This window comes from Cetorhinus maximus, chromosome 12, assembly GCF_964194155.1.
Source record: "Cetorhinus maximus chromosome 12, sCetMax3.hap1.1, whole genome shotgun sequence".
NCBI lineage: Eukaryota > Metazoa > Chordata > Chondrichthyes > Lamniformes > Cetorhinidae > Cetorhinus > Cetorhinus maximus.
The window spans coordinates 43,721,196-44,231,625 of NC_135890.1; the positions used below are offsets into that span (position 1 = coordinate 43,721,196).

The window sequence follows — 510,430 nt, forward strand, 5'->3', positions numbered from 1 at the left end:
ACGCATCGCACGTCAAGTGGACGCTGACCTCGGACGGAAGTGCTTGTGCAAGAACTTTAACTGAGCCGTCGGAATGCTGACTCTGATTTGGATCCGGTCCTGTGTGGTCCTTGCGGGGGCATGGAATACCAATTCTGCGGTTCAACGAATGCAGGCCGTAGCCTCGCAAATTAATCGGACTAAATGTTGGATTTGTACTCATTTTCCTCTATGCAAAACAGCAGCTGAATTGCATGAGATGGTGGAAAGGACCCTACCTTGTGCTGCTAACAATTCGAACTGCCTTGAAAGTTAAAGGGAAGGAAGACTGGGTGCACGCCACTCGTAAAAAACATTGTCCGGCAGTCCTATAACCGTCGATACCAGTGAACTAATTTGGATTATGTATTGGATATGCTTCTTGCTATATTCTGTGAAGTATACCCAAAGGATTCTCACCCCAACACCTTTTTGTCTTTATGCCGCGCCTATGCTAGACAAGTAGGACAGGGCGCCTGTTGGATATGTGCCCAAACTCCCCAACATGGAGGTGAGTCAAGCACCTATCAGGCAAAACCAATGACTGAGGAAGAAGTGAAGGATCTCACAAATTTCCACACCCAGTCAGATGATGCAGAATCCAATATGTTCAGGGGATAGTTCCGTTGCTCTCCACCTGCAAATGGATGGAACTATACAAATCATGGGATAAGAATCAAGCCTCCTCAGGAGCCGATAAACGCCACCTGTTGGTGTTCGCACCTTGCAACCGGTACCCATAACCTGGGACAGCATGTTATGGATAAAGTGCAAGAAATAAAGAAAGTTGGGGAAAGACTCAGTAATTTTTATAACAAGGATTCCTGGTGGGCTACAGTAATGGGGTGGTTCTCCAGTTGGGGAAGTTGGCTGCTGTATGTTTTAATTGGGTTGGTCATAACATGTGTTATAGGGTGTTGTGCATGTGTTGCTCTGCGAATTTGCTGTTCCCAGATTATTAACAGTGTCTCTACTGGATTAGGAGGAACTCCAGTTGTCCCTCAAATGATGCGCACTGGCCCCAGTGAAGCCCACTGGTGAGGAGAAAAGGTTTACCCTGCCAGAGATCGGCCTTTTCCTTATGGTTATGAACCCCCTTATGATAATGAAGATACTATTCCTCATTGGTATTAATCTAGAAGATTAACAAGGAGGGATTGTGGGAGAATAAAATACATCTACAGAATAACAAAGGGTTAAGTGGTTAAACCATAGTGGAATACTACAACAAAGTCTCCTTGCACCAGTAGCAGACAAACCTGCGCTGTCAGCTATTGTGAAGGAAGAAAAACAAGTATCATAATCAAACTACCAAGAGTCCTTGAAACAAAGTTAGGATGTCTGTTATCAGCACATGAGACAGGGCCTAGTCATGCTATCTGTTGTCTGTCCAGATGACTAGTCGCCAGATGGGCTACTCAAGGTTTTGTGTAACTACTCAAGGTTTTTGCGTAATTATAAACTAAGACAGAACAATTGTATGCATGCCAAAGATAAAATTTCAATGTTATTAATTACGCACGCTTTTACTATAACTATGTGTGTACTCTGATGCTTCCTCAGAGTGCCGGCTAGCTCCGTTGTATCCTGCTGGGCTCTCCATGATATCATGATTCAATAAAGACTTCCGAGACAAACCTCCTGGGTCTGAGTGTTCACTCCGTTTTCCGCGACAGTGAGAACGAGCTCAGCCAGACGGAGGAGAGTAGTGGTGGATGGGGCTTGTTCGACCTCTTTATGGGGTATGTGGAACATTCCTTGTTCCAGTCCTACTCCGGCCCCCTCCCACAACTCTTTCTCCGGTACATCGTTGATTACTTCGGTGCTGCTTCATGCTCTCGTCGGGACCTGGAAAAATTTATTAATTTTGCTTCCAATTTCCACCCCTCCATCATTTTCACATGGTCCATCTCTGACACTTCCCTTCCCTGACCTCTCTGTCTCAATTTCTGGTGATAGGCTGTCCACCAATATCCATTACAAGCCTACTGACTCCCACAGCTACCTCGACTACAGCTCCTCACACCCCGCTTCCTGTAAGGACTCCATCCCATTCTCTCAGTTCCTTCGCCTCCGTCGCATCTGTTCTGATGATGCCACTTTCAAAAACAGTTCCTCTGACATGTCCTCCCTCTTCCTCAACCAAGATTTTCCACCCACGGTGGTTGACAGGGCCCTCAAACGTGTCCGGCCCATCTCCCGCACATCCACCCTCATACTTTCTCCTCCCTTCCAGAAACACGATAGGGTTTCCCTTGTCCTCACTTATCACCCCACCAGCCTCCACATTCAAAGGATCATCCTCCGCCATTTCCGCCAACTCCAGCATGATGCCACCACCAAACACATCTTCCCTTCACCCCCCCGGCGGCATTCCATAAGGAATGTTCCCTCCATGACACACTGGTCCACTCCTCCATCACCCCATACTCCTCAACCCTCTCCCACAGCACCTTCCCATGCAACCGCAGAAGATGCAACACCTGCCCCTTCACTTCCCCTCTCCTCACCGTCCAAGGGCCCAAACACTCTTTTCAAGTGAAGCAGCATTTCACTTGCACTTCCCTCAACTTAGTCTACTGCATTCGTTGCTCCCAATGCAATTTCCTCTACATTGGAGAGACCAAGCGCAGACTGGGTGACTGCTTTGCAGAACACCTTCGGTCTGTTCGCAAGTATTACCCAGACCTCCCTGTCGCTTGCCATTTCAACACTCCACCCTGCTCTCATGCCCATATGTCCGTCCTTGGCTTGCTGCATTGTTCCATTGAAGCTCAACACAAACTGGAGGAACAGCACCTCATCTTCCGACTAGGCACTTTACAGCCTTCCGGACTGAATATGGAGTTCAACAATTTTAGATCATGAACTCTCTCCTCCATCCCGACCCCCTTTCTGTTTTTCTCCCCCTCCTTTTTGTTTTTTCCAATAATTTATATAGATTTTTCTTTTCCCACCTATTTCCATTATTTTTAAATGTATTTCTATCCATTGTTTTATCTCTACCTTTTAGTCTTTTTAGTATTCCTTCACCCCACCCCACCCCCATTAGAGCTATCTGTACCTTGCTCGTCCTGCTTTCTACCCTTAATTAGCACATTCCTTTAGATAATATCACCACCTTCAACACCTCTTTGTCCCTTTGTCTGTGACATATTTTTGTTATCTCCACCTATCACTGGCCCTTTACCCAGCTCTCCTTGTCCCAACACCCCACCTTAAACCAGATTATATTTCACCCCTTTCCTATTTTTACTTAGTTCTGTTGAAGGGTCATGATGACTCAAAACATCAACTGTGCTCTTCTCCACCGATGCTGCCAGACCTGCTGAGTTTTTCCAGGTATTTCTGTTTTTGTTTTTGTTTAGGAAAGATCCCTCTCTCTGTCTCTCTTTCTCTTTGAAGCCAGAGCCTCTTCACAGAGTGCAGACCTGAACAAAGTCAACTCCAGGCTCCTACCAGAAACCATCTAGCTTCAAATGGTTGTAACGTTCCACAGTCTACGCTGCAAGGACAAGCAATGACTTGCTTGTATATTCTTTTAACTTTTATATTTTGGATGATAAACTTTCTCACTTCTGATATGTGTGTGTGTGTCATCATGGGGAGAATTTTCTCCCCGTCGAGGGGGGAGCTGAGCTGGAGCGAGCGCAGACAGGCGCGCGCAACCGATCATCACCTGCAATCAGCTGCGCGCCGCCATTTTACAAGGGCAGGCCAATTAAGGCACACCCGGAAGCACCGAACACTCCCTGTGCAGGTGGGGGAATTAGGCTGAGTCGGGGCCTGCGTGCAAAAGAGCGCAGAAATCTCCCTGAGGCATAGAGCTGCCTCAGGGAGATTAATTTCAATGTGAAAAATTTAAATAAAGAAAACAAAAAATTTTAAGACATGTCCCCTCATGTGACAGTGTCACATGAGCTGGGACATGTCTATGAAATTTATTAAAAATTTTGATTAAATTTTAAAAACCTTCATGAAACCTCATCCCGCCCATGGACGAGGTTTCATGACAAATGCACAGGCTGCCTGGGCTCTTCGCCTGCCCGCCAACCTTCAGGTTGGACGGGCAGCTCTGGTAATTGGTTTGATTGATATTTAAATTGCCTTAATAGGTCTTTGACAGTTCGGCAGGTGCACAGCCGACTCCTGTCCAACTGAAGATCTGAATGACGCGCGGTGACGCACACCTGACGTCACCGCGCATCATTTTGCCCGTCGGCGATCTGGGCCCGCACCCGCATGCCAACCTGAAGATTCTGGCCCATGTCTTATATTATTTTTCTCAGGTTTTAGTAATTCATAAACTTACTCTTCCTTTGACTCAAGAAAATCCTGGTTGATTGGCTCCTTGTTTAAAAAGTATTTTTAAAACCTTTGTTGCAACCAACTGAGCAGGCTGTATAAAGGGGAGCCAATTCATTCATCCTCACCCTGTTGTAGCAATGGACTGACTCTGATTTTAAATATATGTCATCTTGTTCTAGACCTGCCCTCTCACCAGTGGAAAAAGTTTCTGTCCATCTTCCTTTCTATTCCATTCAAACTCATATAAACCTCATAAAAATCACCACTTAACCCTCTATATTAAAGGGAATATAGGCCCGATTTATTTTAATCTCACTCAGTTTAATCCATAGAGCCTGGTAACATTCTAGTGAATCTACATTGCTCTTCTTCCAAGGCTAATATATCGTTAAGTGCAGTGCCCAGAATTCTTCTCCATATGTAGTCTAACCAGAACTTCATACTGCTGCAGCAAAATTTCTTCCATTTTATATCCTAGCACTCTAGTTAGAACAGGTTAACATTCCATTAGTCTTTTTGACTACTTTTTACACCTGCCTGCTACATTTTATTGTTCTATGTACATGCACCTCTAAGCTTCTTTGGACCTCTGAAGTTCCTAGTTTTTCACCAGGTAAAAATACTCAAACCTATCCTTATTTGATCCAAAATTAATGACCTCACACTTACCTGCATTGAAATCCATTGGCCCCAGTTTTACCCACTCACTTTATCAATGTTGCTTTATAATTATGTTCCCATCTACGCTTTGTAATACCAATCTTTGAGTTATCGGCAAACTTGGATCTATAACTCTCTGCTGTGTTAACTAAGCCATTAAGAAATATGTTGACTAGTTGAGGCCCCTGCACAGGTTCTTGTGGGGAACCACTAGTCACTTTGCTCCAATTCAAGTAAATACTTATTATTCCCAGTCTCTATCATCTACCATCTAATGACACTCATAACAAGATCAATAATTTGCCATCAATTCCATGAGCTTTATCTTCACTTTAAGAGGAACCTTATCAAATTTCTTCTGGAAGTCCATGTAAACTACATTCATAAGCATTCCCCTATCTATAATTTTAGCTACTTCTTCAAACAGCTCAATTAGATTTATTTAACATGACTCACCCGTTACAAATTTGAGACATTGGGAACCAAGGTTGGTTAATGATGTATCTGATTGAATTTTTTGATGAGATGACTAAAGTAGTAGAGAGGACAGTGTCTATAGGTGTTATTTATATGGTCTTCATTTGATTAGGTTCCCTATAAAAGACTGTTAGTAAAAGTTAAAGCGGATGGAATTGAAGGCAAATTACCTGGTTAGGAAATTAGCGAATGGCAGGAGACAGAGATTAGAGACAATGGGAAGGTACTCTTACTTGGTAGGATTTAACTAGGGTGTCCCACAAGGATCTATGTTTGGACCTTAACTATTCATTATATTTATTAATAACTTGGAAGATCAGATAGAAAGCCACATATCCAAATTTGCCAAGGACACAAAGTAAGGCAACACTGCAAGCGCTGTAGATAGAAGCAAAGAGATATTAAGAACAATTGATTGGTTAAGTGAATGGACATAACTGTGGCAAATGGATTTCAATGTGGGCATATATGAGTTCATCCACTTTGGACCTAAAAATTATAGGAAAAGTTACTTTCTAAATGGTGAAAAGCTGAAAACAGTGGAGGTCCAAAGAAACCCAGCGCATAGATCATTAAAATGTCATGAACAAGTCTAACAGGACTGTACTTATATTACGAACATACGAACAAGGAGGAGCAGGCCATTCTGCCCCTTGAGCCTGCTCCACAGTTTAATAAGATAATGGCTGATCTGATAGTAACCTGAAATCTGCATCCCACCTACCCCCAATAACCTATCACCCCCTTGCTTATCAAGAATCTATCCATCTCTGTCTTAAAAATATTCAAAGACTCTGCTTCCACCACCTTTTGAGGAAGAGAGTTCCAAAGACTCACGACCCTTTGAGTGAAAAAATTTCACGTCATCTCTGTTTTAAATGGGCGACCCCTTATTTTTAAACAGCGACACCTAGTTCTAGGTTCTCCCACAAGAGGAAGCATTCTGTTCATATCCAACCTGTCAGGATCTTATATGCTTCAATCAAGTCACCCCTTACTCATCCAAATTCCATCGGATACAAACCTAGTCTGTCCAACCTTTCTTCATAAGACAACCCACCCATTCCAGGTATTAGTCTGGTAAACCTTCTCTGAACTGCTTCCAATGCATTTACACCCTTCCTTAATTAAGGTGACCAATACTGTATGCAGTACTCCAAATGTGGTCTCACTAGTGCCCTGCACAACTGAAGCATAACCTCCCTACTTTTGTATTTAATTCCCCTCGCAATAAATGATAACATTCTATTAGCTTTGCTAATTACTTGCTGTACCTGCATACTAGCCTTTTGTGATTCACTCACCAGGACACCCAGATCCCTCTGCATCTCAGAGCTCTGCAATCTCTCACCGTTTAGGTAATATGCTTCTCTTTTATTCTTTCTGCCAAAATGGATAATTTTATATTTTCCCACATTATACTCCATTTGCCAGATCTTTGCCCACTCACTTAACCAATCTATATCTTTTTGTAGCTTCCTATGTCCTCTTCACAACTTTCTTTCCTACCTAACTTTGTGTCATCAGCAAATTTGGCAACCGTCCCAGCAGTGATCCCTGTGGCACACCACTTGTTACATTTTGCCAACCTGAAAAAGACCCATTTATGCCTACTCTCTGCTTCCTGTTAGCCAGCTAATCTTCTACCCATGCGAGATTTCCAGAGGGCATTTGATAAAGTGCCAAATCAAAGGTTACTGTGGAAAATAAAAGCTCATGGTATAGGGGGTAACATATTGGCATGGGATCACAAAAGGCTAATATGCCTTTTGTAAATTTGAAATCAATAAAAATCTGGAATTAAAAGTCTAATGATGACCATGAAGCCATTGTTGATTGTCGTAAAAACCCATCTGGTTCACTAATGCCCTTTACGGAAGGAAATCTGCCATCTCACCTGGTCTGGCCTATATGAGACTCCAGATTCACAGTAATGTGGTTGAACCTTAAATGCCCTCTGAAATGGTAAGCCATTCAGTTGTAAAAAGTCAATAAAAACCAGACAACCTGGCATCAACCGAAACACCAGAAATGACAACGGCAAACCCAACCCATTTGACCCTGCAAAATCCTCCTCAATAACATCTGGGGGCTTGTGCCAAAATTGGGAGAGCTGTCTCGCTGACTAGTCAAGCAACAGCCTGACATAGTCATATTCACAGAGTCATAACTTACAGATGATATCCCAAATGTCCTGTCCCACTGGCAGGACAGAGCCAGAAGCAGTGGCAGTGAAGCGTAACACAGTTGGCAGGGAGCTGCCCTGGGAGTCCTCAACATCGACTCTGCCCCCAATGAAGTCTCATGGCATCAGGTCAAACATGGGCAAGGAAACCTCCTGCTGATTACCAAGTATCATCCCCCCTCAGCTGATGAATCAGTACTCCTCCATGTTGAACACCACATGGAGGAAGCACTGAAGGTGGCAAGGGTGCAGAGTGTACTCTGGGTGGGGGACTTCAACGTTCACCAGAAAGAGTGGCTCAGAAGCACCACCACAGACTGAGCAGGGTGAATCCTAAAAGTGCTAGACTGGGTCTGCAGCAGGTGATGAGGGAACCAATATACTTGCGCCAGTGAGGGAAAAACATATTTGGCCTCATCCTCACCAACCTGCCTGCCACAGATATATCTGTCCATGACAGTATTGGTAGGAGTGACCAATGCACAGTCCTTGTGGAGTTGAAGTCCTGTCTCCACATTCAGGATACTCTCCACCGTGTTGTATGGCACTACCACTGTGCTAAATGGGATAGATTCAGACAGACCTAACAACTCAAGAGGGCAGTGTAGGCCATCATCAGCAGCAGAATTGTACTCAACCACAATCTGTAATCTCATGGCCCAGCATATCCCCCACTCTACCATTACCACCAAGCCAGGGGATCCACCCTGGTTCAATGAAAAGTGCAGGAGGGCATGCCAGGACATACCTAAAAATGAGGTGTCAACCTGGTGAAACTACAACTCAGGACTACTTGCATGCCAAACAACATAAGCAGCAAGTGATAGACAAAGCTAAGTGATTCCACAACCAACAGATCAGATCTAAGCTCTGCAGTCCTGCCACATCCAGTCATGAATGGTGGTGGACAATTAAACAACTCACTGGAGGAGGAGGCTCCACAAATACCTCCATCCTCAATGATGGGGGAGCCTGGCACATCAATGCAAAAGGTAAAGCTGAAGCATTCGCAACAATCTTCAGCCAGAGGTGCTGAGTGGATGATCCATCTCTGCCTCCTCCAAAGGTCCCCAGCATCATAGATGCCAGTCTTCAGCCAATTCAATTCACTCTATGTGACATCAAGAAACGGCTGAAGGCATTGGATACTGCAAACGCTATGGGCCCAGACAATATTCCAGCAATAGTACTGAAGACTTGTGCTCCAGAAGTTGCCGCACCCCTAGCCAAGCTGTTCCAGTACAGCTACAACACTGGCATCTACCTGGCTATGTGGAAAATTGCCCAGGTACGTCCTGTACATAAAAAGCAGAACAAATCTAACCCAACAAATTACCGCCCCATCAGTCTACTCTCGATCATAAGACCATAAGACATAGGAGCAGAAATTAGGCCATTCAGCCCATCGAGTCTGCTCCGCCATTCAATCATGGCTGATAAGTTTCTCAACCCCATTCTCCCGCCTTCTCCCCATAACCTTTGATCCCCTTACCAATCAAGAACCTATCTATCTCCGTCTTAAATACACTCAATGACCTGGCCTCCACAGCCTTCTGTGGCAATGAATTCCATAGATTCACCACTCTCTGGCTAAAGAAGTTTCTCCTCATCTCTGTTCTAAAAGTTCTTCCCTTTACTCTGAGGCTGTGCCCTCGGGTCCTAGTCTCTCCTACTAATGGAAACATCTTCCCCACGTCCACTCTATCCAGGCCTTTCAGTGTTCTGTAAGTTTCAATCAGATCCCCCCTCATCCTTCTAAACTCCATCGAGTATAGACCCAGAGTCCTCAAACGTTCCTCATATGTTAAGCCTTTCATTCCTGGGATCATTCTCGTGAACCCACTCTGGACCCCCTCCAGGGCCAGCACATCCTTCCTGAGATATGGGGCCCAAAATTGCTCACAATATTCTAAATATGGTCTGACCAGAGCCTTATAAAGCCTCAGCAGCACATCCATGCTTTTATATTCTAGTCCTCTCGAAATAAATGCCAACATTGCATTTGCCTTCCTAACTACTGACTCAACCTGCAAGTTAACCTTAAGAGAATCCTGGACTAGGACTCCCAAGTCCCTTTGCACTCCAGATTTCTGAATTCTCTCCCCATTTAGAAAATAGTCTATGCCTCTATTCTTCCTACCAAAGTGCATGACCTCACTCTTGCCCACGTTGTATTCCATCTGCCACTTCTTTGCCCATTCTCCTAGCCTGTCCAAATCCTTCTGCAGCCTCCCCGCCTCCTCAATACTACCTTTGTATTATCTGCAAACTTAGCCAGGATGCCCTCAGTTCCTTCATCTAGATCATTAATGTATAAAGTGAAAAGTTGTGGTCCCAACACTGACCCCTGCGGAACTCCACTAGTCACCGGCCGCCATCCTGAGAAGGACACCCTTATCCCCACTCTCTGCCTCCTGCCAGACAGCCAATCTTCTATCCATGCTAGTACCTTGCCTCTAACACCATGGGCTCTTATCTTACTGAGCAGCCTCCTGTGCGGCACCTTGTCAAAGGCCTTCTGGAAGTCCAAGTAGATAACATCCATTGGCTCTCCTTTGTCTAACCTACTCGTTACCTCCTCAAAGAATTCTAACAGATTTGTCAGGCATGACCTCCCCTTGATGAAACCATGCTGACTTTGCCTGATTTTACCATGAACTTCCAAGTATTCTGAAATCTCATCCTTAATAATGGACTCTAAAATCTTACCAACGTCCGAGGTCAGGCTAATCGGCCTGTAATTTCCCGTCTTTTGCCTCACTCCCTTCTTAAACAGGGGGGTTACATTAGCGATTTTCCAGTCCTCTGGAACCCGATCATCAGATACATTGATGGAAAGGGTCATCAATAGTGCTATCAAGCAGCACTTGCTTAGCAAAAACCTGTTCATCGATGCTTGGTTTGGGTTCCGCCAATGTCACTCAGCATCTGACCTCATGACAGCCTTGGTTTAAACATAGACAAACATGGACTGAGTGTGGCATCAAGGAGCCCAAGCAAAACTGGAGTCAATAGGAATCAGGGGGAAAAGTCTCTGCTGGTTGGAGTCATATCTAGCACAAAGGAAGATGGTTGTGGTTGTTAGAGATGAATTGTCTCAGTTCCAGGACATCACTGCAGGAGTTCCTCAGGGTAGTGTCCTACGCCCAACCATCTTCAGCTGCTTTATCATTGACCTTCCTTCCATCATATGATCAGAAGTGGGGATGTTTACTGATGATTACCCAATGTTCAGCACCTCAGGTGTGACTCCTTAGATACTAAAACAGTCCATGTTCAAATGCAGTAACACCTGGACAATATCCAAGCTAGGGCTGACAAGTGGCAAGTAATATTCATGCCACACAAGTGCCAGGCAAGGACCATCTCCAACAAGAGAGAATCTAACCATAGCCCCTTGACATTCAACAGCATTGAATCCCCTACTATCAACATCCTGAGGGTTACCATTGACCAGAAACTGAACTGGACTAGCCATATAAATACTGTGGCTACAAGAGCAGGTCAGAGGCTAAGAATCCTGCAGCAAGTAACCTACCTCCTGACTCCCCAAAGCCTGTCCACCATCTACAAGGCACAAGTCAGGAGTGTGATGGAATACTCTCCAATTGCCTGGATGAGAGCAGCTCCAACAACACTAAAAAAGCTTGACACCGTCCAGGACAAAACAGCCCGCTTGACTGGCACCACATCCACAAACATTCACTCCCTCCCCCACCAACGCACAGTAACAGCAGTGTGGATCATCTACAAGATGCACTGCAGGAATTCACCAATGCTCCTTCGACAGCACCTTCCAAACCCACGACCACTACCATCTAGAAGGATAAGGACAGCAGATAGATAGGCACCATCTGGAAGTCCCCCTCCAAGTCACTCAACATCCTGACTTGGAAATATATCGCCATTCCTTCACTGTCGCTGGGTCAAAATCCTGAAACTCCCTAACAGCACTGTGGGTGTATCTACACCACATGGACCCAAGTCGGAACACTATTGCCGGAATATTGTCAGGGCCCTTAGCCTTTGCAATATCCAGCGCCCTTAGCCATTTCTTGATATCACGTGGAGTGAATCGATTTGGTTTACAATTGGCAACCATGATGCTGGGGACCTCCGGAGGAGGCCGAGATGGATCGTCCACTCGGCACTTCTGGCTGAAGATTGTGACAAATACTTCAGCCTTATCTTTTGCACTGATGTGTTGGGCTCCTCCATAATTGAGGATGGGGATATTTGTAGGGCCTCCTCCTCCCGTGAGTTGTTTAATTGTCCACCACCATTCACGACTGGATGTGGCAGGACTGCAGAGCTTAGACCTGATCCTTTGGTTGTGGGATCGCTTAGCCCTGTCAATCACTTGCTGCTTATGCTGTTTGGCACGCAAGTAGTCCAGTGTTGACACCTCATTTTTAGATATGGCTGGTGCTGTTCCTGGCATGCACTTCTACACTCTTCATTGAACCAGGGTTGATCCTCTGGCTTGATGGTAATGGTAGAGTGGGGGATATGCCAGGCCACGAGGCTATAGATTGTGTTTGAGTACAATTCTGCTGCTGCTGATGGCCCACCGTGCCTCATGGAGGCCCAGTCTTGGGCTGCTAGGTCTGTTCGAAATCTATCCCATTTAGCACGGTAGTAACGCCACACATGATGGAGGGTATCCTCAATGTGAATCACAGAATCACAGAATGTCACAGTGCGGAAGAGGTCCTTCAGCCCATCGAGTCTGCACCAACACGTGAGAAACACCTGACCTACCTACCTAACCCCATTTACCAGCACTTGGCCCATAGCCTTGAATGTTATGATGTGCCAAGTGCTCATCCAGGTACTTTTTAAAGGATGTGAGGCAACCCGCCTCCACCACCCTCCCAGGCAGTGCATTCCAGACCGTCACCACCCTCTGGGTAAAAAAGTTTTTCCTCATATCCCCCCTAAACCTCCTGCCCCTCACCTTGAACTTATGTCCCCTCGTGACTGACTCTTCAACTAAGGGGAACAGCTGCTCCCTATCCACCCTGTCCATGCCCCTCATAATCTTGTACACCTCGATCAGGTCGCCCTTCAGTCTTCTCTGCTCCAACGAAAATAACCCAAGTCTATCCAACCTCTCTTCATAACTTAAATGCTTCATCCCAGGCAACATCCTGGTGAAACTCCTCTGCACCCTCTCCAGTGCAGGCAGGACTTGGTCTCCGTAATGACTGTGCAATGGTCACCAATACTGTCATTGACCAAATGCATCTGCAGCAGGCAGGTTGGTGAGGATGAGGTCAAGTATATTTTTCTTCTTGTTGGTTCCCTCACCACCTGCCACAGGCCCAGTCTAGCAGCTATGTCATCTAGGACGCAGCCAGTAGTGGTGCTACCGAGCCACTCTTGGTGATGGATATTGAGGTCCCCCACCCAGAGTACATTCTGCACCCTTGCTATCCTCAGTGCTTCCTCCAAGTGGTGTTCAACATGGAGGAGCACTGATTCATCAGCTGAGAGAGGACGGTACATGGTAGGAGGTTTCCTTGCCCATGTTTGACCTAATGTCATGAGACTGCATGAGGTCCAGATTCGACGTTGAGGACTCCCAGGGCAACTCCCTCCAGACTCCCGATCAGCAGCAGCAAACCCACCTCTGCTGGGTCTGTCCTACCAGTGGGACAGGACATACTCAGGGATGGTGATGGTGGTGTCTGGAACATTATCGAGACAACAGGGTCGAGATTGTGGTTGTTGTTTCCTAGGTCAATGCCCGTCCGGTTTCATTTTAGCAGTTTGCTAGGTCACAGAGTCAACAACCAACAGATTTCCCCTTCCCTAAAGGGCATTATTGAACCAGGTGATTTTTACAGCAACGGTCATCATCAGACTTTTGAATCCAGATTTTTATTGAATTCAATTTTCCACCATCTGCCATGGCAGGATTTAAACCCAGGTCCTCAGAGCATTACCCTGGGTCTCTGGATTACTAATCCAGCAACAGTACCATTAAGCCATCGTCGTCCTCCAAAGTCAACATGTGTGGAATATGGAAGTAAAAGTCAACATCGTCAATATAGTTTACAAAACATAGAGTCCCAGTGTTGCAGTGAAATATTCTGCCATTTGAATGTATGATCTTTTCGACCTAGCATTTGGTCAATTTTTTCATCCGATTACAATGTGAAGCACCTTGAGATATTTTAATATGTTGAAAATACCACAATAATACAAATTGTTGTTATTATTATATGGTGCTTGGAACAGTGCGATTCACCATGTCCCCTCTGGTAACAAATTGCTGTCTAGGACCAGCATACTGAAATGCTATACTAAGATTGCATAACCGTAGACTATAAACCCACTCTGTCAGGTGTTAATTGCTTGGAAATATTTGTTATCGGCAGCTGATATGGCAGTCAGACACAGCCATTGTGGCTGGAGAACAAGACACAAAGTTTAATATTCACTCTATATAGAATACGCATATTTCTCAAAATGAAAATCAGGGTTCAGCCACAAGAGGTGTCAAAGAGAAATGGATGGCAGTTGTCTGTCTGAAGGGCTCAGGGGTGAAGAAATGTGAGAGCTCCAAACCACTACCTTGTGGCCAGAACACAGAACTGTAGAGTTACAGATCACAATAGCCAATCACAACATTGGAAACCTTAATTAAGTTAGTTGTTATCATTACTGGGTGAAGGTCCCATATGACTTTTCAATGGAATGTGGTAAGAAATAGCAAATGTAATAATAATATCTCCCCCTGTAAAGACTTAGGCAGAATTCTTACCTCATAGTATATCTCGTAATTCACTGTAGAATGACACACAGCAAAATGGCCATCAGGCTGTTTTAAGTGGGAGCAATACTCTTTGGCATAGTTTTCTATAAGGTAAATTTCAGATATGATTAGAGTTTCTTTTACAGAACAACAAATAATTCAGCAATGTTATAATGTTAGGGTTTTTTAACACTTTTTGTAATATGTGATCTTATAACTTTACCAGGATTCACATTAGGGAGATTAGGGCTGTTATAAGTTTATGAACTGTTGTACAGTGCAAGAATGTCATTTAAAATAATGATACATATACATAGCCATCATCATTGGAGCCATGTTCAAATCAGAAAGAGTGAAATGGTTGTAAACACATTCAGAAACTGTTTGTAAATTTGATTTTTTTATAGTACCATCACCTCCTGTCACATGGGTCTCGTGCAGCAAGTGGCAACTCCAAAGTAAGCTTGCCAGATTTGCTAAGGCCCAGCATCCCATTAAATCCAAAATAACACCAGCTAAACAGATGGCTTGGCACTGGCATTTCAGAATAAGATGTCCTGAGCAGCTTGGAGTGGTTTCTATCCCAAAGGTGCTATATACATATATGCAAGATGTTGTTGTCATTGTCTTAAAATAGATAAATTTGAGTAATAGATAAATAGATCTGAAGGACACCAGAGATCCATAGGGTTTCTGCCAACCTCCTGCCATAAGTCCAGCAGAAAACTGGCAGAATCCACCAGAAAATGGCAAGGTAGGAGGTAAGTGAGCTCTTCACATTCACTACAATTTTCCAATGTGCTTTGACAGGAGAGGAACCTGTTCCTGCCTATTACAAGGCAAATATTGTCAGAGGTGAAGCCAGAGACAGGGACTTCAAATGTCAGGAGTCCCTGCTTTCCTAGATCATTTGAGGCTCAGCATAATACCGGAGTTCAGTAATATAAAAAACAATGAGCAGATGGGAAGGTGGGCACCATTGTGGTACAAGGTGAGGAGCATGGTGTTCAGGGGAAGGAAGCAGCCTGGGTCCTGAAGGAAGGAACATTTTAAAAAGTGAAAATTCATAATGGCTGCAGCACACCCCCACAGAAGGAATGGAGGCTGGCCTGAGCAGAAAAATAGGGATGCACTGTCATACCTACAAGAATTAAAAGATCAGGCACCTAACCTAAATCTACTTCAAGACAAAGTTCAGTAGCCCTTGAGCACCTCTCACTTCACAAACCACATCCCCCCAACCATACTCTTATCAACTCCACGTAACACCAGTGAAGTATCAAACGGTTTCATTGGAGTGAGGTATTCTCCCACAAATACTATAAAACTTCATCATGTTAACAAACGTAAAACTTTCATTTCAAAATATACACAATAGAACAAAAATTATTTTGAAACAAAGCATTACCATTTTCTGAACTGAGACATAGAGGAGGTGGGACTACTTCATAGTTACATAGTGCAGCTTTCCAAGAATGACTGAATGCAATTGCCATTGGTTCCACAATATTTTCTGATGACAGAAAATCGTCATCTACTTTGTCGTTGAAGTTACCACATAATCCTAGAAAAGAGGAAAATGCGTGATATAATCTCCTCGACTGCACCATTTCAAGTGTAGTCAGTGATCTTTAGGGCTGCATGGAAATCAGACTGCAACATTTACTAGAGGTTAGTGCAATTAAGGGAAGCCAGGGAGATGCTGCAGAACAGAAACCAAGAATGAAACTAAATAAGCCTCTTAATAATAAAGACAAGTGGACATTTAATGGATGTATTCCAAATTATGAAGGTTTTGATAGGATGGATAGGGAGCAACTGTTGACAATGGTAGAAGATCTTTAACCAGAGAACATAGATTGAAAACAATTGGCAAAAATGCCTGGGGAAGTTTAGAATTTTCTTTTGCTCAGCGAGATATGATAACCTTGAAGGCATTGCCTGAAAGGGTGGTGAAAGGAAGCAGATTCAGTGGAAACTTTCAAAAGGAGTGGGCTAGATACTTAAACATAAAAATAAATGTAGGGCTATAGGAAAAGAGCAGGAGAATGGGAATACTCAGGAAGTACTTTCAGAGAGTTGGCACAGGCACAATAGGCCAAATGGCCTTCTCTGCTATGTGATTCTAAGTCACAAAAAAGGGAATTAGAAATAACAACATGAGAAATGTGAGCAAATTGCTATTTGATCTCTGTGATGTAAGTTTAAAACCAATTGATACCCTCTCTGTTTACTGTAAGCACCCTACATTAAATGAGCTTAGAGTAGTCTCAACTCCATTTCTGGTGGGTACGAATTCAAAACTAAATTAGCACTATCACTCAGAAATGTTTTCCCTTTATTCTTTCATGGATGTCACCTGCAAGACCAGCCTATCCGTAACTGCCATTTCAGAGGGCAGTTAAGAGTCACATGTATGCCAGACCAGGTGAGAACATGAGGACATGAGTTTTTACAACAGTTGATGATAGTTGTACTGACACTAGCTTTATATGCCAGATTTATTAACGGAATTTAAATTCCACCAGCTGCCACAATGGAATTTGAACCCATGTCCTCAAGTGCCTCTGGATTACTAGTCCAGTGTCATTACCACTACACCACCATCAATTCAGGTATGGTGAGCGACACTATTCTTAAATTACAGTGCTATTCTGAGACCCACTTGGATAAGTTTCTATTGCCAGCATCCATTCAAGTTCATGCTAAAAATATTACAACCAACTGACTTTATGCAACAACATGCTCAGCTCTTCATTCCACCAGCACACTGAAGACCCTCTGATAATGCATAATTGGCTCTATTCTGATCTTGCCTTTGTGGCTGAGTGAAGTGGGACCATGCAGTCAGCAGCTTACTGCCACATCCTTAGATATTATTGGAAGTTTGTGGTCACTTTCACTGATCCAAATACATGTATAAGGACCTCCATTTCCTGGTCATTGAAATTGGCTTTTCCATCCCTTTGTGCTTCATGGTTTTTACTTGTTCTTGCTGTTGAATTTGGATTGACTGAAACTAAAGAGCACATCGCATTGGCCCCAAAGGGCTTTAAGGCCAGTACATCTAAGAAAATCTGAAGTTCAGTGACCCTTGATTTAAAATACTTTGCCTGGAATTACAGACACCATGGGCTCCAATATACTGTAGCTTCTCTTGAGGCATGTATGACGCAAAGAATTCTGAATGCATTTAACTATTCTCCCATTCCCTCACCATGCCAACTACTCCAACCACCACCACCCCTCCGCCCCTACCTCACTGCATAAGGTTACAAAGGTTTCCCATGTTCATTTCAAAGTACTCATTAACAATTATATTTTGGAGCTAACTTTTGTAGGTACATTGTAACACAGAAGCTAAACTTTGTGTGACAGTGTAAAACAGGTGATAGCAAATCAACAGGTCGTTATACATCTTTCCCAATTTTTATTTCTATTGATTTCAATGATTTAAAACAAACTGCTGACTCACTGTCATCCAATTTACATTATCGCACAAAGTCAAAATCTACTCGAGTAATGGGAGAGAAGTTAGTTATCACTATTTAGTGCTATTCCTATATTGTTCATTCATTAACTGGTCATTAAATATTATACACAAGAGGGAACTTGCCTGTATACCATCTCAAAGGTTTTATTCTTAAAGACAGCATCATGATGTCTCAGAAATGGTCCAGTTATCCGTTTAATTGCTTTAGGTTCAGTGACTATTGTAATGTAAGATCATAAGAAATAGGAGCAAGAATAGATCATTTGGCCCATCAAGCCTGCTCCGCCATTCAGTAAGATCATGGCTAATCTGACCATGGTCTAAATACCACTTTTTTGCCTGATCCCCGTAACCATTGACTCCCTTGTCAATCAAAAATCTGTCTAACTCAGCCTTGAATATTTTCAATGACCCAGCCTCAACTGCTCTCTGAGAAAAGGAAGTCAAAAGATTAACAATCCTTTAAGACAAGAAATTCCTCATCCCCATCTTAAATTGGAGGCCCCTTATTTCTAAACCGTGCCCTCTAGTTCTAGATTCCCCACAAAAGAAAACATCTTCTCAGCATTTGTTTACAGAAAGAGGTTAATATTTTCATTTAGTTACACATTAATTGTACCTTTCACAAGTCCTTTTGCATCATCAGGCAGTGAAATATAAAGCTGTACAATTGAACCAATATTCTGCTGAATTTTGAGCCCATTGTCTGCTGATAGTTGAATGTGATCCATGGACTGATGAAAGATTTTTATCCTGCCTGCAAAAGCAAAAATAAAACAAACTTAAACTCATGTTGAGGAATTTATTCCCTGACCTTGAAGAGTACAAACCGAGTTCTCTTACTTTGCATCAATGGGAGTTTAATTGGATTTCCATTAGCATGGACAATCCCATTCTTTTTGATGTGATATTCCACCTACAAAAGAAAAATAAATATTGTCTTGCACCATTTTAAAAATGAAACATATCTGTCAAACAGGTTTGTAAATGAGCAATCTTAAAATACTTGCCCCAGCATAAATGCATGTAACACTTTCCAAACAGATCTGTTCATGTCCTTCCTTGCATGGATGCATCTCAATCTTGACTAACCATTCATCTGTCTAAATGACAATTTAAAAAGCCAATCTCAGACATCGATTCAGCAAGCATTCTTATGTGCACATTTTAAATAACAAGGGCTGCAGCAACCAATGTAGGAAAAGATCACTCACAAAAGCAGCAATGTATGAACAATCTCCCATCAACTGATAGCTTTTGCCATCAAATGTTGTAATGTAGTTTCCTTCTTCAAATTTGCATACATGAGGGCAGTTAAGAGAAGAGCATGCCCATTCTCCATCTAGGCAGGTGCTAAAAGTACAGGAAAATACATTTATAACAATATATTTTAGCTGGCATGTTTGAAAATTAATTTGATGAATAGTATATGACTTGAATTGGCAATCATTACCATTGTTGGCAGTGACCAATTCTTGTTTGTCCTCTTAAGTAAATAGATCCACCACTTATACAAGGACATTCTGTTTTCACAATACATTTTTCTGTATTTCTTATGTTATCAAGAACAGTTCCTAAAGGATAAAATAATCATCTCAGTTAAAAATTACATGGCTGATCTAAAAATGCAGAACACATTCTGACTCGCTTGAATAAAAACAAAAAATGCTGAAAATACTCAGCAGGTCTTGCAGCATCTATGACTTGTTTGATGCTGTTTTAAGTGCTTGGATCTGCTTACAAAAAGCTAAGTGATTCATTGCGGTTGTCAGAGTGTTTGAGAGTTTAGATTTATTGGTTGATTATTATCTGGGCTGTCAACAGTTGGTGCCAAGCCATGTGAATACCATAAGTGAATTATGTGATATTTCAGACAAATCTTGAACTTATGTTGATTAAAGGTAACTTTTGATTTCCAGATATTGTGTTAGGCTTCAGATATTATGCTTCACTAGAACTCATTAGCCTTTCCTTATCTTTTAGGTCAACTTGCTGTATACATCCAACAATTGTTGAATGTATGCTTGGAACAATATTTGATTTGAAAGCACCTGCATTGAATTTAGTTTGACAATAGATTCTGAAAGGAGCACATTTCTTTCTGCAGTTGTTGATTTGCAAAAGGATGCTCTACAATCTTGTTTTTTTAACACAAAAGAAAAATTAGCATGAAATAGAACAGAGATGAAGGGCATTAGTAGGTTTTATTGGAAAATTAAAAGAAGTTGGAAATTATTCTGAGGGGCAGACACTTAAAAAATGCATCAGTGACATTAAATGGAGGGTAGTGACATGGAGATGAGGAAGCAAGGTAGAGGGATGAAGTGCATGGAAGTGAGAAAGAAGGAAAGGAGAAAGTGAGCAAGGGGAACATCCTTTTGCAAATCAACAAGAACAGGAAGGAGGGCAAGGGAAGGGAAAAAGGCACAAAGGAAAGGCAAGGAGATGGTGGAGGAGGAAACAAAGTGATGATGAAAAGGTTGGGGCATAGAGTATGGATGAGTATTTGGCTGAGTTCCAAGACTCACTAATGAAGTAGCTCAGCCAGGAATCTGTTTTACAGGTGGAAGTGGAGTGTTTGCTTTGATTGATTGACAGCTTTATGAGGTTATAATGTTATTCTTTCTTTGACCTTTTTTTCCAACATCTGTATGTTTATTTGGGCAAGATTAAGAGGTGTGAAGTGAGGGAAAGCTTCTGTTATTGACGCTATGAATGGCTGTCCCATTGGCACTTCTATAAGGTTGGAAGAGCAACAGTTAGTTTTCAAAGGAAATTTTTGAATGGGTGCTTTTTTATGTGCATTTCAAGACTTGTCTTTGTCGCTACATGGCTCACTGGTTCTGTACATAGTGTATACTGGGTGATGACAGGTGGCATAGGGGCACGTAGGCGGCATGGGGAGTGGGGTTTTAGGAGTGAGTGCTACAGGGCCCAACAGCCTTTAATACAACTGGGACAAAGTCTCAGAAAACCAACTAACCAGCCCGCCTTGGCACTTGCCCACCTTCGAGACAGCATCTGATCTCCTTCCCGGATCAGTGGGCCCAACTCAACCCTACCACCACCTCCCCAGAGTGAAAATGATGTGTCGAGGCCAGTTATATAGAGGCTTTGCCTGCTGAATTGAGAAATTTCCCAACTCGAGCTTTCTGCCTCAATGGTGAAAATCCGACCCAAGTATTCTCAAATTGCATTGTGAGGGGGAGAAAGGCTACAAAGATTAAGATATGTGTGTTTATAAACTACATTTGCAACATTATTTATATATGTATGTAGATGAAAAAATATAAAGGATTACTTTTTTTAACTAAACTAGGACTGGAGTTTACCTGAAGGAAAACTCATGAAACAAACAGTACCAGGAAAAGAAAGCCACCCGGTGGCCTGATTGTGTACTTGCACAACATGACAAATTTATGACTGTGGACACTGGAAATTATAATGGTAAAACGGTTAAATAAAACGTGTGGATAAAACATGACAACAGTAAGTCAGTTGGTGTGGAAGGGAAGATGTAATACATGCAGACGTAAGAATAATATAGAGTATTTAGGTGATCTAGCTTTGTTTCAACATTATTTTCAGAAATTCTTACCGTGTTAAATTAATTTGGATCCAATTACTTGTAACTTTTTTTTAGCAATTATAGGTTATAATAGAAACACCCAGTTCCAGCTCTGCCACTGCAGCAATGGTGAAATAAGACTTATGTCTACTGCTTACAAGGATTGCTTCAGAACTTCCACTGGGTACATATTCCAGTAGCAACACCAGCTGGGTGTCCACTAGATGGTAGGGAGAGGGGCAAAGGTGGAGAAAATTAGCAATGGAGGACAACCACCGAGACTGAATGCAAGCAGGTTTGAAGGGAATGGATGAAGGGGAAAAAGTAATTGGGCCTTCATGTAACATTTTTAGTGTTTTAAAATGTCCCAAGTTGCTTCATAGGAGTGTGATCAAACAGAATTTGACACCAAGCCAAGTAAACAGATATTAGCAAAAGACCAAAAGCTTAGTCAAAGAGGCAGATTTTAAGAAGTAGCTTAAAGGTGGAGAGAGGGGTGGAGAGGCAGAGAGATTTAGGGAGGAAAATCCAAGTTTAGGACCTCAAGGAAAACACAAGAAATAGGTCAGCGAGGACAGAGGTTAATAGATGAGCAGGATTCAGTTCAGGATAGGACACGGACAGCAGGGTTTTAGATGAGCTGATCTTTATGGAATGTGAAGGAAGTAAGACCAGCCAAGAGAATATTGGGATAGTCAACTCTGGGACTATCTTCCCCCAGTAAAGGCATGTCCTATCGATAACTCTGAAAACATGAACTGTACTCAGTGTGGAGTCTTATGGAACTGACTTTTCTTTTAAAAATGAACTATAACATTTTGCAAAAGATGGCCGCTGAGGGTCATCTGACTTGATCTGTGGATTCAAAACTGTCACACTGTCTTTAAAGTAGAAAAGGACACCTTCCAGACTAAAAAGTGTCACTACCCATCTCCTGGGACCTTCCAAATGGTACTTCCTAACATAAGTGGGTCGTTCTGAAGCAAAGACAATGATTGTTTCAACTCCCTTCACGGTGAATGTCAGCAAACAATAACCCAATTTGTGGCTAATCAACTTAAGCTCACCACCATATTTGGAAAAGGGGAAGTGGGAAGTCACATGATAAGGCAGCCATGTTGGTTCCCCCCAATTTAATCTTTAAGTGTTGTCTGTGGAGAGACAACAAAAACAGCAGTAGCAGAAAGGGCAGCAATACATAAGCCTTAAGAACTGGAGTTGGAAAATCATAAGGTCTCCAAGCCTGTTCCTTTCTGAGTCCACCAATACAGCAAACCAACCTCCTGGTAACAAGACTACAAGTAACCAACTTCATGACCAGCAGAAAGTCCATCTCTTCGAGAGAACCCTACAATGACCCTGATATACGACTTCAGCTATTGAATTCACTTAGAATACACTTCAGGAATGAAAATGTCTTCTTCATCAGGCCTGCAACATGTGTTTCCCAAGACAAGTCAATCGCATGAATTTTGTACTATTCTTTTGTCTATGACTTATAAAACTGCACCTTCTCTTTAATTGTACTTTTCTTGAATGCATTTGTGTATGTGATTGTGTGAATGAGGACATAGCATTAGATGTTCGGGGTAAATGCATGAATAAATAATTCTCCTTATTTAAACCATGAATAAACTTGCTGCTGGTTATTCAAATTGTCCACACACCCAGGGGTTAAGAAATACACACATCTTCTTTTACAAAAGCATATTGATTACATACAATAGGAAAGAGAACAGGGGCTTCAGTAGTTCTCTCTCACCCTGTCTATAAGAGACTGACAAAGGAACAGATGAGAATTTCAACAGCAAAGAGGCTAAGCCAGACAATATTCAGGAGGTTGAAGTAGGTATTCTTTATGGCATAGAGGATATGGGGTCAGCTCTGCTCAGAGTCATAAAGGACAGTAAACTCCTGAACAGTCTTGTACAACCTGAAATAGTGGCTTGGGAGGGGGATTGATAGTAAAAGTACGGAGCTTGGGCAGGAGTAGAGGTGATGGCTTTGATCTTCCCAAATGTTTAGTTAGTGGAAATTGTATTTATTGAAGACTGCATGTCAAACAGTCTGACAGTAGAGAGCTCAAGTGAGCTGGTGGAGATGTAAAGTTGGAGGTCATCAGCAAACATGTGGAAGCTATGCCTTTGGATGATGTCACCAAGGGACAGGATGTCTATCAATTGTGGCTTTGATTAGGGCCATTGGCAGAAAGAATGTGAGAAGGATAAGCACAGAGTTGGAAAGGAGCAAAATGATCAAGGACTTTGAAGGAAAAAGGGAGGTTGAAGATGAGCTGATCATTTGCAAAGGACAGAAGCGTCAAGAAGTGGATTTTTTTGAAGAAGGGAGGTGATGAAAGCCATTATACAAGGTACTAAGCAGTATGTGAAGAGGAGAACTGCCCACAAGATCAACTTAATCATCTTAAAAGTTCTAAAAACTGCAAGTTGTTGTTTTCGTTTAGTGATAAAGACATCAAAGGAGCAGGAGGTGGGTTTCACTGGACAAAGTAATTACAACTGTTACTTCAGCAGGAAATCGTGACTGAGTGAGATCTACCTACAACTTTACCAGCTAACTCCAGACATATTGAACTGTTTAAAGACCTGTTATAGAAAGACAAGAAAAGACACTGATCTAAAAATGGCTGCCATGAGTCACCTGATGTCTGATCTGTAAGTTGACCACTTTTCTGGAAAGTTTCTATAAGAATTGCACTGCAGACCTGCTGCATGAAGGGGGGTGTGGGTGGTGGTGGGGGCATTAAGGTTCAACAGGACTCTCTAGAAAGGAAGCATTCAAAATGCAAAGTGCTAGAGTTATAGTTCTATCACGACAATAGGAATGTTAACCAGCCAGACACTCATCAAACATTCAAAACCCCCTGTGGAGGACAAAATAACCCCAGCTCCTGTTGATTTCTATCTTTAAATGTGTCAAAGGTTTTGGAAAAGATCAGAAAATGGGATTATTTGGTCTACAACAATGACTGCAAGACATGCTAATCGAATTCCTTTCTGTGAATATACATGCAGGAGTTTTAAATCTGGTTCTGCCAAGCAGAATCAGGAGGGAGGAGAAAGTAACATCACAGTCATCTAAAAACATTGTTGGAAGAGAGCCGTAAAGATTTCTCTCTCTCTCTCTTTCTCTCTCTCTCGCTCTCTGAAGCTAAAAGACTTCAACAAAGTCTAGACCTGAATTAAGTCAACTCCTGAAATCTACAAGAAATCAAATAACTTCAGATGGCTGCAATGTTCAACAATCTAAACTTCAAAGGCAAGCAAAGGAATTAGTTGTTTATTCTTTTAACTTTTTATTGAACTCTAACTTCCTTACTTTTGATATCTGTTTATCTGTGTGTGTGCGTCATCACGTCTTTATTTTTCTTGGGTTTAGTAACTAATAAACTCTTTCTTTGACTTAGGAAAACCTGGTTTGATTGGCTCCTTTTTAACCAATAAATACATTTGGATTGGAAAAAGCATTTATGCGGAAAATAAATTTTAAAACCCTTGTTGCGCCCAAGGGGTGCTGAATAGAAGGGGAGCCCGTTCACTCCTCCTCACCAAGTTGTAACACAACTTAAAGGAGCATCTTAGAGGCAGAGAGATTTAGAGCAGGAATTCCAAAGCTCAGGGCCTGTAGAGAGATGAAGACATGGCTGTTATTTTTTAAAAATTCATTCATGGGACGTGGGAGTTGCTAGCCAGGCCAGTATTTATGCGCATCCCTAATTTCACTTGAGAAGGTGGTGGTGAGCTGCCTTCTCAAACTGCTACAGTCCATGTCATGCAAGTACAGCTACAGTGCTGTTAGGAAGGGAGTTCCAGGATTTTGATGCAGCCACAGTGAAGGAACAGCGATATATGTCCAAGTCAGGATGGTGTGTGGCTTGGAAGGGAACTTTCAGGTGGTGATATTACCATGCATCTGCCACCCTTGTTCTTCTGGATGATAGTGGTCATGGGTTTGGAAGGTGTCAAAGTAGCCTTGGTGAGTTCCTGCAGTGCATCTTGTAGATGGTACACACTGCTGCCACCGTGCATTGGTGGTGGAGGGCGTGAATGTTTGTGGATGGGGGGCCAATCAAGTGGGCTGCTTTGTCCTGGACAGTGTCAAGCTTGTTGAGTGTTGTTGGAGCTGTACTCACCCAGGCGAGTGGAGAGTATTCCATCACACTCCTGATTTGTGCCTTGTAGATGGTGGGCAGGCTTTGGGGAGTCAGGAGGTGAGTTACTTGCTGCAGGGTTCTTAGCCTCTGATCTGTTCTTGTAGCCAGAGTATTTATATGGCTAGTTCAGTTCAGTTTCTGGTCAATGGTTATTCCCAGGACGTTGATAGTGGCGGTGGGGGGGGGCTTCAGCAATGGTAATGCCATTGAATGTCAAGGGACGGTGGTTAGATTATCTCTTGTTGGAGATGGTCATTGCCTGGCGCTTGTGTGGCGTGAATGTTACTTGCCATTTGACATCCCAAGCCTGGATATTGTCTAGGTCTTGCTGCATTTGGACATGGACTGCTTCAGTATCTGAGGAGTCACGTATGGTGCTGGACATTGTGCAATCATCAGTGAACATCCCCACTTCTGACCTTATGATAGAAAAAGGTCATTGATGAAGCAGCTGAAGATGGTTGGGCCTAGGACACTATCCTGAGGAACTCCTGCAGTGATGTCCTGGAACTGAGGTGACTGATCTCCAACAACCTCAACCATCTTCCTTTGTACTAGGTATGACTCCAACCTGTGGAGAGCTTTCCTCTGATTCCTAGTGACTCCAGCTTTGCCAGGGCTCCTTGATGCCACACTTGGTCAAATGCTGCCTCGATGTCAAGGGCAGTCACTCTCACCTCGGGAGTTCAGCTCTGCTATCCATGTTTGAACCAAGACTGTAATGAGGTCAGGAGCTGAGTGATCCTGGTGGAACCCAAACTGAGTGTCAGTGAGCACGTTACTTCTAGGCAAGTGCTGATTGTTAGCACTATTGATGGCCCCTTCCATCACTTTACTGATGATCAAGAGTAGACTGATAGGGCGTTAATTGGCCTGGTTGGATTTGTCCTGCTTTTTTTGGATGGGACATACCTGAGCAATTTTCCACATTTCCGGGTAGATGCCAGTGTTGTAGCTGTATTGGAACAACTTGGCTAGGGGCACAGCAAGTTCTGGAGCACAAATCTTCAGTACTATTGCCGGAATATCGTCAGGGCCCATAGCCTTTGCAGTATCCAGTGCCTTCAGCCGTTTCTTGATATCACGTGGAGTGAATTGAATTAGCTGAAGATTGGCATCTGTGAAGCTGGGCACCTCCAGAGGATGATGAAACATTTAAAATCGAGGATGTCCAAGAGGCCAGAATTGGATGAGTTCAGGGGTCCTGGAGCATCGTGGGGTTGGAGAAGGTTACAGACATAATGAGGGATGAGGCCATGGAAAAATTTGTTCAGGTTCAGGTCTAAGGTCAGGAGGAGATGGGGCTGCCGGATGAGCATTTTAGTATCCATCATATGTAAATTGAATACTTAATCTTTATTCAACAGTCAGAGATTGAAGATTAATGTCATAGAGAAGCTGGAACAAAGACAAAGGCAAGCAAACAGACTTGCAGATAAAGAGTATTAAGCCGAAAAACACAGGGATGGTGAGAGGCATGAGTTGGAGAGACTGGGAATGTAACATATTCCTGAATAAAATACAGCAAAATACAAGAGCTTTTCTGATTTACATCATGCTCAACTATCACTGGCAAATGATTAGGGTCCCGAAGTGCAAAGTTTACTTTACTAGACTAGTAACCCAGAGTATGTGAGTTCAAATCCCATCATAGCAGTTTGAAAATTTAAATTCAGCTTTAAAAACTTCTGGAAATAAAAGGTGGGATCAGGAAAAATGACCATAGTTTGTCATAATATCCTAAATGGTTCATCCAGACTGGCCTATATTTGACTCCAGTCTCAAACCCATGTGTTTGTTTCTGAAGTGACCTGGCAAGCAACTCAGTTGTATCAATCCACTTCAAAGCAGTGATTCAAGAAGGCAGCTCACCAATGCCTTCTTAGGGCAACCAGGGAGGGGTAATAAATACAAGCCTTGACCACATCCAAAAATGAATTTTAGAATAAAGACTGCTGTTACTTGTATAATTCTAACTTATCCCTATAGCTCTGCGAGTGTAACATCTGGGATTTAGCGTGCCAACTCTTCGTTCACATATATTTAATGAAGCTGCATGTAGAATAGTCAGGAGGGTAGCAGGGAGGACACAGGCCTGATCAGATTAGGCATTGCTGCCATTACATTCCCCACAATCAGCAGATGAAAATGGCATTACACTGAAAAGTGCTCCAAAAATACCAATTAAAATTAGCAGTGTATTGTAATTGTATATTTGCAAATGTTAAATAAGATTATATAAAATGTAATCTCAAGCAAATTAAATTGTTAGTAACAATCAAATCTGATTACCATTTGGACAATCACATGTATTCACACACTGTTGGCAATGGTGTTGAGGATTTGGATTACTACAGGTTGGAATACAGGCAGGACCACACTCCTTGTATATCTGATCCCCTGGACAAGTTTTTGGTGCTGAAAATGAAAAAAAAAATGTTTATTTTATCATTTGACCTACACAATATTGGTAAGCAGTAGAATTACAAAATTCATCTCTCTTTGTTTATATGGCCTGAGGTTGAAAATAAATTAGGAGTTACATTCACTTCTAAAAGAGTGTGGTTAAAGTTCATGTCCTGACTGCCCGCTGCAGAGCTAACTTACCACAGTCTATAGATTGCCGCCATTTTTGCCAATCTTCACCATTTGCAGCTACACACTGACGTGCTATTTCTTCAAAATTGGCACAAACGCCATTATCTTCTGTGCTTTGAAAACTGCAGGCATCTTTCTGACACATCTCCAAGTATTTATCATTAATGGTAGGGTCAGTACAATGCAGGAAAATCGTTGAGATTTCTGAACAGTTCTGAACATATAAAAGGAATCACAATGATATTTAGACGAACACAATTCTGAATCAGACTCATTCGGTTGCATTAAATAAATAATTGAACAAGCAGCAGGAAGCTAGTCAATGCCCTGTGCAGCTCGGTTGCATAGTTTTAAATAATTGAGGAGGTCCCAAATTCTTAGCTGTGCCAACTGGTTCCCAATCTCTCTGAAGTAAGTTCCTCCAGGAAATAACTGAGGGGGTTGGGGGAACCTCTTCCCAAAACTGGCACAACATTGGCAGAATGTCCACAAAACCCAACTGCAATGGTGATGGGAGACTTGAAACAATTTTTGAATTTGGGTCTCATTTGGATGCACTCGGATAGCTGTGGGCACCAAGCAATTGGGTGAAAAAGCAGGAAATCACTGAGAGTGGGGTGGATGGGAGGAGTTGTTGGTGGTGAAATAAAGCTGATCTCAGCATGAAGATCACATGGGCCAACAGCATATACTTGGTGAAGCTAATAATTCCCTAACAAATTAACTGAGCCTTTTGAGGAGCAGCCACTAGGTGTCGCTCTAGGACCACTGGTTCGGCTTATCACAGCATTGTACAAATAGACAGAATTTGCATGTTGCACATTCCTCTCTATTATAATCGGAATTTTACAAATGGAAGACTGCAACAAAGCCCTACTTGAAAATAGGAGGAAATGATAACAACTGGAATTCTGCTTCAGTTAGGCCTTAGTATCAGTGGAGCAGCCAATGTTGCTAACCCACCTAATTTTCATCTGCCAGATGTCCATTTCTCAGGTGAGAAATAGGTGGCAATCAGCTGAAAACAGTCTTTTTTTTTAATCGGGGGCTTTTGGCAGTTGTAGGACCCCTTAGTGGAGTTGCAGGTCACTGCAGCCAGATGTGCGGGGGACTGTTGGGGGTCAGTAACAGGATGATGCCTCTCCATTTTGCATCCAGCAGAGCTGGCAATGGGAGACATGGAGCTCTCCGGATGCTGCTCCCTCTTGAGACATCCAAGCACAAACCACTCAAGATTGTCATTTTGGTTCGGGCTGCAAAACTAAGCTGGTGTCATACTGACATGTGCATCCATGTTTAAATCATCTTTACAGTCACATGAAAGCTACTGTACCCACTAACTTGGTGATGCAATGGTTGAAATAACTGAACCATGTGGAGCTGCTTCAGGACATGCGCCGATAGAGTGCAATCCACATTTCACAGTGGCCACATGTTGCGATGGCTACTATTCATTCCAAGGATGACCCCATTGTTAGAGAAGAAGGTGGCTAAAGCTGTTTCCATGATCTTTGAGAGATTTCTGGCTTCTCCTGAGATGTTCATGCTGGGAACGACAGTACTTTGTGTTCCCTGCATCGAAGGCCGAAGAGTCTCGACTGAGAAATATAGTCATGATTTTGTTCCTCCTGGAGCCTTACAGCTATGAGACTTTCCTGCGTGATCTTTACTTTCCTAGTTCAGCATCATACATGGAGAGAATAGGGATTATACGCATGGAAGGATGTTCAGCCTTAAATGCAGGGATAGTCACCAGCTGCAGGAAGGAGTGGGAGCTTGAGGTGTTCGACATTTGATACTACTTTTTCCAAATACCCAATCTCATAGAATAAACACCATTGCAAGCTATGCATTGGGGAAACAATGATATCGTGAGTCGTGACAACTGATTTTGCCATCCACAAAAAAAGAGATCAGTGTGATCAGACAGCAGAATAATCAATAAGCCTGATGTGCCATTCTCCCGCACCTAAATGATGTCTGTCTGGGATTTAATGGTGACAGGTGTAATGGCCAGTCATCATGTTATGTGCCTTTGCTGATGGCGCAGATGTGGAAATAAAGACTGCTCAATGTGGTGAGATTGTGTTGGAATTAATGTAACTAAAGTTCCAGGTGGGGGTACACGTTTGACCCCTGAGTGCACGTGGAACGTTGCATCATCTGAATATCCATTGAATCCATGAGACTTGGAGAAGGGATAAAGCAGAATATATTTACAAAAGTGCAAAGTATATACGAGTGAACCATGCCACCAGTGTGCATTCAATACTTTTTAATTTTTCTAACTCTACTGCTAAATCTAGGTTCAGCCCCGGCATCCGCAGTAGAGGTGGAGGCAGCCTGCTGACTGCTATGCCCTGTTGTCTGAGTTGACTTCAGCGGGCGTCCTCTGGAGGTCTGAGACCTTGAGGACCCCAGCCTGCTAAGTGTCTCCTGCTCTGGGGCAGGTGCGCCTTCCTGGGCCTGACCTGCTGGAGTCGATGGGGGTCACTGTCAGATGGAGCTGGAGCATCAGGGCAACATTGGAGTGCCCTAGGTGGGTGCCCCCAGAGTGACTGGTTGGTGTTCCTCCTATCTGTGGGTTCCCAATGGCACCCCCCCTGACTCCTTGAGGAGAAGGGGCACCTGTCCTATGACCAGTTTCCCATTAAAAATTGGATTCCTCCAATAATTACTAAGATGCACTCTGACTGCTCCAGGCTCCACATTCAGCTAAGTTAAAGTTTTTGTAATGACCTCAGCAGTCCCTTCTAAAAATTACTGGTCTGCTTCATACTTGGGAAACTGACAACAGCACACATGGTGAATGTTGCAATTGGTTGCAATCAAATATCTGAAAGGAGCCAGAAACTGGCCCTGGCCAACTCCACGGAAAAACAGGCACTACGTAACCCAAACTGCTGAGCAATAATTCTGTAAAGTGGTTAATTCTAATTTAATTATTGATGCTCAAACCAATAATTGCTCAATCATTTTAAATGCAAAATGTTCTTTGCTGTTGGGGAGCTGAATAATATTGTATATAGCATAATATCAAAGTTATATCAGAAACATTTGCTGTGCTTACAAGGTAGCCTATACTATAAAAATTGCATTAATAACTTTGGTTCTTATCTGGTTAAGTAGGTCACATCCTTCAAAAGGAGTTAAACAAAGAGAAATATTGGTCATAATTGCTCAAGAGAGAATGATCAAAAGTGCTGTATTACATGTGTACATATAATTCCTTTGTAAACATGTACAGATAGCACAAGTTGGGTATAAATAATGGTTGTTCTATTAGATCTTTTTTGTACTTGAACCATTTATTTAAGTTTTAAAGATATTAAAAATAAACAGTTACATATTACAGAAATATTACTGGTATAAACACAATACTATCCCAAAGCATGTTAGCAAACCTTGTTTAACCAAGGAATTCCCAACCAAAGTGTAGTATCATACATGTAGAAATATGGCTATACAGAGAACACAGTTGTTCTTCAGTGATTTCTTGGTAATTTCTATCCCTTTCTAAATAAGGTTTCTTTTTGTTTCATAGGATGTGGATATCATTGGGAAGGCCAGATTTTATTGTCCATTCCTAATTGTCCTTGAAATGATGGTAGTTAGCCACCTTCTTGAACCACTGCAGTCCATCTGGTACAGGTACACTGACAGTGTTGTTAGGGAGTTCCAGGATTCTGATCCAACAAAAATAAAGTAACGCAATATAGTTCCATGTCGAGATGGTGTATGACTTGGAGGGGAACTTGAAGGGGGTGGTGTTTTCATGCATCTGCTTCCCTTGTCCTTCTAGGTGGCAGAGGTCATGGTTGTCAAAGGAGGTGCCATGAAGCTATTAATGTATATAATGCTATTGGAAATTATTTTTTTTAAATAGAGATTTAGTCTGTGGGTGTGTCTGTGTGTCTTAATTGGATTAAAGCCAGCTAGTCTGGGTGCTTTGATGTATAGTAGTTTTGAGATGTAAACAGAGGTAGAGGTACATTTGCATTTTTTTGAATAGAGCATTCAAGAGTGGGAGTGAAATCTTACACCTAGCTAGGAGACACCAAGCAATGTTTAAGTTACTAATAAAATTGGTACTATGAAAGAGGTTTTATTGTTAGAGGAGGTGGAGTTCAAAGGGCCTGAGAATTTGTATTCAAAGGGGAGTGCTGGGTATAGCCTGAAAGGAGTTTGTGTGTGCAGGGCAGGGGCATATAACATCAAAGCAGCTGTAAGCTTACAACTGTCTTCAAAGGAACCAAATTGAAAGGAACTTCATTTTGAATTTGTAGGGTGAAAATGCATCGCCTAGTGTCTGGTTAAGTCTATTGGTTATTGTTGTCTTAGTGGAGATTAATTTGGGAATTTGTTAAAAGTTATGATAGTAGTAATTTGTAGCTATGTGTATGTGTTTAATACCTTGTTGTAAATTAATAAATGTCTCATTTAGTTTGATATAAAAACTTCTCAAAAACTGGTCGTCTTATTCCTGAATTTAGAGCTGCAACTCAAAACATACCAATTGAAAATATAGGTTATGATAGTTGTTATGACAGTAGTTTAAAGTCTCCCTCTGGGATTTTAAATAACAGAAGGCTAGATAAGTTGTTGCAGTGCATTTTGTATATAGTGCACACTGCTGCCATTGTGCATTGGTGGTGGAGGGAGTGAATCTTTAAGTTAGTGGATAGGGTGCTGATCAAATGGGCTGTTTCATCCTCGATAGTGTTGAGCTTCTTGAGTGTTGTTGGAGCCACACTCATCCAGGCAAATGGAGAGTATTCCATCACACTCTGATTTTTGGCTTGTAGATGGTGGACAGGCTTTGGAGAGACAAGGATTGAGTCACTCATCACAGAATTCTAATCCCCTGACCTGCTCTTATAGCCACAGTATTTTATATGACTGGTCCAGTTCAGCTTCTGGACAGTGGTAAATCCAGGATGTTGATGGTGATCTAATTATTCAATCAACTCTATAAAACTTTCCTTATAATATATTCTTTTATCTTAAGTATTCTTCTGAGAATATCACTTACATTAGCTAATGAGCATGTTGTTTTCTGTGAGACTGTAGTCACACAGGGGTCCTGTAAATCACTCTGCAGAGATGAATAAATTACACCTAAAACAAACACAATGCAATGAGAAAGTAAGCTTAACCTTTCCTACTAATTTGATTCAATTTATTAAACGGTTGTCAAACAAGCGAAAAATGAAAAATTATTCAGTGTGCATCATCTCATCATCTTTTACATGTCAGAAAACTACAATTTTACTTACGCTCAGCATGAAATGGCTCAACTTGAGTGTTAGTGGGTTGGTCAGCATTACTACAAAGGCCACATAAATCCCCAGGGTATTGAGTATCAAGAGTGATCTGACAGCAAAAAGCAATAAAGTGTTAGACATAATTCATGGAAAATTTTCAGTTTTGCAAAGCTTTATGGAGATAAGTACAAAAAAAGACATTTGTAAAGTACAAAAGAAAACATTTGTCAAAATTAAAATTCACATGTTTACAAGTATTTTAATCACCACTTCCCATCAACCCAGAGACTCCGCAGAGTTCACCCACCGAGCCCTGGAAAGAGCTGGAGGCATAGATGTTGAGGGCAGCTGTGACCTTCAGAGCCACTGGCATGGGGTGTCCACCCACACAGTTTGCAGAGATTTCAGGCCCAATCATCTGATAGATGGAGGTGACTGTCTCCCTTGAGACACAAAGCCTCCTTCGGCACTGGACCTCAGACATACTGAGGTAGCTGCTACGCCGCCTGTAAACCCTGGCAGCAGGATATTGACGTTTTCTGCGGCCCCTTCCGCTTTGCACCTCCTGTTGGCCCTGCGCCCCTTGTGTCTGCGCCTCTCCTCCAAAAGGTGGCTCCCCTGGAGGCTGAATGTGGATTCCTGGCCTCCTCCCCCTTCTGGCCTTCCCTTCCTCCTCAGAGGAGGTGCCTCCAGCGGAGAGCACAACTCCCATTCCCAGGTTCAGGGAAGGCTTCCTAAAAGCTGCAGGCCTCAGAAATGATCTTTACTGCAGAATCCTGACTAAGGCTTTTACTCCTGTCCTAGTAGCTGGTATGAGTTTTGAAGTCTTCCTGCTCACACAGGCAAGTGTAAGTTACTTTCACACCTAAATACCTCAAACATCACATTCGCGACCCCACTCACCCCTCTTATCCCACCTGTGGATGAGGGTTATACAAATGTCTCCTACCCACCTGCCCATTGCGCCTGTGAGACATCCTGAAGATCGCACGGGCTGCGAAAAATCGAAATCAATTGCTGCCTCAAGGCCTTAACTGGCCCATTAATTGATGGCGGGCACGCATCCGAACTTTTCGCGCCCACCTTCCCAAATATTACAATGGCGTGTGATGATGTCGCCCCCGCACGCCAACAGGAAAATTCTGGCCATAAAAATGATCTTTTAAAACCACTCATTGCATTCTATTATTCATTTTTCTCTTCGTGATTATTGTTTCTTATTTCTCTAGCTGCACACTATGTAATTATCTTTGATGGCAAATAATTTGCAGTACAACTAATTAAAAGGAAACAAAAATGTATTATGGCATTAATGAATTACTTCAGGAATGAAATATCATTCTTTACATAAAATATGCGGTTTTTGATTTTTACTTCTGCCTGTAGAATCAGGTTTCTCATTGTAATTTGGGTGCAACACAGCTGGAAAATAAATGCTGCTAAAAACTGCCAAAACATACATGGACTACAGCAGTACCATCCAGCCAATGTTTTTTGGATGGGCCAAGCCTGACTCATATGTTGGACAAGGCACAAATGTCATTCTGCCAACCTTGTAAAGCATTGTATAATTAATCCAGTACAAGGTCGATATGTAGCAAAGCCACAAATGCATTTACAAGGAACGCCTTAATGATTTTTCTCTCTGTAGCGCACAGATATCTCTTCACCCAAAGTGAGTTGTTTATTTATGCTCTGCTTTAGGAGGGAGACAAACAGCAAGACGGATGGAAAACCAGAAACCAATCTCTGCCTTCCAACAGCCAAAGCAAGATCAGAATTAGGAAAGAGGACAGTAAGAATCATAATTGTCCTGGTGACCTCATGGCTGCTATTACGTCATTGGTGAGCATAATTATTCTATTTTCTTCTCAGTTTTCAAAAATCAAAAAGGAAACAATTTACATTATTGATCACAAATGCCACTGTCAGTGCAACCAAATCTAATGCCCAGAGTGAAGAAATTTCTCTTCATCTCTATCCTAAATGGCCAACACCTTACCTGAGATTGTCTCCCCTAGTTCTAGACTCACCAGAGTTCTACACATCCACCCTGAGAATATTACATGTTTCAATGAGATCACCTCTCATTATTCTAAACCCCAGAGAACATAAACCCATTCTACTCAATCTCTCCTCCAGGAGAGTAGAGGAGAGGAGGGGAGATGAGATGGTTCAGGTACAGTCAAGGCACATTCCCCATGAAGAGGAAAGGACGGTCTAACAAATCCAGCACTCACTGGATGACTAAAGGGATCAAGAGTAAGTTGAAGCAGTAAAAGGGTGTGAATGACGGTTGTCAGGTTGATAATGCAAGTGAGAACCAGACTGAATATAGAAAGTTCAGAGGGAAAGTGAAAAAATAAGAGAAGCAAAGAAAGAGTCTGAATATTTCTATAGGCATATAAATAGCAAAAAAGTAGTTAAAGGAGGTGTGGGACCAATGAGGGGATTTATGCGTGGAGGCAGGGGCATGGCTGAGGTAATAAATGAGTACTTTGCATTTGTCTTTACCAAGGGAGAAGATGCTTTCAAAGTCATAGTGAAAGCATAACTTCACTAAGATGGGCTAAAACTTATAAAGAAGAGGTTTTAGAAAGCTGCCTATACTTATAGTTGATAAGCCACCATGACTAGATGTGATGCATCTGAGGATGCTGAGAGAACTAAGGGTGGAAACTGTGAAGGCACTGGTCATAATCTTCGAATCCTCCTTAGAAACAAGGATAGTGGTGGACAACTGGAGAATTGCAAATGCAAACCTCCGTTCAGAAGACTTTGCAAGGATAAACCCAATGATATAGGCCAGTCAGTTTAACCTCAATGGTGAGAAAGCTTTTAGAAACGATAATCCAGAATTAAATGAATAATCACTTGGACAAATGTGTATTAATTAATGAAAACCAGCATGGATTTGTTAAACACAAATTGTTTTTAACTATCTTGATTGAGTTTTTTGATGAGGTAACAGAGAGGGTTGTTAGGGATAATACGGTTGGGGTGGCGTATATGCACTTCCAAAAGGCTTTTGATAAAGTGCCACAATATAGGTTTGTCAGCAAAGTTAGAGCCCATGGAATAAAGGGGATGGTGCAATATGGATATAAAGTTGGCTGAGCGACAGGAAACAGAGTAATGCTGAATGGCTAATTTGCAGACTGGACAAAGGTATACAGTGGCATCCCCCAAGGGTCAGTACTAGGACTGAAAAGAGAAAATGCTGAAAAAATCTAGCAGGTCTGGCAGCAACTGTGGAGAGAGAAACAGAGTTAACATTTCGAATTCATTTGAGTCTTCAAGACATGACTCTTGGAAGAGTCATATTGGACTTGAAACATTAACTCTGTTTCTCTCTCCACAGATGATGCGAGGCCTGTTGAGATTTTCCAGCACTTTCTGTTTTTATTTCAGATCTCCAGCATCCACAGTATTTTGATTTTAGGTTTGTAATAGGACCATTGCTTTTCTTGATTTATGTTAATGATCTAGACTTCACAATTTCAAAATTTGTAGATGACACAAAACTTGGAAATGTTGTGAAATGTGAGGAGGATAGTGATGGATTTCAAGAGGACATAGGCTGGTAGGCTGGGCAGACACATAATGAAATGTAATGCTGAGAAGTGTGAAGCGATACATTTTGGTAGGAAGGATTAGGGGAGGCAATATAAAATAAAGGATACAATTCTAAAGCAGGTGCAGGAGCAAAGGAACGTGGGGGCAATGTACACCAATTGTTGAAGCCGGCAAAGCAGGTTGAGAGAGTGGCTATTAAGGCACACAGGATCCTAGGCATTGAAAGTAGGGGCTTAGAGTACACAGCAAGAAAGTTATTGTGAATCTTTATAAAACACTGGTTCGGACTCAACACGAGTATTGTGTCCAATTCTAGGCACCGCCCTTTAGGAAGGATGTGAAGGCATTAAAGAGAGTGCAGAAAAGATTTACAAGAGTAGTCCCAGGGATTAGGGACTTCAGTTACATTGATAGATTGGAGAAGCTGGGATTGTTCTTAGAGAAAAGAAGGTTGTGAAGGGATTTGTTAGAGATTTTCAAAATCATGAGGGGTCTGGACAGAGTAGATGGCGGGAAGCTGTTGCCATTGGTTAGGATCTGGGAATGCATATGCCGGAGGGTGTGTCGGAGGTGGATTCAATTGTGTTTCAAAAGGGAATTGGATAATTATCTGAAGAGAAAAACATTATAGGACTGAAGGGAAAAGGTGGAGAAGTAGGACTAGCTAGTTGCTCTTGCAGAGAGCTGGTACAAACACGATGGGAAAAATGGCCTCCTTCTGTCCTGTAACCTATGGTTCATAGGACAAATAATGAGCCATCATTACACCCCATCTAATGCAAGTATAACTTTCTTTAGGTACAGAGACTAAATCTATGCACTGTACTCCAGTATAGTCTCATCAAAGCCCTGTACAGTTGCAACAAGTCTTCCTTACTCTTATAATCCAAACCCCTTGCAATAAAGGCCAACATACTATTTGCTTTCAAAATTGGTTGCTGTACTTTCTGCATTTTGTGTACAAGGACATTCAAGTCTCCCTAATCACCATTATTTAATAGTTCCTCACCACTTGAAAAAATGTTCATTTTTCTATTCTTCCTACCAAAGAGACAGACTGCACATTTCCCCATGTTTTACTTACCACCTTATTTCCCACTCACTTAATCTATCTATATCCCTTTGTAGGCACTTTGGGAGAATTTTGCCCTAAAAGAATTAATGGCCAGAATTTTTCACTCGTCAGAAAGGCATGTGCCCGCCCCGAATGAGCATAAAATGACGCGTGATGACGTCGGGCGAACAATATTTCGGTCGGTGGGCGTGCGCGGGAGTCGGTAGTGTGCTCGCTGACAATTAAGCAGCCTACTAAGGCCATTAAAGTACCAATTAAATGTCATTTTCCGATGCCTGTCCAACCTTATATTTGGCGGCAGGCAAAAAGGCCAAGCAGCCTTTGAACTTTTTAGGAACCTCATCCACGGGCACATTTTAAAATCCTTTATTTTTTATTTTCATAAATCTTCAACTCCTTGAGGCAGCTCTGTGCCTCAGGGAGCTTTTCCTGAGCACATTTGCGTGCATGCGCAAAGTTCCCTGCTCACCTTTCTTTCACGCAGACAGGCAGTGCTGAGCGCTGCAGCACACGTTTCACACAGAGCAGGCCTTAATTGGCAACCTTGACAATCCGGAACGATAGGTGCATCATTATTCTATTTCAGAATTGTTAAACCGTTTCTATCACATTTTGGGATTTCTCATCATATTGTCACTGAACTATCTTGGTATGATTTATAATAAAATGTTATATTGTAGTTAAAATGTTCTCACAGACAGATAGTCTGTAGGCATTGTGACAAAAGGAGGAGAGGCCTGTTAATGAACACACCCTGAAATGAACCAGCCATATTATTTTTAACAGTTTGCGACCATAGCTGGATTGTTGTCATATTCCAAACACTATCATTGTTATAATTCCCAACATTATAATGCAGGAGATGCATAAACAGCATAAAGTTGATTGGTTGTGTCAATCAGAGGGGCTTTGATGGAGCAGCAGGAGGAAGCTGATCGGGAGGGGTGGAGGGTGTCAATCAGGTAGGCTGTTTGGACCTATTGTTGCAGATTGTCAAGAAAACGGTTTTAAAGGCTGGTTCATTACCTTTCCAGTTGATGGAAACATATGAATAAATCTGAATGAACGAATAATTTCCAGTTTTTGCTCAATATATATGAATAAAGAAGCAAGCTAGTTCTGTTGTAATAATCTATTAACCTTAGTGATTATGGATTTTATGACACCTTGGACAGAATATAAAAAACAGCAAAGAATGACTAAAAGATTAATAAGGAGGGAAAAATTAGAGTACAAGAGAAAGTCAGCTAGAAATATGAAGCAGATAGTAAGAGTTTCTATCGGTATTTTTTAAAAAGAGTTAACAAAGTGAGTGTTGTTCCTGTAGAAAGTGAGTGTGGGGGGTTAATAATGGAAAATAAGGAGATGGGAGATGAATTAAACAGGTATTTTACATCAGTCTTCACTATAGAGGATACAGGTAATATCCCAGAAATGGCTGTAAGTCAAGAATTGGAAGGGAGGAAGGAACTCAAAAAAAATTACAATCACCAGGGAAGTGGTACTGAGAAAATTGTTGGAACTGTGGGTTGACAAGGCCCCTGGTCCTGATGGATTTCATCCTAGGGTCTTAAAAGAAGTGGCTAGTGAGATAGTTGATGCATTGGTTTTAATTTTCCAAAACTCCCTAGATTCAGGAAAGGTTCCATTAGATTGGAAAATAGCTAATGTAACTCTTTGATTCAAAAAGGGAGGGAGACAGAAAGCAGGTAACTATAGGCCAGTTAGCTTATGTCTGTCATAGGGAAATATTAGAAGTTATAACAGGGCACTTAGATAAATTCAAGGTAATCAGGCAGAGTCAACATGCTTTTGTGAAAGGGAAATTATGTTTAATCAATTTACTGGAGTTCTTTGAAGAAGTAACAGGTGCTGTGGATAAAGGAGATCCAGTAGATGTATTATCCTTAGATTTTCAGAAGGCATTTGATAAGGTGCCTCATCAAAGGTTATTGCAGAAAATAAAACCTCATGGTGTAGAGGGTAACACATTGGCATGGATAAAAGATTGGCTGGCTAACAGGAAACAGAGAGTAAGCATAAATGGGTCATTTTCTGGTTGGCAGGATGTGACAAGTGGTGTGCCACAGGGATCAATGCTGAGGCCTCAACTCTTTACAATTTATATAAATGATTTGGATGAAGGGACCAAAGGTATGGTTGCTAAATTTGCTGACAACACAAAGATAGGTAGGAAAGTAATTGGTGAAGAGCACATAAGAAGGCTACAAAAGGATACAGAAATATTAGGTGAGTGGGCAAAGATCTGGCAAATGGAGTATAATGTGGGAAAATGTGAAATTGTCCACTTTGGCAGGATGAATGATAAAGAAGCATGTTATCTAAATAGTGAGAGATTGCAGAGCTGAGATGCAGAGGGATCTGGGTGTCCTAGTGCATGAATCGCAAAAGGTTAGTATGCAGGTGCAGCAAGTAATTAGCAAATGTTATCATTTACTGCAAGGGGAATTGAATACAAAAGTAGGAGGGTTATGCTTAATTATACAGGACCACATCTGGAGCACTGTGTACAGTATTCCTCTCTTTATTTAAGGAAAGATGTAACTGCATTGGAAGCAGCTCAGAGAAGGTTTATTAGAATAATACCTGAAATGGCAGGTTGTCTTATGAGGAAAGGCTGGGCAGGCTAGGCTTGTATCCTCTCGAGTATAGAAGAGGAAGAGGTGACTTGATTGAAACATATAAGATCCTGAGGGGCCTTAATAGGATCTTGGAAAGGATATTTCCTCTCGTGAGAGAATCTAGAACTAAGGGGCCACTGTTTAAAAATAAGGGGTCGCCCACTTAAGACAGGGATGAGGAAAATTCTTTTCTCTCAGAGGGTTGTGAGACTTGGGATTCTCTTCCTCAAAAGGTGATGGAAGCTGTGTCTTTCAATATCTTTAAGGCAGAAGTAGATTGATTCTTGATAAGCAAGTGGGTGAAAGATTATCAGGGATAGGCTGGAATGTGAAGTTGAGGTTAAAATTAGATCAGCCATGATCTTATTGAATGGCAGAGCAGGCTTGAGGGGCCGAGTGGCCTACTCCTGCTCCTAACTCATAAGTTCGTATGAACATCCAAACTGATATATAATCAGAGAAAGAGGCAAAAATCAGAATCAAGTTCCTGATTTTCAGCGGACCACACAGTTGACAAAACCTGAGCAGTGATACAGATTTAGACAGTAGGCAACTTCTTTCTGCACTCCAGTTTGGAATGGACATAAAACTGACTCAACCCAACAGTAGAATGTTTGAAACTATCTTACCGACAGTGCATCTTTTAAGTTCCAGAGTAGAGATATAGTGTGTTTCCTGTTTGAAAACTGTACATAAATTCCAAATGGCTGAATACTGATTACTTTATCATCGTATGGCACTGTGACACTATGAAATAAAGGTAGTAACAAAACAAAATAAGTTCTGCTCTGTGAACACTGTGAAAATGTTTCTAAAAACTTCTTCTATGGCATATAAAGGAATTAACACTTAAAACAAAGTTCACTTATTAACTAGCTTACAGAAAGTGGTAACACGCTCACCTCTGAGTCAGAAGGTTTTGGGTTCAAGTTCCATTCCAGAAACTTGAAAACAAAATCTAAGCTAGCATTCCAGTACCATGTTGAAGAAGTAGTGCACTGTCAGAGGTGCCATCTTTCAGCCAAGATGTTGAATTGAGACCACGTCTGTCTCAAATGTGGACATAAAAGATTTTGATCAAGCTTGGCAGGATGCCTATTACAATTTTGTTCTACGTTTTGCATAAATTTGCCTTGCAATGGAGCCAGGAGATTATGCCAGCAGCAGCTTCGGGGAAGTGACCATCAGAGGAACAAAGGCCTAATGAGGATTCATCAAAATCGGCCAGGCCTCCTGGCAAATGATTGGGCCACCAAATGGTCACCTCTACATGTACCTTTATGTTACTGTATCCTTTCTATGATCATATTTACTGCCACTGAGCAGGACTGGATTTCCATTTCAAATAGGTGTTCATCATCCTGAATGCCATGTGCAGGAAAATGGTGTGCAGCACTGACACACCCACAGATGAATATTAAAATTAAGCACCCAACCCAATAGAGGAAGGCACTTCACCCTACCACTGTTCCTGCCAACCCATAATCCATTGAAACACTAACTCAGTATATTTCTGGAAAGATAAAATTTCAACTAAATTTGTACATGTAGCCAACATGACACTGCCCAAAAATCAATCTTTTGTCTTTTTTATATGTCACTGGCATGGTACTGTGAGGAGGAAAACCAAGGCTGGACTGTGTTGCTATCCTGAGATGGGAGCCTCAGGTGGGTCACCCTCCAGCTATACCACCTGGCCTTTCATCGATGTCCCTATTGATAAGCAGCATGGTTGAAATAACGGCAGCTATCGAAAGCTAAAAGCCCTGAAAGGTAAGAGCCTTCATTCCGGATCCCACAGCCTGGAGGCCAGTATGGCCAGTACTGTCTATTCTGACACCTCCCCCACTCAACAGCCCCCCACCCCCACACATACTTCCATCAGAGAAGCAGCCTGTGCTTCTGTGGAAGTGGAGGCACTGAATGACTCTTAGTCAGGAGGCTGCTGCAGATACTGTTGTGCCTATTGAATTTCCTGCAGCACTGGTCAGCAGTTCTGTGGGTGTAAGAGCTGGCACTTAGCGGAAACTGATGGCACAAGAGACAAATTTTGGAAGTTTCATCCAATGGACGCCCAACAGTAAGTCTTCTATTTTATTTTACTGAAGACATTGTGACCTCTTCTTCTATGTCTCTATACCATGCCTTCTCTAGCTGCCTCTGCTAAAGTTCTCCTATGCCACAGGCTCTTTAAAATGGCACAATAAAACTCAAGAGACATCAAGTCAAGTTGATTGACATCGACTCGCTAAGCCTTTTCCTTGCTGCTTCTCTTGCCTGGTGTTGCAATCTTCAGTGAAAACTGTTTTTCAAAAGGTTGTACCTAATTTACAAGCAACCCTGTAAATTATACCCATATTGCATGGACTTCACACTAATGACTCCTCCAATGCATATGCAATTGAGCTAATTCATAAAACTCTGGTGCAAACAGCTTGACAAACAAGGGTTGGAGCAATCCATCTCATATTGACACAAATGTGTTGTAGATGATCATGTGGAGTTTCAGGGTCATAATTTGACGTTTGAAATCACATCTAAAAAAAACAAAATTAATCAAAGCAGAACTTACACTTTATCCTTAATCTTAATTATCCCTTCTTCTATAATAATCATGGCACCTTCTATTTGTAAGAAAATATGTTTCAGTTGGCCAGATGTTCCTCGGCGAATCTTTATGTTCAAGCTGCTCGTATCTTTGCAAATGGAAGTCAAAGTGAAATAGCAAGTTGAGACAACATGGTAGAAATGATTGTCAAATGTCCTGACTGCTCCCTTTCCCCATGTGGCACACACATCTGAAAGAAAAGCATTTAATAACATGATAAAACAAAACTAAAACAACAGAACTCTGTCATTCAATGTGACATAGGATAACAAAAAGTGTACTTGGATATTCCAACATATCAACGAGAAAACAAATATATACTCACTGGAACTGCTATTTGTTACCAAAGCGCTTACTACACTGTCCGGGTTCGGTTTAGAGATCCATTCTAGTACAAAAGTATTAAATTAGGGTTAGAAACAATGGAGGTATAACATGTTTTAATATTAAAACTAATATTCCTGATTTCCCACTGATACCATTTCTTTTGAAGTGGCAGTCACATTGCATTTTTTACCTCTGCATTTTGTAGATTTGCATATTAATCAAGATGAGGATTGATTCTGACCAACACTCTGTACACCAAAACACACCATCTTTTGATTTGTTCTCTGTCTTTCTGCTAATTCTACTGAGTAACTAATTTACCCACTTTTCCTTTCCTTGTACACCCAGCATCAGGATTACTCACTCAGAGATTTGTCTAACAAGTCTTTTGACTGGGCAATTTGATTTAACTTGCACCATAAAAGAAAACTCCATACCCATCTCCCCACCCTGCCAACCCCCACCCCACCAAACCCACACCCATTGGACCAATAAGACACTATCTATTTTCCATACCATTCATTCTTATACCCATTCTGGTAATTTAGTGAGAGTGTTTACAAAATCATGTACTCTGGGCTCTAGAATTCGAACTATCTAAACATCTTACTAAGGGCCCTTTTACCCCATTGGTAAGACAGAGAGGGTGAATTTTCACACAATAAGTTAGGTTTATGAAAAGCAATTTGTAGTCACTGCTGGTCTAATGAGGTATTTGCACAAGGTTTCCTCAGTCTGCTCCTTTGAAAACCCAGAGTAGTTATCATTGTAGATCCTGTCTAAAATTGGTGTAATTAGTTGGATTACAGATCTTAGAGGCCCTGCGGGAAAAGGAGAGGGTGGATCCTGTCGGATGGTTCCCCGAGCAGACTATCAAAGTCATTTGGCAGAATGCCTCATCGCCAAAACTTTCCAACAAGCACCAAGACGTAGCTTCGCTGATGGTGAGAAAGGCCCTCCCCATCAGATCCTTCCAACACGCCAGGAGTCTCACCCCCTCTGCACGTTGCCCTCGAGGTGGCTGTGGTGGGGACGAGACTGTTATTCACCTCCTTGTGGATTGTGCCTTTGCAAAGAAGGTCTGGAGAAAGATGCAGTGGTTTCTGTCAAGGTTCATCCCGAGCAGTTCTGTGACACAGGACTCTGTGCTCTACGGGCTGTTCCCAGGGACACACACCGAGACAAACATCAACTGCAGCTGGAGGATCATCAATTCGGTGAAAGACGCTCTTTGGTCTGCCCGAAACTTGTTGGTCTTCCAGCGCAAAGAGTTGTCCCCGACCGAGTTTGCAGACTGGCACATTCCAAGGGCCAGGACTACGTGCTGAGGGACGCACTAAAGCTTGGGGCAGCCGCTGCAAAGGCGCAATGGGGAAAGGTCGCTGTCTAAGACCTTGCTGCCACAGTGCACCGAGGGGCTGGGATCTGTTGAGAGCCTCTCGGGCTATACAGCTCAAAATGAATGTATGCATTGAATACTAATTGTATTATAATTGTATTGAAGCACCTCAGAGTGCAACATGATGTATGTTGATAACTCCAATACCTTTGTCTGATTGTCTGCATTGACCATATTGAAATTATTGTAATATTCATTGATTGTATTGATGCACCTTGTGATACATGTGTAAAAGTTGAATCTGATTGTACTTTTGTGATGGTGATTTTGAAATGTTTTGGAATGTTCTTCCAGATATTTTATGAATAAAGTATATTTTTCAAAAAAAAAAAATTAGTTGGATTGCAGGGAAACTGGAGTTTAGTCTTTGAAAAGATAGTTCTCAGAAAAGTGTAAGGAGCGGTACTTAGTTCATTCACTTGATTCTCAGATAACTACACTGAACACGTCATCAATCTTTTAATCATACTTTTCAACAGTACCTACAGTAAAACACTCTGTAGTAAGCAACCAAACAAGAGAGCACAGTATGGCACCAGAGCACAGAAGAAGAATGCAGAGCTTTTTGGATTCTAACCTCCAAGATGGCACAGACTCCTTGGTACCCATATCAGCAAACATGCTAGGAATGCCTCTCATGTCACCTGAAGGGAGCTGGCACTGGCACTGAATGTCAACTCACTCACTGCAGGGCTACACACCAGTGCCACAAGCAGTTCAATGGTATCACCTGGGTACAAAATGCAACACTCCAGCTTTTCCTCCTTGCAAACATTTCACCTTCTTTAAATGACACTGTCATTTGACAAAAGTGTCATTTGTCACTGTGACAAATTAACCCTTCACAATGCACTCTGGTTATGGAGTCTTTAACTTGTTACTTTGTATTATGGCTACCCAATTTCCCTTATGGCAATTACCTATCGTGCATAACCCAAAACCCTTTCCAACGCTATAGAAAGGCTTGTTATCCTCATATCTCTTACTCCGGCACTCCCTTGCCACTGGTCAACTATTAACCTTTCCCTCATTTACTCTGTCTACTTGGAGGAGAAAATTACAGGGGCAGGCCACTGATGGGGGGTTAGTGGTTGTGGGTGCATCGCCACCTTTTGTTGTAGGGTGTTGGTTCCAGTTCAGTAGGTCTTAATGAAGTCTTTGTCATCTTAAGTAGGTTAATTGTAAGTGTTTACTAACTACAAGAACTATGTACAAATACACAGTAAAGGATTCAAGCTAGGAGCTGTCTCCATGCTGGCTAGTACACACAGCTCTGTCCAACACTGACTGAAACCTAGGTGCGGGTCATGTGTTCTCTAACATGACTGTGTGGGTGGTACTGTACTCAGTTCTACATTAACTCTATATGTGCCAGACCCTTATAATATACCTCCTCCAAGTCTTTATCCACAATATATCACATGATTATAGTTTACCCCATATATTTAAATTGTTATTACTACTTTATTACTATCCCATCTACCCCCATTCAAGTTCTTGAGTTCAAAGGTTCAGGTGGTCTGGAGGCATTATAACCTGGCAGGCAGATCACAGGGAAGGCAAAAGAGTATAGGGGAATTCAGAGAAGGATTAAATGCCAGAAAATGAATGAAAATGGCGTGCCACATTATACTGGAATTACCTGAACCTACTTTACTAAGGCTTCTTTAATCCTATCAATAGAGCAACTCATTTTCCACTCCACTATTACACCAAAAATAGCATCAAAACTCAACCTCTTATCTCAGCAATGGCCCATAATTTCAAGATTCAAAGAATCTTACAGCACAGAAGGAGGCCAATCAACTGTCATGACGGGGTCAACTCATTGAAAGAGCTATCCAATTTAGTACCACACTCCACCTTTTTCTCCATAACCCTGCAAATAAGTTCCTATGGAACTGATACTGCCACACTTTCAGGTAGTATGTTTGGATCTTAACAGTCTGAGGGGGCATATGACCTATATCTGCTCCTACTTTTTATGTTCTTTTGTTCTTAACGTACTGTTTGAAGAAATTTTTCATTTCGTCTCTAGTTAATTTGCCATTTTTTTTAAATCCATGATCTGTGGTTATTGACCCACTTATCAGAGGAAATAGTTTCTCCCTTCTTTCTCCATCAAAATCCCTCACGATTTTGGACACCTGTATTAGGCCTCCCTTTAACTTTCTCTGCTCTATGGAGAACAATCCTAGTTTCTCCAATCTCTTCGCATAACTGAACTCCCACATCACTGGCATCATTACTGTAAATAAACTCTAACCCTCTTAAAGGCATTAACATCCTTCCTAAAGTGTCGTACCCAGAATTGTACATGATACTCCAGCTGAGGCACAAACAGAGATTTTAATGATGTAGCATTGTTTCCATGTTTTTGTACTCAATTCCCCCATTTATAAAGTCAAATATCCATATGCTTTCTTAACTGCCTTCTCAACTTTCAAATATCTGTAAGTATCCACCCCAGGACCCTCTGTTCTTGCAGCCCCTCAAAATGGTACCATTTAGAATATACAGACACTTTGGGCAACATTTCCTCCCATTAGGGGGGATGTGCGGGAGCGGGCATGAATGGGTGGGTTGGGGGCATGCCGCCATTTTACATGGGCGGGCCAATTAAGGCCCACCCAGCATGACACCTGCCAGGAAGCGCTATGCGGGCGGGGGGGGGGATTCCCTGAGCTGGGAATGCGCTCTTTCGAGCATGTGCATGAAAGAGCACACAGATCTCCCTGAGGCAAAGTGCTGCCTTAGGGAGATCGGCTCTGGTTTGCAAATTTCAATAAGGAAGGGGAAAAAAATTATTGACATGTCCACTCATGTGCCACTGTCACATGAGCTGGGACATGTCAATTTCTTTTATTTAAACATTTTATAAAAATTTTAATACCCTCATGAAACATCATTCCGCCCGTGGATGAGGTTTCATGCTTTTTCAGAAGCCCGCCTGGGTTCACGGCCTGCCCGCCAACCTTAGGGTTAGACAGGCAGGTCCATTAATCATGTTAATTACTTTATTAATGGCCGCCAAACTGAAAATCTAAATGACATGGGGTGACATCGTGTTGTTTCTGTCAAAGCGCATCACTTCACACTTATCTGCATTAAGTTGGACTTGCCACATGTCTGTCTGTTCATCAATCTGTCTACATTCTCGTGAAGTCTGCTGCTACCATATCACTATTTACTATTTTATCAAGTTTTGTATTGTCCGTAAGCTTTGAAATCGTACTCCCTGTGCCCAGGTCCAGGGATTTATTTATACTGTATATTGCAGCATATAAGTCGACCTTTGGATCGGGGTTGACTTGTAGTTTCAGACTTAGTACGTCACTCTCTACTAAATATAAAATTCTATCTACTGATGATCACTCTTCCCCAGAGGATCCCTTACCATGAGGTTACTAATTAATCTTGTTTCATTACACAAGACAGGATCTAAAGTAACCTGTTCCCTTGTTGGTTCCACAATGTATTGTTCTAGGAAACTGTCTCAAATACATTTCATAAGCTTGTCCTCCAAAATATTTTGCCAATTTGGTTTGCATGGTCTATATGAAGATTAAAGACCCCCATGATTATTACATTCCTTTTGTCAGAAGTTTCTCTTATTCCTTGATTACAACTCTGTCTGAAAGTATAGATATTGTTCAGAGACCTATAAATTACTTCCACCACTCTCTGTCCCTTGTTATTTCTTATTTCCACCCATACTGATTCTACTTCCTAATTTTCCAAGATCCTTACATTATCCTTTATTATAAGGGCTACCGCTCCTTCTCTTCTATTTTGTCTGGCTTTTCAAAAGTACCCTGGAGTTGTTAGTTCACCAACATTAGTCACCGGGCAACAATGTTTCTGCAATAGCTATTAGATCAACCTATCTATCTCTGTTTGTGCCATTATTTTGTTTATCTTGTTAATGCTTTCTGAATTCAGATAAAGTGCTTTTAATTTTACCTGATAATTTTTTACTGATTTGACCTGAATCACTGATGCACTATTGCAGTTAAACTCTATGGGTGGAATTTTCTGTGCCGCGTTTCCCAACACTGCACATCGGGAACTTCATTGTCATACATCAGCATATCATAATCAGGCCAGCCCGCCGGAATCATCCACACCACCCCCCCACCCCGCCGCCGCTGGATCAACCATCCACGTTGGCGGGAAAGCACGCCGACGTGCTCACAACAGCAAATAAGCGACTTGCACTTGGCAGCCTGCGCTTTGAGGGGAACTCAGAGGTGACTACACAGTAATGTTGTGCTGTGCTCACCAGGGTGGCCTTGGGCTTCAAGCTTCAGGGGCACTGGAGGGTTGGGGTTAAGGGCAAAACTGCCATTGAGGCAACTTGTTGATGAGTGGGGGGGGGGGGGGGGCAAGGGCCTGCCGTTGAACGTAACATACAGCATTCGGGGTGGGGGTGTAGGGTGGGCGAGGGAAGTGGCATTAGGGAACCCTGTATAAAGTGGCGATTCCTCAACAACTCAGACAGTTCAGGCGCAGGCACATTGAAATGATTGGAGTCGGGCTTCTAGTTTATTTGCTCACTCAAGCAACACAGAGGCAACAAAGTGCTCCAAAGCTTTTCACCCCTGCCCCATCTCCCAAACCCCACCTCCCCAGCACAGACTGCAAAGTCATGAGCATTTTAGTGGATGGCAGAACATTTGGGAGGCTGCACACATTGTACAATCTCCTTGTTAAAGCTGGCCATGGAGCAGTCACTACTGGAGGCAGTCACAGACCCTTGTAATTTCATGGAGCCTGGTGAACTAGCTGTATGCCTGATGGCCTATAGAGTGCAAAAACGACGGAGGAAAGAGCGGCTGAGACTCCTGACTGCGCAGAGGCAGGAGCAGCAACCTCAGAAAGAAGGGGCGGCTGGAGCACCCACACACACCACCCAAGAGCCACAGCGAGCCATTGCTGACCGATGCCTAGTGAAGCCCAGAGTCTATAGATGCCGCCTTTCATTCCTGCAGATGACCGAGAACCAGTGTCACCAGAGACTGCGCATGTCTAGGGAACTGGTGGATCACATCTGTCAGCTACTGCAGGATTTGGTGCCACGGGGACATACAGGGCATCCACTGCCAGTGGCTGTGAAAGTGACCACGGCATTCAATTTCTATGCCAGTGGCTCCATTCAGGGCTCCACAGGTGACCTCTGTGGGATTTCACAAGCCTCCACCCACAAATGCATCCATGAGGTCACAGATGCCATCTTCATGAGGGCACACAACTTTGTGCATTTTGCCTGGGGCCAGGGCAGCCAGGATGTAAGAGCGATTGGATTCACCCAGATCTCGTGTTTCCCATAGGTGCAGGGTGTGATCGACTGCACTCATGTGGCACTCAGATCTCCATCACAACGCACGGTGGACTACATCAACTGCAAGGGATTCCATTTGCAGAATGTGCAGCTGGTATGCAACCACCAGAAATGCATCCTGCAGGTGTGCACATGGTTTCCAGGGATTGTGCTCGATGCCTACATCCTCAGTCGGTCACAGGTCCCTGGAGTCTTCCAGGGTCCACAAAACCTGCAGGGATGGCTCCTCAGGGACAAGGACTACCCAGAGAGGCTGTGGCTGATGACACCCATGCAGCGGCCTCACACTGCAGCAGAGCGACGGCATAATGAGGCTCATGCTGCAACTCGTAACTTGGTGGAGCAGACCATCGGGATGCTGTAGATGAGGTTCCAGAGATTGGGCCAGTCTGTTGGAGCCCTGCAATGTAGTCCATAAAGGGTGTAACACATCGTCATCATCTGCTGTGCCCTTTACAACCCTATGTTCCAACAGGGAGAGGAGCTGGCTGAGGAGGAGCTGGAGGCCTCCTCCAATGAGGAGGATGCCAATGGGGGTGAGGCTGAGGAGGCGATGATGACGGGGATGAGGCCCTTGTAATGGCTAGGCGAGGCAGGCGCGCTCGGGAGGCCATCATAGCCACTAGATTTGTGGAGGATGATGATGACATGCAGTGAAGAGACCCCATAGATCCTCAAATTGCATCTGTGCATGTTTGACTGCAGTCTGGCTTCTGGCAGTGCGAATACCCTCTGTGAGAATGCTCCTGTCACGGAGATGCAGTGGAGGCCCTGTGATTTCAGGAGGATGATGACAACATGCAGTGAGGACACTCCATAAATCTTCACATAGCCTCTGAGAATGTCTGACTCCTGTCTGGCCGAGGGCAGCTCATTTGTGCTCTGTGATCAGAGTCATATCACAGAGACACAGCCATGAAACTTTAGAAGCATCTGATCCTTTGTCCACCTCCAGTACCTGAGCCCTTCAGGAGCACAGCATCAGTGGTCACAGATACTGAAGAGATGAGGGCCAGCCCCACATTAAAGGTGCTGAGAGCACACAGAGGGAATGAGAACACTCTGTGGTGCCTGCCCACTACATTCTGGCAGCAATGACCAGCACCACCCAGGTGCAGGCATCAGTTTTGTTTCCAGGGAGTGAGAGGCCTGACCATCACTTTGGTCTGGAGGCTGCACTGAGCACAGGGAAGAGGCCCTGGATTGAGACACCTGCCTTTTATCCTGTGCAGAAAGGTTTCACATCTGAGTGATAAGAACACTGCTCATCAGAATAAGGAGCCATAGGCAGGGAGACATTCTTGGGAGTTTAATGACAATAGTGAACAGTATGTACAAGTGATTAACACCCATGCCCAGGCTGTGCAACTATTTCTCCTCAACTTTCGTAACCTTGCCACTACATCTTGGCGCTCCCCGGACATCCACAGCAGAGGTGGAGGTAGCCTGCTGACTGTGATTCCCTGTCTGTGATGAGCTTGGCGGGCGTCCTCTGGAGGGCTGAGGCTTGGAGGGTTCTGACATGATTTTGGGGTCCTGCTGTGCAGTAGTGGCACCCTCCTCGGCCTGTGGAGTTGGAGCTGCTGAGGTCACAGGAAGAGGGGACTCGGATGGGCCAGACATTTTCTGAGTCACCTAGACGGATGGGCCTGGGGTGTGTACCTGCTGATCCTCCTCCCTATGGGTGCCCGGAGGCCCCAGGCTGACTCCTTGAGGAGCAGGGGTACACACTGTTGGAGGCCAACTATGGCATCAGCGATGGAATTGAGCCCGCACAGCAGTGCAGGAGCGAAGTCCTGGACCAAGGTCACCATGGCAGCTGCCATCCTACCAGTGTTGACCTCGGTGCATTGCCTGCACTATCATCTCAGAGTGAAGGCAGATGGACTCCTCCATCATGCCTTGCAATCTGAGGAGTGCAGCGACATCCCTTCCTGACGTACCCGAGCTTGCTTTTGCAGCTCCAGCAACTGTGACATGACTGAGTCCAGAGGCTCATCATCTGACTCAGACTCAGCAGTCCTCTGAGTGCCAGACATCAGAGAGGTCCCTGCCGTCACCTGTTGTGGATCAGACAGTGCGATGTGCTCATCAGAATGTGATCCCATGTCTATTCTAAAGCTAGGTCCCAGCGAAGTGTGTGTCTCTGTGCTGGTGGTGGAGGGTGTGGGTCAGCGCTGTGACAGGATTTCAAGGAGGGTGCCTCCAGATTCCTCCTCAGAGGTTTCTTCGGGGCTTGATTGCAGGCCCTGGGTCATGGATTCCGTTGGCTGTTTCCCAGATGTGCCTGCAGAAGCAAGGAGAGATAGTTAGTGCATGACAGTGGCCTGTGAAATAGGACACATCACTCACGGCAGGGTTGTCTGATGGATGTTGCACTGCCGGACCCTCACTTGGTAGAACAGCACTGACCTCACCGTTAGCACAGGACTGGTCCAGATCTTCGCCAGCCAGTTGGACGTCTCTGTTTTCAAAGTCCGTGTGGGCCTTGATTTCAGGCATTCCCCCACCGGTCAGTGGCCTCTCCTTCTTGCTGCATGCCCACTTGTCCTGCATGAATAGAGATCGAGAAAGTGTAAGCAGGACACCTGCCAGGCCAGATGATAAGTATGCCTGGCCTGTGTGGGTGGTGAGTGGTCCCATGGACAGGATAAGGACAGTGGCGATGAGTGTGAGAGATTGAATGGTGATGCCCCTTGAACTGGCAGCAAGTGAGATCCCCGTGGATGTGTGATGGGTTTGTGAGTGTGAGTTGAAAGTGATGAGAAGAATAACTTACCTTGGCAGAATGGAGGAGATAATTCATCCTCTTGCGGCACTGGGTGGCTGTCCTCTTTTGAAGGGCGTTGCCACCGCCTGCCACCACCTCCTAAGACGGATTAGTGCTGTTGCTGCCTATCCTGTGGCTAGAGCAGGGAAGAGGACATCCTGACGGATCTTCACAGCATCCAAAAGTCGCTCGAGGGGTGCGTCGCTGCAGTCTTCTTCAGTTTCAGGGCCATGTCTCCATGCACCAGTGGTGGTCTGGAAGCACCTAGATGTGAGCTTGCAGCTGGACTTTAAATATGGTGCCTGGTGTGATGCAGCGGCAGGGTGATGGCAGGCGGGCAAATGAGATCCCACTCGCCATGGAAACAGCATGTTTGCCGGGAGTGCATAAATTTGAGAACAACATTTCAACATTTGGATGGAACATAAAAAGTTATGGACATGTCCCAACTTCTGTAACAGTGTCACATGAGGGGACATGTCAGGGATTTTTTTATTTTCTATTTTTAATATTTTTGACAGTAGAGCTGATCTCCCTGAGGCAGAACTTAGCCTCAGGCAAATGAGTGTGCTCTTTTGTGTGCGTGCATTTAAATTTTTAAAAACCTACATGAAACCTCATCCCGCCCGTGGATGAAGTTTCATGCTTTTTCTGAAGCCCGCCAGGGCTCCTGGCCTGCCCGCCAACCTTAAGGTTGGACGGGCAGGTCCATTAATTACTTCAATGACTCTGTCAATGGCCTCAATTGGCCATTGAAAGGTTGGCGGGCGCACAGCTGATTCTGCTGTGCCCCCACCTATCTGAAAATTTAAATGGGGCGTGGTGACGTCGGGAGTTCCGCCCAATGTCACTGCGCGTCATTTTATGCGTCGGCGAGCAGGCCCCGCCCCCCCCTGCTCGCCGATGAGAAAATCCTGCCCATAGTGACATAAATGCTTAGACTGGGTTATATTCATTCACATATGCTATAAAATGCAATAGTACACCAAAACAAATATCTAGGAAAGGCTAATATGGTTATTTTACATGAGGCAACATTTGGATGGAACATTTTAAGGAAGATGTTTTTAACATTATGTAATATGTCATTTTTGATATCTAGAAAGGGCATAATTAGCATCAATAGGTTCAAGGGGCAACTAGATGTACTTCAGGGTGGAGAAGCAATTAGGGGATATAAGGAGAAGATGGGTAGGTGAGGTTGTGATAAATAAAAGAGGTTTTCGTTGGCAAAATTTTTATCTAGATTACAATTTTTACATTGAAATCAATAATGCTGACCAACAAGTGTTCCTGCTTGAAAATCTAAGCACTGGAGGTGGGAACTGAATATAGTTAGCGGTTATCACAGTTCTTGTAGATAGTTTATGCATAGGGAGTGGATTTTAGCTTCAATCCTTTAATTCAATGTTTCTGGTATCAATCACACCATCAGATGTAAGCATTGAACAATGCCAAAGCTCATGGGGTTTGGGGGTTTGGGAGGTCGTGGGGAAGCAAGAAAAGAAAAAGAAAATGTGAGGTACATCAGGCCATGGTGATACATTGCCTAGCAACTGTTTCAAAAAGCCATGGAAAGCATCCTGATTGACATTTCAATCGAGAAATGGTACAGTGGGATCTAAAGAGAGACACTGGGAGGTAAGCAAATGCTAATCAATAAATCCAGTCCAAGTTTTTTTTAATGCCCTGCATAAAGGAAATTTGAATACTAAAAGCCCATAAAGGAGTGACTGCTTTAATCTCGATCAACATATTAACTTTGCATATCTACAACACTAAATCCCTAGAAAATGCATTGTTGTGAGGGGCAATCAAGTATAATTAGCATTATTAATTAATTATAATTAATAAGAGGTGGTCTTATTGAAACATATAAGATCCTGACGGGCCTTGTCAGGGTAGGTGCTGAAAGGATGTTTCTTCTTGTGGAAGAGACTAGAACTAGGGGAAACAATTTAAAAATAAGGGATTTCCCATTTAAGGCAGAAATGAGGAGACTTTTTTTCTCTCGCAGGGTCATGAGTCTTTGGAACTCTCTTCTCCAGAGAGCAGTGGAGGTGGGGTTATTGGATATCTTTAAGGCAGAGGTAGATAAATTCTTGACTAAGAGAGAAGTTAAATGTTATCGGGGGTAGGCGGGAATGTGGAGTTGGGGCCACGATTAAATCAGTCATGATTTTATTGAATGGCAGACAGAATCACGGGGCCAAATAGCCCACTTGCTCCTAATTCATATGTTCATATGTTTGAAACAAAGCCATAACTGCTACTCATGTTTACATTGCACCTTTAACATAGAGCATTTCTCAAATACTTTAAATGGAAAGGGAGGGAGATTAAAATAATAGATATGAAGTGTAAAGCAGCAGGAACTGAGAGGTTGCAAGAGGGAGATAAGAACTTCCACAGTTTTAGGCTCTGGAAAAGAATGAGCTTGAAGAGGAGTTAGTGTCATGCACCTCAACTTCTTAACTTACCAACTTGTTCAATTCCTCCCACAGATGTACCTGAAAAGTGTTAAAAATAAAATAATCTTAAAACATTTATAAAGGTATTAAACTAGCCTTAACAAAAACATAATGATACAATATAAAACAAATGTGGCAATAAATAGTGCTCTTGTAAAAATGCTTTTGTAGCAAAGTGGACAACATAGAATTTTGCAATAATGAGGGCAGGTCACTGCTGAGAACTTCATCCTCGTGGTGCAAGATCATCATCCAAGTGAATCAGGCGCGCATACATTGCTAGTGACCGACAAAGTGCCACTCACTGGGGGCCCACCTAACCCTCCCCTACCTCCCACAAGCTGACATCTCTGACTCATGCCAAGTGTGTGATCTCTTCTTTTGCAAGGAGAGAGAGCAGGGAGGTGGAACTGTTAGAAATGGCTTATGTTCAGAGGAGTAAAGGACAACATTTTTTGCACATGGTGACTGTGAGGCATGGGTGCGAAAGTGCAACTGGGTGTGGGTCATGTGAGTGTTGCCTGCTGAATTGGGGATGTGGAGTGTTGCAGAGAGAGGGGTTGCAAGGTGTGTTGACTTGAGGCGTGTTGTGCAGGAGAATGCTGTGTAAGTCAAAGTGTGGGGCTTGGCACCTGACAGTGTTATACCATTCACCTGTTAGTGTAACTGTGATTTATCTAGATAAGGCACCTCATAATAGACTAATGGATAATGTCAGAGAATATGGAGTCAGGGGACAAGTAGCAGAATGGATTGTTAGCTGACTTCAAGATAGAAAACAAGAGAGTAGGAGTATAAGTAGCTATTCGCAGTGGTGGAGGGTGCATAGTAATCTTCCACAAAGATCAATGCTGGGATCATTGCTGTTCATAAATTACATTAACAATTGGGATTTTAAAATCAAAAACACAATTTCCAAATTTACAGATGACTCCAAACTGGGAGGGGGTGGATAGTCAGTATAATAATGTATGTTTGTTATTTTACTATGTGGAAATAAATTAATTTGTTATTCTCCCATGATATCAATTTTACAAAAACTGCTGCAGAGAAAAAGCCAAGAATGAAAACTATACTTGTATACTTCATTTAGCATGTTGGTAAACTATATTGCAAAGCATTACAAGTGATAATAATTTAAAAACTACTTTTAAAATATTAGAAAAATGATATGATACACTTTAGGTATAAAGACAGCAATAATTATGAAGGCTATAAGCTTAATTTCTAATATATCTGGTGTTAAAATACAATAATGTTATTTTTCTTTCACAAAATGGCAACAAAAATAGACAAGCTGGAAATTTGTACTCTAAATTATATTTTTTTCTGTTAAATATGTAACAAATAATCATGTTGATAGATGACATTTGCAAGTTTTGAACCTGTGTCCTGAAAGAAAAGTCTTAGCAAGATTTATTTGTTTATGTTCATTGAATTCTTGAAAATTTATATTATTTCATTAACATTTAATAAAATATAACGGCTTTATAAAACGGGGGAATAAATACAGGTGTGAATATGCCCTAAACCCAATATGTATTTCATATTATTACAGCTTAGGTATTAGACGCAATAGTGTATGGGAAAAATGACTTACCTTCAAAAAGGATCAAAGCCCAGAAAACACAATATATGAACTGTTTCATTGTCTCAGTTAAAGACTGAGCAGCAACATTGAGCCTTCTGTTGACTGGCTCCTCAGTGAAGTCTTTTATAGCTTAACTGCTCCCAATCAGATTTGCATAGAATGAGAAATTTAAATAAGGTGTGTTGAAATCAATGCATGTTTTTATGCCATGCATGAAATACTATATACTTTGATACATTCTTGACTGAAAGAAAGTTTAAAACTTTGAAATGCACCTTTTACATAATATCAGAAAGGTTGCTTTAACAAAAATATTGAGCACTTTCCGTTTCTATAGCACCTTTAAAATAACATGATGCCCCAAGGTGCTTCACGGAGTCAAAAACTAGAGATACAGTGAGGGGAGAAAGGTTTGAGGAGGGGGCTCAAAAAGTGGTCAAAGAGATAAGTTTTGAGGCACAAGTCGAATAGATTTGGGGAAAAAATTGAAAAGGATCTGCCATTAAAAATAGACCAGAAGAGGAATACAGAGAAGGTCAGGGACTGAGTGGAGGGCACATATTAACTCATGGGTCTGCAAGCATTCAAAACGATGGGATGGGCTATGGAAGGACTTTACAATAAAAACAATAGAACTAATTTGAATTGCCTCTTCCCAGCATAAATAGAGCAGAAGCAACCCTAAAATGGTATCAGGTAATTTATACTGATGGTCCAGCAGCCATCATCTTGGGGAAGGTCCACAGATGGGCAGCCAGAATGTCTGTCAACTTTGTGCAGTTGGCCCCTTGGAATATGCAAATCTACGTACTGTGACATACATAGCACCCCACCTGCAAGTTTGAGCTATGTGCAGTCATCTACGGCCCACACTCCACACATTTGCACCAGGCATTTAATAACCTAATCAGTAAATGGCCCACAGTGAGTCAACATAAATCACCCAGGAAATGTTAACTTCTCCTTGGAAGGGTCAGGAGGAGCAAAATAGTGCCAATTCTAGTAATTATAAACGGTTAGACTCATAAATATGTGTGCAGATTTTTAACTTGGAAATAAGTTTGTGGTTGATTAAATTACAGGCCTAGATTTTACCAGTGGGGAGGAAGTAATGGAAGAAGGTTTCTCACCGCTCCATTGGTTTCCCACTAGTGATCTCCTTACGCAGTGGGGCCCCATCCTGATGCCAGGGGAATGCTGACTAGGGTGAAAAGTGGCTGTTAATTAGCAACTTAACTAAAGTAATTAGCCAACCACTTCCAGTCAATCGGTGGCCGCACTGCTGCCATTCCCACTCCTAGGAAAGTCCCATGGTGGCAGAACAACATGAGGCTTCCCTCCCAACACCTGCCATTTTACCAGCTCTAGAGGGCTGGTCAAATGTTGGCCACAATTTCAAAGTAAAATAGATTATATTTGATTTCTAATGATTAAATACTTAAAGGAGTTCTAGGTTTTACCACATTGGATTTTAAAACAACTTGTGTTACACAAGTATTAATTTACAATTCAGTGCAAACTAACTCATTAAGGTGTAGCACACAGAAAGAAGTGAAACAGACTTCATGTAGAAATGAGAATGGGTGAAAGAGGCTGAGTTTGTAGTGTCAGTCATGCAGATAAGTGCAAAATTTTAGGGGGCAAATAAATCCTACATAGAAAATGATGTAGGACAATTGGGTTTTGGAGCATCACCAATTGGATAAGGGGTGAATGATTGACATAAAGGAAAAAGTAACAGAACAGGAATAAAAAACATATTTTTGGAAGTGAGTATAACATGGGAGAATGGTTATTCAGTAAACTATATATTTTCCTGCATCATGAGTAATATGCCTGTGAGTAGAATCCAGATTTTAAGATTCACGGAGTTGTTATCATATTCTATTTTGCTTAAATTAGATGTTCAGTTATGTGTGGTGTTTTATTTACAGAATGTTGCATGAGTGAATTTTTCCTTCACAGTGAGAATAGAAATATATTTTCCAATCTAGTTTAGTATTTTCTAACAGTCACCGCAGTGAACTTGTATTCTGATTTTGACTTTCTTTGTGACTCTTTGGTTCATCAACTTCAATAAATTACTATTGATGATATTAGCAAGGGGTGTGTAATGCAGTTGTATGACATTACTCTGCCTATTATTTTACCGCCACTGATAAAATAGCTGATTTGGAAATATTATACAGACATATTAAATATTCCTCCAATAATATTACCAACATAAATTCTGAGATGTGCATGAGAAGATCAGGTCCTGTCCGATACCAGAGTTGAGTGGTGTTTTCTATAGTAAAATGTTTTTTTAAAAACTCACTTCTAGCTATTGAGATGGAACTATTTGTAAACCTTGTTAGTTAAAACATAGGAATATAGGAGCAGAAGTAGGTAATCCAGTCCCTAAGGCCTGTTCCACCCATCAAGCCTCTTCTATTCAATTCAATTGTGGCTGATCTATATTTTAACTCCATTCAGCTGTTTTGTTTCCATGTCCCTTTTACCAGGCAATCTCAGTTATAAAATTTTCAATTTGACCAAGCCTCAGCATCATTTTGTAGTGTACAGAACTGAATGCAACTCTTCCATCATAGAATAACTTTGACCCCTTTGTATCCTAGCCCTCTTGAGATTAAGACTAACATTAAAACTCAATGGCAAAACAGCAATACAACACAAAAAATGGAAGTCACTTTCAATGATATTTATACTTAATGATTTGCTGTCAAAGATTTATAGAAATTAGTTTTATTTAAGTAATTTAATTTCAACAGGGTTAAAATTTCTGCAATAATGGTAAAAAGGGGAGCATTTTGGACAGTGAGAAATGATTTATGACTCCTTTGCTTGACAGAATTCCAGGTCCTAAAGGAAGATCCCTGTGTGAAGAATGATGTTTCTTGAGCAATGAAGGCAGCATTCCTCATCGGTGTCCAGGGAAAAAAAATAATGGGTCCTTCTCCCGGGTTGTATCCTGCCACTCATGAAAGAAATCATGTATGGATGCCAAGATCACCAATTATGCTGCTGCAGTCAAATAGCTTGCTCACACAGGAATAATAGGCACTTGAGTAAAACAGCTGAGGGCACCCAATGCTAGTGGACCTGTAGGTTTTTGTCCAATGCTATGGTTCGGTTCCAATTTATTAACATCAGTTATAAATACTTTGAAAAAAATAGTGCATTATGATGCAGTTACTATATTATGCATCTACATGTTTGATCCCAACCCACCCTTCACACTTTTTCAACCAATGCTTGTAAAGGCTAACAGCCTGTGAGCATGTGCCTGATTATTTGTGGTCCAAGGGGAAACAGGTCTACCTGTGTTTTTTCTCAGTTTTTGGAAGGTTCTCTGTTGGCTTCAGATTTCAGAACTGCTCTATTACTAGGTAAAATGAGTTTCCAACAGCAAATCATTGGAGCAAAACATATATATATATATGTTTAAAATATATCTTAAAATTCCAATCATCTTGCACTGATATTCTGTTCAACATTTCTATAAAATGGTTTCAAAATTAAACGTAAGTCACGAAAACAGATGCTGATGTCAACGGTGTACAGGACATAAAGTTAAGTAACATCTTATCGTGTTAGCGCTTAATTAATTATTGTATGGTAATACTTGTGAGCATTGTTTGGTAATAACTATTAGCTTTCTCATAGAAGGTTAATTACATTGCAGTCGGATAATACACATCACTCAGAAGTGCATGAACAATGTCTTCTTTTAGATACAAGAGAAATGCTTCTGGCTATTTTAGAATACTTGAAATGTTCCTTAATAATCTAACCAGATGCCAATGATAATGTAAGTACTCTCACAAGCTCCCTGTCACTGATCATCTCCAAGACTTGCCTGTTTGCAAATTATAACTGTGTTGTTTGCATGGTTGAGTGATTTATAAAATGAAGAGTTTTGTACCTCATTACTCATCTAATTTGATTCAAACACTGGTAACAGTGGTCATGTCAACAATGTTAAATTGCATGCAAGACTATACTTCTAATATCTCTTTCTTATTATTAAAGATTCAGATGCATTGTTCAAATCAAAGGAAAACTCAAATTTTTCATGACCTGCATAACAGAGCGCATCAAATTCAGATCAGAAAACTGAAATTGTGCCCATTGTTACTGATCAAGAATTGATCATGTCAAATTACTGCATAGACACAGTTATATTTCTGTCAGTGAATTTGTAATTACTCTGTACAATATTAATATTATGATGCATTATCATGCACAAGCTATTTGGTACTGTGCCTTCAATATCATCACAAAATTTTCACCTCCCCCCAAATTTAGTTTTAGGTAGTACAGGGATGAGTAAGAACTGGGACAAAGCGAAGATGACCAAAAGATAAGAAATGGGACCAAGAGTAAGTCATATGGCTCCATGTGTCTGCTCATTCAATAAAAACATGGTAGATCTCCCTCCACTATACTTTCCTGCCCTGTGCCCATATCCTTTGCTCCAATTATTGTCCAAAAATCTATCAATCTCAGTCTTGAATATACTCATCATCTTGTGTCCTCTCCATAAAAAAGGGTTAATCCAATCTGGTCCAATTACCACCCCATCAGCCTACTCATCAGCATAGTGATGGAAGGTGTCATCTACAGTGCTATCAAGTGCCATTTGTTCACCAATGCTCAGTTTGGGTTCTGCCAGGGCCACTTGGCTCAAGATCTCATGACAGCCTTGGCCCAAACATAGACAAAAGGGTGGGGTTCAAGGGGTGAGGTGCAAATGGCTGCCCTTGACATCAATCCAGCAGTTGACCAAGTGTGGCATCAAGGAGCCCTCATAAAATTGAAGTCAATGGGAAAAAGGGGAAAATTCTTCACTGGCTGGAGACTTGCCTAGCACAAAGGAAGATGGTTGTGGTTGTTTAGGAACATAAGAGATAGGAGCGGGATTAGGCCATTCAGCCCCTTAAGTCTGCTCTACCATTCAATATGATCTGATCTGGTTGTGGCCTGAACTCCACATGGGGAGATTTCATGTGTCACTACCTATGGTTATTTCTCTTTGTCATATTTGTGATTTTGCTTCTCTGTCTCTCTAGCTTCTCTTTCCGCTTGTCCCTATGTCATTTTCTATTTCTGAATGTCTCTTCTGCTATTTCAGACAGGAAGTGGCAGGTAGTGGGTCACCTTTAGTGCCAACTGTCTCACACCCTTTGGTCCAAGAATACCACTATACTTTATCCCTGTCACCCAAACTTCTTTTCACCTATGTCACTCCCCCATATAATCCTTGGTATTAGCGGCTGTACATGCTTCTTGGGTTACGTGGAATATACAGCACAGAAACAGGCAATTTGGTTCAACCAGTCATTGCCAGTGTTTATGCTGTACTCTCACCTCCTCCCATCTTTCTTCTGCTAAATCATTGTAACTGCATATTCCCTTTTCCCTCATATTCTTCTCTAGTTTCCCCTGAAATGCATTTATACTATTCACTTCAACCAGCCCGTGGTAGCGAATTCCACATTTTCAACACTTCCTTCACCAATGCTTCTTTAAAGCTTCCATTTCCTCAATGTCCTCTCCTTTTAACCTTCACCTATGACAGATACGGATGCAACATCACACCTATCTTCACTGTCTATTACCCTTTTGTTGCCCTCTCTGTTATAAAATGGGTTATTTAGATGTCTCAATGATGAGATCTTGAGACTTGTATATTTAAACATGAACCCTTTATTGCTAACTTTATTTACAGATCCCAGGTTACTGTCATGCAAGGTGCAATTACCTCCATGCAGGCTGGCTCCAGAGTGTTCTCTCTAGACTGTTCTCACAGTCATTTACCATGTGACTCTATACATCATACCATGGGCGGTGCTATTCTCCAGTGCCACATGAATCCTTGCTCTGCCGAGCACCTTTACATTACAATGACATGCAGGTACGTCGTACAACATCTCCCTTTCTTCTCTAAGGGAAACTTTCCTCCCTTCCATAGGACTATAACAATATAATTGTTACTTGCTATCCCTGCTCCCCCACTCCAAGTCTCTGGCTTTATAAATTCAGACAATTTTGAGACTTGACAGTTCTTCCACATCTCGTTCTGTCACTTTGGAGGCATGGTAGTGGTTCTCTGTGATTCTGGTACTGGGCTACCTCTATTTGGTTTGCTTTTTGTGCTTCGAGTTGCATTTCTCTTTATTAACAACTCGTCTGCTTTTTTCAAACACTGTGGGCTTGTCCCATTCCTTCCAAGGGGAATGTGCACTCCGTTTATTTCTCGATTGGACTTGAATTATCTTTTTCTGTGGTGTCCGCCATGTTCTTGCTGGACATATACGCTTTGCAAATGGAATCTTCATACCCACTTGTTTCACAATCTCAGCCAAACATTAGTTTCATGTTTTATTTTCAAATAATTTTGAAAGCTTATGAATGTTTTCATACAGCTCAATGGTTCCCAGTACATCTGTGCCATGAAGCTATTAATGTATATAATATTTTGGATTGTTTTTAAAACAGAGGTTTGGTCTGCATTTTATGTCTTAATTGGATTAAAGCCAGCTAGTCTAGATGCTTTGATGTACTAGTTTGCGATGTGAACAGAGAAATAGCGTACATTTGCATTTTTTGAATAGAGCATTCAAGCAGTGGGGTAAAAACTTGACACCTTTTTGACAGCTACCAAGCAATGTGTTTCTGTTACAAATAAAATTGGTACTATGAAAAGGGTTTCATTTTTAAAAGGTGAAGTTCAAAGAGGTTGTTGATACAATGAGAATTAACATTCAATGGGGCTGGTAGATGTAACTTCAGTAGTTTTTCGGGTGTGCAGGCTGAGGCAATGTAAGATCAAGAAGCAACTCCAATCCTTCAACGGGTTCCACAGTGGAAAGAACCTCATTTTGAATTCGAAAGGTGAAAATGCTTTGCCTGGTGTTTTGGTTAAGTCTATGGGCAGAATTTTCCCCCCGCTGAGGGGAAAGTTGAAAAGTGGGCGGGTGGAGGCGTGCCTCCGATCAGCGCCCACGATTGGGGGTGCGTCGCCATTTTACGTGGGCGGGGCAATTAAGGCCCACCCGGCATGACGTCCACACGGAAGCGCTATGCGGTCCCTGTGTGAGTGGGGGGAAATCCCTCAGCAAAGAGTGCAGTCTTTCACACACGCGCACGAAAGAGCGCACTCATCCCCCTGAGGCAAAGTCCTGCCTCAGGGAGATCGGCAGTACTGTAAAAACTATTAAAAATAGAAAAAAAAATTCCCTGACATGTCCCCTCATGTGACACTGTCACATGAGTTCGGACATGTCCATAGCTTTTAAAAACACTTTAATTAGATTTTTAAAAACCTAATGAAACCTTATCCTGCCCGTGGATGAGGTTTCATGCTTTTTCTAATGCCCGCCAGGGCTCCTGGCCTGCCCGCCAACCTTAAGGTTGGACGGGCAGGTCCACTAATTACTTAAATGACTCTGTCAATGGCCTCAATTGGCCATTGGCCGGTCGGCGGGCGCACAGCTGATTTTGCTGAGCCCCCACCTACCTGAAAATTTAAATGGAGCGCGGTGATGTCGGGACTTCCGTCCGACGTCACCGCATGTCATTTTACGCGTCGGCAAGTGAGCCCCACCCCTCCCGCTCGCCAACGGGGAAATCTTGTCCTATGGGTTGTTGTCGCCTTAATGGAGATTAGTTTGGGAATTTAAAAGTTATGATAGTAATAATTTGTAGCCATGAGTATATATTTAACCTGTGTAAATTGATAAAATGTTTCATTTAGTTTAATGTGAAACCTCAAGAACTAGTGGTCTGATTCCTGAGTTTAGAGTCACATCTCAAACATAACACTTAAAATTATTGATTATGACAGTTGTTTAAAGTTTCCCTCTGGGATTTTTAAATAACTCCACCATACCAACTATATCAGTCATAACAATCTGAGATATCCAGCACTTTTTCCTTCTTCTAGTTCCTTGTACTTCAGTGTCAGATTTACATTTGCTGATCTTATTTGTGTCTTTTCTTTCTCTGTCTACAACAGAATGTTGTCCTTGTCCTTCATGTTGGTTTTACTGTTGGCCAGGTCTGCCTCCAGCAAAGTCTTAACTTGTTTCAGTTCTGTAATTGTGCAATTCATGGCTTCATTATCCACTAGCAGTTTGGAAAGTTCGACAACTTTTCCTTTCAATGTCTCCCCTTTTCCATTCAACTGCGTGTTCAGCTCTTCAGTCTGTTTCTTGTAGTTTTTGGCTTCTCCTGGAATATAGAACATTGCTGAGTCATCTCTGCCAACTGGTTCTTCAGTTTGTTCAGTGATGTTAAATTAATTTTCCTTCTCTTCGTAATTTTCCAGAGGAATAAATTTTGTCCAAAGGAATTCTTGTAGCGGGGAGGTCTTTCAACAGATTTTCATTTTCTTTGCAAAGTTCACTTGCTTCATCTTGAACTTTTCTGTAATTCAAGAGTCTCTTCAAGTTTCTTCTGCCATGTTTCCATTCTGCTTTTTAAGATAGTCTTCATTTCTTCTTGTTGCTGAATACATTCCTTTTGCATTTGATCTTGAAGGACAGTCAACTGTTCTTTCCACTATTTATTTTCTTGCTGACCTCTTGCCAACTCACTCTGAGTTTCAGTGCATTGTTCTGTTGCTACTGTTAATTCCAGTGCAGCTTTTTCTGAACTAATATTCAACGTCCTCTGTAGTTCCTCAAGTCTTTCCATGGCTACATATTGATTCTTCAAGGAGTCTTTCAGGGTTGTAACTTCTTTGTGTGCCTTTTCTGCCTGCTGTTTTGCCTGGCTGTACATCTAGTTAAGTTTGCCCAACTCCTGCTTTGATTTGCCAACTGTGGAATTAAGGGTCAGTATTTCCTCCTGATATGTTTGCGTTGTCTCTGAAATTTGTTTGTTCAAACCTTAAACAGCTTGGTTCATTGAAGAATTCAGTTTATCGTGCGTTTTTAAAGGTACATATATACTCAGTTTGAATATTGCACTTCAAATATTCGAGTTCAACTCTGATGCGAACATTTTCCTGTAGAACAGCTTTTTACTCTTTGCACATTTTGCTTTTTTTGAGTTACCTCAGATAGCTTTCCTTTATTCATAGCCATCTTCTCACTCTGCACTGCCATCTGTCTCCTTTGCCCTGGGGTATTTCGGCTCCCTCTCTCTGGGGTTGTCTGTCACCCTCTCTCTAGAGTCTTTTGTTGCTCACTCTCTGGAGTCTTTTGTTATCCTCAGCACTTTATTTGGATTTGCTCTCTCTCTCTCTCTCTGGGGACTCTTGTTACCCTTGGCGCTTTATTCGGAGTTTAAAATATCTAGGAAAGCCTTTTAATATCTCACCAAATGTTGCTGAGTATGGGTCTATATGTTGGCTGTGGAAAACTTCACCGGCAAATGAACCAAAGATGAATCAAAGCTTATCAACTTGTACTTCTCCTGATTCCTTTTTTAATAGCGTAATCTTGCTGTAAACTAAAAATTGTCTTCTCCAAGACTCCGACTCTTGGGTCTGGTTTAGCCCTTTCCATAGCACAAATCTGTCTGGCTCTTCAAATTTTCCATCCATGGCTGGGTTTCCCTTTTGTAGTTACTGCTTTAAATGTCACTATCCCTTTAAGACTGTCAGTGACAGTGAGGTAATAGCTTTTTCACTCGGGCTGTCTGCAGCTGTTGACTTTCTGTGTTGTGAGTTTCCCGTGCTTTTTCAGGATTTGGTGGGCTCTCCAGTGATCGTGGCTGCTTTTGCTTTTGACCTTCTGAACTTTCAAGGTAGGAATATTACTTTACTCTGCGATTCTTTACTTTCTTCGTGTAGGTCCTCTTCTTTAGGGTTTTGGCAGGCTCAATTGAGGCCCTTTTTTTTAAAACTTAAGTGACAGCACTTTTCTCCTCTGCACTGCCTGCCCTTTGTTTTTTCTTCCAAGTAACTTTCCTTTTTTCTCTCAGCAGCTTTTTCTCTATACTGCAAATTTTCTTCTTAAACTTTTGTCTCTGTCAGCCACTTGTTATTTAACTTCTTTTGTTTTTAACTTCAGTGCAGCGTGGCCACCACTGCTGCAATCTGCTGAGCCCCAGGACTGCTACCTATTATATAATGTAAGTACAGGTTCTTTATTGTAACTTTGTTCACCGTCTTTTAAACTGTCCAAGTTCTTTGACTCTGCTTTACTCAGGGTCTTGCAATTTTTTGTATTTTTGCTCACTCGTCTTTGTGATCAGACCAGGTCTATTTTTTTTCTTTTTACTCTGCATCACTTGGGTGGCTTGCAATAAACTTCCACTCACTCTGGTGGATTCCTTAACTTCTAAGAATATAGCAAAACTTCTTCAACTATTTCTTCAATTTTTCTTCTTATGTGCACATCTCTAGTTTGACTTCAGCTGTTAGTGTTTCATACCTTGGGATATTGTCCTGGGTTTATTGTTTAAAATGCTGCCACCTTTCAGAATGCTGCTGATGCGACATCTTTTAGGAGCTCCCACCGCTGCCAACTATGTTGTAGTATGGGTTCTTTAGATGTCTCAATCTTGAGATCTTGAGACTTGTATATTTAAACATGAACCCTTTATTGTTAACCTTTAACTATTTACAGATCCCAGGTTACTGTCATACATGGTGCTGTTACCTCCATGCAAGCTGGGTGCAGAGTGTTCTCTCTAGACTGTTCTCTCAGTCTATTACCATGTGACTCTATACATCATACCATGGATGGTGCTATTCTCCAGTTTCATATTAACCTTTGCTCTGCTTAGTACCTTTACATTACAATGGCATGCAGGTACATCATACAACACTCTCTACCACACTTCATCCGTTTTTGCATATTCTCCTGTCTCTTGTGCTTTCCTCTGCTTCCCTTCAGTCAGTATGCTCCACTGCTCTAAAGCTCATCCCTCTCTTCGCTCCTCCGCTGCTCCATGTATACCCTTCCTTCAACGTCCCTCTGCTTGTCTCTTCTCTCTGGCCTTTACATTTCCTCACTCTCTCATTTGCACTTCCTCATTCTCTGCTACCCTAAACATTTTAAAAATGCATTAAGCTGATTTGCCAGCTCTTGGTCCATCCTGATTGGTGCCAACCCATAAATTACCAGATTCATTGAATTTAATGGAAAATTTGTCATGGATTAATTCCTTTGATTTGCTATTGCAGTACTGTAAGAACTACATAACCACATCCTCTGCAAAGTCCTTCCAGTGTTATTTAAATAGAACTGTTGGTTCCTATTAAGAAACCAGAAGGAGAAACATTGGATGGTAAGGTTGGTAGGGATGGCATATGGGTAGCCCAAGACCAGGCACTCAAAGTCTGGAATGGTAGGGCAAAGCATTGCTTCCTATTGTGGGAACCAGCACTAACACCAAAAGTAAGAGAGACGGTGTTAGAGTGCCCTCAGACCTAAGAAGGCAGCTGCAAAATCAGCAGGAAGAACTGAAGAGAAGTGAGAACAAAGGTGAGTGGATCCTTAGAGAAAGTAGTGAGAGACATGTCAGACATAACATAGGTCTCATAGTCATCCAATCCTGAACATTCCACTTCTACCACCTTCCTACAACCCACAAAAGGACTTCCCTGGTAGACCCACCATTTCACCCTTTTCCTGCCCCACTGAACTGATTTCTTCCTAAATGGATTGTCTTTTCTTCCCCTTATCCAGTTTCATCCTGCCTATATCTGTAACTTTTACGATGCCCTCCATTACTTTAGCAGTTTCCAGGCCCAAACCATCTCCTTTTCACCATGGATGACCAATCACTCCACCAGGGCAGTCTAAAGGCTTTTCATTTCTTCCTTGAATGGAGGCCCAACCAGTACCCATACACTACTGCCCTACTCTGCCTGGCTGACCTTGTTCTCACATTCAACAGCTTCTTCTTTAACTCTACTCACTTCCTCCAAATAAAGGTGTTGTTATGGGAACCCATATTGGTCTTAGCTATGCCTGTCTTTACATGGGATATGTGGAACATTCTTTGTTCCAGGCCTCCTCTTCGTGACTTCTTTTTCCAGTATATTCAATGACTATACTGGTGTCATTTCCTGCTCTTGCTGTGAACTAGAAAGCTTCACCAACTTTGAATCTAATTTCCACCCTTTCTTCACCTTCACATGGTCCAACTCTTTCATCCTTTCCTCGACTTCTCTATCTCCATTTCTGGGGCTAAGCTATTGACCAATATTTATTATCAGCCCACTGACTCTTATAGCCTCCTTGACTGCACTTCCTCATATGCTTCTTCTTGTAGGGATTACACTTCATTCTCTGAGTTTCTCCATCTCTGTCACATCTATTCTGACAATAAAACTTTCCACTGTAGCGCTTCCAAAAAGTCTTTCCTTCTCCTCAACTGAGGATTCCTACTACTGTGGTTAACAGGGCTCTTGACCATGTCCATTCCATTTCCTATATTTCTGCTCTCACCCCTTCTCTCTTTCCCAGAACCACAATAAGATTCCCCTTGTCCTGACCTTCCATCACACCAGCCTCAGTATTCAATGGATCATCATCTACCATTTTCACTAACTCCAGTGTGATGACACCACCAAAAACTTCACTTCTTTCAGCCTTCTGAAGGGGCTTATCCCTCCAGGACATCCTGCTCCACTCCTCAACCAATTTCAACATGGCTTCCCCCATTCCACACACCACATTGTGCAAGTGCAGATGCTACACCTGCCTTTTTATTTCCTCCTTTATTACAATCCAAAGCTCCAAACACAGCTTCCAGAGGAATCAGTAATTTATTTGTACTTTCTTTCTTTGCTATACCATATACATTGCTCACGATGGGGAGACCAGTATGGATCATCAGGTGATTGCTTTGATGAATGCCTCTATTCAGTCTGCAAGTGTGACCCCAAGCCTCTGGTTACCTGTCATTTTAATACTTTGCTCCACTCCCACTTTGACCTTTCTGTCCATGACATTCAATGGCATTACGTTCGCTGAATCCCCCACCATCAACATCCTGGGGGTTACCATTGACCAGAAACTAAACTGGACGAGCCATATAATTACTGTGGCTACAAGAGTCAGGCAGAGGCTAGAAAACCTACAGTGAGTAATTCACTCCCTAACTCCCCAAAGCCTGTCCACCATCTATAAGGCACAAGTCAGGAGTGTGATGGAATACTCTTTACTTGCCTGGATGAATGCAGCTCCAACAACACTCAAGAAGCTTGACACCATCCAGGACAAAGCAACCTGCTCGATTGGCACCCATCCACAAACATTCACTCCCTCCACCACTGACACATGATGACCATAGTGTGTACCATCTACAGGATGCATTGCAGGAACTCACCAAAGCTCCTTAAGACAGCACCTTCCAAACCCATGACTGCTACCAACTAGAAGGACAAGGGCGGCAGACACATGGGAATACCACCACCTGGATGTTCCCCTCCAAGCCACTCACCATTCTGACTTGGGACTATATCGCTGTTCCTTCGTTGTCAAAAATCTGGAACTCCCTCCCTAACAGCACTGTGGGTGTACCTACACCACAAGGGCTGCAGCGGTTCAGGAAGGCAGCTCATCGCCACATTCTCAAGGGCAATTAAAGATGGGCAATAAATTTTGGCCTAGCCAGTGAAGCCCACATCACATGAATGAAACAAAATGAATGTTAACACCCTCAACAAAACAGAGTCTGGTGTGCAGCACTAGAAGTATGCACATGCCTGTAGCATTGAACAAATGGGTATCCAAATTTTGCAGCATACGGTTCTATGTTATAGTGAAATACCTAACTTTTTAATTTCTTCTTAACATAAGAAATTTCAGTTACTGAAAAAATTGGCAGTAATTTTTTTCAAAAAGAATTTTTTATGTGATTGGTTCACCTTTCTTTCATCTCATTTTTTAAACTTCTGATTGGTCATTGTGGATAAGTTGCTTTCATACATCCTTAGTAGTTTCACATGAAAGGTTATTCACAGAATCACAGAATCGCAGAATCACACGGTGCAGAAGACGCCCTTCGGCCCATCGAGTCTACACAAACACGTGAGAAATACCTGACCTACCTACCTAACCCCAGTTACCAGCACATGGCCCATGGCCTTGAATGTTATGACGTGCCAAGTGCTCATCCAGGTACTTTTTAAAGGATGTGTGGCAACCCGCCGCCACCACCCTCCCAGGCAGTGCATTCCAGACCGTCACCACCCTCTGAGTAAAAAAGCTTTTCCTCACATCCCCCTAAACCTCCTACCCCTCACCTTGAATTATGTCCCCTCATGACTGACCCTTCAACTAAGGGGAACAGCTGCTCGCTATCCACCCTCTTCATGCCCCTCATAATCTTGTACACCTCGAACAGGTCGCCCTTCAGTCTTCTCTGCTCCGATGAAAACAACCCAAGTCTATCCAACCTCTCTTCATAACTTAAATGTTTCATCCCAGCCAACATCCTGGTGAATCTCCTCTGCACCCCCTCCAGTCCAATCACATCCTTCCTATAATGTGGCGACATATACTGTGCACACAGTACTCCAGCTGTGGCCTCACCAAGGTTCTATACAACTCCAACATGACCTCCCTACTTTTGTAATCTATGCCTCGATTGATAAAGGCAAGTGTCCCATATGCCTTTTTCACCACTCCACTAACGTGCCCCTCTGCCTTCAGAGATCTATGGACACACACGCCAAGGTCCCTTTGTTCCTCAGAACTTCCTAGTGTCATGCCGCTCATTGAATACTTCCTTGTCAAATTACTCCTTCCAAAATGTATCACCTCACACTTTTCAGGGTTAAATTCCATCTGCCACTTTTCTGCCCATTTGACCATTCCGTCTATATCTTCCTGTAGCCCAAGACACTTAACCTCACTATTAACCACCCAGCCAATCTTTGTGTCATCCGCAAACTTGCTAATCCTATCCCCCACATAGTCATCTATGTCGTTTATATAAATGACAAATAATAGGGGACCGAGCACAGATCTCTGTGATACGCCACTGGACACTGGCTTTCAGTTACTAAAGCATCCTTCTGTCATTACTCTCTGTCTCCTACAACTAAGCCAATTTTGAATCCACCTTATCAAATTACCCTGTATCCCATGTGCATTTGCCTTCTTTATAAGTCTCCCATGTGGGACCTTGTCAAAGGCTTTTCTGAAATCCATATTGATGCAATTAGCTGGCTTTTGATTCATATGTTCTATGTCTCTTACTTTGAGCCAATGAAAAAAAAAGGTTTGATCAAAATAGGCACAAAATTCATTGTTATGGAGGTCAGGGGCTGTTGTTGGGGCTTAATGCATTCACAGCTGCTTCCTGAATGGCCCACATGGTGCTCCACCTGGAAAAGGGTACACATGGGGCATCCTTAGTGGCGCCTGAAGGCTGTAAATCAAAACTATTCTGACATCACATGGCCCAACTGGCTGATACAACACCAGAATACCAAATTTGGTCCACCCAGTTCCAGGCAATGAATTTGTACATCTCTCATCAAAGGTCAGACATTCTATTCCAAGATGGGCCTGAACCAGGGTTATTTAAAGGACCAGTCAACACGCTGCAGGTGAGAGGTACTTTGGACTTACTTTACCTGAGACTGAGATTGTGGAAGCACTGTGCTGGATTTTTGGAGATGCTCTTTGGCATTTGGTGGTTACATCCAGGGAGGGCAGATGTAGACCTGATCCAGAGATGGGGATCATTGTTGCATTATCTTTTGGGTCTACACGTGACTAGCACATGGCATGGTGAATGCAGGGAGGGTCTCCTTTGCAAAAAGAGAGGAGGATTGCTCTCAAGAGAAAATTAGAACTTAATAAGTAAGGAACTGGAGTAGACTATTTGGCTCTTCGAGCATGCACCGCCCTTCAATAAGGTCATGGGGCTGATCTCCTACCTCAACTCCACCTTCCCTTAGTACCCCTTTATCCCTTATTTCCCTTAGTACCCAAAAATCTAACGGCTTCTGTCTTGAATATACTCAACAACTAAGCACCCACAGCTCTCTGGAGTAGAGGATTCCAAAGATTCAAACACCTTTGAGTAAAGACATTTTGAGACCGTGATCCCGTGTTTTAGATTCCCTAGCCTGGAGAAACATTTTCTCAGCATCAAACCCCTTAAAAATGTTATATGTTCTAATCAGACCACTGCTCATTCTTCTAAACAGTAGGAAATCTAGGTCTAATTTGCTCGCTCTCTTTTCATAGAACAATCCCCTCATTTTAGGGGACAGTTGCATGAACCTTTGTTGCAAACCCTCTAGGGCATGTTATGTCCTTAGGAAGGACCAAAACAGTACATAGTACTCCAGTTGTAGCCTCACCAATGGCCTGTATAATAGGGGTAAGACTTCTTTCTTTGTTATCTATATCCTCCAAACTCTTTGTAGTAGAAGTTTTCTGTCTTCCTAATTGCTTGCTGTGCCTGACGTTAATTTTCTGTGATTCGTGAATAAGGACTATCAGATCCCTCTGAACGCACACATTTCCCAGTATTTCATTATTCAAATAATGTTCTGCTTTTTTATTTTTCCTACCAAAGTGGATAACTTCATACTTTGTCACATCGTATTCCATCTGCTATGTTCTTGCTTATTCACTCAGCCTGTCTATATCCATCTGCAGCTTCTTTGCATCCTCCTTACTGCTCACTTCCTCACCCAACTTTGTATCATCCATGAACTTGGGTACATTACACTTTGTCTCCCTCCTTACTCATTACATCTTCAAAAAGTTCAAACATATTTGTCAATCGTGATTCCCCTTTCATAAATCTGTGTTGACTCTGCCTAATGTTATGATTTTCTAACACACTGTTTTCATGTCCTAGCATTTTGCATCCTACTGATGGTAGGCTACGAGCCTATAGTTCCCCATTTTCTCTATTTTCCCTTTCTTAAATAGCAGCGTTATATTTTCTATCTCCCAATCTGTGGGAACTCTTCTTGAATTGAAGGAACTCTACAAGATCAAACCGAATGCATCAACTATCTCTGCAGCTATCTCTTTTAAAGGCTGCAGGTCCTCAGGCCATGGAATTGTTGCTACTTTTTCCCATTAATTTTGCATGCACTATTTCTTTAATTTTACAGATTTTTTCCAGTTCCTCTTTCTCACCAGATCTTTGCATCCCCATTATTTCAGAAATGCTTTTTTGTGACTTCTACCATAAAGAGAAATTCAAAGGCCAGGATTTTACGGCCCCTTCACAGTGTGTCTCTCCCTGGCGGATGCAGTGAGCCAATTAAATCTCCATTCAGTTCGGCAGGACCATAATATCCCGCTGAGCAGGAGGGGCCATAAAATACTGACCAAAGTTTTTACTGTAGATCACAGCGTATAAGTCGACCTGGCATATAAGATGCCCCGTTTTTTCAGCCCGAAGAAATCAATGTTTTTCACACACTCGACAGACAAGTCAACTCCTCTTTTCAGCCATGACATGCTATATTCATATTAGTAGTCAGTCTCAATTTTTCAACACACAAATGGATGTTTTACTTGTCGGTACCATATTGGGTGCAAGGGATCGAGCAGGCAATATGGACTGTGTTGTGAAGATGTGCGGGATTTAACACACACACACGCAAAGCAGACCCCATGTGGTGAACAACAAAGATGACAACCACCCACACCCACGCCAGTGCTTCGCTTGTATATCAGGCATATAAATCGACCCATGATTTTGAAGGGATTTCTCAAGGCTTCAAAGGCTGACTAAATACCACAGATGTCGGCATATAAATGTCTCTGCCATTTCCTTATTCCCCATTATAATTTCATCTATTTCTGCCTCTGATGGCCACATTTACTTTCACTAATCTCTTCCTATTTGTATACCCATATAAATATTTACAATCTATTTTTACCTCTCTTGCTAGTTTACTCTCATATTCTGTTGTTTTTCCTTTCTTGGTTCTCCTTTACTGAATTCTAAAATCCTCCCAATCTTCAGGCTTTTCTTGGTGACATTATAAGACTCTTCCTTTAATTTATTATGACCTTCAATTCCCCTTGTTAGCCACAATTGGACCATATTTTCTGTGAGTTGTTGTATCTTAAAGAAATGCATACTTGTTGACAACGATGTGCTAATTCTTTATATGCTAGCTTTTGCTGGTCTCCCATCACATCTTCTAGTTTCCCAACCTACTATAGCCAGCTCACCCCTCATACCCACATAGCTACTCTTTATCGATTTAAGACCCTAGTTTCAGACTAAACTAAATCACTTTCAAACTCAATATAACATTCTATCATAACTCTTCCATAGAGGCCTCTTCACTACAAGATTATTAATTAACCCTTTCTCATTGCACAATACTTGATCCAAAACAATCGATATCCCTTGCTGGTTCATTGACATACAGTTCTATAAAACTATCTTCTATAGATTCCATGAAATTCCTCCACACTATTACTACAGATTTGGTTTGTCTAGTTTATTTGAATATTAAAGTGTCCCATGACTACTGTTACATACACCTTTAATTTTCTGATTTATATTCTGCACTAAACTAAAGCTGTACAAACCAATGTTTTTCAGGTAGCATTTAACCTACCTTCACCTGACCCAGGAGAAATGCTTGAAGTAACTCAGGTTCAAGGAGGTGGTCACTGAGCTGTATCACCCTCTGCAATCCAACCCGAAGCCTCACGCCAGTGACCATGATAGTCACCCATTCCCTTCCAGGCAGGAACTGGAGACATAGCAAGCATTTCTTACTATACTGTCCATTGCAGAATTCGGGAGGTGATGAGGGTTTATACATTCAACAAGGGGATTTCATAACCTTCTCGTTTAAGAGGGACAAACAGAATGAAAGGGTATGTGACTTTGCCAGGATAGTGGGATTCCTGATGGTGCGGGTCCTTATTGACTGCACCATGTGATTCTGCTGGAACACCTCCCCCCACCCCGCTTCATTGAGGAAAGGTACAGACACCACAAGGGCTTCCATTCGATAAATGTACAGTTGGTGTTCAACCACACTAGAGCTTCATTTTGGTGAATGCTCATTAGCCTGGCAGCAGCCACAATGCACAATGTACCAGTTCACTCTATCCATCATCTTCAGCCCTCCTAGAAGAATCAGAGGATGGCTACTTGGGGACAAAGGCCACCCCTTCTGTTCATGGCCAATGACTCACATCTGTTATCCCACCAAGTAAGTAGAGCTGACCTTCAATGAAAGCCATGGAATCACTCAGAACATTGTGAAGCAGGCAAAAAGCATGCTCAAAGAACAGTTCTGCTGCTTTGACCACTCAAAGGAGCCCAGTTCATACAGGGTTTCCAAGCTTGTGGTGGTCTGCAGCATACTTCAAAACCTTGCCATTATGAGGACACAGCCATTACCTCCAGGAATCCAGGGGCCACATCGGTAGGAAGAGCTGGAGACATCCAAGACCTGTGTAACTAGTCGGGCTGTCAGACAGCAGATTGTGAAGCTCCACTTCTACTGGGACAACTTCCCCAGCAGACCAACGTGGACCCATCATTCTTCCCCATCCCACCCCACCCCATCCGTTGAGACACCCCTTCAAAACTTCCCATTGGCTCCCATTCAACAATAAAAGCTACCAATAAAAATATTCACATAACATCTTTATCCAAAAATACATTTATTGATATGAACAACAATGGGTTATTCACCCTTGTACAATTCCATAGGACCTGTCTTGCCTGTCCTAGTGCTTCTACTTAGTGTGACTCCAGTGGCTGAAGCATGGCTGCTGGAAAGATGTTGCATTTCACTGGGCCAGGCTGCAGATAGCCTTGTAGGACAATCTCAAGCAACTGTGAGACTTGAAGTCCTGGATTTAAATTGCACCACCTCGGTATGAACGGCAATAATCTGAGCTGACTGACTAGCTGAGAGGTAACGGCAATGGCACTGGCAAAGTGGCAGTGGAGAGAGCGTGAATGCCGTCATCCTTAGAGAAGGCAGGAAGTTCGTACTCCACAGAGCTATTGCCACTTCTCTGGGGCAGCACCTCCATTATCCTGGTAGAAGCACCAGCCCCTCAAGGGTACTCAGGAGGTGAAGCTATGTTAACAGTGTCTCCCTGGTATTGCTGGCCACCTTCTCCTACAAGAAAGAAGGTAGAATTTCAGTGCCTGTGTTGTTCTGTGTTTGAATGCTGTGCTTGCTATTGCTCAATAACTGGAGGTAACAAGCGGTGAATTTGAGGCTGACATGATTGGAAGGTATGTGTGGGTAAGGTGAAGCATGTGAATGGTAGGCATGAGTCCTGAGCATTAGTGAGTGAATGATGGGGCATGGTGCACTGAGCATCTTAAGAGGTTGGTGGTGTGGTGGGTATGAAATATCCTTTGCACATATAAAAAGACACTTACTGACATAGAAATAGAATGGAGTCAGGAGATATATGCCTGTAATATTTCACTCTGTGAATAACTATTCCAAGTAAAGTCCAGATCTGGTTTCTACTTTCACCAACTGGCTATCAAGAGTATAACAACTTGACCACTTGTGTATGGTTATTAAACGTCTTGCGGCACTGCTGCCATGTCTTTGGGGGCTAGACTATGGAAATTCACCTCCCTAGCTACATTCGCCTGTTCCCTTTGGACACTGATGCATGAGTGCCTCCTGACTTCCCTGGGAAATATGGCCTCCCCTCTGGACTCCAATGGGTAACTAACGCCTCCAAGGCAGCATCACAAAATCTGGGAACCTTCTCTCTTACATGTTGTGCCATATCTGTGGTTCTTGCCTTTCTTAAAATCAATTTCTGGCAATCTTCAGTTTTATGGTGCAGCATGATTTTTGCCTCTAAGAACTGGAAGCTAGCTGCAACACAAGCTAGCCTCATACACAGTCAGGCCTCCACAATGTGTGGCCAGCCAGCCTGTAGCATTACAGATGCTCAGACCTGCACTACACTCATGCAGCTAAAGAATGCAGTACAAAATCTACATGCTCCCTACCTCAAAGGGAGCTGGCACAGGCAGGTCCTGAAGCATGAGACTGCACTCAAATGCCAGGACAGAAAATTTTTAGCCTCACGTATTTTAAAATTGTAGCGTGTCATAGCTGAAAAACATTTTTTCTGGGTAGCAATTCATGCTTTAGTAGATTGCCATAGGTTGTGACAGTTGTCCAGCATCACATGACCACCAATGCTGCTTCTAATAGTTACAAAATTACTGGGCCCCATGTCTTCTTCTTTGGCTTGATGTTAATTCTGCTTTTGTCTGATTACACTGCTGTGAAGTGCTTAGAAACATTTCTCAGGGGCTATTGCTGATCTTCCAAAGTTGTGATAGACATTCAGAATCCTTATGGAAAGGAATGCTAAAACCTGATGAAACAATTTTGATTACCCACCAAGGTACAAAATACTTCTTCATTCTTAGTACCTTGTGACATAGTCAGGGCATCAGTTCAGATGTAGGACAGGCAAGATACAATGCAAAATTGCTTCCATTCTTAATTCCACCCTTGCATTATTATTCCTTGAAATTATTACACCAATTTTCCCATAAATTTCTAAATTGGTAGCTCGTAAATTAGAAGTTTATGGGAAAATTGGTGTAATAATCTCAAGGAATAATAATGCAAGGGTGGAATTAAGAATGGAAGCAATTTTGCATTGTATCTTGCCTGTCCTACATCTGAACTGATGCCCTAACTATATCACAAAATACTAAGAATGAAGAAGTATTTTGTACCTTGGTGGGTACAAAAATCACAATTGTTTCATCAGGTTTTAGCATTCCTTTCCATAAGGGTTCTGAATGTCTATCACAACTTTGGAAGATCAGCAATAGCCCCTGAGAAATGTTCCTAAGCACTTCACAGCAGTGTAATTAGACAAAAGCAGAATTAACATCAAGCCAAAGAAGGAGACATGGGGCCCAGTCTTCTGATTAGAGTATCTCGTGGTGTGTGCCATTCGTTTGACATTTTCCTGCACCCTTCAGTTCAAAATCTTTTGGAGCCTTAACTTGCTGGAAGTGTGAGGTGGTAACAGCATGATGAGGGCAATGGGATTGTCTAGGACTTTAATGAACAGCGGGACGAATAGTGTATCTGCAACCAAAAGGATTTATCGATTGAGAAAAAAACAAGGCGAGCAGCAGAGAAGGAATGTGAATTCAAATCAAATCATGTACAGAAAGAAAAATAAAGATTGGATTCCTTAGATAATGAAAGGATTGAACAGTTTAAGTAGTTCCCTTTCTGGGCCAGAAAAGTTGAATGGCACAACATGAACAATTATATCATTATTAGTGTACTTACATCTTAATCATGAGCCCCAATTTTTTGCAGCGAGCTTAATGGGCAAATCTATCACGTTCTGAAAAATAATGGGAAGGCTACATAGCAAATTATGGAGCAATATAAATAGTCTAGCAAGTACCAGAGATTATTTCTTGAACCCCTGAAATTACTGGCCTATTTGTATATTGTGCCATGAACTTGCTGTTATTTTCCCAACAGGATTTGGCCCATTAAAGCAGATTGGTCAAAGACATGGGTCTTAATAAGTGTCTTAAGGGAGGACAGAAAGGTGAAGGGAGCAGGAATTCCAGGGCATGGCAGCGGGACAGCTGAAGGTAGAGCCACCAATGGTGAGTAACGGAAGCCAAGGATACAGAAGAGGCCTCAATTGGAGGGACACAAACTTCACGGAGGTTGTAGAGTTGCAGAAGATAGGGTGGGGTGAGGCCTGGAAGAATGTGAACGAGCCAATGAGAATTTTTACATCAAAGCATTCGGAGACTGGGAGCCAATTTGGGCAGTAAGATGAGAGGCAATGGGTGAACCAGACTTGGCATGCGCTAGGATATGGGCAGCTGAGTTATGAATGAGCTCAAGTTTATGGAAAGTGCAAGATAGGAGAGTGAAAGATAGGAGATTGGCCCAGACAGCATTGGAATAGATGTGTCTGTAGGTGTAAGAACATGGATGAGGGCTTCAGCAGCAGCTGGGCTGAGGCAAAGGAAAAGCCAAGTAATATTACAGAGGTAGAAGAAAGCAGTTTTGGTGATGAAAATGCTTGTGGTGTCAGAGGCTCAGCTCAGGATGAAATATGAGCTCATGTTGTGCTTGAGACACTGACCAGGATGAGAGATGGAATTGGTAGCTAGAGTACAGAGCTTGTGGTGGGGGCCGAAGACAACGGCCAGGATTTTCCGACTCCGGCGCCAGGGGAGGAGCTGGAAAATTCTGGCACACATCTTCCCAATGCTTAACTGGAAGACACTTTGGCTTATCCAGTATTTGAGGTCCATTCATATTCCAAATATATTAAACAACAAAACTTATCCCATGCATTTTTAGAATAATCTACCTGAATTCTAGCAACGTATTCTGTAATTACAATCTCACAAAATGTGCCCCAAAGGTTTTAGTTTTCTGATTAGTGAACCCTCCTAGAAAGTGTGTGTGGATTTAATGGCCCTTACCACTGGTGAGATATTTATGATCCCTCCGAACCGAATGAAGATTTAAATGGCTCACTGCATCCACCTGGGGGGGGGGGTAGGCACACTGCGGCTGGGGTGTAAAATCCTGGCCCAGGAGATGGGAAGGCTATGATGTTATATCCCATTAGTCACCATTTTGTTATGATCAATCAATAAGAAAGTTAACTATGTCCTCTGTTCTTTTTCAGGCATCGATTTATGTTAAGATATAGTTCCAAGGATACCAGCATCCTTCTAATATCTTCTTTAAATTATGTGTATATCTAAGACAACACCAACCAGCTATTAACATTTATGCATCAGGGAATTATTTTCTTCCTGATGTACTCAACAATGATCCTTCTATCTTTTTATCCTTATTATTGTGACTCTATCCACTATTAGGTAGATATTAAGTGAGAAAATATCTGGATAGCAGACACTATTGGCTAGCTGCAATTGATCACTACTGTTTTGTTTCAAAGGATAAGTCTGCAAAACATCAATGGCTTCTTTCAATTACAAAACTTGGAATGACCAAAGCTACATGTGGGATAAGTGTTATTACTTGATTGATGTGCTCCAACCTGTAGATTAATACTTCAAAAGTTTAGCTTTTAAACAAAACTGGGCCAAAATTTGGATATTCTGCAAACTCTCGATCTATGCCATTTAATTTTAACTATCCCTTTAAGCAAATAAGTTTTTCTAATAGTTCAGTTCCTTTGGATGTTAATTAGGAAATGTTGCAATTGGGCAGCTGTGGAGTTAAGAACTACCCTTATGGTATTAAATCAAAGCCAGATGACTGAAATAAACCTGTGTTACTGACAGATTCAAGCAAATTTACACAGGGCACATGATGATAGGGACAGAATAATGGGGCAATCCACAAGAGCCCTTAAATACTTCTGGAACTGTTTCAATATAAGTAAGAAAATGGCAAAAAAGGAAATCATGTCATTTAAGATGGACCAATTTCCAGGATCTGATGGTTTCCAAAAGTTCACTAAATTTGAGAATTGTCTCTTTGTAAAATTGCAATTGTCACTCCATAATTGAGGAAGGGAGGAAGTGAGAGATGTGTCACAAGGCTATGCCCCTTTAATTTCAGAAGTATAATTTTTCAACCGGATGGAAATTTTGTAATTTGAAATGAAACCAAGCTGCAAAGTTACAAGCAGTGGTACAGTTTCCCATTCCCACACAAAACAGGAAATCTTGAGATTTTTAGGGAAGTGTGGGTTCGACCGCAAGCTCACCCGAAACATCAGCACTGTATCTGCGCCGCTGACATGCTACACAAAAAAAAACAAAAGTGCGGTAAGTCTTCATTTTGAGTTGCCTTGGTTTACATTAAAGTAATTTTTGTTTAGGTCTGCTTTCCCTGTTTTGAGTCACGATTTCCTCTTTAGTCATTTCACGTCATCTCCTTCCTTTTGTTATTGCTGTCCATTATCATTGCGTGCACGTGGTGGCGTATCACCACCAGTCTTCATTGTCTTCCGTCTTCATTGGTGCATGTGTCATCGCCGCCTGTTATCATCATGCAGCACGCATCAGCTCTCTTCATGTAACATCAGGTCCTGTAACCTGATTGGCGCATTTGTTAAGAAGGCTGTTCGTACTGTATTCAAGGTCACATCGATTTTTTTAAAAAAAGCCAAAGCCAGAGTTTTTTTTCCAAGGAAAAAATTGAATTTAAATCTGAATAAAATTTTGGAGTTTCAGGGATATAGTGGGTGAGGCTTTTAAATTACTTTTAAACATGAGCCAGGAACACCCAGTGAATGCTGGCGGTGTGTCTGCTGCTGCAAAGAAAGCAAGAAAATCCATCAGTCTAGCAGTGAAATTTGATGTTTTCAAATGTCTTGAGGCTGGTGAGTGTTGTCAAATTTGAATTTACACAGGGTCTCTTTTATATTTAGTGATTTATTTTATTCTGAAAGCTATTCCAGCTAGGAATACACATGCTGCACACACATGGTACAGTATTTCAACTCATACATTGTTTTTTTTTTGGGTGAGAAATATCCAATGGAACCTAACTCCAGCTTTAACATTGATTCTTATGGAGGCCCATGATTCACATAAAGTTTCACTTAAAGTCATGATTTCCAGGAAAGCAATCACAACTTAAAACGAGGACTTACTGTAATATGGACCAAGAAATGCCAGACAGCTTTCAAGAAGTTGAAAACCATTTCAATAAATGAGTTCGTGTTAGTGGCTCCAGACTTTAACCAAGCATTTAAAGTAGCCATCGATGCTAGTGACTTCAGGGTAGGGGCTGTCCTCTTCCAGGAGGACAAATCAGGAATAGAGACACCAATCAGGTACTTCTCCAAAAAACTGAACAAACATCAGAAACAATATTCAACAGTAGAAAAAGAAACCCTAAATTTGTTACTGGCTCTTAAACACTTTGAAACTCGTCACTGTCTAAGGAAGAGACATTAAAATGAAAAATAGTTATTGAAACAATGGCTGCCATAGACCGACCCACCCAAAACCCCTTGGAAATACACAATGGGTGAAGTATAACAGGCCAGGCTTCAGCCACTGCTGCAAGACTTCAAGAAAGTCTTCAGCAGAAGAGGCCGATTCAAAACTCTCTCTCTCTCTTTTGGAGTAAGTGTATTACCCTTCTCGAAAACCAATTTTACTATAAATCTATCAGCAAACCGCATCTGACCGCATCCACGGAACAAGCTAACCCAAATTACCCGACATTTAAAATCCTACACCTCAAGGACAATCAAAGGACATGTAACTGTATTTTTTTTTTTATTGGACTCTAACTTCCCTTATTTCTGATACCTGTGTGTGAGAGACATTGCATTTTTATTTTCCCTGGTTTTAGTGATTAATAAATTTGCTCCTTGTTTTATTGGCTCCTTATTGCTCACTACATAAATAGTTAAATACATTCCAATTTGAAAAAGGCATATCCTCATGAAAACTAAACTTAAACCTTGGTTGTGACCAACTGAGGAGGCTGAATAGAGGGGAGCCAGTTCGCTCCTTCTCACCTGGCCACAACAGATGTGAATTTGCTGGTGTGTCAGGGGGTAGACAGAGTGAACAGATCAGTTTAACATCAGCTGTTGTTGTTACCATAATCTTTGATCAAGGACCGAGGAACTGAACTGATCGCAAATCTATGCTAACTCCCTTTGAAAGGTCGGTTAAGTCTGACTAATCTAGCTGAGATTTTGGATGAGATCCCAACATGCTGGATAGGGGAAGGTTTATGGATATTGCCAATGTGGACTTCCAGAAAGCATGTAAAGTTCCACAGAAGAAATTACTAGCAAAAATGAAACCTGTGGTAACATTGTGACATGAGTTAATAATTGATTAAGAGGTAGGCAAAAACAGGGATGATAGGTACGTACTCTGATGGGTGGGACCTATACTGGGGTCTCAGTTTTTATCACCATATACATAAATGATTTGAATGAAGAAATTGGGAATTGTATCACCAGGTTTTTCAGATGCCAAAAAGTTAGGAGGCAGGGTAAGCTGTGTAGATGGGCCCCAAGAGATTATAGAGGGTAATGAACAGGTTGTAAAACTGTGACAGTTGGTGTTCAATGTGAAGCCATCTACTTTGGATTCCAGAAAGACAAACTTGAATGGTTTTCTTAATGGCAAGAGACTAGGAAGGAATTTGTGTACACAGTAATAAAAGCCATCAAATTGGCCGACGCAATGTTGGCCTTTATCTCAATGGAGTTGAAATACGAAGTGGGGGAAGCTAATGAACTTCAGTTATCCTATGTGGATTTCATTTGTTTGCTCTTGCTACAAACATTGTTGTACTCTTCCTTTACAAATACTTAACCAATTCTCCTTTAAATAATGCTATACTTTTACCTCAATAATTATTAAAACATTGAGTGCTTTACTGAGTGCCTATGAAAAGATTTTGACTGATTTTCCTTTCTATCTATCCAGTGAAGTTCCTTATTCTATGCACCTTTATTAGTGACTCACCAACCAGTGAAAACTATTGTTCACTGCTGACACAGAACAATTTCCTAATTCTGGTAATCTTTATTAGGTTTATTCTTAAATCTTTTCTTTTCCAGTTGACAAAAAAACTTTGAAAGCCTCCATAATTATGATGTCTCATCTCATACTTCATTCTTCATTGTCCCCTTTCAACGATTGTTATATTCTTCCAACTATGGGTTCCCAGAGTTGTACACATACTCAATTATGGTTTGAGGTCAGCTTCAGTTTAACTATAGCGCTTCTGCCTCAGAGTCACTAGGTTGTGGTTTCAAGTTCGGTTTCATTGACTTGATCACATAATGTAAGTAAACAATTCCAGCAAAGTACAGAGGGGGTGCTGCAGCACAGTCAAAGATGTTTTTAGGATGAGATGTTAAAATCAGGCTCCGTCTTCTCTCTCAGATGAAAATGAAATAACCCATGGCACTACTGGAATAACGGCATGAAAAGTTTTTTTTTAAGTCTCCTGTCCAATATTTACCCTCAACCTACACCAGAAAAACAAATGATTTGGTCTTCATTTTTGTCATTTGTGGGCTCCTGGTGTGTGTGAAATATGACTGCTGTGCTTTGTACATTAAAACAGTGACTGCAGTTCATTAGATATGAAGCATGATGGGACATCCTAAATTTAAGTTTTCTTTTCCTTCTTTCTACAGAATCTCACAATACTGAGGGTCATTTTGCCATCTCTGTTTGACCATAGCCAATGTATTATAGTAATTCAACATCACTTCTTTGCTTTAATTTTCAATGCTTATTTCTTTTTTAATGTTTTTTTTTAACCATTTACTTCTTAATTTTGAAGGTCTGTATCTCCACCCTTCCATTATTGACAAGGGCATACTTCCTTTCATTGTCTTTTCTACATTTGGTAAAGCACACCATTTCATTTTTCTCTGCATTAAACTGCAGCTGCCACGTCACTGACTACTCCAATAACCTATGTCCCCCCCAAGAAAACTTCTATGTTCTTCAGTTTGTCATGGTCCCCAATTTGGAATCAACAGCAAATTTTATCATTCTTGTGTTTTTGTCTAATTCATTTCTGTAAGCAGAAAACAAAATCACTCGCTGTATAGGACTCCGAGGCCCATTCTTAGTACAGGGACGGTATTCTGCTCTTATCAACAATGTAACTAAATTATACTAAAATGTATTCGTAAACTAAGATTTCTTCCAGCTGTCACAAGATTGTGGATTTGAACTTAAGTTAAAGAAAACACGGACTTTTTAACTTGGATGATGAGAACATATTTTTATCAACCAAACCAAATGCACACATTTGAAGGATAGATTTTCAACAAACGTTATTTCTACCACCAATGGGATTGGGCAAGCAAAAGCCAACAAATTACATAGCTAGCAGCCTTGTCTGATCCCAGCTGAAAATGCAGCCCTGTCCACTATACCTTGGTTATCAATCACTCCCATTACTTTTCAGTTGGAAGCTCATTAAGCATACATGCAGCTTTGTTATTAAAATTGAGAAACTGGTAGCACAGAAACTCTTTGCAACAATCAAAGATGTGGAAAGATGATGTGAGCAATAACCCGTCTCCCATAACATCAACATTTTTACCACTAAGGATGTGACTAACCACAGTTATACAAGTCGAAACGCCCTTGCTCAAGTCTATTGTCTTATCAACGGCAGATGCTTGACAATCCAACCCTCCCCTCAATCACAGTATTTCATGGTACAAAGAAAAATAAGGCAACACAGCCAGATTGGCCACACCCACCATGACATCACTACCCCATCTACAGAATCAGACAAGCTTATCCGGCAAGGGCTGTCAGAATTGGCTAGTCAGGCTTTATGTCACCAGGAGGCCAGTTGGTGAGGAGTTAACCAGCACTATAGGGTTGATTCTGTTATTACATTTCAGGGCTGCATTAGCTGTGCAATCAATTTTTTTTTAGCTTTGCTTCATTTCAGTCTAGCATCATCTGCACCATAAGTTAATGTTCTGCCCATTTTTTCATCTTTACTGTGATGCTATTTTCCAAAACACAGGGTATTTGCCACCATCCAGAAAGATACTGAATCTCCTCTCCCACCACCATAATCCCCTCCCCATAATCTGTGACTCACCAGTGGCTATCTCCTCAACCTCATTAACTGCATCCTCCAGAGCATGTGCAGCTGTGATGATCCTTGCAAACAATGGTAAAAGAGACAGAGGATGCTGTCTTGTTCTGGCCCACTTGCAGTACTGCAAGCTGCTGTCTCAGGCCTAAAAGGGTGAATACGTGATCATTGTTGCAATGGATACTCCAAGAGATACATTCCAATAGAGCTTGCACTGCTATTTACTAACTATGTATGTTGTTTGTATGCATGTGTGCATTAAGAGGTGCTCTTAATAGAAGGTGGTCTTCCTCAGTGGAGTCACAACCCTATAATTTCTGAAGCTTCCTCCTGTTTGGAGTTGTTCCCTTGCATGAAATGTTATTTTCCATGCAACCAGAGGAGTATACTTGGTATGTTGTTAGTTGAACGAGCACATGGATAGTGATAGACCTGCCAAAACTGAAGTTCATCATGGGCATTATGAAACCAGGTTGTATTTTATGTATAAAATCCTTTGTATGTGTTGATGTGCCAAGCGTATTGCGAGAGCTTATAGCTAAAATACGTGCCTAAGAGATATGAATGGTTAGACAACAAGGTTTTGAGGGATTAAAACAGAAAATGCTGGAAAAACTCAGCAGGTCTGGCAGCATCCGTAGAGAAAGAAACAGTTAACATTTCAAGTCCGTATGACTTCTTCAGAGCTGAAGAGGAGTAGAAATGTGATGGGTTTTATACTGTTTGAGAGGGGGTGGAGCAGGCAAAGCAGGTTTTGAGAGAGCTTGCAAGGGCCAGCAGTACACGTACAACAAGCTACTTGGTAATACTTGTGGAAGGCATAGACAATTGATTAATGGAATTTAGTCTAACTGTGGCAGCTTTTATAAGGTTTCCACCTTCTCATCTCTGTTCCTAGGCACTGTGATTAGTATGCACAGTGCTGAACTTAGCTGCTACCTCTTGCCAGGCATGCTGGCTGTGGAAAGTACCCAGGAGTGGCAAACAGGGAGATCCTCATTTTACCTATTTCCTGGAGTGGCATCGTCACCTTAATAATCATTAAACAGGGGTTTAAATGCCCTGCCATTCAGTTACCAGCATTCAGACTCCCTTTTACAGTACTAGTCATCAGGCATCACCAGTTACATCTTTGTCCCAAATGTGTCAGTGTGGAGGTGATCAGCTCAGATATGTTTTGAAAGCGTTTGGAGCTGTTTTAAAGGCAACCACAATCTTTGCTCCTATATCAAGAGTTGGTCATATCTTTTTTAAAATTGCCATTGTTGTGATTAGACTTTTGAGGACATGGTTTCCTGAACCCCTCTCCCTGGTGAGCTCCTAGCATCATTCCCAATAATTGATCAGGAACATTCACAATTTATTGTAATTTGGCAAACCCTCAAGACTCCTGAGGTGTCAATAATGAGCTAATTGGATGGGCACAAATCCCACCTTGGCAACCTCCCACCGGGTGTGTTCTTGGACCCAGAAATCAGTGCTCTCATATTGTCAGCAAGTGTGTCACTTCATTTCCAACATGGTTAATGGTATATTAAATCATTAACTCCTGAACTCTCCTACAACGGCACATCAATCAGGTTAGGCAAGTATCCAAACTGTAAATTTATTTATATTATTGCAATATTACAAGTGCCAAAATTCAGGAATCTAGAGATTTAAACTAGCTTCATGACAAAGTAACAAAAATATATGATTGCTACGACAATAGCATAATTCCTCAATATAACTAGTTTCAAGCTCTACAGAGGAAATTTCCACAATGGGACAAGTGTAGGAGGTATTTTGGCTCCTGTGTGTGCAATATCCCATTTTAAAAATGCCTTCTGTGACTTAACTAGAATGCTGAAATGTTAGGTTTACCATTTCATCTCTTCAATAAACACAAAACATCAAATCAATTGAAGAAAATGTATACACGTATTTGCCCATGTACACTCATTCCAATGAACCAGTCCTCATTTTTTCAATGATTTCTCTTCTCATATCTGTGTGCTTTTTCAGGCTCTGGATCTCATAAGGAAGATTCATGTCCCAAACAAACAGCTGTGATTGCAATCCTGAAACATGAAATTAAGTACTTGAAATACCAAAATACAGCGTGAGTCAGTCATTGTTAATATTTAAACTTCACACAAGATGAAGTTTGAGTCATGAAATAATTAACACAGTAAATGTATAAATTTGGCAATGTAGAATTATATATATAATCTGTAATTTATCTGTTTACAATTAAATTTGTAAATCAATACAATAAATTAAGTGAAAATCTTCACTTAATTACACAATTGTAGCTGTGCAACAGCCAGAAGTTAACTTAATCTTTTATTAAATACACAAGTTCTGTTTACCTCTCAAACTATTACAAAATATTCAGAAAATGAACCATACCACTCTGCTGCTGATTGTTTTCATTATAATCCTTATAGACATTCCCTAGGATCAACATGACAGTGCGAAGGTGTCCCTTTTCTAAAACACAGGATCGAAGAAATATGCTTAACAGCAATCAAAATATTATTAAAAGACAGAATCTGAATAACTTAATAAAAGCAACATTCTAAAGATGAAAAATTAATATTTATTTATTAGAAATCTGTCATCTGCATAAGCTTCCCAACGACATTTCCTATTATAAATTCTTCCGTTCAAATTTATAAATGAACACTATGTAACTATACTCTCCCAGAAGAGGAGAAGCAGTAGTAGCACCACTGGCAAAAAAAATCCCTGACTGCTCCTTTATACAATCATCTACTTTATCACATACTAAGAATGATGATAGATTTCAAGGGGATATAGAATTAGGGCTGTAAATGTAACAGAACATGAATAATTGAGTGTAACAGGACAGTACCAAATATTACATGCCAGCCCCACGAGACAGTCTTATTCACTATCAGTTGTAAATAGCATTTACTCTGGAAAACTTTAGAGACACTTCACTGGCCCAACCGTGTTTATTTAATCTATTGTGATTACCATTATTTTACAATAACTGGCTAAAACAAACCAAGTGTTCTCAAGTTTAAAAATGTGGACATATAGGCCTGAATTTTACCCTCAGGGAGCGGCCGAAGTCTAAAATCCACTCCCAGCCGAGACCGCACTGTGAACGTGATCTTACACTGGGTGGCCAATTAAGGCCCACCAAGCGTGAAACGTGACCGCCGGATGCGTTTTCCACGCGCGGGGGTGGGAATGCATTGGGTCCGATGGGGACCCGGTGGGGTGTTCAAAAACAGAACAGGCAGCTCTCCAAAGGCTGCGAGGAGTTGTGGGGGAGGCTGAGGGAACTGTCTGGAAGCTGTTCAAGTGTCCTGGTGTGCAGTCATGGCCTCAGGACCTGGAGGTCATGAAAGGCAGGAGGGCAAGTTGGTGGGCACTCTGCCCACGTTTCTCAGATGAGTGCCTGGGAGCGCTGGTCAAGGAGGTCAGTGCCAAGTGGCATATCTACTGCCCAGGGACGGCAAGAGAAGGCTGCCTGATCTGACCGAGAAGGCTGCCTGATCTGACCAAGAAGGCCTGTCCAGAGGTCGCTGTCCAGGTCAGTGGGTGAAATGTGGTGCACTGCATATGGATTCAGTGCTGCAAAATTCAACGATCTTCTGCAGTCAGCAACGGTAAGTGCAAAAATGGCATGGGCCTGTGCAGAGAACTTTAGTTGGGTGCCTCTTTCTCAGAACGTTCAGGGGTCTAAGAGTGTGTATGCGAACTGACAGTTAAAGATTGCCCTGCCAAGGCTGGGATGTCAGCATGACCAGTCTCAGTGCATTGCAGGGTGAGATGTGCCACAGTGACACGGCCCGCCTAATGCCGGGGTGGGAGGATGGGTGGGAATCAGGAAAGGACATTCAGGGAGACGAAGCAATAATGAGGATATTTTTCCTTGTCAGGAGAAGAGGAATCATAACACCGCGGAGCACCGGAGAACAGGTGGAGGAGGAATGCCAAATCTGTGCTTCCTCACTAAACACAAGAGTGATGCACTGGAGCTTGAATGCAACCAGCCAGCTTGCTCCTTCGGTCGCGGTGAGGCGAGGGTCTCAGATGAAGGTAAAAGTGCAGGTGACAGATGCGTGTGCAGTTGGTACTGGAAACAATGGGCTCCTCTCATCAGAAACTGAACTGTCATAGCCACAGAGCCCATTGAAGCTCCAATGCAGATGGCACCATGCAGCTGGTCTCCACTGTCTCCTCAGCCTGCCTAGCATGCATAGTGACTATGATGATTGAATGTACTGATCTTTTGTCTTCCTCCCACAGCTGCGCCATCCGCAGGAGCCACCTGCAACCCTGAGGCCACCCCATTGAGCTCTGGGGAAAACAGCACACCTGCACCAGTGTCTCACACTCTCTCTGAGCCAGGCACCAGCACAGATATCCATGTCAGTGGGCATTAGGTATTCAGCTCTGCGGGTAATGCACAGCGGTGAGGGCACATCACACTCGCTTGAGGAGCTGGCAGAGGCAAAGAAGTTCCAGGCAGCCAACAGTGGGAGCAGGGCTGGAGACCAGGACCATGCTGCATCTGAAGCAGATGATGAGCCTCTGGAGTCGTCCATCAGGCAGCAGATGCTGGATGTCCAGTGGGATGCGCGGGGAGAACTGGCGGAGATCCATGAGGGTCTGCGTGCCATGGTCTCCACCATGTAGGAGTCTATGTGGAGCATGAGTTCTGCGTTGGTTCTTAACACTGAGCGCACAGCCTCCTCCATTGAGAGAGTGGTAACTCTCATGGAGAGGCAGCTTCAGGAGCAGACTCAGTGGTTCCTGGGGTTGCACTCGGACCTGCAAACCCTCTCACTGGCAAGTGATCTCAGGAGATCACTGCCAGAGAGAGAGGTGGATGAGGCACCTAGTGTCCCTGCTAGGTCGCCGTCCATCAATGGTGAGCAGGTAGATGCAAACGCACCTCACGCTGGCAGACGAGCTGTCTGTCGTCCCTATGAGCTTCTCTCAGGGCGCTCTGGATGAAGGCACGAGCTCCTTCACCCCTCTGCCAGTGGCTGCTGCATCTGATGATGCTGCAACAACTGAGGAGTGCCCAGCTATGGGGCTATGCACCCTCCCAGGCGGAGCATACTCAGGCTCTGGCGGCCAGAGGACGACCACCAAGGTAATCAGGGCCACCCGGACAGCAGAGTCAGCCAGCTGCCTCCAACGCCACTGTCAGCAGGGAGGATGGTGGGGGGGCACACAGTACCCGCAGATGTAATTTGAAGGCACCTTGAGCACAGCAGGTGACATTTTTTGTGTTAATTATTTTGACTCTTGTGTTAAGGATGGACGTTTTCTTGTTCTTTGTTTATTCATGTGAAGTAACATAAACATTTATTTTCCTTGAATGGGCTGAGTTGGCTGGATGGTATGAATAGGTGCCAGATGCAGCACAGGCTTGTAAAAGTATGGCAGTGTGTGCTGCTGGCGTAATGTGTTGGGTTCTTATTTATTGATTGTTAGCAAAGGAGACAGTGCCATTGGCTTGATGAGGCATCGATGCCTAGCAGAAGGTTCGCTGCATCAAAGCGTCCCTGGTGTCCCTGCCTCCATGAGGGTTCCTGTCCTCTGCCTCGAGGTTCTCACCCTGCACTTCCCCAGGCTCTTCAACTGAGCCATCACTTGAGTCATCCTCCATGGCCTGTGGAGTTGCCTTGTTTTCCTCAGCCTCCACAGGGTACAACTATGAGGGAGACATGCTCTGGCGAATACTGCAATGCTCCCCGACTGATCCAGGCATCTGAAGCGCATCTTCCGATGATCCTCTCCACCACCGCCCTTGTGGAGGCATGACTCCTGTTGTATCTCTCCTCGGCCTCAGTTTTTGGGTAATGGAGTGGGGTCATCAGCCACCTCTTCAAGGGATAGCCCGTGTCACCCAGGAGCCATCCATCCACTTGTGCAGGAGCCATGAACAACCTCGGTACCTGTGTGCGCCGCAAGATGTAAGCATCGTGTGAGCTCCCAGGGTAACGGGCACAAACTTGGAGAATCCGTGTCCTGTGGTCATATACGATCTGAACATTCATTGAGTGGAACCCCTTTCTGTTGATGAAAGCTCCAGGCTCACCTGCTGGCGCCTTGATGGCTACATGAGTTCAATCTATTACGCCCTGGACACGGGGGAACCCAGCCATCGCAGCAAAGCCTTGGGCTCTCTCCGCCTGGCTCGCCTCGACTGTCCAGAAGTGGATGAATGTGTGGATGTGTCTAAAGATAGCATCAGTCACAAGCTTGACACAGCTGTGTGCAGCTGATTCAGAAAAGCTGCACGGGTCCCCCACTAAGCCCTGAAAATAATCAAAGGCATAGAAGTCAAGAGCCACTGTGACCTTCAAAGACATCAGCATGGGGTGTCCACCAATGCAGCTGGAGGTGATTTCCGGACCTATCATGTGACATTTTGCTGTCACTGTGCCCCTGGAGAGGCAGAGCCTCCTGCGGCACCGGACCTCGAATATCTGGAGGTACTTGGAGCGCTGCCTGAACAATCTAAACGCTGGGTAGTGGTGACTTCAGTATGTCCTCCTGTCTTGGCCTCCCTGCTGGCCCTGCACCAACTGAGCCCGTGCCTCTCCTCTTAAAGGTCTGTCCTTGGGACGCTGACTGCGCCCACCTGGCCTCCTCTCCCTCCTGCCCCTCCCTTCCTCTTCAGAGGAGGTTCCACCGGTGGAATACACTAGCCCCATTAGATGGGATGCAGAGGAGCAGTGCTTTAAAAATGAAGGAGCACTGTGCTGCAATACTCAGGGGCACCTTTCAAAATTCATTAGATTCTGGAAAGGTTCCATCAGATTGGAAAGTAGCAAATATAACCCTCTATTCAAGAAGAAAGGGAGGCAGAAAACAGGAAACTGTAGGCCAGTTAGCATGACGTCTGTTATTAGAATCGATCATTCAGGAGGTTATAACTGGACACTTAGAAGAGCTCAAGGCAATTGGGAAGAGTCAGCATGGTTTTGTGGAAGGAAAATCATGTTTAACCAATTTATTGGAGTTTTTTGAAGGAGTAACATGCGCAGTGAATAAAGGGGAGCCAGTAGACATACTATACCTGGATTCCCAGAAGGCATTTGATAAGGTGCCACATCAAAGATTATTACGGAAAATAAAAGCACATGGTGTAGGGGTAACATATTAGCATGGATAGAAGATTGGCTGGCTGGCTGGCAGAAAGAAAAAATTATGCATAAGTGGGTCTTTTTCAGATTGGCAGGATGTGGCAAGTGGAGTCCCACAGGGATCTATACTGGGGCCTCAACTTTTTATGATTTACATCAATGACTTAGATGAGGGGAGTTAAGACATGGTAGCTAAATTTGCAGATGACATAAAGATAGCTAGAAAAATATGTTGTGAAGAGGACATGAGGAGGTTGCAGATGGATATAGATAGGTTGACTGAGTGGGCAAAGATCTGGCAAATAGAGTTTAATGTGAGAAAACGTGAATGTTTACTTTGGCAGGAAGAACAAAAAATCAGAGTATTACTTAAATGGAGAACAGCTGCATAATTCTGAGGTGCGGAGGGATCTAGGGTGTTCTAGTACGTGTCACAAAAAGTTAGTATGCAGGTACAGCAAGTAATTAAGGCAGCTAATGAAATGCTATCCTTTATCATGAGAGGAATTGAACATAAAAGGAAGGATGTTATGCTTCAGTTATACAGGGCATGGGTGAGACCGCACTTCAAATACTGTGTGCAGGTTTTGTCTCCTTATTTAAGGAAGGATGTAAATGCATTGGAGGTTGTTCAGAGGAGGTTTACTAGATTGATACCTGGAATGAGTGGGTTGTCTTATGAGGAAAGGTTGGACAGACTAGGCTTGTTTCCACTCGAGTTTAGAAGAGTGAGGGGTGATTTGTTTGAAATACACAAGATCCTGAACAGCCTTGACAAGGTAGACGTCGAAAGAATGTTTCCTCTTGTGGGTGAGTTCAGAACTAGAGGGCATTGTTTTAAAATTAGGGGTCGCCATTTTAGGACAGAGATGAGGAGCAATTTTTTCTCTGAGGGTTGTGCGACTTTGGAACTCTGCATCAGAAGGTGGTAGAGGCGGGGTCATTGAATATTTTTAAGGCAGAGGTAGACTGATTTCCTTGCCTAACAAGAATCTAAGGTTATTGGGGTTAGATAGGAATGTGGAAATCGAAACACAAGATGATCAGCCATGATCTTATTGAATGGCGGAGCAGGCTTGAGGGGCCGAATGGTCTACTCCTGTTCCAATTTCTTAAGTTCTAGGGAAGATGAGGACCTGAGATGCTGAAATGCAGGCTTGCCAATCAAAGAAGATGCAAAAAAACTCTGGGACAACTCTGTACTCACACAGCAAAGGACTGGCAATGACAGAGAAAGTGGTGCTGCTCCGGGGTCCTTTTATCCTGCCCATGAATGAGGAAGTGATAAAAACATGAATTCTACCCACCTGTTTTGCCCATGCAATGAGCTAAAAATTGCACAGGCAATGTAAAATCACGGTCAATTGGCTTTTTAATGACCTTAATTGGCCCTTTAACTGTCGGCAAGCGCTGCTCCGAATCTCACACATGCACGATAACATCGGGACGCACGTCCGACGTCTTTCCGTGCAATTGTGTGTGTTCAGGTCAGGCAACGCAAAATTCTGGCCATAGTTTTTATAATTATATTCAGCTGTTCTCAAGATACTTTCAAGTAATTCACAGTCCTATCTTTGAATTCAATTAAAAGAGTTTGTCAGACTCAAAACCTTACCAATTTGTGCTGTCACCATGCTTCGAATTGAGTGACAAAATTTATCAATGACCTGGATCGGTTGATGAGTTGAAAGATCTAATAATATGACATCACCCCCTCCTGTTCCAATCCAAAGGGCAGTTGCCTTTTGAAGATGAAGTGTTTTCACTCTGGCAGAATAAGTGTCATTCCTAGAAAAAATATTTTTTTTATAAAGTTGAGTGGTTTTAAACAACATTTCAAAATTTATTCCCCTTTCAACATAGCTTAAAATAATGAACTTTAAAATAACGAACTGAAAAATAATTAATCACAACAGCATATTGTTTAATCCTGAAGATAAGATTTTAAATAAAACTATATTATTTTAATGCTCTCACTCAGCTCCTCTACCAGTGCTTATTCACTCAGAATTTCATTTTTGATGTGCTGCTATGAAATATTCCCCTCTCTTGAGTCCACCACAACTAAGTGGGCAGAGACACCCATTGGTAGGTTTCTACCAACATCATTCTGTAACCAGCTTTTAAGAAGTAGGTATGAGAACAGAGTGAAGTGAATTGTAGCTCAGGATCACAAAACATTTTTTTGTTTCTCAGCTAGGTTAAACTATAGGAAACAACAATTTGTGCTAGATTTTCTACCCATAGGCTATGAATGGTTAATACTCTAGCTCTATTTGATGTAAAGCTGTTACAGTACAATGGCAGGATAATTTCTACAAATCTATTCTGTTTGACCTATAGACCTTTCACTTTAACCATCGAGTCTTGACCAGCAGACTGTAATTTAAAATTTCTTCTCTTCAAGCAACGTAATTTAAATCCTAAAAAAAAGTTCAATTATCCTCGACTTCTGCACTGTTGTTGGGGAAAAGTCCTAGAACACCTTACCTAATAGCACTGTGGGAGCACCTTCGCCACATAACTGCAGTTGTTCAAGGGGGTGGCTCACCATCAACTTCTCAAAGCTAATTAGGATTGGGCAATAAATGCTGGCCTTACCAGCTTTGCCTACATTTCATGGATGAATTTTTTAAAAATCCTTTGCAATAATATTATCATAATAATTGAAGGGCACTGGAATTTAAACTGATCTCCAGAATATATTTATTTCCCCCAATATTTCTGACAAATTTAATCAATGAAATACTTACTTAAGAAAAGAAGAACAATCAATTGATGCACTCAGTTTGTATGACTTTTTGTCCCAAAGTTCAACAATATGGCTGTCCTTCTTTGCCAGATAAATGTATTTATCAATCACCATTGTGATAATATTTCCATCACAGTAATATTTTTGCTGTCTTCTGCAAAAATGATGGAAATAATGCAATGAATAATCTTAAACTTATCATTCACAGCACTTAAGCGAAATAAATTAACAGTTCAGGAAATCATTCTCCTCAGGCTAAATGTGTCCTAGAACTTGTAAAATTGGAACTTGACTGTTCTGAGATAGTGAAACGTGGCCAGGTTTTCAAGGAGTTGGGAAACCTCAATGGACCTTTAAAAAATGACAGGTGGGGCCCAGATGCAGCATTCCTGCCCCTGTTTCCAACAGATCCAATTTTTACTGGTAAGGAAAAGGGTGTGGGGCATGATTCATACAGGTGGGAAACCCAAACTCAGCAGGGCCCTTAAAGGGCAGATAAAGTTTGCATAACTGCCATGATCTGAAGTTTTTTTTTAATGCCTTGTCTTTAATATTAAAAAAGGAAACAGGCTGTAGCTATCAGTGTTTAAAAAAACCCTCTGCTGGACTACTTGATAGGCATAGATTAAAAAATAAAGTGGCACTGATCATGCAGTTTCAATAGGTCTCTTTGTTGACATTTGCCCAAGGGTTATTATTGTCATTGTGAATGCTTGGCTGAGTTTCAAGTGCTAAAATTATCTCAGCAGAGGATTGAGTTCATGGTTTGATTGACAGCTTAAAGAAGCTACTAAAGGATTAGCTGTCTTTGAGGTGGTTACTGAATAGTAGTTTGTTTTTATAAGAGATTTTCCACTTGGTTTAAAAGCTTTGAATGTATTTTCACACCATCAATTGTGAAGGAGCGAGAGCTGGATTAGATTATCAGAAGTTTACTTTTTCTCATCTCTACATGGAGGATACTGGGTGAATGGTTATGGAGGTGGCATGGAGCGTATGAGGGGCCTGGGGGTTGGGGGGGAAAGAAATCGGTGGATGGGGGCATGAGTTAGTGTGCCAAACAGCCCACTTCGGTACTCGGCCTAGCGCCATGGCAGCCTACGCTCTGCTTCAGGATCGGTGGGCCTGACTCTATCCCACATCCACAGCGAAAAAAATCTTACATTTCAGGATACGTTTTACTAAGACAGCTCCAGTGGGTTGGGAAATTTCCCGTCTTGAGCTACCTGCCTCGGTAGCTAAAATCTGGCCCTTAGTTTATCTCACTTTTTTCACAGTACCCTACTCACCAGGTTCTTCACGAAAAGAGACAACAAAAAACGTGCACATAAATTGACACAGATTAATTAGATTTATTCAAATTTTATACCTTGAAGCTGTTGAATACCAAGGATTTTGTTCAGCTGAAAAAACAAGTCAGGATCTTATTCTGTAGCAGCTTCAAAGCAATGCTAAACTTAAGGTATAAACCCATCCATAGACAAATACCATTAATCATGGAGGAACAACTGTTACCCCACCTCTCTATCAAAGAGGAGTTACAGAATATTATCATCGGCAATAGGAGATGTGTATAATTCAGGCGAAAGCTAATCTGCCCATCAAATTGAAACTCTTCTGAAAGGCACACTCTTAATTGGCATTCCTTTCCTTTCAGTTGTGTTTAAGGTAAAATTAAGGCTGTTAGCTTTAACCCATTCTTCATAACGTGACAGGGGTTATTGGGTCATACAGAATGACTAAATACAATCCATTTAGCAGGGACACTACACATACTTATATAAGTAGACAGGATAGTCATTATGCTTGGCCTGGATCCATCAAGTTTTATCAACATACTTTCAAATAAAAAGTGAATCAATTTAACCATCAAGTTAGTTAAACCAGATAGAATCAGAATCACAATGGGAGTTACAGTAATAGCACAAGATGATGATGACCATCATTTACAGATGACAAAGTTGAAGTAATTTAAAACAACTCATTTAAAATGGCTGTAGGTTGTTGTAATTTAGATAGCTAGCACTTCAGAGGAAATGGAGGTGAAAATGCCAATGAAAATAATCTGTTTACATTCTTGCATGATGTACTAAAATACTTGAGTTAATCATATTTAAAATTTGTACCAAAAAAAATCAAAAATGCGCAACTCCAACCAAAGAATGTCATAACTTACAGACTTCTTGTTTTTGTATCTATCACCTTCTGAACTGTAAAATCGCTGGTGAGGGATATGATCTTTGTTCCACAGCTTGCCCAAAAAACTACCTGTTCTGAAGTGGAAGATATGCTAAAGCAGACCAAAGGAGTACTGATGTCACCTATATCCACAACCTTCAGTGGTGCACCGTCTTGATACTGTTGGATCAGAATAAATCACAAATTACTATTTGTGTTGTTTTAAGTATAGGGTCATACAGTTTCACAATACTTGTCCGAATCCTTGGTTTTACATTTATTTGAGGCCAAAAAACTTCTTCAAAGCCACAATTACAGTAAGCCACAAGCAATATCGTTGGTTGTGTAAACCACTCAAAAGAACCACATAGACATACAAATACTCCATCAAATTGAACAAGATTTGTTCTAAGTAAGGTTTTCCCTTGACATGAGGAATATCCAAATAATTACAAAAAAAAGCTTTGATATTGTTCTTTGGAGGGCTTCTGCCAGCATTACTGAAACTAATAAATGCACAACTTGGAAGTGCATCTGGGAAAACTAGCATTGTCTGCCTGCACATGAGCAGGATGTTAGGCCTTCATTGTGCCATTGAGTTAATAGGAAAATAGGTTGTGAATTACATAAATGCAGCACTCCCCTACAATGTAAAATCTAAAATGTAGAAAATTTCCACAGTATCCTACATGGTAAAGGCAGCAAGCAGTGCAGTACCAAGCAACAAAGACTAGCTGAAGGTCATAAAATGAATTGACTACAGCAATAGCATGGATTATTTCTTTTTAAACAGAAATGAAAATCCCAATTCCTCACGACTTACAAGAACGTCAATTTGTTCTGGGCGTGTCTACTGGATTTCATTAATTTGGAGTGTAAAAGAGATATACTCATGTGGGCAAACCTTCTAAAGTAGAAGAACCTAAATTCAAATAGTAAAATCCAAGTTAATAAGCACAAGTGCAACTCACCAAATTTCTCATAAGGATTGAACTATGCTTAGCAACTCACTTATACAAGGTCAGCATTGAAGGTAAAGCATACCATGATCTTTCACCGATTGCCCACTTAAAGGATGGGCTGCTAGATATTTGGAAGGATTAGTGATCGCTAGACACTATTACATTTTGGTCAGAAATTTCAAACTTTTTTTGGTGACAATGTTTTTGCTAGCCCCTATTAAAAATTTGAATTTGGGAATTTATTTTCTTCAAACTGTTCTTAAGAGAAGGGTGAAAGGAGAGACAGAGGTTTGACTGGATCAGCGGCGTATTAGCTACAATCATGTAAACTCAGGCTTCCATACAGGCCCAGGTACACCTAACTGGGAATATTTTAGGCAAAAAGACAACGAATGGAACCTGACTCAATGCTAATTTCCAACACAGGCCAGCACAGTTGGCAGCAGCCATGATCACTATCCAACATATTTACATATTCAGGCTCATTCCAAGCTACAAAACTGTGATCATCAGCAACACTCAATCCAGAGCAGCCAAATACATTAAGTAGACCACTGATGCATTGTTCACTAACATCCTTCTCACAGTTCCTCATTGAAAATAGCACTAAAATCAGAGGACATTGGAGTTTTTGGCATTGCGATGTCCAGGGTGTTACCGATCAAACCATATGGTTATATGGGGTCCTATTCACAAATCCATGCCCTTAATGAACCATTACAGCTTCCCATCTCAACATACACAAGGTTAACAGACTGGCAACACAAAATAATGCAGAACAATGCATTTATTGCCCTAAAAATGAGGAGTGTAGATGTAAATGTGCATTTTAGCCCAAAGCTCCCTCTTGATATTATATGAGACATGCACAGTGGAACCTAACCAAACATTCGTTCCAATTGCAGAGTTAAGTGAGGTAGGTGAGTGTCTGCTGCATCTCAGTGGAGGCCTTTTGGCATTGAGGTAACCCAGTACTTGGTCTCAAGATAGATCATGCATCTGATGCTGCTACATACATTGCTATGCTGGCTGGTCCTGTCCATTCCTGACACATCTAAGGTCATTTGTAGATAGGAAACAGAAAATGGTGCATGTTAAGTGTTGGTTTGATGACACTCTTCATGCAGTCATTACTGTATGTCATATTGACATATTGGAGTGTTTTATATGCTAACTTGTCCAGCAAGCAGGGAAAAGCCTTTCACAGGTTGGAAGTTTGAAGGGAACATCTACCATACATCCTAATTTGTGTGAGTAAATGAACATCTGTTTTGCAGCTAGGTTTTGTTTGCTTTGTAATCTCATCTGTGCACATATTAAATCAACAATAGTTCCAGTTTTAAGAAATTTGTCAGGCTGTACTTCATGTAAAAGATTTTAAAAATCTGTAAAGTTGGCCTGCATTTTCACCGAGTCAGGATGACTCAGGAGCCCTTTAAAAACAACAGGCGGATCCTGATTTAGGGATTTCCGACCCTATTCCCGGACTGTCTGCTTTTCTGTACTGCCTTTAAAGGGTGCGGGCTGATTCCTATCAAAAGTCCATATCTGACACACCCGACCTGGCCAGCTCCATTGCGGAGTAGGCATCTCCTACTCCTCCACAATTTTCATGGAGTCAGGCCAGGTTTTTAAAGAGTTAAGTTTCACAGCCCCTCAGAAGGTTCATGGGCCATAGTCTACACGAAGGGACCTTTTAAAAGGTAAGTTCAAAAGGTCTCACTCTTTCCTCCTATGCCAAATTCTGTCCTTCCACCCACCACCTATGACCCCTCATGCCCCTTTGCCAAGCTCTGCCCTTCTACCTATGCCTCAGGCCCCCATGCCAATTTCTGTCACTCCACCCACCCCCCCATGGCCCCTCATGCCCCAATGCCAAGCTAAGGCACTTCTATGACCATTGGCCCACTATACACTGTCTAGAACCAATGAACGCAATTGTATTGTGGTATGTGTAAAAAAAAAAGCTTTTTAAAAAAGTAATTCATTCATATCTTTCGCCTATGCTGAAAAAAGTTATTTCACTACAAGCTAATAAAAGTATCAATCATCCAGACACTTTAACGTATCAAAATAAAAATCACACCCTTAAAACCACTTAGCTTATGTAAAAAAAACACTGAAATTAATAGCAGAGTCCAGACAGCCTGAGCTGTCAATCAAACAAGGTTTTCTCTGGAATGTTTTAGTGTTTTAGCACTCTAATGGTTGCCTCTGCTCTCAGCCAAGCCTGTGTGTGCTTGGCTGAGAGTCCAGACATCCATTAATCTTGTTGAAACAGCTAGTCCCATCCAGTTGGATAATGGAGGAAACACCTGGAGGAGAATGGTATGATCATCCATATCTAAGGAAAAGGATAAGGAGGGATAGTTTAACATTGTTACAGTCATATCAGATGTCATTTGTAACTTTTATTAGGGCCGTTTCAATGCTGTCACATGGCAGAAATCTGTTTGAAGAGATTCAAACATGCAGTTGCAGGGAAGACGGGCATGGATTTTGGGGGCAACAATATATTCAAGGACTTTGGTGAGTAGAGAAAGAGGTTGGAGATGGAGTTGAAGCAAAAATTCCAGGAGATAAAATCCAATGTTATGGGTCAAATTTTACTTGATGAATTGTTTAAGTATTTACACTCAAAGTTTGCTGTATTTCTATAAAACGTAAACCTACCTTTACTGTTGTATCCTTAAAAACAGCAAGCTTTCCATCTGCTGTCCCCACCAACAGGAAATTTTCTTCTTTGCTAGGAACAACATAAAAGCTTTTTATGAACATGTAAAATCACATCAATTTCTATCCAAAGGACAACATTGCAGAATGTTAGGAATACCTTACTACAGAGCAAAAGGGAAAGTATCATTGCTAGGGAGGGGCAATAAATGCTGCCTATGCTAGTGACGCTAACATCCCAAGAAGGAAAAAAAAAGCTTCATCTCCCTTAGTGGTATTTCTCAGGTCTAGCAAGCCTGGGGGCCAAGACTCAAAATATACATGCAACTATGCTAAACACATCCAATATCGTGTTTCATCACTAGAGTGAAATCTAAACTTAGGGACACCTAAGAAACTTGCATTAAGTGTCCTTTATTTGCCAGTGTCCTTATTTTCAAAATGATTAGTGATGTACAGTGAACCAGATGAGCCTAATATCCCAGGATTGGCTGTATTTCCTGCAGTGATCCTTCTTTTTCAATCTCTCTTACCTGGGATCATGTCTAAGTCTGCAGCCCGCTAGTGAGATGGGATTTCAGTTAATTTTCCCATTTCATCCAGTTTCTCAGTTCTTTACCATCCCAGGTCCCTTTCCACTGAGGAAAAGATGTGCTCAACTGGGATGTGCTAGCACCTGCATAGGGTGAATGGCTATTGTTGGGCAAGAGTGCCTGGCAGATTCCAGCCAAATAGGGAGGAATTAATGCCACGCTGACCCCTGTCCTGGACATCTTACCTCTGTGTGTTGCAGCTGCTAATGTTTGAAGTACTCAGAGGCAGCTCATCAATACCTAATATAATCAACAGACTAAGAAGCGATCCTCCAATCATAGGTTTACTTCTTCCCACTCTCACCAGCTATTCACATGTTTTGGATTGAGTTCTAAGTGCTCAGCTTGCAAGGTGCCCAATGCTCGCAGCCTGATTGGAGCTTTCATCCCAAGTGGCTGCTTTCACAAATTGCACCCATTCTCATCTGCTCTGCACTTAATACCATTTTAAATTAGCAACATGTGGTGAGGATTCCATGGTCTAACAGTTTAAGAAAGAACTTTTCTCCTCCCTTTCCTCATTGGTTCTTCCTTTCTCAGTACTGTTCCCACTCCCATATTGGAGGTACTGCCCTTCCTGGCTCTGCAGAGAAACCTGATGCCTACCTCTACCCCTACCCCTAGCTAAAGGTCCAATCTCTGGACTTCTAACCCATTCTTTTCTCTTTCTCCTGTGCTCCCCAAGACCCCATTCCCCAGTCTCCCCCACCCCATAATTTCAGAGATCCACCCAATATCTGCCCCCAACCCTGAAATACTGAGAATTCTTTCAAATGCTGAGGAGCCCCCCAACCTGACTTCAGAATCCCCCCAATTATAGAAACCCCTCTGAATGCTGAGACTACCTCATTTCAAAGCCCCCTCTGAACGTCAGTATTCAGAATTCTCAACTCCCCAACTCCCTCTGACCTGCAGCATGGTCAGGTGCATCACAGGGAGATTCACTCGCTGGCAGAAAATTTAACCTAATGGTTTTCCACACAAATCATCTATGTGTGGCACCCTGGGGGCCCCAAGCCCCATTTGGAGAGTGTACAGGTCAACCCTGTGCAGTTCCTTGGCTTTCTGGAATGGGTGTTCTTCACGCAGCACCCAGAGCAGCAGAGAAAACTGTATCCCTTGAATAGGGCTATGCAAGCATTCAATTCCAGAGGTGCAGTAGTTTCCCTGCTGCTATGGATGTTGGGTAAAAGATTCTCCACTACACAGAAGCTACACTTTTCACCTGTTGCCACCTCACATTCACCTCTGTCCAGCGTTTTCAGCTACGAACAAAAATGCTGTTTTGAAGGCTATCTGTACAATGTAATTTGTATGTGTTCGGTGTTTCAAGATGTAGTCTGTAACTGTGATAATGCAGGTTAGTTGGGATTGGCAACAAGTGCTTTTTTTTTTTGCAGGTGTCCATTTTTGGCAGTCTCTGTTTAGGTTTCACTATATATTCAACTGAGTTTCAATGATGGGGAAGTGCTAGACCACTGACACTTTATAATTATAGGGAATAATACTATAACTTCTCATTAAAAATAATTGCTGGTCACAATTCATTAAAAATTGTTGATTTATATTCTCATCCTTCGACCTTCCAGCCAGATTTTTGCATTTAATGTTTCCTGTGGGAGAACCAGCAAACTAAATCTAGATTTAAACAAATAACCAGACGAACATCGATCTAGCCTGCTATAATCATAAAAACCCAACCAGGGAGTTAAAAACTTTGAAATCCTAGATTTTGATTGATATAATGCCTGAATAAGAAAAAAATCACAGTAATCAATCATAACCCTCATGTTGTTTAGCATTAAAAACTACTGCTTAAATACATACCTATGTTTGGAATGATGTGTACAGAACAAACAAGTAATAGAATCAGACATCTTCCGAAGTTGATGAACAGATTTTACATTTTCTGTGTTAACTATCCACAAATGCCCAGACTGAGTGCCAGCAACAACCCAGTTAACTTGTTCACCAATCACACATACCAGTGCCAAGCACAAAATGCGGTTGTCCTCAATGTCCTATCAAAACATCAAAGGATTAAAACAAAAGGCATGTTAAATGAATGATGATCTAGGGAAGCAAAGTGAATAGGACCCAATCATTCATTGCTATTTCAGAAAAGCATTTATGTCACTTAAAAACATATACAGTATTACTTTTCTTACCCCTACAGCTAGAACAACAAGGTTTAACAGTTAAGAGAATTATTTTTTTGCTGATCAAGGCGATGGTTGTTTCTATTCAGTGATATGTTTTTTCATGATTTAATGCTCAGCAACAGTATGATGCCTGGTATGTAATGTATGCTGATTTCCTTCCCTAAAGGACATTAGTGAGCCAGATCAGTTTTTACAACCACGTTTCATGGTCACATTACTGACACCAATTTTCAATTCCAGATTTATTAATTGAATTTAAATTCCACCAGCTGCCATGGTGGGATTTTAACTCGTGTCCCCAGAGCATTACCCTGTGCCTTTGGATTACTAGCCCAGTAACATTACCACTATGTCAGTATCACGCCCCAGTGATATGCCTTTTCATGATTTGATGCTCAGCATCAGTATGATGCTTGGTATGCAAAACTGTGGCATGGAAGATATGTGTTCTTGATACCACCCTCTGAGGCCTCCAACCTGCCTCAACAGTGCCCACCTCTCCTGTTGGGACTGCTGAGGCTTCAGAGCTGCTGTCTCTCTGGCTGGCCGTGCAACATCAGGAACGCGCCCACCATTCTTCATTCTTAATTGGACAGCGGTCTATCAGGAGGCCACCTACAGTAAAATCACCGATCCAATCCTTCTGCTGTCTAATGGTTCCAATGTTGAGGTCCTGAAGCCCATGCTAAAATCAAAGCTGTATCTCAAAGCCAGTGTATCAGCCAAAAACGGAAACTAAAACATTGAACGAACTTACAATGCCTATTCTTCATTATAAAGGACTTTCCAATGCAAAATAAACCCCAAATATAGCTACTTAAACTACAAAAGACAAAAAAGACACAAAAGCAGAACAAAGTTCATTGCACTGAATTGAAGGAGATACTATTTGTCTCATGTGGTCATTATGATAATATTCAAAGTTTTTAAAAGAATTGGTCAGCTCCCTAGTTAGTGACTGCCCATTCATATCCATGTGAGGAATAACAAGAACGAGAATTTCCCAAAATTGACAAAGTGCTGAACTTGCTCAATCTGAGCTCCCCTCCAACTCCCCCATCTTGCTTTTTACACTTAATCTTTTCATATTATTGTCAAAATACAATACCTGTAGCTTTCAATAAGATATCACTGACTGCAAGGGCTATTTCAACTTGCATATATGCTGGCCCACCCACTCACAATGCTGCCCTTCTAAGTGCTGAACAGACAGGAAGACAGCAAACTCACAAGTAGGAAGCTTCAATATAAAAATAAAATAAAACAAGTGCAAAGTAAAGGAATGATGAAATTCAAAAGGTAGAACCTAGGACAATAAATATTCTTCGTAGATCTACCATTTTCCTACTAAGCAATGCTTAATGGTCCTTACTGGAGTTCCAATTTATTTCTAGTGAAATATTACGTCTTCTCCTTTACACATACCACGACAGCCTGCCCATCAGTATCCAGTTCTAAACAGGAGAGTTGCCCCTTGTCTCTTTTTCCACTGCCAATCCAGACACTAGGTTTTCTGCAAATTGAGTTGGTAACTACCAGGCAATCTGCTGTGAGGTTACTGGGTACTATCATCCTTCTCTTCAGACAAAGTAACTCCACTGAGTTCAGAGTGTCATATACCTGTAGAAATAAAGGACACATGAGACTACCACTCAAAAGGAGGACAATATTATTTACTCTTTTTGGCTCCATTTACATTGAACACATTCAAATTTTTTTTTTTTGCATATTGTTTCCCCACCAAGTCCCTTTTAAGGTTTACACTCCTTTAACCAAGTAGAAGAACAGGTGTCGTACCACAAACCATTAAGTTATTCTTGTTTCAGCTGTCAGGAGCCAAGTGATAGCAATGCAGTGAAGACTCTTTCTTCAGTATTTCCTTCCCTTAAGCAGCAGCATAATATATATATATCAATCAATGTTGCCAGGTAAGGATTGCATAGCAACTGCCCAGGAAGTCAAACTTCTGTTGGCCAATTACCCTGCAATCAGAGCCATCCGAAAGTACGATTTAAATCGCAAACTTCAGATGGTTCCGGCTGTCTTACAATAATAGTTACTCAGAAAAAGTTAGAAGATTTAAAACCACTTTTAACTCCTGGGTAATGATAGTACTGACACACCCCCTGCCCCCCGAGACATTCCTCCCACCCTCCCCCCATCATGGGACCCCCTGACCATTTGACACCCCTATTGACCACCCGACCCCCAATCCCTCCCTGATCACCACCCAACACCACACCACCGATCACCCGGCTCCTGCCCAACCGACAACCCCCCCACACTGACCATCCAACCCCCTGATCAACAGCCCCCCACTGACCAACCCCTAATCACCCAACGCCCCCGACTGACTATCCCCAATGGCCACAGGACCCCTAGCACCCTCAACCAACTGATATCCCCAGACCACCTGGCCACCACTCCCTGATTGACCGAACCCCTCCCACTGACCGTAAAAAAACGGTGTGTGGCTTCCTTACCTCCAACTCTCCAGCCCTCAACTGAAGGCCCAGGAGCATGCTGCCTTACACAGTTCTCGCTCAGCCTGAGTCCAAAGGTTGTGTGAGAAAGTAGTGGCTGGAATTCTAAGTAAGTTACTATGAGCAGAGTGTCAGTCAAATCTGCTCTTATGCTTTCTCCTAAACCCAAACACAGGAAAGCAGCTCCCTTATGACAAAGTAAGCTACTACCTCTTAGAGAGGCTCAATTTTGTGCCAAATTTGGTAAGCTTTTTGTATTATGAACAGGCCAAAAGGTGTCCTCCAACAAATAGAAAATGCCGTCTCACCCTTAGAATTAAAACGTAAAGTTCTCAACATAAAACAACATTTACTTTTAATAAGTGTTACCAAAATCTTTCCAACAAACATATAAATTCAAAACCTAGCAATGTCAATTTAACATTTCAATAAAACACACCAGTAATAATCATCTAGCTATGTGCAAGTTGATACCATCCAATGGGAGAAATTTTAAACCAAGAGAAGGATTCAGATCAGTTGGGGGAGGTTAAAGTCTAAGAAATCTGTTTCCCAACCCAAAGCCACCTCCAATCTGCCCATTTCCAACTTTAACTAAGACCAGAAGGTAAGCGGGCAATCAATCTGCTTCAAGGGGATGGGTTGGAACTTTAGAAATTATAACTTTTCAACTTTAACTGCTTCGCTAGCATTATTGAAGCGAGGTCTTGGTTACCTTCAGGAGGTGCCTGCCTTTACTTCAACCTCCTGGATCCAGCTGGCAAGAGGAGCCTCTGTGGTCGGGCCCCCGCCCACCTCCCAAGCCTTCCCCTGAGGCCTCCAATCCCCAACCAGAGGCCTCTGATCCTACCACAGATCTCCAACTTCTCCCCACTCCAGGCTACTGACCTTCCCCACCCCGCCACCCCCACCCCACCCACTCCCAGGCACTGATCTCTCCCAAGTCTCCAATCTCACCCACGATTCCTCTAATTCTGTCCACTCGTCCTCCCATTCCTCAGGATCGCAGTCTCCCCCACTCCCATTGCCCGACTGGAGGCCAGTACTGTCAATCAGGCAGGGAAACTGATTGGTGATGCCATATATAATGTGGAGTTAAAACTCCCACAAAGTACGGGGCAATCCCGACCCACCAGATCCCTGCCAGTAAGGGAGCTAAAAAATTCAGTCCCAAGTGTAAATTGCAGGTCGCAAAGAAAGAGGAAAATCATTTGTAGCGTCTTTCTGCATTTCTGTGAAGCATTTCAAAGCAGTTCACATGCAGTGAAATGCTTTTTGAAGCCCAGTGATTGTTAAATAAGCAAACAAAGCAGCCATTTTGCCAGGTCAGGTCAGGTTCTGGAGTGTGGTTTGAACTCATGATCTTATGATTCAGTGCTTCAGTTCTGCCAAGCTGACATTTACAGAAAACATTAACTGTTGGCAGGACAGATAGAAATTAAGATCTATTGGATGATATAACAGAAATGTCTGCTTATATGGGGAAATAAAAAATGAATTCAGTTGCAATGTTGCCCGCAGTTTTTTTTTTAACCAAACAGCAATGAGATGAGTTAAATGAAGCTTTCTGAATTGCTTTTAATGTAAACCAGGCCCACTTAATAAAAACAATTTGAACTGCTTAATTCAGCTGATTTATTGCAGGAAACAGATTTGGATTTGGGATCAATCCAAATTTAAACCACCACTGCAAAAACAAAATACTGTACATGAAAGATTTGTGAAGGCCCTATGAATGAACTGCTTTAGAGTAAAAATGCAAGGCAGAATACAAATAGATAATAAGCATATCCTGTTACCCAAAATTATGTAAATATGTCTATTCAACAAAATCTTCATAAGAAATTTTAATTTTTCTTTACATCATTCATGTCTAGTTATGAAGTATTATCCTGTGCCATTAGTAGTGCTTTAGGCAATGGGAACAACTGACTGGTGACCTCAGCCTCTCTCATCAAAATCGAGAAATGGTAAGCTTATTTTTCTTTTTACCAATGCATCTCTACAAAATTATTTTGTAAGATAATGATTTAGGATAGGCAGGAGGAGAAATTATGTTTGCAAGGTCCATCAGCAATAGTTAACAACAATTTTAAACAAAAATTTTGGAAAGATGGAATTCAACACAATATCATACATCTTGGGCAAAATTTTCCCCCCATCGGGGAGTGAAGTGCAGGAGCGGGCGGCTCTCAGATCGGTGCCCCCAATCAGGGGCGCAACGCCATTCTTCGTGGGCAGGCCAATCAAGGCTCGCCCAGCGTGACGTCCGCACGGAAGCACTGGGTGGGTTGGGGGAGAATGGCAAATGCAGAAGTGCGCTCCTTCGTGTATGCGTGTGAAGGAACGCTCCGATCTCCCTGAGACTAAGTGCTGCCTCAGGGAAATCGGTTTCCAAAGGGAAAAAGTTATTCTTTCGAAAATTTCATTTACCATCCATGTCCCCTCATGTGACAATATCATGAGTTGAGACATGGACATAACTTTAAGTAAAAGTTAATCTTAATTTTTTAATTCAACCATGAAACCTCATCTCGCCTGTGGATGACGTTTCATGCTTTTTCAGGTGGCTGCCAGTGCTCCCGGCCTGCCCGCCAACCTCAAGGTTGGACGGGCAGGTCCACTAATTGCTTTTTGAATGGCCTCAATAGGCCGTTGACAGGTCAGCAGGCACAGTTGACTCGACTGCACCCCAGTCGACTTGAAAATGCAAATGACGCGGGATGACGTCAGGAGTTCCGCCCAATGTCTTTCTGCATCATTTTATGTGTCGGCAAGCGGGCCCCTCCCCCGCTCACCAACGGGAAAATTCTTGCCCTTGGGTTGGGTTACACAAAAACTTTAAAGAAATTATGATATAAAAATAAGACTCCTAGGGCAGCATTTAGGCAACAGTGGTCTCGCCTGCCAGCTGGCATGCTGGCGAGAACTCCGTATTGTCTCTTTTCGGATATACCTGCCGATTTCAGTGCCAATCAGGCACTTAACTGGGCAGCAGCTGGCCTTCCCTGGGATCATGGGCCGCAGGGACAGTGGTCGTCTGCTGAGAGCTGCCATCCAAACAGACGGCGGTTGCTCTTCATTACTTGGCAGCGCCACGAGGAAGGCGGTGACTGCTATCAATACTACACCTACTGTGATCCAGCATCGCTGAAGGACCCAGGCACAGGTGAGTGATGGCAGGAGGGGGAAGTCACGAGGGAGATGGAGAGGGTGTTGACAGGAAGGGCAGGGTAGTTGTTTCACTGCAGGCACCCACCTTCCCAATGCTAGCTCCCTCGATCAGGCACAGAATGCCTTTGCGTCAGGGCCCATCACCACCCCCCGCACCACCCCCCACTCCCAACATTGGTATTGCTTTTCGTGCTCCCCGCAAGGCAAGTCTCCCACCCACTGTTGAATGAATACCATTAATTGCGCACTTAAAGGTCTCAATTAGCAGTGGGTTGGGAAGGCTATCCATAGGCCTTCCCACCACAGACTTAATCAGGGCAGGGGCAGGCAGGCAGCAGGGTTCCCACCCGCCACCCTCCCGCTTGTTTAAATGCCACCAAACTTGCCGGGGAGGGAGGACATTAAATTCTGTCCCTAGTAACAAATCTAATAAGATTGACACCTTTGTGTTTATGATTGTGGTGTGTGCGTCTATTCACTCACACCTGATTAGTTCGATCAAAAAATTTGTTAAATACAAATACCATAGGCACCTGTGAGGGACTAAGACCTCACCCTGTATATATTTTTTTGATTGAGCTTATGAACTCAGCAACTCAAGCAGTTGAGTTCAGCTTTAAAGACATCATGTATGCCCAAACAGATGGTGTTGCCATGGGATCCCCTCTAGGCCCAGCTCTCGCAAACATCTTCATTGGGTTCCATGAGAAATGTGTCTTCGGTGGAATGACACCCAACTTCCTACCCCTTGCATATTCCCAATATGTGGGTGATACGTTTGCTATGTTTAAAACCACAGCTGCATGTAATAATTTCCTGACATGTCTATATGGGCTCCATCCTGTGCTCAAATTCATCTTTGAAATGGAGCATTCAAATGAACTCCCTTTCTTTGATGTACTAGTTGAGAAATCTGCCAGGCGGTTCTCAGCCACAGTCTACTGCAAGCATACCTTCACTGGTCAATACACACGTTGAGACTCTTACAGTTCCATATGCTATAAAATTGGCCTTATCAGCAACCTCATGAATGGGGCCCAAGGCATTTGCTCACCATGCATGATTGATGCACCCTCTTTCATCAAAAATATTCTGCAGGATAATAGCTATCCTGATCAGATCATTTCACACTGTATATCGCGCAAACTCACGAACAGGCCCAAGGCCATCACTTTCGACCCTGAAAAGTGTTCTGTCCATCTCAGATTACCCTGGAAGGATAAGTATCTCAAAAATTTGAGCAATAGGTGAAACTAGCTGTTTCATGCTGCTACTATGCAGTAGCAACACTAGTGGTATTCGCCACTAACAGGACGCTGCCATCAAGCCCAAAAGACTTTCTGCCTATCGCACAAATGAGTCATGTGGTGTATGAATTTCAGTGCCAGTGTGATGCTAGGTATATAGGCCTTACATCCCAAAGACTGGCGAATCGTATCAAACAGTATGTCCTTTCAGCTGTTTGCAATGGGCAAGGTATGGGCCACACTCAACCAGCCTGTGCTTGCATTACTCAAAACACAGTGTCCAACATTACATATGATTCCGCGATTGGACATTTGCTAAATAATCCTCAGTGTGCTAAGGATTACGCTGACAGCCAATTTAAGATTGTTAGTCAGGCTCGCAGTGTTGCACATTGGAAGCTACATATATTAATACATGTTCTTTGCAGACAGAAAGAACATGTACACACATTGTGCCTGTTTGAGCTCAACAAAAGAAGTGCTATTCACTGGTTCATTCCCCAGGGCAATGTCTTAACCAATCAGAGTCAAGCTGCCTGGTTTAAATTTCAAACAATGCTTGGCAGTTAACTGTCAGTAACCATCAACTGGTGCATTCCCCTCTCTCAATCAGAAGCCACTTACTAACCAATCAGCACTCTCTTCTCATGCAGTACAAATGTGTTTTCCCTGACATTGGTATTTTCTTGCGAATTGTCCTGATGAGTGCAAGGTGAAAAGCTTCGACAAAATAATGTTCCTTTTTCCAGCAATACTCAAGCTCTGTACTGCCAAATGACTTTAAAATATAAAATATATAGAGATATACTCATCGGTATCTCTAAAAATTTCAAACTGAGCAAAGCCCTAAAATGGCTCAATTTATGTCTGTCTGTGACCCCAAACAAAAGGAGCTACTTGGCAGCATCAAAGAAACTCACACCTCTCTATCCCTGAAGAGCCACTAATGACCCCGCTGTGGGCTGCACCATGAACCAAATTCAAAGAGATCTATACAAAGACCATCTGCACTTTATAACACAGGCTGGCCAAACGGAGCTTGCTCATCCACCAAGACAAAGGGCCCCGCAACCTTCCTTTCAATTCATAATGGTTGCACCATTTAACAATCTTGGAAACCCAGACAGGAAATACATACCACGTGTCAAAGACAATATGAAGCAGTGGGAGTCATGTGACATGGGCCTCTGGTTTGTGGAACCAGTAATATTGCCTTACTGTACTGCACAGTCTCAGTCTGCCACTTTACCATCTAACTAGCGTCACAGACATGGAGCTCTGGCCCAGGTTGGACACCTGGCCCCACCTACGCTGCTTCTGCTGTAAATTCGGTACCATTGCCTACTAGGCTAATTCATCTCTGCATGCCTCTCATCTTGTGAAGTCAACACCGCCAAAGCGAATTAACTAGCATTGGTTTTCAGCTCACCGGCCTCTGTAAAGGAATACCTCACTGGACATTGATTCTGGACTCTGGAACCCACGTGAAACATTATCTCTTTTCTCTGTGGTCTCTGCATTGTAAATCGTTCTTGTCTCTATCCTTCTTTTACTGTATGAATGCAAAGGAAGCAACGTTGCGACCCTCCTCCTGCGATTTCAGTGTGTGCAAATAAACTAACCCTTTGAGCTCACCCTATCTCGAGTTTGCTGTGGGGTTATTAATAGAAATTGGATCACACAAAAACAAAAGGGTTGGGAAATATGACACTGCTTACAAAGGGGGAAGACACCTTTCTGTTTACGGATGGGTGGGAAGAGGCAAAATTAGTGCTGTTTAAATTAACCCCCCGTTCTATCTGTAACACACAAATTTAAAAGTCAAGTTTCTACTCATCCGCCCGAAATCTAATGATCTTTTGCTCTGTCACCTAGCATATCACAGACCTCAGGAAAATTCAGTCAATGCTGGCCTTACCAATCATGAGAGCAATCCTCCTGCTCTTTTAAAATTTTCAATGCTTTCCTTCTTTCTCAATTAATTATTTTAAAAAAAAACCCAACATACAAAACCCAGATCCACTTTCATTAAAAGCCAGCGTGCTTGCTTACAGATAAATTTGGTTAAAGGTACTTTGAACCAGATGTAAATTAAATGTGCCTTAATGTCTACTCTGGATGTAGTTGGGTCAAAATGCCCAAACATAGCAGATGTGTATTTGTAGTCCTCTGCATGCTTGTGTCTATAGGTTGTCAAGATTGTTCCCATCTGATCACCTTTATCTGACAGGCAGGCCTTCAAAAGCTGTTCTTGAAAGGGATTATGAATATTAAAAGAAACAGGACATTTCACATATTTGTAGTTTGATTTATTCTGTACTGTTCAATGGGAAAAATTAGGCTCCATAAATCCGCTTGTATAATCCATACAAATACTGTATTTTGTTTTTGCTGAGATCTGAACGCTAGTTTTGTTCTGAAAAATATTTCACTTCAAGTTCTGTAAGAAGAATACAAAGGGTCTTTAATTAGTGTCCTGTGAACCAATGGGAGTCAATGGGAATCAGGGGAAAACGCTCCAATGGTTCCAAAGGAAGGTGGTTGTGATTGCTAGAGGTCAATCATCTCAACCCTGGGACATCGCTGCAGCAGCTCCTCAGGGTAGTGTCCTCGGCACAACCAACTTCAGCTTTTTCATCAATTACCTTCCGCAATGTTCAGCGCAATTCATGACTCTTCAGATACTGAAGCAGTCTGTGTACATATACAACAAGACCTGGATAATATTCAGGCTTGGGCTGATAAGTGGCAAGTAACATTGGCGCCAGACTAATGCCAGGCAATGACCATCTCCAACAAGAGAGAATCCAATCATTCCCCTTAACATTCAAATGGTACTACCTTCACTGGATCCTCCACTATCAACATCCTGGGGTTACCACTAAGCAGAAATTGAACCAGCCATATAAATACTGTGGCTACAAGAGCAAGTCAAAGGCTGGGAATTCTGTGATGAGAAATCACTTCTTGACTCCCCAAAGCCTGTCCACCATTAACAAGGCAGAAGGCAGGAGTGCCATAGAATATTTTCCACTTGCCTGGAGCAAGTGCAGCTGCAACAATACTCAAGAAACTTAACACCATCCAGGACAAAGCAGCCCACTTGATAAACACCCCAACCACCACCTTCAACATTCACTCCCTGCACAACTGGCACACAGTGGCAGCAATGTATGCCATCAACAAGGTGCACTGCAGCAACTCACCAAGGCTCCTTCGACAGCACCTTCCAAACCCACAAGCTCTACCACCTAGAAGGACAAGGGCAGCAGGTGCATGGGAACACCACCACCTGCAAGTGACCCTTCAAGTCACACACCATCCTGACTTGGAATTATATCACCGTTCCTTCACTGTACTGGATCAAAATTCTGGAACTCGTTTCCTAACAGCACTGTGAGTGTTCCTACAATAACATGGACTGCAGCTGTTTAAAAGGCAGCTCTCTAAAAGGCAGCTCTCCACCACTTCCTTAAGGGTAATTAGGGATGGGCAATAATTGCTGGCCTAATCAGCAACGCCCAGATCCCATGAACAAATAAATAAAACAACACATTCTCTTTTTTTTGCTAGTCACCTACTGCTTCTGTAAATAATTTTATTTGTGAACTGACCTGTTTAATAGTTTAGCTAGCTATGCAAAATGCCAGGTGCGGCTGATATTACTAGTTTTCTAAAGTGGCATGAGACATGGTGTAATTCTAAGTATTATCCAGTAGCATTTACAATTCATGTATGAAATCCGTAACATTAATTTTTATGTCATAGGGAAAGTGATTTTGTCAATGCACGCTACCTTGCGTTGAGAATGAGAAATATTGGGGGGGGCAGCCTGAATTATAACAGGAAGTTCTATCTACCCACAGCTGGATCTCCACAAGTAACCATGTAAACGACTTCATAAATGGTTAATTTGTATTAATAGAATGCTAGAAGCCATTTGGGCTGTTATTTCACTTTCAAACATTAGAATACATGTTTATTTCAATATAATTACACAGTGGATTCACAATGCTAAACTTGAAAAAGATGAGAGAAAAGAGAAGAAAAATCACAAAAGAATCTGGTCAAAACCATGCAGGAAGAAAGGGGAAAAAGTGGAAAAGCTAAAGAGCGCTGGAAGCCAACAAGAAAAATGTGTTAATTCCAAATCTAGATGAGTTGAACAACATGTGGTTTTGGCAGCAGCGACTGTGAAAATGTGATAGTTTCTCCTTACAGGGACTAACATTGTGTGCTTTACTGTTTCCTAGCCAGATTAGTTCCTTCAATTCCTCCCGACTGGCCCCACTTGCATCACTGATCAATTGCATGATTTAAGAACATAATATCCTGAGTGAGCAAAGTCCATTTGGCAAATTGAACTTACTCTATGCAGAGTCCATGTGTAATTATACATGTTTCCCTGCCATCTGCTGATGTGGCCAAGAATTGGTTTTTATGGGGTTTCCTACGGTGAGTGGGCTGGGCAAGAAGCCGATCACCGCCCGCGATCGGCTGCGTGCCACCATTTTACATGGGCGGGCCAATTAAGGCCCACCCAGCATAACGTGGGGCTGGTAGCGCTCAGCGCCACCTATGCAGGTGGGGGGAGGAGGGAGAATCGGGGCCTGCGTGCGGAGATGCCTCAGAAATATTGAATGGATTATAAAAGTTTTTAATAAATAAAGTAAACATTTAATTAAACATGTCCGCTCAAGCTGGGACATGTTTGTGAAGTTTGGAAAATTTATTTAATTATAAAATCTTCATGAAACCTCATCCTGCCCATGGATGAGGTTTCCTGAAAAACGCGAAGGCCGATTGGGCAGCATTCCTAACAACTTTAATTACTTTCTTAATGGCCTTAATAGACCGTTGACAGTTTGGCAGGCGTGCAGCCGCCTGCGGCACGTGCCCGCCAAACGAAATATCAAAATGACGTGCGATAACATCGGGACACACGCCTGGCGGCAATATTATGCCCTACATGTGAACACAAGAACATGCTCAAGCACAAAACTGCCTCCTTCACAAGCGCTGCCAGCAGTGAATTGCATTTTACAGCTAATATCCTCAAGAGTAGGCACTACTGAATCAATTTTCTAAGCATTAAACTGCATACTACACAAATGTTTCAGTACTGGACAAAATTTCATCCAATCTCCATTTGCTGAAAGATAAATATAATTATTGGATCGATTATTTTGGTGCTTGTGTTTAAAATTTAGTTTTCAACCTTTGTATGTTCTTACCTGAGAAGCTGTAGGCCTATCCTCGGGGTTTTGTTTCAGACAATCATCAATTAAAGTCTGGACACCAGGCCATGGAGAACAGTTAAGTTCTTTGACCGGATCTAAAAATGTTAAAACAATAATTAAGAAATAAGCATTCAATCATATTTAATTTCATACTCAGGTAAGTGATGGCCAAGAGATGTCCTCTCTTACAAAGGCCATAAAGAATATTCAAGCAAAATACTGCAGATGCTTGAAATTAAAAATAATAGAAGATGCTAGAAATAATCAGCAGGACAGACAGCAACTGTGGAGAGAGAACTGAAATTAATGTTTCCGACTGATGACATTTTGTTTGGAACCTGGGTAGCTTTTAGGTGTCTGAAGATCTTCACTGGGAATAAGGAACAGTTTGATGTATGTCTTGATTTTGCAGAGCCAAGGCCCTTTTGATATTTGGGTTTTATATGTAACTTCTCCTTGCCTCCCTCAATTCTAGAAACTTCTGCCTTATCAAATAAAAGGCTATAGCTTCATCATAGATAATAATTTGTTCTCAATAATTGACTTGATAAAGTGAAAATAATCTTCTGTGTATCAAGGCAGTCTTACTCGTCAAAATTTTTTTGACTCCTTAGGCTACCAGCCATTTGAGTTTGATTAGGAATGAGTTTAATGATATTTTCAGACTGCATCAGTTGCAACTAACTTCCCCTAACTCTCAAATGTCTCACGAAACCAGGTAACAGAAAGACCATTTGCAGCAGATATTTTGAACCGTTTAATTTTTGCCTTGCAACTGGTGCACGAGACACCAACTTGGGGTATCCCACGCCGCTACCATGAAAAAAAAAACCTTAAATCACCAGACAACTCTATACAACAGTTTCAATCTAGAGGAAGGCAAAATGGTCTCTGTGATATGTCATGTCACGTTGCTGGGCAATATTCCTGCTCGTCTTGAAAATATCTAGTGTGAATTAGCCAACATTTCCTGCAGAAATCACTGGCATGAAGAGGAAATGATTCATTTTTTTCAATTAAATTTATATCAAAATTGTTTTTGTAATTCACCAATTTAAAAACTTACCTGGCAATTTCCCCTGAATTGCCATTTCATCAAAGTCATTTGGAAACTTCATTCCAGTAGAGATCCTTTCACCATTAGTCATCAAATCATATAAAAGCAACCCAAAGGAATACACATCAGCCTGATGATTATATATGACATTTCCTTTTGCAACCTCTGGTGCTCGGAATCCTAACAAACAAAAGTGATAATTATGCAAATTCAAAAACACACAATCAAAATATTATAAAGATATTTATTTATCATTCCTTTAAATTACGGGTACACAAGTTTAGAAACAGGAGTTGTCAGTTTTGGCCACTGATTTCACTCCAGCATTTTATTGCCATTCCAATTTCCAAAATCTCCATATAATCGTAGTACCCAACTTTCCAAATAAGCTTCTAGCTTCTTCTTAACATATCAAATGATTCTGTTTATTGCTTTTGTTGTATGATGTACCCCAATAGTGACCATTCACTTCCTCAATAGTCAATGGTTTTCTAAATATATTACACAAACTCAGTTGCATGCTGCAGTCCAATGCAAAATGTGTTTGACCAGTTCCACCGCAGTTTATTGTATGCAACACCTTGGTACCTAATTTATCCCTAGTTGGCAACAGGTTAGAAAAATAGCTAGCAAGAGAAACAGAAGTAGTCATATTCTGCAGGAATGGGAGGATTTTTTTAAAAGGGTAAAGAAAGGTATATTGCTGGGGCTAAGAAAAAAGAGGAACTATGCTCTCCATCTATTTTATGGTATTATATGGCAGTACTTGATCACAGTAAGATGCCTAAAATTAGAGAAACATTCCAATTTTCAGTACTAAACTGCTGTTCTTTATTTCTTTTACTAATACCTCTTGTTTTGATAATCTCAATCCAAAAAATAAGGGCAAAGGCAAAATAAAACTTTGGCATGGAATTTATTTGGTCCCGCCCACCCCTGCTGGGACCAGAAATTCCAACCGAAAGTGAAAGGACATTTTGCTGAAAATTTTGCCAAATTTTCCATCCCGTCTGCTACAGGGCCCATCTGGTCTTTATATAATCATTGGCACTCCACAACACATTGACTGATACAGGACACTGAAGCAGTTGACAGGCTGAAATACTCTTATATTCATAATCTTATCCTTTAAATCATGTTGCATTTCTTTAATTATGATGTGATGTAGGATTCAGAGGGCCAGAAAAGTTTCAGAAGAGAACCACCAGATTTATGTGCAGTTTAAAAGACCTTAGGTTACCAGATCAGACTGGGAGAACTGTTCATTATTTTGGAAAAACATCGACTTTGAGGGCATATGATTGAGGTCTTCAAAAAATCACAGGATTAGATTTAGTCCAAGTGAATAATTTAATTGAGTTAGATTGGTTAGGGAGAACGAGGGGCATATGTCTCAAGTTTAGAATACACAGAGCAGGGTTAGGTACTAGGCAAGGTCTTTTTTTTTCCAGAGTCATGAACATCCCAAATAAGTTGCCGATGTGTGCATAAGTGCAGATTCACTGCAAATGTTCAAGGAGCTAAAAGTGTCCCAGGAGTGGCAAACATCTCTACACATAAAAAGTAGGTAGGGTCAGTGGGGTTTGATCCAGTCACCGTGGTCTCCTGGAGCTTCCTTGATCAGGGGTTGGAGAGGAATTTACCAGAAATTTCCCTCAACTGACAAAAGTTTTACTTTTTTTTTTCCCCCTCCAAGGAGATTGTCTGGTTGTGCAGGAGAAGCAGAGTGGAGCAGGATGGGAGCATAAGGCATTCAGATGTTACACCATGCTAAGATGGGACAGGCTTGATTGACCTGCTAGTCTTTACCTGTTCTTTTTCAGGTGTTTATCTTACATATTCATGCATATTAATCTAAGAAGTAGTAGGTGGCCCTGATAGCTTTTATGACCAAATGGCAAACATGCTGCATTTATGAGTACAAAAACGTCAAGACTAAATTAAAAACAGCTAATTATTTTCTAATACAACATACTTCAGCGGATCCTCCTTTACACAACACATAATTTTCTACCTGGTGTGCCCTCAGAGCTCTTGATTCCCATTCTGCAGCAGTACTGAGCAATGCCATAATCAGCAATTTTGGCAATTATAGCAGAGTTAGGGTTCAAACTGAACAGTAGTACATTGTGAGGTTTCATATCCCTATATATTATCATTGACGAATGCAAATATCTGTCAAGAAAAATAAATAATACATTAACACAGATACAGGCAAAACATAGGCAAGCACTTGACAGAATTTATACCTGGGAGAGATGAAGCAACAATCTAACTGGGAGATTCAGATGTAGTCATTAATCATGAGGAACCTATGGTTTATATTCAATGCCTGAGCCTTGGCCTAAGATTAAGCTAAAGTGTGGAAGTAACTTCAGGTTATTAATTATTGTTTTATAAAGTTTCAGGGTTTTATTCCTGATGTTTATTATGCTTGTATGACCAAAACCTTTCAGTGCAAGAAGACATTAGCCTGAGGATTAATTGTTAGGGTATAAGTACCAAAAGCAATCTGGAAACATAATAGCCCCATATCTAGTATATCACATGATTACCCTATGCCATTTATTCATATACAGTGTAGATAGAAACATTTAACAAACACCATAACAAAGATATCAATTTTCTAAAAGTTCAGCTTTATTCTAAATGAAGTAAGGTGAAATGGTCAACAGGAGTCTAAATAATACTGATAAAAATGACTTAGTAACAACCTTCAAATATACACTATTTTGTTGTTACTTCACACTTCAAAAACTTGCATTTCAATACCCGCTCTTCACATACAGAAAAATGTTAGAGTGCTTTTCAGAGTAAAGGAAAATCCACTAATTCACAGCAGCAGGAAAAACAGTTAAGTCAGAAGAGAAAACACACTCAAAGACCAAGATTTTCAGAAGGCATTTGAAAGCGAGGAGGAGGCAAGGCAGTTTTTGGGATGAAGGATCTACTCTCCTGGACCATTCCTTCAACAGAAGGAACCATACTGATCCCACAAATTACCCCTTCAGAGAGCCAATGGGCCAAATGGCCTCTTTTTATGCTGTATCCATTCTATGATTCTTTTCTACAAATAGAGGAACCATTATAGATAATGCAAGAAATCTCAAATGGACTATTCTCTTTGTACTAAGAATCATACTGACCCCACAAATAAAGAGGCCATTCTAGATAATGTGAGCAACATTACAAATGGTTATGAGATTAAAGAAATATCAGCATATCAGATTTATATTTTTATTAACTTTTTTTAAACAGATGGGCTTTCGGTCACAAAATACATAGAAATTCTTTTTTAAACAATGCCAGGAAATGTCGTCTTTCTTTTAAGAAATGAAAAATAAAAAGTTAAAATTTTCTCGATGATACTACTTTTCCTAATTTTTCTTGTTTATATCATGAATAATGCGTGCAGTTAACAACAATGATACATCACAGCTAAAACTACTAAGTTTTCTTATGGTGACAGACTTAATAAATCAAAATAAAATCTAATATTACAATAGTTTGGATTTTTCCTCCAAAATCTGTTGCTAACTATAGCAAGCTGCAGTGTATTGAATTATAGCTACCTTAAGCCATCAGCCACCTGTAGAGCAATCCGATGTTGAAGTGTTCGATTAAGGTGGTCTTTCTCGAGGTTAAGCAAGAGATCCAGGGAACCTTTGGGTGCTAATTCCATTACCAACATCCGAGGTCGAAAGTCAGCCGCCAATAGAGACACCAAACTGGGATGATGCAGATAACTAAGAACTGCAAGTTCCTGATTATTACAGAATTGAAGTTTATTAATTCTCTATAGATTAAAAACAATGAGATAGAGTTTCCATTTTGGTGCAATTGGTGATTGAATGCAAATTACACTCAAATTTGCAGTGGTTTTGAGAAGTGTTTTTCATCAAGCTTCTACTCAAACTCAGTGCCAAATGCAAAGGCTGCCATGAACTAGCATACTTTCAAAATCAGTTGATAAGAAAGCCTGAAAAGCTCAGCAAAGGCTTGTGTGTTATTACATCTGTGACATGATCTTGCAATGCAAACGTAATATGTTACAAGCAGTGCAACTAACATGCAGAATTCTTGAAGGTGCACTGAAGGGCAGGTCTCAGACATGCTCAGTCATGTCAACAACATGCAAAGATTAATGTGGCTCCAGAGTGTGAAAGCAGATTTTTAAAAAATCAAGACACTGACATAAACTCAATGGAGAAATTGACTTTTTAATGAAAGGATCACAAAAGGATTGGAAAAAGATGTAAAATTGTGAATTCCAATTCAGGTAATTTGGAATTAAAATTATATGTAACATAACTAACAGAGTATTGGAGAATATTTTTTGAGTCCAGTGATGATTGCGCATCAAATGCTGGATAATCATTGCCATAACATTTTTGGATCATATGTTATGCAAAGCAAGTTGGTGAAAATTTGCATGATAGAATCCACTGAGATAGATGCATGATCCTGATGAAATAATTAGTGTTGTTCTTAAATATGTCTAGTCTCCAAAAGAGGGACTGTTAGCAAAGAATTAATCAAATGAGACTGCTATCAATTTATCTTTATATTAATTTAACTGTATCCAGTGAATTTTTAATTGGAACTGATCTCACGACCATTTTGATTATCCCTTTGAAATGGACAGAGCTTGTGAAAAGATCTGGAGTGTTTGTAGATGGGCATGTAGATAGAATGGCACTGTATAAATCATTGTCTTTCAACCCCAAAGTCAGAGGGGTCTGACAACTGTAAGATGGTTGGGTGTCTCCAAAGTTGAAGGTGATTGTTTGATACATAAATGACTATATGCAAAGGCCACGCTAAAAGGTGACATCTGTCAAAAGGGCTATGGTATAATGTGATGGAAAGGTAACATGTGAACAGGAATGTTAAAATGCCTATGATGGTCTGTAACTCATTTCATCCTAAGGATTTGATTGACAAATCAATCGGGATATGAAATTCACTGACAGGGGACATGAAAGGTATGAAAGGAGCAATAGGTAACACAAAAACGCAAAAGAATCAGGGAAAAATTACATAAAACACGGTCATTGAGGGAAGAAAAACCTCAGAATTTGATGAGGTCTCATCAGCTGACCATTTTGCTGTTAACTTGTGGATTCTCGAGAATAAAAATTTATAGGTGCAATTGTTAACAGTATGTTTAATTATGGTCAATAGTTATCATATGCTTAATAAATCTGTAAATGTCTAATGATAATGCACTGAATCTTATTATTTTGAAGTGTAACTTGAAGTTTCAGTGCCCACCAGCAGCTGTATTGGGAATTCCACAGAGTGACATTTGGATTGATAACCAGGAGACACCAGGGCATAGAAAAGTGGGTCCTGCTAAGTATTGCATGAATAATCACAACAATATGTTGCAGAGAAAGGCGAACTAAAGCGAGATATCTCCATAGAAGTGAAAAATGTAAATCAAGAGGTAAGCAATTTTAATTTTTCTTTATACTTTACGTTGAAGTACTCCTACAATTTCTATGAAGCGCGAATGTGCACTATGTAATGCAATTTTTATTACATACTTGTCTCAGAAGACGATGTAGGTGCATTTTTGACACATGCTTGTTAAAAATTTTGACAGCCACTTCTTTACATCTGTAAGTTGCCCGATAGACAGATGCAAACCCTCCATCACCTTTAAAAGAAAATAAGAAAGTTGAAGTTGACATTTTATCAAGTGTGCAGTCTTTTCAAGTTAATACTTTAATAAGATTTAATAATCAATTTCCTAAAAATCCCAATTAGGTATGTATTTGAGAAGATGATCAAATTCAGGGTTAATGTCTTAATGGGATAGAAACTCAGTATGAAAACATTTTTCAAGCAAACTTAATTATCAGATCAGTCTGCTCCAATGTTCACAATGCAAAAGGTTCTCGTTAATTTGCAGTACGAACATTTTCAACAAAATTTTATTAGTATAAATCAGATTAGAAATTAGCAGTTGATGTCTCTCACATCATTGCATCTACTAAATGCATAGTCAAACTTTCCATCTTTAAGATGATTTAGTAGTTTTACAATTTACAGAAAGAATAAAACCATAAAAATCATCTGAATTAAATTTTACCCAGCAAAAAATCAGGTGTTTGTTCAAGCTTAAGGTGGTTAACATCCAGCATAACGTTCCTGGGTAGATCAACCAGCATAAGATCTGGCGCAACTCGTGAAATGGAAACCTTGTTGCTTCTATCAGTGGGACAAGTCAAAAAATCCCCTTTAGAAGAAAGCACAAAAGTAGATAAGTATAGTTAAATATGCCTTTTGCTGCATTATATGAACCCCTTCCCCTCCCACTTCTACACTGACTCTTGCTAGGGTATGGCTGAGAACAGATATTCGAGCGAAGTGTACAGAACACATACACAAAAAAATCTTGGTAGTTTGTTTTTTATTTAAACATTCCATACTTAATATATAGCTTAGAGTGATAACAGCACTACAATTTCATCAAGGCACTTAAGCCCCAAATTGTTCAGAAATTGAATGCTGTTAAGGCCCAGGATGCAATATTTCTTAATGTCATCGAACAGTTGGCTGAAATAGCTGAACACAGATACATATGGTGGTAGGGGCCCCCTTGGGAGAAAGCCGAGTAGGATCATTCAGTCTGCACCTACGGCAAATGTGTCAGCCTTGTCCCCCACAGATTATGAGCTTCACCACAGCTGAAGAGGGGAATGCTCATGGAGCCTTCTCTTGTGAAATGCCAACTGTCCACTACTTTTTGCAACTGAAATGTGATTGGACTATAGAGCTTTAACTCTGAGCGTTTGGGTGGCCTACAGCCAAAAGACATCTATAAATTGCTTCTATTGTTTAGCATGCAGGTTAAGTAACTACATGTAATAACTTCACTAGGTTTGTACCTAATTTTTTAAGGCTTGCCTGGTGCTACTCCTGGCATGCCTTCTACAGTCCACAGTGGCCAGGGTTGGTCTGATTTTCAGTGAAATGTGCAGGGCACTTTAAAACAAACAGTAACAGTATACAATGATATAAGAACTGGCTGAAATGTTTAAGGCATAAAATAAGACTCTAGGACCAAGAACGAAATAACCAATGAAATCAGTTATATTCTGGCATGGGATTTTTGGGGAGTTACAGAAGAAAAGTCATGAAAATTACAGAACAGTGAACCTGACGTCAGTTATGGAGGAAATGTTAAGTGTTTATCCTGAAGAAGGGTACTGCAAAATACCCAAGGGAGAATCAAACAATTAAGGCACACCCCACACAATGGGGATAATTTATTGGGGCAATGGGGGTCTCGGTTGCTGATTGAAAAGCTGGCGAGAGACCCACATTGCCTCCTGTGGGGAAGCCTTGACAAAATATGACCCAATCAGACAATTAACAAGCCACCGGCGGACCTTCTGTTGGATCAGGGTCCCGGAAGGCCCACCCTCCAAGAGCGACCAGCAAATCAGAAGCTGACAGCTCTTTTGTTCAACAGTGCCACTGGGGAGCTAGTGGCTGCTGCCAGAATAACATCCAATGGATGCCCAGGATTGTGAAACAACCTAGGCCAGAGCTAAGTGGTAACGGGAGGGATTTCACAGAGTGGGGGTGACCGTGGAGAGGGGTGTAGGGGGGGTCAGCAGCATGGACAGGTGGCTAGCTCTTCACATCCTTCCCACCCCTGGCTCCCCGATGCCAGGTCCCTCAATCTGCCACTGAGTGCCTTTTGAACGAGGGAACCTCTGGGACACCACAAGCAGCCAACACAAGTTTGTTTGTCATGCTCCCTGCGAGGCAACAGGTCTGCCCATTGCTGGATAAATACCAGCGGCAGCTGGATGAGGCCCATAAGTGGGCATTAAGTGCCCACTTAAGGGACTCAATTGTCAGTGGGGCGGGTATGCCACAGGGCTCGGATCTTCCCGCCACAGACTTAATCAGTGTGGAGGCGGGAAGATGATCCCCCCCCACCCCTCTGCCACCACCCCATGAGTAAATGCCCTCCCAGCCTTCAAACTCACCATGTTCTAGGGCATAAAATACTGCCAATGGGTTTAGAAGAGAAGAGATCATCTTGACGAACCTATGAGGAGATCTCATTGCTTGTGGGTTAAAGTCAGCTCAGTGGGGAGAGTCCACAAACTGTCAAATAATTTGATAATTATTTGATTTTTGATCATTTGAAGAGGGAACTAATCTATTTGGAAATTGGGCTGAGAACTACAACATAGAATAACAGGATATACAGCATAAAAAGGCCACTCGGCCCATCCAGTCCATGCTGTTTTTGCTCCATTTGAGCCTCGTGACTGATCCAATTCTATTAGCATAACACTCTTATCTAGCTTCCCTCAAATGCATCTATACTATTTCACCTCAACTACTCCCTGTAGTAGCAAATTCCACATTCTCATCACTCTGAGAAAATAATTTTCTCCGCGATTCCTTATCAGATTTATTAGTGACAAGTTTATATTGATAGACCCTAGTTTTGCTCTTCCCCACAAGTGATTTTCTGGGCCTGCCATCAGTGAGCATCGTCACGAGCAGGATGGGAAGATTTGGAGACCTGTTGACTTTTAACGGCTATCCAAATTTTCCAGTCCCACCCGCATTGATGCCTGCCAGTGTTGGGGCCGCAAAATCTCACCCCTGTGTATACTTTATCAAAATTGTTCATAACTTTAAAGACCACTATTCAGTCACACAGCTTTCTCTTTTCAAGATAAATAAGACTCAGCCTGGTTCATCCTTTCTTGGTCTGTATAACCTCATAGTTCTGATATCATCCATGTGCTTTTTGTTGTGCCCTCTCCGATGTTCCCTCTCCAGTGCTTCTATATCCTTTTAATGATATGGCAACCAGAACTGTACACAATTCTCCAAGTGGAGTCTAACCAATGGCCAAGTCTAAATGAAGTTTAGCATAACTTTGCTACTGTTCAAATTCTATCTCTGTAGAAATCAATTCTAGTGCTTGGTTTGTTTCACGTATGGCCTTATTGACTTGTGTCACAACTTTTAGCGATTTATGTATTTGTACTCGCAGATCCATTTGTTCCTCTACCCCGTCTAGATTCTTATTTTCCAAGTGATATGTGACCTCAAAATGTCAGGGCTTGGGAAGCAATGATCAACTAAAAACACTTGGAGAGTGTACAGCAGCAATAAGGAAGGTAAACAGTTCGGTTATTTGGTTGTTCCAGTCTTCATTCCTTCCTGATTTTCAGCCTTTTCCATTTTAATGTCAGTTTGATATATTCTCTGAGCAGCTCAGTGCTCAGAAACCAGTTATCCCTGCATTTCATAAACTTGATGCATAATTAGCAGTAAAGAGCTTTCATTGCTGATAGCATCATTATTGCAGATCTAACCAAGAAATAATTTACAGTAGACAGAAATCATCTTATAATACAGTAACTATTGGAAAAACAATTAAATTAAGTTTTAAATAGTACAAATTACATTATATAGTTTGTCTCAATATTGCTATAATAAACCAACTTATGACCAATAATAGTATTACATTTAACATATTGCTTGGAATACACGATAATTTGAATGCATTTAAGCCAATACACCTCATTGCTGTGCAAAATGCTTCTTGTGTAATAAACTTAACTGATTATTTTAAATTGCTTCCGTCATTATGACTACCAGTTACTACACTTCAATGATAAAATTGAAAATGCTTTCTTCAAGTACAATACAAGTTCAGAATGGAATGGCCTACAATTATAGTATGTACGCTTGTCACGATTCAAATGTGAAGAAGTATACTTCAGTATTGCTGAAAAAAGACATTTTGTCGAAGCTTTTCGTTTTGCATTCATCAGGACATTTGCAAGAATACCAATGGCAGGGGAAGCAACAACTTTATACGGTATGAGATGAGTGTGCTGATTGGTTGGCTAGTGGACTCTGATTGGTAGACGAGTTGCCATAGAGAATGTACTAGCTAATGGTGACTGACAGTTAACTGCCAAGCATTGTTTGACATTTAAACCAGGCAACTTGACTCCGATTGATAGAGGCATTGCCCTGAGGAATGAACTAGCGATTGCCTATCACTTATTTTGTTTAGCTAAGACAGGCACAATGAGTGTACGTGTTCTTTTTGTCTGCAAAGAACAGGGCCCCTGTGTATTAATATATGTAGCTTCCAGTACATGCAAATAGGTCACACTGCTAGCCCGACTGACAATATTAAATTGGTTGTCAGCACAATTTTTAAGCACACTGAAGATTATATAGCACATGTTGTCCAATTACAGAATCACATCTAAATGTTAGACACTGTGCTTTGAGTTTTGCAAGCATGGTCTGTACCTTGCCCATTGTGAACAGTGGAAGGGACATGCTGTTTGATATGATCCACCAGTCTTTGGGATGTACGGCCTACACACTGGCACTGGAATTCATATACCATGTTACTCATTTGTGTGATAGGCAGGATGTCGTTTTAGCTTGACAGCAGCATCTGTGAATACCACTAGTGTTGCTACTGCATAGTAGCAGCATGAAATAGCTGGCTTTACCTGTTGCTCAAATTTTTGAGATATCTTGCCCTTCCAGGGTAGTCTGAGGTAGATTGGGCACCTATCAGAGCCGTAAGTAATGGCTTTATGCCCGTTTGTGATTTTGTGTGATATACAGCGCTAAATGATCTGATCAGGGTAGCCATTATCCCGCAGAATATCTTTGAAGCATCCTATTTCAGCATCAGGCCTGCATGGTGAGCAACTGGCTTAAGCCCTATTTATGAAGTTGCCAATAAGCCCAATCTTATAGCACGTGGAACTGTCAGAATCCCAACATGAGTATTGACCAGTAAGGGTAGGCTTGCACACACCATGATAGAGAACCCACTGGTAGATTTCTCAACTAACACGTTAAGGAAAGGGAGTTCATTTGACTGCTCTCGCAAACATCTTTGTTGGTTCCATGAGAAATGTGTCTTCGATGGAATGACACCTGCATCTTTCCAATATGTGGATGATACGTTTGCTATACTTAAATCTGTAGCATCATGTAATAATTTTCTTGCATGTCTCAATGGGCTCCATCCTGTGCTCAAATTCACCTTTGAAATGGAGCAGTCAAATGAACTCCTTTTCCTTGACGTACTTGTTGAGAAATCTGCCAGGGCGCTCTCTATCACAGTCTACCTTCACTGGCTAATACACACATTGGGATTCTTACAGCTCCACGTGCTAGAAGATTGTGCTCATCAGCAACATCGTAAATAGGGCCCGAGCTATTTGCTCACCATGCAAGCTTAATGCTGAAATAGGACGCATCAAAGACGTCTTGCAGGATAATGCCTACCCTGATCAGATCATTTTGCGCTGTATATTGCGCAAACTAATGAACGAGCCCAAGGCCATACTTTCAGCCCTGAAAAGTGCCCAGTTTACCTCAGATTACCCTGGGAGGGCAAAGTACCTCCAAATTTGAGCAACAGGTGAAGCTAGCTGTTTCATGCTGCTGCTATACAGCAGCAATACAAGTGGTATTCGCCACTAACAGGGTGCTGCAGTCAAGCCAAAAAGACGTTCTGCCTATCACACAAATGAGTAATGCAGTATATGAATTTCAGTGCCAGTGTGATGCTAGGTATGTAGGCTGTACACCCCAAAGACTGGTGGATCATATCAAACAGCACGTCCCTTCTGCTGTTCACAACAGGCAAGGTACTGACCAAACCCAACCAGTCCGTGCTTGCAAAACTCAAAACACAGTGTCCGATATTAGATGTAGTTCTGCGATTGAGGCAACGTTTGCTAAATAATCCTCAGCGTTCTAAAAATTACGCTGACAACCAATTGTCAGTCAGGCTCGCAGTGTGGTACATTTGTGTGTACTGGAAGTTACATGTATTAATACACAGGGCCCTGTTCTTTGCAGGCAGAAAGAACATGTACACACACTGCACCTGCTTCAGCTAAACAAAATAAGTGATAGCCATTCACTGACTCATTCCTCAGGGCAATACCTTTACCAATCAGAGTCAAGCTGCCTGGTTTAAATTTCAAGCAATGCATGGAAGTTAAATATCAGTCAGCATTAACTGCATTCCCCATGGCAACTCCTCTACCAATCAGAATCCACTTGCCAACCAATCAGCACTCTCTTCTGATACAGTGTAAAATTGTTGCTTCCAGAGAGTGGTATTCTTGCGATGTTCTGATGAGTGCAAGACGAAAAGCTTCAACGAAATGTCTTTTTTCAGCAATACCCAAGTTCTGTACCACCAAATGTCTATTTGAATTATACTTCAGTGATATCCTAGTGCCAATGCTAATTATCAAGACATAATTAATCACAAAGAAATGAGTACCTTCTTCAGCTATGTCCAGCAAGTCATCTATTAGAATCTGCTGGCATTCTTGATCATCTTCAAAGCTATACATTGCATATTTCTTCAAAAGAGTGCCTCCTTCACCGCTTATATCGGTCTCCAAAAGCCCTGGAAACCACTCTTCCGTTAGAGAATCAATGTGATCGACAATCTGTCCTAACAAGATGAACCCTGCTCGTTTTTATGCAACAGAAAGAGAGCAAAATTTTGTGATCACAGAAGGAAAGCAGTAATTTGATGAGATTTAAACATAATTTCCAAGAACTGTCAAAGCATTGTGCTATGTCTCTGATATTTGTTTGCAGCTCTTTACTTTGTACTCAAACCCTACCAGCAGATGTAATAGGACAACTTAAATACGAGGTCAAAATCTCCATAAAGTGCCCCAAAGTCTCTTAAGGGAAATCTCAGAAAGAAACCTAATTGGACAACATAGTTATTTAATTTCTCACTGCAACTGCCCTCACAACAGCGTGGCAGAAAATTATATACTCTTTACACATAATGCTAGCCTATACACCCAACTGGAATTGGATAAACTTTAACTAAAAACTCAAACCTCCTCCACATCCCTGCCCGCCTCCCCACAACCCACCCCTCAACAAAAAAGAATACATTTGAACTAAGTGTTGGAAAGTAGAGGCTTACCTTTCCTGCAGCATGGAACGGTTATTTTGAGAATACTCTCTGGTTTATTGTCCAATACAGTTGAGTCTACCAGACAGTAAGCTTCTGGTGACCAAATCAGATAGACTCCTCGTCTCCAATATGTCCTATTTGGACGTAAAGGTTTCTCTCTACCTGAAAGATCATAGTTTGTTTCCACAATGTATCTCAATTGCTTGATCTATTAATCATTCCTATTCACACAGCAAAACTTAAGTTTTAAATTGTATTTAATGAATTCAGTTAGCAGTTTCCAGTCAGCCCTTTATTTCTTTAATAGCAAATGCCATGCTAGATTAACATAATCTAATCCAGGAAGGTTAAATGATTCCAGGATATTTTGCAGTGCATTCCTAATGTCTAATAATTGTAATAACATGGTTATCAAGTTGAAAATATGAACAAAAGTCAATATTCTCAACATTTGGATCGAACCAAATATTGAAATACCAGCAGTAAAGGAAGGAAATGCTGCAGTGTGGAGAAAGTATTCAGATTAAAAATGTTTCAACAAATTAGTTGCAGAGGCAACTAAAAGTAGTAGTTGGAATTCTGCAACAGAGAGGCTATAATTATTTAATTCTTACACCATTCAGAGCATAGCAGTTCCCAGGACTGGCATCTTGTCACTGGATTCAAAAATCAATATTCTTCACCTCTAGTAGATATTGGCTGTATGTGTGTGCCACCTACAGGATGCAACTGCAACCACTCACCAAACATGCGTCAAAATTGCTTTCTTTCTCCGGTGACATGCATCGCCAATGTTAGAGCTACAAGACATCAACACCTCCAACTCTCAACATCCTAACTCAGACATATATCCCTCTCCTTCAGAGTCTCTTGGTCAATATCATGAAAGTTTCATCTTAATCACCACAATGACTGCAACTGGATCATGTGGATGGTTGATAAGTGAAGCATTACCAGTGTCACCCACAATATCAATATTAAAAAGCCTCCTTCTCCTACTAGCTAATCAACAGAATATTAATGCTTAGCATCTCCTGTATTGGCACCCTCGTGGCATTTTTGTGCATGTATGCATATGTAGTCAAACCAGAAAAAAATATTTTTCAGTTGGGTACTTTGAACTCCATGTGCTGCACACAGTCTCTTTTCTGTCCTGCAAAGGTAGCACAGTCTAAAAATGAGGTGGGATCAACTCCCGAGCTGAACAAATGTGGGTTGGAGAAGCTTGTGGCAAACCAGTAGAGGAATTGAGAGGTTTTTTTTGCTGAGAAATAATTCTAAAAATCCAGTCTTAGTGTTTGTACACGTGAGTGGACTGACCTTTGAAGATGGCTACATCAATAGGTATTATTGGATGACTGGGAGAATATAGTCGTGACCAAGAGTCATTCGTTGTGTATGTGGAGCGGCCAGAGATATTTTTTACTGATAATAACATCCTCCGTGTTCCTGATAATCTAGCTGTTAATTAGGAGGTGGGGGAAAGAAAAAGGGTAATATTTCTGACTGAAGCAGGTCCAGTATAAAACACAAAAGAATTTGCTTGGCCTTACTAAGCCAAAAGACACAACACTGTCAGATATTTTGTGTAAGCTTGAGCAGCGCTACAGTCTCAAGCCATTGGAGATTGTAGAAAGCTATCAGTCTGGAATCAAAAATCAGTTGCCCAAGGACATTTGAGACTTTATTGGGGCTTTGAAAAAGCTGTCCATCCATTATCATCTTGAAGAATTTTGAGAGAGGGCACGGTGGAACAGATTTCAATGTGGTTTAGAAAATAAATGTATTCACAGCAAGTTGCTGACGTGGCCAAAGCTAACTTTTGACATAGCTTGCCAAACAGCATTGTTCATGGAGATGGAGGAATGTGACTCGACAGAAGTCAGTCAGAGTTAACAACTGCCATTCGTCTGCTGAAGTAAATAAGCTGCAGCTGGGTAAGCAGACCACCATAATAATAGCAGTTAGTAGTAGCAGAGGTACTTAAAGAGTCCTGCTACCAGTGCTTAAGCCAACATTGGACACAGAATTGCCCATTTATGAAGGCAGAGTGCTACAGCTGCAAGAAAAAGGGTTATCTTGCCAAGGAGTGTCGAAAGAATGTAAACAGAGAAAACACTGGCTGGAGGAAATGACAGTCACTGCATATTGTTGTCAAACAGCACCAGGTTGATGAGGAGTTGGTTGAGGCTCATGCAATCTGAAGCATAAGGATGCCCGGTGGACATTTGCTGAGCATCATAGTCCAAGTGGCGTTGGATAGAACTCCGGTAAACATGGAGGTTGACATGGGGACATCAGTTAGCGTGATTCATGAATCACTATACTGTGAAAAGTTGAGACAACATCAACTAGAGAAATCATGCATAGAACTATGAAATTATAGTGGAAAGAAAATTCCCATAATGGGAAATGTGTCGATTTCAGTCACAAACAAGAAGAAATACACAAAATTGCCCTTCAGTGTGGTGAAGAGTGAAAAACCAGCCTTGTTAGGAAGAAACTGGTTAACAGCACTTCAGTCCAATTTGGATGAGCTTTTTCACGCAGAAAGAAATTCACAATGCAAGACGATGTGATTGCCAAGTACCCTCAAGTATTTTGTGAAATCAGTAAACCAATTCAAGGCCAACGTACAGGTCCACAGGAACCCAAAGCTAGTTTATTGCAGGCCTTGTCTGGTGCTCTATGTTCCGAAAAGGGAAAGTAGAGCAAGAACCGAAAAGACTTCAGACTGAGAACATTATCTCTAAAGTAGAACAGAGTAATTGGGCTACTCCAATAGTGGTAGAACCAAAGTCAGATGGTAGCTAAGAATGTGTGGGGATTATAAGGTAAAAGTAAATCAGGTACTGGAATGTAATCCACCCGACACTTTGTCAAACATGGAGGATCTGTTCACAATGCTGTCAGGAGGCCTGACAAACGCCTATCTGCAATCTCAGTTAGATGATGAGTCAAAGTCATATTTGACTATTAATACCCACATGGGTATATTTCAGTTTCATAGGCTGCCATTTGGTGTTCCTTCAGCCTCTGGAATTTTCCATGAGGTGATGAGCCAAATTTTGCAAGGAATTCAAGGAGGAGTGTGCTATTTGGATGATATACATACTTCAGCTCCAAACAGGCAGGCCATGATGACAATCTGAATAAGCTGTTCCAACATTTGGAAAAGCGAGGAGTTCAGGCAAAGGCACACAAATGTGAAATGTTTCAAAATTCTATAGAGTACTTGGGTCACAGGATAAACAAAGATGGGTTACATCCTACCAAGAGTAAGGTTCAAGCAATAATAAATGTGCCACACCCTCAGAATATCTCTGAGCGCAGATATTTTTTGGGCTTTGTGAATTACTACAGTAAATTCACACCAAAGTTGTCAACCTTATTGCACCCATTGAATGAACCCTTGAGGAAGGGTGTTCTGAACAAGGGAGTATGCAAAAGCATTCCAGTTGTGTAAAAGTAAATTGGTAGATGGTACAATGCTTGTACATTACAATGTGACCAAAAAGATTAAGCTAGCATGTGACGCCTCCCCATGTGGATTAAGTGTTATGATCTCTTATGTGTTGGGCAATGGCGAGACCAAATGCATTTGCCTCACACACGCTTAGTGCCAGTGAATTGAGTTATGCTCAGATAGAACATGAAGCACTATCTTTGATCTTTGAAGTAAGATGATTTCAAAAATAGTTGTATGGTCATAGTTTCACGATTGGAACTGATCACAAGCCACTGACGGCTATTTGGAGTACAAAGTCTCCAATATCTGCATTCAGGCTGCAGCTAAAGTAGAGGCGGGCTTTGATTTTGTCTGCTTATTGGTACAACATTAAATACAGATGATCGGAAGATCATTACAATGCCAATGTGTTGTCTAGATTACCATTCCCATCAAACGTAAAGCCCAGCAGAGAACATGTATTTTTCTTTTCACAGGAAGACTAGTTGTCAGTCAGATGGCATTGGTAAAACAACTCACAGGGACCCTGTATTAGCAAGAGTATACGAGTATATCGCAAATGGGTGCCCAACACAGATACTGGATTTAGAAATCAGACCATTCTTTATGCACATGAATGAGTTGCCAGTTGAGAAAGGCTGTGTTATGTGGGGAACCAGAGTTGGAATCCACGAAAAAGTACAGATCGCAGTTGCAATGGATCTTCATGATCAACATCTGGGAGTGAGCTTGTAGCAAGAACCTATCTTTGGTGGCCAGGGTCAGATAAGGTCATAGAAGGCATAGTGAAACACTGTAGAGCATGTCAAACTGTAGAAAAGAAGCCACATAGAAATGGCCAGCTAGAGTGGTGCAGAAGCTGCCCATAGGTTTTGCAGAGTCTGAAGGGCAATAGCTATTTATTGTGATAGGTAGGCAATCAAATTGGGTTGAGGGGTTTCTGATGAATTAAACAACAACCAGTAAAGCTCCAGATATTTTGCATAGTTTGTTTGCTTGCTGTTTGTGTGTTCCCAGGTGAAATTGTGTCTAACAAAGGACCTCAGTTTTGTTCAGAAGAGTATTCAAATTTCATGAGGATGAATGGGGTAAAACACACTAGAATTCCATCTCATCATCCTGCTTCAATTGGAGCAGCAGTGTGCATAGTACAAATTGTTGAGTGCTCTTGTTAAACAAATGCTAGAGACAATTTGGTAGAGACACCAGATGTCATTGAATCACAAATCGGCGAATTATTTGTATATTTTTCGCAACACATCTCTCACATTGCTATCAGCCAGCTGAATTGCTACTTAGAAGGCAGCCTAAAACGAGGTTTTCATTGCTTAAGCCACATTCAGTACCATCAGCAGAGGAGAAACAATCAATGAAAAAGAACAGGCATAGAGTGAGAGAAAGGAGTCTGTAAGTTGAAGCAGAAGGTTAAGGTGAAAGAATCATAAATGTTTGAAGCGGTTACCAGGAAGAGTTGTAAAGATATGTGGTCCTCACACAAATTTGGTTAAGGTGCTTGGTGGTAGAAAGGTTAGATTTGCACATATAGATCATGTTTTACCTTAAGAGGTTCATGAAGGAGGGAGTTGGGAAGAATCAAATGAGTCTGATGAATTGGATAGTTGGAATACAAGTAGAGTAGCAATAGTTACTCTAGCACAAGTTATGCCTGAAACCAGTTCAGATCCGAGACAGAGTCAAGCAGACATGTCTCATAAAGTGGAAGATTCAATTGGAGGTCAAGGGCAAAAATCAGTCTTTGTTGGAGAAAATTACTCCTCAGACTCAGGCGCGGATGGGTCTAGGTCCTGCCCCAGGTTCTGGAAGCTTAGGTCAAGGAAGGAGGTATCCTCTTATAAATAGGAAACCAGTGATTAAGTTGGATTTCTAAATAAATGAAAAACATGAAATGTATACAAGTTGTATGGAATTTGAACTTCTGCGTAACTTTTTCATTAAGGAGGGAGGAGTGTAAAAGTGACCTCTTGTGGCCATCTGCATGTATGTATATATAGTCAAACTGGAATAAACTAGTTTTCAATTGGGTACTTTAAATGCCCTGAGCTGCACACAGTCTGTTTTCTGTCCTGCAAAGATATCAAATCTCCCATCTGTAAAATAAGTCATCAATTACCAGAAGCAAAAAAGTGAGGCTGTCAATTACCTTGTTTACGAAGCATATAAGCAGAAACCTCCAGTAATCTGTTGATAAGTCTGGACCAGAATCCCATTGGGAAATATGGCATCTCATAAAGCCTTATTATCAATTCAGAGTTTTCACAATGTGGGAGTTCAATTACAGGTCTCTGATCAGGCAAGCTAAGAAAAAAAAAATCATCAAAAGGCATGATAAAAGCTTTACATATAAAAATGAATTGAAATCCATCTTTAAAAATAAAGCAACTGGTGAAGCAATTAGTTAACTTCACAAGTTAACATCCAGAATTTAGTTATAAATCTGATTAGATCCTTTAAAAATAATTGGGTGAAAAAGAGAAAGCTACAAAGAGAGCCCCATGATATACTTCTTCAGGTTACAAATATCAATAATGAGTTAAATAGACAATTACTCACCTTCAATATTTATAGTACAAAAAGCATGTTAAAAACACAAGACTATTGCTAATGTAGCTGAATGAGAACAGGGTGTACACACAATATTCACATTGTGCACACAATATTCAAGCTCATTTTAATTTTGCAGTTATATTTATTCTATTTATATTCCTGTAAATTGACGCCAAACCACACAACCACTATGCTAAACCATTATATCTAGTCTTTTGTTTGCTTAATACCCTTTGACTTACAAATGTTAATTCATGAATTCAATACTTGATGACAAATATGATTTTGATCAAGACTTACCTGCTTGGAATAAGTAGTTGTTCTTCTCCTAAAGGCAATGCGATTTGGAATTTTTCCAGGAGTTTTATGTATTGTGACATGTAATTCTGAGGGAAACCGTTTTGCTGGGAGAGATACTTCTCAACATCTGATCGGTAAATAATCCCACATGGATGCTTTGGAAAACTTGCTGCTTTGACAGTCACAATCTAATTTCAAAAAACATACGCACTGCTTGATATTTATCATATATTACAGCAATTCCACATGAAATCGGTGTTTCAATTTTCAAACAAATAATCAATGAAGTTAGGCCAAAATCACTATGCACTCTGATATTTCTGACAAGTCAGAGATCACGACCGGGATTTTCCAGCGCCGTCGCGGGCAGGACTCACCGCAGGCGAGGCAGCGCCCCAGCCAGAAGTCCATTGACTTGCGGCAGCACCGGACAATCCTGGTGGCGGGCTGGTGCGGAAAACCCCGCCCCACATGTCCATGCCACATTTCATTAACCCTGTGAACTACGCAATACTATTCAATAAACCAAAGTGATATTAAGTTATCCAGACTTTTTAAAGAGGTATTCAGAAATGCTACAAATGTTTTGAATTTTTGCATATTTCTGTACAATTACTAGGTAATAACATGGAACAAGAAATTTGTTTAAAAAAGGCTTTTTTTAAATTGTTCTGGTAGGTCTTAGGAGATGATCAAAAATAAAACTTGTTTTGAAAGATAATTTAGAACATAAGTAGGAGCAGGAGTGGGCCATTTGGCCCCTCAAGCCTGCTCCACCATTCAATAAGAACTCGGCTGACCTGATCATGGCCTCAACTCTACTTTTCTGCCCGTCTCCCATAAACTTTGGCTCACTTGTAAATCAAAAATTTGTTTAACTCAGCCTTAAATGTATTCAGTGACCCAGCATGAACTCCTCTGGGTTAGCAAATTCCAAAGATTTGATACTACGAGAAGAAATTCCTCTTAATCTCCGTTTAAAATGGGCCACCCCTTATTCTGAAACTGTGCCACCCCCCAAACCCCTCCCACTCCCACATCCCCACCACCCTGAGTTCTAGGATTTCCATGAGAGGAAACGCCCTCTCAGTATTTACCCTGACAAAAATTAAGCATCAAGTACAGTCTTTTCTTTCAACCTTTGGTTAAACACTATGATAATATGAAACTCCAGTACATTCTTTATGTATTCATACTTTGCTAGTAACTAACATGACAATTTGTGACTACAGTCACACGCAAACCGACATAAATCAACAAATCTCCTCATTTGCAATGAATCCCATGGCTGGGATTTCCTGGTCTTGCCCATTGGCAGGATCCATTGCGGGCAGGAATGGAAAATTTGGAGAGCCAGCCAAAAGTTGACTTTTGGCAGCACCAGAAAATCCCTGCTGCGGGCAGGGCCAGAAAATCCCGGCCCATGGACTTCATTACTTACATTGACTTTCACAAAAGTGTGTCAAGGTTTCCTTCAAATCCAAGACCATGAAATTAAGTTCTGTAAATATTACTGTACGAACATCTAACAAGTGCCTCAGTTAAAGTAGCAGACAAAGGAATTCCACAAGACTGAATAGGCTTTCGGACATTACTCATTATACAGCATAATTACAAAGCAAAATGTCTGAAGGCTGTACCTGCACCATCATCTTACACAGCCACTGTGGATCTACAAAATAAAGATCCCGGAGGTGAAGAGCAGGATCATGAAAGTGCAGTAGCACACCTGCAAAGAGAAAACTCACCTTTAAAAAATAGTTCAATACTTAACATCCTGCTTACAATGCTAAATCATAATAAAAGCCCAGAAGGGAAAAAGCAGTTCAGACCAGTATTCTTATTTCCCAGTTTTTAAACTGTTCTTTTCCTTCTGGGAGGTGAACATATTACTTGACTTGTGTGTGTTACAAAGCACTGCTCTAGTTATTTTTTTCCTCTCAATAATGTGCATCACTTATAACGAGGCACTGAATTGCATGCAGCTGCAAGGCCAGCAGAGGCCCTTTCTGTTTATGAAGGCCAGAATGAACATGTACATTCCATCTAGAAGGAACTGGTTTTCCCCTAATAATTTATTGACCTTATTTGACCTTTTGTTAAGTCTATTTTGTCTGCAAGGATTAGTCATACAGCACCTTGATTCTCAAATAGGCATGAAAGGTAAAAGTGAAAGCAAGTGTATTCAACTGAATTTTCTGATCATTTTTAAATGGTGGTTAAGAAGGCATCTGTACACTCATTAATATTCTTCTTTTTCTGGTTGTACCGTTTGTTATTTTCAAACTGTTGGTGGTCTTTGATGTCAAAAGAAAATGTCCCAAGGTGCTTCAAAGATGCATGAGGAACAGAAATGGACACTGAGCCATAGAAAGGCATATTAGATGATGTCAGCAAAAGCTCAGTCATAAAGGTGGGCTTTAAGCAGGATAATAAAAGGGAAGAGCAAAGTAGGCAGAGTTAGGGAGGGAGCTTAGGTGCCTAAGCAACTGAAGGAATGGCCGTCAGTGGTGGGGAGAAGGGAAGAGGTCAGAGTTCAAGGAACAAAGAGTTCAATGCATGTTAGAGAAAGAAAGGAGTGAAGCCATTATGGGATTGGAACATAAGCATGAAAATTTTAAAAATTTTAGATGTTGGGTACTTCATGCCCTGCCTGGCCACTGTCTTAGGCATTGAACTGTTCATAACCACAATGTCCTATTTGGCTCTAAATTGAGTTCCTAACCCCATACCTCTCCATCACAAAGAGTCAGCCTTAACTTCCTTAATCATCTGCTTACTGCCTTTACCTCAGGCCCTCTATTGCTGAAAGCCTCATCCTTGTTTTTAATCTATTTGTTCATGGGCCAGTATTTATTGCCTATCCCTAATTGCCCTTGTTCAGGGGACATTTAAGAGTCAACCACATTGCTGTAGGCCAGGTGGGACTCAATGTAGGTTAGTGAGGATGGGATGCTGGACAACGCAGGGATTAATGCAGGGTGGAAACTTGCAAAGTTTTGGATGAGCTGAAGTTTATAGGGATGAGAGGATGGTCAGAAATTGTAGTTGAATTAGAATAGGAGAGCCAGGTGTGACACCTGGTGTTGGGAGGTGCTGGCATAGTGGTATTGTCACTGGACTAGTATTCCAGATACTTGGGTTCCAGTCCAATCACGGCAGATGGTGAAATTTGAATTCAATAAAAATCTGGAATTAAAAGTCTGGCGATGACCATGAAACCATTGTTGATTGCTATAAGAACCCATCTGGTTCACTAATGCCCTATAGGGAAGGAAATCTGCTGTCCTTACCTGGTCTGGCCTACATGTGACTCCAGGCCCACAGCAATGTGGTTGACTCTTAAATGTCCTCTGAACAAGGGCAATTAGGGATAGGCAATAAATACTGGCCCATGAACAAATAGATTAAAAACAAGGATGAGGCTTTCAGCAATAAAGGGCCTGAGGTAAAGGCAGTAAGCAGATGATTAAGGAAGTTAAGGCTGACTCTTTGTGATGGAGAGGTATGGGGTTAGGAACTCAATTTAGAGCCAAATAGGACATTGTGGTTATGAACAGTTCAATGCCTAAGACAGTGGCCAGGCAGGGCATGAAGTCAGTGGCAAGGGTATGGCAGGGGCAAAGGACAATAGGTGGGATTTTCCGGCCCCATCCGCCGCCAGGGTCGTCTGGCCCCGCTGAAAGTTAAAGGACTTTTGGCTAGCCTGCCGCATCTGCCATGGTAGGGTCGGAAAATCCCAGTCAATGACTTCAGTTTTTTCTGTTTTATTAATAGGAACTCTAGGTTGTGGGAAAAAAATTTTCCCTTCCCACCAACGCACTAGCTGAGTTCAATCAGTTCTCAGTGGGTTGTACAGTGTTGTCAGCAGTCAGAATAAGACAACTGTCCGAATTGATTTTGAAATCATGTGTGTCTTAAGGGAAATAAAAGCTATGTAATGGAGCAGCTGGGTGCAGACTACAACACTTGAATGTATTAAGCAAAAGGAATATCCAAGATAAAGTGACACAAAAATAAATTCACAGGCTGTTATAACAAAACAAATACCGTTCATTTAAAATCAATTAATTCTGAGAAAAGTATTTGTTTATGCCACGATATCACCTGGAATAAACCAGTCTTCTCTCTTCTTGCATGCACAAAAAATTCCTCCCTGTCACATGTACAAAACTAATTAGGCAGCCTAATTCTCAACAGGTGATTTGATTGCTGATACAGGCCATTTAAGGACATCAAAATTTTAAAATACCAGACTCATTGAGGAAGTGAACAGCATGGGACAGCTCATTTTCATCCAACTGCAAATTATTCTCTTGAACTATTTCCAGCAGCCGCTGCTGATGAATTACTGGGAATTCTGTTAGAACAGTCTTTCGTTCCTGTATAATCCTCTTTTCCAACTCCATATAACTATGAGGTATTAGCTGACCCATTACTGGCTGGTCCCTGATCTGAAAAATATTGTTTGAAAATGAGAACCGTGTTTTGTCAAGTCAGGACCTGCTATTGATGCAACAAGAAAGTTGGCAATAAAATAAGTACCATGAATAGTAACAAGGTCACAAAGATGAGAAATTTAGCATGCAAAAGTAATTGAATTTAAATTTGGCTGCTAACAAAGGTCTCTATTCCTGTACATACGGTACAAAGATTTGTTACAACTTCTATTGTTTGTTTTACACCTAATCTTTAACCTTTACAGGTTCTCATTATGCAAAAATCCTGCTTGTATGGGAATGAGGATGATGTGTATAATTAAGAGGGACTCATGGTTGATCCCATAGGTTTGAAAGGCAAACGTCTGTGACACTATTGTTACCAATGATTTCACTGCAAGTTTAATTTGAGTTGGATTCAAAGCCTTAACTTTCTGAGGACTGTTCTCACTGTGATAAAATGGTAATTTATGGAAAATAACCAATAATATTAAAAATGACTCCCTCAGAGCATTCTTCTCCTTGACCTTCAGATAAACCTAAATTGCCTATTCTTTATTTGAAAGTAATTTTGCATCAAGGAATCTAAGTATGCAGAGAGCTGTCGCATTTCTATAAATATAGTGCCCCTGAACCCAAGCCTGAACCAAGAGCTTCACTCTAGCAATTAATTATTTACTGAGTTACTTGCTGTCCTCTAATTATTCCCAGTGACCCACTGTTCTTCTATTAATGTGCAGTATCTGAAATGCAAATCTTTTTTCCTTGTTAAGATAAAAAGGGACATTCTCAAATCTGAAAATCTTTCATAACTCTAAAGTGTTAAACAATGTTAAACTAAAAATTGAAATATGTTGGAGACCAGGGCTCCTGTGACTAAATAATTCCCTCTGCAGTCACCATCCAGCATTTAGTATATTTTTTTGGAAGCATGTAAAGAGGGAATATATCTGTAGAAATTTCATTGGAACATAAGTAATCAAATAATATTATCCCAGGGTCATAAGATTGTGCAAAGACCAATGAAAGTAAATGAAACTAATTATTCCACTAAACCTACTGAAGTATTGCAGTTTGAGACAATAGTTATCATCCTTACACATACACACAACTCCAGTCTTTAGAAAACTTCTTTTGTGCACCTTGAAAGTCTGTAATTCACTAATAATGGCTCTACGCAGTTTTACAACAGAGTCAGATTCTTCTGTGGCCACCACAAAATGGTAATCACGGACAGGAGGAAAATCATGTTGCTGAAGGAATTCCATCTTAATTTTGGTTATACAGTTTTGCTGATGCTTTTCATTGGTCATGTCAACATGAGTGCCAACAAGAATTACAGGACAAGATGAGGAACGTGCCTATTAATTGAAAGGAAAACAAACTTATAATGCATATTAGAAAACAAATATCATAATTAGAAAACAAAAAATAAATACAAGGTTATGCTATTATTGCTATCTCACAATGTGAGAAGGTAACACTGGAGTATTCAAAGCATTTGAATACGTTTTAAGATTAGTTGCAGTAAATTATGAGTTTAACATCTTTTATTTTCTCTTATAACTAGCAAAACAATATGTGAAATATGCCAGTTTCTCCTGCTCTTTACAGGATTGAAAGAGTACAAAATCCCTGTGGGTACTGAGGAATTCCTTTTTACTCTGCCTATCACAGAGTCACCAGTGAAGTTCCATATTTGGATGATCTGAGATATGAATTATATCCAGGGCAGGACCTTATGACCTTTCCTAAGGCACTCCAAGTAGCTGACTATTGCAAAGAATGTATGTTTAAAGCAAAGAATAAGGGATGCTGGACAAAATAGCACCTTTCTGTCGCTAAAATTCTTAATTTTAGGTCAGAATAGTTACAGATTCTATTCCTGATGCTAGGTTGTTTCCAAGATAACGTGGCATTTCTGGTTCCTACTCAAGATTTGTCAAGAAAGAGTTCATAGTGTTAATCCTAACGGACATAATTCCACCAGTGCATCCAAGAGAATAACAGCAGCTGTACCACTCCAAATATGTGGACTTTCATTTCAAGGTAAACGGTGTTCCATCAAAGCTACTTGAGGTTCAGCTAACAGCACTGAGTTTTCCCATTTGAATTGATAATAGCGCACAAAGTAACCGCAAAATATCAGTCATGGCAGCTGTCCTCCGACAATGCCGCTTTTATACCTATTCATTGATCACTGACTCAATCTCAATATAGTGCAGACTAAATAAATGGCTGACTACATAATTGACTGAATTTTACAGCCCCTGTGGGGGACAGGATAGCAGGCAGGAGGTCATAAAGTTGGGCACCATCACCTGCCTGCCTCTGCACATTCCCATGGGGACTTCACCCACACGGAGGAGAAGTTAAGTGGCTGACTCGTCTGTGGGTCAATTGAGGTCTTTAAGTAATCACGCCAGGTGTCCCTTGTGGCCAGGTCAGCAAGGACCCCTCTTGTGCAGGCACCCAGTATTTCCCCAACCCCTGACATTTCCTTTCACCAACTCCCACCCCTTCGTCAGTCCCAGCCCACCTCTCCTCTCGCGAAAACCTGCCAGCCAAGCCCTGGCAAAACTCTAGATTTACCTGAAAATCCAGGCTCCATTACCATCTCCTCCTTGGGACTATCTGTAGTCCCAGCCATGGCCACAGTGCCCAGTGGTGCATGCTGGGACAAGAGATCTGTTGGCTATTTAATTGTCTGGCAGATGTCGGAGGCAGGATTTACTCTCCAATGGGGGTGAAAGTCCTGCCTCAAGCCAATTAAAGGCCGAATGGCCATTAAATGGCTGTGACTGGGGAGGGGGGGGGGATAATTTTGGAACACTGCCTCCTGGGTAAAATTCAGCCCAATGAGCGATGGTAACTGTTTCCTTGTGTAATCCACAGCAAGATTGTTATTAACATGACAAAATGGACTTGAGGTGCCACATGGCTAAAGTGAAGGTTTAAATGAACATTACCCAAAGATTTTTCACATTTGGGTATGGCAGTTTCATCTTTTAAATTCACTGATTAAATGGATGATTTTTTTTTAAACTACAAGCAGACATTATTAAATAAGGGGACGTTTACACTCCTCCTCTCATACCTTTATGTTGAATAACCAATGTTTGATAGCATCAATTTCACCAACTCCTTTACTAAGGTCATAAACAACAAGGTACAGGGCTCGTGGAGACATAAAGTGGGGATGTGTGCTGTAGAACTCTTCTTGGCCTGATTAAAATAAAATTGCACAATTATTTTCTTTTAAATAAAACTGTCAATTTATACCAGCATTTTATGCCTGATTTACAATGAGAAGGTGCTTCAACATAAAACATTAAAAGTTTAGATAAATATTTAATCTTTCCAAAAGTCGAACTTAACTTCAATTTTTATGCAAGTTTTCCAATATATTTGTATAATGTAATAAGATAGAAAATACATAAAAACATTCAATTAAAGCATACACTACAGGTGCTAAGAAAAGCTGCTTGGTCCATCTGCAGTATGTATTCTCTGAACTTCAAAACATGGGACATTTATAACATAACCCAGTATGTTCCCTTGTAAGACCCAAACTGCATAAGCATTACTCTTCTACTATATGCTAAACTGTAATGTACCCAAAGTACCAGAGGTACTCAGTTCATACAAGGAAAGTTTTTGCATGGATGAGTATCCATGAAAATACTTTAATTTCAAAATGGCAAGAGGAATGATTTTTCAAACAACTCAAATAGTGTGCGTACAGTAAAGAAAATCTTTCATCAGTGCCTTTGCTCTTTCACTGTCCTTCATATCTCACTTGTGTCACAGAAATAAATGTAAAAATCCAGTGCATTGACCTATCAAGTTTATAGCAATATGCTATCAGATTCTTTTGGAAAGTCCTAGGTAAGCCTTTTTCTGTGATTATCGGCACTAGCTTAATATGACTTTTCAAAGTCATATGGACAATTTGCAATAATGAGATGCTGCAATTCTATCTTTGAGTCACTTATTTCTACATTTTAATTACAGCTCTTTTTAAAAATAAAACTTTATTTAAATCCACCCATATTGTCCTCCTAGCTGCCTGTTAAAAATTTGCTGAGATTTAAAACTGACCCAAAAATCAACATTTTTCAAAGCTCCTGTGGAGGACTTTATGCCAGTCAGTGGATCTGGTCTCTCCCACTAACCACAGGTCTCCGGCCTTCATTCGTGCTGTTGCAAGAACATGGGATGGGTAAAAGTACGAGTAATACAGAAACAAATGCTTGAACTCAAATTTCAACCCCTGATTCACTTCCTCCCAAAAACTTCCAACTTGGCTGCACAGTAAACAGGATTTCCTCTGTGATAAAGTTCAGGATTGGGATCAATGGTTTTCACTGCCTAGCACTAAGATGACATTACCAACACATTCCCTGGGGCCTCCGATTCTGCTCACTCATCAGCTTTCAGCTGTTCTTGGCCATTGCTACTCAACTATCTATTAGCAATCCTGTCAATTTGTGGGCCTATGAGTTATTAAAAAGTTACTGGTACTTCTGAATGGTAGCACCTCAAGTGGCTTCTATTAACAGCATATCCTAACTGAACAACAGAGAGGAACAGGGATTATTGAGTAAAGATGCAAAGTTCACAGCACTCTCACCCCCACCCCACCAAAGGTAAATTTGGAAGTGACTGACACAAGGCTCACAGCTCAGCTGTAGGAACTGCACTAATTCTGACTTTGTTTTCAAACTCAGCTAGACAAGAGAAAAATAAATATATTTATTTCATACTTAACTCATACTGAAATTTTGCCTCACATCCAGTAGTCTCTGTGGGCCTGCAGCAAAACAAGCCTGCTTTCCATAGAATTTTCAGCGCTCTGTATGGGTGACATACCTGCCATAGCTAAATAACTGGAGATATGTTGAGACAGCAAGAGGAGGATTTGAGACTGGCAGCATTGGTAGGTATGTGAGGGTGAGGTGGAATATCTAGGTATTAGGTGTGAGTCCCAAATATCAAGGACTGCTTGCTGCTGGGTAAGTGATGGGATTATGGTGCATTGAACAGTAAGTAGTGTTGTTGGTATTCTGGTAGAAGATGCATTCACTGACATTGACCACCTGCTTGGGTTCATTCAATTTCTCATGGCATAGCTGTCAGGTCCTCAAGTCTCGATATCAGGAATTTACTTCCCTAGCCACCTGCGCTCCGAGTCCCTTCTGAGTGTGATCCTTGAGGGCCAGGAGCCATGGTGTCTTTCCTCCTGCCCACCCCCTTCAGTACCACATTCATCATACTGGACTCTCTCTCTACACCCTGATGTTTAATTTTCCATGTATTAAATTGCAATATTATTATTCAGCATCGCATTCCTTTAAGATGGGCAGACTGTCTTTGAGAAGACCAGGCTGACTTCACCACATGCGATTAGCACAATGTTGTCCGGGCTCCTGCTGAGCACAGAGGAAGCCAGAAGTGAGATATGTACTCACTCCATGTCACAATCATGGTAATGAGGTGGAAGCACCAAATTTACGTGCTGCTCACCTCCAACAATATTGGTGCAGGCATGTTATGAATCACAATTCCTATACCCAAAAAATGGAACAAACCAATTTTTAGCAGGTGAGGTTTAATGGAAGGAAGCAAAAAATAAGTTCAGGATTTAAAATTCTTCGAACCTCACTAAAAGACGACAACAACCAATTTACCTGAAAAATCCCAGACACTCAACATGTATTCTTTCCTCTTCCCTACTTTTGCTTTTACATGAACTGACCACTCTTTAACATCAATTCCAATCGTGGCTTTTTCTGGCCCCGAATTTGGCTGCTTGCATTTCATCAGTTGCTGAAGCAATGTTGTTTTACCACTACCGGCATTTCCCACTATCATTAGCTTCATTCTGTAATAAGGCACAGCTTTCTTCAAGCGCTGATGCAGAAATCTAAAATGAGAAAAGTAAGCAAGATAATTTTTGAAAAAAAATTGCTCAAGGTGCAATTAAATTCTAATGGCCCCAATACTTTACTAAGGCTGAGAACAAAGTGGACAGGGGAATTGTGGAAATCGCAGAGGAATCTGCATAGAAATCATGATTAATGGCATGAACTTAGGGTAATTATCCACTAGTTCCATATTAAAGGCATGAAAAAGTTAGACATAGTGCAATCAGGAGCAGGTGTAATAAGTGATAACTACTGATAAACAACCTTTCTGGCCCTGGATAAAATAATTTTACAAATGTGGTGCCTCATTCCCTCAGAAGAAAATACATATTGCAAATTTGAAAAACATAGTTTTTCTCTTTTATGTGTCTCTTAATCCCTTGTACATGTTCCAATATTTGTTTTGCTTTTTATACAATGATTTAAAAGTCATTTATATTTCCTGTTTTCTATTTTCAAGTTGTAAGTTCTACTTCCAAGTTTCCAAGTCCGCATGTCTCAGTGAGGGATATTTTGAATTGGATTGAGCAAAGAATCTCTCTGCTGCACATGCTGCTCAAAGACATCAGCAATGTCTTGTAGAGGGTGCCATGCTGGATCAGGCATGTGTAGAAATTTCCACTAACTAGCCTGTGAATAGTCTCTGGGCAACTGTACATGGGATGAACGAGAGCCATTCCTTCACCACTCAGCAAAACCTGAGCAAATACATATGGGCCAGAATTTTCACGTCGGTGTACCGGGGGTAGGCCCGGCACGCGTACGCCAATGCGTAAAATGACACACAGTGACGGGCGTGCGTTCCGTAGGCACGTGCCTCAGGGAGATTGCTGCGCTCTTTCACGCGCATGCGCTGAGCACTACGGGCCATGTGTCACGCTGGGCGGGCCTTAATTGGCCTGCCCATGTAAAATGGCAGCGCGCAGCCAATCAAGGGCGGTGATCGGCTCCGCACCTGCTTGTGCCCACTCCCGACCGGCCCACCCAACAGGCAGAAAATTCTGCCCATTAATGCAGAACTAAGGCTCTCAAATTCTACTCTGCCACAGTCTACTCCAATTGCTAACTATGTGCTCAATTGCACTGCGACCACATACTGTTGACCTTATTGACTTGACATGGAATTATGCTGTGTGAAGGCAAAGTTGTGCAGGACAGCAAGCATCCTCGAGGCAGTCTCCCCTTCAGGCCTCAGTACACTCACCAGTCATGTCGTTTTGCACCATGATTAAATCATAGTATAATTGCTCTCTTCGTTTCATATTTCACATGCCTGCAGTAAACATCAACAGTGTCATGTAATACTTAAGCGGTATTGACATACCTACACAAGCCCCAACTGGTTTCCACAGAATATACAAAAGGAAGTAAAGTTAGTCACCTTATAATATCTTTTGTTTTGCTGCCCACATGTTTTAAATCCAAATCCAGAAACAGCCCTTGGAGTTCAAGCTCCCACAACTTTTGCAGCTTCCCCATTTCATTTGGTAAGGATCTCAAGTCAGAGTTATAACTCAGGAGTAAAGAGGTTAAGTTTTCTAGCAGACCAATTTGGGGAGGTAGCTAGAAACAACAAAAAAAATCCAAGTGATTAAATCTGAACTCAAGATTTGACGTATCCAAATATAAAATCAAAAATACTTTAAAATGCCAAACATGAATGTGCACAACTGTAGCAAAGCACAGGTTTAAAGAAAATCATTTTTAGATGTATCCACTGATCAGGCTTCTTCCAATTTTTAGAAGGATTCAAATAAGTAATTGAGTAACAGGTTATTATTTTACAATTTACTGAAATAAAATTAAAAATTTCACCTCCTTCAACTTGTTATTGTTCAGATTCAGCTTTTCTAGTCGTAACCATTTGTTTGTTCCTTCACTCAAATCCAAAGCACTGATTTGGTTATGACTGAATATCAGCTCCCTTAAACTTGAAGACTCCCAATGTATAGGCCCAGGAAGTTCTGATATGTTATTGTGACTTAGGTTTACACTCCTTAAGCTAGAGAAAAAAAAGACATCTCAAATCATTGGAAAAATAAATTGATTGATTGAGGGACCTAAAGCATCATTAATTCTTCAATCTACTGAATTTCCAAGTGTTTCTATATCCTGGTTCTCAGATTCCTTCCAAAACATTGGGCTTCACTCAACATACACTCCATTAAATTTCTACAGTTTAGACATAACATTTCTAGTGTACTGCATATAGAAATAATTAAAAAGGTACATAACAGTGCATCAGCTGTAAAGCCAAGGAAAGTAGTATAGAATTAGTTCCTTCAAAACCACTCTGTCCAGATACTTAAGTTGAACATTATAATTCCCTTCAACTTAACTTAATGCTCACTAAAATAACTAAATTAATCCAGTGTTTTTTGTAGTAGAAGATATTTCACGTTTGTGATCAACGGTATGTTTTTAAATGAGTTGCTGGAAATGGGACATTTAGAACGAAACTGCTTCTATCGTGGTAGAGCCAGAGTGCAGTTGCCTGCTTTTTCCTTTACGTAATCAATGTTAATTACAAAATCATTACGCAACAAATTAACAAATTGCTTCAGTTTCATAACTAATGTATCAACCACCATAAACGCAGTAATTTCAAAAGTGCTCACCAAATCAGTTAGGCCATTTGAAATACATGCATCAACAAGCTAACAGCGAAGAAAGGTATCCCAAAAAGGTAACCAGAGAGTGCCATGCATAGTTGAAATTTCTGACAATGAGCCAAACACTAATATTCAGTGATGTACAGCCTGCTTGAGGCACCTCAAAGGCAGGTTTGTGGCTGCTGATAGTGGCACAGGGTTAAGGACCTAGAGTTGGCAGGTAGGACAGGGAATGGGCAACAGAGACAGGAAAAAATTTGAGCAGGTTGACGCTAGGTATTGGGAGTAAAGTGGGTGATCCTTAGGAGACACTTGCAGGTAGCTGGGGAATATTTCATTGTGCCATAAAGGACTGTACACAGGAGTATAGCATTGGGCTGAGCAGAACATGGAAAGAACGGAGGGAATCAGCAACAGCAGCATCTGTAAGCCTCAGTGACATTTAAGGTTGGTGGGGGAGGGGAAAAGCAGTGATGGTAAAAAAGATTGTTTGGAGAAAACAATTGGATTTGAGAACAAAATCAGAAATGTCAATTCTCAATACTTGGGGCTACTGTCAGAAATGAGAAAATTTATCACTGCTAATCAAATGGATAAAAGATAGAAAAAAATTGTTGTTGCTTGTTTAAATATTACAAGCTTTTAATACTGTTACTTCATTTATTTTTAATGTTACATTGAAAACATTCCAGGATTCCAAATTCCTTGTGGGAGTTGAGATAATTCACTGGCGGCAGCACGTAGTGTAAAAATATTAAACAGGAAGGCCAAATGGAAGGAAAGGGCAAATCCAAGCCTCAGGCATCTATGAAACTGTAGGCTGTTGAGGGCAGGTTACTGAATAGGTTTCCAGCAGAACCTGGACAAACTAATATTTATATTTCAGATTTCATGCTGATGTTATTAATTGTATTTTAGAAAGGTGAACATAGTTGACAAGCTGAGGAAACAAGAATGTTCAAAGATTGCTGTTATTTGTTGTGTGTCAGCTGGTGCTACTGATTGGTAGCTTTGAAAAGCAAAATATTTGATTGGTTCATTTTCTGAGCAGTAGTAGTTTATGATTTGCACAGTTGGGCAAATCAGCAAGCTTAATTTAACAGACAGCTTTTTGAGACAATTGAAGTAGTATGGCATTCAGCATGTGCCACACTTAATTGTTCATTGTGGACAACAGGCTGCCACACCTGAAATATGTATCAGGTGCAAAATTTCCAATGGTGCAACAGAATAGGCCATTATATCCGGGCCAGGAATCCAAAGAAAGCAGCAATTCTTTAACAAAAAACAAAGATCAAAAACTAAAATCAAAAACTTTCCAACTTAAAGGATATTCAGGAATATCTGTATTTAATTTATATGGCTTTGGTAAATGCTGTTGTAAGGAAATCCTGCATCTTGTAGAATGACATCAAAAAGATTATACTATAACAAAGGTTATAACTCTCAGGGAAGACTGGAACTCTCGCGTAGAAAATAGAATGCGAAGAGGTGACTTAAAAGGGGTCTTTACAATGTCTACCCTATCAAACCCCTTCATAATTTCAAAGATGTTTCCATTTGTAGGGTTGTCTAAAATTAGAGGTCCCAAACACAGGGAAGTCACTGATAAATCCTATAAGGAATTCAGGAGAATTTTTTTTTTAACCCAGAGAACAGGTAGAATGTGCAACTTGCTACTGCATGAAATACATGAGGCAATTAGCATAGATGAATTTCAGGGGAAGTTAGATGAGTACATGAAGGAGAATGGAAGAAAGATTATGCTGATAGGGTTAGAAGAAATAGGATTAGAAGAGACTCATGTGGGGCATAAACGCTGACATAGACCAAAACAGAAGATGCTGAAAAAACCCAGCAGGTCTTAACAGCATCTGTGGGGAGTTTTTCTCGCCACAGATGCTGTTAGACCCGAGTTTTTCCAGCATTTTCTGTTTTTGTTTCAGATTTCCAGCATCCACAGTATTTTGCTTTTAACTGACATAGACCAGTTAGACCAAATAGCTTTTTTTATTTATTCATTCATGAGATGTGGGTGTCACTAGCTGGACCAGCATTTATTGTCCATCCCTAATTGCCCTGGAGAAGGTTGGGGTGGGCCACTGCAGTCCATGTGATGTAGGTATACTCACAGCACTGTTAGGAATGGAGTTCCAGGATTTTGATTGAGCGACAGTGATGGAACAGCAATATAGTTTCAAGTCAGGATGATGTGTGGCTTGGAGGGGAACATGCTGCCCTTGTCCTTTTAGGTAACAGTGATCACAGGCTTGGAAGGTGCTGTAGAAGGAGCCTTGGTGAGTTGCTGTAGTGCATCTTTAAGATGGTACACACTGCTGCCACTGTGTGTTGGTAGCGGAGGGAGTGAATGTTTAAGGAGGTGAATGGGATGCCAATCAAGTGGATTGTCTTGTGCTGGATGGTGTCGAACTTCTTGAGTACTGTTGTAGCTGCACTCATCCCTCAAGTGGAGAGTATTCCATCACACATTGATTTGTGCCTTGTAGATAGTTGACAAGCTTTGGGTAGTCAGGAGGTGAGTTATTCGCCACAGAATTCCCAGCCTCTGACCTGCTCTTGTAGCCACAGTATCTATTTGACTCATCCAGTTCAGTTTCTGATCAATGGTAACCCCCAAGATGTTGATACTGGGGGATTCAGTGATGGTAATGCCATTGAACATACGAATTAGGAGGAGTAGACCAACTGGCCTCTGAGCCCACTCCACCATTTAATAAGATCATGGCTGATCTGATTGTGGCCTCAATGCCACTTTCCTGCCTACCCCACTTTGATTCCCTTGTCAGTTAAGAATCTATCTACCTCTGCCTTAAAAATATTCAATGACCCTACCTCCACTGCTTTCTGGGAAAGAGAGTTTCACAGACTTACAAACCTCAGAAAAAAATTATCCTCATTTCCATCTTAAATAGGAGACCCCTTATTTTTAAACTGTCCCCCAAGTTCTAGTCTCTTCCAAAAGTGGAAACATCCTCAAAGCATCTACTGTCAAGTCCCGTCAGGATCATATATGTTTCAATAAGATCACTTCGCATTCTTCTAATCTCCAATGGATATAGGCCTAACTTGTCCAACCTTTCCTCTATCCCAGGAATCAGTCAAGTGAACCTTCTCTGAACTGTTTCTAATACTATTATGTCCTTTCTTAAATATGGAGACCAAAACTGTACACAGTACTCTAGATGTGATTTCACCAATTTCCTGTACAACTGTAGCAAAACATCCCTAATTTTTTATATTCTATTCCCCTTGCAATAAATGACTACATTCCATTTGCCTTCACAGTCATTTGCTGTACCTGCATACTCACTTTTCATGATTCATGTACCAGGAGACCTAGATCCCTCTATGTCTCAGAGTTCCACAATCTCTGCCAATTTAAATAATATGCTGCTTTTCTATTCTTCCTGCCAAAATGGACAAGTTCACATTTTCCCACATAATACATACGAACATATGAAATAGGAGCAGAAGTAGGCCATTCAGCCCCTCGAACCATTTAATAAGATCATGGCTGATCTGTTTGTGTAGAGTTCCACATTCCCATCTACCCCCGATAACCTTTGATTCCCTTGCCTAACAAGAATCTATCTACCTCTGCCTTAAAAATATTCAGTGACCCCCCACCTCCACCGCCTTCTAAGGCGGAGAGTTCCAAAATCACACAACCCTCAGAAAAAAATTTCTCCTCATCTCGGTCCTACAAGGACAACCCCTAATTTCAAAACAGTGCCCCCTGGTTCTACAGTCACCCACAAGAGGAAACATCCTTTCCACATCCACTCATCAAGACCATTCAGGGTCTTATATGCTTCAATCAAGTCACCCCTCTCTCTTCTAAAGTCCAGTGGAAACAAGCCCAGTCTGTCCAACCTATCCTTATTCCAGGTATCAACCAATCTGAACTGCCTCCAATGCATTTATATCCTTCCTTAAATAAGGAGACCAAAACTGCACACAGTATTCAAGATATGGCCTCACCAATGCCCTGTATAAATGAAACATAACATCCTCACTTTTATGTTAAATTCCTCTTGTAATAGAGGATAGCATTCAATTACCCTTCTTGTTTACATGCTGTACCTGCATACTAACTTTGTGTGACTCATGCACGAGAACACCTAGATTCCTCTGCACCTCGGAATTCTGCAGTCGTTCCCTGTTTAAGTAATACTCTGCTTTTTTATTCTTCCTGCCAAAGTGAACAACTTCACATTTTCCTACAATATACTCCATCTGTCGATTTTTGCCCACTCACTTATCTATATCCCTTTGCAGACTCCTTATGTCCTCTTCACATCTTACTTTCCTACCCATTATTGAGTCATCAGCAAATTTAACAACCACACATCGGTCCCTTCATCCAAATCATTCATATAGTTTGTAAAATGATCAGGCCCCAGCACCGATCCCAGTGGCACTCCACTTGTTACATTCTGCCATCCCGAAAATGAACCATTTATGCCTACTGTTTCCTGTTAGCTAACCAATGCTATCTCTATCGAAGTTAATGTTACCTCCTACACCATGAGCTCTTATTTTGTGTAGTAAATACCATAGCTCTTATTTTGTACAGTATGACACTAAGAGCTCTTATTTTGTGTAATGTCAAAGGGAAATGGTTAGATTCTCTGGTGATGAAGATGCTCACTGCCTGGTACTTGCGCAGCACGAATATTGCTTGCAACTTATTAATCCATGCCCGAATGTTGTCCAGGTCTTGCTGCATATGGATGCAGACTGCTTCAGTATCTCAGGAGTCACGAACATTGTGCAATCATCAGCGAACATCCCTGCTTCTGATTTTATGATGGAGGGAAGGTCATTGATAGAGATTGTGAATATCTGGGGCCCAAACACTGATCCTTGCGGTACCCCACTAGTCACAGCCTGCCAACCTGAGAATTATCCATTTATTCCTACCATTTTCTGTCCATTAACCAATTCTCAATCCATGCCAGTATATTATCCCAATCCCCTGTGCTCTCTTTTTGTTCACCCACCTCCTGTGTGGAGCCTCATCGAAAGCCTTTTGAAAATCCAAATACACCACATTCATTGGTTCCCCCTTACCTATTATGCTCATTATATCCTCAAAAAACTCCAACAGGTTGCCAAATATGATTTTTTATTCATAAATCCATGTTGACTCTGCTCAATCCTACCATTATTTTCTAACTGTCCTGCCATCATATCCTTTATAATAGATTCTTGCATTATCCCTACTAATGTCAAGCTAACAGGTCAGTAGTTCCTCATTTTCTCTCTTCCCTCCTTCCTTAAATAGTGGGGTTACATTGCTATCTTCAAATCTGCAGGAACTGCTCCAGATTCTATAGAATTTTGGAAGATGACCACCAGCATATTCATTATCTCTACAGCCATCTCGTTCAACACACTGCGATGTTGATTATCAGGTTCAGGGGATATATCAACTTTCAGTCCTATTAATTTCTCCAGTACTACTTTTTTGCTAATACTTATTTCTTTCATTTCCTCATTCTCACTAGTCCCTTGGTTCTCTGGTATTCCTGAGAGTTTTTTTGTATCTTCTTCTGTGAAGACAGAAACAAAGTGTTTGTTTAGCATCTCTGCCATTTCTTTTTTCCCCCATTATAAATTCTCCTGTCTTTGCCTGTAGTGGGCCCACATTTGTCTTTGCTAAGAAAGGAGCAGTACCAGGCACACTTTAAAATAAGGTGTCAATCTGGTGAAGCTACAACACAGGCCAAGCAGCAAGCAATAGACGGAGCTAAGCGATTCCACAACCAACGGACAAGGTCTAAGCTCTGCAGTCCTGCCACAACCAGTCGTGAATGGTGGCAGACAATTACACAACTAACAGGGGAAATATCCCCATCCTCAATGATGGGGAAGCCCAGCACATCAGTGCAAAAGGTAAGGCTGAAACATTTGCAGCAATCTTCAGCCAGAGGTGCCACATGGATGAACCACCTCGGCCTCCTCCAGGGGTCCCCAACATCACAGACGACAGTCTTCAGCCAATTTGATTCATTCCACGCGGTATCAAGAAATGGTTGAAGGCAAAGGCTATGGGCCCTGACACTATTCCAGCAACAGTACTGAAGACTTGTGCTCCAGAACTAGCTGTGCCCCTAGCCAAGATGTTCCAGTGCAGCTACAACACTGGCATCTGCCTGGCAATGTGGGAAATTGATCAAGTATGTCCTGTCCACAAAAGGCAGGACAAATCCAAACAGACCAACTACTGCCCCATCAGTCTACTCTCGATCATCAGCAAAGTGATGGAAGGTGTAGTTGACAGTGTTATCAAAGGGCACCTTCTCAGCAATAACCTGTTCACCGATGCTGGGTTTGAGTTCTGCCAGGGCCTCTCAGTTATTGACCTTAATATAGCCTTGTTCCTAACATGGACAAAAGAACTGAGCTCCAGAGGTGACTCAGTGACTGCCCTTGACAGCAAGGTTGTATTTGGCCAAGTATGGCATCAAGGCATTTGATCGAGTGTGGCATCAAAGAGCCCGAGCAAAACTGGAGTCAATGGGAATCAGGGGGAAAACTCTCTATTGGTAGGCGTAACACCTTGCACAAAGGAAGATGGTTGTGGTTGTTGGAGGTCAAACATTTCAGTTCTAAGACATAACTACAGGAGTTCCTTAGGGTAGGGACCTAAGCCAAACCATCTTCAGCTGCTTCATCAATGACCTTCCTTCCGCCACAAAGTCAGAAGTTGGGATGTTCGCTGATGATTGCACAATGTTCAGCACCATTTGCAACTCCTCAGATACTGAAGCAGTCCATGTCTAAATATAGCAAGACCTGGACAATATCCAAGGTTTGGGCTGACAAGTGGCAAGTAACATTCGTGCCACACAAGCACCAGGCAATGACCATCTCCAACAAGAGAGAAGCTAACCATCGCCCCTTGACATTCAACGGCATTATCACCACTGAATGCCCCATTATCAACATACCATTGACCAGAAACTGAACGAGGTTAGTCATAATACTGTGGTATACTGTGGCTGCAAGAGCAAGTCAGAGGCTGAGAATTCTGCAGAGAGTAACTCAGCTAACTCCCCAAAGCCTGTCCACCATCAACAAGGCACAAGTCAGGAAGGAACGGAATACTCTCCACTTACCTGGATGAGTGCAGCTCCAACAACTTGAGTGCATCTCAAGAAGCTTGACACCATCCAGGACAAAGCAGCCTGCTTGGCTGGTCCCCCATCCACAAACATTCACTCCTGCCACACCAACACACAGTGGCAGCAGTGTGTACCATCTACAAGATGCACTGCAGAAACTCACTAAGGCTCCTTAAACAGGAACTTCCACGCCCATGACCACTACCATCTCGAAGGACAAGGGCAGCAGGCACATGGGAACACCACCATCTGAAAGTTCCCCTCCAAGTCACTCACCATCCTGACTTGGAAATATATCGCCATTTCTTCACTGTCACTGGGTCAAAATTCTGGAACTCACTCCCCAGCAGCACTGTGGGTGTACCTACACCACATGGACTGCAGCAATTCAAGAAGGCAGCTCACCACCATCTTCTCAAGGACAATTAGGGGTGGGCAATAAAAGCTGACTAGCCAGTGACACCCACACCCCATGAATGAATTTTTTGAAAAATCCCAGGCCATGAGGTTACAGATTATGGTTGAATACAATTCTGCTGCTGCTGATAGCCCACAGAGCATCATGGATGTCCAGTTTTGAGCTGCGAGACCCTTGGAAATCTATCCCAGGACAACTCCCTTCTCTCTATACACCACTCCGCCGCCAATTAGTAATGGTGGTAACTGGGACTCTCTGAAGAAGGGTCATACAAACTCGAAACATTATCTCTGTTTCTTCTTTCCACAAATGCAGCCAGACCTGCTGAGTTTTTCCAGTATCTTCTGTTTTTTTAACTTTGGAAGTCAGAGTTTGGCCATTTTGTTAGCTCAGAGTAATGGGAGCTTTGATCCATATTCAGGTCATGTTATATTTGAGTTAGAAACATTTCACTCATGGCAATGACATCTCTGTTCATAATGACACATTCATTCACACACAAAAAAGATATAAAGAAAAATTGATAGACTAAAGCACATACTGTTGAAGCTTGAGAACTGCTTCGGGAACACTGTCAAACTTGTTGCTGGCCAAATCGATAGTGGTAATTTTTGACGGCAAACCAGACAACTTACCTGTTAAAGTGAAATAACCAATTAGAAAGCCACAGAACAAAACATAACAGTCTGAATTTATTTGTCAAAGATGCAAAGAACCAAAACCCAAGTCAAATAAAAATAGTTAAGCTGCAACAACGAAGAAAATAAGATTGAAAAAATTTTCCAAATTCAGAAAAGGAAGAGAGTTATATTTCATTACATTATAAGAAACTTTACATTTTGAAATAATATAGTTTAATTTCAGCAAATAAAAATCTCAAGAAATAAGGCATATGCTAATTTTAAAATGTACCAATCAGGCTATATTGACACAGTTTAAATAAAAAAAGACCAATTATTTCTTCAGAGTCCAGCCAGATACAGTAATGTCCTGATGGAACATTGCTTTCTATTGCAAATAGTGCTATGTAGCACAATGTCCTTTCCTCCATCCAATGAATAAAATTTTTAAAATCTGAATTTCTAGGCCTATATTTAGTGATTTTTTAAAAACTCACACAAACGATTGTGGAAACTCAAGTTGCACTGAATGCAATTTGCATGTAAAATTCCCGTCTTATGCGCCAGTTACACCCAAAAAAAGCTCAAAATTGCAGAAACTCCAGGCACTCATTAAGAAATTTACTGAGAGGATAGAAGATGCCAGAGAGAGCAGAAACCCCAAGACCTTTTGAAGTGATTTCAAATGACACAGTCAAAGGCATCTTTCAAATCTGTAGTAGTATAGTTTGCTGTTCCTGAGAGAAGCCTGAAATGTAAGTCAGGCATATTAACAGAGAAAACTACAAGGGCAGCAGAACAGATTCCCAGTCTTTTTAGCCTTGGCTCAGTGATCGCACTGTCACTTCCAAAATCAGAAGGTTGAGGGTTCAAGTTCCACTCCAGAGACTTGAGCACATAATGTAACCTGCGATTACTTCACAGGTAGAGGTTTCCTCTTTCAGATGGGATAGTAAACCAAGGAATTGTCCATAATTTCTGATGACAAGATTACATGGCATTATTCAAAGAAAAGGAGCAGAGTCTTCCTATGCCCTGATCAATATTTAGCCCTCTTTAAAACAAAAATAACTTGGTCATTATCTCCTGCTGTTTGTCGGATCTTGCCGAGCACAAAATTGATTGCCATGTTCCCTACAATACAATTATGATGACACTTTAGAAGTACTTCATTGCCTGTAAAACATTCTGGAACATCCTGGTGTCATGAAAGACACTAGAAACATGCAAATTTCTTCTGTGAAACTCTCTGCAGCAAAAGCTCCTACCGTCTCTGATGAGTGATATGCCCTGGGCACTTTTAATATCTAACATAATTAAGCATTAGAGGTTGAAGGATAAAAGTCTTAGAGCAGAATTGTCCCAGATTTGCACTAAGTGTGGTACTGGGTGGTAAAAAAGGCGTTTTGCCCGTAGGCTGCACTGGCAACTTTTCACTCGGTATCTCCCGCTTCCCACCTCTAAGTATGCAGCCACAGGAAACTTGCTGGCAGGCGGCCACTGAATTGCCCACCAGACTGTTACCACACCATTTCCTGACTCCGGGTGCCATACCCAAACTGCAGCCACACACACAGTTCTCAATGCTTGCAGCCCAGGACTATTCCAGTGATGACATGGCCCTGAAAGCCAGGAAGAGTTCAGTGACCTGTCATTGGAATGCATTTTGGAGGCCCGCCATGGCGTCCTTCACCTCAATCTGGCCGCAGGAGGTCCTGCAATCTCATCACTCTGGCTTGGGAGGCAGTGGCAGTGGTAGTCAATGCCAATGCTGCACAGAAAAGGTTGGCCATCCAGTGCAAAAGGAGGACGAATGATCTCATCCGTGCTGCCAGGGTAAGGTAATCATCTCATCACTCTAAATTCGCACACTCCCAAGCCCATCACACATTCACTGGCATCTCACTCACTGCCAGGTCAAGGGACATCACCACTCACTCTCTCACACACATCCTCGCATCTCCATCTGGCCTCATCTCCTCTGGAGACTGCCTCCTCAACCTGCACCATCTTGAGGCCACTTACATGGATCAACATATGCTCCCGCACACACCCTGGGATACCCCGCCTTCCCCAGTGCAGCCCTCGCCCCGCAACCTCATCCCTTGCCTGAGGCCTCTTCTCCCCCTTCCCCAAACAAGCCCTAGCCCTGCAGCCATTGAAAAGCCACCCCCATATTATAGCTAGTCTGGTAAGTAGAGACCTGCCTGTGAGCCCCCCTAAGTGTGATGTGGTGCTGCATATGAAGCTTGGTACTGATGACCACAAGTGCTGCGCAAAGCAAGGCAGGCAAACAAACCTCAAAATCCCGAGCCAAATGCTGCTCGCCGGGTGCATGTCGCTTATGTACAGTTGCGAAACATGTCGGCTTGCGGGGACGATTTCGGTGGGCAGGGCTTATAATGACATGCAGATGTATGAAAATGAAGTTCCTGACGTCGGGAAATGTGGCCGCAATTGACAGGCCAAGCAAACGATTGCAAACTGGTTTCACGATAGCGTGAAACCAATTTTTGTTACTCCCGCCATACTGTCTGCCATATCAGGACCTGATGGCCTGCATCCAAGGGTTTTAAAGAAGTGACTGCAGAGATAGTGGACGCATTGGCCGAAATATTCTAAAACTCACTGGATTCTGGTGGGTCCCAGCGGATTGGAAAACTGCTTATGTGACACCCCTGTTCAAGAAGAGAGGGAAACAAAAAGCAGGAAACTATAGGCCAGTCAGCCTAACATCTGTCGTTGGGAAAATGCTAGAGTCCATTATGAAGTAGGAAACAGCAGGACATTTAGAAAAGCTTAACACAATCAAACAGAGTCAACATGGTTTTGTGAAAGGGAAATCATGTTTGACAAATTTGCTGGAATTCTTTGAGGATATAACAAGCAGAGTTGACAGAGGAAAGCCAGTACATGTAGTGTATTTGGATTTCCAGAAGACATTCGATAAGGTGCCACATAAAAGGCTACTGCACAAGATAGGAGCTCACGGTATTGGCGGTAATGTATTAGCATGGATTGAGGATTGATTAACACATAGAAGACAGAGTTGGGATTAATGGGTCTTTTCAGGTTGGAAAGGCGTAACTAGTAGAGTGCCACAAGGGTCAGTCTTGGGCCCTTAATTATTTACTATCTATATTAATGACATGGAGGAGGGGGCAGAGTGCAAGGAATCTGCAAGGGGATATAGACAGGTTGAGTGAGTGGACAAAAACTTGGCAGATGGAGTTTAATGTAGGAAAGTGTAGGGTCATGCACTTGGGTAGACTAAGATTTAAATGGAGAGAGTTTCCAAAAATGTGCAGCACAGAGGGATCTGGGTGTACTTGTGCATGAAACACAAAAAGTTAGTATGCAGGTGCAGCAAGTAATTAAGAAGGCAAATGCTTTTTTGGCCTATATTGCTAGGGGGTTGGAGTTTAAAAATAGGGAAGTCATGTTACAACTGTACAAGGTGTTGATGAGGCCTCACCTGGAGTACTGTGTACAGTTTTGGACCCCGTATTTAAGAACGGATATACTGGCTTTGAAGGCATTTCAAAAGAGATTCACTGGGCTGATTCCTGGGATGAAGGGGTTGGCTTATCAAGAATGGCTAAACACATGGCCTTTATTCATTAGAGTTTAGAAAAATGAAGCGTGATCTTATTGAAATGTACAAGATTGTGAGGGGGGGTTGACAGTATAGATGTTGAGAAGATGTTTCCACATGTGGGGGAATCTCAAACTAGGGGACATAGTTACAGGATAAGGGGGCACTCATTTAAAACTGAGATGCGGAGGAATTTCTTCTCTCAGAGGGTAGTGAATGTCTGGAATTCTTTACTCCAGAGTGTTGTGGAGGCTAGATCACTGAAAGTATTTAAAGAGGAGGTAGATAGATTTTTGAAATATCGGGGAGTTGACAGTTATGAGGAGCTGGCACGAAAAAGGAGTTGAGGCCGGGGGCAGATCAGCCATGATCTTATTGAATGGCAGGTCCGGCTTGAGGGGCCAAATGGCCTACTCCTGCTCCTATTTCTCATGTTCTTACGACGCCCAACGCCAACAGGCACGGAAAATTCTGACCTTAGAATCCAACTACTTAGTACTATCAATTCACAGAGAAGAAAGGAATGGATATCTCTTCCAATCTAGCTGCTCAACTCAACTTCCCATTGCATGTTACTACATGTGGCTGCACTTGCTCTAACCCTCCTGGGCAAGATGTTCCTAATCCTCTCAGTAAGGAATGTTGCTCTACTCACAGGAACAAAAACTGATCTGTACTGAAATCCTCAGGAGGTACCACGCACTGGGTGAATGCAAAACTCACAAAAGCTTCAGTACGGGATTGCAATTAACTACTTCAGACAGTTTTAAATTCATATTTCACATCTCAGAGATGGACTTATTCGGATCTAGACAGACTAGATAGATGGAAACTGTTCCCATTAGTAAAAAGGTTGAGAGCCAGAGGGCACGGATTTAAAGTGACTGGCAAAAGAATCAAAGGAGACATGACAAGGAATGTTTTTTTCACAACACCAAGTGGTTATGATCTGGAATGCACTGCCTGAAAGGGTGGTGGAGGCAGATACAAAAGGGAATTGGATAAGCATTTAAATGGAAAAAAAAATGTAGAGCAAGAGAGAAAGGGCTGGGGAATCAGGCTAGCTAAATTGCTCCTGCAGAGAGCCACCACATACTTGACAGGTTGTAATGCCTCCTTCTGTGCTGTAAAAAGCCCATAACCTTTCGTCTTAAATACACATTCACATCAAGAAAGCTGCTCCTTTGCAATTTATTTGAGAATACTTACCGAGATGATTCTCCGAGACTCTGAATGTTTCCAGCTTTGAGCACTGGATCAGAAATGTATCCACAATGGTGGAGATGCAATTCTGACTAAGGTCTAGTAGATTAAGCTCAGTCAAACACAACGAAGATACAATTGTCATCATTTTGTTTCTAAATTGTAGAGAAAAAGTATCCAATTTAAATAAGTTTCCAAAGCTACAAAAAAAATTAGTTCAAGGCATGCATATTCTAAATATTAAATCACATCAAACCCAAGATCTGAACTGGATCTCTCAGCTGTGACTTCTTCAACAATTATGTATGGGGCGGGCGGAAAATCCATTCTCAAATTATACAAACTTTACTGGCCGCAATTAATTCATTGGCCTCTACCTCAGATTTTATTTGAAAATAAATGGAATGTATGTTTTGATACTACAGCCACATGGAGATCTGTGCCAGTTCAGGTGGAGTAATATGCCCTCACAATTGGAATACAATCCTGTTGATAGCTGAGAAAAATCTCTCTGACCTGCGCAAGAATAATAAATGTTATACAACACAAATGAAAGAGAGTTTATTTTTTCAATTTACCTTACAAAACTGTTTTTATTCATTCATTGGATGTATGTGGGCTGGCAAAACTATCATCTATTACCAATCCTTAATGCCCTTAACTGGGTGGCTTGTTAGGCTATTTCACAGGGCAGTTAAGAGTCAACCACATTGCTATGGGTCTGGAATCACATATAGGCCAGGCTGGGTAAGGACAGTGGCTTTCCTTCCCTAAAGGACATTAGTGAACCAGATGGGTTTTCACAACAATCAATAGTTATATGGTCACCATTACTGAGACTAGTTATTTTATTCTAAATTTATTTAATTAATTGAATTTAAATTTCCCCATTCTGCATTGGAAGGATTTGAACTAATTTCTCTGGATCATTAGTAGAGGCTTCGATTACATTTTTATATTTTTATGATCCTACCTGTAATCAATAATGTACCAATGAACAGATCCATTGGAAACCAACGAATAACCAAGTTAAACTGAATTATGCAAATATTCCTAGATTAATATTAGGTCATTTAACTATTAAAGCACAGGAAACCTGATTCCAACTGATTTACCAATGCAGCGGTCTTTAAAGCTTTCTTCAGCCAGCTAGTATTTGAAGTAAGGCTTCTCCTTGCTCCAATGTGGAAAGAATTAGGAAATAACTTAAAAGTAGTAGAATAGAGTATATGAGTTAGAAAGCAATTAAAATGAAAGTTAAAATGAAAATAGCATGAATACATAAATTGGGAAGAAAAGAGAATAAAGGAAAAGAAAGCATTACAGTTTGTGACACCAAGTCAGGCCTTCCTGTAGTTAGTTTATTGGAAGCCATCATTTAGGCTAACTGGTGGAACCATATTCCTTCCAAGTTAGCTCTTTTCAAAAGGGTCATTCTGGGATCACTATGTAAGATTGGACTATTCATCTGAATTAGACAATTTAGCTCTGAAAAGCAAACAAAAAAACTCTCTTAACAGAGGTGCACAATTCATCACTCACCTACCCTGGTACTAAAGGAGCTCTATTGACATTTTTCACTGCAGCACGAGCTGACAGATGGATCTAAATTGTAGGTTGGGCTAAACAGAGAATAAAGAGCTAACTCAAACTTCAGGGATTAGTGAACACAATGGAATTTAACTTATACATTTGAAGGATCTGAGTGGGCCTGGGGGGAATGAAATTTTGCCACATACTGTCACAAACTTGGCATGAGTGCTTAGAAAAGTTCATAGAACTTGTGGAACAGCTTCCAACAAGCTGATATCTCAAGAAATAATGTTTAACTGAAATAAAGGTCCAAGATTGAGACTACAGCTTCATGGTAGCTGTTAAAGTGCAATACTTTTGTATTACTTTACATTTCAGGATTTTTAGTAATGCTTTGGGGTCACATTCCACAATTCAGTTTGTTTGTGAAAAGTGCAAACAAATGGCCTCATGCATGACATAGCGAACTAGTAACTTTGAGTATGCAGTGGATCATGAACTTGTCATGACTTAAGGTGCAGCTCTGGTCAACATCCCATAATTTGTACTTATTGCCAAAAATATTACATACAATAACTGAGTATTAATATTCCAAAGTATACTGAAAACTACTACATCAGGCTCCATTCAAGGCAAAATTAAAATTGTCAACATTTGAATTTAACATTCAGTTAAACCTGCTGTGATGGCGGTGTAATGGGCCTTTTCAATTCTAACTCACAATCCTGCAAATGAACATCACAAAGATTTGAACTAAAATTTAGGTTTCTGACGGTATACAAGACCGTTAGGAGCCCACTGGATGGAAAATTATTGCAATCCTTTCCACAGTGACAGAACTTATTGAATCTTGTGCCTTGGTGGCAAGAACTACTGTAAATGCAGCATTCAACATGTGGCCTGGGTAAACCATTATATGGTTTGAGCATGATGACCTCAGTTTATAGTTTACTAATTTGGCTGTATAATTCAATGTTTTGTTGACTATATCTTGGCACAGAATATAATCAGTGGGGAGTTTACTGTCACTCTGTCTCTTCCATAGCTAGTTGAGCTCCATTCATTATGTACTCAATTAATTTTGCCAGTTTGCATCCAGCTTAGCTCACTTGCGGTCCTTACGTCATTCCTTAGCTACTTTGTCAGACTCTATGGCTCTCCCCTTCCCCACCACTAACGCCATGTCACCCACACATCCTCTTCAACACATTTTCCCAGTCGTCATCGGGAAGCCAATCACATCATTTAGATTATTAAGAACACAGTGAGGTCCAGCACCAATCAGTAGAGAACTTCATTTGGTACATCCTTCAACTCAACATCATTCTTATTACCCACTTCCTCTCTTTCAGTCAATTTTTCAGCCACTTTCAAATTGCATTAAGCATATGCTATGCCTGAAACTTGTACAACAGACTTTCACCTGGAATCGCATTGTTAGTGCTTTGAGAATTTTAGCATTTATCATGTTTAAACAACTAGCAATCCCATTGGCAATAACCCGAGTAGGTTATCTGCAGGGAAAAAAACTTACCCTTTAAGTAACAGCTCTTCCAATTTTTCTGTGGCTTTACCAAGACAGTCTGGAAAAGAAGGGAGTTGGTTTTGTGACAAATTTAATTTTTTCAGGGTTGGGCACCTGGAGTTCAAACTCAGAGAATGACCAATGTTGTTTCTAGAGATATCAAGGAAGATAATGGACTGCATTTCCAGCATACATGAAGGAAAGGAGGTGAACTTGTTATTGCTTATGTCCAAGTCAGTCAGACACTTGAAAATCTAGGGGAAAAAAATAACAATTTCATGTTAGAGAAATGATGAATCCTATTTCAAAGCAAATCAATTATAAATGGTTTGTTTTCCCCATTAGGTTGCATTAGGGGCACTTACGTCTGTGCCAGCATTTTGCAATTTAACATGTCCTCAAAAGCTGACAGACTATTAATTTGACAAGTGTGCTACATGTGTCTAATGTGGTGTGATCATCATGTCACTTTCTAAACAAATCTGTAGCTTTCTTTGTGGAATGCCATAACCCAGTTCTCCAGAAAGACAGGGCCCAAAAACTGGCATGGGGATCACGAAGCAAGATTGCACCACATCCATTGTTTCCAAGGCAGGCAGTGCACAAACTTTATGCCATCTGCTAATTTAAATAATTGTAGCAGGCAGCCAAGCGTGCTTATAGAGTTGCTGCATGTCTGAGTAGGGGATGCACAATTGTAAGGCTAACATGAGTCAGTCTGCACTATAAAGCCAGCCTGCACCTCCTAGAGGGGAGGTATCTTGGGCAGGCACTGGAAGTCATGTAACAACTGATTCTGACCTGGAAAAGATAGAAGAATTGCACAACATAACAGAGAACATGCTCCAAGATTTTCTAACTACACTGGGGCCTTGTTGCAGGAGGTGGAGAGGAGCAGAGATGTGATCAATCTAAGGCAGCAAAGAGGCCCTCAAGACAAATTTTGCGCTCGGATCATAGAGCCATGGCACTTAATGCCAAGCGTCTAGACAAAGAACCTGCATACAGTACCAAAAAAATTCAATGATCCCCCACATACATGATCAAAGTCAGTGAACGCATCTTCATATGCTGTATCCCCCTCAGCTGCACCACTCGCCTCACACATTGTACAGTGCACTACATCTTGTCAATTAATCATGACTCATAACTAATATTCATAGGTACACTGCACCTTCACACATTTGGCAGAGCAGGCTCCACAGGCTGAATGGCCTAATGTTCCTATGTTCCTTAGCACTTTGCAAGTCTCATACCCACATCTCAAACCTTGCACCCACCATCAGCTATTCAAACATGACAGTCATATTACCTAAGCACATTGTACCATACTCACTGAAACATTCCCCTCTCTCTTGCAGAACAATATGGTGCACAAACACAGGCAGCAGCACCTATTAGGCAGACAGGTAGGACTACATTTTCTTTATCCTGATGGTAGAGAAGGTGCTCACCATCATTGGAGAAGCAGGGCCAAGGCTGTGGTCAGTGGTGGGGCTGAAACCATTGAAAGTGGTGGTAGCTGCTATTTTAAGAGCAAAAAGGCAGTGGGTGGGGCTGAAAAAATGGGCATTAAGGAGCTGAATGTAGCAGCCTCTTCTACTCAAATCAGTAGTGCAGTTAAGACTGCTGTCTAATATTCAAATCAGGTAATTCTCCAGTATTACAGGTTTCAGCATGGATATCAATAGGACACAATTCTCCTTTCCTTTCTCTTTTGGCTTTTCCCGTGTTACATGAGGTCGCCACAATGGCAGAACACAATTCTCATTGATTAAAAATGTCTGGAAACTATGGTGTCTAATAATTGTAAAAAAGATACATTACAGTTCTTACAGTGCACAAATCTTGGGAGAAGTGTGTTAAGTTATTTTGACTTAGGTCCAGTGTTTGTAGATGTGCAAGTTGTGCAGCAATACAACAATTCTGACTGAAAAAGTTTAGATTTTCTAAGTCATTTGCAGAAAGATCCAATGACCAGATGAATTCTGTCTCAGAAGCAAGCTGCAACAACTGGTTTTGTCCACTTCCAAAAGAGGGTCTTTTTGATGCACAACCTAGGATTAAGCATGCATAAAGTTTTTAAAAAGTTAGTTTCCTCACATTTTAAGAGTTATTCATGAATTTTCTGAGATAAATGAAACATATCAACACAAGAGAAAAAAGTTACTGTTCTAAACACCAAAGTAATCCCAATTGTTTTTTAAAAGCACATGCAGCCACTTTTAATTAACAGAATTTCAGAGGCTCTAAACCTTCTCCTCTCTTTCAAATCCATGTCAACCTGAGCAAATTATTTTCTCCGCTAGTAAACAAAATATATATAGAATGTTCCAAATGCAATTAGTCTGCTTGGGAGTTAATTGGGAGAATAAAATCTTGCACCATTCCTCATTCCAATTGAGGCACTGCACCTTCTGAACAATATTAATGTACTGGAGGGACTTTCAAAAATAAAATATCACGGATGGATTGGAAGGATTCATAGATGAGTTACAAGAGAGCCCAGGAATAAACGTTCCAAGTTAAAAACATGATACAGGTTTTCAAAACCTGAGGGCAGTACATAATATAAAATGGAGGCATATTGTTTAACAGAACTCAGGGGTGGCAGTGACATAGTGGTAATGTCACTGGATTAGTAATCCAGAGACTCAAACTAGTGCTCTGGGGACACACGTTCAAATCCCACCACTGGTGAGATTTGAATTCAATTAATAAATCTGGAATTTAAAGCTAGTCTAATGACCACGAAACCTCTGTCGATGTCATAAAAACCCATCTCTTTCACCAACACCCTTTAGGGAAGGATATCTGCCATCCTTACCTGGTCTGGCCTACATGTGACTTCAGGCCCACAGCAATGTGGATGACTCTTAACTGCCCTCTGCAATGGCCTAGCAAGCCACTCGATTGTATAAAACTGCTACGAAGTCTAAAAAGAGGAATGAAGCTGTATGGAACCGGCATTGACCTAGGCACCGGAAACAACAGCGGCACACCCAGCCCTGTCGACTCTACAAAGTCCTCTTTACTAACACCTGGGGGCTTGTGCCAAAATTGGGAGAGTTGTCCCACAGAATAGTCAAGCAACAGCCTGATGTAGTCATACTCACCATACTCACCAAATCATACCTTACAGACAATGGCTGGAATTTTACAGTCCCGTCACAGCAGTGACGTAGCCGTAAAATGTGGCGAGGCATTCTAAACTCCATTGACTTCGACGAGGCCATAAAATCCCACTGGTGTAAAATTCCACCAAAGTCCCAGACACCACTATCACCATCCCAAGACATATTCTGTCTCACCAACAGGATGGACCCACCAGAGGCTGCAGCACAGTGGTACACACAGTCAGGAGGGAGTTGGCCTGAGGGTCCTTAATATTAACTTTGGGCCCCATGAAATCTTATGGAATCAGGCCAAAAATGGGCAAGGAAACCTCCTGCTGGTTACCACTTATCATTCCCCCCTCAGCTGATGAATTAGTGCTCCTCCATGTTGATCATCACTTGGAGGAAGCACTGAGGGTAGAAAGGCACAGAATGTACTCTGGGCAGGGAACTTCAATGTCCATCACCAAGAGTGGCTTAGTAGCACCACTACTGACTGAGCTAGCCGTGTCCTAAAGGACATAGCTGCTAGACTAGGTCTGTGGCAGGTGGAGAGGGAACCAACAAGAGTGAAAAACCTCCTTGGTCTCGTCCTCACCAATCTACCTATCAAAGGTGCATTTGTCCTTGGCAGTATTGGTAGGAGTGACCACCGCAAAGTCCTTGTGGAGACGAATTCCCAACTTCACATTGAAGATACTCTCCATTGTTCTGTGTGGCAACAGATCTAGTAACCCAAGACTGGGTAACCATGGGCCATCGGCAGCAGAACTCTATACAACCATAATCTATAACCTCATAGCCCAGCATATCCCCTACTCTATCATTACTATCAAGCTTGGGGGGGTCAACCCTGGTTCAATGAAGAATGCAGGAGCGCATACCAAGAGCAGCACCAGGCATACCCAAAAATGAGGTGTCAATCCGTTGAAGCTACAACACAGCTACTTGCACCCCATACAGCAAAAGCAGAATACAATAGACAGAGCTAAGCGATTCCCACAACCAGCAGATCAACTCTCAACTCTGCAGTCCTGTCACAACCAGTCTTGAATGGTGGTAGACAAATAACTAACTGGAAGGGGAGGTTCCACAAATACACCCATCCTCAATGATGGAGGAGCCCAGCACATCAGTGCAAAAATGAAGGCTGCATCAATTGCAGCCATCTTCAGCCAGAAGTGCCGGGTGGATGATCCATCTCTACCTCCCCAGGCCTCCTCCTGAGGGCCCCAGCATCACACACCAGTCTCCAGCCAATATGATTCACTCCACGTGATATCAAGAAATGGCCGAAGGCACTGAATGCTGCAAAGGCTATGGGACCTGACAATATTCTGGCATTAGGACTGATGACATGTGCTCCAGAACTAGCCACATCCCTGGCCAAGCTGTTCCAGCATAGCTACAACACCGGCATCTACCCAGCAATTTGGAAAATTATGCAGGTTATATTCTGACCACAAAAAGCAGGACAAATCCAAATGGCCAATTACCGCCCTATCAGTCTACTCTCAATTATCAGCAAAGTGATCAACAGTATCATCGACAGTGTGATCAAATGCCACTTACTCAGCAATAACCTGCTCACTGACACTCGGTCTGGGTTCCAACAAGACCACTCAGCTCTTGACCTCATTATAGTTTTGGAACAAACATGGACAAAAGAGCAGAACTTCTGAGGTAAGGTGAGAGTGGCTGTCCTTGACATCAAAGCCACATTTGATCAAGTGTGGCATCAAAGAAGCCCTAGCAAAACTGAAATCAATATGAATCAAGGGGAAAACCTCTCCACTGGTTGGAGTCATACCTAGCACAAAGAAAGATGGTTGTGGTTGCTGGAGGTCAATCATCTCAGCCCCAGGACACCACTGCAGGAGTTCCTCAGGGCAGTGTCCTAGGCCAACCACATTCAGCTGTTTCATCAATGACCTTCCCTCCATCATAAGGTCAGAAGTGTGGATGTTGGCTGATGCACAATGTTCAGCACAATTCACGACTCCTCAGATACTGAAGCTGTCTGTGTCCATATGCAGCAAGAACTGGACAATATTTAGACTTGGTCTAATAAGTGGCAAGTAACATTTGCGCCAAGTGCCAGGCAATGACCATTTCCAACAAGAGAGAAGCTAACCATCTCCCCATGACATTCAATGGCATTACAATTGCTGAATCCCACGGTCTCAATATCCTGGAGGTTACCATTGATAAGAAATTGAACTGGACCAGCCATATAAATTCTGTGGTGACAAGAACAAGTCAGAGGCTAGGAATTCTGTGGAGGCTAACTCACTTCCTGACTCCACAAAGCCTGTCCTCCATCTACAAGACATGAGTCAGGAGTGTGATAGAATAGTCTCCACTGAGCTGAATAAGCGCAGCTCTGACACTCAAGAAGCTCATCGATGCCCAGGACAAGGCAGCTCACTTGACTGGCACCCTATCCACCATAATAACCATTCACTCCCTCTCCCATCAACACACAGTGGCAGCAGTGTGTTCAGTCTACAAGATGCAGCAACTCACCAAGACTTCTTCGATAGCACCTTCCAAACCCTCGACCTCTACCATCATGAAGGACAAGGGCAGCAGGTGCATGGGAACATCACCACCTTCAAGTTCCCCTCCAAGCCCCACCCTACTGACTTGGAATTATATCATCGTTCCTTGGCTGTCTCTGGACCAAAATCCTGGAACTCCCTTCCTAAAAGCACTGTGGGTGTTTCTACACCACATGGACTGCAGTGGTTCAAGGCGGCAGCTCACCACCACCTTCTTAAGGACAATTAGGGATTGGCAATAAATGATGGCCTCGCCAGCAACACCCACATCCCATGAACAAATATAAAAAAATACTGAAGTCAGAGCACGGAATTAGAAGACAAAGTCAAATTTTAAATGGTACGAAGCTTGTGGGGGAGAGCCAGAATCTACATCATCAGATAAGTATTAAAGTGGGTGGAACTGGCAGGCAAAAAAAGGTTCATACAGAAAACGGCAAATCCAGGAAATCTCTTCCCAAAGGAATGGTCAAATACGTGGATTGTATCTCTGGTGATGGCATTGGGGAACAAAAGACTCGGAATAATTCATAGACAGTCAATGCAGTGATAAAGGTAATGAAGGCTGTAGGTTTTTCTGAAACAATGAATTTTATATCAGTGCTGATTTGGAATGGCTTCACATAGTATTATTCAAAGATCAGATGTTTTTTTCGTTACCTGATTTATAAAACACATGAGAAATAGATCTCCGCCTTGGGTTAACTGCAGGCTCAACATCATCAAGTGAACTCTATCAGTGCAAATAAATTTGTTTAAAAAATGGATTAGTATCATTTGCACAAATTAATTCAGTTAATATTAACACTTTAAAAACGAAGTTATTGCATTTGCATACTACACAAAAATGCTCCTATTCATATTATTAGTGCCCAGAAGTTATGTTTTCTTACATAACAACAGGCACTGCTCATCAGAAGTAATTCTTTATAAATATGCTCATATAATAAAAAGGGCATTGTCATATAATGTTATCCTGTAATATGGAGACATCGGAGAAAGCGAAAAAAAGATTCATGAAGATCATAACAGAACTGAAAGGATATAGTTGTTAGGAAAGGCTGGAGGAGGCAGGGACTCTCTTTTTCCAGGCAAGCAAAGGCTGAGGTGTGATATGACAAAGGTCTTTAAGATTATGAAAGGGTTTGATAGGGTGGTTGCAGGGAAGATGTTTCCAATAGTGAGGGACACCAAATCTGGGGGGCCACAAATATAAAGGATTTTTATCAATAAAATCAATATCGAATTCAGGTGAAATTTGTCTACTCAAAGAGTAGTAAGAATGTGGATCTTGTTACCACAAGGAGTAGTTCAATAGCTTAGGCGCATTTAAGGGGCAGCTACATAAGCACAAGGGAGAAAGGAATAATAGGATATGCTTTTAGGGTTAGATAAGAGAGGGTTGGGATGAAGCTCATGTACAGCATAGACAGTTGGGCTGAATGGTCTGTTTCTGAGGTACAGACTCTACATTAACTATGGATCCACAGGAGGATATTCTGACCCAGCACGTGGTATAAATGCAAGAATCGTCATGAACTTGAAGTATACATAGTCCTGTTGAAGCACTCAAGCTAAAATCTTCCTATTTGTCCATTAAACCTATGCCCTGAAATGCATGGGGATCCACTCTGACAGCACAAACAAAGCTGTCAGCAGTGGCTCAGTTGGAAGCACACTCACCTGTGTGTCAGAAGTGGATTCAAGTTTCACTTCAGAGACTTGAACCGACACTCGGCTGAAGTACTAATAAAATTCTGCAACTCAAATGATCCACCATTAAAACAATTAGACACACCTACAGTAGCAGTTTTTCAACTGGCATAAAAGTGTTGCCAATTTGATTTGCCACAACTAAAATCTTTAAAACCACCACATGAAATAGCCCATTAAAATTATTTGGGACACTGTGCATTAGAGGCGCTACACGATTCCCACTGTATTGCTTTTAAAAAATTAGGAAATTCAATATGCATCAGTAGCTGATGTAGATGACTTGTTCATAAATTGAGTCTCAAACTTGTCCATGCAGCCAGAACTTGACCAGGCTCAATTCTTCCCATCGTATGTTTGAATTTCTAGTTTTGACGTGTTAACAGTTATTTCGAACCTTTAAATAATTGGAGCTATTTCAACTTGGATACTTCAAAGTTCAGTTTTTGGTGTGGAACTAGTGTTTTCTGTGTTTGTTGTAGAATCTTGATTATTCTCTACCAACCAGCAATTAGCAATGATCAATTAGAAAGTAAGCTGGAAACCAACGGTGGCGGGGGTGGAGGGGGGGGGGGTGGTGATTAATGTGACAACCAAAAATGGGAGACATACCAGATAGCATATTGATATTACTTTGTATTTTTTTTCTACTCCATTTAATTAACGTACCAGAGAGTTGTCGTGCCTCAAATTAACTGTAGACTCACTGTCCATTTCAGCATACAAGGAGTAGTTTGGATTTTGAACTACAACATAACTCCCTAAATTTATAAAGAAAAGAAGTGCTTTTGGATATGTGCAATCAATGAGGAAATGGAAATACAGAGAAACTGCTTTGTAGCACACATTCAACACAACCAACCTTACTGCAATTCAAATATAGCCTAATTGTGGAAGGAAAGATTGAAAAAAGTTTGAATTTCTCTGCTCAGCCATGCAGTTTATGTTCACAACAAGTAAAAGTTTCAGAAATGCAAACTTTTAATACTCAAATATGCCACACATCAATGTTCGTTTGGTTTACGTATGCAAATACACACACAAACTCTCCCTTTACATTTCAGTCATCAAAAAATAATGAACACCCCAGAGCAAATTTGTAGATGTGTTAATGAATTTTGACATAATTTCTACGACAGGGCCATGCACTAAACATTATTGGTAAAATTTCATACAAAAAAATTTGTTCTTTTTAACAACTGCAAGCAAAATAGTTGTAATTGTCAATGGAACAAGCAAGTGACAGCATAAAGTCATGTTCAAAATAATTGTCTGCATTTCTAACAGCCAAGACTAACTCATGACTTGATGACAGTGCTTCGTGCCTGTAAAAAAAAAACAAAGACCTACAATGAACTGGTGATAAAGCAAAAAACTAAAATCAGCAATTTGTTTGAGCATCTATCACAAGCAAACCTTCACTTTCCAAGTCATCAAATAGGCTGCTTTCTTCTGTATCAGTCGCTGACACATCCGATAACGCAGTGCAATCATTGCTCTTGTCCAATGCTTCCTCAGAGTAGCTCAATTCAGAACTTGTACTTGGATTTTGCATTACTGTCAGTGGCAACTCTGACCCATCCTTTAGCAAAAGTTTTGTCAAGGAAGCATCTGTGGCTATAGAGCATGGAAGTTATAATCATTAGTTTGTCAGCTGTTAAAAAAAATGCTGCAAAACCTGTCCAGCAATAGACATTTATATGCAAAGGCACATGTTTCTTAGCCCGTCATGGTAGCAAATTAGCAGAAAGGGTAGGAAGTTCTGATGTCACTACTGTATTTACTAGTTCAGGAATTTCTGCCAACAGCATGGGCCACATTGGTCTGCCTCCAGAAGTAAAGCAACTGGAGTTGTGACAGGCTGTAAGAAAATCATTTTTAGTATCTCTTATGAACTGGAAAAGGGGAAGGGGTGGGAAGTTGGGGGGAAAGAACAAGGTATTATTGTAAATTGGAAGATGAAATGATTGCTACAGAATTAGAGGCAGCAAGGTTTCCTCTTTGGGCAAGGAAGAAGAAATTAAAAATGTGCCTCTGTAAACCAGGAGAGGGGAAATAGGAAGTTATGAACTGATTGAAGTTGACGTGTTGGGTTTCTCAGCAAAAAGGAGACAGTGACTTTTCAGATTGGCTTTGGGGATGGGGTTGTCTAATTTGTTTATTCAATATGGATTAGCTGAAAATATACTTATTTTTAAAATTGAAAAGGATGACAACTGTGAAGTAAAAACATGCTGTGAACTAGAACATACCCTTTGAGAAATTCAGAGTACAAAACGTTTTTAGGTTCGCATGCCCAGGTCCTAAATACCAGTATGCACAAGAGATGCGTCAACATTTAGGAACAATGTGTACGCCTCTGAACCTTTTACAAATCCCACTTAAAATCATATTGGGAGAACAGCTTGGTTATACTTTTTCCCCAAATGCATGAAGTGATGACTTGCAGAAATAGGAATCTCAATTTTCCCTGGGTTACAGGGTTTGATGTTTGTTAAAGCCGACAAAAGATGATCAACACACCTAAAAATAGCCACTATATGAATAATCCAATGCATTATAAAATATAAAAACAATGGGGAACTAATGCTATATACACGGTGAATTAAGAAATGATTCAAATACATAGTTTTGACTGAAGTTTCTAGGAATAGGTGGTGCCACATAACATTAAGTTTGATGATGTCTTGAATAAAGATGGCAGAGTGTTTGGGTACCAGCACTAATGTATGTCTTATAATTCAGATAAAATCCTCATTCCACTGAGCCCTGATGTCAGCTGCATCTTGTGATGCCAAGCAGCCGGGAGCCTCAGTGCAAAGTGTAAGGTGGGGGGGGCGTTGGGTGGTGAAAATCAGACTGTAGGCAATCATCAAGCTATCAAACTGCCTCAACAGACACCTGAGCAGTGAGGTCAGAACTGCACTCTTAAGCCTTGCAACAGGGAATATAGTAAATATAGTAAAGAGTCTGAAAAGGAGGCAAAAATAAGAAAGAAAAACCCGCTCAGAAAATATTAGTTATACTCTTCACTGGCATTAACTGTAAAACCTATAACAGTTAAACCATTTTTTCATATACTTACTCAGCTCTCGTTTTGAAATGGGGAACTTTTCATCAGGAAACAATGCACGTAACCAAGCAGCTTCAATCTTTCCCATATGAAATCCACCCAGGCAAATGGCCTTATTGTTTTGGTCCAATCCAAGTTTTCTTAAAAGCAAGCTTATGATTTTGTCATCACCCATCTTAATGCTGGCTTCTAATGCTTTCTGAATATCTTGCTCGCGTGCTCCACTGTTAAGCAAAAGCTCCACTAACAATGGGTTGCTGCTTTGCTTACAAGCCTATGAAAATCATTAAGAAGTTGTTAAAATTCAAGTGCTATTAACTTAACCAAGCATAAGTGCAGGGAGCAGTTTTTATTCTTCTCAGGGTCCAAAAAGCACAATGCACTTACTCCCCACATAATGAGGGGAGTTTTAACATGAAGGACTGCACAGGTTTAAATACGGGTTACAGGTTGCCAGTGGTGAGTGGGTTAAACCTGGCAAAAATGCAAGCAAATCAGTTGGCTCAAACACACTGACTGCTACAATTAACTCGGGGGCCTAATCGTCTGGTTTCTGATTTAAAAATGTTAATCACTCAATTGGAACAATATTTCAACACACTTAACTTTAATATCATGTCCATAAATTTCCTAGGCTTCCTGAATCTCAACATTGGGAGCAAGACAAGAATACAATGGCAAGTGAAAGGGTTGATTAAAACTCTGCAGATACGGCAATAAATTCTCAGAACTCAGCCACTTTTTTTTTTAAACCTGCTAGTGGAAAATTGGGTAGCAGGGATATCGGAATGATCCCAAGGGTGAGGTCAGCCTGCCCTTTTGCAAGCCCCAGGTCCAGCTGATCTAGTTAGTCGTACCCGGAAGGGTCCCATGCTCAGGGTTACATGTGATGACCAATGGCAGATCCAGCAGATTCTACAGCAGTGAAGGAGGAGGAGCTACAACTTCAGAGAACAATGGCTGGCTGTTGAGAAGTGGAGGATCCTCTGGGAAGAGAGTTTGGTGATTCCTCCAAACACATGAGAAAGGCAATGGGAAACCCCCTAAGACTTCCCTTTTCTCTCGTCAAATGTGGTCAGTACAAACAATTCTTATTTAGACAACATAAATGGGGTTGGCGCCACTCATCAGTAACTTATTCGGTGCAGACATCCATGAACAGAAGGTCAGTCTGGACCATCATCATGGTACTGTGCAAGCCTCAAAAGCTGTAAGAACAAGTACAAGAAAAAAAACTGACACCAAAATATTGCTTGGAACATTAGAATATTACATCAAGCAGAAAATGTCATTCAAGAAATATGCAGATTGTCAATCAACATTCTTGGTTTGTATGAAGAAAGATGGATGGGAGCTGGGAAGTGCCAACACAATGATGGAGTCATTATCTATTCAGGTGGCAAGCAACATGAAAAATGAGTCTCAGTGGGCCTTGAACAAAAACACTGCAAGGCCCTTTTAGGATACTGGGCTATATCTGAGGCAATGCTCATCGTCAGAATACCAGGTACTCCTTTCAACTTAAGCATTAGACAAGTTTATGCCCCAACCCAAAGTGCGTCAGATGAAGACCTTGAAGTCTTCTATGAACAACTAGATCAAGCAAGGAAACAATGCAGTTCTCAAAATATCACCATTGTCATGGGAGATCTCAAATGCAAAGGTAGGGAGTTCTCATGTACAAGATATTGTTGGCCCACATGGTCTTGGAGAATGCAACAACCGAGGTGACATATGGGTTGATTGGTATTGTTGGAACAATCAAGTTATTACAAAAGTATGGTTTTAAGCATCACCCCAGGCAAAGCTGGGCATGGAAAAGTCCTAGCAATCAAACAAGAAATCAGGTCAACTTTATAACAGGCATTGCAGAAACTTCATTAAACAGTAAAATCCTATCCTGGAGCAGAATGTGACAGCGATCACATACTAGTGGTTGCCACAATGAACATCAAGCTGAAAATTCCTAGTAAAGTAAAAGGGAAGCCAAGGAGACTGGATCTTTAACGACTGAAAGAGCTTGTCATTAAACACGTTCCAAGTAGAGGAAAAGAACCACTTTGCAGCATTGCAAGGGGAAGGAACATCAAGAGGAGTTCAACATGTTCAAGGAGGTCTTGATGGAAAGTACCAAAGTTAAGGTTCTGACAAAAGTGAAGCGTTTCAAGCAAAAATGGATGACAGAAAAAAAATCATGGAGTTGATGGAAGAAAGGAGAAAAGTGAAACAGTCAGAATCGGAATATAACAAACAGAACTAAGAAATAAAAAGGAAATGCATTGAAGAAAATGAAAAATGGTTGAATGATAAATGCAAAATTGAGACAATGAATATTTTGCATCCTAAAGAAATTCACCATGTTGCTAATGAAATTTCTGGAAAGAGAACAGTTTGTAGCTCTAGTGGATGCTTGAAAGCAAGGAGTGGTTTGATTTTATTAGACAAAGGAAAAAAAATCAGAGAAAGAAAGTTGTGAATATGTAGGAAAATTGCACAACGATGACAGAGGGCCTTGACCATGAATCAAAAATGATGACACAGGAGAGAAGTGGAACTTGTGCTAAAGATAAAGAATGGGAAAGCACCAGGACCGGATGAAACAACAAAAGAGATTGTTGAAGCAACAGGAGAGCTAGGAACTGAAAAACTGACTATTATCACCAACAACATCTAGAACACTGCCATTATCCCTGAAGATCTACCAAAAGTCTGTTTTTAATCACTTTGCAAAGAAACCTGGTGCAATAGAATGTGAGATATATCGAACAATCAACCTAATGAGTCACGTAGTAAAGATTATCTTCAGAACCCTACTGGCCAGAGTTAGAGAGAAAAATAAAACAGACATTTCAAAGTAAAGGAACATGAAATGCAATGTGTCTTTTAAAATACCTGGAAGAGCCACTGAAATGTAAAACTACCACTACCTATGTTTCACTGATTATACTAAAACATTTAATAAAAGTCCAACACAATCATCTCATTGAAGATATTAACATTGATGGGAAAGATCTTCAATTCATCAGGAATATTTACTGGAAGCAGGTAGTGATGATCAGATATGAGAATGAACTTGGTGATTGGAAAGTGATCAAAAGAGGAGTTAGACAAGGTTGCGATCTCTCACTGGACTGTTTCCCCCTATACAGTGATTGCATTCTCAGAGGAATTGAAGGGTTGGATGGTAAGATAGGAGGGAGAACCATCAACAATATCCACTATGCCAAGGACACCTTAGTTATAGCAACAAATGAAGACGACTTGCAAAAAATTAATCGATACAGTTGTAAAGGAAAGTGGTAGATATGGGCTTACACACAACTGCAAGAAAATGTACACTATTGCCAAAACAAAGAAATGAAATAAATGGAAGCAAGTTAGAACACATCAATCAATTCATCTAGGAAGCACAGTAACATCTGATGTCAAAAGCAGTACTGAAATCTGAAAAAGTATTGCACAAGACAAAAGTGTTTTTTAAAAATTAAGCAACATTCTAAGAAACGTCAGCTTGAGTCTTGAAATGAGAGTCAGTGTACTAAAATGTCTGGTCAGTAATGAATTATGGATGTGAAGCTTGGAGCGTTGGGAATGAGTAAGAAAAAAAAACCCAACAATTTTGAAATGTGATACTTAAGAATGATCGCAAGGGTAAGCTCGGTGGAACAAAAAACTAAAGTGGTACTGAATGGGGCTGGAAAAACAAGAGAAGTCTTAAATAATACCATAAGATGACAAATCAAGTTCTTCACATATGTTATCTGTGTAGAAGGATTGGAATGCTTAATCACCACTGGAAGGGTATTGGAAGAAGAGCGAGAGGCCGACAGTGAAGGAAGCAGCTAGACAACATTAAAGCCTGGCTTAACCAGAACTCCAACAACGAAGTCATCTGCAGTTACTATGATTGGAAAGTCTGGAAGACCATGGTCACTTAGGCCACTCAGCATGGCATTTAGACAATGATGACTAGTGGGAAAGGGTTTTCCCACAATAATTTTGCTGAGAATTTACTTCCTACACTTTGGAGATTTCCAGAAATCAGGTCTGGCCAGGTGTCACCCTGAATGTTTAGATTTGGACCTTGACAATATAACAATCAGCAACCGCATGGTGGGTTGGGGGGGCAGTGGGATTTGCGGAGGGGGGGTGGCAGGGGTTGTAGAGGTTATTGGTCGAAGGTAGGTTACAGGGTTAGCTTGTCGGGCCTGGAAGAAACACTTCTGCTTATGACCCACAAGCAATGCTGCAAATATGCTTATGGATCTAGCCTTTCTCATTCCTTTTACCTGCCGGGTTTCCCAAGGCCCAGGAATCCCAGCTATCAGAAGTTAAAAATAGAAATCTTGTTAAAACAGAGGCATATAACCTCCTTAAAAGACTTTAATGACTGACCTGCCTGCCGAGAGTGGGTTAGTCACCTACTTCTCATTCTTCCTCACCTCCATTAAAACCTGAAGTGGCCAAATTTGAGGCAGATTGGATTCAGGTTTCAATTTTTTTTTCAACATTTTAACCCAATCCAAATTCTCTAATTTTCGAGAGATAAAATTACTCTCATAGTTACAGCTGACTTAATATTTGAACAAAATTACACTTACCTGATAAATCAACGATTCATTTTTAGACTTGTGATTGATGTCGGCTTTCAAGAAGATTAAGTATTCTACCATCATGACATTGTTTTCTGAGCAAGCATTCTCAAGCATCTGATTTCGTATTCCACGATCAATGGCCAACTTGCACAAACATTTGCAGAGGAGGCTCTGCAGCTAATCATTTCAAAAGAAGCAGCATGAAATAATTGCTAAAACTATATTAAAAGTAAAGCTTGCTAAACTTTTAAAAACAAGGTGGAAATTTAAAATAACCTGCTTGTTTCTGCAATCTGCCATCTGATGAAAAATAAATCTGTCAATGCCTTCCTTGAAGAAAATTCCAAAAGCAGATGGTACGGTTTTAAAATACATCAAGACTGCTTGAAAACCCTAAAAAGTAAGGTTTTTAATTACAATTTGATAAGCATTTCTACTGTATGCAAAATTACTTTCAACATCTTGATTCATTAAGGCTGCCCTTGAAATTTTAGGCTAAGAAATTCTGAGGAAGTTACATTTGCGGTTCAGTTTTGTCAAGATCTCTGTAGTAACGTACTTGTTGAAAAATCACAATGCTGATTAAACATTTGAAACATGTGAATGATACAGGTGATGACCAGAGGTGAGTTGGTATATTTACTCACATCAAACTCCCCATACCTTTCAAAAATAATTAATAAATACAAAACAATGTAAAGAAATCGTATAAATGTTCCAATATTACATAAATGGTTGAAATCATATAAAAAGTGGGGCAATACGCAATGTTTTGCCAACCAGATGATACTTTACTACCAAGACAGATGACTTCACTTTTACACTGCCAATGTAAACACAAAGGTATAAATGACAAAGGCCCTTCGGCCCATTCAGCTCATTCTTCAATGGAAAGGTATGGTCTCCCATCATGGTACTGTGTGGAAAAATGCTTAACGACAGTATTGTTTCATTGTATCCTTGTTCCCGTCATGCATTAACCTGATATGTGGCTTGAGTGACATTGATAATCTATAGACCAATGTGGTACTCAGATTCATAGAAAGATACAGCACAGCACAGAAGGAGGTTATTTGCCCAATTTTGCCTGTGTCAGCTCTTTGTTAGAGCTTTCCAAATAATCCCACTCTTCTGTTTTTTCCCCCATAGTCCTGCAAATGTTTTCCCTTCAAGTATCTAATTGCCTTTTGAAAGTTAATATTGAATTTGTGTCCATGACCTTTCAAGCAATGCATTCCAGATCACAACAACTCATTACACTTCTGGTTCTTTTGCTAATCATCTTAAATTTGTGACGCTGCAAACAGTTTCCCCTTATTTACTCTATTAAAGCTATTGGTTATTTTGAACACCGCTATCAAATCTCCTCTTAACCTTCTCTGCTCAAAGGAGAACAACTCCAGCTTTTTCATTTTTCCCACATAACTGGTGTCCTTCATTCCTGGTGCCATTTGAGTAAATCTTTTCTGCACCCTCCCCAAGCCCTAGGCATCATTCAGTTGTGGTGCCCAGAATTGAACACAAACTCTAGCTGTGGCCCAAATGGTCTCAAAGGTTTAGCATAGCTTCCATGCTTTTGTTCTCTTTTCATGTGTGCTCTTACTGTGGACTGAGCCCTCACTTCAAAAAGTAGGTTGGGACTGTGCAAAATTAATATAGGCTCATCTGAGACAAGCAGAGAAACATTAACTGCCCATTAGTCTGAATTAAATTCAAGTTCACATCCAGAATTCAAGAGAACGCACTTCCATTGTAAGTACTGGGTCTCCAGAGATACCTTCAATGGTGATGCTTACTTCCAAAAGTGAAACCTGTACAGCTTCAATGCCAAAGATAGCTTACCATCCCCAGTATCTATGTGTGCAAAAGCATAACCCAGAAGAAGCGGCCTTGCATCTACCTTATCACACAAACTGGATATCATGCCTTTGACATGTGCTTCTTCAATCTTTTCCACAGCAGACTTTGAAAACACTGTTTTAGACATCAGATATTGATCATAAGCTTTTCTTTTCTGCAGGAATTGAATTTATAGATTGGATTCACGTAATTCAAAATCAGTTCAATTTGTCTTGGTGTCACAAAAAATGCTGAACAGTCTAAGGTTCAAATGGAAAATCTGTGAATCATCTTGCTTAAACGAAACAAATCCTGACTGCCTTTGTATGCTAAATTTCAGAGCCGAATCAAAAAACCTGAATGGCTTTCCGAGCCTTTGTTATTTTTGCCCAGAAGGGAAGGTGTGCCAGACCATGCCTGCAAAGTACCTGGGACTGGAGACTTCATGCGCATAGGGTGTAAGGTGTTTTCTGATTAAAAGATAAACCAAAGTGTCAAACCTTAAAGAAACTTAACTCATCAGCACATAATTAATCCTCATTTTAACCAAAACTAGGAATATGCCTTGTTTTAAACAGCCAAAACTGAAAATTGTGCAACAAAGATTAAAATCAGCCCCTAAGGTAACATTACCATTTCTTATTTAGCTTTTATGCAATCACATTTTTACAATAACCTACCTGTATTTGCATTTCTATGTCATCTTCATATCTGCCTAATGCTTCCAACAAAATCTCTGCCACCAAAACCAAGAGTGTATGATATAAATCTTTCTTCGGAACAAGGAACCCCAGAAGTTTCAGACACAGGTACAGAATTTCTAAAACAAAAAAGTGTGAAACACATTGAATGAATCATTGAGAGAAACATTGAATGCTTGCCAATAGTTATTCGCTATATTCAATTCTGTTGGCACACTGGAGCAACTACACATGCACAAAACACCACAATTAGCTGTTTTTAGTTATGGTTATATCTCATAATAAAATGGTTATACATCAGTTGAGCAATCTCCCCAGCATATTTTCACAGCAACTCCCAGCCTCACGAGCTCTACAAAGTTAACAGCAGGTAGATTATAAGTACAACATCATGTCCAAGTTACACACCACTGAGTTGTGCAATTGCACTCTGTGGTATCCTCATCTTGCAAGGTAAAAATCATGGAATTTCCTGCCCACATTGAAGGAACAATATTAGCACAAGGACTGTAGTAGCTAAAGAAAAAGGCCGACTACCATTTTTAAAGGGCAAGTAGGCATGAGCAAAAAATATAGCTTTGCTCACATCCCAAGAGCAAACAGAAACACATGATCATATAGTGGGCAGGCAGTGGCATTGTGGTATTGTCACTGGACTGGTAATCCAGAGATCCAGGGAAATGCTCTGGGAACCCTGGGTTCAAATCCCAGGATGGCAGATGGAATCTGGAATTAAAAGTCTAATGATGGCCATGAAACCAATATCAGTTGTTGTAAAAACCCATCTGGTTCACTAACGTACTAATGCCCTTTAGGGAAAGAAACCTGCCATCATCACCTGGTCTGGCCTACATTTGACTCCAGATCCATAGTAATGCGGATGACACTTAAATGCCCCCTGAAATAGTCGAGCAAGCCACTCAGTTGTATTTTTTTTATTCATGCAAAGCTGTGGGTTTCGCTGGCTAGGCCAGGATTTACTACCTATCCCTAGCTGCCCTTGAGAAGGTGGTGGTGAGCTGCCTTCTTTAACCGCTATAGTTCATTTGGTGTAAGTACACCCACAGTGCTGTTAAGAAAGGGAGTTCCAGAATTTTGACCCAGCGACAGTGAAAGAATGGTGATATATTTCCAAGTCAGGATGGTGAGTGACTTGGAGGGGAACTTCCAGGTGGTGGTATTCCCAGCTATCTGCTGCCCTTGTCCTTCTAGATGTTAATGGTTGTGGGTTTGGAAGGTGCTGTCATAGGAGCCTTGGTGAATTCCTGCAGTGGATCTTGTAGATGGTAAACACTGCTGCTACTGTACATCAGTGGTGGAGGGAGTCAATGTTTGTGGATGTGGTGCCAAACAAGTGGGCTGCTTTGTTGTGGATGGTGTCAAGCTTCTTGAGTGTTGTGGGAGTTGCACTCCAGGCAAGTGGGGAGTATTCCATTACACTCCTGACTTGATCCTTGTAGATGGTGGACAGGCTTTGGGGAGTCAGGTGGTGAGTTACTGGCCACAGGATTCCTAGCCTCTGAGCTGCTCTTGTAGCCACAGTATTTATATGGCTAATCCAGATCAGCCCCAGGATGTTGATAGCGGGGGGTTCAGTGATGGTAATGCCATTGAACGTAAAAGGGAGATGGCTAGATTCTCTCTTGTTACAGATGGTCATTGCCTGGCACTGTGTGGCGTGAATGTTATTTGCCACTTGTCAGCCCAAGCCTGGATATTGTCCAGGTCTTGCTGCATTAGGACATGGACTGCTTCAGTATTTCAGGAGTCGCAAATGGTGCTGAACATTGTGCAATCATCAGCGAACATCCCCATTTCTGACCTTATCTTGGAAGGAAGGTCATTGATGAAGCAGCTAGAAAGTCAATAAAAAAATAATAAAACCGGAATGGACCACCAGGCATCGACATAGGCACAGCAAACCCAGCCCTGTTGACCCTGCAAAGTCCTCCTTACTAACATCTGAGGCTTGTGCCAGCCTGACATAATCATACCTTACAGATAATGTCCCAGACACCAGCATCACATTCCCTGGATATGTCCTGTCCCACCAGCAGGACAGACCCAGCAGAGGTGGCAGCACAGTGGTATACAGTCAGAAGGGACATACCCTGGGAGTTCTCAACATCGGCTCTGGGCCCCATGAAGTTCTCATGGCATCAGGTCAAACATGGGCATGGAAACCTCCTGCTGATTACTACGTACTGCCTCCCCACCTGACTCAGCTGATGAATCCTCCTCCATGTTGAACACCACTTGGAAGAAGCACTGAGGGTGGCATGGGCACAGAATGTGCTCTGGGTGGAGGACTTCAATGTCCATCGCCAAGAATGACTCAGTAGCACCACCACAGACCGAGCTGGCCAAACCCTAATGGACATAGCTGCAAGACTGGGTTTGCAGCAGGTGGTGAGGGAGCGAACAAGACGGAAAAATATACTCAACTTCATCCTCGCCAGCCTGCCTGCCGCAGATGCAATTGTCCACGACAATATTGGTAGGAGTGAACACTGTACAATCCTTGTGGAGATAAAGTCCCATCTTCACATTAAGGATGCTCTCCATTGTGTGGTGTGGCACTACCACCATGCTAAATTAATAGATTTCGAACAGATCTAGCAACTCAAGGCTGGGCGTCCATGAGGCATTTTGGGCCATCAGCATCAGCAGAATTGTGCTCAACACAACCTGTAACCTCATAGCCTGGCAATTCCCCTACTCTAGCATTGCCACAAAGCCAGAGGATTAACCCTGGTTCAATAAAGAGTGCAGGAGGGCATGCCAGGAGCAGCACCAGGCATACCTAAAAATGGGTTGTCAACCTAGTGAAGCTACAACACAGGATTACTTGCATGCCAAACAGTATAGGCAACAAGTGATAGACAGAGCTAAGTGATCCCACAACCAACAGATCAAAACTAAGCTCTGCAGTCCTGCCACATCCAGTTGTGAATGGTGGACAATTAAACAACTCACGGGGCAGAGGCTCCACAAATATCCCCACCCTCAATCTTGGAGCAGCCCAACACATCAGTGCAAAAGTTAAGGCTCAAGTATTCGTAACAACCTTCAGCCAGAAGTGCTGAGTGGATGATCCATCTCAGCCTCCTCCGGAGGTCCCCAGCATCACAGATGCCAGTCTTCAGCCAATTCGATTCACTCCACGTGATATCAAGAAATGGTTGAAGACACTGGATACTGCAAAGGCTATGGGACCTAACAATATTCCAGCAATAGTACTGAAGGCTTGTGCTCCAGAACTTGCTGGGTCCCTAGCCAAACTGTTCCAGTACTGCTACAACACTGGCATCTACCCGTCAATGTGGAAAATTGACCAGGTATGTCCTGTACACAAAAAGCAGGACAAATCCAACCTGAACAATTACCACCCCATCAGTCTACTATCGATCATCAGTAAAGTGATGGAAGAGGTCATCAACAGTGCTATCAAGTGGCACTTGCTTTGCAACAACCTGCTCACTGACATTCATTTTGGGTTCCACCAGGGCCACTCAACTCCTGAACTCATCACAGCCTTTGTTCAAACATGGACAAAAGAGCTGAGCTTCAGAGATGAGGTGAGAGTGACTGCCTTTGACATCATGGCAGCATTTGACCAAGCGTGGCATCAAGGAGCTCTAGCAAAACCTGAGTCAATGGGAATCAGGGGAAAACTCTCTGCTGGTTGGAGTCATATCTAGCACAAAGAAAAATGGTTGTGGTTCTTGGAGGTCAGTCATCTCAGTTCTTGGACATCACTGCAGGAGTTCCTCAGGGTAGTGTCCTAGGCCCAACCATCTTCAGCTGCTTCATCAATGACATTCCTTCCATCATAAGGTCAGAAATGGGGATGTTCACTGATGATTGCACAATGTTCAGCACCATCAACGACTTCCAAGGTACTAAAGCAGTCCATGTCCAAATGCAGCAAGACCTGGACAATATCCAGGCTTGGGCTGACAAGTGGCAAGTAACATTCACACCAAGTGCCAAGCAATGACCATCTCCAACAAGAGAGAATCTAACCATCGCCCCTTGACATTCAATGGCATTACCCTTGCTGAATCCCACACTATCAACACCCCAGGGGTTACCATTGACCAGAAACTGAACTGGACTAGCCACATAAATACTGTGGCTACAAGAGCAGGTCAGAACAAGTGAAACAAAACCCTGTACAAAACATCTCATTTCACAGCTAATTTTGTTATTTGTCATTCATCTGCTTTACCTGATGAACAAAATAGCAATGTTTCCTTTGTTACCTGTATTGTATTTGTTTCCATTTCCATGGTAAGGTAATGCAAAAATACGGATGTGAAAAAACAAATTTTGGGACTCAACTGTCCTAAGCAGAAGGGGAGGTCCCCTCCATTAAAGGAGATTAGCAACAAAAACAACTTTTATTTCCATTACACGTCTCACATCGAAAACCGTATTAATGCATTCAATCGGATGGTCAAAGGTGGATACCCTACTCCTTCTCCTGGGTTTGGCCCTGCACTACTTTTCCACTCTCACATATTCATCAATAGCTTTTGTTGCTTTCTCTCCTTCCGTATGAGGTGATAACCAGTTCCAAGGTCCTCTCATAATTTTGTTGACTCTGAAGTGAGGCAGAGTAAGAAGTTACTTACTCATAAAGCATAAATATGGTTCCTGTCAACACAATTTTCTTTTCCCGATTAAAACATTTTATAAACACAATGGGCTAGTGGATAAAGAGAGATTGTATTTTTTTTTAAAATGACATTTACTTTTCCTACCTCGTTTATAAGGATACATTTGTGAAATATGGATCACAGTGACCAAAGCCCCTCGTCTCATCAGTTCTGGTGCACCTGAATGATCAGCAATGGAACAAAGTAATTGGAGGCCACAGTGTTGGATATCTGGATTCCCAATAAACTGGAAAAAGTGCAATAACATTTATTGACATCAATAAATTTAACAATGGAAGAGTTGCACAAATTAGACTGGTACTCAACCATGAAATACTCTCTTACAAGCAAAAGACCTTATCTGCCAGAAAATAATTGAATATTACTTCAGGTCTAATACCATGAGTCCAAAAAAGCAAGAGCTGATTGTTCCACTAGACATGCATATGACACCATGTGCCTCACTGCAGCAACATAAGCAAAGTTTCAGATCATCTTTTCCACATCTCACACCTCTGTCTCATTCTGAGTGCCAGTTCTGGTCACCAGTCCCTTGCTACAGAGGTGACTACAGTCACAATATTCAGCAGTAATGTTTCACTAGTGGCCACCAGTATTATAAGACACAATGGGCTGGATTTTGAGATCAGCGTTGAAGTGCACTTGCACTGATTATGAATTAAATGGTCTAACGGTCTCTCTGGTGAGAATTTCACCTCTACCTCTATGCAGTGGTACTGCGACTGATTGCAATGTTCTTTTACTGGGCCTTTATGGCATGGAGCTGGAGTGATGGCATCAGGCTGCTCAAGTGGCCAATTTAATGGATTTTAATATACTCCCAATCAGAAAACTAAAAACATTCAAATAAAATCACTTAAAAATGTTTATATAAAGCAAATTAGAGATTGGGACATACACATGGGCTGAAGGTAGAAGCTAAAATATTCTCAAAAATATTTTTTTAAAAACTGAAAAAACATTTAACTTAAAAATCTACTAACTAATCATTTAACAGCAATCCACAATTATAAAATTATTTTTTCAGAGCCAATTCTTGCATTTATCAAATTTTATTCAACACACAACTATTAAAAATGCAATAGCACCTGACTGAAAAGGTGTTAACTTTTTAAGGGGTTTCAAATGGCAGGAAAGCTGAAATTCTCATTGATTGAAGTGATTAATAGCTCTGGGTGGGTCTACAGCACAACCTGTGTCGGAGCCCTCAGCAACAGATCTTAGGGTTTCCACAGTGTCCCCTTCAAAATCTGGCCCAAAGGTTTATAGAAGCCTTTTTACCCAATTATGACAAGTATTTTCTCAGTGTCACTAAAGCCAAATAATGTTTAGGACAAATATCGGTGTGTAATCAGGTACAATAATTCATTTTTAAAAAAAGTTTTCAGCATCCCAAATATATTATCCTTTATTTTAAATAGGTTCCAATTACTGTTATTCACAGTCTGGTTTAAGTACACCAGTTTCAGTTCTAACATCATGTTACAATCTAATATCATCTAACCCAGATATAAATGTAGTTGGCATTTAAACAAGATCAACTGAACACATCTGTGCTTCACTTTCACCCCTCCCCAAATCCCGCCAGGGAACTCAATTAATTTGTTTACTCTAAATGATAAAATAGATTGCTCAAATTAGCGCTGCCAATATGCAGACTTTTAATTAAATATTTTGCCAACACAAACATATAAAATCAGAAGTACTTGGTAATTTTGGTAAATAAATATTCAAGATTGTCCTTCTAAGTCAGCTACAAACAACATTTAATGCTCTCAAATGCATCAATCACATGGATCCCTCGCTATACATTATCATATCACTATACGTTATCACAAACATTCAAAGAACAAGTCAAATGTGATACTTAGTAACTAAATGATGATCTAATGGCCATATTCCATCACTAGTTTACTGGCAGTTGTATATACACATTATATCTACTTAACTTCAAATACTAGAGAAGGGATGGAATATCAATCACCCCAGCAAACTGCACAATTCATATTAAATGAATTAATCCACAAAAAGAAATAAAAAGGGGAAAAACACAAAAATTACAAGAATCTGGATTAAAAAACACAGTAAATATAAGACAGGTTAGTCAGCATCCGAAACTGATGGATAGACTAATATTTCAGATCGCAACCCTAATCAGAGTTAATTAATAGTTTGGTTAACAATAGTATAAACTTCCTGCAACCCAAACATATTAGGGGCAAATGTTTCACACAACAGTTATTTGCATATGTAATGCTTTGATCTCGAATGTTTCTTTTAAGTTTGTCTTAAGTCTTGAATTTATAAGGTATTGTCTCTTTTCTTTCTATCTTGAATTCTCAAAGCAAGGAGCTTCTGTGCATTGTGCACCTTCTTTTAAGGTCTACTGTGTAATGTTCATTCAATGTGCAAAGCTGTGTGTTGTTACTACAATTGCAGGTCTTTAACCTATTTGTAAAGTGTGATGCACATTTGACAGGCCCAAGCTGCACTGCCACTTTGGATATCATTAACCACAGTAACAGAAAAACTGTGTGTGCCCATGATTGGATGCAGGCACTTCCACCCCAAAGCACCTCATTTTTTTCATGTGGTGAGATTGAAGCCAGAAATCAGCAGTCCTCTTTCTCCTCAGATTGAATTTTTTTTAATAAAGTGCCCATGAGGTCCCTCCAGGTGGTCAAGAACTTTTAAAATAAGGCTTCAAATCAGCCTGGATTTAAATGCAAATCAACGTAAGACAGCATTTTGAAGGGGATCTCACTCCATTTGACTATAATGCACCAAGGACTCTGGAATTATATTGTCTTGTTAATGTCAGCAAATAACTAAAGGAGAAATGCTAGAGTGAAAAAAAAGAGGCAGAGGGATATAGTTAGGGAGTGTGGGGGCCCAGCTTGCTGAAGGCACAGCCACCAAGCAATGAAGGGATGGGAAAGGGGGGTGGGAATGCAGGGAATTGTAGGGCTGAAAAGAATTACAAAGATGGGGAAGGGTGTGACCATGAAGGGATTCCAACATAAAAATTTTAATTTCAAATTGGAGATTCTGGAAGGCCAAGACTCAAGACACCAGCTAGGGCAGATATGATGGGCGAATAGGACTTTGGGCAAGATTTGGTACAAACATCTAAATTTTACATCAGTTAACATCATGGAGGATGGGAGACCAATCAGCAAAGCGTTGGAAGTGACAAAGGCATGGATGAAGATTTCAGCAGCAGATGGGCTGCAGGAGGACTAAAGATGGACAATGTCACACAAGTGGAAGTAGATGGTCTTTGTGCGGAAGAGGGTGTGGAGTCGGAAACACAGCTCAGGATCAACTCAAGGCTGAAGTTGCAAACATTCTGTTTCAGGATGAAACAGTGGCCAGGGAAAGGGGTAGAATCAGAGGCAAGCGTGCAGAGTTTAAGGCAAGGGTCCAAGATAATGGTCATGATCATGCCAATGTTTAGATGAAGGAAATTGCAGTTTTCAAAGGCTGGGTTAGAGACGCAGTTTGACATGCAGAGACAGGTGGTGGTGTGGTAGAATTGGGTGGCATCAACATATGTTGCGTGATAATATTGTTGCTGCACAAGTTATAGATAATGAAGAGCAAGGGGCCAAGGACAGATCCTTGGATGACTTCAGAAGTGTCAGTGCTGGGACTAAAAGAGAAGCTATTGCTGGAGGTGCTCTGGCTATGATCAGATAAGCAAGAATGGAACCAAACAAGGGCAGTTCCATTGAGTTGGACAGTTGAGGATGGCAACATGGTTGGCTGTACTGGAAAGATAGAGGAGGGTTAATGTATCACAGAGAATGATGTTCATGACTTGTTAGGGCTATTTTGATGCTTTGACAGGGTCAGAAACCTGCCTGGCAATATACAAATGAGGAATGCAGGAGAAATTGGCTTTTGGAGATGATAACATATTAAATGACTCTGGAGAGGAGGGGAACGTTTAGAGATTGGGTGGGACTTTGGTACTTTGCAAGGACAGTGGGATTTTCTTGTAGTGGGGTGGAGATGGCATGTATTAAGTGAGGTGGAAGGGAGTGGTGACAGTATAACAGTAGTTATGAAAAGGAAGGCAACAGTACCAGAGGAAAGAAAAAAATTACAGGGAAGAATTTTCGGGCCCGCTCGCTGACACATAAAATGACGCACAGTGACGTTGGGCGTGTGTCCTGACGTCACCACGCATCATTTAAATTGTCAGTTTGGCAGCCGAACTCAAAGGCCATTAAGAAAGTAATTAAAGTTAAGAATGCTGCCCGTCCAACCTTAAGGTTGGCAGGCAGACGAAGAGCCCAGGTGGCCTTCACATTTTTCATGAAACCTCATCCACGGGTGGGATGAGGTTTCATGAAGGGTTTATTAATTAAATAAAAAATTTTGACAAAAGTCATTGACACTGTCACATGAGGGGACATGTCTTAAAATATTTTCTTTTCTTCATTTAAATTTTTAAACTTTAAACTAATCTCCGAGGCACCTCTGTGCGCGTGAAAGAGCGCAGCCCCTTTTCAGGGAATCCCACCCCCCCCACCCGCCCGCACAGGGAGTGCTCAGCACTTCCGGGCGCACATCATCTGGGCGGGCCTTAATTGGCCTGCCCACGTAAAATGGTGGCGCGGCGCTGATCAGGTTCACGCCCGCCCCCGCACAACCCTCCCGACGAGGGGAAATTTCTGCCTACAATGTCAGTTAACGTGGGTTAACACGGTAAAAAATTTCATTAGCAAATTAATTCAAACAGAGTCAAATGAGCAGGTGGATCTTTTGGATGAGCTGAACTCTGAGAGGACACAAAGGGCCAAAGGAGAGCAACTAATAAGATTAAAACGCTCCAAATAGAGTGGGTACTATAAAGTGTGTTTCATTTTTAGGAGACAATGGCATAGTTGCAATGCATTGGAGTGGTAATCCAGAGGCCCAGGCACTGCGGGCATGGGTTCAAATCACAGCAGCTGGTAGAACTTAAATTCAATTAATGCATCTGGAATATAAAGCTAGTCTCAGTAATGGTGACCACGAAAGTTATCAGTAATTGTAAGAACCCATATGGTTCACTTATGTAGGCCACCCTTAACTGGTTTGGCCTACATGTGACTCCAGATCTACAACAATATGGCTGACTCTTATTGCCCTCTGAAATGGCCAAGCAAGCCACTCAGTTCAGGGGCAATTACAGATGGACATCAAATGCTTACCTTGCCAGTGACATCCACGTCTCATGAAGAAATTTGAAAAAAATTAGAGACATGCCACCAAATTACTGTATTTAATCTCTAAGATCAAACACCTCCATTTAACCATCTGACTTTAAATTCACATCCTAAAATGGGTTTTCTTGTAAGCAATTGGTTTCTTTAAACATGCGTTGACATGAGTTACATATTCAAATAACTGATACATAGGTGCTTTTCATGGAAAATTACTCCCCAAAAAATCATGAAACTTGACAGTCTACAGAAATAACTGATGAAAAGACCTTTAACAGACCAATGGAAAAGAAACAGTTCATTAGATTCTCCCACAGTTCTTACATGCTCACTTACAGCTTGCATTAACTGAGCGCAGACACAAAAGCAATGATATATATCAGTAACAAGCCTAAAGAGATAAAGGCTTAGTCTCAAAGTCAGAGAGATAGAACAGCAAGATTAAATTATCTAAAAAGTCATCGCGGATCAATAGGAGACGAGCTGGGGAATTTGAATGGTCCTTCCTTATTCCTACTTTGTGTGATGACAATACTGATTGGGAGTATATAATTTCAAAACCTAGCAAAAACTACTTCTTGCCCAATGTTACTTCACATAACCTGCCATTAATTTACATAAAAACAATCTAAGGTAACGTTGGTGAAGTTGATAAACTGAAGCTCCGCAGTCTTGAAAGCAGAGCTTTCAGAAGCAATTTTATATTGATATTGAAGTGATTTAAATGGGATAGAAAAAGTAAATCCAAAACTGTACTTCAGATATGCCCAGGTAGCAGGATGATGATTTGTTGAGGATTATGAAGAACAAATTTCGAACAGATGTCAGGAAGTACCTCTTTTCATGAAGGGCAATCAGTTGCCAGGAAGGGTAATTAAGGCCTGAATATTGGATTCATTTAAGAAACAGCTGGAAATTATAATGGAAAGATGATGCAATGAAATCAGATGGTCTTAGGGGCCTTCCTCATCTGAATCAATTTGCTATCTTGCAACCATCAACACCAACCTTAAAAATATGAGACACAATTATTCTAATCCATCAACAAAGGACAAATCACAATTACAATGTTTTAACTTATGTACATATGCAAAATACCTGAGAAATTACCACTAATCAGTTTCAAAATATTCTGAATGTGGCTAAATTATATACACAAGCTCACACAAGTCATGTTGAAATAAGTCAGACACCAAAATAAAGCTCTTTGAAGATTTTGCTTAAATGATCCCAATTATTCATGTTTTTAAACAATACCCTGCCCGGAACTAAGTTCACACATATATTTTGGCACAGATAAGGTATTTTCTTAGCATTGAGTAACCATCTGATAGTTTAACTTCACTGTACCTGTTAAAATAATTCATATTAATAGATAAAAGTATTTTTTCTTAATCACATATTGCCAGTGCTCACAAGACACCGGAACAGAAGGCTGAATTTTCATTCCAGGGCCAGGACCACTCTGGCGCCTGACCCAGGTCGGTGTCACCACTAGACACAGGACAGTATTTTGAGATGATCAATTAAGTGGGTCACTGGTATGTTTGTCGTTCAATTAAAGGCAGTGGACGTGTTGAGGCAGGATGTAGACATGACAGGCCCAATTTAAAGGGCACTCGGCAGTCATGATTGTGGACACCGGTAGAAACTAGAATGCAGTACAGCAGCAACATTGCATGCACCTATGGAAGGGCAGCCCCACAATTTGCTGATGCTTCCCTGGAGATGTTGTTTAAGGAGGTGGCAGCCCAGAGCAGCGTCCCGTTTCTGGAGAGTGCCAGGAGGCGGCCAGCCAGGCAAAAAAAGCAGGCATGAATGGAGGTAGCTCAGGGCAAGGAAAGCAGCATGTGGATGTAGTGCACGAAGTGCTGCAATAACTTCAGGGTGTGGTAAGGTGAGTGTAATCCAGATGACAGGCCTCCAGTTCTGCAGTCACCAGCACACCAAGCAGCAGAGCAGCCTGAGGTAACATTGTGCTCAGGAACAACAACATTGCCCAAGTGCACTTCTGAGCCTTGGGCAATGCTCACACCACAAGCACTTGTGGAGGAAGCGAAACTGGAGCCATGGACATTACATATTAGTGAGACACTGGATGTGGTGAAGGGTAGCAGCAGGGTCTTAACTCACACTCTTGACTTTACAAGAAAACAAAAGCACACAATGCATGAGAAAGGGGTCACAACAGCGCTGGAGTGGATACAAAATTGGCCGAGTAATAGAAAAAAAAGAGGGCAATGGTCTATGGATATTTTTCAGGCTGGAGGAAGGTTTGTAGTGGAGTTCCCCAGGGCTCGGTATTGGGACCCTTGCTTTTCCTGATATATATTAATGATCTAGATCTTGGTGTGCAGGGAACAATTTCAAAGTTTATGGATGATACAAAACTTGGAAGCATTGTAAACTGTGAGGGCGACAGTACAGAACTTCAAAAGGACATAGACAAGTTGGTGGACTGGGCAGATAGGTGGCAGGTGAAGTTCAGTGCAGAGGAGTGTGAGATGATTCATTTTGGAGGGAAGAACATGGAGAGACAATAATAAAATAAGGAGTACAATTCTTGATGTGTGTATGTGCATAGAACATTTAAGGTAGTAGGACAGGTGGAGAGAGTAGTTAATAAATCATACAGTATCCTGGGCTTTATTAATATGGGCATAGAGTACAAGAGCACGGAGGTCATGCTGAGCTTATATAAGACACTGGTTAGACCTCAGCTGGAATATTGTGTACAGTTCTGGGTGCCACACTATAGGAAGAATGTGATCACATTGTAGAGAGAGCAGAAAAGGTTTACAAGAATGGCTCCAGGCATGAGAAACTTCAGTTATGAATGTAGATTGGCGAGGTTGGGACTGTTCTCCTTGGAGAGGAGAGGCTAAGAGGAGATTTGATGGAGGTGTTCAAAATCATGAGGGAGCTGCATAGAGTAGATAGGGAGAAACTGTTCCTGCTCATCATGGGATCGAGAACGAGAAGACACAGATTTGAAGTGATTTATAAAAGAAGCAAACGTGATGTGAGAAAAAACTTTTTCACAGAACAAGTGGTTAAGTGGTTCAAGCCTGGAATGCACTGCTGGAAGTTTGGTGGAGGCAGGTTCAAGTGAGACATTCAAGAGGGCAATAGATGATTATTTGAATAGAAACAATGTGCAAGGGTACGGGGAAAAAGCAGGAGCACTAAATCATGCTCTTTTGGCGAGCCAGTACACACAAAGTGGGCAGAGTGGCCTCCTTCTGCACTGTAACAATCCTGTGGCTCTGTGAAGTTTAGAAACATGTGATATAAGATGACCTGTGCTCCTCATGTGAGCAGGTGGTGACGACAGAGGCAATTATGGGCAGCTCCCGCCTTCCTCAACTAAGTAGAGATAGAGAGCTTCGGAAGTCACATGCAAGGTCGGTCTTTCTGGCACAGCAATGAGAGGCGTGTGCCCAAATGTCACAGTTCCTGGAGGTAGTGCAGGGGCCTTGGTCTGAGAATGGAGAAGGCCATTCATGAGATGTGTTTCTTATGTCTCAGGCATATGGCCGCATGAGCTCCTCCACTGAAAGAGTGGCCAATCTTGAGGACAGCCATACGCAACATCATGCTGAGTGGATACCAGGTCACATTGGATGCCACATTCTGTGGCATTGACTGGTCAATTGCTCTGATGACACATGAATAGGCAACCAAGATGTCATTTTGTTTGAGCAGAAAAAATTGTTTGACCATTAATAAATAGCTCGACATCACATTGTTATGATGCGCTGAATAATGTCTATACAATGGTCCTGGTAAAGTACAAATTCACCAGACTTAACGGATCTTGGATTTAGTAAAAACAACACCTCTGCAATACACAATGATGCTACACAGTCTGTCAAAATTACAATGATCTCAGCATTCAATTCTAGTTTTTAAGCATTTTGCCGTATGTCAACATAACGTACAAAAACCCCAAATGGTTCTGTTACAAAGTGGTAGAGATCCACCCTATGCTCAAGTCTCAACAAATATGCATAAAGAAAACTGGCTAAAACACAAAAGAAACCATCAATTGGAAACTTTTACAGCTGCAAAGTCAGTTTTAGGACCTGTACTGGCAAATGCAAGTGAGAGAAAATAGATACAAGATTTCTTGAATATTTCAGATAACCAAGTCAATAATTAATAGATACAACAAAATGTGAAAATAGTTCAAATGAATCTAGATAATGACTTATGTGCCTTAGGTTTTTGGGGTCACGGCAGGAGGTATGGTGGAAATACTGAGATGGTAAAATCTGTCAACAATCATTGTTGCACTCCTGAGCACACAAAAAAAAAGCTAGGCAATTTTTCTCACCTACCCGAAATAACAGCTTTGAAAGTCACACACACAATAAATTAAATCATTTTTCTGTTTTGGAAACAAGATAAAAAGCCCAACTCTGAATTTCTATGTTCTTGTCACCTGATCATCTGCTGGGTCTGTCAGAAGTGAAGTGTCACATCACTCGTTGGCTCCCTGACATTTAAACCCTTGGCTTTATAACTGGCTGCAAATTCAGATAAGCCAGCTAGAAAGTTTCAGTCGCAAGTCTACCGCACTGAGAAAAACCACAGAGTAATGGGAGCACTTATTTAAATTATTAGGTTTGAAAAGTTAATGGGAGTCCTTGGCCACAGAGCTGCATCCTTTTAGAGGATTCCAACACTGGGGAACTGCATGGCACCAAGGGATCAAAAGAGAAAGAATAGGGTACAAATGTTGAAGACAGTGGCACAAGGCACTGACACAAGGCACTGATTGTGATATTATAAATCTAACTTGTTCTTCATTTTAAATCAAGAAGCAGAAAAATGCAAACAGATTAACTCACTCCACAATGGCTTCAACAATTCTACAACAATTCTGTTCTCTACCAGTGAAAGCTTGGACAAACTGGCCTCAAGAGCAGGACTGCTATATACTTGGTAAACTCTGTGGACAGGATTTCTGGAAGTTATAATGATCACAACAGTCTTATTTATCCCCTGGGATTGGGGACTTTCCCCTCACCCACACCAACCACCCCCGATCCCCACTCAGACTAACACAGCTCTTGCTATTAACGAAGAAAATATATTCTGCTCTCTAGCCACAGTGTCACAATAAGAAAATTCTAGACCCATTTCCCTTACAGAGCAAGTGAAAACCACAGCCCATTGCCTTATGTATCATGCACAGTGCCTCAATTCATACTACAAATGTGTATCTTTCTATAACCAGGAAATCTTAGGGTCAAAGTCATTATGCTCTGCAATTGTAATGGTTTTCTATCACAATTTTTAAAAATGTGGCAATTAATCCCGAAAATTTTAACCTACCTATTTTAAATGCACAATTAAGGACATGGTATAAGTAGACCACAGATTTGTTCTGTTCTTACCTTGTTCAAAGCTTCAAGAACCAATCCATGAAAACCATCTGGCAAACACTGTTTTACAATCACTTTCTGCATTGATTCCAACTCGTTCATATCTTCCTTTGCATCCATCATGTTCTCCTTCAGGGTGACTTTGGACACAAGGTAGTAAAACATATATCCAATTAGAAGCAGTTCAGAAAATTTAAAAAAACAAAATGAGAGAAAATAACATTGGCCCATTGTGATCATTCATCAAACAGCCATGTGCAACATTTACTATCATGGACTTCACATCCCTTAATGTCCTGATGAGCAATTCTGCATAAATATTCCACAATTACTAAAGATGATCCAGATTATCCCCCCATTCTCTCTGCTACATTATTCAATTTTTTTTCAGCTTTAACCCAACCAATGTCACAAAACCACCAGGTCTCTAATATTTCAGAATAATGACAAAATCTAGTTCCACAGCACCTACTGACCACAGCTACCCTTTCCATTCATAATTTTAGAAATGTCCTTTTATTTAGCTAAATGGGTTTTGTTCACAATATTAACCATATTTTCCCCATTCTCTCTGTACATAGCTAGAGTTCAAAGTGAAAAACTTTTATTTTTAAAATTTGTTGCCCATCTCTAATTACTCTTGCAACTGAGAGACTTGCTAGGCCATTTCAGAGGGCAGTTAAGAGCCCTCTGCAGTTAAGGAGTCATATGTATGCCAGAACAGGTAAGGATGACAGGTGTCCCTCCCTAAAGGGCATTAGATCTGTCCCTCTCTAAAGGACATTAGTGAACCAGTTGGGTTTTTATAACAATCGATGATACCTTCATGGGCACAATTACTAAGGCTAACTTCCAATTTCAGATTTAAATTCCATCAGCTGCCATGATGGGATTTGAACTTGCGTCCCCAGAGCATTAGCCTGGGCCTCTGCAGTACTAATCCAGTGGCATTACCACTATGCCACCATCTCCCCAGCAATAATCATCCAAATGAACCCTTACTGTTAACAGAATACATTATGTCAGGTGTTTACTACATTGTACTGTCACCAGCAATACACAAATATGCAATTCAAGGCCAGAAAATAGACAGGATCCAATTGATATAATGTTGCATGACGACAATTCAAAAAAAGGTCCCTCTGTCTGCTGGCATTCTCCATTGTTTACAAACTAATCTTTTGAATTTATAGAGTTCTTTCAAGGACAAGTTCTCAAATGAACCATTTGTCAAGACTGTTTTATCATTACAATTTATTGCACTGCCAAAATAAAATGTCATCCTCTCAACTCACAGGGTTCTCTAACTGCATACATGTAAAGAAACAGATTGGTAGCTTTTCTACTCTGAACATTGATCCACGCACTACTCCTTGTTAATGACTGAGTTTTGAAGGCTGTTCTTGGTGTTAATACTGCAGCAGTTTCCATTCATGGGCCAGAATGTAAGTAGACATTGACAGTTAGTCACTGGGCTAGAAACACTGATTGACTATGAATTAAAAATTGTGATCGCCATTTTTCTGAATCATGCAACCATGGAAAAGTGATAAGAACTTTTAATAATGCAGCATTTCAAAAATAAATTTTAATTAATCTGATATTGAGCACAATCTCATTCCTAATTTAGCTCGTAGTCTTTAATTGTTTAAATAAGGATTGTTGCCAATTCAAGCTATTTTATCATTCCAGATTTAAAGCATCTTTCAAGCATATAGGGCAAATCTTGTGACCTAGCAAAGCACATTGTTAGGTAACCTTTTAGATCTTTGAGGTTAAATGTATGTCAGGTCACAGTACTAAGCAAAAATCACAATGTGATCAGCATCGTAAAGTTATGCCACACCTTTAAAAACACTGCTATATGAATTCACTGCAGACTCGAGCCGGAATTTCCCGCTTCCGTCTGCAGCAGACATGTTTGGCGGCATGAACAGAAAATATCGCGAGATGGTCCTAGTCATGTTTCCCAGCGATGTAAATCCAGGACGCAATTGTCCCCTTCCCCCGTCAATGGTGGGCCACACTTACCACCGCCCGTCGTCGGAACTTTATTTTAATACATTTGCATATTATTGTCCCCGCACACCGGAATCATCCCCCCACACTGACATGACTTCAGAACAGCGTGAGTTACGACTGCCTTTAAAGGCGTGCACTTGGCGAGTTGAACTTCAAGAGGAACTCGGAGGTGAGTGCACACAATCTTGTGCAGCGCTCACAAGGATCACCCATAGGACATCAAAGGAAGAGGCACCCCACATTTGGTGGGGGCATAGGCAAGTCACTTTTTCCAGCTGGCTTTCAGTGCGATGCCAGGGCAAGGGCTCCAGTGCGGGAGGTGCCAGGGTGGGGGCAAGTCAGCACAGACTTATGGGAGTACTCAAGCAAGTGCCAGGGATGAGGGAGGAGGGTGAGGGAAGCAGTCACGCCCTTGGAAAAGCTTATCAAAAGTGAGCATGTTTCCACAACTGAGGCCGTTCAGCAGCAGCTCTGTTGACATGCTTGGACTCGGGCCTCTGAAGCATTCCTGCCCAGTTAGGCAATGCAAAAGCACAAAAGTGCCATCAAATGCTTCAGAACCTTTCACCCTTTAGGTGCAGACTGCAAATTAATTTGAATCTTACGGGGCTACAGAACAATTGGACGACTGGGCAAGTTGTATAATCCCCTGACAAAAGCTGGCCATGGCGTAGTCTCTAATGGAGGCACTCAGACCTCCTTGCAATGTATTTATTCAGATTTGGACCAGTAACCCTCCTGGTCCAAGCCAACAGCGCAGCCTTACAGTGCAGGTTAGGGTAATGCCTATGCCTGAGCTGAGAGCACAGCATGAAGCGCTTGGCCAAAGCTGCTGCCAAATCAGTCAAGTGGAGAGGTGGGTGGAGTTTTGGACTGCCAAGAAGCACACTAAACACTGGCCATCAAGTGGTGGCCAGCACTCTCCAGCATGTGTGAAGTGGCCTTGAGATGCAGCCGGGGCCGGAGACCTAACCAAGAGAGATCCTTAGGAGACATATGTTAACCCTCACATCTCTCTCTTTGATATTGCACAGCGAGAACATCAGGATCATGGAACCTGGTGATCTAGCTATATGCCTCATGGCTCACATGGAACAAAGATGATGATGTTTGTGGCTCAGCAGAGAGGAGCACCATCCTCGATGAAGGAGCAGCAGGGCCTCCTCAGGACGCAGTTGAAGATCCACAGCGAGCCGTCGCTCGTAGATACCCCATTAGACCCAGGGTTTACAGACTGCACTTGGCATTCCTGCAGATGAGCGAGAACCAGTGTTGCCAAAGACTGCACATGTCGTGGACTTGGAGGGCATCCACTGCCAGTGGCTGTGAAAGTGACCGCGGCATTCAATTTTTACGCCAGTGGCTCCTTTCAGGGCTTCATAGGTAACCTGTGCAGGATCTTGCAGGCCTCCATACAAAAGTGCATCCAGAAGGTCATGGACACCATATTCGCAAAGGCACAGAAATTTGTGCATTTCGACCAGAATCAGGCAAGCCAGGAAACAGGAGTGCTGGGGTTTGCAGCAATCTCTGGTTTTCCAAAGGTGCAGAGTACCATCAACTGCACTCACGTGGTACTTAGATCTCCGTGACAACAGCCAGTCTCGTATGTGAACCACAAGGGCTTCCACTCGCTGATGGTCACAGACCAGCTGAACAACAACAAACGCATCACGCAGGTCTACGCATGATCATCCACAACTCCTACATCCTCAGCAGGTCTCAGTTCCCTGACATCTTCCAGGGTTCACAGTGGCTGCAGGGTTGCCTCCTCAGGGCAAGGCTACCCACACAGGGCATGGTTGATGATGCCTGTGCAGCTGTCTCAGACTGCAGTAGAGAGAGGGTACAATGAGGCTCATGCCACAACCCGGACTTTGGTGAAGCACAAGATTGGCATCTTAAAAATGAGGTTCTGGTGCCTCGAAAGGTCTGGTGGAGCACTGCAGTATGGTCCCTAAAGGGTGTCACGCATCATCGTAGCTTGCTTGCACGCTAAACAACCTGGTGCTGCAATGGGGCATGGACCTGGTTGAGGAGGAAATGGAAGAGCTGCGATGAGGACAACGTCAAAGGAGATGAAGGTGATGAGGTCCTGGAAGGCGAGGATGCTGGCAATGAGGCCATCACAGTGGCTAGGCGAGGCAGGCATGCCTGTGAGGCCTTAATAGTTACCAGATTCATGAACAATGATGACGATGACATGCAGCGAAGACACTCCTGACATCGTCACATTGCACCTGTGAATATCTGACATCTGTCTGGCTAATGGCAGCGCGCACACCCTCTGTGATCAGGCTACTGTCATGGAGACACAGCAGAGGCCCTAATAGTCACAAGATTCCAGGAGGATGATGATGACGACATGCAATGAGGACACTCCATAGATCTTCATGGTGCGTCTGTGAACGTCTGACTCCTGTCTGGTTGAGGGAAGCTCGCTTGCACTCTGTGAACAAAGTCATATCATGGAGGCGCAGCACTGATACTTTAACAGCAGCTGATCTTTTGACAACCTTCATTGCCTGTCCCCTTCAGGACTACACCATCCCCAGACAAAGATGAAGAGACGGGGGTGGGGGGGGGGGAGTTAGCCCCACCTCTCAAAGATGCTGAGAGCACACAGAGAAAATCTCAGAACTCTGTGATGCCTCCCCACAACATTCTGGCAGCAATGACAAGCCACATAGAGGTTTATGCATCACTGATGTATCAAGTGACTCTGAAGCCGAACAATCACTTGGCTCTGAAGGTTACACACCGCACAGGGAAGAGGCCCTGGACTGAGACACTTGTCTTCATCTTATGCAGGAACTAAGGTGTCACACCTAAATGACACGAACACTGCTCATCATAAAAAAGGAGCCACAGACAAGGACACATTCTTGGGAGTTTACTTACAATCGTGAACATTATGTACAAGTGATTAACACCTGTGCCCACACTGTGCAACAACGTCTTCCTAACCTTCCTAACCCTGCCTCCTCATGCTCTCCCCATATCCACTGTGGAGGTGGAAGCAGCCTGCTGACTGTTACACCCTGTCTGTGATGCCCTTGGCGGGTGTCCTCTGGAGGACTGAGGCCTAGGGAGCCTGGTCTGCTTTCAGGGGGCTGCGTTGCGTAAGTGGCACCCTTCCTGGCCTGCGGAGCTAGAGATGTGGGACTCTCAGAAAGAGAGGAATTGAATGGGCCAGACAATCCCAGAGTCACCTGGGTGGATGGCCCGGGGTGTGCACTTGTTGATCCTGCTCCCTATGGGTACCTGGGAACCCCTGGCTGACTCGAGAGGAAGGGGCAGCTGGAATGAGTTCGAGATGCCCCACCCCCTCACGTGTTGACAGTGATGGATGCCTGCAAGTGCCTCAGCGATGGAGTTCAGCTCCTGTAGCAGTACAGGACCAATGTCCTGGACCAAGGCCTCCATGCCGACTGCCATCCTACCACTGTTGATCTTGGAGTGTTGGCATGCCAGCGCTATCACCTCAGGCCTAAGACACACAGACTTCTCCATCATGTTTACAATCTGAATAGTGCCGCAGACAGCCCCTCCTGATGTTCCCGAACTTGTCTTTGTAGCTCCAGCAACTGAAGTCGAACTGAGTCCAGAGGCTCGTCATCTGCCTTAGGCTCAGCAGATTCCTGACCTCCAGCTGTTCTGCAAGTGCAAGCACCCATGGATTTCCCTGCCTCTGCCTGCTGTAGATCAGACAGTGCATTGTGCACTGATCTAGAACTACGTCCCAGTGAGGTGTGTCTCTCTGCGCTGGTGGAAGGTGTGGGTGAGCGCTGTGATGGGTCTTCCATTGATATGTCTGTGGATTCCTCGTCCGAGGTGTGTTCAGGGCTGGAGTCAATGACCTGGCTCATGGCCACCCTCAGCTGCTTCCCAGATGTGCCTGCAATAGAAAAGAGATAATTAGTGCATGGCAGGGGACTGTGAAACAGGAGACATTACACGTTGTATGGTTGTCTGATGGATATTGCAATGCAGGATCCTCACTTGGTTGAGTGCCACTAACCTCACCATCTGTGCAGGAATGGTCCACATTCTCACCAGACAGCTGGATGGCTCTAATTTCAAAGACCGTGAGGACCTTGATGTCGGACATTCCTCCACCAGTGTGGGACATCTCCTTTTTGTTGTGGGTTAGCTTATCCTGCATGAAGACAAACTGAGAGTGTGTAAGCAAGATGCCTGCCAGGCCAGATGAGAAGGATGCCTGGTATAGGTGGAGTGTGAGTGGTGCCATGATGGCATGAGGACACGATGGACAGGGAAGATGAGGGTGCTTGCAAGAGAGAGAGTGGTGATGTCCCTTGAGCTGGCAGTGAGTGCAAACCCTGTGGATGTGTAATAGGTTTGCCAGTGTGAGAGTTGAGAGTGGTAAAAGGAATGACTTACCCTGGCAGAACAGAGGAGATCATTCATCCCCTTGCGGCACTGGGCGTCTTTCCTCTGTTGAAGGGCATTGGCACTCACCACCACCGCCACCACCCATGCTGGGTTGGTGACCTTGGTGGCTGGTCTTCGCCAAAGCAGACATAGAGGAGTTTGCAGAGGGCTTCCACTGTGTCCAGCAGGCAACCCAGTGAGGTATCACTAAATTTGGGGGGCTGCCATCTTTTTTGCTTTTGGAGCCATCTGTTGCCTGGAGTAGTCCACTGGTCCGAAAGCACGAATTAGGCTGTGCTCTGGTGCGCTTTAAGTATGGCGCCTGGAGCGAGGAAGTCCTGAGGTCACGGCATGGCGGGCAAATCTGAGTTCATCTGCCAGCGAACCGACATGTTTCCCGTGCATGCATTATTAATGAGGCGGGACCTGCTGGGAAGCTGACAATATGGCGCAAAAACCCGCCATTGTGGCAGGTGGGAAAAACATCTTTTTTCATGCTTGCTATTGCACTTAGTGTAATTCAGGGACAATTCCACCTTCAGTATTTGATGGAATGCTGACATGAACTAAAGGCCCTCACCAATATACAACACTCAGTGTATTACTTTACCTTGGCTGCCCAGAATAGTACTGTACCAAGGGATTATTATGTTACAGTTTTGAGCTTCCCCAGCACTTTGTCTTGTGTTCACTGTAAAAAAGAAATTTTCAGTGTCTCATGATCCAAAAACTTCCAGTCTCTTACCTTCTCTTATCTTTCCATTGAGAACTGCCATCTCAATTTCTCCATCCCCTTACTTACTCTAGCCTACCTCCAATTGGCCAGCAATTCTCAGGGCTGGTATTTCCACCCTGTTGTGGGCTTGACTATGTGGGAGGCCTGGTCCAGATAAGAGCTTGATTGCCTGGTAATTGTGTCAGACATCCCAGAAAGAAGCGACTTGAGGTTTCCATTGGTTCTCCAACAGGTGGGCGAGACCCCTGTTGCACTCATAATGCACAATGTTGGCTTCTGACCCACATTTCAGCCTGATGGCAGGGTTCAGAAGCCCACAAGGAAATCTTGTCAGAACTCTCTGACACGTCGTCCTACTTCTCTCTGGATCATTACCTTACCAGCAAGCATTAAGCCATTATTTTAAAGATTGTCAACTCAACTCCTCTAGAAATGTTACCTCCACAGCCTCCAAACTTATAGCCCCCAACTCTGCACAGTCCTCTTCTACCTACTTTCCAAGAGCCACAATAAGACTGCCCTGGTAAACCTATAATTTCAGCCTACTGTTGCCCACCTGAATGGATGTCTTTCTACTTTGACTCTATTTGTTTCCCCTTGTCCACACACTTTCGTTGCTTTTCCTGGCCCTAATTGTCTCCTTTTCACCATGGACATCCAATCCCTCTACAACTCTATTCCCCCACCAGGATAGCCTGAGTGCTCTGCTTCTTCCTTGAATGGAGGCCCAACCAGTTCCCATCCATCATCACCCTTCCTCTGCCTGAACTAGTTCTCATATTGAACAACAACTTCTTTAACTCCACTCACTTCTTCCAAATAAATATTACTATGAAACCCTATATGGGTCCGAGCTATGCCTACCTTTTGAGAGATATGTGGAACATTCTTTGTTCCAGTTCTACCAAGGTCCCCCCTTCAGCTATTTTTCAGATATTGATGACTTTACCGGTACCATTCCTTGATATCATCTGAACTGGAAAGTTTCATACACTCGGCTTTCAATTTCCATCCTTCCCTCACCTTCACATGGTACATCTCTGAGTCTTCCATTCCTTTTTTCAACTTCTCCGTCTCCATTTCTGGGGATAAGATATTTACCAATATCCACCAGAAGCCCACTGGCTCCCACAGCTACTTCCACCCACCTTGCTTCCAATAAAGCGCTCTATTCTGTTCTTCCTGTTTCTCACTTGCTGTTGCATGTGTTCTGGCAATGCCACCTTTCATACCAGAGCTTCCAATACACCTTTCTTTTTCCTCAAATGAGGATTCCCCCAAACCCAAGTTAACAGGGCCGTTGAGCTTCTCCGATCTATTTCTCGCAATTTTGCTTTCACCCCTTCCCCTCCCTCTCAGAATCACAATGAGGTTCCATTTATTTGCATCTTCCATCCAACCAGCCTCCACATAAAAAAATGTCATCCTCCGCCTTTCTGCAATATCCAGCATGACACCACCAAACATTTTCCCCTCTCCTTCCCTTTCAGCATTCTGAAAGGACCGTTCCTTCTAAGACACCCTTGTCCACTCCTCAATCAACCCATGGCACCTTTCCATGCAAGCGCAGGAAATGCAACACCTGCCCTTTTACTTCCATCCTTCCCATCGTCCAAGGTCCCAAACACTTCTTCCGGGTAAAAACGGATTGGGTGGCCACCTTGCAGAACACCTCGATTCAGCCTATAATAGTGACTCTGAACTTTATCACCTATCATTTTAATTCTCCAATCCATTCCCTCTTTGACCTTTGTCTTTCACCTCTTCCATTGTTCCAATAAAGCTCAACGCAAGCTTAAGGAACAGCACATTATCTTTTCATTAGGCACTTTTACAAACTCTGGATTCAACACTGAGTTCAACAATTTCAGGTCATAACCTCTACCCCTACCACCCACCCCCTGACCCTTTTATTTTGGAAAGCAATGATTGTGCTTTTCCTATTTACACCTCCTTTAGATCCATCACTTGTTCCTTTAACTTGTCCCATTATCATCTCATTTTGCACCACACTGTTATCCCTTTTGTCATTTATTCTCTTCTGCGTTCCACCCTATAAATGGCCTTCCCTTTTGTCCTTTTCCCATTTTCCCTGCCACTGTATTTGCTTAAAACTTCTAACTTTTTCCTGTTCTGACGAAAGACTTAACATTTCAGGTAGATGACCTATGTCACTCTCTTTTGAGATGTTGCATGACCTGCTCAGTATTTTCAAGATTTTCAGTTTTTAATCCAGAACCTGCCTGCTTATGTACGTTATATGTGAAATAGCATGTCCAGGATTAAATTACCCTCTAGTTCTGGTTTATAACGAACCATAGGTCACTGAGATGCCACTTTTCCAAAAAGCAGAATGGGCCACTCAAATTGAGAAAAGCATGTAGACCGAAACGAATTGGTCAGGTATAATTATAGGTTAATAGAAGTCAAGTAATACAGCAAAATAATTTAAAATAATTGAACTGAAATCAGATCACAAGGAGTTAAAATACTATTTTTAAAACTGCCAGAATTGAAGTGACAGCTTTGCAAATGAAACTTGTCACAATGTGATGACATGTGAATCATGCAAATCTCAGGTCATCTAGATTTTAGATCTCCTGTTAGAACTAAAATGACACCAGAATTCCCCAGTTCTTAAACAAACCATAGCTGTTCAAGTCAGAGCTGTCCATCAACACGATTAAAGAAACAATTGTGTGACTTAGGGTATAAAATGCTAATGAATTAATAATTTTTTTTAAAAATCACTATTTCCATTACAAAAACACTAACTCATTATGCACACACTGGATCAGTTGTTTTCACTTACCAGGGCAAATAATATGTGACATGACTCGAAGGGCCTCAAGCTGTACTGAAGAAGTCTGCAAACTACTCTTCAATGTGTCAACTATTCTGCTTGAAGTTAATCTCATAATATCCAGATTCAATGTACTGAAAATACATGAAATGATAATAGCACAATACTTAATGGTATAACATCAAAATATAGAATGGAGCACAATTTGTTGAATTCTGCTTTTACTTTATTAAAGGTTTGCAAGGAAGAAAACCAAATTAATTCTGCATTATTAAAACTACCGTACAACTTAATGTATCAAAAGTAGTATTTGTAGATATTTGTACACTATCCATTCACATCTGGAATCTCGGTTTGAATACAAAACAGACTACATGGATACAACCTTCCACTCATTTGCTGCTGAGAGAACCCAACGAGAATGGCTTTGGACTGTTTCAGCCTCTGTTTCCAATCCATATAGCACCAAAACATGAGCTATGCTTTCCGATCTAAATCTGTAATTTCATTCAAAGAGCCCACAAGAGCAGCAGGAGTCTAAAGCTTAGAAATCCACACTGATGTCATAGGAGTTGGACTTATGATTCTGGGGGCTACACTTCTGAGGCAACGTTCAAAAAGTGCTTTACTCTGCAAAGAGAATAAATTGTAACAGGCCTGGAAATTATTGGCACTGAGCACTCTATGCAAAACATTAGAAAGTACTCAAATCTTCATTAACAAGATAATCTAACTTGGTAAGCGCAAATATTTAAAAAAATAAGTTCTACACTTTAAAAAAAGTCTTCCAAATTCCACTTTTGTTAGCATAGTAAATCTTCATTAACAAATTTTCTGTGAAATAGCTAATAGCAAGAATGTGCAATTTTAAGAATTATATTATAATACATAGGGCGGAATTTTATGGCCCCATCATGGCGGGGGAAAACACAGTGAGCAGTTCAAAACTCCGTTGACTTCGGCGGGACCGGAAAATCCTGCCGGTGGGAGGGGCTGTAAAATTCCACCCATAGTATAGTACTGATTCTAAGATGGAGCTGTAAGGTCACAATGTCTAACTGCTGTAAATAGATCCTGAGGTAACTGGAGGATGACTGATTGAATCAGGTTGCCTGATGGGCAGCTGGTTGTGAAGTCATGGCCTTTCTCCAATGCCAACAGAGCTCTGACAAAGTAGCTGGCTTTCTTACTCTGATTATTTTGCATCTTTAACAAAGTATGATGGTGCATGTTAGTGGCAAGATCTTAGAATATTTATAGATAGAAAAAATTATAATTATGCAATGCCTTAAGTTAGTGACATGTTTAATAAAATGTCATGGTGGTAATCAAGGTTCTGTGAATTACACCAACTCTTTCAGGGATGAATATTCTTGGCAACATTAAATATGTATATGTACTTTCTACTGCATATCACTTATGAAACTGATTTTAAATTTGGAATATTGCAAACTAAAACTATGATGGTATAAGGCACCACAACAGATTTCTAAATTAACTGCGTTTGCAGCACAGAAGTCAAAAACGGATATCATTTTATTTTTCACAACTAAGAGATTACCACAAGGAGTTCCTGAAACACTACATTTTGCAATATTTTTACAAAGGAGCTAACATTAGTGAAATAATCACTTCGCATTGTAGAAATATCAGCCAGTGTACAAGTTTACTTAAATTTAGAGTCCGAGGTAATAAGTGAACCTCATCACCAGCATGTTCCTGATCTTAGTTGTATCATTAAGGCACAGGCATGATATGCTGACCAAAGAAAAAGAAAAATAAACACTAAACCCTCAATATTCCAGTTGCTGCATAGCTTAGAGCTGGGAAAAAAAAGTGTATTTTCCTGTAGTCAGAGTATTGTAGAAGCCCCATGAACACTTCAAATATAGGTAGAAAAACTGAAAATTCAGTATGAAGTACAATTATCCAGCATCTTGCAGTGGTAGGATTATTTACCATATCGAGTTTTTATTCCATCAATGTTGCTATCTGAGTTTAGGTTATTCCCCTAGAGAAGAATGGAAGAACAAAAAGGTGCCAGACAAAAGCAAAATACTGCAGATGCTGGAAATCTGAAATTAAAAACAGAAAATTCTGGAAATATTCAGCAGGTCAGGCAGCATCCGTGGAGAGAAACAGAGTTAATATTTCAGGTTGATGAACTTGCATGAGGTGTTATGGCCCCTGTAGAGAAGATAAGTTTAAAAAACAAACTCAACTTTCTAATTGAGAGCCAAAAGGATGACATGACAAGATTTAATGTTTTAAGACATGTTTAAGTTTGTAGCAGCCTAAAAGCACTATTGACTAAACACTATTTTCTTTGATTGGTAATTTATACGTTTAGCCACAGAACAGAAATTTCCCCTTTTTACTTTTAACATGCCCAAGAAACCCACTTCATAGGTATACTTTACACTGTCTCTAAAATAGTAATTCAATTTTCCCAGACCTAGTCCAAAGTAATTCTTAGCTTCAGAGGGTTTACTTTCATTACCAGCTTGATAACTTTTAACCCCAGAACTGTCTTTCACAATGAGGATTTTTCTCTGGAGATTCTCTCTCCAGTGCAAGCTAGACAAATCTTCCAGTTTTGTTTCAAATTCTCATGAATTTGGTCTTATCAATCCAATTGTGAACTCCCACCCTCATTCCTGCGCTGTGAACCACAGAGACATTCTGCCTCTAGCTAATCGCTCTCTCCCAGTTCCAAGCAGACTGCCCAGGCAGGATTTTACGCATCGGCGAGCGGGGGCGGGGACCACTCGCCGACGTGTAAAATGACGCGCACTGACGTCGGGGGAAGGAACTTCCGACGTCACCGCACCCCATTTAAAATTTCAGGTAGGCAAGGGCGCAGCAAAATCAGCTGCATGCCCGCCGACCTGTCAATGGCCAATTGAGGCCATTGACAGTGTCAATTAAGTAATTAAAGGACCTGCCCGTCCAACCTTAAGGTTGGTGGGCAGGCCAGGAGCCCTGGCGGGAATTAGAAAAAGCACGAAACCTCATCCACGGGCGGGATGAGGTTTCATGTAGGTTTTAAAAAACTTTAATAAAGTTTTTGTGAAAATTATGAACATGTCCCAACTCATTTGACATTGTCACGAGGGGACAGGTTAGGGAAATTTTATTTTTCTATTTTTAGGTTTTATACATTTACAGCTGATCTCCCTGAGTCTGCACTTATCCTCAGGGAGATGAGTGCGCTCTTTCATGTGCATGCTCAAAAGAGCACACTCTCAATTTTGGGACTGCCCCCCCACCCGCACAGGAAGCGCATAGCGCTTCTGTGTGGATGTCACGCTGGGTGGGGCTTAGTGGCCCGCCCACATAAAATGGCGCCACGGCCCCAATTGGGAGCACCGATCAGAAGCGTGCCTGTGCGTGCCGGCCCTTCAACTTCGCCCCCAATGGGAGGAAAATTCAGCCCCCCTGTTTCTGAGAGTTTTCAGGGATATCTTAGAAACCCTTCTCCTTTCAAAGCCCATTTCCATAGCAGCATGAATCACATGGGCCTTGTAACCACGTAGAAATACTAATTAACTATTCTTCAGACCACAACCCTATTCTATCTTGGAATTAAATTGACAGTTTAAAGTATAACCATTTACAATTTGACATTCTCAACACCTTCCTAGTATTTTGAAGTCTAGCAATTAAAGCAATGTAAACACAGATTGTGCTGGCATTGTCTCTTGGTAAGAACACCTTACACCTTCTTCCCAGCAAAACAATAGCTCCCTCACCCAGGTCTGTTGTCAGGCAGACTTCAGAACAGGTCACATGACCCCCTTCATTTTATCCTAAATTAGAGAGACAGTCCTAAAACATACCAAACTTATAAAACCTCATATTTGTAACACAGGTTCAGATGAAAGACCATCGACCTGAAACATTATCTCTATTTCTCTCCACAGATGCTGCCTGACCTATTGAGTACATGCAGCATTTTCTGTTTTCATACAGAAAGATACCAGCTCTCGTTGGCATCCCCATGGCCAGTTTCAACATAGAACTCAAAAAGCTGGTCGCTGTTGACCCAACATTTGTGCACTGCACAGCTAAATCTATGCTGCGATGTCAACTGGAGAAAAGGAGAAAACATGAAACATTATTATGCCACTTGGAAAAACCACCCAATGTAAACATTTACCTTCCCAGGAATAGCTTATTAAGGAGCTTGCAGGCACTTTCCAGGACATCACAAGAATCTGAATGTTTTTTCATTAGGTCTAGGATGTTGATATGTATCCCTTTTGCCAACAGAAGCTTTCTTACTGGTACTGTTAAACAAAAGCAAACAAAAGGATACAAAGTGCTATTAAGAAAAAAATCTGGCTGCTTTAATATTTTATTGGATGTTTCTTCATTTTTAACTCACCACTTTTGTCTGCCAAAGTTGCTAGAGCATTTGCCGCTGCCTGAAACACTTCCTTTGAATTGGAATGTAATAACATGGCTGCCATCATCAGTCTGTGAACTGGGTAGCTGCAATACAATAAGATATTACTTTAATGCATTCCGATCAGAATTGAGTAGTAAAAAATACCCTTTCAGAACACACATCAGTTACAAAAACACTGAAGTTACAAGTAAGCATTTCTTAAAAGAAACTAGGTGTCAATACCATGCTTCTTCATCTCCAAACTTTGTATGAAGATCATTCTTATACAGAAGTAGATTGTACAGTGCCCAACAAGCTGCTTCCTGAAAGAAGAATATTGCACAGCAAGTAAGCACTTGTATGTAGGTCTTTGTTCTGCATGTTTTATAAACTAGTATTTTGCACTTGCAACTTGTCACAACCAATTTTCCCTCCAACAAAAACTGTCAGTAACTTTTCACCCTCTTTGAATCACCTATTTCAGGTGTGTCCCCTTTAACCTATCTTTGAAAATTATAATTTTGCTAATCCAATGTGACATCATCACCTATCCTTTTGTATACCATGCTAAGAGGAAAAACTAAGTGACAAGTTGGAAAAACAAACATCTCTGTTGTGCAATAACACACAGGCATGGGAACTGCAGTTTACATAAAATAAACCGTTCATTCACAGCTGCAACAGGTTAGGGAGCCTAATTATGAGTTACTTTTTGACAATTATCCAACTTTGAATACATATCCTCCATAGATATCATCTGTGAAATGTACATTTTAGTGCTTAAACACATTCGTTTGAACTAACAGTCACAGGATGCACCAGTTTAGCACAACTATTAATGGCTCAAGCAGTGTAATTATGACACTATTTGGAAGCGGTGAGTGAAGATCCATAATCGTAAATGATTGTGAAGCTAGGATTTCAAAGCCAAAGCAAAGATTTGTCACTGCTTTATTTTTTGAAGGCTTGGCTCCAGAATTTCCATGAGTGTGAGTGTGTATCTGTATTGTGTATGTGTATTTTGCGCAGGAGGGGAAAGAGTAACTTTAATAAGAGCCACATCCTTAAAATACATCACACAAATTCCTCTTTCAATTGTTTTTGGGGGACAGAGAAATGTGTTTTATCTACGGATACATAATAAAATACACACTTGTGAAGAAACTTGGAATTTATGAATAATCAATTTTTCTTATCATATACCCTACATTTCCACAGTCATAGAAGAATACATCCTATCATAGTATAATGGGTCTGCACAACAAAACAACATAAATATTCCTTCATGCACTTTTTTTGTATCCTAGAAAGTAGTTTGAGCAAATTAAAATCAGCTAGAGGTTGAACAGAAATTAACTCTTTACTCAGATCAAGTGCCACAGGCAATATCTAGGGCCATACAGGATGTCAATCTTTTTCAGTTTTATTACAATTTGCTAAAGACTGATTTGGTGAATCAGTGGACAGCTAAACTGAAACTTTTGATACAGTAGTGAAATGGATACACATTCCCTTGAGGCAATACACACATCCAGGTGGAATGCATCAGACTGAAAGTATGCCGCTACTTCTACTTTTTCCTCTATTGTTTCACATCCTACTTTTTTCTCCCATTCTCATCTAATACTTGACTCAGTTCCATTGCCATCACAGATTATTCACTGCCTGTGCCTAAACAGTGAATATTTGACGACAAGAGCCATCACAATCAGGTCTGGTAATTTCTTCACCAATGTCCATAAGTACACTCCTTTACAACAGGAATCACTGAATAGTATTCAGAAACGAGAACTCTGGATGTTTATTCCCCCTCCATTGGGCAAGAATACTGAGGCCAACGAATACACCAGCAGACAACCAGTAGATGCTGTAAAAGAGCAGGGATCAAGCCTGGTTGCATCTTAGTCTGCATGGCTGTTGCCTCTAGTTCATAGTTTATATGTTTTATAATATAACTTTAATTTCAGGAATATAACTTATAGGTTGGAAATACAAGTAAAAAGTAAAAGTTCGAGTTCAAAATATATGTAGTTGTAAACTAGTGTTAATAATGCTTATTTTGTTTAATTATTTTTGATATACAATAAAGTTTGTTCTTGTTTAAAAACGTGAAATCTTGTGGCATAGTTCTGTCAGTTAATTGCTGGGTGTTTGGACTTCCTCTTTAAAATGTCAACTGTCCCTGACAGGTTCATAACAGGAACAATATCACATCATTCAATACACTTCCCAGCTGAGTTACTGGAAGCCATTTTTGTCATTTTTCTCAACAACATGGCAGTCTCTGCTTCACAGAGCACTTATCAAAACAAGTCAATATGACATAGCAAACTGGCTCTACTTGAGTGGTGGGGGCAATTTCTTCAGCAGGTTTTCAATGTTTCAAATGAATTTAAAAGCTTTAGAAAAATTCAGAACTACTTAATGATAAATGTCAGCAAGGCAAAACAATGACATTGGTTTATGTCCTAAAATTTAAAATAACAGAATATTTTTTTTAAAAGAGTACATAAATTAAACATTTCAAGTGCAAAAACAGTAACATCCCTCACCTGGACCTTTGCGTTCTCCTTGAATGATTCCAAAGCTTGACAGCAAGCCTCCGTCCAGCAGAGATCATCTTTTTTTCCTTCAAGGTCCTTGTTCACAAATATTGTTTCCGCTTATAAAGAGACATGAAGATATTATAATTTTACTGGATCTATTGCAGTAAGCAATTCATCACTCAGAAACTGAGATTTCACTTATAAATTGTGGTACTATGATAGCAAATGACACTGCACATTGTAGAGGGAGAAATTGTCAAAAATAGCCTGATGATGTCAAGTTGTGCCAAATCATTAGTTTTTGTGTAGCAATTTGACAGGAATAGACAATATGATTACTGTTGAAAAAGAACACAACAGAAAATGATATGAATCAACGGATCACTGAGAATTTGTAAAGACCAAAAGGCATTTGATGTTTCTGGGGCAGGCTCTAAACAAATTCTGGGTTCTTCATCCAAAATGTTAATCTTATTTTTCTCTTTACAGATGCTGCCAAACTTACTATTTTCACATTTTATTTTAGTACAACTAGTATATTCAATTTTTCACTATTAATTTGGATTTAATCTAAAACACAGTTGTTCCTAATCACTCTTGTTTAAAATTAATTCATCCCTGTAAATTAAATCACATGCTATTTCATTAGAGCTTCAACATTGAGAATTCAACATTAAAATTAAAACAGGAAGTGCTTGCAAAGGAAGGACCGGCAGATAGATGGGAAATCCACCATCTGGAAGTTTCCCCCAAGTAACTCACCATCCTGACTTAGAAATATATCACTGTTCCTTCACTGTCACTGGGTCAAAATCCTGGAACTCCCTTCCTAACAGCACTGTGGGTGTACCTACACCACATGGGCTGCAGCTGTTCAAGGTGGCAGCTCACCACCACCTTCTCAAGGGCAACAAGGGGTGGGCAATAAATGCTGCCCAGCTAGCGAAGCCCACATCCCATAAATGAATTTTAAAAACTCAACAGGTCAGGCAGCATCTGTGGAAAGTGAAACAGAGCTAACATTTCAAGCTGAAGGGCTCTTCACACCTCGAAACAGTAACTCCGTTTCTTTCTCTCCACAGAAGCAGCCAGACCGCTGAGTCTTTCCAGCTGTTCCCTTTTCATTTCAGACTTCCAGCATCCTTAGTACTTTCCTTTTATTTCAGGTGCCATGAGTTCTAGGGCCTCTTCTGCCTCTTTGCCAAGGTCCCAATTGCAGCCATTCTACTTAATAAAAATATCAAGTGACGGTCTGGTGTCTCCAAATGGGTAATGTGTTGTTGAGAAATGGTGGGGAGAGGTGCAGCGGGTGAGGGAGGCAGGAGCCCTCATGATTTTTAGAGGCTCTCCGAAAGTCAGCATTAGCACTGAAACCTTCTGGTGAGATGAGATGAAGAGCATCTTTAATGCAAGAAGCTGTACCCCACAGCTGTGAAAGTTTTGACTGAATTCTTACAAATCTTATTTTTAAGTTAACTTATTTTTGGAATGCTGCTTACTTAAAAGAGCCAAACTGTTGAGAGCTGCCGCCTGTAGTGTACCATTCTGTGGATATTTTAGAACTGCATTAATGACAACCTCATGCACTCCATTCAGGAGCAAAATGTTGTAAAAATAATCTGAAAAACAAAAATTAAGTTCAATTTATTAATTCTCAATTTTTCTTCAATAAAGTACTTTACAACATGGAGAGGTTTAACTCAAACTACAGTTCAATGTTAATAAAAAAATTAGACTTACTGAGTGTAAACCTCTGAAGTAAACAGCAACCAATTTCATGAATTGCCTCACTGTCAGGGAATCTCTTCATTGCACCAGTTACCAGACTGTAACATTTTTCATTTCCAGACATCAGAATTTCCACATTATTTGCTGAAAATAAAAATCTATGTTTAACTTTGCATGTAGGAAAGCAAATTCTCACTTCCCTTCCCATAATTGTTTGAGCATGCATCTTTAAGTAACTGGTCACAGATTCATCTCAATGTCACACTTCACAGCCAGTGACAGATATAATTCAATAAAGCTAAACCCATCTTTCCTCCTTTTGCAATTGTTAAGTGTCAAGCTCTAGATAGCTCAAATTAGCAGCTATTGAAAACAAAGCAGGAATATTGTTTACTCATCTATCTCATTAATTACAATTTAAATTATCACTTTTTAAACAATTTTATAAATGATTCTGAAGAGAATTTATTAAGCAAATCAACTTACTTGGACCAGCCAAAGGGAGCAGAGCTCTCAGGCCATGGAGTACTATATCTTCACGTTCATTAAAGTTTTTCAGGGCTTCTAAAATGACCCAGTGATCTTTCCCTTCTACAAATTCAATGACCTGCTCATCTGGAACTTAAATCAAAACCAAATATTATGGATAAGGCATAAAATGTAAACAGAGAACAAAATCCAGGAACCTATTAAAGATGAAATCACCTCAAAAGGTAAGGACCAATGTCTTTGCAGGCAGGTTAAATGGTACTGCAGTTTGGAGACCAGGATGAAGCATTAGAGAGAAGAAACAAAAATGTTCAGAGGACTGGAAGAGACAAACAATCAGGATAACTAGTCCAGAAATAAGCTTGATTAGACTGGTGAAATGTGAGGCAGACTAAGATGAGTTTGGACTGCATGCCGATAAATAGCAAGGGTGTGGTAAATAAGGTTGGTAAGCTGCGTGGACAAGTACCCATATGACATTATGATGTTGTGGTAATCATGGAGCCCTGGCTCAAACAAGGGAAAGAATGGGCACTGTATACTCCTGGCTACACTGTATTCAGGAAGGATAGGAAAGGAACAAAAAATAGGGATGGGATGGCAGTGTTGGTCAAAGATACTGATACAGCAGGGTGCAAAGATAGATTCTATTTTGTCAGAACTAAAGAAATAAGGAGCTAAAACACTGCAGGGTGATGATTATAGGCCATCAAAAGTAGGAAGGAGATAGAGGAGTAAATTTGCCAGAAAACTGCAGAAGTATGCAAGAACTGTAGAGTAGTAAAAATCGGGTATTCAATTATTCCAATATAGATCGGTGAAAAATAAGTGTAAAAGGCTAAGAGAGGAAGGAATTCCTGAAAGTATACAGGAGAACTTTTTGATCAGCATATTTCTTGCAGAACAAGGAAGGAAACAGTACTATAGAGTACCTAGATCCGAGGTACAAAGTTGGTAAGTGAAGCATATTTCAATGGAGGAGCATATGGGAAACACTGAACACACCAGTAGGTTTAGAATAGCTATGGAAAAGGACAAGGAAAAATCAAATGTCAAAACATTCAATGAGAGGAAGGCTAATTTTGCTGAAACAAAAGGGAACAGGCCCAATGAATGAGTTTTTAAAAAAGGAGACAGTTCAGGTACTGATTAGACACATTCACAAGGGAGGGAAATAAAGCACATCCAAAGCTAGGTCTCCCTCGATGACTGAAGATAGAGAAATTGAAGTGAAGCAGAAAAGGTGCACTTTCGATAAAGATGATGTTAATAATTCAGTGGGTAACCAATCTGAATATAAAAAGTACAGAGGGAGCTGAAAAAGGAAGAAAGGCAAAAATACTATGAGAATAGTTTAGTAGCTAACATAAAAAGGGAACCTAAAATCTTTTAAAAGCATATAAATAGTACAGTGATAGCAAAAAGGAGAGGGTGTGGCCAATTAGGGATCAAGATGGAAATTTTCTTGTGGAGAGAGAAGACATGGCTGCAATACTAAATGAGTATGTTGTATCTGGCCTCATTGATAGCCAACGGCCAATGGAAGAGCGAAGGAGGGGGTAGCAGAGAATTTGAATAGGATAAAAATAGATAAAGAGGAGGGGCTTAAAAGGTTTGCAGCGCTCAAAGTAGAAAAATCACCCAGAATGGGTGAAATGCTTTCTAGGCTGAGGAAATTAAGGGTGGAAATTGCGAAGGTTCTGGCCATAATCTTCCAATCTTCTTTAAAATATGGGAATGATGCCAGATTGGAGGATTGCAAATGTTACACTTCTGTTCCAAAATGTGAATAGGAACAAACACAGCAATTACAGGCTATTCAGCCTAAGGTCATTGCTGAGGAAACTTATAGAGCCATTAACCAGGATAAAATCAACTGGCATCTAGAAAAATAGGGGTTTGTAAATGAAATCCAGCATGGATTTTTAAAGGCAAATCATGTTTGTCTAAACTTGACTGCGATTTTTGATGAAGTAACAGAGGGTTGATGAAGGTACTGTCATTGATGCAGTGTAGATTGACTTTCAAAAGGCATCTGATAACATACCCCATAATCGACTTTAAGCAAAATGGAAGCCAGTAGGTTTAAAGGGGCAATGGGTGTGCATATTCAAAATTGCCTTAGAGGCACAAAGCAGACAGTGGTAGTGAAAGGTTATTTTTCAGACTGGAGGAAAGCGTACAGTGGTATCCCCCTTGGGTTAGTTTTAGGACAACTTCTCAAATCTATTAATGACCTTGATTTGACTACACAGGGCATAATTTCAAAGTCTGCAAATGACAAAAAAAAAACTGAGGCTGTAGCAATCATGGAGAGTATAGAAATAGACTGCAGGAGGTCATAGACATATGGCAGATGAAATTTAATTCAGAGAAGTGTGACATGATTCATTTCAATAGGAAGAGTGAGGAGGGGAAATATAAAATGAAGAGTGCATGAATAGGCTGCAAAAACAGAGACCTATACAATGAAATGTACACAAGTCGATTAAGATAGCAGGATCAGTTGAGAAGGCAGGTAAAAAGATATAAAGGATCCCTGGCTATATAAACAGAAGTATATAGTACAAAAGCAAGGAAGTTATGCTAGAACTTTACAAAACTTTAGTTCCAACTGAAATGTTCTGGCCATTTCTGAGCACCACACTTTAGGAAGGATGTCAAGAACTTAAGAGCAAGTGTAGAGGAAATTTGTTAGAATGATACCAAGGATGAAAGGCTTCACTTACATGGATAGACTGGAGAAGCTGGGCTTCTTATCGTTAGAGCAGAGAAGGAAAGATTTGATAGAGATGTTCCACATCATGAACGGTTTTGACAGACTGTTTTGATAGTAACTGTTTCCAGTGGTACAAGATCAGTAACCAGAAGACACAGATTTAAGTTTGTTGGCAAATGAACCAGAGGCGACATGAGGAAAAAAATTATGCAGTAAGTTGTTGTAAGTAGATGCAATAACTTCCAAAAGGCAAATTAATAAATACTTGAAAGAGGAATAATTTGCAGGGTTGTGGGGAAAGAGCAGGAATAATTCTTTCAAACATCAGAACAGGCTGAATGGGGTGTGTAGTCTTCTGTGCAGCATCATTCCTTGATTCAATAATTCTATGACTGTTGTTAATGAATGCAATGGCCTATACATTGTATGTACTAAATATATTTCTAGCAACAGTGAAAGGTCCATTACTTTCAGTCGATTGCAGAAGGAAGGCAAAATAAGCATTTAAACTGCACATTTTCAGTTCACTAGGATTGCCATTAGCACCTTTACTTAGAAGTTAAGGGTAGCAGGATCATTTTAGATCTCAGGCAACTGAGTCACCTCAGGCTAAGAGTTCCATGTTCAGGGTTATGAGCCATGGCTAATGACAGAATCAGCAAATTTCCAATGGTGATGGCGGGAGAGCTTGAACCTCAAGGGACATCAGCTGCTTACAGGGAGAGGATCCTTCAGGAAGAGGACTTGTGTTTCCTTTAAGCATGCATGAGGAAGGCAACAGGAAACCAGCTTGTGTGTTCTTTTCACTTGTCATATTGCTCATTAAAGTTGAAAATGAGAGGCTCTTGCAAACAACTGAAGAGGAAAGCACAGGACGACAAGGCTTGAGGAAATGAACAGAGAACCTGCCTTTGATCAGACCACTGCTCTTAGAGGTTGTAAAGCAAGAGGAAAAAGTGATAACACAGAAAAGGAAAAAAGTTAATCAATTAAGAGTTCAAATGTACCAGGTAAGATTCAAAGGAGGGCAAGAATTAAGAGAAACAGTGGAGAGGATGCCCGTTTTGAAAAGCCAACCTAACATGGCATTGCATGTATACACATGCTCATTATTGGAGTGGTACTTATTCTGTGGTTTAACACATTTTCTTTGTTATTCTTCCCACAAATTGCTTTCAGCTTTCATAATAAAGCATTCAAAAATGCAAAGCTATTTTCAAGGAAACGTAAAATTGCTCAACAGATGTATTTTGAAAAATACCCACAGTTTAAGAATTACGGGCCTTTAGTTTCAACATCTCCTGCAAAATTTCTTTTAGGTGCTTCTAGAATAGTCATTTAGTCGTACAGAACTTGAGTATTGCTGAAAAAAGAGATTTGTCTAAGCTTTTTATCTTGCACTCATCAGGACATTCGCAAGAATACTGAATGTAAAGGGAACAACAATTTATCCTTCATGAGAAGAGAGTGCTGATTGGTTGGCAAGTGGACTCTGATTGGTAGAGGCATTGCCATGGAGCATGCCTGTTAACTGATGATTGACAGTTAACTGCCAAAATTTGTTTAAATTCAAACCAAGCAGGTTGACTGATTGCTCAAGGCATTGCCTTGGGGAATGAACCAGAGCAGAGCCTGGACATTGCCTATTTTGTTCAGTTGAAACAGGTGCAATGTGTGCACATGTTCTGTCTCCAAAGAACTGGGCCCTGTGAATTAATATACGTAGCTTCTAGCATGTGTTAAGTGCGCCACACTGCAAGCCCAACTGATAATCTTAAATTGTTTGTCAGTATAATTCTTAAAACACTCAGGATTGTTTAGCAGATGTTATCCAATCACGGAATCACATCTAATGTTGGACACTGTGTTTTGAGTTTTGCAAGCACAGGCTAGTTGGTTACAGTCAGTACCTTGCCTGTTGTGCCAGCTGAAGGGACATGCCGTTTGATACGATCCACCAGTCTTTGGGACATATGTGAAGCGGTTAGCTTCATCTGTTCTTCACCTAAAGCCGCCACTTTCAGTCCTGAAAAGTGCCCAGTCTACTTCAGATTACCCTGCAAGGTATCTCAAACATTTGAGCGACAAGTGAAGCTAGCTGTTTCACACTGCTACTATGCACACGACTGCATACAAACACAACTGTGTTTGCCACTAGCAGGATGCTGCCATCAAGCCAAAAAGGCATTCTGCCTATGAGTAACGTGATATATGAATTTCAGTGCTGGTGTGATGCTAGGTATGTAGGCTGTACATCCCAAAGATTAGCAGATTGTATCAAAAAGTATGTCCCTTCGGCTGTTCACAACAGGCAAGTTACTGACTGCACCCAGCACATACTTGCAAAACTCAAAACAGTGTCCAACCTTAGATGTGATTCGGCAATTGAACAACATTTGCTAAATAATCCTGAGTGTTCCAAGAATTATGCTGACAAACAATTTAAGATCATCAGTCGAGCTTGCAGTTATGCGTGGTAGAAGCTACATATATCAATACACAGAGCCCTGTTCTTTGCAGATAGAAAGAACATGCGCACTCATTGCGCCTGTTTCAACTGAACAAAATAGGCAACATCCTGCTCTGGTTCGTTCCCCAGGATAGTGCCTTGACCAGAGTCAACCTGCCTGGTTTGAATTTAAGCAAAGCTTGGCAGTTAACTGTCAGCCATCAGTTAACTGGTGCATTCTCCATGGCAAGGCCTCTATCAATCAGACTCCAATTGCCAACCAATCAGCACTCTCGCTTCATGAAGTACAATTGTTGCTCCCTTTACATTTGGTATTCTTGCAAATGTCCTGATGAATGCAAGACAAAAAACTTTGACAATTTTCTTCTTTTCAGTGATACTGCTTCTAGAATATTTATTCCACTGAATTACCTTTTTCTAAGAGTGCACACAACACTTGACATCCATGCAACTGAATTCCACAATGGTCAGAAAATGTCTTCATTCCATCAAGAACCAAAGAAAACACATCCATTTCTTCATCTCGAAGCAATAATGAAATTTCATCTGCAATGTGATTTCAAAAGCAGTATTTGTTTTTAAAAGATGTCTGCACAGGACTTAACTGACAACATTGCACCAATGCAAGAAAATGGAAATAAAATAACAGAGCTACAAAGTCAAATATTCAATTGTCTTTTTAATCCTTTTCAACTAAAAATGAATAATGCGTAAAAAGTTCATGGTGGAGTCAACTTAAACCAGATAGAGTATGGTATTTTTAAAAGTTCAAATGCTACATGCATAAATGAGCTATGAAAGTCTTCTTCATAAATACATTTGTCGTTATTTAGACTGGGTAAAAACAGTTTAACACAAAACTACTAACTCTGAGGTCCGAAGGAAGGTCCCAGCCGAGCTGCTATCAAGCTGTTGCAGATTTCCGGCATATTCCGTTACCTCAGATTTCCAGTTTGACTTTTAATCTCTACAAAGCTTATGCAATACCTTACATTGTTGACAACAAATTATGAGTGCTACTTATCCAAATGTCTATATCCAACACCATAAGGCTTTATAAAAATAGAACTTAAGTAGTTCATGCTTATCTAACCACACCCGCCACCCACCCCCCCACCCCCAAACCACCAACCCACCCAAAAGATTAGATTATATTCTAAACTCAATCTTAAACTAGTAAATTATTCTGCAAGAAAAGCTTTCCTCATTTTTATTGAGGCAAATGATAACTAAAGACTAAAACTACACCATTGAAAATTGAGAGGTCCTTGTAACAGTTCTTAACAGGGTGCAATAAAGATAACAGGCATAAGTACAGAGAATAACTAATAGCCGGTTTAACAGTCTTCTGAATTCCGAAGTGCTATGGCTCCTTGTACTTGGTTCTTCTAGACAAAATAATGTATTTTAAAACATATACACAATAAGAACAGCACTTTCTATTGGTTCTAATTTTGTATTGGTGGGGTTTAAATCTACCAATATGCTCATGCACCTGATGCATGATGAAAGATTAACAACCGATACATAATCACAGGGTTAGTGAGCAAATCTGCAATTGTTAACCAGGTAGTCATGGTTCAGTAAGCTTACAAGTCAGGCTTATGATTTGTCAAAGCATCACCTACTTTGATTTTTGATGACTACAATTATCCTGGCCCATTAGATTGAAAATGCTGATCTTATTCTTATTTAGCATGATGAACAAACATCACTTACTGAACCTCGGAAAGGTTTTGAAATTTGGATGGTAAGTTAATTGAAATTTTCAAGATTGAACTCAACAGTTTTTATTAGGTAATGAGCATCAAGGGGTATAGATCAAAATCAGGTAAATAGATTGAGATTCAGATCACCCATGATCTAGTTGAATGATGGAACAGATTTGAGGGGCTGAACTGCCTACTCCTGTTCTTATGAATTGGCACTGGTTTTGCCAATTAAGAATGAATTCATGAGATGTAGCGATTGCAGTTAAAACAGAAGGAAATTACCAGGGTATTAAACAGATTTGTTCTAAAGCTGTTTGACCTGTAGCTTATGTTACGACCAAGTGAGGAGAGGTGAAGTGACTCTCCTCTATTCAACCTCCTCAGTTGGTCACAACAAAGGCTTAAGTTTCTTTTTCACGAGCATATGATTTTTCCAAATCAGAATGTAGTTAACTATTTCAACTGTGAGCAATAAGAAGTCAATCAAACAAGGTTTTCTTTAGTCAAAGAAAGAGCAGATTTATTGACCACTAACACAGAAAAGTAATAAAAATACAGAGTCAAGCATTCAGCCCTCATGTAGTCATTTGGGCCCACACACATACAAATATCAGAAGTAAGGGGGAGTTAGAGTTCAATAAAAAAGGTAAAAGAATAATGTGGCTGGCAGCCTGGCCTTGAAATACTTCATCCATTGTGTATTTCCAAAAGGTTTTGGATGTGTCTATCTGTGGCAGCCATTGTTTCAACATCCAGAACTTTTGCATTTTTAATGTCTCTTCCTTAGACAGTTAAGTTTCGATGTATTATAGGAAATGTCTCTCTTGTCACGCTCCCCTGAGGATGACTAGTATGTTTCTCACCTTCACCTTGGAATGTGACCTTGCATTTTTAAGCAGTTTGCTCTGTCTCAGTTCAAATTGCAAAATTTCCAGTCAGCTGAAAGTTGAAAAATCATTTTTCAAAAACATTAAGGAGCATAGGTTCATGCCACTTAATCAGTGGTGTGCATTCTTTGAGAAAGAATAGATTTTGGCCTCACAGATGGATCAACAGGTTCATTGTAGAAGCAATTCTAATGTATAACTGCAGGCACCAAACACCCAATTCTTGAAGAAAACTGCATACTATTTAATAGTTCATCAAACTCTCAAGACTCAAATCAATTAACATTTGCAAATTATACTATGCATGCCTATCCACCTGCCTGCCAACTACCTGAAATTTGCTATATTTTCCTGCAACAATTACTATCCTAATTATAAGGGAATTACGTTAGTATAAAAACAGGTAATTGTGAGCTTACTCTACATATTTTCATGCATGGATTCTGCCTCCATCAGGGCCATAAAATATACAAAGAGAAAAGGGACATTGTTAACAATGTTAAGACTTATTTCTCAGAAATTAACTGGAATTACCATACCTGACTGAACAAGGAGGGTTAACACCTTAAGGCCAACAAGCAGTACGGTGGGATGAAAATTGTAAGTCATCAATAAATTCAGCATCTGTCTAAAATATGAATGAGGGAGAAAGAGATGTCAAATATTGCAATAAAACATTTTTAAAAAATAATACAATTTCAAAATGAAATAGTTTTTGATGCTATTGGTAATTTCTTCTTAACTTGCTACCTAAGATCCCTCCCACCCAGGTAGTTATAAGAACTGCCTTGTACAGTACTAAGTCATATAAATGTCACAAGGTCTTTGCTGAGTTAGCCAATTTCAGTCAAGTGCTCCAAACTTTCAACAGCCACTAAGGAAGGAAAATAAAAAAGTCAATCTGGCTTCAGACTCCAGTAGCTGCTGCTGAAAACATGCCAATCTTAAGAGCACTAAGATGCTTGGTCAAGTTACTTACTTGATGGCAAATTAAATATTTAACCGTTTATCTCCATTTGAACAGTTTTGAATTTTTTAGTTATTCCATTCAAATTTCACTGACAGAATCAGGCTTGGCTGTAATATATTCTTCAGGAGAATAATGTTCTGACACTCACTATCCACGTTCATATGGGAATAACGGTCACATGGGAAAGTCATTAGAGACCTGTCGTACCACAACCCATCAAGACACAGCGCATTCAAACATGCAGAGAAGAAATGTGATGGGAAAGTAAATAATAAAGTATAATGTGAAATATTCTTAAGTATTAATCATGATTATGAGCCACAAACACACACAGGCAAGAACATGCAAACAGCTCAATACACATCTGTAAGTTGCAATCGTGCTATAAAACGAAAAAGCAATTCAAATTTACAATCCTCCAAAAGGTTTTTAATTGGTAAAAGTAATAACTGGCAAGGAAATAAGAGTCTGCATGCACACGTGTGCAAGAAAGCTGTTCATTACAAATAGGTGCAAAGGGTGAAAAGACACTAGAAACATTAAGTAGCTGTATAGGCATAAGGAAGCACCACCAGATTGAAAACCATCAAGTTAATCAAGCATTCTATGCAATATTAAATAAGATGACATTGTGAAAATTAAGGAGAAAAAAAAAGGTGGTCATTAAGAATTAAGTATAGAAGAATCAGGTTTTGACACAGCGAATAGAACAAACAGTGAATAGAACAAGTACAAAGCAAAATGAAGAGCGTAACGAGAGGAATGAGCAATGGGCAAGAAACTAGGAAAACTGCTGGGCGGATCTTAACCTTAAATGAAATAAGGATGACTGCCATTGCAGGTTAGAAATTAAATGGGATTATTATGGGGGGAATGATGGGCAGGAGGATTCATGCAAGGGTAAATTCAAAATCAGCAAGGGAAATTTCAGGGCTCTAGAGCATAGCCACGTTTTTGGGTAAAAAAATACAGTGTGGGTCAGGAAGGGAGAGTGAGAGTGACAAATGTAATAGGGCATTAGTGCCTTTGGAGACCTCAGGGAAAATTTAAAAGTCAAAGCTAAAGGCACTATATCTGAATGCGTGAATCATTCATAACTAATTAGATGAATTAATTGTGCAGGTAGAAATTAATAGATTTGATCTAATAGCCATTACGGAGATGTTTTTGTAATATCACCAAGGTTGAGAACCAAATATTCCAAAATAGGAACATAGGAACAGGAGTAGGCCATTGGGCCCCTCAAGCCTTCTTTGCCATTTAACTAGATCATGGCTGATCTTCTACCTCAAACCATGCTCCCACACTAACCCTTAATGCCATTGGTATCTAGAAATTTATCGACCTCTGGTTTGAACATGCTCAATGATTGAGCCTCCACAGCCCTATGGGGTAGAGAATTCCAAAGATTTACCACCCTCTGACTGAAGAAATTCCTCCTCATCTCAGTCCTAAATGGTCTACCTCTTATTCTGGGACTGTGTCCCCTAGATATAGATCCCGCAAACCAGGAGAAACATCTTTCCTGCAACTACCCTGTTGAATCCTGTAAGAATTTTATCAACTTCAATAAGATCACACCTCATTCTTCTAAAGAATACAGGCCCATTCGCCTCAGTCTTTATTCATAGGACAATCCTGCCATCTCTGGGATTAGTCTGGTGAACCTCCATTGCACCCTCTCTATGGCCAGTGCATCTTTCCTTAAGTAAGGAGACCAAAAGTGCACACAATACTCCAGGTATGGTCTATACAACTGCAGCAAGACTTCCTTATTCCTGTGCCTTCCTAATTGCTTGTTGCACCTGCATGTTAGTTTTCAGTGAGTTATGAACAAGAACACCCCGGTCTCTTTGGACATCAACATTTCCCAATCTCTCCCCATTTAAGAAATACTCTTCATTTCTGTTTTTCCTACCAAAGTGGGTAACTTCACATTTTTCCACATTATATTGTATCTCCCATGTTTTTGTCCACTCACTTAGTCTGTCTAAATCTCCCTGAAGCCTCCTTGCATCCTCCTCACATTCGCACCAAGTTTTCTGTCATCAGCAAACTTGCGAATCTTACATTTGGTCGCTATATCCAAATCAATGATATAGATTGTGAATAGCTGGGGCCCAAGCACTGATCCTTGTGGTACCTCACTAGTCATAGCCTGCCAACCCGAGAATGGTCCATTTATCCCTACTCTCTAATTTCCATCTGTTAACCAATCCTCAATCCATGCCAGTACATCTCCCTCAACCCCATGAGCTCTAATTTTGCTTACTAACCTCATGTTTGGGACCTTATTGAAAGCCTTCTAAAAATCCAAATACACCACAGTCACTGGTTCCTCCTTATCTATTCTGCTAGTAACATCCTCAAAACACTCCAACAGGTTGGTCAAACATGATTTCTCTTCCATAAATCCATGCTGACTCTGCCCAAACTCACCTTTATTATTAAATTCCCAGTTATCATTTCCTTTGGAATAGATTCTAGCATTTTCCTAACTAGTGATATCAGGTTAAGAGGATTGTAGTTCCCCGGTTTCTCTCTCCCTCTTTTCACAAATAGTGGGGTCACATTTGCTACCTTCTGATCTGCAGGCACCATTCCAGAATCTATAGAATTTTGAAAGATAACCAGCAATGCATCCACTATCTCTGCAGCCACCTCTTCCAACACTCTGGATGTAGATCATCAGGTCCAAGGGATTTATCAACTTTCAGTCCCATTAATTTCCCCTTAACTTAACATTTGGAATAAATAGTTAAAATGAAACAGGAGGAGGAGTAGCCCTGATAATAAAGGATGGAATATAGACTGTAGAGAAAAACAATCTTAACTCAGAAAATCAAGAAGCAGAATCAGTTTACATAGACTTAATAAACAACATGAGATAGAAAACATTGGTGGGAGTTGTATATGCCCCATAAAAGCAGTCGTAATGTAGGGGAGAATATAAATCAGGAAACTAGAGATGTGTATAACGTGGTAATAGAGTAATCAGGGGACATTAATCTTCATATCACATCAACCTTCATCTTGGGAAAACCAAACTGGCAGTAATAGCGTGATGAACAAGTTCATAGAATGTATGCAAAATAATTTTCTTAATCAATTATATTGAGGAACCAACCAAGGAACAGACTATTTTAGATCGAGAAAGGGTTAATTAATAACCTTGTATTAAAGGGTCTTTAGGGGAAGTGACCATAATATACGAGAATTTTATATTGAGTTTGAAGGTGATTTCGTTAAGCCAAAAATGAGGGTCTCAAATCTAAACAAAGCAGCTATATAGGCATGAGGAGCAAGTTGGCTAAGGTAGATTGGGAAACATTAAAAATATGATAGTAGATAAGCATGCCTAGAATTTAAAGAATTTTGTAAATTAATTTAAATTATTTAAAACTGTGCAATAAATACAATATTCCTTTAATATACAAAAACCCCAAAGAAAGTGGTCCAACCTTGGCCTAACAAGAGCAGTTAAGGATAGTATTAGATCAAAGGAAGAGACTTAAAATGTTAAAATGTTAAGGATTTTAGAATTCAGTGAAGGATGTCCAGGGAATTGCTGAGGAAAAAGAAAAGGGAATAAGAGAATAGACTAATCAAGAGACATGAAAAAGATTGTAAGTGTTTCTGTAGGTGCGTAAATAGGTAGAGACTAGTGAAAGTCAACTTGGACCATTTAGACACTGAGATGGGTGAAATTATAATGGGAATTAAGAAACATCAGAGATATTCAACAAATACTCTGTGTCTGTCTTCACAGTAAAAGACACAAAAAACAGCAAGACTGGGCAACTTAAAGAAATCAGAAGAAGTAAAGAAAGTGCTGGAATAATCAATGGAACTAAGTGGCAAACAATCCATTGAACTGGACGACCTACCTGCAGAGACAGTGGACATATTGGTTTTGCTCTTCCAGAATTGCTTTGATTTTAGAACAATTCAAGGATTGCAACACAGCAAAAACAACCCTGCTATTCAAGGAAGAAGGAAGAGCAAATAGGGAATCATACACCAGTTAGCCTAATGTAAGTAGTAGGCAAAAGGCTAGAGCCTATTATTAGGCATGTGGTAACAGAATACTTAGGAAATGATAATATGATTAGTCAACATAGATTAACGAAAGGAAATTCGTGTTTGACAAATCTGTTAGAGTCTTTTGAGGATGTAACTAGTAAGATGGATGTAGTGTATTTGGATTTCAAAAAGCACTTGATAAGGCGCCACACAAGAGGTTATGTGACAAAATTGGAACTCAAGATTGGGGATAGTATATTAGCATGGACTGAGGATTGGCTAACGGACAGAAAACAGAGTAGGAATAAACCGGATGTGTGTGGGTTGGCATGCTCTAACTAGCAGGGTATTGCAAGGATCAGAACTTGAGCTTTAGCTATTTACAATCCATGATAAGGACTTAGATGAGGGGACTGAGTGTAACCTCTCCAAGGGCAGGATTTTACATGCTGGCGAGCAGGGCTCGCTTGCTGACATGTAAAATGACGCGCCGTGATGTAGGGGGAGCTCCCGACGTCACCGCGCCCCATTTAAATTTTCAGGAAGGCAGGGGCGCAGCGAAATCAGCTGCTCGCCAGCCGACCTGTCAATGGCCAATTGAGGCCATTGACAGAGTCAATTATGTAATTAAAGGACCTGCCTGTCCAACCTTAAGGTTGACGGGCAGGCTAGGAGCCCCAGTGCGAACTAGAAAATGCATGAAACCTCATCCACGGGCGGGATGAAGTTTCATGTAGGGTTTTGAAAATTTTAATAAAGTTTTTTTGAAAATTATGGACATGTCCCAACTCATGTGACATTGTCACAAGGGGACATGTTAGGGAAATTTTATTTTTCTATTTTAAGGTTTTTGACATTTAGAGCCGATCTCCCTGAGGCCGCACTTAGCACGTGCGTGAAAGAGCGCACTCTTGACTTTGGAATTTCCCCCCCCCGCCTGCACAAGAAGCGTATAGCACTTCCCTGTGGACGTCACGCTGGGCTGGCCTTAATTGGCCTGCCCATGTATGCGTTGCGCCTCTGATAGGGGGCGCCGATCGGAAGCGCACCTGTGCGTGCCCACCCTTCAACTTCCCCCCCAACGGTGGGGGCGGGGGGGGGGGGGGGGATTCACCCCCAAGTTTGCTTACAATACACAATCAGGAGGGAAAGTAAGCTTTTGGTCCAGCCCCAAGGAGGAGCCTGTCACACTGTGGGGATGCTTCCAGACTGACTGTTCGATGCAAAATCTTGCCAGACACAAAGAGGTTGCAGAGGGATAAAGATAGGCTTAGTGATTGTATTTCATCTGCCAAGTTCTTGCCCAATGGGGTGGAAGTTTTATGTTAACCACTTTAGCAGGAAAAATAAAAAAACATATTTTAAATGGAGAGAGACTGGGAAATGTTAGCTTCGAATAAGTGGGACAGTGGCAACATTGATACAAACTTGGCCGAGTGACAGGAAACAGAGTGCAATGGTAAACAGTTGTTTCTTGGACTGAAGAAAGATATAAAGTGGTGCTCCCCAGGGGTCAGTACTAGGACCACTGCTTTTCTTGATATATATTAATGACCTAACTTGGATGTGCAGGGCACCATTTCTAAATTTGCAAATGACACTAAATTTGGAAGTATTGCGAACCGTGAACAGGACAGTGATAGACTTCAAGAGGACTTAGACATGTTGGTGGAACAGGCAGACATGTGGTAAAGTGATATATTTTGACAGGAAGGAGAGGCAAAATAAAGGATACAATTCTAAAAAAGGTGCAGAAACAGAGACATGGGGGTATATGTGCATAAATTGTTGAAGGTGATAGGGCAGGTTGAGAAAGTGGTTAAAACAGCATATGGGATCATGGTGTTTATAAATAGAGACATAGGGCTGAATTTTACGCTGGGGGCAGTGTTCCCCAGCCCTCCCTCAACTTGGTCTGTCACAATTTAATGACATTGGGCCATTAATTGGCTTGAAGCAGGACTTCAATGCACATCAGGGAGGAAGTCCTGCCTCCAAGAGCTGCCAGCCAATTAAATGACCGTTCGCTCTCTGGTCCCAGCAGTGCCACGGGAATGGCAGCCACTGCTGGAACTGCAGCAGCTCTGACTGGCAACAAGGGCCAATCCCTCTCACTGCCGTTAAAAATCAAAAGTGTGGCAACATGAGGCCCTTGAGTGGGTAAAATTGCTGTGGCTTTCAAAAGGGAATTAGATAAGCAACTGAAGACAAAAAAAAATGTGCAGAGCTACAGAGAAAGGATAGGGGAGCGGGACCAGCTGAATTGGTCTTGCAGAAAGCCAATGAAGACTCAACGGGCAAATGGCTTCTTTCTGTTCTGTAACCATTCTATGGTTCATTTAGAGGGACCTAGGTGTCCTCACACATGAACCACAGAATGTTAACTTGCAGATACAGCAGCAATAAAGACGACAAATAGCATGTTAGCTTTTGTTAAAAAAAGATTTACAGTGTAAGCATAAAGATTTACCACAATTATAGAAGACATTGGTGAGGCCACACCTGAAGTAGTGTGTGCAGTTTTGGTCTCCTTAACGAAGGATAGCTATACTTCCCTAGAGGAGTGCAACGAGGGTTCACTAGGCATGCTTTTTGGATGCAGGGATTATCATATATTGTCAGAAGAGATTGGGGGATCCCCAGAGTTTAGAAGAATGAGGCGCGATCTAATTGAAACATATAAAATTCTTACAGGGATTGACAAGGTAGATGCTGAGAGTGTGTTTCCCCTGGCTGGAAAGCATAGAACATGGTGTCACAATCTCAGAACAAGGGGTTGACCACTTACAGATGAGACTGAGGAGAAATCTCTTCACTGAAACGGTTGTGAAATTTGGAATTCTCTGCTCTAGAGACCTCTGGATGCTCAGTCATGGAGTATGTTCAAGCCAGAGCTCAATAGATTTTTGGATACGAAGGGAATTAAGGGATATGGGGACAGTGCGGAAAGGTGGAGTTAAGCAAGCTCAGCCATGATCTTGTTGAATGGTGCTGTAGACTGGAAGGGCCAAATGGCCAACTCCAGCTCCCTATTTCTTATGTCCTTACTATTTCTTATGTCCTTATATTTCCATTATAGATCCCTATGTCCACATTTAAAAATGGATACTACCTGTGTAATTTGTCACTGTAATTGCACCCTTCCACCCATCTTAAAAATAATGAAGCACTTCAAATGGGAACTGAAAGCTCTTCTGGTCTACTGCAAATGGGAACTAAAAGCTCTTCTGGTCTACTGCAAACTTACCTTTAGAATATGATAAAGTCTAATTATGTTGGAATTATTTCATAACATTTCATCCTGTCATCTGAATGAAAAAAATACTTACTGATGTACTCCAAGAACATCCCAGTCCTTTCCCATATCTTGGGGTGTAGCCAATTTGTTAATTATGTCTGGACAGAGCTCCATCAGTTTACAGAGTAAGGACCAACCTGCCTGATCAAAGAAAGAAAAAACACATCCAATGAAGCATATTACCATGAAGAACATTAACATACATTTGTTCCCATTCATTTTACCCTTTGTTCACAATACAATTTCAAACCTGAAATACACAATAATTCAACAATAACTTTAGCAAGATGGAAAACTTCATAACAAAAGTCTCTAAGAGTTTTGGTAGAATACAATTTGGACCATGGAAAAGTTAAAAGGCCACAGCATTCAAAAATCCAAGAGGATAACGTATCTTGTTTTACACCTTAATTGAAAGCAGGGCTGAATCTTTATCAGGACATGCTCCAAGAAGGATGTTCAAGCCATTTAAAAAGAACACTGAAAAATATATCAAGGTAGTTTAAATACAAGTTACAAGAAAGGAAGAAAAAGTGCCTCTTCCATTTTAACCTTGGCACTACAGACGTTGGCCCTTAACTTATTTCAGAACAAAATTGCAATACTTTATAATAAATATTGGCTTTCCGTTAAATTTGATTTCTTAGTTAACAACATAATCCTTAGATTCCTGGCAGCTCCAGGGAAGCAAAGACATAGTGAACAATTCGGCAGGAAAATTGAGCACTGAATGCGTTCTGGAAGTCCCCCCGCCACCGCCCCAAGATTCCTTTTGCTCAATTTGCACAACAGGTCTGTGGTAGCTATGGAAGTCAACAAGCAAAGGTTAAGTGCTTGCTTCTTTTTCGCTCAATAGCCCATTCGAGAAAAAGGCTGCTTATCTTCCCTTGTAAATGGCAAACAGGTGAGGGAGAGAGCATATTTAATAAGGCATTTATGTTAAACGTTTTGTTGAATAGCAGGGAGATGCCGTCTTTCAGATGAGAGGATGAGAGGTTACATCCAGGTCCTGCTTGATATGATCCGTCAGTCGTTAGGATGTACTGCCTACGAACCTGCCATCGCATGGGCACCGAAATTCATACACCACATTACTCATTTGTGGGGTAAGCGGAATGTCTTTTTAGCTTGATGGCAGCATTTTGTTCATGGAAAATACCACTCATGTTGCCAGTAGATAGTAGCAGCATGAAATGGCTAGCTTCACCCGTTGCTCAAATTTTTGAGATACCTTATCTTTCTAGGGCAATGATTATGCACAATACACCACAAGCAATGATCTGACTGGGGTAACCATTATCCTACAGGATAGCTTTGATGCATCCTGCTTCAGCGTCAAGCTTCCATGGTGAGCAAATGGCTCGGGTCCTATTTACAAGATTGTCGATAAGTCCAATCTTATTGTGCATGGAGCTGTAGGAATCCCAACACACAAATCCGAGCACCTCCCTTCAGCTGTTCGCAATAGGCAGAGTACTGACTGTACTCAACCAGCCCTTGCTTGCAAAACTCAGGACATAATGTCTAATATTAGATGAGATTCTGCAATTTGGCAGTACCTGTTAAACAATCCCGAGTATGCTAAGAATTACACTAACGACCAATTTAAGATCAGTCAGACTCACATTATGGTTCACTTACTCTTGCTAGATGCTACATATATTTCACACGCAATGACCTGTCCTCTGCAGGCAAAAGGAATACATCCAGAGTATTGAATGTCCATATTTTTGGATTAAACAAAAGCATGGAGAACAATAGAGTCATAAGGGTCTACAGCACAGAAAAAGCCCCTTCGGCCCATCGAGTCTGCACCAGTCAAACAAGTACCTAACTATCCTAATCCCATTTTCCAGCACTAGGCCCATAGCCTTGTATGCCATGGCATCACAAGTCCACATCCAAATATTTCTTAAATGTTGAGGGTTTCTGCCTCTACCACCCTTTCAGGTAGTGAGTTCCAGATTCCCACAACCCTCTGAGTGAAAAAATTCTTCCTCACATCCCCTCTAAACTTCCTTCCCCTTGCCTTAAATCTATGCCCCCTGGTTATTGATCCCTCCACCAAGGAGAAATGTTCCTTCCTATCTACCCTATCTATACCCCTCATAATTTGATACAGAATTTTATTTTGAACATCACCAGAACTCAAGAAGACAAGTAAAGTCCTTAAAAATGTGCAGTCAAGCAAAATGAAAAATCACAATTACTTACACAGTTCACAGACAATATCTTAATACAACTCACCATCAGACTATTACTTGAAGAAAACACTGGCATTTAAATAGTGCCTTTCACAGCCTCAGGATGTCCCAAAGCACTTTACAGCCAAGTAAATACTTTTGAAGTGTAGGCACTGTTGTAACTTAGGAAACATGGCAGCCAATTTGCACACAGCAAGTTCCCACAACCTTCAATGAAATAATGACTAGATAATCTATTTTACTGATAGTTGAAGGATACATACTGGCCAGGACATCGAGCTTCCCTGTTCTTATGCAAATAGTGCCATGGGATCTTTCATGTCCACCTCAGAGAGCAGAAGGGGTTCTGCCGAAGGGCCATGAAGGCTCGAAACGTTGGCTGATTTCTTCTCCGCCGATGCTGCCGGACCTGCTGGGTTTTTCCAGGTGGTTCTGTTTTTGCCTCAATATATGTCTCTTCCGAAACATGACACCTCTAACAGTGCAGCACTCCCTCAGGGCTGCATTGGTCAGCCTAGATACTGTGCTCAAAGCTCTGCAATGAGAATTGAACTGACAATCTTCTGACTCAGAGGTGAGAATTCTACCACCGAGTGCAGGCTCATTTAACTCCTAAAAAAAACTGATATTGAAGAACTGATGTTTATTGTTATGTCTTCGGCTGCTTAATTGTTGCTATGCTTGTGTAAGTTAAATATTCCTGGAGCATGTACACGAGAATGGTACATTCATGCTTTGAATAAACAATTCATGACATTAACCAGTCTTTGATTGAAACCAAGTCTTTAGGGAACTATTAATGTGGTAACTATGCTGGTCTTGCTCAATATGTAATGAGGAATGGATGATTGACAATTACTTCAGTGTCAAGAATATAGTCCTAAAGAAGTCATAAAAGTACAAACTGCACAGCATTTCTTCATTTTCCTTCCAAACATTGGGTCTGGGGATATGCGTGCAACTCATCTGTGATGCCAGCATGGCATAGACAACATACAAATGTGGGTGCTAACCTCAATGTTGCAATACATGTGCATCTCTTGGCCTGATTTTTGATAAGGGATATTATGTGGGTTTTTTCACAAATTTGAGGGGGCAGTTTTTAAACTGATTAATTATCCAGTGATTTATTGTTGGAAAAGTAAAATCTGATTTTTCATAATCCCTACTTATCAAAAATATTCAATTGGCGTGTAATCAGTTTCAAAGATACTAACCTGTGTTTATTTTTAAGAGACCTATCAATTCAGGTGACATTTAAAACCAAAATGAGAGAATTACACTTGAGATGAGCAAGACATGGGAGGTTTGAGATTGTATTGAGCTAGAAATAGCTGACAGCAACCCACAGGCCAAATGTACACAGCAGGGGGTCAGGAAACAGATTGCATATGCCCAGTACAAAATGCCCAACAGGCAAAATGAAGAAAATTGAATAACTGAATCCAAAATACAATATTCAAATTTCAATTGACATAATAATTGTCAGCTAAAAATAGCAAACAACTGGTAGGAAAGTGTAAAGTGGGATAGTTACAGTAAACCTTCCAGCATAGTAAGACTTTGATCATAGTGATAAATGAGTTCCAGCTATAGTACACACCCTTATCCTCCAGTCACAATTCAAAAACATGGACGTGTCTAAGAAAGAAACTATCAGATCAGCGGGTTTATCAAATAACAATTTTAGCAGTGGCGATAGGTCCCTGATGCATTCTCCATGGCAACGCCTCAAACAGAGTCAACTTGCTAACCAATCAGCACCCTTTGCTCGCACAATATTAATTGTTGCTTCCTTTGAAATTTGGCATTCTTGCATCTGACCTGTTCAGTACAAGATGAAAGCTTCAACAGCATGATTCCTTTTTCAGCAATATTCAAGTTTTGCACTACCACGCGACTATTTGAACTTCATATCTTCTGGTAGTTTGTGTACAGACAATCATAACATTGCCAAATTGTTGTAAAAAGCCAAATGGTTCACTATTGCATTTCAGGAAAGGAAACAATATCTGGTTTTGCCTACATATGGCTCCAGTCCCACAGTAGATGGCTGATTCTTAATGTCCACCAGTGCTTGCTGCCACCTCTCTCAATGAGGGAGCAAATGAAGATAAAGAGACAGCCTCAAATGATGTTTGTTTTGCATGTTCTACAACTATCCTGATTTCTTTAAAAAAATAAACTCAGGCAGTTTCCTGCACTTACATTCAAATTCTATCAATTGAACAGAGCCAACAAACCGCCTCAGGAAGTTCCTAATCAGTAGAAAATTTACAGCTGGTAAACTCTCTACATTATGTCATATGCAGAGCTCTTACGTTGCTGCAAAAGGCCAACTGTGGTGCTGTTCATGTAATGTCAGGTATAGTGTACCTACAAAATAACTTACATGTCTATTTAAGTATTCTCAGATCTTATCTCATTGGAGGAGTGACAGTAACAGAAATAAATAAGCTCTACGTTGAGTCCACGTCCGGGCTACTTTGGCAAGAACAAATTTACATTGAGGCGCACACGTTGTTGGGGACAAACTTTTTAAAGAGTAAACTTTTTAAAGAGTTGGGGAGTGAAGAGGCATGCGTCATTTTCAATGACTTGCAAAAGTGACATGCCAATATGTCCACATGGTTGAGACCACTTAAGTTGTGAAAAATCAATACATGCAGCGGTTCTTGTGAAAATTTTGCTTCATTAAGACTGAAAAACAAATGGTATCGATCATTTTAAAGCTCTTACACTGACCTCGGATGGTGAAAGCAAAACTGAACCAAAACAAAACTACTAACTATTCATTTGTACCAGTCACGCCATCATCTTTACGTGATGTAAATAGAAAGTGGGTCATAGTAAATAAAGAAAAAGCCTACCTGTTGGATACAGGCAACATCGGTAAAGGATTCCAGAACCACCAGCAACGGCATGTGGATGTTCTTATTTCCGAACAAAATCGAGGCTGTTAAAGATGTAAACAATGAGGACGAGGTATCAAAATATGTCCGATCTGTCTTCCGGTAACGGATTTCTCTCTAAACTCTGAAATCAGAGCACACTTACCATTTTGAACGGTGGTGAGGAGAATCAAATCGTCCAAAATCTGAAGCAAAGTGTTGACTTCTTTCCCCTGCTCGACGTTTTGGAGACGAACGATGAGTTTTTTCAGGTTTTCTTCCAGTTGTTCCGAGTCCGCCATGGCGAGTCGACAGTTCTAATATTGGCCACTTTTCATGGTTAGACGCGGACAAAATCATCTGGTTGGCCTGTGACAGCGGCCAGGCTTTAGCCAGTCGGTTATTTCCGTCAGCAGTGCTTACGGCATGACTTGCTCGGACGTTCTGCAACAGCGGGGCGACTCAAAGTGAAAATAAAAAAAATGAGTTCGGAAAGTTTTCGATTGTAGGGAGTTTCCTAGCGGTGGCTTCAACACAGCACCAGGAGGGTTCTGCGGTTCTCGGCGACCTTGACTGCGCCCTTCTGATTTATTTTTTTCCAATTTATTTACCAGGCACCAGCTAAGCCCAGCTCTATTCGTTTCTAAAAATGAAATTCACATTGGTGTTATTGGGAAGTCCAAAGCCTCAAATGACAGGCCAGACCGTCAAAAAAATTGCAAGAGAAGGCCCTCCCTTTGCCGCAGCCACTGAAGGAAGTTTAGTAATTTGCCAAAACAGCCCGCAAACCCCATCACCAAATTAAAGTGCTACCATGAGTTATACTTTATCCCCCCCTGTTTATCACTTAATCTACCACTTGTTTGCCACCTTGTTCTATAACTTACTATTTTTAGTCAGGCTGTCTGACACAGGAAGGAACTCGTCACGTTTAAGAATCGTCAATTTGAGCGTCCCGTTCCATCTGTCGGGTTTCTGTTCCCCCCGTAAATGCACAAATCTTGATCTGAGCAAATAACCCAGACCGAAGTTCCAGTCTAGTGTACTGCACTTATCAGAGGTGTCACCTTGCCAATGAGGCATTGAACTAAGGCTTCTTAGCTGAACTTAAAAGATCCCATGGCATTATTTCAAACAACATGGGAGTTCTGCCCCAAGTCCAGGCCAGTATTTATTCTTCAATGAACATCACCTTAGAACAGATTATCATTATCTGCCACATATCCTACATGTCAACAGTGACTACATTTGAAAGAGAACTTTGTTGGCTATGAAGCATTTTGGGAAGGCCTAAAGTCATTTAACTGCAGCCTGTAAGGCTGTGTGTAAGAAACCCCCTCGGGAGAGGTGGGCTGCCAATTTAAATGTGTTAATACCTCATTCACATCTAATTTAACGGGTTTTCAACTTTAACTGCTGGCCTACGGGCTTCCTGTGCTCCCTGGAACTCGTCAGTGAAAACATGGAGGTCACAACAGCAACTGGGGCTAACGAGGTGAATCACATAATCTTTATATTGCAGAAAGAGGCCATTCGGCACAACGAGTCTGCATTGACTCTCTGAAAGAGCATTCTTCCTAGTCCCACTCCCCTGCCTTAATCCTGTAACCCTGCACATTCTCCCTTTTCAGATAGCAATCCAATTCTTTTGTGGATACATAAATCAAAAATAAAATGCAAGTTCTTATTTCCTCTAATATGTAATATACAGTCCAAACAGTTCATTTCTGTAGAGCTGAAAGAAAGTTATCAATTTTGTGATTTAAAAAAATACTATATGTTAGGTAAGGGGTATTATCTACCAGGGATGCTCAACCATTTGGAGCTGCAGGCTGGACACACGTGCCAAAATCAGTGAGTGGGCTGCATTTGATTGAAGCAGAAATATCAGTTTCATATCCATAAATATCAAGATCCCAAAAAATGTAATCTATATTAACAAAAAAATGCAAGATGGCTCATGCAGACAATTCAAGCCCTGCCCCAGCTCAACCACACTAGCCTAAACGAACATAACAGGGCTACTGATTTATCAGAGCCTGGTCTGATTGTCAGTAATGTGAAAGAGAAGTAAAACTAGAATATTGAAAGCATGGGGGATTTTTTAACTTCAAACATCATGTAGATTTTAGCAAAATACTGCGGATGCTGGAAATCTAGAACCAAAACAAAAATAGCTGGAAAAAAGATGTAGATTTTGGTGTGGGTTGATTGCTAAAAGCACTGAAATTGACAGTACAGCAGGAAGCTGCTGACTTCTACACTTAACTGCAACGTGTCAGGCTCTGTGTAAGAAACCCCCTCAGGAGAGGTGGGCTGCCAATTTAAATGTGTTAATGCCTCATTCGCATCTAATTTAATGGATTTTCAAATTTAACTACTGGTGTACGTGTTTCTTGTGCTTCCTGGAACTTGCCAGTGAAAGCAAGGAGGTCACAGCAGCAACTGAGGAGGCTAAAGAGATGAATCACAGATTCTTTAGGATAAAAGCAAAATACTGCAGATGCTGGAAATCTAAAACTAAAACAACGATTGCTGGAAAAACTCAGCAGGTCTGACAGCATCTGTGGAGAGAAAGACAGAGTTAACGTTTCCAGTCCATATAACTCTTCTTCAGAACTAAAGAGGAGTGGGCCAGGGTGTCCCGGAGGGAATGGACCCTACAGAATGCCGACGGGGGGGTGAAGGGAAGATGTGTTTGGTGGTGGCATCATGCTGGAGTTGGCGGAAATGGCAGAGGATGATCCTTTGAATGCAGAGGCTGGTGGGGTGAAAAGTGAGGACAAGGCCCTTGTCCTCCATCACCACCTACACCTCAACCCCCTCCCACGGCACCTTCCCATGCAATCGCAGAAGGTGCAACACCTGACCCTTTACTTCCCCCCTCCTCACCATCCAAGGGCCCAAACGCTCCTTTCAAGTGAAGCAGCACTTCACTTGCACTTCCCTCAATTTGGTCTGCTGCATTTGCTGCTCCCAATGCGGTCTCCTCTACATTGGAGAGACCAAACACAGACTGGGTGACCGCTTTGCGGAACACCTTCGGTCTGTCGACAAGCATGACCCAGACCTTCCTGTTGCTTGCCATTTCAACACACCACCCTGCTCTCATGCCCACATGTCCATCCTTGGCCTGCTGCAATGTTCCAGTGAAGCTCAACATAAACTGGAGGAACAGCACCTCATCTTGCAATTAGGGACTTTACAGCCTTCCCGACTTAACATTGAGTTCAACAACTTCAGATTATGAACTCTCTCCTCCATCCTCACCCCTTTTTGATCCCCTTTTTTCAATATTTATTTTTAATTTTTTATATATATTTTTCCCACCTATTTCTATTATTAATTTATTTCCATTCATTGTTTTATCCATCTTTTAGCCTATTTCAATTTTTTTTCCCACACCGTCCCCTCCCCCCACCCCACCCCCACTAGGGCCATCTGTCACTTACTCATCCTGCTTTCTACTCTTAATATCACCATTCGCACCTCCTTTAGCCAGTATCACCACCATCAACACCCCTTCGACCTTTTGTTTGTGACATCTTTTGCAATCTCTCCTTTGCCTCCACCTATTGCTGGCCTTCTATCCAGCTTCACCTGTTCACCTCCCTTAAACAGTATATGTTTCACCACATTTCTACTTCTCATTAGTTCTGAAGAAGAGTCATACGGACTCAAAACGTTAACTCTGCCTTTCTCTCCACAGATGCTGTCAGACCTGCTGAGGTTTTCCAGCAATCTTTGTTTTTGTCACAGATTCTTTACATTTGTTATAAAGTGGCAGATGATGCGTATCAGGCAGATCAAATCCACGAGGGAAACTTGATCATGTGGTCACAATAATTTTGCAATTTGTATTTTATTTCCAGATGTGTGCCTTGAATTCAATGGTAATAAGGCACCAAGACTTAGAGAGTTTTTACAAAATTAAATTAAACATTTATTAACAAAAGAAAAGATTTCAAGCACACACACCGGTCTACAATTACTACTATAATAATTCCTAAAACCCCTAATTAATCTGGCTTCCAGTTACACCTCAGTTAAGGTAATAATAAAAACAAATAGATTTAAAAAGACCCAAGCAAAGCCACACAATGCCCTGGACAGTTGAATTCAAAGTGAGTTTTCTCAGCTTTGGTTCCTGTTGACAGCAACTTGATGCACAGAGGCTGGAGGCTTTTCACACTTGTGTTAGATCTTAGAATGCCTTCTCCTCTTACACATAGCCTCATCTCCTTTATACATGTTTCTCCCTTCTTAATGCAAATTCCATTGTTCCAATATGTCTTTGGAACTTTACCTCTCTCGTAATACAAATCTTTCATAGTACTAATTTTATCAGTAACCTTTGGAAAAAATAAACACACTGTTTGGCTTGGCTTCTTCTGGCTAGGCATAGCATTTACCATCTCTTTGAAATTCAAACCAACCTAATTTATCTAAAAATGCAAATGTTCCTTACACCTCACATTCTAAAACTTTAGCCATATTTACGTATTTAGCATTTCAACCCTAGCTTCCTTTTTGATGACTCAAAGCCTCCAGACCAGCTGTCTCCAATTCAATTAAATCACACACACACACTATCCAAACCCCACTATTGATCTACATTTACAATAAATCACCATAATATTATGAACATTATTATATTTTCATGACAACATTGCAGAAGGAGGCTATTTGGCTCTTCGAGTCTGCACTGGCTCTCTGAAAGAACATTCTACCTAGTCCCACTGCCTTGCCTTTTCCCCGTAACGCTGCACATTCTCTGTTTTCAGATAGCAATCCAATTCCCTTCTGAATATCTCAATCGAAAATAAAATAAAGGCAGAAAACCCGCTAAGAACTGAGATCTCACAACTACCTCCTTGACTTAGTGAAAGGCTTTTGATACTTGTGCTGAATGTGTGCTTTCACTACTTTGGAGATAATTTCCACTACTTCAGCAATGATTTCTACTACTTTAAAAGTGATTTTCGCCACATTGGAAGTTACTTTCATTACTTTGGAGGTTTGCATGTCTGATTTTCACTTTCCATCTGTCAGATATCAGATCAGTATGGGTGCCACTTATTTTGCTTTACCTTGAACCTCACATTGGGACAAAGGTGAGCAGCAGCAACAACATTAATAGCAGCAGGGACATCAGCAACAGGAGCAGCAGCAACAGCCTTCCCAATACAGACCAGCGAATCCACAGGAGAGAAGGATAAGCACAGTGATGCAGCTCTCTGGAAGCAATGACACAGAGTACATAGGCAGAGGATCAACCTCCTTGACATGTCAGAACACTAGTCCCTCAGGTGCACTTGCAGCCTACTGGAAGAAGACCTGCTGACAAGTGAACCTGGTGGCCTTGCTTGGCAGGTGGTTGTCAAAGTGACCGTCCTCAAATTCTTCACTAAAGGCTCATTTCAGGGAGCTGTAAGAGGTATTTGTCCAATACCTTTGTCTGACACCCACAAATTCATCATGCAGGTGACTGATACCATGTTTATCAGGGCAGGAAATTTTGAGAACTGCTATCAATGAGACCAGTAAGAATGTGCAGGTGCTTGAGTTTGTAGTTCTGGCTGACTTTCCACAGAGACAAGCCGTGACTGACTGCACATATGTAGTCACCAAGATACCTCCAGATCACCCAGTAGTGTTCGTGAACTGTAAGTGCTTCCACCATCACCCATGTAAAGCCTGTGTTCAATCACAAGAATGCCATCATGCAGCTGTGTGCAAGATTCCCAGGGAGCTGCTACAATTCATTTGTCCTGCACCACTCCAACCTCCCTGAGTTTTTTGCACCTCAGAACAGGCTTGTTAGCTGACTCCTTGTGGACAAGGGCTGTCCACTTAAGACATCGCCGATAACACGTATGAGGAGCCCAAGCAATGAGGCCCAAACTTACCCATATATCGACGAAAAATAACTGAGCAAGTAATTGGGATGTTGAAGATACGCAGGTACTTAGATAGATCCGGAGGTGCCTTTCAATATGCACCTAACCAGGGTCTCGAGATTGATTGTTGCGCACTATTGCTCTGCACAACATTCAGCAGCGAGATTTGGAGCTACAAGAGGAGCAAGGTGAGCAGTGCATTAACTGTCCACTTGAGGAGGAGGAACATGATGTGAAAGAGGTGGTACGTGATTTGGTCATGGCAACACCTGTGGCCTAGGATGTCCAGGCTTCCCTCATAAAAGCATTATTGAGTTAAGTTGTGCCAGTGCACCTATCTGGCAGACACCTGCTGAACCCACTTGGCCTACCATCCTATAACAGAAAACATTCTTTCAATCAACAAAGCATCATGTAGTAAAGTACAGTTTCTCACAGACTTTAACAAGTTAATGCTGAAGCTTGACCAAAGTCAATGTACCAGAATGCTTTGAGAAACTGAGAACATTGTTAATGGGTAAACTTTTTTAACATTTGCTGATCTAACACATTTACTGGGTGACCTTTTGTGAACTACTGAAAAAAACAATGACAACAGTCTGAATGAGACTACTGTGACAATTAAGATGTCAGTATCTGAGATGAGGATAAAAGCAAAATACTGCAGATGTTGGAAATCTGACTCAGACTTGAAACATTAACTCTGTTTCTCTCTCCACAGATGCTGTCAGACATGCTGAGTTTTTCCAGTCTTTTCTGTTTTTATAATGAGATGAGGATGTGAGCCTTGAGTTCTGCAAAAACAAATTTCCAAGCTTTACAATTTAACAAACTTCTACAAATTCTCCAAATTTCTCAGACACCATGAAATTGACCTCAGGGACCACAGACCATCAATGAGGTGGAGATCCCAACAGGGGACATAAGTTGGCCTGCCCTGGGGAACGCACATACTTGAAAGAATGCCAGAAAATTGGTATAAGCACTGACTTTCCAAGAAGTCTGGCACTTTCTGCTGTAGAGAGTTAGGCAATTTGAGTGGTCGCACAGAAAAAAGAACTGACCACTGGAAGGTGCTATTATGTATATATGTATGCATGCTACTTACATCAGCATATACTTATTGCTAAGCCCACGACATCTGCCCTGGGTTGGCCTCTTTCATTGGATGGATCACGGCTGTATACCCAGTGAATTGGCCACTGGGTCACAACCTCATGGGCATCCATACCTCCGCTACAATTTTACCAGCAAACGAGATAGGAAGATGGCAGACATTGACACTGACAAATCGGAAATAATCACTAATGAGCGTGACCTTGGAAGGCTTACTGTTTGGAAGGGCATTGGAAAAAGTGAGCAGAATCCAAAAGCACAGATAGTCCAGAAGAGGGCCCAAAGTAAACAGAGGCCAGTGAAATATGCACTTTTCCACCCATTCTTCCTCTGCAGCAAATGCGGCAGAGAATGCCACGCCAGAGTAGGGCTCCTGAGCCACACCAGTCGATGCTTAACACAGAGTTGACCACCATGGTGCAAATCATCATCTTACAGGAGGGAAGGCCAGCACCAACCTATGTAGAGTTGACAACCTTCCAGGATTGGCCTGGAGTCTCCAGGAATTGAGGATCAATCGACAGAACTCTGCCGTGTGCAATCCATAGGGACATTAAAAAAAATTTTGCTTTGAACATTTCTCTTCACCAGACATAGCAATATTGAAAATGGGGGGAAAAAAACTGTTTGGCTGACAATAAAGCATCATCCAATTAGTTAATGAGTGCTTTCCAATTGGTGTAGAAGGCAGTACAAGGATGGATGTGTTGGCTGACTAATGGCTGGGGCCTGGGGGCAAGTCATGTGAGGAAATCTCAAGAATACATTTACTCACAGTTGGCAATTCTAAATATATGCTTATGCTTGCTTCTAATCATTACTGATTTTGAAACTGTTACCCCTGAAATATTTGTCCTGAGACATTTGTTCCACCAAGGAGTTGAACTGTCTGTGAGTACTGTTAGCCTGAAGTAAAAGTAATTATAAGCCTTACAATCCCTATCATAGACACCCATTACTTGGTTTTAAGTTTTGTCTTGCCATTCATCACAAGTGAGAAAGCCAATCAGGATGTGAAACAATTAATTTTTATGTGATTCGAAAACTAAACAGCAAAGTGACAATCTCAAATTGCGTTACAGACCCATGTGACTACCCTTGTCCAACTACATATCTTAACTCTTTCTTTGCCTGCTGCTCTTTGTGGTACAATTCCTGTGGCTTCAGCAGAGGGAGAGCGGCAAGCTGCACAGATCTGTGCTGTGACTGTTGAGATGTTCATGACCAATGTCCTCTGCATTTTGGAGACCATGAGGGCCCCGCCTGTGCAGTGGCAGACTCAGCCACTGGGACATGAGGCAGTATGTGGGACACTGAGAGGGATTGGCAGACAACTGGTCAGATGTGGAAATGTTTTGAGGAGAGTCCCCACTTCTGTGTCTATCCCCTTTCTTCATCTTCCCTCTTATGGCTCATCCACTCTTCTTTGCTAGCAATAAGCTTAAACGGCATTTAATCACACATTAGTAAGGTGCTGAAGTGCCAAGGCACTTCTTTAAGATGGGATTCAGAGTGTGCAAGCCATTGGTGAAGACCTGTATGCACTCATTGGACTGATGGGTTTGAGGGTCCATGCAGGTGGCCACTTTTTCATTGGATAAAGATATCATCGCAAGGGCTTGCGGCATCATGGCACTTATGCTTGAGATGGACCCCTTATGCAAAGTGCTGCTGGAAAGCCTGCCAATACCTCACATCTTTTGCTGCTGTTCCAGAATTATCCTATTTATCAATGGCCCCCAAGGTTCACCACCTCCATCCTCCAGTTGAGCACAGGTCGCACCTCTCCATTGCTGACCCTGGCTCCACCATTTGTTGTTGCTTACTCGTGATGTGTGAATCACCAGCTAAAAACCCTGTTGTAGTAATTATAGTTTTGATAAACATAGGACTGTAGCTTTAAGAATAATCCTGTGTTGTAAGATCACATGGTCTGTGTAAACCAATGAGTTAGCAGCATGGGGAACTTCTAGGAGAGAGTTCTTCTTTAGTTAGAGAGTTAGATGCACACATGTAGCTGTTGCTGCTGTCTTGTATAAAGTCCAACAAGAAAATCAACTCTATAACAAACTGACGACGAAGATAAATCAGATCCGTTGCTGCACCTTTCCCAGCGATTGTGAGTATCTAAGTTCATTAAAAATAAAAGAAGATATACTCATCTGAAATGTCACAGTTTGGCAGAATCAATCCCTTTGAGCCAGCTACAGGCGATTGGTCTCAATATATAGAATGTCTTGCATTCTTCTTTCAAGCAAACAATATCATGGGGGAGGGAAAGAGGAGGAAAAGGAGCTCTGCCACAAAGTGGGAAACAGCCCCTGCTAACTGAAAAATGAGAGGAAACAGCTTAGCAACTAAATCAAAAACTAAATTTTATCGACGTGGAAACAATCAGTCTTCTAGCGATTGGCAATTTAAAAAAGTAGAATGTTATTTTTGTCACGGAAGTGGACACAGAATGAGATAGTGCAAAGCGAGATTTAAACAGGCCTCCAAACAATAAACAAAGTCCAATGAAGTCTATAGTGTAGAAGAGCCAGAAACAATCAATTCTGACATTTCTTCATTATTCAACATGAATGTTGGGAAAACTGAACCAATATTTGTTACAGTGCAAGCAAATGGTAAACCATTAATAATGGAAGTAGACACGGGTGCTTCTACCACTGTAATGGGAGAATATACTTTCAGATATTTAAATAAAGGTGCTCAACAATTAAATTTGGAACAAATATCTGCCAAGTTGAAAACGTACACAGGTGAAGAAATCCAAGTAAAAGATATCATCAGAGTAACAGTTCATCATAGACACCAATCTGCAAATCTGCCTGTGGTGGTATTAGAAGGCAGAAGACCAAGGCTTCTAGGTCGAAATTGGTTGAGGGAAATTAACCTTGATTGGCCAGTGAGATTTCAAAAGGAAGCTGGATGAGTTCCTGTCTTGAAAAAGGAACAAGGCGAGGCGCTTCAGAAAGAGCTTGGAGAGTCCAAGGACCACAACTGGATGAAAAAGGAGTGTGTAAGTATTCAGCAACCTGAAGAAATGAAGACCGTCTTAAACAGCGACATGGCAGAACAGCAGAAGAAACCCTAAGAGACTCTGCTGAATGACAGAGTTCAAGATGAAGTCAGCGAACTTCGTAAAGAAAAGGGAAAACCTGTTGAAAGACCTTCACACACTACAAGGATCCCTTCGGTAAAAATTTGTGCCTTTGAAAAATTACAAAGAGAAAAAGGAAGAATTTAATACCTCTCTGAACTAACTGAAGAACCAGTTGACAGAGAACATGCAGCAATGTTCAAGTTTCCAGGAGGAAGCCAACAGATACAAGGAGACAGAAGAGCTGAAGAATCACCTAAATGAAGCTAAAGAGACTTTAGGTGCAAAAGTTGTAGGACTTTCCAAGATGCGAGTAGATAATGAAGTCATGGGTAGCTCAACTACTGAACTAAGACAAGTTGAGATTGCACCTGAGAGAAGTCTGGCCAACAGTGAAGTCAAAGAGAAGGCCAAGATTAAATTCTGTGGTTAAAAAGAAGAAGACATGTGGAAAGAGAATGCCAAATTACTGACGAGGCACCGTCTTTGGACAAGAATAACCCTAATACTTCCCAATTTAGAGGGGAAAGTGGAGAAAAGTCAAGGGAACCAAGAAGTGACTCATGAATTGCAGAGTCGTGAGCGACAATTTACTGTTAGAGAAGCAGTATATTTCGGTGGAGGACCGCAGTGGTTACCTGGTAAAGTAAGTTCAGTGACCAGACCATTGTCATACCACGTGGAAGTGGAGGACTGGATCACCTGTAAGCATGTGGATCATTTAAGAAAAAGAGAGATATCCCAACAAAATGATGTTCCACCTGTAAGCATTACTGAACCAGTGGTTCCTGTTGAAGTTGCTCAACCAAGGACAGATATGCCCGATGTCTTTGTCAGAGTGGAAGATACTGAACTGCATGGGCAGGATTTTATGCGTCGACGAGCGGAGACGGGGCCCGCTCGCTGACACGTTAAATGACACATGGTGACGTCAGGCGGAACTCCCGATGTCACCGTGCCCCATTTACATTTTCAGGTAGGCAGGGGCGCAGCAAAATCAGCTGCGCGCCCACCGGCCTGTCAATGGCCATTGACTGAGTCAAATAAGTGACTAAAGGACCTGCCCGTCCAACCTTAAGGTTGACAGGCAGGCCAGGAGCCCCGGCGCGAATTAGAAAAAGCATGAAACCTCATCCACGGGCGGGATAAGGTTTCATGTAGGTTTTTAAAAATTTTAATAACGTTTTTGTAAAAATTATGGACAAGTCCTAACTCATGTGACAGTGTCAGGTGAGAGGGCATGTTAGGGAAATTTTATTTTTCTATTTTTAGCTTTTTTACATTTGGAGCTAATCTCCCTGAGGCTGCACTTAGCCTATGTAAATATTGCAATGTCATGAGATAAATATCCTTGTAAATACAAAATGTACAGAAAAATTAAAGGGGGAGGAATGTAGTACTTATAGTTTTGATAAATGTAGGACTCTAGCTTTAAGAATAATCTTGTGTTGTAAGATCACATGATCTACGTAAACCAATGAGTTAGCAGCGCACGGAACCTCTAGGCGAGAGTTATTCTTTAGGTATAGAGTTAGATGCACACATTTGGCTGTTGCTGCTATCTTGTACATGAAGTTCAATGTTTCCACCAAGAAAAGTTACCTGGAAAATTAACTCGATAACACCTGTCTTATTGGTTGCACAGAGGTGTGTGTATCTGAACAGGTGCACGGTCTGTAGAAGAAGCTAATGACAGAGGAAACTAACTCAGAAAAATTAAAGGAAGCGTATTTTCTTTTTATGATAAGTTTATATTATTTTGTGGAACCATCATTGTAAATTAATGTGACAGGTGGGATTCTTCCTTGTTTGGCGTATATTTATAAATAGAGGCATAGAGTACAAAAGCAAGGAAATGATGATGAACATCTATAACACTGGTTTAATTTCTACTGGAGTATTGTGTCCAATTCTGGGAACCAATTATGAAGAATACCACTTGTGTTGCTACTGCATAGTAGCAGCATGAAGCGGCTAGCTTCACCTGTTGCTCAAATTTTTGAGAAACCTTCCAGGGGAATCTGAGGTAGGCTGGGCATTTTTCAGGACCGAAAGTGGTGGCCTTAGGCCCATTAATGGCCCGTATTCTCCACTAACAGGATGCTGCCATCAAGTCAAAAAGACGTTCTGCCTATGACACAAATGTGTAATGTGTTATATGAATTTCAGTGCCAGTGTGATGCCAGGTATGTAGGCCTTACATCCCAATGGCTGGCAGACTGTATCAAACAAAATGTCCTTTTGGTTGTTCATTACTAGCAAAGTACTGACTGTACCCAACCAGCCTGTGCTTGCAAAACTCAAAACATAGTGTGCAACATTAGGTGCAATTCTGCGATTGGACAGCACTTGTTAAACAATCCTGATTATGCTAAGAATTACATTGACAACCAATTTAAGATTATCAGTCAGGCTCACAGTGTGGCTCACCTACGCATGCTAGATGCTACATATATTCACACAGGGCCCTGCCCTTTGCAGACAGAAGGAGCATGTTGTTGCATTGCACCTTCTTCAACTAAACAAAAGCTTGGGGAACAGCCATCCCCTGGTTCATTCCACATGGCAACACCTTAACCAGAGTCAACCTGCCTGGCTTGAATGTAAACAAAAACTTGGCAGTTAACTGTTCCCTGGTGCATTCTCCATGGTAATGCCTCTACCAATCAGTCCATTTGCCAAACAATCAGCATTCTCTTTTCATGCAGTATAAATCATTGTTCTCTTTACAATTGGTATTCTTGTGTATCTGTCCTAATGAGTAAAAGACAAAAACCTTCGACAGCATGTCTCTTTTTTCAGCAATACTTATGTGGATAGGTTGCAGAAATTATTGTTGTTCTCCTTAGAGCAGAGGAGATTGGAAGGAGATACAACTGAGCTGTTCAAAATCATGTGGGGTCAGAATGGACAGGATAGCGAGTAACTGCTCCCATTAGCAGAGCGGTCAAGAACCAAAGCACATCTATTTGAGGTAATTGGCAAAAGAACCAAAGTTTTTTCACAGGGAGTGGTTAGGATCTGGAATGTACTGCCTGAGATGTGGTGGAGACAGATTCAATTGTGGCTCCGAAAAGGGAATTGCACCTGAAGCAAAAAAAAATCAGGGCTACGAGAAAGGATGGGTGGGAGGCCAGGGGAGTGGGACTAGCTGGTACAGACTTGATGGGCTGAATAGCTTCCTTCTGTGCTGTAACCATTATGTAAATGAAGGCGGGCATTCTAACCTGTCAACCTCACCATCCGTCTGTCTCTGTTGTCACCTCTGGCCTGCCTCGCGAGGCAGCAGAAATGACTGCAACCAACATCTGACTCACAGGGACTAAAATACCGAGTGAATGCACTGCCTTTTAGAAGTTGGGACCAGGACATTGGGAAATGGTCCAACTTGCGATTCCCTAACTGAAGACAAAAATCAAGTCCTTTGAATCAGTAAGTAGCAAACATCAGACACTGAAGATTAGTTTAAGTGAAAAAGGATAAATTAACCAATAATGGAATAAAGAAGGATAAAAGGGAAGAGATATGACCTTCCCTTTTCTCCCATTCAACAGAAGTTCGCTGTTTTTCAGTGTTCTGTCTCTTTGAAAAATGTGTGTGAATTTCTGTCTCTTTAAAAGGCCTTGTGACTAATTCTACCTCTTTAAAAAGTCTGAATGAATGGGCTAGATTATATGCTGAGGGTGGGCTCCCTACACCCCAGTTTAAGTTTTGGGGGCGAGCTTGACTCCACTTAGCCGACTTGCCCCACTGCAGGCATACCCAGCTTTAATTTTAATTAGTATGAGGTGTGAGTTCCATCCGTTTCCAGGAGGAAGTCCCAGCTCATAGATCTGCTAGCCAATCGAAGACCAGCAGCATTACGCCACATGATGATGGGTGGCCATTGCCAGTAGTGCAAGTGTTCCAGGAAGAAGAGTAACCATGGATGCCACCAACCTCAGGTAAGTCAGGGACCTTGCCGGGGCCAGGACGACAGGCCCCAGCGAGCTAGCCGGGGGGGGCGAGGGAGTGATGTTGGAAAAGGCAGGGGGCAGGGTGGACCCGAAGAATCAAAACTGTGGAGGGAGGTCTCCGATTGGCACAGGAGGTGTGGGAAGGACCCCCCCACCACAACACTTTCACTGACCAGCAGCCCACAGAGTTAAATCTGCTGGGCTACACATTAGGCGCAGGCCTCTCCTGCCACCTGTTAACTCGGAGCGGCAGTGCAATGAGGCCCTTAATTGGGTATTACTTGCCTCAGTTGAGCCATGGGTGGGCAGCCCACTTAATTCCTCCCACACCACCTGTAAAATCATGGCGGGGGCAGGGTCAGGAAAGCCAGTGACGATATGGCACCCTAAGTTATAGGTTCGTCTACCTGTTTTCCCACATGCAGGTGGCGTATAAAATTCAGCCCAATGTTTCTGTGTCACTGACTGTGCTCCACCCTTGTTTTCAAGCTGTAATGTTTTCAATTTATGATATTGATATGACTTAAATTGGAATTATTGAGGTGAAACAGTCTACTAAATTGTGAAAACCAACTTTTATTATGGCCATGGTGGAATTCTAGTTGTTGTAAATGGTGTGAAAGTCTCTATTTTCTGACGTTGGGCCCAATCTTAACATGATGCAAATGGGTGGTTTTGATTGAATTAAAATGTCGCCCAAGATTATCAAATTAAAAATTGGCATTTTTGAATTTCAAATCCATGCTAAGGTCTTAATGATCTGAGGCAATTTTGATTCTTTAATCATCTTGACGATACTGAAATCTGATAGCTGTTAGCAAACCGGTAGCGCACTTGGATCTTGTGATTTTGATCAAACCAAACTGGTGACTGAAGTTGAAAAAAAGGAATGATTAAAAAAATCTCCTGCTATATCTGTGACAACAATCTAAAGACAATCCTGTAGTTGGATTGTACTACAGAATTGTTTCATAGGATGTTCAGAATTAATAGCGATGTTAATAATGATTTCTATTGTTTTAACAGCTACCCATTCCTAACAATAAGTTAAAAATTGGTAACCTTCCATAATTGGTACCTTCCTGACTCTCTTGAAAATAGGAAGGAACAGAGGAGCTGAAATGTATTTCTGAATGGAACTGTACTAGGATCCTTGTGCAAGTTTTAATGACACAAATCTTTGAAAAAATGATAGAGTTTAGTTTTTTCTTTATTTACAAAAGTTTTTTTTCCCCAAAGTTTACTTGAAAGATGTGAGCTGCTGTGTGACACAAGCTGACACTGATTGATGGTGTTTGGATAAGTCTTTAAAAATCCAAAGAACTCAGCTCTTTCCACAAGCAGCTCTATTTTTTATTTGCTTTCTTGTAACAAATTAGTTATGCTTCAGTTATTCCTAAGCAACAATACTTGCATTGCTGAAGGTAAACATTATCGGGCATTGTTAAATTTTGAGTTTCGTAATTTGAATGGATGTTCCCCCAAGTTGACAGAAGAATTGATTATTTAGACTCTCAAGAAGTACCGCAGTGGATGTTCTGCTCTTTTTTTCTGTTAAAATGGGGTAATGGTTTTTGGGACTGCATGGGACAAATTTTCATTGCACAGTGGAGCAGGAATGAATGTGGGCATGTCTGTACTGTAGTCACCAACATGGATGCTAAGCTAAAAAGCAGGGGCACTTCACCAATTGAACAAGCCTCTCTCTTGTGTGCTTTTTTCTCCTCTAAGTCAAGAGAAAGAGAGAATGTTAAGATAAAGCTGCCCCTCCCTCACCACTTCCAGTGGAACAATCGCATGAGATTTGGCAGTCTTCAGTGCTGTCTCTTCCACAATACCGCTACATTTGTGAGCTTTGCTAGGACTCAGTAATACACACATTTCTATGTTCAGGAGAATTATGCGGCCTCAGGCTGCTCAGCTTGTGTTTATGCCGATGACTACAGACCTCGAAACCTCTCATGTGGATGTCATGTTTCCGTCAACAAACTTGCCAGGCTTAACAAAGTCATGGAAGTACTTGCAACGTTAGATTCACATCCTCTTCACAAGGTGTTGGCTTGGCTAATCACAGTGTGACCCACCTCCAGCCATGCCTCCTTCATTTGGATGGGTGGCCTGTTCCAGTTACTCTAGGAAAGAATGTTTCTCCTTGCTGCCATCATCTCAAACAAAAATACCTCTAGGGAGGCAGTAGAAAAATGTGGGGCTGCTCAGGGATGAGTGACCTGGTGCTGGCCTGCTGCTCTGCTCTCTCCTCCATCTCTGGATGAAATAGCCAGCACCATGATGGCTGCCAATTGCCTTTTAAATTGGGTCCGCTTTATCTAACTTCCACCTCCTCTCTGCACCCACTGCCTATAATTGGACAGCGATCTCAACCTCAGCCCAATAAGGGCCTTTTCTTTTAAAATCGCATTGTGCATCTATTATAGAAATGGTACAGGGTCTGGCCCTGGAAGATCTCCTGATCTTTTCCCAACCCAGAACTAAAATTCACCCCAATGAGTATAAAGGTGAAGGATTAATAGGAGTAAAAAGTAGCTTGGATATAAAAGTAGCTTCACAGGCTAACTGCGTAACTTTTGCAGGTTAACTGTTGGTGCAATAGGAGCTCCAGTAATGTTCAGAGCTTAAATACTTACTTGTAAACATTAATGAATTTCGAGTGTCACAGTGTGGTGACAAATTGGTTTTAGGATTTTGACTCCCATATGCTCAGATTTAACCGATTCAGAGTTGTTTATTATCTTCTGAGACAGGTTGCTTGATGGGTAGGAGAGGGTGGGAGGATGGAGATATACAAGTTACAATCAAATGTGCTTGCAAGCACTTCTGTCTTCTCCATAAAACCAACAAGCCTGTGTATAATTTGTTTGTAACATTAAAATTATTTAGATAAATTGATATAAGTTGCTGTTCAAGTATTCGCGAAGGAAAATTTATCTGATGTTTAAGGTGTTCTTTATTTTTGAAAATTGAGTCCAGTCTAAGTGGTTCTTGTAAAAAAAAGTTTTTTGGGGGACGGAAAATGAAGTGAACATTAAAAAGTCCTGCAAGTCCAACAATACCAGTCGAGTTAGAACCTATTAAGGTGTCAAGAGGGGAGCCTGTTGTGTTCAAGTTAAGTAACATCGCTCATCTTGTAAACTGGATTGCTCTCTGGAATTGGGATAATTTTGAAATGATAGAATGAGCTCAGGGACATATAATGGGACATTTTGAAAGAGCAGTTCAAGAAGTATTTAAGCAGAATTAAGAAATATGTCCTGACTTAGTTGTGGCAGGAGACACCCAGGAGGTCAGCAGAAACGGTTTAGGGATGTCCTCAAAGCATTTCTGAAGAGGTCAAACATTCTTGCCAACTCATGGGAGTCCCTGGCTTGTGACCGACCAAAATGGAGAAGGTTAATTTGGGAAGACACCAAACACATAGAGAGACCTAAATCGGGAACATGCAGAGACAATGTCGAGGCATCGGAGAGAGCGTACAAACATCAAAACAACTTGTCTGTCTGACCCTTCTTGCACCACCTGCCTTGCATGTGGTCGAGTGTGTATATCGCGCATTGGACTTATCAGCCATCTTAGAACCCATCAAAACTGAGTGGAAGTGAGTCATCCTCGATGCCAGAGGACTGCCTAAGACCTGAAGAATAATCTGCCAATATTCAACGGTTAGGCAATTTCATTAGCAGAAATGTGCAGAGCAAGTAATGGTTCTTGCAGAAGTCACTGTTTAAGAGAGAAAGAAATTAATGATACACATTTATTATTTGCACAAGTTTGCAGAGTCCTGTAAAAAATTATATATTAATGTTTCAAAACATATAATTTTAGGTTATTGTTATCACAAATTGGATTATTATCTGAAAAGGAAGAATGTGCAGGGCTGCAGGGAGAAGATAGGGGTGCGGTACTAGGTGTATTGCTCCTTTGGAGAGCCATGCACAACAGGCAGAATGGCGTCCTTCTGTGCTGTCACCATTCTGTGATAACTTGGATTAATTTGGGAACTTTATTAAATGGGAGTGATCATATTATTGGACAGTAAAATTCCTCCAGAACTCATGCATGAAATGAAATGGCAATGGTATGATCATAGAAAGTGATAGAAAGTGGGAAATTACACTACCAAATGGGAGTTTTTACCAAGGTCATTGATCTAGGTGATTATGGGTGAAGTCAGTAACCCAAACATGGGGGTTACGAAAAGATAAATCACCTGAGCAGAATTCACCAAAAGATATTAACTTGGTGTTGATGTCCATTCTAATGAAAGTCCGGAAAGTGTTGAGAACAGTTAACTGATAGTTTTCTTACAGATGCTTGTGTCTTTTTCTATATTGAACAACAAAAAGAAAATGCACTTGTCAGCATGGCCACTATCTGATGTTGGGACCATGCAGAGGGGAATGAGCAAAGTTCTCCAGACACCCTCAACTTTTGATTAGGTAACTTGAAAGCCAGGAACAGCTTGTATCTTATGTTAGGTATAGCAATGATCTTGTCATGTGTGCAAATGTGCAAGTGAGGCGGCTAGCCTGCAGAAATTCATAGTGAAGGTGCATTATCATGATCAGTTACTTGTCAACACTGCAACATGAAGTAGTTAATTTGGCCCAGGAGAGTGAGGATAACTTTTAGTCAAGAGACTGTTTTGGCTCCAAAGAGAAACCGACTCATTAATGAAACTAGATAGAGATAAACACGCTGGTACTTATCAGAGAAATTGAAATTAAAGAGGGACATCGAATTTGGATTTCTAAATTCAAGGTTATGTTCCTTTGAGGTAAGATACAACTGATGGTCAGCAGAAAAGAACACTTAGAAAATGGATAATAGTAAAATGAGAGGAGTAAAATCTTTGAAGCCCATGATTTCTTGATAATACGGTACATTGTGGCTTTTTGTACTGTACATTGTACTATGATTTCCTTTATCTGATGTGTAATAGTAACCAAATGAAACCTACACTAAAGGGGGAAATGACTTGTGATAGACTTGAGATGCAAATTAGATGAAAACCTTTGATAAGCTCATGAGGAGTCACCAGGCGGTTGATTAAGACTAAGAAGTAACAAAGGAAACAATTTTCTCAGATTACTTAGTTTAAAAACCCTAACATTAAACAACAGATGGTGTATCTGAAATAATGTAGCTCAGATGGTGAAAATAGGACATCTGTGCTTGGGAATCACGACTGTTGGGAAACAGTTTAAAATGTTGGTCAGCACCCATGGATTGGTATTAACAGAGCACTGCCCTATACGTGCACGTGTTAGGAGAAATGAAAAGTGGTGCATATGTGGGATAGAATTAAGGATTAAGCCATTGAGAGAGTACTCACACAGTGTATTTATAAACAGAGTTTAAAAGTTGGGAGTTTGGTGAGAGCAGAATTCTCGGGTAAGTGGTGGGTGAGTACATCTCAAATTGAAATTCAGTATAACATTTTGAATTTGACTTAAAATGTTAATAACTCAAAGAAACTGCAAATTAATTAATAGAAACTGCCAATCATCTGTAAGCAATTACTGTGAACAGGAAGCTGAGTGAGCACTTGTATAAACATATAAAAGTATAAAAGTGAACAGCATCTGTGGCTAAATAGAGTGCTTGGTGAACAGAGTGTAAAAATTGAGAATTCGCTAAGAGTGGGAATTAAGTTGGGGGGAGGAAGGAGATGCCACTTATTGCCTCCAGTATTTGTAGCAGCTTTTGTTAGCCTCAGGCAGTAAGTTTTTTAATTTCTTGTTCAATAATTTCCTCTAAGCAGCCAAGAAGTGTTTAAAAAATGGCGGGCAAAAACTACAACAAACTAAAAATTGAACTAAATAATCTAGATTAAGATAGTGCAGAGCAACTTGTGTGTCTGGACTGCAATATGTGGGAGGTTACGGAAAGCAAGACTGTCCCAAATAAACATATCTGCAGTAGATGTCTCTGTCTTGAATCTGCCCAGCTCAGAATCATTGAGTTGAAGATATTCTGATACATAAATGTGAGGAATGGATTGTTAAAAAATATTTTTGGAGAATATTGTGCTATTCTGTGAAAAGGCTGTATGTGCCTGTGTGTATGATTTAATTAAGTTGGCAAGGTTAAAAGGAGACAGGTTGATTGGGAGGGCAGGGTTAAAATATGAGGTACTAGTCAATGGGTTAGATCTAATATTTGCATTTTTAGATAAGTTGAGAGTTTATTTGAATATCAAAGGAAAATTGTTAGGGGGAAATAAAGGGATACAGTAATGGTTAGGGGAAAATAAAGGGGTACAGTAAGAATTTATTGTAAGGGAATGATACTGTTGGAATCTCCAAGCAGCCAGTGCTTGCAAGTACATAAACAGTGAAAAAGCACCAGATGAACCTTATACACTCTTGAACTTTGTACACCCTCAGGGTTTGCAATCACCAGCAAGGCCCTGGGAGTCAGACTGGAGACTTAGGTTGTAAAAAAACAACTAAGATTGAGCCTGTTTACAGCAGATAGGGAAATAAAAGATGGTCCTAGTTTGGTAGGAGGGGAGGTCTCTGCCTGGGTGAAAATAGGGACATACGATGCATGTACCTGTTACCAGAGATGTCTGTTTAATGTAAACCTACATGTTGACGAGATCGGAATCTGGAAACTGTTCTTGTACGTGACCAATAATGTATAAATATGTTGAACGCTTGTAATTTAGCAGAGTACTGTCTCAAGCTGTATTGAGATGGTGCTCTCCTTGTAATTGCTCGAATAAACGATCGAAACCTGTACCTGAGAATCCTGTGGTCCATTTATCAAAGACACCACAACAATTTGGCGTAGTCGGCAGGATACATGGATCGGATCCTCGGGACGGCTCTGCAAAGTGGGTGAGTATATTCATTTACCACCCGTAGTTAGTGCAGTAAGCCTACTCGAGAACGGTCCGGTCAAGCATCAAAGAATCAGGAGGAGGACTCAGGACAGGAGATAGGAGGCGCCAGGGGTAAGAGGCGGAGCTGTGCAGACGGGCTAGCAGTGCCAAAGCCCCGCAGGGAGGGCCGGACCATTACCAGAGATATGAGGCAGAGCCGTGCTGGCGGGTTACAGTTTGAAATATAACCTTAGCCGAAGTCACTCAGGCCAAACCCCAGTTAAAAGGAGGGCGGAGCCGTGCTGGCAGGCTACGGTTTGAGATATAGCCTTAGCCAAAGCCGCGCTGGGAGGCCAGGACCCAGCAAGAGGAGGGCGGAGCTGTGCTGGCAGGTTACGGTTTGAAATATAACCTTAGCCGAAGCCGTGCAGGCCAGACCCCAGTTAAGAGGAGGGCGGAGCCATGCTGGCAGGCTACGGTTTGAGATATAGCCTTAGCCAAAGCCGCGCAGGGAGGCCAGGACCCAGAGGAGGGAGGAGCTGTGCTGGCAGGTTACGGTTTGAAATATAACCTTAGCCAAAGCCGTGCGAAACCGCGGAGGCCAGGTCCCAGTGAAACTGCACATACCTCAGATAATTAAATTGTTAGGACCGTGTGAACGTGCCGCGCAGAGATAGATGGAAAATAGGAACAGAATGCCGGCAGGGAAATAAAATAGCACTACGGAACTCGACTGGGGAACCGCGGACTCAATTATGAGGTTGATAGCGGAACAGCAGTCAAAACTAATCACTAAAATGCAGAAGGAGGGGTGGAGCCCACAGGGAACCCCCGGAGAACAAAAACAGTGGTGGATAGAGCGGAAAAAGGATAAGGAAAAGAAAGGGGTGATGGTTATTATCACACCGTACCTACAGTTATGCAGACGGGTTAATACTAAATTCCAATTGATTAGAGAGAGAGAGAGAGAGAGAAACAAAGTCAGATCCAGGACAGATCAGAACAGTGGTGGCAGCAGCCTGTAGTGACACTGATCAAGAGGGGGAAAGCTCCGAAGGAGAAACCTATGAGGGAGCTGGGACAAAACCGCCCTCATACAAAACAACCGCCCCACTGTGCCCGTTGAATCCAATGGCCCCAATAGCAGTAACTGTTAGGAAAAGTAAAGTCAGGAAAGGCGAATTAAAAACTGAAGGGAGAAAGGGGGCTGAGGAATGGGGGGAGGATGAGGAGATTGTGAGGGTTACAGAGAAAGTTAAGAGCCCTGGGGAGAAGCAGGTTTTGCGAAAAGAACTGCTGAGACTTAAAACTCAGCATAGCAACCCAGATTTTTGGACCAAACTGCAGGAAATGCAAGATTTCCATGCAATGCACCCCCTTGATACCCACATACTGGTGAAGGCGAAGTGCCCAGAGGATATCTGGGGAAGATTGCCCCTACAGTTTAGAAGTGGTGACTGGGCGAAACCTGGGGACGTCCCAGATCGGAAGAAGGTGACAGCCCTGCGCAGGGAATTTGAGGAGGCAGTTAAGGAAGCCTTGGGGAAGGGAGAGATGAATTGGGGGTATATAACGTCCGTAGTACAGAAGAAGCGTGAGTCTGTAATGGGCTATGCAGAGCGGAAGTGGGAGACGTATGTAGTTTTCAGGACAACCGCATCCCATGCGGGATGACGAGATTTTCCCCAAAATGTGGAAGGATGATTGGGACCTGAAAGGTCTGCTACTGAATTTTCTGTAACTTAAGAAAAATGAATTGATCTAAATTACAAGAGTTGCTTGTGCTGAAGAGAGAGAGAGAGAGAGGGAAAGAGAGAAAAGGGGGGTACCCCTAGGGAGTTAATAAGCACTGACAGGCAGGAGCAGGGGAAATGTGAACTTTCGTCAGTTTGATGGTCCCTTTGGTGCAGCCTTCAAGATCCCTTTATTTCCCCCACTGCTATTTGAAGTTTCATTTAGAATATGAGAGTTTTAAGTCGTTAAACAGGGTTAGATGAACCAATCTTTGTACCACCTCCTTTGCAGACTAGTATCACCAGCTTCCAAGCTGATTGGGATTGATACATACGAGTTACATTAACTCATATGAGTTAGTATTCTAAAATTCCGAGGGAAAAAATTACCTGAAGTTCTAGGGATTCTAGGAAAACCAAAAGGCATAAACACACGGTCTAGGCGGTTCCAATGGATAAAAAGGGGTTTCTTTTGAAGAGATGAATTAAATATGAAAGGAAATCTGCATCCCAACAGCACTGTTATTTGAAGTTGGGACAAGGCTTGAGGTGTAAAGTGCAGTGTAGTTTAGAAGATTACTTTTGAATCACTAGGGTGCTATCTAAGATAAAGAATGTGTCGATAAACATATGGGAATTATAATTTGGATACAAGTCAATACACATAAGAAAGAGGTAGTTTTAATTTTGATAGCGTAAATTACATTTCTTACAAAGTTTAAAATTTTGAGGTTTGGTTTGTGATAAAGTTCTCAAAAGTAAATTTTCATTTTAAAAGGTTTGACAACAATTGGCACTGATTCAAATGCTGCAAGCTTTTGTATTTGTAAGTCTGTTCCCAAAATATGAAGCTAAGCTCAAGACCTTGACAAAGTTTGGCAGAAATCCAATTTTTGGCCGAGTTAATGAATCTGGGATAATTCTAAAAGAAACGGGTCGGACACAATTTAGTGGGTTACTTTTGAGACAATAAAATGTTGCTTGAGAAGAAGATAAGGAACATGTCAATGCCTGATTTCTGTTTTTAAAACTGTTATGAGAATATTTTATTTATTTTAAAGTCTCTCCAGGCAACCTGAACAAGATAAGATGGTAGCTGTTGCATGTGTAAAATGTTATGAGGCAAATAGGAGAAAGAGTTAGGGAAAGAGGACACAATATATAAACTTTTTTAAGGGAAGTGAATTTGATAATCTGGCAATCAACTGAGACATTGGAAATGCACAGTGGGAGATAAGCAAGGATCTAGAGACAGAGATCCTCGTTGACATGGAATAGTTAATACGGCCTAAACAGCAAGAAAACATTATAAACGACCAAGACAATAGAGAAACTGACATCAAGGATCTTAGGATGATCATGGTGAGGGAAAAAAAAAACTTAGAGGTAAAACTGTGTGATATCTATAGTTCAGGAGTTGAAATGTAAGGAGAAATAATACTTAACAACAATTTACCACAAGGTGGATACAGGTAAAGGGAAAGCTGGAAAAAGGCTAAATAGATGTATTACTGATTATATTAATGTGCCTGCGGGCTACAAAAAGTAAGGCCACAGGACTAACACTATGATGACAGACAGGGTTAAGCGGCTCGCAGGGAGAACCATCACTGGAAGTGAAGATACTGAGCCATTGAAAGATAGGATAAGAAGGTGCATTGTAGAGTTGTGTCGGCAGTTTAAGGAATTGAGGTCCGATGTGGGACAGCAGCAGGAGACAGTAAACTGGAAGGAGTGGAGGGTGCCTATCCAGATGGATTTAGATCAGGGAATTCATTTCACAGGAAGAGTCATTAAAGAAATGTATACATTTAAATATAAACAGAAATTCCACATTCCTTACTAGCCACAGAGCTCGGGGATGGTGGAAAGGGTGAACTGAACTTTAAGAAAAAAACATCAATCACAAAAGCAATTCAAGAGACAGGGAACAGCCCAATAATACCCCAAGCAGGACCGCCGGGTTCACCCCATTTGAAATAATGACAAGGAGAGCAATGCAGTTACCCGAGGGAATCAAAGTAGGAGTGGGAGATGTAGGACCACTAAAAAGAAGAATGTGAGACTATGTGAGGGAAATAAGTAAGCAGTGCATGAGTTAAGGAAGGAAGTCAGAGACCGACAGGTGATTAAGGATATGGAAACAGGCAAATCCAAAGAGCAACAATGGACTCCCACCCCCCCAAATGGGGAATAAGGTGATGGTCAAGGTGAGCCCGGAGCGAACAGGCATGGACCATACGAGGTAATTATGACAGGTGATACATGTGCACTTGTAGATATGAGAATGGGAAGTAAATGGAGGCATTACACACAGTTAAAGATACATGACAATTGACCAAGCGGTAATCCGGAGGACGGGAGCCGATGTTAATGTCTCCACAGATCTACGATCCTGGTCATGGGCGTGTCATTACTGGCAACAAGGTTGGGGATCATCACTGCTCAACCCGCACTGCAGGAAGGACTTTGGTACAGCATGGACAGTGCCGAATGTGACACGCAACGGGGAATGGTAAATATAACAGTAGGAGAATAAGTGCTTTCGAATTGTAGTAAGGGTTTGATTCAGATCGGGTGTGGGAGGTCCACCCAAAACAGCCATTATCCAACCACCTCCCACGTCTACCTCCACAGTCCGAGTAGAGATAATTGAAGCCCCTCAAACCACACCGACTGACCCACCTTGTCCAACTATGCATCCAAGGCCGACTGGTTAATCAGAAGCTTTGTATGATAATGTACACCACGAGCTGGTACCCGTAGTCTTGAACATATCGGAATTGCCCCGCCCCAGTGGTGCTCAACCCATATTCGAGCACTATATACGGCTCAAATGGGCCAGTTGATGACTGAAGCATCTCAATTCAATGGCGGGATGCGATCAGGTCTAGAAGGAAACCCAAATAAGCGCAGCCTGATGAATGACGCTGCCATGATATTCAATACGGGGACATCAATAGTTAATTCCATCGACCTAGCAACTGTTGATCAGAAGGTCCGTACCCTGGGCTTTAAGCTTAAGGACATTTTATAGCGGGGACAGGGAATTCATAACACCCAATTAAATGCAGACAGGACATGACACGATTAATCCAAAGCCTGGCTACTGTGCCCGAAAGTCATGCGGGGCCTATCAACAAACTGACTAACGTAGGGGAAAATATTTCAGACGAAGCAAGCAGAAATGATGTTTGCAACACATATAGATCCTGGGCACTGGAACAAGCCCGAGAGAATTTAAGACAGATTAATGAAGGGGTAGTTCCTTTATGGGTAACTGATGAATATTTATTTAATCTTTCACGACATAAGGATCATGACTTGACCAGTTGCCAGCTCAGAGGTTTAACATGCATATATAGAATGAATGTTGAATGTATAGTAAATAATAATATGCTAATAAGCATTGTATTAGTAATACTTGTCATACCTATGTCAACACCCGGCAGGACATTATATAGAGTAGAAAATATTGGGGTTATACGGGAGAACTACTATATTAGGTATCATGACATTCCACCATATGCAGTAGACATAGAAGGAAATATAGTTAGCACCACATTAGAGGGGTGTAGTGTAGAGACCACCGTAGTAGTAAGTGCACACCCAGTATATGAGACGGAAGAAGCGAGGTGAGCCTGTTTACAGCAGACAGGGAAATAACAGATGGTCCTAGTTTAGATAGGAGGTCTCTGCCTGGGTGAAAATAGGGACATACGACACACGTACCTGTTACCAGAGACGTCTGTTTAATGTAAACCTATATGTTGACAAGATCGGAATCTGGAAACTGTTCTTGTACGTGACCAATAATGTATAAATATGTTGAACGCCTGTAATTTAGCAGAGTACTGTCTCAAGCTTTATTGAGATGGTGCTCTCCTTGCAATTGCTCGAATAAACAATCAATACCTGTACCTGAGACTCCTGTGATCAGTTTATCAAAGGCACCACAACAAAATGAAGAAACATGTTTGCATCTTGCAGGAGTTCCATAGGTAAATAGAAGAGGGGTATTATATTTTATTGACCCAAAAGCAATGACAAGGTGGAAACATTAAAGATCTTATATTTGGAAGGATTTGAGTTTCAAAGAGGTGTGAAAATAATGGAACCTGAGATGAAAGGGGAAAAAAAGTATTTTAGAATTACTGTGGAGAACCTAGGGTAGCTGTTTGAGCTGTTGAGCTGGAGCTGTGAGACGTAGTAACTGGAGCTATAGCTGGAGCTGTGGCTGAGAGAGGATGTAGTTTGAATCAGTCAAAGCCAAGGAAGTCTTGGGCTGCAAAAAGCAGTTTTATTCTGAAGTTTAGATTTTCACAGCAGAATGGAAAGAGTTGCAGGTCATGTGGTATGCCTTTATTGAAGCTACAGCAGTTTGCCTTGGGTAATATTACTGGATTTTTTATAGTTAAACATCTGTATGGGAGTGTTGCCTTGAATGTGTTTACTTTTGAGTCTGACCAAGTAGGGTCTTTTTGGGGAATGTTTTGTAAGCCTAAGTTTAACTGTATATCTGTAATCTTGTGTGCTTGGGTTTTCTTTTATTCTTGTTAATAAAACTTTCAATTTTTAAAATCCCAAAAGTGTTACTGGACTTTTTACTGCTGAGATCAGTGCTTCCCTTTCTTGTTTTCAGAATAGAAAAAAATGGGTATGGCCTGTAAGCCAAGTTTCTCTCTGAGATTTGGTTTGCGCAGCAATTAACATTGGCTGTGGTCATAACATAAGAGAGAATTTTAACAGTTTGACCCAGACCTTGGTCACACTGAGTAGAGAGGTGCAGGATTAGGAAAGGGTTGATTAGGATTTCCGGGCTCATCCACCATTTTCGCCATGACAGGGAGGCTATCTGTCATGGCAAAAATCTGGGCCTAAGTCTCAGTAAGACACTCATAATGCGGACCATTGGAACAGGAGGCTGACCAAATGGGGAGGAAGAGAAAGTGGCAAGGGAATGTAATGTGGTAGTTGTAGGGGATTCAGCAATTAAGGAAGTTGTATAGCACCCTTTGCAAGCAGGATTGAGAATCTGCATGGTATTTTGCCTAACTGGTTCAAGGAATATCTTGAAGTTGATAGGATACTGCAGATGGAGGGGAAGGATCCAGTCCTTGTGATCCATTTTGGGACCAACAACATAGAGGAGAGTAGGCAAGAGGTATTAAGAACTAAGAGTTAAATTAAAGAACAGGACGTCAAGAGTTATAATGTCTGGATTTTTAGCTGAGCCAAAGTGTCATAGGGCTAAGCAGATTAGGGGGAATGAACATTTGGCTGTGTGGTTAGACAAAGAGGAGTTCCATTTCATGGGACACCGGCACCAGTACTGGGACGGGAAAGAACTGTAGAATCATACCAATTTACAGCACAACTGGAAACTATTCAGTCCATTGTGTCCATGCTGGCCGACAAGCGGCTAAACAGCCTAATCCCAGTTTCCAACTCTTGATCAGTACACCAATGATGTTACGGCACTTCATTTTTAAACATTATGAGGGTTTCTGCCTCTATTGCCCTCTCAGGCAGTGAGTTCCAGATCCCCACAACCTTTTGTTTCAAAGAATTTCCCTTTGAAACCCCTCTAAATCTCTTATCTGCTACTCTAAATAAACTATTGGGGATGGGCTCCACTTGAACCGGGCTGGGACCAGGATCCTAGCTCAAAGGATAAACAGGGAAGCCACAAGGACTTTAACTTAGTAAATGGGGGAGGGGTCAATTGGAAAAGGCATAAATAATAGCTCCACAACAAGTGAAAGGGAAGGGAGTAGAATAAAAGTCAGAAATATTGTTTTAGACACACAGTTAAAGGGAAAGTTAAAAGATATAAATTAAACCAGAAAAGAGAAATAAAATACATGTGAGTAAAAAGTTAGAGCAGGACAGATTAGGGTTTGTGGCCCAAATATGCATTCTTTATTCAAAATACACAAAATATGAGGAATAAATTGAATGAATTGCAAGTGCAACTGCAACTTAAAGGATGCAACATTACTGAGAGATGGCTGCAAGATGGTTAGGACTGGAACTAAATATACCGTGTGACATGACCAGGGTGGGAGGAGTGCACTGTCTGTCTCTAGTTCCACTATTCCATGGGTCACAACATATATTTAAGTGATGTTTCCAGCTAGCTATATGGCCAAATGCGTGCTTTAACCATTAATCTCAGAATGACCACTCAGTGCCAAGGTTTCTTCAATAAGCAACACAATTATTAGTTTATTATAAAACCAGGCTTGTCAAGTAGAAAGACAAAGCTTATAAACTGCTGTATGAAATATGGGAGTATAATTACTCCTTCTAAATATCTTAACACATACACACCCACACCAAAAAATAAAATAAAATAAAGGAATTCTGCCAAAAGGTTAAAAGCCAATGGTTCAGAGGAAGAGAATAAATGGTGGAACCCTTGAAATGGCATCTGGGTAATGTGGTTGGTTTCACAGCACTGGTCTGGGAAACAAGCGATGAGTCTTGCACTACTTTTCAGGCAAATTTTGAGGAAAACTTGCAATCGGTCAATTTTGGAAAAGAAGAGCAACTTCGGAGCAACTTCTATTCACATTTTGCTTTGGGCTAGGTCAGAAGCTGTTATCTTCTTTACCCAAGCAGTTGATCCTTCTTGTTTCCCCCAAAGCAAAACAGCTTACCAGTTTTTAAACAGTTTTCAAAGCATGTTTTTTTTTCCAAAGCCATAAATCACCATGTGAAACTCTTGTAAACAGTCCACTGGGGTCAAGAGCCTTCCAGCTTCTTTAAAGCTGCTTAATTACCTTTTCTTCTAAAATGTTGTTTTTTCCAGCAACAGCAGCAACCAGAATCCTTGCATTAACCCTTTAAGGATTAAAAAATACAAATTCTTCCAGGTCCATAAATCAACCCATTTTTCATGATTACAGTGTTTATGACATACTTTATAAGGCCTACAAGAAAGATGGGGAAAATGATAAGAGGAAGGAGCAGCCTTAGTGATTAAAGATGAATTGCTTCAATGATAAGGGGATATAATAAGTAAGAATGCCATTGAGACTTTCTTCGTAAAATTAAGAAATAAAAAATAATTTAATGCTGGAGTTGTGAAGAGGTCCCCTGGCAGCAGGTGTGAAGTGGTGGATGGCGTAAACGCAGAGATCAGACAAGTACATAACAAAGACAGAGTCGTTTTATGAGGAATTTTAGATTTCATTTCAATTGATAAGCAGGTTTGCACACCAGAAAGGTAGCTAATTTCTTGAGCGTGTCCAGACTAGTGTTCTGCAACAATATGGTAGAATCAACAAAGGGGCATGCTGTATTAGATTTGGTAATGAGTAATTAGCCAGATTTAGTTAACAGCCTAACAGTGTGTGAACCTTTATCCAGTAATGATCATAATCTGATCCAGTGCAACATAGTGTCCGAAAGGAAGAAACACGAAACAGCTACTAAGATTCTAAATTAAATAAAGGTTATAAAACTGACATGAATATTTAAAATACTTATCTCCAATGGACTTTAATGCCTTGCAGTGGTTCATCCATAGCTGAGAATTCTGTCTGAGGTAGCCATCTAGCTTGGTTTATTATTTGGAACTTTAGTAGGTGAACATTGTGGTCCTGGCTGTTTTCTTCTGGATGCTCTGCATCCTATTGGAGACCAATGGTGGATCACCATTTTGTCACCATGTTGTGTATTTATTGTCTTTTTGTCCCAGATCTGCTAAGTGGCAAAACACCTTCTCAATAATTCTATGCTTCAGTCTAAGCTTCACATTAAGCTTTGAGATCTAACTTGAATTACTTTGCCAACATGAGCTTCAGTGAGCTTGTACTGTCTTAATGCTGTTTAACTGGGCAGCCTACTGTGGGACAACTGGCTGCTGCCTTTGGTTGATTGCAACTCCTGATGACAAGGAAATGGCCCACTTAATACCCTAAATGTCACTGACAACTCCCTTTACCTGGTTTAATCCTTAATATCCATTTAAGAAGGATTAACCAGATCATGGACATCCCTTTCAATGGGGCAATCATATTTAATTGGCATGTATCATAAATGATGGATGGTCAAGGCTTTGAATGTCCTGATCAATTCATAACTGCTCGGCATGTTTACACTCCTTAACATCTATAGCAGGTTGAAGCCATAAATTTGGCTTTCTTGTTGTATAAATGAATCACCTCTTAAGTCCCCTCTAAATAAATGTGTCATTTTTCAGCTTAATGAATAAGCCAGCAGATAGTTTTATGGTACCTTATGGGCAAGATTTCCCCTCTTCGGGTGGGTGTGGTGGGCGGGCCCTGGGAGCGGCTGTGAAACTGACCGCCGCCACAATTGGGCCCTGACTGCGATTTCACACCAGTGGGCCAATTAATGTGAAACATGGCTCCACACTGGCCAGGAAGGGCTGAGCAGGGGCTGGGGCCTGTCGGCCGCCAGGTGCAATGGCGATCTGGCGGCCAGTTTAAAAGCGGCCCAGGCAGCACCTGGAAGGCTGTCACAGAGGTTGTTTCCTGAGCCGGCACGATGGACCCAAGTGAAGCTGGACGTGGTAGGCGAAAGGGCAGGTCGGGTGGGCACTCGGTCCCCCACTTCTCTGATGAGTGCCTCGCTGTCCTCCTGAAGGAGGTGGCTGCCAGGGGGATCCTGGACAGATCCCTTGTCCCCAGGGATGGGAGGAGGAGGCCGCCGCATCTCACCAAGAGGGCATGGGAGGAGGTGGCAGCGCTGGGTAGCAGCCATGACGTGGTGTGATGTTCCTTGGTGCAGTGCCAGAAGTGCTTCAATGACCAGCTGTGCACAGGAAGGGTGAGTACCATGTTGGCATGGGTCAGTGTGCAGGTGTGTTAAAGTCTGGCCATGCCCCCACAGGCCTCAGGGGTGCTAGAGTCTGAGTGCCAACTGTCAATGATGACAGAGCTGGCCAAGCGGGTGAGCTGCTTGGGCTGAGTGCCTTACGGCTCAAGGGCCACAACTCGGAAGTGCCCTGCCAGGTGCTCCTCATCTGGGGTTGCCAGACAGCAATGCGGCTGTAAGTACAGTGTGCAACCATTCTAGTGTAGTCTTTTCACTGATGTGAGCCTCGAACCTGGAGTCCCCATTGGAAGACAAGGGCACCATGATACTGATCTCCATTGTCTCACCAGGGTGCCTGGCATGCACAGTGACAGTTTAATAACTTTAACTAATGACATGTCCTTGTCACTTCTTCTCACTTTTAGGTTCGCCAGCAGGCGTCCGATCTCCAGACCCTGAACGTTCATCCCTGACACTGGAGGACCACTGGGCGTCATTTGCACCTGCGTTGCACCTGCTCTCTGAAGCAGACACTAGCGCAGTTACCAGCACCTCGTTGGGCATTAGAGCAGTGGCTAGTAACTCAGTGCACATTGGTGAAGGCACTTCACAATCGATTGCGGTGCAGCAGGAGGCAGAGAGTGCCCAGGGTGCTGGCAATTGGAGGACTGCTGGGGACCAGGACGATGCTCAGTCAAAGGTTGATGATGAGCCTCTGGAGTCATCCATTAGGCGGCAGATGCTGGGTGTCCAGCGAGATGTGTGGGAGTATCTGGCAGAGATCCGTGAGGGTTTGCATGCAATGGTCTCCATGTTGGTGGAGTCCATGCAGAGCGTGATCACTGTGTTAACTGTCATGGCTGAGCATACTGCCTCTTCCATTGAGAGAGTGGCGACTATCATGGGGAGGCAGCTCCAGGGACAGAATGAGGGGTTCCTGGGGTTACACCTGGACCTGCAAAGCCCTCACATAGGCAATGACCTCAGGTGGTCAGGGCCAGTGTGGAAGATGGATGAGGCACCCAGTATCTCAGCTAGGTGCCTGTCCATCAATGGTGTACAGGGAGGTCCACAGCGACCTCAGGTTGGTGCATGAGCTGCCTGTCGTCTCTGCGGCCACCTCTCAGGGCGCTCTGAATGACGGCAGCATCTCCTCTGCCCCTCCACCAGTGATCGTGGCATCTGATGAGGCTATGGCGACTGGGGAGATGCCAGCCCTGGCACTGGCTGCTCCCTCCCAGGTGGGGCCAGCACAGGCTCCACTGGCCAGAGGATGACCACCAAGGTCATCAAGGCCAACAAGACAGCAGTGTCAGCATGCTGTCTCCAATGCCAGTGCCAGCGAGGGAGGAGCACCTAAATGTAGCAGTCGTGAACGTAAGTTAAAGGCACCATGAATACAAGAGGGACACAGTTCTGATGAAGAGTCATACGGACTCGAAAAGTTAACTCTGTCTTCCTCTCCACAGATGCTGTCAGACCGGCTGAGTTTTTCCAGCAATTTTTGTTTTTGTTTCAGATTTCCAGTATCTGCAGTATTTTGCTTTTATCTTATATGGGTGATTTTATGTTCACTTATGTTTACTTTATCCATGCTGGTCTGGGAATGAAGACCAGAGAAGTTTATGTAAATAGTTTGGAATTGTCAAAGTGAGATCAATTTTGTTTTTGTCGCCATGGCCTGAGTATACTTCACCCTTTTATTTTATTGGTGCAGGGTACACCAGTATGTAATGCTGGACGTAGGTCGCTCTGAACTTTATTGCACAGGCAATGAGCGTTCTTTGTGTTCAAATGAAAGGGTCCTTTCAGACATCCGGGATGAAGGAGGCAGCCCTGGCATGCATTTGAAGCTGATCTTTGATAGCCTTGCTGGAGGAGCGTTGGATCAAGGCGTCCCTGCCTCCCTGGAGGCTACCGGGGTCTGGTTCCATGCCCGCAGCGTTCTCATCTTCGGACTTACTACTGACCTTATCATCTGTGCAGCTGGTCAAGATCCTCTTCCTCCAGTGGGTACCCCCTTGCCAGTGCCAGATTGTGGAGAATGCAGCATGCAACCACGATCAGTGACACGCGCTCTGGCGGGTTTTGTAGTGCTCCCCTTGAACAGTCCCAGCATCGGAAGCACATCTTGAGAAGGCCTATGGTCCTCTCTACCACCTTCTCTGCCTCTGTTCTGGGTGGCAGAGAGGCATCATGAGCCACCTCTTCAACGGGTAGCCCTTGTCACCCAGCAGCCATCCATCCAGTTGGACTGGAGCACTGAAGACCCTCGGCTCCTGAGAATGTCTCAGGATGTACGCATCAAGGGAGTTGCCAGGGTACCTTGCACAGACTTGCAGAATCTGCATTGTTATCACACACTATCTGCACGTTCATGGAGTGGAATTTGTTCCTGTTCACTTCCCTTTCTTTGCTTTACTATTTAAAACAGGTTAGGTGGAACCTTCCTGGGTGAGATGATGTCTTGATCTATGGCTGACTCATTTGAACATGTGCTGGCAACTTTTCGTGAAGTCCAAGCCACAAAGCTATGAAAGACCTGGTGGACACCAAGACTGTATTAGCTAGTTCCAACATTTTTTCTCATCCATTCAACTTACACAAATGGGCCTGAGTTTTATCTTTGGTGGGCATACCTGATTGGCGGGCCCGGGAGTGGTCGGGAAACAGACCACCGATCGCAATTTCATGCTGGCAGGCCAATTAATGGCCAGCCAGCATGAAACACGCGCTGAAAATGCAAAAGTCCACCTGGCTGATTCGCCCGTCCACCAACCGTAAGGTTGGATGGGCCACAAAAAATTCGAGACATTCGCACCGTTAATGGGCTTAATTGCCCATTTAATTGTCGGCGGGCGCGTGCAAAAGTCGGAAGGTGCAAAAGCGAAAGATGTCTGATGACACAAGGCAGTCTTCCAGAATTTTCAGTCCTTGGTTCACTGGTTTTCCCCCTTGCCTCTTGACAGGGGTTTTCAGAGAGAGCAGGTTAGAGATATGAGGAGAAAAAGCCAGCCAGCTATTACTGTAGAATTACTAGAATCTTACACACACGGGAAAGAGAGGTTTTAGGTCTTTGTCCTTTCAGGCAAGGAGCTATTCTGCTGCACTGCTCTCACACAAGCCCTGGTCACCTGGTCACAAGCCAACTAAAATGTTGTTGCCAGACAGTTCTCCATTAGACCAGACTCCTCCTTGGCACCATCCTGTCTTTCATGGCACATTCTGTTTCAGGACAGCAACATTGTATATCTCCCTCACATGTCCTTCAAACTACAGACACTGTAATTTTAATCCACAGGCCAACAGAAATAAAAAGATACGTTCTTTTCATGGTGTTGAAGGCAGTGTTGAAGAGACAACAACAATGCTAGAGTTTCTTTTTTACTGTAGAATACTTCCTCTGATATTGACATAGTTTCTTGGAAAAGTACCCCACCGGCTTCTCTATCCCTAATTTATCATCTTGTAATAGGACTGCACCTACCCCCAAGTCACTAGCCTCAATTTCCATTTTAAAAGGTTTGGTAAAGTCAGGGGCAGCCAACACTGGTTCATTTATGAATGTTGCCTTCAGCTTTTCAAAGGCTGCTTGACATTCTGCTGACCATACCGCTTAACAAATTGGTGAGAGGTACAGCTATTGTGCTGAAGTTAGGCACAAACTTTCTATAAAACCCACACATTACCAAAAACCTCATGACTTCTCGTTTAGTTTTAGGAATGGAGAATTCTATTAAAGCGTACACTTTTGCTGTTCTTGGCAACACTTGCCCTTATCCTACGATGTGACCTAGGTAAGTTATCCTTGCTTTTGCAAATTAGCTTTTGGCCAGATTTATGACTAAGCGAGCCAACTGCAATTGCTTAAACAGGTCCTCTAATTGCTTTACATGTTCTTCCCATGTATTACGATATATTACGACATCATCTAGATAAGCTACACAATTATGTACTTCAGCTACGGCTTGATTCGTAATTCTCTAGAATGTAGCTGAGGCGTCTTTAAACCCAAATGGCATGACTCAACATCGATACAATTCACTTGGTGTAACAAAGGCAGATATTTCTTTAGCCCTTGATGATAATGGCACTTGCCAGTATCCCTTCAATAGATCAATTTCAGAAAGAAATGAGGCACTGCCAACCCTATCGATGCAATCTTCTAACCAAGGAATTGGGTACGAATCTGTCTTCATTACTGCCTTAACTTTCCGGTAGTCTATACAGAATCCAGTTGATCATTCCGGCTCAGGGGCCAGGACCACCATTGGAACTCCAGCTGCTTCGGCTGGGCTCAATCAATTGATTTTCCAGCACATAATGGATCTTTGTTTCTACCTGAGCTTGTTTCTCTGGGCTCAGCTGATAAGGATGTTGTTTTATCGGCACTGAGTCTCCAATGTTCACATCATGTCCAGCTAACGTAGTATGTCCAGGCGTATCCCTACAAATTCCCTTATACTTCCTAAGTAACCTTATTAGATCATCCCATGGTATTTTCTTTAAATATGAGAACACAGTATCTAACTGTCCCAGTATTTTCGTATTGGCTAGTCGATTTGTAGGAGGTTCGCTCTGTGCACTGTCTACTTCTCCCTCTACCTTACTCTTAACGTCTCTGTCACCGTCCATTACTCCTACCACCTGGCATACTTGCTCTTTCCCATCATCTTCCCTGAGATGATATTGCTTCAACATGTTTATATGACATAACCATTTCTTCTTCCTATGCTCAGGAGTATCTATCAGATAAGTCACTTTACTAACTTTCCTAAATCCTTGTAGGGGCCACCAAATTTTTCTTTTAGGGGTTCACCCTGAAAAGGTAACAATACCAATACTTCATCTCCTCCTTGGAACATTCTAGTTGTAGCATGTTTGTCTGCTCATTCTTTCATTTTGGCTTGGGAAATTTTTAAATGCTCTCATGCTACTTTACATGCTCCTGTGAGTCTTTCTAGAAACATGGACTCGTAATCCAACATGGAGGATTTGTCCTCAATCACTTTTAATGGACCTCTTATTTCACGACCATAGATCAATTCAAATGGACTAAATCCAGTAGATTCATTTGGACAATCTCTGGTAGCAAATAGCAAGAAATCCTTTGTCCCAATCCGTTGGGTATTCATGGCAATAGGTCTTAATCATGGTTTTGAGAGTCTGATGGTATCTCTCTAAAGCTCCCTGTGTCTGTGCGTGATAGGTGGTAGACTTTAGTTGTTTGATACCCAAATTGCAGATTATGTCTTGGAAAATTTTAGACATGAAGTTAGAACCTTGGTCAGATTGTATTTCAATAGGTCAGCCACGAGTGAAAAACCGAGTTAACTTTTCCACTATCATCTTAGCTGTAATTGTCCTTAAGGAGTAGCTTTTGGAAATTGGGTTGTCATATCCATGATTGTAAGGATATAATGATGTCCTGCTTTCATTTTGGGTAATGGTCCTACACAATCTACTAATACCCGACTGAATGGTTCTTCAAAAACTGGTATGGATCTTAAAGGTGCTGGTTTGATTACATGTTGAGGTTTACCTACTACCTGACATGTATGACATGTTTTAGAAAATTGTACTATGTCCTTATGAAGTCTTAGCCAAGTAAAATACCTGTCTATCAATGCTTGGGTTTTCTGTAGTCCTACATGTACTGCCATAGGAAGTTCATGTGCTACTTGCAATATCTCCTTATGATATTTGGGCGGTACCACTATCTAATGAACAACTGTCCATTCCTCATCCGCAGGTCTGTGAAGGTGCCTCCACTTCCTCATCAGAACTCCATTTTTAATGTAATAGCACTCCAGATCTCCTTCAGCCTCAGCTCCAGTGTGAGCTGACTGTGCTAACTTGTTTAACTCTGGATCTGCTTTCTGAGCCTCAATTAATGAAGACATGCCAAACACTTCCTTTGAATTATCCTCATCCTTAAAGAAAGTTTCAGCTACTCTAACATCTGCTCGTGGTATTACTTTGACCTCTGGTGATAGACTTTGTTTAGCCATTATACTGGTCACTACACACGATGGAAAAATACCAGGAACTTGTTCCTGTAACTACTCCATCTCTGCAGCCTCTCTCAGACTTTCCGTAATTATGGGTGAAGCTATAACCTTCACTCCTACCAAATCATTCCCCAGGAGTAAATCAACTCCACCCACGGGTAATTTCTTAACCACTCCTACAACCACCGATCCAGACAACAAATCACACTCCAATTGCACTTTGTACAATGGAACTGGGATATACTCTCCACTTATCCCGTTTACCAATACTTTAGCTTTCATTGAATTCTCTGGAGGGAAAACTAGGTCCTTCTCCAGCAAACGAGTTTGAGTAGCTCCTGTGTCCCTTAATATAGTTATGGGTTTAGCTGCACCTTTTGATGAAACAGGAGTTATATTTCCTTTAGACAAGAACCCTTTATATCTCTCATCTACCTTAATCACTTCAGCTGCATTCGCAGCAGTGGTTACCTCCAGTCCCATATTTTTAGTTAAAGCTACAATTTGATCTGTGCCATTTTCTTTCTGAGTTCCCTTTTCGGACTCACTCTTATGAACTCCAATAAGTCCCATGGACTTCCCTCGAAACTTCCGGCATTCTGAACGAATGTGTCCCACTTTATTACAATGGAAACATTTAGGCCTCCGAGTTTCACCTCCACCCTCAGTACCTTCCTTCCTGATCTGGGGAGGAGATCTCAAAGTATTCCCAGCTATCCATTCTTTACCCTGGCTACTTGCCTTCCTTTCACTCTCCCACTTTCTATCCTATTCAAATTTATGGGGGTGATGGAAAAAAGGTTTAGGTTTATGGATCAGCTCATAATTGTCAGCCATTACTGCTGCCTGTCTAGCAGTTGCAACCCTTTGGTCTTCAAGATGGGTTCTTATTACAGAAGGTAGGGAGTTTTAAATTCTTCCAAGAGAATGGTCTCTCTGAGAACTTCATAGGTAGTTTCAACTCCTAATGCTCGTATCCACCCGTCAAAACAACTTTGTTTAATCCTTTCAAATTCAATGTAAGTTTACCTAGGCTATTTCCTTAAATGTCAAAACTTTTGTCTGTATTCAGGCTTCAGGGACCAACTCATATGCACACAAAATGGCCTTTTGCAACACATCATAATACCCAGAAACCTCCTCTGACAGTGAAGCATAAATTTCTTGTGCTCTACCTGTCAATTTGCTCTGCATGGACAATGTCCAGTTTTTGTTTGGCCAGTTCATCTGTTTAGCTATCTTCTCAAATGAAATAAAGAATGCTTCAACATCCATTTCCTCAAATTTTGGAAGAGCTTGTACAAATGTAAACATCTCCCCACTGGTTCTGATCTGGAAATAAGTCCTGCCTCACCTACTGGTGCCTTTTTTTTTCACTGCCAGCATTTTAAGTTGGAATTCTATCTCTTTTTCTCTTCCCTCCTGTTCTAGCTTTGCCATTTCTAACTCCCTTTGAAATGCTCTCTCCCTTTCCTTTTCTTTCTCTGCCCTTTCTGCCTGTTCCCTTTGGAATGCTCTTCCCCTTTCCTTTTCTTTTTCTTCTGCCTCTAGTTCCAATTTATTTATTTGCAACTGAATTTGAGCCCATTCCAATGAACCACCCCTTGGAGAACTCGGTCTCTCAGGTATTCCTTCTAATTTCAAATGTTGTGCCATCTCTTCCGTTATTTCTGCCTTCCTAGCTTTGGCAGGCAATCCTACTTTTAATTTACTTGCCAATTCGATTAACTGGGCTTTTGGGATCCCTTGTAAAATCGTCAGGGATATCTCTTCCATTTGCAAGAAAGCTTTAGCAGTTTCCAGTGCCATCTTAATTTGACAGTACAAAACGGGTGTTTCCTTTTAGCTTTTATTACTTACTAAATATACACCCAAATCATCATGGTCTTTTGTTCCAAAATATCCTGGACTCGAGCCCCAAAACTTTGTCATGGCTCACAGGGGATATAGTGCGCTGCATTATCAAACCCCACTGCTCCCCGAGCTGCAGCAAGTTTTATCAACTCATCTAATTGTTTAAGTTAGGTTAACAGAATATGAGCACCAGGTTTGTAAACTTAATAAGTAAATAACTGTTTATTGAACAAGTCTTTAACCAGTGGCAAAAGAAAGAAATATGAACTGTTAATTTCTAACTCTATAACCTAAACTCTACCCCTTCTTAAATCCCTATACACACACATACACAAGACGCATATGGCACACAAAAACATTGATTTTAAGGGTGGGATAAAACAGATCAATAGCACCAACTTCGGATTCGATGGGTTGATTTTGATTGATGCCTTCCAAATTCCTTTCAGTTCTTTGTTGATGACACAAGGTGCTCTTCCAGCACTTTCAGTCTTTAGTTCACTGGTTGAGCACCTGCCTTTCAATGTCTCTAATGTGATTTTCCCCTTTGCCTCTTGACAGGGGTTTTCAGAGAGTGAGCAGGTTCTAGAGATGTGAGGCAAAAAGCCAACTAGCTATTATTGTGCAATTACTGAAATCTTACACACACAGGAGAGAGAGGTTTTAGGTCTTTTTCCTTTCAGGCTAGGAGCTATTCTGCTGTACTGCTCTCACATAAACCCTGGTCACCTGGTCAGGTGCCAATTAAAATGTTGTTGCCAGTCAGTTCCCCATTAGGCCAGATGCCTCCTCGGCACCATCCTGTCTTTCATGGCACACTCTGTTCCAGGACAGCAACATTGTATATATCCCTCACACTGTTCCAGTAGACATGTCTTTCAAACTGCAGCCATTGTAATTTTAATTCAACATAAGTCCAACATAAATAAAAAGATATGTTCTTCACAATATAAAGCTAAAAAAAGTGGTTCCAACACTTAGCTTTGGGGAACATCACTATTTTTCATCCTCCAGTTTGATAAACAGCCATTTACCACAACTCTCAGTTTTCTGTCCTGAAGCAATTTTTAAAATAAATTCTTCTTTATTCATTCATGGGATGTGGGCTTTGCTGGCTAGGCCAGCACTTATTGCCCATCCCTACTTGCCCTTGAAAAGGTGCTGGTGAGCTGTGTTCTTGAACTGCTGCAGTCCATGTGGTGTAGGTACGCTCACAGTGCTGTTAGGAAGGGAGTTCCAGGATTTTGACCCAGCGACAGTGAAGGAACAGCGATTTATTTCCAAGTCAGCATGGTGGGTGACTTGGAGGAGAACTTCCAGGTGGTGGTATTCCCAAATATCTACCGCCCTTGTCCATCTAGATGGTAGTGGTCGTGGGTTTGGAAGGTGTTGTCGATGCAGCCTTGGTGAATTTCTGCAGTGCATCTTATAGATGGTACACGCTGCTGTTATGGTTCGTCGGTGATGGAGGGAGTGAATGTTTGTGGATGTGGTGCCAATCAAGAGGGCTGCTTTGTCCTGGATGGTGTCAAGCTTCTTGAGTGTTCTGAGAGCTGCACTCATCCAGGCAAGTGGGGAGTATTCCATCACACTCCTGACTTGTGCCTTGTAGATGGTGGACAGGCTTTGGGGAGTCAGGAAGTGAGTTACTTGGAGCAGGATTCCTAGCCTCTGACCTGCGGATGGTGTCAAGCTTCTTGAGTGTTCGGAGAGCTGCACTCATCCAGGCAAGTGGGGAGTATTCCATCACACTCCTGACTTGTGCCTTGTAGATGGTGGACAGGCTTTGGGGAGTCAGGAGGTGAGTTACTTGGAGCAGGATTCCTAGCCTCTGACCTGCTCTTCTAGCCACAGTATTTATATGGCTAGTCCAGTTCAGGTATGGTCAATGGTAACCGCTCCCCCACCCCCCCGCCCTACAGGATGTTGATAATGGGGGATTCAGTGATGGTAATACCATTGAACATCAAGGGACGATGGTTGAATTCTCTCTTGTCGGAGATGGTCATTGCCTGACGCTTGTGTGGTGTGAATGTTACTTGCCATTTGTCAGCGCAAGCCTGGGATATTGTCCAGGTCTTGCTGCATTTGGACATGGACTACTTCAGTGTCTGAGGAGTCACGAATGGTGCTGAACATTGTGCAATCAATCAGCAAACATCCCCACTTCTGACCTTATGATGGAAGGAAGGTCATTGATGAAGCAGCTGAAGATGGTTGGGCCTAGGACACTACCCTGAGGAATTCTTCAACGATGTCCTGAAGCTGAGATGACTGACCTCTAACAATCACAACCATCTTCCTTTATGCTAGGTATGACTCCAACCAGCAGAGTTTTCCCTCTGATTCCCATTGACTCCAGTTTTGCTAGGGATCCTTGATGCCACACACAGTAAAATGTGGCCTTGATGTCAAGGGCAGTCACTCTTACATCACCTCGGGAGTTCAGCTCTTTTGTCCAAGTTTGAACCAAGGCTGTAATGAGGTCAGTAGCTGAGTGGTCCTGGCGGAACCCAAACTGAGCGTCTGTGAGCAGGTTAATGCTAAGCAAGTGCCGCTTGATAATATTGTTGATGACTCCCTTCCATCAGTTTACTGATGATCGTGAGTAGACTGATGGGGCAGTGATTGGCCGGGTTGGATTTGTCCTGCTTTTGTGCACAGGATATACTTGGGCAATTTTTCACACAGCCGGGTAGATGCCAGTGTTGTGGCTCTGTACTGGGACAGCTTGGCTAGAGGTGTGGCAAGTTCTGGAGCACAAGTTTTCAGTACTATTGCCAGAATATTGTCAGGGCCCATAGCCTTTGCAGTATCCAATGCCTTCAGCCATTTCTTGATATCATGTGGAGTGAATTGGCTGAAGACTGGCATCTGTGATGCTGGGGACCTCTGGAGGAGGCTGAGATGGATCATCCACTTGGCACTTCCGACTGAATATTGTGGCAAATGCTTCAGCCTTATTGTGTCAAATGCTTCAGCCTCATCTTTTGCACTGATGTGCCAAGCTCCTCCATCATTGAGGATGTGGATATTTGTGGAGCCTCCTCCTCCAGTGAGGTGTTTAATTTTCCACCACCATTCATGACTGGATGTGGCAGGACTGCAGAGCTTAGATCTGATCCGTTGGTTGTGGGATCACTTAGCTCTGTCTATCACTTGCTGCTTATTCTGTTTGGCACGCAAGTAGTCCTGTGTTATAGCTTCACCAGGTTGACACCTCATTTTCACGTATGCCTGGTGCTGCTCCTGGCATGCCCTCCTGCATTCTTCATTGAACCAGAGTTGATCCCCTGGCTTGATGGTGGGGGATATGCCAGGCCACGAGATTACAGATCGTATCAAGTACAATTCTGCTACTGCTGAAGGCCCACAGCACCTCATGAATGCCCAGTCTTGAGTTGCTAGATCTGTTCAAAATCTATCCCAGGTAGTGCCACACATGATGGAGGGTATCCTCAATGTGAAGGTGGGACTTCATCTCCAAAACAACTGTGCGGTGGTCACTCCTACTGATACTGTCATGGACAGATGCATCTGCGGCAGGCAGGTTGGTGAGAATGAGGTGAAAAACGTTTTTCCATCTTTTTGGTTCCTTCACCATCTGCCATAGACCCAAACTAGCAGCTATGTCATTTAGGGCTCATCCAGTAGTAGTGCTACTGAGCCACTCTTGGTGATGGACATTGAAGTCGCCCACCCAGAGTACATTCTATGCCCTTGCCATCCTCAGTGCTTCCTCCAAGTGGAGTTCAACATGGAGGAGCACTGATTCATCAGTTGAGGGAGGGCGGTATCTGGTAATCAGCAGGAGGTTTCCTTGTTTGACCTGATGCCATGAGCCCCCAGATGTTAGTAAGGAGGACTTTGCAAGGTTGACAGGGCTGAGATTGCCGTTGTCGTTTCCGGTGTCTAGGTCGATGCCAGGTGGTCTGTCTGGTTTCATTCCTTTTCTGTGACTTTGTAGTGGTTTGATACAACTGAGTGGCTTGTTAGGTCATTTCAGGTCAACCACATTACTGTGGGACTGGAATCACATGTAGGCCAGACCAGGTTGGGACGACAGATTCCTTCCCCTAAAGTGAACCAGATGGGTTTTTACAACTATCGACAATGGTTCCATGGTCATCATTAGATTTTTAATTCCAGATTTTTTATTGAATTCTAATTCCACCGTCTGCCATGGTGGGATTCGAACCCAGATCCCCAGAGCATTACCCTGGGTCTCTGGATTACTAGTCCAATGACAATACCACTGTGCCATCGCTTCCCCTGAATGTATGAAATTGTATGGACACTGATTGTCTTATTCCATGATGTGGTACTCTGTTGAATACTTTCTTAAAATCCAGATATACAACAGTGACTATGTTCTCTTCGTCAACCTTCTCTGTTACAAAATCAAAAAATTCAATTAGATTAGTCAAGCATGATTTGCCTTTTACAAATCCGTGCTGGCTATGCTTAACTAAATCAAACCACTTGTACTTATTGATTTTCCCCCGGATATTTTTTTCTAAAACCTTACCCACTATTGATGTTAAACTAACTGGCTTGTAGTTGCTAGGACTATCCTCACATCCTTTCTTGGATAAGGCTGTCAAATTTGCCAATCTCTAATGCTCGGGCACCTCCCTTGTATCTAGGGAAGATTGGAAGATTATAGCAAGTCCTCCCACTATCTCCAGCCTGCTTCCTTCAGAAACTTGGATGCAAGCCATCCAGATTAGATGATTATCTACCTCAAGGATGGCCATCCTTCTTCTCCCTCTCAATTTTCATCCTATCTATTGTTTCCACTATCTCTGCTTCTGACAAGATTCCTCCTTCTTAGTAAATATCTTGAGATATGCATTTAAAGATACCTTGCATATATCCGGTCAAGAGATAGGAACATAAGAAATAGGACCAAGAGTAAGCTATTTGGCCCTTTCAGTCTGCTCTACCATTGAGTAAGATCATAGCTGATTGTTTACCTCAACTACACTTTTCCACACTATCCCTATATCCCTTAATTCTCTTAGTACCATAAACATCCATTGATCTCAGTCTTGAATATACTCAATGACTGAGTATCCACAGCTCCGAGGTAGAGAATTTCAAAAACGCACAACCCTTTGAATGAAGAATTTTCTCCTCATCTCAGTCCTAAATGGTCAACCCGAGTCTGAAACTATGACCCTCTCGTTCTAAAAGCTCGAGCCAGGGAAACCTCCTCCTAGCATCTATCCTGTGAAGCCCCTTAAGAATTTTATATTTCAATGATATCATTTCTCATTCTTCTAAGTTCTGGGAATATAGGCCTACTCTATTCAATCTCTCCTCATAGCACAATCCTTCCATCTCAGGAATCGCTCTAGTAAACTATTGTTGCACTCCATCTTAAGGAAAGTATATCCTTCCCTATGTAAGGAGCCCAAAACTGTAGAGTACTCTAGGTGTGGTCTCACCAAGGCTCTATATAATAGTTTTAAAACTTCTTTGCTCTTAATACTCCAATTCCTTTATAATAAAGGCTAACATTCCACCTGCCCTCCAATTGCTTGCTATACCTGCATGTTAACTTTCTGTGATTCATGTACAAGGATGCCTCGGTCCCTCTCAATATGAATATTTTAGTCTCTCATCACTTTAAAAAAAAAATCTGCGTTTCTATTTTTCTACCAAAGTGGATAACTTACCACTTCCCTACAATACGTTCCATTTGCCATGTTCTTGCTGAATCACTCTATGGGTGGGATCCCAGAAGGGGTAAGTTCTGACATCAGGAAGCTTTTCAGGTGGCTAGTACAATCAGGAGGGAGGCTGGACTTCCCCTGCGATATTGCCAGGAAGAGGAAATCATGAGCTGGCTGGCAGGGGAGGTGGCCAATTAAGGAAGGTGGGTGAGTCTTCCATGCTTTTTGCCCAATCAGAGGACCAGCAGCTCTGCAGCCTTGGTAATGCCACCAGAGGCAGCAAAGAAAACATAAGGGCATCTAGTTTTTTTTTTAATGGGGCCAAGCAGGCAGGCCCTGGAGATCTGATGGGAAATTCCTCCAACAGCGCCATTGAGGCCGCAAGGGCAGCCATTGCCATTGGCAGCCCCTCCTTGAGCCATGAAACCTCTAGCTTCCATGGCTCCCCTCCCTCAAGAAGCTGTGGGAAGGCTGAAGCTGACAGCCTCCTTATGTAAAATGCCTGCAACCGGGGAAAATGGTTCTTAATTAGGCCTTTAATTGCCTAAATTGGCTGTTCACCTCCAGTTGGTGGGGAAGCCGAGCTGCTATTTCTGCAGTCCTACCATATCCAGGTGGTGAACAATTGAACAACTAACAGGGGGAATAGGCTACACATATATCCCCATCCTCAATAACGGGGGAGCCCAGCACATCAGTGCAAAAGACAAGGCTGAAGCATTTGCAACCACCTTCAGCCAGAAGTGGGGAGGTGTCAGCTGTGGCTCAGTTCATAGCACCCTCGCCTTTGAATCAGAGGGTTGTGGGTTCATGTCCCACTTCTGGAAAACCAAGAACTGTGATTGTACTCGAAAGAAGTTGCAATCTGTGACTGTTGGTAACTCGAAAGAGTTTCCCCTTTCTTAGAAGTGAGGTGTCAGCTGTGGCTCAGTTCATAGCACTCTCGCCTTTGAATCAGAGGGTTGTGGGTTCATGTCCCACTCCCGGAAACCAAGAACTGTGATTGTACTCGAAAAGAGTTGCAATCTGTGACTGTTGATAACTCGAAAGAGTTTCAGCCAGAAGTGCCGAGTGGATGATCCAACTTGATCTCATTCTGAGATCCCCAGCATTACAGATACCAGTCTTCAGCCAATTCGATTCAATCCACATGATATCAAGAAACAGCTTAAGGCACTGGATACTGCAATGGGCCCTGACAACATTCCAGCAATAGTACTCGGAGACTTGTGTTCCAGAATTAGCCGTGCCCCTAGCCAAGCTCTTCCAGTATAGCTACACCACTGGCATCTACCTGACAATATGGAAAATTGCCCAGGTTTGCCCTATGCACAAAAAGCAGGTTAAATCCAATCTAGCCAATTACCACCCCATCAGTCTCCTCTCGATCATCAACAAAGTGATGGAAGGTGGCATCAACAGTACTATCAAGTGGCACTCACATGGCAGTAGCTTGCTCACTGATACTTAGATTGAGTTCTACTTGGGCCACTCAGCTCCTGACCTCATAACAGCCTTGGTCCAAACATGGACAAAAGAGCTGAACTCAAGAAGGTGAGGTGAGAGTGACAGCCCTTGACATAAAGGCAGCATTTGACTGAGTGTGGCACAAAGGAGCCCTGGCAAAATTGACGTCAGTGGGAATCGGGGTAAAACTCTCTACTGGTTGGAATCATCCCTAGCACAAAGGAAAATGCTGCAGTTGTTTGAGGCCAATCATCTCAGTCCCAGGACATCACTGCGGGAGTTCCTTAGGGTAGTGTCCTTGAAGGACAAGTGTACCAGATGGATAGAAACACTGCCACCTGCAAGTTCCCCTCCAAGCCATACATCATCTTGACTTGGAACTATATCGCTGTTCCTTCACTGTCGCTGGACCAAATTCATGGAACTACATTCCTAATAGCAGTGTGGGAGTACTTGCACCAGATGGACTGCAGAGGAGCAACTTAAACCAATCAGCAAAGTTTGAAGATTCACAACTCAAGGCATATATTCTCTTTCCCTGACCTTGTTTATTATAAATGCACAAATCAATGAAGTACATCATTGAGACCCCATTATTTTTCGAGGAAGGTTTGGCCTTGGCCCAGAACTTCCGTTCTTTGGTGGAGGGTCATACCCCGGAGGAATCCCAGAAGAAATGCTGGGAGACTGCTGCAGGTCCCCCTGAAAGGACTGCTTGGAAATTGCCCAGGAAGTATAAACTTCTGATGGACAATTACCCTGCACCTGGAACGACCCAAAACTTTGATTTAAATCGAAGACTTCAGATGGTTCTGACTCTCTTAGCAGAATATTTACCCGGGAAAAGTTAGGAGGATTAAAAACTACTTCTAACTCCTGGGTAACTATACAACTGACCCCCTCAGACTCCTCACTGGACCCCCTGACTACGCCCCAGCCCCCGACCAAGCCTCCCAACCACATCCTGACAACCATCCCGATTACCCTCACCACCCCGACGCCCCAACTACCCCCACTCCCACTATCCACATGACCACCCTACCGCACCCCCCTCCACCCTGATCCCCCATCGTCCACCCAACCCCCTCACCCACTTACACATTTGCCTTGTCTCATGTCAAGGTGGTGGTCCTTTAAACTTATTGCTTTACAGCAGCTGTAAAAGGGGGCATGGCTTCACTGCCTCCAACGTTGCTGCAATACACAGAAAGTTTCTATGCTGCACGTTTCCTAGGAGGCCAGGTCAGAAGATAGGGCGAGAAAGTGCAGCTCCCAAAGCAGATAAGTAAAAAGTAGCGTAGTGGCAATCCAACAGGGATTACCACTCTACGGAAGTTCTGGCCCATTAATTTCATTGGTAAATATCTACCAAAGTATCATGCTTACCTTTAGTGAATGTATAATTTAACGTGATATGTTAAGGAGCATGTACAAGGATAGTGGCCAGTCAACATTTCTGTAGTAGATAGAAGATTTTTTTAAGATATTATTTTGTGTCAGTTCAGAAGATCCAGAAATTACTTACTGGCTATAACCAATGCTGAAGTCATGAGGACTGATCTGTGTACATTAATAATAGGTGTTAGAGTGGCAAAATGGTGATGAGTAAACAAGCATGCCACTGGGTTGGAATGGTATCCTCAGGTGATGAAATAAGTTCATTCCAGTGAAGCACAGAATGACTTGCCAAATCTGAGATGGTGAATCTGTGCACAGGAATCCCTAGAGTGACAATGACAAGGAATGTCTGTTATTATGCAAATTTTAGAACCTACTTTGCATAATACATGTAGCTTCTGTCTATTTTAAAACAAGTAAACTGTGTGGGTATTTTATGAAACCATGCCAAAGTACAGGAACTCTCTCAGAATTAGAAGATCAAGGTTTGAGCCTCACTCCAGGACTTGAGCACATAATCTCAACTGAAACTTGCATGCAGTGCTGAAAGAATATAGCACTGTTGGAGGATCAGGCATTAACGTGATGTCACATCTCCTTCTCAGGAGGATGTAGACAAACCCACAGCACTATTCAAAGATAATGAGAGGAGTTCTTCTGGTGTCCTGGCCAACTATTATCCCTTAGTCAACATCATTAAAACAGTTTAATTGGTCATTTATCTTAATGTTGTTTGTGGACCCTGCAGTGCATAATTTGGTTGCGGTGTTTGCTTACACTACAACAGTGACCACACTTGAAAATGTACTTCACTGGCTGTGAAGTGCTCTGTATGTACTGTACTGGAGCCGTACAAGGTGCTATATAAATGCAGGTTTCTTGTTTAACACCGTTCTGTTCAAGTGCAAATACAAATCAGCAGTACAGAAAACATGGACCAGAATTTTACAGCCCCACTGCAGCGTGTCTCCACACCTCCCCCCACCCCCGGTGGGTGCAGCAAGCCATTTAAATCTCCATTCAGTTTGGCGCGACGTAATAGCCTGCCGAGGGACCATAAAATCCTGGCCATGAAGACTTTGTGCCTTCTGCAGCTATTCATTTGCTCAACTGCAGCCTCACCTCCACCTTTGATGTTCTTGTCCCCAATGAAAGCATTATGCTTCCTAACCCTGGCTAAGTGCATGGGAACACAGTCTTGAATGGATACGGTAGACAACTGGTTCAGCCAGATGTGGCTGGACCACATAAAGCACTATCTATTTCTGCTCTCGTCTGCTAAAACTGCTCACTATTCAAGAATCATCCTTCTTTTGTATACTACAAAATCTTAAGCTCCTCTCCCCTATCTCCTCCACCCTCAGCTCCAATAATACGTATGAGCAGCTATTACAGAATGGTGACAGCTTTGTCTCTAAGACTGAGACCATCTGATCAGCTGCCTCTGCCACTTCCCTCCTTTCCACTTGTCCAATGGGCCAAATTTCCTCTAACATTCTCCCTGCCCTAATCTTGAACTCACATTTACCTCTAGTTTTGCTTTCTTCTGCCAAACCCTTTCCAAGCTCAGATTTTACGATTTACGAGACCTACCTTCTGCTCCCTCAACCCTATTCCCACTAAACTGCTGGCAACCCAATTTTCCCTTCTGACTCCCATGTTAGCTGATACTGTTAATGGTTTTTTCTCTTCAAGTACTGTCACCTTTAAATCTACTATCATTATGTCTCTCCTCAAAAAGACCCTTGACCTTACAGTCCTTGCAAACTAGTGCCACATTTCCACCTCCTCTGAGCATTCTGACAAAAGGTTGACCCGAAACATTAAATCTTGTTTGTCTCTTCAAAGATGCTGCGAGATTTGCTATTTGCAGCATTTTCTGTTTATATTTCAGATTTCCTGCATCTGCAGTGTTTTGCTTTTGTCGTTGAATATGTTACCATCTCACAAATCCTTTTAAAAATTCGTTCATGGGATGTGCAAGGCCAGCATTTATTGCCCATCCCTAATTGCCATGGAGGTGGTGTTGGTGAGCCGCTTTTGTGGACTACTGCAGTCTATGTGTTGCAGGTACATCCACAGCGCTGCTAGAAAGGGAGTCCAGATTTTTTACCCAGCAATAAAGGAATGGTGATATAGTTCCAGGTCAGGATGGTGTGTGACTTGGAAGGCAAATTGAAAGCGATGGTGTTCCCATGTGTCTGCTGCCCTTGCTCTTCTAGTTAGTAGAGATTGAGAAGGAAGTTGCCATTTAATGAGGCTTGGTGAGTTCCTGCAGTGCATCTTGTACATTGTACACACTGCACCCAGATGGTGGAGGGAATGAATGTTTAAGATGCTGGATGAGCTTGCCTTGGTTGTTGTCGAACTTCTTGAGTTAGAACTACCCACATCCAGGCAAGTAGAGAGCATTCCATTACACTTCTGATTTGTGCTTTGTAGATGGTAAACAGGCTTGTGGGGGGGCGGGGGGGGGGCAGGTGGGATCAAGGGTGTGTTACTCGCTGCGGAATACCTAGTCTGACCTCCTCTCGTAGCCATTATATTTATGTGACTAGTCCAGTTAAGCTTCTGGTCAATGGTAACCCCCAGGATCGTGACAGCGAGGGATTCAGCAATAGTAATGCTGTTGATCATAAAAGGGAGATGCTGCAGTGTGAATCATCTGCAAGATACACTGCAGCGACTCACCAAGCTTCCTTCAACAACACTTTCCAGACCACAACCACCACCATCTAGAAGAACAAGGATACCAGATATCAGAGACCAGTTAAAGATCAATTAAATGTTCTGGTAACTGGTCGATTGGTTCAAGTCATTTGTAGAGGAGGGAACAAATTAACTGTTTAGGGTATAAGATTTGAGGTTGACATGTTTGTTTCTGAGGAGAGAAGATCCAAAGGGAAGGATTTGCGCCTAACTGGGATCTCCAGAGACCTTGGCAGCTCGCAGAAGTGTGAGGAGTCTGCACTGATGAAAATTCTGAGAAGGGCAAGAAAGTGAAGTCTACAAGATGAATCCACTCTGGATTTTGTGTGCTTTTGTCCATAGCTGAAACGGGAAGTATAACCTGTTAAACTATGTTAATTACTACCTAGAATATTAGGTCATATTTTATGCTCAATAAATCCTTCCACTTTGTTACAACCTGATGATCTTGTTATGGACCTATTTATCACACCCAAATTAGCTACATTCCAGTTACTGGCAGCCCATATCACCTTGCTATCATGTCAATTTTCTGTGAGCCAACATAGTTTCAGTGGGTTATTCAACAAGAAAAAAAGCATTCTAAGGCACCTGAGGGAGATGTTATCACACAAAAATGGACACCAAGCCAAAGATATTATAAGAGAGAACTAAACCTTTGTCAAATAGGCAACTTTTAGGGAAAGTTTGGAAGGAGAGGGAGGTGGATTTGCAGAGTGTTTTAGGGAGAAAAATTGACTGCAATCTCTACACGGTTGAGGATATCAGAAGCAGGTGGGCTGAGATACGCCTTATTAAAGAGATACAAGTACAGGTAGATGGCATTTGTGGTGGAGGGAATGTGGGTGTGAAAGCTCAACTTGAGGCTGAGATTGCAAACAGCCTGGTTCAGCCACAGCTAACATCTAAGGTGGAGCATGGAACCAGTAACAAGCATGGTATTTGTGGTTGCAAATGAAAGACAGTCTTGTCTGATGGCTTGAGTCTTCTACCTGTTCAGCACAAAGAAACTGGGGCTCATCCAAGGCTGGTGAACAAGTAATCTGACAAGACAGCGGACAGTTTGAGAGTGAAGGTGGTGCAGTGGACCTAGTCATCTGCACGTGTGAGAATCCCAGCACCATGCCTCTGGATGATGTCGCCAACGGGCAACATATAGAACAGGAAGAGAACGTAAGGGAAGAAGGGACAGTAAAGAGATGGTGGATAATTGGCAAAATAAGTTACCTTTACTATTAAAGGTAATCATAGGGTACTGGGGAGTTTCAGCCAAGGACAGTGCCTGATGTGGTCCAGTCGATATAGTAAAGGTGGCTGGCTAAACGACAGGGCAGGTGGACATGAAGGAGCAAAGATGGGAGATATGTGAAACACCAGGGTGGGAAATTAATAAAGGTTTTGCTGGAGACCAAACACATCAGAAGTAGAAGTGATTGAGCAATTTAACAGCTGCAGAGGAACTGAAGCAAGTAGTAGTTGTAAGTGAAATGGGGAAGGTATCATGCAGGGTGAATACAGAAAGAAGTCAGGTTGTAAGGGGGCATAGGTTATTAGAAATACAAGAAAATGGCCAGAGGCCTTATTTGAGTAAGACCACGGAAGTAGATAGTTGTCAAAAGCATGCACTGTTGACTAATATTGATACAGTGCTTCAGGAATATCTTTCTCGCTGTTCTGGCTAAGGCCACAAAGTTGGTAAACAGTTTGTGAAAAAACTGCAATCAACAACTTTTTGAATTTGTTTAAAAATCACAGTATTTCATGTGATATTTTGCAAGATAATTTCATTGAATAATTGTGAAACTATTAACTACCCATTGTTTATTTAAACCACACAGCACTACAATGAATTGTTTCAATTTCTTTGACTGTGCTCAGCTTTTGACAGTAGTGTACCTGGAAAGCACAAATATTTTGTTATCAATTAAGAAAATGAAGTTCTGGGCAAAAACAGTGCAAACAGAAGAACAATTGATTGTAAGATATGCCTCTGATTGGGGCTGTACTTCAGCAGATATATTTTGAAACATTTATTTTCTGTAATAGTTTAGAGATTAACCCTTTTTCTGATTAAACAACTTCATTATATTACAATAGCTTTTGAGTAATGAGCTTTTTGCTTGCAGGATAGCAACCGATGGAATATCTGGCATAAACTAACACATTGAAAGATCAGGAATACCCAATATTGCTGCTTTGTCTGAGATCACCTAAGATTATGAAACTGGTCACCCAGTTTGTAAAAGAAAACCTTGCAATTAATGGTTCTTTGCATTGTCATTTAATGACCATTGCTTAAATGTGACTATTTGTAATGCATTTAACAGAATAATTATAAGACAATAATCAATCATTTTTTATTTAAATCACATGGCACAACAATTACAGTAGTCGGTTTCAAATTCTTTGATTGTGGTGAGCTTTTGAGAACACCTGGGAAGCAAGAATATCTTGTTTTCAATCCAGAACCTGAAGCACTGATTGAAAAGGGCGTAATCAAAGGAATGTTTAAATTGTTAGTAGATTCACCTCTGGGTGGAGCTATTCGTTCTCAAATGAATTTTCCAATGCTTGTTTTTTGTAAAGCTTATAGATAAATATTTTTTCTGATCTAAACAATTTATTTCATGCAAGTTCATCACACCATGTACTTTTGTACCTGCTGCATGACAACATTTGAAATATAATTGATGTAAACTGATAAAGAATTGTTTACTTTATATAAAATTAACATTTCATTATATATGTATCACTAATGCAGAAACTGGGAATAAAAAAGCTCATTAATGGCTGATTCCTGGATAGACAAATTACATCTTTTCAGTTAAGCCAACAAAAGGCAATGATTTTCTGCAAAAATGAAAATACCTGGAAAAACTCAGCAGGTCTGGCAGCATCTGCGGAGAGGAACACAGTTAACGTTTCAAGTCCGTATGACTCTTCAACAGAACTAAATAAAAAAATTTCAGGTATTTTTATTTTTGTTTTGGATTTGCAGCATCTGCAGTTTTTTGCTTTTATCTTAATGATTTTCTGCAGCCTGTTTTTAATCATACCTTTTCTACCTTCAACACAAGACAGCTTTATCCAGTAGTTTTCCACTTGACATGTATCAGAAAACACGTGACTAATTTTAAAAAAAAGTAGGCATCAGATTATTGGCCTGAATTTCAGAGTCAGCGACTAAGGGGCAATGTTTGTTGCTGACCCTGAAGGAAGCCACCCACAAAAATTAGTTGGCCTCTGTGGCACCAATTTCCCCATTTTGATGTGACTTTCAATCTGACACTGCCTTTAAGGGGTACGTGGCATTCAGGAACAAATCAACAAACAGCTAAACAGGCAGATTGAAGAATTCTAACAGACAGAACAGCAGGGATGAAGAAGCACAGACTATCATTCACTTTTTAATCAATTTACAAAAAGCAAAAATATTGATACATACACATGGGATTGCAGTAGAAACTGAAATAAACAAAACTTTTAAAATGTAAAGGAAAGGGAGGGGGGGAGGTTTGAGAGTAATGACGGCAAACGCAGGGGCTGGCCGCCGTTAGAAATACAAAATTCAGGAGCGCTTTAAAGAAGCACTAGTTCACACCACTGTCCCCTTCATATGAGTTGCACGTGACGAAGGCGCGTCTGTTTTACTGCCTAGATATTTCTCCTTCCCCCAACCCCCATACCAGTTTAGCAGCTCGGAGGAGCAGCGGACGCCTGTGTTGGACGGTTCGAGTGAGGGAGTGAGAGCCTTTACCCACAGCGGTCCAGAACCTTCCAGCAGCCGCCTCCCGAGACGGAGCCCACTCCCGGCTCCTTATGTCCCGTAAAGATAACGACGCTGAGTACAGCCTAAGGGACCTGAGCGGAGAGCGGTGGATCAGGCCGGAGGGGCAGCGGGAGGCGCTGGGCGAGCGGACTCTGATCAGACCGGCAGACGGCGGCGACGGCGGGAATAACAACAACAACAACCGCTCGTTGGCGGCCATGGCAACCGGGGCGGGGGGCGAGCTGGAGCGGGCCGCCCGGAGGCAGTTCCAAGGCAGCGATAACCCCCGGTTCGTCTACGTCCTCGCCACGTTCGCGGCCCTAGGCGGATTCCTGTTCGGCTACGACACCGGAGTCGTGTCGGGCGCTCTGTTGCTGCTCAAGAAAGAGTTCGCCCTCAACGAGCTGTGGCAGGAGCTGGTGGTCTCGGCCACGGTGGGAGCGGCGGCCATCTCGGCGCTGGCCGGAGGCCTCCTCAACGGCTACTGGGGCCGGAGACCTTGCATCCTGCTGGCCAGCCTTCTCTTCACGGTGGGGGCAGCGGTGATGACGGCTGGCAGCGACCGCTACACCTTGTTGTCCGGACGCGTCGTGGTGGGATTAGGCATCGGTGAGTCCTGGAGTGCAGTGCCGCGAGCTGCCCAGAGAGTGTGTGACTTGGGGTGGGGAGATGATTGCTTACCGGTGAGGAGCCGCAAAGATGGTCCGCTCCTCCTTACCCGATCCGATGAAGCTGCCTCTGGACTGTGCATTGCCGGCGGACACGATTTCGGGACAGTGGGGCCTCGGTCGCTCATTTGCACCGACCGAGCTGCTGGGCGGGGCCTCGGGCCGTTCCGGGAGGGCGGGGGGTGGGGGGAACAGTCTCGTGGGGACCCCGCGTGGCGTCGACACGTTGCCAGCGCTCCTTTTTCAAAAGCCACCATTGCTGAGGGACTGGCGGTTAGGTCCCCTGCGTGACCCTTTTGGGGTTGGGGATGGAGGATTGCTCTTCCAGCCTTTTGCATTTCCTGTGTACGAAGGCTCTTCAGTTCTTTTCGTTCTTGCAATTTCAAGCATTTCTTAATTTGTCTGAAGATAAAAGCAGAATACCGCGGATGCTGGAAATCTGAAAGAAAAACAGAAAAATGCTGGAAAAGCTCAGCAGGTCTGACAGCATCTGTGGAGAGAAAAACAGTAAAGAGTCGTACGGACTTGAAACGTCAGCTCTGTTTCTGTATCCACAGACGCTGTCAGACCTGCTGGGTTTTTCCAGCATTTTCTGTTTTTCTCTTAATTTGTCTTCCTGTCTGCATATGGAGTTTTAAGCATAAGCCTAAAATTGCATTTTGCAGACAGGAAGACAAATGAAGAGGCGCATAAATAGCAAGGGCAAAAATACTCTTAAGTGACATCCAGAAAAGAAAATGTCAGTATTTCAGTCATTTGATCAAGGCTGAAAAGCCACAGAGATCTCTTCTAGAGGGCAAAGTGGAGGGCAGAAATAAAGAGATTGTCAACTCTGGCCAGACGTATTCTGGGGGATGTCGACAGAAGTGATGTCATGGAACCCGGCAGCCTGGCATGAACAGATTCTAGGTTTGAGTTCTCTGTACAGAGATAGGTAAATGCAAATCCTGTACCCCCACCTCTTACTCCTGTTGATGCTTAATCATTGGGTGGTGGGGGCAGGGTGAAGTGGGGAAGAGAGAGCGAGATACTGAAAACAGCAACGACAAAAAAAAAACTCCATCTCAACCAAGCTGCTACATATTCTGTATCACAGCCATATCCAGCCACCATTCTTGCCCTTCACCTCAACTTCTGGCGTTTCACTTAACAGTCACATGATTTGTAGTCTGCTCTCCATCCAGTTCCACCAAGCAGGGATTGAGAGACTACATTTCCCAGCCAGTGCCACAGGTGTCTCCCTCCTGCTCGTGGTTTTTTTTGGGGGGGGGGAGGGGGGCGGTGGGGTGGTGGTGGAGTGATGATGCTTGTGGATCAAACTGGCAAACTCACTCAATGGCATCAACAAAATATTATTTTGAAATCTCCCGGAAGGCTTTATTTGGCCACCAAGGAGATTCATGCCAAGACTCCTGACCATTTTGGGAGGAGTGGCAATCCTAAAGAGGGGTCGGCCTAAGTATAACTGGATGATAGACATTACAACAGTTTCAGATACAGTGTAGTGGATGTGTGAGGATGGCGTAGGGCAGACGAGTGTGACATACAACAACAAACGATCTCCTGATGGGCATAGCTACATGCAGTAGCATACAAAGGCAATGTAGGGATCAGTTATTGCTTTTTGATGAAAGAGTTTTGACATTTCTACATATATTTAAAACAAAAACTGAGATGCGTATATTTGGGTAAAATATCCATCCTCGTCTTGCTTGACCTGTCTGCATGCTTTGACACAGTTGACCACACCATTCTCCTCCAGTGCCTCTCCACTGTCGTCCAGCTGGATGGGAATACTTTCCCCTGGTTCCATTCTTGCCTACCTAGTTGTAAATCGTGAATCATCTGTAATGGCTTCTCCTCCTCTCATTGGTGTCCTCCAAGCATCTCTCTTTGGGCCCCTCCTATTTCTCATTTACATGCTACCCCTTGGTGACGTCATGCAAAACCACAGCATGTGTTTCTACATGAATGTTGACAACATCCACCTCTACTTTGCCACCACCTTTCTTGACACGTCCATTGTCTCTGAATATCGGACTGCTGGTCTGACATACGCTACTGGATGAGCAGAAATTTCCTTGAACTAAATGTTTTCGATGAATCCCCAAGATGAACTGGTGCCAGACTGCCAGTAGGGATGATCAACAGACTGGAGTGAATGGAAGAAGATTGGATGTGGACAAGAGAGAACAGAATGCTTTGTCTGTCTCATGCATCTCAAGACATGGGAGCTACTATGTCTTACTAAGTTAGTAAATGTTGGAGACCAAAGTTATTGCCTTTGGCCCCCACTTAAAATTTTGTTCGCTGGTCATCAACTCCATCCTTTTCCCTGGCAATTGTCTTAGAGGCTGAACCAAACGGTCATATTTGACTCCCAAGACGAACTTACGACCAAATATTTGTGCCATCCTTATGATTGCCTGCCTCCTCCCCAGCTTCTGTGCTGAAACTTTCATCAGTGCCTTTATCTCTAGATTTGATTATTCTAACCTTCGCCAGCGCCCCCTAAACTTGAGGTAATTGAAATCTTTGCTGCCCATTCTTAACTCGCACCATGCCCCATCCACCTGTTGCTCATGTGATCTCATCCTTGTTTTCAAATTCCTCCAAAGCCTCACCCTATAGCTTCACCCCTCTCTAGCTGCTTAATCTCCTCCAGCCCTACAATCTTCTGAGATATGTGTCCTTCCAATTCTGGCCTGAAGCAAATTTCACCAAACTCGCCAAAGCTTCTTCCATAGCAACTCCCAAGTCTGCAAGCACACATCTAATAGGACAATGGCAGCAGGTATACGAGAATTCAACCATTTCCAGGTTTCTCTCAAGTCACTCACCATCCTAACTGAGATTTATATCGCTGTTTTTTCATAGCTGTTCAGTTAAAATCCTGGTACTCCTTACAAAGTAGCTTTGTGGGTGCACCTTCACCACATGGAATGCAATAGTTTGAGAAGGTAGCTCATAACCACCTCGAAATTATGCCAGTCTTGCCAAGAATCAATAAAAATAAATAATTACCACAATCAATATTTACCTAAAGTTGTAGTTATTAAGAGGTGGCATTGACATTGTATTGCTGCTTTATTGTGTAATATGCATGTGACATAATATTTGAACTGATGTGACGCTTTCATTGTTTAAATTACGAAGGATTTTCCCAATGCTTTTTCAAGATACCTGTAACAAATGATCAAATTCATAGAAAGGCCGAAGAGGCTTTTGTCAAGTGTTTTTAAAAGCTGCCATCATCACAATATCACCAGGCCATACTTGTCTTGCAGATGAGGCACCAAGTCCGCAATCTGCTCCTGAAATTGAACAGATTTCTGGAATTGTGATTGTAAAACAGCAGTTTAGCAATGATTCCCACTCTAACTTTTCTTCCCAGGTGGAGACGTTTTGTCCATGCTTGGTATCCTTGCAGCCGAAATCAGGAGCTCAGTGTATTGAGGCTGTTAGATTTTTTTATCAAACGTTCATGTTGTAAATAACAGGAATTTTATTTACAATATTTTTTCATATACTTGATTTCAGTTAGTAGGACGTGACTGTAATGTTTGCTTACTGCTGCATTATATTGTGAATGTTAGGTTCAATTAAGTTCATTTAGAAATTTGACAATACTGATTCATGTTTCCCTGTTGTTTTTAGTTTACACTACTGGAAGCACTAGTAGTTGTAATTCTATTTATAAAGCACTGTCAGCTTGCCTCAGCTGGTAGAATTCTCACTTCTGAATTAGAAGGCTCAATTCAAACCTCATGCAATTGAGCACAAAATCGTAGTTGACTGAGTGTGTGCTGCACTTTTGATGGTTCTGCTTAAATGTTGAATGAGATTAGGTGGCATTGTTTAAAGAAAAGCAAGGTGTTCCCTCAGTTCCTGATGAACATTCGCCCTTTTGCCAACATCAAAATAAATTATAGTTGCGCATTTATTACCTCTTACAGGACCTGGCTGTGCATAATTTTGCTGTAATCCATTAAATCTAAAGATTTCACTGCCTGGGTGATTTGGAGGATTTTGAGAGATATGGTGATGCGCTAAAAAAATCCCTTTTCTAATATTAAGAAAGACTATTTAGCTTTATTATGTAGGTGTTATGTGAAGTAACTCAATTAAGCACTGATAAACATTAATAGAATAAGACTAGTGCATTCTGTTAAATACAGCATTCCTATATGTTCATTGTAGTCATTTTAAATATTGAATGTGTAAACTGGGTGCAGCAGCACGACAGGCATGCTGATTTCTGTAAATTCAGTAGAAAAGAATCTTGCAGTTAGTACTTTCAACAGAAGACTAGGAACAGAAGTGTGACTAAAAATATTTATGACTGCATTAAAAAGATTTAAATCCTGTGTGGATTACCTATACAATAGGAAGGGTTCAGTTCCCCATAGGAATTACTAAATGAAAAACATCACAGCATTCTGTTATGCCAGCAGTCACATGAGTACGGGGTTAATCATGACAATCTTGAACAATTAACCTAAAAGAGATTTAGACATGAGATGAAGGAAAACCTCAAAAGGTAGAAAACTCCAGAAACATAGATTGAAAGTCAGTTGTTTCTTACAAGTATACTTCAATTGTCATATGTTGTGCCTCAGATTACTCCTAAGGATAGCTTAAAAGGATTGAGAAGTAGTTTAAATTTTTTTTGCATTATGCAATAAACCCATTTGCACTCAATGCCTGCATTTTGCAACACTTTGTAGGAATGCTTAATGTATGTTTGAATCTCCATTCTGATTTCTGCCCCTGCTGCAGTAGATGATCAATGATTTAAAAAAACTTGAGGAAAATAAATGTGCAGGGGTATGGGGATAAAGTAGGGAATGGGATTGACTAGATTGCCGCACATGGAGCTGGTGTGAACTTGATAGGCTGAATGGCCGCCTGCTGTGCTGAAATGACCCTAATTGACCCTACATGTCATCCTCTGATTGTGATCATGGTACACTAACCTTCTTCACCTTGCTCAATCTGTTGGCAGCCTTTGGCACTGTTGACTATATCATCCTCCTCCAACACTTCTCCTCTATTGTCCAGTGTGACTGCTCTCATTGGTTCTATTCTCTATTCAATCATAGTTAAAGCACCTCCAGTAATTCTTTTTGTGCCCAAAACACAGCTAGGAGTCCCTCGGGGATATATCCTTGGCCAGCTCACTTTCTGCTCTACAGGTTTCCCCTTGGCGATATTATCTGAAGATATGGGGTCAAGTTCCAAATATAAGCTAACCATGTCCAATTTCAACAGGAAATTAGATAGGAAAGGGAAATGACCTTGCAGGACTATGGGTATGAAGTGAAGGAATGGGACTGACTAGATTGCTCTACACAGAGCTAGCATGAATTTGATGGGCTGAACTATCGTGACTTTGTGTCAAATTGCTTCACTCCTAAATGAGCTACACTTCCAATTAAATACTGGGGAGACGAAAGTCCTCGCCACTGGCTGTGTACACTTGCCAAAATGGCCTCTCTTTGATCTGACTTGAATTTAACTAGTTAACCAATGTTGCAAATAGATATGAAGAATTCCTCATTCCCCTCCCTCCCTTGCCACTCAAGTGCTTTTGTTGTCTGTTTAACAATTGGTAATTAACAATTGGTAAACAACATCATGTCACTTTTGATGAAAGGCCAGTAGCGGGCTTTAGAACACAAGAACCTACAGGGATAGCAATTGTTTTGAATTTGAAGGGAAAATTTGTAGCATTTTAGAAGCCCAAGTTTTGTATGCTTTTCTGTGCTGTTTTATAAACTTTGAGATAGAATTTAAGATGCAAATTATTTTTTAAAATCCCCCATTTTTCCATAATGTATTAAATTGTTTTTTGCAATAGTTTTTTAATTGTACTATACAGCGGGCATTATTGGTTGTGGGGGTGGTTAAAGTAAGTTATAGTAACGTCGGCAAGGAATTAAGTATGCTGTTTACTGTTTGCAAATATATTGCATCAGATGCGACGACCACCTAAACACATCAACACTTGCGGAATTTAATGTGCGATCAAATTGGTGATTGATCCCTTGTTACAGTAGATTTGAATTCATGCAGTGTGGTTTGTGTTGCATCACTTTAAAACAGCATTGTAAATTGCTGTTGCCTCCGTTTTATTTTTGCACTTTATAAACCATTTTAAATTTTGAATTGTGCCATTGCTGAGTACTGTAGGATGGTATTTGAATACCTGCTATGGTGTGGATAAATTGAGGCCATTGGCCACTACCAAGTATACCTGTGATGAATTTGTATTGATAATCCACTGGGCCTTTCTTTTTTTGCAGTTGCTCACTTGAGCAAGGTAACCTTCTAGTCCAACTTTAAAGTGGTTGCAAGAACTCTTATGTAAAGTTCATGCAACTGTATGAACTTTTTTTTTAGAAACAAGTATTATAAAATCCAATGAGTTCTGGATGGCCTCAAATTCAGTGATGTAATTTGCTTTCTTAAGTGGTAGAAGCATCTTTCTTTTATGGGAACTGATTTCCACTGCCCTATATCTACATTTATGATACTGTAATATAAAGATATCGCATACCCTTGTGATTTTGTATACTTATGTCCTTTCCAAATATATTTCATAAATCTCCCAAGTGGCAAACCAAGTTGACACTGCGGCAAGAGTCGCCGCAAACTAAGAAAGCTCAACAATTCATAACCACGTTGTAGCAGGTTTCATTTTGTGCACAGTGAGGTCCCACGAGACCGGTTTAACTGTATTTTTGGAGAGGTTTATTGCAAGTGTTAAGTGTTAGGACACAAAAAGAACTTCATTACTCTTTAAATAGTGTTATGGGATAATTGATATCCACCTAAACTAGCAGATGGGACCTTGATTTAATGTCTTGTTGGATAGGTGCCAGTTTCAACAATGCACCACTCCCTTAGTAATATGCTGTACTGTCAACCTGAATTATCTGCTCAAGCCCTTGAAGTGGGGTTTGAACCCAAAACCTCATTTTTAAAATTCATTTATGGGATGTAGGCTTTGTTGACTCAGCCAGCATTTATTACCCATCCCTAATTGCCCTTGAGAAGGTGGTGGTGAACTGCCACCTTGAACCGCTGCAGTCCCTGTGGTATACCACAGGTACACCCACAGTACTGTTAGGGAAGGAGTTCCAGGATTTTGACCCAGTGACAGTGAAGGAATGGCGATATATTTCCAAGTCAGGATGGTGAGTAACTTGGAGGGGAACTTCCAGGTGGTGGTGTTCCCATTTATCTGCTGCCCTGTCCTTCGAGATGGCAGTGATCATGGATTTGAAAGGTGCCTAAGGAGCATTGGTGAATTTTTGCAGCACGTCTTGCAGATGGTACACTCCACCACTGTGTGCCGGTGGTGGAGGGAGCGAATGTTTGTCAAAGGGTGCCAATCAAGTGGGCTGCATTGTCCTGGATGGTGTCAAGTTTCTTGAGTGTTGTTGGAGCTGTACCCATTCGGGCAAGGGGGGGTATTCCATCACACTCATGACTTGTATATTGTAGATGGTGGATAGGCTTTGGGGAGTCAGGAGGTGAGTTACTCTGCACAGGAATCCTAGCCTCTGACCTGCTCTTGTAGCCACAGTATTTATATGCCAGTCAAATTCAGTTTCTGGTCAGTGGTAACCTCCAGGATGTTAATTATGGGGGATTCCGTGATGGTAATGCCATTGAATGTGAAGGGCCGATGGTTAGATTCTCTCTTGTTGGAGATGGCCATTGCCCGGCACATGTGTGGCACGAACGTTACTTGCCACTTGTCAACCCAAGCCTGGACATTGTCCAGGTCTTGGTGCATTATACATTGAACTGCAATTTAAGTTTAAATTTATTTTGCAAACATCATCCTGTGGTATAAATCTGTCATCTTCAGCATTAGAGCACTCTGCAGCATAGATGCAACAGTGTGCTCTTAGGAATGGTGAGGGTGATTGATTTATTGTCGCTTGGCAACATCTAATCTGTTGTTTTGAAAAGTGTACTTTATTAGCTGTGATCAGCTATCCTGTTAGTATTACAGCCCTCCATATCCCCTGTTCAGGCATTAAATTTCAATGTGTGCGTTTGTTTTGTTTTAGTGTTCTTCTGAGGGAATATCAGTGCATTTTGAGACTGTTCATTGTTCAATGTAAAATTGAAACTCTTTGCAAAAATTTGGTTCTCTATTTTCTCTGCAACAGCTCTTACGATTGCAGTGAGTGTGCATGATGGAGCTGTACTGATGTCCATGTTAGCTAGTTGAAAATGTCATAACACACAGAGCAACTTGTACTTGTAAAGCACGTTTTACTTAATAAACATTAGGAGGTGCTTCACAAATAAGGTGAAAGAAAAATGACCTCAAACTAGGAAGGTGGAAATCAGGGGGGTGACCATGAGCTAGGACAAAAGATGGATTTTGAGGAGAGTTTTAAAGAAAGTGAACGAAAGACAGGTATTAGGAAGGACTTAAGAGAATGCAATTAAAACAGCTGAATGAACTACTTATTAATGTTGAGGTACATGAATAGGCTGGTGCATTTTTTGCATTCAATCAGAAAGGTAGATAGCGGCAATATAAAGGCAGCTGGTGGAGATTGCAATGATTGGGTGGGGCAAGGCTCTTGCAAGTTTTACAGATCAAAGTGAAGTTTTGAATTTAGTGCTGACTGTCTGAGATCCAGTGTGGTTAATGGGCATGTGACAGAGCTTTGGACAAGTTAACTTTATGGTGGATGCAATTGGCTGTTGATTGAATAGGGTGTCATCATATGAGGAACAAGGGAAAAATATGACGTTATTATTTTTGATGAATGGATCCTGAGAACTGTAAGACGATTGAAGGGAATATCACTGACTTTACATTTCACATTTTACTATCTTTAAATTTCAGGACTACATAAGATCAACTTTGCATTGTTGCAGGAGGTACGATATTATCCTCAATCGATCCATTAATCAATCACAGTCGAAAGCATAGTGTTTGTGAAGCCAAAGTTAAACCAGGCTCAGACAATTGCTGTCCAAAAGTGCCAGTGAAGTTGGTTGAAGAGAATCCCTCACAGATATCTTTCAAAGCTGATTGGAATTGAGCAACATTTTGAATAGATTGGAAAGGAGCAAGCGTGACTCCAGCCTTAAATGGCCTCGGATTATAGAACTTTCTTTTTTCAGTGTTCTCTTGAATATGGGCTGAGTTACGAGCTAAAATTGTAAACTCTTGGGACTTTATCCTATGAATCTTTCGAATATATCGGCTGAAGTAGTTGAGTTCTTCTGCCGGCATCAGATTTGAAGACTGGGAGCAGAGCTTGCAGTTGAAGATGTCAGTAAAATATAGGAAATGTTGGACAACATTTTTTTAATGGGAGTATTTTAATTTTGTTGTGGGTTACTAGTTGGCTTGGCATAATAGAAACATCATGGTCCACATTTGAAAAGGACTGAACAAATCTTCATTTGGAAAGGATGTGTGGTGCTTTTAGTTTCAGAATCAGGGTGAGGAATCTGATGGGTGGTTTGGAAGGGTAAGTGAGATGGATCAATGATCTTTTGCCCAAAATATTACCATGTCACCATGATGATCTTCTTTGGGGCAAATTAGCATGGAAATAGTGCCTCAGTAACCAATTTATTAGCTGGAACAAGAGTCAACTTGACTTGTGGAGTTGATTTTTATTGTTTTGGGGTATGACCCATGAATATTACTGATAACAAATGTGATTTATGTGCTCATGTGATTACTGTGTATACTTGATGGAGTATCCTTGCTCTCCTTTTGCTATGACCGCTTCATTTGTCCTTTTTGAACTGACAAATTGCCTTGATGCAGTCGACATTGAAGTAGAGATTTGCATGTTTTACAAGGCAACAATGTATTTGTGTAAAACTCTTTTATATAATTTTTATATTTTATTCAGAATTTACAGTCTTGGGAATTAGTTTTCACGTGAATCAAGTTTACACTGCAGTTACAGCTTCAGTTAAACACGTGGATGAATGTGGGGTGATGGTGGCGTAGTGGTAATGTCACTGGACTAGTAATCCAGAGGCCCAGGCAAGTGACGTGGATGCACAGGCTCAAATCCCACCATTTTTAAAATTCAATTAATTAATAAAAATGTGGAATAAAGCTAATCTCAATAATTGGTGACCATAACAACTATCATCAATTTGTCGTTAAAAACTCATTTGTTCACTAATGTCCTTTAGGGAAAGAAATCTGCTATCCTTGTATAACAGCAAAATACTCCAGATGATGAAGATTTGAAATAACAGAAAGTGCTGGAAAAACTCAGCAGGTCTGGCAGCATCTGTGGGGAGAGAAACAGAGTTAACGGTTCAAGCCAATATAACTCTTCTTCAGATCATTGACTGTGTTTCTCTATCCACAGATCCTGCCAGACCTGCTGAGTTTGTCCAGCACTTTCTGTGCTTATTTGAAATCTGTCATCTTTATCTGGTCTGGCTGTGGTTGATTCTTAGCTGTCCTCTCCAGTGGCCTTTCAAGTCAAAAGCTGGCCTTGCCAGTGACGCCAATGTCCCATGAAATAATTTAATCTATGGTTGGTAATTTTAACTCCTAAAAATTGGTTAGAAATTAAAATGTTAAAACTTGTCAAATCCTGCTCCTTCCTATTCCAAATCCACTGAATTCTGATTTTAATGGAAGTGGCCGACCAGTCATCTCTCAGGAGGCAGATCAAACAGACACAGCTTTTAAGGAGGCTGTGGGTCTTTGTTTCAGTAAGCTTTTTAATTTTTAGCTAATGCTTCAGGAAACCCGACCGGTAAAAGGGGATGAGGTGAATCCATTAGGTAAGTACCTTTTGCGGCACTACTTGTGGGTCAGGAGAAGCAGGAATGCATCCCCCAATCACTACCCTCTCTTAATGGCTGCATCTCTCCACCCCATCCCCCACCACCACTGCCACCATCTTGACCCGCCAGCTGCATTCTCTCACTGTTTCCTACTCTTTGCTCCAATGTACTCCTTTGCTGCAGGCTTTCCCACAGAACCGGCAACCAGGATGTCAATCATGCTGGTTGTTTGGGGCAGGAAATCTGAAGAAAACATGTAAGAAGTCTTGCAGTTTTTCCCTTTTATAATTCCTCCATGCTGCTCTGAATGCGTAGCCTCCTAAATACCGGGGCCGTATGTTATGTAAGCTTGTTTGTTTTTATGCATTTATTGAAATATCCCTATTGATAGAAGGTAAACAATATTTGAAAATAGGCCTGATATGAATCAAATAGAGAAAAAAATTGTTGTTGTAGAATCAGATTGAGTTAAGAAAAGTTGTTTGCTGATAATTTACCTTGGCACTTGTAAAAACAATCAACTACATCTATGGAAGATTGCTTACAAACAAAATAATTTAATTTGAAGAATGGGATTTCAACAAAGTGCATCTTATTTTAATTACACCTTTATTCTGTATCTCAGAGTTGAGACTTGGGTATGACTCTAAAGTCAACATTAGTTTTAAAATATTGTATGCAGAATGTTTCTGAAGATCAGGGTTTATGAAGTAATGTGGAAATGGCACCCATCTCCGAATGTAGTAAATGGTCCAATTTTGATTCCCTTCCAGGTGATTGCAACCAATGTTCCTTTAAAATTTCATTGTTGTTCATGGTAAGTCTTTTCAATGCATGGTTCATTTAAATTTTAGTGTGTGCACATGTGCCATTTATGTCACAGGACAAAGGCCTGCCTGGTACCTTTCAGGCTGTTGCAAGGCCACACATGCATGTATTTTAACGGGAACATTTATCAATTGATAATCCTGCAGTTTCAAGGATCATCTTTTTTACTTACAATATCCTTGATATGGCTGTTTCAATTTATTAAATATTACACTTATTGAGTGTTAATTTTTTTGACACCTGTTTTTATTGGCCAGAATTTTTTTGCGGCGTGCAGGGGCGAGTGCCCCGACGTCACCACATGCCATTGTGATCTCTGATGCGCGCCTGCCATTAATTCATGGGTCATTTGAGGCAGCAATTGACGCCGATTTTTTGGGGCCTGTGCGATCTTCAGGTCATCGCATGGGCGCAACGGGTAGGCCACATTTTCATAAACCTCATCCACAGGTGGGATAAGAGGGGTGAGTGGGGTTGTGAGTGTTAGTTGTCAGTCATTTAATGCTCAAAGTTACTGATACTTGCCTGTGTGAGCAGGAATACTTCAAAACTCTTCATAGCTGCTTGGACAGGAGTAACAGGCTTCAGGTCAGGACTCTGGAGTAAACATCATTTCTGGGGCCTTGCTGGTTTCAGGAAGCCTTCCCTTAGCCTGGGAATGGGAATTGTGCTCTCCAGTGGAGGCACCTCCTCTGAGGAGGAGGGGGGGAGGAGGCTAGGAGTCCACATTCAGCCTCCAGGGGAGCCACCTTTGGGAGGAGAAGTGCAGGCACAAGGGGCACAGGGCCAACAGGAAGTCCAAAGTGGAAGGGTTCGCAGAAGACGCCACTATCCTGCTGCCAGGTTTTACAGGCAGCGAAGCTGTCTGAGGTGCAGTGCCAAAGGAGGCTTCGTCGGTGACCTCCATTTGTCAGATGATAGGCCCTGAGATCTGCGCCAACTGTGTGGGTGGGCACCCCATGCCAACGGCGTTGAAGGTCACAGTTGTCCTCAATTTCTATGCCTCCGGCTCTTTCCAGGGATTGGTGGGTGATCTTTGCGGAGTCTCCCAGTCAGCTGTCCACACCTGTGTCAAGCAGGTGATAGACGTTCTGTTCAGGCGTGCATTGACTTTCATCCACTACAGCTGGGATGAGGCCAGCCAGACAGAGCGAGCCAGAGGCTTCACGGCCATTGCTGGCTTCCCCCGCATCGCGGGTGCAATCGACTGCACACGTGTGGCCATCAAGGCACCAGTGGGTGAGCTTGGTGCCTTCGTCAACAGGAAGGGATTCCACTCCATGAATGTGCAGATAGTGTGTATGATCACAGGATGCAGATTCTGCAAGCCTGTGCAAGGTACCCAGACAGCTCCCATGACGCTTACATCCTCAGACACTCCCAGGTGCTGAGGCTCTTCAGTGCTTCAGCTTGGCTGGATGGATGGCTGCTGGGTGACAAGGGCCATCCCCTCAAAAGGTGGCTCATGACGCCCCTCTGCCATCGAAGAACAGGGGCTGAGCAACAGTACAATAGGAGCCACGCCTCCACAAGGGCTGTGGTAGAGAGAACCATCGGTCTTCTCAAGTTGCGCTTCCGATGCCTGGACTGTTCAGGGAGCCCACTCCAATACCCACCCCAGATCGTGTGTCACTGATAGTGGTTGTATACTGTGCTTTGCACAATTTGGCACTGGAAAAGGGCGACACAGCGGAAAAAGAAAATGTAGATGCAGTTGCTCCAGCTACACACGATAAGTCCGAGGATGAGCACGCACAGGAGAATGCTTGGGATAGATGCTGACCTGGGCACCCTCCAGGGAGGCAGGGATACCCACAAGGCTTTAATCCAACGAACCTTCAGCTAGCCTACCACATATGGACCTCCAACACAAGCCAGGGCTGCAGGCTCCATACTCGATACCTGAGAACAAAATTTGCCTGGGTAGGAACAGTAACCGTGTGCCTTGTCATTAAAGCTCAATGACAAACAAGTCACTCATAACATCATGGGTTCCTGTCCACCTGCAGAAATAAGGAATCATCCTGAGCCATGCTCACATATCAAAATTTAATGAATTAACAAAATGAAGCAGAAAACAAAATGAATGCAAAGGTGTTCGGCATCACACCAAGTGGTCATCAGCTAATAGTGGGGCAACATAAAACCACCAGTGAGAAACCTGTGGTGTGCCTAAGGTGCCTTCCGTGTGCTACGTCTAGGTGCTCTTCCATTACTGGCACTGTCATCTGAGACAGTATGCCCACTCTGCTGTCCTGTTGGCCTTGATGACCTTGGCGGGCATCCTCTGGTCTGTGGAGCCTTTAGTGACCCCGCCTGGGAGGGAGCGGCTAGCTCCATGGCTGGCATCTCCCCAGTCACTGCAGCCTCATCAGATCCCACAGTCACTGGCTGAGGGGCAGAAGGGCTGCTGCCCTCATCCGGAGTGCCCTGAGAGGAGCCCTCAGAGATGACGGACAGCTCGTGCACCTTGAGGTCGCTTTGGACCTTCCTGCTCACCATTGATGGATGGGCACTGAGCTGGGATACTTGATACTCAATCCATCTCCCACATTGGCACTGACCAGCTGAGGTCAATGCCGGTGTGAAGGCTTGCAGGTCCAAGCACAAGGCCAGGATGCCCTGATTGCTCTCCTGGAGGAGCCTCTCCACGAGAGTCGCCACTCTCCATGGAGGAAGTATGGCGCTCGGCCATGAGGTTCATTGCGTCAGTGATGCTCCGCGTGGACTCCTCCAGCACGGGCATCATGCCACGCATTGCCTCACGTATCTTTTCCAGATCCTCCTGCATACCCTGCTGCACTTCCAGCGTCTGCTGCCTCACGGATGACTCCAGAGGCACATCATCAGCCACCGACTGAGCATGTGCCTTGTGCCCAACAGTCCTCTGACTGCTGGTGCCATGGGCACTCTCTATCTCCGCCTGCACCTCAAGTGAGTGTGAAGTGCCCTCACCGCTGTGCCCTGGGACACTAGCCGACGTTCTAATTCCCACTGAGGTGCTGGTATCTGTGCTGGTGCCTGCCTGGCAGAGATGGTGTGACACTGGTGATTCCATTTGTTCAGGCACTCAGAGGTGGCCCCTCTGCCTCCCCCTCCTCCTGGCTCTGCTCCGGTGATGCTGAAAGGAAGAACAAGGGTATTTGATTAGTTCAATAGAGACAACGTCAATGTGCATGCCTGTCCCCCGGATCAGTATGTGCTCATACTTCCATAATCAACGGACAGCCCATGTTGTAAGCTTCAATCACTGAACATTCAGCAGTGGCATGGCTGCCAGGACATACATGGTGACCTCAGTGCACAGCAATCTTACCTCCCCATGGCACCCTGGCCTCACTGCCACTGGTGGACCTGGGTGTATGTCGTCTTTCCAGATCCATCACCACCTGGTCGTATCTGGTGTTTATGGCCAACTGGGCCTGGCCTTTGCCAGTCCGCATTTGCTCAGCGGCATTGTGTGCAGTCTTCTCCTGAAAAGGAGAGAGGAGCATTGATTCGTCCACCCTGTACCTGGATTCCCATTGCATCCCTGCCACCCCAACCTGAGTGGGACATTGCAGGGCTCTAGTGATTTGTCACCCTGCAGCTGTCGTGCACTCGCACCCAGAAGCCAGGGCTGACCACCGCAACCCCCCCCCCCCTGCCCACATGCTGCCTCTATCACATTTGCCACCACGCGGTATAACTTCGCAAAGCAAGGACGCGCAAGCACATGGAACACCAAGGTCAGCAGATGGATTTGTGCCCTGCCACCTGGAAGCTCCCCTCCCAGCATGTTAACAGCCTGACTATGACATGTTTTGCAGTTTCAGCACTGCGCCTAGATGTACATCCTTGAAGTTGCCCCCAAAACAGTACTCTGGGTGTTAGTCTAACATATGCTGCTGGTGCAGAATCCATCTCAGCACTAACCTCTCAGGGTGAATTAGGCATGGGCAATATCTGCTGGCCCACCCAGCGAGGGAAACATGCTGTGAATGTTTCAATGCTGTAACTGCACTCAGAGTTTTGGAGGGGGGTGCTGGGAGGAAAGCCTATCTGCTGTGTTAAGTGACCTCTGCCAACATGGTAGTCACCTTTCCTGAGCACACGAGGTCGTTGAATCGCTTGCGACACTGGATCCGCGTGCGTCTCACCTCGTCATGGGAGCTGACTATGTCTGCCACCACCTCCCAGGCACGTTTGATCAGGTGGGGAGGAGCCACCTCCTCCGGTCCCTAAGAACGAGGACCTCCTGCCATGCTGCCACCATCTCCAGGAGGGCAGCTGGGCACTCATCATAAAACCGAGGGGCACACTCCCCACTGCCCTACCCTCCTGCCTGGCCTACTGGGGAGCCCTTCTGTTGGCCATGATGAACAGCCTTCACAAGGCTGCCTGCGCTCTATTTGAACAGGCTGCTGGGTCGCCATTGGACTCGGTGGTCATTGCACTTCTGCCGCCTGCCCACCCGCTATTCTTGGGAGCTGCACTTCACGTTCCCCCGCCCACATAAAATGGCGGCACATAGCCGATCGTGGGTAGCCATCAGCTCCGCGCCGGCTCCTGAACAGCCCACCAGCCGGGGAGAAAATTCTCCCCATTAACTTAGTTAAAATGGAAGAATAGAATGAATATTGAGTTTGACAAACAGCTAAAAATGGAATGCGAACTGGATTGCAGATATAGTCCTGTGACAGTCAAACAGTTGTTATAGATAAAGTGTTTTTCATTTGCTTTACTAAAATATACATATTATAATGCAGCGCAAAAATCTTGAACAAAAGGCTGTGGTACACCAAACCGTTTCACAATTTCACTGTGGGAACCTGGAAAGTTTTCGGTCCTTTCAGCATTGCAATCACTTTCACCTTATCAACAGGAGTCTGGGTAATGCTTGCGGACAGACCGAAGGTGTTCTGCAAAGCGGTCATCCAGTCTGTGTTTGGTCTCTTCAGGAAACCGCATTGGGAGCAACGAATGCAGTAGACTAAGTTGAGGGAAGTGCAAGTGAAATGCTGCTTCACTTGAAAGGAGTGTTTGGATGGTGAGGAGAGGGGAAGTGAAGGAGCAGGTGTTACACCTTCTACGGTTGCATAGGAAGGTGCCGTGGGAGGGGGTTGAGGTGTAGGGGGTGATGGAGGAGTGGACCAGGGTGTCCCGGAGGGAACGATCCCTGCGGAATGCTGCCGGGGGCGGGGGTGAAGGGAAGATGTGTTTGGTGCTGGCATCATGCTGGAAATGGCGGAGGATGATCCTTTGAATGCAAAGGCTGGTGGGGTGATAAGTGAGGACAAGAGGGACCCTATCATGTTTCTGGGAGGGAGAGGAAGGTGTGAGGGCGGATGCGCGGGAGATCGGCCATACACGGTTGAGGGCCCTGTCAATTACCATGGGTGGAAAACCTTGGTTAAGGAAGAAGGAAGACATGTCAGAGGAACCACTGTTTTTGAAAGTGGCATCATCCGAACAGATGCGACGGAGGCGAAGGAACTGAGAGAATGGGATGGAGTCCTTACAGGAAGTGGGGTGTGAGGAGCTGTAGTCGAGGTAGCTGTGGGAGTGGGTAGGCTTGTAATGGATATTGGTGGACAGTCTTATCACCAGAAATTGAGACAGAGAGGTCAAGGAAGGGAAGGGAAGTGTCGTGTCAGATGGACCATGTGAAAATGATGGAGAGGTGGAAATTGGAAGCAAAATTAATAAATTTTTACAGGTCCCGACGAGAGCATGAAGCAGCACCGAAGAAATCATCGATGTACCGGAGAAAGAGTTGTGGGAGGGGGCCGGAGTAGGACTGGAACAAGGAATGTTCCACATACCCCATAAAGAGACGGGCATAGCTGGGGCCCATGCGGGTACCCATAGCCACACTTTTTATTTGGAGGAAGTGAGAGGAGTTTAAGGAGAAATTGTTCAGTGTGAGAACAAGTTCAGCCAGACGGAGGAGAGTAGTCATGGATGGGGATTGTTCGGGCCTCTGTTCGAGGAAGAACCAGAGAGCCATCCCGGTGGGGGATGGAGGTGTAGAGGGATTGGACGTCCATGGTGAAGAGGAGGCGGTTGGGGCCAGAGAACTGGAAATTGTTGATATGATGTAGCGTGTCAGAGGAATCACGGATGTAGGTGGGAAGGGACTGGACAAGGGGGGAGAGAGAATGGAGTCAAGATAGCAAGAAATGAGTTCCGTGGGGCAGGAACAGGCTGACACGATCGGTCTGCCAGGACAGTCCTGTTTGTGGATTTTTGGGTAGGAGGTAGAAGCGGGCCGTCCGAGGTTGGGAGACTATCAGGTGGAAGCTGTGGAAGGAAGATCTCCAGAGGAGATGAGGTCAGTACCAGTCCTGGAAACAATGGCTTGATGCTCAGTGGTGGGGTCATGGTCCAGGGAGAGGTAGGAGGAAGTGTCTGCGAGTTGACGCTCAGCCTCTGCGAGGTAGAGGTCAGTGCGCCAGACAACAACAGCACCACCCTTGTCAGTGGGTTTGATGACAATGTCAGGGTTGGACCTGAGAGAATGGAGCGCAGCAAGTTCGGAGAGAGACAGGTTAGAGTGGGTGAGAGGAGCAGAGAAATTGAGACGACTAATGTCACGCCAACAGTTCTCAATGAAAAGATCAAGAGAAGGTAAGAATCCAGAGGAAGGGGTCCAGGTGGAGGGAGAATATTGGAGGTGGGTAAAAGGATCCGTTGAACGGGGAGAGGACTCCTGCCCAAAGAAGTGAGCACGGAGACAAAGGCGGCGGAAGAAGAGTTCAGCATCATGCCGAGCCCGAAATTCATTGAGATGAGGGCGTAAGGGTATGAAACAAAGGGTATGAAGCTTCCATTATTCTCTCAGTTTCTTGCAGAGGGGTTTGTGCATGACTAGAACATGGGTAGGTTAGGAGCATTACAAAGCTTGAGCATTGGTGCCCGATGAAGCAGTATTCACACCTAGACAAAAACACTTGTGAAAAGGGCTTAACACCAGTGATTGGCAAAAGGGCACATTGGCTTTAGCAGTGCAATGTTTTCATGAATAAAGCCAAACTTCTGCAATTTGTTTAACAGTTAATTTGACAGGAACTACTATGAGAAAAATAGGGAATTGTTATTGGTAATTTTATTCTCAAATGTTTAATTTTTCTATCAGTTCATTTAAGTGGACTTGACTATATATGCATAATTCATTTTTCATTTTCTTAATTTTCACTCATTATAGTGAAAAATGTATACCGATCCCATTTGTAAAATCGAAGAATCTGTGGGATCAGTTGATCCCTGTGCTTAGGCCAAAATGAATTTCAGAAAATTACTTGTTGGCAGGTCTAGAATCCTGATCTGAAATGTAGAAATCAGTTGTTGAGAAGTTTACCTGATATTTCAGCATTGCAAAACGTTTTGATGTGGGCAGTCTGCTTGAAGTAAATGTACTAACTGGCAGCATGCAAAATAGTTAATAAAGCTTTTTTTATTGCTGAGCTGAAGTGGAGCGCTTTATGTACTGAAAGATGTCCGTATAAATGTTAATACCAATTTTGCATCAAACTAGTTCACATATGCCAAGTTTCAGATTGAACAGAAGTACTTCTTGCTGAGCACAGTCTACTGTAGAATTGTAAAAGATGCATTTCCATGTCCTGATGTCTCCAAGGATCATTGAGAGAGGAGCCCGTTATCATTCTTATGAAATGATTAAGACTGTTTTAGGCTGAGCTAAAGGATTAAAGCTTGACCACTTAGTTTTTTCAAACATTTGGGTCAGCCAGATAGCTATAATACTTCACATGTCGATTCCTTATTTAGGAATATAAGAACAGCGGAGGGTCGTTGAGTGCCTTTAGCTATTCTTCCATTCAGTGAGATTATGGCTGATCCTGTGACCTAACTCCATTTCGCAGCCTTTGCTCCACATTCCTTGATATTTTTGGCTAAGAATGATTAATATGTATTATGAAATAAAAGCAAAATACTGCGGATGCTGGAAATCTGAAACAAAAACAGAAAATGCTGGAAAAGCTCAGCAGGTCTAACAGCATCTGTGGAGAGAAAAACAGAGTTAACGCTTCGAGTCCGCATGACTCGAAACATATTATGAATCCTGATCTTGAATGTCCTTTATCTGCTTCTCCAAGAATAATTTCATAGTCCATTTAGGTCCTTGGAGGAATGGAGAAACTTGCTGAGACTTGCGCAACTTATCTGTCGCTGGACAAGTTGACCAAGCAGTGTCTTGACCATGGCCATGCTTGTATAAGAGATTTTTTAAAAATTAACTTTTTCATGGGATGTGGGCATCGCAGCTAAGCCAGAATTTATTTCCCATCCCTAATTGCCTTTGAGAAGGTGGTGGTGAGCTGCCGCCTTGAGCTGCTGCAGTCCACCCACAATGCTATTAGGAAGGGAGTTTCAGGATTTTAACCCAGCGACAGTGAAGGAACGGCACTATAGTTCAAAGTCAGAATAGTGTGTGGCTTGGAGGAGAACTTGCAAGTGGTGGTGATCCCATGCGTCTGCTGTCCTTGTTCTAAGTAGGAGAGGTTATGGGTTTGGAAGGAGCCTTGGTGAGTTTCTGCAGTGCATCTTGTGGTTGGAACTCGCTGCTGCCACTGTGTTGATGGTGGAGGGAGTGAATGTTTAAGATGGTGAATTGGGTGTCAATCAAGTGGGATGCTTTGTCCTGCTTGATGTTGATCTTCTTGAGTGTTGTTGGAGCTGCACTCATCCAGGCATATGGAGAGTATTCCATAACACCCCTGACTTGTGCCTAGTAGATGTTGGACAGGCTTTGAGGAGTCAGGAGGCCACAGAATTATGGCCACAGTATTTATATGGCTGGCCGGCCAGTATAGTTTCTAGTCAGTGGTAGCCCCCAGCATGGTAATGGTCGGGGGTTCAATGATGGTAATGCCATTGAATATCAAGGGGAGATGATTGGTTTTTCTCTTGTTGGAGATGGTCATTGCCTGGCATTTGCATGGGGAGAATGTTACTTGCTACTTAGCCCATGTCTGAATGTTATCCAGGTTTTGCTGCATATGGACATGGACTGTTTCAGTATCTGAGAAGTCGCGAATGGTGTTGAACATTATGCAATCATAGCAAACATTCCCATTTCTGACCTTGTGATAGAAGGTAATTGAAGCAGCTGAAGATGGTTGAGCATAGGACACTACCCTGAGGAGCTCCTGCAGTGATGTTCTGGGACTAAGGTGATTGACCTCCAAAATTGCAACCATCTTCCTTTTATACTAGGTATGACTCCAACCAGAGGAGAGTTTTCCCCTCGATTCCCATTGATTTCAGTTTTACTTGGGCTCTTTGATGTCGCACTTGGTCCAATGCTGCCTGAATGTCCAGGTCAGTCACACTCACCTCTCCTCTGAAATTCAGCTCTTTTGCCCATGTTTGGGCCAAGGCTGTAATAAAGTCAGAAGCCGAGTGGCTGTGGCAAAACCCAAACTGAGTTGATGAGCAGGTTATTGCTGAGTAAGTGCAGCTTGATAGCATTGTCTGAGACCCCTTCTGTCATATTACTGATGATTGAGAGTGGACTGATGGGGTGGTAATTGGCCAGGTTGGATTTGCCCTGCTTTTTGTGGACAGAACGTTCATGGGCAATTTCCCACATTGTTGGGTAGATGCCAGTGTTGTTGCTGTACTGGAACAGCTTGGCTAGGGGCGTGGCTTGTTCTGGAGCACAGGTCTTCAGTAGCACTGCAGGCATGTTGTTCGGGCCCATAACCTTTGCAGTATGACTATAACAATAGAGAGAGCTAAAGATGAAACGGAGGGGTTCAAATCGATAAGCAAAACCGTTGAAAGAAAATTGCAGCCAAAACGTTTGCAATATGCAGCAAGATAAAATTTGGAATTTAAAGTCACGTGACATGATGTACTGGAATAAGGACTAAAACCTTGCAAATCTTACACTAACCTAATCTTTCTTTCCTATCTTCCTTTATTCCCCCATCTTCTCAACCCCCCAGCCCTGTTACAAATGAACCCATAACAAATTGTGACACAAAAGGTTCCCCAGAAAGTGATAAATGTGTGTTCAATTTTTGTATAGGGAAATATGATAATTAGAAAAGTGAACATAAGAAATAGGAACAGGAGTAGACCATTCGGCCCCTCAAGCCTGCCCTGCCATTCAATAAGATCATTGTTGACCTGCCACAGGCCTCAACTCCTCTTTTGTGCCAGCTCCTCATAGCCCTCAACTCCCCAATATTTCAAAAATCAATCTATCTCCTCTTTAAATACTTTGTGTTCTAGCCTCCACAACTCTATGGTAGAGAATTCCAGATATTCACTACCCTCCTGAGAGAAGAAATTCCTTCGCATCTCAGTTTTAAATGTGTGTCCCTTTATTCTGTAACTATGTCCCCTAGTTTGAGATTTCCCCACTAGTGAAAACATCTTCTCAACATTTACCCTGTCAAGCCCCCTCAGAATCTTGTTTCAGTAAGATCACCCCTCATTCTTCTAAACTCTAATGAATAAAGGCCTAACCTATTTAGCCATTCTTGGTAAGTCAATCCCTTCATCCTAGGAATCAGCCTAGTGAATCTCTGCCAGTATATCCTTTCTTAAATACTGGGACCAAAACTGTACACAGTACCCCAGGTGCAGCCTCGCCAACACCCTGTACAGTTGTACAAGACTTTACTATTTTTAAACTCAAACACCCTAGCAATACAGACCAAAATTCTATTTGCCTTCTTAATTACTTGCTGCATGCTAACTTTGTGTTTCATGCACAGGAACACTCAGATCTCTTTTGTGTTGCACTTGTTTTGGAGTCTCTCCATTTAAATAGTCTGTCTTTTGATTCTTCCTACCAAAGTGCATAACCTCCCACTTTTCTACATTAAACTCCATCTGCCAAGTTTTTGCCCACTCACTCAACCTATCTACATCCCCTTGCAGATTCCTTTTGTCTTCATCACAACATGCCCTCCCGTTTATTTTTGTATCATCAGCAAATTTGGATACATTACACTCTGCCCCCTCCTCCAAGTCATTAATATAAATAATAACATGGTCCATGTTGTAACATGGTAGAGACATGGTAGCCAAGGCTGGGAACTAAACATTCAGGGGAGCTTGATATTTCAGAAGCATGGTGTCATGAAGCTATTAATGTATATAATGTTATTGGAAATTTTTTTAAAATAGAGGTTTAGTCTGTGTGTGTTAATTGGATTAAAGCCAGCTAGTCTGGGTCCTTTGTATAGTAGTTTTGAGATGTAAACAGAGAAGTAAAGAGTACATTTGCATTTTGTTAATAGAGCATTGAAGAAGGGGAGTGAAATGTTGCACCTAGGAGACACCAAGCAATGTTTATACAACTAATAAAATTTGTACTATGAAAGGGGTTTATTGTTAGAAGAGGTGGAGTTCAAAGAGCCTGGTGATACAATGAGAATTTGCATTCAAAGGGCAGGCTGGGTATAACTTGAGAGGAGTTTGTGTCTGAAAAACAGGCAATGTAAGATCAAAGCCTGTAAGCCTACAGCTGTCTGCAAAGAAACCAAATTGAAAGGAACCTCATTTTTAATTCGTAAGGTGAAAATTCTTTGCCTGGTGTCTGGTTAAGCCTATTGGTTATTGGAGATTAATTTGGGAATTTATTATAAGTTATGGTAGTAGTAATTTGTAGCCATGTGTATATGTTTAGTTTGTTGTAAATTAATAAATGTCTCATTCAGTTTGATATAAAAACCTCTCGAACTTGGTCGTCTTATTCCTGAATTTAGAGCTGCAACTCAAAACATACCAATTGAAAAAAGCAAAAAAATGCTGGAAATCCAAAACAAAAATAAAAATACCTGGAAAAACTCAGCAGGTCTGACAGCATCTGCGGAGAGGAACACAGTTAACGTTTAGAGTCCATATGACTCTTCAGCAGAACATATAGGTTATGACAGTTGTTTAAAGTTTCTCCCTGGCATTTTAAATAACTCAGCCTTTAAAAACTGCTGTGTCATAACAATAGGAAGAAAGAAAAAGTAGATGGGGTAGCTCTCTTAATAAGGAATAAGATCAGTACAATAGTGAGAAATGATCTTGGCTCGCAAGATCAAGATGTAGAATCCATTTGGCTGGAGATGATGAAGAAAGAAGTCACTGGTGGGAGTAGTCTACAGGCCTCCTAACAGTAGCTGCACTGTAGGACCGAGTATAAATCAAGAAATAATGGAAGCTTTTAGAAAAGTTATTGCAGTAACTATGGGTGACTTTAATTGGAGAAATCAAACTGGCAAAGATAACCATGGGGCCAGGCCGAGTTTATAGAGTGCATTTGGGAGTTTCTTTGAACAAAATGTTGTGGAACCAAAACAAAAATACGTGGAAAAACTCAGCAGGTCTGACAGCATCTGCGGAGAGGGATACAGTTGGTGTTTTGAGTCCGTATGACCCTTCACCAGAACTAAAAAATACAGAAATGAGATGAAATATAAGCTGGTAGAGGGGGGTGGGACAGGTAGATAGGGGGCCAGTGATAGGTGGAGGCCAAGAAGAGACTGCCAAAGATGTCATAGACAAAAGGACAAAGGGGTGTTGACGGTCTATGACATCTTTGGCAGTCTCTTCTTGGCCTCCACCTATCACTGGCCCCCTATCGAGCTCCTCCTGTCCCACCCCCCTCTACCAGCTTATATTTAATCTCATTTCTATATTTTTTAGTTCTGATGAAGGGTCATACGGACTTGAAACATCAGCTGTATCCCTCTCCGCAGATCCTGTCAGACCTGTTGAGTTTTTCCACGTATTTTTGTTTTTGTTCTAGATTTCCAGCATCCGCAGTATTTTGCTTTTAGGTTGTGGAACCAACCTGGAACAGGCTATTTTAGCTCTGGCAATGTATAAATAAGACAGCATTAATTAATGATTTCATAGTAAAGGATCCTAGCTGTAAGAGTGATCATAACAAGATGGAAATTCACATTTAGTTTTAGGGTCTGAAACTAGTGTCTTAACCTTGTAATTGCCTTTAAGTTTATGAAGGCAGAATTGGCTAGAAGTGGCCTGGAAAATAGATTAAAAGGTAATATGATAGAAGAGCAGTGGCAGACATTTAAGAAGACATTTCATAACTCTGATCAAAGATATTTTCCATTGAGAAAGAAGGACTCTACAAGAAGGATGCGCCATCTGTGGCTAAAAAAGGAAGTTGAGGATCAAAGCAAATTGAAAGAAAAGGCGTACAATGATATGAAGATTAGTGGTAGGCCAAAAAATTGGGAGAATTTTAGAACCTAGCAAAGGATATTGAAATAATAGAGGGAGAAGTTAGAATATAAGGGGAAACTAGCAAGCTCTATATTTCTTCAGGTGTATAAAATAGAATGGCAAAAGTAAACATTGGTCCCATTGGATGAGTCTGGGGAATTAATGAGGAAATGGCAGAGACATTAAACAAATATTTTGTAGCTTCTTTCACGACAGAAGACACTAGACGCAGAAGAACATAAGAAATAGGAGCAGGAGTGGACCTTTTGGCCCCTTGAGCCTCCTCTGCTTTTCAAGGCAATCATGGCTGATCACTACTTCAGCTTCACTTTGCTTCCCCCTTGATTCCCTGAAAGATCAAAAATATATTGATCTTGGTCTTGAATATACTCTGAAGCATGCACAATCCTCAGTGAAGAAATTTCTCCTGTGTCGGTCCCAAAAACACCCACAGCCCACATGCCGCACCCCCGCCAGCCCCAGTGTTCTCGATTCCCCAGCTAGGGGAAGCAACCTCTGTGTAAGCATCCCAATAACAGCAGAAAATCAGGGAGCAAACGGGAGGGAGGAACTTAAAGCAATTGTTACCATTAGAGGAAAAAGTACGAGCCAAACTAATGGCACGAAAGGCTGACAAGTCCCCATGACTTGATGGCCTGCATTCTAGGGGTCTTAAAAGAAGTAGCTGCAGAGATACTGGACACACTGGTTGTAATTTTCCAAAATTTCCTAGATTCTGGAAAAGCCCGTGGATTGAAAAACCACAAATGTAACAGCCCTATTCAAGAAAGGAAGGAGAGAGAAAGTAGGCCTGTTACCCTAACATCTGCTATTGGGAAAAGGCTGGAATCTATTATTAAGGATGTAAAAGCAGGGCATTTAGAAAATCATAATACCATCAAGAGGGTTGATATGGTTTTATGAAAGGAAAATTGTGTTTGACAAATTTAATAAAGATTTTTGAGACTAAGATAAAGGCAAAATACTGCGGATGCTGGAATCTGAAACAAAAACAAAAAATGCTGGATAAACTCAGCAGGCCTGACAGCATCTGTGGAGGGAAAGACAGAGTGAACGTTTCGAGTCCGTATGACTCTTCTTTAGAGTTACAGGGAAGTAGAAATGTGGTGAAATATATACTGTTTAAGGAGGGTGGAACAGGTGAAGCTGGATAGAAGGCCAGCGATAGGTGGAGGCAAAGGACAGATTGCAAAAGATGTCATAAACAAAAGGTCAAACGGTTGTTAATAGTGGTCGTACTGGCTAAAGGAGGTGCTATAATGGCCGGACCAGGGTAAGCACTCTGGAAAATGACAGATGGCCCTAGTGGGTGTGGGGTGGGGGGAGGGGGCAGTGGTGGGGAAAAAAGATCGAAAATAGGCTAAAAGCTGGGGATAAAACAGTGAATAAAAATGAAAATAAATTTTTTAAATGATAATGAAAATAAGTGGAAAAAATAAATTAAAAACTAAAACTGAATATAGAAAAAAAGGGATCAAAAAAGGGCGGGGATGGAGGAGAAAAGTTCATGGCCTGAAGTTGTTGAACTCAATGTTAAGTCCGGAAGGCTACTGTTACTGCATTCACTGCTCCCAGTGCGGTCTCCTCTACATTAGGCCAAACGCAGACTGGGTGACCGCTTTGCGGAATACCTTCGGTCTGTCCGCAAGCATTACCCAGACCTCCCTGTCGCTTACCATTTCAACACACCATCCTGCTCTCATGCCCACATGTCCGTCCTTGGCCTGCTGCAATGTTTCAGTGAAGCTCAACGTAAACTGGAGTAACAGCAGCTCAGCTTCCGATTAGGCACTTTACAGCCTTCTAGACTTAACATTGAGTTCAACAACTTCTGACCATGAACTCTCTCCTCCATCTCTCCCTTTTTGATTCCCCTTTTTCTATATTCATTTTTATTTTTTAATTAAGTTAATTTTTTTCCACTTATTTTCATCATTATTTTTAAAATTTATTTCCATTTTTATTCACTGTTTTATCCCCAGCTTTTAGCCCATTTTCGAACTTTTTCCCACCACTGTCCCCTCCTCCACCCCACCCGCACTAGGGCCATCTGTCCCTTTTCCAGAGTGCTTACCCTGGTCCTGCCTTTATCACATTCTGCTTTCCGCTCTTAATGTCACCACCTCTAATAGCCAGTACCACCACTATTAACCCTTTGACCTTTTGTTTATGACATCTTTTGCAATCTCCTCTTTGCCTCCGCCTGTCGCTGGCCTTCTATCCAGCTTCATCTGTTCCACCCCCCCTTAAACAGTATATATTTCACCACATTTCTGCTGTCCTTTAGCTCTGAAGAAGAGTCATATGGACTCGAAACGTTAACTCTGTCTTTCTCTCCACAGATGCTGTCAGACCTGCTGAGTTTTTCCAGCATTTTTTGTTTTTGTTAAAAGATTTTTGAGGATGTAATAACCAGTAGATGTAGTGTATTTGGATTTCCAGAAGCCATTCAGTAAGGTGCCACCTAAAGGGTTACTGCACAAGATGCTGTTGTAGGTAATATGTTGGTATGGATAGAGGATTGGGTGACGCACCCTTGCTCCACACCACTTGTTATGTCAAAGAGGTCCATATATTCACAGTCAGTGACTCTGGCCTTTATTGCATCGTGAAACTGCTTGTATCAGATTTACTGCTTTTTTAGTGGCTAGATTTTGTGTGTGTTCACCAAACAGTTACATGGTTTGAGATAAAAAGAATCTAAAAATGTTTATCTCTAAATAAATATAGACCTAAGATATGACAAAGCAGATTGTGTTTGGACTGCAGTATGTGGAAGTTTATGGAGAGTGAGACTCACCCATGTGAACAAATCTGCAGTAGATGAATCTACCTTAAATCTTACTAGCTCAGAGTCATTGAGCTGAAGTGTGTTCTAAACAATTCAACACATAAGGGAGAGGGAGAAGTATCTGGACAGTTTGCTCCAGACCTTGCTTACATCTCAGAGAGAGGTACAGCATCAGGCGTAGCACGACCAAAAGTTTTCTGAATAAGGAGAAGCCAGCTAAGAGATAGAGGGAGACCATGAGCAAACTGGAGGAGCAAAACCTCATCTTCTGATAAGGCTATAAAGTGCCTACTGGACTTAACATTTAAGTTCAACTTCAGACCATGAACTCTCCTCCATCTTTATCCAAAATATTTTCCCATTCCTCCCCGCCCCCCCCCCCCCCCCCCCCCCAAACAAGGTCATCTGTCACTTGTTCTTATGTTTTGCTTTCATAGAGCGCTGACCCTTGTTCTGCTGTTAGCACATTCTGCTATCTTGCCTTCATGCCACTATCAGCACCTTCTTTAGTCTTTAACACTACCATTAACTCTCCCTTTGCTCTGTGCCCATGACATCTTTGTCAAATTTCTCCTTGGCTCCCACCTATCCCTGACCACCTTTCATTTTGTTCCACCTGCTCCACCCCCTCTTAAACTGTATAAATCCATCACATTTCTACTTCTCTTATAAATTAGTTTTTACAGCATTTTCTGATTTTATCTTGAATTATATAAGAGAGAGGGAGAATGAGAATCCACAAAAACATCCAACAGAATTGCTGTCTTTGAGCATAAGAATGAATACTGTTGGGAGTACTGCTGGAATGCTGATCATGGCACCTTGGAGCAGGCGGTGGCCCAATGAGAGGGGGAAACATAATATGGTATTTGTAGAGGATCAAAGATCAGGAGGATGGTTGGCATTCTTTGTAACCGGGATCAAAAGCCCCACATAGTATGTTCCCCGCTTGGTGCTAGGGTGCATGACATCTCAAACTGGCTTGAAGAAATGTTGGAGGTCATGTTGAGACCAACAACAAAGGGAAAAGTAGGCAGGGGCCTCTGTTCAGAGTACCAGGAGCTAAATTTAAAAAAAATACAGGACCACAAGGATTATAATCTTTTGGATTATTACCTGAGCTATGTGTAAATTGGCATAAGAATAATCAGAACACCATGGCTGAAGGCATGGGGCATTGACATGTGTACTGGAAGAAAATATACCATTGGGAGGGGTCTAACTGAATTGGGCTAGGGCCAGGGTCCTCGTGGAAAGTATAAAAAGGGTGATCACAGGGATTTTAAACTAGTAAATGGGGGGAGGGCTGAGATGGAAAAGGTAGTACAAATAATTTGAAAATGAATGAAAAGAAAGGGAGCATAGTAATAAAGTACCAGGCAATGACCATCTCCCAACAAGAGAGAATCTAACCATTTCCCCTTGACGTCCAGTGGCATTCCCATCATTGAATCTCCTACCGCCAATATCCTGGGGGGGGTTACCATTCAACAGAAACTTAAGTGCACCAGCCATATAAATACTGTAGCTGCAAGAACAGGTCAGAGGCTGAGAATTCCGTGAAGCGCATCTCGCTTCCTGACTCCCCTAAGCCTGTCCTCCATCTAATAAGGCACAAGTCAGGAGTGTGATGGAATAATGTGCACTTGCCTGGATGAATCTGGCTCCAACAACACTCAAGAAGCTTGACACCGTCCAGGACAAAGCAGGCTGCTTGATGGACACCTCATCCTCCATCTTAAACATTCACTCCCTCCATCACTGTTGCAGTGGCAGCAATGTCTACCATATACAAGATTAAATGCTCCTTCGACAGCATCTTGCAAATCTATGACCTCTACCACTTGGAACGACTAGGGCAGCAGACACATGGGAACACCACCACCTGCAAGCTCCCCTCCAAGCCATGCACCATCCTGCCTTGGAACTGCCTTGCCATCCCTTCATTGTCACTGGTCAGAATTGTGGTTCAAGAAGGCGCTCACCATCTCCTTCACAAGGGAACTTGGGGATGGGCAACAAATGCTGGTCTAGCCAGTAATGCCTAACTCCTGTGAAAGAATTAAAAAAAAAAACTGAAAATGTGTTCATGGGTAAATGACAAAACTCAGTGGGAGGTGTTCAATAAAGAATTTGTGACCCTGTTTATACCCTGAAGGGGCAGGAGCTAAAAAAAAAACAATGGACAACTGAAGAGGTAAGGGACAATATAAAGCCAAAAGATGAAGAATGCAAAGTAAAAAGCAAAGATCCTGGCAAATCGGACAGACACAAAGAACGTCAAAGGTTTAGAAAAATGAATCGTAGGAACTACAAAAAGCACGTTCATACTTTGATATTCCATGCTTTTCATATTTCAATCAGAGCCAAAAATTCTTAGAACAAGAGTAGTTAAGAGCAAAATGGACCCCTTTAAAATTGATTGATTTCCATATTTAAATTATTACTTTTCATTGGTTTTTACAGCAGAGGAAAAGGATAGTATGCCAGACACCCCAAGGAATGGTGACTTGCCATAATTAACATAAGCACAATAGTATTAATAAAGAGAATAACGGTATTGAAGAGTGACAGATCCCCAGGACCAGATGGCTTCCATCCCAATTTTTAAAGGAAGTAGATAAGAACATTGAAAATGCCCTAATTATGATCTTCCAAACTATCACCTCTCATTCAGAAACCTTTGCTTTAGATTGGAAAATTACACATGCCACTCTGCTGTTTGAGAAAGGTTACGGAGGGAAATCAGGACATTCTAAAACAATTGGCCCAACATCTGTTGTCTGGAAATTACTGTAATTAAGGGTAGAGTGACTGAATACCTTGAAATTTTTCAGCTGATCAGAAAGAGCCAGCAAGGATTTCTCATGCCTGACCAACCTGATGTGAATTTGTTGAAGTGGTGACTAGAATTACACTCACAGAAATTGATATAATTTATATGGACCTCTGGAAGGCACTTAATAATATCCATCATAAGAGACATATGTTGAAGTTGACGCATGTGGAATTAAGAACAAATTATTTACCTTGTTAGGAGATTAGCTGACCAACAGGTCACAGGGAGTAAGAATAATGGGTAACTACTTGATTGGCAGGATGTGACTAGTGGTGTCCTACAGGGATCCATGTTGGGGCCTTAGCTTTTCACTATTGGTTAATGACTTGGATACATGGCTTTTCATCCTGATATTTAAGTTTTCCGATATCACGAATAGCATTCTAAGCTGTGTAGATGGAAGCATAAAAAGGTGAAGAGATACCTAATAGGTTAAATGTAATGTAAAAACTGGCAAATGGGTTTCAATATAAGCAAGTGTGAGGTCATCTACTTTGGACCTAAAAATTATAGTTTGGGGGACTTTCTAAATGGTGAAAAGCTAGAAGTAATCAAGTTCCAAAGAAATTTGGGGGTCCATCTTCATAAATCATTAAAATATTTTGGACATGCACAAAAAAAAATCAGAGAGGCAGTTGCAATGTTATAACTAGAGGACTAGAATTCAAATGATTGGAAGCCATACTGCAGCTATACAAAACCCTGGTTATCCCACACCTGGAACATGTTCACTCCTAGGCAATACACCTCAGGAAGAATACTGGCCCTGGAGGAAGCACAGTGCAGATAAATCATACCTGGACTCGAAGGGTTAAATTGAGGCGAGATCACAAACTCGTGTTATTCCGTGGAATTAAAAAGATTAAGGGATGGTTTGTTCAAAGTTTTTGAGATATTAGAGGAACTGATGGGGTAGATTAAAAACCATTTCAGAAGTTTGGTGAATCTAGGCCTAAGTGACCTAGCCTAGAATTGAGAGCCAAGCCTTTCAGGAGTGAAATTAGGAAACACTCCCATAAACAAAAGGTTAGCAGAAGTTTGGAAATCTTTTTCACAAACTAGAATTGATGCTGGGTCAATTGTTAGTTAACGAAAGGTATTGAGGGATATGGGGGCGAAATAGGTTTATGGCATTAGATGATAGGCCATGATCTCACCAAGTGGTTGAACAGACTTGTGCAGCTAAATTGCCTTTCCCTGTTCCTGTAAATATGATGAATGTTATTGAACTATTTGTGTTTTTAGTTTTTTTTAATTCAAAAGGCTCATTGCATTTTTAAAAAAAAACAGTTTAACTATGTTTCAAATCTTGGGGGGTAAATTAAGATTAAAGCAAATGCTGACAACTGTAGTAATTAATGTCACTGAAAGAATCACGTTTTTGATACTTTAAGGCTAGGAAGATTTATCCTTGCTTTTTAATTCTTTTAGAGGATACCTTATGTACTCAATGCTTTCGCAATTGGTGTAAGTTACTCTGTTCTTACACTAAATAAACCTTTTTGAAGCAAAACATGTGTTTTGCTTGAGTCTTGCTTTTCATTTCAGAGCAGGAAGCTTGCACATTTTTCTTCTATTTTCTTTCTTTCCTACTAGAAACAGTGACCACCTTATTTGGGTTCTTTGGATCAGTGAAGGAAGCACAGTAGATATGTACATGAATATTCTGAAAGCATTTGATACAGTTTCTTGAGGACTTGTTAAATTTATAAAAGTTATATGGAATAAGAAACATAGGCGCAAGTCGCTTGAAAAATGGGAAACAAAAAGTTAGGTTAAGTGAATGCTGCTTGGATTGGAGAAGAATTGGAAGTGGTGCACTCCCAGAATCAGTGTGTGGGGGTGAGGGGGGTGGTGTGGGCGTGTGTGAATTCTCTGTGCCCATGTCCATATGCTGATACGTAAACTTGTTGATAACTCAGATAGGGGTGTTGACAAATAGAATTCTACTGTAAAAGATGTTAGAGAGCATAGTGTTAGTGGAAACAAGCGGGTTGGGTTCTGCTGACACAAAACAGAAACCCAACACTGAATATATTTAAAAAATTTATCCTTATTGCTGCTGCTTATTTTTAAACTGGACTTTTCTGCTGAACAAAGACAATTAAGGTGGTTGGCCCTCTGCCTGGGAGTTGTCTCTAGAACAAAAGAATTCTTCGTTTTGGGTATGTTACACTTCGTTATGCCTAAGGAGCTACTAACAGACAACTTGGGACTGTTTAGACCAAGTTCAAGGGAGGCAATTTGCATTTGATAAGTCAATTTTGTTAGTTGAGTCAGTGGGTCTACCGAGACAATGGCCTCCTAAACACCAGACCTTTAACACAAATGGCACCCCTTTCGACCCATAATGGTGGAGACATTATCAGTCCTGAAAACAAAGCCAAATTCCAGATGCTCGATAAACATCCTTTGTTGAAGTCATTGTGGAGCAGGAAGGTCACATGACCCAAGATTTTGAACATGGCATTTTGAACAGTTTGATACTACATTTCTGGGCATCCAACTGGTAAGCCACAAAGAAGCCAGCTCTGTCCAAACAACAGGTCCATCTAACCTGACTCTGCTGGAAGATTTTGTACCATCGCCTTCAGAACCAACTTGATCTCTGCATGCCTACTTTATCTTGTGACATCAATACCACCTGAAAAGTAAATATTACAACACGGGTCTCTGGCCAGCTGAACTCTCAACTCCTAAGTGAAAGAATTCCTCATTGGACTCTGACTTTGAGACTCTGGAAGTCATGTGCATTAATATTTGGTTTTTCTGTGGTCCCCGTACTGTAAACATTCTTTCCTCTATACTTCTTTTTACTGTGGGAATGCTGATAGGGAAGTTGCAAACACCCCTTATCACTAACCTGAGTTATTCCTAACTCAAAACAAAAACAAAAATACCTGTAAAAACTCAGCAGGTCTGGCAGCATCTGCGGATAGGAGCACAGTTAACGTTTCGAGTCCAAATGACCCTTCACCAGAACTAAGTAAAAATAGAAGAGAGGTGAAATATAAGCTGGTTTAAGGGGGGGTGGGTGGGACAAGAAGAGCTGGATAGAGGGCCAGTGATAGGTGGAGATAACCAAAAGATGTCACAGACAAAAGGACAAAGAGGTGTTGAAGGTGGTGATATTATCTAAAGGAATGTGCTAATTAAGGGTAGAAAGTAGGACAAGCAAGGTACAGATAGCCCTAGTGATTGAGCGTAGTTCCTACCAGATGTGACCATAGCACATAAAACCACCCCAAATTTGCAAATGTTAGTAAATTGATCATTTTTCATGATGAACCAGTCTGATGTGGGGCGGGAGGGGGGAAGGGATCGAAATAGGCTAAAAGGTAGAGATAAAACAATGGATGCAAATACACTTAAAAATAATGGAAGTAGGTGGGAAAAGAAAAATCTATATAAATTAGTGGAAAAAACAAAAAGGAGGGGGAAAATCGGAAAGGGGGTGGTTCATGATCTAAAATTGTTGAACTCAATATTCAGTCCGGAAGGATGTAAAGTGCCTAGTCGAAAGATGAGGTGCTGTTCCTCCAGTTTGCGTTGAGCTTCACTGGAACAATGCAGCAAGCCAAGGACAGACTTGTGGGCATGTGAGCAGGGTGGATTGTTGAAATGGCAAGTGACAGGGAGGTTTGAGTAATACTTGCGGACAGACCTAAGGTGTTCTGCAAAGCGGTCACCCAGTCTGCGTTTGGTCTCTCCAATGTAGAGGAAACCGCATTGGGAGCAACGAATGCAGTAGACTAAGTTGAGGGAAGTGCAAGTGAAATGCTGCTTCACTTGAAAGGAGTGTTTGGGCCCTTGGACGGTGAGGAGAGGGGATGTAAAGGGGCAGGTGTTGCATCTTCTGCGGTTGCATGGGAAGGTGCCGTGGGAGGGGGTTGAGGTGTAGGGGGTGTTGGAGGAGTGGACCAGGGTGTCCCGGAAGGAACGATCCCTGCGGAATGCTGCCGGGGGGGTGAAGGGAAGATGTGTTTGGTGGTGGCATCATGCTGGAAATGGCGGAGAATGATCCTTTGAATGTGGAGGCTGGTGGGGTGATAAATGAGGACAAGGGGGACCCTATCATGTTTCTGGGGGGGGGAGAAGAAGGTGTGAGGCGGATGCGCGGGAGATGGGCCGGACAAGGTTGAGGGCCCTGTCAACCACCGTGGGTGGAAAACCTTGGTTAAGGAAGAAGGAAGACATGTCAGAGGAACTGTTTTTGAAAGTGGCATCATCAGAACAGATGACGGAGGCGAAGGAATTGAGAGAATGGGATGGAGTCCTTTTCCCACCTATTTCCATTATTTTTAAATCTATAACTGTAATACCTTGTCAGTCTTTCCACCCTACCCCCACTAGAGCTGTACCTTGAGTGTCCTGCCATCCATTCTTAATTAGCACATTTTCTTAGATAATATCACCACCTTCAACACCTTTGTTCCTTTTGTCTGTGACATCTTTTGATTATCTGCTCCTATCACTGCTTGCTTGTCCCTACAACCCCCCCCCCCCCCCCACCCCCCACCTTAAACAAGCTTATATTTCATCCCTCTCCTAACTATACTCAGTTCTGCTGAAGGGTCATGAGGACTCGAAACGTCAACTCTTTTCTCCGCCGATGCTGCCAGACCTGCTGAGTTTTTCCAGGTAATTCTGTTTTTGTTTTGGATTTCCAGCATCCGCAGTAGTTTTTTGTTTTTATCTCTGAGTAATAGTCAATTTGTATTATGTTCTACAGTAATAATACATAAAAAGGCTGTAAATCTACTTGATTTTTCCTGCTGCTCCTTAAAATTTCTGAACAATCAAAGGAAAATTTCTTCTCTGCCTTTCAAGCCCCCTTGTAATTTCAGTTTTGTGGTTCAGATTACATAAATCATTTGAATTACATCATCAAAATTTACAATAGGTAAACATCTCTCAAGTTGTCTGGATACTTGTTCCGACTTGATAGTCACAAGAACGTAAAGCCCAGTACAGAGGCAGTTCTCACCATTGTGCCTTTTGCTTCTGGGTAGAATTGGGCTGGACTTTACAGGCACCGTTTGTTACACTTTCCCATAGACTTTCTGTGGGGTTGGCACTGGAAGTTCCTGTTGGCCAACCACCTAAAAAGCGCTGCACCCTCTACAAGGCTCTTGGGCCCTGTCTGAACTTGCAAGGAACTATCTTATCTCCTCAATCAAGTAGGTTGAACAATTGTTGATTAACAGTGCAGAGTTTCGATCAGGAAGTGTCAGTTGTTTGGGCCGCAACTTCTGAGCTCCAGGGCCGTGCATCTTGGGGGGTACCCCAAAGAGCTGCTGGGGAACCCCCCCACTACATCGATAGTTACCCAGAAAAAGTTAGAATTAAAACCACTCCTAGCTTCTGGGTAACTATTGTACTGACCCATCTCCCCAACCCATCCGACTCCTCCACAGGAGTCCCCGTTCCCCAGGCCCGACACCTTCCCTTATACACTTACCTTCTCCTGGCTTGTCAAAGACCTTTTTAAACTTGGCTGGACCTTTTAAACTGACCTGGTTTACCACAGCTGGCACCATAATAAAAGGGGAACGGCTACTTATCTGTGACTGAGCTGCCCTCGATGGTAGACCCCGGGAGTGAGCTTCACTACACAGATCTCGCCCAGCCTAAGTTGGTAGGTTGGGCGAAATAGGATCCTTGGATTTCCAGGTAATTTTGAGTGGAGTGCATCGGAAGTTATGGCCCACTGTTATCTCTACCTGAAATGACTGCAGTTTAACTCGTCAATGCAAAATAAGGTGTTCACTGCATGTGATGTCTTCAGTTCTGCATGTTCATTTTTTCCCTAGGACTGGCTTCCATGACTGTGACAGTATACATTGCAGAGGCTGCACCTTCCCATCTCCGAGGACGATTAGTTACCATTAACACCCTTTTCATTACTGGAGGACAATTTTTTGCAAGTGTCATTGATGGAGCATTTAGCTACCTTGAAAAAAATGGCTGGAGGTACGTAGTGTAAAATCAATTAGTGTTATTTATTCTAGGAAGTATTTAAAGGCTTATAATTGAGTGATTATATGTACTAGAAAAAAGCCCACATTTTTTGATAGTTACATATTTCAGAAGATGTTTTTTTTTCTTTCCTGAGAGTTTAAATAAATGTGAATTGATGTACCTGGAATCACATGTAAATGAAAACCATTTAAAATCCATCTTAATAGGGTAAATAACCTGTTTTATTTCTTGTCAAGTTTTCCAGTTAAAATGTCGTCATATTTTGAGCTGACTATGCTGTGGTGGTGATCCACTTAGCGCGCTTTTTGGGCATAACTATATATTAGTGAATAACATTACTTAAATTCTACAAATCTAATGGAACCAGCAGCAACAGGCCAGTCAGTTTAACCTCAGACAAATGATAACCTGAGACAAAATTAATAGTCATTTGGACAAATGTAGATTCATTAAGGAAAGGCAAATTGTGTTTGACTAACTTGCTCGAGTATTTTTGATGAGATAATGGAGCCGGTTGATGAGGATAATATGGTTGATTTGGTGTACCTGGACTTCCACAGTGTCACATGACAGGCTTGCCAGCAAAGTCAAAGCCGATGGAATAAAAATGACAGTGGCAGCATGGATACGAAGTTGACTGAGTGACAGGTAGTGGTGAAAGGTTGTTTTGCACATTGGAGGAATATATACAATGGGGTTCCATGAGGATTGATATTAGGACTGCTGCCTTTCTTGATCTATACTAATGACCGAGATCTGGGTCTGCAAGACAAAATTTCAAAATTTGCAGATGATGCAAAACTTTGAAGTATTGTTGACTGTTGGGGGATAGTGATAGATTTTAAGAGGGCAAAAGCTGGTGGAATGGGTGGACACGTGACTGATGAAATTTATTGCAGAGAAATATGAAGTGATATATTTTGGTAGGAAGAATAAGGAGCGGCAACATAAAATAAAGGATACAATTCTAAAGGAGTTATCGAAGCTGAAGGACCTGAGGTGTATGTGCACAAATCGTTGAAGGTGGAAGGAGGTTGAGAAAGAGGTTAATAAGGTGTTCAAGATTTGGGGCTTTATAAATAGAGGCATAAGAGTACAAAAGAAAGGAAATTATGGTGAACCTTTATAAAACACTGGTTCAGCCTGAGCTGGAGCATTGTCTCCAATTCTGGGGACCACACTTATGGAAGGATGTGAAAGCACGAGAGAGATTGCACAAAAGATTTATGAGAATGGTTCTGGGGATGAGGAATTTCAGTTATGTGGATAAATTGGAGAGGTTGGGGTTGTTCTTTCAGCGAAGGTTGAGAGGAGACTTGATAGAGTTGTCCAGGATCAAAGTTTGGACAGAGTAGATAAGGAAAAACTATTTCCTTTGGTGGGAGGGTAGAGAACTAGAGTACACCTACTTAAGCTGAATGGCTAGAGAACCAAAGTCGACATAAGGAAAAACATTTTTACACAGCGTGCAGTTAGGATCTGGAATGCACTGCTTGTGTTGTGGAGGCAGATGCAGTTGTGGCCACTTTGGATAATTATCTGAAGAGAAGAAATTTGCAGGGCTGTGGGGAAAGGGTGCGGGAGTTGGACTATCCGAGTTGCTCTTGAATGACCTCCTTCTGTGCTGCAACTATTCTATGAAGTAAAGTCACCTAGGTGTTACAGCAGCTTATGTAGCCATATAAAAGTTGATTTTAAGCAGACGAACATCCCAGCCTTGTGTATTGTGGATTGTTTAGATTTTGTCTACATTTAGTTATATCTGTACAAGCCTTGCGTTGGATGCAAGGAGGGAGATGGTGGCATAGTAGTAATGTCGCTGGACTCATAATTCAGAAGTCCAGGCTAATGCTCTGGGTCATGGGTTCAAATCCCACCACTGCAGCTGGTGGAATTTAAATTCAATTAATAAATCTGGAATTGAAAGCTAGTCCTGGTAATAGTGACCATAAACATCGATTGTTGTAAAAACCTATTTGGTTCCCTAATGTCTTTTGGGGAAGGAAATCTTCCATCCTTATCTGGCCTGGCCTTCATGTGACTCCAGATCCACAGTAATGTGGTTGACTCTTAACTGCTCTCAGAAATGGCCTAGCAAGCCACTCAGTTCAAGGACAATTAGGGATGGGCAATAAATGCTGGCCTTGTCAGTGGCGCCCATATCCCATGAAAGAATAAAGGGGAAAAAAAGCTTCTATATAAAAAAAATTGTTTTTAAATTCTTATCCCAAACTGCCCTGAGAGAGACCAAAAATTTTGTTTATAATTGATTGATGCCATTTTTTTAAACTGTATATCTGATGCATAGGCAAAAAAAGATTGAACTTGATTAGTGATTGAACCTTGAAATGTAATGAATTTGAAATGTAGTGATTTGTCAAGTAGGAACATGCAATAGTTATTTTTGCATAAAATCATACAATGGTCAATGCAATAACGTTAATTGGTGTTGGTTTAAATCCACCACCTTTTAATTTGGCGCTGTCAGTGCTATGAACTATACCAAGCTGTTCACAGTTGGTTCTAATATATTGCTGTATTTTGGAGTGTTGCATGGAATATCTCAATGTTAATTTTACTGTTCTAGTTGTACTGATATCCCCAACATTTCTCTTGTTTTCCCTTTTAAAAAGACCAGGTGTTTGCCTACTTTTCAAGGCAAAGTGAAAATATACACTGAAATCTTACAGGCGAATAGACTAATGAAAAGTACAGACAAATAAAAGATGGGAAATTAAGTGCTGAGAATAAGAAAACCACTTTGGCTAAGTTCTGTATCAGTCCGTTTGGCCAGTGTAGTTTAATTTTTAGCCATTTTTTTGATCTATGGTACCTTTGGTCTGTTGCTCATGACTGAAGATTTCCTAGGTTTTCAATCACATCTAATGGGCAGATAAAATAGGCTTGCATGCCAAGGATTTTTCCAATTGTTATGGTGTTGTTTATAATTGATGAAAATTTTTAAGCAGTAGGACATTGAGTATGACCAGCAGTGACCATTTAAAGGTAGATAATGGGTGACTACCTTTTGGCCTTTTTGGTTTTAAAGGGTGACTTTTGTTTTTGAGAGGTGCAATAATGCAAGGTCTAAAATACTTGAAAAATATACAGCTGTTGCCCGCACCATTTCTAATTTTGTGTTCTTGAAAACAAAAGACAGTTGTTCCTGAATACTGGATTTTGGGTTTTAAGATGGATGGGTGGCATACTATGTCGATGTGGAAATTGAGGCTGTTGATTTGTAGACAATGAGTTGTAAGTTGTGAAAAATGTAGAGAAATGTGTACAGAATGAGACTTCCATAGTGAATTGGAGGGGGAGGTAAATTTATGAAATGGAGTGCTTGAGGGAGGGGGAATTTGTAATGTTACTAGAAACAATATTTTTTCAGAATAGTGTGTTGCTTCATGAAGTGATGGGACACAGGCTGCATAAAAACCCCAAAATAAATTTCCTGATGTTGGCTATATAGCTGCTGAGGTGTAAACAAACTCAGGTATTTCTTGTTTTTTTGTTGTTTGGGTGGGCGGGGGAAGAAGCAAAGTGCTATGATAAATGTTAGATACTTGAGTGGGGTCTGAAGAGCAGCTTTGGTAGAGGCCTGAATACAAATTGCAGGGGGAGTGAAGTGCGAGAGAGAAAGAGACTAGTTAAAATTGCATTTTAAAAAAAAAACACGCTTCAAAGTTCTCTACCTGCCCCTCACCTCTCTTCTGTTTGGGTTCAGGAAGTGTCCACTAAGTTGTGGAGTCCTACAAGTGTGGAAGTTCCCTAGGCTGATTTGTGCTGTATTTGCATAATCTCAGTAACATGAATATTGAGTTCCTTTGGTCATATTGCAAGTTATTGACAATCTGCTTTTCTAAGTACATGCACGTGGAGATCAGTTAAGTGCAGGACTGTTGCTTGTGATGTCCCTGGGGTTGAATATCATGCTGAATCTAGTTAGATAACCAGAGAATGCTGGAGATACTTGGTAGGTCAGGCAGCATTTATTGAATGCGAAACATGTTTAAAGTTTCAGGTCATACACCCTTTGTTAGAAGGGTCAGAACCTCAGTCTGGAGTTGTAGTATAGAGGATCTTTGCTTTCTGTGGAGTTGTCATTGTTGATACATTGAGGAGAGAAAAATGACAAAGGGAAATAATCATAATTGGAAGCCATTTTAATTCATCATTCGTAACATGGGGAGGGTATCTTTTTTTTCTCTGTGAGGAGCCATTCTTTTGTTAGAAATTTAATTTTTGAGATCCCAAATCAAGGATTGGTGCATGTTGTGAAGGTGTAAGATGAGTTAGTAGTTGAAGATGAGAGAAACTAGTAGAGTGCTAAATATTTAAGTTGCTTTAAATAGTAAGAATTGAGGTTCATAGAAAATGATAATTTGCTTTTGGGGTTCTGTATGGCGAAAATACATTTGCAAATGAGAATTGAAAGGAAAAAGAATGAATATTGAAAACGATGGGTTTTTTTTGTTGAAAACAAATACTTACAATTGGCAAATTATAGTTACTGAGCTTTATTACTAAGATTAATGTGCTTTACGCAATGGTAGCCAATCTATTTTGTAAGCCTGTTTCCAGGAAATTGCTTCCATCTTAAATGTCAGGATTTGTGATTCTTTCAGTCTGAGGTTTTATATCAATTTGATTTAGGTGCCAACTTCGGCTCAGTGATAATGCTCTTGCCTTATTACTGGCATCATGGATTCAAGCCCCACTCCAGAAATGTGAGTGCATAATCCAGGTTGGCATTTCAATATGGTGCTGAAGGAATGTTGAGACATTAAACTGAAGCTTTCTCTGCCCTCATGGGTGGACATAAAAGATCCCATGGTACTATTCAAAGAAGAGCTGACGTGTTCTCGAGGTATCACAGATTTAGATGGGAAGTGACTGGATAACGGGAGAAAAAATAGAGACAAGACAGTGATTCAGTTTTGTGGGGAAGATGGGCTGAAATAATTGGTCCACCAGGATAGTCCTGTCGGTGGATCTTGGGAAGGATTGGGTTGTTGGGGGGAGCTGAGTTTGGAGGCCATGGAGGGAAGATCTCCAGAGGAGATGAAAATCAGTGACAGTCTTGCAAGCTGTTTGGTGTTTGGTCATGTTCTGTGGGTGCTATGAGGAAGTGTTAGAGTTTTCTTTCAGCCTCTTCTCAGTGGAAGTATGATCGGCAAACAATAACAGTGCCACCTTTGTCAGTAGTTTTGATGGATTTGGAACAGAGACAACGGAGAAAGTTCAGTGAAACAGTATATTAGTGAAGAAGGTGAGCAGAGAAAAATTGGTATGGACCATTTGTCACATCAGCAATTTTCAATGAAAAGACACGGGGGGTGGGGGGGGCGGGTAAGGGGCCAGGTGAAGGAGAATTCTAAAGATGAAAGAGTTCGCTGATGGGGGACTTGGGGGAGACTGCTGGCCTAAGAAGTGGGCACAGAAGCATTGGTGGCAGATGAAAAGCTGAGTTCAAAATTCATTGATGTCGGGTAAGAAGCTGAGGCCTTTACTGAAAATTGATCTTTCAGAGTCAGGGAATAGTATGAACACGACAAGGGGTGAGATTGGAAGAGAATAGTGAAGGGGAAGATGGATCTAGGATTGGATTGGTTTGGTTTGTTAGAGCACTGGGTGAGAAGAAGGCTTAAATGGATCTGCGGACTAAGACAGCTTTGAGATCAAATGAGTTAGTGCTGCTGAAGGGAGAGGCCAAGAATATGCATGCAGTGGCACATTGCATTGAGTGTGGATCTCTGGATGTGGCAAGAGTAGTGGTTTGAGGAGCACTTAGGGCAGAATCTTTGGCTCGGCACGCAGGGGCGGGGCCCACTCGCCGAGGCGTAAAATGACGCGCAGTGACGTCGGGTGTGTGTCCCGACGTCACCGTGCTTCATTCAGATTTTCAGTTCGGCGGGCCCGCCGACCTGGTAAAGGCCTATTAAAGCCAGTTAACTATCAGTTAAAACAATAAACTGAGCTGTCCGTCCAATCGTAAGGTTGGCGGGCAGGCGAAGAGCCCAGGCGGCCTTCGCATTTTTGATGGAACCTCATCCACGGGCAGGATGAGGTTTCATGAAGGCTTCTAAAGTCTTGTAAAAGTTTTTAGTAAAATTAACAGACAGTTTCACATGAGGGGATATGTCTCAAAAAATATTTTTTCCTTTAGTTTAAGTTCAGAAAAATTTAATGATCTCCCTGAGGCAGATCTGTGCCTCAGGGAGATTTCTGTGCTCTTTCGCACACACGTGCTAAAGAGCGCAGGCCCCGACTCAGGCAACCCCCTCGCCCACACAGGGAGCGCTCAGCGCAAGCGGTGATCGGCTGCATGCACACCCACACCCGCTCCCACCCGACCCCACCCCGACGGGGAGAAAATTCTCCCCTTAATATCGGAGATGTCTTGTCATGGTGGATGCAAAGCATTAAGGATGGAATTTCAGTTGGAATCCATGTGGAATAATTCTGAGCTGGAGAGGGCCGCTGAGAAGAGAGATGTGGCTGTGAAAGCTTGTTTTGGTAGATACCTGATCAAATATGAAAAGAGAAGCAGAAAACAGTGAAGTAATGATAATGTGGTCATGTATCTCATTACTGTTTGTGGGAACTTGCTATCCACAAATTGACTGCATCATTTCAACAGTGACTACATTTAAGAAGTATTTCATTGGCTGTAAGTTACTTGGTGACATCTGGAGATTGTGCTGGGCATGACAGAAATATGTGTTTTTATTTCCTTAAAGAAAAGTCTTTGTGCTGGGAAAACAAACTTGAAAGGGAAAGAATGGCAGGAAAAGAGAATTTAGTTTTGAATACTGTACAATCATTTACACGTTTCATCTAATGATTACAAGAAATAATTATTACATTATGTACTTGAGTGGAAGAGTTGTGCATTTAAGAGTAGCTTTTTACTAACTTTACAGGCCCCTCGATCTCGATCCTGATGCAAACTTCATAATTCTTGTACTCGAGCAGATAAAGCAGTAAGCAAATAGATTTAATTCAGTTGCCTTGTGTATCTTCCGTGCTTTCTTTCTGCAAATACAGCATTAGCATGCATAGATGAGTGTCTGATTTAAGAGTCTTAAGGAGGTGAATTATTTACCTCTGACCTTGGCGAGGTCACATATGGAATATGATGTGATGTCTTGTTTCGTGGAGGGAGCTCAAGTACGTGCTAAAAGGCTGATTTCCTGAAATAAGAGGATGAGTTTTGGAGCATTGTGTTACAGGAACACACAAAAATCTTAGTCTATTGTGATAGTATGAATGAGCTCATCCTAATTAATATACTTGCTTGCCTTACACTGGTATAACTGCATTAATTTGTTGAGTTTCTGTTTTGTACCATTTTATAGAATTTTACAGCACAGTAACAAGCCATTTGGCCCAACAAGTTGCTAATATTTATGTCCCACAAGTCTATTCTAAGTATTAAATTCAGGATTTGTTTTCGAGGATCTTATTGAAAGGCACAAGTCAAATTTGGAACAGCACAAAAAGTTCAAAGTCCAGTTGAAATACTGAAGGCATAGGCAGGTTGTAGACATTGGTATAACCAGTGGAAAGAACTGAGCTTTAGGCCCACAGCAGACCAGAAAATGTGCTTGTTCCGAAAGAACTTCAATGCAGGCAACTAAGCAGACTCCCACTGAAAGCATAGGCCAGGTGGATATAAATTCTTGCCTAAGGGGTAATATCTACAATTGTGAGAGAGACCCATGCACCTCTCTGATATGGCCAGTATGAACCATTGAAATGACTTGATACCTTTTGGCTGGGCCATTGCCTGACATTTGTTGCACTGGGAACCTTTTTTACCGTGTCAATTTATGGGGGATGGATGCTCCACTGGCAGCAGATCTCCTCCACCACCTCAACCTCCAGCTTTGTATTGCTTATAGTTTTAAAACAAACCCAACATCAACAGGAATATATTCCTGTTTTTACAGTTCTGCTCATGCCCCATTAATTCAATGTTCCAACAAAATGTACAAGTAAGAATATCCTCAATACCTGTAAATGGACCAAGTGGGACCTTTTAAGTTGGAAGGGATTCTGAGCAGTTCCACACATCAATCCAAATCTCCAAAAAAAGCTTCGATGCTTATACAATGCAATTAGATTGAAAAGCGATGTTCAAAAATAGGCTTTATATCACTTTCTTGTGTATATACTCTATTTTGAGCCATTCTTGCACATACTGTAACCTAAGAACCAGTTAGGTTCTGATATAGCCCTTTGACAGCTAGCCCTTCTAAACCATCTTTATGTAGCTGGCTGCAGAATAGGTAACTGTGCTTCAGCACTTTTGCAGATTTCATTAAAATTAAAGGTTTTAACTTGGTTGGGGGGAGGGGAAATGACCAAGGAAGTAAATCCTCAAACACATGACTAGGACTAATGTGCTATTTTAGAGGAAAAAGCTTCTTGATGATGACCAGCTCTACTCTCCTTCAACTTTATTGATGACTGCTCTCTTGGACAAGCCACAATTTGTGGCCACCCTATAGACTTGCACCCCTACTAGTCTTCATACCCTCATTACCTGTTTCACCACCACCATACCCCACCCCCTGCCTCACCTAACCGCGCACCCCCATCCACTGTTTTGTGTTGAACCAGATTGTTCACAATCTCAGGATCCTATTCCAACTATGAGCTGACCCCAGGTCCTCTCCATCACAAAGCACAAAGACTGTCTGCTTCCACCTCTTGAGCATCGCCTGCTCTCCTCATCTGCTGTTGAAGCCCTCATTTATATGTTTGGCTTGTTAGAATTGAGTCATCCATTATTTTCCTACCCATCTTCCCATCCTCCACACTCCTTAAACTACAGATCATTCAAAACCCTGCTATTCGTATCCCATCCTGGACCAAATCCTGCTCACCCATCATTCATTGCTGACCTACATGGGCTTTTGGTTCCTGAGTACTTCTATTTAATATTCTTATCCACCTGTTAAATCCCTTGATTTATCTTGGCTCAATCTCTATTTTTATTGCCTGATTACATCTTTGTTGAACCTCCTCTTTAGAATGTTTTTCTGCATTAACGATGCTATATAAATGCAAATTGTCCTTTTAAAGCAGTTGTTCAGAATTGATTTTTAACTGAGCCAAAAGAAATATCAAGGGAGATATTAAAAAACTTAGTCAAAAAGAAGGGGAGTGAAATAGAGGTTTAGAGAGGGAATTGCAAAACCTGAGAACTAAGTGGTTCAGGGCACAACACCAACAACGGGACAAAGGAATGGGGGTGACGAAGGAAGACGCACAAGATGTCAGAGAAATGGAGATTGTGAGTGATTTTTATATTCGCTCACAGGACTTGGGAGTTGCTAACCAGGCCAATGCCGATTCCTAACCGTTGAGAAGATAGTGAGGAGCTGCTTTTTTGAATACAGCTGGCTTGGTACGTCATTTCAGGACAGTCAAGAGTTGTTGGTGTTGAGTCACGTAGGCCAGATTGGGGAAGAACAGTATATTGAAGAAGGTTAGTGTGCCAATTTGGTTTTTATTACAATCGGATAGTTTCATGGTCACCATTACTGATGCTCACTGTTGGAGCCTAATTTACTTAATTAACTGAATTTAAATTCCCCAGCTGCCATGGTGGATTTTAACTCATCTGTGGATCATTAGCTCAGTAACATAGGCAGCGTGCTGTTGGACCTTGAGGTTGTAAGGTTGAAGGCCTGAAAACAGACAGGCATGATCATGAGTGGATGTAAACTCGAAGACAGAAATTTTATATTTGAGGCATAGGGGGATAGATTGTGAGAGCGGTAGTGATGAGTGAGTGGAATTTGGTGCCATATAAGATATGGGTGGCAGAGTTTAGGATGAGCATAGTTTTTTGGAGAGTGGTGGATTTTAGAATTTCTAGTAACTTATATTTTGTCCAAGATGACTTATCTTGGACAAAATATTGTTTTTATTGCAGGACATAGTGTGGCTTCCCTGCAGCTCATTGGAACTGTCAAGCTATCAAAGAGAGGGGGAGACAGTGACGTAGTGGTAATGTCACTGGACGAGTAAGCTAGAGGCAAAAACAGAAAATGCTGGAAAAACTGACTAGGCCTGCCAGCATCTGTGGAGAGAGAAACAGAGTTGACATTTTGAGTCTTGAAGAAGGGTCATACTGACTCGAAACATCGTAGCTCTGAAGGGAAAAACAGCATTTTCTGTTTTTGTTTCAGATTTCCAGCGTCCTCAGTATTTTGCTTTTATTTTAGTAACCCAGAGGCCCAGGCTACTGTTCTGGGGACAGGGGTTCAAAATTTCACCATGGCAGTGGTAAAATTTAAACTCAAATAATAATCTGGAATTGTAAAGGTAGTCTCAGTAATGGTGACCATGAAACCATTGAAGATTGTCGTAAAAACCTATCTGTTTCACTAATGACCTCTTGGGAAGGAAATATGCCATCCTTACCTGGTCTGGCCTACATGTGATGCCTGACCCACAGCAATGTAGTTGACTCGTAACTGTCCTCCGAAGTTGTATGGCAAGCCACTCGGCTCAAGGACAATTGGGGATGGGCATCAGTGACGTCCACAACCCATAAAAGAAATTTCTTTTAAAAGCTGTTAGTTATGAAATTATTTAAGATTAACAAAACTTTTTAATTGTTAACATTGCTTTCTTTCTCCACATACTATCAAAGATTGATTCATTGGTGACATAATATGGTTAAATTAAAGACACTTGTTTCTATATTCTTAGTGTATTTCTTAGAGCTACTGTACAAACTTTGTTCTGTTTTACCTTCAAGGTCTTCCCCCATGCCATGAAACATATTGGGCTGAGAGCAGGTAGGGAACCTGTGTGAGAATGGTTTAAGATTAGAATGTACAGCAAAAGAATACTAAACTAATCCCATTGTAATGTGTGCTGAAAATCGATCTTATATTGGCTCGGATTTTAGACTGGACATGTCCTGGCTCTGCAAACCTGACCTGGAGGAAAAAGAGGCCCAGAAGTTTGGATATTTGTTACAGGGTGGCGAGCTGGATTACAATTCAGGCCCACCGCTCCCGGAATGAGTGCAGAGGCATCTTGATGAAGTTATTGAAAAAATGAACAAACAGAAAAGGACCCTGCAGCCCTCACCTTCACCATCCCGTCCCCACGCACACTTCCCATGTCCCATCTGTGCCACCTTATGCCCTCCACCCACTCCCATGGCCCTACATACCCCCTATGCCAACTTAATGCCAACTGATGCCAACTCACCTAGTATACACCATAGGAAAACCTCAGGCGCTATGCTGACTTAAAATAAAATTGTGTCTTTTGATGATGTCATTATTTAAATAATAACACTTTCATTGATTGAAAAAAAAATCAATACATTGAAATTCCTTCAACTAATCTCTTATGAAAACAAACATTTCTCTTCTATAATCGCCTGGAGTTGTCAATCAAACTGCTCACTTAACAGGCACGCCACTATGATAATGTTAGGTTATAAAATAAAACATGCAGCACAAACCATGTGATGATGGCCCTCAGGCTTATGTCAACAGAATATCAAGCATTGTTTTTTTTTAACACCACAAAAATTTTACGCCCAGCAGAGTTAAACCCCCTGACAGCTTTGACAGTTCCAATGTCTTTGACAGGTTGACAGTTCCAATGAGCTTATGCACTTTTTACGCACAATCATGTCTACTTTAACAATCCCAAAAGTCACCTGGCCTCTCCCAAAGATGTTCCAGAGCCTTTTCCAAAGGGGTGCCTTACTTCTTCAAAAGGGTACCCTGGCTGTCCAAACAAATCCACAAAGTTCAGAGCTGCTGCTGCCAGGATTAATCTGCACACTCCTGGTTTCAGACACCTACCTCACCAAAAGCACATGAGTAGAAGCAGCTGCTGATTTTATAAGGACAGCTGCCTCCGGGAATCACAGACGTGCTATTGGCGGAGGCTGGGTTCAGGGGTGGGGCTTCCGGATTTAGGCCACTGCCAGCATTGTCGTGCAGATGATTAAAATTCAGGCCACTGAACCATTTTTTCTGAAAATTTGGAATTATGTGCAGATATCTTATGAATTAATGTTTTTTTTTTAAAACTAGCAGTTGCAAAGGTAATATTGACTAATATATATTTTGAAAAGGTTTGAAAAATTGGGAGTTTTCACTTGATGTAATGGTTTCAAGAATACTTTAACCATTGTTTTCGTCTGAATTTCAGTATGTTTATTGTTAATCCCTTTCATTGGACCGTAACTTCCGATGGAGTGGCAGTTGAGTCAGATTGCCACTCTGCTCGAAAGTTCTCACCTTAAAACCCAGGCGATCCTATCTCGCCCGACCCCCTGACTCAGGCCGGTGAGATCTAGGCAGTACGGTGCGCCCCCAGGTCCTAGCATCGAAGGGCTGTAGAGTGGCAGGTAAGTAAACCCAGCCTGCTTTTTACAGCACTAGCTCCCATAAACCAGGGGGTTGGGTCGGGTCAGGGTGGAGGTGTCAGGTCGGGCCTTGGGGATGCAGGTGCGGAAGGTGTCAGGTTGGGCCTTGGGGTCACATGAGAGGTTGGGAGCTGTCAGGTCAGGCCATGGTGGTGGTGGTGGCGTGGTGAGGGGGAGGTGCTGGGTGGGGGGGTGCGTGGGACAGGGAGGTGCTGGGTGGGGGGGTGCGTGGGGGAGGGGGATGCTGGGTGGGGGAGGCGCTGGGTGAGGAGGGGCTGGGTGGGGGTCATGGGGAGGGGGTGGTGCTGGGTGGGTGGGGAGGGGGAGGTGCTGGGTGGGGAGGGGGAGGTGAAGTTGGAGGCTTTGGATCCTGCTGCGCTTTGCGTGAGGAGTGTCGGATCGGGCCTCAGGGTGGGAGGACAGTCGGACCTGGCTGGGGTGTTGTGGGGGGGGCAGTCGGGCTTAGCTGGGGAACAGGCAGGGTTGGGGGGCCAGTCGGGCTTGGCTGGGGGGGCAGTGGGTGTGGGAACAGCCCCTGTGGGGGAAGGGGAACAGCCCCTGTGGGGGAAGGGGAACAGTCTCTGGGGGGGAAGGGGTATCCCGTGGGTTGAGGAGTTCCTATTGATATTGCAGTCCCTTGGGGATGGGGGAAGCCCTGTGGGGAAGGGAGAGACCCCCTGTGGGTTGGGGTGTCTCATGGTGGGGTGTCCCTGCGAGTACAGAGGGGTGGAGGAGTCCCGTGGGGAGGTTTGTATGGGTCTGTGCAATAGTTGCCCAGAAGTCAGAAATCGTTTTAATCCTTCTAACTTTTTCTGGGTAACTATTGATGTAACACAGAAGTTTGCGATTTCAATTGCAATTTCTGATGGTTCCCAGTGCAGGGCAATTGCCCAGGAGTCATTTGCACTTCTGGGAAATTGACGTGCAAACCTTACCAGTGAACTTCGGTGGGTTGCCCAATATTCTTCATTAGCCCTGTCAAGTTGCTGTAAGTGGATCACATCCCTCTTGACCCAAATGAAATGAGCATCATTTCACTGAGGTGTTGTTGGATCCCAATTTTAAAAATGATCTATTTGTTATACAAAAGACTTTTACATGGTCTTGCATTGTATTCCCATTCTTGCCTCGGATAAATTGAAGATATTACACCACACTTAAAAGGGTAGATTCACTGGAACAACGAGAACCAGGTAATTTGAAGTGGAAGTGCATTAAGCATAGATGATATCTGGGGAGGGGCATGTGTGGTGGCGGGGGTTGAGGGGAGGAGTGGTTGTTGACTTATTTCAACATCTAGTGACTTTTCATATATGAAATGACAGTTTGGCTGCCTTTACTGTCAGCACAACAAGGGTTTGACTAGCCAAGCCACATAGGCACAATGTGTTATATCCCCTTACAGCCCGATAACATTTTAAAAAGAGCTTTGGACTTCAGTTAATAGCTGAAAAAGTGACACAAGATTCCACGTTTTAAGATTTTTACTGTAACAAATGAATAAATGCACTAAAACTAAATACTATTTTTGTACGTAACTTATACCTTGAACTACAGTAAGGAACTCGCTCCTCTTTTATACTTACCACACATTGCACTCTCCACAGAATTACAGTTCTTATAACAGAGTCCACTGTCTCTTCCAGCTTCTGATGGGTTCACATTTTACCATTGTGAGTTCCAGGCACTTCCCTCAGTATTTGGAGAGTTTCCCAAATCCACTACCAGCAGTAATGCTTGCTCCAAGAATTCTTCTCCCCCTCCTGCCCCACTCCTCCTTGGCCATCCAGGACAAATCTCCCAGATTCCTTAGGTGGCTGTGGAATACGTCTCTTCGACTAGAGACCTCGTCCCTCCTGCTTCGGCTTTGGTAGCTCGCAAAGAATCTGCAGCCTCTCCTCTCTGCTGGCCACACCAACTACTCTTCGATTCCTCTCCCTCTTTCCCTTCTGCCCAGAAGCTTGGAGTCGGCAAGCCTCATTACTGTTAGCACAGCTATCCATGCCTTTTGTTCCCAGATGTGAGAACTTTGCACCCTGCTTAGCAAGTCCCTTGACTTAGGCAGGCTTGTTGTCAGGCAGGATTCTGAATAGTCACATGATCCCTTAATTGTAGCCTTTATTTAAAAATGGCAGTCCAAAACGAAATAATCTTTTAAATCTCATAATATTTACAAATGGGTGGGAGAGATTTACAATCCATATTTGAGGTGAGTTTGATTTGACAGTATCAACTGGCTAGTCCGCATGACATCGAGAGATTGGGAGAGCCACAATCTTGCTAAGAGAGCATGCAAGCACAGTCTGAAGAAACCTGGAGAGAAAGCCGCCGCATGGAATGCTCTTCCTTGTTTGAGGTTATAAGGAGCAATCGAGGCTCCTTCAACAGCGCTTTCTAAACCGCAACCGTTACCATCTAGAAGGACAAGGGCTGCAGAAACATGGGAACACCACCACCTGCAAGTTCACTTCCAAGTCACACACTATCCTGTCTTGGAACTATACTGTCATTCCCTCACTGTTGCTGAGCTAAAATCTTGGAACTCCCTCTCTAACAACACTGTGGATGTAACTACACCACACCGACTGCAGCAGCTCAAAAAGGCAGCCATCTTCTCGAGGGAAATTAGGGATTGGCAATAAATGCTGGCTTAGTTAGCGACGCCCACATCCTGTGAAAGAATTAAAAAAAGCTTTAGCTTGACTATATTTTGTATAAATTAAAACACCAGCTTTTTAGATTATAGTCTGTCCACCATCTACAAGGCATAAGTCAGGAGTGTGATGGAATACTCTCCACACGCCTGGATGAGTACAGCTCCCAGAACACTCAAGAAGCTTGACACCACCCAGGATAAAGCAACCTGATTGATTGGCACCCCATCCACAAACATGCACTCCCTCCACCACTGATGCACAGTGGCAGCAGTGTGTACCACCTACAAGATGCACTGCAGGAACTTGCCAAGCCTCCTTAGACAGCACCTTTCAAACCCACGACCGCTACCATCAAGAAGGACAAGGGCAGCAGACACGTGGGAACACTACCACTTGGATGTTCCCTTCCAAGCCACCCACCATCCTGATTTGTAAATATATCACCTTCACTGTCACTTGGTCAAAATCCTGGAACTCCGTCCCTAACAACACTGTTGGTGCACCGACACCACATGGACCACAGCGGTTCAAGAAGGCAGCTCAGCATCTCCTTCTCGAGGGCAATTAGGGATTGCCAATAAATGCTGGCCTAGCCAGCGACGCCCATACCCATGAACAAACTAAACAAAAAATTGGATTTTAAAATGTAAAATTACATTATTCAGTTCAAATAAAGATGTTTTATTGTTATGACCCTTGGGTTATGCTATTGTATGACTTGATACTACAGGTCGTAAAGGTAAACTTTTAATCGTAATGTTTATGGATTACAGAAGAGATTTGTAACCGTAAACCTGGGTGGATATTGAATGCAGGCCCCAAATTTCTCAGGCTTACATTTAAAAAAAAAGTCCTGGTTGAGGCTTCTATCACAGAATTTGTGAACTTGTAGAAAGTTTCCCTAGAGAATTCAAGATTTTATGCCAGAGCACATTATGTTGAATCAGCCATCAAAACCACATTATAGTAGCTGTTGTTTTTGGCATAAGTTTATTGCTTTCTGGCATTGGTTTATAAAATAAGGTTGTCTCATTAACCCTTCTGAAGTATCAACAGTTCTGTGAAGGGATATGTTTTGAAATCTCTACCCTATCCTTTCTCCAAGCCAGCAGATGAAGCACCTCATCCACCTGCTGTGCTTCATGACATTACACTTGTTTGGTTCTGCTCTTATCTGTCCCATATATTGAGCACTTCGGCAGTTAAATCTTACATCCCCACTCATGAGTGTCTTGAAGTTCTGTCCCTTGCTACATCATATTTCTCGTTTATATACTGCCTTTTGGTTACAGTATTCACAAACATGGCCCACTTTCTTCCACAGATAGTAATTACACTCAGCTGTTTTTAAAGACTTGCCTGACAAGTTGTGGATGAACTTAAACTTTTTCACAAATGAATATTGATGACGGTGAAGTAATTGTGCCAAAACTCAGCGTTTTGAACAGTCACATCCAGTTCAAACTGAAGCAAAGTTGCACAACCGCTGACATTTTTGACCCTAGGTTTTGCAACAATTGTGGCTTTACCTACACCACATGCACCACAGCCGTTTAAGAAGGTGTGTTTTGAAGAAATTGGGAGTAGCAAAGTATTGGAACTTATGGAGACAGTTCTAAGTTTAGGACCAAAGTAGCTGAAGACATGAATGATGTCTTCATAAGAGCAATATGGTTGGGCAATAAACACTGGCCTTGCCAGTGATGTTCACGTCCCATGAACAAATAAAAAAAAATCCATCACCAAGACTCTTTATGCTGTCTCCCTTTATCACAATTAGATTAGAGTTCTTCATGCTCTCTTTGCTGGACCCTGAGCTTCACATACATATATACTAACTTGTTCAATATTCCTTCACTTCCATTTGTTTTATTTGTTCACTTCTGATAACATTCAATACAGAAGTGACATGTACCCTAGGCGCAGTTCATAGTCTTCTGAGATCGATGGATGTCATCATCAAACTAACTTGTTCAAGATTCCTTCCATTCCTTTTGTTTTATGTCCACAACCACTATCTTATTGACTTCCATTGACTCCTTGGGCAAGACTTTGGTGCCGATATGGGTACAGGAACAGAGGCGGACAGGCATAAAATTTCTTGATGCGGGAGTTCTGACCCAAATGGAAAATCCTGCCCACTGATCACTATAGCATTGAATTCACAATCCTTGTTTACAGCTTCCGTTAGCTGGCACCCTCTGCTGCATCATCATTCGTGTCTTTAGCTATTTCAGTCCTGCACTTAGAACTGTCTCTATAAGCTCCAATGCTTTGCTTCTCCCAATTTTGAAAGTTTCTTCAAAACCATTTGTTTAACCACATCTTTGGCCACCCTCACTAATTTCTCCACTGGTTGCTGTCCATTTCTTTCTATATGGAAGATTAAAATGCTTGATATGTCTGTTATAAGTACAACTGTATGGCAGACTGGCTGATATGGGGAGTTCACCAAAGTAGAAATGAAACTGTCCTTGTGACTTTCATTCCCAATACTGATGATGCAGTGTGTTTCCCTGCTTTGAGCAGAGCAAATAAAGACAAAATTCCCAGCAGTGATTATTATGCCTTCACCTACCCTCTGTTAATTTCTTTCCCCATTGGGAGATATCCCAGTCTGTCGTCCTTGTAGTACCTACAAAATATAGGGGGAAATATCACAATGGCAGAAATAAAATAAAGGTGAAAATCATATGTAACTGTCATGGTGACCTTCCCTCATCTTGACTGCTGTTCCAATGAGGCCCTTTAGTTGCTTATCTGTCAACATTCAAGTAAGAGGATTGATTCAATTCTGTCAGCATTTTATTCTTCATGAAATCTTCAGAAATCTGGAAATTTACAGAAATGGATTACATTAATAGACAGAAGGAAAATTTATTACTAGTTTTAACAATTGCTGTCCTTTTCCACTGATCATATAACTTAACTACCTGTATCTTAACTGCCGCATTTATTTATTTTGTGGATGAGATATAGCTGACAGTATTTCTTGTTATCTGGTAAATGCCATTGTCATGATTATACTGAAACAAAAAATTGCCATGTGATGTAGAAAGTAACAAGAGTGGTGTCCAATTTTGGTGCATGAGTCTTCAACATTAGAATAGGGTTTTATGATTCTGAAATTGGTTGGGCCATAGCTCTGAGCTGCACCTTAATGACATGTGGAGTGAACCAATTTGCCTCGGCATTGACATTTCTATTGGTGGAGACCTTTAGTTTATCAACTTTCTCTAAATTTCTTACCCACAATACAACAGTACTCAGCAGAATTTTCCTCTTCAGCTGTGTTGCTACTTATCCACTTATAGTTTCTGATCTCTGATTCTTTAAAATCATCAATGCTCCAAAGAGTTGTTATCACAACAGTGAAGTATGTATTTAAAACCTTAATCCTAATATTGTATTCTTAAATATTTAAATTTAAAACCAAAGCAAAATGTATGCAGGTTACTGAAAATTCCAATCAGTTCATTTTAATGGCTTCCTATTGCAAGTTGTTGGGCAAATCCACCTGTAAGAATGTCATTTTTAAGGCTTATATAAATATTGTTGCTTCTGCATAGTTTAGGAGGATTTCAGTTCCTGTGAACTATATTAAATATTAATGTTAAAGGCAAAAGAGACTTTTACTATTGTGAAATCATAATGCATAATGGCTCCAAAAGTATAGGCCTAGGGTATGTGATATTTGAAAAGATTTTGTCACATTCATTTGACCTTTTCAGAATAATTCATACTCTTTAATAAGTATATAGGGATTTGAAATGCTGCTGTGATTGACATGACATTTATGAAGCTTTTTCAAATAAATGCAGCATACCCTAATTTACAATTCAGAAGTTTCTATGTGGGGAAATATGCTGTTATAGTTAATAATTAGTTCACTACTTTTTCAATTAACAACTCAAATGATGCACTGGCCCTGATTATTGGTGAGGAGGGAATGGGAGTCATATGAACAAGGAGCAGGAGTAGGCCATTCAGCCCCTCAAGCCTGCTCTGCCATTTCATAAGATCATAGCTGATCTGATAGTAACCTGAAATCTGCATCCCACCTACCCCTGATAACCTATATTTGCCAACTTGCTTACCAAGAATCTATCCAGCTCTGCTTTAAAATATTCAAAGACTCTGCTTCCATCACCTTTTCAGGAAGAGAGTTCCAAAGACTCACGACCCTCTAACTGAGAAAATTTCGCCTCATCTCTGTTTTAAATGCTTTATTTTTAAACAGTGAACCCTAGTTCTAGATTTTTCCACAAGAGGAAACCCCCTCTTCACATCCACCCTGTCAAGACCCCTCAGGATCTTATATGTTTGAATCAAGTCACCTCTTACTCTTCTAAACTCCAGCAGCCTGGAAATCAGAAAAAGTGGAGATCCTGCTGAATATAATGCAGGAACTCATTAGAATTGACACATGGAGTCTGGCTGCAGCCAGACAAGAGAATCTGAACTAGCAGGCTGATCATGTGAAGTGTTTCTGGAGGTCGTGGATGGAGGCAGCTTATGACAGGTTAGCTTGTGCTCTTGGCACTCAATCATTACTGAAAAAAGCATTTAGCTGGTGGATCTGGCAGTTCCTGCCTCCCTTTATCTGATGGGTTCCTTTAAATCCTTGGGAAATCCGGCCTGCAGCTGTTAAATCCAAAAGGCTGTTAACTGTGAGACATTAAGCTTAATTAACATAATTACCAACTAGCCTCCTGACGACAGGTTACTCACCCGACCCCCAACCCTCCAGCGAAATATTCATGGAGATTGAATTTGGTTTGAAATTTTTTTTCAATTTAATCCCCCCCCACCGCCCCGCCACTGTTCTGCCCAAAATTGAATACAATTGTAACCTATTATGACCAACATATAAGGTTAGAATTTCCTGTGCCTTTCTCCCACCCCCATTACGTTGATCATAATATTTATAACGGTCAATCTGTGCACTTTCCTTCGGGGATGGGGGGAGGGGAATGGCAACGGCTGCAAAAAAACTTGGTAAAAAAATAACTAACTTACGGTTCTATCGTGCCTTTCACAGTATCAGATGCCTAAAGCTCTTCACAGCCAATGTGACTGTAGTCAGTTTTGTAATGTAGGGAAATATGGCAGTCAATTTGTGCATGGCAAAGTCCCATAGAGCAATGAGATAAATGACCGGGTAATCTAATTTTAGTGATGCTGGTTGAGGAATGAATGTTGGCCAGGGTAGCAGAAGATTCTCCTGTTCTTCAAATTGGTATGGGGGGCCTCAGTTTAAAGCCTTATCCAAAGGATGATGCCTCTGATCGTGTAATGGTCCCTCAGCATGCATTGAGATGTTAGTGGAAATGTGCTGAAATCCTGAGTGGGGCTTGAACCTGAAGTCTGACTTGGGAACAAGCTTGATAACTCAAAAAGTAGTTCTGAATATAACCCTCCTAGCAAATGAAGATGAGACATTACTGTAGAGTGAAAGTAGTGATGGGATGGCGGGAGACCATCATTTTGACTTGAAATGCACCTATACACTTTTGACTTTGACCACTTGGGCTATGCTCAAAATTGAAGATAGCAATTTTGGTGAATTTAGAAATTACTGAAGGGAGATTTGAATGCTGTGAGCATGAGATTTATTTTAAGATGATGTAGGAGTGCTTCCTTCTCCTTGTCCACCCCAATCTCTCATCATTTTGGAGCCTAATGTAATTGAATGCCAATCTAATAACATTTTAATTTAATTAAAACTCATGATTGCTCTAATCCTGCTACCCATATAAATTTCAATCCCTGTCAATTCTGCAAATATTGTGAAAGGAAAGTTCAAGTAATGTCAGTTAATGTCTTCATATCAGGTAATATTCTCCTTACCTCAAAAGCCAGTTTCTGGGAAAATAACCTTCATGTGAGACAACAGTTGGGTATGCTGCAGAAAGTTTCTGAGCAATACTGTTTCTTTGAGTTGAACTTTAGAAGTTTATTAGTCTATTGATTTTGTTTGAGTCAATTTTTGGAGTAAAATGTGTTTTTTTTTGGTAATTTGAATTGAACGGTATAAATAATCACGGAAATTAAGAATTTAGTGCTTAAAGTATTTTTAAATGAACTGATAATTTGAATTAAGACCTGACTAAATGATCCTATTGCCAAGGACTCAACTATCTCTTGTTAGCTTCATCTGTGTGTCAGGCTCAGCCTGCTTTCTTCCTGTTACCCCAAAACTGCAGTATGGTGGATACCTTGTACCTCCGCAATAATAAATAGAAACTTGAAAATGTTTTTTTAAAACAGCCATTATGGAAGATTGGGTACACTGAATGAAACTGCATGGAAAGAGTTTGACTTCAAAGACCCAAAAATTATTTCTCTATGCTAAGACTATATCTGAGGTAAAAACAAAATGCTGGAAATACTCAGCAGGTCAGGCAGCATCTGGAGAGAGAGGAGAGAGTTCTGATGAAGGGTCATCAACCTGAAACATTATCTGTTTTGTTTTTGTCTGTACTTGTATTTTGTACTTCATGTTTTTAAAAGGATTTTTCCGTGTTAAATTTCTTTAGTGAATAAATCCTCAATCAGCACATCAAGATGTATCAGCACAAAGCAAATGCAGATTAATGGCAGCATGGATCATTCATGAAGCTACCAGACAATAAGGGGGTGGGTGAGAATAGGAAGATTCAAAAGAAATAAAGTCAAGAAGCAAAGAATGTTAATTGTTAAAGCAGAAGATTTTAGCCAACAGCAACTTGCCTTAAGAGAAATGCAAGTTTTGGGACTGCAAGAGAGTAAAATACCATATTGAAGTGGAATCCATAATTCTGTTACATTATGTTACCCAATGGCCATAGCATACAAATACACACAAACTTGAACAGTTAAGTATTGTAGCCTTACAGATTCATTTTAGGAAGGATGTCAAAGCCTTGGAGAGGGTACTTCAACAGTTTACATTCCAAATAAAGGGTAATATAAATGCACATTTTGTCTCGATCACACTTGGTGGTTGAGATATTTTTCATGAAGCTTGCATGGAGACCAAAAGTGGCAAGGCTGGAATGAGAATGAGATGGGGAGTTGTGGTAAGCCAAGGTATATCGGGATGTTTGCGAGCAAGAGCAGTGACAATTTTTGAAAAAAATGCCTGGCTCTACCCCATTGCCTCCCATTCCTAATCCCCTCTTCTGCTCCAACCTTCCTCCAGATTTGAGGAGATCATGGATTTTTATTGTGTCTTGAAGATGGTGAATGTCCCTCCTTGGCCCTCCCTCATGCTTTGCTCCTTGCCCTTCAAAATTGCGCCCTTCACTTGCCCACCCTGATATTGGCCGGGATTTTCCGCTCCCACCTGTGGCAGGTGTAATGACCAGAGGAAACGGAAAATATCGCGAGATGGAAGAAAATCAGCCTCATATCGGTGGGAAACAGGGTCCAATCATCTGCTCAAGACTTCAGTGGTGGACCATGTTTCCTGATGCGCAATGTCGGGAATGCCATTTGAATACTTTTTAAATGTCATGAATACTCATTATAAAGCTTGCTTGCCAGTATCATCCCTCCCCACCCCACGCTGGATCAAGAGGTAACGCTAGCAACTGATTAGACCGACTTGTATCACAACTGGATATAAGCGACGTGCATCTGGTGACCAGCTCTTTGCTCATGACTTTGAGATTTGTCCACCTACCTTTCATTGCACAGCACTCGTGGCACTTCAACTCAGTGCCAGGCTTCACAGGCAGCACCACATCATTCTCAGTGGGGTATCACAGGTAAGGCTCTACCTACCAGACCAGTAAGAAGGTGGGAGTGCTGTGGAAAGGGCTGCAGGGCAAGGCCTTCACTGGGGAGGGGCAGTAGTGGACAGAGATTTGACTCAGAAGCATGACATGGGGTGCTCTGGGGAGAGGCGTCCTCTGGGTCACAATGGGGAAGAGTCTGTAACAAAGAGACATAAGTGAGTTGGGGCCAAAAAGGGAGGATAGTCGTGTGAAAAAATGCTTCATTTTACATGGCTGAGCTCGCAAAGACTCTCCTTGTACCAGTCCAGGAAGGATGAGTGCATGTTGGTCCAGGGTCAGCAGTGCCCGGAATGTTGTGCACAGGCACTCTTCATAATACCACACACCTCAGTCCATGGGGGTTTCTAGCATTATGCTGTGCAGCAGAGAGCAAACTCGCAGTCACAGGAGGCATCTGCAGCCTATAGATTGGAAAAAGTAGTGTAGGGGCACTGGAGGGTTCTGGGGAGGGGTATGCTTTCTGTCTAACTAGGCAGGAGGCCTCAAGATGGGGAGGGGTAAGGTCCACATGGCACATCCACCTCCTAAGATTCAGAGGGCAACACAGGGATATTCGCCACAAGCAAAATGGGTTCAAGGATTGGAGGAGGATTGATAGTTGTTGGATGCAGGGAAACCTAGAAATTGAGCTCCTCCTGGTCAATGGGAAGGATTTTTACAGCCACACATAGAGGGTTCAAGCTGGTCTGGGAGTGAGAGCTCAGCTCCACCATCTTCCAACTTGAAGTACAAAATTAAAAAGAGGTGACTCTCATGGTGAGGGTTCTGAGGGCCAATTGGAGGACTGGTGCTCTGCACAGGAGGGCTGATTGAAGGGGTACCCAACTGAATTGTGTTTGCCAAATGAGAGGAGATGCACACCTGAAACATATTTGGCACCTTTTAGTGGCAATGCAGGGAATCAAGAGAATACTGAGGCCCATTCACATGAGATGAATCCCCATTCCCGACACTAATTGAACTCCTTGTGTTAACCCCTTGTTCCAAGCCCTGATATTCCTCAGAGCCATAAAGTGTGGGGCTGTTGGGCGACTGGACAAGCTGGAGCTGGGTCTTAAACGCAGGAGCTCAGAATACAGTCGCTGGCAGCTGATTAGTTGAGAAGCCTCAGCCCCCCCATCAAATGATCACACGTCCTCAGTAAACATTTGCCCTTATGTCTTTTCCAAAGAGTCTAGTTAGCGAGTGCAGTGAATGAGGATCCCAGTGACAGGCCTGAAAGCTGCAAACCTAAGTGCCTGGCCAAAGTGATGTCATAGCAGTGGCTGATGTAGAAGGTGTGGCAGGGAGGGGAACACAGTGGCATGTAAAATGCACAGGCAAAGATTTTGGTTGTGATTAGGTGCTGACACTGGACCTAACAACTTGAACCCACTCACTCTATTCATCGACGGGAATAGGACATTTGGAGGCTCATGCTCACTCGTGTCTTTTACTCATTTATGCTGCAGAGAGGAAACCTTCAGCAAGATGGATGCAGGAATTATTGCTGCAGAGAGGAGACCTTCAGCAAGATGGATGCAGGAATTATTGCTGCATGCATCATTGCATACAGGCAGGAGAGGAGGAGGAGAAGATAGCGATGGAGGTACCAGGCTCGTCAAAGGGAAGAGCTACACCCTCATGAGCAAGGGGCAGCAAAGCCCCCCCCAGGTGTACCGGATGAGGCTCACGTAAATGTCATGCATAGGTAGCTGTCAAGACTGAGGGTGTACAGAAGATGCATGTTTTTTCTGCTGATGAGCAACAGGCAGTGTCGCCCACGTCTCTGCATGTCCAGGAATCTGGTGGCTTACATCTGCCACATTCTGCAGGATTTTACGCTATAGGAACTGGGAGCCATTGCCAGTAGCTGTTTAAGTCACCGCTGCTCTTGACTTGTATGCAACTGGCTGTTTCCACGACTCCAGTGGGGACCTCTGCGGGATTTCTCAAGCTTCCATGCATAAGTGTGTACGGGAGGTATAAGACACCTTTTCTGCTGAGGCCCACAACTACATTAACTTTGATAGAGATCAAGCCAGCCAAGACACCAGAGCACTAGGCTTTACTTCAATTTCCAGTTTCCCACAAGTGCAGGGTGTACTTGTGGCTCTCAAAGCTCCCTGGCAACAGGCACTCCAATACATAAAAGGGAAAGGCTTCAACTCCAATATCCTGCTTGTCTGTGACGACAAGAAACAAGCCCTGCAGGTATACGCCAGATACCCAGGAAGCTACCACAATTCCTACATCTGGTAGGTTGCAGATCCCAGACATATTCAAGGGACCACACAGATCCAGGTCTGGCTGCTTGGTGACAAAGGGTACCCACAAAGGATGTGGCTGATGATGCTGGCGCAGCTGCCACAAATTGCAGCAGAGAGAAGGTACAACGAAACTCACCGCTATCTGACCATTGGCAGAGCATTGACATGTTAAAGATGCGATTCTGATGGCTGGACAGATCTGGCGGAGCACTCCAGTACACTCCCCAGAGGGCCTCGTGGATCATTGTGGTTTGCTGCGCGCTGCACACCCTAGCACTGCAAAGGTGGGGTGGGGAGGAGTTGCCAGATGACAACATGGTGGAGCTGCACATCTCCCCTAATGAGGAAGATATCAAAAGGGATGAGGGCTACTAAGCGGAGGCTGCAAGAGAAGACACCATTACAAGGGCCAGATGAGGCAGACCTGCACATGAGGCCCTCATAGCCATCAGATTTCATGAGGAGGTTGACGAGTAGAAGTGAGTCTCCTCATGGACAAGTATTCTCTATCATGTGCCCAAACTAACATCAGTGTGACTCTCCCTCTCATTTCAACCACCCACTTCAATCGAAAAGTGATCACTAAACATCAAGCTAACATTGTCCTGATGCTTTGAAGGATGATGAGGCCTCGGGAGCATGTATCCTTGCTGAGATAAGGCTCTAGCTGGAGGAGGGTGTCCCTGCATCAGATGTCAGAACGTGCTGCTTCTTCACGCTTCTCTCCAGCATCCCACTTGCTACGGCAGCCTAGTAGAGGCAGGAGCTACCCTACTATCCTCAGTGCTCCCGTACCTGTACACCCGCAATCTGACAAAGTTCCTCAAGGAGATCCATCTCCAACAATGGGGCAACATTCTGACTCACCCGCTGGTGATACTGAGAGGTGACAATTGCGCTAAGGCAGCTGAGGGCGTTACGCAGGTCCTCATGCATTTTTGCATGACTCAGTTCTGTGTTTCATCTTCATCTCCATTACCTTGGCATCAGCACTCTACACGTAGCCTGACCTTTCCATATAGATTGACCAGTTGAAGATAACTATGTTCACACACTTACTGGTCACACATTAGAATGTCTGTGTCAAGAGGAGGCAGTCTCCCCTCTTGTTCAGCCCTGGCTCTTACGACCACATACAGCAATGACACGATGGAAACCTGAATGTGAGGCTTTGGCACACCTTGGCTTCATTACATCATTGCTGCCCTCAACATTGTCTTCCCATCAAGGTGACAGTGCATTAATAGCATGCTCAAAGGCTCAATTGATTGCAACACATCATCATTTAGAGTTATCATCAGTGACCTCAGCGACTCTTTAGCTGAGGGGACGCTATGCACAACATCTGGCATAGCACTGCTTCGCTACATTTTGATGAGCCTTGTGGATGCTATGCAGACAAGTACAAGGTGGGAGAAGCTCAAGGTTGTAGCGTTGAGCGCCATGACTATAATGTGGCTGCGAGGGGCAGAGCTCCGGCACATTGAGCTGGGAAGGTGGTCACACTTTTATGGGTAAGCTTATCAGATCTACACTCAGAGTTTACAATGCTCTAGACAGACAGGTTGTGATTTTCGGCTCTTTGAATGAAAACCCTGCTGGATAACAGAGAGAACATGGAGTTCCAGTTGAATCTTCTTGTTGCGTGCCAACATCCTTCCTTGCACACCAAACCTACACCTTTCAATAATGCTGAGGAGATGGCTGAACACCTCAGCCTGAATCTCGCACAGCCAAGATCTAACATTTACATGACCCAGCAAAACGAGAAAATGAGTTCCCTTCCACAAGCACGCTTTGCTTTAAGGATGAGGCATAGCTGATGCAAGAAACAATCTGAGACGGGGCACACAATGTAGTCAGTTGAAAGCATCAATGTTGACCAGAGGCACGTGAGAGCGACATCATCGATAAGTCGGGGGAGGGACCATGATGTCACACATGACTGACAGCAACAGGGCTGATCCTAAAGAGGAGGCATCCACAAGAGGATATGTGAAATAGGCGTAATTCTATTTACATTTGTGAAAACTATATACATGTTTAACACTAATGCCACTAATGTGATCCTAATATTGTTTTGCCTTCCTGACCCTACCGCTATGTCTTTGTGCTTCCCCAACCTCCACAACAGAGTTGGAGGCAGCATGCTGACTGGTACGCACTGTTGCCTATGATGACTTTGGCGGGCGTCCTCTGGAGGACCGATACTGGGAGGACACTGGCCTGCTTTGGTTCTCCTGCTGTGGGGCACGTGCATCTTCCTCGACGTGTGGAGCTGAATCTGATGGGGTCACAGGAAGAGGGTTTTGTGATCGGCTGAACATGGCCGGAGTCGCTTGGGTGGATGGCCCCGAAGTGTCTTGCTGCTAGTCCTCATCCCTGTGAGTGCTCAAGTGCCCCTGGCTGACTCAGTGAGGTTGAGCCAGCTACCTCAGATGTCCCTGTCTCTGCCGACTGTGAACCAAATTGTGACCCTGAGGCTGCTCTAGCAGTGTGTGTCCCTGCGCTGGTGAATGGTGTGGGTGAGTGCTGTGATGGGTGTTCAAGGGTGCTGCCATCAGCTTTCTCATCTGAGGTGTCATCGGGGTCGAACTGAGGGCCTCAGGTGCTCGGCAGAGGTACCTATGAAAGAAAGTAGAGATGATTGTATGGCAGCAGGTGACTCGCATAAGGCTCAATTGACTCAGTATGGTTGTCTGAGGGATGAGCTGGCACAGGATCCTCACTTGGGTGATTGTTGCCAACCTCTTTGCCGCAGGAACAGTCCACGTCCTCACCGGCCAGCGCAATGGCTCTGTTCTCATACTCTTGAGGACTGGGACCTGTCCCTTTGTGCGCGAGCTTTTCCTGCATAAAGACAGATGGAAAGAGTGTGAGCAGGACGCATGCCAGGCCAGATGATAATGTGGATGATACAGCATTAAAACCTGCCACTGTAGCCAGCGGGAAAAACACCAAATTTCACGCCCACCACCACAGTTAGACCATGGAGGGGAAAATCTTGCTCGCTGTGAAGCCATGGGCGGGATGAGGATGCGAGCACCAGAGGATATGAGGCCAGATGGAGATGTGAAGGTGTGTGTGAGTGAGTGAATGGTGATGTTTTATGAGCTGGCAGTGTGTGAGACCCCTGTGGAGTGTCATCCTGTGAATGGCTGATGGGCTTGTGAATGTGAGAGTTGTGTGATGATCCGGTTGACATAACAAAAACAGAATTACCTGGAAAAACTCAGCAGGTCTGGCAGCATAGGTGGAGAAGAAAAGAGTCGACGTTTCAAGTCCACATGACCCTTCAACAGAACTGAGTGTAGTTAGGAGAGGGGTAAAATATAAGCTGGTTTAAGGTGGGGGGCGGGGAGAGAGAAGTTGAGGGTGGGCTGGTTGTAGGGACAAGCAAGCAGTGATAGGAGCAGAAATCAAAAGATGTCACAGACAAAAGGATCAAAGAGGTGTTGAAGGTGGTGATATTATCTAAGAAAAGTGCTAATTAAGAATAGATGGCAGGACACTCAAGGTACAGCTCTAGTGGGCTTCACTGGAAACGCAAACTGGAGGAACAGCACCTCATCTTCCGACTAGGCACTTTACAGCCTTCCGGGCTGAATATTGAATTCAACAACTTTAGATCTTAAACTCCCTCCCCCCATCCCCACCCCGTTTCTTCCCCTCCCTTTTGTCTTTTTCAATAATTTATATAGATTCTTCTTTTCCCACCTATTTCCATTATTTTTAAATCTACAACTAATACCTTGTTGGTCTTTCCACCCCACCCCCACTAGAGCTGTACCTTGAGTGTCCTGCCTTCCATTCTTAATTAGCACTTTTCTTAGATAATATCACCACCTTCAACACTTCTTTGATCCTTTTGTCTGTGACATCTTTTGATTATCTGCTCCTATCACTGCTTGCTTGTCCCTACAACCACCCCACCCTCAACTTCTCTCCCCCCGCCCCCCACCTTAAACCAGCTTATATTTCACCCTCTCCTAACTACACTGTTCTGTTGAAGGGTCATGTGGACTTGAAACGTCGACTCTTTTCTTCTCCACCGATGCTGCCAGACCTGCTGAGTTTTTCCAGGTAATTCTGTTTTTGTTTTGTATTTCCAGCATCCGCAGTAGTTTTTTGTTTTTATATCTGGTTGACATAGCCTGGCAAAATGAATGAGATCATTCATCCTCTTTCTGTACTGGATGGCTGACTTCTTCTCTGTGGCATTGGCACTGACCACCTCTGTTACCGCCTGCCAAGCCAGAGTGGTGAAGTTGGTGGGCCTCCTCTGGTCAGAGTTGGGTAGAGGACATCAGTAGGTGGCCCAGGGAGGCATCACTAAACTAGGGACTGCCGTCGTCTTGCCTTTTGGAGCCATATCCTCCAGTGCAGCAGTCCTGCGCTGTATGCAGTGAGACTGCTGTATGTGGCTGCTCTTAAAATATGGCGCCCCTAGTGAGGTACCGGTGAGCTCACAGCAGGACAGGCGAAACTGAGACCGCCAGCTCACGATTTGACGTTTTTCCCTTGTGCGCATTATGAATAAGGCGGGTAGTGGACGACACAGCATTAAAACCAGCCGCTGTGGCCAGCAGGAAAAACACCAAATTTCACACCCACCACCGCACTTGGAGGATGGATGGGAAAACCTGCTCACTGTTTTTAACTAAACTCCCTTCATTGCATTTGCTTAAAACCTAGAACATTTAAAATTTTTTCCCAGTCCTGATCAAACCGTTAGATGAAATGTCCAGGTTTTCCTTTAAATGATCACTTCAAGAGTCGGATGTTAATACGACACCGAGCAGACAATTTACACAGTTACGAAGCTTGAGCAGGCATGTCATATTTTCATGTAGTCACTTTACCAGCTGCTTTTCTTAACATACGCCCGCTTTGTTGTTACATATCAGTACCCCCTAATCTTCCAACCATCCGAAGACCATCTTCTGGTGATTGGTTTTCTTCCCTTGTCACTGTTCCTTCCCCGATTTTGTCTTCTCTTAATTAAATATTTTCACATGACTCTCTGCTTTTATAAGGACAAGCACTTCATGTTTTAACAAATTTTAGTTTTAAGCTAATTCCGCTACTTGAAAACTCTGCTTTTCTCTCCAAAATGATGCCAGATCTGCTGAGCACTTCCAACATTTTCTGTTTTTAATCCCCCTTATCGCATAAAAACATAACATCATGGCTATTTTTGGCTTCAACTCTACATTCCTGCCTGCTTCCCAAATCCCTTGATTTCTCGAGATCAAAACTACTTGACTAATTAACAAAAATTAAATTTATTGAGTGATGGAGCATCCACAATCCTCTTGGGTAGAGAATTCCAAAGACATGCAACCCTTGAGTCAAGAAATATCTTCTCATCTCAGTCCTAAATGATTGCCTCTTTAACCTGAGAATGTGCCCCTGCTCTAGTTTTCCCAGTCAGGGAAACAATTTCATAGTATCTACCCTGTCAAGCCCTTTCACATTCTTGTATGTTTCAATTAGATCACTTCTCATTCTTCTAAACTCTAGAGAATATAGACCCAATTTACTAGGCCTCTGACCATAGAACAACCCTCTCATCCTAGGGGCCAATCTAATGAATTAGTACTGTCTCCAATGCAGGTATATCCTTCCTGAAATATAGAGACCAACACTGCAGTTTTCCAGCCGTGGTCTGATCAAAGCCCTGTACAACTGTAGTAAGACTTCTTTAGTCTTGTACTCAATCCCCTTGCAACAAAGACCAACATGCTGTTTGCTTTCTTAGTGCTTGCTGTACCTGTATGCTTACTTTGTGTTCTTTACACAAGTAGACCTAAGTCCCTCTGAACATCAACATTCTCAAGTTTCACAGTTTTAAAAAAAATTCTGCTCTTTTATTCTTATGACCGAAGTGTGTAACCTCACACTTGCCCACATTATACTTAACCTGCCACTTTGTTACTCACTGATTTAACCTGTCTATATCTCTTTGCAGCTTCTGTCTCCACCTCACAGCTTACGTTCCCACATAGTTTTGTATCGTCAGTAACTTTAGATACATTGCTCTCTATTGCTTCTTCTAAGTCACATATACTGTAAATAGCTGAGGCCCCAGCACCGAACCTTGCAGCTAGTCACAGCCTGCCAATTTGAAAATGACCTATTTATCCCTACTCTTTGCTTCCTGTCCATGAGCCAATCCTGTATATATGTTAATATATTACCCCCAATTCCATTTCTTCATCCTTTCAATCTACCTACTAGCCTGCCTGTAGTACTGTCAGCGTCACAAATTATATTCTGTGATTATGGCTTCTTGACTTCTCTGTGGGATTGATACAATCAACTTCCTGCTCCGATGTCCACTGCCCTCATTTATGTCAAATGCTACTTGTTCCAGTGCAGCCCCAATATTATTTTCAATGGCACCTCATCCTCTGCATCGTCACAGTGAGTGTTTTCCCAATGTTTTGGCCTGGAACCCACATGATACTTTTGACATACTGCCCCTCAGTGGTATTATCCTTGGGCATTGGGAAAACTTGCACATGTATGGTAACTGATCCCAATTCGACCTTGACTTAGGCAATACAACAGTGTTGTCCAATCAAATCAAGGATGAGCCATAAATTGCTCCAACTTAACTTTGCTAGACCAAAGTCATTTGTCCTGACTGCTGTCCAAAAAGAAACACATTCCAGTCAGGTTAATTTATTTCCTTGGCATTTTGCTCAGCCTGTCCTAAATAGTGCACAATGTTTATGTTGTGCTTTTGACTGAGTTGAGCTAAAATTCCCATACCTTTCACTGAAACTACTCCTGCCTGTTTTTGCTGTATCTTCATTAAAAGAGTTCTTACCATCTTTGATACATTTAAAAAATGGTGGCGCAGACTCGAAGGGCTGAATGGCCTGCTCCTGCTCCTATTTCTTATGTTCTTAAAGGTCCAAAATAAATGCAAGTAGTTGTCTGAAGCTGCAGCATGCACAAACTCCTTGTTCTGCACAAACCCCCACTCCGATCACTTGTGCTTGCTGTCCTAAACTAGCTCCTCGTCCATCAGTGTATTATAATTTAAAATCCTTGCTTATAAAACCTTATTTACTTTCATTGCACCCTATTCTTAACTTGCTCCTTATGCTCTTACCCTCCATTCTGTATAAATTAGTTAGTCTCCTGCACCAAAAGAGCCTGAGCTAATCTACACACTCTTTCCTTTATTAAGGTACCATGAAAATATAATGACATTAGGAAAATTATTGGGATTTGTTGTAAAGTAGGAATAGTGTGGCCTGGATAGCCTGTGTGGGTGTATGTGTGGTACTTAATTGAATTAAAGACAACTGGTCTGATATATCAGAAGAGAAGCAAGAGTTTGAAATGCTGAATAAGTAAACATGGCTAAAGTTTTAGAATGTGAGGTGTAAAGGAAAATTTGCATTTTTAGATAAACCAGAGTAGTTTGAATTTCAAAAGAGAGATGAAATTTCAAAAGTGAAATGTTACACTTAGCCAGAAGAAGCCAAACAGTGTGTTTATTTTTCCCAAAGCTTACTGATAAAATTGGTACAATGAAAGATTTTTATTATTAGAAAGGCAAAGCCCAAAGACATTTGGAACAATGGGATTTACATTAAGAAGGGAGAAACATGTATAAAGGAGATGAGGTTATGCGTAAAGAGAAGGAATTCTAAGGTCTAACAAGTGTGAAAAGCCTCCAGCCTCTATGTACCAAGCTGCTGCCTATAGGAACCGAAGCTTAAGAGAATTCACTGTGACTTTCCCTGTCCAGGGTATAATATGCTTTGCCTGGGTCTGTTAAAATCTACCTTGTTTTTACTGTTGCCTTAACGGGGGTGTAACTGGGGATCAGCTTAATTAGGGGAGCTAGGAGTTATCATAGTAGTAATTTGTAGACCTTTGTATGTGCTTAAAATTATTCCTTTAGTAAATGTTTAATTTAGTTTTGTAAGGATACCTCTAAGACTCGGTGGACCTATTACTGCTGAGTTCAAGGCACGCATCTCGAAATAAAAATACAAATTGCAAAAAAGTTGTGGCAATTGTTTCAAGTTTCCCCCTGGGCTTTGAGGGATTTGAGCAGTTTAGCATTTACCATCTACTGTGCCATAACACAAGGCTACTTTTTTTTTCTCAGTTTTTCCCCTTAGCCCATCTTCAGACTTCACCTTTTCCTCAGCTTTGTTCCCAATCTCTTCCATTCCTTCTCTGTCTTCCACCCGACTCTCCTTTGTATTTCTTTTTACTTTCCCTCTTACCTTTTGAATTCCCTTTCCTCTCCGTCTGCTCCGCCTTTGGTAAGTTTTTCCTATTTGATGCTAGCCACTGGAAATGTTTACTTAAACCCATCAAAAATGTTTTAACATCTTTTGCTGTTCAGGGTCAATTCTCACCTCTGAATTGTCATGTTTCACTATGTTGAAGATATTACATTAATGTATAAAAGCTGCTGGATCAATGCTTTGCCTACTTAATTTGTATTGTGCGCATCTTTGGAATAAACTTTAGAGCTCAATAATAATTGTTCTTTTGGATCTGTATTAACTTTCAATACACTGATATATTAGCAAATTCATTTACCCTTAATATTGTAATTGCTGTTCCAGATACATGCTTGGTCTTTCAGCTGTCCCAGCCATTATCCAGTTCGTGGGATTCCTTTTCCTTCCAGAAAGTCCACGATGGCTAATGCAAAAAGGCAAGACGCAGAAAGCACGCAGGGTCCTGAGTCAGATTCGTGGAACCCAAAATATTGATGATGAGTATGAGTGCATCAAAAATAGCATTGAGGAAGAAGAGAGAGAAGCAGGAGGAGGTAAGCTTGTGAATGTCCTGTAAATAAAAACATTTGGCTGTTTAATTATTTCCTGCTTGGTTTTTTAGAGGAGAGAAGGGAGGGAGCCTAACAGTTGTTTGGTTTAGTTTTGGTCTGCTTCAGTTTGAACTCTTGTTTTGCATTGTAAGTCACTCTGCACCGCTCTTTGATGGAATGAGAAAATGTATATCTGGGCTTTTTTCAGGCATATACAGAAAGTAGCAGATCTTCTAAAGAACATTGGATGGAAACAACTGCGGGATGTATTTGTGGAGAAGTCTTTCAGCTTTAGTTTTAAAAAAGCAACAACTCTTCACATTCTACTAATTAGAATTTTTGTTCTGTACATTTTTCAGTGGTAATAATGCATTTTGCATTTTCTGCAGATGCCATTTCAATAATGAAGTACACCAGCAGAGAACTGGCTTATTTGAGTAGGTAACTTAGCTGGCTACTCTTTTTCTTCATTGATGTGAAACATTGCCATACAGAATTATATCAATTGTCTCAATCTCCAAAGACTGAGATTCAAGACCCATGTCCTACCAATCAGTGTGTTTGCTTTATGCAAGTAAAATGGTCTGTAATAAATTAATTGAGGGTTCTGATGCACATTTTGTAAAATATTTTTCCTTGTATAACTTTTTTTTTTACAAATGGCACAAGCAAAATGGATTTTTCCTCTAACATAAAAGTGAAATATTGCTGATGCAGTATTCCTGCACCATTTCCATCACTTCCAGCGTGATGCTACCCCAAACACCTTCCCTTACCCTGCCCTTTCAGAAGAGTACCCTCTGTGACACCCTAGTCCACTCCTCAGTCACCCCCAGCACCACCTCCATTTCCTATGTCACCTTTCCATGCAAGCACATGAGATACAACACCTGGCCTTTTACCTCCTCCCTTCTCACCATCCAAGGCCCACAGACTCCTTCCAAGTGAAATAGTGATTCGCTTGTGCTTCCTTCAGTGTAATATACTGTATTCGCTGCTCATGATATTGCCACCCTTAAACTGGAGAGACCAAATGCAGACTGGGTGGCCACTTTGTGGACATCTCCAGTTGGCAAACATGACCCTAAGCTTCCTGTCGCTTGTCATTTTAATTCTCCACCTTACTTGCACTTTGACCTTTCAGTCCTTGGCCTGCTCTAGTATTCCAATGAAGCACAACACAATGAAGAACAGTACCTAATTTTTCAATTGGGCACTTAGGTTGGAGGGCAGGACAGATTAAATGACCATTCACAGACCTTCCCTTAGGCATTACCTTTGTTCTATAATTGCTACAGTGTTCATGTACCTTTATTTGAGTGGTAATTCTTCATTTAGAAGCTAAGTGTCAGCAAAACTTCTTTGTAAACTTCTTCGAAATGAACTTCAGTGATAAATTAGAGCACATAGGCAATCAACACTATGGGATCAGGTTAACATTCAAGGAGAGTCTTGGTTCTTTCTAACAAAGCCTTCAAAGTTAATGCAAGGAAATCTCAGACGCATTGCTCAGTCTCTTGATCAGTTGTAAGTTTTGGAAATTGTAGAAGAGTGATGTGAAAGGTGAGAAGAGGGGCCCTGTTATCATGAAGAAGGTTAGAGATTGGAGGCCCTAACAGTGCAGTTGACATAGTCAGGAAGACTCAACTTTAAATCAAGGGAAAACCTCAAATAAAGAAAACGTTTCAGAAGCTCTGGTGTTGAAATTGAGATTCTTGGAGCTGGTGAAAAAGATTTTATATAACTTGTAGTTCAAATAGTACCTTTAATGTAATTAAACTTCCCCAGTTTCTTCAGGAGCATTATAAGAAAAAATTGACACCAAGCCATGAAATGTTAGGGCAAATGACCAAATGTTTGGTCAAAGGTGGGTTTTAAGGTACATTTTATTGGAGAAAAGAGAGGTTTAGGGAGGGAATTACGGAGATTAGGGGCTTGGCAGCTGAAAGCACAGCTGCTAATGGTGGACCAATTAAAGTTGGGGATACTTGAGACCAGAATTAGAGGAGCACTAATATCTTGAAGAGTCGTGGGGCTGTAGGAGATTACAGAGATGGTGAGGAACAAAGGCATGGAAGGATTCAAAAACAATGCATCAATTGTAAAACACTCATCCTTGTTCAACAGGGAGCCCATTTAACACAAAAACAAAAATAGCTGGAAAAACTCAGCAGGTCTGACAGCATCTGCAGAGAGGAATACAGTTAACGTTTCGAGCCCGTATGACTCTTCATCAGAACTAAGAAATATAGAAATGAGGTGAAATATAAGCTGGTTGAGGGGGGTGGGACAGGTAGAGCTTGATAGAGGGCCAGTGATAGGTGGAGGCAAAGAAGAGATTGCCAAAGATGTCATAGACAAAAGGACAAAGGGGTGTTGACGGTGATATTAGCTGAGGAATGTGCTAATGATGACATTAAGGGTAGAAAGTAGGACGAGCAAGTGACAGATAGCCCTAGTGGGGGTGGGGTGGGGGGAAGGGATCGAGATAAGCTAAAAGGTAGAGATAAAACAATGGATGGAAATACATTTAAAAGTAATGGAAATAGGTGGGAAAAGAAAAATATATATAAAAAACTCACCTCTTTTCCAGTTCTGTTGAAGGGTCGTGAGGACTCGTAACGTCGACTCTTTTCTTCTCCACCGATGCTGCCAGACCTGCTGAGTTTTTCCAGGTAATTCTGTTTTTGTTTTGGATTTCCAGCATCCGCAGTAGTTTTTTATTTTTATCACCTCTTTTCCCACCTATTTCCATTATTTTTAAATGTATTTCCATCCATTGTTTTATCTCTACCTTTTAGCCTATCTCGATCCCTACACCCCACCCCCACTAGGGCTATTTGTCACTTGCTCGTCCTGCTTTCTACCTTTAATGTCATCATTAGCACATTCCTCAGCTAATATCACCACCGTCAACACCCCTTTGTCCTTTTGTCTATGACATCTTTGGCAATCTCTTCTTTGCCTCCACCTATCACTGGCCCTCTATCCAGCTCTACCTGTTCCGCCCCCCTCAACCAGCTTATATTTCACCTCATTTCTATATTTCTTAGTTCTGATGAAGGTCTCGAAACGTTAACTGTATTCCTCTCTGCAGATGCTGTCAGACCTGCTGAGTTTTTCCAGCTATTTTTGTTTTTGTTTCAGATTTCCAGCATCTGCAGTATTTTGCTTCTATCTTAGGGAGCCCATTTAGGTCATCAAGAACAGAGTTAATGGGTGAATGGCACTTGGTATGACTAAAGACACGGACAGCAGAGATATGGGTGACCTCAAGTTTATGGAGGGTAGAATGTGTGAGGTTGGCCAGGGGGTGTGTTGGAATAGTCAAGTCTAGGTCTATCAGCAGCAGGTAAGTTGAGGCAGGGGTGGACTCAAAGTTGGAGATAGGAGGGGGTCTTAGTCATGGCCTGGATATGTGGTTAGAAATTAATTGTGGGGTCAAGTATGACGTCAAGGTTGAATACAATTCTTCAGCCTTAGTTGTCAAGGAGAGGGTTGTAGGCCCAGACTGAGGAATGGAGTTTGTAGCAGCGACTGAAGACAATGGCTTTGGTCTTCCCAATATTTAATTGAAGGAAACTTCTGCTCCCCTAGTATTGGATCCTGGACAAGTAGACTGTGGAGGAGTTGAGAGAGGTGACAGCAAAGTAGAACTTTGTATCATCAGTGTTCATGCGGAGACTGGTGTTGTGTTTTCGGATGATGTCATTGATGGTCAGCATGTAATTGAGAAATGGTAGTGGGGGTGGGGAAGGGCAAGGATAGATCCTTGGGGGACAACTCTCTCAACTCCTCCACAGTCTACTTGTCCAGGATCCAATACTAGGGGAGCAGAAGTTTCCTTCAATTAAATATTGGGAAGACCAAAGCCATTGTCTTCAGTCGCTGCTACAAACTCCATTCCCCAGTCTGGGCCTACAACCCTCTCCTTGACAACTAAGGCTGAAGAATTGTATTCAACCTTGGCGTCATACTTGACCCCACAATTAATTTCTAACCACATATCCAGGCCCAGACAGAAAACTCATGAAAATTGGAGATAAAACTTAAGTTTTCATAATTAGCATCCATGACAGTGCCGTGGAAGTTCCTTGTGGTCATCAAGTTTGGTTTTTTTTGCAGTGAAGTCTACTGGCACATGTCAGTTTTAAAAGAAAATGGTTTGTGATGTTTCTTTGCAGAGGGTAGGAGTCCCTTAGGGTGTCGCTGTTTGTAGGAGTCACCATGGAAGTTTAAAAGCTGCTAGTTAAGCAGTAATGGACAGTTGTGCTAAAGCTAATAGATGCCAGAGAATATAAAATTGTCAAACCAGTAATCACAACAGAAGATATGTCAATCTAAATGGAGACTGCAAAAGGAGGGTCATAATAAGAATGCAGTTAGGTGGAGGGAAGGATTGGTAGATCAAGGGTTTGCCAAGTTATTTTTTTCTTGAGCAATGATTAAAGAGATCTGTTAATACCACAAATTTCTCATCTTTTGTCCAACAAAGCCTCACTTCCTATTACCCCTGTTGGAATATCTAGTGCAGACCTAAAAATTATTATTAATCCAATAATCAAAAGTGAATTGTTACTGCCCACCATCTACTTGCACTATGGTATATCTGATTCATACCAGTAGTGAAACCCCTTGTATGTATTCAGCATTGCAAGCACGTATGTACTTGTGCTTCTCCTATCTGAGGGATGGCAGATTGATGTACCTGTGAGATAAGACAATGCAATTCAACAAATTATTTTTACCATTCACATATTATATTTGTAGGAATTTCAATCTATTTCATAATGCTCCTTTATGACATTAGAGGACTGTGACTGCATGGGTCCTACATGGTCTGCCAAAGAGCAGGCATGGTGGTCAAAAGGCTTATTTTCATTCCATGATTTATGTTGCAGTAATGCCCTGATTCAATTTTGTGTATTCCTCTATGCAGCATGGTATCTAGTCTAAGTTGACGAGGAAAAAAAAGTCAAGATCTGGAACTGTTTTTGTTTCAAGGGGAAATAATGAATCCAGGAAAAATAATTAATCCAAATATTTTTTTTGGAAAAATATACTTTATTCATAAAATATCTGAAAGAACATTACAAAACATTTCAAAATGGCCATCACAAAAAGTGCAATCATATTCAACTTTTACACATGGATCACGAGGTGCTTCAATACAATCAATGAACATTACAGTCATTTCAATATGGTCATCACAGATAGTCAAAGACAGTGCAGTGGCATTGGAGTTATCGACATACATCATGTTGCACTCTGAGGTGCTTCAATACAACTATGATACATTTAGTATTCACCCCTGTACACATTAGTTCTGAGTTATACAGCCCGAGGGGTCTATACAATTCCAAGCCCCTCGGTGCACTATGGCAGAAAGGTCTTAGACAGCGACCTTTTCCCCATTGTGCCTTTGTGGCGGCTGCCCCAAGCTTTAGTGCATCCATCAGCACATAGTTCTGGACCTTGGAATGTGTCAGTCTGCAGCACTCGGTCAGGGACAACTCTTTGCACTGGAAGACTAACAAGTTTCGGGCAAACCAAAGAGCACCTTTCACCGAGTTGATGATCCTCCAGCTGCAGTTGATGTTTGTCTCGGTGTGTGTCCCTGGGAACAGCCCGTAGAGCACAGAGTCCTGTGTCACGGAACTGTTCGGGATAAACCTCGACAAAAATCACTGCATCTCTCTCCAGACCTCCTTTGCAAAGGCACATTCCACAAGGAGGTGAACAACGGTCTCTTCCCCACCATAGCCACCTCAAGGGCAACATGCGGAGGGGGTGAGACTCCTGGTTTGTAGGAAAGATCTGACGGGGATGGCCTTACTCACCACCAGCCAAGCTACATCTTGATGCTTGTTGGCAAGTTCTGGCAATGAGGCATTCTGCCAAATGACTTTGACAGCCTGCTCGGGGAATCATCCGACAGGATCCACCATCTCCTTTTCCCTCAGGTCCTCTAGGACGTTACGTGCCGACCACTGCCTGATGGACTTGTGGTCAAAGGTGTTTCTCTGCATAAAATTTTCCACGAGGGACAGGTGGTATGGCACGGTCTAACTACTAGGAGCATTAATTAATCCAAAGATAGGCTGTGAGTTAGCTCTAGACTCTACACTTTTTTAGCACCTTCCCAAATGAGCTCGCAGTTGACCTCTTTGGGGACCCACTTCAGGATTGATTGAGGAGGCCTTATATTTTTGAATAGACCCTACAAACCTGGCTGCCATGCTCAGTGTTGATAAATCAGAAGAGTTATTGAGGCAGTAAGTTGAATAGGATTTTAACAGTGTATGTTGCCATACCTTTTGAGGCCCGCATAAACCTATTTTGTTAGTCATGTCAACAAATGGAGTATTCACTCTGAGCTCAGCCAGAGCAGCGGAACACAATCAACCAAATCCCATTCACTACATTGTGATGCAAGGAACACATTTAACATTTTTGACCGCAGGCTTCATTTTTGTAATATGACCTTTTACATTACTAAAGCTATTGTTCTACGACCTTGCTGTAAATATAATATGCCAGCCCACCAAATTGCCAAAGCTTGATGACATTGATATTTAAGGTGGAATGGAGTCTGTGGGTGTATTCAATTTAACCAAAGCCCAACTTCCAGAAGAAACAGTGGTACTGATTAAATTTATAATAGCTACAGCTGAACAAGATCTTCATTGCATCACACAAGCTGCAATCAGGTGCAGTATTACAATAACGTTATTGTAACAAAGGGAGACAGGCAAACTATTTATTTCCCCTCACTTTCTGCTTATGGGCAGGTGATGTTTTGAATTATTTTTAAAGCACGTGGTGGCGTGTTTTCCCAAACCCTTGGTTTGTGTGATCCAAGTTACTCATAGCCCGCAGCGAATTTGGGTTATGATTAACTGAGGAGGTTAGTTTATAAGTTTATATCATATTTGAAACCTGGGGGAGGATTATTCGCAGTTTCCCAAGACAGACTGACTGACCCAGAATCACACACAATCACAGAATCTCTCAGTGCAGAAGCCCGTAGGCCCATCGAGTCTACACCGACCCGTGAGAAACACCTGACCTACCTACCTAATCCCATTTACCCGACCTGACCCAAATGAGGGGTTCTTTCACGAAGGAGTTCAAGTTTAGCTGGCTGAAGATCGGAGTTGTGGAATTCACATTCCAGTTGGTGCTGATAACGCAAGTTGAAGTATGCACGCAGAGACTGAATCCCAATTCTGCAGGTGATAGTAGGAAATCTTCCAGCAGAGACCAGCTTCGTGGAGCAGGCTGTTATTCTGACTGGAGTTCTGTTTTTAAGATTGGGGGAGGGGGGGGTGCGGCGCGGTGGTGGTGGTGGGGAAGGAGGCTCACCAGTTGGATGTTAAGCAGCAGACTGCTTGTGAGGCTAAAGATGTAATGTTAAAACTGTTCAAAAAAGCCAGAGGCATGGGTCATTTGACATGCCGCATTAATGGTTAATTGCAGCTTAGCAATCAGTTTTTGTGCTTCTGACCAGAATTCCATTGTTCCTCCTTCGGAGAGAGAGACGAGGTGCTTATTAATATCTCTTTCAGTATAATGAGTTTCGACCTCTCTCTTGTGATAGTTCGGTTGGGGAGCCAGTTCGCTTGCACTTCCTCTGCTTTAGTTGATCACAAGGAGTCTGTGCAATGAGGTGCAAGATTCCACAGACTGAGCAAGGAATTATCTTGTTCTTGTAGTTCCCAGAACAAAGGGTTAATCCTGTGGCAGGAAGTCATTTTTTTAAAATGGCAAAAGAATAAAGTTCTGGACTTCTTTTATGTCATACGAAACACAACAGTAACCAATTTATCCAGTTTTTTTCTTTACCATGATAGTAATACCACTGTAACTGATCATTGTCTTTGGGAAGTTATTTTTGATAGCATTTCATTACTTGTTCTATTTAAATAGTGCAGTACTGTAGCTCTGGTAATCGATATCAAAAGAAAGCCCTCTAACAGTTCAACTTTGAACTTCTGTTTTCAGATAAATGCATTTGATTCTGCTGTTGCAGTTGTCATGGTGATAAACCATGAAGGTTTCCCAAGAGCCCTTGACTTCTAGCATTTCGAATTGTATAGCTGGAAACTGTCAGCTCAAATCAGTGTCTCAGCACAAGATGGGTTTAGATAAAGAGTAATCTTAGATTTTCAGGGCTTAACTAAATATTTACTGTGTTGTGCACCAAGGACCAACCCCATAAAATGAGTCTAATCACTTAGATCCAGATATAGCTTTCAGGTTTTGGGGATTTTATGATAGATATTTTCTGGGGTTCGTTACCAAAGCATTGTTATGTACACTTTACCCTGTCCAATTTCAAGCTGTAGGATGACAGCTAGGGATTGTAACAGGAAACTCTTTCTCTATACACTATCTCCTGGATGGTGCCACAATGTGATTCTCCTCCTCTTGAAAGACTGACTCTTTACTTCCTTCAAAGTCTGTGTTTAGATAGGTTAGGTTTCTCTTAAATTCCTTCTGTGCCATTCTGCTCTGTAAGGATGGATTTCCTGTGTAAATTGCTGCTGTGTGCTCTCAATTTTTTCACTAGCACCTTCTACCCTGGTATTCTGGCAGATGGTCCTCACTGGAAAGTGCAGTATTAGAAAACCGATTCCCACACCACTGAAAACTTGGAATGGAAAACATTGTGTGATGTAGCTGCTTCAAGGAGGTTTTTAAGTCACTTCACAAATGCACAGGCTGCATACATGTTTTGCGGGTAAGGATGAATTGGTAATCCGTATTATATGTGCAATGCCAGAGGCTGCAGCCCCATTCCATCCACTAAAGAGACTGCTTCTAAACTTTTGGTGGAACTTTACCCCCACTCTGTTCACACTTGGTCTTGAAGTGTGGGCAATGAAGCACACAAATAGGACAGTCTGCTCCTGGGTATGGCAAAGATCATCATTCACAGGTTCAGGATGCACAAGGTCAATGGGAGAGAATGCTCTATACTGCTGGCCCCTCTTCCAAGGTCTCATGAGCACCTGGGTGACCTTGACACAAAATTGTACAGTGACCACCAGCTCACAAGAAGCTACCAACTGGCAGATAACATAGGACACATGTTTCATTTACAATACATTATTCTGATTATCACTCAAAACACACAGGTTTAGTTTGTTTGGATTTGTGACGCTCCCTTTGTAGAAGAGGTTACTTGTTAGGAATTGGTCAGTTGTTTTGTGGCATTGAAAGTAGATACCAATCGAATAGTTCAGACAAAATAAGAAAATCGGCTTATATATATATATATATATATATATATATATAGTAATCCAATAAATTAACAGTAATCCAACAGTGACACAATAAATATATTTACTGCTTCTTGATCTGCAAACCAACCAAGACTGCTTGTCCAATATCCAGTTTTGTATGAGTCAAAATTGCCTCTAAATATTTCAGGTCAGACAAGCCTTGTTTTGGTTACAGAGCCAGCCAGTTTAACTGCTTCATGTAGTTAGGGCTGGAGAAAGGAAAAACTTTGACATTTATTCTAAAAGTTTTTAAGCTTGGTTCAATATTTAATACTTTTTTTCTCTCAATCATTTGATTGATCCAACTTTTTAACCCATTCTCTGCACTTATACATTTAATCTTAGTGAAAAGCTGATATTATTCTAAAGAACAATTTCAAAATCACTATCTTTTGAGAAGTGGCTGTTGATAAGCAGATCATTTTTGTAAAATGTTGTATAGAGACACATGGTACAGTCTGTTGGAATATAAATATACATGGTAATGAAGTGGATGGATCAAGGTTTGATCCAACTACTAAACATTTTTCCACTCCAACCCATGTACCACTTGAGACTTGAGATTTCCATTTTGGCAAGAGTGCTGTGGGAAGCTGCTGAATGGGGCGAAAATTAGGGCAATTTAAAACTACCCCTTTCCAATAATAATTTTCATAAATACTTGGGGAACTACAACACAACCAAGTCAAACTATTTGTCCTTTGATAGTTTACAAGTCTAGATCAAGTTTATGATGGGCAAGGGTTGATGTGGAAGTTTCCCACTTTTATTTTTCAGTTGCAGTGAAACAGATGAAAGTAGGCACCTCAAGCACATCTGCCGTTATGCCTTCCGTTATACGTAAATCCTTTGGTGTACCTGCCCGACAGTAACTGAAGACAAAAGCAAAATACTGTAGATGCTGGAAATCTGAAATAAAAACAAAAAATGCTGGAAAAATTCAGCAGGTCAGGCAGCATCTGTGGAAGGTAACAGAGTTAACATTTCAGGTTGATGACCTTTCATCGGAACTGTTCTGTTCTGATGTAATGTCATCGACCTGAAACACTAATCCTGTTTCTGTCCACAGATGCTGCCTGACCTGCTGAATTTTTCCAGCCTTTGTTATTTTTATAACTGAAGGCAACTGTTCTGCTTTTCTGAGGCAGTAGATGTAATAAATTGGTATATGATTTCCCACAGCTGCTGGGCCCTCCTGCAGCTGGCTAGCTCCTTGCATAGATGGCTTCTGATAATTACGTAAAAAAGCTGAAGTCAGGCAATTACAGATCAGCTCATTGATTTTACTGGTTTTTAGAGAAAACAATTGGTTTTGAGCTGCTATTCAGAGACGATAAAATACTGTTATGATGAATATTGTTTTTACATTTGGAAAAGAAACCCATTGTTACAATGAATCTGAGCTTTTAAAAAAGAGGGAGCTTCTGCTTTCAGGGAGTTCAACCATTTACCAGTTTGAACAAGAAAAGCATTTGTGATATAAGAATTGCATTGGAATAAATTCAGTAAAATCCACAGCAAAATATCTAAGGCCCGGATTTTCCTGCAGTGTCTTGGCAGGACTCGCTGCAGGAGATTTGGCAGCCCAGCTGAAAGTCCACTGACTTTCAGCAGGATCGAACGATCCTGGCGGTGGGCGGAGCCGGAAAATCCCACCCTAAGTTTGCTTTGTTCAGAATATGTCGATGTTAGCCCTATGATGTTACTGGAATGGCAGCTGTCTGTAATGAAATAGATTATTTTCTTATTGCGTGCAGCAGCTTATTTCAGTTTTCTACACACACTTTATTGATTTTTTTTGACAGAGAACTACTGTTTGATTATATTGATAAATTGGAACTACTCTCTTACTGCTTTTTCATAATACAGCTGGTTTTTGTGCATGTAAATGTGGTGTCAAATATTTTTCCATATTATGAGGAAAGCTGCAATAAAATCTTGGTGACCTTTACAAGAGAATGACTTGAGTTCAACAACTTTAGATCATGAACTCTCTCCTCCATCCCCACCCCCTTTCCGATCCCCCTTTTTCCAATAATTTATATATATTTTTCTTTTCCCACCTATTTCCATTATTTTTAAATGTATTTCCATCCATTGTTTTATCTCCCTTTTAACTTATTTCGATCCCTTCCCCCCACCCCACCCCCACTAGGGCTATCTGTACCTTGCTCGTCCTGCTTTCTACCCTTAATGTCACCATTAGCACATTTCTTAGCTAATATCACCACTGTAAACACCTCTTTGCCCTTTTGTCTATGACATCTTTTGGCAATCTCCACCTATCACTGGCCCTCTATCCAGCTCTACCTGTCCCACCCCCCCCCCCCCCCCCCCCCCTCCTTAAACGAGCTTATATTTCACCTCTTTTCTATTTTTCCTTCGTTCTGATGAAGAGTCATTCGGACTCGAAATGTTAACTGTGTTCCTCTCTGCAGATGCTGTTGGACCTGCTGAGTTTTTCCAAGTATTTTTGTTTTTGTTTTGGATTTCCAGCATCCGCAGTTTTTTGCTTTTATTTTAGACTTGTAAATAGGATTGTACTTGTAGAGCGTGACATTTTACTTTCAAATATAAACTAGCTTTGCCTTCTTTATAGCAAGCATTTCATTGTGGTACAGGGTCAGAATTTTTTTTCCCCAATGAGGCACATGACTACCCAACATCTTGGGGATACTAATTACAGAAATCATAAAATTATTTCCATACTTTTATCTTCATTTTTATCCTTCGTCCTTAATGGATGTTTACAAATAAAATTATAGCATATTTATAACTTGCTCCCGACTTTCCATTAAAGCTACTTTCTCTCGTTCTGACTTTACTGTTTCATTTGTTTCTCCGCTTTGATGTTCTGATTTTTTTTTTGTTAAACTTTAATGTCTTTTTCCTGAACCCTACTTCCCCCCACCCCCCACCCCATCAAACACCACCTGCAGAGACCAACATGCTGGGGTACAGTTCCTCCAGGACCCTTCTAATATCCTGACCAAGCAGTCACCTGTAGATGCTGGCAGGCTAAAAGACCACAGAGGGCATCACAGATGAGCCCACTCTTGCTCTCATTTGAACGTCAATCTAATCCAGGATTTAAAAAAAATTTTTTTCTCCCCTTCACAGCCTGAGGATCTATGGCTGAAATAAACTAACTACGAACAGGTCATGTATCCTCTCATCTGTGCATTGTAATGCTATGCTTCATTGTGGCATTACCATCTAGATCACTAGAAGATCTTTTTTTCTGCCTTTATGGGCAAGGTTTTGGGTCAGGACCCTGATGTTGAGGTGACATGGAGGTCACAGCCCTGCAGTGTGTGGGGATACAAACACCTGGCAGTGATTTTCCCCGAATTGACCAATTAATAACCAGAGGCTGGGCTCACCAAGGTGGGCTGCTGAAGCTGGGGGGATAATAAAATGCCCACCAGCACTGAAGAAACAGAAGCCTCAGGCACTCTCTCCATCTTTTCATAGTTTTAAATTTTAAAATCGATTCAACAGCTAGGTTATCCTGGGAAAGGGAACTCTTCCACAGGACAGCTCCAGGGACCCTGGAGGCTGACTGGAAAATTCCATTGGTGAGGGGTGGGTGAAAATCTTGCCCCTGGTGTTTCCTTCCATCCATTACATGCCAGATGTGTCTCTTGCTTCTCATTTCTCATGCTCACCCAATCCATCTTCTTTTCCTTCTACACTCTTGCTGTGCCTTGCTTTTATCAATATCTCTGCCATCCCATCTTCTATCCTCCATGAATTTCAACCTGTCCAAAACACAACTGCACAAGTCCTGCCCCACAAAACCCTATTCACCAAATACCTACATAAGCATCCTATCCTCTAAAGCACTGAATTTATAAACTTTTTACTCATTAAGGCTGCACCCCATGCCTGCAATTATCATTCCTTGAACTCTGATCATTTGTGCATTCCCCCTCACCATTATCGTTGGCAGTGCCATCCAGCTGCTACTTTACAAAATTTACTTTGTAAACCTCTCCTTTTATCCATTTCTCTCCACACTTTTTTTTTGAAATAATACTTTTAAATCCATCTTTTCAATTGTTGTTTTTCAGTCGTTCTTTGAGGAAGTTACAAGGTTGTTGAATGAAGGTATTGGTGTAAACTTTGTATATTTGGATTTTTTAACAAAATGCCACACAGGATGCTATCATAGGGAATAGAATCCCCATGGGACTGGAGAGCAGATTCTGAGTTGTATAAGGAATAGATTGCCTTCTGATACAGGCTTGTTTTAATGGTGGCAGCTCCACCTTGAGACTAGTCACAAGTATAGTGCCACAGGGTCTCCTGTTAGGACTATTACTCTTAATAATCTTACCAAAATTTTGGACAAAGGAGGTCAGGGTACTGCCTGCAAGTTCTTGGATGCCACAAAGATCAGTGAGCCCTTGAGAAAAATAATGCTGTCGTCTTCAATAGAAAATAGGTGATCAGACCAGTACCTGGCTATTGCCAAGCATATGAATCACATTCCTAATCTCTGAATTAAAGTCTGTTGCAAAGGAAAGAGATCTGGATGTTATAACGTACAGTATCGAATGGCTGACAACCAACATAGCCTGTAGCTTAAGCAATTAGATATTTGGATATATTGCTGGGGCAATTCCAAAATAAGCAAAAATCACAGAAGTATCTTTCTACAAGACCCTGGTTAAGCCCCATCGAGACTACTACGTCCAGTTCTGGTCCCATCACTTAGTAAGAGATATAGTAGTCTACAGAGTTTCAAGGGGAGCATTGCAATAATACCTAGTTTAAAAACTGATAGAAAAGTATGGATTCTTTGGAGAGATTTTATTGAAGTATCTAAAATGCTGACCAAACTATACAAAGTTATAGATTATTTGAATTAGATTAAGTTAGCTAGAAAAGGACATGTATATAAATAATGCAACCATAGAACTAGATTAAATGTTGGGAGATTTTTCTTTTCCCAGAGGATCATTGACCTTTCAAATAAGGTGCCAGCTCATGCGGTGAATGCTGATTCACTAAAAATGGTCAAAGCTGGAGGAAGCTAATAATCGCATCTTAGAAAAGAAAAGATGGATGTAGGGCGTACTCTTTTCTCATGAAACTAGTTTTAATTAATGTTGGAAGTTGTACAGCAAATATCCAGAAATTTTTATTTCCTGAATTGGTCACCATCACAGGTGCTCTTTAGATTGCAATGGAGCTTTGTCTTTTACCTCTTTTTTTTGTCTGTGCCCTGTCTCTCTTTCTCCTCTCTCCTGCTGTTCATGGTGCTCAGTGAGGTAATGTTTTAAAGCATAAGAGCACCTGGGAAGTGTAGCTTTCGAACATTATTTCCTGACTGCAGAAGAACAGAGTCAGAAGAGATTTACTGGGATAGAAATCTAACCTGAAAGCCAAGTAGGCTGGTAGCATATATTGGATTGGAGAGAAACTCCAAGCAGACTGAGCAGGGCAGAGAAGTGAAGCACATTGAACTGAAACCCACAGACCACCAGGTTTATTTCCCCCCCCATCCTATGTATGAGATAAACACTTCAGAAAACACAGGAATCTATTTTGCATTGGAGCAAACGTCCCCTCTAAATTTTCTTTGTATTGGGAGGCCTACAAACTGTTCTAAGCACAACTTTTATTTTGTGCATGGGCGGCTTAAAATTTAGAACTCACCGAACTTTCACAAAGTTGTGAATAGTCTTTTTGCCTCAGTGCATCATACGTTCCAGAGTGCTGTGTTACTGCATATGTGTGCACCTTGGAGGAAACATTGCTCTCCTCCTGGTGGTCCCATTCGAGGGAATTTCTGCTCAAATATTGGATGTCAGTTAAGCAGTCTTATAATTTAATAGCAGTGGAGCAGTGTACATATGAAAACTAACACTGTGTCCGAGGGGCAGTACATAGATGAGGTACAGGAGAGGGCCAAGCATACATCCTTAGTGGACTTCAGATGTGAGGTAAGGGAGTGGGAAGAGAAGCCAATGCAAGTGATGCTGTGATGATTAGATAGATAAAAATGAAACCAGGTCTGTGCAGTCCCACCCAGCTGGATGACAGCAAAGAGGTGCTGGAGAAGGATGATGTGGTCAACCATGTCATAAATGTGAGGTTATCCACTTTGGTAGCAAAAACAGGAAGGCAGATTATTATCTGAATGGCTATAAATTGAGAGAGGGGAATGTGCAACGAGACCTGGGTGTCCTCGTATATCAGTCACTGAAGGTAAGCATGCAGGTGCAGCAGGCGGTAAAGAAGGCAAATGGTATGTTGGCCTTCATAGCCAGAAAATTTGAGTACAGGAACAGGGATGTCTTGCTGCAATTGTACAGGGCCTTGGTGAGACCACATCCAGAATATTGTGTGCAGTTTTGGCCTCCTTATCTGAGGAAGGATGTTCTTGCTATCAAGGGAGTGCAGCGAAGGTTTACAAGACTGATTCCTGGGATGGCGGGACTGACATATGAGGAGAGATTGAGTCGGTTAGGATTATTTTCGCTGTAGTTCAGAAGAATGAGGGGGGATCTCATAGAAACCTATAAAATTCGAACAGGACTAGACAGGGTAGATGCAGGAAGGATGTTCCCGATGGTGGGGGAGGCCAGAACCAGGGGCCACAGTCTGAGGATATGGGGTAGACCATTTAGGACTGAGATGAGGAGAAATTACTTCACCCAGAGAGCGGTGAGCCTGTGGAATTCAATACCACACAATGTTTTGGCCTCAGCTACTTTCTATGTTTTCAATAAGAAGTTAGATATAGCTCTTGGGACGAAAGGGATCAAAGGATATGGGGAGAAAGCGGGAGCAGGCTATTGAGTTGGATGATCAGCCATGATCATAATGAATGGCGGAGCAGGCTCGAAGGGCCGAATGGCTTACTCCTCCTATTTTCTATGTGCATCTCTAAAGACTGCAGACAGGTCAGAAAGGATGAGGAGGGATAGTTTACCTTTGTCATAGTCACAGGGTGTCATATATTACTTTGATAAAAGCCACTTTGGTACTGTGATGGGGGGGGGGGGAAACCTGGTTGGAGGGAGTTCTGGGAAAAATGAGCCTGAATCTGGGAAGCAACTACATGTTCAAGGAATTTTGAGAAAAAGTGGTTGTTGGGGAAGAGAGGAAAGACAGTGGTGGAGTGGTTATATCACTGAACTAGAAATCCAGAGATCCAGGCTAATGATTTGGGGACATGGGTTCAAATCTCACCACGGCAGCTGGTGGATTTTAAATTCAATTGATTAAATCTGGAATTGAAAGCTAGTCAACGTTAATGGTGACCATGAAATTATAATCGATTGTCGTAAAAACCCATCTGGTTCACCAATTTCTTTTAGGGGCGGAAATCTGCCATTTATCAGCTCTGAAGAATAATACAGACTTGAAATGTTAACTCTTTCTCTCTCCACAGATGCTGCCAGACCTTGAGTTTTTCCAGCATTTTCTGTTTTTATTTAAACTGCCATCCTTACTGTGTCTGGCCCACATGTGACTCCAGACCCATAACAATGTGGCTGACTCTAACTGCTCTCTGAAATGGTATAGCTAGCCACTTAGTTCAAGGGGAGTTAGGGATGGGCAACAAATGCTGGCCTTGTCAGCGATGCCCACATCCCATGATATAATTTTTTGAATAAAGAGATGGGGAGGTAGTTTACAAGGACGGTGGGGGTCAAGGATCATTTTTATTGAGAAGAGGCATTTTGATGGCAGATTTAAAGGAGAGAGGGTGACAGCACTTGAAGAGAGAGAGAGAGAAAACCATTAACAATATCCGCTACCATGGTGACTAGGAAGGGAAGTTGGGTAGTCAGTTTAGTGGGAATAGAATCGGGGGAACAGGAGATGGGTTTCATGGCCAAGATGAGTTAGAGGGGGCATGGGGAAATGGGAGAGAAACTAGAGGGATTTAAGTTCAGGGCTAGGGCAAGGGGGTCTTTAGATGAAGTTTGGTGTGATACAACAACAAAAACAGAAAATTGACCCATTTTATCAAATACAGAATAATTATAAGATCTGATGACATTCATAAACTTCAATTTTTGCTCTGAGCTTAACAGCCACTGAAGTTCTCAATTAAATTAATAGAACTCTGGTAAGCAGAGTTTTATTATATAATGTCAATTGCAGTCATTCCTTACACATTGAACATTTCAGTATCCAATGTATAAATAAAAAGTGACAATTATTGCTCAAAAGTGCATCAGTGGCAAGAACATTGTGACATTTTGGCTGTAACATTTTTAATAAATTTCTGTGATAGGTTGAAATAATCTGCCTCAAGAGAAGAGGCTTAATATAACCTGGAAGACGCAATAAATTAATATTGGCAGACCGTATACCAGAACATATTAAAAACGGGCCAGTGGGGTCTATGAATTCAGCACTATGGGTCAAATACATTTTCATGGCAATTTTGAAATGGTTGTCTTGTCAAATTGCACATATTGAGATTATAGCCCTCATCCCCATTCTCTTTTCTATTTGAGTGTGGCTTGCCTGTTCAACCTCTTGGCTTCAGTTGATGCTGAACTGATCCAGGATCAAATGTTGATCTGATTGGCAGGGTGTGATGAGTGGAGTCCCACAGGAGTCTGTGCAGGGACCTCAACTGTTTATAACTTATATCAATGAGTTAGATGAGGGGAGTGAAGGCATGTGGCTAAATTTACTGATGACACAAAGATAAGTAGGAAACTATATTGTGAAGAGGACATAAGGAGGTTGCAGGCGGATATAGATGGGTTGAGTGAGTGGGCAAAAATCTGGCAGATGGAGTATAATGTTGGAAAATGTGAAGTTGTTCACTTTGGCAGGAAGAATATAAAAGAATATTACTTAAACAGAGAAAGGCTGCAGAATTCCCAAGTGCAGAGGGATCTAGGTGTTCTCATGCACAAATCACAAAAAGTTAATATGCAGGTACAGCAAGTAATTAAGAAGCCTAATGGAACCCTATCCTTTGTTACAAGAGGAATTGAAAATAAAAGTATGGATGTTATGCTTCATTTATGCAGGGTATTGGTGATGCCGCATATCGAATACTGTGTGCAGTTTTGGTCTCTTTATTTAAGGAAAGATGTAAATGTGATGGAGGTGGTTCAGAGGAGATTTACTAGATTGATACCTGGAATAAGCGGGTTGCCTTATGAGGAAAGGTTAGACAGACTGGGCTTTTTTCTACTGAAGTTTTAGAAGAGTGAGGGGTGACTTGATTGAAGTATATAAGATCCTGAACGGGAGCAGCACAGTGGCGCAGTGGTTAGCACTGCTGCCTGTCAGCTCCAGGGACCTGGGTTGCATCCTGACTTCGGGTGTCTGTGTGGAATTTGCATGTTCTCCCTGTCTCTGTGTGGGTTTCGTACGGGTGCTCGGTATCCTCCCACCATCCATAGACATACCGGTTAGGTGGATTGGCTATGGTAAATTGCCCCTTAGTGTGCGTGTCTGTGAGTGTGTGCCCTGTGATGGACTGGTGTCCCGTGTACCCTACCTAGCTCCCATTGCCTGTCGGGATAGGCTCCGACTGCCCGTGACCCTGAATTGGATGAAGCAGTTCTGGAAAAGTGAGCGAGTGAGATCCTGAATGGTGTTGACAAGGTGGATGTGGCTCTTGTGGGTGAGTCCAGAACAAGGGGACACTGTTTTTAAATTAGGGTTGCCCATTTAGGGCAGAGTTCAGGAGAAATCTTTTCTGAGGGTTGAGAGACTTTGGAACTCCCTGCCTCAGAAGGTGGTGAAGGCGAGGTCCTTGGATATTTTTAAGGCGGAAGTAGATAGATTCTTGCCAGGCAAGGGAATCAAAAGTTATCAGGAGTTGATGGGAATGTGGAATTCGAAATACAAACAGAGCAGCCACGATCTTACGAATAGCAGAGCACGCTCAAGGGGCCAAATGGCCTACTTCCGCTCCTATTTCATATGTTCATATGTATGTTTCTCCTTCCTTTCCAGTACAGCAGTGGTTCTAAAGATAAGTTTGTCCACTGATAAATTACTTAACTGGAAAATTTTAAGTGGATAACAGATTGACCATAATGTTTTGTGGCTCAATTTGAAAGCATAGGGATACAAGAGAATTTAGAGTTGGACAGATTTTAGAAAAGGGGCAAAGATTCTGAGTTCAGAAGATAATGGCTTGGATTTTGTGACTGTAATAATGGCAAGGTTGTTAGTGCTCACCATTATTACCAGGTTCAAACTGACTGGTATTTCTTGTGTCCACAGATGTGGTTAAATATGGAGGGAATATTTTACATGGGCTATGGAGAAAAAGCAGGGGAGTGAGATTAATTGGATAGCTCTACCAAAGAGTTGACACATGTACAAAGGGCTGAATGGCCTCCTTCTATCCTCTATCTATCATTTTGTGATTCTGTGTTGCTGTCAAAGATACCCTGCTCCTCCAAATGGCATGCTGTTGCAGTCTTGCTGTTAAGGAATGGACTTAAACTAATCAGTTAGACCAATGAAAATCTTTATGCCTTGTTCAATTTTTTAGTAATTATTATTGCTGACCCCTTTGGCCCTGAAAAGTTTATTTGTGGATTGTGTGGAGTCTCACCCACTCAAGAAAAGTAAAATGTTGTGTAAATTTGTGTTTTGTTATTTAAATTTAATCCCATGTGTATGTCCCTATTGTATTTTTGTTTTCTGTACAATGCTTTGGGTAATTTTTACTTCCTGCTTTCTATTTCCTGTTTTGCCAATTGTGAGGATTCTTGTGATTAGTTGACCAGCCTTGTTGCCTTCTGACCTGTTGCAGAAGGTGCCAAATTCAAACTGACATTGGAAAAGCCTTCTAAAACTTTTCTCGAGGTAAAAAGAAACTCTTTCTCTTCCTACTGGCTGCAAAGTTCGGGCTATCGTATGTAGTTGAAAGAAAGATACGTACGCAATCAGACAAAATTTCTTTGACCACTATTTTAAGTGTAACTTGCATTTTCATAGATTCACACTGCCGTTATGAAAAAACAAATGTATTTTTGGGTAAGAAATTCCATGGATGATTGACCAGTTTACTATAAACACAGAATTTGCTTTTTGCTGTCACAAACTTAGTGAATTTGCCATAAGGTGCAGAATAAAATGATGTGTATAAAAGTCTCTCTTAAGTTCTTAATAGAGGGAGGGCAGTTTGAAAGTTTATTCATATTTTTATGCCTGTTTGTTGTATCCATATCCATGATACTTTACACAAAGTCCTGGATTTGGCAAATGTATTGCGATTAGCTTATTTGCAATTGCCCAAGCACGTTGCATTGTGGCTATTCAAGAGACTTAAAATGGTTGATGGTTACTGTTATATTTTCCTCTGTCACTTCATTATGCTTTCACTCTCTTGCCCTCTGTCTCTGTCTCTTTCCTCTGTCTCTCTTCCTTCCTGTGTGTGCGCATGCATGCGAGTCCATGTACTTGTACGAGAAACTTGAAGACCAAAGGAAAGTAAAAGTAGATGTGGTATCTTTTGTAAAAGCATTGCTGCTTTCCATTTGACAATCAATGCAACTTAGTCTCTCTCTCTCTTTTTTCTCTATCTCATTTATATTTTAGCCCGCTTCGCACCCATCATTTAATATAAATTAGGCATTACTGTATGTAATGTGCTGTGCTGAAGTGGTAGTGGGGAGAATGAAGAGAGGCACTGTGACGGAATATCATTTTCTGCTCTGTGGGAATTGGGCAGAAACGTTGCCAGCAGTCTACATGGAGTTCATTGTAAATCAAATCATTCAAGAAATTGTTTTTGTTTCGTAACAATATATTGAATTTTCGTCTTGTTTTCTTTTGAACTTGTGACAATTACAAGCTCTTGAACTGAAAATACGATGTAAACCCTGTGGATTCTATTGCTTATGTTTATATTAATGATGTGAATTCTCCTTGTAATAGGGGATACTGTATTGTGGAAGATGGTAACCTACCCCCCAACTCGTAGAGCGCTGATAGTTGGATGTGGATTACAGCTCATTCAGCAACTTTCCGGTATCAACACAGTAATGTATGTACCCAATTCCTTCCTGAAATTATGCTACTAGGATTTTTTTAAGCATTGATTTGATTTTTAGATTTTTTTTCTCAAGTATTTCAAATAATATTCAGAACTCTGAGTTAAAACTGTCTGTGCCTTGTAAAAATGTATTAGTATGCTATGGATGATCAGCCAGGAAAGACTCTGAAATGGTGGACAAAATATTTTGGGGGCTAAATTCAAGGCTATCTAAAACGGGCACAAGAATTGCATTGTGCAATGAACCCACACCCTTTGATTATGATGCAAGCAGCAGGCTAACTTTTGCTACGTGCTCGTTTCAATGATTTTAGCATCCAGCAGCGCCAATTGCATTGCCGTTTGGCTGAGCACATCAGTAGGTGCCCAATGTCATAAGCAGCTCCACTTATAGCTAACCTGCACTTCTTAAAGGGAAGGTGAATTGTAGGGCGGTCGCACCTGAAAAACATTGAAGAATGTAACGACATGGGGGAGAGTAGGCTCCAAGGCTTTTGGATGCTGCACTGGAAGCCTTGGCACAGAAGGTGGAAAGTAGGGGAGATATCCTGTAACTGCAGCGGACCCTGCAGGGGTATTGGGAGCAGATAGTGCAGGTCCATGCCAGAAGTCAAGCCCAAATTACCTTGATGTAGTGAGTTTAATAACCTCATGTCACGTTTTCCACTGTGATGAGGATAGTCTTGAACTTCAAAAGGACACAGGCATGTAGGTGCATTGGGCAGACAAGGCATGTTGGTGGATTGGGCAGACAAGTGGCAGATGAAGTTCAGTGCAGAGAAGTGTGAGATGATTCATTTTGTCAGGAAGAATATGGAGAGACATTATAAAATAAAGGAAGAAACTCTAAAGGAGGTGCAGGAACAGAGGGACTTCGTTGTATAGGTGTATATGTACATATGTCATTGAAGATGGCAGGGCATGTTGAGAGAGCAGTTACCAAGGCATATAGTATCTGAGGCTTTATTAATACTGGCTTTGAGTACAAGAGTAAGGAGGTTATGTTAAACTTGTATAAAATGCTAGTTAGGCTTCATCTGGAGTACAGCGTCCAGTTTTGGGTGCCATACTTGAGGAAGGATGTGAAGGCATTGGAGAGAGTACAGAGGAGATTCACCAGAATGATTCCAGGGATAAAGAACTATAGCTATGAGGATAGATTGGAGAGGTTGGGACTGTCTCCCTTGGAGAAAAAGAGGCTGGGAGAAGACTTGATGGAGGTATTCAAGATTCTGAGGGTATGGGCAGGGTAAATAGTGAGAAAGTGTTCCCATTCAAGGGAGCATCAAGAACCTGAGGGCACAGATTCAAAATAATAGGCAAAGGGAGTAAAAGTGATGAGGAAAAAATTTTTCACCCAGATGGTGGTTTGATTTTGGAATGGAATTCCTGAGAGGGTGGTGGAGGCAAGCTCAATCGAGGTATTCAAAAAGGAATTGGATGGCTATCTGATAAAGAATGTGCAATGTTACAGGGATAAGACAGGGGAGTGGAACTAGGTAGAATGTTCTTTCAGAGAGCCAGTGCAGACTCGCTGGGCTGAATGGCCTCCTTCTGCACTGTAAAGATTTTGTGATGATTGGTCATGGTCAGTGAATGTGTTTTGAAATGCACCGCTAAGCCTCAGACACAGCTCAATTCAGCAGACCTCCCCTCCCCACCCCCGACAATCACTTATCTACCAACAACCTTTGTCAGTGAGAACTCAGACCTGACATTCACCAGGTCCGAGTGTGCCCTCACATGGTTAGTGCTGCTGCAAGCCTCACACCTACATCTTACTTCTTGCACACACTGCCAGCTAATCAACCATGACAGCCACATCACCTAAACCCATTCCACAGCACACTTTCACACTCTGCTTTCTCTCGTAAGACAGGATGGCACATAATCTGAGGCAGCAGGAGATAAGCAGAGGGGTGAGTGCAGATGGCGACAGTGCTGGCCATTATTGAAACAGTAATTCCTAAGTTGTGGCTGGTGGAGCTGAAACCAACCTCGTACCTAATATTCCTTTTCACATCCCATCGCAGTCTCATCTCCCACACTCTTTTGATTTAGAAACTGGAGATGGTGTAAGCATGCAGTTCTTTCTTCCCCACTGCTACCTCCCACACCCCCCTCTCCCCCAGCCTTCTTTCATATACTCAAGAGCTGCAACCTGCAGTGTAGAAGCCACAAGAAGACATTGATGAAGACAGATTGTAGCTCTATTTCACTCTCAAGCCACCAGCTCAGATACTGACACTGCAGTTTAGAGCGTAACATAGTGGTGGGAACAGCACATGGTGAAACAGCAGCACAGATGGGCTGCAGGCAGAGCAGGGGGAAAGAGAATGCAGATCTGTTCTACTGCTGTGTGTGAAGTTAAGAGAAGGCATTGGCTGGTGTGTTGAGCTTCAATATTGTGCTGCTGGCGACCAATTTTGACACCATGATCTACCTGTTAAGGATATAAGAAAATAGGAGAAAATAGTGGAAATCCATCAAGGTGAGTTTGGATTCATACCTGGAAGAAGCACCACCAATGCCATTTTTGCTTTGAGACAAGTAATGGAGAAATATCAGGTAGGCCATTGAGACTGTATTCATCAATCTAGAGAAGGCTAATGACCCAGTGTCCAGGGAGGAAGGCTGGAAATGTGCTATAATTCGTGGAGTCCTGAGAAGTATGTACAATTATTACAGGATATCTGCAAAGAGCAATAAGCAGTGCAGTAAGAAGAGTGAGAGCTTTGAAATCAAAAGTTGGATTGCACCAAGGATGGGCATTGAACCTCTTCCTCTTCCTGATTGCCATGGATGTTCTAACTGAGCAAGCGAGACAGGAAGTGCCATGATCAATGACACTTGCAGATTACCTTGAGCTATGTGATGTGGATGATGAGAACATGACTGAGTATCTGGAGAAGTGGAGAAAAAGCACTGGAAAATAGGGGTAGTGAAGATCAGTAGATCAAAATCCCAATTTATGTACTATCAGTTTGAGCCTAGGGAAGAGGATCAGAGTAAAGATTATGGGTGGTGACATGGGGAAAATGAATTGTTTAAACTCCCTGGCGTCAGTGGTAGCAGAAGATGGAAGTATAGAAATGGAAATTAAACAACAGATTAGCTCTTGTTGGAATAATTGAAAGAAGTGGAGTGTTATGTGAAAGAAAAGTATTGCTGAAACTGAAAGGAAGATTCTACAAGACAGCTGTGAGACCAGCCTTGTTGTTTAGTGCAGAAACAAATAATTTTTTTTTTGGACAACATCAAGAAGAGAGCAATAGTGATTGGATACTAATGAAATGCAAATGCTGAAATGAATGTGTGGAGTGACAAAAAAGGACAAAATAAGGAACAAATGCATCAGAGGGTCAGTGAAGATTATGGAAGCGTCGAAGAAAATAGTCAAGAGGAGGTTGAAATGGTATGATCTTTTGCTGAGAAAATGAGGAAATGTGAGGCGAACGATGGAGATGGGGCTGCCAGGAAGAAAAAGAGGAAGTCCTAACACCGGATGCGGTGGCAAGAGACTTAAATGCAGCGGGATTGGAAAAATAGTTGATTGACAGGCGAAGATGGAGAAGGCATTGTAGCGACTCCAATAGACCATATGGCTCCTCGAGCCTGCACCACCGTTCATTACAATTATGGCCAATTATCTGCCTCAACTCCACTTTCCTGCCAGATGCTTGCATTCCATGATTCCTTGAAAGACCAAAAATCTATTGATTAGTCTTGAATATGCTCAGTGATGGAGCATCTACAATCCTCTGGGGTAGACAATTCCAAAGATTTGCATCCCTCTGAGTGAAGAATTTTCTCCTCATTACAGCCTTAAATGATCGACCCCTTATCATGAGACTGTGCCACTGTGTTCTAGATTCTCTAGCAGGAGGAAACAATTTACCTTGCTGAGTCCATTCAGAATCTTGTACATGCTAACACCCTCACCAATATGGCGTTTGGTGTGATAAGCCCAAAAACTGCACACATGTCTCTTCACCATTTTGAAGCTCTAAGGGTCCAAAAATGCAGATAAAATGGTGGCAAACAATCCCATTTTCTCCCTATAATTTAAAAAATTTTGTTTTGTATGACAGTGTTGGCAGGTTTCTTGTATGTATACTTTATTGCTATGGAACTGAATCATTTGATGTGTCAAATTCAGAAGTAATAAAACATGCTGAAGAATGAAGAATTTCAGCATGTTGGAAGACTTCTAAATATCATCATACAGAGACAAGATATTTGGTTCATCAAGCTCAAACCATTTTTTTAATCCACATTAACCACTTGTTCTAATCCCATTCTGCAGCTTCCTCTCCATAGCATTTAGTATTTCTTTTTAAAGTAGCTCATTCCCGACTAAAAGAATTTCTGAAATCTGCTTCAATGATTCATGACAAAGTTTCAAATTCTTATTAACTCTGGAATTTTTTTATAGCTCTAATTAAAAAAAAAACAGTTAAGACAAAATGGTGCATAACTAGAGGAAGCAGCATCTAACCGATGAGGGCGGACAAAGTTACATTCCCTCACGGCAGTGTACGAGATTATGCTTGCCATCATTGGAGCAGCCATGGTCAGTGGCAGGGCTGAAACCATTTGAAGGTGTCATTTCATGCCTTATCCTCCTACTCACACCTCCCCCTCAGCTCTCAATCTCTTCTGCTTTACAAGCTGTAGATGGTGCAAATATGCACCTCTTGCTTTTTAAAAATTTATTCATTCATGGGATGTGGGCTTTGCTATCTGGGTCAGCATTTATTGCCCATTCTTAGTTGCCCTTGAGAAGGTGGTGGTGAGCTGCCTTCTTGAACCACTGCAGTCCATGTCTCCATGTCCCTTTCCAGAACCTGTGCATGGTGAGACATTGGGCATGAGTGCCCTACAGTTGAGGTAAGGGACAAGGTTAGTCCTGTTAGTGCTTGAGCTCTCAAAAGAATTCTCCTGTAGAGGAATCAGGTGAAAACTTTGATGGAGTACAGTAGTTTACAAAAGAAGGCTGATAGAAATGCACCCTGAAATGTTTGGTGCATTGGCAGGCAAGCCCGAAAGTCTGGAGTCAATGTGAAGGATCATGGAGTCTGGCACCAATTTGGTACAGGACTTTGTGCAGAGCCTGGAACATACCCTCTTCAGCATGAAAATGATGGTCAATATATTAACATATTTGTGGATCCTATGATGCAATATCTAATGGCCAACTGCTCCTATCTCAACTTCCACTGCAACACAAACATAAGCTATCTAATGTCTAACTGCTGCAGTGGAAACTTAGACATTTGTCATGCAAACTGAGCTCGCTGCCACCATAGCTGTGGATACTAGTGTTCAGAGGGGCTTGCAGGATGTCACAGCAGTCCAGCAATATGTTCTCCAACAGATTGCTAGGATTGTTGAAATGCTGTCTCATGGGCGTGGCACTTGTACAGTGAAGCACAAACGTCCTGTCCTCCTAGCATCTTTCCCACCCACCATTGCCACTCCACTAGTACCCTTGTTGTTGCCCTTAGGCCAACCAAACCAGATTTCTGTTGCCACTGCCAAGATGCTGCAGTCCGAAGCATGGTTTTCTAGGCCTGCAGCTGTTTGAGGTCATCCTACAAGGCAAGCTGCATTCTTCCCCCACTGAAAGTTTGCAACCTTCCACCAACCGTGCTGCAACCACTGAGGTAACACTGCATAGGGGTAAAAGAACAGTCAAAGGCAGAAGGAAGACAGAGCGGGATTATTAATAGCTAATTGTATGCAATATGGCATGGCTTGATGTATAAATTTTTTTTACCATGTTTATTTTGTATTAGCTTTTATTTCATCATTGTGGCGAAGTGAGGATGCTCTAATGGTCAGTAACAGTGGAAAAGCAAGGAGTGGGACTATTGGGGTTTGTGTTTATTGGTATCACAGTCAAATAAGTTGATCATGGCCAGCCTGGCCAGAATGGATCTATGTTGAATGCTTCCTCTCATCCTCGTCCTTCATGCCCTTCTTTTGTTTATCCATCCATGGAATGTGGGCACCGCTAGTGAGCCCAGTATTTATTGCCCACCATTTGTTGAGAGTGCAGTATTGTAGATGGTGTTTCTAAGTGTGTTCCAATTCACTTCTGCGCTTTGTGGGAATGCCGGAGAGCGCCTGTTCAATTGAGTCGCTAAACTGTTGGTTTTTATCTGGGTAGGCAGTATGTCTGACATTGATACGAGAACACCGTTTCAGCTTTGAATGAAAAAACTTCCAAGGGCTGCATCCTTGCGTTAGTGCACATGAGGGAGTGATCTGTATCTCAATCAGCGCTTGGTAACTGCATTTGTTGAGAATTCTGTTCAGAGTCATGTCTGATGATGATCAGATCCAGCCGGTGCCAATGCCTTGATCTTGGATGTCTCCAGGACACATTGTGTCATAGTTTGTTCTGAAAAAAGGTGCTAGTTACACGAAGCTTTTAGTAGTAGCAAAGCTCAAGTAGTTTATCATTTATCTTTCCAAGGCCATGATGTCCGAGGCAGTAGGGCCATGCCTCATGGTCAGCGCCCAATATTGCATTGAAATCCCCCGTAGGTAAAGGTGTTCTGACTTAGGAACTCTGCTGATCAGTGTCTAGTTCCTCATAGAATTGGTCTTTCGCATCTAGTAGAGCACAGCTTCAGAGCACAGATACTCATGAGGTTAACTGGCCCTATTTGTGTTGAGAGGTGGATTGAGGGAACATGTTCTTAATCATTTGTGGGGAGTCCTACCATCAAGAGCAACAAGTTCCTTATAGTGAAACCTACCCCCTGCTCACGTGTTTCTTCTGAACTCTTTCCTTGCCAAATGAATGCATAACGTTTTTCTTTCAGTGATCCACAGTTTACAAGCCTGGTCTCTTCTGGGATGCAATGTCTGTGTTCAGTCTATCAAGTTCTGTGTTGACCACAGCTGTCTTGTGCACTTTATTGACCAGCTGCAAGTTGTCTGTCTGTGCACATGATCCTGATGTTCCAGCTTGCCAATTGAAGAGTTGGCACCTTCTTTCTTTTTGTTTGTCTTGTTTGTTTGGTGTGATGAATATCTGTCCAATGGTTGAGCAGAGACTCTAAGCTCTAAGTGCCCATTGATGCAGATGGACCATGGTGGGTCAGCTCCTTACTATTCAGAGGCTGCCTGACTTGACATGGGTGTTGGCTGGCAGTGGGACATGATGGTCCCTCCCACCATGAGAGACAGACCATAGCACCCATTCTCTGTGCCACTCGAGTTGGGCTTATCACTCGTAACTGCTGCCCTTAGTATTATGTTAATGCTTTGCAGCGAAACTGGAGTGTAGTCTCCAAGGCAGAAGCCTAGGCAAAATTTATGGAGACCCTGGGCTGCCCAAACATCGGCCTCCCCTTCGATCTCCCCAATAGCAAGGGAGTGTGTCCAACAGGTCGTTGTGATGTATCTTGTGTATGGGTGAAGAGAGTTTGCATGCTTTGCACTTTTGTGTGCCAGCTTCTCATTTTCACCCTACACAGCTGGCTGGCAGCAGAACGAGAAACTGAGTTAAATGTGTCAGTCTCTCCCTGTCAGTACACAGCCTTCCTCCATTGGTAAATCTTCAGCCTATGCCTCCCCGTGGCAACACACGAAAACTAGGATCTTCACGGGCCCAGGCTAAAGCTTCAGAGGAACTTGGAGGACGATGACCCCCAGAAATGTAGTGTGCAGGTCCATTGACATGGGAACACACCTTGGCACTCGTGAATTAAGCTCCCAGTTATGGGCGAATAGTTCCACTGCCTTGTGGTTACGTCGGGAGAGTTGAAGGCTAACGGAGTAAGCACTGACAAAAGTCAGGAGTGGAGCCCAAAAGGCAGACTGATGTCTAAATATGTCATCTTTCCAGCAACTCCTGCAACCAAGCTGGTGCCAAAAGTAATGCTTTGCATTCCTTTGGATTTAACCAGGGAGCTCGAGAAGGGGGCCCTAACATTTGGCAACCCAGGGTCTCCATAATTCTGCACGTTTGCACCCTGGAGAGGACAGTATCAAACCCGACTCCTGTCATTATGCACCGATTTCATATTTCATCTTACACCCTCTCCTTTATAGTCCAGGGAGCTCTGGTTTTGTTTGTCCTGCCTTTTCCCCTTGTGGGGATGTACCTCAACTGTACCCGAACCATTTCCTCTTTAAAACTTCCTATTGTTCCGTTACAGTTTTGCCTGCCAATCTTTGATTCCAATTTACCAGGGTTAGATTCATTCTTACCCTATTGGAATTGGCCCTGTCCCAATTATTATTTTTATTCTGGGATGCTTCTTGTCCTTTTCCATATAACTAACCTAAACATTACAATATCAGGAACACTGTCCCTTTTTCTGTGAAGAGAAAAGAAAAAGCAATGTTTCAGGTATGGCCCATTCGCTAAGACTAAGCTACGACACTAGTGAAAAAATGGAATCTCCTCAAATGTTTAAATGAAGCACATTTCTACCTGCCTTACCCCATCACCTCCGCTATTCACACGCTCTGTTTCTCATAACCATAATTATTTCCTCGCATTACTCTTTCTGTTGTCCTAGTTATTAATACTTCAGTCATTCAATCATTTCTCATTTTCTCATTCTATCTCTCTTCACTTGAGTGTGCATGTATATTTACATCCCCTATTCCTTTGTTCTAATTCTTCTTAAATGCTGTTCATCTTCTAGTTCTGACAAAAGGTCTACACCTGAAATACTAACTTGTCTGTTCTTTTCTCAGATGCTGCCTGACCTGCTGTCTCAAGCATTTTCTGGTTTTGTATTGGAGAAAGAGTTGCTTTAAATATTGTGTTTTAAAGCAAACTATTCCTGCAATTAAAATAGCTTAAGATGATGATCCAGCTTTGATATTTCCTTAAAGACTGCAAATAATCAATTTGTTAGCTTGTTTCTGTAATTGATAATTACCTTCCCTCCATTATGTTTGTAGGTCTTTGAACTATTTCTGCCTGTGAACATTGAGGGATAGAGGAAAATCACAGACGCTGGTAGGCAGTCAAGCTTTTGAAACCAAGAAACTGAGGCAGAGAGGTCTCAGCAAAGACTTGCAAAGGTTAGGAAGCAGGAGAGTTGCTTAAATAGGGTGATCCATTGATATGGAAGCACAGTGTGTTTATTGATATATTTTTTTAAATACATGAAGACATGTTAAATTGATTTGAAATAAGTGAATAAACCTGTTCAAATTAATTACCTTCATGTTTTGTATGAAGTATCATAAGACATAAGACATAGGAGCAGAAATTAGGCCATTCGGCCCATCAAGTCTGCTCCGCCATTCAATCATGGCTGATAAGTTTCTCAACCCCATTCTCCCGCCTTCTCCCTGTAACCTTTGATCCCCTTACCAATCATGAACCTATCTATCTTCATCTTAAATACATTCAATGACCTGGCCTCCACAGCTTTCTGTGGCAATGAATTCCATAGATTCACCACTCTCTGGCTAAAGAAGTTTCTCCTCATTTCTGTTCTAAAAGGTCTTCCCTTTACTCTGAGGTTGTGCCCTCGGGTCCTAGTCTCTCCTACTAATGGAAACATCTTCCCCACATCCACTCTATCCAGGCCTTTCAGTATTCTGTAAGTTTCAATCAGATCCCCCCTCATCCTTCTAAACTCCACCGAGTATAGACCCAGAGTCCTCAAACGTTCTTCATATGTTAAGCCTTTCATTCCTGGGATCATTCTCGTGAACCTCCTCTGGACCCTCTCCAGGGCCACCACATCCTTCCTGAGATACGGGGCCCAAAATTGCTCACAATATTCTAAATGTGGTCCGAGCAGAGCCTTATAAAGCCTCAGCAGCACATCCCTGCTTTTATATTCTAGTCCTCTCGAAATAAATGCCAACATTGCATTTGCCTTCCTAACTACCGCGTCAACCTGCAAGTTAACCTTAAGAGAATCCTGGACTAGGACTCCCAAGTCCCTTTGCACTCCAGATTTCTGAATTCTCTCCCCATTTAGAAAATAGTCTATGCCTCTATTCTTCCTACCAAAGTGCATGATCTCACACTTCCCCACGTTGTATTCCATCTGCCACTTCTTTGCCCATTCTCCTAACCTGTCCAAATCCTTGTGCAGCCTCCCTGCCTCCTCAATACTACCTGTCCCTCCACCTATCTTTGTATCATCTGCAAACTTAGCCAGGATGCCCTCAGATCTTTTATCTAGATCATTAATGTATAAAGTGAAAAGTTGTGGTCCCAACACTGACCCCTGCGGAACTCCACTAGTCACCGGCCGCCATCCTGAGAAGGACCCCCTTATCCCCACTCTCTGCCTCCTGCCAGACAGCCAATCTTCTATCCATGCTAGTACCTTGCCTCTAACACCATGTGCTCTTTTCATACTGAGCAGCCTCCTGTGCGGCACCTTGTCAAAGGCCTTCTGGAAGTCCAAGTAGATAACATCCATTGGCTCTCCTTTGTCTAACCTACTCATTACCTCCTCAAAGAATTCTAACAGATTTGTCAGGCATGACCTCCCCTTGATGAAACCATGCTGACTTTGCCCTATTTTATCATGCACTTCCAAGTATTCTGAAATGTCATCCTTAATAATGGACTCTAAAATCTTACCAACGACCGAGGTCAGGCTAATTGGCCTGTAATTTCCCGTCTTTTGCCTCACTCCCTTCTTAAACATTAGCGATTTTCCAGTCCTCTGGTACCCTCCCTGACTCCAGTGATTCCTGAAAGATCACCACTAATGCCTCCACTATCTCTTCAGCTATCTCCTTCAGAACTCTGGGGTGTAATCCATCTGGCCCAGGTGATTTATCCACCTTCAGACCTTTAAGTTTTCCTAGCACCTTCTCCTTGGTAATGGCCACCATACTCACCTCTGCCCCACGACTCTCTTGAATTTTGGGGATGTTACTCGTGTCTTCCACCATGAAGACTGACGCAAAGTACCTATTCAGTTCCTCCGCCATTTCTTTGTTCCCCACTACTACTTTTCCAGCATCATTTTCCAGCGGCCCAATGACCACTTTTGCCTCTCACTTACCCTTTATATATCTAAAAAAAACTCTTGCAATCTTCTTTTATATTACTGGCTAGTTTACCCTCATATTTAATCTTCTCCCTCCTTATTTCTTTTTTAGCTGTCCTCTGTTGGTCTTTGTAGGCTTCCCAATCCCCTGGTTTCCCACTGCTCTTCGCCGCATTGTATGCTTTCTCTTTAGCTTTTATGCTGTCCCTGACTTCCCTTGTCAGCCATGGTTGCCTCATCCTCTCTTTAGCATGCTTCTTCTTCCTAGGGATGAATTTTTACTGTGTCTCCCAAATTACTCCCAGAAACTCCTGCCATTGCTGTCCCACTGTCTTTCCTGCTAGGCTCATCTCCCAGTCAATTCTGGCCAGCTCCTCCCTCATGCCTCTGTATTTGCCTTTATTCAAATGTAATACCGTTACATCTGATTCCAGCTTTTTCCTCTCAAATTGCAGGGTAAATTCTATCATATTATGGTCACTTCCTCCTAAGGGTTCCTTCACCTTAAGCTCCCTTATCAAATTTGCCTCATTACACATCACTAAATCTAGAATTGCCTGTTCCCTAGTGGGCTCCACCACAAGCTGCTCCAAAAAGCCATCTCGTAGACATTCCACAAATTCCTTTTCTTGGGATCCACTACCAACCTGATTTTCCCAGTCTACCTGTATATTGAAATCCCCCATGATCACTGTAACCTACCCTTTCTTACACGCCTTTTCTATCTCCTGGTGTATCTTGTGCCCCACATCCTGATTACTGTTCGGAGGCCTGTACATAACTCCCATTGTGGTTTTTTTACCTTTGCGGTTCCTCAACTCTACCCACACAGATTCTACATCATCTGACCCTACGTCATTTCTTGCTATCGATTTAATTTCATTTCTTACTAACAAAGCAACCCCACCCCCTCTACCAACCTGCCTATCTTTTCGATAGGATGTATATCCTTAGATATTTAGCTCCCAGTCCTGATCCCCTTGCAGCCATGTCTCCGTGATGCCCACCACATCATACCTGCCGATTTCAATCTGCGCCACAAGCTCATTTACCTTATTTCGTATACTGCGTGCATTCAGATACAACACCTTTAGTCCTGTATTTCCCGTCCCCTTTCTCATTGTCGTCCCTTTATGATGTGCTTGAAGTTAGATTCCTAGCCCTTTCCAAACACTCTGTCCTATTTTGTGTTCTGGGGACTTTAATAGCCTCTCCTGGGCTCTCCTTTCTTTTCAGTTTTTTCATAATTTTCCATGAAGTTGAATCCACCCCCCCCACACACTAACCTGCTGCTTTGTTTCCCATTAGTCATACTTCTTGGAGTTTTACCCTTCCCTCCCCCCCACTTTCTAGTTTAAAGTCCTGTTGACCACCCTATTTACCCTTTTCGCTAGAACATTGGTCCCAGATCGGTTCGGGTGGAGACCATCCCAACGGTACATATCCCTCCTGTTCCAATACTGATGCCAATGCCCCACGAAATGGAACCCCTCTTTCCCACACCACTCCTTTAGCCACGTGTTTACTTCCCTTATTCTCGCGTCCCTATGCCAATTTGCAAGTGGCTCGGGTAGTATATACTCATCTCATTAGTATATGCCCGATCCACTTTCAGAGAGATTAAAGCATTCTTCATGTAAAAGGCAGATTATCCAAGAATTTTATTGCATCTCCTATATGCTATTAGAAGTTCCTCTCTTTGCCACGGACTTACACAGTTCGATGCTGAATTTGGACATCCTTTTTTCCCCAATATTTTCATGGTGGTGGGATTAGTGAAGGGTTGTTATCAGCCAATAAGTTCGTCAAACTTGTAAAATGTACAGTTTTGAAGATTAGATTTGTTAAGGATTTATGCTGTCCAGAGGGAAGCAATGAAGTTTGCAAGAGAAACAGATGCAGTGTAAGTTTGGGAATTATTACTTTGTATAATATAGAATTTGTGATCTTTACTTGGGGTTAAACAAAAAAAAATTCTGTAAGTTCACAAAAATATAGCTTGCATGTATAAAATAACAAAGGTTTTTTGCTTGATGTAAATGTGTCATTTAATATAGATTGGTAGTGTAGCCTTTTGCACAGACTGAATTCCACATTTGTGTTAGCATGATTAAATTTAACTCTTATTAATTCAGAAACTGTTTGAAACTTCAGTTTGAAACGTTCATCGTGGCATTTTCTGCTTGTATCAGTCACAGTGAAAAATCATGAAAACAGACAGTTTTCTTTGTTAATAAATGAATAATTATTTTTTAGCCACTTATTTTCATTTTGATTCATTTATTCATTGTTTTATCCCCACCTTTTATCCTTTTTTCAATCTTTTTTTCCCCCCACCACTGTCCCCTATCCCTACCCCACAAGGGCCATCTGTCACTTGTTCATGTTGTTCTTTTCAGAGTGCTTACCCTTGTCCTACTATTATCGTATTCTGCTTTCTTACCTTGCCACTATCAGCACTTCCTTTAGCCCTCACCACGACCATTAACACCCTCTTTGTCCTTTTGTTCATGATATTTTTGTCCATCTCTCCTTTGCCCCCACCTATCGCTGGCCTTCTATCCAGCGTCACCTGCTCCAACACCGCACCCGCCCCCAACCCCCACCTTAAACAGTATTAATTTCATCACATTTTTACTTCTCTTTAGCTCTGAAGAAGACTCATACGGACTCGAAACGTTAACTCTGTTTTTCTCTCCACAGATGATGTTAGACCTGCTGAGTTTTTCCTGCATTTTCTGTTTTTGTTTCAATTTTCTTTGTTATTTGTTCCTGGGATGTGAACGTTATTGGCAAGGCCAGCATTTATTGCCCACCCCTAATTGCCCTTGGAAAGGTGGTGATGTAGGTATACGCATAAAACTGTTAGGGAGGGAGGATTTTTGACCTAGCATCAGTGAAGAAACAACAATGTGATTCCAAATCAGGATGGTGTGTGACTTGGAGGGGAACTTGCAGGTGCTGGTGTTTTCATGCATCTGCTGCTCTTGCTCTCCTATGTAGTATAGGTCACGAGTTTGGAATTTGCTGGCTAAAGAGACTTGGCAAGTTGTTGCAGTGCTTCTTGTAAATTGTACACATTGAAGCCGTGTGCACTGGAAGTGTTCTGGTGGTAGCCTCAGTGTTTCCTGTAAGTGATGTTCAACATGGAGGAGCACTGATTCATCAACTGAGGTGGTGGGGAGCTGTGGTAGGTGGTAATCAACTGAAGGTTTGCTTGCCCATGTTTGATCTGATACCATGAAACTTCATGGGATCCGGAGTCAGTGTTGATATCCCAGGGCCACTCCCTCCTGATTGTATGCCACTGTGCCACCATCTGTCGTGGGCCTGACTTGCCAGGGATCATGACGGAGGAGTCTGGGGCATTGGCTATAAAGTATGATTCTGAGTATGACGATGTCAGGATGTTGCTTGACTTGTCTGTGGGACAGCTCACCCAATTTGGCCACAGGCCCCAGATGTAAGTGAGGAGGACTTTGCAGTGTTGATCACAGGGGTGGTGCCAGAGAACTGGAGAATTGCAAATGTTACATCCTTATTCAAAAAGGGGTTCTAGGGGTGCAACTACAGGACAGTCAGTTTGACTTTAGTGGTAGGGAAACTTCTAGAAACATAAGTTCAGGATAAAGTCAATAGTCATTTAGACAAAATCAGTGGTTATTTAGGCAAGTGCAGGATAATTAAGGAAAAATCACATTTAACTACCTTGCTGGAGTTTTTTTTGAGGAGGAGGTAACATAGAAGGTTGATAAGGGCAATGCAGTTGATGTAGTGCATATGGATTTTCAAACGGAATTTGATACAGGGCCACACAACAGACTTGTGAGCAAATTCCAGCTCATGGGATAAAAGGGAAAGTAGGCACTTGGATAGGAAATTGGCTGAGTGACAGGAAACATAGAGTAGTGGTAAATTGTTCCCCAGAGATCAATGTTGGAATCCTTGCTCTTCCTGATATATATTAATGACCTAGACTGTGGTGTTCAGGGCATGATTTCAAAATTTGCAGATGATACAAAGTTTGGCAACACTGTCAGCTGTGATGAGTATAGTCTTGAACTTCAAAAGGACATGGGCATGCTGGTGGATTGGGCAGACAAGTGGCAGTTGAAGTTCAGTGCAGAGAAGCATGGGGTGATTCATTTTGGCAGGAAGCATATGGTGAGGCTGTATAAAATAAAGGGAGAAATTCCAAAGGAGGTGCAGGAACAGAGGGATCTTGGTGTATATGTAAAGAAGTCATTGAAGATAGAGCATGTTGAGGCAGAAGTTAATAAAGCATATAGTATCTTAGGCTTTATTAAGACTGGCTTTGAGTGCAACAGTAAGGAGGTCATGTTGGACTTTTATAAGACACTCGTTTGGCCCCATCTGGAGTACTGTATCCAGTTCTGGGCTCCATACTTGAGGAAGAATGTGAAGGCATTGGAGAGAGAACAGAGGAGATTCATGAGAATGATTCCAGGGATAAAGAACAAAATATGAGGATAGATTGGAGAGGTTGGGACTGTTTTCCTTAGAGAAAATAAGGCTAAGAGGAGGCTTGATAAAGGTATTCAAGGTCCTGAGGGGTATGGACAGGGTAAATAGTGAGAAATTGTTCCCACTCAGGAGAGCATCAAGAGCTAGAGGGCACAGATTAAAAATAATTGGCAAAAGGAGTAAAAGTGATTAGGAAAATTTTTCCCACCCAGACGGTGGTTGGAGTCTGGAACGAACTTCCTGAGAGGGTGGTGGAGGCAGGTTTGATCGAGGTATTGAAAAGGGAATTGGATTGTTACCTGAAAAGAATGAATGTGCAAGGTTAGGGGATAAGGCAAAGGAGTAGGATTGGGTAGAATGTTGTTTCAGAGAACCAGTGCAGACTTGCTGGGCCGAATAGCCTCCTGCACTGTAAAGATTCTGTGACTGGGCTGGGTGTGCCTTTGCCGTTTCCAATGTCTAGGTAGATGCTGGGTGGTCCATCTGTTTTTATTTTTCAACTTTTCTGTAGAATTTTGATACAGCTGAGTGATTTACTAGGACATTTCAGAGGACAGTTAAGAGTCAACCGCATTGCTATGGGTCTGGAGTCACATGTAGGTAAGCATGGCAGAAATCCTGCCCTGAAGGGCATTATTGAATTCCAAATTTGTTATTTTAAGGTACAGTGTATTGATGATGCAATCAATTCTTGCACGAAAAAAAGTTTCAGGCTATCCAGTCATTTGAACTGCACAATGCAAAAAATTTAAGACTGCAGGGGGCTATGTTGGCAGCCCCTGAAAGTAGGCAGGGAAATTGAGATGCACCAATAAACCGCACCTGTTGCTTCTGATGCATGTAGCACACTAAACTTCGTGCTGCCTGCTAATTTGCACAATTGCTACCGGTAGCCAGCACTAAATGTGCTGAGTGGCTGTACTGAGCAGGGGACCCAAGTTTGTGCATGGCTAGCACCACTTAATCTTAGCCTGCACCTCCTTTAAAGGTGTAGAACTATTTCTGGAAAAGAGTCTTGAGTAGGAAGAGTGAATTATGGTGCAACGGGGAGAGAGGAGAGAGTGCCCCAAGTTTCTCCGACACTGCAGTGGATGCCTTGGTGGAGGAGAGATACGATTTGTAGGTACCTTCCTGACAAGCTCTCCGAAGTCACCAGGACCAGATAGTGGTGGCAATGTTGCCAGGTATTGAGCCCTGAGGAACTGCATGCAGCACCACAAAAAGTTGTGTTCTCACATGACTGGTCAAAGTTCGTGAACATGTTGTCTAATGGCACATCCCACTAATTGCACCACTAGCCTCACACTGCTCAATGCACTACATCCCCATCGCCTACCAACAATCTCTAACAATCACAACTCATACCTAACATTCATAGCTTCACCCTAGTCACCCACACTGCTGCAAGCCTCACAACCGCACCTCTCAACTTGCGCACACTGGCAAGTATTCAACCATGATCTCTGCATCATTCAGATTGCATGACACTCACTGACACACTTCCCTCACCAGAGACAACAGGGGCGAACCAGCAGTGGACAGGCTTGGCTGCATCCCCTTCACTCAATGGAGCAGGTGGTGGTTGCCATCATTGGAGCAGCCATTACTGAGACCATGACCAGCGGTAAGGCTGAAACATGGAAGATGACGGTATCCTCATACCCAGTATTCCTCCTCACATTCCACTTCACACTTATCCACAATCTCTTCTGATTGAGAAGCTGCAGATGGCATAAGTAAGCATCTCATATTTTTCCTCCCTTTCCTCACCACAGTCCTACCAGATAGCCGAGAATTGCAATTTAGCCAGGCAGTGGTGGAAGACCAAGATATGATAAAAAAGAAACACCATTATTTGCACTGTTGGAGCCACTAGCTCAGATCCTGACACGGTGTGTTCTTTAGAGAGTTTTGAGAGGCAAGCTCTGAATATCATGAGACAAGGGCCTCAAGTGGGCCATGACCAGGGTAGCATAGATGCCAGCTTGCTGGAGGGCAAGGTGAAATACGAGTTCGACTGCAAAGGACTTAGATGAGCATTTCAAAGAGGGGTGTGGGAGTGTGGGTAGGGTGCTACAGGAGAAACCTGATCGGTATGCACCATTAAACGTTTGGAACATTGGTAGGCTTGCCAGGGAGCCTGCAATCACTTGTGGGAGCCCAGTGGAGTCCAGCACCAACTTGAAACAAGGTTTTTGTACAGAACTTGGAGCTATCTTTTCTAACATGGGAATGGTGGCTAACTTTATTAACATGCATCCAGACATGCATTGTCTGATAGCTGACTCCTCAGCTTCTATTATAACACAAACAGAAGGCACCAGCATCTGAGTGCTGCAGTGGAAGCTCAGATTTATGTAATGCAGAGCCAGCTTGTTGTCATAGAAGCGCAGATTGCTCTCAAGCGAACTGAGCTTGCTGCCACGCAAACTCAGACTGCTGCTGTCGTGGCTGTAGATGCCAGTTTTCAAAACTGGCTTGTTATTGGTAGGATTGCTGAGGTGCTACCCTCAGTGGGGTTGGTGGAGGGTGGATGGCGGTGTTGGTGGTGGCAGTGGCTCTGTGGAACATGACCCTGCTGTCCCCTTACAGGATGACACATTCATCCTCCCAGCACTGCTGCTCCACCAGTGCCCTGTTGACTGTCAGACAGCGAGCCCAGAAAGCTGCTAAGATGTCACAGTCCAAAGCCAGGTTGCCTAGGGCCAGAGCTTTGAGATTATCTTTCAAGGCTATCTGCAATCTTCAACACGGAAAGTCAGCAACTTTCCAACAACCATACTGCAGCCATTAGGTTAGCACTTAGTAAAAATACGAAGACAGGCAAAGGCACACAGAAGACAGGTGCTAAGGCTGTGCACATGGTTGATGTTTGAATACAATATGGCATGTTATTTTTTTGTTGGCTTTTATTTTAGCATTGTGGCCAAGAGGATGCTGTGATGGTTAGTAACAGAAGGAAGGCAAGGTGCTGAACTTTTGCAAAGTGGAAAATTGGGATTGAGTTTACCAATATCAGCGGGATGAGTCAATCACGACATCTTGACCATGAAGGGGCTAAGTTATTGGCCTCCTTCCTTCCTTCCTCTTCTTTCCCCACCTTTTCAGCTAGTCATTGTATTATTGGTGATAAGGACTATGATTTAATGATGGCAAGGCTTGATACATGCTCTGCCAAGTCCTTTAGGGCTCCTCCAGCATGTTCTAGGCAGCAGAGCTGTTGTTTCAGCACATCAATGGTGGGCTCTGTCACATATTTTGTATGGCAGCATGGCTTTTGTTATATGCATGCTGCCTACGTGTACATGAGTTGCTCATCAGAGCCATGAACAATGTAGTCAATAGATAGCCCTTGTCGCCCAGTAGCCCAGCAACTAACCTGAAAATAGTTGATGATCCCTTCAAATAGCGTTTATGGGATGGGGAGGGGAGTCCTTTCTGCTGTTGAATCTGTGCTCAGCTGTGTGTGTTTAAGCAACAACGTTAGCTAGAGCATTGAGTTCTGAAATGGCAGTATCGGTGTTAAATTAGAATTACGTTCTGATTGACGTCGCGATCTACCTAATCTGCGTGCTTCCGGTGGATGCTCCCTTCGCCCACACAGGTGCCCTGATCAAAATGGTATCTGACGTGACTTGCACCAGCAGTATGCATGCACACCACAGATGCCGTTTTGGAGTCAAAATGGCACTGATAGCATCAAAAAAACAGGCACGATAGGGCTGTATTTTGTGGTCTAGAAAATTAGTGCTAAAAAAACAGGATTATCAGATAGTAATAAGACTGTTCTTCTGTGCCTTCATCAATGTCTGCATTGAGAATGATTTCTGGTGAGGACTGGTGTATCAAGAATTCATATTGTTCAGGATACCTTCCATCTGTTCATGCCATAACTATGGTTGCAGACTTAAGATTTTGATTTGAGCCGGACATAAATTTGCTTCATTATATAAAATAACAAGGGTATGCAGCGAGTATTCTCTTGGTAAAGCCTTATTGTATTTTTTTATTAATGTATTGTTGATTAATTTCTGATCCAATATTAAATATTTAATGCGAACATGATCTCAACATGATAACAAAAAGAAACGTGCTTTTGCATTTTAGTCAGTGAGCCTAGGATGCTTCGGAGCTGAGGAGTGCAAGTGTTTTTTCCTAATTGAGAATATATTCGAGTGGCACACAAACCTATTTGTATGCAGGTCTTTTCTCGGACTTAAATAATGAACAGGCACAACTGCTTTTTCTAAAATAAAAACTTTGATTTTATTTTATAACTGAAATCTGTACATTATGACCATTAATGGTCTCCTTACAAATTTAAATTAATATTTGAAATGGATTCTTAGTACCTTTTTATATTGATTTTGTGAATTGATTTTTAATATTTTAAATGTATTGAAATGTAATCTTTTTGTTTCAGCGAAAATACAGATGTACAGTGGGAGTAATTAATGAAAAAAATACTTCACTGACTGTCCACAACATTCCCGAATCCCCACTGCTTCTGAGTTCTTTATTTCACCTTTACTTCTTAGGCAGGTTGTCTGTTTTTTAATTTTAGTATTCATTGAGAATGATTTTTCTCAATTGCATAAAATTGCCAGGCTTTTTGCACCGTTTCCCTATTGAAACTAGAAATTCAAAAGAAATGCCATTTTCCAGAGTAAAATATTTACTATGCAGAGATTGCAGATAGAGACCGACATCATATCACTTTCAGTATGAAACTAAATTTGCTGTGAACTGTGGTTTGAACTAAATATCTAAGTCATGTCTTGGAAACTTTTTTTTTGGCAAGGTAGCTCATTTTAAGTTCAGACCTTTGAAGTATTGGTATGTTGACAGTTGCTTGCATATTTTGGCCAGTTTGAAATTCTTGACCTACTTCATCAAAATGTAAAACAAATATAGAATCATAGAATGGCTGCAGCACAAAAAGAGGCCATTTGGCCCAATGCCAACTTTCTGTAAGAGCAACTCAGCCAGTTCCACACCCTTGCCTCTTCCCCGTTGCTCTGCAAATTTTTTCTCTTCAAATAATTTTCCAATCCTTTTCTTCAGAAAGCCACGATTGAATCTGCCTCCACCATACTTTGAGCCAGGATAGTCCAGATCTCAACCTCTTGCTGCGTTAAAAAAAAAGTTTTACCTCATGTTGCCTTTGGTTCTTTGGCCATTCACCTTAAATGGGTGTCGCCTGATCCTCAACCCTGTGCCATTGGGAACAGTCTCTCTCTATCTACTCACTCTAAAATCTTCATGATTTTGAACACACATCAAATCTCCAATCAAAGTTAAGAGAAGTTTCGTACCGAAAAAAAAATGTATTTATATATCACCTTTAATATGGTGCTTCACAGGAGTATGAGAAAGTAAAATTTGACACTGAGCTACATAAGGAAATAATAGGGTAGATGTCCAAAAGCTTGGTCAAAGAGGTCAGTTTTAAGGAGCATCTTGAAGGTGAAAAGGGAGGAGAGGTTTAGGGAGGGAATTCCAGAGCTTGAGGCCTTGGCAAATGAAGGCATGGCCACCAATGGTGGAGCAATTAAAATCTGGAATGCTCAAAAAGCTAGAATTAGAGGAGCATAGATATTTCAGAGGAATGTAGGTCTAAAGGAAATTGGAGAGTTATGGATGGAATTGAAAACAAGGATGAGAATTTTAAAATGAAGCTGTTGCTTAACCAGGAACCATTGTGGATCAGCGAGCATAGGGTTAGAGTCATAGAGGTCTATAGCACAGGAAAAGGCCCTTCAGCCCATCGAGACTGCGCCGGTCAAACAAATACCTAACTATTCTAATCCCATTTTCCAGCACTAGGCCCATAGCCTTGTATGCCTTGGCATCGCAGTGCACATCCAGATGCTTGTTAAATGTTATGAGGGTTTCTGTCTCTCCCTTTCAGGCAGTGAGTTCCAGATTCCCACCTGGATGAAAAAATTCTTCCTCACATCCCCTGTAAACCTCCTGCCCCTTACTTTAAATCTATGCCCCCTGGTTATTGATCCCTCCACCAACGGGAAAAGTTCCTTCCTGTCTACCCTATCTATGCCCCTCATAATTTTATACACCTCAATCATGTCCTCCCTCAATCTCCTCTGCTCCAGGGAAAATAACCCCAGTTTATCTAATCTCTCCTCATAACTAAAACTCTCCAGCCCAGGCAACATCCTGGTAAATCTCCTCTGCATTCTCTAGTGCAATCACATCCTTCCTATAATGCGGATTCCAGAACTGCACACAATACTCTAGCTGTGGCCTTACCAGCGTTTTATACAGTTCCAGCATAACCTCCCTGCTCTTATATTCTATGCCTCGGCTAATAAAGGCAAGTATCCCACATGCCTCCTTAACCACTTTATCTACCTGTCACGCTACCTTAAGGGACCAGTGGACATGCACACCAAGGTCCCTCTGATCTTCGGTACTTCCCAGGGTCCTACCATTCGTCATGTATTCCCGTGCCTTGTTTGTCCTGCCCAAGTGCATCACCTCACACTTATCCGGATTAAATTCCATTTGCCACTGATCAGCCCATCTGATCAGCCTGTCTATATCCTCCTGTAATCTACGGCTATCCTCCTCACTATTTACCATCCCACCAATTTTCGTATCATCCGCGAACTTACTGATCAACCCTCCTACATTCAAGTCTAAATCATTTTATATATACCACAAACAGCAAGGGACCCAACACCGATCCCTGTGGAACCCCACTGGACACAGGCATCGGGTCACAAAAACACCCCTCGACCATCACCCTCTGCTCCCTGCCACTCAGCCAATTCTGGATCCAATTTGCCAAATTGCCTTGGATCCCATGCGCTCTTATCAGTCTCCCATGCGGGACCTTATCAAAAGCCTTGCTGAAGTCCAAGTAGACTACGTCAATTTCATTGCCCTACACACCTGGTCACCTCTTCGAAAAATTCAATCAAATTGGTCAGACATGACTTCCCCTTAACAAAACCATGCTGACTGTCCTTGATTAATCCCTGCCTCTCCAAGTGTAGATTAATTCTGTCCCTCAGATTTGCTTCCAATAGCTTCCCCACCACTTAGGTTAGACTGACTGACCTGTAGTTCCCTGGTTTATCCCTTCCTCCCTTCTTGAGTAACGGTACCACATTGGCTGTCCTCCAGTCCTCTGGCACCTCTCCTATGGCCAGAGAGGTATTGAAAATTATTGCCAGCGCCCCTGCTAATTCCTCCCTCACCTCACTCAACAGTCTGGGATACATTTCATCCGGGCCTGGAGACTTTTCTACTTTTAAGCCTGCCAGACCACTTAGAACCTCCTCCCTTTCTATGCTAATTTCTTTAATTATATTACAGTCCTTCTGCCTGATTTCCATACGCACGTCATCCCTCTCACTTGTGAACACTGACACAAAGTATTCATTTAGAACCCTACCTACGTCTTCTGGCTTCTGGCTCCACACACAAATTACCACTATGGTCCTTAATGGGCCCTACTCTTTCGCTAGTTATCCTCTTACTCTTAATGTACTTATAAAATAACTTTGGGTTTTCCTTTATTTTACCTGCCAATGTTTTTTCATACCTCCTTTTTGCTCTCCTTATTTCCTTTTTAAGCCCCCCCCCCCCCCCCCCCCCCCCCACCTACCTACACATTCTATACTCCTCTAGGGCTTCCTCTGTTTTGAGCCCTTGGTATCTGCAATGAGCCTCCCTTTTTTCTCTTTATTCGATCCCGTATATCCCTCGACATCCAGGGTTCCCTGGATTTGTTGGATCTACCCTTCGTCTTTACTGGAATATTTTGGCCCTGTACTCTCCCTATTTCCTTCTTGAATGAGTCCCACTGCTCTGACCGCAGATTTACCTAAAAGTAGCTGCTCCCAGTCCACTCTGGCCAAATCATATCTGATCTTATTAAAATCGGCCTTCCCCCAATTTAGAACTCTGATTTCTGGTCCATCCTTGTCCTTTTCCAAAACAACCTTGAATCTAACGGAGTTATGATCACTATCTGCAAAATGTTCCCCACTGATACCTCTACCATGTGCCCGGCTTCATTCCCTAAAATTAAGTCCAGGACTCTCTTGTAGGACCTTCTACTTACTGGCTTAAAAAGCTCTTCTGGACGCATTTTAAGAATTCCGCTCCCTCTAAACCTACCACACTATGACTAACCCAGTTAATGTTGGGGAAGTTGAAATCTCCCACTATTACTACCCTATTATTTTTACACTTCTCTGAAATGTGCCTACATATCTGCTCCTCTATTTCTCTCTGACTGTTTGGGGGTCTGTAGTACACTCCAAGCGATGTGATTGCTCCTTTTTTGTTCTTCAGTTCTACCCATATGGCTTCATTTGAGGAGCCTTCTAAGATGTCATCCTTCCTTACCGCTGTAATTGATTTCTTGATCAATATTGCGATACCCCCTCCTCTTTTACCTCCTTCCCTGTCTTGCCTGAAGAGGAATATTGAGCTGCCAATCCTGCCCCTCTCTCAACCATGTCTCTGTGACAACAATGACATCATACTTCCATGTGTTAATTTGTGCCCTCAACTCATCTGCCTTATTCATCAGACTCCTTGCATTAAAATAAATACCATCCAACCTTGCCAAACTCCCTTGTGCCTTAACTGGCCTATAATTTCTATGCCTTCCAGACTCAATTGCTCTCTTCTAATTTTGGCTGTGTATCTCCCCCTGCTTAACATCCTCTCAGGATCCCATCCCCCTGCCAAGTTAGTTTAAACCCTCCCCAACAGCACTAGCAAACCTCCCCACAAGGATGTTGGTCCTTTTCCAGTTCAGGTGCAACCCGTCCACCTTGTACAGGTCCCACCGCCCCTAGAAACAGTCCCAATGCCCCAGAAATCTAAAGCCCTCCCTCCTGCACCATCTCTCCAGCCACGCATTCATCTGGACTAACCTGCTATTATTATACTCACTCGTGCATGGCACTGGAAGTAATCCAGAGATTACTACCTTTTGAGGTCCTATTTTTTAATCTGTTTCCTAGCTCCCTAAATTCTGCTTGCAGGACCTCATCCCTCTTTCTACCTATGTCATTGGTACCAATATGTACCACGATCTCTGTCTGTTTGCCCTCCCCCTTTAGAATGCCCTGTAGTTGTTCAGTGACATTCTTAACCCTGGCACCAGGGAGGCAATATACTATCCTGGAGTCACGTCTACGGTCACAGAAACGCCTGTCTGTTCCCCGTACTATTGAGTCTCCTACCACTATTGCTCTTCCCCTCTTTTTCCTCCCCCACTGTACAGCGAGCCACTCAGTGCTATGAGTGTGGCTGCACTCCCCAGAGGAACCGTCACCCTCACCGTTTTCCAACACAGAAAAACGGTTCTTGAGCGAGATACAAGGGAATTAGTGTGAATTGAAACATGACCTGTTGGGTTTTGGATCACCTCAAATTTATGGTGGGTAGAATGTGGAAGCCTGGCCAGTAGCGCATAAGAATAATCAAATGGATGAGAACTTCATCAGTGGATGAGTTGAAACGCAGGAGGGGCTGCGAAGGGGAGGGGACTCGGGCACTGTTACAGAGGTGGGAATAGGTGGTATTGGTGATGATGTGGACATGTGGTTAGAAGCTTATCCCTGGGTCTGATATGGCACCATTTTGTGAACTCTGGTTCAACCTATTGCCAGAGAGCAGGATGGATTTCGCGATGATGGAATGGAATTTGTAGCAGGGACCAAAGACATTGATAATTTCGAGATGGTGGAGGGGTCGGGAGTGGTGGTGATAAAGTAGAGCTGGGTATCATTACCACACATTTGAAAATTGACACCGTTTTCAGATGATGTCACCAAGGTGCTGTGTATGAATGAGAAATGGGAAGTCAGTGATGGATCTTCAGGGGACCTGCATACCAATGCAGTTCCCCTAATGTATTAATTATGCAGGTTTGCAATGTGTTGCTCATATTTATATCTCATTGGCTATAGGTGACATTCATTATGTCTAATGCATAGAATGTGGAGGGACTGTGGATTTTGGAAAGTTGGTAACTGAATGCCTGAATTGACTTCCAGGCGTAACTATTTTTCAAATAGCACAAATAGTGAGCAATGAATTAGTGTCAGGACCTGGAAACAGTAACATTTTCTTAAGAGCTGTAATTTTGTGCAGTTTACTCATGCCTTGCACACCTTAGATTACCACCTCCACCCCCATCATCTGATGCATATAGTATTGGTGGCCCCAACCACCTCCACGTAGGATTGCTATTTCTGGAGAGCTTGGGATTTGAATATTTTTTTCTGTATTATAAACACAGCATCAATTAACTTGCTTGGCAGCTTGTCATTTAAAATCAGGTCCCTAAGGAAGAGGCAGAATATTCAAAAGGCACAAATCTTAAGCCTCAAATGTGATGCCTGGCAGGGAATCTGTAAACCCACACCTGAACATAACAGACAGCATATTGTTTTTAACAGTTAGCAAGTGTAAATTTTGTATTAATCCTGATTCACAGTTTCTATGTTTTTGTACTTTTATTATGTGGCTATGTCTACATTTACCTTTACCCTGATATCCTGACATATATTTGTTTTATGAATGTGAGTAATCTGCGCATGTATCAAGACAGTGAGCATCAGGAAGCTGTTTGAGTACGGAAGGCACCTCAGCTGAGTCTAATTCTGCCTTTGTTTCTTCTTCATATGCTTCCAATCCAGCAAGGATCACTGGATAATGATTGTGATGTTCCACACTTCAGCCCAGGTACACTGAAGCCAACATGAATGGACCAGCTGCCATGCTGGCTGAGATCAGTTAACTCAGCAGACAACCGGAATTGAACCTGAATCTTCGAGTCTGTTTAGCTCAGTTAAATATTACCTTTTACCAACTGAGCTATTGGAGGCAATTTTCCATATATCCTGGAAGGCAGATGGGAACCAGGATGTCACATTAGAAAGGAAACCAGGTGCATAAAGGATTGGGAGAGACAGTTGGCACTAGAATATGAAATAGTAAAGCTTTAGGCAGAGTGAGAGAGAATGCAATAAGGTATAAATTAGGTTTACAGTGCATATATGTCAATGCAGGAAGTATAGTAAGTAAGCTAGAGTGTCAATACTAAATTGGGGGAGGCCAGTTTCAGTGGGATCAGAACGGATCTTGCCCAGGTAAATTGGAATCAAAGATTGACAGGCAAAACTGTAAATGAACAATGGGCAGCCTTTTATGAGGCAATAGTTCAGGTACAGCCAAGATACTTTTCCCATGAGAGGGAAAGATAGAACAAAGCAAATACACTCTGGGTGATGAAAGAGAGATTAAGTTGATGCAGAAAAAGGTTGCATGTGACAGATGTCAGGTTGATGATACAAATGAAAACTAGCCTAAAAATAGAAAGGTCAAGATGACAGTCGGTGACATTTTGGCACGAGCACCGCCACTTTGTAGCTTAATGCTCCAGCTAACGCTGTCATTTAATCATATGTGGCTGAACGTACATTTGATGGAAAGAAGGAAACCCCCCACCAGCTATATTGGAGAGGTTATCAATTACTTTCAGGTTAGTTTCTGATTGAGTTTTTCTGCCTGTTGCTACAATTGTATAAGTGTCTGCCTCCTAGAGTTTTTAAATTTGATAAAGTCTACAGGGAGTGGTGTGGCATGTGTTGGACGTGGTAGTCTTGACTTGAAGGATTCCCAGATGTGGGTGCAGTAGTAGGCATTCTCCCTGGAATTCAGCATGACAGACGTCATGCACAGCAGAACAAGTTGCTGGAAGGAGGCCATATCCATCCAGGAGCAATTTTCCTACCTGAACATCAGCGAGAATCAGTGTTTGAGACATTTGCATGTCCTAGTGCTTCTACACAATGTGTGCCAGTAGCTGCAGCTTGACTGTTGGAAGACTGCTGAATTTCAGTGGGGGAGACTGAAGGTGGCCTTGAATGATGACCTTGAGCAACTCTGGGCTTAGAGGCCCAGCTTTGGATTGTACTATTTGGGTATAGTGGCAGTCTGGCTGGCTGATAGCAGGCAATAGCAAAGGAACTGGCAGAGTGGTGTGGGTAGGAGGACCATTGCTATCACCCTAAGAGTGGATAGCAGTTTTGTGTTCCATGGAGCCACTGTCAATCCAAGGGCTGATGCGTCAACAATCCTAGTAATCTGTTGTAGGACAAATCACTAGACTGCTATGACATCTGCAAACTCTACTGAATATCAGCTATAAATATGAGATTTCAGTGCTGATTGATAAAGATTGTTGGTAGGTGAGTGATGGGGGTGTGGTGAATTGAGCAGTGTGTGATACTAGGGGTGCAGCTGATGCATTTAAGACATTTGAAGATGGGTTCACTGAACTTAAACAGTTATGTGGGTTCACTGAACTTAAACAGTTGTGTGAAGTCACTGAACTTTTCTTACAGTGCGTCTAAGTCTTCAGGACTTGGCTCCTGGCATTGCTGCCACATCTATCTGATACCACTGGAGGGCCTCCTGGCCTCCCGTGGAAAGAGCACCTTGCACCTCCTCAACCAAGGTCTCCATTGCAGGTTGGAAAATCTTTGCTATCTTTCTGTCTTTCCTAGGTCAGAATCAATTGTAGAATGACTTCCAACGTGTGCTCCAGCCACAATACAACTCCCTTTTAACAGTGCAGCTGGTTTTAAGTAATGTAGGCTAGCTTTAACTGGTGCAAATCTTTCATAATTTTGAGCTTCTTACTGAAGCACGTAGCCACTCAATAATCAATTAGCACTAGCTATGCGCTGTAATCATGTTAACAGGCAGGCAGCCCAAAGTTGCCATGCTGCCTGCATTGGATGCTATGGACACAGATTAGCCCCACATCGTGAGCTCCTTGCCTGTTTCTGGGGCTATCAACTTTCACCACCTGCTTTCCTACCTTTGAGGTGTCTGAGCTTATTCAGGTGCTTCCTTCAGAAAAATAGTGTGGTAAAATGCAGAAAAGGTACATTGATTCATGGCCTGTGGAAGGGGTGGGCTTGCTGCCTTGCTTTTTCAAATTTTTGTGAATTTTTTTTCAGCAACACTGTGTTAGCTAAAACCGGGAGGGACAGAAAACGTACAAAGAGAAATTAAACACTACTGCTGTTGGCAATTGAAAGGTTAAATGTGGGCAAGGCAGCCCAGATTGTATATTCTGAAGACATTTTCATGTAATTTTGTTAGCCCAGCAAACCTAACAGGGCAATTTTTGTATAAATCATTCCATCATAGTAACAATTAGTTGTCCAAAATGGTTCCCCTCACCAGTAACATTATGCAGTACATTAGATTAAATGCTATCTGGGAAGACAAACTCAATAAGCCTGTTGTTAGTGAACACTGAGAAATCGTATGTTGTGGATGAGATGATAAATATTGCAGATGAAGTTTGCAACCAAGTCATTGCACCATGTCATAAGCTGGTGATTTGGAAATTTCAAAATTAACTAATTAGTCATTAAAATGTGATTGTGAAGTATGTTGCAGACTTTTTATCCACAGCCTAATAATCTGTACAAGTAAACAAATCCATGCATTGATCTATTCTGAAAAATATTTTGGGTGAGAAATTGGGGTCTGTAGTGTTGATTCTTAGGTCCAATGCGTGAAAGTGGGGTCTGAGAGGATGTGGGTTGCTTGGTTAGGCCAGCGTTTATTGCCCATTCCTAATTACCCTTGAGAAGGTAAAATTCTCCTCATCTCTGCCTTAAAAGGGCGACCCCGAATTTTAAAACGATGCCCACTAGTTCTGGACTCCCAAAAGGGGAAACATCCTTTCCACGTCCAACTTGTCAAAGCTGTTCAGGATCTTATATAGTTCAATCAAGTTACCCCTCACTCCTCTAAACTCCATCAGTCTAAGCTTCTAGAGTGTTGTGGAAGCTGCACTCCTCCAAACAAGTGAGGAGTGTTCCATCATACTCCTGACTGGTGCCTTGCAGATGCTGGACAGGCTTTGGGGAGCCAGGAGATGAGTTACTCGTTGCAGAATTCCCAACCTCTGACCTGCCTGGCTACAAGAAGCTATGGTGTCAAGAAACTTGACACCATCCAGGGCAAAGCAGCCCGCTTGATTGGCACCACATCCACAAACATCCACTCCTTCCACCACCGACACACAGTAGCAGCATTGCGATCACCTACAAGATGCACTGTAGGAATTCACCAAAGCCCCTTAGACAGCACCTTCCAAACCCATGACCACTACCATCTAGAAGGACAAAGGGAGCAGATAGATGAGAACACCACCACCTGGAAGTTGGCCTCCAAGCCACTCACCCTCCTGATTTGGAAATATATCCCTGTTCCTTCACTGTCACTGGGTCAAAATCCTGGAACTCCCTTCCTAACAGCACTGTGGGTTTACCTACACCACATGGACTGCAGTGGTTTAAGAAAGCAGCTCTCCACCACCTTCTCAAGGGCAACTAGGGATGGGCAATAAATGCTGGCCCAGCAAGTGAAGCCCACACCCCGTGAATAAATTTTAAAAAATTTATGTCTAGTCCAGTTCAGTGTCTGGCCAATGGTAACACCCAGGATGTTGGAGGGTTCGGTGATGATAATGCCTTTGCTCCTTGATGATTCCAGGTATCAATCTCGATGGGGTGCCAGTCAAGCAGGCTGCTTTGTCCTGGATGGTGTTGAGCTTCTTGGCTGTTGATGGAGCTGCACTCAACCAGGCAACTGGGAGAATATTCCATCTCACCCCTGATTTGTGCCTTGTAGATGGTGCACAGGCTTTTGGAAGTCAGGAGATGAGTTACTCCCTGTAGCTTCTGACCTGTTCTTGTAGCCACAGTATTTATATGGCTGTGATTTATATGGCTGATTCAGTTCAGTTTCCGGTCAGTGGTAACCCCCCAGGATGGTGATAATGGGGGATTGTGATGGGAATTCCATTGAATATCAAGGGGAGATGGTTGGATTCCATCTTGTTGGAGATGGTCATTGCGTGGCATTTGTGTGGCACAAATGTTACTTTCCACTTGTCAGCCCAAGCCTGGATATTGTCCAGGTCTTGCTGCATATGGGCATAGACTGCTTCAGTATCTGAGGAGTCACGAATGGTGCTGAACATTGTGCAATCATCTGGGAATATCCCCACTTCTGAGCTTATCATGGAGGGAAGGTCATTGATGTAACAGCTGAAGATGGTTGGACTGAGGACACGACACTGAGGAGTTCTTGCAGTGATGTCCTGGGACTGAGATGATTGACCTCCAACAACCACAACCATCTTCCTTTGTGTTAGGTATGACTCCAACCAGTGGAGAGTTTTCCCCTGATTTTCATTGTCTCCAGCTTTGCTAGTGTTTCTTGATGCCACACTCAGTCAAATGCTGCTTTGATGTCAAGTGCAATCACTCTTACTTCTGGAGTTCAGCTCTTTTGTCCATGTTTGGACCAAGGCTGTGATAAGGTCGGGAATTGATTGGCCCTGGCGGAACCCAAACTGAACATCAGTGAACAGGTTATTGCTGAGTAAGTGCCGCTTGGTAGCACTGTCGACAACCCCTTCCATCATTTTACCGATGGTCAAGAGTAGACTGATGGGGCGGCAATTGACAGGGCTGCATTTTTCCTGCTTTATGTGGATAGGACAAACCTGGGCAGTTTTCCACATTGCAGGGTAGATGCCAGTTTTGTAGCTGTACTGGAACAGTTTGGCTAAGGGCGCAGCAAGTTCTAGAACACAAGTCTTCAGTACTATTGCTGGTATATTGTCAGGCCCATTGCCTTCGCGGTATCCAGTGCCTTCAGCCATTCAGCCGTTTCTTGATATCATGTTGAATGAACCGAATTAGGTGAAGACTGGCATCTGTGATGCTGGTGATCTCAGGAGGAGGCCGAGATGGATCATCTGCTTGGCACTTCTGGCTGAACATGGTTGCAAATGCTTCAGCCTTGTTTTTTGCACTGATGTGCTGGGCTCCCCCATCACTGAGGGTGAGGATATTTGTGGAGCCGCCTCTTCCTGTTAGTTAAATTGTCCACCACTATTCATGGCTGGATGTGCAGGACTGCAGAGCTTAGATCTGAGCCGTTGGTTGTGGGATTGCTTAGCTCTGTCTATCGCATGCTGCTTTTGCTGTTTGGTATGCAAGTAGTTCTATGTTGTAGCTTCACCAGGTTGATGCCTCATTTTTAAGTATACCTGGTGCTGCTTCTGGCATGCCCTCCTGCACTCTTCATTGAACCAGGGTTGATCCCTTGGCTTAATGGTAATGTTAGAGTGGGGGATATGCTTGGCCATGAGGTTACAGATTATGGTTGTAAGCAATTCTGCTGCTGCTGATGGCCTACAGTGCCTCATGGCTACCCAGCTTTGAGTTGTTAGATCTGTTCTACATTTAGCAAGGTGGCAGAGTTGCACAACCTTTTGGAGGGTACCCTCAGTGTGAAGATGGGACTTCATCTTTACAAGGACTGTGCGATGGTCATAGATGCATCTGTGGCAGGCAGGTTGATGAAGACAAGGTCAAAGAGGTTTCTCCCGCATGTTGGTTCCCTCACCACCTGACGCAGGATTAGCCTAGAAGCTATGTCCTTAGCACTCGGTCAGTAGCGGTGTTACCAAGCTGCTCTTGGTGATATGGACATTTGAAGTCCCCACTCAGAGTACATTCTGTGCCCTTGGCACCTTCAGTGCTTCCTCCAAGTGGTGCTCAACATGGAGCACTGATTCATCAGCTGAGGAGCGGTGGGAGGGGTGAAGCGAGAGGTTGTAATCAGGAGGCGGTTTCCTTGCCCATGTTTGACCTGATGCTATAAGACTTTATGGGGTCCAGAGTCGATGCTGAGTGCTCCCAACTCCCTCCTGACTGTATACCACTGTGCCATTATCTCTGGTGGATCAGGGATGGTGATGTGGTGTCAGGGACATTGTCTGTAAGGTATGATTCAGTGAGTATGAGTTTCAGTGTGTTGCCTCAACAGTCTGTTGGACAGATGTTAGTAAGCAGAACTCTGCAGGAGCAACATGGCTGGGTTTGCCGTTGTTGTTTATGGTGCCTTGGCCAATCCGTCCGGTTTCATTTTATTTTTAGGCTTTGTAGTGGTTTTGCCACAACTGAGTGGCCATTTCAGACGGCATTTAGGAGTCAGTCACATGCGCATGAAAGAGTGCACTGATCTCCCTGAGGCTAAGCGCTGCCTCCGAGAGATTGGCTCAGAATTAAAACTTTGAAGGTAAATGTTGAAAAAATTTCCCTGGCATGTCCCCTCATGTGACACTGTCACATGAGTTGGGGCATGTCCATCACTTTAACTCAAACCGTGGTTGAGCTTTCATGCTTTTTCTGAAGCCCACCAGGGCTCCCGGCCTGCCCGCCAACCCTAAGGTTGGATGGGCAGGTCCATTAATTATGTTAATGACTTTTTAAATGGCCTCAATAGGCCGTTGACAGGTCGGCGGGCGCACAGCTGATTCGGCTGCACCACCGCCGACCTGAAAATGGAGATGACGCGAGGTGACATCGGGAGTTCCGCCCGACGTCATCCCGCGTCGGTGAGCGGACCCCGCCCCCAGCTTGCCGACCTAAAGATCCTGTCCCAAGTGACAGATGCCATTCCAAACAGATGCAATGAATCCCTCATCAACTCCCCCCAGATATTTATCACACCATGAGCCAACCGGTCTCACTGAACTCCGTTTTTCACATGAGGGTTTCCAATCTCCATTTTTGAAGAACCCGCTTTAGAATCTTCTCCCAAATGACGCTTTCTCTTGGACGCCTTCCACAAGGGTCCAATTCCCAGCGTTTCAAACTCTCCTTCCGATGTTCCTCTTCCCTGGATTACCACGTGCATTCAAGCTTTGCCTTCCACACACTCTCTCTCAGATACTTGGCCGTGCCACCAGAACACCACTGTTTCACATACCCATGTAAGGAGTCACCAACTGATCTAAAAAAACTGCTGTTCCATTTCTCCTTGTGTCTGTGTGCCCCCTGTTGCAAGGCAACTTAGCTTTAACTTTCTAACCATCTCCTCTCTCCAGAAAGGTGAAGTTTTCTACTTTGAGTCATAAAACCTCATTAAAGTCGCAGACATACAAACAAGCCCACAGGCTTGCAGGCAGTGCTCTAAAATGAAACTAAAAATCAATTTCCCTCCTTTCTTAACGCACAAATACAGAAACACAAATTAAACTTAAACTTAAAACTCATTCATAACACCCACAAATACAAATATAACTTACTTAAGCTATCTGTAGTTCCAAACACTTGTGTCTTTTAGATGGTGGACGGGCTTTGTGGAGTAAGGAGGTGAGTTAGTCACCACAGAATTCCTCTGTCTTGCTCCTGGAGCCACAGATTTTATATGGCTGGTCCAGTTCAGTTCTAGGAATGTCAGTTGAAGGGTAAATATTACCCTGGGACTGAATCACTCCTCTGTTTTTCTTCAGAATAATGCCATGGGATCTTTTACATACACCTGAGAAGGCAGACGAGACCTTGGTTTAACTTCTTATTCAAAAGCTGTCACCTCGAACAGTGCAGCATTCCCTCAGTACTATATTGAAGTGGCAGCTAAGATTATGTACTTAAGTCTCTGGAGTGGGAGTTCAACTAAACTTGCAGCTTTTTTGCCAAGGTTATGTGGGATCAGATGCCAATATTTGGTTTCATTTTCCTTAAAGTAAGAACTTGCAATCGCCTTATCACATGACAATGCATCTTCCCAAAATGTTTCAGATACTATAAATTCCTTTTGAATTGCAGTCACTTAATGGAGAGAACTTTCCTTAGTGGCTTTGAATTTTTTACTCGTAGAGTGTGGGTTTTGTTGGCAAAATTATTGCCCATCCCTCATTGCCCTTGAGAAGCTGGTTGTGAGCACCTTCTTAAATGTTAAGAGTGGCTTGCGAGGCCATTTCATAGAGCAGTTAAGAGCCAAGAAGATTGCTGTGTGTCTGGAGTCACATATAAGCCAGACCAAGTAAGGACAACAGATTTCCTTCCCAGAAGGACATTAGTGAACTGAATGGGTTTTTGTGACAATTTGATGGTTTCATGCTTACCGTTACGGATATTAGCTTTTTATTCCATATTTATTTAATTAACTGAATTTAAATTCTCCAGCTGCTGTGGTGGAATTTGAATTCAAGCCTCCAAATCATTAGGGCATACCTCCTGTTCATTACACTATGTCTAGGGATTTCTGGTCCAGTGACATAGCTACTGTGCTACTGGATTCACTAAAAGTAAATGAAATGAAGATGAGATAGTGTAAAAACACAAGCGTCCTGTTTGTTTGTTTAAAATTGCAGTGCATAGGCATTTGGAAGAAGCAGAGAAATATGTTTCAGAAATATGAAGAGATTGTCCATTGGAGAGAGAGATGGAGGCCAGGCTGAGTGTGGCAGTGATATTGCCTTATTTATTTGGAGCTGTACCATCAATTTTTCTAGTAAATATTGGTGTGGCTGTCATTTGGCCTCCAAGAGTTGTATCGTCTCCTGGAAATGTACATGTCTTAATTTATGCTGGTATATCATGCATTGTTGTATAAGAATAATTTCCCTTGAAATATTCACTTAATTCAATAATGAATAATATTACAGTGATGTCTGTTTTCTACTGTTTTTCCCTTGAGGACGACTAGATTTCATTTTCATATTTTGTTTTTACTATTCCCTGACTTGCATATTGAATCTGCACTGGATTTAGAAGTCAGAATGAAAAATGCTTTGTCCCTTTAACGATGAAGCCTTATCCACCACCTACAATTAAGAAAGTTGCTTTCTATTTTGTTTAGCTTTAACTTTTTAACCCCCTCCTCTCTCCTGAAAGGTGAATTTTTTTATTCCGTTGTGGAATGAGGACATCACTGACTAGTATTTAACGCACATGCCGAATCTCCCACTGCCTTAAACTGATGCAGCCCTTTTGGCGTAGGTGTACCGACAGTTCTGTTAGGGAATGAGTTCCATGATTTTGACCCAGCAATTGTGAAGGAATAGCGATACATTTCCAAGTCAAGATGGTGTATGACTTGGAGGGAACTTGTAGATTATGGTGCTCCCATGCATCTACCACCATGTTCTTTTAGGGGGTACAGGTTGCAGGTTTGGAGGAGCTGCGTAAGGTTAGCCTTGCTGAGTTGCTGCAGTGTATCTTGTGGACACTGTAAACACTGAGTCATAATGCACCAATGGTGGAGGGAGTGAACGCTTAAGATGGTGGATGAGGTGTCAATAAAGTAGGCTCTTTGTAGTGGATGGTGTCGAGCTTCTTGAGTGTTGTTGGAGCTGCACTCATCAGGCAAGCGGTGAGTATTCCATCACACTCCTGGCTTGTGTCTTGTAGGTAGTGAACAGGTTTTGGGGGAGTCAGGAGGTGAGTTCCTAGCCGCAGATCTATTCCTGTAGGCACAGTATTTATCTTGCATGTCCAATTAAGTTTCTGGTCAATGTTAACCGGCGGGCTGTGTTTGAAGGTTATGTTGCTCTGACAGAAGGTCACTGAGATCAAGGGATGTGTCTTCAAGTGATTCATTATAGCACTATTATTTATATATTTATGGTTATCACTGCAAAGATTCTGTACACCTCCATTTGTGGAGGCGATGTACCTATATCCCGATAACTGTGGTTAGTACCAAATATGTCAATCTAACTGTCTGGTTTTTAAAAAAAACTAGTGGCAGGGGCTTGCATATTTCTAGAAATAATTGTTCGGATGAATTTTCAGGCTTGCTGTGCCCCTAGCCAAGCTGTTCCAGTACAGCTACAACACTGGCACCCAGCAATATGGCAAATTGGCCAGGGGTGTCCTGTACACAGAAAGCAGGACAAAGCCAACCCGGCCAATTACCGCCCCATCAATCTACTCTTTATCAGAAGTAAAGTGATGGAAAGGGTCATCAATAGTGCTTTCACTGCTTAGCAATAACCTGCTCAGCTCCTGACCTCATGACAGCGTTGGTTCAAACATGGACAAAAGAGCTGAACTCCTGAGGGGAGGTGAGAGTGACTGCCCTTGACATCAAGGCCGCGTTTGACCGAGTTTGGCATCAAGGAGCCCTAGCAAAACTGGAGTCAGTGGGAATCAAGGGAAAACTCTCCACCGGTAGGAGTCATACCTAGCACAAAGGAAGATGGTTGTGATTGTTGGAGGTCAATCATCTCAGTTCCAGGACATCACTGCAGGAGTTCCACAGCATAGTGTCCTAGATCCGACCATCTTCAGCTGCTTCATCAATGACCTTCCTTCCATCATAAGGTCAGAAGTGGGGATGTTCATTGATGATTGCATAATGATCAGCAACATTTGCAACTCCCTCAGACACTGAAGCAGTCGTTATCCAAAATGCAGCAAGACCAGGACAGTATTCAGGCTTGGACTGACAAGTGGCAAGTAACATTCGTGCCACACAAATATCAGGCAATGACCATCTCCAACAAAAGAGAATCTAAGCATTGCCCCGTGATATTCAATAGCATTACCATCGCCGAACCCCCCACTATCAACATCCTGTGAGTTTCCATTGACCAGAAACTGAACTGGACTAGCATATAAATACTGTGGCTACAAGAGCAGGCCAAATGCTAAGAATCCGGTGGCGAATAACTCACTATTTGACCCCCGCTCCCCAAAGCCTGTCCACCATCTACAAGGCACAAGTCAGGAGTGTGATGGAAAACTCTCCACTTGCCTGGATGAGTGCAGCTCCAACAACACTCAGGAAGCTTGACACCATCCAGGACAAAGCAGCCCGCTTGATTTGTACCCCTTCCACAAACATTCATTCCCTCCACCACTGATTCACAGCGCAGGAACTCACCAAGGCTCCTTGGACCGCACCTTCCAAACCCAAGACTGCCACCATCTAGGAGAACAGGGGCAGCAGATAGATGGGAACACCACCACCTGGAAGTTTCCCTCCAAGCCACAGAACATCCTGATTTGGAAATACATCGCCGTTCCTTCGCTGTCGCTGGGTCAAAATCCTGGAACTTCGTCCCTAACAACACTGTGGGTGTACCTACACCGTAGGGACTGCAGCGGTTCAGGAAGCAGCTCACCATCACCTTTTCAAGAATAATTAGGGATGGGCAATAAATTATTTAATCATTAATGGATGTGGGCGTACCATGAGTGAATATTAAAAGAGAATGCTGATTGCTATTAAAATTTCAAGTTGTCATGTTAATTATAGCTATGTTACTTATATAAATAATGACGTAACCAGATCTCTGAAAATCAAGGTTCAAAGTCCAAATCTGGTGGGATGATCACTGAAGTCTGTTATTCAGTAAAGTCTATTTCATTATTTACTTTCTGGAAATATAACCAATCCTTTGACATTTTGTGTGATGATTTGGTTTGTCGGAGTGATGGAAAATTATATATATATATCTGGGCCTTTGAAATTAAATAACGGTGCAGAAACAGGCTAGAGAGGGAAGTAATCTAACTTAGTAAAAAGCCATGTTATCCTGTTTTTCACTGAACAATTTGGCAGTGATGTACATCTGTAAAGCTTTTCTTTTATATACAACTCTCTGTTTTCTCGTGAGATCTGATTCTGGTGCCAAATTTTGAGTATCTTGTCTTGCTCCAGCTGAGTACTTGCTCTTGCAGCACAATAGCTGGCTGCTTCTGCTGGCTAACGGCTACTGGATGTCTCCATTCCTTTCTCTACATACTAGATACTTTTAATTCTCTGTTCTAACTTTTGCTGCCACTATATATTATATACCTAGAAGAGGGGGCCGTGTGTAACATCCGAGTTTGCTGGTAATAGAAAGTTAGTTGAGAATGTAATCTGTGAGGTGGACACAGGCTGCAAGAGGATTTAGACAGGTTAAGTGAGTGAGCAAGAAGATGGCAGGTGGAATGTAATATGGACGAATATGAAGTTATCTACTTTGGTAGGAAAAAATAGAAAAGCAAAATAGCAGTTGGGAGGGCCAATGGTATGTTGACCTCAATTACAAAGGAATTTGAGTATAAGGGAAGTCTGACTACAATTAATAATCAGGCCTTGGTGAGATCACACCTGTGTACAATTTTGTTTTCCTTACCTAAGGAAAGATATGCTTGTCTTAGAGGGAGTGCAACAAAGGTTCACTAGACTGATTCCTGGGATAAGGGTATTATCCAGTGGAAACAGATTGAACAGACTAGGCCTTTATTCACTTGAGTTTAGAAGAATGAGGGGTGATTTGATTGAAACATAAAATCCTTAAAGGGCTTGACAGGTTAGATGCTGGGAGGATGTTTCTCCTGATTGGGGGGTCAAGAATTGGGGATCAGTTTCAGAATAAGTGGTTGGCCATTAGGCTTGAGGTGAGAAGTTCACAGGATGTGAATCTTTGAAATTCTGTACCATGGAGAGCTGCAATGCTCCATCGTTCAGTCTTTCAAGGTCAGAGATCAATACGATCAATAGATTTTTAGATACTAAGGAATCAAGGGATATGAGGATAGTTCAGGGTAGCATAGCTGAGCTAAAAGGTCAGCCATGATCTTATTGAATGCCAAAGAAAATGGCTGAATAACCTACTCCAATTCATATGTTTTATATTGTGAGAATGGCTAGTGTTACTGTTCAACCAAAAAATAGCTATCAGATGTTCTGAGCCAGGTTTGCTAGGAGTAACTTTGAAAGGAATGATCTGGTGATTCTAATTATCACAACTCTTGTATTTCCTTGGCAGTATTCGCTGAGCATTACATTTTTTTTTTCAATCTGTTCCTATCATTATAGCCTTCGTGATAATTGTTTGGCAGTATAAAGAGATGATGTGATTGTAAATAAATCCTGGAAGGGAAACAGTGACTCAGGAATGTAAAAAGCTTTGTAATATTAAACCACAACATGTTTGGAGCACCTGTGTAGGCTGTAATGTGACACATGCAATCCTGAAACACCTGTTAAATATCCTAGAGTGCCACAATGTAAGAAGAGAATTTGATTTATTTGGTCCCTGTGAACCAATTTGTCAAGTTATTGATACAGGTTAGAAATAGGTCTAAGCATTGATGCTTTGGCTTCACTCCATGTTTTTCCTCTCTTTCTCTGTGCCCTCCCACCACATGGAAGACTGATCTAATGCCTGTTAAAAATTACTTTTTAAAACCAAATTTCTTATCCAGTTTCACATTCTACTTTTAATCTTTGTGCCTTTTCAATTCATCTTTTACTTGGGACTTTGGCAAATTTTCTTTGAAATTACAAATAAGCCATAATTGTCAGGGGCCCAATTTTCCCACCTTTGACACCGTTTGCACCGTACATTACGCCCCTGCCCTCTTATGGGAGGTTGACATCCCAACTCCAGCCCGCCCCGACACTCTGGGTGAAAATAAAGTGGGCAGACTCAGCTACTCGGGCGGTGGGATTGCGATGTTGAGAAATGGCCTGACTCCCGTTTCCCACCTCAGAGGAAAATCCATCCCAGGGAGTCCATTACCCACTTATAATGGTTTTAACTGCAATAATGCAACACAGGTTCTCTACAAAGTACTGGAGTTTCAGTCTCTATTCTCAATTAAATGGATTTCATCAAAAGAAACCTTGTTTCTAGCAATATTACCTCATAAGGGTCAAGCTTTGTTCAGTGAAAAAGATACTCAGGGTGAAATTGATCTGTGCCAGCAGCACCAATGAACTCATAGCGAATTGACAGCTAAGTTTTTACCATGCCAGTTTTTATTTTCTACTGATTTGCAAAATATTGCCAAGATTTTTAATTTCAAACCATGTAAAAGCGACATTAAGTCGAGCAAATACATCTCCAAAGAAAGTTTGAACTATTGTCATGTTGGGCGCAATGAAAACTCGGCTGCCGGTCCACTACAGTCTGTTTCACGCTGCTGGTATAGATCAAGTTCACCTCCACTTAGTTCTAAAACAGCATCAGGTGGGAGGATTCGGTATAGTTTTTTTTTAAAAGCCATACACTGAAGATGACTCTTCATCAGAATCACTGAACATGGTGACTAAAAACCAGTAATGAAATCATTGTGTGTATACAAGGATTAACATTTGAAACAAATTTCCCAGAGTATAAAAGAATAAAGTTGTTACTACCATCCATTTCTTCCCCCTCTCTTTTATTAACTACTTATCCTGCTGAATGGACTGTGATTGTATAGTTAATATGGTTGGATTAGACCACAGTACGAATGATGCATTCCATCCCATTGTCGCCTCCAGGTATTACAGTGCTACCATATTGCAGATGTCAGGAGTCCAAGATGACACATCAGCAATCTGGTTGGCAGCAGTGACAGCATTCACAAACTTCATTTTTACATTGGTTGGAGTTTGGCTGGTTGAGAAGGTAGGACGCAGAAAGCTCACCCTGGGCAGTCTCACAGGTCAGTAAACTTATTTTCTCAATCTACATATTCATAATTTCAAATGCGAAAAAAACTCTTGCTGTTTTCATTTCTAGAAAATATGCAATTCAGGGCAAGATGAGGCTACACTTCAAAAAGACTGATGTTTGCAATATCACCTCAGCAATTTCTGCTAGGGCTCAATGCTAAGCAAACAGCCTTATTTCTAGTGTTTTTCCCCCTAATTATGATGATGTGAGGACTCTGGGAGATCTAAATGGTTATGGTGTTTATTTTAATTAGATATCAAGTCATTGACAATTTGGCTTCGAAACAGTAATTGTGGATGTTCACTTCTCACTACGACTGCTGGTGGGATAGAGCAGATGGAATTTTACTCTATTCTGCAGATGCTAGTGACCCAAGAATCCACAGCGAATGAAGTGTTCTTCTAGTCCAGTCATGTTTCTGAGCTTCATAGTACAATAGATAAATAAAAATATTTTTTTTTACAATACTTGGTGATAATATATGATAACACCTTGATTCAAAGACTTTGCACCTCAGTGCTGCATATTGGTAGGGCAAAAATAATCATGATTGGTAACAACATAACTGATTATTTGGGCCAGTTAAAAAATGAATTAAATAGAAGCAGTGAGAAGTATTGATGAGCATCAAATAGCAGTCTTAAGACTAAGCATTCAAATTATTTATCTATTTTCTTAAATGGTATTGCACCCAACAACTACCTATTGCACATCTGGTGCTCAGCATGTGGCAATTCCAGCATCCAATCATTGTAATTAGTGACACAGGTTAATCTTCAATTCTTTTGGACAATAAATATTTGTAATGTTAGTAATAAAAACTGCAGGTGGTGGAAACCTGAAACAAAAATAGTAAAAGACATTTAAGAGGTCAGGCAAAATTCATGCAAAGAAAGTTTAATGATTAAGGTCTTTGAATCCACCCAGTAATTCCAATATTCTTTATTTGGAATTGTTAGTGTTGTGGTCTGGAGAGGACCAGCAACCTCTACCAACTATGAAAAATTATAAATCAGAGATGAGGTTACTTCCCCATGTGTTCTTTCCACCAGCTATTCTGGTTAATTTACGGCAATGCTTACAGGTTTCATGTGAAGATAGAAGTAGCACGTCTGTAGTTTTCTCAACTATTTGGACTTCAAGTTATTTGCATACCTAAATCGAGGAGCTAAATTTGTGATGTAGTCTTCAGCTTGAAGATTCTGTTGATGGTTTCTGTGATTTTCTTTTTTTTGCAGGAACAGCATTGAGCCTTGTGATTCTAGCAGTTGGATTTTTGTTATCAGCCCGAGCCTCACCACCTATAACTCTCCATCCCAGAGACCCTTCAGGCCATAATGGCACTTGTGTTCAATACAAGTGAGTGTTCTCTTTAATACATTCAAGAATGCAAATTTTCTTTACATTGTATACAGAACTCCATTTTGTCAGAATGCTACCACAGATATAGGCTTGCAAAATCATTCATTGGAAACAATAAAAAGTAGAGTTGACCTTTGACACTTCAAGAATACAGCAGATTTGTTAATTGACTCTGACATCAGTTTCATTCTGTGCGCTGTCACAAACATGCTTCTTGGATGGAATGATAGAATTTGACTAAAATGAGCTGAGGCCAAGGACATGTTAAGACTGGAATAGCAGTCATGCTAAAGGACACTGCTGGTGTTCAAAAGTTTTTAGAATCTACCATAATTTATCGCTAATCTCACTATCTAACTTCTACTGCAAAGTGAACCTGGCATCACAGAGTAGCAAAACAGTTACAAGAAATTCTGGAAATACTCAGCAGGCCTGTCAGCATCTGTGTGGAGAGAAACTGAGTTAAAGGACTGGATTTAACCATTGTGGTTGAAGGTTCCACAGAAAGCGGGTGGAGGGGGCCTGCAAACCCACTTCGGCAGCCTGTGGTAGCCAGTTTGTCAGCAGTAGCCAATTAATTGTCTGCTGCTAGGAGCTTATGGCTAATGGAGGGCTGGCAGCTCAACAGTGGTAAGTGGTGGCCAGTCCAAAGGTTGCAATGGATGGACGGCATCCTCACAACCAGGTAGGTAGGGGTCTGAGGGCACCAGGTTCAGTCAGGAAGGCCCTGGCAATGTGTGGGGTGGGGAATGGGTTGGCAGGGGCAGGTGGGGCCATTGCCACAGGGGCAATTGCAAATTCCGATAACACTTGAGAAGCTCAACACCATCCAGGACAAAGCAGCCCAGTTGATTAACGCCCCATCCACCGATTTAATCAGTCCTTTCCTTCAACATGGGTGCCAGTGGCAGCAATGTATATCATCTACAAGATGCACTGCAGAAACTTGCCAAGCCTCCTTCAACAGTACATTTTGAAATCTGTGACCTCTACCACCTGGAACAAGGACACCAGATGCATGGGAACACCACCACTTGAAAATTCCCATCCAAGTCGCACACCAGCCTGACTTTGGAACTATAGTGCCATTTCTTCACTGTCACTGGGTCACTATCCTGGAATCCCTTCCTAACAGTACTATGAGTGTACAGCATGTGGAATGCTGTGGTTCAAGAGTGTGGTTCGCCATCACCTTCTCGAGGTCAATTAGCGATGGGCAGTAAATGCTGGCCTTGTCAGCCATGCTCACATGCCAAGAACAAACAAAACGAAATATAGAGTTGCTTATGTAGCAGGACAAAGACAAATGCAGTAGGAAGGACAGTGGGAATAGGTAGCACACTCTGCAGCCAAGAACGTGAATCCCAAAGGGTGTATTGCCTGCCCGGTGCCAGGGTAAGGAATATCTCGTGGGGGCTGGAGAGAAACCTGGAAAGGGAGGGAGCAAGTCTAGTTGTCATGGTCCATATTAGAACAAACACAACATGGGTAGGAACAGGGAGGAGGCACTGCTGAAAGCACATCAGGCTCTTAATTAAAAAACACAGGAATTTGAGCAGAATAATTTCTGAATTACTGCCTGAGCCACATGCAAATTGGCATAGCAACCGACAGATTTGGATAATCAACACATGGCCAAAGGGCTAGTTTGAGGAAAAGGGGTTCCTTTTCATTAGACACTGGCACCAGTTCTGGGACAGGAAGGAGCTGTACCGATTGTATGGGCTCCACCTGAACCTGGATGGAACCTATCTCCTAGCGGAAAGGGTAAAGGGGGAGGCGGCAAAGGCATTAAACTAGAAAGAGGAAGGAACAGGTCTACAATAACACAAGCATCCTAAACAGGGCAGGAGAACATAGGAAAGAATAAAGTAGAGTTATTGAATGAATCACAGAATTGTGACAGCGCAGAAGGAGGCCATTTGACCCATTGTGTCTTCACCAGCTCTCCAAATGAGCATTATGACTTGGTGCTATTCTCCTGCCTTTTCCCTGTACCCTTGCATATTGTTTCTATTCAAATAATCATCCAATGCCCTCTTGAATGCCTCAATTGAATCTGCCTCCATCACACTTCCAGGCAGTGCATTCCAGACTCAAACTATTTGCTGAATGAAAAATTTTTTTCTCTCATCACATTTGCTTCTTTTGCAAATCACTTTAAATCTGTGCCCTCTCGTTCTCGATTCTTTTACGAGCAGGAACAGTTTTTCGCTGTCTACTCTATCCAGCCCCCTCATGATTTTGAACACCTCTATCAAATCTCCTCTTAGCCTTCTCCTCTCCAAGGAGAACAGTCTGAACCTCTCCAATCTATCTTCATAACTGAAGTTTCTCATCCCTGGAACCATTCTTATAAACCTCTTCTGCACTTTCTCCAATACATTCACATCCTTCCTATAGTGTTGTGCCCAGAACTATACACAATATTCCAGCTGAGATCTAGCTAGTGTCTTCTATAAGATCAGCATAACCTCCTTGCTCTTGTACACTATGCCACTATTGATAAAGCCCAGAATATTGTATGCTTTATTAACTGCTCTCTCCACCTGTCCTGCCACCTACAGTGATCTATGCACATATACACCCAAAATACATCATCTCACACTTCTCCACATTGAACTTCATCTGCCACCTATCTGCCCACTCCACCAACTTGTCTACATCCTTTTGAAGCTCTACACTGTCCTCCTCACAGTTTACAATGTTTCCAAGTTTTGTATCATCTGCAAACTTTGAAATTGTCCCCTGCACACCAAGATCTAGATCATTAATATACAGTAAAGTCCTGCCGTTTGCGGGGGTTACGTTCCCGCAAAATCTCGCAAACTGCGAAATCGCGAACGGGAACATGCTTTTGAATAGGACTCAATTAGATAGGCTCCAGTCATGCGAGGGCAGCATTGGTTTGGGCAGTATTGTGGTGCAGTACCTGTATACAACATATGGGGGAGCCTCTGAGCAATACGTCAGTGAGATTTCAAATTGAATCGGGTATTAGCTTTGATGAAAGATCTTTTGGTAAATTATATGTTTAGTTGGAGGGAAAACAGAAGACCCAAAGGATTTGAGTATTATTTCATCACAGTGCTGTCATCATAAATAACAATTAGTATTTTGCCTGGACATATATTAAAAAAAATACTCCAACCCACTATCCCCATCTGTGCACTACTACCCTGGTTTCTACTGTCTACTGGCTCGATGTAGAAGCCAGGTGACTTCGCTCCCTTCCTGACTGATGGGCTGCCTCAGACTCTTCTAGGCACTCGCAGCCTCTTGTTAATGTGGCCCAACCACCAATTTGGTTTGAGCTTTTTGCTGATGCTATATGTGCACCGGCCAAAGGGAGGCCCTCCAGCCCTGACAGATCGGCAGCCCCTCTGGTCGAGGTGGGAACTACCCGTTTGTGATGCTGAAAGAGAGAGTGCCTCAACATAAAGAAACCACGGTTAATCGAACATTGCTCACACAATGGGCGAAGCGGTGTACAGAGTACAAAGCGTGGGTAAGTGAAAACATGAACCAGGAAGGTGCGAATCACAGGACTTAACTGTACATCAGGAAAACAAGGATTCCAATACCGACCCCTGGAGAACTCCACTACAATCCTTCCTCCAGCCCGATAAATATCCCTCTGTTTCCTATTACTCAGCCAACTTTGTATCCATGTTGCTACTGTCCCTTTTATTCCATGAGCTATAACTTTACTCACAAGTTTGTTGTCTGGCACTGTATCGATTGCCTTTTGAAAGTCCATGTACACCACATCAACAGCATTACCCTCATCTACCCTTTCTGTTACCTCTTCAAAAAAACTCTCAAGTTAGTTGAACATGATTTCCCCTTTAGAAATCCATGCTGGCTCTTCCTAATCAACCCACATTTTTCCATGTGACCACTAATTTTGTCCCAAATAATTGTTTCTAGAATCTTGCCCACCATTGAAGTTAAACTGTCTGGTCTGTAATTGCTGGTCTTATCCTTACAACCTTTTTTGAACAAGGGTGTAATGTTTGCAATTCTCCATTCCACTGGCACCTCCCCTGAGTCTAGGGAAGATTGAAAGATTGTGGCCAATCTTCCACCCTTACTTCAATATCCTTGGATGCACCTCATCCTTTCCCATTGCCTTGTCAACCTTGAGCACCCAAAGCTTATCCAACACTTACTCCTCATCCATTTTGAATCCTTCTAGTGACGGAGTTTTCTCCTCTGTCACCATGACCTCAGCAGCATCTGCTTCCTTGTTAAAGACAGGTGCAAAGTATTTGTTTAACACCACAGCCATGCCCCTTGCCTCCAGGTGTAAGTCCCCTTTTTGGTCCCTAATCGGTCCTACTCCTCCTTTTACCACCCCCTTACTATTTATGTGCTGTTAGAAGACTTTGGGATTCCCCTTTATGGTCTCATAATCCGTCTTTGCTGCTCTTACTTGCTTCTTCACCTCCCCTCTGAACCTTTTGTATTCCACTTGGTTCTCAGTTGTAATTTCTACCTGACACCTGTCATAAGCATGCTTTGTCTTCTTTATCTTAATTTCTATCTCCTTTTTCATCTAGGGAGTTCTGGATTTGTTTGCCCTACCTTTTCCCTTTTGAGGGAATATACCTTGACTGTGCCCCAACCATTTTTTTCTTTGAAGGTAGCCCATTGTTCAGCTACAGTTTTTCCCGTCAACCTTTGGTTCCAGTCTATCCAGCCTAGCTCCGTTCTTGCCTTATTGAAGTCGGCTCTCCCCCAGTTAATTATTCTTGCTCCAGATTGGGAGTCTAAAAAGATGGCTAAACATAAAATGAGAGGAAATCCTACTGAAAATTAGTTAAAATGTCTGTTCAACAATGCACACAATGTTCATAATAAAACAGGAAGGCTAGAAGCAATCGTGTTGGGAGGAACCAGACATGATAGTGATTCCTAAGACATGGCTACAGAAAAATCAAGACTGTGAATTAAACCCTGCAGAGTATAACATTTAGAAAAGATAAAGGGGAGAAAACGGGGAGTTGGAGTAGCTGTACTTATTCAGGATTTCTATTACAGCAATAGAAAAAATGGGACACAGCTATCAGCAAGACCAAAATAGAATCCATATGGAAAGAGACAAAAGATAAGAAAAGATCCACTACACCCACAGATGGGGCTGACAGTGCAGGTAATAGTGGAAGGCAGGTACGGGAAGAAATATGCAGACAAGTTAGGGAATTGAATTTTAAAAATTGAATAATAATCATGGGAAATTTCAACTACCTTGATATTAATTGTTCAGAAGAGGTAGGTAAAGGGGATAAAGAAATTGAGATCCTACAATGTGTACAGGACTTCTTTCTAGCCCAACATGGAAAGATTCACTATTGGATCTAGTAATGGGGAACGAACCAGAGCAGATAAGAGAAGTATAAGTTGGGGAGCATATGAATAAGGAGCAATGAATGAGTAGGCCACTCGGCCCCTCGAGCCTGCTCCGCCATTCAATAAGATCATGACTGATCTGATTGTAACCTCAGCTTCACATTCCCACCTATCCCCAATAACCTTTCACCCTTTGCTTATCAAGAATCTATATAGCTCTGCCTTAAAATATTCAAAGACTCTGTTTCTACTGCCTTTTGAGGAAGAGTGTTCCAAAGACACTCAACCCTCTGAGGAAAGATTTCACCTTATCCCTAATAGGTGACTCCTTATTTTTAATCACTGGCCCCTAGTTCTAGATTCTCCCAGAAGAAGAAACATCCCTTTCACATCCATACTGTCAAGACTCCTCAGGACCTTATATGTTTCAATCAAATCACATCTTACTCTTCTAAACTCTAGCAGATACAAGCCTAGCCTATCCAACCTTTCCTCATGAGATGATCCACCCATTCCAGCTATCAGTCCTGTAAACCTTCTCTGAACTGCTTCCAACTCATTTATATCCTTCCTTAAATAAGGAGACCAATACTCCAGATGTGGCCTCACCAATGCCCTGTATAACTGAAGCATAACTTTTTGTATTCAATTCCGCTCACAATAGACAATAACATTCTATTAACTTTCCTAATTACTTGCTGTACTTGTATACTAACCTTTACAATTCATGCACTAGGACACTCAAATTCCTCGAAGTGGAGGAGATTCATATTCAACTTGGCCTTAAAATTTGACTCAGTCGTCCTTGTAAAGATACTCTCAATATTTGCGCCATTGGTGCAGCAATTTTCTTTGCTTCCATTTCATTTTTGCCAGAAACTGAGAATGCAATGCAGGCAAGGTTGAAACTTTCATGTCATTGATTGAACTGTTTGGAAAAGTTTCTGCATATTGTCTTCCTGATTCTCTGCTTCTAATTCATCGAACATGTCATTTAGCTGTTTCTCTTTATCTGCTTACAGTTTTAATTGAATTTCTGTCTTTAAACCTTTAACAATCCACATCCATTTTCCTCTTTGCCTCCCTCTTGGCCTCTAACAGGGAAAAAGTCTCATCAGATATCCAACCTTTCCGTCTCAAGGGCTGCACAAATCCCACCATTTCTTTTGCTACACCCAGGAGAACAAGTTTTGTGATTTGCCAAAGCTCTCTCCTGTTTTCTCATCAGCCTATTAAGTTACTGGTCAGTGGTAACTCCGAGGAAGTTGATGGTGGGGGAATTCAATGATTGTAATGCCTTTGAATGTCATGGGGAGATGGTTAGATACTCTCTTGTTGGAGATGCTCAAATGTCTGACACTTGTGTGGTGCAAATGTAACTTGCCACTTATCAGCCCAAGCCTAACTGTTGTCCAGGTCTTGCTGCATATGGACATGGGCTGCTTCAGTGTCTGAGGAGTTGCAAATGGTGCTGAACATTGTGCAATCATCGGCAAACATCCCCGCTTCTGACCGTATGATGGAACAAGTGTCATTAATGTAACAGCTGAAGATAGTTGGGTCAATGACACCACCTTGAGGATTTCCTGCAGCGATATCCTGGGGACGACATTCTGTGCCCTTGCTACCCTCAGTGCTTTTCCGTGTGGTGTTCAATATAGAGGAGCACTGATTCATTAGTTGATGGAAGATGGTAGGTGGTAATCAGCAGGTGGTTTCCTTGCCAGTGTTTGACCTGATGCCATGAGATGTCATGGGATCCAGAGTCCAGGACTCTCAGGCCACAGTCTCCCAATTGTATACACTGCTCCGACACCTCTGGTGGGTCTGTCCTGTTAGTGTGACAGAACTTAACCAGGAATGGTGATGGAGGTCTGGGACCTTGGCTGTAAGGTACAATTCTGAGAGTATGACCATGTTAAGCTGTTGCTTGACCCATCTGTAGGACAGCTCTCCCAATCTTGGCTCAATTCTGCAGATGTTTGTGAGGGTTACTTTGCAGGGTTGACTGGGCTGGGTGTGCTGTTTTCATTTCCGGTGCCTAGATCAATGCTGAGTGGTCTGTCTGGTTTTATTCCTTTTCAACTTTATTTTTTTATAACCATTTAATACAATTGAATGGCTTTCTAGGCCATTTCAGAGGGCAATTATAAGTCAACCACAATGCTCTTGGTCTGGAGTCATAGGTAGCCCAGATCGGGTATGATTAAAAGATTTTGACGTCTTTTCTTAAAGGACATTTGTGAACCGGATGGATTTTTATAATCCAATAGCTTCACAATCATTAATAATGAACCTAGCATTTTATTCCAAATTAATTGATTTTAAGTTCCTCCAATTGTTATTGTGGGGTTTGAGCACATGCCTCCAGCATATTAGTCCAAACCTCTGGATTACTGATCTCGTAACATTATCACTATGTTACAATTTCTGTAAATGTAAATTGTTGTGGTGCATGTTTAACTTGATACAAATCAAAATTTTAATGGTTTTCATTTCTTAATTTCAGATCTTGTAACAATTGTATGTTGGACCCAAACTGTGGCTTCTGTTTTAAAATGGAAAGTCCCAATGTTACTGAGTCATCCTGTGTTCCTGTGAGCAACAAGTCTGAGGCAGTAGCTGCCTGGGGCAGGTATGAAACTCCAAGCAGTGTATTTTCAATGTATATACTCAGTATTTGCCGAGCACAATAGAAATTAGATTGCCTACTTGATACAAACAGAGAAAAAGAGAAAAGATGGGTTTAAACAACCTTTTAAGGAACATTTTTGACTAATGGTCTAATCTTGAAATGTTAACCTGCATTTTCAAGGGGGGGGGGTAGATTCTGTTAATCTGTACTCGGCTGTAGTGCTGGCTTCACACTTAGAATATAGTCTAGCTCAATAGTTTCTCTAGATCATATGTGCTTAAATCTTCAATACACATAATTAGATTGCAGTCTAATTTTATAGCTTCTCCAGACCCCAGAGGGTGATTTTCATTTGGGCAGAGCAGAGAGAGGAACATTAAGTGGGAAGGAATGCAATGGAGCCCCACCCGATTTTTGCATCATTAAAAGTAAATAGGGAAGAAATTGTGCAGGCATGTGAACCTCCTGAATCAGTTTTCTTCTATAGCCCAGCCAGATATTATAGATGAAAACTTACCCAGCTTATGTTTATGCATCTTTATTTGCACACTCATCGTATAGTCATCCATTCTTGTCCCAGTAGAGCCCAGGATTTTTGGCCTGGTTAGTTCATTTACACCTGAAGCTGAACAAGCTTAATATTTTTACAACTCTGGTGGGCCTGATGGTCGAGCCCCTCTGTTGGGCTTGATGGTTAGATGATATATGGAAAAATATATACTTTTAAAAGAATGGACAAATCAACTGGTTGATTTATCTAATTCATACTTGAGGAATCCTCACACTTGAGGATCACAACCAACAATTAATTAGTTAGATCTTTAAAACAATCCAGTTGCTTCTTTGGGCTTTTTTTTTCTGTTCCCAAATTCTCAAATGATCAGTTTTATGGAAGTCAAATTCACAACTTGCTATGATTGAATTAAATTTTTGGCTTCTGGGATGCTAGTTCAGCACCAAAGGCATGAGGCTGTTATACTATGCAATGCTTCGTTTCAAGTTCACCAGAGGCTCAAGCTCAGAAAATCAAGGCCATTATTTGTATCCTATGCGAGCGGATCCTAGCAGCTCAAATGATTTGACAATTGGTAGCTGAATAGATGGTGGAATGCTCTTCACTGTCCCATCATTTGGATGGTAGGAATTTGAGGTTCTTAATCCTTTCAGGGTTCACTATGTTTGACATTATTGGTTTTGATGGCTGGATTTGGAGCTCCAACCCTTCTATTTACTACAATGACATGGCTCCTATAGTGTATGAAGGATACGTAAAGATGTAACCGAGCACACTGCTGAATGTAAAATCTCCCATGAACCAGCACAACTGGACAGTGCTTTAGAACATAGAATATTTTTTTAAAATTTGCATTAAAAATATTCCTTGATGTATTTAAATATGGTAACCTGGTGCAGTTTTACTAATACAGCTGAAAATGGAATTATCACAAAAAATAAGCATTTTTAATTGGTGTCCAGTCTATGAAAATAATTTATACAAAATTATTTGCGAGCTATATTGGTACAGTGGTCAATTTCCTATTAACTTTTTTAAATCAATGATCTTTAAAGGTGCCAATTAGTGCCTTTGCACAAAAGAAAGATTAAATTTTAAGATTGGTACAATTAGCAGAAACTTGCCATGGTTATTAATTGGATCTGAGAGTGTGATCAGTTTTGTGGGCAGGGCACTTCTTATGCCATGTTTTTTAAAGCAGTGAAGAAGATTATGAAAATTTAATTTGCATGGATTAACTTGTGTTTCAAATTCTGCAGCCTTTGGGCAAATTGTTCTGGAACATCGCTGAATGGAAACTCAACCACTATATATTCTTGTGTTCCTTTCAAACCTTAAAACGTCATTTGAAATAACTGAAAAGAGAGTTTATTGTAGTTTTTATAATTTTGTAAATTAATTGAAAATACTTGTGGAAAAATATTGCTCACTTTTGTAATTTTATTGCAAAGGCATATGAACATATGAAATAGGAGCAGAAGTAGGCAGTTCGGCCCCTCGAGCCTGCTCCGCCATTCAATAAGATCATGACTGATCGGTTTGTGTTTCAAGTTCCACATTCCCATCTACCCACGATAACCTTAGATTCTTGTTAGGCAAGGGAATCAATCTACCTCTGCCTTAAAAATATTCAGTGACCCTGCCTCCACCGCCTTTTGAGGCAGAGTTCCAAAGCCACACAACCCTTGGAGAGAAAAAATTCTCTTCATCTCTGTCCTGTAAGGGTGACCTGTAATTTTAAAACAGTGCCCCCCTAGTGTTGGGCTCAAGGAAATATTCTTTCCATGTCCATCTTGTCAAGACAATTCAGGATCTTATATACTTCAATCAAATCACCTCTTCTAAACTCCAATGGAAATAAGCCCAGCCTGTCCAACCAATCCTCATAAGACAGCCTGCTCATTCCAGGCATCAATCTATTAAACCTTCTTTGAACTGCCTCCAATGCATTTACATCCTTCCTTAAATAAGACCACCAAAACTGCACACAGTATTCAAGATATGATTTCACCAATGCCCTGTATAACTGAAGCATAACGTCATTACTTTTATGTTCAATTCCTCTGGTAATGAAGGATAGCATTCCATTAGCCTTCTTGATTACATGCTGCACTTGAATGCTAACTTTTTGTGAGTCATGCACAAGAACACCTAGATCCCTCTGCACCTCGGAATTCTGCAGTTGTTCTCCACTTAAATAATACTCTGCTTTTTTATTCCTCCTGCCAAAGTGAACAACATTTTCCCACATTATACTCCATCTGCCAGATTTTTGCTTACTCACTCACTCAACTTCTCTGTCTTCAAACTCCTTATGTCTTCTTCACAGCATACTCTTTGTGTCATCTGCAAATTTAACTACCATGTCTTCAATCCCCTCATCTAAGTTATCGATGTAAATTGTAGGAAGTTGAGGCTCCATCACAGACCCATGCCGGACTCCACTCGTCACATCCTGCCAATCAGACAAAGACCCAATTATGCATACTCTCTGTTTTCTGCCAGCCAGCCAATTTCCTATCCAGGCCATCTACACCATAAGTGTGTACGTGTGTATGTATCTGTTAATACATTTCAAATATAACTTTCTTTCTGAATAGTAAAATTCAAGCTTAATTAAGCTCTTTGAAGTTATTGGTGTGTGAATTCTGTGAAACTCTTTTGAAGTCTCATACATGCTAAATACTATGCTTAAACAACAAAGGCCATTGCACGATAAGAGGGAGGGGGTGGGGAAGAAGGGCTCTGAGCAGGAAACCATATCATCGAGGGTCCTTTGGGAGTAATTCTCTTCCTTCAACTTCAGCGAGGGCCAAAGCTTAAGAAGTCTTTACCTCTCTACAGTGGTTGTAACTGAAATCTGTCAACTGCTGCAGCCATAGCTACAATCTCAAAACATGGCAATGACTGTTTTGCCTATGTCTGTCAAAGTGACTATGGCCCTTGTATGAATCTTGCTACTTCCAGGCTGCTGCTGGAGCTATAAGCAGCTTTTCACAACTTGTAGTGCACGCTTCAAAGACAATAAAAGGACACTTAACCATATATTCTATTACCATTTTTTCATTGGATTCTAACTCCCCTTACTTCAGATACATGTGTGTGTGTGTATGTGTGTGTGGGCTCTAATGATTGCATTAGAGCTGAGTGCTTGATGGTACTTTTTTATTATTTTTCTCTGCTTTGGTGATTAATAAATTTGCTCACTCTTTGACTCAAGAAAAGCTTGTTTGATTGACTCCTTATTGCTTGCAGCTTAAATAATTAAACACATTCTGATTTGGAAAATGCATATCCTTGTGAAACAAAAACTTAAATCTTTGTTGTGACCAGCTGAGGAGGTTGAATTGAAGGGAGCCAGTTCTCACCCCTTTTCACTTGGTCGTAACAAAATGCAGATATCGTCTTTATCGACTGCTTCAGCTCTGCCAGTGGCCTTGGCCTTATCAATGCCCCTTCCCATGATGGCTAAACTGTCATCTCCATGGCGATTAAAACATACAAGTATGCCTGTCCTCCTCCAGTTCTTTGCTGCTTGTTATGTGCATCTTTCCTTCAGTCAGTATCCTGGAAGATGTTTGGGTGATGTGGCTGTCATGCTTGAATAGTTGCCATGTAGGTGAGCTGTGAGTTACAGAGTCATAGAGGTCTACAGCACAGAAAAAGGCCCATTGAGTCTGCGCCGGTCAAACAAATACCTAACTATTCTAATCCCATTTGCCAGCACTAGGCCCATAGCCTTGTATGCCATGGCATCGCAAGTGCACATCCAAATACTTCTTAAATGTTATGAGGGTTTCTGCTTCTACCACCCTTTCAGGCTGAGTTCCAGATTCCCACCACCCTCTGGGTGAAAAAATTCTTCCTCACATCCCCTCTAAACCTCCTGCCCCTTACCTTAAATCTATGCCCCCTGGTTATTGATCCCTCCACCAAGGGAAAAAGTTCCTTCCTGTCTACCCTATCTATGCCCCTCATAATTTTATACACCTCAATCATGTACCCCCTTAATTCCTCTGCTCCAGGGAAAATAACCCCAGTCTATCCAATCTCTCCTCATAACTAAAACTCTGCAGCCCAGGCAACATCCTGGCAAATCTCTTCTGCACACTCTGTAGTGCAATCACATCCTTCCTATAATGCGGATTCCAGAATTGCACGCAATACTCTAGCTGTGGCCTAATCAGCGTTTTATACAGTTCCAGCATAACCTCCCTGTTCTTATATTCCAAGCCTCGGCTAATAAAGTCAAGTATCCCATGTGCCTTCTTAATGATTGCTTTATGATTGCGAAGCTTGCGATTGTGTTAGGAATGTGAAGATGAGGTAAAGGTTATGAATGTTAGGGTTGAGTCCTATTGATAGAGACTATTAGTAAGTAGGTGATAGTGTGTAGTGAATTGAGCAGTTGGTAGAATATTCCATTTGAAGATGAACTTGCTCACTTTAATAACTTGTGTGAGAACATTATAATTTTTCCTTCACTGCATTCATTTTCTTGGATCAACACTCCTGGCTTTCCTTGCCGCCTTCCACTTCTTATTCCCACTGCTTCCTGAGTATATAACTCCCATGATCGTCTCTCCTCCAGGGATGCAGAACCCACAGTGAGCATCAGGTGGGTGCTGCTTGATAGCCCTGTCAACCACACATTTCATCGCATGCTGATGATTGCGAGTAAACTGATGGGGTGGTAATTGGCTGGTTTGGATTTGTCCTGGCCAGGACATAACTGGGTAATTTTCACTTTGTTGGTTAGTTGCCAATAGTGTAACTGTACTGGAACAACTTGGCAAGAGGCATGGCTAGATCTGGAGCAGAAGTCTTCAGTACTACAGCTGAGATGTTGTCAGGGCCCATTGCTTTTGTTGTATCCAATGTGCTCAATTGTTTCTTGATATGAAAAGGATTGAATTGAATTGGTCAAAGTCTGGCATCTGTGGTAGTGGGGACCTCAGGAGGGGACAGATGGATCATCCACCCAACACTTCAGGCTGAAGGTGGTTGCAAACGCTTCAAGTCTTTTGCACTTGTGTGTTGGACTCCACTATCACTTAAGATCAAAAGGTTCATGGACTCCTCCCTCCTCATTAGCTGTTTAATTGGATGTGTTATGATCCTGGACCAGACTCCAAAGATTTTGGTACAATCTGGTTAGGAAGAGCTGGACCATTACTTTTTTTTTTAAATAGACAAAATTTGAGATTCAAGGTGCTTATTAAGAGAATAAGGCCACAAGATTCCATGGTTTCTGAACAAACAAAATAAACTTTACGATATAAAGTCAGAAAAGTAAAACAATTTACAATATCTATCTTATACGCAAACATTCAGAATTAACATGAGTTTCATGTGAATTAACAGGCAAACTGTGGTCGAACACACTACACTACATGGCAGATGCGACCAAGACACTTTACGGATTTCTCAGCAACCCACCCAGACATCAGTATCCACAATGAGTTAGACAATCTCGTTAAAACTCTTGTCTCCCTCATGAGGGATTCCAAGTCTTCTCTCTTGATTTTTGAAGATCATGCCTCAGAATTCCCTCCGACAGTCACTCCGACTCTGATTGCCTCAACGACTGCTTGCCTCTCAAAGTTTCAATCTTGTCTTCTGAGATTACATTCTCCCGGATTCCTGAGTCTGCACTCCAGCACCAACTCTCAAGCACAACTTCAGCTCTTGAGCCATGATGAGCAGAACACCACTGTTTCAAAGGGTTACCTTTGCCCCACTGGCCCCCAGTACGGAGTCACCAATTTTCCCCTGCTTTTTCAGCTCTTCCTGGCTTCTCCAGAGCCCTCAATATGTGGGAGCATGCCAACCACAGCACTTTTACTGCTTGGAGCCTCTTTCTTTGCTCTCTTCATGATGGTTCCTACTGGTGGTCTCCCCTGCCCAATGGCTCCTAACCCAATTCTCTCTTTCTCTGGGCCCTCCCCCTTTCCCCCATCCCTAGGTTCCCTCTTCAGATTCCCTCTTTTGGACCTCTTACTGTCCCCACTCTCGATCCCCTGTCCTGGGACTCCTCTCTGGTATGGTGTCCACTCCTAGGCCTTGATTGGGTTTCTGCGCCGTTTTTTCTCCATTCAGGCACACTGGGCACTTATCCAAAGATCTCGCAAAAGCTGGGCTGCGCATGCCTAGCCCGCTCCCAATCCGCACTTGTGTAGAAACTCCTGGGGCATGTCGGGACTTCTGGTTCCTGACCTCCTCCCAACAACAAAGTAATTTTGTATTTCTTAAGAGATGTGAAAAGATTGCAGGGCCTTGATCTGATCCATTGGTTGTGGAATTAGCCAACTCTATCTACAGTATGCTGCTGCCACTTTAGCATGCATATATAGTTCTGTTGGAACTTCCTCATTTTCTGTACACCTGGTTTTTTCAACAGCATTTCAGTAAAGGACAAGTGAAACTCTTTTAACTGTCTAATGCAAAGCATACAGAGTAAAAATGTGCCTTGGATCGACGAACATTTGTAATTTGAGCATATAATCTAGCCTTACACTTCATTGTTGTGTTTGGGGAGCACTGCATTGGTGGAGGTGCCATTTTCCAGTTGAAAAAATAAGTTTGCCTATTTGGGTGGATGTGAAAGATTGAAGAATAATAAGGTAATTCTGAGTATAAATCAGCGTGAGAATGAGAGAGCAAGCGATGAGATTTCAGAGTACAGGAGCAGAGGAGCATAAAAACAGCACGAGAAGCGGCGAGAGTTCGAGAGCAGAGGGGAAGAATTTTCCCGTCGGCGAACGGAGGTGGGGCCCGACGTCACCTTGTGTCATTTAGATTGTCAGTTTGGCAGGCACGCTCGTCAAACTGTCAAAAGCCTATTAAGGCCATTAACAAAGTAATTAAAGTTGTTAAGAATGCTGCCTATCCAACCTTAAGGTTGGCGGGCAGGTGAAGAGCCCAGGCGGCCTTCGCATTTTTCATGAAACTTCATCCACGGGCGGGATGAGGTTTCATGAAGGGTTTATTATTTAAATAAAAATTTTTGAAAAAATTAATGGACATGTCCTCACGTGAAACTGTCACATGTCCTTAAAATTTTTTTTCACCTTTATTAAATATTCCAGAACTTAAACTGATCTACCTGAGGCACCTCCGTGCCTCAGGGAGATATCTGCGCTCTTTTGCACGCATGTGCGAAAGAGCGCAGGCCCCAACTCAGGGAATCCCCCCTACCCTCACAGGGAACGCACAGCGCTTCTGGGTGTGCGTCACGCTGGGCGGGCCTTAGCTGATCGGGTTTGCGCTTGCTCCCGCCCGCCCCTGCACAAACCCCCTCCCCACTTGACAGGGGGAAAATTCAGCCCGAGGTGAGTTCGGTGGCGAGGTGCTCTTTTCCTTTTCTACCTTTCTGCAGAAAGAAGGTGGTCTTGCTAAGTAGGACCTGGCGAGTAAATTAGAAATGTGTAATATTTTTAAACAAGTAGCTATACTTGGATTTAACTGAGAAGTGCCAGGAATAAGGGAAGTTTAGAGCCAATATAATAAAGTAAAGTAGAATAAAGTTAACATAAGGGAAGTAGAGTTAAGACATGGCAGGGCAGCTCAGTGGAATGGAATGCGTGTCCTGTAATATGTGCGAAGTCATGGTCGCTACCAGTATCCTAGACAACCACACATTCAAAAAGTGCTGCCAGCTGCAGAAACTTGAGCTCCGGTTTTCAGAGCTTGAGTGGCGGCTGGAGTCACTCTAGCATATCCAGGAGGCTGAGAGTTATGTGGATAGCACGCTCAGAGAGGTAGTCACACCGCAGCATAAGGGCCTGGAGACAGAGGGGGAATGGGTGACCACAAGGCAGCCCAAGAGAAGTAGGCAAGTAGTGCAGGAGTCCCCTGGGGTTCCACTCACAAATCAGTTTTCCATTTTGGAAGCTGGTGAGTAGTTGGTTCTTCAGAGGAGTGTAGCCAGAGCCGGTGGGGGGGGGTGGGGGCTGGGTTGGAGGGGGGGGTGGGGGGGGGGGGTGGGGGTGGGGTTTGGGGGGGGGGTGTGTGTGGGGGGGGGAGGTGGGGGCGGGGGAGATTTCAGTGGCTGTAGACGTGACTCCAAGATGGTACGTTGCCTCCCTGGTGCCAGAGTCAAGGATGTCGCAGAGCGGCTGCAGGACATTCTTCCGGGGGAGGGTGAACAGCCAGAGGTCATGGTCCACATTGGTACCAATGACTTAGGTAGGAAGGGAGATTTGGTCCTGCAATCAGAATTTAGGGAGCTAGGTAGAAAATTAGCAAGCAGGATCTCAAATGTAGTAATTTCCGGATTACTCCCAGTACCATGTGCCAGTGAGTACAGAAATAGGAAGATAAGGCATATGAATGCATGGCTAGAAAGATGGTGCAGGTGAGAGGGCTTTAGATTCCTGGGACACTGGGACTGGCTCTGGGGTAGATGACACTTATACAAGCCAGACAGCTTGCACCTGAACAGAGCTGGGACTGAGTTCCTTGCATTTTGCTAGTGCTGTTGGAAGGGCTTTAAACTAACTTGGCAGGGGTGTGGGAACCAAGAGAAAATATTAGAGAGGAATACCAGGGTGGACAAAATACTGGGAGGGACAGATAGCACTAGTATAGAGAATAGTAAGTTAATAAGTGAAGTCAGGGTGAGGGAAAGTAACAAAATCTAAATCAGAGTTACTGTGCATGCATGTGAATGCACGGAGTATAGTAAATAAGATTGGGGAATTACAGGCACAGATTGCCATGTGGAAATATGTTTTGGCGGTAACAGAAACCTGCTCAAGGAAGGGCAGAACTGGGTGTTAAATATTCCTGGGTACAAGGTGTTCAGAAAAGATAGGAGAGGAGGGGTGGTGGTATTGGTTAAGGAGAGCATTGCAGTGCTGGAGAAAGAGGATGTCCCAGAGGGTTCAAGGACAGAATCAATTTGGCTAGAGCTAAGAAACAAAAAGGGTGCAACTACATTGCTTGGTGTAGTCTATAGGCTGCCAACTAGTGGGAAGGATGTGGAAGAACAAATCTGCAGGGAAATTGCAGAGTTCAAGCATTATAGAGTAGTTATAATGGGGACTTTAATTATCCGAATGTAAACTGGGAAAGTGGTAGTGCAAAGGACGGAGAGGGGTAAAAGTTCCTAGATTGTATTCAGGAAAATTTTCTACAGCAGTATGTGTCCAATCCAACAAGAAAAAATGCACTGTCGGACCTGGTTCTTGGAAATGAGGTGGGCTGAATAGATCAAGGGGAGGATTCTCCCCTCGTCAGGTGGGCGCAGCAGATGGGCCCGGGAGTGGCCATGCAATGGTCTGCTGCCTGCGATCGGGCCCCGACCGCGATTTCACACTGGCTGCCAATTAACAGCCAGCCAGCGTGAATCATGCGCTGAAACGCTCAGCGCTGCCTGGTGGGGTGGGGAGGAGGGAGAAAGCTCCCTGGAGGCACAAAGCTGCCTCTGTGCCATTAAAAATAAAGATTTAAAAAATAAGGAAAATGTCCCCTCATGTGACTCTTGCCACATGAGCAGGGACATGTTGCAAATGAGTTCTGAAAACTTCTATTTTTAATTAACATCGGAAACCTCATCCCGCCCGTGGATAAGGTTTCCTCAAAAATTTGAAAGGCCGCTTGGCCTATTCATCCGCCTGCCAACTGTAAGGTTGGACGGGCAGGGAAAATTTCTATTTAATTGATCAATTAATGGGCTAGCCCTCTTTATTGTCAACAGGCGCACTGCCAACTCCCACACGTGCCCACTAACCGAAATATTGTGTGAGTGAATGCGCAATGTCGGAATGCTCGCCTGACGTCATCATGTGCTATTTCACACTCGTGCGTGTTGCATGCGCACCCGTATGTCGAGGTGAAAATTCAGTCCCAAGTATTAGTAGGGGAACATTTAGGAGATGGTGATCATTGTATCGTACATTTTATGATGATGATAGAAAAGGACGATAGGCAATCCGGAGTAAGAATAATTAACTGGACGCAAGCCGACATCAATGGGGCAAGAACGGAGCTGGGCCAGAAAGACTAGAACGAAATATTGGTGGGTAGCTGAACAATGGGCTACCTTCAAAAAAAATTGGTTTGGGCACAGTCAAGGTATATTCCATCAAAATGGAAAAGTAAGGCAAACAAATTCAGAGCTCCCTGGATGAAAAAGGAGATAGAAATTAAGATAAAGAAGAAAAAGTGCGCTTATAACAGGTGTCAGGTAGAAAATACAATTGAGAACCAAGAGGAATACAGAAGGTTCAATGGGGAGATGAAAGAGCATATTGGAGAAGCAAAGAGGGATGATGAAAAAAAACTGGCAACCAACATAAAATGGAATCCCAAAGTCTTCTGTAGGTATATAAATAGTAAAAGGGTGGTAAAAGGAGGAGTAGGGCTGATTAGGGTCCTAAAAGGGAATTTACACATGGACGAAGGGGCCATGACTGAGGTATTAAATGAATATTTTGCATCCATCTTTACCAAGGAGGTAAATACGACCCAAGCCATGGAGACAGACGAGGAAACTCTGTCACTAGAAGGGTTCTAAATTGATAAGGAGGAAGTGTTGGATAGACTGTCGGTAGTTAAAGCTGACAAGGCACAGGGACCGGACAAGATGCATCCAAGGATTTTGAAAGAAGTGAGAGTAGAAATTGCAGGGGCATATTTTTTCAGTCTTTCCTAGACTCGGGAGGTGCCAGAGGACTGGAGAATTGCAAACATTGCGCCCTTGTTCAAAAAACGTTGTAAGGATAAGCCCAGCAATTACAGGCCAGTCAGTTTAACTTCAGTGGTGGGCAAGATTCTGGAAACAATTATTTGGGATAGAATTAGTAGTCACATAGAAAAATATGGGTTTTTAAGGAAGAGCCAGCATGGAGCTCTAAAGGGGAAATCGTGTTTAACTAACTTGCTGGAGTTTTTTGAAGAAGTAACAAAGGTTGATAAGGGTAATGCTGTTGATGTGGTGTACATGGACTTTCAAGAGGCATTTGGTACAGTGCCACACAACAGACTTGTGAAAGAGGTTGTTGATCATGGAATAAAAAGGACAGTAGCAACGTGGATACAAAGTTGGCTGAGTAATAGGAAACAGGGTAATGGTCAATGGATATTTTTCAGGCTGGAAGAGGGTTTGTAGTGGAGTTCCCCAAGGGTTGGTATATATATGGTCTTGATCTTGGTGTGCAGGGGATAGTTTCATACTTGGATGATACGAAGTTTGGGAATGTTGTAAACTGTGAAGTGTAGAACTTCAAAAGGACATCGAAAAGTTGGCGGAGTGGGCAGATAGGTGGCAGATGAAGTTCAATGTGGAGAAGTGTAAGGTGATGCATTTTGGTAGGAAGAATACGGACAGACCATATTAAATAAGGGGTGAAATTTTGAAGGGGGTGCAGGAGCAGAAAGACCTAGGTGGATATGTGCATAGATCATTGAAGGTGGCAGGACAGGTGGAGCTTTATTAATAGGGGCATAGAGTACAAGAGCAAGGAGGTTATGCTGCATTTATATAAGACACTCGTTAGACCTCAGCAGGAGTATTATGTACAGTTCTGGGCATTATAGGAAGGACGTGAACACATTGGAGATAGTGCATTAGAGGTTTACAAGAATTGTTCCAGGGATGAAAATCTTCAGCTATAAGGATAGATTGGAGGTTGGGACTGTTCTCCTTTGAGAGAAGGCGGCTAAGAGGACATTTGATAGAGAATGTCAAAATCAGGAGGGGGCTGGACAGTGTAGACAGGGAGAAACTATTCCTGCTCGTAAAAGGATCAAGAGTGAGAGGGCACAGATTTAAAGTGATTTGCAAAAGAAGCAAATGCGACACGAGAAAAAACTTTTTCACACAATGAGTGTTTCTGGAATGTACTGCCTGGAAGTGTGATGGAGGCAGGTTCAATCGAGACATTCAAGGGGGCATTAGATCATTATTTGAATAGAAACAATGTGCAGGGGTACAGGCAAAAGGCAGAGCAATGGCATTAGGTCATAATGCTCATTTGGAGAGTCAGTGCAGACACGATGGGCCGGATGGCCTCCTTCTGTGATGTCCTGGCCAACCCGAACAAGCACCACTAATACAGGGTGAACATTTATGTTGGTGCTGTTTGTTGAATCTTACTGTGTGCAAACTGGCTGCCTTGTTTGCAACAATATTTCAGAAGTACTTCATTTTGGGATACCCCCAAGGACATGAAAGGTGCAATAGAAATACAAGAGGATAGAAATTTGTTTCATGAGGTGGCATAAAATGGGCCTATTGAATAGGTGGCCCATTATACACACCACCTAAAATGAAATTCCATTGACTGCAATGAAACTGAATATCGGGTTGCATATAGCAGGCCGATCCGAAATCACTTGTTTCACGCCACCAACCAACACGAAATTCTACCCTGAAATCTTTTATGCAAATGACTATTAGTTAAGCTCCAAATTGTGGGGATTTTGGGTAAATTATGAAAATGGATAAAAGAAAAAAATAGCAGTAAAAAAACAAATATATCTGGAGGAATTAGTTGGAATGGAAGAGGTGCTAATGAGTGCCTGAAAAATCAATATTGACACAATTACCTTATCTATTTTTTAAATTAACTATTTGAATTCAGGAAAAAAACTAAAACTGAAAATGCTGGAAATACTCTGCAGGTTAGACAGCATCTATGCAGAAAGGAAACAGTTGGCATTTCACGTTGGTGACCTTTCATCAGTTCTGGCATTTATGTTAACTCTTGTTTCTCTCTCCACATATGTTGCCAGACCTGTTGAGTATTTTCAATCTATTTCCAGAATGAGTGTTATTTTGCTTTTCTTTAAAAAAAAATAACTTTCCAGCTTTAATAGGCATAGACAGAGACGCAAAACTAGTAAACACTATGGAAAGGTAAATCTGGAAAACTCTTCGTACTAAATTTTCAACAGAAAACGAAAGAGGGCACAGGTTCAAAGTAATAAAAGGGAATTTTAGAATTAATCAGCATTTTGTTCTTCATGTGAACAACTATGAATGGACAACGGGGGGAGAGTCATTGAGGTGAACACTGGGGGGAAGAATTTTCCCCCTGTCGGAGGGTTGTGCAGGGGAGGGTGCAAACCCAATCGGGTCTGCGCCGCCATTTTATATGGGCGGGCTAATCAAGGCCCGCCCAGCATGACACGTGCCCGGAAGTGCTGAGCGGTCCCTGTGTGGGGGTCGTTGCCTGAGTCGAGGCCTGTGCTCTGGCTCTGTGCCTCAGGGAGATTAGTTTAAGTTTTAAAAAGCTGAATAATGAAAAGAAAAAATTTTAAGACATGTCCTCTCATGTGACAGTGTCACATGAGCTGGGACATGTCAATGAATTTCTAAAAAATTTTTAATTCAATTTATAAACACTTCACGAAACCTCATCACACCCGTGGATGAGGTTCCATGAAAAATGCGAAGGCCGCCCTGGCTCTTCGCCTGCCCGTCAACCTTAAGATTAGACAGGCAGCTCAGTTTATTGGTTTAATTAGTTCTTAAATGGCCTTAATAGGCCTTTGACAGTTTGGCATGCGCACAGCTGAGTCGGCTGCACGCCTGCCGAACTGAAAATCTAAATGACCCGCAGTGACACTGGGACACACGCCCGACATCACCCCATGTCATTTTACACCTCAGCGAGCGGGCCCTACCCCCGCTCGCCAAGCCGAGAATTCTGGCCTGGATTTTTAAAAAAATCTCTGCTGCATGATGGGGTGGTGGTGAGGGAAGTACAAGGTCGTTCTGGAGACGTGAACTAAAATGGGCCAAATGTCGTCATCTTTATTTATGTTGTGAACTTGTGGAAAGTTTAATGTCTGTTAATTGATGTGCAAACGTAAAAAATTTATTCAAAAGGGAGTGTATGGCTGACACAAATAGCATATGAGGAATCTGAAATGTAGTTTGAGTGGAAAATTGTGCAGTTTATTGTAGAGAGGCAATAATGTAGAGGGGAAAAATCCATTTTCATCTAGTTTTTGATCATTGCCTTTGGAAATGCTGTCTTTGTCTGCCTGTGGTGATCAACTTATTTTTATGGCATGGCTGAGATTGGAATTCACAGGCTTAAACTCAGAAGTTGCCATTCTGTATCAGATTACATTAATACCAATACTGTCAATTGGGGAATACCAATGCTGTTGCACTATATTGCTTGAAAATAAATTTGACAATAAATACCTTTTTTCCATGTTTTTATTGTGTGCTGTTCTGTGCAACTTACTCAATCACTGAAACTAAGGTTTAAATGGAGAATATGATTTCCCAAAATGTAAGACAGTCCCAATTAAAGTAATATCTTATCAAAACAGTATACTTTAAGAAAAGTAGTTCTGAAAGATACAAAAGCACCAGCTTGCAATGGTGATTTTTGCAGCTTGAGATGAAAGTTAGTAATTATAGCACTTGTGTAAAATGTATGTTACTTGCCGTTTATCAGCCCAAGCCGGAGTGTTGTTGAGGTCTTGCTACATGCAAGGAATTACTTCATTATCTGAGGAGTTGCAAATGGAACTGAGCACTTTGTAATCTTCAGTGAACATCCCTACTTCTGATCTTATGAGGGAGGGGAGGTCATTGATGAAGCTGCTTAAATTCGATCAGTTTGTTTCTGTCAGCTATCTATTACATGTGGAAGCCCGTCAACACAGTGTAGTCTCCAAACTAGTCACTGCCATCAGGCAAGTGAAAGTTTCAGGTTTAACTGCATGCTTGATGAGTTGGATAGGAGAGATTTGGAATTCTTCCCATGTAGCATAGTGACTAAAACAATTTGCCTTTAAAACGTGCCTTTTGCTCATCCTGTTTTCCTCAGCATGGCTTTGCACTACACCCCATCAAATTCTGATTCCACCAATTGAAGATGGAGATTCTTGCCTCCCTGCATCACAATCAATACAGGCATTGAACCCATATTTACACACAAGGATGAATAAAGAAATGCATTTTCTCTGGAGAGTCAATGATGAAGTTCAATTTAAAATTATCGCAAAGACACTTTAGGGGAGGAATAATGAGAGATTTTATCAGAGTTGTTGGAGCAAAGAGGGTTAGGAGATGCCTCTTTACACAGAATTGTTGGCGCATGAAATGCCCTCCTAGGGTGGATAAGATTGGTCCCATATTTACCTTTTGTAATGGGAGGATTGCATTAATATCTGTTGCCATAAAATATATTCTTCCACATGGACAGACTCCTGAAAGACTAATAACTTTGGTGTCATGTTTCTCTACTGGATAGTCCATTACTTAGGTCATTCTTAGCTGACACAATGCGTTTGAGTTTCATTCTGATTTGGACCATTTTTCTGAATTTTCAGCAGTGGTGGAATTTGATCCCTTTTGATAGACTCTGCCTCCTCCTATGTGATTAATTTTAATATAAACAAGAAAACATATTTTCAACTTTGCGATTTCTTATCACAGTTATTTTGTGAGTGATGTTATCCATAACAATATTCCATTATTTCTTGTAGATGCAGCAATGTGTCAGAGTTTAAGAAAGAAGGATTATTTTGGGCATACAACTTCTGCCCCACAGTATATTCCTGGACTGCGTTATTGGGTCTTATCCTATACCTTGTCTTTTTTGCACCCGGTACGAATTACTTTAATATGATAATCTTTCAATGATTTGTATTGTAGCCTGTTGAGTAATAGCAGTGAATTCTTTTTAAACATTGCATATTTTTTAGTTTATGTGGAAGTAAATCCATTCTGTATGAATAGAATATGATTCAAAGTTGCAATTACAGGGATTCAGATTTTGCAGTCAATGGTGAAGGAATTGTCGCCATTCACATTGCTGACATATGCCCAGTTTTTGCAAGCTCTTCCTTCACGTAGATTTGCACTAATTTTGGTTTTTGTTCATTCATGGGATGGGGAAGTGGTTGGGTGAGGAACTCGTGTAGCAATGGGCAGAATTTTGCCCTTGAAGGGCGGGCGGGCCCCACTGGCTCGGCCCGATCGCCGCCGACGAAACGGGCCTCGCCATTTTAAGTGGGCGGGCCGTCTGATGGGAAGCGCTATGCGCTTCCTGTGTGGGGGGGGGTGGGATTCCCCAACTGTCAGAGTGCACTCTGTTTCACATGCACGCGAAAGAGCGCACATCTCCCTGAGTCAAAGTGCTGCCTCAGGGAGATCGCTGAAAGGCTGGCAAATATAAAAAACAGAACAAAAAATTAATTAACATGTCCCCCTCATGTGAAAATGTCACAGGAGATGGGACATGTTAATGAAATAAACAAAAACTTTATTAAACTTTTTTAAAACCGCTATCAAACCTCATCCTGCCACTGGATGAGGTTTGTAAAAAAAAAAAAAATCACCTGCCCGTTCGGCCCATACGCCAAGCCGAAGTTCGCACGGGCCCCTCAAAATTGTCAACGATTGGCAAGTTAAGGGCCTTAACGAGGCCTTTAATTAATGGCGGGAGCGCGTCTGCCGACCGAAATATCGCGATGCCGCGCGCGACATTTTAAGCGTTGGCATGCGGGCTCTGCCACCCGCACGCCAGCCAGAAGATTCTGTCCAATGTCTTGGGACCTCTCAACAGCCATACCAATCTTCCTTTGTGCTGGAATTGATTTCAGCCAGTGGAGAGTTCTCAACTCCATTGACTTCAGTTTTGCTAGGGCTCCTTGATGCCACACTGAGTCAAATGCTGCCTTGATATCGAAGGCAGCCACTCTTGCCATACTGTTGGAATTCAACTCTTTTGTCTATGTTTAGACCAAGGTTGCAATGAGGTTTGGAGCTGAGTGACCATGGTGAAGCCCAAAGTGAGCCATCGATAAATAGGTTATTGCTGAGTAAGTTCTGATTGATAGCACTGTGAATGACACCTTCCAGCACTTAGTTGTTTGAGAAGAGGCTGATAATCGGGCAAATGATCCAGTGCGGTGCGGAACAGGCTGAAGGGGCCGAATGGCTTACTGCTCCTTGTTTGTATGTTTGTATACAGCGGCTCTGTGACATCAATGAGCAGGACAAGAAACAGTGAGGCTCTTCAATCACTCTGATTAGTCTAAACTAGGAAGCATAAATTAGATTTAAATAATGTACAGAAAGTGAAATGAAGATTGAGACAAACAGATGGGATTAAGAAAGAGAGATGAGAAGGAGACAGGAAATTAAAATGAATTTTTTTTAAAGAATTTCCAACTGGTTCTGGAGGAATGAGACTCCATGTTTATAAAATTAAGTTTCCAGGGCTAGATAGGGTATTTGGCAGGGATTCTCATGCTGATTTTTAAAAAAATGCTTACTCCTGAATGCACCAAACCTAATAACTTGTGGTATACTCAGAGAGGATGTAACACAAATTGCAACCATTGCATTGATTTCTGTACCAGGTTATTGGTGAGGATTGCAGCAGCATACCCTGTGCAACAGCAGTTTATTTGACAGCAGCTTCTGGATTTCAATGTCTAACTGAACATGGGTGTACTCTAAAATTACTGTTAGCTTTCCTGCTTTTCAAATGTGACCACTGTTCACCTCACCGTTATTAATTGCAAAATTGGGGCAAAGCTTCAGGTGGCATCTCAAGGTGAAAGAGAATCCCTTCACGGGATTCTCGTCATGCAACCTTTCCTTGTTAACTGTTCCTTTATGACAAACATTGTTTCCATGTTACAGGGGATAATTCTGTACTATTGTCAGGAGTTGTCAGTTTTTAGTAACTGATGAAAACCCATGGTGTTAATTGTTCAATGTTGTTTAGAGTTATTGAGAAATAATCAAAAAATGATTGGGCCAGAATTTATTCTACCCAGTTAACAAAGGGTTTTGACCTTTGTTAGACTTGCTATTGCCCTTTTAGTTTCTGAGATCTTTCACTGGAAATTGCATTTAAGTCTGAGATGGAACAGTGCATTGCCTCTGAAAGGCATCTGGAGTTCTGTGTAGTTTCAGTCTCTTTACTTAAGAAAGGGTATAATTGCATTAGAAACAGTTCAGAGAAGGTTCACGACTGATTCCTGGGATGAAGAGATCATCTTATGAGGGAAAAGTTGAGCAAGTTGGGCCTGTATCCATTGGAGTTTAGAAGAATGAGAGGTGATCTAATTGAAACATAAGCTACTGAGGGGACTTGACACGATGGATGCTGAGATGATGTTTCCCCTTATGGGAGAGAGTAGAACTAGAGGGCACAATTTGAAAATAAGATGAAGATGAGACATTTTTTTCTGAGGGTCATTAGTATGTGGAATTCTCTTTCACAAAGAGGCAAAGGTTATTGAGTATTTTTTAGGCGTGAACAAGGTAAGGAACTGCGTAATCAGATTGGAGGAGTGTTAAATGATTGTTAGAATAATTAATTAAGTCTAATCAGATAAGAGAGGTTGAGAGAGGAAAAAAACAAAGAAAATGTACAAAAAATGTTTAGATTTTTAAAGAAAAACTTTAAAGCTGAAAGAGAGAGACTTCACACTTGTAATAGTTAATTTTCAATGCTAGAGAGATCAGTTGGGATACTTAGACTGAAATGGCTAGCCCTAACTTTATATGGTAAACCTAGTCTGTATCTGCTATGCAAGTAACAGAATATCACACCATTTCACGCATTTGGATGGGGAATCAGACAACCAGATGCCTTTTTGTGAAGTTAATAGTGCACCTAGGACAGCAATTTCTGGATCTTCACTTTTAACTGCATCTGCTTTGCTTGAAATTGCCATGTGACTAGCACACAAATAACAGTGAACACCAGTAGCCTCACTTGACAGGAATTTTTGAGCCATTATCAGGAAAACTTGTATTTGCAAATAAGTGTTTTAATAGTGCTCAAGACTATTATGGTATTTTTTAGGAATGGGTTCTATGCCTTGGACAGTAAATTCTGAAATATATCCAATGTGGGCACGAAGTACAGGGAATGCTTGTTCTTCTGGAGTCAACTGGATTTTCAATGTCCTTGTGTCAGTGTCATTTTTGCATTTGGCACAACATCTTACTTATTATGGTAGGGATGAATTTTATTTCACAACGTTTTCAATTTTGATGTATAATTAAAAGTTTAATTTTCATTCCATTTAATAAATTACCTCAGTTTAAAAAATACGAGTGGATAAACAATAGAATGTGTAACTTATGCAAATTAGTCCAGATGCTTCGAAGGAGTATTTTATAAGCATGTATGCACTTCACGAAGTCAACCTTGAACTGAATAGAAATTCAGAATGTAGCATCTAAATACAAACATACATGCAAAATATAAAATAGGAGCAGGAACAGGCTATTCGGCCCCTCAAACCTGCTCTGCCATTGAGCAAGATCATCTGATTATGGCCTTAGCTCCACTTTCCTGCCTGTTCCTCATAATCCTTGACTCCCTTGTAGGTCAAAAATCTGTCTAGTTCAGAATTGAAAATATTTAATGACCTAGCTTGCACTTCTCTCTGGGGTAGAGAATTCCAATGATTAATGAGAGAAATTCCTCTTCATCCCATCTTAAATGGGATACCCCTTATTTTGAAACTGTGCCCCAAGGGGAAACATCCTCTCAGCATGTACCCTGTCAAGCTTCTCAGAATTCTACATGCTTCAAGAAGATTACCTCTTTCTTCTAAACTCCAATGAGTACAGGTCCAATTGCTCAACTTTTCCTCATAAGACAACCCCCCTTCATCGAGGAATCAAGTCTTGTGAACCTTCTCTGAATTGTCTCCAATACAAGTATATCCCTCTTTAAATAAGGGGACCAAAACTGTACACAGTACTCTAGGTGTGGTCTCACCAATGCCCTATACAGTTGTAGCAAGACTTCCCTCATTTTATACTCTGGAAGGCCAACATTCTATTTGCCCTCAATTATTATATACCTGCATGCCAAACTGGGCTGAATCTTCAATCAGTGAAAGTGGCACATTTGGAGGCTTGCAGATTTCACGCTACTGGCCAACACGCTGGACTGCCAGCGTGTCACTGCCTCCAGCTTAATTTGAGGGAGGGTTCTAGGGGCAGGTGGGGAATGGGATATGGCCAATTAAAATACCTATTACCATGCTTCACATGCCGCTGAGGCTGAAGTCTGTCAGGTTGATAGAGGTGGCCTCCTGATGGACCATGTCTCATTTAACTCCTTCCCTCCTCTCTGTGCAACAGCCACTATTGCCAGAGGTTTGCAGCTGCAGACGTGGGCCATCCTGTAGTGGGCTTCCCCCTTCCAGAAGGCTGGCATGGCAGCTATGGTCACATTTTATTTTTAAACTTTCCAGCCTATCTAGCTACATTCTCAGCGCCCACCTCTGCCAGTGGCCTCTCAAAGTCTTGGGTGTTCCAATTGTATCCTCTGGCTGTGGAGCCCATCTGCTGTCCTTAATTGGACAGGGCATCTGGAGGTGCCTTTGATTGTCCCCTCAAAAAATCTTCCTCAGGGTCCCACCACTGGGATTTCTGGGTTCCTGGCATGTATTTCATCCTCACCACAGATTTTTGCCTGTTTATGTCTGTGTTAGTGCAACATAAGTTTAATACTTCTATGGTATCTGAGAATCTTCAAGGTTTGACCTTGAGTTTCAGGCTTTCAACGTATATTGAAATGTTAGAATAAATGCAAAAATCTTGGAAATGGCAGGATTTTTCCCTCACCTCCAAATTTAAAAACTTGTTGTTTTTTGCCTCATGAGTATTGATTGCATTTGACTCACTCAGGTCTACATCTTATTTCATTGTTGTGAGCGTTTAGCATTGTGCAAATGATATCCTGGGCAAACCAATGCATAAACTCTCCAGTATAATTCTGTGTTCAGGCAAACTAATTTCCTTTCTCACTCTATTATTTGAATTACTTACTTTGCACTTTGTGTTGCAGGTACTTTCTTTTTGTATTCCGGACTAACCACCTTGGGGTTGTTCTTCGTCTATGGATGCCTTCCAGAAACTAAAGGAATAAAGTTGGAGGAAATTGAGAGCTTGTTTGAGAACAGGCTATGTACATGTGGCCTTTTGGATTCTGATGAAGGTCGGCACATTGAATATATTCGAGTGAAAGGAAGCAATTATCATCTTTCTGATAATGATGCTTCTGATGTAGAGTGATATTCTGCTGTGGTGTCCTTTATTATTCATTCCTCTTACGAATCAAGGAATATTGGTGTCCATCTACCCTGTTTCTGGCTTGGTGTGTGATTCTGCACTTAGATGCTCCTTCTGTTTTAAAAAAAATCATTCTATACTTTTAATTCTCTAACTCTAAAGGGTCTCTGTAAACCATTGTACTTTTGTTTTATAGCTTCTAGTCCACTTTGTCAAAGAATTGAAAGTGAAGATGACATTATATGGTACACAGGTGGGCAAACAAACATGTATTCTGAATTTAATGATTTGCTGCTGACATTAGGTTCTATGTCTGTCATTGAGGTGAAGATAAAAGATGTAGCGTAAAAGCATTTTAGATTATCTTGGTATAATGTTTTACATCCAAATAATTCTCAAATATAACCTTTTGAAATAAGGCAGCCATATTAGCTTGGGCAGTGTACTAGTATGTGGTATGCTACAGCAATATTATTCGCAGTAGCCTGGTGATGTCGTGTATTAGTCTACCAATATTCTGTGACACGTAGGATGTTTATATTTTTCTCCCTTTTGGCAAAAACAGATCTTGTCTAGGTCTTCAATGATTTGAGGAATTTTCTCAAGCAAGAGAATGATCAAGTTTATCATCTTCACCCATTCACATAAATCTAGAGGTCAGATACAGAACAAAGTTGGCAAGAAACGTGCTTGTCTAGCATCTTGATAGTGAATGTTTTATGAACCTAAATTTAGTAGAATATAATTTTTAGCTTTGAAAGAGGAGGGGTTTGTTAAAAGAATTACTTAAAAAGTCTACTTATTAATTGTGGACAAAAATTGCATTTCTAGTGCCTAACTAGATTGGCATTGGCACAAAGTCCATTATGGATTTAAACGTGGAAAACCCATTTTAACACAACTTTTATGTACATTTTTGTTAAAGTAATTTTTCAGTTTTCTCTCAATTTAGTAAAACACATTTCACTACTCTGAGCAGAATTTTATAGCCCCGGTGTGGCAGGGGTGGGGTTGGAAAATACGGCAAGCCGTTCAAAACTCCGTTTACTTCGGCGGGACCGGAAAATCCCGAGGACCATAAATTTTTGCCCAATGCTGCAAATAGTCTTAAAAATATCTGTAACCATAGAACTGAACCCATTTATTAAATTAGAAAACTGATATTTATTAATGTTTTTGAGGTTTTGTTTGAATAGATTTCAGTGAAATTTAATATTAGCGGTGCCCAAATACATTATTACAAAATCTATATTTTTCTAAAATCACAGAAATACAGCAAAGGGTTTTTATCTTCGATTGGTTCTGTTAATTTGTTTATCTAGAAATATTTTTTCAGCATGCAATTTGCACTGGTGGTGGTGTTTGCAGTTGGTATATCTAAGTTAGCACACGTGGCCTTTTAATGTTCTAACAGTGCCAGCAATCATGTTACAGTGCTTGTGAGGGCTAATAGTTCGAATTGGAGCAGCCTCTGATTGTAGCAGCTCTGTAAATGTTTCCCAGTGACTTATAGGGACCAAAGAGAGAGTAAAACAAGTATTCATTGGATCAGGGTATGCATTTTCATATTTTTCATTTTATGCAACATATTTTGTGATCTGATTAGAGATTCATATTTTGTTGGAATTGGAGGCCAACCATCTAGTTAACTTTTTACCAAAGAGTGGTTTTCTTAAACTTTGGGCACTCCATCATCTGTTCGCCTTTTTGTAGTGAAAAATGCACACGTAGAAGCAATTGTGAAAAAAAGTCTGCCTTATTTAAATGTAATGGAGAAACTACATTGCTATGTCCCTCAGAGGTAGATCGTTTTTTAGTATAGAATCAGTGTTGACTTAGTATAGTAAAATACTATATAGCAATTGGACAGTAGACTTCAGTGAGAACCAAATACTATTTGATTTCTGCCCTTGTTTAGGGTTTTCCAATTGATGTACTTGCAGTATTTGGCACCATTTTGTTAAGCACAAGATGGAAAATATGCACGTTAAATTGATTTAACATCTAATTAATTTACACTGAGTTCTGCATCAAATCTAGTGCTGCATTACAACAATATGTACCTACTTCATATGTCAAGTTATGAAGGCAGTTGCTAATTGTAAATATACTTTACATCACCGTATGAAAAGAACCGAGCTGACCAAAAATCACATTCCAATTAGAATTTTTTGCATTACAATGTTAAGTAATTTTATACATTCCTTTTTAATTAATTTAATTATTCAATTTAAAAATGGTAGAACCAAAGGGTAATATATCCAAAATTCAGTGCTCTGAAATGCACAACATATGTCATTGTTGAATAAAAAAACTATAAATGCATTAAAATATTAACAATTCAAACAGAAACTGATACATGTTGTATATAATATCCTAATTGTTTCATACCAAAAATAAGGGAATAAAAGGGGCATACTAAAACTAATCAACTGCAGTTAGCTCAGTGGGCTAGGACCCTACCCTTTATCCTCTGAAACTTGGAATCTCAGACTATTTTGACATTTGCCCAAGTATTGGTATCCCATGATTTGACACATGTTAACATGAAATTGGCTCTCTCATTCAATGCAGCTATAAGAATCAGTGAAAAAAATTATATGGGTGCAGAAGGAGGAGGCACTTGAGGTTAAGATGAATTATTACAGTAGCAGGAAAGAATTACTTTTTCTGACATGTTCAAAGTGCTTAATGGCACTTTTGCTCAAATAGAAAGGAATTTAAATCCTTACCTGTGACATCATTCTTTTCATGGCAGCAACTTGTATGTTCATAACATGCTAGTTCACTTAAGAAACCTAAAGGTGTACATTTGCCAGGTATTTCTAAGTTAACAGTTAAAATAAGCTTTCCTGCAGAGTTGCTAGGTGATAGCCTGACCAAGTTACATTAGTTTCTTAATTATTGCAATGTTTTCCATATGAATATTCTAAAATTTGGTCAATGGAAACGTTAATGTTGTACTAATGCATCAACAGAGAAAGTGTTTCAGCTGTCCATCAGCTACATGACACAATCAAAATGGCAAAATGCTTCTGTGTTGTAGCAGTATATTTATATGTAACAGATAGTGATGTAATGTTGATACCAGAAAGACTATTAAAGGATTATTAATTTATAAACTAGAACTACATATATTTTTCATGCAGAAGTATATGTAGATGTACATGTGGATCTACAGCAAATCTGGACTTGCTTTACTTCAAAAATATTATTGTTGGTTTAATGCACTAAGAAATTGCACACATGCATTAATTGTGAATTTGACTTCAGCATTGCAGTGCATTGAAGGTATTGTGACGTTTGGATTGTATGTATAAATTATCATCTGATGGGACATTTACTGGATGACAGAGATGCAGCAGTAACATTTTTGAAAAAGTACTTTGTTTAGCTGGTTGAATATAGTGGGATTGCCAAGGTAATCATTTTTATGATGATCAAAGAATTGAATTCCAAAGCTGTTGTGAAAAAAGTAATTAAAACAACAATATATAATATAAATGCTATTACAATTTACTAAATCCACAACATGGGCATTTATAATCACTTGTATAGCACTGTTTAACACATCAAAGTTGGTGCTCCAGTGAAACTGACCAATAATCTGAATAGGGATCCATTTTCCCAATTATTTCATATTCTTTTTACATTCTATTTAAAATGAACAAAAAATTGGTATGAACTAAAATTATTTGTTTCTTAAAATTGAATTTAAATTATCCAACATTCAATAAACCAATCCTTTTGTAACCTTTTAAACAAATACAATGGCAGGAAAAACAATCAAATTTGATTCTAATAACAAACACAAAAAAATCCTGTAATTTTGTGAAGTACAGACAAAATGAGGATGTATCACCATAAGCTGTAGTATTCAGCTATCTTGGCAATTCTGACAAATATTCAATTTTTATTAATGCGTATTGGGGATATCTGTATCCTCTGAGGGGACCTAAATACAACTTTATTAAAATCTGAAATATTTGTACATTAGTGTTGTAAAGTTAAAGCTATATTTGTTACTTCATGTTACTGTACATGTTTTAATTGGTATACTTTCTATGAAATTATATGGATCTAGTTAATGGATTCTGTTGATTCATAAATGAACCTGTAAAGGGAAAAAAATAAATGTTAATTAATACCTACATCATTGTGTTATCTTCAAATTTAAATCTGATGTTAACAACTTACACGACGTTAAACATAAAGATGTTAACTGGTGCCAGTTTCGTGCATGACAAGGACCTGCTTTATTTAGAAATAACTGATAAAAATGTGACCAAATGTTTTTTCTTTCAATTAGTTATAACTGTGCTGGGTGTATGCAAATGCATGTTTCCTCTCCAAAAGCCATACTTCAGTTTCAGTGAGGATTCATGTTTTAAATACCTCTACTTACTATATAGAATTTCCATTGAATCTAAAAGCAAGGAGACGTTTACAATATCTATAAATGCCAAATTAGTTTACATACAAATTGATGCACTTCAAATTTTTTTTAAAACTGCATGGGTTAGGAAACAGGAAATACATTTCATAGTGTAACTTGTCCTTTCTTGACCTGGATGTCAAGTGGGTTCAGAGATATATTTTGTTTAGTCTCTACAACCATTATCAAACTAATGAGAATGTCCAAGTAATAATAAAATATCAGCAATCTCGTATAGGGTTTTGTTTTCTTCAGAATTCCTCATCACATTAGGTTGAGATTTCATGTCTAATGCATTTATTTGTCTCTTAGACTCCCATTTTAACTTTACCTTCTGGCCAAAGAGATGATCAGATGCCATAGAAGCAGTCTGCGTAGCTACTACATGAGTCATATTTTTGTCCCAATCTGTAAACATGACATTTCAGAATTTGTAATTTGGAAAACTTCCAGCCAAATCTTCAGTACCAATTACTGCTAGTACAAAATAATGATTTTATAGGTAAAGATGTGAAAACATTGAAAATCTGAATAAATTACAATAGTATACGATTAATGCATTATTTTAAAAAATCCAGCAAGGAGAGCTTATCTATAATCGTTGAACATTTTTTGTTTAAAGTCATATACCACTTTGCCTCGACGTGAAATACTGTGATACTCTATGGATGGGAAGAGTTGACATTTATAGCTGTGGCATTGTGCACACTTTTTCTGGAAAAATTAAACAAAAGAGAAAAATGTTGATGAGTTTGAACCAGCATTTTAACTGGTGTGCTGTGTGTATAAATATGTTTGGAGCTAACTGCATGCCTGTCATGCTTAAAAATATTGAGCACACAGTTCGTCTCGAGGGTTTTCTGCCCCCCACCACTACATGTATGACCTCCATCCTGGTCCTTGACCTCTCGGCATGGTGAGTCAAAGCAGCAGCATGAAATCTGGAGGTCCTCTTCTCCATGAATGGCAGAAAATGATTATCCATCAGTCTGCAGTGCATTGCTGCAACTTCCCTGATGTAGGGACTCCCCTGTTTTCAAAAAAAAAATCAAAGGAACCCTGGTGCCCCGAAACATGGGCCAGAATTTTCCAGCTGACGTGCGGGTGGCGGAGCCCACACATCAGTGCACAGCATCGCAATATTTCGGTCGGCGGGGGCACTCAGCAGTGGGGCGTTCGCCCGCCATTAATTGAAGGGCTCGTTAAGGCCCTTAACTTGCTAATTGTCCTGGATTTTGAGGGGCCTGTGCGAACTTCGGGTCGGAGCACGGGCCCAACGGGCAGGCAGGTAGGATATTTTTTAAGAAAACTCATGCAATGTCGGGATATGTGGACTCAGAGGGGATGTTCACGTTTTACACGAAGTTTTAATTGATGAAAGTGTTTTAAACTTGCCTGTGTGATTGTTAGCAGTTCTCATCGATTTCCAAGAGCTTCTTGTGTACCGAGAAAGCAGTCTGCAGACAGTAATCTTTCTCGGGCCTGCAGCTTTCCGGAGGCCTCCATTTAGCCTGGGGGTATGGGTTCTGACCTCTCCACTGGAGGCGGTTCCCCTGAGGAGGAAGGGAGGGATAGAATAAGGAGGAGGCCAGTACTGGACAATCAGCCTCCCGGGGAGCCACCTTTGGGAGGCCAGGCGCAGGCACAAGGGGCGCAGGGCCAAGAGATTGTCCAAGGTGCAAGGGGCCGCAGAAGACGCCACTATCCTGCTGCCAGGGTATACAGGCAGAGAAGCAGCTACCTCAATATAGCTGAGATGCAGTGCCGAAGGAGGCTTCGACTCTCAAGGGAGGCAGTCAACTATATCTGTCAGGTGATTGGCCCTGAGAGCTCCCCTAACTGTGTGGGTGGACACCCCATGCCAGCGGCTCTGAAGCTCACAGTTGCCCTCCATTTCTATGCCTCTGCCTCCTTCCAGGGCTCGGTGGGAGATATTGCAAAGATCACCCAATCAGCTGTCCACACTTGTCAAGCAGGTTACAGATGCTCTGTTCAGATGGGTATCCACCTTCATCCACTTCCGCTGTGACCAGGCAAGTCAGGCACAGCGAAGCAGAGGCTTTGCAGCTATTGCTGGCTTCCCCCGCAGCCAGGGTGCAATAGACTGCACACATGTAGCCATCAAGGCGCCAGCAGGTGAGCCCGGTGCCTTTGTCAACAGGAAGGGATTCCACTCCATGAGCATGCAGATAGTGTGTGATCACAGGATGCAGATTTTACAAGTCTGTGCAAGGTACCCAGGCAGCTCCCACGACGCCTCCATCCTCATACACTCCCAGGTGCTGGAGCTCTTCAGTGCTCCGGCTCGGCTGGATGGTTAGCTGCTGGGTGACAAGGTCTATCCCCTGCGAAGGTGGCTCATGACGCCACTACGCCGTCCAAGAACAGAAGCTGAGCAGCAGTACAATAGGAGCCAGGGCACCACAAGGGCTGTGGTGGAGAGCCATCGGTCTTCTCAAGATGCGCTTCTGTTGCCTGGATCGCTCAGTGCGCGCTCCAGTAGCCCTAGATCACGTTTCTCTGATAGTGGTAGTCTGCTGTGCCCTGCACAATCTTGCGCTGGAAAGGGGGGGATGCAGTTGACAACGAAGACTTTGATGCCCTGGATGAGGCTGCACATAACGAATCCAGCAGTGCCTCAGAGGATGAGGAAGCACAGGGCAATGATGAGGGGCAGAACGATGACCCGCATTTACACCAAGTAGGCAGGGACACCCGGGACAATTTAATCCAAAGAACCTTCAGCTAGCTCCACACACATGGATCAGCAGGAACAGCATTGCCTAGCACTTCCACACGTGGCACTTAGGTGCCACATCTTCCACCTGTTCAGCTGCAAATAAGGGCTTAGTACAGAAACATCAATGTCCACTCAAACACTCATGATAAATATGTGGAAAAAAAATGCACCACAAACAAAAGACCCTCAGCCATGGTAACAAAGGTGGACTTTATTATGTCCAAAAGAAAAGCACACAGCACTTTTTTGCGATAAGAAAAATATGGGTCCCTATTCTAAGGCCAACACAAAATCACCAGTGACATACCCGTGGAGTGCCTAAGGTGCCTTATGCTTACGTTTTCGGGTGCTACGTCTACATGCCGCTCTATCGCTCGTAGTGGCTTGAGAGACAGCCTGCTGACTCTGCTGTCCTATTGGCCTCGATGACCTTGGCGGGCATCCAGTTCCTGAACTGGCACCTCCCCAGTTGTCGCAGCCTCAACGGAAGAAACGTTGACTGGCAGAGGGGCGGAGGAGCTGCTGCCCTCATCCGAAATGCCCTGAGAGGAGTTCGCAGCGACGACAGGCTGCTGCTGCGCTGACGTGAGGTCCTTTTTGACCTCCCTGCTCGCCACAGATGTATGGGTATCGAGTGCCGACGCTTGGTGTCCGCAACATCTCCCACATTGGGAATGACCCACCCGTGGCCAGTACTGCTGTGAGGGCTTGCAGGTCAGAGCGTATCCCAATCATAAAATGTTCCATTCAATTGAAGCCCCTCTCTATGAGAGTCGCCAATCTCTCATTGGAGGAACCCTGAAGCTCTGCTCTGAGGGCCAAGCCTTCACATGCACTCTGCCTGGACTCCTCCGTCGCAGAGAGCAACTGAAGCATTCCCTCATGCAACCCCGCCAGATGCAAACTTCCTGCCGCCTGTCCTGCAGCTGCTGCATTGGGGACAACTCCAGAGGCACATCATCAGTGCCAGACTCAGCATGTGCCTCGTCCCCTGCAGCCCTCCGGCTGCTGGCGCCATTGGCACTCTCTGCCCCTACCATCTCCTCCAGCGATTGTGATGTGCCCTCTCCTCTGTGACCCGGGACACGAGCCGACGGTAAAGTCCCCACCGAGGTGTGTGTGTCTGCGCTGGTGCCTGGGTGGCTAAAATGATGTGCCGCAAGTTGCACATGTTGGCCCTCAGGTGTGGAGGGGGGGCTGCGGTGTCAACGTGCGGGTCGTTCTGGTAATGATGCTGAAATTAACAACAAGGACAGTGCATCAGTTAGCGTACATTCAGTTCAACCTTTCATCCCTTTTCCCCTCCATACTCATAAGTCGCTCACCCTTCAAGACCCTAAGGAGAAGAACATTGGTGAGGTGGAAAAGAGTCAAGACGAGCCCCAACCATTAAACGCACATGCAGACAGGCTGGTCAGATGGCCTCAGGAATGCTACATGGCATGTTATGAACCATAGTAGTGGGGAGAGAGCAGAGGTACCTGACATGGATGCATTGTGGCCTGGATAGTTGCGGGGCTGAGGAAACATTGCAAACAGTTGTGACATTTGCCGTCGATCACAGGAGATTGAGAGGTCACATTATTGGCCTTCATTCCATAAGGAGGGGCATAGACTGGGTGGGAATAAGGCAACATTTCCCCTTGGCACAGGGATGAGTAACATGATGACATTCATCTAAGTTGAGTGCCATGAGGTTCACAGCTGAGGCGCTGAGGACCTTTTGGACAAAGTAATGTGGGGCACACTGGCTGAAAGGGTGCTGGAGGTCCCAAACCCCCTAAGATGAAATAAGTCTTTGGCTGTGCAGCAGCGATCCAATGGCATGTTAGACCATGGTGATCGTGGTCACAAATGGGATAAGGTAACTTTGAAAGGTGGTGGAGATGCGATTCCTCAAGGGGACGAGGGTCCCTTCTGTATGACCCACACGTCAGAATGTCTCAATCTGTGAACGAGCATTGTTTCAGCATTAACGATTGCAGCAACCATCAGTGGTTTGGATGGTGGGCAGACAGAGTGAATGAGACTGTGGACCTCAAATACTTGGCTGCTGGACCCCAGCCTCACCGCCGCCGGCCGCCCTGGCCTCCTGCCTCCTGCCCAGCTCCATGGCCTGCTCTTCAAAGGGTATGAGGCGCTGGAGGAGGGCACACCCACCTCCAGTCCTCTGGCGCTCCCTGGCATTGTGGTGACTTTTTGCCTGCAAAACAGAGAAGAGGATTTATTGGGGCTGCTCACTCGTGTGCTCTGTATGCGCACGCCGCACCCCAACCACAGTGGCCCATCTGAGGCTTCCAGCAACACCTGTCCACACTACTAGTGATCAGTCCCCAGAAGATACTACGGCTGGTCCCAACCCCCTCCCCCAACGACCACCTTGGACACATTCGGTGTCCATCACTTTGAATAGCACACGGGTCGTAGCGCCCATGGCAAGGAGGCACAACTAGGTGTGGCGCCAATGCCAGCAGATGGCACTTGCCCAAAACACCTTGAGGCACCCCTTGCACCATCTCATTACCATCAATGTGACATGTGTTGGAGTTCAGAGTATGTGTCGTGCGGCCTCCCCTGCAGGTTGCCCCCAGACTACTCAAATGCCACAAACACCAACATATGCTTTGGGGAGAACCCTTCTTCTCCTCAACCATTAAGGCTGATGTAAGCATGGTCAGTACCCATTTGCCCACCCAGCGTGCGACAGATGCCCTATGCAGTAACAACAGCAAGACATGCTGGGAGGGCTCAAAGGCTAAGGCTGCCTACTGGGTCAAATGGCCAAGATAGACATGGTACTCACCCGTCCAGAGCGCAGCAAATCATTGAATCTTTTCCTGCACTGGGTGCCAGTGCGCCGCACATCATCATGGGCGCTTACAACGTCACCCACCTCCTCTTACGCCTGGCTGGTGACATGGGGGGCCCTCCTCCTCCCATCCTCAGGATACAGAATGTGCCGACGGATAGCCATCTCTTGCAGGAGGACAGCAAGACATGCATCTGAAAATCGAGGGGCACCGTGGCCCCCCCCGCTGGCCTCTCCTGCAGCCTACACCCTCCTCCCTCAATCTAGCATGTCCTTCTCTATGAGTGGCCATGGTGCACTGCCTCAAGCAGGCTGCCTGGCCACTCTTTATACAGGCTGCCGGTTCCCCATTGGAACCAGCGGTCTGAGGCCGCCTGCCCTCGTGACTATTTTCCCGTTCTCCACGGGAGTCACTTACCCGCTGGGCGGACCTTAATTGGCCCGCCCGCGGAAAATGGCGGCGCGGCCCGTTTCTCCAGCGGCAATCGGCTGCCCGCTTGACCAACAGAAAATTCTGCCCATGGTTTCTAACCACCAATAATAGCCCCCCTGGAATATGCAGAGGAGACTTGCACTGGAATGGTGATAAGCAGCACGAAATGAACTAGGTAGACGAATTTTGTGTCTTAACCCTCTCATTTCCAGCATGTATGGGCATGCTGCAAATTGCAGGCTCAATGCCTAAATACTGTGCCAAATGAACTTCACCCCCCCAGAAGCCTCCTCTCTATGCTCTGACAGTTAAAGTAAGTCATTTGCTCTTCATGATATGATACATCAGTTTCAGCCAAGCAAGTGACCTCATCAGTGCAATTTAGGATGAGAAGTGCAGCTGCCAGAACACCAATGAAGTGAAACCCTGGGATTTCGATGCCAATATGTTCAGTTAACTTTAGTGTAGTCTAAATTGAAGGAAAGCCCCAATGATGTAGGTGAGAAGGCTGTCTCTTCTGTGTACAAATATCACATGATGTAGTCCATGAATGATTGTTCTGCAGGTAATTGGTCAATGTAACAAATGTATTCTATTTCAAATTTTTGCCCATTGTGAAATTATTCAGGTTTTGTTTACCCAGTATGTATTTGTACTATCAGTTCTTGTGTTTTCTCCGTGTTTTTATTTTAAACGTAGTTATAGCCTGAATAAAGCTTTCAGGGTCGGGCATCCCATGTGGACATATGTACGGTATTATAGCAATTCAAGGTTAAATGTTAGTCCTGTGGCATGCTATCCCATTCACAATATTCATGGAGGTTCCTGGAAACTCTTTATTCACCTGCTGTTTCTCCAAAATCTGTCCACCATCTACAAGGCACCAGTTGGGAGTGTGATGGAATACTCTTCACTTGCCAGGTGAGGAGCGAAGGAACGAACGAGCGAACGAACAAATGTCGCTCTAATCCCAGAGGACCATAGACTGCTCTCTCATTAGAGAGAGACGACTGGTGGTGTTTAATGTGAGGGTCACCACACCTCAAGCAAGGGGTGAGGTTGAAAAGGACCTGCGCTGGGGACCATCCGAAAATGCAGTTTGCAAACTTCAGATGGTTCCACCAGGTTTATACCAATAGTCACTCCGAAAAGCTTAGAATAATTAAAACCTCTTCTAACTTCTGATTAACTACTGTAATGACCCAGACTGACTCCATGGGACTCCCTCCCCACACGACTCCCCCATGACCCCCTTGACCTCCGACACATCTCCCGACATCCAACTGACCTCTGCCCCTGACATCAGACACCCCCCCACCCCACCCCCGCAACATAACCACCCTGGACCTCCGACCGGCCTCCACCCCCAACCTTGGAGACCCCCCCCCGCCTCCAACCTTGGAGAGCACCCACCCCGAGCCGTACCTTTGGGGATTGTCTAGATGGTCTAGTCTCCTAAAGTATGCTGCTTGGGTCCGTAGTCTCTTTAACCATAATTGTTCATTTACAGCAGGTATTTACGCATTTGGACCTCCACATGAGTTGAGCTTCTCCTCTTCCAGGGTCAGAATTTTGCCCTTGGCGTGCAAGATCGGTGGGGGCGGGCAGGGGCAGTCAGGAAGCTAACCGCCACCTGCAATCGGCAGCACTCTGCGATTTTATGCTGACCGGCCAATTAAGACCCGCCCAGCATGATATGCGAGCGGTAGCACTGAGGGCTGCCTGTGTGGGTGGAGAGAGGGAGGGCAAGCCAGCCTGGCGTGAACTTTGCTTGCACACAAGAGAACACAGAATAATCTCCCTGAGGCACAGAGCAGAGAAGAATATATTGAACAGATTATTGAACATCAATAAAAGAAAAATTTAATAAAACATGTCCCCTCGTGTGACTCTGTCACATGAGCAGGGACATGTTTTTAATTAAAAAATGTTTTTATTTTATTTGTATTTGTTTTTGGAAACCTCATCCCGCCCATGGATGAGACTTCCAAAAAAATGCAAAGGTCACTTGGCCTTTTCGCCGTTAGATTGAAAAGGCAGTGAAAAATTAAACTCAGTTGGTAACTTATTGGCCTTAATAGGCCTTTTAATTGTCGGGCGCGCTGCCGGCTCCAACACGTGCCTGCCGACCGAACTATGGCGCGTTGACATCGGCACGCTCGGCCGACATCATCGCGCGTCATTTCACGCTCGGTCGGGTCAGGCACACGCCCACCTGCTGAGCTAAAAATTCTGGCCCAGATCTTTCTCACTCCTCAGTCATGTGATCTAACATCATTATTATATCAGCATCATGTATGTTACTGATGTTAACACTTCACTCTACATCTGCCCCCAAGTCTTTATCCCATTTATGCATCCTCCTACATCTCCCTGCAAAGTCTCAGACTTCACAGGGTTAGTCTCTGAGGTACCTTCACCAATCTTCCTGATCTGGTTCTGATCTTTTGAGGTCGAGGATATTCAGTGCTCTTCCTTCTGTTAGCATGTGATCTTCTCCTGGGTGGCTGTAGAGCTTGTAGTAAGTTTTTCTTCTTCAGGATTTGAGTAGTAAGCCCAAGTTTCAATTGGCTTTCTATCCAAGGACATTAAGGCGCTGCGGTTTCTCCTTATGATACCATGGCCTGTCTCAACCCTGTATAGTCTTGGTCGTGGAGATTTTTTCAATGATTGTACCTTCCCTTTGTTGGTCTCGGACCCATACTCTCTCCCCAGGCTTCAGCACTGGTAACTCAAGTGCTCCTGTGATTTTAAAATTCCAAGCCTGGTTGTTTCTCTGTTCTTCCTCGTGCTGTTTTACCCTCTCGTGGTCATTCATGGTGACATTGGGTTTGAATTTTTGTGCCAGAGATGGAAGCTGTGTTCTCAATCTTCTATCCATTAGTAACTCTGGTGACAAACCATGCTGTAGTGGTGAGGATTGTTAACTCAGAACAGCTAAATTAAGGTCTTCATTTTCCTTTAATAATCCTTAAGGTTTGTACCTCTCTCTCAGCTTCTCCATTCGCTTGAGGATAGTGAGGTGAGTTAGTTGTATGAACAAAGCTATGTTTGTTTGCAAAACTTTGGAATAGCTCATTTGCAAATTGTGGCCCATTTTCATCCACTACAACGTCCAATGCCATGCACTGAATAAATTATCTCGAGGGATTGAATGACAGTATCACAGCAAAAACAATGCAATCAGTTTACTTCAATCCACTGAGTAGTAATTAATGACAATAAGGAAGGCTTTCCCCTTAAATTCAAATAAGTCAATTCCCAGGTGCTCCCACTGCCTTGATGGAAAGGTAGGAAGTAATAATGATTCTTTTTGTTCATGGCTGCTTACAGCACAAGTAAGACAGTTAGAAATCATTTCTTTTATAGAGCAGGTAATACCTGGCCACCTTCTGCTTGTTATGCCCTCGCATGACGCTTTGGCTTGATATTCTTCAGACTTTACCAAGGAATAGCAAAGTGTTCTCGGTATGACTTTTTTCTTGTTAAAGATTAGGAAGTTTTCGATGACAGTGATATGCTCGCGCTTTTTCAAAGTACTAGCATAGTGTCGGATTACTGGGGTATAGTCTAGCCATCTTTCCACACAATATTCTTGGATTTGAAGATATTCTTCAGCTTGTTTCTGGGCTTGCTTTATTTCCTGCAACTTCCTTGCAGTAGCTAGTTAAGTGCTGAGTAATTAAGGACACATATGCCAATGAAGTGTAAATGCTTTTGTTTGGTTCCTTTTGATAGTATTCATGACAGTGTGTCTGCTGTTATTTGACAGTTTCCTTGCACACAAAGTGTGGTGGAGTCATATCTCATCAATCTTAATCTGAACTGCTGGATTCTCAGTGACATCTATACAATTTCATGTTCAGAAGAGTGACTAGTGGTTTACGGTCTGTTTCAATTTTGAAACGTAATCCTGTAACACAGTCTGAGAATCTTTTGCATGCCCACGTTGCTGTCAAAGCTTCTTTTTCTATCGTGGCATCTATTGTTGTTCTGTTTCTGTTTGTGACCTAGAAGCATAATAGACTGGACTACACTTGCCGTCCTTCTGTACTTGAAATAGTACTGCCCCCAAACGTGTAGATGATGCATCTGCCGCTGCTATGGTCGGTAATTTTGGGTCATAATTGCCAAGACTTCGGAAGAGATTAGAAGGTGTTTAATTCTTTAGAAACTATTTTGCTGGGTCACATTCCAGCACCACAGAGCTGGCTGACCACTGCTAAATTCGGTAGGAATTTACCTACTTGGCTTAGCATCCCGAGGAACCTTTGAAGCTCAGTAATGTTCCTGGGTTACAGAAAGTCTCTTATAACTTTCGTTTTTTTGCGGAACAACTGTGATTCCAGTGGCTCGAACTATGTGACCTAGAAACTTGATCATGGCCTGAATTATCCGGTTGGCGGGGGAGCTGAAGTGAGCGCGGGTGGGTACTGACCCGATCACCACCTGCGATCGGGTCTGCGCTGCCATTTTACGCGGGTGGGCCAATTAAGGCCCATGCAGGCAGGCCAATTAAGACCTGCCCAGCGTACTTCTCGACTCGCGAGGATAGCGGGAGTGGGTGGGCGGCTTTTCTAGGCTGCTAACAATGGCAAGTGCAAGGCCACAGCAGAAGGCTTCTGGTGAGCAGGCCAATCCAGAGGGTAGGACAGCAGGACAGGCCAGGCCGGAGGGTAGGGCAGCGGGACAGGCCAGGCCGGGGGGTAGGGCGGGAGGCTAGTGTGCCCCTCGTTTTTCGGATGACTGCCTTGCTGCCCTCCTTGAGGAGGTGGCAGCACAGCGGCAGGTGCTGGTCCACAAGGATGGGAGGAAGAGGCCCCCCCCACCCCACATGACAAAATGTGCCTGGGAGGAGGTGGCAGAGGCGGTGAGCTCCTGCGATGTGGTGCGGCGCATCTGGATCCAGTGTCGCAAGCGCTTCAATGACTTGTTGTGCTCTGGCAGGGTGTACCATGTTGGCATTGGGCATTTAACCCAGCAGGTCAGCTTACCCCCCTGCTGCCCCCCCATCCCCCAAGTCCGAGTGTCGTGACCGCATTGAATCATTAACAGCATTTGTCCTTTGCTGGGTGGGCAAGCAGATACTGCCCATGCTGAGGTCAGCCTGAGAGGGTGATGAGATGTGTTTTACCCCCGTAGCATGTGTCACACTGAGTCCCACATGACTGGTGCGGGGGCAACCTGGAGGAGCTGCACATACATGCTGTGTTAGAACTCCAGGACATGTCCTAGTCAGGGTGATGAGATAGTGGGAGGGGAGCTTCAAGGTGGCGTGGCAACGAACCATCTGCTGCACTCTGTGCTCCACGTGCTTGCGCCTTCTTGCTATGGAAGGATATACCGTGTGGTGCTGAATGTGATGTAGGCAACGTGTATCCAAGGTGGTGGGGTGGGGGATGAGGAGCAGGCCTAGCATCTTTGTGTGAGTGCTCGGCAGTAGCAGGGTGAAGAGGCACAGGAGCCCTGATGTGTCCCACTCTGGTTGGGGCGGGCCTTGCATGAACAGACTCCATGTGTAATTTGCACCAATCAATGCTCTTCCCTCATTTTCAGGAGAAGAATGCTCATAGTGCGGCAGAGCGTGCAAGGACTGGCGGTGGCCAGGCGCAGATCGCCATTCTAAGCCGTTTCAAGCAGGAGGCCCTGCAGAGGCGCCATGTACCCAGATCCACTGGTATCGTTGAGGCTGGGTATTTATGCCCAACAGTGAGGTCAACATTGTCCTCCCAACAGCCATTGCACTGCTGAATGTTAAATGATTTAATTTTGCAACATGGCTTGACCATTGGTTATGGAAGGATGAGCGTATAATAATCCAGGGGACAGGGATGGACTTTGTCATTGTCTTCACACTAAGTGATCCACTGTCCTTGTTCTTCCTTTCAGCATCATCGGAGCAGCAGAGGCAGGGGGCAGGGAGCTCACACCTGAGGGACCTGAAGTCTTACCAGCATCACACCATTTCTACAAAGCAGGAACCAGCGCAGATACTCGCACCTCGGTGGGAATTAGAATAACGGCTAGTGTCCCAGAGCATAGTGGTGATGACACTTCACAGTCGCTGGAGAAGCTGGCAGAGACAGAGAGTGCCCATGGTGCCAGCAGTTGGAGGACTGCAGGGGACCAGGCACATGCTCAGTTGGTGCCTGATGATGTGCCTCTGGAGTCGTCGCGACGCAGCAGGTGTAGGAAATGCGACCAGGTGTGTAGGAGCATCTGGGGGAGATACATAAGGCTATGCTTGGCTTGATCTCCGCGGTGGAGTAATCTAAGCGGACGTTCGCCGAAGCAAAGAGCCACATGTCCGAGCACCATGTGCCCTCCGTGGAGAGAGTGGCGACTCTCGTGGAGAGCCTATTCCAGGAGCCCAGTCAGTGCTTCCTGGGGGTGCGCTCTTACCAGCAAGCCTTCACATCGGTGTTGACCTCAGATGGTCAGTGCCAGCGTGGAGATGGTGCGGGGCGTCAAGTTTCCCAGCTCAGTGCCCATCCATCCACGGGGAGCAGGGAGGTCCAAAGTGACCTCACGGCGCAGCAGCTGCCTGTCGTCTCTGCGAGCCCCTCTCAGGGTGCTCCGGCTGAGGGCAGCAGCACCTCTGCCCCTCTCCTAGTTACTGTATCATCCGGTGAGGCTGCGGTAACTGGGGAGTTGCTAGCTGTGGAACAGGCAGCCCCCTCCCAGGGGGAGCCAGCAAAGGCTCCACGGAACAGAGGACGACCACCAAGGTCATCAAAGCCAACAGGACAGCAGAGTCAGCAGGCTGTCTCAGATACCACTCTGAGCAATGAGGCAGCACCAAGATGTAGCACACGGAAACGAAAGCATAAGGCACCTTAGGCACACTGTGGGTTTTTCACTGTGCTTTTGTGTTGGCCCGAGATGAAACCCTTATGACTTTATTTGATTTGTAACACTATTCTCTTTTTTTTTTGTAATAAGTTGCTTTGCTTGACACATTGAATTCAGATATGTCACCATGGCTGAGGGTGCCTCTTCTGCATGTGTATGGTTTCCAAAACTGTAATGAGTGTTTTGTTGGACATTCAGCTTTATTAACAAGGTCCCTAGTTACTGTTGCTAACCTGGCAGATTTTGCACTTAGGTGTCGAGTACCGAGCTGACAGCCCAGGCTTGTCCTGGTGGACCATCTGTGGTGTGCTAGCTGAAGGTTCATTGTATTAAAGCCTCCCGGGTGTCCCTGCCTCCCTGGAGTATGCCGGGTCAGCGTCTACCCCCTCAGCATTTCCCTGTGCATGCTCATATTCGGACTCACTGCTGGACTCATCGTGAGCAGCCGCAGCCACTGCGTCGATGTCTTCATCGTCCGCTGCGTCCCCCCTTTCCAGCGCAAGATTGTGGAGAATACATCATGCAACCACTATCACCGAGACACGATCTGGGGGGTACTGCAGTGTGCCCCCTGAGCGGTTCAGGCATCGGAAGCGCATCTTGAGAATATCGATGGTTCTCTCCACCGCAGCCCTTGTGGAGGCGTGGCTCCTATTGTACCACTGCTCAGCTTCTGTTCTTGGATGGCAGAGAGGTGTCATGAGACACCTTCTGAGAGGATGGCCCTTGTCACCCAGCAGCCATCCACCAAGCCAGGTTGGAGTACTGAAGAGCCCCAGCACCTGGCAGTATCTGAGGATGTAGGCGTCGTGGGAGTTGCCTGGGTACCTTGCACAGACTTGTAAAATCAGCATCCTGTGATCACACACTATCTGCACGTTCATGGAGTGGAAGCCCTTCCAGTTGACAAAGGCACCTGGCTCACCTGCTGGCACCTTGATGGCCAAATGTGTGCAGTCTATTGCACTCTGGACGCAGGGGAAGCCAGCAATTGCCATGAAGCCTCTAGCTTGCTGTGTCTGACTTGCCTGGTCCCAACGGAACAAGATGAAGGTCAATGCACGCCTGAACAGAGTGTCTGCAACCAGCTTGACACAAGTGTGGACCGCTGATTGGGAGACACTGGAAAGATCACCCACCGAGCCCTGGAAGGAGCCAGAGGCACAGAGGTTGAAGGCACCTGTGACCTTTTAGAGCCACAGGCATGGGGTGTCCACCCACACAGTTAGGGGAGATCTCAGGCCCAATCATCTGACAGATATAGTTGACCGTCTCCCTTGGGAGACGGAGCCTCCTTCGGCACTGCACCTCAGACATATTGAGGTAGCTGCTTCGCCGCCTGTAGACCCTAGCAGCAGGACAGTGGCATCTTGTGCAGCCCCTTCCACCTTGGACTTCCTGTTGGCCCTGCGCCCCTTGTGCCTGCGTCTGTCCTCCCAAAGGTGGCTCCCTTGGAGGCTGAATGTGCACTCCTGGCCCCCTCCCCCTTCTCACCCTCCCTCCTCACAGGAGCTGCCTTCAGTGGATAGTTCAGCTCCCATTCCCAGGCTAAGGGAAGGTTTCCTGAAACCTGCAGGCCCAGACAGGTTCCTCACTGCAGAGTGCTGACCTGAAGGTTAAGAGTCCAGAAAAAGCAGCTGGTATGCGTTTTGAAGTACTGCAGATCACACAGGCAAGTTTGAAAGACTTTCAAAGATAAATACTTGACTGTGCACATTCACAACCCCAGTGAGCCCTCTTATCCCGCCCGTGGATGAGGTTAATACAAATGTGTCCTACCCGCCTGCCTGTTGCAACCATGCGCCGACCCGAAGATTGCACGGGTGCCAAAAAATCGGCATCGATTGAACACTCAAAGGCCTTAAGTGGCCCGTTAATTAATGGCAGGCGCACGTCAGACATCATCGCGTGCCTGCCCAGCGAAATATCATGATGGCACGCGGTGACCTTGGGACACTCGCCCGACATCACTGCGTGTCATTCTACACGCAGACGTGTGGGGCCTGCCCCCGCACGACAATGGGAAAATTCTACCCCCTGGGTTTGGCAAACTCTCATTTTTAATTCAGTTCAGCCTGCATCCTGTAAGACTCTCAAGACTGCACTGACCCTGCGATCATGCTGTTTTCCTGTGGATCCATGTCTAAGTATGTCACGCATATGGCATATTATTCCTTCCATACCCTCTAAATTGTTAGACATTGTTTGCTAGAAAATTTCTGAGTGGACGAGATTCCGAAGGGCAACCTATTGAAACAATAATGACCAAATGGCATTATAAATATGGCCAGTAATCTGGATTCTTTGTCCAGAGGCAACTGCTGAAATCAAATGTTTGCATCCAGTTTGCTAAATGAAGTGCTCTTGGCGAGCCTGTCATCTACCAAGTGGAGATCTCATTCCACTTTAGTTTAGCTAAGTTAAATCCATGCAGATTCTTATATTGCCATTCGAGTTTGAGACTATAGCCATACAAGCTCATCATTTTGTTGGCATGGTGACAACCTGACTTTGTCCAAGAGCGGGTGAGGGATCTTCCTCGGTGTAAAGAGGCAAACTGGTTTAGGATCAACTCATAGGGTGATGTGGTACTCAGTCTTTAATTTCTCTAGCCTTGTAAACAATTTTGGGAATTCATTTCGGAATGTAGTGTGGTGATTCTTTCTCAGCAACTTCGTCCACCTTACAAATTAATTTCCATTTTAGGCATGCCTTTCTGCTTAGTAGAGAGCATTCTTGATTTTGAATGACAGAAAGTGGTTCAAGGATTTCTTGATCTTTATATTTCAGCTTTGCCATCAGTTGGCCTTTCACTTTTAAAGTTGTCCCACCAAGACCTTGTAATTTAATAGATGAGGATTGCGATGTGATCTATTTGAGCCATTTGACTTTTTCTGATAAAATAGAAACCCCTGACATTGTATCTTATTTAATCTCTGTGGGGTGTCCATCCACTTCAAATTTTTCAATGGCATTTATCCTCCCCTAGGAAGTACTTCCACTTTTTGTAAATGGCTGTATTTTAAAATTTTTCTCCTTTTCACAGGTTGTCAGTGTTTTTGGTGTGGCCTATTTTTCTACAGTTGTGGCACTCTGCTTCCTAAACTCCACCCCCCGCAACACACACTTCTCATTTGTGCAGTTTGTTCCCGCTACACCAGAGACATTTCAATATGGAAGTTGGTACGCTTTTCCTCGTTTTGACAGGCTTAGGCTTTTGTGTGTTTTCCCTTTTATGGCCTACAAACTAAATGGTCTCACTCGATCTTCTCGACGGGACCTCTGCTTCCCCTCGAACGAACACCCGATTCCATTTCCCAAGTTCCGTTTACCTCACAATGTGCACGGCTTTCACCAGCGTTAAATACTCTCTTGACTGTAAGAGATCGGATAATGCTGATCTAGGGCCCCTATTACGATTTGTGGCAAATCAGCTTGTCTTTTAAAATTCCATAAGTGCAGTCCCCTGCTAGTTTACAGAGATCATTGATGAATTAATCCATGCTTTCGCTTGGCCTTTGTTTTCTTCTTTTAAATTTAGCCCCCTTCGATTATTAAATTCTGACAGACTCTAAAATAAGAGTCAGTAGCTTGCAGGACCTCTTCATGAGAAGCTGAAGTCTCATTAACCCCCTGCCTTGCAACTGATCCTACAGCATAGAGTACTGACCTGTTTTTTTTAATGTAATCCCGAAGCAGTTCTGTACCTTGTGAACCTTTCTCTCCAGTTGTCAGTGTTCTAAGGCTTCTGCACTTTGAAATGATTCTGGGGGTGTTGGGGTGTGTTCCATGCTTCCAAGCCCTGGAATTGTTCCTGCTTCTCTGCTGCTGCTTCGGGCCTGTGCTTACTGCTGTTCGGTCTCTAAGTCTGTGTTACAGCTTGCACCTGCTGTTCCTGTGATGTTCTGATGTCTTGATGAGTCTTTGAATTTTCTCTCTTTGTCCTTCCTTCAAGAATCTCTTCTCTTGCCAGCGTTGTAGCTTCTTTCAATCTTTGCTTTTTTTTTAACTCACTGCAACCATGTGTGGTAGGGGTTTAAACGGGGTTTTGGGGATTGTCTATTCTCTCAAAGTATACTGCTTGCGTCTGTAGTCTTTTTAGCTACAACTGTTTATTTACAGCAAATATTTACACATTTGGAATTTCACACAAGGTTGTGTGGAATTCTCCTCTTCCAGATCTCTTACTTCTCAGTCATAATGATGTTGGATCACATTACATCAGTATCATGTATGCTTCTGATGTTAACCCTTTACACACTCCAACAACTTGCCAAGCTTCCTACGAAAGCATCTTCCAAACTTGCAACATCGGCCACCTAGTTGGACAAGGGCAACAGATGTATCGGAACTCCAGCACCTGCAAGTTCTGCTCCAAGCCACATACCATTCTGATATGGAACTATATTGTCAATCCTTCACTGTTGCTGGATCAAAATCCTGGAATTCCCTTCCTAACCAGCACTGTGGGTGTACCATCACCAAATGGACTTCAACGGTTCAAGGAGGCGACTCAGCACCACCTTCCAGAGGACATTTAAGATTGGGCAACAAGTGCTGACCTTCCCAGAAATGCCCAATTCCTTTCAAAGAATAAAAGTAAAAGAACATTGCGCTAACTGTTAAAATCATTTTGGGGTTTGTGTCCACTACCCTATTTGAAAGCTCAGGTGTTGATTATTGTGTGAAAAGCTTCCGGATAATGATAATTTTGCTAGTTTGATTGTTGCCCTATGCCCTAATGTCAGTTTTCTATACCATGTACTATAGTGTACTTTCGTAAGTCTGCTCTGTCTTATCCTTTTTAAAGTTGAGAAATACGTTTCCACAGGCTTTCCTTTTAGCTCAGTCATTCTCTAGGGATGAGTCTCTTGATTATTCTCTACAGTGCATTTGGACCTTAATTTTTAGCACCTAGTCTGAACATTATACATCATTAAGCACCTGAACATCTACTCATAGCACTAAGCATGACTTCAGGGAACATGGCAAAATAGACATGAGCAAGACTTACAATAAGAGTTGGAGAGTTTGAGAGCTGGCGATAAGAATTGCACATCATGCAAAAAAACTTTCATATAATCTATTTATGAGCATGAGATGAGCTTCCCAGAGAAAGAAGCAAGATTCTGGGGATAAACTGATTAGTCAGTTATGCAGATAAAAAATAAAACATGTCAGGCTTGTGTGTAATAGTCTATGAAATTGGGTCTTGGATAGACCTAGCTGTTGAGTGTGGAAGTGATTGGTACAAAACAAGCCTCATGAAGGCAGCTTTCGCAAAGGAGGAGATGATGAGACCAACACTATCACCACATTACAGGAAGGACGTAATTGCTCTGGAGAGAGTGCAGAGGAGGTTTACAACAATGTTGCCAGGGTTAGAAAAGAGTAGCTACGAGGAGAGATTGGATGGTTGGGGTTATTTTCCTTAGAACAAAGAAGGCTGAGAGGTGACTTGATTGAGGTGTACAAAATTATGAGGGGAATAGATAGAGTGGACAGGATAAAATTGTTTCCCTTGGTGGAGAATTCTAGAACCAGGGGACATAGATTCAAGATAAGTGGCAGAAGGTGTAGAGGGAACATGAGGAAGAACTTTTTTACGCATAGGGTAGTGGGTGTCTGGAATTCGCTGCCCAAGTTGGTGGTAGAGGCAGAAACTTTAAACTCTTTTAAAAAATACCTGGATCTGCACCTAAAGTGCTGTAAGCTGCAGGGCTATGGGTCGGGTGCAGGAAGGTGGGATTAGAAAGGGCACCTGGGTGTCCTCGGGCTGGCATGGACAAGATGGGCCGAATGGCCTCCTTCTGTGCTGTAACTTTTCTGTGGTTCTATAAGATACTAAGGGTATAACTATCAAACCTTAAGAGGTGGTAGCTACTGATTGGACTTGGAACAGACATGAAGCCACGTTTTGAGTAGATGCTTTATGAATGGAGAACTGGACAAGACGAACCTTGCTATGTTGTTACTGGTTACACATCTTTCTTCCTGAACATTAAGGCTGTGTCTGCAAGAACTTTGGGTAAGCATTAATTTGGTTTCCGTCCCTTATTATTTCTTAGATCGAAATATAATGAATTTGGTGGGATAGCAGTAAATGCAATAAGGCCTAAATTAGTATATACGTATGTGAAAGCAAAGAGTATGGTAAATAAGGTTGGTGAGCGGCAGGCACAGGTAGTCACATGTGAATATGATATTATTGTGATAACAGAGCCCAGGCTCAAAAAGTGAAAGGACTAGGTACTAAATATTCTTGGATATAAGATGTTCAGGAAAAATGGTGAAGGAAAGAAAGGTGGTGAGGTGAGAGTAACTGCCCTTGACATCATGGCAGCATTTGACTCAGTGTAACATCAAGGAGTCCTAGCAAAGTCAGTGGGAATAAGAGGTAAAACTCTCCACTGGTTGAAGTCATACCTAGCAAAAAGGAAGACAGTTGTGCTTGTTGGAGGTCAATCATTTCAGTTCCAGGACATCACTGCAGGAATTCCTCAACTTGGTGTCTTAGGCCCAACCATTTTTAGCTACTTCATCAATGAGCTTTCTTCCATCATAAGGTCAGAAGTGGGGATGTTCACGAATGATTGCAAAATGTTCGGCACCTCATCAAAAATCTCAATCAAATTAGTTAAACACAACTTGTCCATTAGCAGCAAGATCTGGACAATATTCAGGCTTGGGCTAATCAAGTGGCAAGTAACGATCATGCCAAAAAGTACCAATGACCATCTCCCCATGACATTTAATGGTATTACAATCACTGAATCCTGCACTAGCAGGGGATTACCATTGACCAGAAACTGAACTGTACCATCCATGCAAATACTGTGACTACAAGAGCAGGTCAGAGGCTAGGAATTCTGCAGAGAGTAACTCACCTCCCAACTTCCTAAAGCCTGCCACAAGACACAAGTCAGGAGTTGATGGAATTCTGTTCACTTGCCTGGATGAGTGCAGCTGCAACAATGCTCCAGAAGCTCGACATCATCTAAGACAAAGTAGCCCACTTGATTTGCACCCAATCCACCACCTTAAACATTCTCGGCCTCCATCACTGACGTACGGTGGCAGCAGTGTGTACCATGTACAAGATGCACCGCAGCAACTCACCAAAGCAGCACCTTGAAAACCTGTGATGTCTACTGCTTAGAAGGACAAGGGCAGCAGATGCATAGGGACACCACCACCTGCAAGTTCTCCTCCAAGCCACACACCATCCTGAATTGGTACTATATCACCATTGATTCACTGTCACAGAGTCAGAATCCTGAAACTCCCTTCTTAGCAGCACTGTGGGTGTACCAATCCCACGTGGACTGCAGTGGTTCAAGAAGGCAGCTCACCACCACATTCTCAAGGGCAATTGGGGTGGACAATAAATGCTGAGCTAGCCAGCGACATCCACATCCCGTGAATGAATAAATAACAAGAGGTGCCAATATTGATAAGGATAATATTACAGTGATGGAGAAAGTATGGTCGGGATTTTCCAGTGCCTTCGTGGTAGGACCCGCTGCGGGAACTTCGGTGGCCCAGCCAAAAGTCCATTGACTTTTGTCAAGACCTGATGATCCTGGCGGTGGACAAGGGCAGAAAATCCTGCCCATGTCCTAAAGGCATCAAGGAGAAAATCCATTTGGTTAGAGCTGAGAAAGAATAATATTTGTAGCGTACCATTACACTACTGAGTGCATTCCATAGGCCAGAAGGTAGTTATAATGGCGGACCTCAATTATCCTAATGCGGAGTGGGATAGTAATAGTGCAAAGGTAATAGAAAAGGAAGAGTTTCTGAAGTGTGTTTCCAGCCCAAGGAGGGAAGAAGATCTGGTTCTGGTGAATGACTTTGAACAAGTGGATCAATTGTAAGTAGGGGAACATTTATAAGACACAGTATCATAAGGTTTAGGTTGGTTAGGGAGAAGTAAAAGGAGCAAACCAGAGCAAAAATAATAAATTGGGGGAGAGCCAATTTCAATGAAGTAAGAACAGATTTGACTCTGGTAAATTGGAATGTAAGATTGGCAGGCAAAACTGCAACCTTTACAGAGGAGATAGTTCTGCTATGGTTGAAGTACATTTCCCAGGAGAGGGAAAGGTGGGTTAAACAAAGCCAGAGCTCTGTGGATAATGAGTGGGTGGTAAAGTGAAGCAGAAAAGGGGTGTATCTGACAGATATCGGGATGATGATACAAGTAAGAACCAGGCTAAATATAGAAAGGTCAAAGGGGGAGCGAAAAAAGAAATGAGCAGCCAAGAGACAGTATGAGAAGAAATTGGCAGCCAAAAAAAGGAAGTCAACAGTCTTCTATAGACATATAAATAGTAAAAGGGTGATAAAAGGAGGAGCGGGATCAATTAGTGATCAAAAAGGGGATTTACACATGGAGGTGGAGGGAATGGCTGAGGTATTAAATGAATACTTTGCATCTATTTTTACCAAGGAAGATGGTGTTAAAGAGGAGGTAGTAGACACTAGATGGACTAAAAATTGACGAAGGAGAAATTAGAAAGGCTGGCTGTACTTAAAGTTGATCAGCCACCAGGACCAGATGAGATGCATGTGAGGATACTGTGGGATGTACGAATGGCACTAGTAATAATCTTCCAATCCATAGATACAGGGTGGTGCCAAAGGAATTGAGAATTGCAAATGTTACACACGTGTTCAAAAAAGGATAAGCCAAGAAACAACAGGTTAGTCAGTTTAACCTCTGTGATGGGAAAGCTTTTAGAAACGGTAAGACAATTGTATATTATGGAAAGCCAGCATAGATGTATTAAAGGCTGGGATTTCTGATTACCCTCACTAACTCTGTTACCTAATGTGGTTGATAAAGAATGTCTAAAAAGCGTTTGATAAAGTGCCACATAACAGGTTTATTAGCAAAATTGAAGCCCATGGAATAAAAGGGACATGAATATGAAACACAGAAATGAATATGAAACACAGAAATGATGAATGCTTGATTTTCAGACTGGAGGACGGTATATAGTGGTATTCCCAAGGGGTCAATGTTTGGACTACTGCTTTTCTTGATCTATGTTAATCACCTAGACTTGGGTGTAGAGGGCACAATTTGAAAATTTATAGATGACTCAAAACTTAGAAGTATTGTACACTGTGAGGAGCTCATGATAGATTTCAAGGGGGCATAGACAGGCTGGTGGACTAAGCAGATACAGGGCAGATGAAATTTAATACAAAGAAGTGTGAAGTGATTCTTTTTCGTTGGAAGAACGAGGATAGGCAATATACAATAATAGGATATAATTCTTTAGGGGTTGCAGGGAGAAAGGGGCCTGCGTGTATATGTGCGCAAATCGTAGCTGGCAGAACAGGTTGAAAAAGCAATTAAGAAGGCATACAGGATCCTGGACAGGCACAAGAGTACAAAAGCAAGGAACAAAAAAAATTGTGCTAATTTATGCATCAAAGATAAAAAAAAGTTATGCCCTGTTATATGTAAGCAGAAAATATTTAATAGGAGATAGACTTAGTGAAGACCAAGCTGTAAAATTGTTTTCTCTGCTCCAATTTCTTTCCTTAGAATGCAAAGGCCCATGCTGGTTCCATAGGCACCAACATCCTTACTCAAGTTGCTGTTTTTCATGTGAACCAATATTGTTAGCAAGCTGTTAAGTTCTTATTTAACGTTCATATGAATACGCTGTTCCACAAAAGGGACATTGTATAATGATTAACAGCAAAAGAGTCCCATGTAGGTAGAAAAATTCTGGGATCAATTTAACATCCAACTGTATCAATGAATTAAATAACCCATTGCAGATTAGGTATCAAACCTGGGATCTTACTTGTCCAAAAGGCTTAGTTCCATTGGAGACAATGTATTCATTCACTGACCCATCGGTGGAGTGACAAAGTTGTGTTACAATGAAAGCTCAGGAAAGGTGAAGCACCATCCCATTTTAAACCACAGCTTCTCAATATAAAAATGAACACTGCTGGAAGGCCAATAAAGTTTATCTTTTCGAGGCTTAAAGCTATATATTCTAGATAACTTACTTGCTAATTCCTTTTGACCAGTTATATTGTTAATGTCTGATAACTTGCAGACTTTTTCATTTTGAATGGATTGTTTTATCTGTTGAGTCTCAGGTCTTTGAATTTCATTCTCACTGCAGCTACCAGGGATCAGAGAAGAATTATGGTAGTTAGTGATAGTTTTAGTATTCCCTCCTCTTCTGACTTTCAGGCATTTTGTGTCATCCAGTTCCTCAAAACTGTTGCCTAAACTTTGATCTTTTTCGGTGAACGCTTCAGGTTTCTTGGTAGATACATTCAAACAACGAGAGTATTTATTTGATAGGTTGTACTGCCCCCTAGTGGTATGCACAAGATTGCTGCTGTCACCAATCAGACTGGCTGGTTCTTTGACAGGAGAGGAGAGACTCTCTGGATTTGACAGGTTGCATTGTACAGCAATATCTGATCTTTTCATATATACAAGTGAACATTCAGTTTGTGTCCATGCATTTTGAACCCGAAATGACTTGCTGTCAGTAGTAGTCTCTGATGAGCAATTCATTGATGAGGATGGAACAAACTGATCTGGATTTTCCTCCTGTTCACTATTAACCACGTTTGACTCAATTGAAGCATTAGTGACTTTTGTACTGATGGGATAAGAATAAGATTGGTTTGTACAATTTCTTTCTCCGCTGTACTCCTGTGGTATGTTTTGAACTTTAAAGTTTTCTCTGACAGCCTGGACTTCAAAAGGCTTTTCCTGAACATTGCATTTGTTTGTAGCTAAAACATCTGGCTGCATGATTTGACCATCTAATTCTGACTGAAAAATTAGAAAAATAAATTGTAAATGAGTACAGCAGTGAAACTATTCAAATGATTGCATCTTATTTAGTAATCACTCCATTATCTGAAATTCAGGATGAATCTCTTAGGTACATTTGTAGTTAATATTTGCAGGGAGATGAATCTGATGCTTGCCACCAAGAGGATCTTAGGGAGAGGGGAAGAGAGAGTGTCATAGTAACATGGGTCTCTGCCTAAGTTCCTGCTATTACCGACCTAGATTAAGCAGCTCATAAGGAGAAAGTCTGGGTTCCAGCTTTAGATTTGGGAGTCTAGCTCATCAATATAACTGCATGTTGCAAACTATTGTTCAAAAATCCTTCCAGCAGACTGAAGGCAGATTTCAGTTGTCTAGTTGATGAGCAAACTGAGACTTGGGAGAACAGCTGTTGAAAGATGTTGCCTAGAGGTAGGATATAACAGCAGGTGTTCAAATGGGGAATGCCTACTATAATTTGATTGCAAGGATTGAAACTGCTACTGGAGCTCCACATCTCCAATTGGGGGACACACTGTCAAATAGAATATGGCACATGCCCATGCAGCGGGATGTTGGTGATGCATTTGCACATTTTATGGTGAGCTCTGCTGTTCAACAAGCACTCATGAGAAGCTCACCATATCTGTTTTCTGCCTATAGGTGAAATCCTATAACACAAATGCCAAGTTCCAAATAAGTTATCATCCTTGGTATGGTGTGGAGAGGAAATAAGCAACAAGTCAAAACAACATTGGAACAGAGTCAAACCTTCATGACGGACTCAGTATTCCAACTCATGATCCAACCAGTATTCCAGGGCACTTTTGACTGCTGAGCCAGTCTAGCTCATTGGGACTTAGCGAAATATATCTGACATTGACAGCTGAGACATATTCCATTTAGTTCAAATAACTCTGCAAGCTTATTACTTAACAGATGGGGCTTCCCATTCAATACTCTGAGATAAACCACATTTTAGCTAGTTAAAATACAGCAGTATCCTTGCACACACACTGATTTAATCTGTCCTACCTTTTTAATTATTTTAAAATGTTAATAAAACACTTTCCTGCCTATTTTTTTGCTTCTATATTTTCTATACTTCAATTTCTTTGCTTTTATTGACCATAGATTTTTCATTTTCCTCTTTAATTTTCCTACTTATTCAAGAACTTGAATTCCATTTGCTACTTACGTGGGTAAGTCTAGTTTTAACATTAATCATCTCCAGTTTGAAAGTTTCCATTGTTTAGTCACTGTCTTATGTGACAACTTCTGTCAGTTTTGGCTACCTTTATTTTCCTTTTACTTTAGTTACTTAACTAAACATGACAAGGTTCATCACTCACTGCCTCTTTCAATTTTTACTTCCAAGTCTAATTACATTATGGTCATTTCTTCCTATTCTCTCAGCCTCACAACTACATGCCTCTTTCTACATCCTTGTTGAGTGCAAAGTGGCCACATTGTGGAAACCAAGTTTGAGAGATTAAAGAAGCGGGTGTGGTAGAGAGAAACTATTTCCACTGATTGGGAGTCTAGGATTAGGGGGCATATTCTAAACTTTAAAGCAAGATGTTTCAGGAGGAAATTAGGAAAACATTTCTAAATACAAAGGATGACAGAAGTTTGGAATTCTTCCACAAATGGCAAATATTAATGGATTTTTGTTAGCCAAAGGTACGAAGGGATATGGGACAAGGTGGTATGGAGTTTGGTTGCAGATCAGCCATGATTTCATTCAGTGGCAGAAGAGGCTCAAGGCATTAAACAGCCTACTCCTGTTCCTGTGTTCACTACTTTTTTGCACAGTTTTACTAGTGAAAAAAAACTGAACAGACAATGTAAATACCCTGTTCCATATCATTAGGACATATTAACAGCAGTGGGTACCAAAGCAGATGCCTGGTGAACACCCTGTGCATTTTAATACTGGGACAACATTTTAATTTATCGCCACCATCCCCAATCCATCTTGGATAAATTTGTCATCTAGTTCAGATGCCTTAGCCTCCTCCACTAGTTTTAAATGTGGAAGTTTGTCAAATTCATTTCTGAAACCCATGTAAATTGTTGGTCACATTCTGAAGCATTTCAGCAAGACGATTACTTCTAAAACCATCCAGACTGCTCCCTGTTATCACTGTGTCCTTTAAATGTTCATTTTCAGCATGTTTTTAAAATCTTTTTACCCGCTACAGGTGCAAAACTAATTGATCTAAATTACCAGCATTGTGCCTTATTATTTTCTTTGGGTACGGTATTGGGACTACACTTGCAATTTCCTTGCATTCAAGTACAGCTCCTATATTTATAGAATTCTGAACACCTGCATCAGGGTTAAGAAGCTAAATGGTCCAAGACCGGATCTTCCATAGAGTGGCAGTCATCGTTGGATTGCAACTCCACTTGAATTTTTGCCTGCTCTGACGCTGCTCCACATTCGGGTCTTCTCAGCCTGGCTTCTCCAATCGAAGAGCTTCATTGCAGCACTGGAGCATCGGGTTGGGGGGATGGTTGGAGAGGGGAGAGACTGGACACGTTCTTTTGAGGTAAGTTTAAAGGTCCAGTGTGAATGTTAGTGAATGGATGAATGAGTGAATGGGTAGGGTAGGTAGGTGATGGGGTAAGTGGGTAGGGGTGGGTGAGGTGAGGCAGGTGGGTAGGGTGGCAGGTGGATAAGATGGGTAGTCAGGTTGGAGCCGGGCAGTTTGAGTTGGGTGGTGGGGGATAGGTTTGGTGGTGGGGGGGGTTGTTGAGTGGTCTGTAGGTTGGCGTGGTTGGGAGAGGGGGTGGGGTCAGGTCAGAGGGTTAGTCAAGTGATGGGAGATAATCAAGTTTGGTTGGGGGTGTTATCAGGTGGTCGAGGGTTAGCGTGGTCAAGAGGGGTAGTGGGTCAGGTCAGGGGATAGCTGGGTGGTAAGAGGGAATGGTCAGGAGGTAGTCGGGGAGACGGGGGTGATGGTGGGGGGGGTTAGTCGTGTGGTCAGGGGTGAATAGTAGGATCGGGTCAGAGGGTAGTCGGGTGAGGTCAAGGGGGGGATTCGGGAGTCAGTGTGAGTGACTCGGGAGTCAGTTCTGTAGTTAGACTAGTTTTTCATGACTAACATTTCCTGAGTAACCAGCAGTATGTTTCCAGTCCAACGAGAAAGGCGGTACTGTAGACCTGTTCTTGGGAATGAGGTGGGCCAAGTTTATCAAGTGTCAGTAGGAGAACATTTAGGGGACAATTATCATTGTATAATAAGGTTTAGGCTGTCAACAGAAAAGGACAAAAAACAATCCAGAGTAATAATAATTAACTGGGGGAAAGTCAACTTCAATGGAAATTGGAGTCAAAGGTTGGCAGGAAAAACGGTAGCTGAACAATGGTTTATCTTAAAAGAGGAAATTGGGTATAGTCAAGGTATATTCCCTCGAAAGGGAAAGGTAGGGCAAACAAAGTCAGAGCTCCCTGGATGACAAAAAGGATAAAAATTAAGATAAAGAAGAAAAAGTATGGTTATGACAGATGTCAGGCAGAAAATACAATTGAGAACCAGGCTGAATAGAGGAGGTACAGAGGGGAGGTGAAAAAACAAATAAGAAAAACAAAGAAGAACTATGAAAGGAGACTGGCAGCCAACATAAAAGGGAATCCCAAAGTCTTCTATAGATATATAGAAAGTAAAAGGGTGGCGAAAGGAGGAGTAAGGCCGATAAGAGACCAAAAAGGGCAATTGCGCATGGAGGCAAAGGGCATAGCTGAAGTATTACGTGAATACTTTGCTTCTGTATTTACCAAGGAAGAAGATGCTAAGCAGGCCATGGTGAAAGAGGAAGTAATTCAGACACTAGAAGGATTTAAAATTAATAAGGTGGCGGTACTAGACAGGCTGTCTGTATTGAAGTTAATAAGGCACCAGGACTGAATGAGATGCATCCGAGGATACTGAGGGAAGTGATGGGGGAATTGCGGAGACGCAGGCAATAATTTTTCAGTCTTCCTCCGACTCGGGGGGTGCCAGAGGACTGAAGAATTGCAACATTAGACTCTTGTTCAAAAAAGGGTGTAAAGATAAATCCAGTAAATACAGGGCAGTCAGTTTAACTTCAGTGGGGGGGAAATAATCATCTAGGACAAAATTAATAGTTGCATGGACAAAGGCGGGTTAATTAAGGAAAGCCTGCATGGATTTCTTAAGAGAAAATCATGCTTAAACAATTTGCTGGAATCTTTTGAAGAGGTAACAGAGGGCTGATGAGGGTAATGCTGTTGATATGGTGTCCACTGACTTTCAAAAGGCATTTGATACAGTGTCATACAACAGACCTGTGAGCAAAGTTATAGCTCATGGAATAAAAGAGACAGTAGCAACATGGATACAAAATTAGGTGAGCGATAGGAAACAGAGAGTAATGATTAATGTATGTTTTTCAGGCTGGAAGAAGGTTTGTAGTGTTCCCCAGGGGTCAGTGTTGGGAACCTTGCTTTTTCTGATATACATTAATGACCTAGACCTTGGTGTACTTGGTGTACAGGGCACAATTTCAAATTTTACAGATGATACTAAACTTGGAAGCATTGTGAACTGTGAGGATGATAGTGTAGAACTTCAAAAGGACGTAGACAAGTTGGAGGAATGGGTGGACAGGTGGCATATGAAGTTCAGTGCAGGGAATGTGAAGTCATTCATTTTAGTAGGAAGAACATGGAGAGATGATGTAAAATATAGGGTACAATTCTAAAGGGGGATGTAGGAGCAGAGGGTGTATATTTGCATAAGTCATTGAAGGTAACAGGGACAGGTTGAGAGCATGGTTAATATAGCATACAGTATCTTAGGCTTTATTAATAGGGGCATAGAGTACAAGAGCAAGGAGATTATGTTGAACTTGTGTAAGTCACTAGTTCAGTCTTCGCTCAAGTACTGCGTACAGTTCTGGGTGCTATGAAGGCATTGGAGACAGTGCAGAAATGATTCACGACAATGGTTCCAGATATGAGGAACTTCAGTTGTGAGGACTGATTGGAGAAGTTAGGACTATTTTCCTTGGAGAAAAGACTGAGGGGAGATTTGGTAGAAGTATTCAAAATCATGAGGGTCTGGACAGAGTAGATAGGGAGAAACTGTTTCCACTCGTGAAAGGATCGCGAGTGGATCTCTTTAAAGTAAGAAGCAAAAGCAATATGAGAAAAAAGTGAATGGTTAAGGAATGCACTGCCTGAGAGTGTGGTGGAGGCAGGTTCAATCGAAGCATTCGAAAGGAAATTAGACTGTTGCCTGAAAAGGAAAAATGTGCAGGGTTACGGGGAGAAGACGGGAGAATGGCATCAAGGGAAATGCTCACTCAGACAGCCGGTGCAGACATGATGGGCCAAACGGCCTCCCTCTTCATTGTAACAATTCTGTGATATCCAGGTAAATACTAGGGAAGTGTCTGAAGTTTCCAACTCTAACTCAGGGTTGGAGACCTTTATGGAGACTCCCAGGGAGCAGGGGAATTGCCCACTGGAAGTTCAAACTTCCCGGGCAGTACCCACAGAGATCGGCAAGTTGGGACTTCTGCAGGGTCTGCCTGATTGTAGGTATCATATCAATGTGTGCTTTAACAATGCATGTTTTTTTCCCCCTCCAGGCATCTCATATTTGGATTCTTTCTCTCATGGAAATGTTATTTTATCCTGAATCTAAAACTTCGCATACTTTCTGGTACATATTTTTGACATATCCGCCTCCTTATTGGTGGTCTCAAGTCACTGTCATCACAGATTCTATAAAATGATATTAAGTGCAGTTCATGCTGAAGAAGTTCAAAAATCCAAACCTCCCCCCACAGAATACGGGAAAGTTACTCAAAATCAGAAAAGTATCCACAAGTTTCAAACAATTTGATGAAATCCAAAAGTTACAAGCACTTTGTCTGGTGTTGACATCATGTGTATCTACTGAAACTCAAACCAGAGTTATGGGTAGGAACCATAACCAATGCTTCCTCTAAGGTGCACTGGTGCGCAGCTACACAACAATCTAAAATATACCGTGCGTTGAAATAAACAGGCCACTCACAACTTTGTGCAAGTTCAGTGACTTTTAAAATATAAGCTGCCCATGGGCAAGATAGTAGCGCTTGGAGGGTTTGTAGCCTTCCCAATGCAAAGAAAAATTAGAGGGAACATTGTCTGTAATCCATCACTTGGTTTGGAATTCCATTAAAAAGAGATGTTCTGGTGGCTGCCTCAAAACCTGCCTTGAGACAAGCTTGCTAATAGTTGAGGGCAAAGCACTGAAGGGAATCAACAATTGCTGGAGATTTGGGAGAGATTGTTGGTCAATGCTTTATCCTACTTTTTGGTCTTCGTTTTGTGATTAATACCACTTTGCTTGTGGAATATTGGTGCTTAGCACAATGCACTAGTTAATGAGAATGATAAAATTGCTTGATTACAGTTAGTAACTCTGCTATATTCACTCAACAGTGTGTGTCATGGCATCCACCTTTGGAGAATCTTTCTGAAATAGGGTTTTTTAAAATTTGCATTTTGAACCAACCACAAAATTGAACGTTGATGTGTTGAGAGGAAAAGTTGAGTGACTGTGCATTTGTTGCACAGGTCAGGAGGTTAATTGTTTGTCCTTGCCTATTTGCTACTTTTTAACCATATAGTCTGGTTAAACATCTGAGTACACATCACAAAATTCTAAAAGATACTGCTGCATACTCACCAAGTCAGAAGACGCACTGCAACAACTCTCCGTTTCCTTTGGAGAGTAGCTGGGAGATTGACTACTTTCAAATGAATCATTCAGCACTGCAAAAAAAAAATAATTGATTCAAATAATGAGCTGTCAACTAGAAAGACTGCTCATTTCAAAATCAATAATCATTATCAATTACTTGCCTGATTAAAGCAGGAATATGCAAGTTGATCATTGAAAGTATCAGTCATATGTGCCTGCATTTCAGACTTGTTTTATCATGCACAATGGTGTTCAATTACACAAAATACTGTAAAGTTCAGTACACAAAAACAATATGTGCAATAATAAGGGCACTGTAACTCCTTACCAAGATTGTGTTAATCTCCATGTGGTATCTGAATAATCTTTTGTTGTAACAGTTAACACAAGTACAACAATATTGCTGTCAGCTGCTGACAGCATTAGCAAATGAAGACATTTGCGGGTGGTGGGGCAGTGGTGGAGGAGTCAAGTGATACACAGTTAAGTACTTAACAACACAGATGGAAATATTACATTATTATTGACTCAATGGAATTTTATGTCCAGCTACCTGAAGTTGTACTAATGGTACAGTTGCCATAAATCTCCCAAAATGGGGCCTAAGGTTAAGTGTCAAAATGGCTAACACTTTCAAACTGTTCACATAACTTCAAACACTAGATCTGTGACGATGGTTGATACTAAAAACACGTGGGGAGGCAGGGATTGAGAATTGTATGCACATTGAAACCTGAAAACATACAAAAAAATGGACAGGTGAAAAAATAATGGTGGCTATTGAGACCCCAAAATACCTTGCATTTTATATCATATAAGCAAAACTGAAGCCCCACACATAAATTACGAACAATGGGAGCCTTCAACGTACCAATTTTTTTTTACCGTTTAAAACATGGAACACTGCCTTTCACTGCACATAGAAATAGTACATACTTTGAACATTTTGAAGTTTGAAAATCATGTTGATCAATGGATTGTTACTGGATTCCTTTCTGCCCATGCAGATATCTGAAGTTTGAATCATCTCTGCAGCTGCTTCTTTCAAAAGCAACCTTGTTGACATGTCAAAAGATGCGCATACCCCAACCAATGCAGTATGGTAGTCCATCTTTCTGAGTGTTGTTACGCACAGGTTTCATTGTATCAGTTCAACTTGCAACATCCATTTAGTAATCTCTACTTCTAAACATAAGCTCATAACATTGTTGCAACTAACTAGGTGATCATAATCTCAGCTGGTTCTTTACAATATATACAATGACCATTTTGAAAATAAGGATATTTGGAAAAAAATCCCGGTGCAAGTCCCTTGGATGTCCCTAATTTACATGGTTCATTGTGTCTCAATTAGTCACAATGGCTTTACTTTCTGTTCTAACCATTTTAGCCAGCACCTAGGAGGTAGGCATAAAGTTTATATACAATGGTACATGAACATATATTTTGTAGTTCATTAGCTAAAAAATTTTTTTTTTTTAAAAAAGGGCTACTATTCCACACTTTATCCTCTATGTGGACTTAAAAATATTGTTTTGTGTTAGTGCCAGTCTTTTACTTTCAAAATTGAATATTTAGAATATTGATTTGTTTCCTGTCTCTCACTTTTCTCTCTACCACCACATTCCAGCTTGTTTTCCTTAACATTTGTGCATTGTATATGCATTAGTAATACAAACCATGACCTGAGTTCTGGATAAAATTTGCAATTGGAAAGCAATCAGATGTATGGATTCAAGGATTTTCTTGCCTAACTCGATATTCTTTGAGGAGGTAACGAGTAGGTTAGACAAAGGAGAGCCAATGGATGTTATCTACTTGGACTTCCAGAAGGCCTATGACAAGGTGCCGCACAGGAGGCTGCTCAGTATGAAAAGAGCACATGGTGTTAGAGGCAAGGTATTAGCATGGATAGAAGATTGGCTGTCTGGCAGGAGGCAGAGAGTGGGGATAAGGGGGTCCTTCTCAGGATGGCGGCCGGTGACTAGTGGAGTTCCACAGGGGTCAGTGTTGGGACCACAACTTTTCACTTTATACATTAATGATCTAGATGAAGGAACTGAAGGCATCCTGGCTAAGTTTGCAGATGATACAAAGATAGGTGGAGGGACAGGTATTGAGGAGGCGGGGAGGCTGCACAAGGATTTGGACAGGTTAGGAGAATGGGCAAAGAAGTGACAGATGGAATACAACGTGGGGAAGTGTGAGGTCATGCACTTTGGTAGGAAGAATAGAGGCATGGACTATTTTCTAAATGGGGAGAGAATTCAAAAATCTGGAGTGCAAAGGGACTTGGGAGTCCTAGTCCAGGATTCTCTTAAGGTTAACTTGCAGGTTGACGCGGTAGTTAGGAAGGCAAATGCAATGTTGGCATTTATTTCGAGAGGACTAGAATATAAAAGCAGGGATGTGCTGCTGAGGCTCTATAAGGCTCTGGTCAGACCACATTTAGAATATTGTGAGCAATTTTGGGCCCTGTATCTCAGGAAGGATGTGCTGGCCCCGGAGAGGGTCCAGAGGAGGTTCACGAGAATGATCCCAGGAATGAAAGGCTTAACATATGAAGAACGTTTGAGGACTCTGGGTCTATACTCGATGGAGTTTAGAAGGATGAGGAGGGATCTGATTGAAACTTACAGAATACTGAAAGGCCTGAATAGAGTGGATGTGGGGAAGATGTTTCCATTAGTAGGAGAGACTAGGACCCGAGGGCACAGCCTCAGAGTGAAGGGAAGACCTTTTAGAACAGAGATGAGGAGAAACTTCTTTAGCCAGAGAGTGGTGAATCTATGGAATTCATTGCCACAGAAGGCTGTGGAGGCCAGGTCATTGAGTGTATTTAAAACCGAGATAGATAGATTCTTGATTGGTATGGGGATCAAAGGTTACAGGGAGAAGGCGGGAGAATGGGGTTGAGAAACTTATCAGCCATGATTGAATGGCGGAGCAGACTCGATGGGCCGATTGACCTAATTTCTGCTCCTATGTCTTATGGTCTTATTCTCCCTGCACTTCCCCCCAAGTAAAGGGTTTGAATTCAAATCAATAGAGATCTTCATGCAAATAACTAGCATAATAGTAGTTCACAATACCAACCTGTTCCTCTGTAGTTCAAGGATCTCCAAGATTCCTCAAAACCTCTGAAAAAGCCATTGTTTTCCTGAACATTGAACTCTAAGTTGCTTTCGAGAGTTTTCTTATCATGTGAATTATTTTCACCAAAATGATCTTCCTCAAATGCTTCTTTACATAAATTGGCTGTTGGTTGTATGAAAATATTTTCATTTTTTCTGTTTTGAATAATACTTTTAGGACCTACAACTGAAGTTCTACACATGTCACTTCTTTTACAAGGAGTATTTATTTTAAAACTGGTTTCAGCTGGAGCCAAAGGATTATGCATAAACTTCTCCTGACATACATGGCTGGATAGGGGTTGACTACTTTCTAAATTGAAGCATTGAGTGAAAGGGAAATCTCTGTCATGGAAAGTCATGCTCTGATATGTGCTTGCAACTTTCTGAGATAAAGGAAAAGCATCTTGAACAGCAAAGGAAATATATTCTTCACCATTGTTTGAACGAAGACCTGAACACTTTGTGAAGGAATTTTGCAACAACCTTAAAATAAAGAAGGATTAACATATTAAATGCATTTTTATATGAAAAGAATAATTGGCATTTTCTCAATAATCAACCTCGAATGTTAGCAGTTGCTCAATGAACTCCATCTACGTTCCCACAAAAATCTGTATTTTCTATGACAAAGATTTTTAGCACCAAAATATCGATTCAAACCTATGAATAAAAATGTGTTTAGGTTTGGCAAAAGAACCAGAGGCAGGATGAGGGGGGATTTTTTTGTTCAAAGAGTTGTTATAATCTGGAATGCACTGTCTAGAAGGTTGGTGGGAGCAGATTATAATAGCTTTAGAAAGACATTTGGATTGATACTTGAAAAGGGTTAAAATGCAGGACTAGGGAGCTAACTTAGCAGCTCTTTCAGACACCTGGCACAGGTACAATGGGCCTAATCATCATCTCCAGTATCATTGTATGATTCTAATATTGATTACATGCAGGCTTCAAAAATAATTTATTATATTGGAGCCATTGTTGGTTTTTTAAGAATTGGGAGATGGTGGTGTTGCCAATATTTCAGTCATTGATGTCAATTTGCACTGTCCTTACAGGTCAGAGCACTTTATTTTAAAGTAAATTCCAATTTGGGAACTACACTATAAATAACTCTAACATTTCATAAAGTGCTCTAAACCAGTGTCTGTGAAACCTCCTGTTTGAATGCTGCTAGGAAACCAGTGAGTAAGTGTTTGCACTGTATTAGTATGTTATGGAGGTCTGGCACTGCCTCCCTGACTCACTTTGGGTTTTGCAGTTGCTGTTGTGGCTGTCAGCCAGGTCTTTGCTGGCATGCAGTGATGGTGGGGGAGAGCACTGGATAGGGGAATTTTTTGGTGCCTGTGTAGGAGGGAGGGGTTTCCTTGACAGACTCGCAGGGGAGGAGCTGAAGACACAAGGACTGTCTGAAGCATGAGCCAGAGGAGAAAGAGCCTTCGGGAGCGCTAGCCAAGGAGTGGGACAGCAGGACAGTAGTGCCATGGTAGGTGAGTGTTGGACTGACTGGGCTGGAGGCTGCAGCAGCTGTTTGTTAAAAGGCATGAAGAGCAACGTGTCAGTTACCTGTGGCAACGTAGGCCAGCATCTCCAAGATTCCTCAAAACCTCTTAAAAAGCCATTGTTTTCCTGAACATTGAACCCTTAAGTTGCTTTCAGGAAACTGCTTATCATATTAATTATTCTCACCAAAATAATCTTTCTCAACTGCTTTAAATAAATTGGTTGTTGGTTATTTGAAAATATTTTCATTTTTTTCTATTTTGAATAACACTTTCCGGGTCTACAACTGAAGATCTACACGTCACTTATTTTATAGGGAGCATTTATTTTAAAACTGGTTTCAGCTAGAGCCAAAGGATTAAGCATAAACTTCTCTTGACATACATGGCTGGATAGAGGTCGACTACTTTCTGAGTTGAAGCATTGAGTCAAAGGGAAATCCCGCATCCAGCCGGAGGCTCCTCGCTCTACAGGGCTTGTGTTATGAGGAGCAGCAGGGGGGAAGACAAGTTCAGCCACGAGATTTCCAGCAGATCTGCGAAAGCGCATTACCCCCAAAGAGAGAGGTTCAAAATCACAAGCCTTCACCCCTGATGAAAGCAGACATTCTTGCTCCCATTGTTTAGCAAACAAGTCTGCAACACTGCTGATTCAAAACAAGGAATTGAGTTCTGAATGGTTCTTTTGGATTCAGGGTGTTGAACAATGGTCTTCCACTGTGAGCAGTTTGTTTCTTTAAGATAAATTTCTTTTATGTGTGTACTTATATGTTTGGTGCCAATGGAATAAAGGGTCACTGAACTAGGATATCTTCTGTGTACTCTTTCCTGTGTTACAAGTGTTTTAAGGGAATTACATAGAATGTACAGCACAGAAATGAGCCACTCAACCCAATTGGTCCATGCCAAAGTTTATGCTGAAAATGAACCAATTCCCACCCATTTTCATCTAATCTCATCAGCATAAACTTCTACTCCCTTCTCCCTCATGCTTATCTAGTTTCCCCTTAAATGCAACTATGTGCAGAATTCTCTGCTCCCTCCAGAAGGCAGGAATCGTGGTAGGCAGGAACACTAAATTTGGCATGATGGAAAAAGTCAGTTTCTGACTGGCAGGAAATTAGTTTTGTTCTCCTGACTTTGATGGCAGGTTAAAGCCAGGTCAAGTTTCCCGCTAATGTATGTCAGAACCACATTTGCATCTCATGAATGTTCATTAAAAGGCCAACTTGCCAGAATTATGTTCCCCCGCCAAATTAAGTGCCTGCCAGTGGATAATTAGAATGGTCTGTTTCCTGACTCTATACAAGTGGCATACCTGGCGAGCTTCACTTCATCAGTGACTTCAAGGTAGGTCGATGCTGCTTTCACCTGCCTTTAAGAGTGGTGCTGTGCAATTTTGTGCGCCTGTATGACAAGCTGCACCAAGGCTGGGCATGGGAGGCAATACCGGGGGGGATGGGGTTTGTGGAATATATGAGGGTAGGGGTAGATGGGCAGGACTGGGGTGTGGGGGTGGAACATGGTAGAGGAGGGGGAAGACAGGCAGGACCATGGGGTTGTCAAGGAACACAACAGAGTAGGGAAAGACTGTCCTTATGCAAGAGTTATAACACTGTCCAAGGAGGAGTCAGAGACTGTCCTGGGGCTGAGGCCACATTGTCGGAAGAGCGTATTGAAGAAACTTTGCTGGAGCTGTGTGAACCATGTTAGGGGGCTCTGCATACCACGCGTGTATTGGTCCTGGTCTTGGGCGGAGGAAGGCCGCTCTGGACAGTGACGGTCATGCACAGTATGGTGTGCAGGGTGTGGTCAGTCACCTAAAGAATTTGGCCCTGGGGATTAGAGTCATGGTACTGTGAGCTAGATGGCACAGTCAAATTCAGGGGGGACCTCTGTATCCTGAAAGTCGATCGCTGAAAATTCCTGGGTGGGTATTGGATGGTTTCATGGTAGGGGGTCTGGAAAGTCAGGGTGTATGTGGCCTCAAGAAGGGGAGGGGTCAGGTCGACAAAGGGCATTGGGACATAAACATTAAAGGGTTCAGTGGGGAGAACTGGAATACCCACATGGATAGTGAATGGTTCAAGGATAATGGGGGGCGTTGGTGGGAAGGCTGGATAGTTTATAGGAGAAAGGGGAATTAGAAAGTGGTGAGCATGGAGGAGGATGGGAGGGACTTGGTAGGTTGGAAGCTGGTCTCCCAGGCAAAGGTCAGCAGCACCAGTTTTGAGCTCACCCTACAAATGACGCTGATCGAGAAACAAGCTAGAAAAAAATCAGTCAGGGACACGTCTCAGGGCATGTGCGAGGAGTTCAGCACAGCAATTCTCAGCTGACTAAAGGGGCACCCTATAAATGTCCTGCTCAAACCATGGAGAGCATGGTTCAGCTGAGTGCTGGACTCGTGGGTCTAATGCTCCTTTACTAATGGTGTACATTCAGGCAAGAATCCATTACATTTAGGTGCTGCAGTGCATATGGTCTTAATTGGTATCTGATCTTTACAGACACAACTCAGAATGGATGTAGGGTCAAAAAATCAATGGCCACATTGTGCAGAGGAAGCATGGACCCTACAAGCCTCTATGTTCCCAGTGCACTGGTCATGGCATTCAAGGTACCATGCTTGCAGTCAGGACATAAGTGCAAGGATACTGGGTATCCATAGTTATTGTAAAGGCCACTGGAGGACAATCAACACAAGGCTGACTGGCTCCTAGGGCTTGAGTCTTTTGACCCTAATTAAGACCCTTGTTGTGAAAACTCAGTCTCATCTGAGGGGAAAGCTCAAGCCACCTGTCATCCTCCAGTATGATATCATCCTGCAGGGGGTGGCTTTGGTATGCGACGTGCAGACTAAGGGAAAGTCAAGGGCTGGGGACTGCATTCTTAACTTGTATGTGTAGGGAGACCAGCCCATGGGAACTACCATTTATTGCTCAATTGTATGCATTCACAGATACAAGGAGCCACGGAGAATGCAGGCTGCAGGCAATACTGCCTTCTTAATAGCTGATTATAATTTTTCTTGTTCTTCATGGGACATGATTGTGGTTGCCCATCCCTAATTGCCATTGAGAAGGTGGTGGTTAGCTGCCTTCTTGAACTGCTGCCATCCATGTGGTGTAGGTACACCCATTGTGCTGTTAAGCAGGGATTTCCAGAATTTTGACCCAGCGACAGTGAAGGAATGGTGCTATCGTGCCAAGTCAGGATGGTGTGTGGCTTGTAGGGGTGGTGTTCCCATGCATCTGCTGTCTTTGTTCTTCTAGTTGGTAGAGGTCACAGGTTTGGAAGGTGCTGTCAAAGAAGCCTTGGTGAGTTGCTGCAGTGCATCTTGTAGATGGTACACATTGCTGCCACTATGTGTCAGTGGTGGAGAGAGTGGATGTTAGAGATGGTGGAAGAGGTGCCTTGTCCTGGATTGTGTCAAGCTTCTTGAGAGCTGATGCAACTGCACTCATCCAGGCAAGTGGAGAATATTCCATCACACTCCTGATTTGTGCCTTGTAGATGGTGGCCAGGCTTTGGGGAGTCAGGAGGTGAGTTGCTCGCCACAGAGTTCTCAGCCTCTGACCTGATCTTGTAGCCACAATATTTATATGGCTGGTCCAGTTCAGTTTCTGTTCAATGGTAACCCCGAGATGTAGAAAGTGAGGGATTCAGCAATAGTAATGCCATTGAACGTCAAGGGGATATAGTTGAATTCTCTCTTGTTGGAGGTGGTCATTGCCTGGCATTTGTGTGGCACAATTTGCTGGGTTGGATGTGTCCTGCTTTTTCTGGGTAGGACATACCTGGGCAGTTTTCCACATTGCCAGGTGGATGCCAGTGTTGTAGCTGTACTGGAACAGCTTGGCTAAGGGTGCAGCTAGTTTTGGAGCACAAGTCTTTAATACTACTGCTGGAGTGATGTCAGGGCCAATAGCCTTTGCAGTATCCAGTTCCTTCAGCCATGATACCATGTGGAGTGAATCGAATTGGCTGAAGACAGGTATCTGCGGTGCTCGGAACCTCGGGAGAAGGCCGCGATGGATCATCCCCTCGGCACTTTTGGCTGAAGATGGTTGCACATGCTTCAACCTTGTCTTCAGCCTTGTCACTGATGTGCTGCGTTCTCCCATCATTGAGGATGGGGCTATTTGTGGATGATCCTCTTCCAGTTAGTTGTTTGTCTACCACTATTCATGACTGGATGTGGCAGGACTGCAAAGCTTAGGTCTGATCTGTTGGTTCTCTTAGGTCTATCGCATCCTGCTTTTGCTGTCTGGCATGTAAGAAGTCCTGTACTGAAGCTTCACCAGGTTGACACCTCATTTTTAGGTATGCCTGGTGCTGCTCCTGGCATGCCCACCTGCACTCTTCATTGAACCAGGGTTGATTCCCTGGTTTAATGGTAATGGTAAAGTGGGGAATATGCCAGGCCTTGAGGTTAGATTGTGGTTGTATAAAATTCTGCTGCTGATGATGGCCCACAGCGCCTCATGGATGCCCAGTTTTTGAGTGACTAGATCTGTTTGAAATCTATCCCATATAGCACAAGGTAGTGTCATACAACACAATTGAGGGTATCCTCAATGTGAAGGCAGGACTTCGTCTCCCCAAGCACTGTGCGGTGATCACTCCTACCAATACTGTCATGAACAGATGCAACAGCAACAGGCAGATTGGTGAGGATGAGGTCAAGTAAGTTTTTCCCTCTTGTTGGTTCCCTCCACCTGCCACAGACCCAGTTTAGCAACCATGTCCTTCAGGACTCGGCTAACTCGGTCAGTAGTGGTGCTACTGAGCCACTCTTGGTGACAGACATTGAAATCGGCCACCCAGAGTACATTCTGTGCCTTGCCACTCTCAGTGCTTCCTCCAAGTAGTGTTCGACATGGAGGAGTACTGATTCATCAGCTGGGGGGTGCTGGTATGAGATATGTGAGGAAGCTTGGCGCTTAGAGGGTTGGTTCCTCAGTGATAAGTAGTACCCCCTGAAGACTTGGCTAATGGCACCCGTTCGTTATCCACAGAGTGCATCCGAGGATAGATACAATGCTGCACATTCAACCACAAGGTCCTTAATAGGGCAGATTATTAGCCTCTTAAAGTATGTTTCAGATGTTTGCACCGGTCAAGTGGGGCTCTCCAATACTCACTGCAGAGAGTGTCCTGCATAATCATTATTTGCTGTGCCCTGCACAACCTAGTGCTGCACAGGGGGATGTGTTGCCTAAGGTAGACATAGAGCAGTAGATGTGCCCATGACAACCTCATAGCTTCAAGATTCCTGGAGGAATAAGGTGAAGACAAGTTGTTATGAATACAGTTCTCTTCATGTGCTGATGCAGGGAGCACAACACTTCACTGTCATCTTCAACATATCACAAAAGGTCAACAATCTCACAATGATCACTGAAGAAGCATAAGTCATCTTTAACCCTAATGATGGGGTCACCGTTGGAAGCCCAGTAGCCAAGGGACCATGTGGCTTCTGAGATAGTGACGTCCTTTCAACCATGGCACCAAAATGTCAGTGGTCATTGGATCCTGCAAGAGGATAAAACGCTATTGCACACATAGATGCACTCATGCCTGCATGACAACAGCTTAGCAAGGCGGCTCTAAGATGAAAAACATTTGTCAATGGTTAAAGCTTGACTGTCTCAAGAGGGAGCTACATCCAGACAGCAACATCTCTCCAAACGCCAGTTCTCATGTATGATTAATGCAGAGGCTGCATCTTGATACTGAGCCCCAAGATGCCATTGGACATCAGGATGCAGTGATCTGCAGCACGCATCCAAAGCTGGGAGTTAAGTTAGAACTGTCCTCACAGAGAGTGGTTCAGCAGGACAATCGCGTGATTATTGACAAACACTTATAATCCTGCATTTGTCGGAAGCTTGCCAAATTTATGTCCTGCACTGCCTTAGCATTTGGGAGACATGGCCCAGGCAGTTTGACACAGCAGTCAATGATGATTTATTCCCTTCACTGATACTACCGAGCACTCAGGAGATGTGCCAGAGCATCGCTTTCATACCATTGCATTCTGTTACTTCACAGAGGGATTCCATGAAGTGTTACAAGGCAACCGTTCAGGAGAAAACTATGATCCTCACAGGTTAGTGGATGGGTTTATCAGGATGAGCACACACCTCTGACAGCACACACTCATTCCTGTCTAGCTGACATTTTACATGTCACCGAGTGGAGCCAACTTCCATCACTCAATGTCATGCATGGGGATAGTGGGGACTAATAAAGGAATAATGTTCAGCCTTAAATGTGGAGATGAAAACACGCTGTAGGGAAGTATGAAAGGCTATGGCGCTCGACGTTGAATACTACTTTAACCAAAACTTCACAGTCATAGCATAATCATTGCTAAGTGCGTTTGGGTGCAAAGACTCCAAAAAAAGTCACAACAATTACTTATAACATCCACAAACTGCAGACCTCGGTGTAAAGGCATTTGGATAATCACTAATCTTGATGAAAAATTCTCAAGAGGTTACATAATGTCTGCCTAAGATGTAAGGGTTACATGTGTCTTATTCAGTTATCATTTTCATATAGGAAGTACCTTTGTTCATGTCGCTGATGTAGAACTAAAAGGTGACACATTGTTTCATTGAGTTTCACTAAATCTCATCAGAGGAACAAGATGGGAGATGATGGCTGGGGGCAGGGGTTCATTTTGTACCCTTGAATGAACGTAGGACCTTCTATCACATCAATTAGCCATTCAATACCTGAGGCTTGGAGAGGGATAAATGTGAAATATATTTACAATAGTGCAGATTATGTACAGTGAACAAACACCCATGGCATCATTATGCATTCAAAACCTTTGAGGCCCGAGGCCTTGATGGCCCCAGCCTGCTAAGGGTCTCCTGTTCTGGGCCAGGTGCACCATCCTTGGCCTGACCTGTTGCAGTTGATGGGGTCTTCGGCAGATGGAATTTGGAGCGGCAGGACATCCCCAGGGTGCCTTGCTGGTGCTCCTCCTCCATCTGAGTGCCTGAGGGCCCCCCTCCCTGACTCCTTGAGGAGAAGAGGCACCTGGAGGGAGGTCAAGCTGCCTCAACCCCCTCTTGCGTAGCCACTGCTGGAACCCAGCCATGGATAGAGTGATGGTGTGCAGATCCGAGCGCAAACCCGGCAGAAACTGCTGAACCTGGGTGTCGAGGCAGCCGCTACCCTGCCCATGGAGAATTCAATGTGTTCGCATGCTGGAGCTACAAAATTAGACAGAACATGGATGGACTCCTCCATCCTTCGTTCCAGTTTGCTGATGACCTCTGACAACTCTGCCTAATGTTCTCCTGCCTGTCTTTGCATCTCCAACTTCTCTCTTAGGGCTGACTGCAGAGGCTCATCATCAGACTCGTACTCTGAAGGAGCCTGATCTCCAGCAGTCTTCTGAACGTCAGACCTCAGCTGTCACTACCTGCCGCGGACATATGTCCATGAGGTGATAATCAGATTGTGAACCCGAGCCTACTCTTGAACTAGGACCCACCAAGGTGCGTATATCTGCACTGGTGCAGGGTGCAGGTGAATATACAGACGGATCTTCATCTGATGCTTACTCTGCCTCCTCATCTGAGGTGCTCTGGGAGTTGGGGCTGAGATGCCTGCTTGGCGTCTTCCTCTGCCTTTTCTTGCTGGTGGCTGGAATAAAGAGAAGAGATAATTAATGATTGAATAGGCTGGCTCCTATACTATAGGTCACTCGCAGTCATTGTCCGCATGTGGCCAATGTATACTGGATGGACCCTCACTAACTTGTTGGAGAAGGCCTATTTCACCTTCCACGCAGGAGTGATCTCTGTCTTCACCAGCAAGCTCTCTCCTTGATTCTCATGGGAGAGTATCTAATGCTCTGGGGTCCCCCCTCTGGTCTTCACTCTCTCCTGTGGGTTGTGGGTGGTCATGCCCTGCCCAAAGACAGATGGATTCACTGTGAGCACTGTGGATGAAAGAGCAGATCAGAAGCATGCATGCCTGTTTTGTGTGCTGAGCCCTCCACAGTAAGGGATTAAGATGCCATTTGTGCAGGATCTTACATGAGATGGCGATCTTAAAGTGGCTGGCAGAGCCATCTGCTGGTAGTGTGTGCATCCCATGGGCCCTAACCCTGAGACTGCCTGATGCCCTTATGAGAGTCCCGAGTATGGAGTGACTAGAAGTTTCACTTACCCTGGCTGAGTGCAACAGATCATTCATTTGTTTCCTGCTTTGCAGGGCTGTCCTTCTTTGAGTGCCATGGGCACTAACCTCCCTGGCAACCTCCTCCGAGGTCAGTGTGGTCAGGTGGAGGACCTCCTGCTCTCATCCCTCGGAAAGAGGACTTCCCGCCTTTCCTGGACAGCATGTAGGAGAATCCCCAGGAAAGCCTCGCTGAACCATGGAGCTGAAGGTTGTTGCATTTGCTTGCCATGGTAGTGCAGTCGTTCAGCGCATGTCAGGCCTGTAGAGAGTGAATGTCTCTGCGGGTGCTGTTTAAACATACCGCCATTCGACCCCATGAGGTAACGGCAGGGCAGACAAATCACTGCCTGGCCCATCACGAGATTCAACAAGCTCGTCATTGATGCATAATTAATGAGCTGAAAAGCAGAAAATCAGGTGTGAAAATCCACCCTGCCAGCCAGCAGGAATCATGCTGACTTTACCGCCTGCAACCGCACTTAGGGCAGAATTTTCCATTCTGGAGACTATGGGCGGAATCATCCCAGATTTTCACTAAGTGCGGTAGCAGGCAGGGAAAAGGACGTTTAACTCACCAGCCACAATGACAGCTTTTCACGCCGTATCATCCTAGTACCGCCTCATTAATTATGCATTCCTGGGAAACATACCAGATCAATGGCGGGGGGGCCTCTGATTTGCCCACCCCACTGTCACCTCAGGCCTCTTGTAAATTGGGCACATATTTAAAGGCTGCTGCTGCACGGAGCTAGCACCTTTCAAGGGATAGGAAGCTGCTAGGAACTGATGACTGCCAAAGGGAGAAAACATGCTGCCCCTAAATTTAGCGACACCTCCCTTGAGCACCTACTGGACGCAGTGGAGGCCCACTGCAATGTCCTCTACCCCTGCTCTGGGCGCAGACCAGCAAGCAAGGTCATCAATCCAGCGTGGGAGACAGTGGCAACGGTGGACAGTGCCAATGCCCTGCAAAAGAGGATGAATGATGTCCTCCGTTCCACTAGGCTAAATCACCCTTCTCATCAGTCTCAACTCACACCCTCACAAGTCCATCACATATCCACAGGGATCTCATCACTGCCAGAACTGAGTGTTCCTGTCACTCAGATGTGAAACCTGGTTTCCTGCACAAGATAAAGGCAGGTCTCTCAGTCCTGGGCCTCTTCCCTGTGCTTTCTGCAACCTTCCCAGCAGACTAATGGTGTGCCTTCACCATTCACTCTCTCACACACACTTTCATCTGCCCTCAGATCGTGTTCTCATCCCGTCCATGGCACCACTCATCCTTATTATCTGGCCTGGCAGACATCCTGCTTACACTCTCTCCATCTGTATTCACGCAGGACAAACTAGCACACAACAAAAGGGAGAGGTTGAAGACTGGTGGAGGATGTCTGACATAAAGGTCCTCCAGACTTTGAAAATAGAGTCATCCAGCTGGCCGTCTATGATCTGGACCGTTCCTGTGCTGATGGTGAGGTTGGCGGTGCTTAACCAAGTGAGGATCCAACAATGCAACATCGACCAGGCAACCATGCTGTGAGTCAGTTCCACTGTTCTGCAGTCCCCTGCCATGCATTAATTCTCTTTCCTTGCTTACGCAGGCACATCTGGAAAGCAGCCGAAGGGTTCCGCAAGCCAAGTCCTCGAGACAGGCCACGAAGACATCTCGAAAGAAGAATGTGATGACACCCTACTTGAAGACCTGTCACTGTGCTCCTCAGCACTTGGAGGACTGCTGGAGGCCAGAAATCTGCTGAGCCCAAGTCAGATAAGGAGCCTCGACTCAGTCATACCTCAGTTGCTGGAGCTGCAAAGGCAAACCAGGAACATCAGAAAGGGATGTCCGCTGCACTCCCCAGATTGCAGGGCATGATGGAGGAGTCCGTCCACCTTCAGTCTGAGGTGATAGCACTGGCATGCCAATGCACCGAGGTCAACACTGGTAGGATGGTTGCCGCCATGGAGACCTTAGTCCAGAACATCAGTCCTGCACTGCTGCATGGGTTGAACTCCATCGCTGACTCCATAGTTGGCCTCCAACAGTGTCAACGCGAGAATGTGCGGGGCAGGTCAATCGTACTCCAGCATCCCCTTCTCTTCAAGCAGTCCGCCAGGGGCCTTTGGGCATCCAAAGAGAGGAGGATCAGCAGGTGCACACCCCAGGGCCACCCACCCGGCTAATTCCGGAAGTGTCTGGCCTATCCAAATTCGCTCTTCCTTTGACCCCAGCAGCTCCAGCTCCACATGCCGAGGAGGGTGCCGCTGCCATTCAGCCCTCCAGGTCTCGGCCCTCCAGAGGACGTCTGTCAAACTTCCACTTCTCCTCTGGATGTCAGGGGAGCACCAAGATGTAACTCTTTTGAGTCAAAATCAAGTAAACTAAATTAACAAATCAGGGGACAAATTAAAAGGCAGCCCCTTAAAGGGAAACTGCAAAAACAAAAGACAAAATTCAAAGGAAACTTACCAACATATAAATCAAAATGTGATCAAAGGGATCTATAAAGCACCCCAGTCCCCGCAGTGCCCAAGTTAAGAAGACGTAGCTCTTTCAAACTAAATTAACAAAATGAGGGAAAAAGTAAACACTGCCCCTAAGTTAGGTTAGCTGTAAAACCAAAGACAAAGTTTAAAGAAAACTTACAAACATCAAATCAAAATGTGATTAAGAGGGTTGATAAAGCACCCCAGTCCCCACAGTGCCCAAGTTAAGAAGATGTAACTCTTGTAGAGTTAAAACAATTAACTAAATTAACAAAAACAAGGGATAAATCAGGCACAGCCCCTAAGTCAGGTCAGCTGTGAAACCAAGGACAAAGTTTAAAGGAAACTTACAAACATTAAACCAAAATGTGATTAAAGGGGTCAACAAACCACCCCAGTCCCCGCGGCGCCCACCGGGCACGGAAGGCCTCGAGAGTGCCGGCAGACACCGCGTGCTCCCTTTCCAGGGACACCCGGCCGCGAACGTAGCCGCGGAAGAGGGACAAACAATCGGGCGGGATTCCCCCCTTGATCGCCCGCTGCCTGGACCTGTTGATGGCCAACTTGGCTAGGCCCAGAAGCAGGTTCACGAGGAGGTCCTCCTCCTTCCCGACCCCCTTCCGCACCGGGTGTCCGTAGGTCAGGAGCGTGGGACTGAAGTGCAAACAAAACAGCAACAGAAGGTTTTTTAAATAACTAAAAAGGGAGTGCAGCCTACAACACCCTATGTAAATGTGGTCCACGGACTCCACAAGACCACAAAAAAGGCAGGTGTCTTGGGAGTCCGTGAACCTACACATTTTACGATTGTAGGGGACTGCTGTGTGCAACACCCTCCAACCCAGGTCCCCGATAGAAAGAGGGAGGACACCTCTGTAGAGGGCCTCCCATCAGGGGCCTCCGCCGCCAGACGGCAACAAGGCACACCAGGGCGTGTCCGGGCGGCGGACGAGGGCGAGAAAATGGAAGGTGTGCAGCAGCAGTCCGTACAGAAAACTCCTCCGCGCCGTGCCAAATGGCACAGAGGGCATGTCCCCGAGGCGGCTCATATTATTGCGGGACACCGGCACCCGAGGGAGGGTTCGGGGCTTGGGGCCAATGTGGAATTCCGTCCGAACAGGGGAACGTTCAGCCGGAAGACCACCGCGCACCTGGGCCACCTCGAGACCTAAAATGACATCGGGTCCGAGCACGACCGTCCTTAGGTCTTGGATGGCATCGGCTGCGACCTGGACACTCACTGACGCGCGACGCGCCAACTCCTGCGGGAGCATCCAGCCCAGTCCTCCGCCACCCAGCACGTCCCCGATCCTGGTCACCCCGGCAGCCACAGCCCTCCTCTCCGCCAGCCACTGAAAAGGCTCTCTGACGATAGCCGCTACTCCTGACGGGGGAGAGCTGCGTCACGAGGTGACCACGTTCCAGATTTTGATCAGGTCCTGGTAAAAGACGGGCAACGCCTGTAAGGAGCCACCAAGGCCCCTCTGCTCTATAAACAGGAGCTGCACGTCATAATTCAGGCCATGTTGCACAGCCTGGGCACGGGTGTTAATCACTTGTACTTAATGTTCACTATTGTAAATAATTCCCAAGAATGTCTCCTTTCCTACGGCTCCACATTATGATGAGCAGTATTTGTGTCACTCAGATGTGAAACTTTGGTTTCTGCACAAGATAAAGGCAGATCTCTTCACTGTGCTTTGTGCAACCTTCCCAGCACAATGATGGTGTGCCTTCACAGTCGCTGGACAGTCCTGCCTGCACCTCGATGGGGCTTATCATTGCTGCCAGAATGCCCCGGGCCAGCGCACAGAGTTCTATCATTTTCTGTGTGTGCTCTCAGCACCTTTGAGGTGCGGCTGGCCCCCCATTTCATCAGCATGTGTGTCCAGCGAAAGTGTGGTCCTGTAGGGCTTAACTCACAAAGGATGCCATAGGATCAGGA

At 42.3% G+C, this 510,430-nt stretch overlaps 2 protein-coding genes across 6 annotated transcripts; one reads left to right on the plus strand and one right to left on the minus strand.

Moving 5' to 3' along the window:
• Positions 1 to 85,955: 85,955 nt before the first annotated feature.
• On the minus strand, positions 85,956 to 296,013 carry lrrk2 (leucine-rich repeat kinase 2). 4 transcript variants are annotated; one of them, XM_078553512.1, is made up of 53 exons: positions 295,536 to 296,013; positions 294,980 to 295,427; positions 240,140 to 240,616; positions 239,953 to 240,038; positions 234,910 to 235,019; positions 227,127 to 227,215; positions 224,400 to 224,534; positions 218,797 to 218,931; positions 218,323 to 218,454; positions 218,082 to 218,201; positions 216,589 to 216,698; positions 214,280 to 214,359; positions 214,034 to 214,140; positions 213,806 to 213,935; positions 209,656 to 209,780; positions 199,703 to 199,830; positions 189,172 to 189,313; positions 184,385 to 184,524; positions 182,142 to 182,258; positions 181,872 to 182,042; positions 177,283 to 177,544; positions 175,614 to 175,814; positions 174,867 to 174,958; positions 173,145 to 173,217; positions 168,644 to 168,864; positions 166,817 to 167,061; positions 163,756 to 163,904; positions 158,873 to 158,966; positions 149,966 to 150,152; positions 149,532 to 149,713; positions 147,914 to 148,149; positions 145,321 to 145,448; positions 143,366 to 143,584; positions 142,037 to 142,238; positions 139,425 to 139,513; positions 137,785 to 137,972; positions 137,081 to 137,235; positions 131,460 to 131,612; positions 130,791 to 130,982; positions 124,560 to 124,706; positions 124,012 to 124,124; positions 122,035 to 122,225; positions 120,477 to 120,637; positions 118,472 to 118,642; positions 117,400 to 117,500; positions 106,687 to 106,881; positions 104,927 to 105,120; positions 102,507 to 102,579; positions 98,870 to 99,051; positions 96,695 to 96,847; positions 95,557 to 95,729; positions 89,212 to 89,292; positions 85,956 to 88,880 (listed from the first exon to the last, which is right to left on the minus strand). In XM_078553512.1, the coding sequence occupies exons 3-53, from the start codon at positions 240,273 to 240,275 to the stop codon at positions 88,759 to 88,761; spliced, it is 7,518 nt and encodes a 2,505-aa protein (XP_078409638.1). In that variant the 5' UTR covers positions 240,276 to 240,616; positions 294,980 to 295,427; positions 295,536 to 296,013; the 3' UTR covers positions 85,956 to 88,758. The 4 variants fall into 4 exon arrangements, with proteins under 4 accessions (XP_078409638.1, XP_078409637.1, XP_078409639.1 ...); XM_078553511.1 differs by lacking the exons at positions 294,980 to 295,427; positions 295,536 to 296,013 and adding an exon at positions 240,861 to 240,918; XM_078553513.1 differs by lacking the exons at positions 239,953 to 240,038; positions 294,980 to 295,427; positions 295,536 to 296,013 and having other exon boundaries at positions 240,140 to 240,278.
• On the plus strand, positions 292,573 to 462,491 carry LOC144687406 (proton myo-inositol cotransporter-like). 2 transcript variants are annotated; one of them, XM_078553516.1, is made up of 12 exons: positions 292,574 to 294,907; positions 331,268 to 331,427; positions 365,145 to 365,353; positions 386,524 to 386,632; positions 427,276 to 427,439; positions 428,689 to 428,809; positions 436,674 to 436,799; positions 452,770 to 452,891; positions 456,111 to 456,263; positions 458,115 to 458,264; positions 458,535 to 458,591; positions 458,904 to 462,491. In XM_078553516.1, the coding sequence occupies exons 1-12, from the start codon at positions 294,349 to 294,351 to the stop codon at positions 458,912 to 458,914; spliced, it is 1,941 nt and encodes a 646-aa protein (XP_078409642.1). In that variant the 5' UTR covers positions 292,574 to 294,348; the 3' UTR covers positions 458,915 to 462,491. The 2 variants fall into 2 exon arrangements, with proteins under 2 accessions (XP_078409641.1, XP_078409642.1); XM_078553515.1 differs by having other exon boundaries at positions 292,573 to 294,907; positions 458,535 to 462,491.
• The last annotated feature ends 47,939 nt before the right edge of the window (positions 462,492 to 510,430 follow it).

What these genes read in the sequence shown, in the direction of transcription:
- lrrk2 (XM_078553512.1), bottom strand. Translation starts at nt 240,275, where the DNA reads ATGGCGGACTCGGAACAACTGGAAGAAAACCTGAAAAAACTCATCGTT. An exon ending in TACATCGTCTTCTGAGACAA is followed by an intron (nt 122,226 to 124,011) that starts GTATGTAATAAA and finishes TGTAATAATCAG; the next exon opens with GAACTTGCAGTTCTTAGTTA. An exon ending in TTAAGGATACAACAGTAAAG is followed by an intron (nt 99,052 to 102,506) that starts GTAGGTTTACGT and finishes CTGATCCAACAG; the next exon opens with TATCAAGACGGTGCACCACT.
- LOC144687406 (XM_078553515.1), top strand. Translation starts at nt 294,349, where the DNA reads ATGTCCCGTAAAGATAACGACGCTGAGTACAGCCTAAGGGACCTGAGC. An exon ending in CACCCTGGGCAGTCTCACAG is followed by an intron (nt 427,440 to 428,688) that starts GTCAGTAAACTT and finishes TTTTTTTTGCAG; the next exon opens with GAACAGCATTGAGCCTTGTG. An exon ending in CCTTTTGGATTCTGATGAAG is followed by an intron (nt 458,265 to 458,534) that starts GTCGGCACATTG and finishes TTTGTTTTATAG; the next exon opens with CTTCTAGTCCACTTTGTCAA.